This window comes from Notechis scutatus, chromosome 1 (assembly GCF_049901735.1).
Source record: "Notechis scutatus isolate UNSWTSFEM ecotype Mainland chromosome 1, rNotScu1.2, whole genome shotgun sequence".
Taxonomy (NCBI): Eukaryota; Metazoa; Chordata; class Lepidosauria; order Squamata; family Elapidae; genus Notechis; species Notechis scutatus.
In genome coordinates this window covers 217912550-218489265 of record NC_142009.1, presented here as the reverse complement: position 1 = coordinate 218489265, position 576716 = coordinate 217912550, and the positions used below count along the sequence as shown (strand labels likewise).

The 576716-nt window shown below is 38.9% G+C and overlaps 6 protein-coding genes, 1 long non-coding RNA gene, 1 other non-coding gene and 1 pseudogene across 46 annotated transcripts; 4 read left to right on the top strand and 5 right to left on the bottom strand.

The window, feature by feature from the left end:
- Nucleotides 1-55094: 55094 nt before the first annotated feature.
- TFCP2L1 (transcription factor CP2 like 1) lies at nt 55095-98055 on the bottom strand. Of its 2 annotated transcripts, XM_026665470.2 has the most exons (15): nt 97681-98053; nt 88004-88155; nt 73551-73627; nt 71883-71988; nt 71252-71358; nt 69889-70041; nt 67863-67973; nt 65807-65898; nt 64371-64419; nt 64181-64274; nt 63814-63904; nt 63339-63433; nt 61428-61570; nt 59039-59090; nt 55095-58360 (listed from the first exon to the last, which is right to left on the bottom strand). In XM_026665470.2, the coding sequence occupies exons 1-15, from the start codon at nt 97740-97742 to the stop codon at nt 58323-58325; spliced, it is 1422 nt and encodes a 473-aa protein (XP_026521255.1). In that variant the 5' UTR covers nt 97743-98053; the 3' UTR covers nt 55095-58322. The 2 variants fall into 2 exon arrangements, with proteins under 2 accessions (XP_026521255.1, XP_087806401.1); XM_087950275.1 differs by lacking the exon at nt 67863-67973 and having other exon boundaries at nt 97681-98055.
- A 25422-nt stretch (nt 98056-123477) lies between these two features.
- On the bottom strand, nt 123478-355235 carry CLASP1 (cytoplasmic linker associated protein 1). Of its 33 annotated transcripts, none has more exons than XM_087950241.1 (43): nt 354830-355235; nt 311673-312159; nt 273088-273166; nt 271103-271206; nt 270452-270543; nt 270270-270345; nt 257390-257487; nt 256524-256591; nt 234698-234850; nt 233177-233250; nt 230701-230793; nt 230030-230175; nt 228111-228246; nt 226231-226301; nt 221088-221147; nt 219873-219950; nt 218903-219070; nt 218510-218559; nt 215192-215362; nt 211730-211753; nt 200578-200685; nt 197340-197366; nt 195557-195733; nt 191037-191144; nt 185524-185586; nt 179494-179597; nt 175323-175346; nt 173003-173247; nt 170659-170722; nt 169815-169978; nt 169173-169251; nt 168773-168916; nt 165125-165220; nt 162900-163043; nt 161272-161378; nt 156080-156196; nt 147716-147866; nt 146240-146486; nt 145422-145612; nt 142930-143058; nt 138237-138443; nt 127912-128028; nt 123478-125914 (listed from the first exon to the last, which is right to left on the bottom strand). In XM_087950241.1, exons 2-43 carry the CDS (start codon nt 311865-311867, stop codon nt 125828-125830), a joined length of 4836 nt encoding a protein of 1611 aa, XP_087806367.1. In that variant the 5' UTR covers nt 311868-312159; nt 354830-355235; the 3' UTR covers nt 123478-125827. The 33 variants fall into 33 exon arrangements, with proteins under 33 accessions (XP_087806367.1, XP_087806366.1, XP_087806369.1 ...); XM_087950240.1 differs by lacking the exon at nt 354830-355235 and adding an exon at nt 354495-354733; XM_087950243.1 differs by lacking the exons at nt 175323-175346; nt 354830-355235 and adding an exon at nt 354495-354733.
- On the top strand, nt 275208-275334 carry LOC113410872 (U4atac minor spliceosomal RNA). Its single transcript, XR_003370712.1, has one exon. It is a non-coding gene; the product is annotated as a U4atac minor spliceosomal RNA (small nuclear RNA).
- LOC148133189 (uncharacterized) lies at nt 323052-331452 on the bottom strand (annotated as a pseudogene).
- On the top strand, nt 331600-346400 carry LOC148133188 (uncharacterized). Of its 2 annotated transcripts, none has more exons than XR_015747186.1 (4): nt 331600-331773; nt 333337-333481; nt 334523-334668; nt 346147-346400. It is a non-coding gene; the product is annotated as an uncharacterized LOC148133188 (long non-coding RNA). The 2 variants fall into 2 exon arrangements; XR_015747185.1 differs by lacking the exon at nt 346147-346400 and adding an exon at nt 334844-335942.
- A 10494-nt stretch (nt 355236-365729) lies between the features above and the next one.
- TSN (translin) lies at nt 365730-372680 on the top strand. The gene is made up of 6 exons (XM_026665468.2): nt 365730-366275; nt 368978-369071; nt 369895-369991; nt 370407-370522; nt 370635-370714; nt 371186-372680. Exons 1-6 carry the CDS (start codon nt 366210-366212, stop codon nt 371420-371422), a joined length of 690 nt encoding a protein of 229 aa, XP_026521253.1. The 5' UTR covers nt 365730-366209; the 3' UTR covers nt 371423-372680.
- Nucleotides 372681-379050: 6370 nt separating this feature from the next.
- LOC113410657 (uncharacterized) lies at nt 379051-467292 on the bottom strand. The gene is made up of 7 exons (XM_026665315.2): nt 467145-467292; nt 399410-401134; nt 392100-392196; nt 391228-391432; nt 388797-389428; nt 383575-383720; nt 379051-380702 (listed from the first exon to the last, which is right to left on the bottom strand). The coding sequence occupies exons 2-7, from the start codon at nt 400933-400935 to the stop codon at nt 379907-379909; spliced, it is 3402 nt and encodes a 1133-aa protein (XP_026521100.2). The 5' UTR covers nt 400936-401134; nt 467145-467292; the 3' UTR covers nt 379051-379906.
- A 9305-nt stretch (nt 467293-476597) lies between these two features.
- Nucleotides 476598-495705, bottom strand: IQCB1 (IQ motif containing B1). Of its 5 annotated transcripts, none has more exons than XM_087950235.1 (16): nt 495487-495705; nt 493687-493714; nt 493224-493338; nt 491518-491680; nt 491276-491405; nt 489403-489496; nt 489132-489231; nt 488258-488430; nt 487518-487627; nt 487027-487136; nt 485050-485192; nt 484080-484228; nt 480701-480826; nt 479733-479889; nt 477505-477725; nt 476598-476773 (listed from the first exon to the last, which is right to left on the bottom strand). In XM_087950235.1, exons 3-16 carry the CDS (start codon nt 493333-493335, stop codon nt 476729-476731), a joined length of 1833 nt encoding a protein of 610 aa, XP_087806361.1. In that variant the 5' UTR covers nt 493336-493338; nt 493687-493714; nt 495487-495705; the 3' UTR covers nt 476598-476728. The 5 variants fall into 5 exon arrangements, with proteins under 5 accessions (XP_087806361.1, XP_087806362.1, XP_087806360.1 ...); XM_087950236.1 differs by lacking the exon at nt 495487-495705 and adding an exon at nt 494877-495229; XM_087950234.1 differs by lacking the exon at nt 493687-493714.
- Nucleotides 495706-495969: 264 nt separating this feature from the next.
- Nucleotides 495970-513436, top strand: EAF2 (ELL associated factor 2). Its single transcript, XM_087950239.1, has 6 exons — nt 495970-496163; nt 498654-498748; nt 503440-503576; nt 504273-504421; nt 509557-509820; nt 512707-513436. Exons 1-6 carry the CDS (start codon nt 496061-496063, stop codon nt 512751-512753), a joined length of 795 nt encoding a protein of 264 aa, XP_087806365.1. The 5' UTR covers nt 495970-496060; the 3' UTR covers nt 512754-513436.
- The last annotated feature ends 63280 nt before the right edge of the window (nt 513437-576716 follow it).

The following is a 576716-nucleotide window of genomic DNA, read 5'->3' as shown; positions in this document are numbered from 1 at the left end:
AGAAAAACAAAAGAAGGGATTAGAAAGAGAATTGGGATTACAAGTGGAAAAAAAGATTAAATATTTGGGGATCTGGCTTACAGGACAATGTTCGACCATAAAGGAAGATAATTATAAGAAATTGATGTTACAAATTAAAAAAGATTTAGAGAGTTGGAAAAAGTTGCAACTATCATTGATGGGCAGAATTACCATGATAAAAATGAATATACTACCAAAATTATTATATTTATTTCAGACAATCCCCATAAAATTAGATCGAAATTTTTTCAAAGAATTGAATAGAATGGTGCTCAAATTTATATGGATGGGAAAGAAAGCACGAATCAATGCAAAAATGTTCCAAGATAATAGAAGTAAAGGTGGCCTGGGACTTCCAAAATGGGAGCTATATTACCAGGCGGTGGTCTTACCCTGGATCAAAGTTGGATAAACCTAGATAATAAGAGAGTATTAACAATTGAAGGGTATGACCTTCACACAGGATGGCACGTCTGTGCCAGGGAAACAGGATACATTCATATTATTATCATCATCAAGTTAGGGACTTATTAATAACAACATGGTAAAAGTTAAAGAGGAAACATTACATGAAACTACCGGACTGGGTGTCACCAATGGAAGCAGTGATTTACCTGAATACAATGGAGAAGAAAAAGAGATTAGATATAAAGAATTACTAGATAATCAGGGAAATTTAAAAACAAACAAAGAACTAAAAGAACAGGGTATAATCATGGACTGGTGGCCATATTTGCAGATAAGAATGAGGCACAAAAACGATATAGAGGAATTTGGAAAAGAAAGGGAACCCCAACAATGGGACCAAATTTTGACTGGTTAAAAAAGAAAAAATTATAACTGAAAGATATAACTATTTGCTGAAAGTAGAAATGGGAGAAGAAGTAGTTAAGGGCCCAAGGATTGTATGGGCACAAAATATAGGGCATAGTATACAGTTAGAAGGTTGGGAGAGAATTTGGATCAAGAACTGCAAATTAACATTGTCAATGGCATATAAAGAAAACTTAATTAAGATGTTTTATAGATGGCATTTGACACCAGCAAGATTGGCCAAAATATATCCGAACATGAAACCAGAATGTTGGAAATGTAAGCTTACAGATGGAACATACTATCACATGTGGTGGCAATGCCCCAAAGCTAAAAAATACTGGGAAAAATTGCGGAAATGGATACAAGAAATTACAGGATATGGCATTGAATTTAAACCAGAAATATTTTTATTGGGGATGATTAAAGGGAATTTAAAGAAACATATCCAATATGTCATACAACACATAATAACAGCGGCAAGGATTGTTTATGCCCAGAGCTGGAAAACAGAAGATGTACCTTCTGAGAATATGGTAATAAACAAAATACTTGATTGCGCTGAAATGAATAGGCTTATGAGGAAATTGAAAGGTAAAGAGGAATTGGCGTTTTATGAGGTATGGGAAATGTATTTATGGTTAGAGAAGAGAAATAAGGTTTAATATGGAAAATAACTGTAAATATATGTAAATGCTTGACACAGTACTGTTAAAATGTAAATAGATAAATACTTTGAAAATAAATTTTAAAAAAGGAACAGAACCAATCCAAGAACACTCCGGGTGAATGTTCTCACAAAAGCAGTGTGGTTGTACAGCTAAATTACCAAGAAATAGGCAATAAACTCAGGAAATTACATTCCAGCACAAGAAAGGATACACTCAAGACCATTTTGCACACAAGGATCTGTTTCTATGTGTATAAAGTTTTTTGAGGTGGCAACCAATAAGAAGTGATGATAGGAGCTGGGTTTCATTGGTATTAAAATTCTCATTATTTAACTAAGTTATGTGGGAATTAACGGTTGACAGATGCTTGAAATTCCAGTAGATCCTGAACTTTTACATTCAACAATCTCTTGCCAAATTACACCAGGTAAGCAAAATATTCATAGTGACAAACTTTCTTGTTCTCATACTGTCTCTCTTTGTAGTTGAGATGATTCCTCAAATAAGCTATCCCATTCTTGTAGTATTTCTGGCTAAGAGGGAAGCATAAGATGAATTTCCTTCCAAATTTTAAATAGCAAGCGCAGGAGGACTGGATAGGTCAGAAATGAATCCAAATGTGTACAAACGTGCCACAATTGAACTGCTGGCTGAAATTTCCAAGGCTGGAAGCAAACACGATCCAGAAATATTTCACAAGAAGAGTTCTCCATTCCTCTACTCGTTGTAGAATACCTTATGCCACCAGACTTGAAATTCTAGAACTAGAAAACCTTGAATTACGCCGTCTTCGGTCTGATTTAAGCATGGTATATAAAATCATACATTGCAATGTCCTACCTGTCAATGAATACTTCAGCTTCAACCATAACAACACAAGAGCACACAATAGATACAAACTCAATGTTAACCGCACCAAACTTGATTGCAGGAAATATGACTTCAGCAATAGAGTGGTCAATGTCTGGAATACTCTACCCGACTCTAGTTTCTTCCCCAAACCCCAAAAACTTTAACCTTAGATTGTCTACTATTGACCTCACCCCTTTCCTAAGAGGTCTGTAGGGGGCGTGCATAAGCGCACCAACGTGCCTACCGTCCCTGTCCTATTGTTTCTCTTATTCTTTTATTTTTCTTATATGTACCCATTTCATGTATTCACAACTATGTATACACTTATACTTATTATCTTGTAAACAATTGGCAAATCAAATAAATAAAAATAAATAAAATAAACATGCTCTGCTGTTGTGTCCAAGTTCTCTAGCTCAGGAGATGCTTAGGAAGGGAACTTGAAGATGAGACAAACTGTAAACCGGCTTTCCCAGCCAGCTACACTGGTGCTGAAGTGATGGTTAGCTCTGGTTAGTATTTAGCATTCTAGTACAAGCCACGATAGAGACGCTCCAGAGTAAACTTTACTAACTTAGTAATTTCCAGTTGGGCTATAGCTCCAATCAACCCACTCAGTATAATCACTAATCATAAGGGCTGGGAGTGATAATCCAACAGGTCTGTAGATAATAAATTGGGGAAGACCAATGTAAATAAATTTTCCTACTGTCCCTCAGATTGAGAAATATATTCATAGGCTTGGCCTTTAGTGGTATTGTAGCGAAAGATTCACAAGATGTGACATAAAAATGTGACAGCTGCAGAGACTAGTAATTAAGCATTTAATTACTAGTGGTCATTATAGCCCATAGAACTAAACAATATACTTCAGTAATGTAAAAGCCACGTTATGCTATGAAATTGGTCTTACAATTATGTCACTTTTAACATATGTTGATTGAGTCTTATAAGTTCATCCATTGTTGTCCCAACTGTTCTCTGTATCTGTCTGTCTCTCTCTCTCTCTCATACACACACACATCTATCACTTACCTATCATTTTACATAGTCCAAGAGATTTCAGTTTGAATCAGAGTTTATAACTAAACTATCCTAAGATTTTTTTCCCCAAAAAGAATCTGGTCTGACTTAGAGTAATTCAACTTTTCTGAATTCCAACTTTTCCAACCTATTTTTGTCAACTGTGGCAGCAGCAGTGCAGATAAGTTTTTTCTTGTGGATCAAGAATTCATCTGCTACGAAAGCATTAACAGCACACGCTTTGGGAGAAATGACAAATTTGATGTGTCTTATACTTGTAGTCCCCCCCCCACAGCTTTGTAAACAAAAGACCCCCAATTGTGTGGAAATAGTGAATTGGAAATGGAAGAGAGGAGGGAGAAGATTTAATATAAAGGGAACTGTTATTAATGCAATGAGGTGCACTTAATCAGTGAGTTGGCCGAAATGCTTTTGTGCATTACAAATGAAGCCATAGGTGGTATGACTTCAGGAACCAAGAAACAGTTTATGTCACAAGTCCTTCTTAATGTGTAATTAAGAGGCAGAAATTATTTATACAACATTTACTGGTACCAATCAGGAAAGGCATAAAGTATTTGTAGGTGACAAGATAAATAAATAGCCTGCCTTTTTTTTAATGGCTGCAAAAGGAATTGATGTTGCAGACAGATACCATAAATTGCGTTGCCATTTAGCAAACTTGGAGGAGTAGCACTTGGAAGTAGCTAGATCCTTATCCTCTGTCCTTGCAATCATTTTCTCCATGTGGAGAAGATGATGCATTTGCAGAACAGTTGCTGGCTGAGGAATCTCCTGAAGAATTTGCTTTGTAGGGCAAGCAAGATAAAACCTATTATTCTATTTATAAAGTCCACATATATTCCTGTTTAAGGAAGTCTGTTTGGTCCAGCTGGCAGAACTTGCTGCCAGGGAGACGAGATGTTTTGTAGGTAGAATTGGGCATAACAGTAGCTGTCGATTTTTGAAACCTATAACAAATGCAGAATTTTATTATCGTTTTTCAAATTGTCAAAAATATAACCATCTGTTCAGTTAGCATCAAGAAATACTTATCCAAAAGAAAAATTTGTGGGATTCATTCAGTATTAAATATCAACGTTCAGCTTTTAGTCTAAATACGGTATTCCAAATCTGGCCACTTCCAGTGAAGTTGTACTTCTACCTTCATAAAAACCTAATTACTGCAACAAAGTTAGAGGCCACCAGACTGGAAAAGAATATCTTAAATATTAAATATTCAATACTTTTTTTTAAGAGAGAGAGAAATTCTAACTTTTTAAATAAAATGTTATAAATGTCCAAGTTAACAGTTATAACAATCTGATGGTTATTAGTTGTGATGGTTGTGAGGACCAAGTTGCCTGCTGTAAAATTTATTTAATGACAATAGCAGGATTGCAATTATATGACAAAATTTTAATTATTTTACACCAGTTTAATAAGCTTCTCCTTCCTGATCTAAGGGATTGCTTACTGAGTGCATGAATCTTCATCTACATTTTTAACTCACATTTATTTCTTCCTTTAATCCTTCTTATTTTTTTATTTTGGTGTTGCAGCCTAGGAAGTTACTTAAACATAACTTCCCCCTCCCCCACTGATATCCACATCAAGGAAGGGCAGATGTTCACACAGAATAAATTAAATTGAGAAATAGTTATTAAAATTGAAATGGAAATATACAATAGCACCACAGTAAAGAAGATGAAGATTGGATTGAATTGTATGTCACTTTAGCCTGCTGCCTAGTCAGTGGGCAACTTCCTTTTTTGTTTATTTTATTTTCAAAATATCTAAACCATCTTTCCATTAGAAGGAATCCTATGACAATTTATACAAAATTATAAAAAAGGCAAATAGACATTATCCTTAAAATGGTTTGCAATTTGTCAGTCTTTTAAACTGAAGGTGTCTCTAGATAAAACTGTAAATACATTTTTTGGGAAACATGGTGAATTTCTATTGCATTCTATAATATTTGCATTTTAAATCCAAGTTTATTGTTCATATGATTTTCTCATGTACCCTCCAAAGTTCAAAATGATTATCAAAATAATATTAATACTGGTTTAACTCTTAGCTTTGCATCTGCTAATTTTTAATGTTTTATTTAATCCTTTTTAGGCCTTTTGAGTATTCGAAAAAGATGGACTATGAATAAAATAAAAATTTAAAATCTCTTTTAAAATCTCTTCTAAAAAATTGTTTTGTACAATAATTTTCATTCATGCCATATATTATTTAGTTTGGTTTTACAAGTAATGTGGTTTTTTTTTACCATCTGCCCTTTTCAATAGCGTTTTCTGTATGTTTATTTTTGTGTGAAATTCCTCCATATAATATGCAGGTTTTTTTCCTTTTTTTACATTGCAGATGTCAAAAAAAATTTTAATTGTAAAAACAATAGATCATTGCTTTCTGGATTATGTATTCATTCAGATATTTGGGGAACTGTGCATTGGGTAGGTTCATATTAAAAATAAGCACATAAATCTCTTTCAGTTCTCATTCTCTGATAAATTGGGCACATGATTGCACTGCAGCATTCTAACTTGAATTTATCATATGATGCGTTCTTAGGGAGGGGAAAATATTTATTTATTTATTCCCCTCCTTTATTATTTTTCTAAATACCTCAAGGTGGAGAACATACCTAATATTCATTCCTCCTCCTATTTTTCCCACAGCAATCCTGTGAAGTGGCTTCCACTGTAAGAGAGTGAATGGCCCACAGTGAGCCAGCTGGCTTTCATGCATAAAATGGAACTAGAACATGCAATCTTCTATTTTCTATCCTGGTGCCTTAACCACCAGACCTAACAACAACCATCTAGTCATTTCAACCCATGATGTAGGTATTCTTTGAATACTAATGACTGGTAAGTAATGAATACTTCAACAGGTTGATCCCCTAAGTGTATTGCTAGCGCTGGATTTGAAGACTTTGAGGCTTAAATTCTCTGCCAGTTCTTCACTCATTTACTTGAAAGTAACCCCCACTGAAATTTGTGGGAATAATGTACAAGCATGTTAATGCACTGAGTGGATAAGACAAAGCTGGCAAATCCAGGGCCCTTCAAATAGAGTTGAACTAAAATGCCCAAAAGCTCCACTAACATGACTGTTAGTAAAGGAAGCTGAGATGTGTACCCCAGCAACATCTGAAGGCCCCACAAGTTTTCATTCCTGCATTAATGGTCAAGAAAGCAATATTTTAGGAGGACTTCCGGTTGCAAGGCTTCGGCGGCAGCAGGAATCCGCGATTTTGCAGGTCCCTGCTGTGCTCGCTGCTGAAGTACCCCCGATCCAATTGGATTTGGGGGTTGTCGCTACCCCGGAGAGGTAGCGGAAGATAGAGGAGACCCGGGCAGGGGTCTGGGGACATCGCAACCCCTTTCCCCAGCTGGCTAGACTCCTTTTTCCTGAGGTGGTGGAGCGGCTGTCAGTAATGGCAGCCACAAAGAGATCTTCAACTGGACAAGATTTGTGCAGGAGGAAGAATTAGAAAGAGGAAGTTTTTTGGCTGAACCGGGACATTAAGATACATTTAAACACCCTGGAAATCTGACTCTTTGATTGATACATTTGTTTCCAAAAGAGGCTATCAAAGCGGCGGGTAAGTGCTGAAGGGAAAGTTCATTCCCCTTCCCTACGGAGATAGCAAACGGACATTGAAAAACTGCTTCTTCACAGAAGGTAAAAATAAGCTCTTTGTTATAAGTGGGAAGGGAGAGGACTAAAAAATCTTTAAGAATTTGTTGGAGGAGACGCCTTGAAGATTACAAGACCAGAAATTAACTGTAATAAGGCTTTAAAATATATTTTGGGATTTTGCCCCAGGAGGAGAAAGTGCAAAGAGAAGAAGAGGAAATATTTTGTGTCTGTTTGGATTGCTTGATAACTTTGGAACGCTTGGAAATTACTTTAAGATTAAAAACATTTGGGTTGTTCTTAAAAAAAAGAAGAAGAAGAAAAAGCTTTACAATGGCACTATCTGTGGATGAATTAAAAATGGAATATGAAAAATTAAAGGAAGGAGAACAAGAAGGCAAGGATTCTTTGGGAACTGTCTTCCACTTTTTAGAAATGGCGATTTCTACTTATCAGCAACTACATGGGGAAGAAGAAGAAGAAGAAGAAGAAGAAGAAGAAGAAGAAGAAGAAGAAGAAGAAGAAGAAGAAGAAGAAGAAGAAGAAGAAGAAGAAGAAGAAGAAGAAGAAGAAGAAGAAGAAGAAGAAGAAGAAGAAGAAGAAGAAGAAGAAGAAGAAGAAGAAGAAGAAGAAGAAGAAGAAGAAGCCATCTTTAATGGACAAAAAAGTTCAACTAAGAAAGAAAATAGGAAGAGGGGAAGGAAAATTGAGAATTTAGGATTTAACAAAACAACGAAGAAAGAGAAAAATAAGGTGAAAAAAAGGTACAATGTTAGAAAGCAACAGAAAAGAGAAATACAACAGAGAGCAGAAGTTAAAAAGACGGAGGTTAGGAGAGGGGGGGGGCAAAAAGGCCAGACAGGAGAAGAAAGGGAGGGGAAAAAAGTCATAAAGGCTTGAAAAAAGATGCCAAAAAGCAGATCTTTTTCAGAGATAAAGGGTAAAGCATAATTAAAGAAAGATTCTGCAAGAGTACATAAGATAGTATTGTAGTATTTGCATTTGAAATAGTGTATTGGAATATTATAAGATTTAATAAAATATTAAAATATTAAAATGTTTAATAATGATAGATTTCAATATTCAATAAAATATTAAAGAGAATGTGTAAAATGATTAATGTTTAGTTATAGTTTAATTTGTTATTGTCTTAATGTTATTATAAATTTACTATTTCATTTTCTTATTTTAAAATAATGTATTAAGCAAAATTAGAATTAGAATGGAAATTATATATTTAACTATATTATAAATGTATTATTCTTTTATTTTAAAATGCAACATGTAGAATGTACTAAGCAGAATCAGAATGGAAATTATGTATTATTTTAAGTGTCAATTTAGGGGAAAGATAGAAAGGCGTCACACTTTAAAAAGTGATTACAGGGGAAATTTTCTGTTAAAGAGAAGAGATAAATAGATAATTGGAAAAGAACGGACAAAAGATACAAGTATAATGATTTTAAAATAAGATGAAATAAACAAAATATAATTAAGAGAGTGAAAAGAAGGGAGAAGTTATATAGAAAATATAGAATGGTAAATAAGATAAGAATGGTATATAAGGTGAGCATGAATTTGATTTAGGTCTGTAAAAAAAGATGTAACCCGGGGCTAAGCCACTTTCCAAAAAGAAGTTTTATGTTTTATGTTTTGTGTTTTGGTTAGTTATGTTTGATTGAGAATTAATAAAACCTTGGAGGAATAAAACTAAAGGGAGAAACAATGAGAAATTTGGAAAAGATATGTACAAATGATAATTCGGAATTATGTTGTATAAAAGAATGTCTTATTTGTTTTGTCAAAATCTACAAGTAGCCTTCAGAAAGGAGGTTTTATGTTTCTATGTCTTGTTTTATGTTTTGTATTTTGTGTGTTTATGTTTGATTGAGAATTAATAAAACCTTGATAGAAAGAAATATAATTGAATAAAAGTGAAGGGAGAAACAATGAGAAATTCGGAAAAGATATATATGTGTTTAAATGGAAATGTGATAATTTGGAACTATGCTGTACAAAATAATGTTTTATTTGCTTTGTTAAAACCTATAAGCAGCTTTTAGAAAGGAGGTTTTATGTTTCTATGTTTTATGTTTTGTTTGTCAGAAGTTTTATGTTTTATGTTTTATGTTTTGTATTTTGTGTGTTTATATTTGATTGAGAATTAATAAAACCCTGATCGAAAGAAATATAATTGAATAAAAGTGAAGGGAGAAATAATGAGAAATTTGGAAAAGATATATATGTGCTTAAATGGAAATGTGATAATGTGGAACTATGCTGTATAAAATAATGTTTTATTTGCCTTGTTAAAACCTATAAGTAACTTTTAGAAAGGAGGTTTTATGTTTTTATGTCTTATGTTTTGTTTGTCTTAAAAAAATTAATAATTTTTTTTTTTTTTTAAAAGAAAGCAATATTTTAAATATACATTTTTCCCCTTCCAGCTTCCAGGAAAGTAATTATCTCCTTTCCTCTTCTTGCTGTCAAACAGTGAGTTACTTGCTTGTTTAATTTATTGTAACAACTGGCACCACCTGTATGATCCTATGGAAGGACAGTGATGGAAGAGGCTGTGTGATGTTGTCTTAGTCTCTTAGTTCAAATATACGGGAAAAAATGATCTTCTGGCAAGCATCTTCAAGCAAGCTACTTAGTGCCACCTTGTGGAGTGATCTCACTTAACCTTTCTGGAAGCCACATAATACATTGTTACACCTCTGTAGTGCCGAACTAATACAGTTCTCAATTCTGCTAACTCAAGAGAGTTTCAAGAATTGCATTACCCAACTCCAGTTCTTCACCTAGCCATTAAGTATTCAGACAATCATAAGCAAGAGCAACTTTCATAAATAGTTGCTGGCTATTAGATTATTCCAATTTATATGTAGTTTAATATTAAAATAAATGAATAACCTTGAGGTGCCTTCTGAAAAGAGACACTCTGAATTAACTTGCAGTATACTGTTTAGGGGCTCGCTAGTGTGGAAGATACTACTCCATCTGACTAAGATTTGACATATGGATGTCTGAAACAGAGAATTTATTTGGTGATTAAATATCTTTAAATGACAATATATTGCCTTAGCAGCGTACCATAACTACTTTTCAAACAAATCTCTGGCTGATGCTGTGAATTGACCAGTCTAGAAAAAAGTACTTAGCACAGCAGGACTTAGGAGCAATACAGCAGCAATAATAAAATTGAAATCTATTTGTTTCAGGTCAAGGCAGGCCTTGCCAATGACGTGCAGGGTTGGCAACAGACAAACCTGGGAGGAAAATAGGTTCCAGAAGAATTGGACGTGTGGCCTGAGTCTCGAAGCACTACACCCTTCGCAGCTCCAGAAATATGTTATCAGTCCAGCTTTTCCTAGACAGGGCAAAGGACTGAGGTAAGACAATTGGCAGCGCTTTTAACTAAGTTTGTTAAATTATTCTGGAAATCACATTCTGGCTGGCTGACGGCTTGTCTGTGACTCAGTGAGAGACAAAAGCAAGTAACCGCAGCAAAGGATAGAAGGATGGGGATTTTCTTCCATTCCTGAATCTTGCTAAGGAGCCACTTTTGTGGAAAATGCTGTCATGCTGAGGTGAAGCGCAGGTGTGAAACACCAGCACTCCTCCACAGCACTTGGCAGGTGTGCAAGAGTGACCTCTTCCCTTGCTGGTGTCTGCGAAAACCCACAGTTCCCATCATCCACATGGTGTGTCATTTCCCATGAGTTCCTGCCATCTGCTGTGATTTATTGAAAATGGGCAATGATTAATAGCTTAGTCAATGCCGAATGAAGCCATTTTCTTTCATTTACCTGCTCTCTGACCTCCCCCTGCAGCCCCAGACAGAAGCTGGGGAAGTGTATTAATCATGCACTTAAAAATATTTAGGAAAGGAGATTGGCTTGCAGCCCAATCCTTTTTTTTTTTAATGGACTCATTTTTTACAGAGGGTGTGTATACAACTTGCCAGGTACAACAAATAGCCTCTTTAGAATGCAAACAAGTCACTAGAGCTGGTTCTTGCTTGCCAGCCTAAACCCAACTCACTCCAGGGCCTTTTTCTGCCATAGACCGTACAGCAACAAACCCGGAAAAATTGATAGAATAACAGAAAGGAAGAGAGAGTTACTGAGAGAGTTACTTGACAGTGAGATGGGCAGCATATAAATGTAATAAATAAATAAAATAAATAAATACAATGGGTATTAAGGGTGGAAGGGTAATTGGAAAGACACAGGATGGCTTAAAACAAGAATTTAAGCTGAGATTAATTGTAGAGAATAATAGATGAGGTTCCACGAATACTTCAGTGCACAATGCATTATACAAAATGGGGGATCCAAAATTATACTGTATTATTGTTCTACCTCCTAAGTAAAAACCAGATTTTATGGCTGAGGTCCAGGATCCCAATAATCTAAGAATACCCAAAATGAACACTAGAAAGTACTGAATAGTGTGAAGCAGGGCCATACTGGTGTGTTGGCAGTTTTTGTAATTGGAGCATAATTTCTTTCCTTTTTTTCACCTATTCTTTTTTAGAATATCCACTTCTTAAATTACAATGACAATCATGATTGTGAATGATGATGAAGGTATAAAGTGTCTTAAGCGGCAATACTATAGATACTTCTCTAGAGATAAATATTCTTGAATTCCAAGCAAACACATAGAGGAGTGAGTATCAATCTTGATCCATCATTATCAATCCTGGTGGAACTGGGAAGAGGGAGAAATTTCTTTTGAGTGCAGAAATAAGTATTTTTTTTTTTCAGTTTCAGCATTTATATTTTACTCATTCACTCATTAATTTATTTTTCATCACCTGACTCCCAGCAACATATTTTCTAGAAAATTAATCTTACCTTCCAAGTTTGCTGTCCAGGGAATCAATATTTGAAAAACCAAGCTTTCATATTGCACAGCAATCTTCCCCAATTTGATTAGGAGAGTTGTAGTCTAATGCATCTCGAAGATAATAGATTGAAAAATCAACAGTCAGTAAATAGTATATTAGTTATCTTGAGCCCTTGTGGAAAGTGTGTCAAAAATTGAACAAAACCAATGGATATCACTGAGGAGAATATATAATTTTCTCTCATGTTGTTACATAAAATCTTCCAACTCCAACAGGAAATTCATCACATGATAAATAGTTTAATGTGGTTTGTTTTTTCCTCTTTTAAGATTTATGCCCTGGAGAGTATTCCACACTTTATGAAATACTCTCCAGGACATAAATGGTTGTTTACACCTTAGACTATTTAAATGGCAGCTCCCTGTCTCTAATTGTTGGAATGTGTTGCTCTTGACAGCATAATTAACTGTGTTCATGATGAATTTTTAGCCACACATGACTAAACAATTATCAAAGCAAGGCCTAATCTTTCACCCAACAGATCGAAGTAGTGAGTATTCAAAAAGCTGGTTATACCTATCATAGATAACATTCTTTTGCACACTAATTGAAGTATAATTAAAAATATGTCAGGGCAAAGGTAATTATGCAGCAAAGCATAAAAACATGAGAATTTTCATAATTAAACTATCAGTGTCTTAATCCAGAAGGTTTCTAAACACATTCAGATGAGTTTTAAGCAATTGCAGAAACACTGTGATGGATGGTCCAATAGAGCCACTCATCCCCCAATTTGTCACTTATCTGGTTACATAAAATGCAGAGAAAGAGTAGAGACAAGCTTTCCTTGTGATTTTTCTTGCACTGCCACTCTGACTTCAGGGGGATTCCTGTTTCATGAATGACAGTGGCCAGGTAGGATGGTATATGTGAGTTGAGACGGGATGAGGGGGTGTTTAATGCGCATCAGAATGATGCAGTATCCATAACGTAGTCCCACACTGTTCCCAAGTGACTCTAAAAAATCCAGTATCAAAATCCTTTGATTATATTAAATCAACATTCTTATATCAACAAGCAGTTATCCATGTTTCCTTCAGTATAATTAAAGAGAGGTCCAAATTCTTTAAAAAAGAGAGAGAGATGAATAAATTACTAGCCATATTTAGAAACTTTCTGCTTTTTACATACTTTTTTTTCACTGAAATCAATGGGGTTTATCTGGGCTTAAATTTCTGCCCTGTCAGACATGATTCCGACAGGGTCCTTTGCAGAGGTGGTATTCAGTAGGTTCTGACCAGTTCTGGAGAACCAGTAGCAGAAATTTTAAGAAGTTCAGAGAACTAGCAGATACCACCTCTGACTGGCCCCGCCCCCATCTGCCTCCCGAATCCCAGCTGATCGGCTGGGTCTTCTTTTGTTTCCCTGCACAGGAGAACAGAGCTGGAAAGCAGGTTAGTGGGGTGGGGAGGGAATGGAGATTTTGCAGTAACCTTCCCCTGCCACACCCACCAAGCTACACCCACCAAGCCACACCATGCCCACCAAGCCGCGCCCACAGTAAAAAAAAAATGAATCCCAGCATTGGCTTTGGTCCATTATTTCTACTAGATCCAGTTTGGTGGAAACAGCCACGATGTAATACTTTATTCCAGCGTAATTTGGGGGCAGGGAAAGGCAGACTGTAAGGAGACTAAGATGTATTTGTGTCAGAAACATGGAATGACTGACAGCATAACCCAAAAGGTAACTTCATCAATATATTTTACTTTCTGGTTTAAACATGGTAAAACTGTTTATCAATTATGTATATGCATTGTCTTTATTATTTTGATTGATAACCCATCTTTCTGCTCCAGGGTACTCTCCAGCTTCTTCAAATGGCCATACATAATCCTGCCATTTCCGTTATTGCCATCTGTGATATTTCAAAAGGAGCTGGAGGTTGATGGATCATGTCTAGTTCCTCATGAAACATTGCGGATAAAGTAATATAGCAGGAAAATGTTTAAGCAATAATTAAACACAAGGTTCCCAAAAGTCCCAAAACACCTATCACTGATCCCTTCATGATTCCACTGGATATACTGAGTTGACGTTCCCCCTCTACAAATAGTTCTCAACTTACCACAGTTCATTTAGTGACCGTTCAAAGTTACAACGGCACTGAAAAAAGTGACTTCTGACCAGTGGTGGGATTCAAAAATTTTTACTGCCCATTCTGTGGGCGTGCCTTGGTGGGGGCGTGCCTTGGTGGGGGCGTTCCTTGGTGGGCATGGCTATGTTGACATGTGACTGGGTGGGCGTGCTGACCATTTTTCATACTTACGACCTTTGCAGCATCCCCATGGTCGTGTGAGATCAAAATTCAGAGGTTTGGCAAGTACCTCATATTTATGACAGTTGCGGTATCCCAGGGTCATGTGGTCACTTTTGGTGACCTTCTGACAAGCCAAGTCAATGGGGAAACCAGTTTTGCTTAACAGACAGGTTACTAATTTAACAATTCTGGCAAGAAAGGAGGTAAAAATGGGGCAAAACTCACTTCACAAATGTCTCAGTTAGCCACAGAAATTTTGGGCTCAGTTGTGGTCATAAGTCTATTGCCTCAATCGTATGACATTTTTTGAGATGGAACAAGAAATCTTCCCAGGCTGCTCTTTGTGTTTCCTTAGGAAAATGTGCTGAAAATCCTTGACTTGTGCTATAGCAGAGGTGTCAAACTCAAGGCCCGTGGGCCAGATCTGGAAACGGGCCCAAGCTCTGCTTTTGCTGGCAGAGTGCTACAGGTATCCGTCGCAGATGAAAACGGAGCCTGGGAGGGGTGCCCCCGACATGAATGATGTCAAGCTGGCCACACCCACCCCAGCCAAACCCACCTGGCCCCCCGAGATGAAACACAACCTTGATCGGCCCTCAATGAAATCGAGTTTGACACCCGTGTGCTATAGGCTTTGAAAGGCTTCCATAAATAGGCATGACAGAAGTTGATGAATCAGGAAAACACTTAAGTCACCAGGGTACCATAAACAGCATGGATACTTCTCAGTGTTTATTTTGTTACATCTGCTCCGATGTAGCACTGGGACACTCCACAAGGGGTTCAGGATGACCTAGAAAACCAACCAGAACCAAGTCAGTTCCCCAGGGGTAAAATCCCAGGTGGGCCCATGACAAATTGTTTTCTGGGAATGTGTTGAGGATGAAAATGGAACATTCAGGTGAAAAAACCTATTCACTTCTGCATTTCTTCCTCTCTTCCTTTCCCCTCACATAAAACCTATGCAGCTAGAAACAGAGAAATGTGCTGTAGAAAGAATAAAAAGGTAAAATCACTGTAAAGAGAAGCAGATGCCTAAGATGTTATTTTGTTACACTATTTCATTTCTTTTGCAATATTTGCATATTCTCTTATCAACCATGATGGCTTTCAGAATCATCAAATACAGAGAAAAGAAAACAGATGGTATTTGTTGTTTATGTTAAATAATACCAACTTCTGTGCTTAGGACATTAAAGTATTTGTTTCAGAGCGAATACAGGTAAGTGCTCGACTTACAACAGTTTGTTTAGTGACCATTCCAAGTTACAACAGCACTGAAAAAAGGGACTTATGACCATTTTTCAGACTTACAACTGTTGTAGCATCCTCATGGTCACGTGATGAAAACTCAGAGGCTTTGCGACTGACTCATATTTATGACGGTTGCAGTATCCCAGGGGTCATGTGATCACTTTTTGTGTCCTTCTGAAAAACAAAGGCAGTGGTGAAGTCAGTTAACAGCCATATTACTAACTTAACAACTGCACTCACTTAACAGTTGTGACCAGACAGGTCATAAAATGGGGCAAAACTCACTTAACAAATGTCTTCCTTAGCAATAGAAATTTTTGGCTCAGACGTCAAGGACTACCTGTAATAAGCTGAACTACTGCTCACATAATTCTACTACCTCAAATAGTAGAAGTAGCCAAGTCTGTGGAAGCTGTATTCCTATGCATGTAACACAACAGGCAAATAATGTTTGTTACTTGGAGTAAGTAAGACTAATAAAAGGTTGCTTTTCTGAAAACTTTACCACAAACTAATGCTTTGTTTTCAATTAACTGACCCAACTTCCTGCAGCACACAACTAATGCAGCTGGTTCACAACCAGAATGAAGAAGTATTGCCCTCTTTATTTACTATTGGAGGAAATTGGTTCACTTTTTCTACCGAACAACATCAAGCTCTTCCAGAAAGTATAAGGTTTGATTTGAATTGCAATCCTATTTCACATCACATCTGCATTATTGTTGCGGCTTATTCTGAGATTTGATTGAAGGGTCTTTTCGGGGGGCAACTTTTGCAGATGGATAACAACCACAACTAGGAAGAAAAAATAATAAAACAGTCACTTCTCCAAGTTTCTCAACAGATGGAGCTCTTTGGGTAGAGATGTGAATGGTTTAGTGCAGTCCAAATATCTGAAAACCATTTTTTCTTCAGGTGTAAAACATCTCTCTGGAAGGACACAACTAGAAATGGGTTGCTTGGTACATTAATTCTATTTATTGAAGTCATGCATGGAAGTTTGTGGAGATTCTCAGTCATCCAGGTCATGGTTGTCCCAAAAGTGGTTTTCCCAAAGGCAACTGGACTTTCTTGGGTTTTTTTCCTTGAAAATGTTTCGCTTCTTATCCAGGAAGCTTCTTCAGTTCTGACTTCAGTTCTGACCTCTGACTGAAAAAAGCTTCTTGGATGAGAAGCAAAACATTTTCAAGGGAAAAAAAGCAAGGAAGTTCAGTTGCCTTTGGGAAAAGCACTTTTCCAAACCATGGAATTTGTACAATAGTTAGACTTTCAGGTGAACATTATCCAAAGTAAGATGCCACTATTCAACTGGACATTGATTTCCTTTGCTTCCCCCGCCCTTTTTGCTGCTTAAAGAGGCTTAAACCAGACACCATTTTGAGAAGGCAAGAGTTAACCCGTATCAGAATGAGGGCATTTCTGTCCCTTATCAAGTCTTCCACAGATGCCAGGACATATGTTCCTTTTTCCCCCCAGCTGTTGGAACTCCACTTTTTTCTCTGGCTTGTGGAACCATTTGCCAACAGAGAAGCTGCATCTGAACAGATTTCTGCTTTAACTTGACTTCATTAATCAAATCAGTCCCTGACATCAAGCCGTTCAGGAATTGCTGGAGGTGTGAGGCCAGTGAGCCTGAGTTTACTGAATGGCTCTGTGGGATGTGTCAAAAGTGACATCATATATCAACTGCTGTGAGTGAATGGGACTGCCACACTCTCTCCTAATATGCTTTGCAGAGCAAATTGGCAAAGATTAAGTATAAAGGCAACGATCTAGTGATAATCTTAAACATGTTTCCCCCCCCCCCATTTGAAAATATATTTTAGTACAATGTAGTGTATAGGTAAAGATAAATGTTTACCCTGTCCAATCATGTCCAACTCATCATCACCCTAGGGGGTGATGCTCATCTCCATTTCTTAGCTGAGGGAGCCAGGGTTGTCTGAAGCAGCTTCCATGGTCATGATGTGGCCAATACGGTTACATGGCTATACACTGAGGTGCATGGAATGCTGTTATCTTCCCACCAAAATGGTACCTATTTATTCACATTTTATGCTTTCGAACTGCTAGGCGGGCAGGAGCTGAAACAAGAAATGGGAGTTCACCCCGTCGTGTTATTTCATATATATCACTTATCTAAAGAACTTACCCAACACTTCTATATTAACAGCTCCTCCAGTAACAATCTGCATATGTTCTACAGTTAGCTAATGAGATAATGCTAAAGCAGACATCACCTACAGAGGTAGGAAAACTGGAACTGGCAGGTAAGGAGAAGACATTTTGGTTTGTAATTTTTTTCCAGGATGTCACAATTCATGACTGTGTTCCTAACTATGTGGATAAGCATAATCCTTTTTTTAAAAAAAAATTCAATATGGTTTCTCCCTGCCCCTCCCCCCTCAAAAAAATCTGGCCTTTTCGGTGCATTAATTGATATTTTAGTGCTGTTGCACATTGCAGTTTTGCCACAGTTTGCAATTGGAGATTTTTCTTTTTTCTTTTTTTTTCATTTTATAAAATGTCTGGGAATCATATGATGAAGGGAAGTACATCCATTGCCTAATAAATGCTCCTTAGCACAACCAGCTCAAGGTGATGCCAAAAATTGCTCATGGTCTCAACAGCACTGAAATATTCATTTCCCACGGAAAGTTATTGAGTGAATTTGTCCATTTCAGCCATTCTTCCAGGTTAAGTTGATGTCTTTTCCTAAGAACTATTGCAATCCCACAGCTGGGATTATTGCTAGGAAGCATAGCTCTCAAAAAGAAAAAGTAGAGGTTGCATATATTTAAAAATAAAACACAGAGTGCTCAGTGAATAGGGAAATCAGACAGATGGTGAGAACGGATCCAGGAAAATAGTGTAAAAATGGCATGGTTCATTGAAATCCTGAAAAGAAGCATTCTATGCTACAACACCATTGCAAGGCTGCACTTCGCTTCATTTTTAGCATTTTAGAGAAAACTATATTGTTATTTGTCTATTTATAGAGGACGTTAGGCAATATATTCTCTAAATGGCTTGGGCTACTTTCCCTCTTATCTTTTACTGTGCTATCTATGCTGGTTAGGGTACAGGGGAATCTTTGACCAACAGACTACAGAGTTTGAGAAGCCTCATCCTTGATTCAACACTTATCTTGGAGTTAGCATAGTATCGTGACCAAGGCCGGCAGGTTTCCACATAGGCTGGCAGGCCAGCTGGTAGGTAAAGTGGCTGGGAAGGCAGACAGTGAGTACAGCAAGTGTGGTGGAACTTGGAATGGCTACAGCTGGGTGGGAAAGTATGTGGAAGGGTGTACAAGTTACTGGGGAGACGTGGTGCAAACATAGTGAGGCTTGGGGATAGTGTGATGGGCACTTGCCTGTGGGCCCCACAAGCATAGGGGACCCATACTAATCTGTGTATGTTAACCCTTCAATGCACCTTGTATCATATAAATACAGCAACATGTTTATTACATTTTACCACATATTTTAATTAATACTAACATGAAAATATATGTTTAATTTTATCAACCATTTACATTTTTATTCCTGTGAGTAGTTGTCGTAGGGGGCCCAAGTACACTACTTTTCCCAGGGGCCCATAATGCTGTTAAGACAGCCCTGGGTGCAACGCAAGTGCAGAGGGATTAGAAGAAGGTGTGCTGGTGGAGAAAAGACATCCCTAAGCAAATTATGATCTTCCCTGCCAGCCTCCCCATTGACTTTGTTTGTAGGAAGCCTGTAGGGAAGCTCACAAATCATGATTGTGAACCATGGATAAGCACAAACCAGTTTCCAAGCATCCAGGCTGTTACGGAGTGCTGCAGCCTCCAAAAGAAAAGCCAACGCAATCCAAGGCTACATTAACAGAGGGATAGAAATCAAGATCACGTGAAGTGTTAGTACCGCTTTAGAATGCCTTGGTAAGATCACACTTTGAATACTACATCCAATTTTGGTCACCGCAACATAAAAACGATGTTGAGACTCTGGAAAGAGCGCAGAGAAGAGCCACAAAGATGATTAGGGGGCTTGAAGCTTAAAAACGTGAAGAATTGTTGCAGAAATTTGGCATGTCTAGTATAACGAAAAGGAGGAGTTGGAGTAACATGATAGCAGTGTTCTACCATCTAAGGGGCTGCCATAAGAAAGAGGGGAGCATTTCAACCTATTCTCCAAAGCAGTGGTTGCCAACTAGTGGGCCGGGGACCACTTGTGGTCTGTGAGAAAATTTTGGTAGTCCGCAGAGAAATATCCCGCCCAAAGCACACACCCCCAAAGCAATTAATTCAGGCTACGTGGGAACACAAGGCTGCACCGCCCACGCGGCCCACAGGAACACAAGGCTTGCGTAGCTTGCATTGCAAACAACATGAGGTAGTGAGGGGAGGGGGGAGGGGGAACTTGCCTCACTTGCCCCACATGCCTCGTCTGGCCACTGGGCTGCTTCTTTCCGCTTCTTTCTTCTTCTGCTTTTGGCTGCAAGCAAGGAAAGCAGCAAAAGTCTTTCTTACTCCCCCCCAAACTCTGCCAGAAATGAGTTTTGGGGCCCTTCAAGGCTGTGCCAGCAAAGACTCATTTCTGGCAGAAATGGGGGAGAGGAAGAAAGACTTCTGCTGCTTCTGCTGCTTTCCTTGCATGAAGCCAACCCCCCCCCCCAGAGAACAGAGCTGGAGACAGTATCCTGCGATCCCAAATAAAGAATGATTGATTGGTAGGAAAATGGGGTGGGGAATTTTCCTGCAGACTTTTTTTGGGATTTTCCCAGGCTCTCTGGTCCACAGGATTTAAAATTATGAGTTTGGTGGTCCCTGAGATCCAAAAGGTTGGCGACTCCTGCTCCAAAGTACCTGAAGGCAAAAGAAGATGGAAACTAATCAAGGAAAGAAGCAACCTAAAACTAAGGAGGAAATTTTTCTTGACAGTGAGAACAATTGACCAGTGGAACAGGTTGCCTTCAGAACTTGTGAGTGCTCCATCACTGGAGGTTTTTAAGAAGAAATTGGACAGCCATTTGTCAGGAATGGTATTGGATCTATTGCTTGACCAGGGGGTTGGACAAGAAGACCTCCAATGTCCCTTCCAACTCTGTTATTGTGATTGCAATCATGTGATTGTGGGAATGCTGGGACAGGCATAACTTTGAGGACCGGTCATAGCCCAACTCATTCAGCGCCATTGCAACAGTCATTGAAGGAGTGGCCATTAATCGAAGACTAGATATATATTTTCATGAAGAATGCTCAGTTTGATTGAATAAACATAATTTGGATTCAGACTTACCTCACTAATTCTCTGGAATCAGTATGACACCTTTAAGTATTGATGACTGAAGCATAAGAGCTGTCATGGCGCAGTGGTTAGAATGCATTATTGCAGGCTAATTCTGCTGACTGCCAGCAGTTTGATTCTCACTGGCTCAAGGTTGCCTCGGCCTTTCATCTTTTCGAGCTGGGTAAAATGAAGGCCCAGATTGTTGGGAACAATATGCTGACTCTGTAAATTGCTTAGAGAGGGCTGTAAAGCACTGTGAAGTGGTAAAAACGTCTAAATGCTATTGCTATTGTTATTGCTATAAGTGATTTCAGCAGCTTTCATTATGTTTGCTTGATCTTATTCACAGTTTCTTTGCTCAAAATCAGCATCAACTCTAAATCAGTGACAAACAATCCTTCTGTGAATATCTCTTAAGAAAGGGACAGAATCAATCTTACTATTCTTTGCAGTTAATAAATAAAAGCTGCAGAATTATTATCTTACCTAGAATTATCATCTTACCCAGCTATGCTGGCTGGAGAATTCTAGGAGTTGAAGTCCACAAGTCTTAAAGTTGCCAAGTTTGGAGATCTCTGGTTTAAACGTTCATAAAGTAGAATACAAAACAGAAAACTTAAAGGAGACCAAAATACATGAAAATTCAGTCAATCGGGGAAAGACGAGTAAAGATATCCTCAGCAAATTTCCCAAACAAGATTTAATGGGGATTTAAAGAAGTTCTAAATTATTAAAGTAAAACCAAAACTTTCAGTATAATTTGTTGAATTTCTTCTTCTTCATCTTTTTCTTTCTGTATATGTACCCATTTATTCTTTCCATATATCAGTGTTTCTCAGAAGTGTAATCCAGATACTATGCGGCTCCTCCAAGATTTTTATTTATTAAAATATAGGATTTTTTTCATGAAAAAATGTTTTAATTAGCTTAATATTATTATTTTTACATTTTGATAAGTAAACATGATGCAAATGTGTATAAATATTATTCATAATTATAGTAAATATTAATAATTTATACAATCAAAAATCTTTTTTCCAGTCCTCCATACCTTAAAAGTAGAAGGCAAAAACTTTCAAGGAACACTGCCTTGTATTGAATTACCATTCTAAACAAGTGGCACCTCCAGAGAAGAACAGCAGGTGGTGCTACAGACTAAAAAATATACAACACCTCCCCCCCCCTCCAAAAAAAAAACGAACTATAAATTTAGATAAGAAAAATATATTCCTCATTTCCTTAGTTTGGCTCTGTGTAGGATTTTAAATCGTGGGATATTATAGTATAACCATGAATTGTGTATTTCTCTCTTTGAGGAGGGGACTTTTTTCAAGTTCCGTTTTCATGATGGTTACATGTGAGATATACCTCTGAGAAATAATAATCCATTAGTGAAACACTAATGGGGAAGAAAAGAACCACAAAATCAGTTTAAGTAGCTATAAGGATAATCTTCACTGCAGAGTTTACCTCCACGAAATCCATGTCCAATCTATATTGCAGATCTTAGTGCAGTTTGTTGGGCTTTTCAAAGTGTGGGAGTGGGTTTTGGTGGGTCCATCTCTTTCTCTTGACCTTGAAGCAGAGTGGAAGTGGATGATTGCAAAAAGAAGCAGATTGATCATCTCGAGGCTGGGGTTTTGGTGATTTTGAAAAAGGATTGCCTGGTTGGTTGCGATCGTGACTTTCCCAGAAATGCAATTTCTAATGTGCATAGCTAATAGATGACCTTGCTGCAGTCACCGATGGAAAGGACAAATTAATGAGGCAGAGAAGTAGGAATATTTATTTCTGATCCACTATGTCACTAAGGTGAGTGAATACAATAAAAACCACTGATGTTTTATGTGGCCTTCTCAAAAGTTTATTTGAAATGCAACTGGACTGAGATTTACCACTCCTGGGGTTCTATATAGTGTGGTGGTATTCAAAAATTTTTACTACTGGTTCTGTGGGTCTGGCTTGGTGGCAGGAGAAGGATACTGTAAAATCCCCATTCCCTCCCCACCCCACTAACCTGCTTTCCAGCTCCATTCTTCTGTGCAGGGCAACAAAAGAAGACCCAGCCAATCGGCTGGGATGCTGATCAGCTGGGACTCGGGAGGCAGCGAATAGTTGGGGGCGAGGCCAACCAGAGGTGGTATTTACTGGTTCTCTGAACTGCTCAAAATTCCCACTACTGGTTCTCCAGAACCTGTCAGAACTGGCCGAATACCACCTCTGGTTGTAGATCATGTGAGAATCCTACCCAAGTAGAAAAGAATCCCTAATACAGAAGTGCAGTGTACAATAGAGGATTTTGGGAGTGACAATATGGAAAACATGGGAAGAAGAGTCTCTGTCCCACTCTTGGATTCATAATTGCGAGGCAGGAAAGTGAATTACTAAGTCTGGCTTCTCTTTGGTCTTGCCAGATAGAGAACCAGACCTTCATATTTTATCACATTGGTTGGATTCACAGCATAGCCTTAGCGTTAGGAAGTTTGTAAACCATAATTAATTTTTTCATTTATTTTTAGTTTATTTATAAGATTTCTAAACTGTCCTAATCTCCCAACTTATTGTTTTATAAAATAATCATGAGCATCTGACATTTATTTATTTTTTAAAAAGAATTGATGGCCCCACTAGGGAAAAAGAACATTCAGAAGCTTCCTGAAAGCCATAAGTTAAAGAGCCAAATATATCTTTGGTGGCTGCAGGTTCCATAGGTTGGGGGCAGAGTTGAGAAGCCCTGTCCACCCCCCGTCCACAAACACACACATGAATGGGCATATTGCTGTCTATAACCCAGAAGGTTGTGCCAATCGAACCAATGGTGGTTTTGATTAACAAACCATAGTTATACAAACTGTGTCTTAGTGTGATAGGTAACATAATCAATCATTGTCTGTCTGGATTGAGCACTAAATGACTCCTGAAATGATATTGGGCAAAGAAAAGCCACATCAGAATGAATGGAGGAACCAAATCTGGGCTGCAAAAATCTGGTTCATCAAAACTCTTTATTTCCATCTTCCTATTTGGTGTTGCCCTCATAAGCTGAGGTCAATTCTTGTCCTTCTCTAGTCCCAATGGGAGCTGTTCTAGCTTCCCACAAGCCTATCAACCACTGTACCTGAATGTCATGCTGGTCACCACCGATTATAAACAGCTTCATTATTGCTAAGGTGCTGAGTTTTGTTCTGAGCTCACATGATTGAAAGCTCCTCCATAAGCAATTCCACCTCCTACAGTTCCACATAGTAAACTAAAAGCCAAAGGGAGGGGGAAAATAAAATTAATTTGCTTATTTGACTGATCGAGTGTTGGATTTACACCCAGAGCAGCGTGTTATCTAGGGCAGGGATCCCCAACCTTTTCGACGCCGCGGCCCGGTTCCGGCGTCAGCTGGGCGCCGCGGCCCGGTTCCGGCATCAGCTGGGCGCCGCCATCTTTTTGACGAAAATCACTTCGGTGGCGTCACGGAAGTGATTTTTCGTCAAAAATGCGGCGCCAGCGCTTCTGGTGAGCTTTTCGGGTAGAAATGGCTTTCTACCGGAAAAGCTCACCAAGCGCTGGCACCGCCATCTTTTTGACGAAAAATTGCTTTTTTACCAAAAAGATGGCGGCGCCCAGCAACCAGCGGCCTGGTAAGGCTTGTTCCGTGGCCCGGTACCGGTCCGCGGACCGGCGGTTGGGGACCCCTGATCTAGGGCCATCTCTATCCATAAATCTCTTTAAACTGTTTCCCATTTCATGGCATTGTTTTTGATGCTTCATAATGATCCATTACTTGGGTTCCACACTCTCAAGCAGCTCACAGTGGGGGTTCCTGGTGACACTTCTCAGAGCCAACCTAGAAGGCCACAAACAGCATCTCCACACATTACAAACATCTTCTCCCCCATTTATCAATGGGAGCTGGGGAACAGCCATCCTGCCAAGCTATTCTAATTAGCTGTCAAAAATGTTGTGAGGAAATGAAGACTACTTACCCTAATTAACCTTGGCATAATGTCTATGGGCAGTTGCCAGCTAGACCAACTTTTTTATTGTGGTGTTCCAAATGTAACATTACCTCCTATGGTTACCAAGTTAAAAGAAGTGTGCCATCTCAGAAGCCAACTGTGAAGGCAATCCTGTCACTAAGGATCCTCCTGAGGCAACACTACTGTTAAACCAGAAGTCAGTCCAGAGGACTTGGGCTGCTACAACTAAGTCTTCAGAGACTGAAGAAGATAAAGCAACAGTTAACAGTATTAAGGGTCTGAGGCAAAAAAAACAGAGCAGTTCTAGAAAAAAGAAGACATTCAAATTCATGCATGTCCCAAAAGTGCTTTTTCAAAAGGCAACCAGGCTTTAGTTTTTTCCTTGAAGATGTTTTGCTTCTCATCCAAGAAGCTTCATGAAAGAATGCTAATGAGCAGATGACTGCAAGGAATATAAATCCTTCCATTCTCCACGATTTGGCCAGAGCTGAAAAAGCTTCTTAGATGAGAAGCAAAACATCTTCAAAAGAAAAAAGAAAAAATATAATTGCCTCCTGAAAAAGCACCTTTGGGGCAACCATAATCTGGATGACTGAGAATCTCTACTGACTTTTAGCTATACAATTTGGGATGAACACCCTTTGAATGGTGTGGGAGTAGGAATGGATTTCCAGAAGGGAAAAAATTACAGACTACAGGAACCAGGAGCACTACTCAAGTAATGCTGAGGACACAGATAAACCTCCAAGTGCTTCAACAACCCGCTAAAAGGATGCAGATTATCAGCTGTCTGCAAGGAATATAAATCCTTCCATTCCCCACTATCCTGTCAGAGCTGAAGAAGCTTCTTGGAAAGTCCAATTGCCTTTTGAAAAAGCACTTTTGGGACAACCATGATCAGGATGACTGAGAATCTCCATAGACATTCAGCCATGCCTGTTTCCTTGTACCAGCTTGACCTAGACATTTAGTTCTTAGTTTAAACTGAGGAAAGCCTGAAGACAGCCTTGGGCCTCATTTGTACTAAACTCTTTGCAATATTTAAGTTATACTTTAACTCCCACCTGTGAGGAAGGGCCAAGAGGCGAAGCATGCAGACTGAGGAGCCATAGTCTCACTAGATGGAATCTCATTAGTTGGTGTGCTACATAAACTGGCATTCTTCTCGGAGAAAACTCTTAGGACCTGTGACACACAGAAATGACAGGAAGTCAATTACGAACCCTGAGCCAATCCTCTGACAGTTCCAAAGCAAGAGAAGTTTGACCTGGCCTTTCAAAGTGTGCTGTGGGAAGGACTAGATCCCCAAAAATATAAAGGAATGCTGATATACCAACCTAAGCTAACAATCACCCCATTCCAGAAATCAACTTTCATATAGGTTAGAGTCAGCCGATACCATCTGGTTGCAATTCTCTTTATACTTGCTTGGAAACAACTTTTGCTGCTGAGAAAATGGAACAGATGTTAACAAAAGTGTCTTTAGGATCAGGCTGCACAACCATTTATTAGGTTACCTAATAAATGGTTTCCAAATTAGAAGATCTCTGCTCTTTTCTTTGTGATTTTCCAGTGCCATTCCCACCTACGATGTTGGCAAACTCTGAAGGAGAAACAGTGAGTACTAAAGGAGAATGCCCCCCTCGTGCCAACTAACAAAATTTTGATCAAGCATTTTTCTCCATAACTGTGAGAAGATCTGAGTTGTTCAGAATGGAATGTGATAGAATGTAAAAAGGAAATCAGATTCAATTCTGTGTCCAGCTGTAATACATTTTACAGTGGGCTGGCTCTTAAAGTTTATGTAATCCAACTCTAGCAAATGCAGTAATCCCATTAGTACAACATTCCTCTCAGCAGATAATCCAGCAGAAACTTTCTTCCACTTCAAATTGTTGGTCTGGGTTTGAGCAATGGACAAAATTATTTCTGACTGAACCACTTGGCAAGCCTCTTAAAAATCTCAGCTTCTAAAGTACATCATCCTCCCAGCAATTTCTTCATATATTTCAAAGTGTATTTCTGTATTGGGTCTAAGGCAAGAGGTTAACATAATAGTGCACAAGGCTCTCATCCTTTTTAAAATATTGCCACAGGTTGATCAGATTGGGATGTTGGTTCTTCTGTCCCAGCCATGTAACAAATGTGGAGTTCTAGCAATACAGCGATCAACACTGTGTATATATAGGCATACTTCAAAACAATATTCCATTTGATCATGTTCTCCTTCCAAAAAGGAGACCACTTTTCAAGATAGTGCATAAAAATCCATATGCTGGCTTGCTCAGAAAAGTCAAACGTTGAAGAGGGCTAGTAAGAAAAAAACCCAAGCATAGTATTGGATAGCAGAAGTTAGCCGATTCTGTTTAGAAATATGTGTTGAAACTTTCTGGAGTTTTCATACAATTGATTGTGAAGGAGACAGTAAATAAAATTGGGACCTACCCAGCAGATCCGGAGTGGGGGGTGGACAAAAGAATGACAGCAGCATTGCTGGTCAACATTTGTCACATGCATTAATTGAATTTTGCAACATCATGCCATGCATTTCATTTTAACAAAAGTAACAGAATCCTATAAAATCCAGAGAAGCTGTCCTATGACTGCTATGAAATGCTACAAAAATTACTGGATTTCAGACTGAAGATGAGTTTATTTTTATTTATTTATTTTAACATGAAATAGGATTTCTTAAAATGGACTATCTTAGCATTTGAAAGAGATAGCACACTCGTTGTTAAGAAGGTGACTCTAAAATGCATGGTGATCTCACCAGAGTATTTGAACTCTAACCACAATCAAAAATATCTTGATTAAAACTTTAAAGGAACATTATCTTCATATTAGTACTGGCATGTGCTAATTATATCAACTTTCCCTTCTTTTGCCTACAGCTGCTAAAAAAATGGCCTGGTTGCTAAACAAGAGAGAAGATGGTAATTTTTAGCTGCAGGGTTTATTTTCTTAAAATAGATCAGTATTTCAGGAAGTCATGTCCTATCATTGTCCTCTTTGGTAATAATGATTGCCCTAGGATATCTTATCTACCATTTCATTTCTTACTTGATTTAAAGAGATTTTTTCAGGGTTCAAATGTCAATGTGTCCACCTGCGATTTTCCTCGATCATGCAGCATTCATATGTGGTCTCAGAATTCTATTCAGGGGCTTCTTCCCAGGATATCTATGGAGATTCTCAGTCATCCAGGCCATGGTTGTCCAAAGGTGCTGTCTTCAAGAGGCAACTGGACTTTCTGGTTTTTCTTTGAAGACATTTTCCTTCTCATCCAAGAAGCTTCTTCAGCTCTAAAGAAGTTTATTGGATAAGAAGTGAAACATCTTCAAAGAAAACCAGAAAATCCAGTTGCCTCTTGAAAAAGAACCTTTGAGACTTCCTCCCAGGAGTTGGGCTACGAAAAAAAAGTCAACATGGCAGTCATGATTGTGCAATCAAGCCCTACCCCATGTTTTGTCTATTGTGGTTAATGGGCAGAGTTGCAGCCGCTATCTTGACTTTGTTGCCCCCACCATGGATACCCTTGAACCAATAAGGTTAACTCTTTAAGAAATCCTTGTATCAAAATTACTAGTAGTTTCAGTGGAGGAAAAGATCTATTGTGCAATTTCCAATTGGATACCTGCCAGTTTTGTTAATGTGGGGTCTACAAGGGAGGGGAAGCACTGAAATAGACCACCACAAAGTTTAATGACTTCTTCTACGAAGAGGGTAGCATCCGGAAGTTCTGGAGTCACAGCATGGTCCCACTAGCACCTTCTATCTATTAACCCTATGGAGTTTGTGAACACAAGGATTCACCATTCCAAAAGGCTGAAATAAGTATTGTAAGATCAAAGAACAATAAAAGAATAGAAGAGGGCCTTTCAGCAACTACAAATACAAAATCCCCATTATATAAGCATTCTAATGGGGCTTGATTAAAAATGCAGGCTGTACAAATATGTCTAATGAATGATGGAAAAAAATCTGGAAAAAAAATCATCGTGAATCTTCCTCATTGTACAACGGGATACATCTTTTTATATGCCATTGGAGCAGGGTTGATTTTGTTGGAAGCTACCATGATTTTCTCTCTTGCTCTCTCTATAATTTAATGAAAATTTTAAACACAGGAATTAATGCAAACTAAAACAGACCAAAAACCAATAGAGAAAAAGGAAAAAACTAAAAGAAAACCAAGGGTGGAAAAAGAAAAAGAGTAGCAGACAAATAGAAAAGAAAGAAGAAAGATATTTTAAAAAGTAGCTTCCAACCTTGTTTACAGCAGTTAGAGGTACAATCACAAATTGAGCCATCTCTCTCTAAAGTTACATTGTGACTCCCTTCTTTCTGTCATGTGTCTTATGTAATCATCAAAACCATAAATTGTAAGTTAATTTTTTTTCCTGTCTTACGCAAAAAGTCCATTCAGCAGAGATGGTGTTCAGGAGGTTCTGATCGGTTCTGGAGAACCAGTAGCGGAAATTTTGAGTAGTTCAGAGAACCAGCAAATCCCACCTCTGACTGGCCCCCATCTATTCTCTGCCTCCCGAATCCCAGCTGATCGGCTGGGTCTTCTTTTGTTGCCCTGCCCAGGAGAACGGAGCTGGAAAGCAGGTTAGTGGGGTGGGGAGGGAATGGGGATTTTGCAGTATCTTTCCCCTGCCATGCCCACCAAGCCACACCCACCAAGCCAAGCCGTGCCCACCAAGCCACGCCCACAGAACCAGAAGTAAAAAAATTTGAATCCCACCATTGCCATACAGGCTTTACAGCAGGCTTGTCCAACCCGTGGCCCGCGGGCCGCATGCGGCCCAGGTCGCCTCGTAATGCGGCCCAGTGCCCACCCCAACCTTCTGGCAAGAGCCAGCGAGGAGGAGGAGGAGAGGCAGGCGCGAGGCAGGGCGAGGCGAGCGCCACGCCAAGCAGCAACAGAAAAGGCGCTGCTTCTGCCCCCGCCGCCGCCACCGCTTCTGCCCCTGCCGCCACCGCTGCTGCTTCTGCTCCTGCCGCCGCCGCTTCTGCCCCCCGCCGCCGCCGCTTCTGCACTTCCTCTTGGGACTGATGGACAAGCAGTTGGGAAAAAAAATAGGCATGGGAACATTGTTTTTATATCTATCTGCAGCAAGATTATTGTACACATTAAAGATGGAAAGATTTGGCACTACCTACAGTGGAACAACTTGCCTCCAGAAGTTGTGGCTGTTCCTTCGCTGAATGTTTTCAAAAGAGGTTGGACAGCCATTTCTCTGGAATGAAGGAAGTGTCTCCTGCTTAGAGCAGAAGACCTCCAAGTTCCCTTACAATCCTATGTTCTATGTTCCACAACAGAGGAATTGTTGGTGAGGATGACAGAACTCACTAAAATGGCCAAAGTGACATATTTGAAAATATCTATGTTTATTGGTTACTGTAAGGTTTACATTACCCATATTTGCTGATTTAAAATCATATATATCTCTTATACATTTGTTGTGATAGCCAAAGCATAACATTCATCTAAGTACAGATGAGTGAAAAGACATTATCCCATACCTAGGATATGTATGCTTTCATATATGTTGTAGTTGATAACATGTCTTCTATGTGTATTGGCACATATACGGTACAATGGGGAATACGACAGGAAGCTAATTTCTTCAGTAGAGTCCACAACTTTTGCTCCTCGTCCTCATTAGTTTTTTTTCTAATGTTCAGTCCAGAGGAAACACAGTCTGTCAGTTTAATTAGTCACAATAGCCTTAAAAGCACCACACTTGGGGCACATGACCTTTTCAAGGCCAATTTTTCCAGTAACAAAGACTGAAACAATCTGTAAGACTCATCCTGTTGCTGAATTCTGCCGAAATGAAAGATTTTTTTGTATTTATCCCATCTGCAAATATGATTGAATGAAACAATTAATGTGTATGACCTTTAGAAAGACACATATATTTTATTATGGTCAGGCATTCCTCTTTTTTTCTGTGCAATATAAAAGTCTTATACTTCTCTCTTTTATATCCTTCTCCTCCTTATGGAACTTTTATACAAATCATAATTCAGACCTCTGCTTAGAAATCAGGGACCTCTCTAACATAAAGAGTTGTAAGGGAATCAAAAAGTGATTATTCATGCTTGCAAGGGCCAAGGGCAGCTACACACCAAGGTGGCTGGTACAATGGGGCATAACTTACTTTTTTATAGGAGAATTTGCTAAACTGTAGGCATAGGTTACGCAGGTGCAAATATAAATCACCTGCCTCAGTGCACTTATATAAAAATGGTTAAAGCTGCTTTAAATTCTCAGAAAAGGCAGTCACTCTCAAGTAAACGTTTGCATGTTCCCTAAACAGATTAAGAAGGACTGATAATTGTTTTTATGGGTTTGGATTTAGAAGAGAATGTTCAAGAAAACTTTTTCACAATGCAATAGACCACATGAACCTTGGCAATCAAAATCCAATATAAATAAAGTTTCAAACAAATCCTTTGGGTGATAATTTTCATAGTATTTGTTCTGTGCCTAGAAATACTGATCTGTAAAAAGATTCATGGAAACTTTTACTTCCTGGAACTAGGCCTGTTTCACTACTTAGACACATACACGCTCTTCTTTCAGCTAGATTAACACTTTAAGACTAAGTAGGAGGATAGCATATCCGATACTTTATTATTTATTTATTTATTTATTTGATTTGCCAATTGTTTACAAGATAATAAGTATAAGTGTATACATAGTTGTGAATACATGAAATGGGTACATATAAGAAAAATAAAAGAAGAATAAGAGAAACAATAGGACAGGGACGGTAGGCACGTTGGTGCGCTTATGCACGCCCCCTACAGACCTCTTAGGAAAGGGGTGAGGTCAATAGTAGACAGTCTAAGGTTAAAGTTTTTGGGGTTTGGGGAAGAAACTACAGAGTCGGGTAGAGTATTCCAGACATTGACCACTCTATTGCTGAAGTCGTATTTCCTGCAATCAAGTTTGGTGCGGTTAACTTTGAGTTTGTATCTATTGTGTGCTCTTGTGTTGTTATGGTTGAAGCTGAAGTATTCATTGAAAGGTAGGACATTGCAATGTATGATTTTATATACTATGCTTAAATCAGACCGAAGACGGCGTAATTCAAGGTTTTCTAGTTCTAGAATTTCAAGTCTGGTGGCATAAGGTATTCTACAACGAGTAGAGGAGTAGAGAACTCTTCTTGTGAAATATTTCTGGACTTTCTCAATTGTGCTAATATCAGATACGTAATGTGGGTTCCAGACTGATGAACTGTATTCGAGTATTGGTCTAGCAAATGTTTTGTATGCTCTGGTTAGTAGTGTGATATTACCAGAGAAAAAGCTACGTAGGTTAACAACTCTTAATGCCTTTTTGGCTATGTAGTTGCAGTGGGCTCTAGCACTTAGATCATTAGAGGTGAGTATTCCAAGGTCCTTTACAGAGCTTGGGTCATCAACAAGATCAACAAGATACGAACAAAATCAGAGGAACTAAAGAATATGCCATTGCAAAGATTTTTCCATCATTTGTATCCAGGCACGCAAGTGGTGGGCGCACGCACACGCAAAGCTCCACTCTCATGAGTGGAAGGTGCTTGCACTCACACGCAAAGCAGCATTCAGGTGAATGAAGTTTCGTGAATAAGCACCTTCCGCTCGCGCAAGTGGAGTTTCACAAACGCCCTCTGCTTACACACAAAGCTCCATTTGCGTGAGTGGAGGGTGTGTGCCTGCCACTCACATGTCCCCCCCTTGCACCGGGTTGGACTGCCAAGCTGAAAAAGTGGGGATCGCTGCTTTACATCATTTGGTTCAAGACATCATCATACACATGATGTATATTACAGCTTCAGTAATAAAAATTAATAGCCCCCCCTGTTAAAGAGATGGGCGATTAAAAAATTTGAAGTGCAAACAAACAAACAAATAAATAAATAATAAATAAATAAATAAATAAATAAATAAATAAATAAATAAATAAATAAACTGGCCAACCAACTGCACAAGGAAGTCTCCCGGAAAATGGCCTTCAGAGGCCATCACACTGCCATCAAAAGCAATCTCCATTGATCCCCATGACTTCCATGAATCTGTTTTTGAAGGCAGTCAAAATGGCGGCCAGCACCATATCTCATGGTAGTGAATTCCAAAGGTGAATTATATGCTGTGTTTTCTGTTTGTTTGTTTTTTTAATACTAAGGTCTGGTCCTGATTCTTACAGGATTCATCTGGTTTTGGAGTAAGGGAAAATAACTTCTCATTCATTATATCCACACACTGCGTAATTTTGTACACCTCGGTCATATCCCCTCTCATCTGACTCCTTTTTAGAGTAAAAAGCCTCAAATATAGGCAACCTTTCCTCCTAGAAAAGCTGTTCCAGCCACTTGATCTTCTTAGGTGCCCTCTTCTGAACTTTCCTCAGCTCTGCTGTATACTTTTTGAGGTGATGCTTCCAGAACTGCACACAATTTTCCTGATGTGGTCACACTACTGATTTACATAAGGGCATCATAATATCGGCATCGCTCACGAATGGAGGCAAATGGAAGTGTTTCAGGGTAATATTTCAGGATCCAATCTGGCTCAGTTACTAGGACCAGAGGTTTTGTCTTCCAAGCTTTCAGATTTGTGCTGTAGCTCATCCTCAGGGAACCTCTCTCTAGTAGAGTGTGTCACATTGTGTCACACGCACTCTGCTAGCAGATAACTTCTCTCCAGCAAAATGTGTCACACTGTGTCACACACTCTGCTAGAGAGAAGTTCCCCAGGATGGCTCCAGCATGAGTCCAAAAGCTTGGAAGGCTAAACCTCTGGACCCCATGACCGACCCAGATTGGATTCTGCAATAGCATCTCTATTTCTTGTATGTTTTCGTTCAGTCATTCAGATAGAGAGTTTTTAATTAAAACAATACATATGAAAGTGGTTGGGAGGAGGGTAGCAGCATACCTTCATTTTCCATGACGTGGCACTGCTTCATTCCATCATAGACAATTGAGGTGGCTGTGGTTCGGAAGGTAGCACAGACTCACACAGCCCCAATTTCTCCATTCTATTTCACAGCATCTAGAGAGGACTTTGTTCTGAAATGCAGCATGTCAACATTGGAACAAATAAACAAATATTGTGACTGATTTCTGAAGAGCTGTGTGTAAATTTCTTCCAAATCATAAATGCAAAGCAATCCAAACAATAGTACACTCTTTAAATATTTATGCCTGCCAATGTCACCTAGAGAAGCAATATTTTCTTATTTGTTAGGTTGGTTTAAATCTAACCAAACTAGAAAGGTAAGTGTCAGGATCTCTCTCTCTCTCTCTCTCTCTTTCCCCCCCACCTCTCTCTCTTTTTTCTCCCTCTTTCTCCCTCCCTCCCTCCCTCCCTCCCTCTCTTTCTCTCTCCCTCTCTCTCCCTCCCTCTCTCCCCCTTCTCTCTCCTTCTCTCCCTCCCTCCCCCCTCTCTCTTTCTCTTTCCCTCTCTCTCTCCCTCCCTCCCCCTCTCTTTCTCTCTCCCTCTCTCTCCCTCCCCCTCTCTCTCCCCCTTCTCTCTCCCTCTCCCTCCCTCCCCATCTCTCTTTTTCTCTCCCTCTCTCTCTCCCTCCCTCCCACCCTCTCTTTCTTCCTCCCTCCCTCCCTCCCCTCTCTTTCTCTCTCCCTCTCTCCCTCCCTCCCCCTCTCTCTTTCTCTCTCCCTCTTCTCTCTCCCTCTCTCCCTCCCTCCCCCTCTCTCTTTCTCTCTCCCCCTTCTCTCTCCCTCTCTCCCTCCCTCCCCTCTCTTTCTCTCTCCTCTCTCTCTCCCTCCCTCTCACCCTCTCTTTCTCCCTCCCTCCCTCCCTCCCTCCCTCCCCCTCTCTTTCTCTCTCCCTCTCTCTCCCTCCCTCCCTCTCTCTCCCCTTCTCTCTCCCTCCCCCTCCCTCCCCCTCTCTCCCCCTTCTCTCTCCCTCTCTCCCTCTCTCCCTCTCTCTTTCTCTCTCCTCTCTCTCTCTCTCCCTCCCTCCCTCCCTCCCTCTCTCTCTCTTTCTCTCTCTCTCATTTCTACATGTTTTAGAAAATGGTGATTGAATGAGGATCTGGTCTATGTTGTTCTCGAAAGCTCATACAAAGTCCCAAATGGGACGTGTCTCTGTGTGTACCCATAAATCCATTTTTTACATTCCCCCTTGGAAATATTTACTTTGTTGAACTTTTATTTCATAGTGTTAACTGAGCATTTGTAAAACAGTTTTATGACGGGCCACTTGCAAGGTGATGCCCTTAAATAGATGACCTTAAAATTTTTTAACAAGAACTATTTAATGAGCTAACCTTTTGGCAGAGGCAAACCGGGCAAGTGACTCTCTTTGTCGAGTGGAGAGAAAGAGCACAGACTTTGCAATCCCTTAGGGCATTTTCTCAGGGACAATATGTTCAGATTCATATTTTGGGGGCAAGCAAAGCATCCAATAATAATTATTATTGTTTATTTTTAATATTAAGATGCAGTCCAAAATGATAAAATCTGCAAAAGTCTGCACTGATTACAACAGGGGAGTCTGCACTGTTGTGGTTACACAGCAGGGCAGTCTTTGTAGACATACTTAGAAGCAGGTAAGGACCTGTCAGCTTCGTGCAGTAGTTCAAACAAGAAGCACACCCAGACATTCCAGCTTTACTTTATTGTAAAGTGACAATAACAGAATGTTGCAAATCTGAAAGTACATCTCCCCCCCCCCCCCACCCACTTTGTCTTTACAGTCCAAGAAACTAGAGAGAGTCCCTTCTGAAACATTTGCCACACCCCTGTTCCTTCTGTGGATTCAACTGACACTGTTGCCTTCTCTTCTTCTCCTCGTCTCCCAAGGTCATTCTCACATACCATTACAAGATTAATGACTGAATGGTGCAGCAAAAGCCCTAGAGATAAAAGGATGGTCTTCCATTTCTTTCCAGGCAAAATATGACATGCTGGTTACTTCTTTTAACACCTCTAACATACTTGGAGACGTGCTACTGGGGGAAATAGCTTCCTCCATCATATCCTCACTTGTCACATCCTCCTCAAGGCCTTGTCTAGAGGCCAAATGGAAGCTTAGGAACAAGCCATTTCTGAAGCCACCTAAAGCATCTAGGAGAGATGAGGGAATGGAGATCATTCCTAACATGCAGAAGGCCATGAAGAATGTTTTTTTTAAATGAGGCTTTTGTTATTCTTTTTATTTTAGCTTTTCATTTGAATAGTTCCCCTGAACCATAAATCCTGACCGGAATTATTTCATTGATATTTTAAATAACCTTTTGAAGTGAAACATTTACATTCCCGTGTTCCAGGTAAGAAGGTGAATGAACCAGCTAGTGAACATCTTACCCAGTTCTCTTGTAACTGGGTTTGAATCTGAATCCTACAGGCACACACTGGCTCTTTTCCCCCGATCATCAGACTTGCATGAATGAGAACATACTATAGAGCAGTGGTCCCCAACCTTTTTTGTACCAGGGACCGGTTTCAAGCAGAAAATTTTTGCAAGGACCGGGGGAAGAGAAGAGAAGGAGGCTTCGCTCTCTCGCTGCTCCACCATCCAAGGAAGAAACTGCTTCAAAGAAGCGGGGGCTTTTCCTGTCGCCGCAGCTATTCCGAAGCGCCCGTTTCACCCCCACTCCCACCCCGCCCGCCCCGCCGTCGCGCGCTTCAATCCACAGTGTCCCATTCTGCCTGCCTGCCTTAGTTTCTGGTTGTTTGGGAGCAGCTTCGGCTGAGAATAATAACTATTCGCCTCTTTTACTCAGCCGAAGCTGTTCCGATTCAACCATTAACGAAGGCAGGCAGGCAGGCAGAACGGAGCACTGCGGGCGGGCGGGCGGGCGGACGGGGTGGGGGTGGGGGAGAAACGGGCGCTTCAGGGAAGCTGCAGCAACAGGAAAAGCCCCCCCCCGCTTCTTTGAAGCAGTTTCTTCCTGGGCTGGTGGAGGAGCGAGAGAGCGACTGAGAGCTGACCCAGAGAGAAGGACAGGCTTCGGTTGCTTCCTCCCTCCCCTTCTTTCATTTGTGTCCTTGATCCCCGATCCCAGCAGCATTCACCGAAGGTGAAGAAAGCCGCCATTTTTTTAAAAAAAAAAATTATTTGCAGCCCGGTAGAGAGTGCTCCACGGCCCGGTACCGGTCCGCGGCCCGGTGGTTGAGGACCCCTGCTATAGAGTGCCACATTGCCTTCGTGGCTGAATGGAGCACCAGCATCTATAGAGGCAGATCTCAAAGGCAAGATGGCAGAAGTGAAATACCCTATAATGCAGGTACAAAAGTGATGGGGCTTTCATCACAAGGCTACTCCTGCCTTCTTGCCTTTTTTGAACCCCATTGTTGCCCCCTGCCCCATGGCCATAATGGCTTCTCTCCCTTCGAGATCCCTAAAAGCAACCCAAGGCAAGGAAAAGCTCTTTTCTCCAAACAGCTGTTAATGAAGACAAACCCCTCCCCCTTTCGGAAGAACTGAAACACCATCCAGAGAACAAACCGATGCTGGGTCGAAAGAGACCCTCCACTTATAAGTCATGTTTGGACCACTGAATATAGCCTGACTTACCAAATAGTATTCAAGTAGTTGGAACAACGTATCACAAAAAAGTCTAAGGTCATTCCCCAATATTCAGTTAGAGCTTTTATCTTTTCTATACAGCATAATTTCATCTCGGCAAATATTTGCTGAAAAAAAGTATTTGGCATCTTACATGTTTCTTGTGAAACTTGTTTTGAAATACTATAGCAGAAGCGCTACTTACAGTCTAGATGGTCATCAACATGTTCATACCTGTGACTGAGAAATAACTAATGTGAATATGACATATCTGTAATTTGTTGCTGGGCTGTAGTGTAGAGTAATGCTGAAACCCTGATTTGCTAATTTTATATATGGTGTGTGTGTGTGTGAGAGAGAGAGGGGGGGGGGAGGGAGGGAGGGGGGAGGGAGAGAGGGAGAGGGAGAGAGAATATCAAATATGTAATCATACGTCTGCAATCTGAAATGGAGCATTTCACCAGAGAGATTACATTAGTCTTTGATTTAAATCAAGCTATGCCTACCTACAAATGCCACTCTTTAAGAGAATAACAGAATAACAGAGTTGAAAGGGACCTTGGAGGTCTTCTAGTCCAACCACCTGCTCAGGCAGGAAATCCTGCACCATTTCAGACAAATCGTTGTCCAATCTCTTCTTAAAAACTTCCAGTGTTTCCTCTCGCACTTTGGTTAAACTATAAAAATGACTTATCTATAAAAATACATAGTCATAATCCAATAGTAACAATAGACTAATAGACTGTATTATATATTATTTTACAAGGGATAGGAAGTAACTGCCATTCAATATTTTCTATGAGATATTTAAATCACTATCAAACTATACTAGAGGAGAACATGATTGGTTTCACTATAGAATGTATTGTGATGTTTATTTGTATGACTTTTTATTTTTCACTTTTGTATATTTGCATATTTTAATCTTTTTTATTCAATAAAGCTTTTTTAAAAAATAATAATTTAAACTTCAAGTGTTGTGGCACCCACAAATTCTGGAGACAATCTGTTCCACTGATTAATTGTTCTAACTGTCAGAAAAGTTCTCCTTAGCTCTAGGTTGCTTCTCTCCTTGATTAGTTTCCATCTATTGCTTCTTGTCCTGCTTTCGGGTGCTTTGGAAAATAGGTTGACTCCTTCTGCTTTATGACAATCCCTTAGACATTGGAACACTGCCATTCTTGTATATTTCTCCCAGGTCCCTACCTTTCTCCTTGTCTGTTTTCCCTTCCCCCAGCCCAGTTTCTTCCAAGAACATACCATGTTTTCAAATTAGTCATTATATTTGTAAAGGAACAGGTTCCATCAAGCTGAAGCTGGTTAAAGAACAACTTTTCAATCAGAGCCATCAGACTTCTGTAAGTTAAGCTGGAAGGAAATGATCCTTGAAAAAAAATCATTCTAGGTAGGCTATGAAAATTATGTAGTGCTTTCCAGTTCTCTAATGAGTGACAATAAGTAGGAATTACTTCTAAATAACCTTGTTCTCCATCTTCAAATGCTCCTATGGAGTGACTTGTTCGCTGTATTTGGACCATGCCTATCTCCAGTACTAAAATATCATGAGCCCTTCCAATGTGTTAAAACAGAATAATTGCTAAGGTCCATTTACTTTTATGACAAGAGATAAAAATTAATTGCTGGGGCTTCCACAGATGCTGATATAAAAAGGTGAGCGGAAAGATCGGATTTAACATGGAAAAACCTCTATGCACCATAGCTTGGTGTTCCCACTGATTTCAATTAGAACCTACAGGTTGTTGGAATTTACGTGGCAGGTAAATTGAAAAAAAAACAGGATACTATGAATTTTAGTCCTTCCTTAGACACAATGCCAGCTGGGTGACCTTGGGCCAGTCACTTCCTCTCAGCCCCAGGAAAGAGGTAATAGCAAACCACTGCTGAAAAATCTTGCCAAAAGAAGTGCACGAATTTGTCCAAGCAGTCTCAGAGAATTGGACATGATTGAACAGAAGGAAAAAAAAAATATCCACATAGAACCAATAGTGTCAGTGGGTAGTAACATCGTGCGCTTTTCAGATTCAGTTCCAAAATTGTGTTTTTAGTGCACAGAGGTACAAAGCTACCATTTGTCTTTTAAAAGAGCTGCCTCTTTCCTGAGCTCACACAACTGCTTAAAGAGTTGCAGGCAGGTGGTAGCTTCATACTATCTAAATGCCCCAAGTGGCCTTTTTAGATTTATATATAAAGCCTTATGAAGCCCTTATATACAAAGGTAAGAGGGCTAAATATAGAGAAGGATCCTGTATCTTCAAATATTGAACAGAAAGTTATATAATGTTACTCTATTAGGAATGAAGATACGCTTTGTTTTGCTATGAGGATGGTTGTGTCACAAGTCCATCTATGAAGTAGTGAAGGAAATGCATCTATTTCACCCTTGCAACATTACCTTGGGAAACTGGTTGGTATTTGAGATAACAACAGGCCAACAACAGTTGTGCAATGAGTTTCTATGGATAGGTATCTCTTAAGGCCCAGCTGCACTGAAAAAAGAAAAATTAGCAGCTCCAAGTTGTATTTCACACTATGCCTGCTGACATTCCCTTTTTTGATATTGTTTTACAAGACACACAATTCCTTTGCATCTGCTCACTCTGCGTCAAAAGAATAGGAATGAACCAATCCCTGCTCAAGTAGCATTTTCAAGAGGTGCATTTAATAATCCCTGCAATGGCTCCCTCTTGGGATTTTTAATTCAGTCCATGTGTGACAAAAAGCAACAAGAACAAAATGGATAGATGGAGCACATCTAATCCCACTGCTCAATTCCAACATTTCTTTCTTTTTTTTTTTTGTTTCAACACATTATTTTTTCTTTCTGTTTCTAATTGTTTGCACACATGTATGAGGTTTTGTTATAAAGCCTGTGTTTGTATTCGTTTTATTAAAAAGTAATAACTTTTGAAAATCCTACCAAATAGGTGCTGGAGGATGTGACAACATTAAAGTAAAAGTGCTTCATCATTATTGCTGCCCTGAAATTGTGCCCAGGAATGCATTCTCACTTGTAACCAGCCATTGTGACTAGGCGGTTGATGCTAGGGTACAGTTGGTACTCTGTTTGTTCTGTCTACTACATCTTCCTAATAGTTGTGCCATGCTCTTCCCAGGTAACTGGGGATTTTCACTGCAAATGCTTCCTTCATTTCTATTTGTGCAAAAAAGGATGTGGTGATGGGAGACAGGAGGAAGAACCTAGATAACAGAATGGCAAACAAAATCTGAGTCTGAAAGAGAAGAGGAGAAAGCATGCAGTATTGGCAAATATGTGTAGCTCTCTGAGCTTGCGGGTTGATTTTCGAACCCACAAGCTCAGAACCCACAAGCTTCATTATCAGACTAGATAGCTTCTTCAGTGGAGTTTAGGGGGTGTCAGTGTCAGTGTTCAGAAGAACATTTTAAATCTTTTTTTTAAATTAAATTGTCAAACATGTTTATAAGGGCTTCATGTAGGTCTTGTGATGGGTCAGGTGTGGCTGTGTCAAGTGAGAAAGCATCTCAGAAGAGACCCTTCCAAGTTTTCAGGAGAATAAAAGTAAGGGATGGGAGGGATACTTTCAGACTTGTAAGATTCTTATGTTGCAATCTTACAATAAAGTTATTACTTGTGGCTGGGTCTCTTGTCTGTGGGACCTTGACGGACTAAATCAATGATCTAATGTAACAGTGTCCAACTCAATAAGGATTAGATCGGAAAGCCTGGGTACAAAATAAGCTGAAGAGGAGGAGGGAGAGAAGATATACCAATGAGGGGAAGAGAGTGAGGTGCAAGGAACTGCTTTCAGTCAGGAAAAGGTTATTTGAGAGGGTGTGTACCCAAGCCTGTCACATCTGCCAGCATCTCTTTAAACCAAACACTTATTTTCCTGGATTGTGTGACATCAGCCATGCGAACCCAAGAAAAGATACAGCTCCTGGTTTGCTCCTGGGTACAAGATGAGAGTTCCCAGGCTTTTAGGATCATAGCCTCCACTTCAAATCCAGATTGAATAGGGCACAACTCTATTAAAATTGAGGGTAATGGGGAAGGATTTGTTTCTGTTATGTTTCTTGTTAAGACTATAGTTAAAAAAAAAAAAAGCATAATAGTAATACAAACAGAAGAGAATCCAGTAACATGCTTCAGGTGAGGAGACTTAAATGTAGCAACTATATGGGGAAGTATTTTTTTAAAATGTGAATCCTGAGAAGAAGAATTTAAGATGAAGGTAAAAATAGCCTAGGAAAATAAGTGTTAGAGAGGGAGAGATACAAAGAAAAATATATATCATCAACAGTAGACAGGTACAAGTTGAAACTGTGATATGCAAAAATGCGCAAAATCTCACTGTAAAAGTATTACTTTTCTCAAGCATGGAGTTCAAACCCAGCATGGCAAGAACTAAAGTCAACCTTTAAAAAAAGCATCACCCTCTAACCAAGGTGTGTCAAAGAGCTAGGAAACAAGGTAGAAAGTAGCAGCAGTTAGATGTTTCAGTGTCATGCTGAAACACCATCAATCCAGGCCTGAATTCCTGGCCAAATACTTCCCTAGCAAGAGTTCTGTAAACTTAAACTCCCACACATAACCTGTAAACCACACATGGCCCCAATTCATTCATTTCTCCCACAAAATCTTTGTGGCTCATAATCTGAAGGCTCAGAGGATCCTTCCTGCCTTCCGTCTGGATCTCTGCCTGCCTATATGAAATTTAGAACTGAGGACCAAATTGCATCCCTAATGCATGGAGCTCAACCACTCTAATATTCATACATGCCTTCTCTTTGACAATAAACAAATGATCACCAGGAATGCAAAGAAATTGAACTACGATATTCTTGGCAGTACAGGAAATCCTGCACAGGCAGTTAAGTTTCAGGTTTGCCATTTGCGTTTTGGAGAAAAATTGCTCACCTTTTCTAGACTGTCAAATCTCTTTATTTCACCCATAAGCTTGCCTCCATCACATGCCCAACATTGGCATGTAGCTCATAGAAGATTAGTGGTGCAAGGAATGCAAGCCTAAAGGCTGAAAAAGGATCCCACCCCTTGCGTCATAACCTTCACAAGCCAGAAAAAGTTCTAAGGCCTCCTTTACAGTCCCCATGCCACATTGTTGCTAGAAAAAACCTGACTTCTGCATTTTCCAACAATTGACCAGAAATTCACCTCCAGTTCAACCCTCTTGTCTTCCCTCGTCTTTCCCTACCCTTCCCAGCTCATAGAGCAAAAGTCATCCTAGCACTGAGCTACCATCTTAGGTATCAAAGCAACAAAGATGATTTGGGCACTGGAGGCTAAAACATATGAAGAACAGTTGCAGGAACTGGGTATGTCTAGTCTAATGAAAAGAAGGACTGGGGGTGACATGATAGCAGTGTTCCAATATCTCAGGGGCTGCCACAAAGAAGAGGGAGTCAAGCTATTCTCCAAAGCACCTGAGGGCAGGACAAGAAGCAATGGGTGAAAACTGATCAAGGAGAGAAGCAACTTAGAATTAAGGAGAAATTCCCTGACAGTTGGGACAATTAATCAGTGGAACAATTTGCCTCCAGAAGTTGTGAGTGCTCCAACACTGGAAGTTTTTAAAAAGATGTTGGACAACTATTTGTCTGAAATGGTGTAGGATTTCCTGCCTAAGCAGGGGGTTGGATTAGAAGACCTCCAAGGTCCCTTCCAACTCTGTTATTCTATTCTATCTACAGCACCTGGACATCTTTCATTGTGTTGTTGAAGTAAGATTCATCTGCCAATCTACATGGCTTCTGTCCATTACATTGTGGGGATTCCTTCATCTCAGTTCCCAAAATATGTTGGATCTCTCCAGCTTATCCTTTTGATGTGTACAATGGCAGCCGCACATCGTGTCCACTAATTCCAGGTAAATTGCTTTCCCATTATCTTGTCCCGGCTTCAGTATCTCAGTATCTGGCTGACCTTGACTAATTAGAATCCAAGCAGGGTAGAATCTGGCTAGTATTTTGGGTGTGTGGGAGGACTTAGCTGTCAGCCAGAGAGGGAAGTAAAAAAAACAAACCCAGAAGGTGGCCATGGTACATCACTTTGTAACTCTGCCAGGAAATTGGCATGAGTAGTCAACAGGAGTTGGGCACAACTTGAGGGTGCCTTTTAACTTTTTAGAACTTGTCCTGAAGGACCTGATGAAGGAGTACGACATATTAAGATTCCAATAATAAAGCTATGTAGCAATTCTTCACGTGTTGATCTTCCCAAACGAATGTTCTTGCTAAACCCATTGATCATGAAGGAAGTAGGGCAATAAATGATTGCTCTGGCCCCAGCTGGTGGCTGGCACTTTCTTGTAGGCTGGTGTGCTTGCTTTTGGACATTCTTCAGCATCTGATAAGCTGACATTGCAAGTTGCCAAAATATAGTAAAGGGAACACACTTGGAGCCTGGCATCTAGACAAACAACTCATTTCAGAACCAGGAAAATCTTTTAGTTGTCCAAGAAAGATAAAACTGTTCCTTCTGACTAGCTTGCCTGTCTTAGTTTAGCTGGGAGCTGATTTTCTTTATTCAACCAGTGGGAAGATATACCAAGTGCCAGGGGAAAAAAACAGTTTATCAATGAAACATTTCAGCCAGGTTGGAATTTTCATATAGTAGGAGCCTGCTTTCGGGTTTTTTTTAATGCATTACTTTCTGTGAGGAATGAATATGAATATATACTGAAACTAACTATAAAGAAAATCAGTTGAACAACAATAATGCCAGGCTTCACATCACAGATTTAAAAGTATCAACAACTATATCTCTCTAAAAAGTTGAATGATAAATATCCACAAACAATTTCCTATGTGGTGTAAAGATTCTGTTAATCAAACTGTCTTCCTCCTTGTCATTATCTTCCTTCCTCCCTTCCTCCATCCCTCCCTCTCTCCCCAGAAATCCTGCTGACTTGTCCATTTACTTTCCTTCTGGGAAGCTTTCAGGGAGAAAGTCAATGGGGAAGCCAGCAGGAAACTGCAAACCAAGGCCAGCAGGCAGGTACGTAGCTGCTGCTGAATAGGGAAGGAGGGCTATGCAAGGATGTGGGTCAGAACAGAAGAGTATGTGGGGATGTGTGAGAGGTACAGCAGAGATGAGGAAGGGTGCATGGGTGTACACAAGAGATGCCATGTGAGTCGGGGAGAACAGGTGGTTGGTTGGCACGGTTTGGGAAGGGTGCATGAAGTGCATGAGAGGTGATGTGTAGTTTAGGTAGGGCACACAGGGAGGTAGTGCAGGTTGTGAGGGTCACTGGAGTCATGAGGTGCCACATGGGGTGTCACATGGGTTGGGATGCCACATGGGTCAGGGAGAATGAGCAGGGGTTGCCTGGGTGAGCTTGGGAGTATGCGAGAGGCCAGGAATTTAATTCCCGTGAGAGTCATGGATCCTGGATTTTGGATGCACTCTAAGTTGGCTCATTTGAGGTACCTTGGGTCAAAATTTGTTGCCCTATGATGCACCGGTTCATCCAGTTAAAGGTCATGACAATAAGAGTTTTAGTAGTATGTAGATTAAGAAGGATTACAAAACATAATATTTTCTAAACCCAAGCATAGTATATTCATGTAGCATCTTGGTTACGCATGTCAACACAAGGTATGCTTTTGGTATTTTGCTGGTTGGTCTGGGGACCAAATAGAGGAGTTCCATGCTGGATAGATCACAGACTTCACCTCCCCAACCCTGGCATGCATTTTGTTCTCTGCTCTCCACCCATCCATCTTTGAGGTTATCATATTGATGTATTCTTATTGTGTTCTTTTTCTTTGGTTTATTTATTGATCTATTGTTTTACTTCTGTTCTGTGTACTCTCTTTTCATTTCTTGCTTTTTAATGTTGTAAGCTACCTAGAGTGGCCCCATTTTTATTTTTATTAAAATTCAAAAAAATTAATGGATTATGGATACTTGGATAAAGATTTAAAACAGTCTAAAGATTAAAAAAGAATTGAATTGATGAATACATTTGTGAATACACAGCTCCAAGTATTATATGCAAATATAAGGCTGCTTCCCTGAAACACAGTGCAGGAAGAAAACCTTCCACAAAGATTGCAATTCTGGTTTTCTACCCTACCCCCAATCTGACTCTGGTGATTCAAGAAATTTGAGTTTCATGTGATTAAGCATATGACTAGTTTGCAACAGAAGGTAATAAAGTTTCCATTAACAGACTTACCTGATCTAATCAGGATTTATCATAGACTAACTCTGAAATCAGGTCACTTCCCTTCTCATGTACCTGAGACTTGTTCACCTTGCACAGTTTATTTTATTTTTTAAATACTGTGATTATAGGATTTTGCCACCTTCCTCGTCTGGACGAGGGAAGACAAGCCAGCTATGTCTTCCAATGTTAGCCATCTCTAAATCCTGACAGGCTTAAACAAGAGTCTAACAAAGAATTCTAAGGAAAAAGCTAGAACAGTTTGGATATTATTTCATTTATGAGTTATAGTTATAACTTAGCATGTATGTCACTGTCTCCACCTATTTGCCCCCCACCAACAAAGACTGAGAGAATGGTTGGCTCAAAATCACCCAAGGTATTTCCATGGTTGACAATGGAATAGAATCTGGATATCCCTGGTGCCAGTCCAATATCTCTTTTTTTAGATTTTTATTTTTAAATATATATCAATATCAATACAGAAACAGTGTGGCCCCTGGGTATAATTCATTTTAACACAAACATCCATAATGATAATCATAATTAATCAATATATTATATATTAATCAAACTTATATAATCCTAGTATACATGGTTTACATGGTTTTTTTTTAAAGTAGTTATTCAATATTTCAGTATTCCATTTTAATGCCAATGATGTTCTAAGCATACATGATAATACCATCTTTCACCCTCTAATCTTTTCCATCAGATTATTACCTATGTTCTATTGTATAAAGATTATATCTGCTAGTATTCCCCCTATTTCTTATTTCTAGCTCTATTCTAACTTCTAGTCAGGTCACCCTTGCTAATCCTAATATTAATACACATGTTTATATAAGGCATAGCTCTTCATTATTTGGTTGTTCAAAGTCACAATACGCCATTCAAGTGCCAGTCTTCCTATTATTTAAACATACCTTATAACACCCTCTTTCAGCCTCCAATCTTTCCATTTAACTATTGCTTCATATAAAGGTGTGTATTCTTATTTCTACCTCTATTCAAATTTCTAATCAGGCCATCATTATATTAGAAAAAAGTGTGTGTGTAGTCCAACATCTTAACCTGTACATGTTTTTTCCTACATAGAAAGAGACACAGATAGAATCATCTCTGAATCACTGCTATTTACTAACAACATATTGCAGTAGTAATTGCAAAATTCATCATACTTGACATCATTTCCATTCATTATTTTCATTCAATACTGTAACATTTTTTAGAAAATTTATTTTTTTTCTTCCATTCAATTGTGTCCAATTCTCAAAGACTTTCTGGACAAGTTCCTGTAGTCTTCTTGGCAGGATTTTTCAAAATTGGTTTGCCATTGCCTTTTTCTTAGAGCTGACCAAAGGTGACTGATCGAAGTTGACCTAGCTAGATCATAGAATAACAAGAGTTGGAAGGAACCTTTGGAGGTCATCTAGTCCAACCCCCTGCTCGAGCAGGAGAGCCCATTCCAAATATTAGCCTCTCCCCAGAATCAAACTCACAGCCTCCTAGTTGTGAGGCTAGTTTCCTGCCCAAGGCAGGACTGGAATTCACAGTCTCCTAATTTTTAGCTCAACGCCTTAACCTCGATGCCTTAACCATGACACCAAACTGGCTCTTCTAACTGCATTAAATTTAGCTATTTGCCAGTGCAGCATTATTAAATGGTTGTGAGGCTGGGGCTGGTCAGATTGACAACAGGACATGAATGTTCAAGCCTTAAGAAATAAATGGATAAGTTCATCCAACCATAGAGTTGTTTTGCTCTAACTTCTGGTGTGAGAGGGCTCTATGGTGACTGGACTACTATCCCCTCCCCTCCCCAGAGGTCATCTACCCTGCTCAGTCATTTCAGATTTCTTTCTTCTCCCTCCCAAAGAAGGCCACACTTCCACTCTTGCCTTCCTTCAGATCTGGTAAGAAGAATGGTGTGGGAAACTAAGGCTAATGGAAGGAAATGGGAGCCAATGTTTCTGATCTCCTTTAAAATTCCATGATTGAGCATAACTGCTGTACAATAAAGCATGTATCTGTTATTTTTCATTAATGGCATTTCTGATCAAAGAGTTAAACAATTACAGTTTTCCTTATGTGGGATAAATAATGGTTAAATCATCACATTCTGTATTTAGGCAAGTCAAGCTGTTATCAAAACTAAAATTATAGAGCCTTGGTGGCGCAGTGGTTAGAATGCAGTACTGCAGGCTACTTCTGCTAACTGCTGGCTGACTGCAATTTGGCAGATCCAATCTCATCAGGCTCAAGGTTGACTCAGTCTTCCATCTTTCCGAGATCGGTAAAAATGAGGACCCAGCTTGTTGGAGGCAATATACTGACTCAGTAAACCACTTAGAGAGGGCTGTAAAGTACTGTGAAGTGGTATATAAGTCCAAGTGCTATTGCTGTAGCACTTGGACTTATAGGCCTGCAGGGCCAGACCCGACTCATGGGGTACTTAAATTTGTCCCCCGAGGCCAGGCTGAAAATAGCAAAGGACCAGCCCGTGGTGCCTCTGCCAGCCAAAACCCCCCATGCCCCGTTTTGGCCAGCAGGGTGCTGCAGGGGGCATCCATTCTGTCTCCCCCCCCCTGCCCAGCCCACGGAGGAGAACTACAATGCTGAGCTGGCCCTTGAAGGAATCCAGTTTGATTCCCCTGCTATAGAGTCAGTAGCAATGAACCTGCCCCACTTTATTTAAAAAAAGTCATGGATTAGATTTTTTAAGATATATATGTAAACTTCATATGTTTATCAACAAAGCAGCTAGCAAGCAAATGGAAATAATTTCATGAATGCCAATGGTGCTTCCTACAAAGGGCTATGCAAAACTTCCTAAAGTCAGCACAAATTATGTTGGTGGGGTTGCTACATTTCAGGACTCCCTAGGGGTTTATGTCACAAAAAATGTCTTCATTGCCATGTCCAAAAATATCCCTTTTCAAACACGAGCTTGTAAAACTAGTAAACAGAGAATGCCAGGCACTCATCAGGTCAAGACATGAGGTCAGCTGCATTTAAGGAAGATAGAGAGACGACTGACATTGTGAGAGCTGTGGGAACGAAATGTACAGATTAAATAACTCAGTAAGCCAAAAAAATGTACCTTAGGCAACTTGTGTTCTGTCCTGCTCCACTATCTCAGGTGAATAGTGGATTAAATCAAGCCTTGCTTGCTTGCCAGGAAAACAAATGTCTAGTATTTTACATTGTAATTTCCCACTAAGGATCAGGGCAGAAAGAATAAATGGGAAATTTATTATATTTAAAGTGAGGAACAGTTAAAGGGGAAACTTAGATAAAGGAAACTCTTTTTCAGTGGTCTTTCAAATTAGAAGCTAGAGAAGATTTGTTTAGAAACTAGTTTTCTGGAAACAGCTAGGATATCCCTTAAAATAAGGCTATTCATTATTTTACAATTAAGGCACTATGGCCACTGTGCAGTGATGAGAAGTCTTCCATCTGCCTCAATTTATACGAATTGATACAAATCATTTGTAGAATTTTATTTTTTCCAAGCACATCTGGCAAGATAGAAAATTATTGGACTGGTTGACCTTAAGAAATGTCATTACACATTTCATATGATTCTGGATTTAATTTCTAGCAGTAATTCCTTTAGGGCACAGATCAACTGTGGCTTTATAGATATAGGTAGTCCTCAATTTACGACCACCGGTGAGGCCAAAATTTCTGTTGCTAAGTGAGACATTTGTTAAGTGAATTTTGCCCCCATTTTACCACCTTTCTTGCCACAGTTGTTAAGTGAGTCACTGCAGTTGATAAGTTAATAACCTGGTTGTTAAGTGAATCTGGCTTTTCCATTGACTTGGCTTGACAAAAGATGATTCCATGGCCTCAGAACATTGCAACCATCATAAATACGAACCAGTTGCCAAACATCTGAATTTTGATCATGTGATTATGGGGATACTGTGATGGTCATAAGTGTGAAGAATAGTTAGAAATCACTTTTTTCGGTGCCATTGTAACTTCGAATGGTTGCTCAATGAACTGTTGTAAGTCAAGGACTACCTGTATTGATGCATTATCATTCGCAACGTCCCAGAAGTATGACCTGTGGCGAAGCAGGCTGAGAATGTAATCCAGAAACAATTCAGATGTGCACATTTGCCTATTTCTGACCTAGTGACTACAGATGGCAGAAAACCCAAGCATTCTGTAATAGAGGTAAACCTTGTAAGTGAAAAATGCCATCTCAATAGTCAAATTAGCTTTTCAACTTTGATAACTTCCAAATCTGTGGACTGGCATTCCCATAATCCTTAGTTATGGCCATATTGAGTGTGGAATTCCAGAATTTGAATTTGCCAAGATTACCAATTGCCAAGATTAGAAAATTTGGACTTCAAAAATTGAATTCATCAAATTCTAAAAGTACCATAGTAAATAATAAACTTTTTCTCAGTTAAAAGTGTACATAAAAGAAAAGATACATTCATCAAGAGTCAAGAATCATAAGGTACAACACTTAATAATAGTGTTGTAATGGTCAATGGTTTCTTGCAAATAAAGACAGGAACATGTTTGTAGAAGGCCACAATTACTATTAGTAACTTTAAATTCCCTTTCTTTTTCCAGTCTAATGCATCTCTTGTTCATTACTTTTTTCTTTAAAAATCCACAGAGAATTCATCAAACAAAAGCAAATATTTTTGGTATAATTTCTAAGCATGTTTCTTAGAGAACAACATCTTGAAGATAGTTTGGTTCAAAAATAGTTATGATTCAAGATCTTGTGTAATTCATTTTATAGCAACCCAGTTCTTTAAAGACCTTCCAATGATGTCCTATTCTTGTCTTTACTGAACTTCATCTTAACTGAACCATCACAGCCTCAAGTTCATTGCACTGACATGCAGTTTAGAAGCTAAAATCTATCAACTACAATTTTGTCAAGAAACGTTTTGCAATTAAATTTATGTTTTTCAGGTTGTTTTGAAAGCACAGGATTAAATATGTTATGAACATGATAGATTGAGACTTCATTCCACTTTTTGATTTTCTAATCTATAAATATAATCCACAAATCCATGAGATTCGATTTGGGGTTTTTGAATACTATGTTCCATCAATTTACATGAAAACTGAATGTGGGTACGATGTGAACATCAGAAGAATAAAATCCAACCAGCCCTAAAAAGGGCATTCTCATCATGATAGCATATATTTGTCCTCAGGCCTCCTGCTTTCTGAGACTATAGCCATTGCTTAATATTTATCTGGAATTTCTTCAGCCTGACCTGAATTTGACTCTTGTGTGAAACTGAAGAGAGCCAGAACAAGTGTGCAGTGTTGTGCAAAATCCATCAGACAGTCCACTTCAGGATATTTCATCAGTCTTACTTATTTCTAAAGCATAATTTAAGAGGTTCTGTCATCTATATCTTATATGTGAGCATCCTCCTGTTTCGCATCTGAACTTATTTTTAGCTAGTTGTTTTTCTTAAATGGAGATTGTATGAACGTTTGCCCTTTGAACTGTGAATTGTACTGATGTTGCTTGGGTAATACCAGGGGTGGGCTGCTGGGGGTTTGCAGGGGTTCAGGAGAGCGCCTAGCTAAGATTCTGTGCAGTTCGGAGAACCTCCAAATCCCACTCCTGGCTGGCCCCGCCCACCCTGCCCCTCCCCTCCCAAGAGTCCCCATGCGGACTATTTTGGATGTAAGTAAGTGTGAATGGAGGCTCGGGGAGGGTGAAAAACGGGCCTCCCGGAAGTTCAGGAAGGCCAGAAATGGGCCCATTTCCGACTTCCAGAGAGCCTCCGGAGCCCAGGGAGGCCATTTTCGCCCTCCTGGAGGCTCAAGGAAAGCCTCCGGAGCCTGGGGAGGGCAAAAATGCCCCCTGCACCATAGTGCAGGAGATCACACCCACCATAGTCATGCCCACCCAGCAATCGGGAACAGAACCTGTTGCTAAAATTTGTGAAGCCCTCCCCTGGGTAATACTCATGAGAAGACAATACCTCACCTCCATCCTTAGTTCTCAAGAGGAAAGTGGAAGGGAGTAGGTTAGAAAACAAATAGAAGGTGAAGCTTATGGTTGATATTTATTTATTGGTTGATTGATTGATTGACCACCTCAATCTTGAGGGACCATGTGAGGTAGTCATGGGAGACAGTAGCTAAAAAACTGCTTGCCTGTTGAATTTTAACCTGTTTTGTAATGTCTAAGGAAGATAATCCTTCTTTTCTTTTTCTTAGCCTTCTTTCTTTCTTTCTTTCTTTCTTTCTTTCTTTCTTTCTTTCTTTCTTTCTTTCTTTCTTTCTTTCTTTCTTTCTTTCTTTCTTTCCTTCCTTCCTTCCTTCCTTCCTTCCTTCCTTCCTTCCTTCCTTCCTTTCTGCTTGAAGGAAGAGAGGAAAGGGAAAGGTATGAATTAGTATCTTTTTATAAGACAGTAGTTTGTGTGAGAACTCCAGTTTGGTCATTTTAAGGCATCAGACTAGAAACCGTGAGACTGTAATTTTCTCTGCCTCCTAGGAAAGAGGCAATAACAAACCATTTCTGAAAAATCTTGCCAAGAAAACCATAGGGACTTTTATAGGCAGCCTCCAAGAATTGAACATATTTTTTTTAAAAAGTTTTACATGTGGGAACATGCCTAATACCAATTTAGAAGTGGAGTCTAATATCATTTATAGTTATTTTAGTGCATGAGCTGTGGTGGCGCAGTGGTTAGAATATAGTACTGCAAGCTATTTCTACTGACTGACTACTGCCAGCAGTTAGCAGTTCGATCGTGACTGGTTCAAGGTCGATTTGGCCTTCCATCCTTCTGAGGCCATCCTTCTGAGGACCCAGATTGTTGGGGGCAATATGCTGACTCTTAAATCGCTTAGAGAGGGCTGTAAAGCACTGTGAAGTGGTATATAAGTCTAAGTGCTCTTGCTATTAATTAATACTTATTAAATACCAATCAAGATTACTTTTGAAGTGATCATTTGAATTGAATGGTTGATGACAAGACCTCAAAAACATGAAATCTTTTCTTGTGATCATTGGAGACGAGATTAAAAGAGCAGTAGTAGTAGATAAGCTATCTTTGCTATCAAGTTTTTCTCCCATTAAAGAATCTTCCCAAATTTCTGATACACCTCAATATTTTCAAAAGCATTTTTATAAACAAAACAACAATGTTTTTGAGAGGCAGTGTAAAACCTGCCTCTCTATAGGTTGTTATACTGCAGAGGGCAGGAAGAGGAGAAGGTATGGGAAGCAGAGTGTCAACCCTGAAGCTGACCTGAGCAAGGTCATTTTGAGGCTTCAGTGTTGCCACACTGGAAATGAGGGATAGTGAGGGGGGAATAGACATAGTTGGGGTTTGTAGCTAAAACAAAATACTTTCTCCTGGGAACCAAGGACATTCCTACAGATGGTTGGAGAGAGGACAAGTGAAGTTACCAGGCAACAGGATGATACCTTGATTGGACCATGTGACTGATTGTTTGGGGAAGGGGGAAAACTTTTACTTTTAATTAGGTGAAAACCATAGGAACATTCAGAGTCGGTTTTCACCAATCTGTGCCAATATGATATACCAAATAAAACTGTTGTTTGAGGAATCATCCTGCCTCTGAGTTCTGTTTGCTATTAGTGTATTACTTGGAACCCTTACACAGAGTTGTGATTTAATTCTTTACATTGTGGTTCAGCTGGTAATTTTCTCTCCATATTGAACTCCAAAGAAGTTAGTTACACATGTCCACAGAAAAATACAGCTGTGATTTCCCTCTTGTCTTCCAAATAAGCCCCACTGTATTTAACAGGAATTCCTAGGTAAACCAGGAGTAGGGTGACTTGGGTAATAGCATCCATATAGCGAGAGCAAATGTATTGTAAAATGCCTTGTCAAAATGGAGAATGCTGGACTTGCCTAGACAGCAGGAGGGGAAAATGGATAATCTTAAATGCAATGAGCTCAGCCACTGATACAAAATAATGACTGCAAACATGGTTTAAGTGGTCGACAACATAATATAAACCTTCTTGATAAGATACATTGACATTTTACATGCCAACATTATGTAGTATTGAAATATCTTTGCTCAAGTGTTGAAAAACAATTAACAAGTTCTCAATTTCTTTGGAAAGTTGCTTTTTTGTATCCTTTGATAAGCCCCATTACAGCATGCCAGCAATTACTTTTGCTTTTTTAAAAACATTAGAAGCTTTGTTGTTTTATGAAGAAGCAGAAAATCAGTTTTCTTTTAAGACATTTTACTTCCTGCAAAGCTTACAAGCTGATTAACAGAAAATGTTGACCAAATTGTTATAATTAATTATATTAAACATATTTTAAAAAATTAAGGGAGGAAGAGAAGTACTAGTATTAGTAGTAATTCCAACAACTAGTGGTAATTCAGCCAGTTTCTGATTTCTAGTAGTTCTACAATCTACAAACATGGGCATCAAACTTACCTGCTACATCTTACTAAAAATAGAAAGGGGGGAAGTATTAATTTTTCAGCAAAACACTGGGTTTCAGAAGGTATTAGAGCCATTTCTACCCAATATTCAATACACAGTGAGACTATCAACAATTAGGGGATATTCTTTTTTATTAGAGTAAGAAAATACATTATACATATATTTTTCTTAATGTCTCAGGAGTTGGTTCTCTCCCTTTACAGTGCTCAGATAAGAGAACACATCACAGTCCATCCAAACATTGCTCAATATTGGATCTTGACATCCAACAATTGAACTTTCTCATGCATCTTCATATCACATACACACTATTCTTAGCAACTACCGTAGCTTCATGAGAATCATGCCCATGGCTTCCACTGAAAATAGGTTCCTAATTATAGAAGAAGAATTTCAGAAATGGGGAAATTCACCATTTGTAAATGACAAAACAATTTAATAGGGGAGACTCAAGGCATCTCAATTCACTGGTAGTTGCTGGATCACAATTTCAAGAGATGCAGGGAAGGAACATTTTCCTAATATCTCATAAATCTTAAGAACATTGCCCTTACTTCTTGGAAAAATATTAAGGGAGGCATATAATCATTGACAGCTAGTTTGTTGTGTAGTGCTTAAGATACCAGGCTAGAAACCAGGAAACTGAGAATTTTAGTCCTGCCTTAGGAACGAAGTCAGTTGGATGACCTTGGGCTAGTTACTTTCTCTCAGCCCTAGGAAGGAGGTAATGGTAAACCACTTCTGAAAAACCTTGCCAAGAAAACTGCATGGAGTCTGAATAATGTCAGATCCACACTCCAATTTCCTCAGTTTAGTTACTCTCCCTGTAATACTAGGTCAAGTACAATATGCTGGATATCAATGTCTTCTGTTCACAGTAGATTGTATTATCAATTTTACTAAAAATCATGAGTGCTGCTCCACTGTTCTTTAATTCAGGATCACATAAAATAATTTCAGTTTGCTTTGCTGTTTTTACATTTTTCTTCCATTGTTTCATAGTAACAGAATCTGGGAAGACAACAAATTAAGCCACCTCAGCAGAATTGTCAGTAGAACTCTATTTGTAATTTTTTTCTCTAAAGTCTTGACTGTGAAAGTAATATTTAAGTGGCAAAAAGTCAGTCTCAAGACACTGAATGAAATGAAATTAAGCAGAAGAAATTAAAATCATAAAACACACCTGAAACAGAAAATACATATACTTCAAACCCAGAATTGTTTTTTACAAACAGGTTTATTTATAGTTTTACTGGAGCACAAAGTTGAATGACAGCAAATATTTTTTTTCTATACAACAATAGAATGGGCAGTGCAAAATATGTATTTTTAAAAAATCTATAAACAAACATTCTGTCACTTTCACTCAGAAGTCTTATTCTGGGCCTCCATTCTCCCTTCATTTAAATTGCAATTAAAATTGTCCATGTGTTACACAGTAAAAACAAGAAAACTCCCATACCCCTTCTGAAAGACACAAATACCTAATCCAATCATCTGAAGATATCAAACATTTAGTGAGATTAAAATCAACCAGGCTTCACAATAAGACAAAAATAGGGATAAAACAAAAGGCATAAGCGCAAACATTCACGCATACATTTTTAAAAGTCAGGCATTGATTTAAAGCTGCTTTTCCTGAGAGACTAGCACTATTAAAAGGTATTGTGGCCACTAATATCCTTTTCGTTACCAAATATTTTCATTACCCCCAAATTTTCTCTCAAATGTCAGGGTCAATATAAGAGAAAACAAACAAGTAAGTTCTCATAGATGTAGATACAGCAAGATAATACAATTTTCTGTAAGTAATTTCTCAAAATCCTAATATGGTTGCTGCCATCCTCAAATTTGTTTACAGATTTAAATTTTAAGTGGAAAGTTGGCATGCGTTTAACCATTTCCAGCAATTTCTTACTTCCACAGTAAAGTGCATGCAGACCACACAGAACTGGGCATACTGATCAAAACAGGTATTTATTAGCAAATGGGAGTCCCAGCATGTTCATTTGATGAAGTGCTCTCAATCTTCCAAATATGTCATCAGCTCAGAAAGACTGGCCCTGTCTATTCTAGAAGTATTTTGAAGCAGTCAAGGATCAGCACTATTTTATAAACCTCAACTAGCTTCCGTATTGGATTATAAGAATTAACATGCAGCACTTAAGGCAGAAAAACATTGTGCTACTGACTCAAATGGTTTACACTTTTTAATCTGAAATAACAACTTTCTCCATTATTTTGGAGGGGAATTAGGTATAATCTGCTATGAAATACTGTTCATTTCAGGAGGTAAAAAAGACAATTACTGAGAGTGCAGAATCTATACTTCTGTAAAATGCAACACACAGTTAGGAATGTGCTTAAGGTAATTTTGAACCAAAATTGTATTGTGCTATGATATGTTTCTATCAGAACTATTTGTGGAATATTCAATATTTTGCTTTAGTTCAAGAGCTCAATGAAGGCAAAAAAAAAATATAGCAATAGCACTTAGACTTATACACTGCTTCACAGTGCTTTACGGTCCTCTCTAAGTGGTTTACAGAATCAGCATATTGCCCCCAACAATAATTTTACCCACCTTGGAAGGCTGAGTCAAACTTGAGCCTGCTGAGATTCGAACTGCCAAATTGCAGGCAGCTGGCAGCCAGCAGAAGTAGACTGCAGTATTGTATTCTAACCACTGCACCATAAAAATCAAGCTTCTAGTCTAAGAAGTTATCTCTACATATATGGATTCTGGTCATGAGCACTTACTCAAAAGATATCAATCAAATGTTGCATGATGCAGCTGCATATAATCTGCCATCTCAACCATTGTTTTCTACCTTTGTGTGCGCATTCCCAATCCAGGGCCTATCATACAATCATACAGGAGATCGATGTACATTAGCTTTCTTTATGTATGTTTCTAATCCAACCAGCAATTTTATACAGAAGCTACTTCTGCACACCTGCCCCATTCAAGAGTATAAGGGTCTGTCTTAAATGCATATAAAACATATATCGAGTTTCATGTGATTTCTGTGCCACTCTGTGCAATATCTAAGAGAAGTGGGAGCAATATAAGGTCTGTTTCTCTCCACTCTAAAAGCTAGAGATGTGAAAGTCCACACTACTTATGGAAGGAACTTTAACATTCAAAGCATGTACATTCCACATACAAAGCATGTACATAGGTTACAGTTCCAGATTAGAAAGCATGAAAAAACAGAAGTGGCAAATCCAACAAACACTCTCTTTAAAGCTTTGAGATGAAGGCATGGAATCACCACCAGAGCTATGGAATAACCACAGAAATAAGAGTTTTTTCACACGTTATAAGTCAAAGGCACAAAAGCCAGATATTCCTGATTATACTTGTAGCTTTCTACCTATGCAGTAAATTGAGCCATTTTACTTTATTTGCAGAAAAAATACATTATTCTTGAACATATCACTGTCTTAAAAGTAAAGCTTAGTGTCCAGCCTTGAGTGCGGCTAGGTTTTTGTTTAACAGCAGGCTTTGTACACATGCAACCATTTTTATTGTCTTTCAAAGTCAAATCTCACCCAGTTCCATGAGGGTGTTGCAGTTCTCTTAGTTATAATGGTGGGAAAGCCAAACTTGCAATCTCCCATTTTCCCACTCAAGAGTCAGCCCCTTTTCATTTATGCAGTAAACCCGAAAGAAAGTCAAGTTGCATTATGTAACATAGGCTAGTACAACAAGGGGCATCATTCAACTGCAAGTAAGATCTGACCCTATTTGTCCTGGTTTTAGTTTAAAGTCTGAAGCCCGTACAAAAGAAATGAATTAAAAGTTTAAAAATGGAAACTGGAGGTATAAAAGATCAGGAAACAAGTAAAAAAAACAACATTATTAATATGAACAGAGTGCAGAAGCTTTTTCTCATGATGAGCTTAGAAGATAGTTTCTTTGTCTGAAACAGTGTTTATCAACTTTGGCAATTTGATGGTATGGAGAATTCTGACAGATGAACACCACACATCTTCAAATTGCCAAAGCAGTATTAAAAAATACTGCTTTAAGGGGAAAAGCAGTACAAATCAGTTATAAAAGCCTGCAATTAACTTCCTCTAACCATCTGGAAAGAGAGGAGACAGTAGAATAAGCCCAGTTAATTTCAAATTCACATCCAAGATGAATTCCAAAACCTGACGGTTTATTGTATCAGCTTATTCCATCTGCTCATTTCAAGACTTCCTTAACAAGGCACTTGAATCAAACTATCACTGGATCAGTAACAAAGCGAAGGCATTATGTGATCCTCAAGTCTCCAAAAACTACACACTTTAATCTTCTTGTTAGGACATTTAGTAAATAAGAGGTGTTTTTTTTTAATCCAGTGGATTTTCTATCTTTACAGACTGAGTTGCAGGAGGGTGAATGAGATGCCGTATTGTGCAGCTGATCCAAGTCCAAATATACAGAGAGGTGGGTCATTTCAGAATGATATGGTAGCCATCGTTACTTTCAGCTGTAAGATAAGGGTGAAAAAAAACCTGTCAGGAATTCATTGAAATATTTATGTTTTCAGTCCTAAAAATATATCCAATTCTATGGTCTGTACTTTGCTCGGATTCCAGTTGTACAACAGGAGGCTGTAAAAATGCCATTCTGAAAAATCATTTTGAATGTATTGGCAAGGCATATCAGTGTTAAATTATGGGATTATTATTTTTTTGCTAGAAAATATAAACTTTTTCAGTGGGAGGCAAACTACATACAGGTAGGTGGAAGATGACCTATCCTTTCTCTCACTCAGAATATCAGTCATAAAAAAAAAATCAAAGGAAGAAAGATAAGTCTAATTCACTCCTGCTGTTTCCTTCTCAGAACACCTACACAATGATATGCAGCCTTTTTACTGATTTGGCTCCTGGAGCTACCTTTTGTCAAATTCCCATTCAAAATATTCTAATAATTGCCAGGAGGACCTCTTGACCTACTTGGAGAAGCAGCTGGAATAACATAATTATTGCATTTAGAAGAGGGCTCCATAGGTGCCATCTGGCTATATCTTCATATTTATTAGTTGAATGTTAACCAAAGAACTTTTGAAAAATGCTTATAGGTTGTTTCTTGCTTTTTGCATCTCTCAGTGGGAGACCTGGAAAAACTACTACATTATGGCAGGAAATGTATGCAAATATACCTTTCAATGTAGAAATGAGGAAACAAGATTCGTCTTGAAAGTTTTGTACCATCTGGATGAAGAGAAAAATGGAAGATGTTTTTTATTTATTTCATCATACATTTTTCTATTAAGCTTTATTTAACAGGAAAATATTGATCAGGCATGAGCTACAAACTCCCAATTCTGGATGGCAAAAAGGAGTGTATTTTTTTTATCCTACCCAATGTTTTTCCAGAGGTTGGTGGCTCTAAACAATGTGATGTTATTTTTAAAATAAAATTGTGTAGATACTGTCTCTTAGTATCAGCAAACCCAACCATTAAGGAAGGAGGATTCCCATTCAAATTTCGGGGGGAAAGGGTTTGGTTTTCCCCCACCATTCCTTTTATCAAAAAAGGAAGTAGGAGAATGTAGGAGAAAACAAGTTGCCTTTTTCATTGTAGCAATTTTTGGGCTCTAAAAACCATATAACGTAACTACTACCACTACTATTACTACTACCACTATACAGACATGCATACCAGAAGTGGTATTCAGCAGGTTCTGATCAGTTCTGGAGAACCGGTAGCAGAAATTTTGAGGAGTTCGGAGAACCAGCAAATACCACCCAGCCCCCATCTATTCTCTGCTCCTGAGTCCCAGCTGATCGGCTGGGTCTTCTTTTGTTGCCCTGCCCGGAAGAACAGAGCTGGAAAGCAGGTTAGTGGGGTGAGGAGGGGATGGGATTTTACAGTAACCTTCCCCCAGGAATGGGGAGACAATGGAGATTTTACAGTATCCTTCCCCTGCCACGCCCACCAAGCCACACCCACAGAACCAGTAGTAAAAAAAATTGAATCCCACCACTGATACAAGTGCTCAAGTACTGAAATGCACAAGTTGATTGTAAATGTTGACAGACATCAGTACATTTAGCACTTAACCTCTCTAGCCATTTGTTCAGATTTGCAAGGTGCTATGATGCTCATGGGTGACTCTAGGGTCATCTCCCTCTTAGAGTTCTTACAAGCATTCAAGGTTGCTTCTCTCCAACTCACTTTCCAAATGTAGAAATATGCACCAAAATTGAAAGTCAGGGCTACTAGCATATATGCATAAATCAAGCATGAGGTATAACCAGCTTCTGCCTTTCCTTTACATCCCCTGCTGCCGCCTTACCATTAGAACACAAAAATAAGGCAATAGCAATTGTTAATCAGTAACCTAAATATTTAATGAAAGTCTTTTTGCACCAAAGTTAGTCAAGGCCATTCCACTTTCTAAATGCTGCCTTAAAGCATTTCATGACTATTCAAACGTTACAAGTTTCTGAATCATCCGGGTGAAACAGCAGAGCAACTTTCAGAGCAAACATTACAAACCTGATCCATAACTGCATGGGAATTTTGTGCTTAGCTATAACTCCTGTCCAGAGGTCAAATACAATGAAACTTCTTAAGTGATTCTGAAGCATGCAACAGGTTACTCAGAAAAAGCTGTAATATTTGGCAGGTAAATATAGGGTATAATTAAGTGAGATATATTTAGAAGTTGTTAGAAGAAAGAAGGCCCAGTTTGCTCCAAAGCAAGAAACTTCATAGTTATTAGGGCTGGTATAACTTACTTTTACCAAAATGTATATTTTTCAGTTCATATGATGCTATCTAGGAAGATTTGTATCATTTTCCTTACCCTCTGCCTATCAGAAGATTAATCAAAATGAAACAAAGCCAGAGATTTTGCAGTTGAAATCACTTTCTAAAATGTAAATTGAGATTGTCTGACTTCCTTTATTTTTCCTCAGAATTAACTATATTTAAACCTTTTTATGTAATCCACTCCTATTTATCTCAAACTTTCATCAGTGAACTGGAGATGGGGGGGAAGTGACATATTTTAAACAATTGAAGATCAAAATTTCTTAACAGATAACTGCAAATAATCCCAACTATTGCCATGTTTCTCCATCCATGCCTTAATCATCTTTCAATACTAGCCTTTTGTAGGCAATATTTTAAAATATTGTTTTGTCTGCCTATTTATTTGCAGGGCTTATAGCCTGCTCTGATTTACCATCTCTGAGTACTTTTCCCCAAGTCTGTAATCAGGGCTGAAAATAGGTAATATGGTAAAAAACAGACTGTCAAATAAAAACTAAAATATTAAATAAAGCAAATTAGGAAATTATAAAGAAAAAACTAACCGATTCTACTCACTTTAGTACCATATAAATTCTACCAGAAATTTCTGATTTTAAATATTTCAAGGATCAAGGCATCTTAAATTGATGAACTTTTTTTTAAAAAAGCAGTAAAGAGTGATTAAGACATTTTAATGTTTTGAAGCGAAGTCATTTGACATTATTCAGGATGCCTTGGACATCAAAATCTAGTATCAAGTGCAAAACTCTTCTGGTTAAAACTCTTACCTCATTGCTCACTAATACATGGATCCCTGTAGGTCCCTGCCGATAGATCCGGTTTATCTGCTGTGGGGAAATACTGTACAAGTTTGCAATCTTCTCCATCAACTCCAGTGTCGTTAACTCTTCTAAGAAGATAGCATGGTATACTGCAACAGTATTGGAGAAAGAAGTGCTTTCAGGAGAGAACATAATGGCAAGTTGCAGGTGATGTGATTATGTGGGACCCTTTTTTGTGTTAGTCAACCCATCTTTCAGCCCAACCCACCTCACAATGTTGTTGTGGTTGTAAGGAAAATAACAGAAGTACTAAGTATGTTCCTCACCTTGAGTTATTTATAAAAAAATAATAAAGATGGGATTTTAAAAATCCTAGCTAATGTCGTTGACTGCTACAGGTCAACACATTATTTGCACAATAAATAGCTATAAATTATTTATTATGTCTTGATGGACATGCTATTTGCATTTCATATGATTCAAAGTACCCTCTCCTATATTTTATTCATCCAAAACTTGACAAAGAGTGTTGAAAATCAGACATCATGCTGGTTGACACACTCATCAAAGGTTTTTCAGGAAGCAGGCAAGAAATCTTTTGATGTTGTATGTCTTCCAGTGAAAGCCAAAATCCTCTTTTAAAAATAAGTTTCCCACTGTCTGATTCAAAAGGTAACTGCAGGGTTACAAACCCATGCCTAGCCCTTGGAAAGAGATCCCATAGATATGATCAATTACTGACTCCAATATCAATATTTCACCTAAACCATTAGATGCAGTAATTGCTTGCCCTTTAGGTTGAATGTTTAAACCTTAAAACCGACTCATTTAACCTTGCAAGGAGTGTGGGACATGAGAAGAATCCTTCTGTGATTAGGAGGAAAAGACACCGTGGAGACTTATTTCACTATAGTTATGAATAGGGGTAAAATCATGAATATGCCTCAACCACAGTAGTTAACAAAATGAGATCTCATTTTGGTGATTTGACATGTATTGCTTTGGAGGCCATTTGATTCATTTCAGACCTGAATTAACATTACAGACAGAGTTCTCCTAATGAAGACATGAAGCGTGACAAATTTCACACCACTAACGACCAGTTAGATATGCTTAGAATTTTTTGAGCTTTCTTAGTTTCTTAGCAGAATTTCAAGGCATATTTGTTTCTTTTGCATATTTGTCTCCCAAAGCTTAAAAAACATAGCTATTTTTGTAGGTGACAAGACTTCAAATTTGAGAGTTCAACGGGGATAATTTGGTTTCCTTTGAGACCGTGTGGCAATATTTGGTCATGGCATATATCATGCCATGACATAGATCAAATTCTGACAAATTTCAGACACTGTAAGAACAATGGATCAATGATGAAAAAAAACCGTTCATTTTTTTTTCTTTATAAATTTGATCGTGGAAAGTGCAATAGGGCAGAAGGATAATAAATAATAAATGTGAAGCAAATAGCAGCAAGGACAGAAACACTGAATAGTGAATACATTGTTATTACATTGTTTTAACATCCTTCTATGTTAAACACTTTAATTGGAAAATTCTGATAAAACTACTCACTATGTTAGAACGTAAAGCTGTCACTTAAAAATTATGATTCCCATCATTCCACCTTGGAATTTTCCTTATTTATAAAAAATTTCCTTATTTATATATATATATAAAAGACTATGCTATGGAATCACTATACAAGATTTCAGGATGGCTCCAGTTCTACATACAATCCATTCTAGAAATACTCTAGACATGCCCTGAATCTTCCAGAATGCATTCAACAGGATTTTTCTGAATCTAATTCAAATGCTAGATTTATATGTCTAATAAAATCATTTTTATAATGTCTTAAATTCTATGAAATGAATCATAAAAGCTCTCAAACAGTTCAGATTCTACCCAAATGACACTTACTACAAAGAGTATCATCTCCATTCTCTCGTTTTTGATGATGATGAGTCCGATTTTGCTCTTGACAGACATAAATGGTCATCTTAGGCCTTACATTCCTAAAGGCAAAACGAAGTTTTCTGGTTCAGTTTTTGGCATCGTGGGCAAAAGTACCCTTCTCTAATCTTAATCAACAGCTTTAACATGACTGCCCCAAGGATGTAATCTGTATGACTTCTGCTTAAGCAGTTTAGGCTTGGACTAGAAGGTCCCTTCCAACTCTGTTATTCTGTATTCTGTATCAATAAATCTATTTCTGTATTCTGTAGTTGAACAGTAAGGTACAAACAGAATGGAGGAGGACATATGTGATTTTTATAAGCAGCAGTAATAATCACTGATGATGCAGTTACAGTTTTAAATTTGGACCTCTACCTTCCACAATATTCACATATTTCAACCCACAGTAACTGCTTTAAGAACAAGAACTATAACAAACCTTCCTTTAATGGCATTAAAAAGTCGAATGCCATCAGCTGGGCCACAAATCTGAACAAAGTCTTCTTTGGACATCTTCAGTAAGTCGGCACCTATACATTTCAAGCACAGGTGATTTTCTTTTTCCTTCCAAGAACATATATCCAAGAATACAGACCTTTCACAGATGTTTTATGACAGATGCTTTTGCTGGCCATACATGCTAATTGGAAAACAGGGGGGGCGGGGACAGAAAAGGAGGAGTTTTGCACATAGTCAAAAGCCGATGTATACAAATATGCATAGTTAAACTATTCTACAGAAATGTCAACACATGACCTATGCCAAGCAGAAGTGTACCCCTTTTAAGCGTACATTAATACACATACCTGAGAAACTTGAAAATAGTCTACAGAACTGAGAAAACCTATTTCGATGAAGCCACTGCTGAGCATCTTGAATAGAAGCAGAGGGAAGGAGATGCTACATTGCAAAAAGAATAAGAAGGTCTTGAAATGAACTGTTCATCAGTGTCCTAAAAAAGAAAAGCACCACATTAACATGATCCCAGATACTTACATCATTGCTGGAAGGCAGGAGCTCCACCTGATGAGTTGGAGAACTGTTGCTAAAAAAATGTACAGAGTTGAGAAGAAGAAAAAGAAAGCATTTTTAAATCTCTCATTTAATCATGTTGTCCATTCCCCAAAACCCCCTCCACCACACAGCCTGGTTGATACAGTGAAACATCTAAAATTAATTATTATTATTATTATTATTATTATTATTATTATTATTATTATTATTATTATTATTATTATTATTTCTAAATGTGAGCCATGAAAAGACACCTGGTCCTGGTTTGAACAAGGGCTGCTTGAGTCTTATCTGTGCTGGTTAATGACCTCAATGAAGTTTTAAAATAAAATATCTAAACTGCATTTTGCTTTTTAGCTGATTTTTAGCTAAATCTCATTCAAATAGTAGAAAAAGCTTTGGCATGAGCTAGGTCTTTTCTCTCAAAAGTTGTTATCTAGCAGGTTCTATGAAATATGCCTATGAAGACACTTCTCCCTTTTTTGATTTCCAGAAAGTTCTAAACCGCTGGTTTCCCCCACAAGCATGGGATAGGATGAGGTCGGAGACCAGGGCCCATATTTTGGTGATATATTGGGGAATATCAGGTTGTATTACTGTTTCTGGAGTTTTAGTATTGTTGAGAGCTATGGCTCATAAGATGGGTGGTCGTATTTTAAAAACAAATATATAAATAAGATCATTGTCATTGTAGATTACTATTCTAGCAAGGTTTGAAGTGCCTTACATTAATTTATGATGACAAGATCTTGAGATCCAGGTTTATAGATCAGATGGAGGGAAATCATGTCCAGATCTTTATTTAGCCTTAAAGCTTGCTATAGAACTAAGCAAACCGCCATCCCTCAGCCCAACACACTCTTTTGTTACAAAGCTAAAATGGAAGGAATAGGTTGCATATTACATCTTATGGTTCTTGAAGAAGGAATAGATATGTATCTCTAAAATAAATTAAAACATTGCCTTTTCCCCTAACAAACAATGCGGGGGGGGGGGGGAATCATCTAAAAACTCTCTTGCATGTATTCTCCCTTATGTAAATAGCTTTCAAATAAGGCAGGGATCCCCAAACTTGGCAACTTTAAGACTTGTGGACTTCAACTCCCAGAATTCTCCAGCCAGCTAAGTGTTGAGAAAGAAAATCCAAAACTGCAATCTCATTCTATTTTAAAACTAGCTTTTGTTGGATCATCAATAGCAAATACATTTGGAGACCTCTGAAATAAGCCAATGTTATGCAAGAGTTCAGCTGCAGAGGAATGGATCTTACAATCTCAGTCCATCAACATTAAGCTGGGCCTGAAAGCCAGGTTAAGCTTCCTAATCTTTTATATTCGGAAGTGTTTAGAACACGCGACCATAAAATCTCAAAACTGGTTGCCTCTGTCAGCAGAAAATACAAAAATATTATCACCTACCCATCTCCAAGGCTGAAACTGTTTGGAGAGCTGTTGTAATTGGGAGATGGAGTGTTGTTCACTTGATAAGGCACATCTGGCCATGGGGAACACTGCAAACAAAACCAATGTGTTGAGAAAGAAAATCCAAACTAGCTTTTGTTGGATCATCAACAGCAAATATACATACATACATACATACATACATACATACATACATACATACATAACAAATAAAAAGCCCTACTTAAATTGTATATTCAGTGGGGGAAAGGGGCTGCCAATTTATAAATATAGAATATAACACATTTCAAGCCCTCTTTATTATATATAATCATGTTATATTTAAAATATGCAGTGGGCCTTACAAGAAAGCTAACACAAATCTATCCACTCCCTTTTGACATGGAAATAATTTTTAACCTATGCTTAAATTATTATATTTTGTATAACTAAATTTTTAGCAGAATCTAATGTTGTAAAAGTAGATGTTTGTGCAGCTGGAGATTCCCTGCTTCTCCTCCAACCACACTTCCTTACAGGAATATGGTTAAGAAATTCTCATATTATCCATACTGTAGATTTGCTACTGGCTGTAAGGGGTGCCACAACTGGGACAACTGAAAGGATTTCGCCATTCATTTTCAGTGATACAAGAGGCAACCTGTGCATTAACTTAAGATTTCTCTTCATGGTAAATACAAACATTAGTAAATATTTAACTTTTTTGGAACAAGGACTATATGACTTCCTGCTTTAAGGTGCTAAAGGTCATTCTCATCAACAGCAGGCCACGTCAATCTAGTAGTTCTTTAAAACTAGGTCACTTTCCAGGCAGAGGTCTCACTGACCTCAGCCATTAGAACCCATAATGTGCTGGCTAAACGACACAGACAGAGATATAAAAGGTTCCATGAATGAAACAGCAAATTTGTTTCAGCTCTTCTTTAAACATTTAACTTTACCCTACTTTCTCAATGTTTGTTTAATCTGGGTCTTGCAGCAATGTGAACTTTAAGACTAAAATGTCAAAATCCAATTAAGTCTCAAGAGAAGAATGAGACCAAAACTTCCCCGCAGACAGAGAAAATATCTGCTATTGATCTGTTTTTACATTTGTTTGTTTAGATTGTGCAATAATGAAATGAAATGAACTGCACAAATAAAACACAAAATCTAGAATGAATTAGAAGAATTGAAGGGGGGAATACCTTGAAGATAGAAGTAAGCAGAGGATAACACAATAAGATCAAATAATTATTTTTAACGATTTTTAAAAACTGAGATCATCAGAAGACCTTCACTGTGTGCTGAAAGAATATACAATATACATCAGTAAACCTCTCTAGGGAAGTCAGTCTATAATCTGGATGCCCCATTGTTAAGGCTCTGTTTCTACTAGCAATCCCTCTCCTTCAGTGGAGGTACTCATCAAGAGGATTGTGGTTCCTTCTCACATGTTATTTCCCCAGCACAACAGCACAACCATTCTCCTTCTGTACACCCAGCCTGGCACATTGTGAGTATCATTTTGAGGAGGTCTGCAGAATTATGCATTTTGAAATTACACTATAATTGAACATGCAGCCTGAGATGCAAAAAAGTGATTATTATTTATTATTCCGGTGGCAGGTTGGAAGGGGAATGGGTGGGAGCTTTACCTCAATTCATTGCCAAAAGTGGCTTCTTCACTGCATCTAAAGATAGGGCCAAGCCTGTGGATTTTAGAAAATTACCTTAGTATCCAAGTGGGGACACTTTAAGTAACTGATTCCAATTGGCATAGGAAGATTATTGGCTACCCTGATATTTCAAAATCCAGCAGAACATCCTTTTCAGCTCTTTGGAACTTTAGGAAGCATCAATATTAGGATATAGTAGTTTTAAATAAGGGTCAAGCAGGTCATACTGAGCACCATCAAATCTAAAAATGCAACAGTGTCCTGTTTAGACTTTACCCATTGTATCATTTTACTTCAAAATTGAACACTCCACAATATTGCCTTTTATACATATAAAATATGCAGTCTTTTGCAAGTAATAACCATAAAACACTGCAACTCTAGGACAGTGGTACCTCAGTGAGAATGGTTGTATCATAGGAAGGCTGATATTTCTCCCTTTCTTGAGTGGTTTTCTTCTCCATTTTTTCTCTGTCTGTTTTCTGTTTCCTATCTGCTCCTTTAGGCTATAAAAGCACATACAAATTTAGTTTGTCTTAAGTAAAGGATTGTTAAACAGAAAGTGCAAAAGTTTTTTATTGATTGATGATAAAGTGACATTGAGGCATAATTTAATGGACATTCTTCCCTTGTGTACATGTGCCATGAGATATAGGATAGAAATTTATTTTTGTAAAACTGGCATGGGCAATTTGTTACAGGTGGTGTTGAATTCTAAATCTTGGCTCTGGTGAGAAATGCTGGTAGTTCAACAATATGTAGAGGGTGCTAAAGTTTCTCCATCCTTCTTGAAGGATACTTTCCACTAGCAATGGCATCATGGTGAACAAGACAATTCTTGCTTTTTTCTGCAAACCTTAGAGTTTAGTAACTCAACAAACTTAGAAGGTTCACAGATACTGGAATTATTAAAGTGATTATTCATCAAGGGAACTTTATGGCAGAGAGGATTTTTATTGGAGAACTGCCTTTTATAATTTTTTGCATATAAAATAATATCCCAATAAAGTATTTGTATCACACTCTCCATTCCAAACATCAAAATTGCATAAATATATACAGAGACATGCCCGCCTTCATTCAGATGGATATAATCTATTATGTTAATCATTGTTGGCTAATATTCCAATTTGCTCCATAATAGTTAGAATTCAATTTTGTTTCTAGCTTTTATTTATTTACCAGTATTAGATTTTTATAACACTTTTATTTCAGCATGTGTTGTTCCTGGAATTGATCTGAAGTGGGATGGACATGGAATCACACAATAATGAACACATATATGCAGGAAGAAATAGGCCAAGTCACATGAGTCAAGGATCTTTATACAGTATAAATGCACAAATTTTAGGGAACAAACAGAAAGAAGTAGGAGTCTAAATGCAAATATGATATAGACAACATTACAAAATCTGGTAGGATGAAACTCATGAGTGAAATGTAGGGACTGAATGATATACCGTAACTTACTCCAAAGTACTATGCCAGACAAAAGAGGAGAAAGAGTAGCTTCATACGTGCTGATAGCCAGGAATTTTAGCATGAGTCTACTTGGAAGCACTTTACAAGAATACAAGGAAGGGAAAATCATGGAAATAATATGATGATGGTGTGCTATCAATTACCAAATCAGACTTTAGATATCTTAAAGAACTTGCAGAGAGAAGAAACATGGTAATAATAGAAGAATTCAACCATCCAGAACACAGTTGGAAACAAACAAAGTCAGCACTGCAAGATCTTCAGAGTTGGGCTTGCTGAGTTCCATTTTTCAGACAAGAAATTTCTAGATTAAACATTTGAGAGTGGTTACCAAAAAAAGTAAAAGCAATGAGAAAGTGGCCATGTTCAAGTTATATAAAATTAAAAACTAAAGCAGTCATTCATTCACGCTAGAGTTCAGGAGAGCCAATTTTTCCAGAATTTGAGAAATACTAGGTAGGATCCCATGAATAGAGATCGTTACATCCAATGAAGTACAGGTTGGTAATAAGATATTGGAAGTAAAATTGTATCCCATTCTAATGAGGAAAAAAAATGGAAAGAGATTAGGAATCAGTTCTGGATGCACAGGGAGCTTTTCAATGAACTAAGAGGTGAAGGAGCCCTATAGAGAAAATTGAATAACTGACAAAAAGTGGGGAATGATCACCAGAAGGAAGAAAAGAGATGTCAAAAATTAATTTAAAAATCTAAAATTTAATATGTGGTTATCTGTAATTTTCACAGAACAATCTCTCCCCACCCCCAATTGTGCCAATTTAAATTCCATATACGCTTGTTTTCTGAGAGCCTACAGATCCCCTCATATCTGTCCAACGATCCTTTTTTCAAGAATAATGAAGTAAAGGGGGGGGGGAGAAATGTCATTTGTAGCATCTTCTTATGTCACAAAATTAATAGAAGAAATTAGCCACCTACCTTAAATACTTTGATCTGGCAGCTGGCAGAATGCAAGTGTTCTGTATACTCCCCATTTTCATTCTGTTTAAACGTATCCATTTGTATTCGGAACGGTACCCCTTTCTCTCCTCCATGTTTCCTTGGAGTAAATTCCGTACTAATACAGTGCACCTAGCCAAAAGAGATGTGCTTAGCGCTCAAATCCCAAATCACGCTGTTTGAGATTTGGGTTTTGGATTTGCTTGTTTTTTGATTGAAGTATTTAACAAGCCTTATGTGGGGAATTTATGATGGTTGCAATGTCCTGAGGTCATGTGATCACCTTCTGCAACCTTCTGACAAGCAAAGTCAGTGGGGAAGCCAGATCCACTTAACAACAGTGTGACTAACTTAACAAATGCAATGATTCACTTAATGACTATGGCAAGAAATGTCATAAAATGTGGCAAAACCCACTTAACAATGGTGTCGCCTAGCAACATAAATTTTGGGCTCAATTGCGGTCTTAGGTTGAGGACTACCTATACCTGTTCTTACATCCTTGCATGTCAGGCAATTTTCCTTCAGTGCAAGTGGGTGAATCTGATGGAAATGGTGAAGTAAGCCAAGAAGGGGACTCTATGTACTTTGGTAGCATATCTGCTGTCAAGAGGGTGATGAGCAGTCATGTCTAGTCCTCAGCCAGCCCGCAACACTCTCATCATCGTGCCCCTCTGTTACGCAGCCTGAGCTGCAGGTAGCCCATCCATTCTCCCGTCTTGACAGCATCATCACTTCTCCTATCCTCCACCCTGGCAGGGTCAACCAAGGTGCTCTGGATGCTCAGCTGATAAATATAATTTATAGTCCCAAAGGGGGTTTCATGCTCAGCAATTCAGAGCCCTAATTAAAAAAAAACAAATACACTTACTGTAAAGAAAAAAAAACAGATTTGAAAAGAATTGATTTTCAAACATAAGTTAAGGGTGATCTGTCCTGCCCATTTAGTAAACATTCATGCCCTTAGAAGTGTTATTTTATGAACAATCTCATTTTTATAGCAGCTATTCTTCAAATTGCAAAATGTGCATACAAGACCCTAGAGGTGGAGTGTCACTGTTAAATGCACTGTATAATTCTATTTTTACTGTCTTCTCACAATGTATCATTGACATAAAGATTCCAACTTCATTTTAAATTATATTGAATTGTTTCTTTTGATTTGGTCTGGTTTCTGGGCAATACAGAAAGGAATACCAATTAAAGTTAAAGGGAGGCTGAAATAAAATTCTTAGTTTCTCAATCCCATATCATTTCAATCAAATGTATCCCAAAGAACATGAAAGAATGATGCCCTCTAATGGTCTGAGGTAAAACACTTAGGGGTATTTTCTTTCCTTACCTGAATAAATGCAGATGCTCTCTTAGATGGATCCCACAGAAATTCAACTGTATTCAGCTGGGTGGGACTTGCTCTGGGATCTAAGATACCAACGGACAGTGGGATATCTGTAGAAGAAAACCCCTAAAATATTAAAAAAATTAAAAATTGAAGACCAGAAACATTGCAATATAAACACCAGATGCATTTGAAAGACCAGCCTGACACAACTAGCTGCAGAGTAAGAAACCTGGTCTGAGCTTTTCCATGTGAAATGGATTCCTGGAGTTGTATTTTATAGTCCTACCCTATTAATACCTCTTCTGGCTTTCATAGTACAGGTAAAGAGTTTGTTTATTGTACTATCAGCAAAAATGGATATGGTTATATAAAAGCCACTTTTCTAACAGCCTTTACCTAAAAGGTGAGAAATAAATACATTAATGCAAAAAAACCAAACATTTCATTGATACTGGAATGAAATCTAACAAAAGCAAAACCTTATTGGTTATTTCAAGACACCAAGTATTTTCCAATTCATAAATATTACAACAGGTATAAAGAACAAAGTGTTCTTTATACCTGCTGTATTTTACAGGCAAGTCATACATTCATGAAAGAAGCAATGGATATCATAATGAAAAGTTCTTACCTATGTCAAGGATGCGGTCTCCAGGCCTACTCCATCTCCAGCCTTCTAGCTGTTGGTGCTCAGTATATTGCAAACGCCGATCATGAAAAACTACCCGAATAATGCTCTGTGGGGAGAAAAGTGGATGAAATAATAAAAGAAGCTAGATGCAAATATTTTAAAGAAATTACAATTTCTACTTCTAGGACAAAGCTGATAGAAGACTTGCAATGCTAATTTTATTTAAGTGGGATGTGCAGAAATCACCCATCACCATAAAGAAGAATATTTTAATTAAAATAAAATAAAACTTCTATTCCAAATATACTGACAACAATCTGCAATCTGGAAAACTGTATTGTTTAGTGCTATGGTGTCTTGTCATGTGATATCCATTGCAAACAGGATACATCCCATTTTGTAAATCATATCTTACTGTCACTACTTGTTTTTAACAAATCCTTGAAAGAACTAAACATCAAGAAAGTGAAATATTTGATGAAAGATTGAGTAATAGAATAGGAACTGTCAAAAGATAAAAGTGAGTGCTTTTATAATATAGGATATTAATCATTTGTCTTTATTTAATCAGACCATTTATTAAGGGAGAAGATCTTAGAAGTTTTATATCCAAATGAACAGTCCGATAGAGATAAAAAACAATCTGTGTTTTAGATATTGATTTCCATGTTATGAACTAGTCTTGCAGGTGTATTTTGAATTAGATGCGTTGAGGATCCAATGGCATTTTGTAGGTTGTGCCTCTGATTGCAAAGTAGCCTATTAAAATTCCAGTGCAATTCATGAAGTTTATGTACATTTCTTTAGACAGAACATAAATATGCAGTCATTTTATTACATGATATATTTTTTGTTTTTTTATTCTAAAACGCAATATATAAACAAACATTGAATTCTTAAGTAATAGTAAAACTCCAATTTATAGTAATAAATTCTCAAGTCATAAATTTACAAGTCTATCCAAGTAGACAACAAATTTCTATTATCATACACTGGGGCGAATGTGGCAAACTCTGGATGTTGTCAAAAAACTACCCTTTATAGGTCAATATTATGAATGGCAGCAGTGGTGCAAAGACAGTCTTACCTAGTTATGGTTTGTATATACCTGCAATGAAAATAATCAGTACCTCTTGATTTGATCTTTAATAGATATTTCACTGTTGCAAATAAGGATGGAGTCAAGAAGTCCATAATATATCTAACTTTGTGATCAGAAGACCAAAAGGTGTACATCAGTTGTTTTCAAACAGTATTTATTCTTTGAGATTTGAAGACAATGGGTATTCAGGTTTCCTTAAAAATGATTTATGCATCATAAATTATAATGTAAAATATGAAAGAATCCTGGATTTATTCAGGTTCTAAACTTGGCAGACAATATACAATGTACAAAAACTGCATCAAGAATTGACTGTGGAATATTCCAACATGTAAAGTGAATCTGGCAGAAAGGCACAGGTTAAATACAAATAATTTATGAAGAAATTGTTCATGGTAGTCGGAGAATTTAGAAAATGTACCCAAAGCCCTGAAATTCCCATTATTTCTAAGTAAATCAGGAAACAGAGCAACCACTATGGCTCATATACCCTTAAAATATTTTCCAGCAGCATAATCTATATCCAGTAGCTCTTACATTTGGCAGCAGGAAGAAAATATCCTTACCTTTACATATTTTGTGCTTAAATCTTGAAACTCTCCCAATTTCCTATTCTCAAGTAGACGGATTTCATATGACTGACCTAGGAGTTCAAGGAAACATTTCCAAGTTGTTTAAGCATGTTGCAGCAAGAATAGCAAGAGACAGTGCAACGGCATCAATCATATTTGGGAGAGATGCTTTGGAGATGTTGTTGTTTTTGACAATTTTCTCCTAATAAAAGGTCAGACATTATGGCAACTTATGCTTAATTTAAATATTGTATTTTTTTTTTAATCAATGATGTGGATATTCCAAGAATTTAGGGCCTTCTAATTCCTTCCAAGACAACTGGAAGCATATTACATGGTCTATTTGTCATCTGGAAGAAATCTTCTTAAACAGCTACATCTTTCAAACCAGCTGCAGCTCCAAGAATACGCAAGTATTCTTGAATATTTTTCTATCATTGTTTCAGCAATATGTGGTTTTTTAAATTGTGTTGCACCCTCAGAGTGAGATATTCTACCATTTAAATCCATAGAATTTGACTAATGGATCTTTGCTTCAGGAATTTTCAGGAGAGGTTACTACCTATAGCCCTGGGCCCTGTGTCTAATCCTAAAATAAGGGGATAATCCCCATTGGGCACTTTTGAGTAAGATAAAGGTAAAGATTCCCCTCGCATATATGTGCTAGTTGTGTTCGGCTCTAGGGGGTGCTCATCTCTGTTACAAAGCCAAAGAGCCAGGACTGTCCAAAGACATCTCCGTGGTCATGTGGCCAGCATGACTAAATGCTGAAGGAGCTCGGAACGCTGTTACCTTCCCACCAAAGTGGTCCCTATTTTTCTACTTGCATTTTTTCATGCTTTTGAACTGCTAGGTTAGCAGAAACTGGGAGAAGTAATGGGAGCTTGTTCCATTACGCGATGATAGAGATTCCAACCACCAAACTGCCGACCTTTCTGATCAACAAGCTTGGCGTCTTAGCCACTGAACCACCACATCCCCTTACACGTTTGAATAATCATGTATAAATTTGTACTATTGCTGTTTTCCAAAAGCTAACTGCACAAAGATGAATGGTAAATACTAAGCACTCCAGAGAATTCAAGCAATGACCTAAAACTGGACTTCATATCATTACTTTAATTAAAAAGCAGGTATAATGATGATCTGTTTCTTCTTTTTTGGATTATTTACTAGCTTTCTGAGAAGCAATGGATGAGAACCCGAAGACAAGATCAGATCTTTAAACGGCTCTATCACAAAAACCCTCAGCATGAAATGAGCAGGTGTGTTTTTAGTAAATAGCAATGACTTTTCATTTATTTTAGAAATAGCTTTCAACATTTGTTTGGTATTAAGCTTGCCACATGTTGCTATTAGAAACATAGTTGAACCTGGTCAATCATCTTTCAAAATAGTTCAAAACTATACAATTAACTATAAGAGTTTGGTGCAATTCAAGACCCCTTGGGAATTAAATCTGTTCTTCTATCGTCAAGGTAAGAATTTGGCATGTATTTCCATGTACATAAGTTTAATCAGAAATATAAATGTGTTTATTTTGGATATAATACTGTTTGTTTGGTAACCAAATGTTGGGAACAAGAAAAAATTATAAATACAATAAAACAAGAAGCAGACACAGAGAAACTGGCTTTTCAAGTTCTTCTTCTAATCACTTTCCCTCCTTGTACAAGAATGCAGTTCAGTGTATAACAATCTAAAATGATAATCAGTATGACTTCTGGTTTGACCAGTGAAGTTGATCTTTTTTTAAAAAAAAAAAAATCTTTTTCTTATGCAGAGAAAAGAAAAAAAAATGTTACATTTCTGGAATTTTGTTCTGAAATAATAGTGGGGTGTGTTTTTTGCTTTTGTTTTGGTTACCCAAAGTTTGCTTTACACCAAACTTCTAATGATACGGACTCTGAGGATTATGGAATTAGCTACGGCTGAATAAGAGTTCAAGAATAAGACAAAACTCTCTGACAAAAGCAAAAAAAAAAGTATAATCATAGCTCTTCCTTTATTGGAAACAAATCGAGCAAAAAAGGGGAAAAACCAGGTGTTCCACATAAAGCTTTGTTTACAATAACTTTGTTTACAATAAGATTATCAAGAATAAGAAGAGATTCCCTCCAGAACACATTCGCCACGATCCCTGAAGACCTGGCTTGATCCCATAGAGCTGGGATAGGATGAGCTGACTGCATGTTGGAAGTTTCACTTGGCACCAGTTCTTTTTTGTTATGGTTGTTTCTAATGTTTATGGTTTTAGTATGGCTTTAATGCAGGTAGTCCTCAACTTATGGCCACCATGAAGCCCAAAATTTATGTTGCTAAGTGAAACATTTGTTAAGTGAATTTCCCCCCATTTTATGACCTTTCTTGCCACAGTTGTTAAGGGAATCACTGAAGTTGTGAAATTGGTAACATGGTTGTTAAGTAAAATCTGGCTTCCCCATTGACTTTACTTGTCAGATGGTCACAAAAAGTGATCACATGACTCCCTGGGGCACTGCAACCGTCATAAATATGAGTTGGTTGCCAAGTGTCTGAATTTTGATTGCATGATCCTAGGGATGCCGCAATGGTTGTAAGTGTGAAAAATGGTCATAAGTCCAGGCAGTTGTAACTTTGAACAGTCATTAAACAAACTGTTGTAAGTCGAGGACTACCTGTAGTTTTTTATGTAACCTTAATTCTTGATTGGGAGCTGCCTAGAGTTTGGTAGAAGACAGGTATCTATAAAAATGTTCTAAACAAACAAACAAATAAATAAATCACTGTTAAATGAGGCAGTCGCTAAACAAACCATAAACTGTGTTCATAGTCCATCTTTTCTTACTATGGTTTCCCACAAGCTGAGCCAATCAAAAGTAAAACCGCCTGCTATTAGGCCATTTCCAAAACTAAGTACAAATGGATATTGTATCACCGGTTCACAAGAAAATCGCTTTTATGGGTGGGAAAAGGGCACAGGGAACTGAATATTGATTGTAATATAAATAGAATTCGCATTGGATACACTGCAATCACTACATGTCTTTTGTAATGTGTCAAAGGCTTGCCACAATAAATCGGCTTTATCTGTGTGCCTTTGTGCCCTGGGAAATACAGTATATTCTTCCAATATTTTATCTTGTCAGCTGAGAAAGGCCTGACAGCAGATTTGCCCTTCAGGATAAAATCCCACCCCCAAAAAACTTTAAAATAATATAAATTAGAAATAAAAGCACAGAGACATGGAATATGCTGAACCAGCCAGAAACAAGGCAAAAAAAGAAAAATCCATGTTTTTCCATTCATTGTTTGTTGACTTTTTTAAACTACTTTGATCTTTCAGTAAGTAGACTATTTGGAGGCCTCGACAGGCCATAAAATGCTAGAAAACAATAAACCATGTATGTTTGTATCAATTGGGCCACAGTTGCCATCAATAAGAAAATAATCAATTGTGGTTTAAAATAAAGAATCAGCTAAACAAATTGCATCAAGCCTTAATGCAAAGTGTAAACCAAATGTTATGGTATGGCTTCAGTAGTTAGTGAATTATCAGTGGCTGTCAGACTCTATTTATGCTTTCTTGTATTTTACAAAAACACTGTTTATGTCTTACGGAATTAGGAGTGCTCATTCTGTGGGACTGCTCTTGATAATTAAAATACATATGCCAAGCTTGCTCCAGTGGTATCTTTCCCCTGGAGTATGTTGACTTGCATGCCTACAAGACAAAAGGCAACCGGTGTAGAAATGTGTACATGTTGACTTTCGTGTAAGTCTTATAATGCATCTATACTTGAGGAAGCTCCTCGTCTTCAAAATGCCTGAAAGCAGAAGTTGCAGTGGAGAAATGTTAGTGAGGGGATGTGGGTTATTTCAATTTTGTAACAGATAAACAGGGCTAAAGCCTTCAAGCCAGGGAGTATTTTTAAATTCTTACATCACAAATGCATTCTCGATTAAAGGGCCTAATTAGTAAACTTTGATAACAATTTGTGTGAGTCTTTGGTTATTTCAGAAAAGGAAATTAGTCAGAATATTTGATGTAATTATTGAAAGCTAACTGGTTAATCACTCCACTCTTTTTCCAGTTGAAACTCTAGATACTTTGTTACGAACTAAGCAAACGCACTAGTTTAAATCCTAATAGTTTTACTTCCACAGCAGGCTCGTAATCCTGCACTTCTCATTGGCCCGCAGTTAGCAGATCGTGATTGGTCGTTTCCGACTAGTCTGATTGGCTGATAGCGGGTCGCCGGTGATTGGACGCTTCCAGCGCGGCAAACTTAAATCATTGGACACTGTGACAGCAGCCAACTCTATAAAAGGAGCTGCTGCTGCCCTAGCGGGTTGTTCTCTTTCTGAAGTCACTAATAAAGAGTTGAGTCACTATTCGATGCCTCGTCTCCGTTCTTTGCGCCCACTCCTCCAGATCTAACTCTGGCAACGAGGATGGGATGCGGAGACGATAAAGCTGACTGAACACTCGCTGAGCACCAAGCAGAGCACCTGGCTAAGAGCGCACCCGCTAGCGACAGAATGACCAGCAGCGCCATACCACCCGCTCCATTTGACCTGGCTAACGAAGACTGGGACTCGTATATGGACAGGTTCCAGATGTTCCTGGAGACCAACAATCTAAAAGATGCCACGCCTGGCAAGAAACGAGCTGTATTCCTGACCCATTGCGGGCCCGCCGTTTTTAAAATGGCAAAAGCACTCGTGAAACCAGCCGAAGTCAAGACAATGGATTGGGATAACCTCGCGCCGATCCTCCGGGCCCATTATGCACCAGCAGTGCCAACACTCATCAGAAGACACGAGTTTTACCAGAGGGACCAACAGAAAAGCGAGAGTGTTGGAGACTTCATCGCTGATCTCAGGAACCTGGCGGGACTCTGTGGCTTCGCAAACCTCGAGGAAGCCTTGAGAGACTGAATCATCTGGGTCTGGAAGACCCTATGACCCAGAGCAAAATTATGGCGAAGGGGGACATCGGCCTCGCAGATGTCATCGCCGAAGCTACTGCAGCAGAAGCAACCAGGAAATCAGCTGCTCGAATGCGCCGAGCGAACGCACCGCACCGCCAACTCGCCAGTGACACTATGCCCTTCTCCGAAAAGCACACAATGACCGCCCACCATGAGGACCTCGAGTCCTCATCAGAAAGCGAGGAAGAGGAGGTCAACCACCTCAGGTCAGAACGCGACCAGCGAGACCAGCGGAACCCTAAATCTTCGCGGCAATGTGCTGGATGCGGGGGTAATCACCCACGGTCAGACTGCAAATTCCTAGATGCACTCTGCCGTTCCTGTGGAAAGAGGGGACACATCACAAAAGTATGCAGAAGCAAGCGAGGATCCAGTCCAAACAGAAGAGAATATAATTTCCGGCAGACAACAGGCACCCTGCCAGTAACTCGGGACCGCCTAAACAACCAATGGAGCCACTACCACTACAGAAATAGAGCACCCTCCAATTCAACTAGACGAGAAGAGACCCATCAAACCATCACCATCGGCCACGCTTCGTTCCTAGATGCAAGGAAAATCCGAGTGAAGGTCACCATTGCAAATCAACCATGTGTTATGGAGGTCGACTCCGGGTCGTCCTTATCAATGGTCTCTTGGAAAACCCTCAAACAGCTGATCCCTGACATCCGTCGCCAGGACCTCAGCACTCAAAAAATCATATTAAAAGACTACCAAGGGAACAGAATCCCAGTTGCTGGTACCCGCCACGTCCAAGTATCTTTCAAAGATCACACTGCAACTCTTCCTCTTACCATCGTTGATCGGGATCGGCCCAGCCTGCTAGGCTTGCAGTGGTTCGCGCCGCTAGGAATTGAACTAGCAGGCATACACCAGACCGGAAGCGATGACTGGGAAGCAGCCCTCATCCAGGAATTCCAGGACGTGTTTACCGAGGAACTAGGCAAGTACAAAGGATCCCCCATATCGTTTAATCTCAGCCCTGATGTTGCGCCCATTAGCCTTAAGCCTCGTCGAGTGCCATTTGCACTCAAACCAAAGATTGATGAACAATTGGACAAATTAATAGCCCAGGGCATGTTGGAACCGATTGACCACGCCCGATGGGAGACCCCAATTGTAACCCCCATAAAACCTGACGGATCCTTGAGAATTTGTGGGGACTACCGGGCCACCCTAAATCACGCGCTTCAACAGAGCGCTTACCCCGTACCTGTGGTCCAACACCTTCTTCATTCCTTGGGAGGTGGAAAAATATTTGCAAAATTGGACCTAGCCCAGGCGTACCAGCAACTGCCCGTAGATGCACAGACTGCAGAAGCCCACACTATAGTCACGCACAGGGGTGCATTCAAGTGTAATAGACTCCAATTCGGAGTGAGTGTAGCACCGGGCATTTTCCAAAGTCTGATGGAGAGACTGTTACAGGGCATAAAAGAGGTTGTGCCCTACTTTGATGATGTCTTGATAGCTGCCCCCACTAGAAGCCTATTAGAAAAATGACTCAGAATGGTTCTCCAGAAATTCAAAGACGCCGGCCTGAAGGTCAAGAAAGACAAGTGCCAACTATGTACTGAGAGGGTTGAATTCCTGGGGTACCTTCTTGACAAACAAGGAATTCACCCTAATGAGAAAAAACTAGCTGCCATAAAAAACGCCCCAAGACCTAGGAATAAAACAGATCTCCAAGCCTTCCTGGGACTTATTAATTTTTATAACATCTTCTTGCCCCAGAAAGCAACCGTTGCTGAACCCCTGCATAGGCTCCTTGACGAAGGCGTCCTGGATCTGGGGACACCGGGAAGAACGAGCCTTTCAGCAAGTTAAAGACCTTTTAACTTCAGGTGCTGTATTAATGCAATATAACGAGACTTTACCTTTAACTGTCACCTGCGACGCCTCACCGTTTGGAGTGGGAGCCATCTTGAGCCACGTCCTGCCAAACGGAACTGAGGCACCTATTGTGTTTTTTTCAAGAACTTTATCTAAAACCGAGAGAAACTATAGCCAACTCGATAAAGAGGCTCTCGCTATCGTGTCTGCGATCAAACGATTCCATGAGTATGTATACGGAAGACCCTTTGCCATAATCACCGATCAGAAACCATTACTTGGCATCTTAGCGGGAGACAAACCAACTCCCCACATTTTATCACCCCGAATGACACGTTGGTCAGAGTTTCTGGCTGCCTACAATTACCAACTCCTACATCGCCCCGGAAAAGCCATTCCCCACGCTGACGCTTTGAGCCGTTCTCCGCTTCCAGAAATCATCAGCGACCCAGCTCCAACCCTAGCTGCACTACAAATAGAAACTCTTCCGTCACCACCCCTGACTGCACGGGACATCGCTCGAAAACAAAGAAAGATCCTTGTTTGGCACGAGTCTTCACTTGGGTGGAAAGAGGTTGGCCTGACAATGAACCCAGTGACATCCTTAAATCTTTTAAAAACCGACAGACAGAACTTTTCTCCCAAAAAGGATGCATCTTGTGGGGAGACAGAGTCGTAATCCCTGAGAGACTACAGCATAACATTCTAAAACTGTTGCACGATGGACACCCAGGCATCGTGTGCATGAAGGCACTGGCAAGGAGCTACACATGGTGGCCAGGTATAGATAAGCAAATAGAGACCTGGGTGGCCACCTGCTCCAAATGTCAGGAAACTCGCTCAGCTCCACCAAAAGCCCCACCGACTGAATGGGAAACGCCTCGAGGTCCTTGGTCCCGTATCCACATCGATTTTGCGGGACCCACCAAGGGACACACATTTCTTATAACAGTAGATGCCTATTCCAACTGGCTGGAGGTCCACAAAATGAAGAGCACCACCACAGAAGCAGTTGTCAAAAAACTAAACAGACTATTCGCTACGCACGGGTTACCAGATGTCCTGGTCTTAGATAATGGCCCCCAATTCACTGCTCTGGCATTTGAACAGTACCTAGCAGACCGGGGAATACGCCACGCGTTAACTTCGCCGGCTCACCCGGTGACCAATGGCAGGGCTGAACGCATGGTCCAATTCATAAAGAAAACGCTACACAAGATGGACCATGGGGACATCGATGACAAGGTGACCAGGATGCTTCTCCTCCAGCATATCACCCCAAGCAGCACCACAAACAGAACCCCGGCCGAACTGCTCATGGGCCGAAAACTTTGCTCACATCTTGATCGCCTACACCCTGCCTACACACCGGAGAAGCCCCTGGGGTCCAGCAGCAGATGTCGCACATTCAAGGTAGGCGACCTAGTCTTTGCAAAAAACTTTTCCGGCGACCCATTGTGGGTCTCTGCTACCGTAACCCAAACTACGGGCCCTCAATCCTACCGTTTACAAACCGATGATGGAAAAACGTGGAAGCGCCACATCAACCAACTTCGCTCCCGACTAGCACCTACCCCCATCACAAGCCCTGAATTTCAAACCAGGGGGGGAAGGGAAACCGAAGGGACCGGAAGAGAAGTAGCATACGACCCAGTAAGCGAAAACCAGCAATCAGCACAACCAACCCGGGGATACTCACCGGCCAAAGGAGAACCAAGCCAGGTGATCGCCTCGCCTCAAAGCAGTACTGCAACTGAAGCAAATCCAAGGAATCCAAATGACAGCCGTGACAGAAGCAGAGATGACAACCCTGAGTCACCCAGCGAAGAGGTTGGACTATCGTTGCCATCAAGTCCGGCACGCAGCACACTGGAACCAGAGCCAGGGCAAAGACCGGTGGAGCAACGTAAATCGAGTAGACAGGTGAAACGACCTGCCTATTTGGAAGAATACATCACCTCACCCCTCCGACGGAACCTAGGGGGAAGGGGTGTTACGAACTAAGCAAACACACTAGTTTAAATCCTAATAGTTTTACTTCCACAGCAGGCTTGTAATCCTGCACTTCTCATTGGCCCGCAGTTAGCAGATCGTGATTGGTCGTTTCCGACTAGTCTGATTGGCTAATAGCGGGTCGCCGCTGATTGGACGCTTCTAGCGCGGCAAACTTAAATCATTGGACACTGTGACAGCAGCTAGCTCTATAAAAGGAGCTGCTGCTGCCCTAGCGGGTTGTTCTCTTTCTGAAGTCACTAATAAAGAGTTGAGTCACTATTCGATGCCTCATCTCCGTTCTTTGCGCCCACTCCTCCAGATCTAACATACTTCTATGAACAGAACAACTTTCCCATCCTGGTAGTTTCCAGGCCTGTTGGATGTCATGTCCCTTGAATATCAGACTGGCTGAAAATTTTGGAAGCGGCTTGTACAGCTTTTACCACACAGAGGTTTCCTTGCTGAACTCCTCAGTCCATTTGTCCCCACATGTATGCTGATGATTCCCTTGATAATATATGATGTATTTTGTATAATTCTCTGTGTCCATAATTCACATATTCACATATTCAATGTGTCCATAAACATTTTGTACAGTTGTATATGTTCATATATGTGCAGTCACACTTATCCTGTTGTGTTTTCCATTGACATATTCATAGATGCCTTGCATATTTGCATACATATATTTATATTTTACTGTTGTTTTGCACTTCTGGTTGGATGCTAACTGCATTTCGTTGCCTGTATCCATGGCAATGACAATAAAGTTGAATCTAATCTAATCTAATCTAATCTACTGTATTCACATAATTGCACATAATCTCACACACTGCACTGGCATATTATGCTTCAGTTGTAGCTTCTGTTCTTCATTCGAAATTTCTATCAGCAGGTCATGTAATGATAGCACAAGCCGAATAACAGAATAATGGAATTGGAAGAGACCTTAGAGGTCTTCTAGTCCACCCCTCTTGTTGTGGCCTGTCAGCCGCTGGCCCCTCCGGCTGCCAAATCAGATGAGGAGGCGGAGTGAGAGTCGGGGCCAGCATCAAGGCAACCGGAAAGCTCCAAGCGGGGAATGGAGCTGTCAGAGATTGAGACAGAAGTGTAGCCTGGACCATCCATCAGCCCCCAGATGGAGAGGCAACAGCCGCCAGGTCCAGACGTGGCTGATGAGGAAGAGGAGGAAGGGTTCAGTGCCTGATATGCAAATGTGCAGAAAGCAGAGGAGAGGAGAGCAGTGGGAAACTATGGACCAGTACTTGGGACAGAAGACCCACCACTCCTAGCTAAGCCCCACCCTAGCTCTGGGGATAAAAGGCAAGGGGTGGAGATGATGGGTATGGCAGACAACTATTTTGTCTCCCTGTCGGTCAGCCACTGATATTCTAAACTTTTGAATCCTGTCTGGAACTTTATCAGAATTCTTTCTTGGAATCTGCAGTGCTGAGAGTCGGGCATGCCTTTTGAATGGGTATGTGTGTGTCTCTGCTGTTGGATAAGAGCGAGCGCACCTACCAGGATTTCCTTTACAGAGTATGGATAGAGAGAGAGACTCTTGGGGTGTTGGGGCCATTTCAGGGGGAAAGGGAGCAAGCTTCACTTTCCACAGGCACTTAGAGACTTTGTTAGCCTGCTGTGTGTGAGAGAGAGAGACAGAGACTTTTGGCTGGGACTCCTGATGGTCCTAATAAAGGGAACATTTAGTTAAAAACAGTGTGCTTGTCATGTTTGGGAGTCGGGTCAGAACACCTCTTTACTTTTTCTGAAAATCCCAATGATGTTTCATCCTTGGTATTCTGTGCAAAATGGAGGCTATAGTTACACAACTAAATGTTTTCTCTTCAGATTGTATAAACCTTTTTACCTTTTAGAAATAGACTGGTGACTTTACAGCCAGAAGATACATGACTGTAACTATAGCCTCCATTTGTCTGCCTAAGCATTGGGAAAAGCTTAAGTGTTTTAAGAAACCTTCTCCTTGTAGAACTCTCCTTTTATCTAAGGAGCTCCCCTAACTTTGTATGAGATGCTATGTTATTTAATGATAATAATTTTCCTGTAATTTCTTTGAAAAGCCCATTTTAAGATGGTCTGTTTCTTTTGAGAAATGTTTAAACTATGCTCTATGAACTAACTATGTCAAAGAAATAACTGTTTGAGAGTTCCTAGAACAAATGATCCTTTGAACTGAATGAAAAGATCTTCAGCTTTAAAGAGAACATGTGTTGGTTTAAAGACAGATTGCTGTCCAGAGGGCTCAGTTAAATTGGCATGATACAGAAAGGGAAGGCGGAGAAAGAAAGAAAAAAGCCAAGAACTGCAGCAGCAGTAGTTTTGCCAGTAATTTATATAACATTCATTTGGCTTTTTATTTGCCATGATGATTTTCACAGGAGGAATCAACAATTGGGGATGTAGGTTATTGCTGATAGGAGAAGAAAGTGGCTTCAATCCTGGGTGATGGAAGAGAGCCAGGCTATGACTTTTATTATGGCTGTCCCTATTCCCTTTATTGGGATTAATTTTTACTCTTCTGGCACTCAGAGTTCAAAGGTCTATGGAGATTCTCAATCATTCAGGTCATAGTTGTCCCAAAGGTGCTTTTTCCAAAAGGCAACTAGGCTTTCTTGGCTTTTTTTCTTTGAAAATGTTTCGCTTCTCATCCAGGAAGCTTCTTGAGTTCTGAACGGATGAGAAGCAAAATGTTTTCAAGTTCTTCAAAACGTTTTCATTTTCACTAAGAAAATCAATTTGGCTTTTGGAAAAAGCACCTTTGGGACTCAAGAGTTCAAACTTCCCACTTTTTCCTTTCTGTCATTCAGGAAGAGTATTTCAGAGACAAGAAAAAAATAGGATGAATAAAACGATAATAGCATATTAATCTCTGCCTAAATATAACTGAATTTAGATGCTGGTGTGGATGGGTACAAAGTTACCAGTTTGTTAATGCTATGGAGAAGGAATGGGCAATTTCTTCTCCATTTTTAGTGTTAAGTTTTAAAATAGGCAATGACACCTGGTCAGCACTAAGTTTAGGGGAAATTAAAATAAAAAAATGTGATTTTACTACTACAAAATGCATCTAGTATGAATCTTTAGCTTTTATGTTTTTTAAAAAGTGAAAAAATGGTAATACATATTTGAATAATAGTTCAACAGGACTGTAAGTTATTAGGTGGAATTTTTCCTCTAGGGCTTAATTTCCAATAATATTTGGGGAAAATAAGGAAATAGAATGAAGGACTGCATTGACCTTAATTTAATAAAACATAGATTAAGTTAATTTTTTAACAATTTTCATAATGCCTACTTATCCTTATATCCAAAGTATTATTCTAGCACTACTATATTGTTCTTGGTAAATCCTTATGGCACTGTTATTTATATAGTACATGCCTATGTTGCTGTCAGTTTTTAATTACACAAGACATGTAGTAATATTGGGAGGGTTTTAGTTATATATGTCTAGTTATATATTTCCAAAAACAATTCCAACTGTTGTTAAATAGCTAATTCCTGTTAAACAGAATATATTTCATCCACATTAAATAGTGATTATAGGATTGACCCATAGGGGACCAATCTGAGTGCTTGTCCCCAGTATCAAATCAAAAAGAGTGCAAAACTGATTTTGGCATTTGTGAATTGCTAGAATGAGCTAGGATAAAAATGCACTGAATCCAATAGACTTAATTTTAAAAAGCCATGTAGAGCATTACATTCTAAGTTCTTGAATCACTGTATTACTACTAAAATTAATTTATTTTCAGGAATAAAAAAAATGAATGTATTTCAATATCCATTTGAACTTGGATTGATATGGTTTTATACTGAATTGATATTAAACAGACCAAAGAGCAAATATAAATAATATTCAATATTTTAAAAGCAATAACAGAACATATTGAAAACATAATATTTTTATTTACAAATTATTTTTGCCCCCAGACAAGGTTATGGAAGCATTGTCATCAATATTAATAAAAGAGAACTAAAAATAATATTTTCATTCTATTAATTAATAAAATTGTTCCTTTTCACAGGAAAATTTATAATTTCAGGAAAAATAAATGTGAATAAATGCAAATTATTATTATTTTGCTATTTGTAGTAGAAGAAGGAAGGAATATATTTCTGTGTTTACTACAGAGAAAATTATTGGTGTTGATGTTAGAAATATCAATAGCACTTTAGACTTATATGCTGCTTCATAATGCTTTACAACACTCTTTAAGTGGTTTACAGAATCAGCATATTGCCCCCAACAATCTGGGTCATTTTACCAACCTTGGAAGGATGGGAGGCTGGGTCAACCTTGAGGCAGTCAGGATCAAACTCCTGGCAGTGGGTAGAGTTAGCCTGCAATACTGCATTCTAACCACTGCACCATCATGGCTCATTACAAAATGGAGTATCTTATTTTAAATTTTGTCAGTCTAAGTTTGTGTGAAGCATGGTTTCTAGCGAATATATAATGCAGATACACATACAAAAATATGCGAGAAATATTCACACGTTTATTAAGGAAAGAGAAATCTCCAAAAATAACTTAAAGCACAACTGACTGGGTTCATGCAATAAACTATCAATAGTATGCAAGTTCAACCTAAGAACTGTGGGTTGTACAAACATACTTTTTCCACAAACCAATCACTATTCAGCCCTCAATATTCATTGCTGTGTTGCATCTTTTATCTAAGAAGCCCAGAATCATACACAACATCCCCCAATTCATACAATGCATACACCCACCACAAATGTCTTCCAGACGTGTTGGCTGACAACTCTCAGAATTACTGACCAAATGGTGGCTATGCTGGATGGGAATTCTAAAGAAATAAATTTTAAACATCTAGAGGGAACTAACTGGGAAAGACTGGTATATACTACCCAGCATTTTGTAGCAGAATCTCCATACTACATGGTGTACGTTTTGTATTTTTCTATTGCACTTTGATTCCTAGCTTTGGTAACCAGATAGTATTGTCTTAAGCAGTCACAAAGCAAAATCTACAATCTCTCACCATTCAGTAAAATGCTGGTTTTTTTTTTACCTTAACAGAAGAATTAAGGTTAAATGAGTACAACATTGCAACTGGCAATCACAATATTTTTCATATGTCAAATATGCCCCTAACACAGAAGCAGTGAAAATATAATCTTCCTAAATATGCATAATTCTACTCCACTGTGGCACATTTTAGACACAATACCTTAAATTATGTTGGTCCCCCAGACATGCACAAGCAGCCTTGAGACCAAATTAGGGTCTGCTATGTTTAGTCATATGTTTAGAGCAATTAACCAATGGACCAGCTTGCCCTGTGGGTGCTTCATCACTGGAAGCTTTCAGGAAGAAACTGGACTGCCATCTGTCAGAAATGGTGAAGGGCGGGGCTATCAAACTTGCATTGTCACAGCAGCATCACATGATGTATCATGACTTTCCCCCCCTTTGCTAAACCGGGCACGAGCATGGCCAGCGCGGCCCGCAGGCCATGAGTTTGACAACCCTGGTGTAGGGTCTCCTGATTGGGAGGGTGGTTGGACTAGATGACCTACAACTCTGTTAATCTGTTAGTCTTCGAACCACCAAAGGTCAATTCAATCAGAATCCATTCAATTCTGTTTTGGTCCTACCTTGGTTGAGATAAGTCAGAGTCTCTTCATGAAGCTTTATGGCAGGAGATGTTGCTGCACAGAGCACATATTGAAACGGAGGGAGTTTTGCATCATTCTCAGGGGAAAGTTGAGGCTCTTCTTGTTTAAAGAATGGCAATGCAAGCACATCACTGAAAAAATAAAATAAAAACTTAGTTAGCAATGGGTTGCCTTTTTTTTTTTTTTTTTACTGTAGAGCTACAATGGAGTTAAAGGCAGAATCCTCTGAACCCATACTCTATGAATATTTTTCTTGTGAACACATTCATTTAATAAGGTAAACCTATCAAAAAACAAAACCGATATCAATTTCAATCCATTTCAATACAACTATATTTATATGATGAAAACTGGCACAATTAACTCAATATGATACACAAAGAAAAGGATTTAGAAATATATGCTGTGATGATACTGTTTTTCAAGTAATCTTATTTAATGCAGTATGATATATTCTGTCACATTCATAGATGTAGATTGAATTATTTTTTAAAGAAAGAGTCATGTTAGTCTCTAGGAGCAGGAGCAGCTGGGCGGTGGGTGGCATATTAAAGTTTAAGAAGTTTGCTATTCTCTAGGTTTTTATGGACTCTAATCAACTTCATTGGATGTATGGAATCTAGTGCCGAAAAAAGGATGGGGAAAAACAGAAAGATAATGTATGAACACATACTCCTACTATTGATGTGAAGAAAGGGTCCCAAAGGTGTTTTTTTTTCCAAAAGGCAATTGGACTTTGTGTTTCCTTGAAGACATTTTACTTCTCATCCAAGATGTTTCTTCAGCTGTTCTTCAGAACTGAGGAGGCTTCTTGGATAAAAAGCGAAACATCTTCAAGGAAAAATAAAGTCCAGTTGCCTTTTGAAAAAAGCACTTTTGGGAAAACCAGGCCCTGGATGACTGAGAATCTCCGTAGATAAAAGGGGAGGTAGCAATTCAAAAGGAAATATGAAATGCATAATTCCTTTTTTTTGCCATCAACAAAATATCATTGAAATATTCCATGAGGAAGAAGCAAATTAAAGCATTCAAGGCAGATTTTACTTTAAAGTTATCTTTATGATAAAGATATGCAGATCATGTTAGAAAATAGTTCTTTTTTAAAAATAATAATAATAAAGGACTTGGTAAAAGGAGGCAGATTTCCCAAAATATGCTTCAATCTATGTAATTGTTCTTGATAAGACAAGACACTCCAAAATACTCCAACACTTCATCATTGCAACTTCCTCAAAACTAACCTCTCCCACCAAGAACAAGGAAACATCTTCTCTCAGTCTGTCCTCCCAGAAACTACCATTCCTAGAAACTATTCCCAGTCTCAAAAGTGATTCGGTCGCACACACACACGCACACTTTATTTAAAAAACTAGGTACAAAGACATGTGTGCATGTATTTTAGATTCCAGGCATGAATCTCATACTCAGTTAATAGTACATGATAATATCTATATGTATATTTAGCTTGATAACTGCAGGGGAAATCTATTATTTGTTCATATTCTGGTGTCCTCCAGAAAAGTTAGAACTAAAGTCTTCTTGGACTTCTGATGACTTCCCTGACTATTCATGTATTTTCAATAGCAGTATGGATATGGTTGCCACTGTTTTTTTTCCAATAAGTTTTTTTCACTCTATGTTTACCTACAGGTATTTCCCAGTGTCTGCCATCCAAATATGAATCATATCTGCCCAGACTTAGTTTTTCTGAGATAAAGTAAGGTATACCAGGTGTGCCTCCAGGTGGGGTAGGTTGGGATTATATCTCCAAATTTCCAATCATGTGGCTTTTAAAGACCACTCTTCTTGATTATAGTATGTTTATGTATGTTTATTGATTATAGTATATTATCTATGTTTTAGTATTTCCAAACAAGCTGGGCCACATTCTAAAACTATATAGTCATAAGATTAGGAACATATATGCCAAAAGTTAAAAAGACTGGGTGTATATAATGAAAAATCCAGTTGGAAACCATGAGGTTTCAGGAAACTAATATTTTATAGTATTAAAACTAATTATGCTGTATCCATAGATCATTGTGGTCTATAAAATGAATGAACAAAGCATACATTGTGCCTTTTTCTAAGAAGCCATCAAAATATTTTCTTATTTTCTAATGAACCAAATTCATTTAACTTAATTGGCTTCATTTTTGCTTTTGATTCTAAATATTCAAGAGATGCAACATTAGGTCAACTGTCTTCCATAAATATTTGTGTGCATATAGAAAAAAACCCTACATTTTCCAGATGTCACCACATCTACAATTATCAATAAACATCAACTGAAAATTAAGGCAAGAAGGTGTTTCTCTTGTGCCTACACAGATTAATAATTCACTTTTTTTTATCAGTGGGAAGATAAAAAAAAATAGCTGAATCCATTAATCACATCTGTCTGATAGTAAACATTATAAAAGTTCTTAACTGAAAGAGAATGTGATTTCATTTTATGGAGAACTAAAGTTAAAAAGTATGTGAACCTGCAAAGTTAAACATGAAAATTTGCTGGTAACTGACAACATCCTGACAATATTATTTCTTTATTTCATAGTTTGTTGAAATAATTGTTTCAAAGACAGCAAAATAATACATTTTAAATGCAATATAGAATTTAGGTTAGCCATAATCTAAACCAATAAAGTACATTATGTTCTTTTCCTCTTCAGGTCTACTATATAAAGTCTTTATACCATCTCAATATAGAGAACTACCATAATGATAACTGGAAATGTATAAAAGGACTGTATATTAATAAAGTTTTAAAAAGAGTGGTTGTTATGAGCACACAATCTCCTCCTTTTGCTAAATCAAAAAACTAGAGTGAAGTAGTGGCTAAATGAGCATTCACCAATCTGGTGCCCTCCAGATATATTGGGTCTTGTGACCTGAATCGTGTTTGTTTTAATAGAATTTACATATTCTAAAAGAACAATAAAACACAATTTCAAACAGATTTATAGCCTATATATAGATAGTCCTTGACTTACAAACATTTATTTAGTTCCTTAAAAAAGTTCCTTAAGACCAGTTTTCACACTTACGACCATTGCAATATCCCTGTGGTCATGTGATCAAAATTCAGGTGTTTGGCAACTGGCATGTATTTATGGCTGTTGCACTGTCCCGACTCCCGGGGTCATGTGATTCCCATTTGTAACCTTCCCAGCTGGCTTCTGACAAGCAAAGTCAATGGGGAAAGCCAGATTCACTTAATAACTGAAAGATTCACTTAACGACAGCAGTGATTCACTTAACAACTGTGGCAAAAAGGGTCATAAATTGGGGCACAAACTCACTTAACAACTGTCTTGCTTAACCACAGAAAATTTGGACTAAATTATGGCCATAAGTCAAGGACTACCTGTAGACAATCTTACAAGTCAGTCTGCACTTAGTTCAGAACAGATTGAAGGATGAAGTGGATTGGAAATATGCTTAAATTAGAATAATGACATATTTTGGCATTCCAAATTGTCCAAAACCATGTTCTCTCCTTAGAAAACAAACAAGGGTTAATTTTTGAATTATTATTTTTTAAGGAAAGTAGTAGAGGATATTTCCCTATTATCTGTTGGCATGTGTACTGGAAAAACATCACCATGCCTTTAATAGGTTCCACACTGAAACACCTATTGTTATATACCTCAGAGCTAAATTGAGATTGCTGTTCCAGGGCTGGAAAACTTTCCAGATGGTGTGACCTCTTTCTTCCCCCACCCCCAGCCATTTTATATGGCATATTTGCATTTCTTTTATGAAAAAATCCCTTACAGTGAACTATATCCATTGTTTTTGAAAGATTTAGTTTTATAGGCCTGACCCATCCCAAGGGCTGGGCTGGTAGCAGAATTGCACATGGTGAAATCACAGGTCTCCCTCCCAGAAGACTTGCTGTTTGCAGTATTACAAAAACAGATGAAAAAAAGAAGATGAGAAAAGATAAAAGAATACAAGACCTGCCCCTTTCCAGAATCATCCCACACTCAAAATTCTTATACTTCAGTTCTGCCCAGAAGCCTACATCTAGATGGGGGTCTCCACAGACTCATGTTATCTCCCTCATACTCCAATTCCCATGCCCCCATCTATTTTACCTGATTCTCATGAGTATATGCTTAGTTCAATTCCAGTGGGAAAATGCTAATTTTAAAACATCCAGTGAAGTTAAGGAAGTAGATGAACAATGGGGTAATAAATCTCCCTCATTTAAATTGTATGTTCAGTTTCACATTCAAGAATCCATTTAAAACTATGCTGTCTTCTTGATCAGGAAAGTTAATATCCAAAGAAGGAAAATTATAATTATATTGCTGGCAATATTGTTTAGGTGGTAGAAATACAGGAAATAAATCTCATAAGGCTGCATTTAATTTTAGTCTGCTACTGATTTGAACAAGGACTAGAGAGCATTAGCCTTTGACCAGAAAATCTGGGCTAGAGAACATTTCTTTGACAAAAACAAAATAACATGCCCTATATATACATTGGTAACCAAATGAAGAATGCTTACTCTTCAGGTTCCCTGCTTCCATAACTAGCACAAAAGGTAATCCTTGACTTACGACTAGAATTGAGCCCACAATTTCTGTTGCTAATTGAAATATTTGTTAAATGATTTTGCCCCATTTGATGATTTTTCTTAACACAGGTTAACAAAGGTTGTTAAGTGAACCTCTGCAGTTGTTAAGTTATTGATGCAGTTGTTAAGTTTCTTCTTAGAATCAACGTTGGAAAAACGTGGGAATTTTCTCTCCCTTCTTTCCTTCTCTCCCCCCAGAATGTTAACGTTAGGGATTAAGAATACAATTCTGTGTACAGTTAAAAGTACAATCAGAAATAAGCACTTGGGGCTGGGTTCACACATTCTGGAAAACCATTATGTAGTGTGGTTTGTTTCAGTGCTGGGTAAACTCTGTCACTGTGTCTTATGCAAGCAACAAAGCAGGGTTGTGAAGTTATCTAAAGACACTTATTCTGTACTAGGATTTTCTGTAAACCAAAGAAGCATCAGACTGCTGTGAATTTAAGCTCCAAATTAAATGAAACTATATTGTGTTTTGCAAGGAAATCTATCTTGATCAGAAATAATACAGGTAAGCCTTCCTTACACCAATGATCACTTTATAAACGTATAGTAACAGCAGGCTGGATGATACGAAAATAGTCGAGACAAAAATGCAAAATATTACATTTAATTCTATCAAAATCATTAAAAAGACCGACTCAGTGTTAGCCTCAAAGGATTCTGTCCTTCACACAAAGAGATTTAAAAAGAACATAAGCAGTACCTGGGAATCACATATGGATGGGAACTGACTGTACAATGAAACATCAGCTTCCACCAAGCCTGCTATGAATTCACCTTGGTGGCAAGACAACTGTTTTACACCATTTGCTCATTCATGGATAAATCAATGAATTTACTTCAATTTCTGGATTTGCACAATATATTATATCATAAACATCCCGTGGCCTGGCTCCATGCAATATATTGGCTAAACATGATTAGCCTGAATGTCCTGTAGCATAATTTTATTATATTAACTGAAACATAAGATTGAAACAATGGTAGTTTCTACTCCAGTCCAGCAAAGGTATCTCAGATGATTCTTGTGCTTTTCGGAATTGCACAGAACAGAAAAATGCACTGGATGCGTCTAACAAAAATGAGCAGTGATGAGAGAACCCCCCAATGCATGGGAATAACAACTTTATCAGGGCAGGCCCAGCAGGCTCATAAAATGACAACAATCATAGCAGGGTTCCTTATCTTTCAATTCAGAACTTCAGCAAATTCAGACTTCAGCAAATTCAGAAGTACTTGTGTTTGCCTCTGGGAAGTTAAGCTGGCAAAATGGCATTATCCACATTTGTGCGTCAATTATTTACTTACCCCTTTCAGATCTATTGAAAAGTAGATAGGTAAGTAAGGATGACAACTCCCAGACTTTTTAACCAGCAGGATAATGCTGCTGGCTGAGGAAATCTGTAAATTGAAATGTGTCCCATTGGAAGGACAAGAGGGGAAAAGGTTTAAGAAGCCTGGTTTAAGGTTTAAGAAACCTGGCTCCTGACCTAAGCAAATTCTCACATGCTTTAACTAGACTAGAGTCGGCAAAATGCTATGCGACAGGTCTCAGGTTTCACTTAATATATTATAACCTTCTGTAAAGTTTTCTTCAAGTCATATTCAGCTCCTGGTGACTTCATAGAAACATGAAATTATCTTGGTGCATCACTACATTTCTCTGGGATGTTTTGTTTTCTAATTAGCATACCTATTGGTATTCCTTGTAAATTTTTTATCCAAATAGTAAGCTAAGCTCCAAGTTTAGAATAGATTGGGTAGGTGCTACCACCTTTTGAGACACACATATCCTTAGATAATGACATTAAAACTTCTAGCAAGACTTTTTGCTTTCAACAAGACATTTAAGACATTAAAACTTCTAAGCAAGAAAGGTGGCTTCTCAGGCACAATGACTAAATTAACACAGAAACAAACGCAAGCCAAACAAACAATATGATTTGTGATTCTGATTTTACTCAAACAATTCTGCTTTCCTTACCCTCAATCCTATCCAATCTGATGAAGACTTATGGAACTCTGAAAAATTGTTTACTTATTATGGCATTTTAGATAGCTTTTAAAGGATGTTGCCAAACAATGTATTTTTAAGCAGCATGAACAATTTTACATTTTTAAAAAAATTCCTAATTTACATACATAAAATCATATTAAAACAAAGGAGTCCTCCACTTATGGCTTGCTTCTTAGGGGGCTCAAATGAAGTCCTTCCATTTGGTCTTTCACTGTTCCCTTTTTTGCTTAAAGATACTTAAGTAGAACATGAATAACATAGAAATAAAGCAGGAAAAAACTGGATTCATCAAGTCCAGTAAGTAAAATTAATTAAAGGAACTACTCATCATGCATAAACGGGTGGGGTAGAGGGGGCAGGGTTGAGGCCACAGATTTAAAGAATCATTGAACAGTCTTTTAAATCCACAAGTGCTTGGCACTTCTGAAAGAACACTTTGTGTTTTCCAAATGTGTTCATTAAATGGATTTACTTCAGGCAACCTCATCTGAGCATCTTTATTCATTATAACCAATATATTATTTTCTTTTAAAAATCATCTACATCTAGTTAAAAAGGACTGATCTGTGGGTTGTGTTTGGTTTTTTTTTTCTGCAACAAACTAAGCATCTTTTATTATATGAAAGTTTTGTTGATCACAGTCTACTTAACAAGTTTCCACATACCTGATGGAAACCTGATACCTGATGCCCTCAAAACTTTTATGCTATAATAAATTGGACAGTTTTCAATCTTTAAAATTGGTTATTTTTCTTTGCTTTGAAATGTCACAAGATCTTTTGTTTCTTAAACAGCAATGTGTCTATAGATACTCCAGGGAGATGGCTGAAGCAAGGATGACTTGCAGGGATAGAATGACTTAATAAGTAGTTTTGTGGAATGTTGATTCAGTTACATTTCCTTTTCTTTTTTTCTTATCTCCTGCTTTCCTTTTCTTTTACTTCTTGTGGGTTCCCCCACCCCACCCACCCAGTGCTTTGCATTATCACTGCATATTCTGACATGGATTTGCATAAGGAACTGCAGCAAAAACAAAGGTTTTGAACCTTAGAAACTAAGACAGAGACACACTATAACCACTATAACTCTTGCCTTATTTTTAAATGTTTCTGCTTCTATTTCTCACTTTTTGGTACTACATCTTTCATACTGAAAGATCCTTTGGTTTCATTGATTATTGGATTGTAATAAAGATAAGATGGATTCATACATTTATAGGTACGAATATATAAAGTTGCAGAGTTCTATATGGAGAGTTAGTTTGGTGTATTGCTTAAGGCATTGGGCTAGAAAAAAGGAGATGGCAAATTTTAGTCCTACCTTAGGCAGTATATCACCTGGGTGATCTTGGGCCAATCATTATCTCAGCCCTATAAAGAAGGCAATGGCAAATCACTTCCAAAAATCATTGCCAAGAAAACTGCAGGGACATGTCCAGGTAATTGTCAGGAGTCAAAACTGACTATAAGGCATATACTCACAAAAAAGAAAGTCATAGGTTACTGAAAAGATATGCCTGCCAAATTAGAATAGCATTTCGTTTATTTAGTAAATGTATTAATCTTTTCACAACATAGTATATTACAACATTTCAACACTGACTATCATACAGGCATACCTCCCACAACAGGCAGTGAGGGAAAAAGTATGAATTTTTAAAATCCATAATTGACAGACACAAATGGGGGAACCACAGAATGCCAGATTGCTGGTTATTTAGTCCAAATTATATGGTGTACCATCTTTCCATCTTCAGACTCCGCCATAAATCAGTTTCCCTAAGTCACACACTTTTAACTAATCTGATTAGTCTGATTTGAAATAGTTAACTCTGAAAATAGTTAACCCACACACTGATATGAAATAGGAGCTGTAATTGGCAGAAGTTTTCTGTAATATTCACCTCTTTAAATATTTCTCAGATATCCACTATGGAGGGTGGTCATTAAGTACCCCAATATATTCCACTACACAGAGAACCGGCAGCAGTTCATAGAATGTGTAACAACCTAGATACATCCCTCTCTCCCAGTTTGTAGAGTAACCACAATGCAAACAGGCTCCCAGGATGGAATCAACCCATTTCAGACATTCTAACATCCAGGAAGTCATCCCCAAATAAAGACGCTTAAGCAGCGTTCGTGTATAACTTGAATGTCCCAAAGGTGGTTTTTTTGTTTGTTTTTCCAAGAGGCAATTGGGCTTTCTGGTTTTTCTTGGAAGATGTTTAGCTTCTCATGCAAGAAGCTTCCTCAGCTCTTCAGAAAAAAAAAAAAAAAAAAGCACCTTTGGGACAGCCATGAGCTGAATGACCGAGAATCTCTATAGATTTATAACTTGGACCTTACACTCATTGGTCTGGGGGAAAAGGACACAATCCTTGTTAGTAAAACCTGTCTATTCACAAAACCAGCCATTCGGTTGTTATTTTTCCTCTTTCCGTTCTTTTGTTGTTTCCCCCCACCGTTCATCGTATGATGTCAAATCTTTTAAAGCGGAGTGGAGCTTACGCGGTCAGTGATGCAGCCAATTACCCGAAAAAAGCCGTTCTGGACCGAGAGCGCGATACGTTACAGTACTACACCATCCAAACTCCGGGCGCAGGTTGGTTCTTCCGATTATAAAGCTGCGTTCTCCGCTCCTCCCGCCCGCAGGACCGCCGGCCGCTTCCCCACCAACGCCTCTCACCAAAAGCTCAGGATCCCTCCTGAAGAGGGCACATTGAAGAACACGGGCTGATTCGCGCTTGTTAAGATGCCCTCGGGTCGCCCTCCCCCCCCCAGCCCCTCGCTTCAGAAACCTCTCTCGTTTCAGCCCTTCCCCAGAATTCAGACCGAAGCGATACCACCGCCGCCGCCGCCGCCCCAATGCAACGCCGCCTCGCCAAAGTAGCGGGCGATGGTTTCTCCTCAGCAGCCACTTTCGCTTCTCCTGATCGGTTGATCCTCCACGCGCGGTTCCCCCCTCCCTTCTTTCCCCTTGGCTCGTGGGCATCCCGCGTCCTTTTCTCCGACCCGCTCGGCGGCTGCTCGCCTTCGCCTGACTCACCGCAAGTAGCTGCCCGTCGAGTGCTGGTTGTAATGCTCCGGCTGCGTGTGCCAAAACAGCATCTTTGCCCTCCGCTCGCCGGCCAAGCCGACCCCCGAGTCCAATCCTTTCGGCCGGGACGAGCTGTCACCTCGAGGCGCTCAGGTCAAGTCAGTCAAGTCGGGAGCGGCGAGGCAGAAGCGACGGCGGCAAGCTCTCGAACTGCTCGGCTGCGCTTTTATTGGTCAAGCCGCGTGAGCCGCTGGGCGGCCGCTTCCCAGCGCTGAGGTCAGGCGCGAATGCCTTTGGCTTTCCCGGGTTGGGGTTGGTTTTTTTTTTTTTTTCCCTCTCTCTCTCTCTTTCCTCCCCTCCCCTCCGCCCCGCCGCGCCTGGGCGCCGGTTCCTTGGCTTATTATCGCCCGCGGCATAGGTGGAAAAACTGAGGAGGAGCCACCGAAGCAGAGGGGAGACGGGGGAGATGAGGGAGGCGCAGCAACAGGGCGAGAGGCGGGCGCCTCTTCCCCGGAATACCTCCCCTTCGGTCGGCGTCCCCCCCTCCCTCGTTGCTGGACTGGGCATTCGGGGCGGAGGCGCTTCGTCTCTCTTAGGGGACACTTCGCAGCCTCCCCCGAAGTTCAGCCGAGGGAGGGGGGGAGGCTTCTTCTCCGTGGGTTCTGGAAAGGGTGGTGGGGATTAGCTGTGACCCCTGAGGGAGAGGGTCTCCGTGCGGAGTACGTTAAATGTTTGAGTCAGATGACCCTGCCGTGGAAAAAAAATGCTCTCTGGGGGTTTTTAATTACTCTGGGGAAAGCATCTCTTTTTTAGTCAGGTGGGGTTTAAAGTTTATGTTCTGTGAATTGGGATTTGAGGGGAACTGAAGTGGGTTTGTTCCAAAAATGGAGCGGTGCCTCGGTTTACCCAATTGACTCAATTGGAGGGCATATACGACACCTACTCACCCACCCAACCACGGGAATGCATACCTCCAATGGCCTGGTTAGCTTTCCTGAAGAAAATATGGGTAGTTCACAATTTACAGACGTTCATTTAGGGATCATCCAAAGTTACAGAATCACTGAAAAAAAAGTGACTTACGACCATTTGTCATACTTAACGACCATTGTGGCATCTCTATGTAGCCCTGTGATCAAAATTCAGGTGCTTGGCAACAGACTCATATTTATGACGGTTGCAGTGTCCCTGGGGTCATGGGATCCACATTTGGCAAACTTCTGACAAAGCAAAGTCAATGGGGAAGCCAGATTCACTTAACAACCATGCTACTAACTTAACAACGGTAGTGATTCACTTAACAGTGATGGCAAGAAAGGTCATTAAATGGGCAAAGCTCACTTAACAAACATCTCATTTAGCAACATAAATGTTGAGCTCAATTGGGGTCATAAGTCGAGGAATACCTGTAAAAAATGATCAAAGGGGCTGCTTTCTTTGCACATTGCAGCTCATTGATAACGGATTTCTGGGGTTTGGGTTTTTGTGGTTAATTTTTAAGAGCCTCAATCTGCCCTCAGTTCTCCCAAACAGGAATCCAAAGATAAGATAACCCAGTCCCATGCAGCTCCTCGAAAGGCAGCTGCTTCAAAGGCAGACATTCCATGATCTATTGAACCTATAAACTAGCCAGCTCCATTTTAATCTAGTGTGTTATGTGTGAAACCACCCTAGGTGACCGGTGTATGGTTCAGAGTGTTTTGAAAATGCAGCCTGGGTGAATTGGAAAAACCATGTTTAAGGTAATCCGGTTAAGAGAGTCGAACAGTCTAAATTAGTAGGGAAGATGTGGAGGCCACTAAAAATCCTGAGGAAAAACAGAATATCTTACAACATACACCATTTAGAGATCATTTGAATAAGTGATTTAGAATTAGCTAAGCATAAATAATTTTGGGCATAGTGATTTGAACTAGGATTGCTGAGGGGGGGGGAAGGGAAGGAGTTATCTAGTTCTTTCCTGCTCTTTTTGCTCCTTTTCCACAGCAATGGAAGATTGCCGTGAATTAATTTATACTTTTGAATTGAAACAATTATTTTGTATTATTTGATATTCAAAGGATGTCCCAGTGGCTATAAATTGAATTGACATTGGATTCTCAATATGTTACCATTCCAATACTAGGGGTAAATGTGTATTATCACAATATATTTAAAGTCCCTTAAAATCTTTTTAGCAGCAGCATTACAATTGCATTATATTAATCAACATCTTTCTAGTCTACATTGTAATTACTACTTTTGGTGGCTTAATTGTTCTATTTTCCATACGAAGTACATTTTTATTGTTGATTACCAAACCTACTGGAGGAAAACACTACAAAAAATGAAATTCCTTTTTGTGAGATCAACATATTTAAAAGGGGGGAAATAAGCATTGACTGAATAATATAACACAGCAGCAAAGAATTTGAAGTATACTTTAGTTATATTTATCCTATAGTTTTACTCACATTTAATCTCCATTTTCTTTTCAAATTAACAAAAGTATCTTTGTTATAGAGATAATACCAATATCTACATCATCTACATTGGAATATGGCCTCCCAATGTAGATACTGGAAGGTACAATGAACAATGAAAATTAACCGAGCAACACAGCTTCAGTAGGAATACCAGAGCTTGCTTACACCCCTGCTTATTAATTCAGTTGACAGATTATACCTCACAGTGGACAGAACAATAATTATTCAGGGTAGTATCAATTAATAAATAATTGCATAATATAGTCCCTGTATAATAAGACAATAAAATTTCATAGGAACCTACTTCCTTGTCTTATGAAGAAAAATGGTAGTTTTTCATAAATTCCTTTTGGCTTTGTCAACACTGTTATATCTTAAATGAACTTTTTATGAATGATCATTTGTTCTGAACTGAGAGGGCACTTCAGGGTTTCTCTGCTTTGCTCACCTGAATCAAAGGTAAAAGGAGGGGGGAAAGTAAAATACTGTAGAAGGAGCAAGTTGTCTTCCAATTAGCACTTTCTTGAATAGGACAATGAATCAGCAACAGAAGTTTTCTATACTCTATGAAGAGTAGAGGTATTAAGAAAAGGGGCTACTTGTGTTTCATATCACATGTTCAGTTCTTTTTCATATGGCATTATAAGTGTGGACCTCAAATATTACAGTATGCTTTCTCTTCAAAACCATATTGTGAAAAGGGTTTGTTTGTTTTTTGGAGTGCCACTAAGACAGTCTTTCATAGAAGATATATAAATGATAACTTTCATTTGTTGAATGCAAACAAGCTGTTGATTTCCAACATAAATGCCATATAATGTTTGTGTTTATATGTATACTTTTTTCTGAAGAATTCTCTAAAGTCATGACTAGAATAAATGTAGAACAGACATGGAAAATTGTAGGTTAGTATATCACATACATGAAAGTCAGAATAGTTGCTAAGATACTTGTTTTTAATATCTATTGTTAATTCTTTTTATACCTATTTAGAACAGGTGAAGTTAACATCTATTATCAGTTCAAAAGTTTAATCCAGGAAAGCTTGATCAAAAGAAATACTGACTGAAATGTTAGTGAACTAGTGAAGGTACATTTAGGGTTTTTGTTTTTCAAAATATATAAAACAGTATAATTCTACATACAATGATATAGAAGAAAATCAATGGCCAGACATTTGTAATAGATATTGTCCATTTATATAATGACTTCTTCATAGCAAACTGGGATGATTGAGATTTAACGACCTTTTCCTGCCTTCCAATTTGGTACCATTTCTTTTATTTATTGTGCCATGTGTTGAGGAGCTTCAAGGAATGAAACAAGTGAAGAGATATCTGGATTAATGTTTGGAGAAAACCAGAAGGCAACCAGACAGAAATAAAATCCCACATCTCAACATATTAAAGTCTGAAACATGATTACTTCTCCACTGTTACTGCATGTGGCTTCTCCCTTTTACAATTTGTGAGTTTGGGTGCATACCAAAAAAAATCAAGAAAGAAACAATATAATATGAAAACCAGAAAACCACAACGAAAACAACATCCATACCAGGGATTCAAATTTTTTTACTACCAGTTCTGTGAGCATGGGCAGTGGTGGGATTCAGCCAGTTTGCACCACTTTGGGAAAACCAGTTAACTTTCTGAGCAGTTTGGTGAACCCTGTTGTTGGAAGAAATCATCAGGGCAGAGAACCGGTTGTTAAATTATTTGAATCCCACCACTGGGCGTGGCTTGGTGGGCGTGGCAGAGGAAGGATACTGTAAAATCTCCACTCAGGTGGTATTTGCCGGTTCTCCAAACTACTCAAAATTTCCGCTACCGGTTCTCCAGAACTGGTCAGAATCTGCTGAATACCACCTCTAATCCATACCTAATTGAGAATGGTGAAAAGAAAAATGCACATCATACAATGAGTTCATCTGCCATTCTGTAACAGTACATGGTAGAGAAGTCAGATCTTCATAGCTCTATGGAAGACCAATAGGGCAATACTGTTTGAACCTCAGGGAACTCTGGAATGTGTTGTTTCAAAGACTAGGCAGTGTAACAAAGAAGGCATCCCCCTAGGTCCCATTAGATGGCATTGTTTCATAGAGGAAACCTATAGCATGACCACCCTATGCAACCTTGTGGGACAGGAAGAGATAACGAAGGCTCTCTTATATATTTTACAAATAAAGCAACAAGAATAGAACAAATACTGTTCTATTATTTGAATTATACAATTGAAAGTATAAGCCTGCTAATGTTTTGTCATGGAGTGTTATCTCCAGCCTTATTTGAATAAGGTCTGTTCAGACTAGAAGACATCCAAGTTCCTTCCAACTCTGTTATTATATGTTCTATGTTCTATCTTTCCAAACCATGTTTTTTTTTTAACTTCATAGCATGTAGCATGGATGATCCTCTAAGATGAAAGGTAGGAAGTCTCAACTCTCATCAATCAGATATTCTTGAGAGTTTGGCATACTTTAATCATGACTTCCTGTCTTGGTATAGCTGCTTAATAATTACTGCCACCGCTACCACCAATATTCCATGGGGTGACTTTATCTGGCATCCTCCCCTTTAACATTGGCATGAGAGACAAATAGGAATATTCAGCCTATTTGAATAATTTGTCAAATTGGTGTTGTGTTTTGTTTTGCTAAGTAGGTAAAAATGAAATTAATAATATGGCATGACGTCCTACACCTATAGTGTGAGAGGTTTGTATAGGGAAATCTGTACTCTGTCCTTTGAAGATGATCAATGCTGAAGTGAAAATGGACAAGATGAATAAAATTTTATATTTTAATTTTTTAAAAAAGTATTACTATTACTTGGAGTTGTCAAGCCCTTAGCAGCCTGTTACAATCAAAAAGGCAAGATAATCACAGTCTGATTATCTTTTTCCTCCTGAAAGAGGAAAAAGGGATTAAAATTTTGGCAAAATCTTGCCAACTGGATATGTTTAATTTATTACAATATAATCAATGTATCTCTGTCTCTTGATCCACTTGCTAACTACCAATTAATGCTCTATGGAGGTAGCTACCCATTAACTTGGCAAAGAATGTACTCTGTGCTTGTAATATTGTGCAACCTTCCTCTTTCCCAACATGTTACAAAAGTAGTCCAGCAGTTCTATTTCCTCCAATCAAGCTAGGAGGAAATAAACTTACCCTGCAGCTTCAATCACAGACGTCATCTTACAATAAAGTGCTCTAAAGGAGAAGACAGATTTAGTGTGGAATGGTTCTATTTATAATATAGAGATTCCAAGCTGCATCAAACCTATAATAATTAAACTTACATAAACAAAGGAAGCATCAAAAGCAATAAATATCCTCACCTGCACACAAAAAATAAGAATAACATTGACACAGTACTAATAAATACATAGTACTAATAAATAAATACCCAATACATAAATAGTATCTACGTAGCAATTGTTTTCAGTCAGAAGTTCCTTTCTAGTTTAATTTTACCTGACTTGCTTCTTGATTTTGTGGAAATGTCAAGCTTAAATCTGATGCTGAAGTAAGATAGACTTTAATTCCCCTTTCCCTCCATTCCAACATAGCTTCTTGATTGTCTTCCTTCATTTGAGATAACTTTCAGATTCTTTTTTTTTCCTTTTTACCTAAACAAGGAGGAGTTGGACAAATCTCTTCCTGGTTTCATGAACTGGACCATGTCATGCTCCCTGCTTTTGGATAGAGGCCATGTATTGGGATTCTGGGATAAGAAGCTGAGAAAGGCTGCACTTGCAACATAATCATCTCTAGAAAGCATTGGAATTACTTCCTTAGCAGTGGCATCATAACACTGCAAAATAAATGCCTCCAGCGCCCTGACATTAGGAATTATTCAAGACAGCACGAGCAATTGCTGAACATGGGCATGAGAAATTGCCTCTTTGAAGTTGCTTTGGCATTTTTATCATGTACGCCACACATATATATTTAATAAAAATCATGGCCATGGCAAAACCCTTATTGTTAGATTGCCTAAGACTATCATGGCAGAGAACATTCTTGTTACATCTACTCATTGCTTTTATATGATAAGCCAAATACAATATTTTTTATTTATGCAAGCATTCATTTATACTCCTCTATTCTATTATACTCCACGCTGTCATACTAGTTAGCTTCATTCGGTAAATTTTGTAATCATAATATCAAAAGATATGTGCATGGTTTCCTTTATCAGGTGTTGGGCATTCCATAGCGCTATTTCCCTATTAATATTTGATTTTGCTTTTAGGTTTTATATAAAAGCAAAGTGTAGATATGCTGCATAGCATTTAAATGACAAATGTTCAGTGAGTACAAATTACAGATTACATCTAGGAACATTTATTCACCTGACTTTGACACTATGAATTGGACTATATAAACAACTACATACACACACACGCACGCGTGCCCCACACACACACACACACACACACACACACCAAAAATAAGAACAGAGACTATATAGTTTTGTAAAAATGTTTTCTGATGAAACCCATGTTCTGGTGCCTGTGTGCTGGTGCACAACAAATGATAAGTAATAATACTACTGTGTGTGACTTAGCATTCCTGCATGTCTTATGAATCTGATAAGAATTTAATCTTAAAACTCTTTAATGTCTCAATTGAAAAGCATTTCATAATGTAGAGTATAAACTTTTAAGTTAATGTTTAGCTTGGGGACAAATATGAAATAGCAAACCTAAACTTTTTGGATTGAACTCGTACAAAAGCTTGACAAAAGTCTTTATTTTCTCTAAAGATTAAGAAAAAATAATACTGTACATTAAAGTAACAAATTCTTCAATGTTCCTGAGTGGCTCACCCTGTGTGGCTCATGTTTTAAGGCAGAACGAAACAGAGAGGAAAAGCATCAACACAACATATTCACCTCCTTATTTTTCTCCCTTCTCCTTTTCTGCCCATTTGTTGAGCGAACCACTATGTCTTAAGCACACTGTGTGTCGTAAACACATGATGGGGTGGGGGGGGAGAGAGAGAGAGAGAGAGTTACGTTCTTTCAGGTTTTCCTAACCAAGAAAAACACTGAATATGTAAAAAACCTGGAATCCTGTTTGCAATTGGACAGGTATTCCTTGTTAACAATTGCCTTGTATAGCAACCCTTTGCAGTTACAACAATGACGAAGTAACTTTACAATTAATTCTCTCATTTACAAACTTTTCAGGTCTCTAAAGCAAAGATGAAGCATAAGCATAGTTGCGACTTCAGTTTTTAACCGTTCCCTTTAATGATTGAGTTGTTGGTCCCAACAGTGGTGCTAATCAAGTACTGTCCATACCGATTGCTATTCATAAGTATTTGTATGTTTTAGACAAAGGAAATATAGAAATTATTTTAGCATTATTTTTCTTCTTCTTGTCATTCCATTTATGCAACATCCGATCAAAGAAATGCACAGTGGAAATGATTGGCTGAAACTGACGTGGATGGTGGGAAAAACTTTCAATAACTGACATCAGGACAGAAGGTGAAAAATAAGAGGCATACTATGTGGCTAGACAGGTTATTGAGATCCTGAAGATGAGAAAGAAACAATGGGATCTCTCTCTAAATATCAGAAAATAGATGCCCCACTTCTTCGAATGCATTTTAACTGGTAGGTTGCAATTGATGACTTCAAGAATAGCAATCAGGCATCATAGAATAGTTTGAAGCTTTCTCTTTCAGTTTATCTATTTAGCTATCTAGCTATCATCTATTTATTTAAACTTATGGATGTACCATATGTTGTTGCTGCTATTATTGAATTGAAATTCTAATAGTTAATTGAATTTATGTCCAATGATAATCTATTGTACTGTATATTGCAGTAATTTTAATATTTGTCACTTCTGCTTACTGAATAATGTCCTTCCAAAATGCAAAATGTGGATTTTGGACCTATAGTAAGATTTTTTTGACCAACTACTTCTGACCAATGCTGATTTATTCCCCCAATTTGTCCTGCATTGTAAATATTACAGATAGGAACTTCTGCTTGCAAATACAATTTATTTTATGTTAAAGTTATTCTGTTAATAAAGAAACTGTCTAAGGGCAAGCTTTGTAATAAACAGCTTAGAACCTGGGTAATAAATAAACATTATCCAATGTTGTATGTCATATTTTTTGGAAGAGAGGTGTTCTGTGACTCAAATATTTTCAGACTCTAAACTTTATGGTGAACTACAGACAGGTAAATGATCTAGCCAAAAAAAACTTGTTTTTCAAATTAAATGTAAATATGTCAAAAGAATTTGAAGTAGCTTTAGTTAGCCTTATCTCCCAATTAAACTGGGCAACAGAGAAAAAGTCTGTGTCAACGTGATTCACTTCCTTCACTTCAATAATCCAGGAAAAATCTGTCTGTCTGTCTCTCTCTTTCTTTCTTTGTTTTTGGCTTCCCAATCTAGCCATCAGTCCTGAAATTTCCTGTGCTCCACCAATCAAGTACAGGACTGAAAAGATAATTATTTCTATAATGTCGTACAACAGGTGGAGTTGACTGAAACACTGGGCAAACACAATGCATTTGTCTGCATACAAAATCTCATACGTAGGAAAAACAACATAGAAGATAATATAACTGATTTAATTCAATCAAATCCTGTTCAGATGCAAGAATTTCACTAATTATTATTATTCTGGTGGATAAGATCTAATACCGTTGGAGCTTTCCCAGTGCTCAATTATTAGTCCAATAATTCTGGTGTTGAGTCTTCCTAAATAATTCATGCTTCTCTCCACAAAAGAAAATGTATATATCTAATTTTGTTGCCAATTTTTAGGCACCACATTTAGCTTTTGTGGTATCTGTCAAACCTGGTTATCCCAGTCAGACCAATATGCTGACTTGGACTATCATAACTTTCCAGTTTGATGGAAGGGGATCCAGCATGGTATAGTGGTGGAACTAGGGTGGGAAGTTTGGGCTCTGTTGGGCAATCAGCCAGCCATGTAGTTGACTTGTAGACCTTGTAAGAGAAGTATCATGTTAGTCTATGGAAGCAAAAAAGCAGGATTTCCTTTTCCAACAAACAGCTCATTTTCTATGATTCTGTAATCCCTTAATTCACAGTTAATTTTATTGAAAGAAATAAACTTTCGTATTTCTCTTGGAGGGCTTGAACAAGTAAGCAAACCAGATGTCTCAAACTGATGAAAAGTTCATTCGGTTTTTCAACAGAAGGATGATCATTCTGTTTTGATGAAGTTAGACCCATGTCCTTTCTGCATCAAGCATAATATATATGGAGAGATCTGTATTCACCTAATCTTAGTTTTTTTGCCTAAGCGACTTTCCTGGATTCCTTTTCTGTTGTTCCTGGGAAAGCTTATGTGATTATTTTTATGCTCATTTAAACATCCAAACCTTGGTTTTACATGGTCACACCCAGGGTTAGCTTTCTAGTTTTTGTTTCTATTACAGTTGCCTAAAAAAAAAACATCAAATAAATAGACCTACCAACTCATTTACAATCAAACAAAAAAGCCAGCTTTCTGTAACTTAGTTCTAAAGCCCACTGACAGGTTAAGGATTCTAAATTGTTCAGCGAATAAGCCCCGGTAATCATTCCAAAAACATAGGTCATAGACAGTTCTGGGTTGCAGATGCCCCTTTGCAAGAAAGAGCAGGAAAAAACTGGCAGGGAGTGGAAATGACTGGCAAGGAGATTAGAAAACTTGCCTCCTATTTTTAGAATAGCAACAGAATCATCAAGAGTATTAGCCCTTCGGGCATGTCAATGGTAGCTTAACTCTTTGAAGCTTCAGATGACTTAGAAAAGAAGGAAAAAAGACTGCGGTGAACAAACTTCTATTGAAAATACTTATACTGAAGTACCCCATGTTTTCTGCCCTGTTTTAATTCAGGAGATGGACATTTAGGACACAGAAGTGGTAATATGTGCATAACCTTTTATGTATATAAAAATACTTTAAAATAAAAATGTAGGTTAAGGTGTTGTAAATGGCTTAATAATCACAATCAAATTTTGACTGGTACACACAGCAGCAGATTTGTACATAAACACAGCTTTATTTGCTTAGCTTTACTGAAAGGAAATAAATGTAAGAAGTGGAAGTTGAGTCATGGCAACTGTACTTCTGTCTTTGTTGGCTTGAAGCATTTTGTTGACTCAACGTCCAGCCAACGCTACCTGGATGACTGAGAATTTTCACTGACTTAAGACAGTTAAGCATTTTGCTTTGCAAAATCTAGAGAGAATGCTATATAGTTTAATTTCCTTTTAACAACAGATCATTAGCATCTTCTGTTTTTCTCATGTTCAATTAAGAATGCAATTGTATTGGAAAAAGTAGACCTGCTAATGTACCTTCATCACATTCTCTAAGTAACTTATTGGAATCAGTCTCTTTTCAGACCAGCTAAATTCCCTTTCAAAAACTCTCAAAACTCTAGAGTCAAGTGTGGCACCAGCCAAGATCTCAGGGTATAGGATCAGAGATGCTTGGGAGGAATCCAGGAGTCCTGCCCATCAGATTGTTGAATGCAAGTTCCTATTTGTTCAGTTTGGGCACCGGAAGGGTTCAGTGAGAATTGTTGTACCAGCCTCTCTGCTGTGGAGAAACCTCTTGACTCTGTGGTGGTTGGTGGTGGATTTCCCCAGGCTTATGATATTTAGGGAATCTTAACTTGCCTTCCCTAGGCATGGGGTCTGAGACTGCTTGGAAGTACATGGCCACCATGGGCCTGTCCCAAGTCACCCAGATTCATAATCGTCCTCATATGCTTGTCCTGTTTTTTCTGTTACAGCAGCGGTTCAATGCTCTGGATTTGGGGAAGATATTAACTTCTCACCTGTCATGATCAGAGCACTCCGTGGTGAGTCTCCAGTTCACTGGAACCCCTTAGCCCTGGTAGGCTGGGTCTATTAGATCAGCCCACTCCAGGTGACAGATGGAGCCAGCTGGGTTCCAGAGGGAGCTTAGCATTGTTCTGGAAGGTCTACACTACGGGTGTCAAACTTGTGGCATCACATTGCCATCATGTGATGTTTTGCAATGTTTTTTTCCCCTTTGCCGAGCTGGGGTGGGCATGGCCTGTGCATGATGCATCCAGCCCACAGGCCACCAGTTTGATACCCCTGGTCTACACAGTCTGGCAAAGCCTTGATGGTCACTTGGAATGGAAGAACGATCACAACTTTGGACCAGATTGCATAAGAATTGCCTCTCCGTGCCCATAGTTCCCATAAATCCCTATAGTAGAAGGAAGGGCTGAGAAAATTAAAGTGGGCTAAGCAATGCCTAGAACACCAACAATGGGGAGTGAAGACAATCAGGCATGAGCTAGAGCTGCTGTTATAGCCTACCTTGTAGTGATTATAGCTGCAAAAATGTAACTATTTCTCTGTCCATACTGTGTCTGTAGCTAAGTCTTCCTGCAGCCTTGTTTTGGGTGACTCAGTCTCTCTTGGGAGGGGGGGATAATACTGAGAGTCACTTGCAGGCGTTGCTGTGAAAAATATACTGTACATCTAGCAGATAAAGTTGCTTTTATTCACTCTATGTTGGATTCCAGCCTTGGGGCAGGATCAATGGAAGTTACAGGGGCTGAACCTGCCTGGTTATCTGAGGGGGAGTTTGATCCCATTGAGCCTGAGGAAGTGGACCTTGCATCTGCTAATTCAGACACTTCTGTGTTAGATCTGTACTCTTCCTGGTAACAATGCTAGAGAGGGTGTATGATTGGGTCTGGGTAGTAGTTAATTCTTCCTTGAGGGAGGGGTGCTCCCACCAGTTCTTAAGGAGGCTGTGGTAAATCCTCTCCTCAAGGAGCCATCATTCGACTTAACTAGTTTGAACAGTTAGCATACGAAGGTATTTCCTCACTTAAACAGAGAAACAGAATGACCAAGGATGGAGGAAAAAACAGTGGGAGTGGCAGTGACTTCCAACTTCCTGTTGACTTCCCCACTGAGTTTCCTTGTAGGAAGCTGGCAGGGAGCATTGGAAATGATAATCTCATGAGTGCATCTCAACCACAACTTTGCTAAATTTCAAACTCATAGGAATAGGTTCTGGGTTTTTGATGTCTTTTTAAAATTTAATTTGATGAAACTCTCCAATAATTTTAGAGCTTGAAAACATGCTAACCAAGAGAGAGATGCATTCAGCCAACACCCCAAACTGGGGTGAAGATGGGAGAGTTTTAGTAGTATATAGATTTGAAATGCAAACAATACCATAAGGAAGGACCTGCACATTTTTATAAACTATAAACCACTTTGAGATTCCTTTTAATGAGCTTTGCAGAAGCTCATTGAAGGAATCAGCTTCAGTTACTTCATATAGTCCGCTTTCTAAGCTTAACGTCCAATAGATAATTTTTATTGTTGTAGTAATGAAAAAAATATTTCAGTAGAGCTTCCCGGAATTCCTCCTTAGTTATGGTCACAGAGCCATAAAATGTAAGATCATACAACAACAAGGCTGATTTGCCACATTTTTTTAAAAATCAGGCAACTATGTACCTTGCCTGATAAAGGAAATGCTTATATCAGTATTTTATAATAGGTCATAACTACGTAATAACATTGCTTCTGAAATTCACATTGCTATGAATATGGGATATTTTATTAAGACCATCATGGCCAGAATCTAGAAATATAAAATTACATCACTGGAACAATGGAAGTTTTAACTGAGCATAATCTTCTCTGAACTCAAGCTTACCTTTAAGTAAACGTACAAAAATCTACTAGTTACTTTCAGAGCAACTTATAGACACTTTTATATTTTCTATTTTTGCAGTATTTTTGTTACTACTTAATTGATCCAAATCCTGTTCTCTTTCAAATTTTCTTGTTAAAACTGGATTTTAAGGGGAGTTCATTATCTCAGGTGCTTGTAAGTCAACCTTTCCTCACTAATTACTCATTACTACTTTCTCTTTAGCATTCGTTTGCCTGCAGATATATTTGTAAACAGCCTGTTTCCCAACCCTTAATCCTTCTGACCATCCTTAAGTCATTCTGGTTTGCACTGCTTTTAATGTTTTCCGTTTGCAAGTTTAATGGACTTTTCACATTCCCAGTGTTTAATCTACCATTTCACCAATAATATTAATACTGGGAATATTAATATGTGGTGCTTTCATTATTGGGATGCTTCAGAAAAATGTAATTTGTCAGCAGCCAGAGCTTGATTAGAATGAAACGAGATAGGAGAAAGGAAAGAGAGAAGTGAAATCTTATTGCAATGAAATAATTAAGCAAGGTCTTCTGTACAAAAGAATGTTCATGGTCCAAATGTCTAGAAAGATCATTTATGTTTACTATCCCCTCCCGCACCATTTTTTAACCTACATCTCCATAATAGAGCATAGTTTTAGTTTCTATTGGAGAAAGTCCCATATTTAAATTTCATCTTTTACGCACATTGTAAAGGCAATGTAAGGATGTGTTAACTTTTGATAAGCAAGGCATTAATTTAATATGTGACATATGCTTAGGGACTGCAATGCTTAGAATAGTTGTATGAAATGGCTAGGGCCACATTATGTATTTGGGCATCATCAGGATATTTTGCGGTAGATGTCACTTTAAAAAAAAAAATCAAGCTTATTTTAGAATATATGTTACAATTTTCAGATCTTTCTTTATCTCACCACAGATCAGCAAACAGGATCTGGGAGGCTCTGCTGGCTGCAAAAAAAGAAAAAGAAAAGAGCCTTGGGACAATACATTACCCATTCTTGGTATATGTTTGGAAAGAAGATGAAGTATTGCATAGGTATAGGGCCTTTGTCAGCTGGAAAATCAGAATACAGCAGTATTGACAGAAGTCTGGTCTCATGAGTCTTCTACCGTTACCTAACTGTATAAATAGCAAACTTTCATTAGCTGCAGTTTTCACCATCACAGTGGTGGAAGAGGTCATACCTGATAACTGTTTGAATATTTCTTTTTCTTTTTAATTAATTTTTCACAGAATAAAAATAATACAAATTTAAAAGAAGAAAAGTGAAAGAAAAATAAAGTTTAAAAGTGACAATCAGAAATTAAAGAGGCAGAAAAGAAAGAAAATTAAAGATTTAAAGGATATAAAAGTATAGATCGGTTATAAATGAATTTATATTTTATGCACTCTCTCCTTCTAAGGTTATAGCGTGGCTACCTTCTTTCCATACTCTACCATATTTTATCATCAAACACATAAATTCCAAGTTCATTTTTCCCAATTTTCAGCAAAAAGCCTACAAAGGGTTTCCAGTCTCTAGGCAATTAGGTTATTATCTTTTCCGTAATCAAACAAGACAATTTTACCATCCCTGCATATTCTGTAATCTTTACCAATTATTCCTCCATTGTGGATATTTCCCAGTCTTTCTATTTTTTTTTTAAAGACAAATTTTATTAGTTTTACAAAACAATACACAAACAATCAAGGCATAATAACATAAAAGATCTTTTCTAAGAAAACCAATAGAACATACAAAATAGTTCCAAATTATAATATATATATTTACGTTATCTGTTCAACTTCGTATCTTATCCCAACTTCTCCTTTTCATTCTATTATCCAAATTATATTTCTTGCTAATTAAAATTTTATTGCCTTTCAAAAACAATACACAAACAAACAAAACATAAAACATAAAAAACATAAGACATCTTTTCTGAAAGCTGCTTGATCCCGGGTTAAAACTCTTCGCACAGACACAAATTCAAAAATCATATTCACTTTATATATCATTCCATATCTTATTACCATTTTCAATTTTCTATATAGCTTCTTCCCTCTTTTATCTTTCTTAGTTTTATTTTATTTATCTCATCTCAATTCAATTCATAATACTTATCATTCTTTGTCTGTTCTATTTCCAGCTATCCATTCATCTTTTCTCTTTAAATATATTTCTCCTGTACACTGATTGGAGTGACGCCTTTGACTCTTTCCCCTAGCTTAATAATACTTAATATAACACTTAATTTATATTGGGATTCTGTTTAGTACATTCTAAAGTTACACAATAAATTTTATGAGAAGGGCAAAACACAACAATAACAAAATAAAAGCATATAAGACCACTATCAATACCATTAAAAAGCTAATCATATATATTGATACTCATTTATATCTTAAACATTTTATTCTAAATACACATATAAAAACACAATCTTATGTACCTTCCAGAATCCCTTTTTCAATTAAATTTACTCATTGTCTCTAAATAAGTTTTGTTTCTTTAAATCTTGCTTCCCACCATTAAGGCTTCTCATCCCCTCCTTTCTCTCTTGCTTATTCTTCTCCTTGCCCTTTTTACCCCTTTGTCTCTCCTCCTCCCTTTTCTTCTTCTGCTTTCCCCCTTTCTGTTGTTTTCTAACCTTGTATCCACCTTTCATCTCATTTTTCTCTTTTTTGGTTGTTTTTTCAAGCCTTAAAATCCCCTTTTTCTTTTCCTCTTTCTCCTCCTCCCCAAAAAGAACCAATTGTTCATCAAAGATGGCTTCTTCTTCTTCTTTGTCCCAGTCGTCCTGCTGCGTAGTCAATTTTTCATAAGTGCATACCGCCATTTCTAGAAATTGAAAAAGAATGCCCAAAGTATCTTTTCCATCTTGTTCTTCTTTTTTATATTTTTGATATTCAATTTTTAGTTCATCCACGAGCAATGCCATCGTGAAGAGAGAAATTTTTTCCAAAACAACCACCCAAGTATTTTTAATCAAGAATAATTCCAAAAAGTTCCAAAGTCACCAAAGAATCCAAATAAACTATTTCTTTTAATACTTTTTTTCTTTCTTCTCTTTCTCTTTCTGGGGTTACTGTTTAATCAAAGAGTTCCAATTAAGATATGTCTTTCTTTAAAGTTCTAGGCAATCTCCTCCTTTTTCAAATTCTGCTCCAATTTTTTTTCCTCTCCCTTCCCACTTACAACAACAATTTTCCTTTAAATGTTCAGAAATCCATACCTCCAATGCGGGTTTTCCGATTTCTTAAGTTGTTAAATCCAATGTCCAGGAATCCTTTATCCCTTGGCTTTAACTTTCAAATTGAGTTACCTTCGGTGCCCAAATAGATTTTCCAGATCTCCGTCTGCTATTTCTATGGGGTGGGAGAGTGAAGAAAAAAAAAACTTTCCCTTGACAGCTTTCTCCGCCGCTTTCCAATCTTCTTAGGGATACAATGTATCTTTCAGGCAATTCAAGCAATTCAGTTTCCAGGATGTCTAAGAGTTGTTATTGTCCTGGCTCAGCCAGCACTTTCACTTTTCCTGCTTCCTCCAGCACAAATCTTACCCGGCTGCAGGCTTCTTTGTGGCGGCCATTACTGACCGCCGCTCCACCACCTTGGGAAAAAGGGGTTTTTCCGGCTGAGGAGGGGGTCTGCGACACCCCCAAACCCCTGTCCGGATCCCATCTCTCTTCAGCTGCCTCTACAGGGCAGCCATATCCCCCTGACCCATTTGGATCGGGGGCACCTTGGCGGCAAGCGCAGCAGGAATCGCGGACAGTCGCAAATTCCTGCTGCCGCCGAAGCCACGCAAAACCGGAAGCCCCAGTCTTTCTATTTTTGCATAGGTGATAATTTCACTGCAGTTACCATGTTCAAAACAATCTTCCAAAAATCTTTTCTCCTTGTCTGTCCATTAGTCCCAGCAAGAAAAGTTCTGATTTCAGTTGAATTCAGTGGTACACGACAAACTACTCCTAAAACTAAAATCTTATGGTATCTCTGGACACCTGCATAACTGGATAGAAGCATTCCTGTCAAACAGACAACAAATGGTCAAAATTGGGAGCGTCCTATCAAATTCTATACCTGTCAACAGTGGTGTCCCCCAAGGCAGTGTTCTAGAACCAACTCTCTTCATACTCTACATAAATGACCTCTATGATCATATTAAGAGCAACTGTATTCTCTTTGCTGACGATGTAAAGCTGTTCAATACCACAGACAATACTGCTACCTTCAAAAAGACATTGACTATGTATCAGAATGGTCAAACAAATGGCAACTTCAAATCTCAACAAATAAATGCTCTGTCTCACATATTGGCAAAAATAATAATAATCAGAAAATAAAATACAGGCTGAATAGTCAAGACCTTGTTGATGATCCAAACTCTGTCAAGGATCTTGGAGTACTCATCTATAATGATCTAAGTGCTAGACCCCACTGCAACTACATAGCCAAAAAGGCATTAAGAGTTGTTAACCTAATCTTACGTAGCTTTTTCTCTGGTAATATTACACTACTAACTAGAGCATATAAAACATTTGCTAGACCAATACTCGAATATAGCTCATCAGTCTGGAACCCACATTACATATCTGATATTAATACAGTTGAGAAAGTCCAGAAATATTTCACAAGAAGAGTTCTCCACTGCTCTACTCGTTGCAGAATACCTTATGCCACCAGACTTGAAATTCTAGACCTAGAAAACCTAGAACTACACTGCCTTCAGTCCGATCTAAGTATAGTATATAAAATCATACATTGCAATGTCCTACCTGTCAATGAATACTTCAGCTTCAACCATAACAATACAAGAGCACACAATAGATACAAACTCAAGGTTAATCGCACCAAACTTGATTGCAGGAAATACGACTTCAGCAACAGAGTGGTCAATATCTGGAATACTCTACCTGATTCTGTGGTTTCTTCCCCAAACCTCAAAAACTTTAACCTTAAACTTTCTACTATTGACTTCACCCCTTTCCTAAGAGGTCTGTAGGGGGCGTGCATAAGCGCACCAACGTGCCTACCGTCCCTGTCCTATTGTTTCTTTTATTTTTCTTATATGTATCCATGTATTCATAACTATGTTTTTACTTATACCTATTATCTTGTAAGCAATTGACAAACCAAATAAAATAAAATAAATAAATATTTGGACCAAAAATTGTCTATCTTTTTTGTAAGTCCAACAAGCATGATAAAATGACCTTTCATGTTTTCCATATTTTGAACATAAATTTGAATAGTTTTTCTAATGTCATATACCAATGCTATATCCTTTTATAAAATTGTGCTTTTGAAGAGAGAAGACAATATTGTATATGAAAATGTGGATGTCTTTTTAAATACATTTCCCCCATAATGTACTACTTACTATTCATGTGAGATTTATTTAAGGCAGTGATGTGTGAAATCACATCATCAGAAAAACTTAGCTGATGGCATTAGCTGAAATGTATAATCTGTCTTGATCTTTAAACTAGTTTTAAGTAAAGGTTAGCTTTTGAAAATTATTAGTGGCCCTCATGAACTACATGCAAAGTTCCAAGAGGAAAAACCTTGTGAGGAAGATGGAAATTCCCCTTTACACACACACATACACTCACAGAGAGACAGAAAGAGAGAGACAAAGACAGACAGACAGACAGACACACACACACATGGGGGGAGAGAGAGAGAGAGAGAGGTAGATACACAACATAACATTTGCTGTTGCTGTATGAGAAGTGCTATCCAAAGCCCAGTGAATCTTCTGCTGCTCTACACCAACTTTTCTGAATTCTACTCTAAATTAATATTTCCCTGAGTTTCTTTGTAATCTGTTGATAGTTGAAGGAGAGGCTTCTTGTATATATTTTTCAATAGGTTATTTGAGCCCTGGAATCAAATTTCTGGAACCCAAACAAATCCCTCACTTTTCTGTAACTTATTAATCATGTTTGTAAGAACATACTGAATTTGTCAATGAGAATGTTAATGGATTGTGAAAACATCTAAATGATACCAACTGATGGAGCTAAGGGCTAAATTTAAACCCAAATAAAACTCAGTCTCATATATAGTCAAATGTGTTCTTCCCAATCAATTCTGTTGTGAGAACCAAAACCTAGATAGCAGACTTTTCATATCGAGACTTCCAAGAAAAGTTGCTGGAGAAAAAGAAGCAAGTTTCTCTATTACAAAGGCCACAGACAATGCCCAGAAATGCGAAATATACCTCAAAACTCTAGTAATAGTGCTCTTGTTATGGCAACTGCTGCCTACCTAGTTAAAAGGGAGGGAAGCTAATGCCATGAAGCCTTGGGAGATATTAATCATTTCATGAGAAAAGTGGATAGGATTCTGTATTTCTAAAATGATAAGGCTTTTAACCCAGTTGTTCTTGCATGGTGTATGATGCTTGGTGTTCTATGGTGCTTGGACCACTGGTAGACTGATTTCATTGGAATAGTAGCTACTATCCAGTTTCTATGTCACCAGAATAGGCAGGGAATCTTTTCCAGAGGGCCAAAATGGACAACATCACCCTCTATTAATTTCAAGCAATCTCAGGGCACACTTCTGTGATCCACTTCCAAAATATATTTGGACTGGAGTGTTTTATTTCGTTGCAAGTTACCTTCAGCAGTTAACTGCAGATGGAGGATCTCCCTTTCAATTGGGTCAAAGCTACAAGCACTCTAAGCTATATATTATTGAAACTGTCATCGTGACTTTTAACTGGATGAAACAGTTAAAGGCAACCATTTATCATTTATCACAAGGCAACTATTTTTTTTTTAAAGCAAGGCATTCATTTTGGAACCTGAGCAATTCTTTCAGACCCAGATCTAGGCATACTAATTTTTTTTTTACAGGGGATTTAAAACCTTGCCCTTCAAGCAAGCATTCCCCCACCCCCAGTTGGACATGTCCCTGTCAAATATTCATTTGGAAATTCTGCCATCCTTTGTTTATTTTTGCCGATCTGATTAATCAGTGCTGTAAGGCTGAGTATAACAACCAACTGCAAGTAGGTATTTGTGTGTTAGCAAGTAAAGACAGATGTTGAAGGCAGGCAGTTGTAAAATAGGGAACAGTGTCTCCAGTCCTCTTCTTTCCTGATGCTAAACTGCTCCAGATGCCATAGGAATGTTTTTCTTTAAACTCGGGGGATACTTATGTAGTGTGGCCTATAGGTTAGTAGAAACTTTTTTTGTAATTTTATTGGTCCCCGCCCCCCCAAAATAGCTTCTAAAATGTCGCTTGTATTTATTTTATATTGGTATTCCTACCATAATAAGCAAACTTTTCCTGACCAAGAGCCACACTTAATAACATTTTGAGAGGCTGAGGTCAATGTATCATCACATCCCAGATAGAGTTCAGTTTAGTTGAATTTATTAGTCATAGAGCAGCTCAAATAAAATTAAAACATACAATTCCCAATATTGAATAGTGTGTGTGAACAATATCAAAATCTGCAAAAACCTATGAATAGCCAACTCATTAAATGCTGCTTATTGATACACTATGGCAAGTAGTACAGAAAAGTGGAGTACCTAGCTCCATTCATTGACACAAATTTCAATTGGTCAGACAGTAAATGAATCTGAGCCAAAGGACATTAATCTAAGAGTTCCTGGCATGAAAAAGCATAATAAGAAAAGTACAACATGGCTCAGTGTCTTGATTGATCCTGTGCCACAGCGCAGAGTTTTATTCAAAGGGAATATGGACAGATCTTACTTTTTAAAAGCTTGGGAATTCTCTTGTCTTTTTTAAACTGAAATGTCTGCTTTAAAGCTTCGCTGTAGTTTTCAACTATCGTCCACGATGGAAATAAATTGAGTAATTTTCAACATTAATGATGCACATGGACTTTGAAATCCACAAAAAGACTCCCAGTTGCCCACCCATGTTTTAAATTATAAAGTTCTTTATATATTTAAGTATTTTTCCACCAGTCTCATAGGGAATTCATCCCAAGATAATTGGCTCAATTGAAACACAAAAGTCATTGATAATTTTGTTCTGTAAAACTGTCTCTAAAAGCTATGGTTAGACTATTTGAGGTAAGAACAGTAGATGACATATTTTTCCCTTGGAAAAGTTAACTTAGATCCAGTTTTATTTTTTAAAAATGTTATGATAGAATCTAATGTTGTCATTTTAAAATTGTGTAATATTATTGAAGTAAATGGTACAAGTATTATCTCAAATACTTGTCATTTCTTAAATCTAGCCTTCCCCAACCCAATGCCTTTTAGATGTTTTGGACCGAACTGCCATAATTCCCACTTGGGAATTCTGTGAACTGAAATTTGAAACTTCTGGAGGGGTTACCCAATTGCAGAAGACTGGATAATTCTAAGGAGAAAAACTGTATTGATTGACATATGTATATAGTGAAGAACTATCTCCCCAAATCTATTAAATAAATAATCCCCTCCATTTTCTTTAGGCTTTTTAGAAGTCTCTTGATTGAATGGGGCTAAAGAGGATTGAAACATGAGCATTCAAAATTTGCATTTCTATCAACTTTTGCATTTCTATCAACTTTGCCTAATGTGCAATTTGCAATGCAGGAAACTTCAGATATTTCTGTAACGCCTCAGGGCTAAAAACCGATCTGACCCAGTCCAGACAAATCACAACAAGATATTTTGGGTACTATGTATTTGTTTTAGCACTGCTACAAATCAGGGTGAGAAACCAGTTTTGTTTTGTTTTTAATAAAAGGACATACCCCATCCCCATAAAGTTAGTAGCATATATATAAATGTTCTTGTGAATATCTTCATGTGTACTCAGAGCATTACATGGTTTTGTGATAGCTTTCCTTTGCCATAGCAAAGACATTTGTATTATAGCAGACTGTTTCCTGCTTGCCTTTCTTAAATTATAGTAAGCAGATGAAATGTGGTTGATTTGGTCCAATATATACTTTCCTGTGATCTTCATTGAAATAGCCAATATCAAACCCACTACAATCTATATTCTGATCTTGTCTCAGAAATGCTAGGTTGCTGAGATATGTCATGTACCTTTCAGATGACCAATGAATGATAGTTTAACATAGACCTTTTTGGCTTTGCCGACTGGCTGGGGAAAGGGGAGAGGGGGTTATTCCCTACATGCAGCGGGCAAGCGCATGTGTTTTCCCACTGATCACGCGAACGGGAATGCACGTGCGCTCGCCATTTCTGCGACCCGGCTCTGAAAGGCTCAAGGCCTGGTAGTTGTCTGCGGCCCTGGTTTTGAGGACCCCTGGCTTAACATATAATACAGTGTGAACTGTGGTTCTCCTTCTTTCCACAGAGTAGGAAACCTCTGATCAAAGTCTTATAACATGGCTAGAAGAAATAGAAATTTCAAACAATGCATCAAAACAATAAAACAGACGCCCCCCAACCTTTTGGGCACCAGGGACCGGTTCCATGGAGAGAGGTTTTTCCACGGACCAGAAAGGGCATGGTTTCACATGCTACCTGCATCACGTGGATGGGGCTTCGCTTATTTGCGTGGCCCAGTTTCTGGTATGCCACAGACCGATACTGATGTTGGCCAATGGACCAGGAGTTGGGGACCCCCTGCAATACAGCATTTGTGTCTTCTGCATAACTCTCGTAAGTGGCAAAAATCGATAGTCTGATAACACTTAGTTCTTACTTATCCTTCTCATTTGCAGAAGTATTGAACTGATACATGAAACTGTTAATTGGATTAGAGGACTAAATACATTCTGGGAAGACAGAAGTGTCTATATTGGTGGCTGCTTAGCATGCATGTTGTTTAGGCTTCAGGTGATCAGGTGCATAGTTTGTAATATTTTAAGGGTCAATTTTCTCTCCAGAGATTACAGTTGATTTGGTAGAATCTAGACAGGTATTTTTTTATCTATTTGGTCTTAACCTGATTTTCTACTATTATCCATTCGTTTTTCACCTGAAGGGCATAAAATTTCTCTACATTTGTACGGTATACATTTCTATCCCTTTTTCTGATGTTTATAGTTGGTGGGTGGAGATAACTGATACATTTTCAGGGATATCTTCAAAGTCTTGCCCAAGAGACTTAAACAAATGTTCTCCATTATCATGTAGAAGACAAGTTAAACCCTTGTGGTTATACATTACAATTCTTTGGAGGAGTTGGCTGCTTTTAATTGATCATTCTAAGAGCACAGTAAAATAGCAGGCTAATAGTTGTTAATTTATTTTACAGTTGTTTTATAATATTATTGTGAACCACTTTGTAATGAAATTGTTATTGTTATACAGTATAAGCTCAACAAAACAGCCTAGTGGGACAAAAGCTTTCTTGAAGGTTTCTAATTCAAAATAACTCTTAAAGGTGTCTGCTTTTGTAGATCCAAGCTAGTGAAAATTTGGGGCAGCTAAAAAGAACCAATGAATCTTCTTTCAGAAAAAACTGGTGTGTCATAGGTTGTCAAGCCTTTACTCCAGTGCAATCAAGTATGTTTCATTTGATACCATCCATTTGGGACTGAAAGTAGGACTCAGCTCCTAGTCAACTATGTACATACTACAGATCATTCCCAAAATAATAGTAAAAAATGTGCGTGTAGCTCTGGGGCTGCTTGTCATGAACCAGGGAACTATATTCATCCTCACCTCTCTGCAACCTGTTGCTCAGAGCTGAGGGTTACTGTCTTCTTGCTCCCAATGCCAATGAGATGTGCCTGGCCTGACTGCTGGGCCAGGTCAGGCTGCTAAATAAATACAATTTAAAAGTGAAAAGCAACTTTGAAGCCACAGTGCCGCCGTAAAAACCCCTTTGCTCCTGGACAGGGCCAGGCTGATCTTTAACTGCTGAGACAGGGGGAAGCCAAAAGCAGCTCCAGAGCCACAGTGTGCCAAAATGCTCCTTGGCAAGAAACTTGTAAAGTGTGGTGTGCCCCAGGACCCCTCTGCACTCTCCTGCAACTTCTCACTCCTGGAAGAATGTCCTGCAAATCCTTGTGTGCCCCCTCCCCTAAAAATACATTTTTTTTTGCAGCACAGCAGTAGCACGAAGGAGCATTTTTGCACCATTTAACTCTGGGACTGCTTTTGGCTTTTATTTTTTTCCATAGCTGAAATCCAGTGGGAGCAAAAATATGGCAAAGGTCAGCTGGGGCAGTGGAGTGCCAGAAGGTCAAAAAGACATAGATAGGGGGGCAGATAGTCAGGTGAGGGTAGTTGAAGCATCCCTGTAGTTATAACTGTGGTGGGCCGCCAACTGCCCAAATGTTGATCATGTGACCATGGAGTGCTGCAAAGGCTGTAACTTCAGGCACAGATGGCAAGTCCATTCATTCAGCATTCATTTGTCATTTTGAACAGTTGTTGAACAAAAGTTCGCAACCTATATGCAGAGAATCTCATCATCTCCATTTACATCAATGCATACATAGATAGAGACTTGTTAAAAGCTCGTTCATTTAATTCCCTTGGCGCTAATATTTAGTAATATATACAAAACATACAGTATATAGGCCTTATGATGCAAATTATTTCAGAGTGAGATGTGATGCAATAGGAGCAGTATTAATTAATTAGAATCCTTAATAAATTTATTACCAATTCCCAATTATATCCATTATTCTTTAGTTTTCTGTATGCATCTGAAAAAGAAATGACCTGCTGTATTACACAAATGTGCTGTAGGTAGACTTTTTTAGTAAGTGATTTGTTAGTAGACAATGCTTTTGTTAAGGCTTTTTAATTCCTGCTACTTGTCTTCATTGCAAGATTCAGGTATTACAAAAACTAAAAATTGATTAATTCCTTTGTAGAAGAGACTTGGGTGCCCATTACTATGTTTTAGCTGAGGTGACATCCTGCACCTAGGTACTCATTCAGTTCTTTCAAAAAGGATGGAATTTCTATGTATCTGATTTAGTATTTGTGATTGTAGAATTAACTCTTTCGACCTGTTCTTCTTGCTTGAGAACTAAAGAGTTGCATATAGAAATTTCAGTTATAGGATAAAAACCAGATTGGCTTGCTTGACATTAATGTGCTATGGTCAAAAGGTCAGTACAGGAATAAGAATTTCCATGGTGGTGTACCAACACAGGTTGTATCAAATGTTTTGCAGCTATATACATACACACAGACACAAACTTAACTGTTTATAAACAAAAGAAGAGGATTGTGTCTGGATTATACAAAGATCATAAGGCATCATATATAGGTGCAAACATACAGTGAAGTAGCTGAGGTGGAAGAGATTTTGTGCAAGAAAAATGCATCCAACATGAATATGGAGGGAATTTTGTGATTGTGATGGCAGATCCATTTCATAGAATGTTACTATAGCACTCTAGGTGTAAACATGTAATTTTTACACTTCGTTTTCCCTATAAAAATGACCATTTGGATTGGCATTAAGCAGAACTTGCTTTCTGATGCATCTTTCATGCCATAGTCATGGTTCCCCAACCAAACACCTGATCTCAAACACACAGCTATTTTCTGAAAGCCTGCGTAGATTTAAGAGTATATGCACGTATGATTCAAATGTGATTTGGAGATTAAGAAATTATGTTCAGTACAAGCATTTCATCAACATGATCTTAAAGGTTCTTTTTCATCATTAAGGGAAATGCAAAGAAGTTGTGCAAAGAAGTTCCCATAAGGACTTAAATTTATTTTCTTTTATTCTAGGGCAAACTCAGAAAGTTTTATTATTATTATTTTTTTAGCAAATTCTATCATGTAAATGTTAACATAAAAACATCTGTACATTTGCCATGATACACTCAAAGTGAAACAAATAAGATATAAATACAGATATGGATGTAACATGACAAAGCGCAAGAAACAAAAGAAACCAACCAACCCAAAATTAAAATTAAATACATGCGCATGAACACTGTGCCAAAAACTTTTTTTCTGATGGCTGACTGGTTTGATAAGCTTTGTTACCCTGCCCTTCCCATTTATAACATTATTATTGTTAGCAAACTTTTTTCCGCATTCTACAAATATTTCTTTGTTGTCCTTTTAGGTGAACCATTACACTTGATAAATAAAGTGGTTGAGAGGGTGGTAGAAAGAAGATTTATGTGACAAGGTTGCGTGGTGCATTACGTAGGCAGGTTGCCGAGAGCTAACAGGGGGTGATAGAAAAGTCTTGTGTTGTGTTGTAATCCAGCAAGTACACATAGTGTACCTTTTCAAAGGAAAGCCACATGCCTCCAATAATTCAGCACTACATTAAGGAATGGACAGGATTTGGATGGTGAAAGGGATTGCATGGATTTGTATACTCCTGCCCTGGATACGCTGATGTGCCCTGTGAACAACAGAGGCATCCCCATCTGAGCAAACGAGTATCAGGCAGGTGGAGCCCTGTGAATTTTCAGATATAATGGCCTGAAAAGGGAAGGGGAATGGGTCAATGGAGAAGACCCTGAAGGAAATCACATTGGTTTTTCTCCAAAAAGTTAAAGCCCTGCCTCAAAAGGCAGCGAGAGTCAAAGCAACTGAGCACACTTGGACCGGCTCTTGCTTTTTTGTGTGCCAGCAACATGCAGATCTACTTCCATCAGCATGGACAGAGTAGTAGTAGCTAAAGAATCCTTTTGCCCAGAGCATTTAAATACATCTTACATTCCCCAGGAGTACAGCTTTAAAAGAAAGCAAATTGTTGCAGATTAAGCTAGCCCTTTGAGCACTGCCAACAATAATCAAGGTATGGGTATGATCAATCTTAAGATGGGAATAATTTGATAGATATGTTAGGTGCAGAAAAAGACCATTATAAATAATTCAGGCTGACTGAATTATTGAGGAACTGGATGAGGAGAAGGCTATCCTCCTGAAGGACTCAGAGGACTCCTGATCAGTGAAGGTGAAAATTAAGAGAACAAGTGTCACACTAAGGAACGTGGTTGACAAATGAAAGAAATCCTTTATTAAGGAAGAAAGGCCTGGTTATCTGAGTTGCAGCTCCAGGAAGCCAATCAGAGCTTTGAAAAGAACATTTTCTCATGGAACATCGAAGCAGCAGAAATAGAATTTCACACATATCTCCTAGGAGACACTTTTCTCTGACAGCAACATTAGGTCTTGACCAATATACAGGCAACTGCAGTGCATCTAAGCTCAGTGCACGCTAACAGAGATCTGTTGTCACAGAAGGAATACCATAAATACTGTAACAAAACAGAGCTCTGTTAAAACAAACAAACAAACAGTAAAGCTGTGTCAGGTAGGTTAGAATCAATATTAAGAGTAGTTTGCAATTTCAAACATTTTGGAAAAAAATATGTTGAAATACACCAAGAAGAAATTGTAAACTGAGTTGTCGATGCAGAGGCAGCTCTTGAATCGGTTCTACAAAACTAACCACATTGCCCTGAATAGATTGTACTGCTGCATATTTGCTTGGGATTTCTTGAATTTTCATAACCTTTGTCACACAGGTGATTGGTATTGGTTTTTTCTAGTTAAAAAAAAAAAAACCTAGTGGAACGGCTTGATTTTATAGCCTGTATAGATAGATTGTGTCTGAAAACAAATGCAAATCCATTCCAACTTTTAAGCTCATTTTTAAAACAATGCTTGAGAAATTGGGGGAACTAGAGTAGCTAGTGAAAGGTGTGACTATAATACAAATATAGTCTAATATAAATTCAAGCTCTCCGTCAATATCAAAGAAACATGTTTGATAAAATACGAACGTGTTATGCATCTCTGGGACTACTTCAGATCTTAGCAAACAGTATGTAATGCATTTAACCACATTACACTATTACCTTGTTTTTAATGAAAACTGCAATCCAGGCCTTGCTTCCCTTATATTCAATTCCAAGAATCTCCTACAATAAAAAGCTTTAAAAGGACTAAAAATACTGATTGCAATAAATATTTGCATGGCCTCCATCAGCAGATGGTGCGTGCTGATGAGGGGAAGGTTTCTGAGAGGCACAGCTGATTGTTTCTATGTCTACACATATGTCCAAAGATCTCCATTAACTGTGTGTAGAAACATCTGAGGATGAGCTGCTGTTGCTGTTGGTCGTCTGCGCTCTCTTTATATACAAATTCAACAGCTTCATCTGAAAAAGGACAAAAAAGAGAAATGTTCACATTTTTAAGCTATTTTATTTCATTTCAGAGCAGGTCACTGTTATTTATTTTTTACTATTTGTATACTGCCACAATCGAGGAGGCAGGTACCGAAATTGGGCATTGTTTATGCATGTAGAACAGTATCAGTATTATTTGGGTGGATGGAATTCCACACTTGATAAAAATTGTAAAAATTATTTTTCAATATTTTTTATTGTAGAATTTTTTTTGTCGTTACCAATAAGAAATCCATATGTTAGCTTCTACTGTTCATTTCTGAAGTTCAAAAACGGAAAGCTTGCCAGGCTGATCAAATCCAGATGCTCTTCATTAGTTTTTATGTATGATAAAGTGTAACTGATACTGCACTACTTTTCCATCAGATTCCCATTACAATTGTGTTCTCAGATTTCAGCACATCTATCCTGAGCGAGATGTTTCTAAGGAATGAACCGTTGTAAGTAGATTCAGGATCAGGATCACATAAACAAATACATAAGAAACTTTGGCACTCATAAGATGATGAGTTTTAAGTTTAGTTTTAAATTTCTTTGAGGATCATCAGACTTAACTCTCACGAGCATCAATGCAGCCAGCTCCTTGTTTACTTGCCAACATCCATGGAAACAAAGAGGCTGTTGGCATTCTGAGAAGATATATTTTTCAAGGTGCCTAATGCCCATGCTGATTCTCAATTCTCCCTTTCACATCTCCTGGCATACCGGGTATTGTTTTTGAATGTCCTGGGCACTGCAGAGGAATTTGGTCTCTTACTATGGCTGGCATTATTTTATAGGAAAGTAAGAATGGGTGGTCTTCAAAGTTTGAAAGAAACCTTTGAGCTCTGTCTTCTTCTGCCATTAGTAGAATCTTGTCAGTGCCCAAATTTCAAAATAGGTTTCAAAACAAATTGTTTAAAATCAGTTAAAGGTTATTTGCACATCACTAATCCTACCTTCTTGATTTGTTCAGCTATACATCTATTCATCTTTAATGTTGTTTTCAGCTGTTATAATCACCGGATTCAAAAAGAGTTTTTGCAGTAAGAAAAAAAGCAGGCATTTTAAAAGAATGTGTATTGCATTAGAGAGTACTAATATATGTAGAGAACATTCTTCTAATTTTAATTAAATGCTTGGAGCAAGTTATAAGAAACTTTGATTGCCTGTATATTTTTTTATGGGATAAAATATTATTTTAATCCTTCTGCTTCAGTAGTATTTCAGTGTGGGTTCATTTAAGCAGCTGTTAATTGGCTTCTTTAAAATTCTGACAAGTGCTTGATTATATTGGAAAACACAGAATAAAAATAGATAGATACTCTTAATCATTTCTTAACAACCTTCTAAATTTTTTTGAAAGAACACAAAAGGAACCCAATCGATAAAAAACAGCAAAATGACAAAAATCTGAATAAAAGTTGCTTTGTTTCGTAATTATTTGGATGGTCTTTGATCTTTTTTTGGGGGGGAGGGGAGGGGGAGAGACATTTCATTACCAAACTAGGTAACATCTTCAAAGCACTTCAGTTTATGCATTCAAATATGCTCAACACATTTAAAAAGAAATCAAAATAAATTTGGATAATATGTAAGAAATTTGGAACTAGAATATCCTACATTAAATAAGTAAATGGTTTCAGGTTTTAAGAAATGCCAAGTATGCTTCTTATGATTTCAAAATGATTAAATAAACTTTTTTTCCAGTTTGGTTCTCCAATTGTTCTTTGCTATTTTGGGTAAGTCACAATGCTCTATGTGTAAATTTGCCAAAAGCGTGACAAACTGAAGTCACTTGTTTAGCTGATTCAAAGACATATTTGTAAAGGAGACACTTTGCCATTCATAAAACTAGCAACCCACTAAAATCAGTGACTGAGATATGCATTTATTTCATGTCATTTTGGAGGGGAACCTCAGTTATCAATTTCAAGACTTGCCCCCCTTCATTCTATGAATACATTTTGAAGCAGAGGTACACATACCTTGCTCCCGGTCAGTTGCGCAAGATGAGGCTTCAGTTCTTCGCCAATCACTGAATAGATGGCCACGAGGCAAAACACACTGGCTTTGCGAACACTGCTTTCCGTGTTGTCATAACCCTAGATGCAAGACATCAACTCTATGAGAATCAAAAAACACTTTTCTTTCAATTTAGGAAACTCAAACGACGAATGAGACGGATACATGGCATTCCCCCCCCCCCAAGGAGATATATTAAGTATAACCCCCCTCAAAACTGCTGTATCTCTGTTCATATCTGTCTGTGCTTTTTTTAAAAGAAGTATAGAGTATTTATTGCATCACTGCAAACAGACTCTACTGCAGTTTAAAAGCAAAAGTGACAACAGGTTTACTGATACATACATATGCAATACATCGAATACACATATATATGGTTGGGTAACTAGGTTTGTTTATTTGATTAGTGTTGTTTTGATCCATGACAAAATAGTTATATTATCATTATTATTATTCTGTATAGGATATGGGCTTGTCTATTATTTTAATCCTGTTTACATATTTTAAGTACAGAAGCCACTCAGGGTTGGTAGTGACTAGAATGACATATGAGCCCAGTTAATTAAATACAGGTAGTCCTCCACTTAAAACAGTTCATTTAGTGACTGTTCTAAGTTACAACATCACTGAAAAAAGTAACTTAAGATCATTTTTCACACTTACTACCATTGCAGCTTCTCCATGGTCATGTGATCAAAATTTGGATTTATTTTTATTTATTTATTTATTTGATTTGCCAATTGTTTACAAGATAATAAGTATAAGTGTATACATAGTTGTGAATACATGAAATGGGTACATATAAGAAAAATAAAAGAAGAATAAGAGAAACAATAGGACAGGGACGGTAGGCACGTTGGTGCGCTTATGCACGCCCCCTAAATGCTTGGCAACTGACTCATATTTATGATGGTTCAATTTTTTTAGCTGTAACCTGTTAGCTTCCAGCAGACAAACAGAAACTCATTCAGCTTTATAATGCAGCATTGTGGCTAATTAATTCCAGGAAAGCCAAATCAACCTTATGTTGTAAAGAATTCCTATACTTGCAGTTTTCAAAACTCAAATACTAACCGGGATTCTAAGTAATTTTGCTGTAATAATGCATCTTTTAAAGTACAATATTAATAGTTGAATGGCCTGCCAAGGGGCAGAAAAATGGAAATTAAAGTAGTATTAGGACCAAATTTTAAGTGCGACACTTAAGTTCAATAACATTTAGCCCTATTTAAACAGATACAGTTCCCATACTTTTTCTACGGCTTTTTCATTCTGTTTCTCCAAAACAAACTCAAAATCTGTGGTTATTCAATGTATTGCGCTCCCACTGATTAAGTTTGATTACTTGTCTTTTTAGCTTTCAGATTTTCATCTTCTTCCCTACCTTAGTTTTCTTAGTGGAGCTATTTGAATATTATTCTTTTGTATTTACCAGCTCAGGTCACAATTAGGAATGATCAGAATATAATGAAGTTGCACATGCTTGTTTAAGATTTAAGTCTGAAGAAAAGCTAATGATTAAAGTAATCCATTGGTACAGTCCAAAACACAGACCTAATTCAGCAGTATTTGGGAAAGAAATTTATCTGGAATTTTATTTGTAATTAAATGATTAATTGCTATCAATAGGCAAACGTTTCCAATTTATTATATAGTTGTTAGGCTGCTTTAATTTTATAATAAAATGTAGGAACTATGGTATGGGAGAGAAGAAATCACAACATGTAGGTCTATTGCTTGCTATTTGGAGAGACTGCTCTGTCAAATAAAATACGGCAGATAAACAAACACACACATAAGTATATTGTCCCATTGCTTGGTTTTATGCAGCCCTCTAGTCTAATTTTATACGTATTTTACAATGAATCAGTTCAGATCCCTGGTAAAATTATCTACCTTCCCTTGACAGTCTGTGTGGAAAGAAAAGAAGGTTTGAAATAAATAGAATATGGTAACTTCTTTTTTTAATCAATTGCATGCAGTTTGGTTCATGACAGATTTTATGTGGCAATATGACAGAAAGTAAGTTGTGCATACCTGATTTAAATTACAAGAATGGCTATATTCCTTCTGTTAAAGCAGAGCTTCACCAAAAGGCATCTGGCTTGTACACAGCCATTAAATAATAATTGTAAAATATTCTATTAAATCATTCTTTGAAAAGATAATAATAAAACAGAAAGAGGTATATTGAGCTTATGGTTTGCTTATGCCTTGGGCTCAGAGTGACCTCTGTTGGGAGAAGGATTTTCAGCCCATACATTTAGTTCCCCCCCCCTTCTTATCTGATACTAGGACAGTCCTTGCTGGGGAACACTATTCATAAGGCAAGCCATGTTTTACATTTTTACACATTTAACAGATAACGGATAATCAGAGTTGGAAGGGACCTTGTAGGTCATCTAGTCCAACCCCCCACCTAAGTGGGAGACTGTTAGGTATAACATTGATACCAAATATGGTTTGGGTGAATAAATATATAAAACTTAGATATCATGGTTTAAGTGCTTATCACTTTAAGCACAATGCAGCAGGCAATTAGCCGATTAAGGGTGCGGTTAGAAGTTACAATATAAGGAAGCATTAGAAGCTGGAAAGCTGTCTGTAACTGTAACTGTGTGCTGCTGCGACTAACTGAGATTACTGACTGTGAGTGCCTGTGACTGAACTGTTATTGTTTGCTACTGTTTGCTGATTTACTGCGTAATTCTACTGAATATCCAGCGTTTGTTTCTCTGAAGAGTGAAACCGGAGGAGGAGAAGATATCTTTATCGGCTGATAAAGATATTGCAAGGACTCTTAACTTGGACTATACTAGTGAGTCTTACTGGATGGAAATACTGTGAATGACTTAATGGACTGAATGACAATGCTTAAACTCTAACTGGATTAAAAACTATTTAAACTACAAACAGTGTTTGTGTTCAGTGTGTGTATACTCTGGGGCCCTTCCGCTCTCCTTTGGTTGCCTGGCTTGACTACTGCTGCAATACTCTTCTAGGGTTAATTCCCAAACCCTAACATTGGTTATGGGCCCAGCAGCATAGTCTAACTAACCAGGATATAGCAGAGAGAGTTGGTGTGAGTTGCACATTACTGTAAAAAACAAACTGTTTTAATTAGTTTAAAATAGTCAAAATATCTGAAGAGTAATGGCACAAGTAAATTTGTCACAACTGTCCATGATATCCAGGCTGGATGGAACAAACTATGTTTCATGGTCAATGAAATGTAGTTTACTTCTACGCAGAGAAGGTTTGTGGGACATTATAGCAAACCCACCAGATGTGAGTAGCTGGGATCCTGCTAATGATGATGATAAAGAAAAGTTACAAGACTTTAAACTGAAAAATGAGCAGGCTTTATGCATCATAGGACTGACTCTCTGTGATCAGCAGCTTGTCCATATTCGTGGAGAAGAAAATGCTGCAAACTGCTGGGAGAACCTCAGGAAGATTTATGTTCGGGACAGTGTAGGAGCACATATAAATCTTACACGGAAGCTTTTTCGAATGCATCTTCAGACGAATGGAGATATGTTAGTTCATTTAAACTGTATGAAGAGCATTTTTCAAGATTTGCAAGAAAAAGAGCTTATATTTAATGAACTGCAACAAGTCTACATAATATTATCTTCATTAGATCAAAGCTATGATGACTATGTGACTTCGTTGGAAGTATTGCCAAAAGAAAGCCTCTCATTAACCGAGATTACAGGCAGGCTACTAGAAGAAGCCAGAAGAAGGCGTGAGCGTGACGAGCTGAGAGAAGATAAGAAAGAAGAGAAATTATCTTCAAAGCCTGTAAGAAACCAGCAAAGCAAAGTAAAGCACCTGGAAGAAGAGAATTTATCTTCAACGGCATACACAATTAAAAAGTGTTTTAATTGTGGAGGCAGAGGACATTTGGCAAGATTCTGCAAAAAGAGAAAAAGCCAGAATGTAAAAAAGCCAAAGAAAGCATTTGAACTAGCCACGTTTAGCAACTCTGATGTGAAGAATAATTTATGGGTGGTTGACAGTGGCGCATCCCACTGCATCACAAGAGATAAGACAAAATTTATAAAAATGTCTACAAGTTCTCAACATATATCTCTTGCTAATGGCTGGAACCTGAAAGCGAAAGGTCAAGGTTTTGCACGTTGTCCGTACATAAACCAGGATATAAAAATGTTGTATGTACCGCAACTAAAGTTTAATTTGCTTTCAGTAAGGGTATTAGATAAATTAGGTTATGTAATTACTTTTAAGGATAATAATTGCATAATTGAAAAAGATAACAAAAGGGTAACTGCAGCTTTAAATGGAACATTATATGTCTTAGATAATAGTAAGAAAGGGAGGCTCAAACTGTATTTAATAATATAAAGCCTCATGAAGAATGTATCCATTTATTGCATAGGCGTTTGGGGCATGTAAATTTTAAAATGCTAAAACGTACAGTTGAGTTATCTGAAGGAATAAGGTTAAAACCTTGTGATAAATATTTGCGTTGTAATGTTTGCTGTGAAGATAAGAGCAAGGTATTGCCTGCAAATAGGCTAAATGGTTTCAAAACAAAAGAACCTTTAGAAGTAGTATTTGCAGACATAATAGGTCCAAAGAAACCCAGTATGGGGGTGCTAGATATATACTGAGCATTATGGACCATTATTCTAGATATGGGTTTTGCTATTTAATGAAAAGCAAAACTGAAACATATCAACATTTTTCAATTGGCTTAGGTTTGCTGAAAGAAAGTCTAAACGGCAACTGATAACCCTGGTGACAGATAATGGTACGGAATTTATTAATAACAAATTCCAGAACAGACTTAAGGTAGCTGGAATAGAGCATAAGAAGTCTGCTCCATACAGGCCAGAACATAACGCTTTTATTGAAAGAAGAGGCCAAACACTACAGGCAATGGTTAGAACAATGTTAAATGATTCTGGGTTACCTGATTCTTTGTGGGGAGGCTACAATGTGTGCTAATAACATATTAAACAACGTTGTTAATACAACAACAGGTGAAATACCATTCACCAGGTGGCATGGCAGGAAACCTGACCTAAGTTACCTGCACACATTTGGTGCACCAGCATGGGTGCATATTCCTGCACAACTCAGAAAAAAGGGCAACATAGAGCTAAAAGATTTTTCTTCGTTGGTTATCAGGCAAACCATAGGGCATATAGATTTTGGGAGAAAGGCACATCTAAAGTGTTATGTAGTGCTAGTGCCCAATTTCTAGAACATGAAGGATGGGAGAAATTAGAACAGGATGCCAATAAAGATGTAATTATTGAATCCTATAGAAATCCCATTAGTTATCCCTGTAACTTTAAAAATAAAGTAAAGAGACAAATACAGGATGAAATAGTGCCCATAAAGGAAGAAACAGATTCAATAGCTGAACAGGATGAGGAAGATGAACAGGTAGTAGTTCAACAAAGTCCTCCTGTAAGCCCTGTAATTCCCAGAAGAACTACACGTGTATCTAGACCGCCTGATAGGTACCAGGCTAACACAGTGTGCCAGATTAATCAAGTTCCTAATTCTGTAGAAGAAATTAAAAAGTATCCTACTAAGGAAAAAGAAAAATGGTATGCAGCAATGAATAAGGAACTGAATTCATTAAGTGATATGAAAGTGTATGAAAATGCCAAATTACCTGCAGGAAAGAAATCCATTGGCTGCAAATGGATATTTAAGGTAAAAACAGATAAGGATGGTAATTTAATCCATAAGGCAAGGTTAGTAGCCCAAGGTTTTAGGCAGAATGCTAATGACTATGATGAGGTGTTTGCACCTAGTCTTAAGGCAGCAACCTTGAGGGCAGCTTTAGTGTGGGCAGCTAGTAAAAACTATATAGTTAACCATCTAGATGTGGAAACTGCTTACTTGCACGCCCCATTAAAACATACTATTTATATGAAAAAACCTGTTGGTATTAAAAGTGAAAATAAGGATAATAATGATTGTTGGTTGTTAAAGAAAAGCCTCTATGGTCTAAAACAATCAGGCTATGAATGGAACCAGTATATTGTAAAGGAACTAGACAATATAGGATTTAAAGCTGGTTTAGCCGATCCATGTCTGTTTAAGAGGGAGACAAATGGGAAAGTATCATTATTATTACTATTCACAGATGACATTGCATTGATTACTGAAACTAATGATGAAGCAAATAAAATAATAGCATCATTAGGAAAGAGAATAAAGATCAAGCAATTAGGGAGATAAAGAAGTATCTCGGTTTGAATATAAAGAAAACAAGGAAAGGTTTTAAGATATCTCAGGAAGATAAGATAAGCAAATTGCTAAAAGATTACAAGATGGAGCTTTGTAAGCCAGCTAAGACTCCAATGAGTCAGGAGTTTAGCAACACTGATGTACAAAGCCCTGAGTTTGATAAGGTGATTTATCAATCTTTAATTGGTAGTTTGAGTTATATTAGTAATTGGTCTAGACCAGATATATCGTACTGCGTGAATCAGTTGGCTAGATTCAATTCTGCACCATGTGAAAGACACTGGATTGTAGCTAAGAGGATATTAAGATATCTTAAAAGACAATGAATTATTCATTGTATTTAGAACCAAAGGGTGATTTAATTCTGAGTGCTTATGCAGATGCTAGCTTTGCATCAGAAAGAGACACTAGAAAGTCGACTTCAGGAACAGCCATAATGCTGGGTAAGACATTAATAGGCTGGAAGTCAATAAGACAACAGCATATAAGTTTGTCTACTATGGAGGCAGAATTCTCCTGTTTATCATTGTTATGTACAGAATTAATAATGTATAAACAAATGTTAATTGATATAGGTATAACTGTAGATTATCCTATAATTATACATGAAGATAATCAGGCAGCAATTCAAATGGCCACAAATATTGGAGTAAAAACAAGGAGCAAGCATACAGATCTAAGATACCTAAACGTGAGACAATCTGTAAGAAGTAAGATGATTCAGCTAGAGTACTGTATGTCGGAGGACAATTTAGCTGATAATTTTACTAAAGCCCAAGGTGCCAGTAAGCACCAGGAGAGTTGTGAAAAATATGGGATTAGATTGTAAGGTATTATATATTTATTTCACCCAAAAGGGGAGTATGTTAGGTATAACATTGATACCAAATATGGTTTGGGTGAATAAATATATAAAACTTAGATATCATGGTTTAAGTGCTTATCACTTTAAGCACAATGCAGCAGGCAATTAGCCGATTAAGGGTGCGGTTAGAAGTTACAATATAAGGAAGCATTAGAAGCTGGAAAGCTGTCTGTAACTGTAACTGTGTGCTGCTGCGACTAACTGAGATTACTGACTGTGAGTGCCTGTGACTGAACTGTTATTGTTTGCTACTGTTTGCTGATTTACTGCGTAATTCTACTGAATATCCAGCGTTTGTTTCTCTGAAGAGTGAAACCGGAGGAGGAGAAGATATCTTTATCGGCTGATAAAGATATTGCAAGGACTCTTAACTTGGACTATACTAGTGAGTCTTACTGGATGGAAATACTGTGAATGACTTAATGGACTGAATGACAATGCTTAAACTCTAACTGGATTAAAAACTATTTAAACTACAAACAGTGTTTGTGTTCAGTGTGTGTATACTCTGGGGCCCTTCCGCTCTCCTTTGGTTGCCTGGCTTGACTACTGCTGCAATACTCTTCTAGGGGTTAATTCCCAAACCCTAACAGAGACCCTACACCATTTCTGACAGATGGCAGATCAATCTCTTCTTGAAAGTCTCAACTGATGGCGCTCCCACAACTTCCGAGGGCAAGCTGTTCCATTGGTTGATTGTTCTCACTGTCAGAAAGTTTCTCCTTATTTCCAGGTTAAATCTCTCCTTGTTCAGTTTCCATCCATTATTCCTTGTCTGGCCCACAGGTGCTTTAGAAAATAGCTTGGTCCCTTCCTCTCTGTGGCAGCCCCTCAAATATTGGGAGACTGCTATCATGTCTCCCCTGGTCCTTCTCTTTACTAGACTAGCCAAGCCCAGTTCCTGTAATGCATAATATCTTATTCCAGTTTGACAAGATGACTTGCTGCCCTAACTTACACAACTCCATGTTTCTTTACATAGTTTTTATGATTTCTATTAATTCCATGAACTATGACAAACCAACTGAAAAAAAAAATGGGGGAGGAGGGGGGAATCAAGCTGATCACATAGCCGAAGTGTAACCCATTCAACATCTTTGTGGCCTTGCTTTGACTTCAGTCTCTGGTAAGCAACTTAGTATTTTTTTTTTCTTTAAGTTCAGGTGCTGCTTCCACGCCTTCACCCCCAAAGCTGATTTACCCAGACGGAATGCTTCATCTTCTGCTTTATTTTACTGTTTGGCAAAACTGCATTTCAACAATATTCACCCTTCAATGTCCTTAGTGTCACCCAAAATAAGACAGCATACTTTGTCAGTTAGCATCTCAGTGAAAAGAAAAGTTTAGCATTATGTGAGACCTTACAAAGGATATTCTCTCATAGGGCATATAGGAAGAATTTCATTTATTTCTAAAGCAAGTACATGTTCCTTAACAAAACCAGACAGATCAATAAGGTACCTTGTATTTTGTTAGACACTCTTTTAAATGGATAAAATCATTATGTACCACTATGTAATATATCTTGAAGTTACTAAACTCATGGACACTTTCATGCTGAATGACTAAAAGACATAAAATGAACTGATTTTCAAACATGCAACCTAAAACATTCAGTCAGAAGATCTGACACAGGGAGCAAGGAAGGACTAATAAGAACAGCTGAACAAGTAGTTCAGAGATAAAGTATATAATACAAGCTAACCTGTATAAAAAAACCCAAATCATTTTCAAAACATGAAAAATGGCCTTTGGAGTCTTACAATGGAACAAAGGAACTTGGAAATGTCTGAAAGGTCCTTTTCTCCTCCAACTGCCATTTCAGAGCTACTACAGTATCTGTTCACCCCATGAGATAGAACAGAGAAAGAAGACAGGAGAACCTGTCCTTAAGCAAGCTGGTTGAGGAGGAAAAACTACAATAAATCAGGTGAGATATTTCAACCTTCAATTAGCCTGCATGAGGCAAGAAAGACAATGAGTGCAAATGAAGGATTTCTCTGGAACCTGACCAACACAATGTCTGTATTCTCAGAGTTTATATTAACTTTTCCCTTCACTGCTTCAAGCCTTTTACTGGAGAGGTGATTCATAAACTGTCAGTTAAAAACAGAGAGAAACTTATCAGATGCTAAGATTGACTGTAAAAAGCCTTATGCCTCAGATGAAGGGGGAGGAAAGACACAGAGAAGCAGACTCCAAGAAATTTACTTGAACACTCACAGGATTAGAATTTACTATCTGTAACCCTTTAGCAGAAACTGACCTTTCTTCATCAAACAACTAGGGAGGTTCAGAGTGACTCTTCTGATTGTACTTTTGAAAGTTTCCAGGATGAATTTCTCTAAATAAACAAAAACTTGTCTGAATGAAATCTTTAGTGAAGATGGTAAAGGAAATGCAACCATTCTCTGACTGCTGTCTGAAAATAGCAAACATAGTCTGAAAATTTTTTTAAGAGTTGGAGGTCTTACTGGTTGCCACATCTAAAGGCTATTAAGGCAGCAATGGGAAAGAAGCAGAAAGACTGGTTCAATAAAGAGTTTTTAAGTTTAGAACAGGGATGAGTGTGGGAGGATTGGAGAGGAATCCTCCACTGGCCATGAAGTCTATGGAGATTCTCAGTCCTCCACGGTTGTCCACGGTTGTTTTTCTCTGAAGACATTTAGCTTCTCATCCAAGAAGCTTCTTGGATGAGAAGCAAAAGGTCTTCAAAGAAAAACAAGAAAGTCCAGTTACCTCTTGAAAGAGCACCTTTGGGACTGGCCCTTGAAGCCATCCATTTTTTTTTTCTGTGCAAAGACATGTTCCATACAAAAGAGCATGGTTTTTCAAACCAAGAGTAGTTGTTCTGTGGAGCCACAGAAAGGATGCAGGTGGATCAAAGTTGATTCCACAGACACTTGTTTCTACCATCTCTGTCCCCCAATTTGCTTCTCTACTCAACAAGATGCAATATGGCTGGCAATGACAGAAAGAGTGGTGGTGGCTTTGGATGGACTTAAGGTTGAAACAGGTCCTTAGCCCAAAGGCTCCTAATTTGCACTGAAAATGCATTTCATTCTAATTTCCTATTATTATTTCATTCCATTTAGCAAGACTTATAATTTGTGAGACATCAACATAAAATAAATAAAAATGATATTTGCTGCTTGGAGCAACTGAACAATTCCATACATAGATGCATACCTGCAACAATCCAGGGATGATGTCTTGTAGGAGCTGATGCAATGACTCCTTTGAGATTCTTTCAATGACTTTCGTTTGCATTTTAATAGCAGCCAGATTAATTGGATAGTCAGCTGTTTGAATGATGGGACAAAGCACTTTGATGCACTGTTCTGGATGGATGGAACTAGCCAGAGTGGAAGCAGCTTCCTCGGCAGCTCTCACAACCTATAGTGAGAAAGGCAAGCATGGAGAAATGTTAAAGTTACGGCATTACAAAAAGTAATACCTTTCCATCCTTGAGAACCACGGGTATAGGCAACTGCAAGCTTATTATATTATATTGATTGTCTCAGTAACTGAATATTTCTGAATATATTTTTCTATCAGGACACTATAAAAATGCTGCCATTGCCGTCAACAGTGGGTGAGCATGGGAAACTTAGTCCTGCATTTACAAAACATATAAGAAGAATTAATTATTGCAGAATGATGTACTGTTGAAGGAAACATAAGGAGAAAATAGGCATCATCATACTTTGATTCCAATGACTTTTCTTAAACTTGTATATTCTGCATTTTAGGGTATGATGATAACTGAAGATCTTCCTTGTAATAAGCGGAGAGCAAATTAATATATCTGTCAAAATGCTTTTTTTGGTCTAAATGTATTCAGATATCCAGCATAAATAAAAAGGTGAATTTTCTACCCAGAATTTATTCTGGTTTGCATATTCTATATACATATGTAACAGCTGCAGAAGGAATTGTGCAGCACAGGATAGATTTTTGCACAGCAATACAGCCGCCTATTCTAATGTTATTCAGATGTGAATCAATGTCTTCAATATTTTTATTCAGTCACTTGTTCAACAGATTAAATATGTTAGTAGCAATACATTTTCTTTCAATGGCATTCTAAATCATCCATAACATAAATATATATGCATACAGCTCCCATATATGTACTCTTCCATACATGTTGTGTGTATTTATTTCATTCATTTCACTCATAATAACTGGTACAAACATAATATAAAGAAGAAAATACAGTTTGGCTACTGTACACTCATTAGAGTAAAGGCTGCTGGAAGTATAAAATGAAGCCCAAAAATATAGAATATAGATAATGTTAACTTATTTTGATAATTCTGCATTGTAAAATTATACAAAATCAAAAAATGGGAAAGACCCAGTGAGCTCGTCAAGTCCAACTTTGTGATCTTCTATCCAGCCTTTGCTTAAAGCAAAGGGAAATTCTACTGTTTAGGTGGTCTTATTAGGAAAATTATTTCTGTGTCCTAACCTACACTTGAGTGTAACTTCCTGCAATTTAATCGTTAGTCCATGTCCTACACTTTGGAACAACAGAGAACAAGTCAGGATTCCCTTCTGAGCTTTTAGGTGCCTGAAGAAGGCTACTGCATTCTCCTTCCAGTTGACTTTTTGAAAAGCTAAAGATTCAGTTCTAGAATGTAAGCTCCCAATGTCATTCTGATCCTTTTTTTGTGTAGTTTCGGGTTGTGTGAATCCACCATATTAAGTGTGATGTTCTGACTTGGAAGTAGTGTTCAAGGTAAGATCTTGACCAATAGGACAGCCATTCTTCTGAATATGATTTCTAGACATATACTTCAGACAAATGGTTAATTCCAAAATTTTTGGAAGAAAATATACTGAGAATATACTAAAATTTTAGTATATTTCCTTTTAGCTCAATAAAAGCCTAAGTAAACACTCACAATCCATGAGTATTTAAATAAGAAGAAGACAAAGCAGGGGAGTGGTTGTCATTTCTTTCCCAGAATGATAACCCAAATTAGAGTAAACATTAAAAAAAAAGAACTCAGCCTTTGGCCAGACAAACAATATCTATCCTGGGTCCAAGGTTTATACCCTTATTTCCTTGTTTTCATTACTACAACATAATAAAATAGTAGAATGGACAGCATACGCTAGATATTGAATCCAAGAAATGGATATTCCTTAAGAAATGGAAATCCTTCTAAAATGAGAACAAAAAAGAATAGTTCTGCTAAGGAAAAGCAAGCAAATAAAAACACAAAAAAGTATTGTGTTGCTAATAATAAACAATAAAAATATTTAAATATGTCAAAAGGAGAAAAAGATAAAAGGAGGCAATTGGATGACAATAAAAGAAAAGGAATAATAAAAGCAGACAAGCAGAATTATAACAATTATTTGTGTCTGTTTTCAATACAAAAGATAAAGGACAGTACTAATCGTAATTTAGTTAATTTTAGGAAATTAGTCCAAGGACTTGAGGCACAATGTGGTAAATAAAGGAAGTTGTATTAAAGCAAAGTTATTTAAAATTGCAGAACTTTACAACAGTTTTACGATCAGTTGTTTTGAGTACTGAAAAGTGTATGATAATATCATTGTAAAAGGGATGTTGGAGATCCAGGAAATTACAGGCTAATTGCTGTACTCTCGGGGGGGGGGGGGGGTTGGTTTTTTTAAAAAATATATATATATATATATATATATATATATATATATATATATATATATATATATATATATATATATATATATATTCTGGATTAACTGTAAAAATCTTTCTTCAAATAAAAAATATTAAACAAACGGAATGAAAAATCTTTTTGAAGAAGATTTCAGCACTGCTTCCTTAAGTTTAAACCTCTCTTACTAACTACCAGTTTTCTTTGAGAATATGTAGACAGTGCTGGTTCATTAGACATTGTTTGAAAGATTTTCAACAATATTTGCCATTAAAATGCACCGCAAACTTGTCAGTTATTAAAAGAGAGGCCCTTTTATCAGTGGATGATTTATTTTAAAAAAGAAGAAAGAAAATACTGTAGAAATAAATGCTAAGTTCTCTCAAAGAAGTACTATTGTGTCTCTTAAATATTTCTATTGGAATCTGGCCTTTTCATTATTATAAATTTCTCCAGTGAGGTCTATTCCATATATCTCTGAGACTAGCAAAGCCAGGCTCAGAGATATATGGAATAGGACCCACCACTTCTATTAATAAAAAAGCACAACTTGGGTACAATAATTCTCTTGAATGTAAGTTCCATAGTACAATGAATAAGATATGTCAGACTGACCATTTTTCTAGAAATAGGAAAAGATAAGCCTCTAAAAGCAAGATGGGGAAAAAAAGAGAAAAATTTACCCTACAGCTCTTTCAATTGCCAATATTCAACAAACCTTTTCTTCCTTTCAAAGTACAAAAAACAAATAAAGCTTTCCTTCCTTCCTTCCTTCCCATTCAATTACATTACAAACCACCAGCTGCAATGCAAAAAGTTTATACAAAAATTTAACCAAAATAAATGACGCTGGAGATGGCAAGCTTTCTCAATCATTTGCACAGGTAATTCACAAAGAAAAGGACAAGGGCACAAAGTCAAAGGAGAGACAATAAGAATGCACAGTAGGGAGAATCTTGCCAACAAAGGCACTCCTTAAGAACAAAATGTTTTGTCCAAGTGCTTTATCGCAAAATCTGTTACAACTGTTGCTAATTGTGGCTACACATACACAGAAAGTTGTTGTATGAAGACTCTGATTCCAAGAGAACATAATAAAGACATACTGATTTATTAAAAGGATTAAATATTTCCTGACCTTTCACAACAATTATTATGCCTTTGTTCCCATGTTGCTTATTTAACTGAGTAAATCATCATGTATTTAAAACCACAATCTTGTAAACAGCTAAATGGATGTATAGTGCAGCTTATTCTGTTATTCCTATTCTATGACCAAAAGCACTCTCTCTCTCTTTTGTTTCTATATTTAAGTTTTCATTATTCTATACAGAACTGCATACCCTTAACTCAATTGCCTTCAGTTACAAAGATTACAGTCCTGTAATAAATCTGGAGAGTCATGATGTAAATGTGCAAAAATATATACAGGACTAAAGCTAGGTGTTTTTTTTTTTTAAAAAAAATCACCTTAAGAAAATCTGGTGTGGGTTAAACATAAAACATAAGGAATTGAAATAGCTTGAATGTTTTCATATTCTTTATTTCATTTTATTTGTCACTTCCTTCCTTCCTTTACATTCAATTACATTACAAACCACCAGCTGCAATGCCATCTGGCAAGAAATGGCAACCTTTTTTTGTGTTGGGGAAATGACAACACTGCTTAAGGAATATCTGCAAAGTAGGTGGATCTGAAATTTTTGACTTATGGACAATTTTTAATTTGGGAAAACCTGGGATAAACTAAACCAAAATGGCTGCCTTAATTTTGGTTATTAAATTCTGAAACATATACCCATTAAAAGGTTTTGTGGGTCTTAAAGCAGGGCCCATGAACCAGATGCGTCACGTGCTGGCCACGCCCGAACCCAATTTAACGAAGTGGAAAAAAGTCATGTGATGCCGCTGTGATGACATAAGTTTCACACCGCTGTTCTAGAGGCTGCAGATAATGTGCTATAATATAAGGCCATATATGGCTAAAAGATGGCTACCAAGCTTAAGTCCTTCACATGAGATAGCTTTAAATGCAGACCCATAAGAAAAGTAAATTTAGGGCCACAGTCAATAATATATGGAACTAGTCAGAGCTATAAGTTAGGAATTCCATTAAGGTATGATTTACTTTTCTCTTCATTCCATTAAAACTTAAATTAATAGTAGTGCATGACCTACAGACACATTGATTCTTAAAGTACGGTATATAGTATGACACTCAGAATTACCTCTTTATGAGAATCTTTATGCGCTTCTAGGGTCTTCATGATAGTTAGTTCAGCATAGTTCTTAAATCTTGCTGGTTGGTTCCTCAGAATTTCCCGCAAAACTCTCAGGGCCAAGGCTCGTATTGAATGCTATTATCAAAAGAAGTAGCACATCTTTGTTTATTAAATTTACATACCTCCCATCTCATTAATAAGCGACTCTGGGTGGCTTGAAGACATCATTTCACTCTTCAAAACCATTAATATAAGGAATGCATTGTTTGATTGGAATGGATACACATTTTATAAAATCAATTTTTTAAGTCAAGAAAAATTGACAAGGCTCAGAAGGGAACACCATAGTAGCCTTGCATCATGGGCTCAAGTTCATTAGCAAAACTGAATCACATTCTTTGCATGAGAACTAAATAGCTGCTAATTAATATTGGGAGCTTTTATATTAAAATAAGCCACCCACTGAACTGTGTATCTAAGAGAATAGCAAACAAATTTATTACATAACCATTTCTGATTCAGTCTCTTTTTGAAATACATAAAAAATCCAAAAACTCAATTAAATTTCATTTCCTTGGATCTTATTTGGTAATGAAGACCAATACTATATTATTAGTAACACAGGAAGCTAAAGCAGCCATGTTTTGCATGAATACATCTATTTTACATTTCTTTTGGAGATCGGTATTCATTTTTTCATTCACTCTGCTGCCATGACAGTCCTACTCCTCCCTAGTCACCAGCATCTTTATCCAAGTTCATTAGTGAGAATATTCGAATAACAGCTCAGGTTATGCAACTGTTGGGATATGCTTTTGGATGAAAGCCATTTCAACCATTGACTAGCTTCAACCCAGAAGCATATGGTTTAACTTCCTCAGACTGAACCTTTGTTAAGTATGTCCTCATGTTTTGCGGCTCCCAACTAACACTTGATTCGTCCCAATTTTAATCTTTGAACATCCAATGACAAGAAGTACTGATAGAAACAAATGGCAAAAAAATAACAGGTCCAAATTTTATTACCTGCTTTCAGCATGTTATTCTGAAAGTACTTAATGTTCTATGAATTTGTGTTTGGTCCTGTTTTAATTTATTTATTTATCAAATTTAGATACCATCCACCTCATTCTCATTTTTGAGGCACTCTGCCTTTATTAAAAGGATGGATAAGAAAACAGATTATAGTCATATAATATCAATAGAGTAGATGTTATCTATCCTATAGCACAATGGTTCAGACTCCACAGATTGATGGTGGTGGCGGTGGCAGGGGGATGGTTTCATGCGCACAAACTAGATCACCAGCTTGTGTGGCCCAGTTCTCAACATGTTGCAGACAGATATTGGTCCATGGACTGGGGGTTGGGGATGCCTACTATAGCAGGAGAAGTTAATTTGAATTTATGAGGATGAAATAATTCAGACTACATCCTCAATTGCAGAACACTTGGGTCTGGCTGAGTGGTGAATTGTTTATTGGGTTTGCTTGCTTTTGATGTGGTTTTCATCTATTCAAAGGCCACTGAAAAGATACCATATCTATTTCCTTACCCAAAAAGAAGAAGAAACATAGTTTCTTCTTTAAATATTTCAAATACTAAATTAAAATTTTGACATGTGTGTAATCTCATAGCCACTGCAATGACAATTCTGCTTACTCAAACGGAAAAATAATAGTCTAATTAAGCCACAAAAGTTTATAGCTGTTCAGAATCACTGTGAGTTAGGAGGCATACAAGTTTACATAAAATAATATACACAATAATAAACTTTCCAAAATCTCTCAGCATGGACATCCAGTTTGGGCAAGACTAATTTCTGCAATAATAAATGTACTAGCTTTTTAAGTGTCATCTTGCTATCAAATGGCATAGCTGCAACTTTGGGGGGGCTAAGGACAACCCAGTCTTTATATACTGGGTTATTTGCCAAAGGCAACGCTCTGAAAATTAGGCAGGGCTAGAGCAAAAACTAACTTTAATTTCAAGCCGATTACATTTGATTAAAACTAAACTAAAGTTAATATAAAATTTTAAAGGGACTCTGCATATTACATTTCGTTCTCAGACTATGTGTTGCTGGTAGAATTATTCTTTGGCAGCAGCATCCATCTCCAAATCCATACTGATGCCCCTATCCTATCAGGACCAGCTTTTGAGGGCATCTTGAGTACTCTGTGATGGGTCCCCTCCTCAATTGGAGAGATATCTGGTAGAGGAAGTGAGTAGCACAGCAACAGGGTGCCAAAAGGCACCACACATTCAAGGAATACAAATGTCAAGTGTCACAGTATCAGAGGGATGCTCCTTCAGAGAAACTGGAGGTGTGGGTTAGATAACTATTGGTTGGCTTTTCTGAGACTGTGGAAGCCAGATTAAACTAAAACAAAAACAAAAAACAGAGAACACCATCTAAACATTAGCCACTTTGGCTGCAATGACAGTGCAGGTGGTAAGTATCTATGAAGCATAGCCAAGCCTATGGCATTATCTTACATCTTTATCTCCAAGTGTTTCAAGTAATAAAAGCAAAATTGTCTTAAAATGTTCTTCCCAAACTCCCAGATTATCTTCTCTTGTAATCTTCAACAACTCAAGGAGGGCTCCTTTCCGTTCTTCTACCCGCTCATTATGATTGGATAATTCTTTTAAAAGATCAGCCACCAAGTCAGAATGATCAATGGGCACTGAAAAGAAAAAAAAGTGGGAAAGTAATCTCACAGCACAGAAAATGAAGCAGGAACTTTAAACAGGTGACGGTAGGACAGGTTCACAATATTTCTAACTAGTCTATAACCACAATCTGTCTCAAGTCCTTAAGTACAAAGATTTGATCTATAATCTAAATATATTCATTCTCTAACAATTGATTCTCAGTGTGACCACTTGTCACTATGTGCTCATAAAGCAATTCTGGGAAGGCAAGGGAGGCCAGATGAAAACATACAAAGGTTTTGTTCCCATGGCTTTTCGTTTAACCAGATACAGCTTTCAGTTCAAAAGAAATGACTTTTGGAGCCTGTCTCCTTTACTGATGTGAACGTGGAAGACCGCTTACAAAATGTCAGGGCTCAAGTCTCACTATTAGAATCGAAAGATGAGCTGTGTGGCTGCTGTACCACCTAGTTGAATCTCTTGCCCAGGAGCAAGATACTTTTACTTGTTCCAGCAAGGCTGATTAAGGAAATGATGTAAACTGAATTCAAGAAGCTAGCGTCAGAGTGATAGCCTGTAACAGTTTAACACCGATGTGTAAATGTTAAGGCAACAAAAGGTTCAATACTGAATTTTTAAAAAGATAAATGAAAACCAACCATCCCGAAGCTGATCCATATCATCATCAAATACGGCTTCCTTAAGAGCAGTTTTATCATAGGCGCTGATAGTATCAGAGTAGGGGTAAGGGTTGTACTCTCGAGCTCGGGGTCCAGAAAAGGCACGTGGGGGCTGGGTGTTGAGTAGGGAGGTCTTGTTATCCAGAGCCATCCTTCCTCCTTCCACCACATCACTGCTTCCACGCATATCAGTGGCTGGGGAGGCTATACCATCATCTCTGGAAACCTGTAGCAATTGATCAAAGAAAGACGACTTTATTGCGACCAATTTCCATTAAGCTGGAAGGGGCAATTCTATCTGATAATAGGTTAAACCACTGCAAACAGCAGTCTTCTCCCATTTTGAATCTGATTAGTAGGACTAAATAAATTCGAACTTTGTTTGCACTAAACCCTAATTTCAAACTGACCGTTTCTAAATATAGGTTTTCTTCATCGACTGCAGCCATTCCAATAAGTTGTTATTCCTTCTCTCTGCAGCTGCTAAATAATATTGAACAAGACTATGAACTGGGTTTATTGTCAATGTTGAGGAGAGGAAGAAAATTATAAAATTTTTGAATCCAACATATGATAATTGGCATGGCTTCAATGAGCACCCTGGATTTCATTCACTTAGGTGTTTCTGTGCATAAATCCAACTACTTCATTTGGGTACCAGAAAATGTATGTGTGAGCAAGTATTCGGAATAGTCTCAAGACAGCCTCCTATACAAACATACATACCTCCCTTTCCTTCTTCCCCCACTTTTTTTGAGCACAGAACTACTATATATCAAGCATTTGATTCTAGTGAAAAAAATTTTATTAAATCATATAATTTTACAATTCAGTACAGAAAGTGTATATATTTTAGTTTTATAAGAAAAAATGTGATTTTTCTCCATCATGTTCTCCATTGCAGGAATGGCAAATATAAAGAATTAAAGTTATATATTTTTTAAAAATGAAACAATACTGTATATGTATTATATATGTGTACATCAGCATATCTCAAACTGATGCTCCTAAAATAGGTTATTACTACGAGATCTAGCATTCTGTCAGGCAGGAAGAATCAGGATCACAAGTTACTTCCAGTCAAAATAATTTATTGCTCAAACCTACCAAGAATCTAACCAACTACGGTCAGCACTAAATTGTTGTTAGATAAGATTTAACAGAATTCAAGGGGTGTTGAACATGGCTTGCTTGTGGGAATATAATGATTCCAGACTGATTCCTTTTTTGACTCTGCCCCCAGACCTCTTCTTCTCCTACACAACCCAGCAGATCGGGTCAAACTGTTAAATGTAAAAAATACCCAGTTGATAAAATCAATCACCCATGTGTTGTTTGCTTGAAACTGAACAATGTAGGAGATGTTGAAAATAGCAAACTATTCATCTAAATACTAATGATCACTGCTTTCAATATATCACACAAAAATTACATATTCTTTCAATGTCTACTTACAATATCACTGTCCTTCTTTGCATCACGTTTGATTGGCTCATTTAGATCCTCTTGGCTACGAAAACTAAATTTTTCTATAGCCTCTGTGACTCCACGAAGAGAACTATAAATTTCATCAGAATTTAGGTTTTCCGTGTCATAATCCAGCATGCTGAAGAACGAACATACGTGGAATGTTAAAATTAACGAATGGCTCCTTTCAGATTGAATTAGAAATTTTCTCATTTGGAAAGACAAATTTTGAAATCCAATTTTAAAACATGCAACTTTCAGAAGGTTTTTCAGCTTGAGCAGCAGGAACTCAGATGTTAATTTCCAGAATGTATAAAAGCTACTGAAACTAAACCTATAGTTGGACAGCAGTTGTGTTGGGCCTCATCAATTCATCAAGGGAATAAGGGTGTATATTTATTATTTAGATAAGAAACAACTTGCCCTGAGTTAGATATAAATAGTAACTTACAAGTCATACTATTCCTTTCTAGTTTTGAATTGATCTCTCTTTAAACTTTTTTCTATGTAGTGGGATAAAAATATTAAGTAACAAAACTGATTGACTTTGTTGCCACAGTTCCATGATGAACATGAATATCCCAGCATGTCTTTAACTGAACAAATACTATATTTAATGTTTCCCAAGATGTTAAATACATTTCCCTATATAAAAATCCAAAGGCATATTAAAATGAACTATTTCCCCATGGGATAAAGAAGTCCTAGTATTTTTTTCCTCAAACGTAGCTGCAAATATACGACAATAACAAAAATATTAGCAATAAAACTGATCATCAGTGATGCTAGAAATTAAACCTATGATACTGCGAAGTCAAGGTAAAAAGTACTTAAAAACCAATTTTTGGATTTAAATTTGATTCTGCAAGAAATCCAAATTGAAGAATCTAATCTATTACACCTTAATCATTTTTAACAAAAAATCTATCAGCAACGTCTCATTTTCCTCTAGTCACTTTTTTCTTGTGCTTGCTGGAAAGAGTATTTCCTCTATATGATTTTTTTCCCCTAAGGTAAAGATAAAGGTCCCCCTTGCACATACGTGCTAGTCGTTTCTGGCTCTAGGGGGTGGTGCTCATCTCTGTTTCAAACCCAAAGAGCCAGTGCTGTCCAAAGACGTCTCCGTGGTCATGTGGCCGGCATGACTAAACGCCGAAGGCACATGGAACGCTGTTACTTTCCCACCAAAGTGGTCCCTATTTTTCTACTTGCATTTTTACATGCTTTCGAACTGCTAGGTTGATAGAAGCTGGGACAAGTAACGGGGGCTCACTCCATTACGCGATGCTAGGTATTTAAACTGCTGACCTTTCTGATCAACAAGAGACAACCATAAACGACTCTAGAATTACAAAAAATACTAATATAATTTAATTCCTTTCTTCTTTAATATAAGACAAAGTTTCTCAAATACCAGAATTAAGGCTAAATTTTATTTGGTCAATATTTGGTGTTTTAACCAGATCAGTCATATTACTACTTCAGCAAAGTAGGTGAAACGTGAAAGTTCAACTAAAAAAATATTGGAAGGTAGGAATGAAGGACTGTCTATTCTTTTTAGGCTAAAGTTCGAAACACTATTATTTAAAATCCAGGTAACTGACGAGCAAGAAGTTAAAACCTAAATGCAGATAGTACTTATCTGGGTTTAGCTAGTCTAATGAAAAGAAGAATCTGGGATGACACGATAGCAGTATTCCAGTATTTGAGGGTCTGCCATAAAGAAGAGGAAAGCACCAGAGGGCAGGACAAGAAACAATGATTGGAAACTAATCAAAGAGAGAAGCAACCTGGAATTAAGGAGAAACTTCCTAACAGGGAGGACAATTAACCAGTGGAACAACTTGCCTTCAGAAATCATGGGTGCTCCATCACTGGAGGTTTTTAAGGAGAGACTAGAGAGTCATTTATCTGAAATGGTATAGGTTCTCCTACTTGAACAGGGAGCTGGACTAGAAGACCTCCAAGGTCCCTTCCAGTGCTATTTTATTCTAAATATAACCATTTGTTTAATGGTGGTTCAAAGTTACAGTGGACCCAGAAAAAGTGGATCGCGACCCGTCTTTGAGGTTGCAACCATCAGATCACTCCCACAGTTCTGTGATTGAAATTTGGATGATTGGCAACCGTTTCACATTTATGACAGTTGCAGCATCTTGCAGTCATATGGCTACAATTTGCGACCTTCCCAGCCGACTTCCAACAAGCAAAGTCAATTGGGGAAACCAGATTCACTTTAACTATGGGAAAATGATAATAAAACTAAATATTGCCTCTATTCTGCAGCTGATGAATTGCTGTATACTGTATATAGGGTAGGTAGACTGTGAATAACACAGAAAGCTTTCCTCTAAATCCAGAGGAACAGGCCTACAATTAAAGAGGTCCTCCTATGTTACAACAGGATCAAAAGTCTCTCTCGGCTAAGGCGGAGGAGCGGCCGGACAAGATCGTGCAGGAGGAAGAAAGTCGGAAGAGCTGTGAAAGTGGTTTTTGACCGGGATAAAGTAAGAGAAAGTACCCTGGAATTTGAAAGCTGCCAAAGATAAATTGTTTCCAGAGAGAGTTACAAGCGGAGAATGGAATTCTAAAACGGAAAGTTTTTTTCTATTCTTTCTTTTCACTCTCCTTCCTAACGTGACAGCGGATGGAACTATAAGAGAAATTGGAAAACCTGCATTGGAGGTAATTAAATGCTGAAGGGATAAGGATTTCTGAACATTTTTTTTTTAAAAAAACCTTTTGCTGTGAGTGGGAAGGGAGAGGAAAAGAAGAAAAAATTGGAGCAGAATTTGAAAATAAGGAGAAGATTGCCTAGAATTTTTAAAGAGTTATTAAACATCAATAAGACTTCTAAAATATATATTTTAAATGGAACTTTGTGACTAAACATTAACCCCAGAAAGAGAAAGTGAAGAAGGAGAAAGTACTTAAAAGAAACAGCTTATTTGGATTGCTTGGTGATTTTGGAGCTTCTGAACTATCTTTGATTAAAAGCACTTAGGTGGTTGTTTGGAAAAACCTTTTCTCTCTATAATGGCATCACTTGTGGATGGATTGAAACTTGAATACCAAAAATATAAAAAAGAAGAGCAAGAAGGGAAGGATTCTCTTGGCACTCTTTTTCAATTTTTAGAAATGACGGTTTGTACTTATGAAAAGCTGACTGCGCAACAGGATGACTGGGATAAAGAAGAAGCCATTTTTGATGAACAAGTGACTTTAGTTGGGGAAGAAAAGGAGAAAGAGAAAAAGGAAAAGGGGACTTTAAGACTTGGAAAAACAACCAAAAAAGAGAAGAATAAGGTGAAAAGTGGATACTATGTTAGAAAACAACAGAAAGGAGGAAAGCAGAACAAAAGGGAGGTGGACAGACATGGGGGTAAAGAGGGCAAGGAGAAGAATAAGCAAGGGAGAAAGGAAGGGACGAGAAGCCTTAATGGTGGGGAGCAAGATGCAAAGAAACAAAAGTCTTTTAGAGATAATGGGTAAACTTTATTGAAAAAGGGATTCTGGAAAGGTACATAAGATTGTATTTTTATATTTGTACTTAGAAATAATCTTAGAAAATTGGAAACAATAAGTAATTTAAAATCTGATAAAATGTTCAGTATAATTTAGTGAAATTTTTGTTAAGAAAAAGAAAGCAATGAAATAAATGGGAGAATTGTAGTAGGAGAAGGGGGAACATTTTAACGAAACAATGATATAAAATATGTGATGGGGGGGGGGGGAATAACTATGGAAAGCATGAGTGTTCCCACAAAGGCATGATATTTAATTGAAATGGGTAAAATGTTTAAGAATATTAATATTAATGATTAGATGGTGTTATCCCAGTGAATTTTTTTGTGAAATGAGAGATTTGAAGTAGGAGAAGGGGGAACATTCTAATGAAATAATGATTTAATATATGTGAAGTGGGGGGGAAATAACTATGGAAAATCGGTGTTCCCATAAAAGTATGATAATTAATTGAAAAGTAATGTGTTAAGTGTTTAAGATATAAATGAATATTAATATTAATGAATAGACTTGTATTGGCATTGATAATATTGTATAATTTTAGAATGTACCAAACAGAATCCCAATGTAAGCTACATATTTTATATTAAGTATTATAAATGTAGGGGAAAGAGATAAAGGCGTCATACTCCAATTAGTGTACAGGAGAAGGTTTGTTCAAAGAAGAAAGATAAATGGATAGCTGGAAATAGAACAGACAAAGAATAATAAATATTATGATTTCAATTGAGATGAGATAAATAAAATAAAACTAAGAAAATTTAAAAGAGATGAGAAGCTATATAGAAAATTGAAAATGGTAATAAGATATGGAATGGTATACAAAATGAATATGAATTTGAATTTGTGTCTGTACGAAGAGTTGTAACCCGGGACTAAGCAACTTTCAGAAAAGATGTTTTTTATGTTTCTATGTCTTGTGTTTTTGTGTGTTCATGTTTGATTGAGCTAATAAAACCTTGGAGGAATGTTAGAAGAGGACAATTGAGAATAAAGAATAGAAGAGAATAAAGCAAGTCAGAAGGAAAAATAAGTATAGTGAATAAAATATAGAAAAGAAATATAATTGAATAAAAGTAAAGGGAGAAATAATGAGAAATTTGAAAGGATATGTATGTGTTTATAAGGAGATGTGCCAATGGTGTATAAAATGTTTTATTTGTTTTGTTAAAATTTACAAATAACTCTCAGAAAAGAGGTTTTATGTTCTTATGTTTCATGTTTTGTATGTCTTTAAAAATTAATCAAAGTCTCTCTCGGCTAAAAGGATATTTCACAAAATTATCATCTATTTTGAATGGCACTTCCCAAAACTAGCATTTCATTATTTAAAACTACTTGCCAAAAATAAGATTTATGCCTCATGAAAACAGTTTTGGTCCCTGACTTTCTTTCAGTATACTCTTTCAGCTGCGCAGCCCAAGTAACGCTGGCAGGACTGAATGTACATTTGATGTTTTGTCAAAGCATACAGCACATCCTAAAATCTCAGCATGTGATAGTTTGCTGTGCTACAGCCTTTTAAGTTAGAGAAGCAACAATTATTCTTTTAAAAACAAGCATTCATTGATTCTATATAATATAAATCATTCTCTGCAAAAAAGGAAGTTTTATAATTCCTTGACAGACATTAGTTAAGATTATGACAATTTTTCCTTAACAATATTTTGTGCTCTTAGTTCTCAACAATATTTCTCTACATAACAATAGTAATAGGGCTGTTTTTCCCTATTGAAGAAGCAAATACAGAAAGGTAGACACACACCTTGTTATTAACGTTCCTTAAACTACAAGTGTAGCTCTGAGAATCTGAATCAATATACTTAAGATTCATAAAGTCAAATCATAAAAGAAGCAAAATAACCCCATTCAAATCAATAACCAATCCTTTTCAGCTACAAAGTGGATTCATTTTCAACAAACCCTTTCAGTATTGCTTGCATACTTTCTGTTGGTTTATTATCACTGCCTCTATGTGATGTTTCCTTCTTATACTAATTTTTACACTGTTAAGTTCCTCAAAGTAAGAAACTGAACCTGTATATTCTATAGAACTATGACACATTAATTGACAGCAAAATAATAGAGCAAACTCAATTTGTATCAAATTGCTCAACTTGCAGTTTGTGTATTAGTATGCAAAAGAGAAAAAATGTCCTATTTTGAATGATAGGCCCCATTTTCCACTAAAAAAAGAAAAGAAAAACCACCCCCAAACTTTTCCTACTGTTATGCAAATATATGGATTATTTCCTATTACTTGTTGCATTGAATAGATTTCATTAGAAACCTTCAAATATCAGTGGCATCCAAAGACTACAAGGGAAGAGCCTATTTTTTTAACCTGAGAATAAGACATTATAAAATATCTCACAAAAGAAAGAACAATTTTGGTGTATCATTTCTTTAAAAAAAAAAACAAGCTAATCACATGGACAAGCAAACACATTTAGCCAGTATAAGAACTGTATGAAATATTGTATAGATGTGAAATTAAAAAAAAAGAAAAAAAAGTGAAAAATGGAAGATCAATTTACGATGAATAAACTAAATACATCCTATCAATTGTTTACAATAGAAAAAACAGTGATTCATGCATAAAATTGGAGAAGTTACAAGAAGAACAAAGAGATGAGAAAAATGTGTGACTTTTAATTGATGTCACAATATTATTTTCCAATGCCATAGCTTCCAACAAATACAGCCTTCAGGATTCAGAATTTGCCAATGTCTGGGACTCTATATATGTCCTATTTGTCCTAAGTGTAAAACCAGAATTGGTCTATAAAACAAAGGAAATTGCTTTTAAATATCAATAATCTTCTTCACATTTGGTTGGACAAAAATCTAAATCATAAATATTCATTTTTGTTTATTGATGTCATAATTTTATTTTCACAGAGAGTAATGTAGATAGAATAACATTGTAGATTTCTATCTGTACTATAATTAAGAATACTTTTGTGTCCCTTTCAATGTTCTCATTGTTCTATTCTTGCACAGCTAGATGCTTATAACTGCAAGCAATGATATATTCACCCTTTTTCAGGCACTGATGTTGTAATTACATCCTTAAGCTTTGCTAACAAATATGGAGATTAAGATCTATTGAATCTTTATATTGATAGCTGTACAATTAAGTGTTTCATACAAATAGGGGTAATAATAGACATATGACAGGAAATCTCAACTTGGCCAATAACACATCTGCATAGTATGCATCTAAAAACTGTTTAAAACAATTTTATGTTTTCATATGGCTATTTGCAACTTTAAGTACTATTATGTAATAGGCAATCTAGTATACTAGATTGTATACTAGATCTAGTATACTATAGTTTTGTCATAGTTGACAGTTGTAATCTATGATTAATATTCTTAACTAAAAGGTCTAATAAGGAAAAACTTTCTGACAGTGAGAACAATCAACCAATGGAACAGCTTGCCCTCGGAAATTGTGGGAGCGGCATCACTTGAGACTTTCAAGAAGAGATTGGACTCCCATCTGTCAGAAATGGTGAAGGATCTCCTGCTTGGGTTGGACTAGTTGACCTATAAGGTCCCTTCCAATTCTGATGATCTGTTATCTGTCTGAGGTTTCCTAAGTAGATCTCAGGACTTCAATGCGTCCACAGACACTTCCGTTGATGTCCCATCAGCTTCCTGCCCGTTGCCTTTTTAAAATATAATTTTCATTAGTAATGGGACAGTGGCATGTTGCAAAGCATCAACTTCAATATCACCTTTATATACAAGAATGATGCTAGGCCCACTAATCATTTGTTAAAAATAGAAAAGATGGGTGGCTGTACTTTGTTGGGAAATTTTCTTTGCTTCCTTAACAAGGCAACTATAAACATGAAAATACAAAAGAAGGAAGTGGCAAGTAGTATTCTAAGAAACTGACAATGGACTGGTTATGTTCCCAATACAGCCATTTTATAAATGGGCAAGCACTTCTAGCAATAATTTTTTCAAGACATAACATGTCAAAATTCCACAGTTTCCCACCAAACCCAAAGGGCTGAGTCTTAAAACAGAGGCTGGGCCCAAATGCAAAGACCAGTCTTATGCATGTGAATTCAACAAATAAAACTGGAATTCCACCACATGGCAAGTGGGTGAGTATGGTAGAAAGTGACATAAAAGTGAATGAGTCTAGTTCTATATTTCTCCAAATGAGTACTTTGACTGGGAAGCTGTAAGGAAGATATTCCCTGTACACAGCCAACAAGTGTGCATATAAAATGTCAACTAGATCCTAGTGGTTGACTATTCCTCTCAGCTGCTAAGACAGTTGTAGTATTTTTCTAATAGTTTGCAACCTAGTGTCTTCATGTGTGAAACTCAAATTGCTATTTTCCAGCCAGCATGGCCATCAATCTTGCTATGTAGAGATCACAGGAACTGTAGACAAGCATATCTGGAAGTGTCTAACTAAAAGCTCAATACAACCTTACTCTGGTCCTGTTGTTATCTACCATTTGGCATTGACTGGTTTCTAGGTTTCAGCTTCATACATCTAAAAGATTGGTTTGGAATAGTTCATTACATAAATCAAGCTTCTGCTTTGCTTTTACTCTTTCCAACGGAAAAATGGAGAGAGAGAAAGAGAGAGAGAGAAAGAGAAACATTCATAGTTACATTTTTCTGGGTGCCTGAACAGATGCTTTGGAAAAATGTAACTGATGGGATTTCTTCACAGGTAAAAACTGCTACCTCTTTCCACATCCCCTGAATCTATCTCTTTGAAAGCACTCATCTGAGCCAAAAGGTAAATAACATTGTGACACCTCTGACAGGTTGGAATAACAGGTGGCTTGTTACCTGGGAGAGTAAGAACGCCTGAAAGTCTTGTGAGAAGGAGCAGCGGGGATGGAGTTAGGCTGAAAAGGGGGAGGGGGGTGCTTCGACAGCCCATCTGCACTCCAACCCCAGAAACGACTGCAGTGATCACAGGAAGAAAAAAGAGAAAAGGAGGGAAGAAACAGAAAAAGGGAAAAAGAAAACTACAATCTTGAATGCTGTGGTTTTGTTTTTTTTCATGCTTCCTCAACTAGAGAAGAACTTAATAGAAACAGATTGGACAGGAATACTCCATTGATTTGCTTCAGATAAATACACTGCTATTCATTAATACTTGCAATATTAATAGGAATCACTAAGGAATTTTAGAGCATATCTTGTCTAAATCCATTTGCCTATTTCACAATACAGAGTCAGAAAATGTTTTATAGTGGAAATTTGGTTTTTCTAATACGTCAAGGTGAACAGAATATGCATTGCCATCAATTATCTTAGATTAAATGAGATTTCAAGTTACAACACAAATAGACAAATGCTGATGATCAAGAGGATCTGGGTAAACATCTGCATGCTGAAAATATATCCCACAGTCTAGTTTTTTAAATAAATCTTTCAGTAAGAGTTCTCCTTAGCCTTACATTTTGATCTCTCGCCATATACTCAATATAAACAACAACCAAATACTCAGAAACAGCACTAAATATTAAATACTACAATTTCTTCTTGTAATCATACCCATTGGCACATGATTCCACTATACCATACTTAACTTTTAAAACCGACTCATCTTTAGCAGCCCAACTGTCAAGCAAACAAACTGACTGCACAGTTTTCAAATATCCTGATAGAAAACAGAAAAAAACAAAAGTAGCTAGCATTCAGACTGATAATTTATACCCATAGTTTAAAACAGGGTTGCTTATTTCTCCCATTTATTAATTCATTTTTCTTAACAATCACTATCCATCACTCAGAAATAGTCTTTCTGTTTCCTATAGCCCACATTCGGTTGACTAGTTTTATCCAATACTACTCTAATGGCTAAATTGGGTTAATAAAGAAAAACCCTTAGAAATTTCTCATACTGCATCTATTTTGGGGCCATATCAAATCCAATACCGCATGAGCCACTTCCAGTTCTGAGTTGCCTACTTCTGGAAATACATAAACCATTACTGAAACATACACTCTGGAAGGAAAATTAAATACTGCAGATCTGACTCTCCAATGTAAAACAGTTTGGGCATCCATGTTAGCTTTTTAGCCTATCTCTACACCAGATATTCATTCGCAGTTGCAAAGATTTACCAAGATGAAAAAGGCCAGATTTGGAATTGTCATCATTGCTGAGGCAGTTCTATAAGATGAACCATGTCATATATTGGGATTTATTTCTAGAACTGCTGGAGTATTCTATTGGTCGTTTTGTTTCTATTGAGCTTCCAATACGTCATTATAGCAAAAGATCACATTGGTGTAGAAATAAATGAAAAATGCTGCAAGTCATGAAATGAGACATCAGAATAATTTTGCTGTACTTTAGAGCTGTGCAAAGACCTGGATTCCAAGGGCAAAATGTAAAATTCAAAGTGAACATAGGCACATATACAGCACCAATTGAGAACATTTTAAACCAATCATGTTTCCCTGGAAGAGTTATTAAGAAGAGGATTCCAATAAATGTTGCATAGATGCCCACAAATTTTGCTCTTTGAATCTAGATCTATGCACAACCCTATTGTATGACAGCATGCTTCTTCAGCTGTTTCTCATGGAAGTCTTTCAGAGAAAAAAAAAGGCCCAAAATAACTTACGTTTACATAATTTTGCATTTGGAGAGAAAAAGGCTAACATTACAAATGTGATCCTGTGAGGCAAGCAACCAAAGACATGCAGCCTTAATTCATAACAAAGTATGATCAATTCTCCCTTACTATCTCAGCATAGCCAAACAAATTGGCAAGTGTGTAACTCCAAAGTACAACATTCTGACAAAAAAAAACAACAGGAATATTTTAGCATTTCAAACTAGAGATACAATTTGCTGGTTAATTCTTTTAAAATATTAGTTTGAACTCCAAATGCATCTCAGATGCAATGAAAGAGATTCGTTTCATTTCACTATTATGTTCCATCGAGTCAAAAGATTACTCATATTTATAAATTGTTTAAATTCTGAAGGATGTTTTTTTGTTCCAACATTTCTGAAAAGCAGGAACAAAAGCATAAAATAAAAAGGCAGATCAAAGAAATATGTAAAAGTCACAGTGAAACATTTCTCAAATATTATAGGCTAAAGCTTGAAAAAAAAGTAATTTAATAAAAACAGCAAAATATGATTGAAAACTAAAAATATTGACAATGAATAAAAATATAATAAATAAATAGCTTGGAGCAAGAAGCTTGTTCAGAAACAGAATATAAAATCAAATATATATACAATTTTTTTCCTAAAGGAAAATAAACCCAAGAGTATAACATATATCTATGTATGTGTCTTTAAGTGTATATTACAATGCGTGTCTATACACCACATTTATTTTATAATAATTATTATAAATTATATAATAATTATTCTTTAAAATCTCTAGAGATTCATATTTCTTGACTTGTGGAAAGCTGACCCCACAATTAGAACAAAACTGTCCTAATTTTGTAAAAGAATAAGTTCAGTGGAACAAAAATAACTTAAAATGGCCGGACAGAATAGTTTGTATGATACACGTAGAGCTGGAAAGTACTATAGAGAAGAAAATGTCAAGACATTTTAAAAATCTTCAAACAAGGGAAAAAAACCGCCACCAAGGTCATATTTGTACAGGATAAATTTTTGCATTTTTCGTATCAATTATGCACATGTTGGTAACTCACATTAACTAAAGCATGCCTTGTATTTAAAACCTATACCTCCATTCTGAATAATTATAAGATGTACTTAAGGAACTTTAGGCTGTACTCCCACATGCATATGCCAGAAGTCCTGAACCTTTCATTTGGAATAGTGACAGTATGTAAATACTAATAATAGGGACAATGAATGTTAAGGGCATTTTCACAAAATGATAGTTCATAGTGGATGTAGCCAATCACACAACACTCACAGAAGATGAAATAAACATTGGTTTGTAGCCATGTGCCATTTTATGCAACACTTATATAGATACCGCTGAAAATAGTTTACACTGACTCTGATGCACTTCTCATTCATTATTTTCAATTTAAAAAATCTAAATAGATAGATGATCCCTATGCTATGTTGGCGACCAGGTGCATAGGACTAAATCCCATCAACAGAAGGAATTTTAGGAGTTCCGGTGGTGTTCTGGTCGATGACAGATCAGAGACTGCGATTGTGCGCTGCTTTGATCCGTGCTTACCCTGTTGGAGGGGTCCTTAAAGGACCGGATCCATCTAACCCACCTAAATAAATTTTAGTGATTTCGGGGGAATATCTTAAAATATATATGTTTTAAAATATACAGTTGATTATTTAATGTGAATAAGTTTAAAGTTGAGTAATGAATTATTAAATTAGATTGGGGGGGATATACCATGTGGATCCTAAATATATTGGTTTTTATTTTTTTTAGATTGTTTATTATATAATTGGCTTAGGGAAAATTAAGGATAATAATGATGTGTAATGTTAAATAAAATAGGTGGTAAGCTGAAAATGGAAATAATAGGGGATAAAGAACTGGGAATCTATATTTGGATGAAATGATATTGATATTGAATTAATGAATTGAAATATGAAATGGAAATTTATTTAAAGATGAGTGAAATGGATAATGATATGAGATGACATCATATAAGATTGGTGGAAATGAAAGTATGATTATGTACAAGTGTTATAATCCGGAACCATGTTGCCCAGGCAAAGAGATGTGTAAAAATTAAAAAATTAAAAAAATTTTGGGGAAAAAAAACAGTAGGAATTTTGCTGGCAATTAATTTTTCAAGTAGAAAGTCAGGTGTAAATACAGTAAATGCTTAGGAAGCAAAGAAACCTTTCGTTAATCCTATTTATTTTGATCAAAGTTCATGAGTTGCTTGGAGTAGCAAGCCTGCTAATGTGCCAAATTCCACTCCACAAGTTGAAACTTAATATTTTCAATATTTATAAAGACTTGACTCAACTGAAAATAATGTTCTGAGACAATAATGTTCAGCAGAGACTTCTAGTATGGACTGCATTTCAGAACAACATGTTAAATCAACATAATAAGCTGGTATCCTAAGTAGCAGGATCAATAGAAAATGGTTACTTCAAAATTGATAGTTTGTGGACAGGATGCTAATGGTTAAATCACTTCACAATAAAAAATCAGTAACTTTCTTGTAGTATTTCCATCAGTACAAAAATGTTACTAAACAGGTGCAGATATTTCCATTTATATTTATGAGACAAAATAGATGAAAGTGCCACTTCCTTCTCTGGTGTGTGTCTCCACCAAAGAAATTCTGGGAACAGGCATGTAGTTACTCCCTTTAGTAAGTCTATTCACACTATCTTTTGGAAGAAAATGATTCTGAATTAAAATATGTATGTATGGTACATATACACTGCTATCTCAAATTTTATGGTCACCATCCTTTCAAAATATTTTTTATTACTACATGTAGTTAATACATCCAGACTCAGTTCCTACCAGAAGCCAGACACAACTTTGGCATGTTAACCAACTATATTTTTAATATTATATCACCACAATCATTACACAGTCATTTTAGGCAGAAAATTATTTTTCTTGATTTTCTTGGCAGCACATTTTAAGGACACTACAAATAAGTGAAACTAAAATCATATTTTCCAGTTTATTGATAAAGCTTTCTCAAAGTTTCTTCTCTCCTTTTTTAGATCTTTAAATATGAATGTCAAGGAAATGAAGACAAATGTAAAACAAATTTATTTAAATGAATATAATACATGTTCACTTGAATATATCTACATTTATATGTTTGCATGACAAAAAGGTAGATGTCATACCTTTTTGACATTACCTGTAAAATTTAATATTTTTACAAAGACTATTATTAAAGAAAATGCAGTATAATTTTTTTCCTTAAGAGAAGCAAAAAATTTCTTCCTCTATTTTCAGAATTGAACAAGTGTCTATTATATATGCATCTATATTGAGTTTTTAGCCACTTATATTTTAAATAGAAAGCTTTTATATATTGGAATCATACTTTAATTAAGCTAGTATTACCTGGGTGATAATCCTCCATGAGAACAATTGGTAGGTGAAGTTAAGGGGCTGGTTCTGCTGCTCGGATGACGTGAAGGGGTTCGGCCAACAGTATTACTAGGGGAACCCTAATACACAAAAAAGAGAAGAAATGACATAATGTAACATACATTACAGGGGAAAGTAAAATGAAATATGGGAACTTTACTTCAGTTAATTTAGATTTTGATCTAAGCAGTATCTACCAACATTTTAACTCTGACTATTAACCAAGTATCAATTGCTTCCTAGCTTTCAAATTATTCAATAAGAATTTTCTAGAGTTGGAAGTTGCCCACTACTGCCTTCTTATATTATAAGGTAAATAAGACAAGATGCTTATCAATATTCACATTATCGATCTGACAGAAGCACAAGGGTTACTATAGGGAGGCCTGAATTTCCCCCACTTCCTTTCTTCACATTGAAGTCTTAGCAATATTCTAAAATGAAAGGCTTTGGGACTTCTTGAAATCTCATATTTTCAAGAAATACTGCAAAGTAAGAGGTCTTGGCTGGATATGTTAGCTGTTTGTCTATAAGTGTATTAAGAGCGCTCAAGGTTCAGTAGGGTAGGTGAAAGTGAGATCTCCCTTCTCCTTCTTCCATGCAGCCTGATGTATATTCTATTCTTCCCAGCTGCAGCTTCAAAAGTGAGAGCACTTCAGTGGCAGCAAAATTTTTGTATTTTCTGGTTTGGATTTCTTCTGAATATTTTGTATATTGGCTCCCAATGTTCCACCCCTTCCTGGTTGTCCTCAGGAGAGCAAAAGATGATACATGCATCATGACATCACATACTATCACCATATCTAATTGCATCAGATACAAACACAGAAAGTTTGTACTAGTGGCATCACTGAGTATGTCATCATTTTGGCATCACCATAGTGTGCTGCAGACATTATTGAACCACTTCCCTGGAAACAGGGTATTTTATTTTTTTATTCCCCACCTTTATTATTTTTACAGATAACTCAAGGCAGTGAACATATCCAGCACATCTTCCTCCTCCTATATTAGCCACTAAAGTGCCTATCTGAGCTTAATAAACAAATCATATTTTCTTAACTTTAAGACACTGGATCTCTACTTTCTGATCTTTCCTTTTCCCTCTTCTTTTGCCAAGACCCACACTTGGCACCATGGAATCTTAGCTAATATGCAGATAAAGCAAACAATGCAGGGCAATGGCATGATTATTTTAAAGCATAATTTCTTGAAAGTCCTCAAAGCAGTTAAAAAACCTTTACAATTGCAGCAAAAATATGCCCCTAGAATTTGGCAGGATAATGAGAGTCCAAGGTTATGTGAACCTTATGGGTACAATATTGAACACAATCCACCACATTCAAGGCAATGCCAAGTTTCATATAAAAGTACAGGATTCTTGAACTTAGAGCGGAGGATAATAAAAAGACATACATCCTTTGGATTCATTCAGAATAATGGCACCTCTTTTATTAAATGCTGTATCTCTTCTACTCTGTAAAGCCAGAACTGCAGATTTGTATGACTCTGCCAAAATTAACTGGTAATCAAGACATTACCGTCTTTAGAAATTTTTGTTTTTGCTGTTTATTTCTTACAGAAAAAAATTCTTATCTTACCACACTAGTATTGCTGGAGTTCTTGAGGTGGTTATGTAATAGTCTGGTAGCACCATCCTGGAATGTTTTTGGCAAGGCACCAAGTAACATGGTAAACTCAGGAGTGTTCAGTTCAAACAGAGAGATCAGGACTATTTGTGCTGCCTAGGAAGTAAAAAGAAGAAGAAAGTCAGAATCACAGCGGTTTTTTTTAAAAAAAGTTGTTAAATGTTACTGGGACATATCACAATATCCAGATTGTAGTTAATCATACCCGTAACATCACACATTCCAAATACACAACAGGGAAGTGCTGCTGAAATCAATCAATCAATACAGTAAAAAAAAGAAAAGAAACAAAGCTCACATCTAATGAAATGTCCCGTTGCATTTTCTGTAAAGTGCAAATTAAAAATACAAACCTACATATGAGTCCAACAAAAAGTACATATAATTCATTGTTCTGTATCAAACTACTAACAAGTAAAAGTTCAAAGTTTTTTTTTATTAAAATATAAAAACACACTGTGCTAAAACAGCTTTGAAAATTAAATTACCCTGTTAACAAGCCGAGTCCAGACTTCCACATTATATACTTCATACTTCAACAGAACTGGTGATACATGATTCATTAATAATGTGCATTCATTCATGAACTTCAATAACTGATCTCAACTATTCATTAAGTCAATTTACTGTTATAAATCTATTAGCTATTCCAGTACAAGCTAGTACCTGCAGAAAATGCCCCCCCCCCATATATATGTATGTGTGTGTGTCCATCTAGTCCTATCTTTCTACCTATTTTTAAAGTGAGACTAGAACTCACAGTCTCCTGATTTCTAGTCTGGTAACTTAATCACTATACCAAACTGGCTCTTAATAAACATATATAGTGTTGCATTATTAACTTATAATTTCAAATATTAAGCCGCAGTTGTAATTTCTGTCTTTCTATATGTATATTTTTCACTTGATAACATTTGCCTAATAATAAACTCTGGCAGGATAAGAAAAAGTCACTAAGAAAAAGTATGACTAAGTTTCATTCAGTTTCTGTGTGCTTTCTTGTAATGTTTGCCTTGAAAAAAAAATTCATTATGACTTGTTAGAGGCTAAAGAGGTTGTGTGAGGTTTAATCTATCAATTATGACTGAAATTCAGTCTTTGATCTATTATCCTTTCCATTAGAATAAGCACTGTTCCTTCAAAATTAAATATTGTTAAGTGAAGAACATTATATAGTTCCAGCTGGCCTCTCCTTCTTCCTTAAATCAGTATACTTCTAACTGGATGGGAAATCTCTTTGCAGTAGAACTCAGAAAGTGAAAAATAAGCAACATATGGTCGTACTCATCCTGCCCTACAGAAATGTGGGAACATTCATTAAAAGAACATTCTTTGAACAGAAAATATTATTTCAAGCCAAGTCCAAGAAAAGAATGGATAACAAAATGAAGAAAAATAGCTATATGAACAATCAGAAAAATCATGCAGATTCGAGCATGAGAATTTTAGTTTAGTTAGGGACATTTACATGCAAGTCAGTACAGCAACCAAGCAAAAGATCCAATTCTGTGTATATAGTTCTATTTTGTACCTTCCCAAATCAAGCTGGTTCAATTTGGGCTACAGTGCATCCATAGTTCCTTTATACTTTTTATACTATCCTTTGTACTTTTTCAGCTGACTTATTGATTCTTAAACTGATTCTGCCAGTTGCTGTTACAATTTTGTTTCCCTCAGAAATTTTCCCTCAGAAATAACATCTATTAAAATCCAAAAAGTTATCAACAAAAGAGGTGACTGTAAATGACATTCTACAAATGCCAAAGTAAAAGGGTGTATAAGCACTTTGGCAAAACCCAAGTTGTCATTGTGTATAAATAAAGGTCCATTGCCTTTGTATCCTGTAACAGAGAAAAGCTGTGTTAGGCAAGGACAGGCATGTTGCATGTTAACAGACCAGCAGGCATGCAATATTAAATTGCTTTCAGCCGTTTTCCATCCACTTTGGGATGTGAACTCATAAAAGACTGCAACTAGCTGCAGATACCTCAGATACCTCATTTAATGTAATTCAAACCAGAGTGAAAGAAACACATGTGAGGTTAACACACACCACTCCATTTTTTAAAGAAAATCCTTCCCCATCCTTTTTTCCCACAAATCTAAACTTGATTAGAATTTTGGATTGCAAACACAGACTAATATCTTATGATTAGTGTATGCTACTTTTAGTCTACCTGTTTACACTTTTCTTCCAAGTTTCCTTCACCAGGACCTGACGAGGCTGCTGCTGGTTTAGCTGGCATATCCTCACCTACCCAACTATGCATGGTCTGAGTTCAACAGATAGGAAATGGAATATTATTTATTAGAACCAAGCGCAAGATTTTCACTGACCATTGCAGAAACGTTTATAATGTTTAGTTTCTTGCAGAAGTTGCACTTATAAAGCAGAGGTGCTCTTTCAACATGGAACTAATGTCACAAAAATGAAAGTGGATGGCCATTGCTAAGATTTGTACCTTTTATTTTTTCCCGACCTGTACTTTAATGTCATTTACAATTTGTAGATGTAAATTTTTACAATTCCTCTGTTACTCATACAGCATTCAATAGCTGTAACGTTATTTTTAGTTATTTATTTTCTTACTCAGCCTTTTTGAAAACAGATAAGCAAAACTTACAACCTGAGGCCAGCCAGTTCTACCTCCAACATTATACAACATTATATAAGTGCAACTGTGTCTAAGTCAGGGATGTCAAACTTGTGACCAGTGGGCCAGATGAGTCACGCGCTGGCCAGGCCCACCCCCGGGTTTAGCGAAGGGGAAAAACGTGATATGTCACGTGATGACAACATGATGACACAAGTTTGACACCCCTGGTCTAAGTGAACCATCAGAAGTTGGTCTCATCTTTTTGCTATCACGTGCTTCTAAACAGATATGTGCATACGGTTAAAGCCTGATGCAGTCAAGTAACAGCAAATCTGCAAAGCAGCAAATTAGGAAGCCTTTCACTGCAATAGCACTAACAATGATGCATTGTTCGCGAAAGTATTTTTTTTTTGGTCTCCTTACTGTTGAGCAACATTCAACCTATTTTTGTAAACTATACTCTGAGAAATTAAAAATGGTTTTTAAAATGACAATTGACTTGTGAACAAAGATTAAAATTCTAGGTGATATTGGCATGTTAAAATACTGATGAGAATGTTTTAATTTTGGTGGTGATGATGATAGTGTTTTAAAAGTGGGCTCTTAGCAGTCATCAACACAGTAGGCATTTGCTTACCTAACAATGAGGAAAACACCTAACTGTTTTATTTAAAAGATGTCGTTATACTGTTTTTCTATGTAAAAAGCACTGGAAGTTGCTTTCGACAGAACTTGTTCTGGAACCTGGAATAAAGGTTTGGAAAAAAGATCTTTTCCCATGTTAACTAACTTTTCCCATCGTCTCTATCAATACGGTGAGACAGAATTAGCCTCTATCCTGATTTACTGTGTATAGTAAAGATTTTTTCTGACTATCATCACTATCATGAAGGACCCAATAAACCCAGTAGTGGTGGACAGCATGCAGCTCACAGGTCATACTTTTTGCCCTCCAGCATTAGATGAATAATGAATAATTTCTTATTTTTTTTTTTCATATTGTTAATGCTTATATAAATTTCTATATTTTTACCTTGAAAAAAAAAGAAATCATACAAATCTTTTTACATATGTCCTTTTGTTGATTGCTTGAGGTAATTCTAGTCTACCTCCAGATCTAAACTGTCTTTAAATAATAATAGGATTGTTCAAGTAATCTGGCTAAGAAATAGCTTTATAAAATATGGTCACAAGACATCTATATCAGCAATATCCACTCCAAGAGTCATTGTATGTATCCTTCGGCATCATGGTTAGCATAAAGAAAATTTGTAGAAAAGAAGGAATAAAAGAAGAGTGCATAAACCCCAATGTTAATTATTTCTCTCTTTTTTTTGTGCACTGAACCCATCAGTGATATTGTTACATTGAAGAAGAAGTATCGAACGCCTTATTGTCTATTTAATGATGCTTTGTTTCACGGTAAACAATTGTTCATGTTATGACTTTACTCTCAACAAACTCAGTGCAGTAGTTCTCATTCCAAAATGGTTATTTAGAAAGCTATATAATTAATCCTCTGCCATTTAATCATTATACGCCTTGCCTTTTGGCAAGATTCATTTCATTTCTACCAATTTTTCTGATCAGTTTCATCTTTCAATTTCAATGGGCTTCCTATGATCTGTCTTCTCCTCTTCAACATCACAAGCTCATATTTCCTTCTGCATAGTTTAATCTTATTCTAAAAATCTGTAGAGTTTCTCAGTTATCCAGGTCGTAGTTGTCCCAAAGGTGCTTTTTCAGGAGGCAACTGGACTTTTTTGTTTTTTCTTTTCCTTTGAAGATGTTTCACTTCTTATCCAAGAAGCTTCTTCAGCTCCGACAGGACGGTGGGGAATAGAAGGATTTATATTCCTTGAAGACAGCTGGTCATTTGCATCATTTTAGAGAATTGTTGACTTACTCTAAAAAGTTTCCAAGGTGATGTTCTTTTGGACATGCATGACAAAGATGGCTCCTCACGGCACAGCTGGGAACCTCACAGACCACATTAACATGAATGTTGATGGCAAGAAAGCAAATTTGAAACTTGATACCGGTATTATTAACTTTTCCTCACAGAGGAAGTATTAAGTAAATGGAAAAACTGACTGAGAAACTCACCGGTAATTGATTCCTCTACTTCTCACTGTGTATGTGTATATATGATTGTGGAAGATTTGCTCTGATGAGGTACATGCTCATCTCACAGTCATTCAGTGCTCTACTTCAGAACTGAGGCAGGTCAATTCGCAGAAACTATTGTTACCAAATAAAATGATGGCACAAGGGCTGCACTGAATAGAACTAGAGTGATGCAGTACTACATGGTTTTAGTAAAAGTGCTATGAGGGGCACTGTCATATCTGCACAGGGTTACTACCACCCCTTCCACAGAATTCTTACCTTGTTATATTAGGAAAAGTTTTTCTTGATCTACAAAACTTTTTATTTATTTATTTAAGCCACTTGTTGGAATTCGTGGCCAGCGAATCCTCTCCATCCTACTACTGCTCATCTGAAACCTTGCTTTCTACATGTTCTAGTAAAGTGTGTGGATGGGAAAGATATATAAAGATGCATTTGAATACATACATGGATAGACATGAAAGAAATTTCCTTTTTGTGTGTGCTTGAAATACCCTTTCTTGAAAGAATGATATGCATTTCTACTTTCATGAGAGCATCTGCATGCACACTTGGAATACACGCAAAATTTCAGAGAATAAAAGAATATCTTTCAATTGTGACTATGATAGAGAGAAGAGCAAGAGAAACAAGATGTGCTTTGTCCAGGTTTTATTTTCAGCCAAAACATAATTTGACTCCTAATTATTTTTCTGAACTAGGCTTTTGCCCACAAAAGTTATCCACCTCTAATCTTATTTCAGAGAATGAATCTTCCCTGAACTGAGTTCCACTCAAATACTTTCACCAACTGAAAGTTTCACTCTGCATTCTTTAGCATGCCTTTCCACACTATGTGAAAATTTACCCAATGCTCCACCCCACCCAAAGGGAAAAGGAATGACAAAGAAGACTGCAGAGAGGGAATCAATGCAAATTATTACACTAATGTAATTGAAATATTTGTTGGAGCAAATGGCTTCTACCAAAGAAAGGAATGTTTTCATCCAGCACATTTTGAATCCCACTGAATGAATTTATCGCTGTGATATAATTTATTTTTTTTTAACAAATTTACAAAAGTTCCACCAATTATTGCCTCCCATTGCTTTGACTCACCTTTCTTACATCTGAGCTCTTTGGTTCTGTTGTCCAGGTAATAATCCTAGAAACTGCAAGTTTAGCCTCACTGGAGTTTACAAAATCTGTAGGATCCATTTGTCTAGCCAAGGATTCAATGTATTTTAATATTGCCACTTTTACCTGAAGTGAATAGAATAAGTTTTGTAAATAAAGATAACACAACAAATTTCAAACCTCAAAACCTTTTCTCAAGCCCAATATATTTATGAACAATCGCTTGCTGCAAAAGAGCCCTCTCTAGATCTTCCAAAAACCCTTAAAATATAACCAAGGAATAAAAATACATTTGCCCCAGTTATCTATATTTAAACATTTTGCTTGACTTTACTCTCAGACATATTCATTTCCCAATGAAACTGCAAGCACCTTAACCTACCTTAAGGTTTGGTGTTTGGGTCTGATCAACGATAAACCTCATCAAAATATTAAATTGTTGGTCAAACGGAAAAGAATCTCTACAGTGGAAAGGGAAAAGGGAAGAGAGAAAGCATAAGAACAAGTTCCAAGATTTAAATATAACCAGTGTTTTTCTCAGGCAGAGAAAAATTAAATATATAACAGCTGCATGCCACAGTCTAAGAAATAAAAATAAATACACCCCTAGTCTTTAGTCAACTTTCTGAATAATTAGGTATCTTCTTAAGCCACAAGGACGACAGATAAAGGATCCAAGCCTCAGTAAACAGAAGCAATCCAAGGGTAGATACTCTGTTGTGAACTTGGTTTACTTCAGACTTTACTTTTATGTATTCTTAGTTAAGCCTAATTTTGATGTGGGATTTAAATGAGGAAATACATTTTTCCAATTTCCCTCAGGATAGTTGTATCAGATGAGAGGCTCACGATTGTGGCTTAACAGATTCAATTTATGAGACATTAAATAATAGCTATTCTATTTGGAGATGGTGAATACTGCAATCCATCGTATCTGCAGAACACTAGGTTTGAGAAAGCTAGTTTGCATTATGTAAAAAAACATGTCAGCAAGTTATCCCCAGTTACTTGGCAGACACACTACCTTGTTACATCCAGAGCTTTCTGCACTTTGGCCTGCACTGATCCCAATAGGTCAGCACCCATCTTCTTCAGTAACTGTGTCAGAAGAACAAAGAGCCAGTCCTGCAAATCATCCTTGTGAATAATGATGAAGTCTACCAAGGTTTCAAGAAACATGCTGAAAACCTTTAAGTTAAAAGAGATAACAGGGGAAGTCATGATTCACATCATGATTTAACACAAAAATGATAAAAACTAAAGGCAAACAAAACCTGCATTAATAGGGAGGATTTTGACATCCATGTTAATATTGTGAAGTACCAGGATGTACTAGATGATTCATATTAAATAGAAAAAAGAGGTGAGATTACATGGTGGGAGTGAGGAGGAAGGAAAATACACTTACTCTCTGTTGTGAATTCCACCGCAAAACAGGCCATGCAACAAAACAAACCATTCATTAGTAAACTGATATAAAAAAAAATAAAAGCAAATTGCTTTAAGGCAGTTTCCCTTGCATTCAGATAAATTGCATTCACAGAAAGTTTAAGATAACTTTATGAAAGAATATTTTTATAATAGGCAAGGTCAACTGTTAAGTTCTAGAGGCAATAAATGTTTTTGAAATAATATATCTTCTTACATTTAAAGGGAATGTTCTGTTCTAGATAATATCCTACTTGCATGACTTACTTATGGAATTTAAGAATATATCAGTAATTCACCACACATAACTGCAAAGACTAAATAACTATTTAGCACAAAAATTGAAATATGATTATCATTTCGATTCAATCTTTTATTTATAACCCAACTTCCAACATTTATGGATTGTTCATAAAAGATGAATATATTTAAAAATTTACCTTGCTGTGGGGGTCTGCAAACATACGTGTGAAGATTTCACATAACCTTTTCAACTCCACACGGCTAAACCCAAATAAAAAAAACACCCCCAAATAATTGCAGAACATTAGAAATGGGTAAAATGTAGCAACAAAAATTTACATACAAAATCCATGATTTATTTCCGAAGCAGCAAATGGGTATAGAAACTCCATTCTAATCTCAACAGATGAGGCGACTTCAATGTAAGGTCAAGAGACTATACTTTAGGTTTCTAATTTGTAATATAATATAAATCAGGCATGTCTAAACTGCAGCCAGCATCTCCCCCCCTACAGCTAGTAATGTGATCATAAATTTTTAACATTATTGATTTTGCTGTCTTGCCAAAATGTACTTTAATTCAGTGGTCACCAACCAGTGGGCCATGAGAAAATTTTGGTGGGCCGCAGAGAAATCTCATCTCCAGAGCACCCCCCCAAAGCAATTAATTCAGGCTGTGCAGAAACACAAGGCTGCACCACCCACATGGCCTGCGGGAACCCTCCCCACCCACTCACTCCTTACCCAGTAAACTTGCCTGCTAAATTGCTATTTTTCCTTTTTCCGACCATCAGCTGTTCTGCTATGCCGGGAGATTTAGATTAGCTAGGAAACAGGAAATGGTTGGATTTCTTGCTTTCTAGTTAGACTTTAGATCTTCGGCTCTGCTTTTAAGCACAACCCAACCTCCCTTAGGACTGAAGGTTATTCAGTGCAGACTCAAGGCAAGCAAATTTTATGTGACAGACTGAGGTAACCGATGGCAGATAGATAGATCACTGAATGATTCTGTGAGCAACTCAATCTGCCTGTCTGCTTTGCCTGATTCTGGGTAAAAGTTGCTTTTTTAAAAATAAAAATAAAAAATCAATATTTACATACATGGTGTGTTGTGAGTTAATTTTGTGAGTTTGCTTGCTAGCAAATTTTATGTGACAGACTGACCTAGCTGATGGCAGATAGATAGATCTCTGAATGAATCTGTGATTCTGTGAGCAACTCAATCTGCCTGCCTGCTTTGCCTGATTTTGGGTAAAAGTTGCTCTTTTTTATAAAAAATTCAATATTTATATAAATATTTATAATATTTTCAAACAATCCATGCCCAGTCAATCACATGACCACCAAGCCACACCCACAAATTAGGCCACGCCCATATAACCGGTTAGTGGTCCCTGGGATTTAAAATTATGAGTTTGGTGGTCCCTGAAGTCCAAAAGGTGGCGACCCCTGCTTTAATTAATGTAAAGAACTGAACTGCCTTGCAGACTAGCCCAAACTCAACCGGTCAGCTTTCATGCCTAAGATGGGATAAGAACTCACAATCTCCTGGTTTTTAGGTCAGAACCTTACACCAGACACTACACAAAATAAATATCTTTAGTAGCATGAGATCCCATATTCAGCATCTATGTGTGATATGTTTCTGGACCAAAAAAATGGTTATGCAAGACTGCCAACCATATATTGCTCAATTCTGTATAGGTAGTCCTCAACATATGATCACGATTGACCCCTAAATTTATGTTGCTAAATAATAAATTTGTTAAGGGAGTTCTGCCCCATTTTATCACTTTTCTTGCCACATTTGTTAAGTGAATCACTGTGGTTGTTAATTTAGTAACATGATTGCTAAGTGAATCTGGTTTCCCCATTGATTTTGCTAATTGGAAAGTTGCAGAACGTGATCACATGATCCTGAGATGCTCCAACCGTCATAAATGTGAGTCAGTTGTCAAACATGTGAATGTAAATCATGTGACTATGGGGATGCTGCAACGGTCATGTGAAAAATGGTCCTAAGTCCCTTTTTTTCTGTGCTGTTGTAACTTTGAACAGTCACTAAATGAAACTGTTGTAGATCGAGGACTACTTGCATTTAATAAAGAAGATAGAATTACAGCATTAAAAAGTATGTTCTAAGTCACTGCTCAACTTTTTCAAAGTCTTCTATTTTCTTGATTTATTCAAGGTAAAAAGATGAAAAGACTCCAAAACACATTCCATATGAACAGCTTTGAATACCTACAATATCCCTATTGCTAAGTTGAAAAGCTATTCTGCAAAGATATTAACTCCAATTGTTCATCATAATTATAAGTTGAATTAAAAGAAAAACAATAATGGGTTATAGTAAGAAAAAATACAGTCCCATCATTAAAATGCTATCTAAAATACACCTTACAATTAAGATTATTAATATTAAAATATTGATAATTTAGAAGAAACATAAACATTTCATAATTTACGGAACTGTTTTAAAGACTTGATAAAGAACAGGTAAAAAGAATACAAATAATTACTAATTAAACATGCACTCACCTTAATGTCCTCTGGCTCTTCAATAGGTTCTGTAAGCCAATTAACCCCTCTTTCCTTTCAGACCAATTGGAACTAGCACAGTGGTTTAAGACCTCCGCTACATCTTCCGTCTGTCGCAGGTAGTGTGGGATGCCTCCATTGCGGGAACCATAGGACCGCTCTGAGCAAGCACTGGAGGCATCACTGTTTGCATCATCATCAGAATACATCCCATATGGTTCATACCTTCTTCTCACTGGTTTTTTCTGGTCGGAGGGGGGAGGGAATAAATATCGGATTCAGGAGATTTGAATAATTTCACTAAAGTATCTAAAGTAAAGGTGTTTCTTGCTTAATAACCATTCATTCAGGGACCATTTTAAATTATGATAGTGCTCAACAAAGGGACTTACCCAAAGATACAGCCATTGGCCTCACAAGGAAAACTTAAGTGTGTGGCAATCTGCCCACTCTAAGCAATAGCACTTAAGACTTATATACTGCTTCACGGTGCTTTAGTCCTCTCTAAGCGGTTTACAATGTCAGCATACTGCTCCCAACAATCTGGGTCCTCATTTTACCGACCTCAGAAGGATGGAAGGCTGAGTCAACCTTGAGTCAGTGGGACTCAAACTGCCGGCAGCCGGCAGCCAGCAGAAGTAGCTTGCAGTACTGCATTCTAATCACTGCACCACCATGGCTCTTGGACTGACCACAAGGGTTCCCTATCTCAGCTGCCCACCAGGTTCATCAGTGTGCACAAATCTACTCCAGGCTTAGAGGCTGAACCTTCTTGCCATCCTACTATGCCCAGGAGGCCTCAATTTATTACAGGGATAGCAGCAAATGTAATTTGTCCCACTCACATTTGAGTTTTTCTGCAGTTTCTGACAGGAACATCTAGCCTTCCCAGAGAGATTGTCTCATGCTATTCTGAAAGCAGATGTCAAATTGTGTGATTTGGAGAAGCAACCTTCCAAGCTAATGCGATAACAGCACCAGCTCTGGTGATCATTGAGAAAGCTAGAAAGAGGCTCTTTCTAGCTGTCCAAATAATCATGTTCATTAGCTTTCTAGCCTAGGGTAGAAAGAGAATGGCGCTAGCTCATGTGATTGTGCAGAAGACTAAAAAGAGCCTCTTTATAGTCTTTCCAATAGAAGTGTTCGCTAGCACGATCATTTGGGAGGCTAGAGTGAGACTCTTTCTAGCCTTCTGAATGATTGTGAGAGCTGGTGCTTGCTTGCAGAATGGCACGAGGTGGCATCTGTAGAAAGGCTGCATGTCACATTGGCTGGGTGCATCTATCAGTAGCTGCAGAAAAATGCAAAGGTAAGTAGAGCAATCTATGTGCATTATTGGGGCTTTCCCACTTGTGCAGGCTGGGGAGCAGGCGTTGGCCTCCTGGGTATAGTGGGGCAGGGAGAAAGACTGGGCCTTCCAAGCATTGTGAGGTGTGGAGAAGGCCGAGGCTTCCCAGTCTCCCACAGGTTCTGTGCACTAGTGGGCCCTCTAGCTGGCTGGAGGCTTCTGACCCATGGCAAGTCTCCATGCATGAGTTGGGTTCCCAGGGCCTTCGCTAACCCGCCCCCCGCCCCCGAAGCATCCCACATCTGCAAATGAAACAATTCAGCTACAATCGTTCTGATCATGTTAAATTGCTGCTCATTCTGAACAAAAATCCAGGTGAGCGCCAGACAAAGATGCCCATGCCCTCAAGGCATGTTTTAAATGATGAAGACCTATGCAAATTCTATGCAAAAGAGGTGCATTATAATATGAAAGAGCAGATTTAAAGCCCCTCTTTTCAGTAAAATAGCTATGTCTTCTTTTTCACAACTGCTTGATAAATTGTTCCCAGCTGTCTTAAATGTATAGCCACATTGTTTCATATTTGCTCCCACCTATTATGTAGCTCTTCTCTTGAAGGCTTTGCATAGTCCTAATGAGAACTTGAACTTGTTGTCTAATATTTTTCCGGAGTTAACATTTCTTCGTCACAGAATATAAATTAACCTCCTAAGCCTATTTCTATCCTCCTGTATATTTTCTATATCAGGCATGTCCAACTTGCAGCCCTGGATAGCTACTAATGCAGCCTTATATATAATTTGTGTCAGAATTTGTGTTTTCTTGACTTTAGCATACACAGATAAACTAAACAAGTTGAAGGCACCAAAGTCCTGCAGTTTGATAGGATGCAAGGTTTGGACATTAAGGTATCAACATAATTGCAGCCCCATATAATATTGTAACAGGGGAAGCAAAAAAAAATGGGAGGGAGGGAAGAAAAGAAAGAAAGAGGCAGGGAAGGAAAAAAAAAGGTCAGGATGGCACTAGTACCTTGCTTCTGGAGTCTCCTAAGAGCTGTATGCAGGAAAATATTGAAGGGTGGGGAAAAAGCATAGAGAATTATGTCAGAAGCTTCTGCAGGCATTTTTTTTGCAACAAAAATACAGCAAATGAGTCTTAGCAAATTAAAAATACAAATTCAGCCAGTTTCTTTTAAGAAATATAAAATGAGTTCAGATAGAAGCATCACATTGTGCATTATTCTGTTCTCATCTTCCTACAGCCAGGGACTTCGAAAAATACATGCACACAAGTAATATGCATTTAGAATTCTGGCTTTCCAAAGGCAACATTAATATGCCAGAAATGGGCTATATTCAGAGGGGAGGGGGGGAAGGCAGTTGGGGGTTTGTGGGGTACTTAATATTCCTGAGGGTAAAGTCCACAGTGGATCCAAGGTTAGGTTGGATTTATGTACTGTATATGGGTAACACTAGGATTCCCTCCCCCACAAGGTTTTGTGTTTTAGTATGAAGCCTATTTTAGGGCTTGCATCACACCTGCATACGTTTTCTGGCCTCAAATCATTCAGAAACTGTCTTGTCAGTTTCCCGTAATTGCAGTGTTTAAATTGATGATTTACTTTCTCAGCTATAGTTTGTACCTGTTTCATATCATGCTGATGTCTATATAGTATTCTCAGGGGAAAAAAAGATCTTGACATAGTTATTATTTACATACTAGGTGCCATTTGAGGACAGTTTACTGTAATAGATACCAACTCCCAAGACTAGAAATATTCCCTCTCACCTCCTGGAATTAAACTCCAAGAGCTCTTTTGTCATTAAAGATAATCAAATACGCTATGAGGGTCAAGAGTTCAGTTCTTATAGCTTACTCTATTCTACTACTGAATAAATTCCCTTCATTTCTAAGTTTATCTGGTTTCCTTGTCAATAGGTCTTTCTCTGCAGTGATCTAGGAATAAAAGAATTCTTCCTTAGATTTCTTCCTCACTTGATCTCTTTTTACAGGCACAACAATCAGCCTTGGCCAGGATAGAGAATTTGATCTGAAGGGACTTATTTTACATCTTTTTTTTTTAATGGAAATAAAGCTTTTACTGTGAAGCAAAGCATCTTGAATCCAAAGATGGAGAACAAAGGAGAGAAGAGAGAAATATTCCTTTAAGGCTATTACAATATTTATACAGTAAGTGAAGACAAATCGGAAAGAGAACAGATGAAGAAAGTTAAAGGAGTGTTGATGTTGACTGTCAACAACACAGAGCAAAAGAAACTAAGTTCTGAAAAGATAGAGATGAACCAATTTTTTATGTATCACATTTTAGGAACTTGTGAATTTTCAAGAGCGTTTCTAAAAAAAAAAGTAACAAAACACCATTAAGTATATCCTTATATGAATTTTTCAACCATAGTTTGTCTCTTTGTAAGTGAAATTAACCAAATATGTCCATCACACTAGTTAAATTTTGATTAAAATAAGGCAAATACTACAAATTAGAATGATGACAGTATCATTTAAATCAGGGTTCCCCAACCCCCGGGCCGCAGCCCACTACTGGCATGTTGCCTATTCACAACCAGGCTGCACGAGTGGTGGACTGGAGTGCATGTGTGCACAGCTCAACTTGCATGAGCATCTGGCTGGCATGCATGCACACGCACGCAACTTGTGCAAGTCAAGCTGCATGTGCACACTAACTCGATGCTCACACAAGTCAAGTTGCACATTCACACGCACACATTGGTTTGCCGTTCACATGGCCCTATTCCCCTTCCCCCCTCCACCAATCCACCAAAGTTGGGGGCCACTGATTTAAATAGTTCTGATCAATGAAAGCTAGAACACAAGGGCAAAATGTGTATTCTATATCTCCTTTTGGAACCGCTTAGAGTTGGGTTGCTGAAAATGGACAATTACATTTTCTACAATTATGAAATGGAAAACACTGTACTGTAGTGAAATTCTTCAAATAGTCACAATTTTTGCTAAAGGAGGAGTTGTATGCAATTGTATGTATGCTACATTTTGGGGCCAAAAGTTCAGTTCTCTATCCTAAGTTATTTGCTATCATTCAAAATCATATCAAAATTTATTTTTGTTATTTCAGAAGCAAAAGAAAAAGACTATTGGCCCAATGGATGGTTTCATACATGGTTATCAGTAGATAGAAAAGAGTCAGGGCAACTTCTTGTTACAGGAGCTAGAATTATAACCTCCCTTCTAAAATCACAGTGCTGAAACGTATCTCAGGAGAAGGATTTTTTTCTTTGAAGTTTATGGCCAAAGGTTAGATGAGAGCCACATTTACCAACATTAAGGACAACAGGCCTCCATTTCTTCCAGGCTCCATATCCAACTTATCCAAACTCCCCAATCTACCATCTCATTCCCAAAATTCCACATGTAATTTTACGGCAGTTTTGATGAAAAAAAACTGGAACTGGAGTTGTTTGGAATATTACTTCACGTGACTATGAATGGGATCTTTATTACTACCTAATTTATGCAACGATATTAATCATATATTCCTGGAAAACCTTATCTTGTATTTAATAAAATCCTGGGCATCATCCTATAATTAAGATAATTTTATCCAATAAAACCTCATTTCATCAAATCAGAAACTAAACATTCAGCAGCCAAGTGGCTTCAATTTTAACATTTTATTACTTTTTAGTTATTAGTTTACAAATCATATATCTATATCTATCTATCTATCTATCTATCTATCTATCTATCTATCTATCTATCTAGTCTTTATGAATAGTGCTACTAAAATAAAAATACAATCCTGGATTCAGTAGAAAAGCAAAGTTCGAATTGTTTCCTTCCCCTCCCCCTGCTATAAAACAGCATCAAAAATATGCATGTAGCATGTGCGTCCTAGTAATTTGTAAAAGTCCAGATTCATAGAGAATTTATAGATCATCCAGTGGATAAGAATGCAAGTTTCAACTGCACTGTGTTATACATAGTTAGAGACAATACACACTATTCATACATTATCTTGTAACTCATAGTTCATAGTGCTAAAAGCCTTCGAAATATTTTCTACCACTCTGGATCTCCAGCATTTGGGAGTAACAGCAAAAAGGCAAAAGTAGCTTTCAGTAAATATGCCTATTTCATGGAATTACTTGAAATCAGAGATGCAGTGATGCAATCTGTTATATTTATTTAAAAAATTGTTTATATATTTTTGCTTTTTAAGTAGACACTTAATTTCAAGAGTACAAGAGAATTTGAAAATATTAAAGTACATAGATTTAATGAAGTTTAATTCCAGGAACATGTTTTAATTTACCTTATTTTTTTTACATATGCCTTTGTTACCTTAAACTTTCATATATTTAATAGAATTTCAGAACTGAAAAGGGATGGATGGATGACTGGAATTTTATTCCTTTTACTGCTACATAACTAAGAATCAGAAATGTGTGTTATTACTGCAAATCATCCAAAGACTAACCAATAGGTGCAGATCAAATCAAATCAAATGTTTATTGTCAATGAAATTGAAATCCATCAATCATTAACAATAATTATTATTAGTTATTTTTAATGGTAATTAAGTGACCCTGATCAGAAACCTCTAGAATTAACGACAGAAGCCTTTGTCAGGGTGACCCATACAAACTTTCCCTAAGGTAGGACAAGGCAATTATTCTCAACAGACATTTCAACTATAAATTTTAACTCTCCAAAATGAACAAATGAATAAAAGCACATTTGTGGGACATGAAGCAAACATGTTGCACATACTAACATAATAATATAAGTATGATTCACAACTTATACTAGGAAACTATTTGATTCACTTCATAAGATAACTATAGTGGCATTCATAAGCATTTGACACAGATGGTTTCACTATTATAATCCATTTACTTGAAAAATAATGAATACCAACAGTTAATATTTCCACAAATAAAAGATTAGGATCAGACTGTGAAACTCATCTTCTACATTTCACTGCACTAATATCAACCATTTAACTCTTCCCATGCAACTATGCATTAAAAACCCCTTTCCTCACATCTTCCCAAAACCCTAAAGAAAGATTTAGACAGAGTCACACGTACACATATAGGCTCATTTAATAGGAACACACATAAAAGAAGAGGAAAATGTACGTACAGAAAGCAACTTCAAGCAACTTTCTGGAGTTGGTAACATGTTGTGCTTTCCCTCTTACCAATGCATCTGCCACAGCAGTCTCCAGATCTGTGCTTGTACTCAGAACTCGCATTGCATTCATAGAGGCAGGCAACCTGCCTGGCTGGCCAAGCCCAAACCGTTCTGCACAAAAGACAAGAGTAAAAGCCATCATTACATAAGTTCACAGCCCTTTGGAATATTAATAAGGCCATTGGCTGCTTTAATTGTTATTGGGTCCAAGTTTTAGGAGTTACTATGAGGCTATAATAGAAAGTCAAACAAATTCTATATATATTGGTTAGATAAGAGGGACAGGGGGGGATTATTATTTAAACTCTTTTATAATAATGGTTAAATGTAACTACTTTTACATATTCTCAATTTTTCAAAGGAGGAAGTAAGCACTACAGCAAAGTTCTTCAACTTAGTAAGAAACTTGTAGTAATATATTGTTAATTTCTTAACTTACTTTTAGGTCTTGCAACAGTATTTTTATGAACTGGCTTATTCAAGTGTGAATCCAGTTGCAATTATTCTGATTGTTCTGTATTTGTATACTTGCTGGTTAAATTTTAGTGAAAACAGAACCAAAAATCAAAAGTAAGGCTCAAGCAATTTGTACTACTGATCAACAAAAAATTAAAAGTGAATTTAAAAAAATCCCATACACTATCCCATTGAATTTGGAAGATAAATAAATCTTCAAAGACCATCGAACAATTGTAAGATTTCCACCCCCCATCTCTTAATATAGATACAAATAAATGTTATACTTTTTAAAAAATAATATTAATATTTTTATCCCATTATAATTGTTTGAGATTTACTAATTTGTGTTTTTAAAGTCACTATTTTATTTTCTTAAACCTAAAGATTAAATTATGATTTTTGAAAGTATACTATATGAAAGCATTTCCCAACCTTGGCAACTTTAAGACGTCTTGACTTCAATTCCCAGAGTCCCCTAGCAATCTGTGCATCCTAACGTTGCCAAGATTGGAAAACACTATTATATTGGGGAAGTAATGCAGTATTGGAATAAATGTGCTTTTTTCAATGTACCATCAACAGATTGATTTACCAATAATCTTTTTTAATAGAATTGTCCTGACCGGTGTTGCTTAAACTGTCAATAACTACCATTTTTCCTTCCTCATCAATGGACTCCCAAAGGCTTAAATCATGGGAGATTTTAAAACAGCCATTTCAATGAAGGCGATTAGCTGCATATAACTGGTGTAAAGGGAAATAAGTTTCCCATGCACTTCAAAAGATCTGTTTAATGGTGTCCAATTCATATTGTGAATATAATAATTAGATTATTCCATGTATTTATTGATTTATTTATTTTACTAAGTCCCTTCCATTTGTAGCTCCATTAAACTGGACTTCACTTATAGTATGGTATCCAGCTATGTTAGAGGATGGATGTACAAATTATCATTTGTTGCTACCAGCAAATACACTTTTTTATGTTAAGAAATTGTAACTATTTAAAGGGCACTCTAATTAAAAAATAAGATTTGTTTAAGCAGTGTTATGATTTCAACTCTAATGCACAGAAATGTCTTTCAATATCAATTAGGGAAAATGACAACAACAATCAATATAAAAACCTAAAAACAGAAAAATATCACTGGGAAATATTATTTATAAACCAATTTTAAGCCTTTGTAGACAAAAATTCCATTTATTGTATTTGTTAAGTTTCCACTAGGGGGAATAAGAACAGATCAACATTGTGAACAATTACTGAAGCTAATGTGAAGGAAGCAAAATTAAATACATTTGAGCATTGTGGTAATGCCACTTAAAAGGGTTTGATATTTTTCAAATTTTACTAAGATCAGACAGTTTACAACAAGCACATTTTCTAAAACATAAAATACATTACATGCGAAAATTAAATGTCTTTAATGAAAACCTGCTTTGAAAAGGAATTGATGAAGTTTACAGAGAAAGAAAAACTATATGTATTACTATCTCCTTTTTTAATGCATGTAGTTGCTGAAGCAGCACAGATGCTTGTTTCAAACATCAGCTTTGCTCCAAGCAGGAGGATTTGGTGAAATAATGATAATGAACATGAGAATCCAAATGTTTTGCCATGTCATTTTGTTCATTCAGCGTAATATCTTAAGGCCCAGTAAGTATTTGTACATTATGAAAATATATTGCAGTTCTCTATTGAACAAACTGAGCAGGACATTTCAAAGATGCAATCAATCAAAAATCGATAACTCGATTTTTCAGTCCTTTAGTTCCAATCTCAACTGAAATGGAATTTCATCCCACTTAAATCTTGCAAAATTATCACTAATAACATTTTTGAAAGGAATGTAAGTATCACTGGATTTCTACCATTTGTGGGGACAAAGTATACATCTACATATTCATCATACATGTACGTATACAAACTGCAATGTTGTTTCATTAAAAACATGTGATCATGTGAGACTGTAGGTTTTGCTCACAGACACCAAGTCAGTGTTATCACTGTATCAAGAATCTAGTCACACTTCCTAGGACATCCCATGGATATTACTTGACTAGTTTGGGGGCATGAAAAGTTAGTAATTTTTGGAACAATGAGAAAGGAACCTAACCAAACTGAAATACTCAAATTTCCAGAAGAACCAGTCCTAAACCTGGCTTCATGTAGTTTTGAATAAAAATTGTCACTGCATTAGAAAAGGAAAGATAGTTTTTAAAACATGGATAATCAAAATGGCAAAGTAAAGTTGCAAGCCTTTAAAATATTCAATAGAAACAGCTAAATTAAATCACATTAAGTATATCTGACATGCAACTTTATGTCCCAGTTTTTAGCATATGAATAGCAACAAAAATGATGGTGGTGGTGGAGGTGGTAGTGATGATGATGATGAAGGAATGGACTTCTTCATTGGATTATATTCTGTATTTTCCAGTTCTTGTCTTGATTATAACACTATCAGATAATGGAAATTTATCTCAGGAGCATGAGCAGAAATCCCCGATAAATCCCAGAAGAGTCTAAAGCTACTATACTGACAGAGGATAACGCACAGGTAGTCCTCGCTTAATGACCATTTGTTCAGCAACCATATGAAGTTACGATGGTGCTGAAGGAATCAAAGTTGCAGACTTGCACTGGCCCTTCTGTCACATGATCAAAATTCAGGCAAATATTCAGGTACTTTACAGCTGCAGTGTGTCCTTCAAATCCCCCACTTGCCTATCTTACCTTATTCTCTGTCTTTTTAGCCACCCTGCACTCCACTGCTGCTGCCTCCTGCTGACCATCGCTGTCTTCTCCTCCCAGCGCTGACAAGGCATGCCTGGCTGAGGCAGCTGTTGGCCTTTGTGAAGCTTTGGTAATGCTTCCCGAAGGCTCTATGCAATGCTCGGATGTCTCACAAATGGTCAGCTGATGCCTTAACCAGATGTTCCTCATCAGCAATGAGAGGAAGATCCTCTGGGGGTGGCCCAAAAGGAAGACATGGGTGGGAGACAGGCAGGGGGAATTCAAGTGGAGGCGAGCACAGCAAGGTCCTTGTCAAATGACCACAACCAGGACTACCAGAACTGCTATTGCTAAACGGTGCGGTCATGTGATGTTTTGCTTAATGACCATTTTGCTTAGCGATGGAAATTCCAATCTCAATTGGCATCATTCTCCTACTTGTATTCTATTCAGGTACTAAGGCGGGGTGGGGTGGGGTTGAGTTTTGGTGATAGCCTCTAAAATCTCAACAGAAAATGTTTAAATATTTTTGTGGGCACCTCAGTTACATAGAAAAATTGGTGGTGCTGTGTCATGTTATTTCACTTTTGTTAATACCTTATCTAACACTGAAGGAACTCTTTTAAGAGAAGTTTATGAAATGGTATTAATTGTCATTAATTAACTGCATGGAAAGAAATATTGTTCCAAGGTAATTCAACAATAGCAGTAGCATATACCGCTTCACAGCGCTTTACAGCCCTCTCTAAGCAGCTTACAGAGTCAGCATGTTGCCCCAACAATCTGGGTCCTCATTTTACTGATGGGTGGAAGGCTGAGTCAACCTTGAGCCTGGTGAGATTCAACCTACCAAACTGCAGCACTAAGCAGAAGTAGCCTGCAGTACTGCATTCGTTAACCACTGCATCCCCACAGCTCTTCAGACTGTATCAATGAACATCAGAAGCATATAAAGCTACAATTTAATATGCAACAATTAGCATATTAAATTCACACACCCAAATTATATGTTTTATCAGTGTTGGGCAAGCTTAAGACAGCACACATTTGTGGCAGGCTGTATTTTTGGAATAATAAGCCTTATCACCAACAAAGCCATGCATTCAGGAAGTGGAGAGACAGAGTTAGCAGAAAAGATAGATGGGTGAGAAAGTAGGAGAGAAAGAGCAATTGTTTCATGGGTCACTGGCAGTACATGAGTAGTAATGGGGAGGGCTGAGTGAGCTGGCATTTACCCATCAAAGTCTTGGCAATGGCCTCTAGCCTGTGATACACAAGGACTTTTGTTATAATCTAGCTTGGATGGAAGTCACATTCATGACTGGGCCTCACTTAAGTTAAAGAACAACAATCTCTTACAGCAAAAGGGACTTCTGTAAATATTCTACATATGAAGCTTTGATGTTAAAAATATATCCACAAAACATCATTTTCATTCAATGGGGCCTTGTAACTTAACTCAATATAAAGAAAGCAAGGGGCGTTTTATGGGGCTGATTTCTGTGGTCCACATAGTGTCAAAACTATTAGGTAAATAGAGAGAGGTTTCAGGTATAAATCTGGAATTTACTTGATAGGAATACATAAACAAACATTCCCTTCTGGTTTACATTATCAGTATTTAAAACTTGTATTAAACAGATGTAGATCCTGTTTCTAGAGGTTTTTCTTACAATATTTATATATTCCAAATCCCAGATAACATCATAATGACTTTCTTTTCAACTCTAATTTTTATATAATTTCCTGTCATCAAAGAAGTAACCATAGTTTTCAAAAGAGACCTAAGCAACCTGTCCATTAAACTGAAATTCTACTGTTTTATGTCTCAGAACTATAAATTTTGAGGGTGATGGGTAAAGTTTTGCCACTTTGATGACCATGTGCCCCTAGCATTACATGAACTAGCAGCAAAGATCCTTGATAAAGCCTTAGACTTGGATGCCCATTCCCCCAATATGAGGCCAGGAGGACAATAAAGAAAGATTTGATTTCATTCTTCCTAATTTTCACTATATAGCAACCAAATATATTAACTTAAAATCAATTGAAACTAGCATTAACCAAACAATCATAAACTCTACTTTAACAAACTACTTACTGACTTATCTATAAAATCATGCCAAGGACTAGCTAATGCAGTTTTCTCCAACTGGTATTGTGCAGATTTTGTATTATGAGCCCACCAAACATGTTGAGTGGCTATCATGGTTTAGAATGGTGAGAACTATAGCCAAAATATCTGGAATACCTGAGGTCAGGAAAGGTTTATATAAAGTAAAATTAGATTGTGGCTTATTTCTTCTCCCAACCACTTTTATGAAAAGAGGAAATAAAATATTTGTGTTCTGGTTATCCATACAGGGTCTTTTTGCTCACGCACAGACTCTGATTTAGCATTATGTGTGATCCTAATCAGTAAGGTATTAAAAACTCAAAGCTATGGCTGAATGCTGACCCTCTTCCTTAGTTGCATTAATCTCATTAGCTAGCTGTTGGATATTAGAATTATTACTCACTAATGAACAATTACTGTAGTTGCTTTTCATAGATATAAATAGGAGTGCTTCCTGAGAAGTACATGGGAAATACATGATAATACTCTATTGGCTGCTGTAACATTGCTTAATTTCCAGAAGTAACATTAAGCAAAAGAATAAAAATTAGCAAAAATAAAAAACATTCAAAAATAGAAAATGACAAAAGTATGTTAAATAATAATAATCTCATGATGATCCCACATGCTAAGTGCTGAATGACGGTTGTGAGAGCAAATGTTACAAAGGTAATAACAGAGAGACGATATTAAGAAGCAGATTCATGCAGTTAGCACTTGTTCACCTGACTGCCCAACAGAATCAGCAGTGGAGAGAGCACTAGTGGATCTGGAATGACGTCGAGAGGCTGCAAGTAAAAGGAATGGCAACACCCACAGAATTAACACACAAGTACTTCAGACAAAAACAATGCCACAATCCAAAGGAGATGCACATGATTCATACCAACACTGGAATTACACAGGGAAAAGAAATGGCATTGTGTATGAATGGACTTGAAAATCAATTGCGAGTTCCATGGTAGGTCTGACAGAAAGTTTCTTGCATACATTCCCTCCACCCTCAGTTATGGAACCTATGATACATGGAAAACAAAAGGAATAACCTCTAAGCCTCCCAGCTTGCATGAAATCCAACAGAGATTGATAACAATAATCACCTGTTGACTACAGGTGAATCAGCATGTTAACATGAAATGACTAACTCAGCAGCAATAGGATTTAGATGTAAACAATCCAAATCCTAAAGTGAAAGGCACAATGAATCCTTAGAAAGTGTGCTTGCAATGATAAAAGTTTAGCTTTTTCATTCAAAGACGTAAAACCCCATAATCAATAAAGTCAATTTATAGTCAGAGAGAAAGTAAATTAGTGCAGGAAAAAATAAGACAAAAGGAAGTAATCTTCATTTAACAGTGACAATATGAATTAAGACAAGCAAAGTATTTATTATTCAAGCACTTATTAATTGGATTGCAAAGCTATTTTATGCAGACTCAGTTCATTGATCCATCTCTTCCAAATCGTATTCAGTCTAACGCTTAATGGTTTTGCCATGGTTCACAAAAAGAAAGTCTTTTTGAAGAACTATTATGTGTACATTCAGAAATTGGTCCTTGGGACTTCCTTCATGCAAAATGTATTCTTTCCCAGAGTCTAATCTAACAGGACTCCCCAAATCCACATGGCATCATCCTTGTACAAACTCAGGTACAATACTGAATATGTGGATTTTGACTAAAAGGCAAAATTAATAAAATGGGATAGCTGAAATATTACTAATTAGATTACAGATGGATAGAACTGAATACCGGAGAAGAAAAGGTGTAATAGCAACAGTTATGTTTCTGGTATATGGAATTTTAAAATCCCACCAAAACTTAACTAAAATCAGAATTTATACTTAAATAAACAAAATTACATGCAATATGGAACTGGGAAATTATTATTTGCCTGAATAGGTTTCTACAACATTGTTGGAGAATAACATAGTTCAATCTGTACAATTACTGTATATTCCGACAAGAAGAAAATGTATTAATAGAATGTAACATATAATTAAGGGAAAGAAGAAATAACTTGTTCAACAGGAAACCACATGAGATGCATACTATAATTGCATTTAGAATGTTATTTTAATTCTGGGATTGAACTAAAGAATTATAAAGAAGGTATTTCTAATCAACCTAAGATAGGAAGCACAAATTGCTCCTATAAAAAGACTCAATTGCATTCTTAAAATCAAACAGATTGCAATATTTGCAGGTTGAGGACAAACAAATCATGCTGAAACCCTAGAAGGGTATTCAAACATCTATGCAATATATAATTTTATACTTTATGGTTTTCTTTAGATGAATTTGTCACAGCCAATCAATACATACAACATGCAGGCAGAAGCACAATGGATAAACCTTGCTAATCAAAAAGCTTCAGCAAAAAAGCCTGAAGATGCTGCTGAAAGATGAGAAGCTCCATTATCCAGCTCCATTATTTTTGAACCATCTCTTTATTCAACAGACTCACGGTTCTCCAATTTTTGTTTCCTACAAATAATTTTAAAATTGCTAGTATTTTAAAGGAATTATTTAATGAAGACTTTTTGTCCTGGAAATCAAAAGTATTATTTCAGTAATCATAGCCATGCTATCCCAGGGTGCAGAATATATATGCTTTGATTTGGTTTACCCTCACTATAATTTCATTTTTTTCTGAAAAACAAAGAAATTATTTTAAAAATGTGAACAGGTGCTGTTCTATATATATATATATATCAGTCTTACAGACTTAAGTGGTATCATCTGACTTTGCTCATAGTAATCTTTTTCTCAATTATCAAGATAGCAAATTAGGTGCTGGGATTAGTGTAGTTATTGTTAACCAAAGCATTTAGAAATCGCCTCAATAGAATTTGCAGACTACCATAGTTTCATGGCCACAGTTTGCATGGAACTATCCAGAGTTAAAAACAAAAGGATCTAGAAATTGTTTAAAAATAAAACAATCCTCAATTTATTGAATTATAAAATAAAATGCTAGCTAAATGACAGTGAAGCTGGAATAATGCAAATTAGCAGTGGATTCTGAAAAGATATTGACTTAAGAGTAATAGTTTGTGAATCACTCTATTAATATTAGTATTTTGATTAATGTGTGCTTGGTTATTTGTAATAATCAGCTATTAAAACTGAAGAGGATGGGAAACAAATGATCTGCTGATTCTCCTTAGGTGGTAATTTGGTTAGAGCTGAAGCTGTAACTGGCCTATTGACTAGTACTTTCTGACAGAAGAGGAAACATAAAAAATATTTATGATTTTTAAATATCCAGGAAAATTTGGTAAATATTCTTACATATTTATCAGTAATCCAATAATAGGGGGGACATCCCTACTGAATTAAATTTGTCTTCCTAAAATCTGGATTTTTCCCCCCCAAGGATTACAACTTTTACAATTTTAAGTGTCCTCAAGCAATTGTATTACAATTTTGTAATACAATTTTGTAATACAAAAGCCATATTATAGATTTTCTTTGTTTCTTGGGATTTATGCTCTATTACAATCAAGAAGACTCTTGGCACCTTTGTTACACTAATTATTCAGATTTTATGAGGTAGATCTAATTCATAAAATTTAGTCAAAGGAATGAAATAAAAAGTAAATAATTTATTATTATTATTTAATAATAAATACAATATAAAAGCTGAAACTTCTGTCAAGTATTCCGTTAGCATGACACATTTTTAGGGTGACTTAAAAGCATTAAAACTAATACCTTCAGTACATCAAGTAGGCTTAATATATCTGTAAAACAGAAATAGGGAATCTGCATCTCAAGATATTCTTGAACTATATCTTTCAGTGGTTGCAACGAGCATGCTCAAACATGAAACGACTTATGTTTGGGCACAGGTTCTTCATTCCAGCTTTAGTTTCTGGCTCACAATAAAAGCACTTTGCTCTATGCAAATGTTTGTGATACAGACTATTCTATTAGATCAAAGTAAGAAGCCTTTATCCTTTCTTTAATAGCAGCAAGGAAGAGTGACAGAGAGTCCTTTGCATTCTGTAAAAGATTTTAAATAATCCTCTGTGGCTCTTAGTTAACTCAAGTTTCTATCATTTTTATTTATTTATTTACATTGGAATTGTTGGCTTAGATACAGTCCTAAATCACCTTCCTTGCAGCATCTAGAACTATCTCCATCCATTTTCAGGTAAGAAAAATATAGCAGTATCCCAAAATACATATAATTAAGTTAAATAAAATGTGCTTGTGTGTGTGTACCTGCGTGTGTGTGTGTGTGGGGGGGGGAATGCCAAATGCCAAAAAATCCTAATCCATTCACAAGTAAAACAATTCACACACTTTATATTCCATTAAAACATTAATGTCCAGGCTTGTTCCCACAAACTGCCCATTTATGACCTGGGGGGGAATCCCAAGTATGCATTCTTTTGCTTTTTAAATTTAACAGCCACTGGTGGGCAAGTTAGATTAACCAATTCATAAATTAGCTTTTTTATCCATATGCAGAATTACTTTCCAGTTGTGTCTGAATCTAGGGGGCAATGCTCATGTCCATTTCTTAGCCAAGAGAGCCAGAATTGTCTGAAAACACTTCTATGGTCATGTGGCCAGCATGATTTTATGCAAAGTGCATAGAACACTACCTTCCCACTGAAGCAATACCTATTTACCCGTTCACATTTGCATGCTTTCAAACTGCAAGGTGGTCAGGAGCTGGAGCAAGTAATGGGAGCTCACTCCATCACTCTTGAACTTGGCCCTTGAACTTGGGCTATCTGCTTTTCAGGTGACAAGCTCAGCATCTTTATCTTCTGAGCCATTGTGCCCACCTATTCAGAATTAGAGTTCAGTAATGTTATTTTGTCTGTTTTGTTCTGTCTGATCTTCTAGCTAAGTATGTGTATACCACAAGCAATTCCTGTGTGGGACATTATTGGGACTCTAGCTTTCTAACAGGAAAAATGGAAAAACAAAAAAATAAGTAATAACTTAGAAGCCTCATAGCACTTTTCCCTTCTGCTCTAACTCTGACTTTTCCACCTTGCAGGCCTAAATGTCTTAATTCTTTCCCATATAATTATTTCATCAGTAATGTTCCATAGTGGGCTTAAAACCTGGCTCTGTTGATTGGCCTGAAGCCTGGACAAGGGCATGTCATCCTGGAGGGAATTACTGGATTAGAAGAGCTCACCTCTACTCTAATATATAATCCCCTCCCCACATTATCTTAGCTACTTCCTTGTTGATTTTAATGTACTTATCGAATTTTAATCTTTTATAATATAAATTTATTGTAAGCTGCCTAGAGTCATGGGACAGAAAGATGGATGGTGAATAAATGTAATTAATAAACAAATCACTAAACAATTAAATGTTAAAACTAGGCCCTATGGCCCTCATGAACAGTAAGATAAGATTCATGTCTGTAACATCTTCTTTCCTCCATCTCAAGTACTCTCTCCCTCTGTCTATAAATACAATGTGGGCAAACTAGAAATATAATTGAACTGAAGCAGTCACCAGATGCACACCCAATTTCCAAGATTTCAGGTTGCCTCAACTGTAAAAATATTTTCTTCAAAATATGCAACTGTTTTAATAATAATTCAGAAAAAATATTATGTACAAAGAAACAAGACTTCGTGTTTCTGATGGAAAAAGATAGGGTGTCTGTGAATTACAGTGGCTGGATCATAAATTTAAAAACCAAGAGAGGTAAGTTTCTCTAGTGCAGAAATAGAAACTGATCTCTATGAATTAAGGAACAAGGTTTTTATACATAAAAGGAATTCTCAGTATACTTGGGGCTTAGAAAAAGTTATCAATATGGCATGCACTCAGGCCCAAGAATAAATGCAAATTTAAAAAGTATATTATGAGCACATTTTCTAAATTTTCTCCAAAAGATGCCCATTTTGCATTGGATCAAAAAAGGCAGGTAATGTTTTCCAGTAGCATCAACTTTCCCTGCAATGATGTAGCCTTCACAATAGCTGTTTTTGTCAAGCCCAATGGCGCCTAAGTGCATGTCCAAATATTTTTGGAAGGTTATCAAAAGCATTTCAAACTATGGGTTTGCCTAGTAAAGGAAAGCAGGATTTAAGCATGCAGAAATGAATGGAATAAACAAGATCAGAAAGGGGGAAGGTTAAGAGTTTAAAAAAATGAAGAGAATAACAAGCCCATTCCACTCAGAGGTACATCGACTAGCCAGCAAGAAAGAGGAGGGGTGGCCCTTAGAAGCTCTAGTGCCTACAGGTACTCACCAAGTGGAGGAAAGCCCCGAGCAGGGCTTGTATCTCGGCTGCTCTCACGGCTGGTATCGCGGCTGCACCCCTGACTCACGCTGGGTCGGGGGATACGGCTGCTCCGTGCTAGCATGCAGCATGGAGAGTTTCAGAGAAGGTGAACACAAGTTTAAAGAGGATACAATGCTCAGACAATAAATTAACAGTTTGGTCATTACTGACATTAGTAAATATCCCGGATATCTGCCAATCTGATTTGTCACGTATAAACTGTGATACATGCTGAATTTGCCCAAGAGCATCTCAGATGTTGACACTCCCGAGAGCCTTGTTCTATTTATAACAGGCCAGAAAAACTTATTTGGGAAAATAGGGTTACAATAATATCAGGTTTACTTAGATTCCACTTAAGCGGGGGGGAGGGGGAGGGAAGGAGGAGAGAGAAAATACGAGGAAAGAAAGGTTGACTCTATTTTAAAGGGATAAATAAATGATTCTAATGAGGAATCAGCAATAAAAACCTAACACATTTAGGTTTTATTTATGTAATTTTTATACAGACTCATCATAATAAATTAGATGACATAGGAAATAAACAGGATATTTAACTAGGCAAAATGTCAAAATGAACAACTTATTTTATATTCTTCTTTGGTGCATAGTGTTATTATGACTGTTTTAAATTCTTCTCTATCGCAGCCATAATTGGGCCTACCCTTAGAGGTTCTCTTTCTGAGAAAGCCAATCAAAACCAGGTTCAGGGAATCAACATTAAAAAAAACATGTTGAATTTTCCCATAAAAAATACTAATTCATATGAGCACATACACAGAGGTTTTTTTAAACAACTTTTACTTGGGTTGTCTGGCTCTCCTACTCCTTCCTATATTTATCCTGCCCACTAACAAAAATTTGGGACTGCAGACTCCTCAAGGCAGGAATCCATTCTGGATTTGTTCAATAGGCTATATTGATGGCAAATACATAAATATTAAAAAAATAAAAGAATGGCATTTTAAAAGGCCATAACCCTGGAAAAGAGAGATAATCTTTCCGGCAGCACTTGTTTTGAAATAATGATGAATACTCCTAGTGTGCATTCGTGTTCCTGCCTGAAAGCAATTATATACTGTGGTATGAAGCTTTTCAATAAGAATAAGAAATATGGTCTGGATAGTGTACAAATGATTGTTTAATTCACTTTCATAAATTATCCCATTAATTACTTCACTCATTAATGAACCAATCATCTAAAAGCTGAAGCTGCATAATTAACAAATGAAAAACCAATTGCCTGTACCATCAGAACTCCAACAGAGATGGGACAGTATTTGTCATAAACTGCTGTCATAATGTTGAATAAGAAAGTGGAACTAAAACAAGAAATATACAAAGTCCCATCTGTTTGTACCTGGGAAAGAATATAAGTTTGTGAGTGTGGAGTAGAAAATGTTTCAATCAGGCCATGTTATTCAATGGTCTATGTGCTCTTCCATGCCCTGTTGGTGACGATCAGCAACGTATCACTGAGATATGGCTGGGCAAGAACTGTGAAATATATCTATTCAAAATCTACAACTAGCTTACTTGCTTTGATTCCAAGATAGGATAGGGGAGGAAGTGTTAACATTCCACAAGTACTTTGTGGTATCCAGGCCTACTATTCCCCATGTGGCGGGAAGAAAGGTCCAAATGGTGAAGTTGGAAAGCATGGTCAAACTAATATATTTCTGGTGTGATGTCCCCTCTTATTTCTCAATTTTCTCTCAAAGTTTTTGTCCTTTACTAGTGATTTCTTGTATACTTTTTCAACCTCCATGCCGTAGGGTTTTAATATCATGAGCTGTCAGGTATTGATGACTAGACCACATATACATTATTACAATAAAGAAATAAAGGGTTCCCAGTTTATTTTGGTTAACTGTAAAAAGGCAACATGCTTGAAGTATAGAGCTTATTTGTTCTTGCGTTGTTTCTCTCTTCATGCAGGAAGAAAAACTTAACTACTGGTAGGTAGGAACAATACAGCATGCTATTGTCTTGTCTGCCAGGCGTTTGGTTCTAGCAATTAGTGTTTTGGCCACGGAGTTTATCTGTGTTATTGCTAGAACCAAACATCTGGCAGACAAGACACACATAAAGACTGAACTATGCACCCTGACTAAAGTATTGACAGCCAACGGCTTCCACAAAAGCAAAATCACCAGCTTGATCCACAAAAACACACTGAGACATAATGGAGACCCAGAAGATGAACAGACCTATGGAACAGCTGTCCTGCCCTACATAAGAGGTACTACAGACAAAATCAGTAAGATACTACACAGGCATCACATCAAGACTGCCTTCAAAACAGACAGAAAAATAGCAGCCATCCTTAGAAACCCCAAAGATAAAATTGACCTGGAAAACCAAGGCATATACGAAGTCCCCTGTGCATCATGCCCGGCCACATACATTGGACAGACCAATAGAAGAATTAGTACCCGCCTGGATGAACACAAAAATGCAGTAAAAAAGCTGGAACACACTTCCTCACTAGTCCAACACATGAAAGCCACAGGTCATAGCATCAACTTCAATGGCACCAAAACCCTAGCCACTATAGAAAACCCCAGCCACAGAATTATCAGAGAAGCCATAGAGATTGAAAAAAGACCTGAAAGCATGAATAGAAGAGATGATTCCACCAGACTGTCAATTATTCGGAAGCCTGCACTCACAAACAAAAAAAATCTCCACACCACTAGCCAGGCAAACACCTGGGCACAAACAGATCCCCCCTGATACCTCCAGCTCAAACACACCCCAACCAGGCACCCAGATGAAACCTACCTTCCTAACAAATGATAGCCGTCCATTTACTCGGAGCCAAGCTGCACTAAAAGCCTCCAATACAGGAACACGATGTTGCCAGCCAATCAAGACACAAAAAGAGCCACAAAACAGACAGAAGATATTAGAAACACCAATCAAGCAGAACACAGCAAACTCCAAGACCAATAAACACAGACCAAGACTCCCAACCAATCAGGATGAAGAAAAAACCATTCTGGCACAGCAGTAGGCTAGCCCCAAATTTAAAACTGAAACAACTGTAAAAGTCTGACTCACAGACGAACACAATACAGAAGCCTGATGATGGCAGATGAGATTCTGCCGAAACGTTGCTACAACTTTAAAAGCACAACTACAATGACGTGGGAAAATACCCGAACAAAGCTGAATACCATACATGTAAGTACTCATGAAAACTTAAGAAAACAAATATATAGGTACTCCAGGTACTGCTTCATGATTTGCTTTTGTAAACCAGGCCTGCACCCTCAAAACTAAATCTATGCTTTCCTCCCACTTTGCCTGCAGAAGCCTGCATGGTTGAGATTTCATTTGAGACTTTTTGTGCTATTTAGACAAGAATTAATTATTACAAGTAAACAATATATTTATTTCTTGCCACAGTCTTAAATCCAGTGAAATCATTAGTTATTCACAGAGTTGGGATCATATAAAATTATTATTATAGGGGATGTTGTACCACAAAGATTGAAAACTCTTTTGAAAACCACAAAGTGGTGAATGACCTTATTGGCCACAATTTGGTGCTATGTCCTTTGATCCTTTTCTGAAGCATATCTATGATTTATCTGTCTTATTTTCTCCTCCATGCATTCTGCCATGTCTATTTGTGCAAATGTCTGTCGGATTATTCTCATTTTCCTTCTCTGATACCAAATTCAAATCCTTTTTCTTCCCACATTCCCACCTCATTTTGGGGGGTGTGCCTTTTCAGCTTTTCTTTGCTGAAACTGAGAGAACAGATTTTAAAGCTATTACATTTAAATGTCTTGCTTGTTCATTGGAAGGCCCCGGTTCCAAATCTGAATTGGCATATCTCAACTGCATTTCCTAATTTCAACCTCTAAAATAAGATTTGCCATGACTACTATTTTATATTAATAATGTGTAGTTGGGCATTTGTGCATAATTAATATATCTGATGATAGAACAGTTCTTCAGGTTCAGTCTATAGCAGTACTAACAAGTTAATTAGAAAATAACCCTACATATAAAGTTTAGCATTTAGCCTAAAAGCAATAGGTGCAATTTTTGATCAGAGAAAACAATAACAGAGCACAATCTCTAAAACTCAAAGGGAGGGTAAAAGTGGAGAAGCTTGTATTATTCCTGTAAGACAATACATTTGGTATCATCAAATGGTACTGAACCATGTCAAGTGAAAATGGAAATAAAACATATCTGAAGGAAAAACTGTTTCTTAATTAAAACAATAAATTATTTAATTAGAAAACAATTGTTTTCTAATTAAAACAATAAGTACAAACATAGGCAATTTATGTTAATCCCACTGGCAACTTTATCTTTGCCTATCTTGCTATTAACAAACTCAGCAGACGATCATAACTATGAAATCATTATAGCAAAACTGTGATTTGTTTCAGGAATTCTTTTGCCCAATCAGCATGAGAAAAGAAATCAGCCTCTTGGCTCTGTATCGCAGCCAAGAAAACTCTTACCTAGAGCTATCCTGCTAGGGCTGGTCTCTCGGCTGCAGCCCTGGCTTCGAGGGACTTTACTGCGTTTGTCAGTAGATGAGGATGATGTTGGCATTGGGTGTCCTCTGGTTGTTCCACTGCTAAGCCCACCATATGCACTTCCCAACAGCTTGCCAGGAGAGCTAGATCGACTACCAGCTACAAAATAAATAAATAAATAGGTAAATGCTCTTAAGTCTTCAGAATATTTCAAACCATTAAATTTACTAAATGTATTTTTTTTAAAAATCAGTTTAATTAATAGTAAATTAAAAATAAAACAGGATACAGAAATTCTTCAAGATGATATGTTTAAAAAGGGGGTTAACAACATAAATTAACAATAAAAAGTGTTGAGGAGGATGAATGAATAGAAACACAACCTTGACTGATACTACTCATCTTAAAATTGGTCAAATAGGATCAGCCATACCAGCAAGATATATTTTATACAGAAGCAACTAATGAAGTCACTCTCTCTCACATGCATGCACATACACACAATTTCTCTGTCCCATTGTTTGTTTTTTCTCATGCATCTTGCAAGGAAACTTTTTGAAATATTCTTTTACCTTCCAACCACAACACTGACTGAGCAATTGCCAAAAAAATAGGCATTCAAATCCAACAAATTATGAAAGTGATAATGAATTTTTCCTTTTGTCACAAGACAATTTGTGTTATGAAAACCTATCTTTGAAATTCTCTAATTGTCCCTGCTGCTGTTAACTTGGCAGATATTTGGCAGACTACTGACCAACGTGTGGGACCAACATGGAATAAGCCTTGCTACAAAGCTCAGTCTACCAAGCAGTAGTGCTAACTACCCTGATGTATGCCAGTGAGACTTGGACTGTATATAGGAGGCCCACTAGATAAATGAACCACTTCCACATGACCTGTCTCCGCAGACTTCTGAGGATCCAGTTGCCGGACAAGGTGCCAGACACAGAAGTCCTCTCCAGAGCAGGCCTGCCATCAGTTCACATCCTGCTGACGAAAGTCCAGACATGTTGGGCAGGCATGTTGGAAGGATGACAGGCCACCAAAAACAACTAAACAACTCCTCCATGGAGAGCTGTCTCAAGGAAAGTGATCGCATGGGGGACAAAGGGAAGTGATACAAAGACATGTTGAAAGCCTCTTTCAAGTCCCTGGATACTGACACCACCTCCTGGGAAACCCTGGCACAAGACTGATCAACATGGAGCACGTTGAGCCACCAAAGCTGCCAGACATTTGAAGACAGAAGAACAACCATCTCACAAGAGAAGCAAGCACTCGGCAAAGCCAGAGCTGCAAATGCTGCAACAACGGTGCCCACACATGGCTGCCCAACATGTGGCAGAACATTTCGTGCCTGTATAGGTCTTACCAGCCACCTGTGGATACACCGTGGATAGCCCACAACCTGTTAGATGTCAAGGTCCTCTTTGAACATGATGGACAAACATGAACTCACAACATTTTCATAAACATTTGAAGACATCTTCAAATCCTTTTTCCGTTCTTCAAATTTACAGTCCTAATACCCTGTTAGCTAGGGGTCCCACTGCTCATTGAACATACACACGGGTACTTTGTCTAAGTACGTCATAGATATATCTAAACGATTTTCTAGCTAAACTTTCATTTTAAAAACACTAGGGTTTTTTTTAAGCCTCAGGGAATACAAGACTTTCAGACATTGAATCAGTTAAAAACAGTAGTATGAGAGACTTTACAGACATGTAAACAGAGTGAAAAACAAAAAGGTGTTTCTTACCACCTGCAGGGTTAGCTGATCTGGATCCTGGATTATGACAGCAGATGAAAGGACAGGCAGAAAGTGAAGCAGAGAAAGCGAGACAATACAGAGTTCAAGAAGCATAGTTATTTGCATAGTTATTCCTTTTTGACAAGCACTTCACTGCTCACATTTTATTATGGATTAGTGTGTGGCAAGATGGTTCATGAAAACATTTCTGCCAAGTAGTAAATAACTATTTAGAGTAGAATAAATTTTAATTCTTTATGCCTGATATCCATGAGGCTGGTGGGGCACAGGACAAACAAATAACATTACTATCCTGGTATAGAAATCCCATCAATGCAATGTTGCAGAATATGCAATGATATAACAGAAAAACAAGACAAATATTACAAGGGTTGTGCTTATAAAACAGAATGACCAGACAGTATAGAGATTAGTAACAAAACAACAACAACAACAAAAAGCATCAGTCACCTTAAACCTAGCATTCTATCTACTAAACAGTTTCTGTTTCTGGCTATGATTTATTACTTTATTTTTTTAAAGATAAAATAAGCATCAGAAATGATACTCACTAGCAACCATTTCAATTGGCATAAATAGTTATCTCTAGACACATACGCAGAGCAATCAATAATGCCAAAAATTTTGTGTGTCAGTTTGTGGACCAAGGCACATAACATTTGGGGATTGAGAAAACAAATACAACAGTTCTAACAAGAAAGCCAGCCCTACCAAGCGTTTCCATCTTTTGCTACACTGCATTGTATTAACAAGTGAAATACTTGTTTCAATGTAATGCTAAGTGCTTTTAAAGTACTTGAAACACAGAAGACTTTAACCAATAGCATTACATGATTTTTGGAAGGCCTACAGACTAACCTAACACAGGAAAAATTCAGGCATTTCTCTGTGTGACAAAGATTGAAAATCAATTCTGTTAAACAAATACTAACACTCTCTCTTTGTGTGTGTGTGTGTGTGTGTGTGTGTGCGCGCGCGCATGCATATGCATGTGCAGGTACTACAGTAGTTGTCATCTTAACAACCATTCATTTAATGATGGTTCAAAATTATAATGGCCTCAGAAAAAGTGAATTATGACCCATTCTTGAAATTACAACTGTTCTAGCTCCTCAGCACCTCACAGTCACATGATTGCAATTTAGGTACTTGGAAACTGATTCACTTTTATGATCGTTGCAACAGCTTGTGGTCATGTGATCATGATTTGCAAACTTTTCAGCTAGCTTTCAACAAAGAAAGTCAATTAGGAAAGCCATATTTGTTTAATGGCCATGTAATTCATTTAACTATCATTTGATTCACTTAATGATCATGATAAAATTGGTTGTAAAATCAGGGCCAGTCATGGGATGGCTCACTTTAGGACTGTATTAATTTACAATGAAAATTCTGGTTCCAAATGAGATCCTAAGTCAAGGATTAACTGTATCGATAAAAGCCTGCCTAAGATGAGGAAAAATCAGGGGGAAAAAATTATCCATGACTTGTGGACATGTTTGTGCCATATAAAATTAGTAGCCTTGCCACAGAATATACAGTTTTATAGAGGCATTTACACTAAGCTGTCAAACAGCAATTTTAGATGAATACGTTTACTACCCCCTACTCAAATTTTTGTAGATGTGAAGAGGGCATCTAACTTATTTACATTATATTTTATGCCCTTTCGTCAGTAATTAGTGAACTCACTGAGACAGACAGCCAATTCTGAAGAGCATGAAGGCTTTTTTCCCCCTTAACAATCATTATGAATGAAAATCTTTCTGCAAATTCACTGTCTATTCACAATTCACAAACAGGGGCTTGAAACTTGAGTGTCTATTCACCCCATGTTTGGGAAGACACATTGCCATGATGCAGAATAAATTAATGATTCTGGTTCTCGATAAACATTGTACATCATGCAGTCAGAATGCATGTTTTGCCAAACAGTATGTACTTATTTAGGCATTACTAGTTTCCCACTGTCATTTAACATATGAAAGTCAGTTCCCCATATTTGCCATGTGCTGAGGAAGAAAAAGAATTGGGAAAGAAAATTGTTGTGGGGGGGGTGGGGGGAAGGACACTGGAAAGAAAACCAAGAAAACCTCAGCTTGGCTTGAGGACCAGTGACTGGTCTTATTTTGTACCGCTGGATTAGCCAGAAACTTGGGAGAAACTCAAAAATAAACCAGGATTAAACCACCTGGTTTATCAATAGTTAGACCTATTGACTACTCATAGTGAAAAGAAAACAAAATTATTAAAGCAAGTCATAGTTTCACATTATGCTTTGTTGTCCCTAAATAGTCATATTTTATCTTAACTCAAATAAGGCACAAATTGGCAATATAATTCCTGGCTTAGGCATCCTATGTGGTATGAGCCAAGTCACTACCTCTGTACGCAGGAGTTCGTGCTCATGTGAAACATGACATGACTAACATGATGCTGAATGGCTCCATGTGGGGACGGATGGAGTGCTTATACAGACTGTCTACTACTTCCTGGATTCTCTGCCCCAGCTGACATTTTACATTTAAAGATTTAAAAAAAAAGAAATCAAGAAGAGGAATTTTTCAAAACAAAGTGCCAATCTCTTGTATCTTCATTTCCAGACCATCCCATCTTTACAAATCATGCTTAGAGTAATGAATATGGGTTCTGCCAGAGGTCCTGGGAAACCCAGAGCGGGATGGAACCCATCAAATGGCTCATGTGATCTGCTGTTGTCGGGGCGGGGGGAGGGGTGGGAGTTGGGGGGTGATCCCCCCCCCGATTTTGTTCTATTGTACTTTATTAATTTATTTGATTCTTTTTATTAGTTTTTATTGTTTTTTTTTAAAATATGGTTTTACATTCTGTAAGCTGCCTTGAGCCACCAAATAAATAAATAAATAAATAAATAAATAAATAAATAAATAAATAAATAAATAAATAAATAAATAAATAAATAAATAAATAAATAAATGAATGAATGAATGAATGAATGAATGAATGAATGAATGAATAAATAATTAATATCCTGTGGAGTTAAGTCTCAAGTGTATTTTTTAAAATCTGTGTATCATACCTAATTTATCAGGACCTAACTACAGGAATTAACTTTTAAAATTGCATTTGAAGAATATTCATAGCATTTAATGGAAACACTGATGTATATGAAAATAATGCAGGCAAGAAAAACAAACTTGAAAAATACACTGTCTCCTCCACAATAACATACTAAATGGTTTCTTACGCTGGGACTGCGAAACTACTTTAGCCCGACTGCGGCCTCGAGTGTCAGCAGGTGTTGAAGTGATACTACTGGTGCTTCCAGAGCTTTGCCTCCTTGTGCGAATTCGACCTGAGGAAAGAAAAAAAGAACAGAAAACTGACAGTTAAACTTTAATGTGATTGTGGTTAATATTCTTTCACTCATGCCTCAGTTAATAGTTTTGCAATCTCACTAAAATGAGAAAATTGTAACAAGAGGGCGAAATTGGATTCCCCAAATTAGGAATCTGATGTAATTCCCCCATTTATATACATTAACTAAAATGGAAGCTTTCTACTTAGTGCAATATACCAATCACTAAAGCTGGGCATGGTTCTAAAACGATTCTGAAGTAGGTGGGAATTTGTACAAGCTCATTAAAGCACTCCTATCTTATTCAGACTTCTGAACAAATATGAAAAAAGACATGGCTGCCTTAATGAGTAGCAGAGAGACTCTGTATTCATATGGCTTCTAATGAATATTTTCCAAACCAGTTTAGAATCATGCTCAACTTTAGAAATTATTTATCTTATTAAGGCAGAACTCCAGACTCAACACACCAGGAAAGAATTATATAACAAAATAAACTATTTTTAAAGCATACTGCAAACAAAAATTAATTTCCACCAGAACTAACAGGAAAAGGGGGGGAAAAAGAAGTATAGTCCTGTAACTTGCATAATGCTTAAATTATCAAGGCAAATACAAAACCAGAAGATAAAGTTGGGATTAAAGAGACAGAACTAAGTGTGAATGTAAAAAGGAAAGAACTACTGGAACATGTGCTAAGAAGAAATGAATGGCAGTATCTTCAAATTAATATTAAATAGGATTAAGCAACATGACTCTTATTTCACTCACAAGAAAAAGAGATTCCTTTGCCTGCAGATCACAATACTATTATTTATGATAATTAATTTATATGAATCTCTCTGGTGCTTCCATAGGCCTAATGTCATCCATCAGATAAGTTTTCCAGTAATCATTTTTGAGGGTATCATAATAAAGAGGTCCTATGTATGTAGAAACTAATTAGAGTTCCAGCTAACATGGAGAAAGACCAATGTGTATACATTTCTACCTACATAAGGCCACTTCATATTGGTACCAATCATGCAGTTACCAAGAGCTATGACCAGATTAGGACTGTTTGTCTTGTTTTTAGAAAAAGGTTTTATTGGCCATCACTATCAGGAAATACAGTGGTGCTTAAAAGTTTGTGAACTCTTTTGACTGTTCGAATTTCTGCTATTACCTAAAACCATATGGAGCTTAGCCACACAATTAGATCTGTTCCACAATAAAGTGGACATTGTTTTTATGCAGGATACTATCCAATTCAATTCAATCCAATCATGAATATATAACAAGGAAATTAAAAACATCAGTATAGTACAGTTATTTAATTAACTGAAGTCTTGTCTTCTTTTAGGGAGTGCCACATAAATTAAGAAATTTCTAGGAAGACTTTTTCCATTATATTTATACTTTTCTTTTAGTACTCTGACAATTATCTGTCTAAAACAGTTTGAAGTTGGTTTTGTGAATATCATCATATTAATGATGTAAATTGTTTAGGAAAGGACACTTGAAGATTATAATAAAAATGAAGGACAATAAAACATACTGGCCTATTTCCCCTTTCAGAGTCAAAAAAGCAACTTCAATTATTATTAAAATAATGTCATTAGTTAGCTTGCTTATCCAAAAGGCCTCTCTAGCATCCACTATCCTTTGTATAGAGTTGGATGCAAACAAAATACTGTTTACAGCCTGATTCTACAAAGAATTTATTTATTGTCAAATTTCTGAGACACTCCTAAGATTTATTAGAAGTCGAAATTCATATACTTAAACAAGTAAAAAACATAAAAGAAAATTTCATTTTATACTTTGAGGGTCAAATAGCTTTAACTAAGAGCCAAATATGAAAGGTATATGAGAGTGCTTGAATTGTTAATAAAATGGTCCTTTGGAAAGTTGAAAAAAGGATAAAGTTAAGGCTGAGTTATGAATGGGCCTATGGAGGATTACTACGTTAGAAAAAAATTATCAATCTCCTTTTAAGTTTTCTCATTCCCAAATTATTCTGCATTATTATAGTTTAGACAGAATCTGCAGTAAGCTTTTATTACAATGATTTTATTGGCATACTATTATCTAAACTGAATATGGCCTTTTCATCTAAAAGAAAAGAGGGATAAAGAAGTAAAAGAATACAATATCCAATAATACTTTATCCAGTACAGTTTAATACTGGTATGTACCTTTAACTCTGTTACTCTCTGTTAAAATAATGGGCATGCTAACACAAATATTCTCTCTAGATTTACTCAGACCAGTCATAATCCACTTTTCTTTATCACCCATAGCACTATTTCAGATGCATACTGGTCTATTTTATTATGGCAATTATAGTTCAAAAAATCTCAATACCATGAACTGTTAATTAGAAATCAGCACTACTTAAATCATGTCCAGATATCTTGAGAAAAACATTGAATGAATAAATAAAGTCAATATCTTTCAGTAGATAGATCCCTTCAGTTGGATACAACTGGTATTTATCTTGAACCTAGGTTTCCCAATTAGGAAAGGAATATGGAGTCACATGTCAGAGGTGGTATTCAACCTGTTCGCACCAGTTTGGGTGAACCGGTAGTGGTGATTTGCATGGGTTGCCGAACCGGTGGCGACCCCTGGCTGGCCATGCCCCTGACCCAGTCGCCCAGTCAATCACTTGCCCTGGTTGCTCTCCTAACTTTCCCTACTATGTGGCGGCCACGGCGCAGCTCAGGCGGATGTCCTATGGCTGCTGCACATGCGCACTGCCTGTGCAGCCATTACACATGCAATGCGCATGTGCAGTGGCCCCGGGACATTCACCCGCTTGCCTGCCCTCCTGCAACATGCTTTCTTCCTTCTCCTGGTGGATGTGCCTCTTCCAATCCAGCCCAGCCAGCCAGCAAGTGGCCATATGTCCAGCCACCCGTTTTTCAGTGCAAGAAGCCTTCCCCCAACCGGACAGCTGCTCTCCTCCTTCTCGGCCTGTTTGTTCTGTATGGCCTGTTCTGTATGGCGAAAGGGGTGGCTGGAGACCGAAAAAGAGTTGCCTCCAGCCACCCCTTTTTCAGCGCAAGAAGCCTCCCCCAACCGGCTGACTGCTCTCCTCCTCCTCGGCCATAATACAGAACAAAAAGGCAGAGAAGGAGCAGAGCAGCCGTCTGGTTGCACTGAAAAGGGGCGGCTGGAGACCAAAAAAGAGTTGCCTCCAGCCACCTCTTGCACAGCGCAAGAAGCCTGCCCCAACCGCCCAACTGCTCTCCTCCTCGGCCATACAGAACAAACAGGCAGAGAAGGAGGGAGCAGCCATCTGGTTGCGTTGAAAAAAGGGCGGCTGGAGGCGACTCTTTTTCAGTCTCCAGCCGCCTCTTTCGGAGTGCTGCACCACTCTGCTCGGACTTGCTTAGGCAAGTTCCTTCCGGTGCAATGGGCTAAATGGAGTGGGCCTGCGTGGCTGGTGCCTAAAACGCAATGGCGGCGCATTGGAGAAACAAAGCAAAGCCGCTGCAAGAACCCTATAGCCACCATGTGTTTTTTTCAGTGGGGGAGGAAGGAAAGTTAAGGTTTCAGGCAGTCAGGAAAGCCAAACCGAAGCTGCCTAGCCCAGAGCTGCCGGCTGGAGGGGGGGGATGCTGCAGCACACGCCTCGCTTGAATTTCCCAGCCCCAAAAGCAGGAGGGGAGGAAGTCCCACCCACAGCCCCTTTGATAGACCCGGAAGACTTGCCTGGTGGCTTTTTCGGGCAATAAGGGACCGGAGACTGGCCAGGAAGAACCCTTGTAATGAGCTATGCTGCCGGGCGCTTGGAAGCGTGTGTGTGTGTGTGTTCCAGGTGGGTCTCCTCTCCTAGCTTTAGAAGGAGAGAGGGAAGGAGGAAGGGAAGGGATAGAAAGAGAGGGAAACAGAGAAAGAGGGGGAAGAGAGAGAGAGAGAGAGAGAGAAAGAGAGGGAGAAAGAGAGAGAGAGAAGAGAGAATGAAAGAAAAAGAGAAAAGGGAAAGGAAGAAAGGAAAAGAGAAAGGAAGAAAAGCAAAGAAAGACAGGGTGGAAGGGAGAGAAAGAAAGAGAGAGGAAGTGAACGAGATATATGAATGAATGGATGGATAGATAGATACATGGAAGGAGGGAGGGAGGGAGGAAGAGAGAAAAAAAGAGAGGAAGGAAAGACACAAACCCTGGCTTCAGAAGACTCTTTGAAACAGCACAGCAATCTAGGGCTGGAAGGGATCGGAGGTCATCCTCTTGTCCAAATGTCTTCAAACTTGGCAAGATTAAGACATGGATTTCAACTCCCAGAATTCCCGATCTAACATGACTGGAGGAGGAATTCTGGGAGTTGAAGTCCACAAATCTTAAAAGCTGTCAAGTTTGAAGGCCCCTGTTCTAGTCCAACCCACTGCTCCAGCAGGAGATCCTTACAGAATCATAGAATAGCAGAGTTAGAAGAAACCTTGGAGGCCATCTAGTCCAACCCCCTGCTCCAGCAGGAAACTTTATATCATCTGAAATCTGAGAGGAACAGAGAGGAAAATTGGCAGAGGAGTTTCCTAGGACAAGGCTGCCATGCAGAGGAAGGCAGAGATAGTCCTTCACTTATGACCACAATTGAGCCCAAAATTTTGGTTGCTAAGCGAGAGTTGTTAAGTGAGTTTCACCACATTTTACTCAATCCATGATATCTCCTGGGTCTGTGCAGGCTAGGGAAGTAAATCTGAAGGTGTGTGCAATGTTCTAATGTACAGAAGTTATAGTTAAATGTGTGGCAGAAAGTGGACTGTGGGTATGTTTTTCCAAACGCAGTGAGGTTGAATGTGTGTAGTTTTAGAAGAGCTGTGTGTGTATGTGTACATACACATACAGTATATATAGTAGATAATGTATCTTTTTGTGTGCGTTTACACACACTATACTGTGTACACGTATGGCATATACACATAGGATTAAATAGTGTATTTTGGATATTCAGTAATAGAAAATAGAGAGGGAAATTGTATCTCTTTGAGGCCAGGCAAGGCACCCCTTGACGTGAGTGACGTCTCAGTTGGCCATGCCCACCCAGTCACATGACCACCAAGCCACGCTCACCAAATAAGCCACGCCCACAGAACCGGTAGTAAAAAAAATTGAATCCCACCACTGCAAATGTCCCTTTCCACTATAATTCTTATTGATTTCTTCTGGTCACTATAGCCAAATTCAAGGCCCGCAGGCTGCATCTGGCCCACGTGGTGCTTAAATCTGGCCCGCAGAGCTGGCCTGGAAATATCAAAGGACCAGCCCACAGTGCTTTGGACAGCTAAATGGCCGTGCGGGGCTCCCGCACTTCGTTTTCACCCTTCATGGCTTACTGAAGCACTCTGCCTGCCAAAACTAGGTCGAAAAATGGGCCCAAAACAGGCTGAAAAACAGGCCAAAAATGGGTCAAAAACAGTTGAAAAACAGCCCCAAAATGGGCCACACAGCTTTCGACCGGCAGAGTGCTGCAGGAGGCCATGGAGAGCGAAAGGAGGACCGGAAGTGCAGGGAGGACCATGTGCAGACACACACTCCTGGCTCCTGTTTTGGCCAGCCGTGTGCTGGAGACATCCATCCTGCCCCCTTCTGACACCCACCCCCCCGGTGGCCAGCCCACAGAGGAGAACTAAAATGCTGATCCGGCCCTCAAAGAAATCCAGTTTAACATCCCTGCTATAGCCAGATGCAAGATCAAATTCTGAGCATAGGTTTTGGCAATCTATTTATAATTTGCAAATATCAATCTGAGTGGAGTAAAATAACCAGTTTTATTCGGTTTATAATAGTACCCATATATATGTTTCAATATATTGCATATAAGCACTTCTTGGATGGTTAAGTTCAGAAGTATATATTGACCGATATAGCATGCTGGAGATAAGTGATTTTAGCTTGCATAGTATAGCATTAACATATTTGGGGAAAAACTGGTGCTCGATTGAACTTGTGGCACATTAATCAAAATATGCAAAAATAACCTATACTCTTATTATCATTAGTAGAGAATGATGCATGTGGCATGGGTGAAATTAATGATGGTAACTCAAGTCTATATATTTCTATCCTATTAGAAAGCATTATGTAAAAATCTTGATTGACTAAATCCATAATAGGCAATATGGAATACATGTGGGCCCCTTTGGTGATAACTATGATATGTGGAAGTCTATGATTTGGATTATACATGAAGTATAACACTAAACAGTATGAAAAAAGATGAATTAAAAACAATAATATGTGTTTATGTAAAATTAAGAAAAAGCTAAAAATGTAATGGATCTGAATGAGGATGGTCTTATCTTAAGGAATGGGGTTGATAAATACATGCTGTAAAGTGAAAGGATAAGTTTATGAATAAAAAGATTTAACTGTATGTCAGAATGTACAAAATTGTGTCACCCAGAATGTCGCTGAGTGTGGGGGAAGGGTGTATAAAAGCAGAAACCCATAGAAAGGTTACAGCTACATATTATGTCAATAGAGAATCGTGGAAAAATTAGGGATGAATTTTGTTTCAAACAATGAAACTTTAGGAAAGAATCTATGGGAAAAAATATGGGTAGTTGTCAACTTGTAAGAGTTTGTTTAGTGACCATTCAAAGTTACAATGGCACTGAAAAAGGTGATTTATGACCTTTTTTTACACTTACAACCACTACAGCATCCTCATGGTCATGTGATCAAAATGAAGATGCTTAGCAACTGATCTATAGTTATGATGGTTGCGGTGTCTCACTCATGTGATCACCTTTTGCAACCTTCTGATCAGCAAAATTAATGGGGAAGCCATATTCACTTAACAACTGTGTTACTAACTTAACAACTTCAGTGATTCACTTAACAATTGTAGCGAGAACGGTCATAAAATGGAGCAAAACTCACTTAACAAATGTCTCGCTTAGCAACAGAAATTTTGGGCTCAATTGTGGTTGTAAGTCAAGGACTACCTGTGTTGAACTAGGAGACATGAATAGGGTGGGAATGAGTTGAGATAATTTAGAAAAAGAGACTGAGCTATTTGAAGACCCAAGAATGTATCAGAATGTGACTGTTTGGCAAATACTGTATTTCCTTAGAAAAAGGACTATTTGTAACATATGGTTTAAGAATAAATATTTATTAGTATGTACATACAATATAGGAATGAATACAGAACCATAACTAATTTGATTATGAAGAAACACAGAAAAATAAGTGAGATATACAAGTGTAAGAGAGTTATACATGAGGGACAGAATATTATTTAGTAATGTCTAAAGTAAATCTTGGGGAAGAACTTTACATGAAATATATGAAAGAAACTAAAGTGAAACTAAAACCATGTCAGAAAAAGGAAGTATGAGTTTTATATGAAGAAAGTATTAGAAGACACATACACAATATCTCCCAAGACAATTAAATATAACGTAAACTATTTTACATTAAAATAATGCAAAAAAGGACAATGTAAAAACTTCTTGGACAGATTCAGAGTAACAGAAATGTGTGGAATTACTATAAAAAAGCATGATTAGTAGAATGATGAAATAATAAAGGCCATGGATGAGAAAAAGATGATTGTAAGAGAATGATAGCTGCAAAAAAATAAGGATATGAGAAACCAACTGAATTGGGTATATACAGTGATCATTCATGAATTGAAGGAAAGGTATTAAATTATGCATACAGAGAGAAAAAGGCAAGATGTAAAAATGATCAAAACAGCAAAGAAAAGTTAAGTTTAAAGGAGGTAGATAAAATACAGTACAATTTTGATGGAAACACATTATTTTAGAAGTAGGTGAAAAAAGTTCCACCAGAGTAAATAGAATTCAATATTAAAAATCATCAAAGGATTTGTGAGAAAAATCAAAGATATTCTGGAAGAAATTCTAGAAGCAGTATTTTAGAGATCTGAATGGTAATACCGTATGTGAAATAAATACTGTAAATGTTGTGTCCAAGAAAAAAAACAATAACGAAAGGAAACAAATGATTCAATGATGCTGAAAAATGGTAAAGCTGCAGGTGAAAGATCGTGTAACTGGAAACATGTTAAACCACGGGTACGTTTGGCTTATGGTGTGGTTGTGCAACTTTTTGATTCTTCCCCAAAGGGAAGCATAACAAGAATAAAAACACCAGGGAATGTGTTGAATATAATTCTGATTGAAAACATACAGAAAGAAAATTTAATAAGTGCAGTGTGGCTTTATTGCTGAGCAAGGCTGTGCAGATCAGAGTTTTGTTCTTTAAGCAAGTCACTATGAAAAAAGGGGGAAACTATGTGACTTTAAAGAAAGTGTATTTATTTATCCAATTTCAAGGCTGCCTGACTCCACAGCAACTCTGGACAGCTTACAAGTAAAAGAGTTCATATAAAAAGAAATAACTGTCAACTGGAAGATAAAATTAATGCCAGCTCTATCCTAGTGGATAAGAAATAGGCACTATACAAATCTGAAACTACTTTTGTTAGAGCAGCTATAGTTACAAGAATGTTGCCGATCTAAATGTGCTACAATTCTTCCTTTTATTTTCACAATAATTGGGAATGGGGTGGGAAGACTGTCTGATGCATTTTCATAAACTACTTTCTTAGCCTATGCTCAAGTTTAATTTATCTGACTGTCGCCTTGGTAATAGATCACCCCACTGTCCTTCAAGGCCATCCTTTTTTATTTACTATGGTGATGATTAATAGCGCTGAATTGTGGAATGGGTTGTACGAATACACAGAGAAGGTTAATTGCTAAATGCCGTAGGAGTGATATATGATGGAAGCAAAGCATATGTAAGAATAAATGGAATATTAGGTGACTGGTTCCACACTAACAGGGAGTAAGACAAAGATGTGTGAGACCATCTTTACTGTTAATTTATTTCCAAATTCTACCGTATAATCGTATAAAGAATGTTTAGAATGACATCTGAAATGTGTTGGTTGGAGACATGAAGGTGTATATGGTTTAGTCGGAGACAATGTTGTGCTGTTGGCTGAAAACCCCATTGATCTGTAGTAAATGTTAGACTATACAATGAAACAACTATGGATCTGAAAATTAAGCACCTGCTAATTTCTGACCCTACAGTGGTGCTTGCAAACCCTTTTGGAATATGACTAAAGATTATTTGTTCTTTACATTAAGTCCTAAAATTAGATAAAGGGAATCCAATTAAACAAATGAGACAAAAACATCTTACTTATTCATTTATTTATTGAAGAAAATAATCCAAAGCTATTTATTTTTGTAGGGCAAAAATTTGTGGACCTTTGTCTTCGGTAACTGGGATGCCCCACTTGAATAGGAAAAGTTGTTGATGTTAACCAGTTGGAAAAGTTACAAAACTATTTCCAGAGTTTGGACTCTACCAATTTACTATCAGGTAGACTGATAATGGGGGCAATTCAACACCGTTATCTGTCATGTTCCCCCCCCCCCTCCCAAGGAGTAGTCAACTAATCAAGATGACATTAAGAGCATGTAATACTCTAGGAGGAGTATTCCTTTTGATTCATTTGTTTAATTGGGTTTTAGGACTTGTGAAGAGAATAGATCATGTTTCAGGTAATCTTTATATAGAAATATTGAAAACTCCAAAAGGCACACAAGCATTACTGTAATCAAGAATAAACAGGTGCCAAGTGGATAGTGACTGAATATATTAGAAATGAGTGATTAGTATACAGAAAAATACATTGAGATGAAGGCAAATAAAGATTAAATTGCCAAACAAATAAATGAGTGAGAAGGTTGATAAGAAGAGAGAGGAAAGAACTTCAAAAAGCAAAATGTGATATATAAACTAGTGTATGGACATAATGGAACAACTGTGGTTTGCAAGGATGGATAATAAAGATGAAGAGTAATGTTTATGTAAACGAGATATTTATTTTTCTTACTTCATGCTTTAATTTCCTTAGCTTACTGTCTCTTACTTTGCTTCTGCATTTAACATAAAGTTGCTTACCCCAAAAAGAAGTAATGTAATGAATGTATATGTCTGTAAATAGGCATGATATAAATACAGTACAGCAGTGGTCCCCATACTTATGGAGGATTGGCAGAGATGGCAGTAGTGACCCGGGGGGAGAGGGGATGGTTCCACGCGCACACAGCTTTCACAAAAGCAGCTTTCCGCGCGTGTGGGTGCACTCGCCCACCACTTCCATGTCTCTCAATGGGCTGCATGCAGCCTTTGAACTGGGCCATGGACTGGAGGTTGGGGACCTCTACAGTACAGTACTGATGAAATTGGTCAGAGAAGGAAGAGAATGAATATGTGCAGGAATAAATCTGAATACTCCATTTCCAAATTCTAAACAAAAATAATTCAGTCTGAACAACATCTCAGTTTGAAAAACCCGACTTTAGTGCAGCAACAGCCAAGAAGCATAATGAAAACAAAGCCATCTATTTATGACAAAAGTTACTATTTCTGCACAACCAATAAGAGAACTGAAAAATGTCTCTGGCCAATAAATTTAACATTCTGCACTGAGTACTTTTCTTATAGAAATAAAAAAGTCCAATATATTCATTTCTCTACCCCAGATATTCATTGTTACAATATCTGGTTTATAAATTTAAATCTGAGTAAAAATATATGTGAGATGTAAATTTTTTTGTTTTGTATTTAACAGTATAATGAATGACATTCATAAATGATTTAAAAATTACATACTGTTCAAGTATGTCTGATAAACCTATCGGGGACAGGGGACATGTTATGTAATTTGATTATCTTGTTTTCTTGCTCTTTATCCTTCTTATTCTTAATTTTTTGTTATTATTCACACACACTGTTCTTTACTGTTTGTTATATTGTGAGCGCCCAGAGAGTCTGGAGTCAGATGTTGCCTAAATTGAATAAATTAAATTAAGTTGTGCCTAGGAGTTAGGAGAAAAAGACGATAAAGGGCATACAATAGTTCCAACATGAGGAAAGAGTCAAAACACCATGCAAGAGTCATGCAAGAGGTACCAGCAGACACGGATGAAAACCAGGGAGCACTTGGGTGATAACAGAGACCTGGTAAAGTTGGAGACAGACCTGTTATACAGTCAGCTTACCCTCAGCTTTACTGGTAGTACCATCTTTAAGCAAATTAAAAGAATAAGGAGAGTGATAAGAGGGAATAGTTAGTAATATCAGCAAAAGTGGGCAGGGTGTCTTTAGTATCACAAATGAGGGGCAAGTCACATCAGTCAAACAAAGTAAAATAAATTAGTTAATAGTGCAGAACCACAAAAAGATTTCCTTCTCCCATTTTCTTGTTTTCACACAAGAAACATTCTGATGCATTTCTTCTGGAATTATATGCTACTTAGCAGACCCTGTAAACTATAAATAAGTATTCATTCTTCTACTAATTTAGCAGATATCTCTTCATTACAGATTGTTAATAGCAGGTCCAGTTGACTAAAAATGACCACATAATGCACTGTTAATATAAGCAGTTAACATACGGTATTAATGCTGCTGCATAGAGTATTTAATGCTCAAGTGTGAGTAGGTCTGAACAAGAAACAGACAATTCATAAATTAGTTGTGCTTTTTGTTTGTCATTTTTCTCCATGTATTTTATTATAATGAATACAAATTTATGGAAACACTGCAGGGAGTGCTTAAGAAAATGCAGGTGTCGAAGCTTCCAATGCTATTGTGATATCAGAATAAAATATCACCCAGACATCTTACATACCTAAACACTGTGAAACAAAACTAGTCATTAGAGATATCTACAGGACAGAAGGTTTTCATCAAAATGACAAAAGCAGCTTCATGTTATAAGCTCTGCCCTTTTCATGTGTGCATGCAAGATGACAACGCAAGTGAACAAAAATAGCACTTGCAACATGAGAATGTTTTTGTTACTTGTCCCCCCATTTCCTCATGGATGCTTCTGCCAGTCACAATTTTAAGCTTTAGAGGACTACCATTCATTTTCTGTGATATCAAGGATCTATATAAATATTTAGAAAGTATCCTGGTTATCACGAGATAGTGTAAGTAATTTCAAAATATAACACTAACCCTAACCCTTAGGAAAGTAAATTTTTGTGGATTTTATCTGAATATGTCCATAACCATATCTATTCAGTTTCAGGTAGACAATTGGGAATAGCAATAGCACTTAGACTTTAATAGCCTTTTCTAAACAGTTATAGAATCAGCCTATTGCCCCCAACAATCTGGGTCCTCATTTTACTAATCTTGGAAAGATGGAAGGCAACCTTGAGCCGGTGAGAATCAAACTGCCAAACTACAGACAGCTGGCAGTCAGCAGAAATAGGCTGCAGAACTGTATTCTAACCACTGTGCCACCATGGCTCATAATAACTCCAAGGATTGACAACTGGGTCCTGTAGAAGGTGGTTCAGGTAACGCTGAAATCAAAATGCTGGCTAAGTAGAGAAACAAAATCTGCAGATGAACCACTGGTGTTACTAATCTCATGTGGTGCTTGAATTAACTAGAAAAGAAAGATCTAATACTAAGAGGGATGTTATCACAGCAAACTTCAGTTTCTTTTCTAATCAGGTGATGAAAGTAAGCTTCTTTTAAATCTGCAGAGACTACCAAATAGTGTATATTGATTGTCAACAAAACTGATATTAGTATTTCTCTTTTGAAGCATCTCTGTCCTAGGTACTGTGTGAGCAACCTCAGATCTAGTGTAACCTTTATGCCTCCATTTACTTTGGAAAATAAATTCCAGATCTGTGACATTTCACACTTGTTCTGTTGCACTGATTTACAGAAGATGCTGGTAGTCTTAAGAAAATCCTGGTACTTTGACACTGTTAAATAGTGATGCTTCTTGTCATATAAATGGATTCTAGTAGTCTGTAGCTGATGTTTTCTTCTGACCTCTGGATTTTTTGGGGGGTGTGGGGGGAGAGACCACTAAATAGAGAATGGATTTACCTGAGGCTCTAAATTTTTAGACTATCTAGATCTGGTTACTCCTTGAGACCATCTAAGCAGATAGGGCAAAAGAATAACATCTATACTTTTAAATTTATCCTTTCCTAAATTAGGAAATCCTTTTATTTTTTGTTTCTACTAAGAAATATCAACAGTTTTCTTAAAGAGATGTTTTTATTATAAGCTTCCCTACCTCCAAAATTTTAGGATTTAGAAGAGATTTTAAACCATTATGAAAACATAGTTTCATAATGGCACTAGTGACTAGTGGCATTTATTTTTCTGGCCTTTTTTCTAAGAGAAATTTCTCAGTGGAGGGGAAATTCGGGAATCTGTGAGAATTGGAAAGAGGATTAATTTGGAAGGACCTCAGGAACAATTCCTAGGTTTGTAAATTCCTTTCTTACTCTTGTTGGAATCAGAACCTCTTCTCTCCTTTCTTTTGCACTTTTTGACCAGGGGTATGAACTTGCTCCATTTTCTGCTGCAGAACATTCAGGGTCTCAGAAAACTCTTAAGGTATTAATTCACTTGCCAAAGATGACCCACTTTTGTTGGAAAATCAGGCCCTGGGGAAGATCAGTCTCGGAGGCAGGATAATTCTTCCCATTAAGAGTTGTTATGGAAGATTAGACTCTTGTCTTTTTTCTCCACAAGAAGGCACCACCCATAGAGGCAGAATATCACCTGGGAGTCTCAGGAGAATTATCTATTTGTGCTGAAAATAGCATTGTATGGCATCTCAAACTTCAGTAAACTAAGATATCGCTTTCATGCTGATACAACTCATAGTTAGAAAATGCCAGTGGTGGAAGAGGCCCATTGCTACATATTGCAATGATCTCTCATAGATCACAGATCATTAGTTCAAACATCATGTTGCCATTGATATAAACACCAAGCTGTAAGAACATTTTCTTAGAAAAGTATTTATTTTCTTTTAACTAAATTAAGACATTGTTAATGTCAGACATTAATAGAAATTGTTATCAATGAGGTGGCCATAAACAATAAGCAATACAGATACGTTGAGATATATTTGATTGAATCTATTTGCTTTTTGTAATGCATATTTTATTTTCGTATTAAGACAGTGAGTTCAAATGAAGTGAACTCAAGTGAGTTTCCATTTTCTGGAAATGACAAGATAGGATACTTCCCATTTTATGCTGACTGCAGTTTTTTAACAAAATTTTACTTCAGACTAGTGATGTTCTTGAATTATTAAAGAATTCTGAAGTCTTGCTAGGGAATTCTAATAAATACCACCAAAAATACCTTTTCCCTCAAAATTGATCAGTTACTTTACAAAACTAAGTAGTTTAATTATCAAAAAAGTTATTAAACAATGTTTACTGCATTTATTCCACATACTATACGCCATCTGATGTCACATGCAGAACAAAACTTTCATTTTAGATTATTGTACTGGGTGACCCCAACCACGGAGGCATGTAAACCCTGATTTATGAATGCAGTGCAATACATGGGCTTAGCCCAAGAACTGCATTTCAATCCACTGTAAAACTAAATTTCTTAAAAAATTTCCCTCTATTCCTGATTATCTGTGTGTCATCTTTGTAAAAAAAACGAAGTAAACGTACCAAGAGATGCATATGAGCCTGGAGGCAGGGCTGCAGCAGAACTGAAGGGGGAATCCGAACCAGAAGATGTTACTTTGGATTTGGCACTGGCTGCTGCATTCACATCAATGTCACTGCGAGAACGCTGGAGAGACCCCGATGTTGACGCAGATTTCACACTGCTTGCAGAAGCTTTAAGGAAGGAGAAAAACCACAGTTATAGATAAATCTATTCCAAAAGCCATCATATTCCAACATATTTCAACAACTTGGAAACTCAAAGCACCATCATAAACCGTCAATTTACTATAAAAATGTATTTTATTTGACATACTATAATAGAGCCCAAACAGACATTTTATACTTTTGTATAGCACCGTTTTTTATCCACAGCACATTATTAATTTATTTCAGGGCAAGACACTGACCTACTTAATGTCCCATATTTTGCTTGATAGCACTATGCTCAGCAAGTATTGGGATTTTTAAAAATCTCTATTAGTTGCTATCAGATTCCCCTTTGCTGTTTATGATTGTACAATCCAGCAAGCATTATGCAGGGATTAGTACAACCGTACTGGACATGACTTTTCTAATCAAATGTGGCATTATATCTTAAAATAGCATTTGCCACATACATATTAAGAATATTTTGAGAATTCTTGAGACTTCCGGTTTGTCGGCTTCGGCAGCGGCAGGGATTTGCGATACTGCGCGATCCCTGCGGCGCTAGCCGTCTTGGTGCCTCCGATCCCGATGGGTCTGGAGGCTAAGGCTGCCCCGCAGAGGCAGCCGAAGACAAGGGGGATCCGGAGAGGGGTTTGGGGGTGTTGCAGACCCCCTCCCCTGCCGGCAAAACCCCCTTTTCTCAAGGCGGTGGAGCGGCGGTCTGTAATGGCCGCCACAAAGAAGCCGGCAGCTGGGTAAGACTGTGCAGGAGGAAGAGGGAGAAAGTTTTGAAGAGAAAGTTTTTTCTTGGCTGACCCAGGACTTTAAGATACACCTAACATCCTGAAAACTATGATTTTTTGAATGATACTTTGTTTCCAGAGGAGAATTTCAAGCGGCAAATTCGAGGTGCTGAAAGAGAAAGTTTACTCTCCTTCCCTATGGAATCAACAAATGGATATTGAGAAACCTGTCTTTTTGTAGAAGGTAAAAATTTGGCTCCTTGTTATAAGTGGGAAGGGAGAGGACAAAAAATATATATTAAGATCTTGTTGGAGGAGATGCCTTGAAGATTTTGAGACTAGAAATTAATTGCAACAAGGCTTTAAAATATAGATTGGACTTTTCTTTTCTTTTTATTGATATTACCCCAGGAAGAGAAAGTGAGAACTTTGTGCTTTGTTTGGACTGATTGATGACTCTGGGACTTTGGGGAACGGTTCTAACTTTTGAAACATCTTGGTTGTTTTAAGAAGAAGAAAAAAAGAAAAGATTTACAATGGCTTTATCTGTTGATGAACTTAGAAAGCAATATGGAAAAATAAAGAAAGAAGGCAAGGACGCTGTGAAAGAAGCTTTTCATTTTTTAGAAATGGCGCTTGCTATTTATCAGCAAACACAACAACAGATGGAGAAAGCGGAAGAAGAAGAAGAAGAAGAAGATGCCATATTTAATGAATCCAAAAATTTAATTAAGAAAGAAAGGAGAAAGAGAGGAAGGAAAATGAAGGACTTAAGACTTAAAAAAACACCCAAGAAAGAGAAAAATAAAATCCAAAATCAACACAATGTTAGAAAGCAAAAGAAAAAAGGAATACAACAGAGAGGGGAAGCTAACAAGGCAGAGGTTAGGAGAAGGGGGGATAAAAAGGTCAGGTGGGATAAGAAAAGAAGGGAAAAGGGGGGGAAAAGCCACAAAGGTATGAAACAAAATGGGAAAAAAGGAATTTTTTTTTAGGGATAAAGGGTAATGTATAATTTCTTTAAAAAAGAAGGTTCTGCAAGGTACATAAGATGGTATTGTAGTATTCGTATTAGAAATAGAAAACTAGAATGTTATAAGAATTAATAAAAGGTTAAAATATTGAAATGTTTAGTAATGATAGACTTTAAAATTTAATAAAATATTAAAGGGAATGTTTAAAATATTGAGTTTAATTAAAGAGTTTAATTGACTATTGTGTTGATGTTATTATAAACTTATTACTGTAGCATTTGTCTTTGAAATAGATAATTGGAATGTTATAAGATTTAATATTTAGATTTATTATCTAATTATGTATTTAATCACTTTGGATTTATTATTTCTTCTTCTTTTTAAAAGTTAGTAGGTAGAATGTACTAAGCAGAATCAGATTGGGTACTAGGCGTTATTTTAAATGTTAACTTAGGGGGACGATAGAAAGGCATCATACTCTGATTAGTGATTTCAGGAGAAATCCTTTTTTTCTTACTATAGGGAATGAGATAAATGGATAATTTGGAAAGAATGGACAAAAGATACAAGCATAATGATTTAAATTAAAATGAATTAAATAAAATAGAATTAAGAAGAGTGAAAAGCGGGGAGAAGCTATATAGAAGATATAGAAAGGTAAATAAGATAGGTAATGGTATATAAGATGAGCACGAATTTAATTGAAGTCCATATAGAGAGAGGTAATCTGGGACCAAGTTACTTTCTAAAAAGAAGTTTTATGTTTTTGTGTTTTGTGTGTTTATGTCTGTGTGAGAATTAATAAAACCTTGGAGGAATGTTGGATGAGAATAACGGTAATCAAATCAGAGAGAAATGAAGATGATAACTATAAATTGGATAAATATAGGAAAAAATAATAATAATAATGAAATTGAATAAGAGTTAAGAGAAATAATGAGAAATTTGTTAAGAGATATTTATATATTCATATGGAAATGGTGTAAAATAGAATTATGTTGTATAAAATAATGTTTTATTCGACTTGTAAAATTTATAATGGAAAGAGGTTTTATGTATTCAATGGTTAATGATGGTTTGTTTGTCTTTAAAATTAATAAAATTTGTTTCAAAAAAAAAAAAAGAATATTTTGAGAATTCTTATACATCTTCCATATCTGAGCTTAGAATTTTCTTTCAGTATTCTGTCACCATCATCCATCATTACACACAAGAACAAAGTCTGCTTAAGAATAAAGCAATTCATATTTCAACATTTCATTCCAGTGGTTGATATTTGAAGTATTCAACCATCTTATATTTAGAATCATTCTGTCTTAGGCCCCCCAGTATTTAATTTATAAAAGTAATGGGCAAAACTAATATAGCAGTATGAGTAAAAATTACTTATTTTGCAAGAAAGAGAGAGCTTATTTTGCCTCATATCTGACCATTTTCTTCTCCTGGTCTCTTACCTCGTGAAGTAGTGCTTCCGGTTGGGCTTCTTTTGGTAGACAATGGACGGCTAAAAAGGAATAGAATTAATGGATCTCATTCCATAATGAATTTTATATTAACTATTAACTCATTCTTTATCAACATTGATGAATTATTCTGTGTTATTTGTATCTATGTATTTTTTACATTAATCCATTTTGAATTTTCCTACAAAAATGCTGTACAGAAACAAAAATAAATAAGGAAGCAAAATCAGTTTTAGACTCCATGTAAGAGTAAATACTTAATTTTATATTCACAAAAATAACCATTCCCAAAATACAAAGGCTCTAATTTATAGATGAGGAAGATTTAACTTGAAGGTATAAAGTTCATCCAATAGCAATACATTAGTGGAAGGAAGGGCTTACTTGAGACTTTCCTGGGAACTAGAAGAGGAACGATCTGACTGAGGCAAAGACACTATGCTATCAGAATTCTTCAAGTAAGACTGCAGGGCTTTCTGGTATGAGGATTCCAGCAAATTAAACAAATGTTCTGCTTCTCGGCTAAAATGGCTGTGGAAGCTCCAGTAACACCTGAAAATAAAAATTTAAACTGATCATTGAACAGTATACTAGCATATCAGATTCTAACCATCCAGAGAGCCTCAACAGATTTTAAGAAAAAAAAAACTGGAAAACTTAGCAGAGAAAATCAATTGTATAATTGTGACAAGCCTATTTATTTTCACATATATTATTTATGCTTCCCAACATTGTTTAAAAGAGTTTAACATTTTGGTAGGAAAGTAACTACAGAAACTGGAAAACAGATGTAGAGGTCAGTGCAATATTACCAAAAATAAATAAATAAATAAAGAAGTGAACACATTACAAGCTTAAATAAGCTACTTTGCCATTAGTTATTTTGAACGCAGAAATAGATGGACTTCTCTTCTATATTAAATTAAACCAAGTTCTAAATTCTAAAGTAGGAAGAGAATATAGAGAATATATCCTGTAGAATGTAAAACCGTGAACCTTCAGGGATACTACACAAAAAAAATGTTGACATCAAGATTTTTCTTTCCAAATTCCCACATTAATTTTCTGAACAAACAATATTAAACAGAACCAAAACAATTACTAGTTTTATTTGGCTTATGCAGAAAAAAAATTCCAATGAAAGAAGTTCTGATGACATTTACTTTCAAGTACCTCAGTAAAATGCTTAGAATACTTATTAAGCATAGCATGGTCCATTTCCTGAGTTCTTAATGGTCTGGTCCTGTTCTTTCCTTGGAATATCAGTTACTGGATAAATTTTCAGCTGAACAGCATTATAAAGCCTGTGATTATTGATGGACTGAACAATTAAAGCCAAAAGATGCCCACTTACTTTCTGGCTTTTATTCGTACTTCGGAGTCAGCATCATGGATTCCTTTCTTGATGGTTTCAGCCAATACTGATACATGCCTGAAATTAGAACACATTGCTATTTACTTTGTCAGAGAAAGGAGAGAAGAAAAAGTCGTCCAGAATTACATTTGGAATTCAAAGGAAGTTTATCCACTTGCCCAGAATTTAAAAGAACTGGATACACCGTATCCTTTTAAAGGTGTGGGTGTTTGTTTATCCCAGTGAGCTTTATTGCATTTCATTCTCTTTTATAAGAAATACCAGAAACATTCCTTGGAGGTCATTCCTTTGTATGTGGAAACCATAGAAGCATGGAGACACTAAAGCACATTAAGATGCTGAAGCCATACAAGAACGTAATCGAGTGGCTATAAACCAAATGTTTGATCTATACAGAAGGGTTTCTGCAACACCAACTTGCTAAGCTTATGTGGGTCAACAAAAATATTCACATATTCTCATTTGAGGGTACTTTCTGTAACTACTTCCTTACACCCTGAATGTCTTTGCCTTTTGCCTACACAAAGACAATCACTATTTTTTTCCAGTGGCCAGAGTAATATCTCTCAAGAGTTTTTCTTTAAGCAGATACCTATACAAACAAAAAGATTTATTTAAAATTTTACCCCTTTTTTGTTTTAAACAGACACATTAAAAAAAAAAAGGTTAAAAATTAGGAGTTTCCATCTGCTCTGCTCCTTTCTTCTGCACATGCATTTATTTAGACATTTTACCCCATACTTCGTCTTGAGAAGTCTTCAAGAGCAGCTTACTAAAATCCATGAAGACAAAAGAGAGCCTGCCCACAGTCTGCAAAAGCTCAGATGTGGCCCAAATGAAGGGTGAAAGAAGGGCGAAACAAAGCAATCAAAATGGAAGCACTAATTGTGCACGTCACATAACAGTTCTTATGTGGAGCAGTTGGGATGGAAACAGTTCAGACATTAGACAGGCAAAAGAAACTGCTTTTCTCTCCTCCCTCCCCCCAAATAAAGCCAGACCTGTCTCTATTTATTCCTCTGTTGGAGTCAGAGGGAATGTCTGTCTGCCTTTGCAAGGGCAGGAGAAAAAGGAGCCACATTAAACTCATATTCCAGATCTCCTCAATTCTATTCAACAGAATCTCCCCTCCCCTGCCCCCCCCAATGCAGCCAGAGGAGCAGCATGTCACATATCATAATGTTCGTATCTTACCTTTCCAGGGAGTGTGTCTGCCATTCCTGCAAAAGTAAATCTAAAAATTCAAAACACCGCCTGAGAGGGGGAAAAAAGGTAATTGTCATTAATATTGTTCCAGAGGCTATATCAATGACAACTTCCTTAAACATCAAATAAGTAGTTACACATGAAATAGTGATTTCAACGGTATTTTGAGGAATCCTGTATTCAGGCTGCTAAATAAAAACTTTACAGAAAATCACGTGCTTCTAGTCAGGGTTTAGAACATTGGCATGAGCAGAGGGAGGGGTGTCAGAAATGTTCAGTGTTCAACATTGATGAGAAAAATGAACAACATTCATCTGGAGGATTGTGGTGACAATTGACTGATCTATAACAAGTTACTTTATGATCACTGGAGACTATTATGGAAGACTTTTAAGTAAAGCAAAGTGATTTTTGATTTGCGGAAGCTTTCTGGACTATTAAAATGGAATTGATTAATAATCCTGAGATGTAAAGAACTATGATTACTGAACTTTCTGAGGACAAACATTGGACTGGAATATATTGTTTTTGGACTTGAGTAAGAGCGGGACTTATTAAATTAAGGCACGATGCTCCATCAGTGGGAAAAGAGTGAGAGTTCAAGAGAAATTGCATTGATGTTCCAAAGCATTAGGGGTTCTATGGAAAAGAATCACAGAGAGATAAAGTACCTAATGCAAGGCATACATGGAAAAATGGAAAGTATGTTACAACTGATGATAATCAGAGAATACAGGAAAGAGAGGAGATAACAGAAAGAATGGAAGAAAAGGCTAAACAGACAAACCAGCAAATAAAGCAGGAAGATGGGAAAGAGAAGATGATAAAGACAATAATGGCTGATGAAATAAACCAAGGGAAAAGCACTTTAAGAGACTTAAAAAGGGAATCAGATAACCTGGAAGATATTCTTGGAAGGGAGATAGGGGTCTGGGTGGATACTCTGGAAACCTGGCAGCTTAGAAGGATAAAGATGGGAGAAATATTCAGTCTTAATGGTGAAGATACAGATAAAGATCCAAGAGAGTGGTATGGGAGGCAAGCCAAAAAACGATTAAGAATTGAGGTATTAAAACAGATAAGTGATGATGGATAGAAAGACAGACAGACAGACAGACACACACACACATACTTTTTTTCTAATATAATGATGGCCTGATTAGAAATTTGAATAGAGACAGAAATCAGAATACACACCCTTATATGAAACAATAGTTAGATGGAAAGATTGGAGCTGAAAGAAGGTATTATAAGGTATGTTTAAATAATAGGAAGACTGGTACTTGAATGGCATATTGTGACTTTGAACAATCAAATAATGAAGAGCTATGCTTTAAATAAACATGTGTATTAATATTAGGATGAGCAAGGGTGACCTGACTAGAAGTTAGAATAGAGCTAGAAATAAGAAATAAGGGGAATACTAGCAGATATAATCTTTATACAATAGAACATAAGTAGTAATTTGATGGAAAAGGTTGGAGGTTGAAAGATGAAATTATCATGTATGCTTATAACATCATTGGCATTAAAATGGAACATAAGATTGAAAAAACCATGTATATTAATACTAGGATTATATAAGTTTGATTAATATAACAACCATTATGAATATCATTATTGACATTTGTATCAAAATGAATTATACCCAGGGGCCACACTGTTCATGTAGTGATATTGATGTTTATTTAAAAATAAAAATCTAATAAAACTTGAAAAACAGAAAAAGAAATGTTCAAACGACGGCTGTGACAGTGCAATTAATTGAGGCACCATTCTTTTTTACTTGTGCCACATGACAAATATGTTCAATTATGCTGACAAGTCCATCATTTCATTTTATTTTTTCTTAACCCGCTGCCTGCCAGCCCCCCTCAGGGTTTTGAAACATTTCTGAGTAATGTTAAGTTTTATGGCTGTAGTCAGGAACTGCAGTATTCTATGTGCCTGCATTGTACAGGTCGCCTCAGCTTGTGTCAAACTTGGGACCAGAATGTTCATTGTATGACTGTATCATTTAATGATGGCAATTCCTTGCATTCACGATCATTGTCCTAACCCAGTGATGGCTAACCTTTTCCATGTTGCATGCCAAAAGTGCACTCGCGTGCCTGCACACGTGTCTCCCCTCACCCCCCTGCGCATGCGTGCGTGACCCCCCCGCACGCTGCATGCCTCTGCACATGCATATATGTCTCCTACGCACGCGTCTCCCCCCATGTATACGCGGCAGATACCCGACAATCATCTGGTGGGGGAGTGCACGCATGTGCAGTGGGGCTCTTCCTTGCGATCTCTCGAGTGCCGGCAGAAGTGGCTCTGCATGCTACTTCCGGCACGTGTGCCATAGGTTCACCATCATGGTCCTAACCAAATCCCATGGCACTAGGCAAGGCAACTTCCAGGCCAGCAGGCAGGTAAGTGGCTGCTCCTGGGTGAGAGAAAGGGATGCAGGGGTAGGAGATGGGTGCCTAAGAGACAGGGCATGGGTTAGAGAAGATGAGTGATGGTAGAAGAGAGGTGTGGTGAGGGTCAGGGAGGGGGTGCACAACTGGCCAATACAAGATAACTGGGGGGAGGTGTGCAGTTGGGAGAAATTTACCTGAGTGATTTGCTATCTTCCCTGCCAGCTTTTCCACTAACTTTTTAAGGAAGTAGGGAGGGAAAATTGCAAATGGCAATCACATAATCGTGGGACACTGCGACTGGCTGTCAAGTATCCAGATTGCAATCACATGACTGCAAGGGCTGTGGGATAATTGGAACTCCAAGGCTGGTCATAACCACTATTTAGTCAGCTCCACTGTAACTTCAGATGCTTAATGAATAGTCACATATGAAGGAATGCCTGCATTAAATTATTGTCTTAATTCCAGAAGCTCTCTGTAATTGCTCAGACATCTTTTTTATCTTGTTACTCTTTTAAATCTTCATTACTTTCCAGTATTCCAATAGGATTTTTTTTCTTTATAATTTCTGTTCAGTCACAACATAATTTCTCAAGAGGTAATCACAACTGATCATGGTTATTGCTCAATTATTTATTATGCAGTCATTTACTAAAAGGCCAATGAATTCCTTTCTTCACAAAGAATTTAGTTTGTCTTGTTAGTAAATTTTATATTTAAGTAAGTCAGGCTCTATTTCCTTGTAAGTATTTACTTATAAATAAGCAGTTGACTTTAAAAAAAAATAGAAATGCATTGGCTGAATGAGCAGTGACAGCAGATATCATAACACACAACTATGGAATTTTAGTTTGGAGTTAAATATTTCTAATACTAAAAAACCTGAGGCCACTTTTCTACTTCAATATGCTTTTTTATATAAAGTTGTTGCAAACATGGACGACAAAGAAAAACAACCAGCAGGTTTTACCCCATCCCTCAAGAACACCCTGAATCAGTTAGGGAGCATCTAAAAATTCCACAAATGTCCTGGATAAGTCAGTGCTCAGTAAGAAACCAAAAGGCATAACAAATGAAATTAAGACCTATTTTAGAGTAAAAGCAGATGCACCAAAACAACCCCAGTAGGAAGTCTAAGAACTACAAAACAACAGTAAATAGGATATGACTATTCATCTAAGCAGATTAATTTCAGGAACAAGTACACACAGTAGTATTATTCTTGGGAATGACCTAGTGCTGCATGCAGTTTTTCTGGGGGGGAAAACAGCCTCTGGCCAAAAGCCAACTTTGTGCAAGATTTACAGATGACAAATTTGAATTATAGTTACAAGAGGTGGTATGATTAATACAAATACCAAAGAGGTGCATCAAAGAAAAGAAAAACCCACAACAGAGAAGAGCACAAAGATGATTAGGGGACTGGAGGATAAAACATATGAAGAACAGTTGCAAGAACTGGACATGGTTAGTCTAGTGAAGAGAAGGACCAGGAGAGATATGATAGCAGTCTTCCAATATGTGAGGGGCTGTCACAGAGAGGAGGGAGTCAACCTATTTTCCAAAACACCTGTAGGTCAGACAAGGAACAATGGATGGAAACTGATCAAAGAGTGATTTAACCTAGAAATGAGGAGAAATTTTCTGACAGTGAAAACAATCATCCAGTGGAACAGTTTGCCTTCAGAAGCCGTGGGTGCTTCATCACTGGAAGTTTTCAAGAAGAGACTGGACAGCCATCTATCAGAAATGATGTAGGGTCTCCTGCTTGGGCAAGGGGTTGGGCTAGATGACCTACAAGGTCCCTTCCAACTCTGATTATCTGTTGCCTGTAGTATTTCTAATTTTATATTAGCACTGGTAGTCAGAGCTGAGTAAATAGAATGGGAGAGGTAAGTCAGATATAGCAGATAATTTTATGAGTTGTGAGAATCATACTTTGCTTTGCAGTTACCTGATGTTCCCGAGAGTCAGTTTGGTGGCATGATTAAAGCACCAGGCTAAAAAGCAGGAGACTGTGAGGTCTAGTCCTACCTGATGTACAAAACCAGCTGGGCCAGTTGCCCTCTTTCAACCCTAGGAAGGCGGCAAGGGCAAACCAAAAGTGTTGCCAAGAAAACAGCGGGGGCTGATTTGAGTCCAAATTGACTTAAAGGAGATCAAACAAAAAAAAGGGGGGGGTGGAGAGAGATATTCCCAAATGATTTGATCTGAAAATGGTTTTCTACCTCCATCGGGGGAGAAGAGACATTAATTTAAATGTGTGGGGATCAATACTACTGAGGATTTCACAGGAGAATTACCTGTATGGTCTGCTTAAACCTGCAAGAGTACAGGAAACAAAAAAGATTGATATTGACAGTTTTTAGTCATTAGGAACGGCTGCCAATATTTGCATTGTCCAGCTCAGTAAATGACAAAGACATGAGTTTTGAGGATTCTTCACTATATGGAGATTACAAAAAGGCCCTCTTACACCACATCTGACCCTGCTGGTCAGAACCAGGATGATTTCAAAGCTCAAAAACGAATTAACAATAGCCATCTTTCTATCAATAAGCCTAAAGCCCTCAAAAAAAGAAAAGAAGGGAAACAAGTAAAATTCCTATAACTAGATATTCTTAAAACCAGGCTGTTTTTCATAATTAATTATTCCATAAAAGGATATAATTGTTTAAGTAAGTTATAAAGCAAGACAATAGATGCCAATCTGCATAACTCACCTTCTAACTGCAACTGATTTGGAGATACAGTTACTGGTGATGATGGGAATTAGTCTAGGGATGTGTGTATGCTAGGGAATAGAAAAAAAATAAAATGTAAAAAGCAATAGCTTAAACAAATTGATTATCAAATTGAAAATACTGAACATGGCTTCAGCAGGTTCATAAAGATCTGTAATACCAGAGCTGGTCTTATCACTCTTTTCCATGGCTAGCAAGGTTCATTTTTCAAAACAAGCAAATCAATGTATTTTTTAACATGCCTGCTATATTGATAGAAGGACTACAAACTTCAAATTAAAAATATAAAAAAACAAATGGTCTTGGAATATAGTTTTGTTTTCATGGCTTCTACATTTTGTTATTTTTTTTTTCAAATCTGAAGTTAATTCTGATATCAAAGCATACTTCCATATAATTTCCAGTGAATAGCATAAAAAATTATTGCATCGTTTACCATGTACAAAGCTAATTCAAGCATATTTTATGGAAATATAAGGCTTGATAATATTGAATTAAAAACTGCAGGATGACAGGAGAAAGATCCTTTAAGATGTATTTCATGTCGTTACAAATTACTTTACAGAGTTGGAATTTATAACACAGTCACCAAATATGAAAAAATAACCAACCTACTTCCTGAATTTCCAACAATTTTTAATGTTCCTAATTTTAATTTACCAATTTTCTATTTTAGTAATCAGTACTGCAGGAATAAAACATCAGTACAATATCTTATGCTAAATTTTCTAAGTATAAAATGCATGATTTGTATTTTTCTTCCATTGATATTTTGATTCTTGCACATTGATTGTTCTATTTAAATTCTGTGGCTACTAAATCACGCAGTCTTGCTCACTTTCTGTATCACACTTTACCAATAATTTATAAATAAGCCCATCTCTATGTTTTTTAATTTTGCATCTCCAAAATTTTGGTTATCCAAAAAAGATTCTGACTGCATGTCATGTCAAACTAGAATTTTGACTTACCATAAACACACTTTATGCTTAATTCTCTTTGTTGATTATTACTGCTAATGAGATCAATTAAACAATGAATAAATGTAGGGTCCTGGGTCTCTATGTGGACCCCAAAATCTGCAGTTTACAGACATCCTACCACAGTGTACCTCAAATTGTGATTTTGAATGTGGTAGAAATGAAGTTACTAGATATTAAAGAAATACTTGCTTGAATATAATGATTAAAGGCATATATTTTAAAAAATTGAAGCAATTATATATCAGCTAAATCGATCAAATCTACTTTTAGGTTTTCTCTTGGCACACCACTGAAAGAACAGTGCAGTTTGGCCAGTAAAACAATACTAGCATTCTACTAGATCAATGGAAAAAATTAGAAGAATTTTCACATACTCTGATTTCCAGGTAAGGCCTAATGGCCTTTTAATACTGTTTCCTTGGAACAGAACACAGATTTGCTTTTCCCTCACATCAAGTAATGTTAAATTAAAAAGCAGCAATGGTAAATCAAACCTCAATTATAACATCTGAATGCAAAATTGAAGGTCTGTTTTTAATGCCAAGGTGGTCTTTCCATTAAAACTATATACTTCAGCTCTTCATTGGTATTTAACATGTAACAAATGTAGAATATATCACTGTCAGACTATAATGAAAATAGTCCAGAGAACACAATTTAATTTCAGCTTTTTGAATTTCCAGTCTGGTAATGTTTACACAAACATAGATGCAAGGCAAACAGTAAGTGAATCTCTCATGCTGATTACCAGGCCTATTTAAGATTATGTGCAAGAGCCTACTAATTGGACTGATTTTCATGTTTATTATATCCCTCTGCTTCTCTCATCAGGAGTACATGAGAGAACAATTTGTATCTGCATTGAGCAATACTCACTCGAATGATTAATTTCACAGCTACTACGCCAGAAGTGGCCATGATTTTGGCACTGTTGGGAATGAGATTAAAGATTGTTGGCATGATGGCTTCTGCCCCATGGTCAAACTTGTTACCCAATACCATTGACAAATGTCTGAAATACAACAAGAAAACAGATCACAATAATAAAAGAACAGAATAGGCCAAGATGCAGTTAGGCAAGGCTATAGTATTCACTGCCTATAAATTAACAATACATTACATTGTGCTAACAAAGTATACTCAGTTTTCTTTCCAATACATGATATGAGGGTCAGTTTTTACAAGGAATCAGTCTGGAGCAGATCACTGTGAAGCTAATAGGGAAAGGCTAAAAGGTACAGACTATTAAACTGCTTTCAGTTGGTCAGACCTTCTCTTCTGCTTTCCACCTCGCCCTCTCTGTCATTTTAGAGCTGCTATTAACAAGCTCTCTTGCCCTTTTCTTAAAATCAGTCCTTCCAGCTAACTGCAGTACAGAATGAAAGTGCCAGGGCAAATTAAATACCTGAACTTTCACCCTAAACTTAGACAAAGTATTCAAGCCTATAAAATAAGATTTAAGGAATGCTTTGGAACATTTAAGACAGAAACTACCATTGAATTGTTGAAACAATGGTTATGGAAATACCAGTACTGGTGAAATTTTTTGAAGTTTCCATAAACAATGAATGTTTGGTGTCTCTGAAGATACTTGTGGTTAATTTGTTTTTCATCTTCCTATTTCTATAGAAATGCAAGTTATCACATTGTATGTATGTATGTATGTATGTATGTATGTATGTATGTATGTATGTATGTATCCATCCATCCATAGGTTTTTCTTTAATAACCAAAATAACATTCACAAATAAAAACTGCTGAAAATAATTAATGAACAACTACAATCTTATATCCCATAATGGAGGAACAAGAATAGTAGATATATACAGGGGCCAAGAAAGCAGGCAGCTTCACTTGCATAATTGTTATTAAGTCCTTTTTCACAGATGTGGTACAGTACAGGTTATTCATACTATCAATATCAGGGTAGACAATTATTGTAGCAAAAGGACATATCTGACATGAAGCTGGAGTCACTGGCATGCTTACTTGTAAATATATTCATAAACTAATCATATTTAAGAACAGCAGAGATGGATTTCTCTCTCCCAACAATCCTACTACTTCGCTGAGGCAGGGAAACAGCTTTTCCACTACTAAAATACTCAAGAGTTACTAGTTAGGGATATATGACCAAATAATTCTTTCTGTTACTTTTTTCAGTTTCATGCTTATTAAGATAAGCAGATAGAGAAATGCCAAGTTGTCCAGAAATGAAAATGATATAAAGACATGGTTTACACTGAAAATAAGAAGTTCTTGGTAACAACTTCCTGCATTGATCCTCAATTCGCAAGTATTTGTTCTACAATACTGGGTTTTCTATCTTTGTTATTTCTTTACTAATTCTTTTCCCAGGGTTGACTGTGGCAGGTAAGAAAAATGTGCCTCCACCTTTGAAATGTGGGTTGGAGATCAGCTACTGAAGAAAAGGCAAGAAAATTGCCATTTGTCTCCTCCCTCAGAGTAATCCAGGACATAAATAATTTATCTAGGACAAATTGACTGGTGGCAGTGAGAGGCTATCCCCAGGAATATGAGAGAGCACATAGGATTGTGGATGAAGGATTCAGAAACTACTTCATGAGAGTCAGAAGACCCAATCCAACCCATCCCTTGAATGTTCACAAGTACGTGTCTGGCCTGCAGACGAGTTTGACAGCCCTGCTTTAGCTATTCAACAAAATGTTTTTTCACTCTTCTACCTCAGAAGAGGTTGATCAGAGGAAAACATGTTGCAGTTTCACCCTGACAATAATTAACACAACGTAGAATACATAGATTGTGCTCCTTACCCTAATGTGATACATGCTTCTCGCACTACCTGGGACCTCAAGTCTTTAGCAGATAATTTAAAGGCTCCATCAAGCAAACGCAGATGTTGAAAGAAGGTATCATACTCAGCAGCTCCAGCCAATAATAAAGACCGGATTTTTTTCAACTGTTGAACAAAAATTTAGGAAGCAAGATTAACTATTTATCAGTTATCATCTGCAGAGTGCAGATCTGTCAATGTGATAAAAATTGTTATTATTTATATTTTCCATTTCAGCTAAGCCTCCAGATAGGGTACAGTGGTAAGCTTAAATCCAAGCCATATTAAAACCCTAACATATATTTTGAAAACAATGTTAAAAAATGAAATTGAGTTCTAGGTTGATTTAACCAATTTTGAAGCACACTTAAAGAGAAGGGCAACTTCTTATAACATGAGGCCTACCATGGAGAATGTGCTCTTATTCAAACTTGCCTCTGTAGAACTGAAAATTAAGCATTCACAATTCCTGCTTGGTTATATTTATATTTTCAACAGGAAATGAGAATTTTCAGGATATCTTGAACATAAGAAACTTCCAATTTGCAGAAATATACAGGCATAGTAGGGATTGTCCATATCATAAAATGCATAATCTCATACCAAGCAGGTTATATTACATAAAGAGTTCATCTAGAATCAAATGCTTACTGCAACTACTCTCTGTTCCCAATCATGTTTATCATCAGACAGGATTTCTCTGATTTTGTTTATGGATTCTTCAAAGTCTCGGCTAGAATAAATCTGTAAAGAAAACATAAAAACTATTTTACTAAGCTAGAAGAATTAACTGAACTACAAGAACTACAAGAATTAACTGAACTACAATTATCCCTGCCTCATCACAAATCTTCGGTACACCTCCAAATATGTATTAGATGGTTAGGAGGATTGTTCAGAAAAAATGCATGAGAAGAGCAAAAAACTACTAAAAAGAGGGACTCCTGGTGTGCGAAGACAAATCATTTTCCATAAATTGGAAGAAATATATGAATTTAAATTCAGGATATCAAATGCATGTATTTCTTTTTCCCCCTCTGTTATTTCATTAAAAAATTTGGTCTTCCATTTTACTTGAAGGTAAACATATTTTGGATTACCAGGGTTATATCTGAATTTTTATTAATCAACATTTCATTTCAAGTATTAAAACAGATTATTATTATACTAATTAACAGGAAAGAATTAAATACATGTGTTAGCAATACACTATAACATAGAAAAGCAGGGAGAATAGAATAGAATAGAATAGAATAGAATAGAATAGAATAGAATAGAATACTTTATTGGCCAAGTGTGATTTGGACACACAAGGAATTTGTCTTGGTGCAAATGCTCTCAGTATACATAAAAGAGAGATACATTCGTCAAGAATCATAAGGTACAACACTTAATGATAGTCAAAGGGTACAATAAGCAATCAAATCATACTAGGAAACAGTCAATAAAAATCGTTAGGATACAAGCAACAAGGGTACAGTCATAAGTGGGAGGAGATGGGTGAAAGGAAGGATGGGAGGATTAATAGTAATGGTAATAGTAATGCCGACTTAGTAAATAGTTAGACAGTATTGAGGAAATTATTTGTTTAGCAGAGTGATGGCGTTCGGGGGAAAACTGTCCTTGTGTCTACTTGTTCTGATGTGCAGTGCTCTATAGCGTTGTTTTGAGGGTAGGAGTTGAAACAATTTATGTCCAGGATGTGAGGGGTCTGTAAATATTTTCACGGCCCTCTTTTTTACTCATGCAGTATACAGGTCCTCAATGGAAGACAGGTTGGTAGTAATTGTTTTTTCTGCAGTCCTAATTACTCTCTGAAGCCTGTGTCTGTCTTGTTGAGTTGGAGAACCAAACCAGACAGTTACAGAGGTGCAGATGACATTTTACCGGGCATCTTTTTTTTTTTGAAAACCAAACGTTTAACCAACCAAATGTTGAACCAACCCCACCCCCCACCCCAAGTAGCAAAGTAGAGATATAATCTAAAATTTGCCATCTGATAAAACAATTTAACAAATAAAATAAATTAGTAAATATCATGTAAAATATTAAAAACTCAAATTTATAGAAGTTACTAAAAACCTAACTGTTGTAGTCACAGGGAATAATACAACATGGCAGCTTGGTAGGACAATTCCTAATTTTTAAACTCAGAACAAGTAGACCAACTTGTCCCCTGAGATGGTAAAACAGAGCCGAACTCCACTGTGATGTTTCCTGAAAGCAGTGTAGTCACTATCACCTGATCTAATCTACTATTATATATACACCAAACCAAATATTCTAATTCCACATTACCCAGAAAAAATATAAAAGTAAGTCGCATAATTTTCTCTAATTTTGCCCAGTATGCTTTAAACACACGAATTGTATCCAACTATGCGCTTCTATTAATGGGAACTTCTTTTATCTAACAATGTCAGGTTTTTATTGTTTTAAATATTTTAAAAGGTTTGGCTTTATAGTTTTAAATGTAATTTTATGTTTCTTTTGTTGTTTGATTGGGAACCACCCAGAGTTGGTTGAACAACGGGCATCTCTATAAATGTTTTAAATAAAAAAATAAACTGTCCCTTTTTTACTGCAGCATCCTGTTTACCTTTCGTGTGGTCCAAAGGGAACTCCTCTAGTGCAGATAGAGATAGGATGGAATTACAAAGAAAAGAAGGGATCCAAGAAAAACAACTCCCCATTTTCTACTTAGGGATGTCTCCACTAGACCAACCAGCTTCCATTAACAAAAGAAAACATACCTCAATGTTATATTCTGTGTCTTTCATGCCTCTTGTGAAACGATACAGTTACTGTTAATATCATTCATGACTTAAGATTGATTGAGATTTAAGAGTGTTCCCAATTATACAAGTTTCTTCACCATTCCATTCTGTTAGTTTACCAAACTTCTCATGGCATGTTCTGCTTTACAGTCTCAAACTAACCTGGTGTCTCAGTGGCAATATTGAAAAAGAAATGATTTGCCAATCCAATCAACTGGACTATCTTGTCTTTGTCCTTGTCTGAGATGCAAGCAGTAATTCCAAATAATGTCTTTCTAAAAAAAATGCATTCTACCACCACCCTGAAGTTCTAGTGTGTTTTATTTCTAACCACACCATGAGCCAATTACCTGAACGGTTGGGACATCTTCAAAAGCTTTAATGAAATCCTCCTCATCCACGGCACCAGCTCCTTCTTTAGTTGCTAGAAAATGCAAGAGGGAGGCAAGAATAACAACGATGAAAGAAATTCATATAAACTGTACGTAAAATAGGTCTTATTGTAGTAAGAGTAAAGAAAAGAAATGGCAAAGCACACAATGTCTTCAAAAAAAGACTTTCTTAAGGAAAAAATTGAAACAATCAAAGAAGACAGAATATTGCCTGAAAGAGATGGGATTTGTTTTTTCTAAAATGGTGAAGTTTAGAAAAAATTATATATTTTTTCCTATAAATCATTTAATTATAAGTAATGTGTGTATTAATGTATATGTATATACAGTACATTGTGTATGCATTCATGTATAATTAATGTAAATATGATATATTTGACTGGGCTAGAAGAATGAATCAGGCAGTTTAAAGCATTAATTAGATTGGACTCTATTTCTGAAAGTTTTCTGAAAGCACTACTGTAAAGTACAGGTTGTCCTCAACTTACAACAGTTCATTTAGTGACTGTTCGAAGTTATAACAGCCCTGAAAAAAGTGGCTTATGACCATTTTTCATACGACCATTGCAGCATCCTCATGGTCATATGTTCAAAGTTCAGATGCTTGGCAACAGTCTCATATTGATGACAATTGTCGTATCCCAGGATCATGTGATCGGCTTTTCTGACTTTCTGTCAAGCAAAGTTAATGGGGAAGCTAGATTCACTTAACAACCATGTTACTAACAAAACTGCAATGATTGACTTAACAACTGCGGCAAGAAAAGTAGTAAAATGGGGCAAAAGTCACTTAACCAATGTCTCACTTAGCAATGTAAATTTTGGGCTTAAATGTGGTTGTAAGTCAAGGACTATCTGTATATTTATTAGATAGTTCTCCATCGTTGGATTTAATGCATTCCATTTCCATTAACTGAGGCTCAATATTTGAAAAACAAACTGGCTTTAGAAGAGCCAGAGAAAATGGCATCTGAATAAAGATCTGAACTCAAGAACTTGTCCTATTAAAATGTCAGAAAGTTCTCTTCAAACATTTTAAGCAAAGCCATTAAGTGATGTAAAGGTAGTGCTTGTTTAGTGATCACAATTGGGATCAGCAACCTGGTTGTTAGGTGAACTGGTCATTAAGAAAACTACGACCGTGCTTATGATCTTACTTCCGCTTTCCAATGTTTACAGAGCAACAAGGATCCTAAATGAGAGGACTGATTACAAAGTTTCTTGCTGTGGTAACAGTGAATGATCACTAAATGAGGTAGTTGCCACCTCTAGTTACGATAAACATATTTGATAATATGCTTGTTGACATGACACAATCTCAAATATTTTACATAAACCTTTTAGTAGTTCCTCAAATCAACAAACAGGTGAACTGAGGGAGGTGTTATGTTCTATTGTTCCAATCATGCATAAAATAATGGAAAGGCAAAAAAAGAATGAAAGAAGTAATGTTTAGGAGTTTACAAGAGCTTGACCTACCTGGAGTTTTTGCGACTAAAGCTACTGCTCCTACTCTTCGAGCAGTGCCCGTCCCACTTTTTCGAGATAATGACGGAGCCTTTGAAGAGGTTGAGGAACTGGCTGAGGATGGACGGGTCCCATCCACCGAGTCGTCATCATCAAAATGTTTATCTACAAAGGAAACACAACATAAAATTCAGTTGCTTATGACCATCGCCCATTTTGAAGCAAGTTTGCTCTGTAAATGTGAACAAATGAAATACATATATTACAGCAGGACACAACCTGTTATTCAGTAACATGAGCATGGAGATATGTGCCTACGTGGACCCTGTCACTTAAAACTAAACATATATTATATTGCTTTCTAAAACCATTGGAAGACAGGGGGCTTCAGAAGATAACTATATAAAAACTGAGTTAAGTCCATGTATCTATTATAAATGTAATGCATAACAACCTTCATGCCACTGTTCCTTATCTACATTTCCAAATTAGTTTGGTAATTTTCCTTTTTCAAACTAAACAATTGTGGATTTCTATTAAGCATTGTAGTATTTCTATGTTTTGATTTTTTTTAAAAAAAAACATCTATTTGATGAATGTTTTATACTAATACTGAATACTACTTCTCTGGATATGCCTCTGTTATAAAAGTAAGATTTATAAATATGGGCTGAGCTCCATGTAGCTGTTTACACTCAAATGAGGGCCCTTTGTGGAATATTTTTATTCTGATAGCTAACTCTCACAATCATATTACAACCTAGTTTGGAAGGCTCCCCGATGTTAAAAGCGTAAGGCTAAGGGTTCACAAAACTAATTTCCCAGTTCTTTGGAGTCTGACCACTGGGAATAAATATCTGTGTGATACCTAACAAATCCATCAAGTTTTAAAATTTATTGCTGACAGTGATGCCATACCAAATGCCTTTGTTTCAGTCTATTTCTACTCAACAACGTATTCAACACACATCTCCTTTCTAACATGAGTGGAACATGTGGGAGATAGAGGCCTAGATATAATACCACACCCTCTGATATTTTTTAAGTGACTCTGTGAACTATTAGTAATAAGAAGATCCATGCTCTGCAGACTGTATTTCAATGCAAGTCATCAGCAATGAAATCACTGAACCATGCGCTCATAAAAGGGTGCAGACTAACACCTTTAGAGCTTCAATAAAGCTATCCGCTCGTCTTAGTCTAATTTTGTTATCGGCACTGGTGGAAAAGATGTATCTTCTTATCTTTAGGACCATGATAAAATTTTACAAGCAAAATGAAACGTTCAATTACTGTACAAACTAGGTCTTTATCAAAGCAAAAGAGTTTTAATCCAAAGCATTAATTAATGGAATTAATTAGTTCAAAACCTTGTTTCTGAGCAGATCAAAAGTAAAATAAATAGCATAAACAGATGAACAGGAGATTGTTCTCTCTCATATACTCCTCAGGGGTGTGGCTTCCTATACTGAAGTGTTAACTAAAGAAAGTATGATTTTCAGTAATTTCTTTTGAAAAGCACATTTTGTTTTTCATAATGATTCAAAGAAAAAAAAATTCTTGTAACAATATTCCAGTAAAACTAATTGCTCTTTAAAGATGAGATATAAACAGCCAGAATTTCAGAGTTTAAAAAGACATTTAAACATCTGTGATAATGTTTTAAAAAAAATCAATCTAAGTAACAGTTTGAATAACATTACATTTCCACACTTAATTTTCACTGCTAACAATCTAAGCTTCCAGACATCAGGTTTTTGAGAGCACATGTTTTTGAGAGCAGAAAGAGAAACAAAGAACAGGTTAAAAATCTGAACATGGACTTCAGGAAATGGGAATCTAACAGTCAGACCTATACTATAAAGTCAGAATAAAATCCACCCCTTATGACAGCTGAGTGCTACATAATAGTTCACATAGGCGGGTGAGGTTTGCAAGTCAAGCAACACATTTCATAAAGCTATATCCAAATCTGCTTTGCCTTCTACTGATTTCAATGGACTTTAAACCAGACAGTACATAGTTCCCTATATTTAGCCATTATCCATCCATCACTGCTGTTCCTTCTGCTCATTTATGAACGATCGTCTAGCTTTACATAGACACATGCCTTGTTTAAAGAGGCCTTTGTCTGTCCCTATTAACAGTTAAGCAAATTTTAAAAAATGCTTAATGATCTTTTTTTATTCCTCACTGAAGGGGGAAAATTTCACACACACACACACACACACACACACACACACACACACACAAAGAGAGAATTGCTTACAGGAACATATCCTTTTGCAAATAAGCTTCTTCAACATTCCTTCATATTTTCCATAGCGAGCTTAGAGGTAACACTGTTTCACAGGCAGCTGCGGCTTCCAAGTCCAAGGCATAATCAATCCTTGCCCCCTGTGTTCATTAAGCATGCAGTTTCACACCCAGCGTTCGACAACCTAGGCTTGAGCACTGTTTAGATGCTTGTGATTGGAGAGTTGAGCCAGCCGATGCACCCTTCCCAAGCTCTTGAGGGGCAAAAGTGGAAGGTTATTAAAGGCACCCGCAGCAGAGAATCTCTTCAAGAGCTGCTTTGACCAGCAAGGAAAGTAAAAAAAAAAAGCTGCAGTTCATCCCTCCGGGAAGTCTAATGGGAGCATATTAACAGCTTGTCATCATTTCTCCATGACAAATGCGTTTGCATATATTTGTCATTATGTTGCTTTAAAAGCTCACTTCCTAACATCAGTCTACTAGGTATAAAATTACAAGAAACAAGAGGTGATGTCAGGAAGTCAGAAAAAATGTATGGGGAGGAAGAGATAAAAATAATGCCCCACCCTCAGCTGCACAAATTCTCTACAAAAATTGCAAGAATACTTCTACAATTCCCAAACAAAGCTTTGTCACCTTCAGCATTCACAACTCTGTTACCTACATCTATTACTGTTGATTAAACTCACAACTGTGTTTCATTCCTCCTTTTCTTTCTAGGAGAGCTTTTAAGGGGTTGAAATGTTTTTGTAGCTATTCATTTAACTCATTTATTTAGCATGTTATATCATCAGCATCTTTTCCAGAGTAAATTTTCAGAAGCAGCTAGAGAGGCTATGTTCCCAGGTTATAGATATCCTTGCTTACCCATACTAATTTGGACTGGAATTTCTGACGCTAAACTATGCAGACATTAGGCAAGATATCACGTGACTTAAAGATGGCCGTTCTGGAAGTTACATTTGCGGTCGTTAGGCCAGGATTTCACACTCTGTCCTGTCACGTTCACCCCTGCTTATACTGTTCTGCCTATGTCCCCTTATCTCTGCTCTTTTGACCACGTACACTACACTGCCTACTCCCACTGCTCCCTCCAACCTCAGCTGACCTTCAGAGGGTAGGGTAGCCTAAATGAGGGAGATAAGGCAAATTAATAAGCTTCACAGTGAGCAGATTTTCGAATTTTTAAAGTTTTTAAATAATCCATGTAGCAATAGCACTTAGACTTCTATACTGCTTCATAGTGCTTTACAGCCCTCTCTAAGCAGTTTACAGAGTCAGCATATTGCCCCAACAATCCTCATGGGCCCTCATTTTACCAACCTCGAAAGGATGGAAGGTTGAGTCAACCTTGAGTTAGTGAGACTCAAACTGCCAAACTGCTGGCAGTCAGCAATCAGCAGAAGTACCCTGCAGTACTGCATTCTAACCACTGCGCCACCATGGCTCTATTCTGGTTAATGTCCTGCTGCCTGGATTTCTAAAATAAAGAGTTCATGACATCAGAATTCATTTTCGTGCTCTGAATTAATTACGTTTACTCTCTGTTCATTGTCCTCTTGTACCAATATAATCTAGGCCAATAAAAATGAACACATCTCTCGTCCGAAGGACAACTAAAAGATCACTAGGATCACTTAAGTGGTAAATTCAATCTTTCATTATTTCAGCTGAAGGCAATTTGCTTCTTGCCTTACTGCCAAGACTTCAGTATTCACAAATTACTGTTGGCCCCCATATCGTACTGCTTTTCCAAAAGATCTAAAAATGGTTTTGTCAGCAGGCCTGAAGAGCATGAATGGAGAAAGAACCAATCAAGCGGTTCATTTGTGTTGTTCCTGGCATGGGTGGGTTGGGGTTGAGTTTTTATGTGGTGGAGTTTTAAATGTTGTAAGTCGCCTAGAGTTGTAAATTGGGAGGGATATATATTTGTTTAATTAATTAATTTGTTAAACAGAAACAAAAAGACAAAGCAAATTAGGGAGGGAGGGAAGCTATTTGGTTTCCTATTTCCCCCTTTTTGTGCCTCTGCCCATCATTTCTTCTTAAACCTCTTGCCTCTTTTAAAACAAACAGAAGCAGGGAATTGATTACTTCTCCTTTTAGTACTTCTCCATACTGTACTTTAAATAACAGAGATAGAAAATAATTGTCATGAGGACAAATATGCAACCAAATGTTTGTATAGGTTTCAATACTAGAGCTTAGAAACTATCTCTGTTAATCTGTGGTGGAACTGCATGTACAACTAGATTTGAGAGTGCACATTTATCGACAATATTTATTACATTAAATTCAAGATAAACTAAGGGCTACATAGGGACAAACTAAATCTCAATGAGGTAAGGTTGCCTGAGTACCAACGGTAAGAGTAGATGCTTTCGCTCATGCTGCTAAAAGAATGTCTCCCCATGTGTTGCATTTATGTGTGTGTGTGAGAGACTCAAGGGAATCTAAGGGCAAGAAAATGTAAGGAAACCCTATATATGAATATTAAGAATATTCAGTTCTTAATATACCAAAAGGTTATTATAGCAGCATAGATGAGCTAATAGGGTCAAACAACTGGTGTCAATCCTCGTTACTCAGAATACTACCGAGTGTCTCTTAGTGCAGTTGCCTGGTATTTTCTACTACTTAACTTACAAAGGCTGCCTTACCTAATGACCTTCCCCTAATCTTAATCTCTAAGAGAGATGGGACATCCACAACCTGTACTGTCCTGAGGATTCAAGCCTTCTTTCTTCCTTGTCCCAAAGGTGCTTTTTCAAGAGGCAACTGGACTTTCTTGTTTTTCTTTGAAGACGTTTTGCTTCTCATCCAAGAAGCTTCTTCATCTCTGACTAGATAGTTGGGAATGGAAGGGTTATATTCCTTGCAGACAGCTGGTCATTTGCATCTTCAAAGAAAAAAAGGAAGTCCAGTTGCCTCTTGAAAAAGCACCTTTGGGACAACCATGACCTGGATGACTGAGAATCTCCACAGACATTCTTTCTTCCTTTTTGACAACATAGACTGATTTTCACAAAGACTGGACAAAATAAACTTTGGTGCTTGTGAAGAGAGGGACCTAAATTAAAATGCAATGCTCCAGTCAGAACACAAGATAGTGCTGCTGCCCCTCAGATTGTTTTTTTACAACCAGGCTCAGGATCTTACGGAACTCAAACTTATCAAGGAAAACTGATGATTTTAAAACTATAAATCTATTTCCAGGAACATAATCCAAAATATGTGTGTAAATTGTGAATAATGGCCTAAAGTATACAAAGGCATAAGCACAAGTGGCAAAAAAAACCCTCAACCTTAACATAAGCTTAGAAAAATAAGCCAAAGACAGATTCTTAGCTAAAAGTAGATATACCTGTTTATGGGCAATATATAGCCTATTTGTTTTCATTCAGTTGGCAAGAGTGACGTGCTAAACAAAGAGGACCAAGAGGAATCAAGTGGTACAAAGGCTAATGTAATCTTCAGCTGCCCACAAGAAAATCAACACTTCCAGTGGAGAGGAACAGAGAAACAGAATCTGTAAGACAAACACTAATAGCTAAATACTATAAATAGAATTTGCTAATATCTGCCTGTTGCAAGAACAAACAACTGCATATTCTTTTTTTTTAAATGAAGTTTTATTTGGGTTTTCACACGCAAAATACAAAACATCTTTTTTGAAAATATCATGGTCCCGGGTTGAACTTCTTTATACAGACACAAAACTCAATTTCATGCTCCTTTTTGTATTCTATTCCATATCTTATACTATTTTACATTTTCTATATAGTTTTTCCCCTCTTTTAATTTTCTCAATTTTATTTTGATTATCTCATCTCAATTCAAATCATTATATTTATACTTTTGTCTGTTCTGTTTCAATTTCATATTATCTTTTCTCATTAAACAAATTTTCTCCTGTAGTTACTAATTGGAGTATGACACCTTTATATCTTTTAATTACATCCATTCAACTCTTATTTAAACTTCAATATATACCTTAAGTTTATGACCTTCAACATAATACATAATACATAACTTCCAATCGAATTCTGCTTGGTACATTCTTATAATACACACTATATTCTTTAAAAAGAAAGATTGTAAATATATGTAATTATTATAAACCCTCATTCCATTCCAGGTCAGTTCTATCATTAATAATCATTAAAATCTTAACATCTTTAACACTTATTTTCAATTAAATATCATACTTCCTTAAAAACACATATAATCTCCATAACTAATTTTTCCCTTATTTCTCTTCACATGTTTTATAAATCATTAAATATACCTTTTGTTACATTTATTTATTGACAAGCATTCCACTGAATTACGATAGCTATTTTATCAGATATTTTAATCATACATTGTTTCATATTTTCTAAAATTATTTCTGCTTCTAATATAACCATACTATCTTATGTACCTTTGCAGAATCCCTTTTTCCATTACGTTTTCACCCATTATCTCTAAATAGGCCGTTTCTCTATTTTTTGCTTCTGTCCTTTATAACTTCTTTTCCTTTCTTTCTTCCCTCTCATCTTCTCCCTCCCCTTTTTACCCCCTTGTCTCTCTAGTTCTAATTCTCTCTTCTGCATTTCCCTCTTCTGTTGCTTTCTGATTTTATACTTATTTTTCACTCTACTTTTTTTTGGAGTCGTTTTTCCCAATTTTAAACTTTCCATTCTCTTTCCCCACTTTCCTTTTCCCCCCCATCTAATCTAAGATTACTTGTTCATTAAAGATGGCTTCTTCTTTGTCGCAATCTTCTTGTTCTGCAGGCATTTCTTCTTGTTTCTCGTAATTCCAAATCTCCATTTCTAAAAACTGAAATACGAAGCCAAAAGAACCTCTCCCTTCTTGTGCATCTTCTTTGTACTTTTTAAGTTCCATTTTCAGTTCTTCTAAAAGTGGAGCCATTTTAAACAGTTTTAAACAACCACCGGATTGATTTTAGTCATTCAAAACAATAACCAAGAATCCAGAAATCATCAAGTAATCCAGATAGTCCCGAGTTATATCTTCTTATTTCTTTTTCGACTTTCTCTTCCTGGGGTTTTTGTTGAGATATTTCAGTTAGAATGTATCTTTTGGAAGTCTTGTTGAGATTTTGCTGTAAGTTCTTTTTTAATTCCAGGCAGTCTCCTCCTTTCCAGATCCTACCCTTTTATTCTTTTTCTCTCCTTTCCTGTTTTCAAAAGCTTTTAATTATCCAGAAATCTTTATTATCCCTTTGACTTTTTATTTTCAGCATTAAATGCCTATTGATGTCAAAGTGGATTTTTTTCCAATTTCTTGTTTAAGTCTCTTAGCTGTCAGTATAGGAAAAGGAAAAAACCAAATCTTTTCCCTTTTCTCTCTCCTTCGCAGCTTAAAAATCTTCTTAGGGAACAATGTTATTGTTTTTTAACCGTTTCAATTCCAAGGTACCTTATTTGTTGCTTTTGCTGTTTGACCGGTCAACCAAAACTTTCTCTTCTTATCTTCCTCCTGCACATTCTTTTCTGGTCGAGTTCTTCTTTGTGGTGGCCATTTCTGACCACTGCTGCAACCGCCTTCGGGAAAGGGAGTGATGGCCAGCTGGGGAGGAGAGATGTGGCTCTCCTCAACCCTGCTGGCAGTCTCCCCACTCTTCACCTCTACGGGGTGGCTTAGCCCCAAAACCAGTCGGCTTGGGGCGCTCCAGCGGCGAGCACGGATTGAAGCCTCGCAGAGACGAGGTTTCGGTCTGTCGCTGAAGAAGCTCAAACCAGAAGTCCAACAACTGCATATTCTTTAGAACCATTTGTTTGCCTTTCATTATTGTTTAAAGCAGTGGTCCCCAACCCCCAGACCATGGCCATCAGGAACTCAGCCGTGCAAGCAGTGGGCAGGCAGGTGAACGGGCAAAGCTGTATTTGTGCAAGCAACGCATGTGCAAAACCATCCCTCCCCTCTGCCACCACTGGTCCACAGAGCCAGAAAGGTTGGTTTAAAAGTTATATTTCAAAGCAGTATGTATATTACTTATGGATTGTTTTATCCAGTATTTTTCCCCAGCTGATTTTGGACTTTTAGCAAAATGAAATTGTGCAGCGGTGAGGTAATGGTTTGTTTTTCTCACTGTTCAAAATCATTTGTACCTTAAAATTGTGCATCCACTGCTATTCAGTAGTGGACAAGTTATCTGTCAGAAGCAAGAATGTACTTTCTCAAAGCATTTTGACAAAGTCTGTTGTGCCAAATTTAGGGACTCAAAAGAGATGGTGAAGAGAAACAGCTAGATTAGTCCAACTTCAATCTGGGTTTAAAACCATGTAAGTAAAACCAGAGATTCAAGGAAGCAGAGGCAAAGAATAGTCAAGAAGCCCACCAAAGTATAAATCAACAAGACAGAACAAGGCTGAGATTTAGCAAGTATCCAAGCAGTGAGAGATAGTAAATTCTTCCTCATGCAGACCATTAAAAAAACAATTATAGGAGCAAAAAACCCCAGACATGTTGCTAGGAGAGATGGAACAGAGGGCTCCTAGGAATATTTCCCCCCACTAATCTTTTAAAAAGACATTAGTATCAAGCAAGAGAATAAGAAAGTGGAGATTAGCACTTCCGTTTTCATTTATCAGAGGCCAAGACTGGCAATAGTATTGAATAATTGGACAGGCCATGATTAAGTTTCATGACAAATCCCCCTTTAAAGAAGGCAGAGCTACATCCGTTTTTAATGTAGCTTGACATCTCTGCAAAAATGATGAATTATTTACTGGATTAAAGGGCAAGTAAACAAGTAAAATAAAGAAAAAAATGCACACAAAGAAACTGATAACAAAAAAAAAAACAGGGTGGAGTTTGATTATAGTTTCTTTAGTTGCTTTCTTCTTGTCTGCAAAATATTTTTTATAATAGTTCAACTTTTTCTATGAATTGTATTATTAGAATGTCATTTGATCAGATTTAAATTTATATTTCCATTATCATCTATTTTAATTATTTTTTTTCTGAGACATGACTAAACCAAACAAAATTGAATAGAAAGAGCCTGATTTTCACCACATATGAGCTTCCAGTAATTTGGGGTTTTCTCATACACTGAGAAAACAAGTACAATCATGGGCAGAATTATGAGGGAAGATGGTAAAGATCAACCTTCACTTGCTGTTCCTAATGGTGATGAGCAACATTGCTGTTTCTCAACTACAGTTAAACAGCAAAGAAACATCTACTTGGTTCACAGGATGGCAAGAGGAGAAGAAAGCCTTTCAACCACACCACTTCAAGTGATGCTAATCAATGATTTTGCTCCTGAGGTAAAAGAGGCAATGACACAAAGAAAGAGAATGGTTAACGGATATGCATGAGTGGAGAGACGTGAGTGAGCAGAGATGGTGGGGAGGGCAATCAATTTGCACAAGCAGCAACCAACTACAGGTAGTTCTCAATTTACAACCACAATTGGGACAGGAATCTCAGTCACTGAGTGAAGTAGTCATTAAGCAAAATGCCCAGGTGACTGCTTTGCTCAACCACTGTAATCCTGGCACTCCAAGTTAGGGTTGTTAAATGGTCTCCTGGCTCATTCAATGGACAAAACAGAAAGAGCTGTCAAGTTCAGCTCCCCTCTATTTGTGGAATAATACTGCTCTAGCAGGCTGCAGGAATGGAGGTTGGATCATCGGGATCTGAGTTCCATTTCTCTACATTGCTGAATGAGTTGCTGAACTCCTTTGGTCAAGTAAGCAGTTTCTTTAGCCAGCCCTCAAATCTAAGAGGGCATCCTCTCAGCAGGCAGCAGCAGCCTGCAAATTTTCCTGCTGGCTTGCCCATTGACTTTCTGAGGAAAGTTGGTGGAGAAGATTGCAAATGGTGGTCACATGTAAGTGGCTGCAAGTGCAAACTGGAGGGCAAACATCCAAACTGTGATCATGTGACTTTGGGGAGGGAGAGGGATGTGGCATAGTGTTTTACAATACCTGGAAGTTTGTTATGGCCATAAAGCAACCTTTTCTAGGGGATCAAGTGGTTATTAAATAACCGGTCATGTAAGTTAAGAACTACCTGAACTCAATCGTTTAAATCATACTAGCATGAGGAAGAACCCTACAGCTTCTGGAGAATGTTCATGAATGTACAAAAACGCACGCATCAAAGATTTCATTGGTTAAATACTTTGCAAAGTTAAAATTCTCCCAATTGAAATTGATTTGTTTTCTACACTTAAACACAGATATGGAAATGAACTTCATTTTAGATGAAGACCAGCACAATTTATTGGAAAATTGCAGATTGCCTAAAAATCTGTAAAAATATTCCTGTATTAGTAGCATAACAACAGAAACTACAGTTGTATGCTAAATTGTATCAAATTCATCACTGATATAGCCAGGAGGACAGCATTCCAGGGAGGGGCACTATTAAGGTCTGAACCTGGGAACAAATAACTTCCAGGTTATAAATACCATTACATAAATGTATCTCAGCTTGTCAAAGATATGTTAATTCGGAAGGGTGAAAAGAAATAACCTTATAGATATACAGTATACAACTATACAAAATATGCAACTTACAGATGTCTTTGCTCCATACTGGGCAATTAACTTCTGAATTTGAGGCTTTAAACATAGTTGAGTGGTATTTAGAAGTACTCCTCCAAATCTAGCAATGAGCAGAATTATGGATAAGGATCTGTAGACTTGCAATTTACTGCTGAGACTGAGCATGATACTGATAAACACTAAGACCTACACCTAAACAGAAGCTAATGCTGTCTTGTGTTCATGTCAATTTTTTAAAATCTTATTCACTATAGCTTATAGCACAAGTTTAAAAATTACTGTATAAACAATACAATTTCATTTGCAGCACAAAGTGGGTTAAGGAAAGCAAACTACAAAAACAATATTGTGCCACTAGCCTTGCTCTTTTTATACCTGTGTAGTGACGTCACAGGGACATATGAAAGACTGCAGAGCTTGCAGTGCAAAAAGGGTAGGGCAAAGGACCCAGAGGGAGTTGCATCATGCAGCACAGAGGGTTGGCTGTCGTAGATCTGAAAATGCATGGACAGCCAAACATGTTAAGCAAACTCAGCCAATTATCTTCCTCTCTATCTCTCCCTGTAAAATCACTGAGGGGGGAAGGAAAGGAATTGGTAGCTAAGCAACGGGCGAATAGCTCTGGGAGAGACAAGGGAGAGAAAGTGTGAAACCGAAAAGTATGGACATTATTAGTTGTTTCCTTAATTTCTGTAAATAGATTGGTACACAGTAAAACAAACAAACAAACAAACAAACAAACAAACAAACAAAAAACCCTCCATGGGCATATCTGTCTCTGGGAAACAACCTTAAAGGCACAGACAAACTCAACTGTTATAGAATCTATGATTAAACTATGACAGGTGGAAGGAAAGCTCAGAGCATATCTGACAGGGTTTGGCCTTTGCATGCACAGAAAAAGCTACAACCCTGACAGACAGCTTTCTAGACACCCAGCTTCCTCTTGCAGAAAGGGAACTAATAACTAATATCAGCAGCCAAAAAAGCTAATGCAATCCTAAATTGTATTAACAGAGGGATACAGTCAAGATCAAGGGAAGTACTAATACCACTCTATAAAGCCTTAGTAAGACCACACCTAGAGTACTGCATCCAGTTTTGGTCACCACATTATAAAAAAGATGTTGAGACTCTAGAAAAAGTACAAAGAGCAACCAGGATGATTAGGGGACTGGAAACTAAAACATATGAAGAACAGTTACAGGAACTGGGCTTGGCTAGTCTAGTAAAGAGAAGGACCAGGGGAGACATGATAGCAGTCTTCCAATATTTGAGGGGCTGCCACAGAGAGGAAGGGGTCAAGTTATTTTCTAAAGCTCCTATAGGCCAGACAAGGAATAATGGATGGAAACTGAACAAGGAGAGATTTAACCTGAAAATAAGGAGAAACTTTCTGACAGTGAGAACAATCAACCAATGGAACAGCTTGCCTTCGGAGTTGTGGGAGCGCCATCACTTGAGACCTTCAAGAAGAGATTGGACTGCCATTTGTCAGAAATGGTGTAGGGTCTCCCGCTTGGGGGGGGGGTGGACTAGATGACCTTCAAGGTCCCTTCCAACTCTGATTATCTGTTATCTGTTATCTTCTCTCTCTCAACTGTATTGAAAACATTGGAATTAAGCATCTAGTGAATAATTTCACTTCAGGTGAAAGCCTTTTAACAGAACTTAGTGAGTGAAGTGACTCCCCAATAAACTTTTAAGTTAAATACCTCCAACATGCCTTTGGGATACTCAAGCCCCCTAAAACTGGGATTCCTCTCAGTCTTCTCTTGTAGTGCCAAGACAAACTTGAGAAGAATACTGAACCAGAGCAAAGTGAAGCAATGTGGTTGTTCTGCTTTGAACTAAGAAGCAAAAAGACTACTGTTACTTTGCAAATCAAATGTAATGGGTGTCTTCTGCATCACTGAACTGAAGCATTATTTCAAAGTTTTGCATAGCCATATTATACACGTCTATCTTCAGACCAGTAAAGTACATATTCACATGGCACAATGCAACGAATGAATGAATGAATGAAACACACACACACACACACACACACACACACACACATACATATATATATATATGGATGTAGACAGCTATAATTAATTCTTTCAGTAACCAAAAATGTCAGGCGTAGAAAGCACTTCTTGTGTAACTCAAAACAGTACTCTACTATTTATTATAGAATGGAGATCTGCTCCAAATCTCAATATAGAGCCACTGAGTAAAAAAACACCAAAAACTCTAAAAATTCTAAAAAGAGTTATTCTGTAGACATACTACAATGAACATAGGAAACCCAAAGATATATAGTTTTATCCAAAATATTAGGAATTTATAAATCCACAAATACTGAGAACAATGAATTGATCTTTGCTTAATTGACAGAGCAGGATACCTATAGAGATACTAGCCCAGGGGTGTCAAACTCAAGGCCCTGGGACCGGATCTGGGCCACAGGGTGTTTAGATCTGGCCCAAGGAGCTACCTTGGAAACAGCGAAGGACCAGCTCACAGTGCTTCTGCTAGCAAAAACAGAGCTGGGGGGGGGGATGTGTGGCTCTCCTGAGCTCCATTTTTACTGGCAGAGGTTTGCAGGAGGCCGTTGCAGCCGAAAACAGAGCTCGGGAGCCTGTTTTAGCTGACAGAGCGCTCGGGCAACCACAGGCCCTAACCCAACATGAGTGACGTCAAGCTGGCTATGCCCACCCTGGCCCCCCTAGGCCAAACACAACCCTGATACAGCCCTCAATGAAATCGAGTTTGACACCCCTGCTGTAGCTAAACGGTCAGACTTAGCAAAATGTACACTAATTAGTGTATAAGAACTCTATAGAGGAGCATCACATGAAGATGAAAGGAAGCCTTGTGTTCTTAAAATGTTATTAAACCATTTTAATTGTGGGCATGGTGTGCTTGTGTAAGTGAAATGTCAGTTTAAATTCCTGCAGGCAAATATCGATTAATCAACTGGTGAGGTATAGCAGTATTTTTCTCTTTTGTTTCTTCTTACTATTCCCCTATGCCTGATGTCTATGGATAAACAAATTAACTATGTTAGTGTCAAGCTACTCTAATAAAGAGACCTACTTTCCAAGCCTTCCATGAAAATGAAGGACCTTCAGCACAAATAAACCTAAAGCTGCCACTTATCTGTATCTGGAATGCACAACTGGGGCATACTAGGTCCAAGGGGCTTTCCATACATATTATCTGGGCCACTGAGGTGGGTACCCACGCCTATTGCTTGAATGCTCACCTACATCATTCTGTCTGTCTCTAGGCAGAAAAAATAGGGTTACTATTCCTACATTGTCCACTTAATTTTCTGCAGAAAGACACTGGTAGACAGTACCACAAAGTAGCCTTCCTCCTTCCCTTTCACTGTTTATTACCTTAATGTTAGCTTTTATGTGTTTTGTAAAATTTTAATTGAAACATTTGGAAGCAGTGGAAGAAAGTAGCCCATGCTGAACTGTGTACAGGTAGTCTTTGACTTATGACCACAATTGAGCCAAACATTTTTGCTGCTAAGTAAGCTAATGAGTTTTGCCTCATATTATGACCTTTCTTGCTACACTTATTAAGTGAATCACTGCAGTTAAGTTAATAACAGTTAAGTGAATCTAGCTTCTCCGTTGAGTTTGCTTGTCAGAAGAATGCAAATGATCCTATAACAATGAGCCTATAACAGCAGTCCTGTTCTAGTTAGTATCTAATATTCTGGATGTGCAGCATTTTAAGTTATTTGATTGAGGAATTGTAGAGCGGTGCTACATTTGTATACCGCATACTCTGAAGTACTTTTTTTTTTTGCCTTTGGAACTCAAGCACTCAACTTAAATATGAAACTGTACCTAAGATCATCTTAAGAATTGGTTCTCAGACTAATAAAGATTCAACCAACTATTATATAAATAATCAGATTTACCATTATCAACTAACAGAACCGCTTTTCTCCTCATTAATTGTAATATTGTGAGAAAGAGGAAGTTTCTGCCTAAATGAAGATATATTGGCTCCAACAGGAAAGCTAATTTCTTTGCTGGAATTCTGATACCTTTCAGCTCAATAAATCTTGCATGAGAATTGCCCTTGAAAAAGATTTTCAGATCAGGAAGCTGCCAAAAGCCCTGATAATAATAATTAGCACCTTGTTAAATACAAGGAACTTGATAAGATCACTCATGGGAGTAATATATCAGATATTTCATTGTTAATTATCCTTAGTATTTATGATACCTTTTTTTCAAGTCCAAGATGATTATTTAAATGCATACATCTGCCATCATTAAACCAATAAAACATTATTGCACAGAACTGTAAATAGTACAAAATAATTGTAATGATTATCAATTATCAAGAATTGTAATTAAATTGAAAATTGAAATTTACATCTTATCATATGGAAAATAAGATTTCTGTAAGAGAACTCAAAGGAAAGCAATTGATAGGCAGTATTGCTTCATATCTTGCATTTATTAACCAAACACATACAATTCCCTCTTCTGTTTCTAAAAACAACTGAATTTGCAAACATGAACAGGACTAAAATGAAACCATTTCAACAAACAAGCTAGCCTTAAAGAGAAATAGGTAAGCATTGCAGACAGCAGAGATGTAGTGTTATTATTAAAAGTGAGCATCATAAATAGATTCCATGAAATGTAATATATCCAAAAAGAACAGGAAGACAAGGCTATAAATCTCCTCTGCAAATTAATGCTTTACGTGTAAGTAAATTCTTAATTATCTTATATCACTGCAGCTCCATTTTACATGTTCCCTTCCTGATTTTCTTAATAAAAAGAAAAAAGCATGACTTGAAATGCAGAGCAGTCCAATTCTCCTTTTCTTGCAGGCTGATGTCACAGTTTCCAAATTTTATTCTGCGTCCTTAAAAATATAGCTAAAATTGTGCTTTAGGAAAGCATCATTAAATATCTCTTCTCCCAAACAAATGTCATATTAACTTAAGTATTCAGATATACACCAGCCAACAGTCTTATTAAATTTTAAATTATTAAATTAAAAGTTTGTAATCTTCAGATTTTTTTATTTCTGTTCCTCTATTAGATTAATCCAATTTTTTATTGTAGTGGCACTGCTATTCATATTTTAATACTCTTTCTGTATCTACTGCAAAGCTACTGTTGTAGTCTAAACTTCTCCCCATCATATTAATGGTACTAATGACATTCCATTTGTTAAATATCAAGAGAAAAAAATGTTTGCTCATGCTCAGATTACAGATTCAGTCATCTGTCACATAACACACGTTCTGTACAATTTATTAAGCAAAACACCTACCATTGCTGGCAGTCATGATTTGCAGCAGTCCAGTGATGCTTCCTAATCTGAAAGAGACTGCACAATACACGCTTGTGTGCAGTCTCTCATCAACTTAAAAACCAGTTCACCCTCCTCCCCCGAAGTCCTAGTGCAGCTAGTGCTATATAGTTCCAAAATGAAAGCTGCTTATGCAGATAAAGAAGAAAGACTTGCTCTGTACAGCACGATCATCTCCCTCTCTGGTATAGGAAAAGAAGATGGTAGAAATATAGCATTTCTACACAAACCCTGATTTGAAAACCTTTATCCCAAAAGCTGCCTTTAGCAACCTAAAGGATTTCCATTTTGAATTAGTATGTGTGCTTCTCAGCAGAGTATTTATTGGAAAGCCTGCTTAATTCAAGCAGACACACTCATTCAGAAGCAGTACCTTTTTGTGTCCCATTTCTGTCTTCATTTAAGTAGAATGTGATGACTTTTGTAATTTTTGGATTGACACATTCATGACACATTCAGTAACTTGTGTTTGTAAAATCAATTGTTTTTCCCTCAAAATAGGAATGTTTCTATTGACTTTTATGCACATTGCACTATTCATCTCTCAGAACTTCAAATAAACACTATTTATTTTTGACAAGATCCAAATGAAGCGCATAAACTCCCCCAGCTTAATAATGCCAAATTCCAAATAATTTTTACCTTGAGATTCCTTATAATATTATTAACTATTATTATCTAATTCATTCTGGGTGGAGATGATAGCCTAACATAATGCAAAAGCATCTATTTGGAGCCCCTGCTTTTATTTCAGTGTTTTAAAAAACCCTGGTGGGAATCATCTTCTCAGATTATCTGCACTGACCTGTATAATCTAATTTCTTTTTCATATTGGTTGCCAAGAGTTGCTATGGTGAAGAAACTAGCCATATTTGTCTTATTTATTTATACTTTTATTTGTTTATCATCCCTTTTTTTCTTAAATAGGCTGTTGGGAGGCCTTTCACACACATCTTAAAAAGCAGGTTCTGCTCGTTCTTTTGGAAAATGACTTGTAACTAATCTGCACAGCTACCTCAAAATATCATCTTTGATGAACCAGCCACACAGATATTTCCATGTTTATCTAAAGTAGATCAATACAGAAAGAAATAAAGACACAGTTGAGACCATCATTTGTGAGTTAAAAAATTCAATAAACTGGACTGTAGCTCCTGATAGCTATAATGCTTTTGCTGACTGGTTAGCCAAGCTATAATAAACCAGAGCTCTTATTCATATACAGAGGAAAACTGATTCCTCCCCACCCACAAGTAGTTAAAAAAGCCATACACCCTAAGGAATGCTACATGAACACATCACTTGATCCAAATTCTCATTCTCAGTTTTACAATCCAGTCTATGAAGTTAGAATGAACCGGAATATATTATTCCTTTCAATGCTAATTTGAGAAAAGTATTTCATACTTCAGCTACTCCATACATGGAACTGTAGCTTTAAATGGTACGATTTATTGATTTTTGAGAAAATACGAACCACTGTTTCCAGGTTTGGGGAGCATGACCAGGAATGATCAGCATGCGTTATTGTTAATTTGCATGTCTGTTGCCATGGCTTTCCTTATACTACCCCCTGAAAGAAATGCTATAAAAGAGTTTTCAAATTTGATTATAAAAATCAAAACCAGAAAAATAAGTGCTGACTTAAATGCCATCCTATACACTAGAAAATGGAACAAATAAACAGTTGGATGGCATAGTTATCAGACTGCAACATACTGTAGCACACTGCTGTAAATCTCATCTGAGTGGCTGAAGTATAACAGATTTCTTAATCCCCAAAAAGCAGGGGGGGGGGGAGCAAAACAAAAAGTAAAACTTTAAAAGTAGGACTATAGAACCAGAAATTTATCTCTACATTAATTCTAAAACCTTGTTTTTAGACAAGACAATCACTTCATCAGAAAAGAATCAACACCAGCTGAAATTATTTTAAAAAAGAATTGGTTCTAAAGGATAATATGCAAGGTTTCTATCACCTCATTTCACATCCAGAAATAGATTTCTACTGAAACTACAGCAAAGGCTGTTAGCAGAAAAATAATTAGCTGAGATCCTGAATCCAACAATTTGCAGATCTCTCTCACTCTCACACATACACATAAGCACATATGTGAATACACAGAATATTAAGAATCAGCGAGAAATCCAGCATGCAGTTTAGCACCATTTTCTGCTATAAAAAACTGAAAAACCTTCCTGTAACCTAGCAACTATGGTATATCAGCAATATGAAATCCTTCTTCCTGTTACATAAAGTAAAGCCTGCTTCACATCACCATTTCTATCTAACAATTGGCATTTTATTTATATTGCTGTAAAAATGTAAAGCTATTCTTCATAGCAATCATAAAGCCGGTATCTTATTTTCTATTGACCATGGCCTACAATAAAATGGAAAAGGGAAAGAAATCTCATACTGGTCAGTTCATCTAATCTAAGAGCAAACAATGATTTAGACTATGATCTTTAATACATGAAGGTCAATAATATCATGTACATAAAACAAATACGAGAATTCCAAAGAGGAACAAAGATCAAGTTTTCGCACTTTTAAATGCTATTTATTAGAAACATTTTCAACACAGTATAACCTTTTTGGGGGAAAAGATAACAATTCAACAGTCAAAATTTAGAACCCCTGAATATGAACCAAGATTTTAGCAACATTTAAGCAACAGTCACCCAATGTATGTGGGTATACACACATCTTTTTTCTAATTTTAAAGGCAAATGAAAAGCTCTTTCCTTTAATGAAATAAAGGTGTTAAATTAGCAAGAATGAGATGGAATCATCCAGTTGTTAGCAATCCTAGCTAGCATAGGCATGACTATACTGAAGGATGTTTTCCCTACTCCTGTTCTGAGACTTATAGCATGTATTTAGCCAAAGAAAATCCAGGTGGATACAACTGTCTAAAGAGATACATTAAAAGATAGATAAATAAACATTTAAAACAATAATGCAACAAAGCCTCCATTCAAATAACCTAAGGGGCAGGCAGTCAATGAAGCTATTTTCTTTAAAATGCCATTCCTTGGATCTAGCTGTTCTATTAGGCATTTCAGCATTTTACAGAATGAGAAGGCCCAAATAACTGATTAGCATTTTGGAAGTCCTCTTGGATTTCTGTTCAAAGAGGGCTTTTGCACAACATCATCTTGTGTGACAATTGTGAACTTTTCTGCAATGGGAGGCATTACTCACTGCCACTCATCCCTTAATCATCTCTTGATGAAATTACTGCTACGATCTGTAATAGGCCTGTCCTTGAAGAGCATTCAGAGAAATTACAATTGGTCCGTTACCCATATTGATGTAGTTATGTGTGTGCCTTGTGGCACTCATGTTACATCTTGTCACCTTCAAGACCTATATAGTTTACATAGTTGGGTATCTTCTAGATGGCTTTCTCCAAATAACACTTGCCTGTTCAGTAAGATGTAATTGAGTTGGCTGTTTATATGTTCCTTTGACCAGAGGCCATCATCTTCAAGTGTCCGAAAAGCATACTTTTTCAGTCACTGCTTCCTTCTATGGAGCAGTACAGGTGAAACTCAAAAAATTAGAATATCATGGAAAAGCTCATTTATTTCAGTAATGCAACTCAAAAGGTGAACCTAATATATGAGATAGACTCATTACATGCAAAGCAAGATAGTTCAAGCCGTGATGTGCATAATTGAGATGATTATGGCTTACAGCTCATGAAAACCCCAAATCCACAATCTCAGAAAATTAGAATATTGTGAAAAGGTTCAATATTCTAGGCTCAAAGTGCCCCACTTTAATCAGCTAGTTAAGCCATAACACCCGCAAAGGGTTCCTGAGCCTTTAAATGGTCTCTCAGTCTGGTTCAGTAGGAATCACAATCATAGGAGAGACTGCTGACCTGACAGTTGTGCAGAAAACCATCATTGACACCCTCCATAAGGAAGGAAAACCTCAAAAGGTAATTGCAAAAGAAGTTGGATGTTCCCAAAGTGCTGTATGATAGCACATTAATAGAAAGTTATGTGGAAGGGAAAAGTGTGGAAGAAAAAGGTGCACAAGCAGTAGGGATGATCGCAGCCTGGAGAGGATTGTCAGGAAAAGACCATTCAAAAGTGTTGGGGATTTTCACAAGGAGTAGACTGAGGCTGGAGTCAGTACATCAAGGCCACCACACACAGACGGATCCTGGACATGGGCTTCAAATGTCGTATTCCTCTTGTCAAGCCGCTCCTGAACAACAAACAACATCAGAAGCGTCTTACCTGGGCTAAAGAAAAACAGACCTGGTCTGTTGCTCAGTGGTCCAAAGTCCTCTTTTCTGATGAGAGCAACTTTTGCATCTCATTTGGAAACCAAGGACCCAGAGTCTGGAGGAAGAATGGAGAGGCACACACTACAAGGTGCTTGAAGTCCAGTGTGAAGTTTCCACAGTCTGTGTTGATTTGGGGAGCCATGTCATCTTCTGGTGTTGGTCCACTGTGCTTAAGTCCAGGGTCAACGCAGCCGTCTACCAGGAGATTTTGGAGCACTTCATGCTTCCTTCTGCAGATGAGCTTTATGGGGATGCTGACTTCATTTTCCAGCAGGACTTGGCACCTGCCCACACTGCCAAAAGCACCAAAACCTGGTTCAATGACCGTAGGATTACTGCGCTTGATTGGCCAGCAAACTCGTCTGACCTGAACCCCATAGAGAATCCATGGGGCATTGCCAAGAGAAAGATGAGAGACATGAGACCGAACAATGCAGAAAAGCTGAAGGCCGCTATTGAAGCATCCTGGTCTTCCATAATACCTCAGCAGTGTCACAGGCTGATAGCTTCCATGCCCCGCTGCATTGAGGCAGTAATTGCTGCAAAAGGGGCCCAAACCAAGTACTGAGTACATATGCATGCTTATACTTTTCAGAGGTCCGGTATTGGTCTATGTACAATCCTTGTTTTATTGATTGCATGTAATATTCTAATTTTCTGAGATTGTGGATTTGGGGTTTTCATGAGCTGTAAGCCATAATCATCTCAATTATGACAAATCACGGCTTGAACTATCTTGCTTTGCATGTAATGAGTCTATCTCATATATTAGTTTCACCTTTTAAGTTGCATTACTGAAATAAATGAACTTTTGCACAATATTCTAATTTTTGAAGTTTCACCTGTATTCCACCTCCCAAGAGATCTGAATATCTCCCTTCCTTTCTGATCTTCAGAAAATTTGTGAAGTTTTATTTATTTTATTTTATTTTCTTCTTCTCCCAATTTTATGTTACCAGTTATGTCTTCCAATATTATGTTACTACTAGTATTATAATGTATGGTTTGTTTTTAAATTAGATTTTTATTGTTTTTAATCCCTATTACATATTAGGATTTGTATGCCACAGATAGCGAGCTGACTAGAGCAGCTCTAAGCCATGTAAATAACAAATATTGCCTTTCTATTCAGTTGAATCTGGGGACTATTTTTTTCCTTATCACAATTTCTACACAATTCTTTATTACACACTGATCACACATAAATCAATTAATCAGCTTTGTTTTATAAAAATGTCTCTCTATATAAAATGAAATGCTTCCCCCCCACCGACAAGAAAAAGTGATATGCCAAAGTAGAAAAGCATGATGCTCATAGTTTAAGGAACAAAAGGAGATTTAAAACAATCTTAAAGACACTACATCATTGATTTAATCTTATTTGAAGAAAATACTACTACTCACCACCAGCTCCCTGAATCATGGCGCCTGATTTCTGGACCTCATCAAATTTTGTAAATATGATGTTCAACCTGGTTTGAAAACAAATGAATAATGATTTTGGCAGTACTTAAATGACATCCAAATAAGGCACATTTCTGCCTCTAATTTTAAGTCCTTTTTTAAATTAAATGTAAATGATAAATGAAAACAAAAAAGAGATTAAAATGTTTAAAGAATATGGAATGTCAAACTTGTACATAATTTGAACTGTAGTCCTCATTCATTACCCTGAGAAAATTTAGTCCATTATTCAATCTTTTAATTTATTGAAACAAAAGATACAGGTAGTCCTCAACTTACGATTGGTCATTTATAGTGATGGACAATGAAATCCAAAAAGGCTACTTAGGACCAAAAGCTCCAACATCTGGGACTCCCTCTCTGTGGTGACATGATTTTAGTCTCACATTCACAGTAGCAATTTATGATGTTTTTGTGGAAATTGGTGTTTACTTTCCAGCAAAAAATGTTCTAGAATGAATAATGGATTCAGTTTACGACTTCTATTTTGGCTTAAAGACTGCTACAATAAGGTTATAAAATTGGGTCTAGTCATGTGGTGACCTCCTTGAAAATCATCACAACTTACCAGCAAAATTGTGGACTCAACTGTACATTGAAGACTACCTATACATCATTTTCCAGGAACATAACACAAACAAAATGCCACTACTTCAGAACATGTTGTATTTTATTCTCCTTATTTTCATGATAGTATCATAACTGAGAGTTGTCTTAACAAATCCTTACAATAATCCGATTTTTTGAAGAAAAAAAGTGAACCTAACAAATGAACAAAAGCTCAGAAAGAGAAGTTTTTCACTCACCGAGACTGTGGCAATCCTTTTTTGCTGAGATCAGCTCTTACACGTTCACCTACATGTCTGTAGATTTCTACAAGGCTATTTATTGCTGCATCACGAACCTAATCATTAAAAAATAACAAAGGAAAATATTGTTACATATTGCAGTTTATGATCAATTTATGTTTAAAAATAGCTATACTTAATTTTAAGGCTTTAGAGATCACAATAGGTCCATCTTCATTTAGTTTCCTTGAAATCACCATAGTTAGCATAAATCAGTATTCCCAACAACATCCAGGCAAGAAATCATAATTAAACGAAAGCGCAAATTTTCAAAGTTCTTCTGAAGGAACCCATGATTCTTAAAAGCTTAGTTTAATTCATGCTAATAGCCTGTCTTGCTATACCATACCTTACTGGAAAATAATTTCTATACAGGTAGTTCATGACTAATGACCGGTCACTTAATCACTATTCAAAATTACAACAGACCTACCAGGAGACTATTTACAAGTGAAATTCAAAAAATTAGAATATTGTGCAAAAGTTCATTTATTTCAGTAATGCAACTTAAAAGGTGAAACTAATATATGAGATAGACTCATTACATGCAAAGCAAGATAGTTCAAGCCGTGATGTGGCATAATTGAGATGATTATGGCTTATAGCTCATGAAAACCCCAAATCCACAATCTCAAGATTATTGAGAATATCATTAGAATATTGTGAAAAGGTTCAATATTCTAGGCTCAAAGTGTCCCACTCTAATCAGCTAATTAAGCCATAACACCCGAGGGTTCCTGAGCCTTTAAATGGTCTCTCAGTCTGGTTCAGTAGGAATCACAATCATGGGAAAGACTGCTGACCTCATTGAGACCCTCCATAAGGAGGGAAAGCCTCAAAAGGTAATTGCAAAAGAAGTTGGATGTTCCCAAAGTGCTATATCAAAGCACATTAATAGAAAGTTATTTGGAAGGGAAAAGTGTGGAAGAAAAAGGTGCACAAGCAGCAGGGATGACCGCAGCCTGGAGAGGATTGTCAGGAAAAGGACATTCAAAAGTGTTGGGGACTTTCACAAGGAGTGGACTGAGGCTGGAGTCAGTGTATCAAGAGCCACCACACACAGACGGATCCTGGACATGGGCTTCAAATGTCGTATTCCTCTTGTCAAGCCGCTCCTGAACAACAAACAACATCAGAAGCGTCTTACCTGGGCTAAAGAAAAACAGACCTGGTCTGTTGCTCAGTGGTCCAAAGTCCTCTTTTCTGATGAGAGCAACTTTTGCATCTCATTTGGAAACCAAGGACCCAGAGTCTGGAGGAAGAATGGAGAGGCACACACTGCAAGATGCTTGAAGTCCAGTGTGAAGTTTCCACAGTCTGTGTTGATTTGGGGAGCCATGTCATCTTCTGGTGTTGGTCCACTGTGCTTAAGTCCAGGGTCAACGCAGCCGTCTACCAGGAGATTTTGGAGCACTTCATGCTTCCTTCTGCAGATGAGCTTTATGGGGATGCTGACTTCATTTTCCAGCAGGACTTGGCACCTGCCCACACTGCCAAAAGCACCAAAACCTGGTTCAATGACCGTAGGATTACTGCGCTTGATTGGTCAGCAAACTCATCTGACCTGAACCCCATAGAGAATCCATGGGGCATTGCCAAGAGAAAGATGAGAGACATGAGACCGAACAATGCAGAAAAGCTGAAGGCCGCTATTGAAGCATCCTGGTCTTCCATAATACCTCAGCAGTGTCACAGGCTGATAGCTTCCATGCCCCGCTGCATTGAGGCAGTAATTGCTGCAAAAGGGGCCCAAACCAAGTACTGAGTACATATGCATGCTTATACTTTTTCACAGGTCCGATATTGGTCTACGTACAATCCTTGTTTTATTGATTGCATGTAATATTCTAATTTTCTGAGATTGTGGATTTGGGGTTTTCATGAGCTGTAAGCCATAATCATCTCAATTATGACAAATCACGGCTTGAACTATCTTGCTTTGCATGTAATGAGTCTATCTCATATATTAGTTTCACCTTTTAAGGTGCATTACTGAAATAAATGAACTTTTGCACGATATTCTAATTTTTCGAATTTTACCTGTATGACCCAGATTTGAACTTCTGACAGTTCAGCTCTGCCTGTTGTCACATTAAAAAACTTTGGGAACCGGGCAAAAGGTTGCATTTATGTGTGTTTTCAGCATCCTGTGATCATGCGATCATGTTTTATGGCACTTTTGCTGATAATGGCATTTACTTGTTTTCAGCAAAAGCATGCCCAAACAACTGTATTATTTACTTAAGAACTAATGCAGATGCTTTACAACTATTGTGCTCACTTAATGACCATTGCAAAAAAGTCATAAAATCAGTTTGGTCATATAATCAGCCTACTTCATGACCATTACAATTTACAACCTTGATAGTCAGACTCCATTACAGTTTAAGTCGCAGATCACAAAACCTAGATTATTTTGTAAGAAATCCTCCTTCTAAGGCATTGATATACTACAATTCCTGCACTTTTAGGGGCAATGTAGAGTTATGTTTCCCTTCTGAATAAATCATTTCAACCATATTGTGATTCATATTCGAAGTATGTAATGATACAGGTCCCACGCTCATCCTCATTTTCTGTAAGAATTGTGTTGATAGAAATAGCACTTAATTAAAAGGTCCTTGGGAGAGGACTAAGGATCCCTCATTTCAGCTCTGAGCTACAAATATTTTCTTTATTTTATAGCTCTTAATTATTTATACCAAAGGGCAGAGAACAAAATATACTTTACAGATCTATTTCTATATCCATCTATTGACCTCAGCTCTTACGGACAGCTTACACAAAGACCCACTTTTCATATTACCTTAAACATATACTTAAAATTACTTCTCTAAGTAGGATCAAATTCCTATACAGGTAGTCCTCAACTTATAACAGTTTATTTAGTGACTGTTCAAAGTTGCACTGGCACTGAAAAAAGTGACATGACCATTTTTCAGAGTTACAACCTTTATAGCATCCCCATGATCATACGATCAAAATTCAGGTGCTTAACAATTGGTTCATACTTAGACCATTGTTGTGTTCTAAGGTAATGTGATCACCTTTTGCAACTTTTTGACAAGCAAAGTCAATGGGAAAACCCGATTTACTTAAGAACTGGGTTTCTAATTTATCAACTGCAGTGATTCACTTCAACAACTGTGGCAAGAAAAGTTGTAAAATGGGGCAAAACTCACTTAACAAATGTCTCACTTAACAACAGAAATGTTGGGCTCAATTCTGGTCGTAAGACAAGGACTACCTGTAGTCCCCTCTCCTCTTCCACTTCTTCCTTTCTCTTGGTAGTAAGGTTCTTCTTGACTTCAACCTTACATAGAAGCAGGTTTATTCATACAACTGAACTAGAAACAATGTTTTAAAACCAGTTGCAACTAATTTTAAGCAAGTTAATTATAGACCTGATAGGTCTGCATATTTAGGCAGCCAAGGTTTGCTTTGAATTCCAATCTCAAGTATAGCAAACAGATTGTAAGCTGTGTATATATTTGGTGTAGAGTTAAACTGGAAATAAAAAGGGAGGGGAACGCTCATGATTTGAGTTTTTACTGGAATTTATTTCTGCATGTACATTTCCTGCTTACCTGAGAACCAGGTTATAGTGATTCTTCCCACTACCATTTCCCCACATCATCTTTCCCATCTACAAGGGTACTACAAAGGTAATAACTGCATTCTTACAGAAAAAACAATTGCTAAAACAAGCCAATTGGCTTTAGACACCATGGCCAATCATCCAATTAAAGAAAACTTCATTGAGTAATCGATGTATTTGTACATTTCAAAATAATTTTCTCCTTGTTTTTCAATAATGTCCATTCATAAAAGTCATTATTTTAACCAATTATTAAATCAATCACAACTGGATGGGTTCACACAACACAGAAAATCACAGTCTACTATTTACCCATCCATCCATGGATTATTTTTCTTTCCACTTAAATGAGTAGGCAAAACAGGTAACAATGATTAAAACAGAAAGTACAGAAAGTTCCAGAATGAAAGTTAAAATCAAAATAAAATTAATTAACAAATAAGAGTCAGTCTGCTAATGGTAGAATATAAGTGGAAAGAATAAATGAGTGAGTGAACAAGTAGATAAGTGAGTGGTTGGTGGAAAAGATAGCCCTTTACAATTTTCTAAATCTAATGATAGTAGACACCAAACTCAACTCCCAAAAATAGTTCACTCCATGCCAGAAGGACTTTTTCTGTGTGGTAGATAAACAAATCTCTGACTGGAAATATTTGTGCAAAGCATCTTTTTTTTCACACCTTAATGTGGAAGCAAAAAAACTAAAAGTGTCAAAGAGGATGTCATCATTATTCATCCAATTACAGAGACAATTTCTGAAGGCTTTGAGAAATAATATCAGAGCAGATTAACAGAAAAGCTGGAACTGCCTAAGGAGATCACAATCCATGAGTCTGTAGTAATAAATATGTGGCAAATATAAGATGCCACAAGACATTTTGCAATGTGTTGCTGCAGAAAACTCATCTGGTAACTCTATGGTAATTTGTATGTGTACACAATTAGCTATCTGACTTTCAGTCCAGTCTCTAGGACAATCGATCACATTTCAACCTTCCAGCCCTATACAAATATAAATAACAAAAATGCAGAGATTAGTACTTTAATAAAAAAGGACCCCGACTTCCAGTTTGAAGGGCTTCGGTGACAGACAGAAATCCGCGATCGTGCGTAGTTTCTGTCTGGGCTCGCTGCTGGAGCGCCCCGAGCCGGCTGGTTTTGGGGCTAAGCCACCCCGTAGAGGTGGTGAAGAGGAGGGAGACCGCCAGCAGGGTTGAGGAGAGCCGCACCTCTCCTCCTCAGCTGGCCATTACTCCCTTTCCTGAAGGCGGTAGCAGCGGTGGTCAGAAATGGCCACCACAAAGGAGAACTTGACCGGAAAAGAATGTGCAGGAGGAAGATAAGAAGTGAAAGTTTTGGCTGACCGGGTTAAATTATAAAAGCAACAACTAAGGTATCCTGGAATTTAAACTTACAAAAAATAACATCGCTCCCAAAGAAGAGTCGGAAGCAGTGAAGGAAAGTGAAAAGGGAAAGGTTTGGTGCTTTTTTTCTTCTCTCTCCTTCCCTATAATGACAACTGAGACTTAAATAAGAAATCGGAAAAATCCGCTTTGACATCAATAGGCAATTAAGCTGAAAATAAAATAAAATGCCAAAGGGATAATAAAGATTTCTGGACATTAAAAATTTTCTTTTTCATAAGCAGGAAGGGAGAGAAAAAGAATAAGGGCAGGATCTGGAAGAGGGAGGAGACTGCCTGGAATTAAAAAGAATCTACAGTAAAACTTCAACAAGACTTCTAAAAGATACATTTTAACTGAAACTTTGCAACTAAATAGTAACCCCAGGAAGAGAAAGTGAAAAAAAAGAGCAAAAAAAGAAACAGCTTGCGTGTATTTGGATTATTTGGTGATCTTTGGATTCTTGGTTATTATATTTGAATGACTAAAATCAATCGGGTGGTTGTTTAAAAATTTATACAATGGCACCACTTCTGGATGAATTGAAAATGGAACTTAAAAAGTACAAAGAAGATGCACAAGAAGGGTTCTTTTGGCTTCGTTTTTCAATTCTTAGAAATGGAGATTTGGAACTATGAGAAACAACAAGAAAAGACTGCAAAACAAGAAGACTGGGACAAAGAAGAAGCCATCTTTAATGAACAAGCAATTTTATGTGGGGAAGAAAAAGGAAAGGAGGGAAAGAGAATGGAGAATTTAAGACTTAAAAAAACAACCAAAGAAAAGAAAAATAATTCGAAAAATAAGTATAATACTGGAAAGCAACAGAAAAGGGGAATACAAAAGAGAGAAATAGAGGTAGAGAGACAAGTGGGTAAAAAGGGGAGAGAGAAGAGAGGGAAGAAGGAAGGGAAAAGAAGTTACAGAGGACTGGACCAAGATATAGAGAAACAGGACCTGTTTAGAGATAATGGGTGAAAATCTAACTGAAAAAGGGATTCTGTAAAGGTACATAAGATTTTATTGTTATATTAGTAACAGAAATAACTTTAGAAAATTGGAAACAACGTATGATTAAAATGAGGGATAAAATAGTTAGTGTAATTTAGTGAAATTTTTGTGAATAAAATAAGTGAAATAAAATAAATGAGAAAATTGAATTAGGAAGGAACGGGAACATTTTAATTAGTTAATGTTTTATAAAATATAAGTGAAGGGGGGGAAATTAACTATGGAAAGCTTATAATTGTTCCCATAGAAGTATGATATTTAATTGAAAAGTAATGTTAAAGATGTTAAGACTTTAATGAATATTAATATTAATGACAGAATTGAATTGGAATAGAATGTTGTTTTAATTATATACATTTATAATTCTTTTTCTTTTTTTAAGAATACAGTGCGTATTTTAAGAATGTACCAAGCAGAATCCAAATGGAAGTTATGTATTATATTGAATGTTACAACTTTAGGGAAAAGATATAAAGGCGTCATACTCCAATCAGTAACTACAGGAGAAATTTTGTTTAATGAGAAAAGATAATAGATAATTGAAACAGGACAGACAAAAAATATAAATACAATGATTTGAATTGAGATGAGATAATTAAAATAAAATTGAGAAAATTAAAAGAGGGGAGAAGCTATGCAGAAAATGTAAAATAGTAGTAAGATATGGAATAGAATATAAAAATGAGCATGAACCTGAATTTGTGTCTGTACGAAGAAATGTAACCCGGGATTACGCTACTTTAAAAAAAGATGTTTTATTTATATTTTTTTCTCTCTTTGGGAAAACTCAAATAAAATTTACAAAAAAAAAAAAAAAAAAGGACCCCATTTTCCTAACATGGATTCAAAGTATATTCCTAGAGAAGGAAAATATCCTCTTTCAAAATCAATGTACCACTGCAGCAGATTGTTATTAGAGGAATCAAACTGTTCCTTTTCTACCAGTATGTGCAGATGGCTAACTTTTGTCAATGTATTTACAATACACCTGCAAAATAAATAAAACATGTTTTTTGCCATCATGCTTAATGGAAGAAGCTGTTAAACAATCTTTTAAAATTTTATACTAAAAAGGAAATCTGGCTTTTCTAAATTTTACAGATAGTTTTGGATTTCCTACCTTTTCTAGAGATAAAAAACAATCAATATTACTTGGTTTTTTTAAATAGGGGGAATGAGAATTAAGTGAAAGTAGACTAAGGCAAAAGCAAAGTAATTTCTCATGCTGATAGGCTTGGCTTTTGATTTTATCTTGGCATGATGTATGAACCCAGCCATAGTGGTTTGTAAATCTAGATCAGCGGTCACCAACCAATGGTCTGCAGACCACTGGTGGTCTATGAGAAAATGTTGGTGGTCCTCAGAAAAATTATTTGCATTTTTTTATATTGCACTAAATCCTTTTTTAAAAATCGTATTAGTGGTCAACGGGATTTAAAATTATGAATTTAGTGATCCCCGAGGTCCAAAAGGTTGGCGACTCCTGATCTTGACTATAGTTGTTGTGTGATGGAGGCCAATATAGAGGCCATTATTTAGCCAATGGTTAAAACCAAATTGATTTTATTGTTTAATGGATTAATTTAGTCTGTACTATCCATTTTATTTAAAGTTTTTAGCTGTTTTTCTATTTTTTCTAATTTTGTGTACTTCTCAGATTCCATTGGAGTTAGGCTGCCAATAAATTTAAGTAAATTAGATAAATAAAATAAAAAGAAGTGAACTATTCACAGGACCAATCTTGGTCAATATACAATGCATCAGATTTGGCATCCACTTCAGACTCAAGGCCTGAGTCTAAAGCACCTTACTTTTAAAAAAAAAACTTTTAAAAAGGTACAATAGTTTGCTGAATTTGAACATTTGAATTCTGCACCACAAGGACCTGTAATACACTAGAAGGTCACAGAGGTGAGATGGGTGGTGTAGAAATTTGATAAATAAATAAATAAGGTGGTTATAATGAAAATATAATTTGAATGGCCTTATAACGATGTCATAATAGGTTAATGTGGTTGCCTGTCTTTGATCAGCATCAAATAATGATTCAGAAGGGAAGTTCTAGTTAAAAAATAGGTTAAAATTCAAAATTGATCTAGGAACAAAACACATATATATCCAAACATTAACTATAGCATTTCTAGAAAATACTTTCTTCTTCTGTGTTTTTCTCTCACAGAACTGCAAACTTTTCTAATTAATCCTCCATTCTTCTTTCCCACAAACCATACTCATCCTGCCAGCCATCTTCACTAGGCCTCTATCCTCATGCCAAACGGACCTTCCATGCTGTTCTTCCACCTTTCTGGCCTATCATGGCTGAAAGGTCTCTTTGTCTCCATGGTAACCACAGGTAAGCCACTGTGTTGCAAGACTAGAGGGAAATAAGGCTTTGCCAACAGACTGCCTACGGTCCTAACATCTTGAGGAAAAGAATGATCACAGAAGGGCCAAACATACATGCTAAAGGATATTTTTGTGCATCTCCCCACCAAATTATTTACATATATATGTATATTTTTTCTTAACTGTTATTGTTCAATGCTACACAACTGCTAATAGACAAAGGTTCTGGAACTTGGACTTCTACTACTGGCCTTACATATCTCACCAGGAGAATCAGCTTCAGGATCCCTAGGCAATTCCAATACCTTATAAGTAGTGTGTCTCATTTCATTCCCCAAAAGAAATGAATAAAAAGGTAGTTAAACAGACAGTAATTTTTTGGGGTGTATAGATGAAAAGAATGTATTTAAGAGGATTACTGAAGAATAGAGCCATGCTGCTGGTCCCATCCCCAGAGATTCAAGTATTAGTGAAGAATTACCCATGAAAGATGGCTATCTGCATTTGGAAGAGTAGCACTACAGAACAGATGAAAAGAGAAAACTAAAATGTACATTTTTTGTAACAGTCACTAGCATTTCCTTTGAACAACCCAGCAACTCATTTGCCTTATAGCAAGAAGATGAGGTTTATTCTCTCTCCAGCAGGAAAATTGGAGGAAAAAAGATAGTGATTTAAAATATTATTCTAAGTCAGTTTCTTCCAACTTGGTGTCTTCCTGATTCGTTTGGGCTAGTTTCTAAAATTCTCTGCCATCTTGGCCAATACATATAGAGAGTACCAAGCTGGACAAAGCAGCTCTAAATAAATTTTGAATTTCACACATAAACAGGATACTATGCCTTTAGTAAAATAATTCAATACTTGATGTTTAGTTAATCTTCATAGATTTCATGACAGATTAAAAAAAATAAAAAGATACATTTAATTAAAACAGCCATGCAAATTTATTTTTTACCATTTAAAGATCAATAAAGTAAGTCCCAGAAGCAAAACAATGATTTTATGGATGGTGGGGGGGACTATTCGTTGGTGTACTTATCAAAAGCTCTTTTACAATGCCCAATTCCAAATTTCTGGGTAGGATATAATAATAGAACAGTATAAAATGATTATATTCAGATGTCTTTTGTGCAATTATATTAACAAAAACAGGAAATATTTGAATTATAATACTGTATACTTTGTAGTATCGTCTGCAATTATTTAGGCATTCATTGTTAACCTGCATGCATTCTGTAAGGAGAAAACTATGTAGGGTATTGAAATGCTGTTCTCTCATCCATTTAAAAACCTGCTGAACCTCAACACTTGCCTTCTGTTTTGAATTTAGAAGCATGTATCTAGCTGATTTTTGAAGAATTGTTTTTGACAGTAGAGGACAAAGCTATATTCATATAGTCCTGAAGATATGACTGCAATTATCCAGTATGTCCCAAATGGTCGTTAGGTGAAGGTCTTTCTGCTCTCCCAAAAATTATTAAATGTCTGGGTCATTAAGTGGAGTATGGGGTGCTTTGGGTGAGGTAGGTCCTTGGAGACCTAATATAGACCCAAGCTCGCCTGCCCTGGGCCTCCCAAGGTCTCCCCAACTCCCTGAGATCCTGTACTCCACTTTCCATTTCTTGGGTCCCTATAGGCCTTTTCCCACTCTTAGGCCTGATTCCCACTCCATCAGGCCAAGCACCCTCCTTCTCATTTAACTTTTGAAGGCCTATGAGGCCTTCCAGAGCACTGGAATGGATTGTTCCTTTCTGTAGCCACACGGAGCAGTTCCAGAAGCAGCTGCCATTTTGTCCTACCCACAAAGTAGGTAGCTTCTGCAATGCTATGTAGACCTCGTAAAGGCAGAAAATGAAGCAGTTTGTCTGGCAGCCACCATTTTGTCCTAGCCCACAAGCGGGTGGGACAAAATGCTCGCCATGTTCAGATTGCCTATGAATGGTCCAGGGGCACATGGCCTGCCCTCCTTCCCTACAGTGAGGTCTGAAGAACTTCAAAATATAAGTGATGGGTGATGGGTGTGTGGGGAGGAGGCCCAAGCGCTGTGGGGTCTCAGAGAATGGGATGGAGTGAGTCTTTTTGTGGTGGGTCTTAAGGGTGAATGACCTTAGGCACCATTTGAAACAGGGTCATTTTGGAGTATCTGTTGTAACTTTGAATGTTGGTTAAGTCATCTATCTTATCTCAAGGACTACCTGTATTGCACTGAAATTGTAAGCTTAAGTTAACCCCATTTTTAGTAGAAGACCAGCTTTTCTGTTCAAACTGTGTACACTTTCAAAAGGATGCTGAGGCATTTGCAATACATATTTTGTCTCCTGCACTGACCAATAGATTGAAGACTGCTTTGTATGAAAGCTTATGTGTGAATAGAGAATATAAAGAATGGTTGGATTTGTTGGCTCTCTTTTTCAGTCCTATTTTCATTTCCTATTTACTAATCCTATGCTTTAATGAACCAAATTATTAAAATAGTGTTGCTAATGTGACTCTTAAAGCAAAATAATGTTTTTTCCAGCCTAATATGGAAGCTTGAAAAAACCCTGCATATTTTAACAAATAACATAATAACAATGAATAGCAGAGAGATTCTGTGCACACTCTAGGTATAAGTATTTCTTCTAAATCATTTTAAAATCAGCTACTGTACTAACAAACATTGGAGAGCAACTGTTGCTAGAGTGTAAAGAGGAAGGTTTCCATTGTTTTACAGGTTTTACGTTGTTCTCTTTTTCTCTTTCTTGATATGGCATAATTAGTCTTTCTCCAAAATGTAGATATTTTCTAATTATTCCCCATATTAATCCTTCTGAGCATGAGTTACACATGGTACTTTAAGCCATATTCTTTACAAAAATCTTGTTATTTTACTGATCAGGCCAGAAAACCAAAATAGAATTATACTAGTTCCGATCCATATATAATTAGAAATGAAGCTAATTATTAATGGATAAGAATGGGTCTAAAAATAACTCAGTCAATTTAACAATTGGAATTTACTGAAAAGGATGGATAATTCAAGTTTTATCAGAACATGTTCTATCTTTCATTAATTGCTGTAAAGCCACAGTGAATCAGCATTGTTCTGTTAAATGGACTGTCAGTCACCCAATCCATCATTTTGGGAACAGAGTGCTAATCCAACATCTGGAACACTTCACATTGCTTCTGGATTTGTGGATTTAATCATAGAAACTGTCAGACAGTCTAATTTTTATCATGATTTTTCACCTGCTTTCCTCCTTCATATAATTATAACATTTAGCTGTAAGAAAAAATGCAGTTATCTTCATAACCCCTGGAATAGATGCCAGGTTTTAAATATTATAGCAAGAGTGCCAATGCCTCTGACTTTGTAATTTCTTTCTGCAAAGACTTCCATATTGCTTAGATAATACATTTGGGTAGAAAGCATAATGTAGGATTAAAAAATAAATGCCGCATCATAAACTTTATTACGTGTCATGAAAACCACTGTTAAGAAATTCCAGCCAAGTATAACTTGAGGTAATTGGGATGCCTGTTCTGAACTCTATATTAGCTCTCTATTTTGCAAATATTGGAGAACTCATTGCGGAGAGCCTTCATGCTAGAAACTGGGAGATCATGAGCTCTAATGCCACCTTGGTCACAAAGCCATCTGGATGATCTTGAGCCAGTCACTTTCTTTCAGCCCTAGGAAAGAGGCAAGGGCAAACCACTTCTGAAAAATCTTGCCAAGCAAACTGCAGGAATTTGTGATGCAGTCTTTGAGAATTGTAAAACTGAATGGAAGAAAAGCAATCTCAAAGATAAGTATACAGACCCTGTCAGACTACCCCTGTCAGTTGAACAACAAAGTACATATGGAAATTTTTGAAAAATTAGAATAATATAAGTGGAATAGAAATATTTTCAGTCAATGAAATAAGTATGTGCTTTCATTCAAACATGGGATGCTTCTTTGCACAATCACAAATTCTCCTTTATTCAGGCCTCCAAGCTGCTTGCTCAATACTAATGTGGATCAATAAATATGGATAGAACTCCCTTTACAAGGTACAGTTGGGAAATTGAGAATGCAGAAGCAAGAATTAATCTTAATCATGAGATCAGAGCATCAATCTAGATTCAATAAGAAAAAAAAGGTTATGACTGGACAGATTTGACAAAATGACAGCTGTTGTGATTTTGCATAACATCTGTCAACATGTTTTAAATTAATGCATCTTTTCCTGCAATTGTGGAGCAGTAGTCATGTGAATCCCAGAAGAAAACAAGAGCTTCTTTAAAGAGTTACTGCTCTAAAGATGATGATACAGATTTTAAAATGCATCTGCTGTCAATAAAAGAAATTAAAACTTTCCTGGTCGAATGAAATGTTGGTGTGGTAAAGCTTTGAAATTAAAATAAAATAAAATACAAATAAAGCCTCTGGAGCAGTTATTCTTCTCCAGGAAGGGTATAAGTAAGCAAATGTAGAACATTAAAGACTCACCTGGCTGTTTGGGTCACCAAGTAAGTTACATATATGGGGCACAATCTTGCTCAAGGTTAAACTCTGAGCTCCAGATCTAAAATAGAAGAAGACAACAAAAAGCAAGAAAGCAACATATCAGCTAAGTAATTTTTCAAAGCAACTGAACGCAGGTATAACTTAGGCATAATAGTCCAACTTACGCATTAAGAGTTGCAATAAGGCAGAGGCAAATTCCTTCTCTTGTCCGGAAATTCTTATGTTTGAATCCTCCCAAAATTCTGTCCCACACGTACTGTCACATAGATATAAGAAAGTAAGAGGCAGGAAAACATCCTAAATGAAGATTGGTTGCATCTGCTTGATCCTGAATATCCTATTGTCACAAGACAAGTGTGATGGGGTTGCACACATAACGTGCATGTGTGGATGCATACATGAATGAAGACAGTGTAGGCGAGTGGAACTAATTTAATTATTGAAAAATATTTTAGAAGTTTATTTTTACTGGCAGGGAATATACTGATATGGCCTTCTTCCCATCATATTCATATATAAAGGGTCTAAAATAGGAGTGTCAAACTCGCAGCATCACATTGTTGTCATGTGACATGTCATGACTTTTCTCCCCTTCGCTAAAACGGGGTGGGCGTGGCCAGGGTGTGATGCATCCAGCCTGTTACCTCTTCAACTTGTATGCCTTTGATAGATACATAGCACCCATCCTATTTGAACAATAAAGTTTATTAGGCATAATAAAAATGTTCAATACAAATTGAACCTTCTTGTGAATGGTTTCCTTGGACTGGATACCATAAGTTTGTACCCGATTGTTGTACATTTCCAAAACTCACCTGGGGACTAGAAGCTTGCTCCATGATTTTTAACAGCAGGGCCTGATCCTGCTCTCGTACAGAGTCTTTTGAATCTCCCAGTCTGTCAATTAGACTAGGTAACACTGGAGACAAAAAGAAAGGCGGATCACAAAGGAGGAGTCAAAAACACAGAGTTGACATTTCAGATCAACACTAAAATATGTCTACCCTCCCAAGTGCCTTGTGGGGTGTTTTGGTAAGCTACTCATGTGGAAGAAATAGACATTTGCTTCAGACAACAGGCTGTGAAAAAGGCTGCCCTGTCATTATGTTTGCATATGCTGCTAACTTTTCAAGTATGTCCAATCATATTTATTTTCATGCACTATATTAATGGCTGCTGCTTGTAATTCCCCCATACAGGTAGTGTTTGCTTAATGACCAATCACTTAACCATTTGAATCACTCAAAGTTTCTTACAACCTAACCTTGAAGTTACAATTGCAATACACACACCTGCAGTCATGTGACTGCATTTTAAGCACTTGGCAACCAGATCACATTTACATTAATGTTAATTAGTGACTTGAGGCTCTTTGGGACTCATAGGTCCTGCTACAGCAGTTGGAGGCTGTGGTTCTGGAGTGTGTGTTTCTAGCTTCTGCTGGTGCATCAGTTGTGACTCTAGCTGGAGTGGTGAGATTTTGATAGGGTGGCTGAGATCCTCATTATCACCACTTGCTGATTTTTGAAACACACTCTACCTGGGGCTGTCTTTGAAAAGCACCCGGAAGAATGCACTTGATTCAGGGTGCAGCAATCTGTATGCTAACCAGCGTTTGCCAGTGGAGACACATTATACCATTGTGTGGGAATCTGCATTGGTTGCTAACAGGCTCCTGGATACAATTTTAAAGTGCTGGCATTAACTTTTAAAACTGCTTGTTATCTGCATGAGTAGATTCACTCATTTGAATTGACATGACCAGTTCAGCCTACTTGGGAAGAAACTATTTAATAGTGTCTGCTTTAAGGAATGTAAGGGAAAGTGCTATTTTTTTGTGCCTGCCTGACTGCTTTCTGGAAACTGAGCTTTTTCAGAGGGGACCTTGATTAGTTTAGTTTTATTCCATGCTTTCATTAGTTTTTGTGAACACTTATTTTATACTTTTGCTTGATTATATATTGTTTATGTGTTAGAGTCCTTAAGGATTCAGCAATCTACACTGTAAATGTAAATAATAATTCAGTGTCATCAGACATATATGAGAATCTTTCACAGATATTGATGTTGGCTTTTTAAAAAGATTTTTGTTATCCTGCTTTTATTACTAATTTAAGTAGCTCAGAAGGGAGAACATATCTAATATACCCCTTTCCTCTTATTTTCCTTACAACAGGAATACTATGAGGTGGGTTATGCAGAGAGAAACTAACTGGCCAAAGACAACCAACTCGCTGTCATAGAAAGTAGGATTAGAACTCACAATCTCCTGGTTTTTAGGACAGCACCTTAACAATTACACCAAACTGGCTCTTCATGACTCCCCCAAGTCCTGTACAGAGCTCAAAGGTATATTATCCAATCAGCTGAAAACTAACATTAGGATTGGTGCTAAGTCTATAATTTAATTCAAGTGGCATGCTTGTAAGGATTCAGGACCCAATCACCTCTATTTTAAAAATGACATACAAAGGTGTGTCACATAAACTATGGGGCAACCATCAAACTACATTTAAAGTTAGTATATTGTGTGAACCCAGCCTGCACATTACCAGATGTTCCTCAGAGAAAACTGTAAAAGCAAAATAATTATGAAGTTCTTATCTAACATTATTACAATGCAAAGTAATTTCTGTGTTCATACCAATGGCAAAGTTCCTGGTTTTTTAAATTATTACAGGTTGCTGTTCCTTCTAGCTAACAAGAACAAGCTGGCCCACACGTATGATTTTAGTTTCATCATAAAATAAACATAATTTGAGGGAAAGTTACCAAGGCCAGTACAGCCTTTTTACCTTACCTGTGCCAATTTGAGCTTTAAATCTATCTTGGAGCCGTGACACCAGTGCAGATAAGATGTCCAAGCCCAGCAGGACAACCTGAAAACAACAACAGGATGTTTAAAAAAAGATGCAATCTCTGGATATGGAAAAGAAATATGAATATGAAAACAGTGAGTATGCAACCTAGACATTAAAACAGATATTAAAGGAATGGGCTCTCATAACTACCAAACTAGAAGGTTGTTAAAAGTTGCACAAGCTTCAGTTTGATGTTTAAAGGGATCTGGAGTTTTTTAGGTAACCAATGTTGTTGATGAGACCGAGTAATTAGGCAACTGCTATTGAAATAAATGAACCCAGTTCAACGACTAAGACAGAAACCAAGGTCCGTTCTGATGCTATGCACCTTTATTGGAGTAAATCCTTCAATTCAGTTATCCAACTTTGCTCAGGACAGTAAATGTTCAATTGCTTATTCTGTCCGTACTTCCCATATACTTAAACGGCAGGGTGAGGATTCTAGATTACAGAATGATATTAAAGTTTTAAGCTTGGTCATTTATTATGGATTAATTAATCCATGTTGTAAGTCCTGGAGTGGAGGAACGATGTCAGGTTATGTAATGTTGTATTTTGTTTGTGGTTTCTTAGTTGTGATTCATGAGACCTAGACAACATCTATGCTCAGAAAATGCAAATAAGTAGAAAGGCTGCAAGTCTAAAGATTAATTTCCATAAAAGTTATCAACACTGTTTTAAGATAAGCTGAGTGAGGAGAAACATTATTCAAATTCATAAAATGGCATATCAAACTATACTGAAGATGCACTACTTTGTAACCTGGAAGTTATTAATAAGCAAATTAACATTAACTGTTAAAAAAACCAGGGCCAAATATTGGATAAGTTGAAGTTGTTGACATGACTAACCAAAGGATTAGTCATTGAGAATTGGGCAGCATAAGTTTAATTAATGGATTGTGGATTTTGAATACATGCTGTTTTGAATCCAAATACATTTTGAATCCATACAATTATAATTTTGAATAAATTTAAGATGGAGGGGAGAGACCAATAATGCAGTATTTGCGTTTAACTTATTCCAACTCTTGACTTCTTTAATGCAATTACTATGAATGCATTGGTTTACATGTAATAAATTTAAAGAGCCAGTGAAAAAACTTATGCTACATAATGAAGTGTAAGATGTAAACTTTTTTCAAAATTACTTTTTAAAAATACTAAGTTTAAAAAAAAAATCTACATTCTATGAAGCTGTAATTTTAAAACAGACTTTATCCCTCCTGCAAAATGTTCTAACTAAAAAGCTAGGCATTCTTGGATTTGTAGCCACAACAAGGAACCAGACTGGAGAAGCGTTTGCATGAAGCATCCTGAAAGGAAGCAAATCTAATATATATTTTAGAAAGCCCATTAAGTACCAAATTTATGTGGTTCTCAGAATGTACTTGCTGCAGAATTCAGAGATAAAAAAGCCTCCACTTACACACTAAACTCCAAACACAGAAGGAATTTACATGCAGATCTCTTTTGTAACAAGAAGCTTACCCAAATAGGGCAGCCTTTCAAGGGCACTGGACTACACCTCCCATCATTCTTCTCTGTGGAAGTTGCAGTCTAATAGGGTGGGGTTGCGCCCGTTTGGAGAAAGCTGGTCTGTAACATTATTAAGGACTTCAACTAAAAAGAAAAAAATGATCAACCAAGCTCTAAACTCAACGAGGACACGTATAGGCATGCAGTCTGAGGAACCCTAGTAAAGAGAATGTAAAGGATGAAACCGCCCCCCCCCATCGCTAAGCAGGCGCGCCAAAACAAGATCTTCACAAGCGGAAAAGGGCATCGCTTCGAAGCTTAAGCCCGCCTCCCCGCTACGCTTCGTCGTAACACCGCCCACTATGCAAAGTGACTGCTGCACGGCATTTTGGGTAACTTCCAAACTCACGAAGAGAGGAGCTGGAAAGCGGCTTGCTTTGCAAATACTTCAGAAATGGCATTAATCAACACGCTGTCCGCCGCAAAGCAGTCTAAGCAAGCAAACGCGGGTCGCGGCTCACTATGATCTCGGTGGGTTTACCGTTTAGTTCCCCAGACCGCCGCCTGCAAAATATCTCTCAACTATCCTTATCTTGGGGTTGCGCTACTGTTCAATGAACGTCTGGTGAGGACAGTACTGCTAACACCTACACAACACTTTAGCATCCTTGGGGTTTATTCCCCACGTGAGGTGCAATTTTTGGAACCTTACTTTAAATACACCCCCAACGGGGTATAAACCCATGAAATAATGTCAATGCATATTATACTCAAACGAAGTTGTTCTTTAGGTGTGCTATTCATCAGTTGCCACCAGGTGGTGCTACAGTTTACACGGTAAGCCCGGAATAACCAAGTGAGATGGTTTGAATCTTACAACTGCTGTATCCAGAAACAATCGTAGTTAAGCTTTTTATATGTACCACTTATTTGATTTACAAGGTTTGAATCCTACAAATTCTGTACCTAAAGCAATCGTAGTTAAAGCTGCTTATTTCCATAGGTACGAATAACATTTGAATTTTACAGCTACTGTATCCTAAAGCAATCATAATTAAACTGCCCATTTCCATAGGTTCCATTTATTCAACAAAAAATCCAAACTGAGCCAAGAGCATAGAGGTATTTGAATCCCATACAAAGCCCCCACTTCAAAACGACTTCTTCCATCTATTTGATACAGTGTTTTCAATCGCCAAAGAGCATTTAACAAATCAAAAAAGTTAAAAAGCTGCTTGTAAAACATTAATAGATTGTTAAGGAAAGCAACTGGTTACTTCCCCCCCAATCCTTAATCCTTCACTGTGTTAACATTTGTAGGGGACAGGAAGATCAGGAAAGCTAAAGCAGCCTTATATTTGTTTTCAACTGTTTTATCAGCCTTGGACCAATCATCCTCCTTTAGGTAAAAGGTGGGGTTGAATCCCCCTGAGTCAGTGTTGACTGACGACGAATGCCTAGACAAGTCCCTGAGAATTTCTTGGCAGGATTTTTCAGCCTTGTCCTTGCTTCCTACCCAGGGCTGAAAGAGAACGACTGACCCAAAGTCACCCAACTGGCTTTGGGCCTAAGGAACAAGCTGGAATTCACAACCTCCCTGTTTCTAGTCTGGTGCCATGACAACCACTCCCAACTGGCTCAAACCCAAACCAGCAAAGTGGAAAATTTAGGACCCCCACCCCTCCCAGATAGCAATATAAGAGGAAATATGTTGGATGTTTCTAACCAGGTGCCTTTAACTACTATAACCAAAGTGGCTGTCTTTTTAGGTAAAAACTCCCCTTATGTCAAACTGAATTCCTGGCAACATGGAAGTGTTCAATTCAGCCACCTTCTGGGACTTTTTTTTTTCATTCCCAGTCTAGATTAATCTTCTGAATCTTGTAGTGCTCTCTTATCCAAATGCTAACTAGGTCCAATCACACTTAGCTTTTTTGAGATCAGCCCGCTTTTGGCATGGGGCTGCCAACTGTTGCTAACTCTACATTTCTACAAAGAGGAATCAAGTGATCGGCTTTGCAAGGAAGCAGAGTAAAATGTACGCTTCCCAGAGCCACTTGTTGAGATGGCAACTATAGAAATAAAATTTAATGCATGGCATACATACATAGATACATAACCTTGCTCTTGCAACCATCATAAGAACCCGCTAACACAGTTTCTATTCTATTCATTTAAAGAAATAATACCTACATTTTAAACATTAATTGATGAGTCCCTCATTTTTCCCCTTATTATTCCTGTATGTGTCCATTTTCAAATCTGGACATTGAGCAGATCCATCGTCTGGATTACCCTGAGAGATGAGATTTTGGATGCTCTCCTGTGGATCTTGCTAACTACCTCACTATTGATGGGGTTTAGTTGGGGCAGTTTTGAAGGTTGGGAATTCAAGGTCCTGTAGTTGCTCAAGGTCACCATTAAAAATCAGCAGAGAAGAGAGAGAGTGTTTGGTTTGGTCTGCTGACATCAGGGACCCCCGCAGGATCCCAGTCTCTTCAATGATCCTGCCCTAACAATTGCAAAGTAATTTGAGGGACGTCTCATCTTTGAAACAGTCTCAAAGCCTCAACTGCAAAATGCTGTGGCCAAGTCGGTAAGCTAGATCACATAGCACCAGTCCTAATGCATGTTTTACCAGCTACTGGGAATCAATTGTCTTTTTCTAAGGCTTAAAAAAAAGGCTTCCCAGTTCCCCATTTGAGGATTTTCTGCTGGTCTTCTCTCCAAATAATAACCAGAGCTGATCCTGTTCAGTTTTTCAAGCTCAGTCAAGGTCAGCTACAGTATGTGCTACTTCATATGTTGTGTTTCGTACTTGTGAGTGTCACAACACCAAAATAACTGCCCGAATATTGTCACATTGCAACTATTACTGCAAAGTGATTCTGCTTGACTAAACTAGGTCTATGCAATTTGCACCATCAAACTTACACAGCAAATTATGTGTGATCTAGGCATACATTAAAAATCAAATTATCACTGCATATTCTAAGGTGGCATTGCTTCAAAAATATAAATCTTTACTAGGGAAAGTCTATTCCTTTAGTAAAGCACCAGAGGGCAGGAAAAGAAACAGTGGATGGAAACTAATCAAGGAGAGAAGCAACTTGGGATTAAGGAGAAACTTCCTAACAGGGAGGACAATTAAGCAGTGGAACAGCTTGCCACCAGAAGTTGTGGGTGCTTCATCACTGGAGGTTTTTAAGAAAAGACTGGACCGCCACTTGTCTGGAATAGTAGAGGATCTGCTTGAGTAGGGGATCCAAGATCCCTTCCAGGTCTAGTCTATTATTTTTTCTTTCCATGTTATCAGAAGTATATGCTAGAGTTGCTTGATAGTGAGATGGGATGGGATAGTGAGATATAAATTTAATAATTAATAAAAGGGGAAGGGAAATCATCCTTCATTCTATTTTTATGTATTTAAATACATAAGAATCGTCTTTAGGCGAGATGATTGATTGAAAAGTAGCGGTCTTCCAGACACCAATGAATCATGGTAGACATAGTTTAAAGTTTATCCTTTGATTTGCCCCCTGGCAAAGGAAGGCAACAGTACAACTTTAGACTCTTTAGTGTTAATGAAGGATGTCTAAGGAGATCAGGATCTATATTACCATTCAGTCTTTCCAAATAGGAGTATTTTTTTTCCTGACAAGCCAGATAGGAATGTTGTATTACATGTATTTATTCACAAAAGGTTAAATGTATTCCCCGCCCTTAGGAGAGTATAAAAGTACGAAGATCAACAGATATACACACTGACAGAAAAACAGAAATTTATGTAACAGAAGCACAACAGAAAATATCACTCAGCTTATGTGGCAGTAGTACTGAGCCAGTCACAGCTGCTTCTGGAAAAATTAAGCACAGTTGGGTGTTCGATACTGGTTGGACTGAAAGCCAGTACAAAACTGCAGTGCTGAAGGCTACTGTGGAAAGTTGCAAAACATGCCAGAAGAAACCAAGAACAAATCTGATATTCCTTAGCTAAGAACGCTATATGGGCACTGTGTGTCCATGAAGGCACCAGGTGTTGATTTCAGACAGAGGCTTAACCTAAAGAACTAACTAACTCACAGCATGTGATGGAATGTACTGTATTTTGGAAAGCCCATACCAATGAAAAAGGCTTCATTAGGCACCAGAATGATATGCATATCCAAGTCAGGTCCATGGCAAATGCTTTTAAAAGTGTTCCAAAACCAAAGAGAAATCAGCCATTTTATTTCAAATGGCAGGGTGCTTGAACATTCTGATGACACATTTTCCTAGTTTGGCATCTTCAAATCTGTTGGATTACAACTCCCACTAATTTTCTGCCAGCATGGACAATGTATCTGGAGATGCAATGGTTGAGATCATGGTTTAAACAGCCAACAACAGCTTAACTTTAAGACCAGAAAGCATAGGGGAAAAAATACACAGGAACACAGAAAATGGTGGAAGCAGCAGCCTGTGCCAAAAATTGTATGCGTGCATGCACGCCAGCACCTAAAAGGCAATGTGCCCCCTTTGCATGCGTGTGCAATCCCCCCCCCCACACACACAGCTGCCATAGCCCCCTTACCTGCACTGCCCCTCACAGCTGATTTTTTGGCTGGTTTGAGGCCTTTTTCGGCCTCCCAGAGGCTTGAAAAAAGCCTCTCCAGGCTTTGCAGGATGAATAATAGGCCCGTTTTGTCACTTCCGGTATTACAGGAAGTGATGAAACAATCCTATTATTCGGCCTGCAGAGGCTTTTTTTCAAGCCTCTGGGAGGCCAAACAAGGCCTCAAACCAGCCAAAAAATCAGCTTTGAGGCATGCACACGCGCAGTGAGGTAAGTTTGCCTGTGGCCACAGGTTTGCCATCACGGCCCTAGGGAAATATACCTGGTGGAACCCAGAAGAAGGGCCTTCTCCATGGTGGCCCCCTCTATCTGGAACATCATCCACGGAGATTAGAATGGCCCCCACTCTTGCACTCTTCTGAAAGGTGCTGAAGACCTGGTTCTGCCAGCGGGCCTCGGGAACCCAGAGTGGGATATGGAGCCCATTAAATGGCTCGTGAGAGGTGCTATTGCCAGAGCAGGGGGGTGGTTTTAGTATATTAATGTATTATATGACTCTTATTAATTTTATTGTTTTTATATGGGGTTTTATATTCTATAAGTTGCCCTGAGTTGCCATGTGCAAATATGCAGCAATATAAATTCTATAAATAATTAAGTCACCTTTTTCAGTGCCATTGTAACTTCAAACAGCACTAAATGAACTTTTGTAAGTTGAGGACTACCTATATGCAACTTATTTCTGTGCCTTGCCTTTTATGCCTTAGATCTCACATCAACTCTTCAAGATAGCCCAATTTTTCTTGGGCTTGAGTTGTTCTGTAGGAAAGTCGGAGGGACTGCTATGTATACAACCTTGAAAGCTGGATTGTTGTATCCTGCCCAGAGTCAGAGAGATGCTGGCAAAACATGGGGTTTCCATTCGCACAACTCTCATTTACAGACTAAAAACTGATGCAACCCAATTGTAAGAATGGTACTGTCTCGCGAACAGTTTCTACAATTGGGTGATCAATTCAACCAGCAATTAAACTCATTTGTAGGAGATAAGTACCACCTTACCATATACAAAATCCATAGGGAGGAAACATGAAACTCAAAACAGAAGTAACAGGATTACTTTCACTGACAAATCCTGCATTACTAATTCAGTACAGCAAAGCGTGAAACCTGCAAGGTTCTAAATATAAACTGAATTCCCCAATACCTCCCGCCACCCTGCCCCAGTTCCTGGGTTTAGGCAAACGAGAAACAGTTGAGTCCTCTAAGATCTTTTTATCTATGTCAAATCAGTATTTAAAATTAGCTAAGAGGTCAAACTATTGCAGAGTATTCTTTCACAGGGAGAAGTGGGGTGGGGGAAGGAAATCCATGCTGTTTAGAATGGTATTTCACCAACTGGCCCTTTGCCAGTATTGTCAGATCATTAGCAGGCTTATAGGTATAAAAAATTTGGTTGGCTTGGAGAACTTTGCTGGATTTTATTTCAAGGGACTTTACGCTTCCAAATGGCTGCCTTGACTTGGCTAGCCCAGAACTACAGCATAAACTACAGTATAAAAAGGAAATGTCTGACAGAAACAAAGGAAGTTGTCTTGTCCTGAACCAGACCCTGGATCCGTCTAATCTATTATTATTCAAACCAGGGGCAGGCAAGCTAGTGACTCTTTAAACTACAATCTCCACATTTTCTTGCTACTCATCGTGTTGATTGGAGTTGAGGGGAATTAAAAGTCCAAAACATTTGGAAGGTTCTAGGCTGATCTATAACACAGATGTCAAACTCACCACATCACGATGCCATCATGTGACGTTTCGCAATGTTTTTCCCCTTCATGGAGCAGGGGTGGGCATGGCCTGTGCACTGACACATCCGGCCCATGGCCCACTAGTTTCACACCTCTGATCTACAAGGATGATGTCACTTTTTCCATAAATTGTTCAAAAAATCTGGAGGTTCTTGGGACTAACATAGACTTTCACATGCAAAGTAGTTGTGCTACCACTGAACTATGATTTTTCCATTTATTGCACCTAAAATTATTAGATGGCACGTAACAGAACACAGAATGTTTCACGTCAAGTATGAAGTGAAAATCCCACACAGTTTCCACCCATATTTACATTTGTGATTTTGCCTGACTTGTTAATTCTGTTTCCTTACACATCTCTTTTTTGAAACTCAAACTAACATGGGATAGGGCGTTGGTACTTACCTGATACGCCCGTTCTCTGTGAGCTGTGAAAAGCATCCAGAAGTGGGAGGTGCTTCAGTCTCTTCTGGAAAGGCTGGGCTTAAAACTCCGGGACGCTCCTCCTCCTCCACGGGACACCTCCTCAGCGTCTCCCAGTTTTGCGAAGACTGAGTGCCAAAGTCCAGGACTCATCACCTAATCTAGATCCCTGACTGGAACGAAACTCCATCAGACGGAAATAAATGGGTGGGGCTGGATGCTCTTCACAGCTCACAGATAACGGGAGTATCAGGTAAGTACCAACGCCCTTTCTCCCATGAGCTGTTCAGAGCATCCAGAAGTGGGACATACCAAAGCTTGGCCTGTCCTTAGGGAGGGACTCCGTCTGGATCGAAATCCACTCCTAAACTCTATGGACCCTCTGCAGGACTCTTCTGCCAAATGAAGCGTCCGCTGAGGCGTAGACATCAATTTTATAATTTCTGACAAAGGGCGATGGTGAAGCCCAAGTCGCCGCTCTGCAGATTTCGTCTATGGAAGCCCATGTGGCCCATGCTGCTGATGTTGCCGCACTCCTTGTCGAGTGGGCTGTAATGCCCTTAGGAACTGAGATGGACTGGCATTCATAACTTTTAGCTATGGTGGCTCTCAACCATCTACCAATGGTCGTCGATGACACCATGTCCTAAAGTGAATGGGTTGAAGGATAGGAATAGAGCCTCAGATTTTCAAAATGCCGCCGTGCGGTCTAAATAGATGCTTAACGCCCTTTGAACGTCAAGTCAATGCCATTGATGCTCCAGTCTATGAGATGGTTTCGGACAAAAATTTGGAAGCACCAACTCCTGCGCTCTGTGGAAGGCTGAATTTACTTTAGGGATGAACGATGGATCCAATCTGAGAACCATTCTGTCCGCATGAAACACGCACAGGTCCTTTCTCATCAACAATGCTGCCAACTCGGAAATCCTCCTTGCTGATGTGATTGCAATTAAGATGATCACCTTATATGTCAGGTATTTGAGACTAGTGGTTCTTAAAGGCTCGAACGGGCCAGTTTTAAGTGCGGTTAACACCTTGTTGAGCTCCCAAGTGGGATAGCGGTGAATTACAGGAGGTCATAAGTTTGCAGCACCCTTAAGAAAGCTGCGGACATGTGGATGGTGCGCCATGGAATGAAGGTCACCCTAGGATATCACCAAGGCTAAGGCCGCCACCTGTCTGCGTAACGTATTTGGAGATACGCCCTTAGTGAACCCCTCCAGTAAAAAGTCCAATAATTGTCCTATTGAGGGGGCAGTTGGGTTGATCTTAGGCCCCCGGCACCAGCGACAGAAAGCGGACCACGTGGCCTCGTATATACGATTTGTAGAGGACCGTCTGGATGCTTGTATGGTGGCAATGGCATCCTCTGATATCTGTTGGGTCCTTAAACGGTTCCGTTCAACCTCCATACGACTAGGCTGAGCCATTGTGGGTCCGGGTGAAGTACCGGCCCTTGCAAGAGGGAAACCCTCGACGGTGGAATATTCCAAGGTTGTTCTCTCGACAGGTCCTGTAAGTCCGCGAACCATGTTCGCCTGGGCCAGTAAGGGGCAACCAGTATCAGTTCCGCTCATTCCTCCAATAACTTCTGGATCAACCTGGGTATTACAGGGAGTGGAGGAAACGCATATAGAAGTCCGGGAGGCCACTGACATCGCAGAGTGTTGACGGCCTCCGCCCCCTGAGTCGGGTACCTTGAAATATACCGGGGCAATTGGGCGTTGCAGGGAGAGGCAAATAGATTGATCACCGGTTGCTCAAACCTCCGCACTGCTTCCTGGAAGAGAGACGGATGTAGGCGCCACTCTGCCTGATCTATCGAGGCCCTACTGAGCCAGTCCGCTTGTTTAAGGCCCCTGCTATGTGCTCTGCCTTGAGCGACAACAGATTGGCCTCAGCCCACTTGAACAACCTGGCCGTCTCCAGCATCAGAAGTTTGGAGTGGGTACCCCCATCTGTTTACGTGGGCCTTGGTTGTGATATTGTCTGTCAAGACCAGAACGTGGCGTGATTGGAAAAGGGGTAGAAAACTGCATAACGCCAGATGAACTGCTCGCAGCTCCAACAGGTTGATGCTTTGTGATTGTTCGGAAATAGTCCAAATTCCCTGTGCAGTGTGGGATTGGAAGTGAGCTCCCCATCCTACCAGGCTGGCATCGGTTGTGATCGTTGCCCTGTAAGGTTCCTTGAAAGGACACCCCTTGTTTATCGTGTTTTCCGACCACCAGCGGAGTGATCAGAAAACATTGTGTGGTACCTTTATCCGGATGTTGGAAGTGGCTCTTCCGGATCGCTGGAAAGGTAGCAGGAACCATTGCAGATCTCTAGAATGGAATCGAGCCCAAGGCACAATGGAAATACAAGAAATCAGTTTCCCTAACAGTTGAGACAGCACTGCCAGGGAAACCCTCTTTAAGGCTCTGATCTCTCTGGCCAAAGACTGGATACTATTCAACCTGTCCTGAGAGAGAAAGACCTTACCCTCCACGGTATCTATCACTGCCCCTAAATGAACTAACCTAGTTGAAAGGATCAAATGGCTTTTATCCCAATTTATGGAAAAGCCGTGACCTTGAAGGGTCTCCAGAGTAATCTTGGTATCCAAATTTGCTTCATGTCTGGAAGATGACAAAATTAAAATATCATCCAGATAACATTGTAAACGAATAGATTTGATCTATTCTATGGTAAAAGTCCTAGGGGCCGAAGCCAGATCGAATGGTAGGGCGATATATTCGTAGTGCTGATCACAATAGCAAAATCTAAGGTATTTGTAGTGAGCAGGTCTAATTGGTATATGTAGATAAGCCTCTGTCAGATCTATAGAGGTCAGGACATCGTTATCTCTGATGCTGAGCAGAATGGACTGGAGAGTATTCATTTTGAATTTTCGATAAACCAATGATCTGTTCAGACGTTCGAGGTCCAGAATTGCCCTCCAGCCCCCCGAACTTTTTGGGACCACAAACAATAGAGAGTAACAGCCTTGACCCCATTGTTCAGATGGGACCTCTCTAATGGCCCAAATATGCAGAAGATGATTGATAGCCTCCTGCATCAACGCTCTCTTAATGGGGTCCATGGACCTAGGGCTCCTAATGAAAAAGTTTGGAGGGAAGGATTGAAACTCTAGCGCCAAACCAAACCTAACAGAGTCCCTGACCCACGCATCAGAGGTGGAGCTGTCCCATTGATCAGCAAACAATTTTAGCTGCCCTCCAATGGGAGCTGCTGTCAAGGACTCACTTGGGGCGACAAAAAAAATCGGCCTCCAGTACCTCTGGGGTTTCTTCTGTTTTGGCCTCCCCGCTGACCTCTGTCGGAAGATTCTGACCTATCCTGTCTAAAACTGGGTCTGTAGCCTGATGTTCTTTGCGATCTGGGAACGTACGGGCCTTGATAGTAAGTCTGAAAGGAACCCCTTCGAAACGACTGTGGCGTTCTGTTTTCAGACCTCCGAAAAAGAGGGGGAAGCACTTTTTTCTTGTTTCTATTCTCAATAAGCAGGGGCTCCAAGACACTGCCAAATAATTTATCCCCCGATATTGTGGCTGATGCCAGCTTGCATTTATGCTTGGTATCCGCCTGCCAATGTCTGAGCCATAGCAGTCTCCGTACTGATACGTGAGATGGTATGGCTCTAGACGAGAATTTGACTGCATTAACTGTGGCGTCGGCGGAGAATTCTGCCGCTGCAATAATCTTAGCAATGTCCTGGTGGGCTCTGACATTTGATGCCGGCAATATATCCCTCAAGTGGAAGAGCCATCTTGGGAGGACCGTGTAAAAAAGGATGCAGCTGTAGCTGCCCTAATGGCCCAGGTGTCAGAAACATGCGCCCTACGGAGTGCCAACTCTGCTCTCTTTTCCTCCGGTCTCAGGGCTTCCTCGGCCTCGTTGGGAAAGGTGGAAGAAGAGGCCAGTGCCACAATGGGCTCATCCACCTCCGGCGTTTTGAGAAAATTTGAAAACTCTGGCGCCAAATTATATTGTTTATCGTACCCTGTTGGGCCTGGGTAGGATGCTGCTGATGCCCATTGATTTTGTACTAATTCAGCAAACATACGAGGGACAGGAATAGTTTTTGCCTCATTAGCCGGTTATGAGAATATTAGATCCTCGGATTCGTCCTGAGACCCTGTTGACAATGGATGAGGGCTTGATGTGTCTAGTTTAGTGGTGTTCTTTGCTTTGAACAGTAAAGATTTAAAGAGGTGCGGACAAAAAAGGCCAGAAAAGGTAGGCTGGTCCGGAATGAGGCCGTCATCCGACATTCCTCATTCTAGTGGGTCAGCCTCTGACAACCCCAAGTCCATCTGATGGATCGACCCCACCTCCATGGGAACATCCTGGTCATCTAATTCTACCTCCTCCCAAAGACCCTGGACTGGTATGTCAGGGATATTGGGGAATACCTGAGTTTGATGATGTCCCATATGCACAAAGGATCAAGCAGACAGGGATCCCGCTTCTGAAGTAGCCGAAAGGTGTCTGGTCTGGATGGATTGCTGAACTCCAGCCGCAATGCCCTTTTGTATGGCCATCTCCATCCATTGCCTCATTTCGATGGGAATAATCTGAAGTAATCCCTCCTCCTGTCTTAAACCAGTGGCCGTAGGGGTGAAGGAGATATGCCTATGGGAGGCTGTCCAGCAATAGCCTGTCTGGGCTGGGTGGATAAGTCCAAGGGCCCCAACAATGTACCGTATTTGCCGGCGTATAAGGCGACTGGGCGTATAAGGCGACCCCCAACATTTCCACTCAAAATATAGAGTTTGTTATATACTCGCCGTATAAGACTACCCCTCTTCCGCACACCTTCCACTTTTGCACTTTTTTTTTTTGAGGCACTTTTGTGCACCGTGGAAACGAATCCCGTGAAGCTGAAAGGAGCAGCCAGCCTTCAGGCCGATGTAGGCGGGCCTCCTTCTCCCAGCTCCCAAGGAAACGAGGCGCTCAGCGGCCTCCGCTCGCACCGCCCGGGCTCCGCTCAGGTATCCGGCTGGGGCTGTCAGGAGTTGTTACCGCTGGCGTGGCTCCGCGCGGCTCCAGTCCCGTGTTGCCTCGGGAAGGGAAAGGCAAAAGGAAGAGCCGCGGCGGTGCTTTGCAACGGCAGCAGCGGCTCCTGGTTTTGCCTTTCCTTCCCAAGGCAACACGGGACTGGAGCCGCGCCGAGCCACGCCAGCGGTAACAACTCCTGACAGCCCCAGCCCGATACCTGAGCGGAGGCCGGGCGGTGCGGCGGAGGCTGGGCAGAGGCGGGCGGTGCGGCGGAAGCCGGGCGGTGCGGGTGGAAGCCGGGCAGTGCGGCGGGCGGGCGGTGCGGCGGAGGCCGGGCGGTGCGGCGGAGGCGGTCGGTGGCGGGCGGAGGCCGGGCGGTGCGAGCGGAGGCCGGGCGGAGGCCGGGCGGTGCGGCGGAGGCCGGGCAGTGCGGCGGAGGCTGGGCAGTGCGGCGGAGGCCGCTGAGCGCCTCGTGTCCTTGGGAGCTGGGAGAAGGAGGCCCGCCTACATCGGCCTGAAGGCTGGCTGCTCCTTTCGGCTTCACGGGATTCGTTTCCACTGTGCGCAAAAGTGCCTTGGCCGCGGGCAGCCGCAGTGCTTCCCAATTACTATTTGCCAGCGTATAAGACGACCCGGCGTATAAGACGACCCCCCCACTTGGAGGCATGTTTTACAGGGCAAAAAAGTCGTCTTATAAGCCGGCAAATACGGTACTTGGGCCCTGATCCGATTGTTGTGTCATAGCCATCTTGTCTGCCTCCCTGGCCCGTTTTTGCCACTGCCTTTCCAAGGCTTGATGCCATCTATGGGCATCCTTATCCGCCGCCTTAGAGACCTTTTTAGGGCCCACTGACTTATCTCGGGACTTATTTGTCTTGCAGTGGAAGACGTCACCTTCCATTGTGGAGAACTGAATCTCATGCCTCTAACTTTAATTTTTTTTTAAAAAAAAATTATTATTATCATCATCATCATTATTATTATTATTATTATTATTATTATTATTATTATTATTATTATTTGTACTTAGGGGTAGTGCCTACCTGTGGTTGACAGTAGAGCGCTTCTCCAGGAGTGTAAGTCTCTCTCTCTCTCTCTCTCTCTCTTTCTCTCTCTTTCTCTATATACATACATACATACATACATACATACATACATACAAACAAACACACACATATATATATATATATATATATATATATATATATATATATATATATATATATATATATATATATATACATATGCCTGTATCTATATGTAAGCCCGTATATATGGGAAACAGTATCTAAGGGTTCCCAGCAAGGGAAAAAACCCCAAACGCTCCAAGCAAGAAATATTCAGGATCCCTGGTCCCCAACAAGGGAAACCAGCTATACAGGTCCTGGATGGATCCTTTCCTGTCAAAAACATCCCGCTGTTTGAAATGGCACTTGAGGCTTCGCTCCAATGTAACGATCCAAAAGCAATTGTGAGAGGAAAAAAAAAATCCTGTTTAAGGACTAGCCTGCTTATCTAACGCCAGCAGGCTAAGAGAGAAATAATCCCAGGAAAGTGGAGTGGGAAAGTACTGTTAAGCCTGGATTCCCCAACGAGTGTTAAGGAAAACAAACTAAACAGAACGTGCAGCGAAGTCAGATAGGAAGACAGGTAAATGTGTGAGATAAGTTTTCTAGTTAACACGCAGTAAAAATGCAGATACGCTTGTGCTATCAAAATTATAATTTATTCCATTTAAGAATTATAGCATAGTCATTATAAACAGTCCATTAGTCATATACCAAATTCAGTCAAGTCTTGTCAGGGATACTCTAATTGCAAAGTCCGTGTTGAATAGCCAATGTCAGTACACTTACAATAAATTAGTCCAATCTTATCTTCTCTCCGTTGAGAAAAATATCAACACTCCTACAAAAACGCAGTCCATCCAGTAATTAGGGATCAGTAAGTCAGAGAGTGCCTTGCTGCTTATATAGTACTTTTACAGCTGCACCCTTAATTACATTCCTCTAGCTTAAAGTCACATACACTTTATCTGACAAACCATGATTCATCATTTTATTATCTTTACCCAAAACAGTTAGGGTAAAACAATGTTATCCCTAACAAGTACTTGCCCCGGTCCCCAAGAAGGGAAACCAGCAGGGAAAGGCGCCTGTAATATTTAGGCGCGAACTTGAAGCCAGCCATTTAAAAAGGCGGGAAGGCAGAATCTCTGATGTTAAATGCCTGAGCAGTTTAATGAGCCGCTGCTGCTGACTCTCCAAAATGTCAGACAAATGATCCTGTAAGGAGAAGTGAGCCGCGGCTGCGAGCGTTCCGGCTACATCGCAAAGACGATCGGGGAATTAGATAGGCTAATTGCCTGAAGCGGCCGCCTCAGACTGCCTGCGAAGTGGCAGGCTCCGCCAGTCACAAAGAGCTGCTCTCAACTGATCGGGGGGATAACCTAATAGAGCCACGAGCCTTGAAATCACCAGATTAATAGGGGGAAAAATTTGCAAGCTGAATTAACCCAAGAGCAAACCTGAATCTTGACTAGCTGAATCAGAAACCGTTCCAGTCAGGGAGTGCACAACCTCTTACCATGAAGGCTGAGCTAAAACTGGGGGACGCTGAGGGGGTGTCCCGTGGAGGAGGAGGAGCATCCCGGAGTTTTAAGACCAGCCTTTCCAGAAGAGACTGAAGCACCTCCCACTTCTGGATGCTCTTCACAGCTCATGGGAGAACTATGGAATCTTGCTGAGCCACCTACTCTCAAAATACTCGTATTTGAATTGCTTCCCCCACTTTAAATATATGCATGGATTTACCAGGCTCAGAATCTTTCCAAACAATCACAAAAATGACCCTCCGCAAACCTGGGGAAGCTATCTGAACACTCTAGAAGAGAATAATTTCTCCACTTGTGACAGTGTAATGCTTTGATGGATCTAAATTGCAAAAAAAACAAAACAACCCACCTCTTCCTGATATCAATAAAAACTGTTTTAGAAACTTAAAAGCCAACAGACCCAGTGAACCCCAAATCACAAAGGGTGAATTATTTCCTTCCTCCTGATCATGGAAAGGAACACGTGAACAACAGCAATAGCCTCCAGATGCTGCTGGACTCCCAACTCTCCCGAGCTTTCCCTAGTAGGCTGGTGGCAAGGATAATGAAACTGTAACCTAACATTTAGGTGATCAAAGTTCCCCACTGCTAGAATACACTAGCATCTGATTTTTCAGATAGAAATCTTTTTTTTTCATCCTTCAGGGAAATAAGAGGGATTGAATATAAATTTCCTGTAAACTGCCTCCTCCCAGGGAATGCTAGCCTTCCTGCACTCTGAGGTTAAGCAGAAAGGAGAAAGAGTTGCTTTTTGAGTTGTAATCTTCTGCAAACATAGTACTTTATTAAATACTGCTGCATGATTGATGGTAGAATGTCTATTTCTTTGAACTGATTATGTAAATATGACTTATTGGTTGCAAGTGCATAGACATATATATTCATGCACCACCACAAATCTCTGTTGCCACCCTAGATGTAAGAATATGAATATTTTCTCTGTGTCATCAATCATGCAATTTTAAATCACGTCTAAAGCTGAACTTATGAGGATATGCAAGCTGTGCAGTAATGAAACAAAGGCATGCACTAGCCAGCTTTTTTCCACCCTACGGGACATCATTCAGTGTACATAAATCAGATATATAAAGTTTTTTGCTTGCATTGGTGGCAGCTGCATTTTTGCAAGCTTTTATTTTTTAAAAAAAAACCCTGCAAAACTACAGCAATCTGATTTTACGCAAGTATATAGAAGAATGAATTCTGGTCAAATGGGACTGATTGATTTACCAATAGAAATTGAGACACGAATCTTAAAAATGAATGATGTGATATCCTATTTCTTCAAGCAGCATGAGCTTCATCTTCCTGGGATTCTTCTAAAATTTTCTGCCAAGTTAAATAAAAACGCCGGTCAATTTGGAAGCCCATAAATTACTAGTCTGCAAAAGTCTGCCTTTCCTGCACACTTCCACATATTCTCAAATCTACTCTTGAGGTTTACTCTACAGTGACTCCCTGTCCCTCCTCGCCATCACAATCTGCCCCTCATCTTTCATACCAATATGCCACATTGGGCGACTTCTGTGGTCAACCAAATCATGAGGCATAAGGTTTCCACAAGAGAGTGAGGTGAGAGGACTAGGGAACCTGGGCCTGGCGCCACATGAAGAAGCAGCAGGGAGCAGAAACTGATTTTTCAGTGATGACTATTCATCTGGAGAAGAGATACAGCCTCAGTTGACAAGGCAGGCAAGGTTTACCTCTTGCTATGACTCCATTAAATGTCAAGAAACTGTACAGCAAAAGCAAACCAGTTCCTAAAAGGTCCCCAAATCGCTTCTTTATTAACATTAGAAATAATATAATCAGATTTATTGGCCAATTGGGAATAGACCCATCTCATCCTCAAGGTTGCTTATTAGGCTGTCTTCCTCTGTTCTAATTCTACTGTTTGCAAGTAGCATGATCCATCAATCTATATCTTTTTATTTTGGAAGATTGAGATTGATATATTCTCTAAGCATTACTACCAAGCAGAAATAAATACCTCCTGTTTTCTTCTTTTTAAAAAAGAAAGCATCTCTCTCTTTTTAAAACAGCATCTCCTACAAATACTATTTGTGAATTGATCTCCAACTTGTTTCTTCCTTGAATCCTGTCCATTTTTAAAGGTTCATGGGAAACTGAGTGAGGCAGTATAAGGAGAGAAGGAAAACTGCTTGTTTTACCCAGATCTGAAGAGATGGGAAATTGGCTGTTCATTGGGCGCTCCAAATTATAAGGAAAATTACAGTGACAAAAGCATTTAAAAAGTATATTATTTTAGGTTCCTTACCAAAGCATCAGAATAAGAAACATTAGAGAAAAAAATGATCTGTACATTTTTAACTTCCACAATTTGCTTGTGCTGCCAAGTCTTGCAATTTTCAAGCTTTTTCTGAATCCAGTGTTTGTTGAACGATTGGAATATTTGTGACTATGGAAAGAAGCTCCTGGCACCTTTCTGCCCCAGAACCAGAGATGGAACAAGGGAAATTAAAGTCACTGAGAATCAGTCAACAAATAAGAAATTAAGGCCTTTTGAAATACCCTTCTCCTCAAGCAGATATTGGAAAAGGTGGGGAGAAGCTCACCTTTTGAGAATAGCAGTCATTTCCAAAATCTTTGGGAATGAAGGCCATATTCTCACTTCACGCCAATTATTTTCCCCAAACATCTCAGTAAGTCCTCAGGCTTAATCACTAGGCTACTTATTCAGTAAGACATCTTACCACCAGGGGTGGCTAACTTGCCCTTGAATGTTTTTTATCCATGCATGAAAGACCTTAGAACCTGCAAGCTTTCTTGGATCAATATTTGAGTAAAAGAAATCTTAAGTAACCTGTCTCAAAGCTGCATACATTTTAGAGGACTGTACCTTGTGTTTGACAGGCAAGCCACAACCATGTACAAAAGTTTTGTTATGTAGTATTAGAATGCACAAGAAGTTCTAAGCCCGGGGTCCCCAAACTTGGCAACTTTAAGACTTGTGGACTTCAACTCCCAGAATTCTCCAGCCAGCTATGCTCAAGTCCTCAAGTCTTAAAGTTGCCAAGTTTGGAGACCTCTGTTCTAAGCCCAAAGAGTTCACTAGCAAGTTATATAACTTGACTTTTACTCCAGTTACTGAAGATCTCTTCAAAATGTCTGAGGCCTTCTCCAATTTCTGCATATAGCAATAGCACTTAGGCTTATATACCGCTTTATAGTGCTTTTACAGCCCCTCTCTAAGCAGTTTACAGAGTCAGCCTCTTGCACCCAACAATCTGGGTCCTCATTTTACCCACCTCGGAAGGATGGAAGGCTGAGTCAACCTTGAGTCTGGTGAGATTCGAACTGCCAAACTGCAGGCAGCTGGCTGCAGCAGAAGTAGCTTGCAGTACTGCACTCTTAACCACTGCGCCACCGAGGCTCTTATGTTCATATCTAGGATATAAACTGCACATAAGCTGACAGTTCACTTACATTTCTGAATAAATGGGACGGTTATCAACTATGGGAAGTATAAAAATGCAAAAAAGGTGAAGCAAAGCTTCTTTTAGTCCTCATTTTGGAGAAGTCTGATTTGTCTGAGGAATGCTTCACCAAATCAGTGCCTGTTTACTTAAGACAGGAACCAAGGGAGGTTTTATGCCACCACCAGACTTAAAGATTAGGAATAGTCAGAGTTACGCTTTGTCTTCAGCAAGAGACACGTGGTTTACTATGCTAATTCCATTCAAGATACAATAATTGGAAGTGATAAAAGATCTGAAACTCTCTGCCCTTCCAAACCTGCTCATCTACAGGCTCAGATGAGCTATATTACAACTCCCATCATCTCCAGCTAACTTTGCTTTTGATCTGCCTGACAGAAGGTAATTTGGGCTGGATTCAGACCCACCCGAAAGGTTGAACAGATTCCTTTGCTTGACCCCAAGACTGAGATCGCTGGCTTAAGACAAACCCTAGCTTATGTTATAGCAGAATGCAGCCACCCATATCCACAGCCCAATTTCTCATTTTTTTTTCCAACCCGCTTTTTTTTCTCCAACCCGCTTTCTTTTCTGTCTTTTGTTCACTTAGCTTTTCTCTGTTTATCCATCAAAAACCTGCTGATTCCCTAAGAAACCTCTGCAGAGAATCAGCTCCACCAAATGGTCAGGTGGAAAGTCAGGGAGGAGACAGGTTGAAAAACAAGAAACAAGCTAAAATGGCTTTCCAAGCTAAAATGGCTTTCCAAGCTAAAATGGCTTTCCAATATATGTGTGTGTGTGCACACGTGCGCGATACCCAAGTCTCTGCATTACTGTATTCATCTGCCAGTTTTTGTCTTCCTACAGCAACTTTCATGGGAAACACACTGATGACTGATATTATTGTACCTCTGGTCAATAAAGAGATGAAAGCCTGGAGAGCTTTTCCCCCTCCTTCCTTCCTTCTGTACACCCACATACAGACTTTTCAAAGGAATAGTTTCACAATATGGTGCATCTTAAATAGAAAATCAAATCCGGCTTCCATTTTGGCATTTTGGATTATTACACACAACACTAATAAAATGTCCTGAGGAAATAATTACCCTTTTCAAATCCGAAGACTGCTCCTGGAAAAAACAATAATTGTTTACCATGAAAGTAAATATTTAAGAAAATTGAAGAGTTTGCAAGCAAGGAATAGAAAATAAAAGATTAAATTAACAGTGTAGAAACGGTAACTTTCACTTAAAAAGATAACTTCTTGTGGCACCATGCTGCTTTCTATAGCTGTACTTAGGTCTTACTTATCCAATCTGATTACAACTATTTTTAATCTCCTTGGTCTTTTTACAGCAGGGTTGGAAGAAAAACTAATGTCCTTCACTAAAGCCAAAACCCTGCACACAAACTTTTTAACCTTTTCAATGGATCACAATTTAAGTAAATCATATACATAAGCAGGGATTTTACTGTAAACAAAGAGTGAATAAAATAAGAGTCTGAAATCAAGACTTGTGCAAAAATTTCACAGTCTATTCAAACTTGAGGAATGTATTTGGAAAACCATAAAAAACCTTTATCCTGATGTTATCTTACAGTAGCAGGAGACAGGGTTCTAATGAAATTTAATGATTCATGAGTGATTTCAAGGTCACTATGCAAGTGAGCTATCAGAAAGCTAGACATATCGCATGCTGAATTAACAGAATTCACTTTTTCTAATGGTAGTGACCCATGCTGTTCCTCTTGGCCTAGAAGGTTTTCAAATGGATATAAGTAACCCATCTGTATCACTTTACCATTAAAAAGATATTTATGGAGCAGTGCCAGACAATATCACATAATCCTTTCCCACATATGCTAAAACAGTAGAAGCATATCAATAAAACGTAAGCGCTAATCAAAGGAAGATTATTTTCCTCAGTAACTTAATCATCAGTCTTCAAAACGCAGTAAGATTCTAGCCCTCATAGTCATAAAGACTTATAAATACGCTGATGATGCCTGATAGGAATTCAGAAGCCAGACAAAATGGTACTTCAATGCTAGCGAGAACAAAAAAAAATATCACTATTTACTTGAAAAGAAGATAAGCCTGAATTTAAAATAACCTCTTACTAAAAGAAATGCTTAGACTAAATGCCAAAGACAGAAAAACTTATTTCCTGTTTCTGCTATTTTCTCAGCACATCACAGAGAACCTTATTTTAAAGAAAAAATATTATTTAAGGGTGAAACAAGACCTCTCTTCTTTTTGGAGTAAATATCAAATGTATTATAGGAATCAAAGCAAATGTGACGTTTCTCCATAATTTGTACAAACTAGAGATAGATGGAGTGTAGAATTTTAATCTTTCCCAATAGGGAATGTTACCCTGTTGTACATCATTGTGTATAAATAATAAAATTTGGTAACTGAGAGCAAACAGATTCAACACCCCAACTGAAAAAAATGAATGCTTAACTTGCTAAGTTCATTATCTTGTCAGCAAACTTACCAAATATAGTTTTTTTAAAAATAAAAATTTCAATTACATTTGATCTAGCATCAAAGAAGTTAAAATAAAAGTGGTCCTCAAAATTATTACCACAATTGGAATTGGAATGTCTGCCACTAATGTGGGTTGTTAAATGCTTCAAATTCAATTTTATGACTTTTTTTGCCATGGTTAAGTGAATCATGTGGTCAGGGGTGGGATTCAAAAATCCGAGCAACTTAAGCAATCCCAGTTCACTCCCCGGTTGCTGGGTGGGTGTGGCCTACTGGAACTTCCAGGAGGGCCATTTTTCGTCTTCCTAGGGGTCCGGAGGCTTCCCCCGGGCCTCTGAGAGGACGAAAACAGCCTCCCCCAGGCTCTGGAGGCCCACCGGAAGCCGGAAACAGGCCCGTTTCAGATTCTATGTGAAGGGTAAAAATTAAAGATTATTAAAAGTAAAAGGAAGGAATTTAAAATTGGTTTATTTGGCCAAGGTTAAATGGGGCATTGGTCTTACCTGAGACACTCCTCAGAGGGTGGAGATAGGATCCAGACAGTGTGGGATGACTCTGGTCTGCTTGTTCTTTAGACTGAGTTGTTTAAATTGAGGACATGCCTCCTCCTTACTAACGGTCCCCAGTTTTCGATGATGTCGAAGCAATGCATGTGGTTGTTGATGGCAAATGTCCATTCATACTGACACCCAGGACCACACGGTCTCCAGGATGGGGCTGGATCTGAGAAGGAGCATCTCAGGTAAGACTAATGCACCTTCTCCAGAGTGGTGTTGATAGGATCCAGACAGCATGGGACATACCCAAAGCTGATGTCCTACCAGTGGATCACCGGCTGGTCCTGAGCCTGTGGTGCAGAAAGCACTTTTTGCAAGACCCGTCTTCCAAAGGCAGCTTCTGCCGAGGCAAATGTGTCGAGTCTGTAATGCCTAATAAAAGGCAAAGGCAAGGTCGCCCTCTGCAAATTTCCTCCATCGAAGCCTGAGTGGCACCACGCAGCCATCGTGGCCACGCTTCGTGTGGAGTGAGCTGTAATCTGTCTCGGCTTGGCAAGTCCCTGCACTTTATATGCCTTAGCGATGAATCCTCTAATCCATCTGCTGATGGCCGATGGTGTAATATTCTGTCCCGTCGTAGTTGGTTGAAACGTCACAAACATAGCCTCCATCTTCCTGAAACATGCAGTCCATTTCATATATATACGGAGGGCCCGCCTTTACATCCAATGTATGGCAGACCCTCTCCCAGGCATGAGATGGTGCTGGGCAAAAGTCGGGCAAGATCAATTCCTGGGCTTGATGGAAGTAGGAATTGATCTTGGGAATGAAGGCCAGGTCCAACCACAGGACTACTCTGTTGGCATAGAAAATAGAGGTCCTCCCTGACCAATAAGGCTGCCAGCTTCAATATCCTCCTGGCCGATGTTATGGCCATGAGGAAAACCACCTTGTACGGTAGAAAACGTAGGCTGACAGATCTCAAAGGCTCAAAAGGTACAGTCTTAAGTGCCTGAAGAACCTTGGATAGGTCCCATGTGGTGTACCTATGCACCACCGGCAGTGGCTCTTCTGAGAAACCTATGTACCACCGGGAGCTTTGGTAGGGATGCAAAGTTCCCCAAAGTCAAGACCATAGAAAGGGCTGCCACCTGCCTACGAATAGTGGCCGGGGCCAGGCCCTTATCTAGCCCCGCCTGCAAGAAGTCCAGTATTTGGGCCATAGTCACTGAAACGGGCTGAAATCCCTTCTTTATGCACTACTCACAGAAGGCCTTCCATGTCGCATCATTTTGGTGGTCAATGATCTTCTGGCCACCTGAATGTTTCTAATCACCTGGGACGAGAAATTGTCCCTATCAGAATTCTCCACTCAAGTGCCAGATGGCCAATTGGAGCCACTGAAAAAGCACCCCTTGACCATCGCCGGGGACTTCCACCAAAGAAAAGATGTTATCACCTTTGGTGGAACCTTTACCCTTGTCGGTGAATTGCTCCAACCCGATCTCTGATAGGGGACCAGGAATCACTGCAGGTCCCTTGCATGCAGCTGAGCCCATGGCACAATTACAATGCAAGAGATCATCTTGCCCAACAGGTGAGATATAGCTAAGCAAGCGATGCTACCCTGAGGGATCTCACTTGACTCACCAGTCCCTGGATGTCGGACCTTCGCTCTGGGAAGAGGGAGACCACCCCTGCTACTGTGTCTATTATTGCCCACAGGTGTAATAAACAGGTGGTTGGCATAAAGTGGCTCTTGCTGGTGCTGATCGAGAACTGTAGGCCTGTAATGCCTTCAGGGTAATCCATAAGTCCTCCTCTGCTTGTCTGTACGATGATGATTGAATTAGAATGTCGCCTGGGTAGCACTGTATACGGACTGGAATGGTCCTGAGATGGGCCATCAATGCCGTCAGAATCTTGGTGAAGGTTCTGGGCGCTGACACCAGGCCGAACGGGAGGGTTCTGTATTGCAGATGCTTGCCCTCATAGCAGAACCTCAGGTACCGATGGTGATCTGGCCGAATCAGTATGTGCAGGTAAGCCTCCAAGAGATCGATGGATGTCAAATAATCTCCCTCCCTGACACTCTGTAGAATGGATTGTAGAGTGTGCATTTTGAATTTTCAGTATATCAGGTAACAATTCAGTCCTTTTAGATTGAGAATTGCTCTCCATCCCACCCCCAGCTCTTTGGAATGACGAATAGTATTGACTAAAATACATACCCCTCCTGGTCTTCTGGAACTATATGGCCTGGATAGCCAGTAAATGCTGAATAGCTGCATCCATTAGATTTCTCCTGGTTGCATTGTTCAAGATTAGGCAATAGATAAAGAACCTTCGGGGGCTTGGATCAGAATTCTAGTGATAGACTGGACCTTGTTGTGTCTAGTATCCAAGCATCCGTTGTCGTCTGCTCCCATTGATCCACAAAAAGGCTTAGTCTGCCACCAAAAGGAGCCTTGGTATGGTAGACACTTGGGGCAACGGAATGAACTGTTGCCTGTCTCTCGAAAGGGCCGCTTGTTTTGTGTTTGGGGCTTGTTCTTGTCCCAGAACCCCTGGGATAACTGAAAGTCCTGCCTCTGACCGAACAACCCTTAAGATCGTTAAAAGTTCGGTCTGTAATAAGAGGAAGGAAAGGACCGACGAAAAGATGGTGAAAACCTGCTATCCACTCTGAAATACAAGGCAGGATCTTTTGTCTGCCCCTGGCTTCTACCAGACTGGTTTCAGGGAGCCCCAAACAGCTTGCCACCTTTATATGGAGCTGATGCCAACTTCCACCGTCGCTTGGTGTCAGCCTGCCAATACTTGAGCCACAGGAGGCGTTGAACTGTCACTACCATTGCAATAGCCCTGGAAGCAAATTTAACAGAATTTAGTGTGGCATCAGCTGTGTACTTTGCCGCTGCAATCTCCTTGTTAAAGTCATGATGGATCCTGATATCACTAGCGGGCACCTCCTCCTGCATCCAGCAAAGTCAAATCACAAAAGGCTCTAGTGAAGAAAGATACTGCTGTAGCGGTCTTCACGGCCCACGCAGCAGCCTGGTGTGTCTTACGCAATGCCAGCTCCGATTTTTTATCATCCGCCTTGAACTATCCATCTGCATCATTAAGCATAGTCAAGGACGATGCCAGCGCCAGTTCATCCACTTTAGGGAGTTGTAAGGTGTCTGCCAGAGGCGTGGCCACATTGTAAAATTTCTTATCAAAGGAAGTGGCACTTGGGTAAGTCCCTGGCAAGTCCAGTTGTTGCTGAACTACATTAAAGAAAAGTTTTGGAGATGGAATCACCTCCTCCTCTGTTGGTTTGGCAAAAAGAAGATCACTTGGCTCTGGCTCTGTAATGCCCAGAGCAGGATCCGGCAAAGCAGTGTCCAAATTCAATCTGGTTGTGCTTTTGGCCTTAAAAAGTAGTGACTTAAACATGTGAGGCCTAAAAAGCCCCTTAAAACTGGCTTGTCTGAGGCCCTACTATCATCTTCTGACAAGTCCTATTCAATCTCACCTTTCTCTATCGAGCTCTCAGATTGACTCTGGTCAGAAGAAACCAGAGAATATTGTACTTCAAACTCTGATGGATCGCTCTGAACTTGATAAGGGATCCCTTGGCTATGTGCCATAGGGGGTCCTTGTAATACAGGTACCTGATGGCGGCATTGCTGAATGCATGCCACGTAACCCTATTTAGCCACCTCCGAGATTCATCTTTGTACTTCCTGGGGCATGGGCTGGTCATACTTGCTTGGCGGAGCCACGCTGTGGTCGGAGTAAAGGTCGCCTCTGCTGGAGGGCCCATTCTCTTTCTAAACCTTCCTGCTATCCAGGTGTTATAAATGGCGCAGGATTGATGGGTCCCATCTGTAAGATTCCCCTGCTGTGAGAAAGATCTAACTCCTCCCTGTCTTCTGGGGCCCAGCCTTGGGACCCTGAACTATCCCTATGACTCACTAGTTGAGATAGGTCCAAAGGTTGTCCCAGATGATCAAATGAAGGGATAGTATCCTCCATTAAAGGACTCAGCTGCTTCAGCCTCTCCTATTCCCTGGTGTTCTTAGTGAACTGCTTCTCTAAGGCCTGCTGAAGCCTGCGCTCGGCCTTCTCCTGAGGTTCTTTTAGTGGCAATAGCCTTGGCCTTGCTCTTGGCAGCTGCCCCCTTGGCTATTTTACCAGGCCTAGAGGAGGTCCTTTTGACCCCTTCTATCTGACTATGAGTGATCCAAGCCTTGAGAGGATGAAAAACTGGCATTAGGATCTGCCAACTTGGGCCTACTCTCAAATATCTTCCTATCAGAAAAGTTAACCAAACACTATCTAAAGAACTAAGCTGACTAACTCTCTAGATCAGCGATCACCAACCGGTAGACCGCAGCCCACTGGTGGGCCGTGAGAAAATTTTGGTGGACCGCAGAGAAATCTCACCCCCAGAGCACCCCCACAAAGCAATTAATTCAGGCTACGCAGAAACACAGGGCTGCGCACGGGAACCCTCCCTGCCCACTCACTCCTTACCTGGAAAACTTGCCTGCTAAATTGCTATTTTTCCTTTTTCTGACAATCATCTGTTCTGCTGTGCTGGGAGATTTAGATAAGCTAGGAAGCAGGAAATGGTTGGATTTCTTGCTTTCCAGCTAGTCTTTAGATCTTTGGCTCAGCACAGCCGAACCTCCCTTAGGACTGAAGGTTTGCTTGCAAGCAAATTCTGTGTAGACTCACAGCAAGCAAATTTGAGAGACTGAGCTAGCCAATGGCAGATAGATCGATCACTGAATGATTCTGTGAGCAACTCAATCTGCCTGCTTTGCCTGAGTTTGGGTAAAAGGTGCTCTTTTTTAATAGAAAATTCAATATTTACATGGATGGTGTGTTGTGAGTTAATTTTGTGAGTTTGCTTGCTAGCAAATTTTATGAGTTTGCTTGCTAGCAAATTTTATGTGACAGACTGAGCTAGCCAATGGCAGATAGATAGATCTCTGAATGAATCTATGATTCTGTGAGCAATTCAATCTGCCTGTCTGCTTTGCCTGATTTTGGGTAAAAGTTGCTCTTTTTTATGAAAAATTCAATATTTATATAAATATTTCTAATATTTACGTACAAGCCATGCCTAGGCAGTCACATGGCCACCAAGCCATACCCACAAATTAGGCCCACCCACAGAACCAGTTAGTGGTCCCTGGGATCTAAAATTATGAGTTTGGTCATCCCTGAGGTCCAAAAGGTTGGTGACCCCTGCCCTAGATGAACTATTCCAACTATAAAAGCACTAGGGTCTGATCTCACCACTCAATGTCCTTCTGGTATGGCCTCCAACCTTCTGTGCCTTCTCCTCAACCACCTGATGTGCATCTCATGCGGCTGATGCAAAATTGAAACTGCCCTGAACTGCTCTCCTCAACTGGCAGGCCTCCAGGGAGCCGCTCTAAGCACTGCTGCTAATCCAATTGCAAATCTGGGACTAGTGTTGTCAGCGCCTTTTCTCCTTGCACTCCAAAGTTGATCTCCAAAAAAACAAATGCGTAGCTCTGAACAGGCAGCCAGCCAGGAATCCATGCTGCTCTTCCGCTCCAGAACTGGCCCCCTGCTGGTTTCGTGCCTTGTGCTGAACAGCTGATCGTCAGCTTTTTGCAAACTGCACTATTGCTGCTCCAGGACCGCACTCCCTAAAGGGCAGGCAGTCTGGAGAGCCCCACTTCCTCCTACGGAGTGCGTCAAATGCCACTGTTCTGGGCTACACTCCCTCAAAGAACAGGCTGCCCACCAGGCACTTCCAAAAACAAAACTCCAACCGCGACTTCCTTGTGATCGCTGTAGCTGCTGATTGCCTTGGGGAATTCCACTGAGCCGTGACCTTCAAAATAGCGGATTCTGTCCAATTCCACCTTCAGCAGCATTCCAGGAGTAATCCTGCACAGCGGGCTGAAGCCCCAGGGCTCAGCACGTTGTGAACCTGCTGCCTGTGATCTGTCTTCTCTCCTATCTATTCCTGCCAATTTAAACTGTATAACTATAAATCCAAAGCTTCCAAAGGAAAATTTGGAAGAGCTTAAGAAAGCACATCTGATTGAACAGTAAGCTGAATTGAAAACTGGGGACCATTAGTGAAGAGGTGGCATGTCCTCAGTTTAAACAACTCAGTCTAAAGAGCAAGCAGACCAGAATCATCCCACACTGTCTAGATCCTGTCGACACCACTCTGGAGAATAGGTATGTTCTTATCTCTGGTAACCCTTAATTGGTTTTGGTTGATTAGGATTGAACAATGAAGGGCTTTTTAAAAGCAACTTTTTAAAAAAAAGATAAAATACAAAATAACACCAGAAAAGAGAAGGAATCTAAAGGGGAAAAAAACAAAAAAATTAAAGAAAAAAAGCATGATAAAAATAAAGATTTCTGATTTTTGCCTCAGTACAGGTAAAAATATGTATGTCATGCTCCTGGTGGAGTCTGACTCTGAAGAAGAGGAGAAACAGCCAACAGGGAGTGGGAGTGTGGCTCCAGAGATGGTGGAGGAGGCTGGGGAAGGGCAGAGGCTGGCTGAGCAATCAGAGGAGGATCTAGGCCCATCCCCTATCCATCCTAGGTCACGCAGGGAGGAGAGGATCAGGGAAAAGCGAGGTCTACTCAAGAGGAGATTACCATGATCCTCCTCGTGGCTTTCAGGTGGGAGCTATGTATATAAGTTTGCAACTGCGCAGTTAGAATTGCTGAAGTCAATTAGTGTTCACCTTGAAAGAGGCTTATCTTTGCTGGCATTCTTCCCATGGACTTTTCTTGGTTATTTTCCTGGAGTTTATAATTAATTATCTCAGCTTGCTTCAGAACTCTCATCAATGCGGTTTGTTTTGGTTTTCTTTTTGCCTCATTATTTACTTTTGTCACTTTAAACTGTGCCTAATGAAACAGTGAAGTTAAGTTGAAGGCTTTACCGGACTTTAATATATGTTTTGGGTTTTGGGTTATTTTGAGAGACTACGGGTCATCATAATATAATCGAATAATCTCTTACATGAAGTTAAACATAATCATACCAACCATAACTCTAAATTTAACCATTCTAATCTTAAAATTCTTAGATTTAAAAGACTTTTGTTTATAGGTAAAAGCAGAGATATAGGAAGAATATATCATTTATTGTATTTTAAGAGAAGGCTATAAGTTATTAAAAGTGTTTTTACAAGATGAAAGGAGATGTCATTTTTTAAGATCTTTCTTTACTACATTCTTATTTTTGCTTTCTTTTTGTTCTTTTCATTTTTTGTTAGTTTACATTTCTTTACTTTTTTATTTGTAATGTTTTATAAAATTACTTCCAAACGTTCAAATCCCCCTTACTCCTGTAATCAGAACTGGATAGCCCTGACCACACTCAAATGGAAGCCAGGAATTTATCTCCTTGAAAAGCCCAATTCCTGCATGGACCCGATAAATATTCTCAGAACCCCGGCCATTGGAACAAAACTTCTGTTTAACCAGAATTAGACTAACTGGGAATTATAGTCGTGATGCAATGGTTAAAATGCAGTACTGCAGGTTATTTTTGCTGCCTTCCGGCTGCCTGCAATTTGGCAGTTCGAATCTCATCAGGCTCAAGGTTGACTCAGCCTTCCATCTTTCCAAGGTCGGTAAAAATGAGGATCCAGATTGTTGGGGGCAATATGCTGACTCTGTAAACCACTTAGAAAAGGCTGTAAAAATGCTATAGCTTGCATTTTTATTTCAACAGTGAAGGTGCAACCGTGGACTATTAGTGAGGCAACAGGCTTATAGATCAGGACATGATAACATTGTGCTAAGCCATCCCAAATGATAACACTGTGGCCTTCAGTTAAACTGATGCAAAAGAGAATGTGCATAATAATTTATCATGTAGTTCAATATATAAAGTACCCTAACCCCACCCGCCTAGAACAATTAGTTAAATGATAAAACCTTTATCAGCTCCTATCTTTCCTATTTATATTGCAATGTTGGATGCAACTGCATGAGGGGAAGAAGTTGAATCATGATACCATGAAAAAGGCACATTCTTTCATCATATTAAAATATTTGAAAATTATATAGAACATATTAGAATACATAGTTTGGCACACTCATTTCTACTGAACTCAGATGATCACAACAGACCAAAGACCTTTTTCACAAAGCCAAGCTTATTTTTCTGACTCCTTAAGAGTTATTTCTGATTTCCGGAAATAAGCCTTCTATTTCTCATAATAATTACAAGGACAAGAATCACATAGGCCTGCCCAAACTCTCGAAAACATTTGTTGTTGTGAGGGAATAATATATTGATACACAAGAGATATTTTTGTGTCAAATACACAAAATTAAACAGTCTTGTGTTAAAGGTAACATTTCACAGAAATTATGTTGATTATATAGGAATAATAGTAATATAAAAAAAATTGTTCAGGATGACGATGAGAAAGGGAATAAATTAAAATTTACATTATACTTGAAATCCAATTGAGGCCAAAACTTTGCAGAAAATGCATCAAATAATAAGCGGGCAAAGCCTTTTTCCTGTACTCAAACAATTGAGAACATTGAGATTTCTATTCCCTTTATCTTCTTCTATAAACAAAGATAAAGTCTTATACTTCACCCACATACAGCCTCAGTACTCATTAAAAATGGCAGATAAAGGTCACATTCTACTCTTTGGGCACAAGGACCTTCTCTTTCTTTCATAACTTTCCCTGAGAAATACAGTCTGCAAGCTAAATAAATATTCATAACATGTTGCACCTGAATTTTGATTCTGTTATTGTGGGGGCACTTCAACAGCCATGACTTCAGAGACCAGACACAAGTAGCATTTGTTCAGTGCCACTCTATCTTCAAATGGTCACTGAATGAATGGCCATAGCTTGAGGACTACTTGTAATCCTTTTTAAAAGCCTAAATGAAGACATAATACCATATTTTTCTAACTATAAGACGCACTTTCCCCTATCCCAAAGGTGGGCGGAAATGTCTGTGTGTCATAGTGAAAGTTGTGGTGGTGGGGGAAAGGGGGGTTGGTGCGGCAGCAGCAAATGCTGCTGCCAGGGAACACTGGACTCTTCGCAGCTGATTGGTGGTTGGATCAGCCTCCCAGAATACTTAGGCAGCAGGGATTGCTGCTACCACTGATCACCGCCATTCGCCACCACCAAATGGCGGCGATTGGCAGGAGCGATCCCCGCCGCCTAGAACAGCTGATTGGAGGTATTCCTGGAGGCCGATCCAACTGCCAATCAGCTGCTCGGCAGTGAAGGCTCCAGCGTTCCCCGGCGATGGCAGCAGCTCAGCTCAGTTGACTGGTAGTGGGTACAACAGAGCGGAGCCCTGATAAGCCATGCACTGGGGCTGCAATAACGTGCTGAAGCTGACCAGGCTGTTTGCTGCAAGGATGCTAGCCAGATGAATACCGGATGGATGCTGGGAGGCAGAGGCAGATTTTTTTTCTTGTTTTCCTTCCCAAAAGCTAGGTGCATTTAAGTTCACGAGCATCTTATAGTGAAAAAATATGGTATATACTTTTAAAAATCAACCCCACTATCATTATTTTTTCAAGCTGTTGCTTTGCACAGTTGTCTAGTTCTTAGAAGCCAAGGGCTTGTTTTCCTGCATATTTGAAACTGTCAACAGGTAATTTTCCCACCCTGTCTCTCCTTCACACCCACACCCTTTCACAAGCTGCTACTAAAATGCAGCCATTTTGCTATATTATTTTGCACTTCTCGTGAGGTAAAGCATAACAGGATACTTTCTTAAATAGCTCAATAAATTTGTAAGACAGGCTTCAAATTAATATTGACTCTAACAGAGTCCAGCTGCTGCAGCTTCACTTGAATGCCAATTACCCTCCCTTGACACTCCTCATATTGATAATACCAGTCTAACCTCAGGAAGATTAAGTTACTGGATATTACAGATATAGCAAAGCAATAAACAAGTCAAAAAGCACAGAAAAGGGTGTGGAGTCACAGTTTTCAGGCATCCCAAAGATAGATCACTTTGGCAACTTCAGAAAACATTTGCCCCTGAAGCAAAAATGTCAAAATGGTAGCATCACGATGGCACCCATCCCAAAATTTACTGCCTAAAGCAACAATTTCACATTACTTCAAAACAGAGCTGCCCCAGGTCTGGTACAGAAAATGAAGAAAAGTGAGGGAGGGGAAGGAAGTATTTAGTGAAAAACTTTTATGGATTTAAACCAATTTGGGACTGCTATTAGCGCTTTATCCTCCTAATAACAAACCGATGAACAAACAAAGGCGAAGGAGCAATAGCCTTTAAAAAACATACTGGTATATCAGAGAGGCTGCTATATAAAAAACTCACACAGATTGTGTCCGTGAAATGGACACCATTTGTCTTTTACTTTTTAAAGCAACTACTGAGAAACTCCTGGACAAATTACACCAAATGCAAATTGCACCAGCAAATTGTGCTTCATGCAAATGCACATAAAATCACAACAGCTGCGTTAACAGCTTTAGAGAAGTGCTACTTTAGACAGCTGTCTACACACTCACTTAGCATCGAGAGGCTTAAAAATCTTCCGTAGAGGATAATTTTTCACTTAGAATGAGAATGAGTTATAAATAGAGATGCATCCTATTTAATAAAAGGTTGTACAGACTGTACAGAAGTGTTTCAACACAGTTCCAACTTTATTTAAGGTGTTCTGATCTTGAAATCTCCATATTTCAATCCCAAAGTAGAACCCTTTCTATTTTGTAGAATCACTTCCAGAGGTCAAAGCAGCTTGTTTTGAATTAAAACTCAAAATATTCCATCTAGTAGGTTTGTTTACCATTCCATTTTTAAGGAACCTGTGTAATTTCTGCATCTATATAAACTTGTATTTCTAATCTGAAGTCTAGCATAACTTTGAATCACCCATCTTTTATTATATGACTATGACATCATAGCTTGACAAGCTGCATCAACACAGCTACTCTACTTTGTCAATTATGGCTTATGCCCTAGCTTTAATCTGAATCAATCATGCAGATGATCAGAAAAGTAGGAGTAAAAACAAAACATGATCTAGCACAACGTTTAAATGTAATTAAGATTGAGAACGGCAGATCAACACAGTGATCCCATGAGTCATATTGCTAAGGATGTAGTCTAAGGACATCCAATTTAGGGGACCACTCTGTTTCATGACTACAATACTCAGTAATAAATGTTTTTTAGAATAATTATAATCACAATATTACATCAACTGAATTCAGAATGTAAGATTTACTTCTCTGAAGCAGTTTCCTTCTTTCTCCGTACTTCACAATTAAAAAGTTGTAACAACTTGGGGAGAAAAAAAAACTATGAGAAGAGTTCAATAAAACATTGCCTGTTTCCTATTATTGCTTCTAACAATGTTCTGCTAATTTCATCCACCGGACTTCCACAGAATGAAAAGCCTGCTGCAGAAAGTGGACTTCTTAAACTGCCAAATGATTGTTATCAGATTGTTATTTTAATAGACCTTGCACTTTAAAATAAGCTTAAACCATCTTCTCCTTCTCTAGTTACAGAAGGCAGAATCAACCTCTAGCCATGTAGAATATATAGAATGTCAATCTCTGTTTACTTTACTCTGCATTTCATGCAACTCTAATTGCCAATTGTCTTTAGAAGCCTCTCATGTGGCAAAGAACAAACCAGCATCAGACTCCACATTTGCATGGTGCAGGTGGGTTTCTTCTTACTTGATGCAGCCTGTCGAAAACAGTATTGCAATTGTACATTTTTACAGACATGAAGGAATGTGTGGCTCCTTACACAATCACCCTCAGCAATAAAGACACAACTACATGTTTGAATTCCCCTGCAAAAAGTGATTTATAGCAAGTTAGTGGTTAAGGTACCAGGCTAGAAACCAGGTGACTGTGAGTTCTAGTTCCGCCTTTAGACACGAAAGAAGCTGGGTCACTTTGGGTTAGTCACTCTCCCTCAGCCCAACTCATGTTATAGGACTGTTGTGAGGAAAACAGGGGGAAGAAGGAGTATTAGTATATCTGCCACCTTAAGTTATTTATAAAACTGATAAAGGGATAAAAATAATAGAATTAATTATAGAAATGTGTATGATATTTTCAAAGGTTTTGCTCTAAAAATCTATTAAGATGCAATGTGCTTCCCAAAGACCCTGTCCTACTCTTCTGCATTTGCTTTTGCAGCCATAACTTCAATTTTTAATTAAAATTGCATGCAAAGTGTGTCACCCACAAATACGCCAACACACATTTTTCATTGTATTTTGGTTAAAAATTTGAGGGTCTGTTTATCCACACTTGGGAGTATGTACAGTACTTCCTTACATTGTATGCATTAGTTGCAAAATAGGCTTCCCTTGATTGCTTAAAGGAAATACATTTTCATTATATTTTCCAACAACTGTTTTTCAGAAAGCAAGTTTGTAGCAATGGAAATAAAAGATATATAGACATGTTTTTTACATGCAAAATACAATATCTGAATGTTTTTTCCAGGTACATCCACCTTGTTTTTTGTCATTTTTCACTGTACAGATTTCCCAACCCATATAATCTTCCCACATCCAAGATTCAGAATGCTATAATTCAAACCTAATTAGGGAAGAGTAGATTACGAAGGCCACATTAAGTTATCTACAACCTTACAATCTACAATGTCTACAACACTTTTGAACCTTTGGGATTTAACTTACTTAAAATATATTTTTTTTTTTTCACATAGCATCCATAAGATAAATTCTGTGATCTTTTTATTGTGGGATAAATTAACTTTTCTGCATTATAAAGGAGTTGCATCTTCATAAAACTAATTTTCAGCACTGTTGATACCACTACCATGAAAAAATATGTGTTAACAACTGTAGCATTTGCCACAAAGAATTTGATAACTAAGTAGTTATAAATAGGGCCCATATGGCAGTGACCAATGCTTAAAGATCCCATGCTGTTATCTTTCCGTGGAAAGAACTGTCTGCTTCAGATGGATCTAAAGCTACAGTCCTTTTTTTTTTTCTTTCTGTGACAGTCTTCCTGAAATTCTATTAGGGCTATTATACATCTGCTGGGCCCCCTGTTTTTGAACTCTCCTTAAATGGTCATTTTCATCTCAAATATCAGCAGGGGAGGATCAAATCAGAGGTCTGTCACTTTATTTATTTATAAGGACATTTGTAGTCTGGACTATGAGGCAGATACACCAAACTCATCACAACTGTGTAACAATAGAAGCAGTTTCATTTGGCATTGCATATGATGTGTGTAAAATCCAACACTGGCATTTAGGTGTTGAATTAACATTAAAAGATGGTCAGCAGTACTAGGTGTGGTTAAAATGTAGGAAGTCCTTGATTGAGTTTCAACATCCTTTTTTAAAATAAAATCAGTCAGGATGGGAATAGCTACCTAAAACTGTTGTTTCTGTTCCCACTCCCAGGAAGAAATACAAGACTAGATAAAATACAAGTCTGACTCAATAGCTTTTATGACAATTTAATGATGCTAACAGAGCAATTGTAAAATATTATGAGCATGACAAATATCAGGTTTAAGTTTCAAAACAGCCACAGCCCAATTCTTAGTGCCAGACAGAATTATTTAATATGACTTGTTGCAGGTGTCTGGCCAAAATTCTGATTTGAGAAGAAACTATTCATTTCATGCTGCCATAAAGATAACCTTTATTGTCATTTTTTTCTGTGAATAAAGAGGCTATGTCTGATCATTCAGGTACCAAAGCTGGTTTCAGGATCATAGAACTAGATGGGATCCTGATCATTCAGTTCAACTCATGGTCAGCATCCAAACCCAAACTAAAGCTAAAGACACATGGCTGTTTAATTTCTACTTGAACATATATGGTGCATGGAGGCCCACCAATACCTTGGGTAACCGCCTCTTCTGTAAAAGTACTCTCTCTGTAAAGAAGTTTTCCTAACCCTCCATTAGCATTTGCCTTCCTATATCTTAATTCCATCACTCTGCAACAAGAGAACCAGACATGACCTTTTATAGGAAAACCTTTCAAATCTTTGAAGAACGCTCTCATATTCCCACGCCATTGACTTTTCCCAACACTAAATATACTCAGTTCCTTCCATCTCTCTCCATATGAGAGTTTCTAGACCCTAATCAACTGCTCAAATTCTGACCCCAAATTGCCCCCTCTATTGATGTTCACCTCACAGAACAAGTGAGTCTTGAGACTTTGTTTTTATATCACTTTTAATGCATATAGAATGCAACAAGAATAGGAATAAATTGTATAATGAAATCCATTTCAGTAGTGGGCTAGGACTCAGTTTATTTCATGGAGATAAAGCAGGCTCCATATGAAACAGATATTGACATTCTCCAGAAACTTTTTATAACATGTATGTGATGACCCAGGGTGGGATACAAAATAAACACAGTCACAGAAAACAGGTGAGGCCCCTTTTATTCCTTCACTTTGCTTCTAAGCTCCAAATATCCTTGACTAGAGACAAAAAACTCCCACACAAGCAGTTACAAGAAGGAGGAACTGCCATTTAAATTATAAAGAATAAAAAAACAACACAAACCAGGCAAGATAAGGGCTTGAAGACGTCCACAGATATCAGAACACATGGGAAGGACGCCAAACTCAGAGAGGAACAATAAACTTAGAGATATTTCCACGCTTTATTTCCAGCACTTGCCCGTACGCATGTCCGTCCTCTTATCCAGTTGTCACAGCTGCAGCTCATGAAGAGGATCAAAGCCCTCTCCTTCCCCCGTAGACCACTCTCTCCCTTATCCTCTCTACCCTGCATGCCCTAGGATGGAGAGGGGATGGGCCTGGGTCCTCTCTGACTGCCCAGACGGTCTCTGCCCTTCCCCAGTCTCCTCCACAACTCCGGAGCCACACTTCCACTCCCTGTCGGCTGTTCCTCCTCCCCCTCAGAGTCAGTCTCCACCAGGGGCATGACAATGTATGAGAAATGTGGTTCTGTAGATTTGAATAAATACAATATTACCAGCACTAGACAGTATGGACAAATTACAAATCTGGAAATGGGAAACTGCAGATTCTCCTGAAAAGGATCTAAGGCAGGGCTGTCAAACTCCCAGCCCGCAGCCAGATGTGTCACATGCTGGCCACGCCCATGACTGGTTTAGCGAAGGGGGGGAAGTCCCAATATGTCACATGATGCCGTGATGACGTGAGTTTGACACCCCTGATCTAAGGTCTCCCATCACCCATAGTTATATTAGTTGTGTGTCACTGAGATAATACTTAGCCCGATACTTATACCATACAATGCAAAGTTTCTGTTCTCTTAAAATTATGAATCCTTAATGTCAGACATTATCTGACTAGTAACATTGACTTTCCAGAACCTTTCCTATTATCTTATAATATTTCCTGTGGAAAGATATTTCTCAAACTTATTGTATGTTACAGGGAAATACTACTACAGTTTCTCCTGCTGTAACCAGCAACAGGACTTAATTGATTGACCAGCATTACCATATTAAGAGTATTATTTGTAGCAATCAATACAGTTAGAGGGGAAAGAAGGAAAACATACAGCATAATCACTTAAAAAAGAACCATTGGCGGTGACAACACAAGATCAACTTTTGAAGAGCAGCCCAATGTCTTTTAAAATATAACATTCTAATCTTAAATATATACTTCTTTTATACAAACAGTGTCTTGGCAAACAAATGGCAAGTATTAGTTTGGTCTTCTAAATTCATTAGTTTTATAACCAGATTTCTTCTAGGCACCAGCATGAAAGGTGCTTCTTGGTCCAACTGTTCTTACCACAACAATCCCCTGACAATATTGATTCATGTCAGCCAATTAGCCTCCATGACTTTGTAAGAACCTGGGTCCCCAGTCCTGAACAGGGACACACACACATGCTATATTTTATCTGTTCAGCTTGGATCACCATCCCAAGCATCAGCAAAAATAACCAATAACTTGTCAAAGTCAACTTTTTTATTTTCATTGGGAAGTGCCTATGCCTACAAGTTGGTGTGAGAGTTCATAAGAACAAAGGGGACAGGCAGGAAATACCACAAATGAAGGCTTATGGTGGATCAGTAAGAAATGTGCTGGGCCTCCAGGGATTTGAAATGTGAACTCCTTGTTCCAAAACCGACTGAAGAATCTGTGCAAATACACAAGGACTCCCCCTTCACACCCCTGTCTCTGCAAATCAAACTTACCTTATAATTGCTGGAATTTACCCACGAGGTAGCAAGACCATCAACCATTTTGTCCAGCATGGTCTGATCATGTTCAAGGTCAGCAGATTTCTGTTTATCTGAGAAATAATCTATCAGTTCTTGGCCAACCTGAAGACGTTTCCCAACATCTTTCTGCAGGACCTGCATCAAGCAGGACTCCATTGTGGGTTCCATAATGTTCTAGAAAGAGGGCGGAGACAAAAATGAAACTAGAGGGCGGCAGGTTTGAAAAGTCCTCCTGTAGATATTATCCTTGAGGTCGTCTGTTTGAAGAAGGTTACCAAGGTCCTGGATTTCAAAGATGTGATTTTGGGAATGACAACAATGCACCATGTGTGTCTAAAGAACAGCTGGCAGGTTATGAAAAGTTCAATTCAAAAAACTAGTAATAGATAAATAAAGCAGAAAGCAGACCAGCCAGGGTGTAGGACCAGGTTTGTGGTGCTTTCCAAATCAGCAGTCCATCCTGAAAGAAATTTTAAAGAGGCAAAAGTTAGCGGCAAATATTAAGCAGAAACGTACCTTGCACAAAATCCCAAATTAGATATCTGACATTTCCATTTAGAAAGAACGGATTTTCATTGCAGTTCTTTTTCAACTCACCATTATGACAAATAATTAAGGTTCTAAAAATGGGGAGTAAAAACTTGCATGTTTTTGTATCTTATGTAGTATGTCTGTCTTAAAATTAAAACATGAAGCTTTAATGTAATAAGATGCTAAGTATTCAGAAAATGTGCGCGCACGCATGCACACACACACACATCACCCCATTTTGTTCGGTAACAAAAACATGAATCTATAATGGACTATCAGGAACCATATTTAAAAAGAGAAGACACTTCACTACAGGATCTATGCATCCAAACCAGGTTAAGTACTACATCAAGGGGGGGGGGGGGAGAAAATGCACAACCAAGATACAGAACAGCAAGGTTTAGGATAGTCTTAAGGAAAATCAATACTGGATGATGATTTTTAAATACTAAAACAAGCATCATATTTATAATATGGCTTAACTGATACTGTGGGAGACGTTCCATAATCAGGAATGTCAGAATGCTATTCTGAAACCTTCTCTTACTGCAGCGCAAGCAATACACTGGCATGAACGTTACATCATTCACAACACTCCCATATAGCATCTAACAGGTCTCCATTTATCTTTGCCCTCTTTGGGATTTTCTGAACTGTGCCTGTCTTTCCCACTGAATGTTGTCATGTTCGCAGGATCCTTGCTAGATGTGCAGCTATTTGGATGCAATGAAGGGAAGCTTCTTCTCTAGTTACACAGATTCTATTTTTCAGCAGCTTGTTAAGTAAGGCATGGCTTTCTCAAGGCTTGCTATACTTGCACCCGAAAACAGGTGAACTTAAGAGGTGTTAAGGAGAAAGCAAACAGCCTTACCACATAGCATTGTCAGATATCTCCCTGCTTGACTTGATATAAAGTTCTTCTTGTAAAATACAGCGCTTGGTTTCTGCCAGACATAATAATATCCAAGTAGATTCAAAAGTTACTCATTTGATCTACCTGTCCACAGAACATTCCTTCAGAAGCTTGGAAGACTATTACATGTTTGTTTGTTTGGTGTGTGTATGAACTTGAAATGACCATGAATGTTCTGTTTAGTGAGCAATAGCATCCACCTTAGCTCTCTTCCATGAATCTCATGTTTACCCTGTGTGTGTGTGTGTGTGTGTGTGTGTGTGTGTGTGTGTGTGTGTGTGTGTGTTCTCATAAGCACTTATTTTTAGCAAAGGCAAGAGTGGCTTACAAATCCTTGGCTATTTTTCCAGGGCATGTTAGGTCTTCCTGAATAATTTTACACTGTGTTCTGAGAATAATTTTTAACCATTCTTAGGAAGATTGCCTATTCAACCTCTCAAGATGATATATTCGTAGATCAACAGAACTCCAAAGCATTAGAAATGCTTTTCCAGAGAGTTATGTATCCATATTCGTTGTTTTTTTTTTCCAGAGAACTTCAGATTTGGAGCAAGGCATTAGAAGGCCTCTAAAATCTAAAATTCTCATAGGGACAAAGGGAACCAAAGTTTGTGAGATTTCTACAGTGACTGGCCCAAAGCAACCTAGATTGTTTAATGAAGCTAGCTTTGATTATTGGATTGAAATGACTATATTAAGGGGCAATTAATACCAGTGGCCCATTGCATGACGATACTGTGCTTATGAAATAAATTTCCATGTCCTTCATCTACTCAGACTCTCTTTATAAATCAGCATCAATCACATGAAGCTTTGACAATATTCATTAAGAAAGATACAGTATTTAAAACTTCAGAAAGGAGAATCTGCATTTACCAGATTGTGCATGTGTATGTATGGTTAAAATCTTATGATATCATAAAATCTTGCAAGACTTTAGCATTCAAACATGAAATCACAAGAGAAACAAACTTTCAGAAAGAGAACACTGAAATCTTGTGAGCTGCTGGAGTGACAATTCTGAAATCTCAACATGTCAATTATTGTCTTTTGTATTTTGGTACCCAATAATACATGAGACAAAATTTTGTCATGAGTTCTCCTTCTGAAAAAGCTGCTGGATCTACCATATTCCTATGTAGAGTAGATTCAATATAAATTTGCTAATATAAAAGCTGGATTAATCACATCGGTGTTGGAATATTCTAACTGCTCAATTTTATACATGTCCAGTCAAAAGTAAACCTAATTTCAAACTTATCTGGGAGCCAGCCACCTTGAATAAATTGATAGTACAGGTTAGTTCTCAACTTATGATAACTTACCATCACAATTGAGCCCAACTTTTCATTGCTAAGTGTGGCAGTTAATTGTTTTTTTCCCCATTTTACAACATTTTATTAAGCAAATCCCTGCACTTGTTAAGTGATGATCCATTCATGTGATCATTGAGCAAATCTGGCTTCCACATTGACTTTGCTTAATGGAAGCCACTGGGAAGGTTATAAATGGTGATGACATGACTCTGGGATCATATATGCCATAAATACATGTCAGTTACCAAGCATCTGAATTTTGATCATGTGGCCATGGGGAATGGTGCAACGGTTATAAGTCCGAAAATTGCTCATAAGTCACTTTTTTCAGGTGTAATTCCAGGTGTAACTTCAAATGATCACTAAATGAATGGTTGTAAATTGAGGACTACCTATATAAATTTGCAAATATCAGGTATCATGATACCTACTGGCAAAGTTCTCTAATCTCAGACACCTGGCATCCTCAGGATTTCTTTCCGAAGGCAATCAGGCTCCTAAGCTGACACACTCCTATTTCTAATGCAACTGAAGCCATGAAACTAAATACCATAGACTATCATAATTCAAATAGAAAAAGTTGGATTAAACTGTCAGTATTCAGACTTGTTATGACTACTAATTTAATGACTTCTCTGAGATAACACCAAATAAATGCAGGGGCACTTTGTTCTATTACCCAGGTTATTATAAGAAGCGCAACCATAGGTGCAATCCACATGCTCATTTGAAAGAAATTTACATTGCAATGATTGGTATGTACGTTTGCAGAAACCTGAGTTGACAAAATATGCATTCATAATCTCTTAACCTGTTTCACCAGCTAAGGGAAGACAAAAATACAACTGGGCAAGAGGTTAACAACAGATTGCTTAGAGTAATTGTGATTAGCTAAAGGATTGCTTATAAAAACTGAATTCTTGTTTCTACCACTACCACACAACACGGTACACTAGCAAAAAATGATGCGAGCAAGCAAGAATAGGGACCCCCAACTCAGAAACCATGGAAGAAATATTTCCTTAAAACCACCTGAAGCACCTTTCAGGTATCCGGTATTACCAGACTCCTACAATCCAACAGGTTTGGATATGCTTGTTTTGGCTGCTTGTTAAGAGCAATTTTAGAATGAGTAAGTAAATAAATAATAACTCCCTCACTTTACCATGTTAAACAGTGACTTTAACAATGAATTGGATTACACAACCTGAATTTTCAGCAAGATAAGTGGCACCACTGCTAACATGCAAACTATCAGGAATGGGTAATACACTTCTAGGCCCAGGTTTATGGCTCAACAAATATTTCTTCCCAATACTAGTAAGCAGTAATTCATGTTTCACTGGGCACTGAAACAATTCAAAATTTTGCTTCTATTCCATTTAGAATTATTTGAGTTCATTTAAATGAGTATATTCAGACCAAGCAGGACTTGTGCTGGCTAAAGGCTGGATAGCTAACTTTACTGTTTGCAATCTTATCTTCTTCTTCATCACCATCACCCTCATCATAGCATCAGCATCATCATGAATGCCTTTCACTCAGCAGTGCAAGGCTGCATAGTTAGCATTTCCTCTTTCCATTACACCACCGTGAGATAGATGATCTGATGACCTTCCATGACTGAGACCGGCCCTGAATATAGGCCTCTCCAGCACCCACCCAACTCCTTAACCACATGAAATACATACATAGAGAATTAACGCGAGTTTTTCTTTGTCCTTTTCCTACAATCCAAGCCCCAAAGCACTACTTGTAAGCAGAACTTCCCACAGACCCAAGGACACACTGCAGGTTCATGACAACAGGGCCAGTTCTCCTGTATCACTTTACCAGCAGCTGCAGCCTCGCTCTTCCCTGCCCCCTTAAAACAAAATGAATTTCCCTCATGTATGTACTCTACTTTATTAAGTCTGACAGATACACAATCTCCTCCTGTCCTCCGGCCATGCTCCACAGTCCTTCAACCTTGCAACCATGACTTGGAATAGAAGGAAACTCCTGTCTGTCTGCAGAGAACAGTCTCTTTGCCCTTAAGTACTCAAGTCCCAGCAAGTCTCTTTTCATTTGATGAAAAGAGGGCAGATCTAATAATAATAATAATGTGACATGCCTCTGCTTCTGCAAAAGAAAAAAAAAAGTAGGGCATGCTTGAAGGAAAATGGGTCAAGTTCAGCACTAAAGTGTGTGAACGGAGCAGATTTTTTTAAAAAGCCTTGATACGTAAACAAGCAGAGCATGACCTAAAGGCATCGTGCCATCCAAAACATTAGAAGTGTAGTCTTTATCAAATCAAAGGAGATTTCTGCAGATCTGTCTCTTCTTTCCCTTATCGATATAGGAGGAAAGCCCCCTTCATCTGCAGGGCAAAGAATCAAAGACTTAAGCTGCCATGAGCTGCAGCTCACTTATCAGACCTCCTCTTTTTTTTCCAGGTCATCATTCCTACAATCCTCTACTTTTATGAAAAGCAGCCAGAGCCCGTAAAGTAAACCAATTCCTCCAAAACCAATTCCTCTCACAGAAGAGCTGCCGGTTACGCTGCTGTATTCTGTTACTGCCTGCTTTTCCATCATTTTAACAGAAACATTTATTTTAAAAGAATAAATATCATGAGGAATGCTCAGCCAACTGCTAAGATTCCAGCTGAAGTCTCAGACATCGGACAAGAAATTGCATAGCAATGAGAAAAAAAGAAAAGAAAAAGAAGCCCCACGTTTTTTAAATAATGAGTTGTAGGACATTGCAAATGTAATCAAAAATATCAAAGGACCTTGTCTTTTGCCTACTTTTGTTTTATTTGGTCCTATGCTAGGATAATTTCATTTGGCTGCCCCTGTGCATTTTTGCTCTCTTCTAAAAAAGGATTATCTTCCCTCCCCTATGTTTTTTTTCAAAACAAGAATGAAGTCAATCAGTGGTTCTTTTTTCCCTTTTATTTCTTCAGCAACATTTAACAATGTCACTGATTTTTGTTTCTGTTTACCTTTGCCCTTGTTTAGTAAATTCAGACTTCCCTCCCCGCTAATTTTTTTTGCATCCGAGTTGTAAATCAGACTGCAAACCCTAGAGCCAAACTGAAGACTTTTCTTTTGTGAAGTACTTACGTATGATTCTATCTATGCTAGGAATGGGGTTCTACTCACAGGATGACTTCCAGGAAAACAGGAGGGAATGTATTAAGAACTATCCTGAACAACAGGACAAGGGTTCCTGGAAGCTGCAAAAGGAAGAGGAAACTAGAAAATAAGCAGGGTTTTAAGATTGGAGGAAGAAGAAACATTACTAACCTGCACTATAGTGATTACACTACACTGATAACTGAGGTTGCAAAGGATCTGGAAGATCTAAAAGCCAAGCAAGACAACGACAATGGGATTAAAATTAAATATAAAGATGACCAAATAAATTACAAGTAGAAGCAGCAGCCATGGAATTTGACAATGAAGATACTAGGAGCTGTGGTGGCGCAGGGGTTGGAATGCAGTATTGCAGGCTAATTCAGCTTACTGCCAGGAGTTCGATCCTAACCAACTCAAGGTTGACTCAGCCATCCATCCATCCTTCCAAGATCGATAAAATAAGGACCCAGATTGTTGTGGGCAATATGCTGTCTTTGTAAACTGCTTAGGGAGGGCTGTAAAGTACTAGGAAACAGTATATAAGCCTAAGAGCTATTGTAAATGGTGGATAGCTTCTGCTTTTTAGGATGAAACATCAAACAGTAAAGACGCAGCCCAGAAAAATTCTGAAAAGTAACTTCTGGTAGAGCAGCCATTAAAATGGAAAAGTTATTTGATCGCTATGATGTGTTTATACCTACAAAGATAAGAATCATGCAAACTATGATATTCCCTGTGACACTATGAAAGCAAAAGTTTGCTTTTAAGGAAGCAGGACAGGAAGAGTATTGATGCATTTGAAGTATGGTGTTGAAGAGGACTCCACAGAATCCAATGGGCAGTCAAGTAAACAAACCAAATGAGTCACTGAACAAATCAACCCTAATTCAACAAATTATTCTACTTTGTGCTCAAAGACTTCCTTCCAGAAGCCACATTCCCTTCCTTAACCTTCCTTTCTTAAACAAAGAATATTCCATTGCAAAATATTATGCTCGCATTCTTTCCTAAACAATATAATACCCACTCCACTCACATACCAAAAGGGTTTGCTTCATTCAGATCCAAAAAGGATTGTGCTGTGGTATTTGCATGTCAGCTAGATACAAGAGTAGGTCAATTAAAAACTTGTTTTTAAGATCTCTAAGAAAAGGAAGCTGGTTAAATTATCATATGTTTCCTAAATAGAGATGTACATCAGAAAGAGAGAGGCTGCGTCTTGAGAAAAAGCAACTTTTTTACTTGAAATGACAGTAGTTTAAAAATTATTTACTGTGACATATTTTATATGGACTGCTTGCAATAAAACTACAAATTGCACACATATAAAGAGACCGTACCTTGAGAAAATAAGTAGCATTTGTTGCTTTATACAGTGTCCTTCACTGTATAAATTCATATACCCTTTCTTTTCCTATTCCCTCTAATATACTGTACCAATCCACCTAACTGAAGGTAGTCTTCAACTTACAAGTGGTCGCTTAGCAGCTGTTCAAAATTATGACAACCTCCCCAATGACCCAGACTCAAGCAGTTCCAGCATGGCCCCTCTCAGGTCACATGACAGCATTTTAGATCTCGACAACCAGCCCACATTTACTGCCATTTGCAAATGTGACCCCCGCAATCATATGATCACAATTTGCAGCAGTTTGCCAAAAACTGGTGTTTCTCTCTAGTTTCTGGCAAAAAAACAACAACACCTAACAGCGAACAATGGATTCACCTAATGACTACTTCATTTGCTTAACCATAAAGTCAAGTCCGGTCACCTGGTGCCTCACTGTACGACCATCACAACTTACAACCTTAATTGTCAGCCTCAATTACAGTTGTAATTCAAGTATTACCTGTAACTGTTTCGTGGTCTAATGAAGTCAAATTGCTAAAGCATATACAGTAAATTACTAATAAACCTGCTGATCTTTCACAAAGCCACACCTGCTTTTGTTGGAGCAGACGGACAGGCAGATCTTCTGGGAGTGGTCCTTCAAGCTTTGCAGATTTAAACAGGCAAGGAAGATTTGTGCCACAAGAACACAAAAAGGAAATACCACGAGCAGAGACTCCGGCTTTAACTATAGCTCAATAATATCCAGTAAAAATAATGGGTATAAATGAACCACCCTGCATGCTTTATTCTAGAAGTCTGCTACAATTGAAATGTGAAGTTTCTGCATTTTGCCTTGATTTTTGGTATTCACACCTCATCCCTGCTGCCCAATTGTCCCGAGAAACTGCTGTTAAAATATATAATCAACCCAGATTTAATTCATAAACTGCATGCATTTACTGCATATCTAGGGGTGATAGTAGCAGTAGCTGGTTAAATGAGAAAGGCTGTATGGTTTAATGCAGAGCTACTCTGCTGGAGATATATATACCATGGTGGGATTCAGAAGCAATCTTGAAAGGACACAGGTTAGAAGCTGAACCTTTTACGGGTTCTTTTAAAAAAACGTAAGTAATCTATGTACATATTTAAATACCATTCTTGGAAAAAACAGGTCTTTTTGTTTCTGGCATTATGGAATCTAGGTTCTTCAACAAGGTTTATTGGTGGGTGGGACTTAAATTTTCAAAAGGACAAAGTCCCTGATCACCTGGACAGTCCTTGCTCCAATCAAACTCTTTTCACATCAGTAATTCTCAACCTTAACAACTTTAAGATGTGTGAACTTCAACTCCCAGAATTCCCTAGCCAATATAGAGAATTCTGAGAACTGAAGTTCACACAGCTTAAAGCTGCAAGATAGACACACACTGTCCTGGATTTGGAGGGGGGGGGGGAACCCTCATGAAAAAGCTCCAATGTATTATGAAATGGATGAACTCAGCTTTGGAGCAGGTTTGACATTTGACCTCCGCAAATAATAATTTCCAGAGAAGGTAATGGGCTTTTTAAAATGTACAATCTTAAAGAAACACCCCACTTCCTCATAATTCTTCTGAAGGCCTCGTGCTAATTTATACGAAAAGCCTTCTTCTCTATTGAAAATGCATTTTCATTTTAAATATATAAAATATCATACTTTTTTTTTACTGAGAGACATTCTGCCATAATTATTTTGGTAAATTAAAAACAAATAAAATGAATTAAAACCTCACCGTCTGGAAATGTCCCAGATGCTGCTTTCATAATTTTAGTTTTCTTAACAGATCAGGAATCTTTTCACGAAGCCTTCTTGCTGAAGGAGATTTGTGCCTTTCCAAACACATCATTCTGGATGACTCTGCATTCCATTTTACAAAGCTTACTTTGTTGCCATTTTTCCCTGGGTATTTTTCCATTTAGCTTTATGATCTCGCTACATCATCTTTAGCCAAATTCATACTTTGTGATAATGGCTGCACATGCAGGAAATTATAAATAATAATTTCTGGCTAATCAGCAAATTATATCATAATAGACATACAGCTTGCTCATATAATCGCAATTAAGCAACAAATTTGGATCTCTCTCTCTCTGTCTCTCTCTCTCCCACCCACCCACCCCTGTGTGTGTGTGTGTGTGTGTGTGTGTGTGTGCGCGCGCGTGCGCGCCTGTGCATACATGCACTTTTCCATTGAGAATAAACACCCTCAAGGTTGCAATATCATTAAAACAACACAGGGAAACAAAAATAAAAATACAGAATGAACCAATATAAAAACATACATAGCACCATTGAGCCCAAAATTTATGTTGCTGAGACAGACATTTGTTAAGTGAGTTTCGCTTCATTTTACGACCTTTCTTGCCAGAGTTGTGAAGTGAATTGCTGCATCTACATTGTTAAATGAATCTGGCTTCCCCACTGCCTTTCTTATCAGAAGGTCACAAAAGGTGACCGCATGACCCCGAGAGACTGCAACCAGTCATATAAATGAGTTGGTTGACAAGTGTCTGAATTATGATCATGTTACCATGGAGATGCTGCAATGTTTGTGACAAAAATGATCATAAATCACCTTTTTGAGTGCCGTTGTAACTTTAAACGATCACTAAAGGAACTAGTTGAGGACTACCAGGTAAAGTATATATTGTATTTATCTGAGTATATTTCTCAACACAGCTAGTACTTTTACGGGTAAATATCAGACTTCAGCTCTTGATTTCCAGAACCTCTGTCTTATCTGTATTTGTTTTCACTCATGAAGTTTGTTAATGGAACTTAAGCAACATTCCAGGATCCTGATTGTTTCCCTGGAGTTATAAGGAAGCACTGCAGCAATCCATAGATCAGGGGTGTCAAACGTGTAGCGCCACATGACATATTGGGACTTTTTTCCCCTTCGCTAAACTGGGCGAGGACGGGGCCAGCACGTGACACATCTGGCTTGCAGGCCGCAAGTTTGACACCCCTATTCCAGATGACTGGCTTCCTAGAGATGGGGGCATTGGTTTTACCCGAGACACCCTTTCTCATTGGTAGCAAGAGTGTCCAGGCAAGGGTTAACTCCGTCTCCTAGCTGATTGGACTGAGTCTGTCAAAGCTGTTGCCTCTGTTGCCGGTCTTCCCCAGCTTTCAGCGAAGTCAACTTGACAGACCTGATGTGCCTCGGCAAGTAAAACAAGAAACAAGAACAATTATCTCCCCCCTTCCCGCGCCCGAGACCAGACATACCCAGGGTGGGGCTGGACTCTCCTGCTACCAATGAGAAAAGGGTATCTCAGGTAAGACCAACACCCCTTTTCCATTGTGTAGTTGCGAGAGTCCAGTCAAGGGACATACAAAAGCTGGGTTGTGCATGGGAGGGTCTAAGTCTGGCTCTGAGCTCCCTGCTCTGTATGCACTCTCTGTAGCACCCGCTTGCCAAACGCTGCTTCGGTCAATGCAAAGGCATCCAGACGGTAATGCCTGATAAACGGAGAGGGAGACGACCAAGTGGCTGCATGAAAAAACCTCCTCTATTGAAGCTTGTGTGGCTCAAGTAGCCATTGTATCCGCACTCCTCATGGAAGGAGCCATTACTATACCAGGTAAAGGCAGTGACCGGCTCTCGTAAGCCCTAGAGATGCTCGACCGGATCCACCTGATCACGGTCAACCTTACTGCCCAAAGTGGCAGGCTGAAATGACATGAAGAGCAACTCCGTCCTGCAGAAGGTAGAAGTCCTCTTAATGTAAATCCGCAGGGCCCTTTGCACATCCAGAGTATGCCAACCTTCCTCCAATGCATGGCTAGGGTTCAGACAGAAGTCTGGAAGAATCAGTTCCTGTGTCCTATGGAACCACGAACGTACCTTAGGGATGAAGCCCGGATACAACCTCAGGACCATTCTGTTCGGATGAAATATACAGAGGTCCTCATGAACGGATACAGCAGACAGCTCTGAAACCCTCCTGGCTGATGTTATAGCCACAAGGAATACCACCTTGAGATGTAAACTGGTAATATCTCAGCAGTTCGAATGGAGCCCTTGTAAGAGACTGTAACACTTTAGGCAGGTCCCACGTGGGTACCTGTGAACCACCGGAGGCCGTAGATTAGTGGCTCCTTTGATGAATCTGCACACTGTGGGATGATGTGCCAGAGACTCCAACTTCCCACAAGTCAGAACCGACGACAGGGCCCTGCCGACAAATGGTATTAGGTGAGAGCCCTCCATCAAGACCTTCTTGAAGAAACTCCAGGATGTGCACTATAGATGCCGCAATAGGAATAATATTTGATTTGGAGCACCAAAAACAAAAGGCTTTCAAAGTTGTGTCATATATACAATTGGTGGAAGGCCTCCTGGAAGCCTGTATTGTCTGGTTTATCCTAGGGAGATTGTCCCGGTTCACAGAACTCCACTTAAGCGCCAGGCAGTTAGTTGCAACCACTGTGGCTCTGGGTGGACCAGGGTTCCCTGGAGGAGGGAGATCTTGTCCTGTGGAATCCTCCAGGGCGGCGCAACTGATGGGTTCACCAGGTCTGCAAACTAAGGATGGCGAGGGCGATAGAGGGCTAGGAGGAGGATCTCCGCCCTCTCCGCCAGAACCTTCTGGATCATGGCTGGCAATAAAGGAAGAGGAGGGAAGGTATACATGAGGCCTGGAGACCATCGACTGCAGAATGGCCGTTGGTAAATTTACTTGTGAACGCCCTTTCTATCTATGCTGCGAGAGAGCCCAGGATGGGTAGACTCCTTCTTATGATGTCATTAAGCTGCGTCTGTACTTGTATGTATAAAACGCCAGCCCCGGGAAAATCCTGAGCTTTGGTGAAGATACTTGACAGACTGAAGAAGTGTCTCTGAAAGCAAACAATCCAATACATTAACATGCCTTACCATCTCCGGATGAACCAGGGGAGGGGCTGGGCTCTCTCGCAGCATAGATAGAAAGGGCGTTCACAGGTAAATTTACCAACGCCCATTCTTCTCCATGCTGCAGCGAGAGCCCAGGATGGGACATACCAAAGCTTGCATGTCCATAGGCGGGTCCTCGTCCAGCGAAGGAATCCAGATGGTAGTGTCTGATGAAGGGAGACGGGGATGTCCACATGGCCGCTCTACAAATCTCTTCCAAGGATGCCTGGGTGGCCCAAGCGGCTGAAGTGGCTGCACTTCTGGTAGAGTACGCCATTAGACCACGGGGTACCGGAAGAGCCACCGCTTTGTAGGCTTGTGCGATGCACGTCCTGACCCACCTGCTAATGGAAGAAGCCTTGCTCCCCAAGTGAGAAGGTGAAAAGGAGACAAACATGGCTTCTGTCTTTCTAAAAGGGGAAGCGCGCTTGATGTAAATTCTAAGAGCCCTTCTGTCATCTAGAGTATGCCACTTGCACTCTTAAGTCATGGTGTGGAAGGGGACGGAAGTCAGGTAACACAATGTCTTGGGACCGGTGGAACCAAGTGTTAACCTTTGGGATAAAGGAGGGGTCCAGACGGAGAACAACCCTATCATTGTGAAAGATGCAAAGATCCTGCCTGATAGAAAGGGCGGCCAGTTCTGACACCCTTCTGGCCGAAGTGATAGAAATGAGGAAAACTACCTTTAGAGTTAGGAATTGGAGACACACTGTTCTAAGGGGTTCAAAGGGGGGCTTCGTAAGGGCATTAAGAACCAACTGAAGGTCCCATGAAGGATACCTGTGCACCACAGGTGGGTGTAGGTTGGAAGCCCCTTTCAAAAATCTCCTGATCGAGGGGTGATGGGACAAGGAAGGAAGCGAATCTCATGAAAGAACTGAGGAGAGAGCTGCTACCTGGTGATGTAAGGTATTGGGGGCTAAACCTTTCTCCAAGCCATCCTGAAGGAATCTAAGAACCTCTGCCAACTGGGCTGAGGAAGGAGAGAGACCCTCCTTGAGGCACCATTGGCATAAAACCCTCCAGGTGGCATCATAGAGGCGCCTCATAGAAGGTTTGCAAGACGCCTGGATGGTGAGGATAACCCCCTCTGGGAGATTAGCCTCCCTTAGCTGCTGCCACTCAAGCGCCACATGGTCAGCTTCAGCCACTGGGACTCCGGATGGATCAGGGCCCCTTGGTGCAGGGAGATGAGATGGGCCGGGATCCTCCAAGGGGAAGCCACAGACAGGTTGACCAGGTCCGCAAACCAGGGCCTCCTTGGCCAATAGGGTGCCAGGATAATTAGCTCCGCTCGTTCCACCAACAGCTTTCATATGACCGCTGGAATGATGGGAAGTGGGGGAAAGGCATAGAGGAGACCCGCGGGCCATTTGCAACGAAGAGCATTGGTCCCCTCCGCTGCCTGGCAAGGAAACCTGGTGAAGAATCTGTTGACTTGGGCATTTTGAGGAGTGGAGAAGAGATCCACCTCCGGAGTTCCGAATCTGAGGGAAAGATCCCTGAATAGGGACGGAGGAATGGACCATTCTGCCTGGTCGACTAAACTCCTGCTCAGCCAGTCGGCTTGGGAATTGTTGACTCCGGAAATGTGATCCGCTGAGATCGACAGCAGGTGTTTCTCTGCCCATAACCCGAAACATTCTGCCTCCCTCATAAGTGCCTTGGATCTCGTTCCCCCCTGTCTATTGACATGTGCCTTTGCGGCCATATTGTCCGTCAACACGAGAACATGGGAGCTGGTCACCGAGGCTCTGAAATGCTTGAGAGCCAGAGAGATAGCTCTGAGCTCTAACCAATTTATGGGATGGGTGCTGTCTGATCTGGACCAAACCCCTTGAGCTATCTGACCCTCCATATGGGAGCCCCAACCCAGAAGGCTGGCATCTGTGGTGATTACTAGCCTGTCTGGTTCCTTGAATTGGAGCCCCTTCCAGAGGGATGGGGAGAGCCACCAATTGAGGGACCGCCGGGCCTGTTGAGAGAGCAGGTTCCCTTGTTGATTGATTGACGAGTGGCTGGTTCCTGCTTGTTGAAAAGGGAGCAGGAACCATTGGAGCGATCGGGAGTGAAGCCGTGCCCACGGTATGATGGCAATACAGGAGACCATCTTCCCCAGTAGTTTGGACAGCAGCGACAGTGGAACAGTCTGTTGTTGTTGAATCCGGCTGATGATCTCTGCAAGGCTTTTTCCACAATCTGGAGACAGGAAAACCTGGCACAAAGTCATGTTGATGACTGCTCTCAAGTGTAGCAGTTTGGTCGTGAGTGAAAGATGGCTCTTCTTGGTGTTGATGGAAAACCCGTGGCTTTGGAGGCAAGACAGGGTAATTTGTATGTCCCGACGGGCCGAGTGGATGGAGGAGGACAGTATCAACAAGTCCAAGTAGCATTGGATCCTCACTGGAACAGAAAGGAGTGAAGACACCAATGCTGCTAGAATCTTTGTGAAGACCCTTGGAGCCGATGAGAGGCTGAAGGGAAGGGCTTGATACTGGAAGTGGGCATTCTGGTAACAGAAATGGAGAAACTGGTGATGATGAGGCCAGATGGGGATGTGGAGGTAAGCCTCCCTGAGATCAATGGAAGAGAGGTCGCCCTCTCGGTCTCTAAGATAGAATGCAGTGTCTGCATTTTAAATCGCCTGTATTTGACAAATTGATTGAGAAATTTTAGGTCAAGGATGGCTCGCCACCCCCCACCCCCCGAGGCTTTGGGAACAACAAAAAGATGAGAGTAAAATCCACATCCCCGTTGTAAGGTAGGAACTGGCTGAATAGCCCTTATGTCGAGAAGGTGTTGAATGGCCGAATTCATAAGGGCTCTCTTTGAAGTGTCCCGTGAAACAGGACAAATCAAAAAAATTTCTGGGGGTGACGATAGAAATTCCAATTGTAGCCCTGACCTAACAGTGTTGAGCATCCAGGCATCCATCGTTGACTCCTCCCATTTGGAGGCAAAGAAGGCTAAGCGACCTCCGATGGGTGGGGAGAACAAGGTATTACTTAGAGCGACGGAAGGCACGACCCCCTCCCCCCAAAAGGGCCATTTACCAGCAGAAGGTTGTTGTCTGCCAGGTGGTTCTTGACGTTGGTCTTGGCGCTGAGAATACTCCCTCTGTGGCTGAGGAAAGCGGGAAGTGGACTCCACCCTAAAGGCAGGTGGCCAATAAGGAGCTGGGCGATGGTCAGCTTTTTTCCCTGAGGAGGAAAGAATTTTACGTTTATCTCTGGTCTCAATGAGATATGACTCTAGAGCCTCGCTGAAAAGCTTGTCTCCTGCGCAGGGGGCAGAGGCCAGCTTCCATTTGCGGCGTGACTCCGCCTGCCAATTTCAGAGCCACAGAAGCCTTCTTGCCGCCACCGAAGATGCCATGGCCCTTGATGCAAATTTGGCGGAATTGAGGGTGGCATCTGCAGTGAATTCCGCCGCTGCTATAATTTTGTTAAGGTCCTGATGAGACCTGAGGTCAGAGGCAGGCAATCGATCCTGCAGTTGGTGCAGCCATCGTAGAGATGCCCTCGTGAAAAAACAATGCAGCAGTCGAAGCCCGAACAGCCCACGCAGCTGCTTGGTGGTTGCGCTTGAGGGTCTGTTTGGAACGCTTGTCCTCTGGTTTAAGGACATCCTCTGGTTCGGTGGGAGTGCCAGAAGAGGAGAATGATGCCACAACCAGAGTGTCTACTGAGGGCACTGCAAGGGCGTTGGCTAGGGAGGTGATAACATTGTAGAACCGCTTGTCCAAAGATGATGGACAAGGACCTGCCGAAGGGGAAGCGCACTGTTCCTTGACCATGTCGAGAAACAAAAGGGGAGAAGGCAAAACCTCTGTGTGTACTACTGGCTTGGAGAAGAGCGAGTCTCCTTGCCCGGAGGGTTCCCCTTGTGGTTCAGGTGCTGCTTCCTCAGGCGACAGCTTGGCAGTGACCAGGGCCTTGTTAAGTAGGGGTTTAAAGAGGGCTGGTTTAAAGACTAATGCAGAGGAGCGCTGGTCTGGACGAGAGTCTTCTTCCTCTGAAAGATTGCGATCACAGATTTCGCCCTCTTCGTGCTCTGAACGAGAGGAGCAACTGTGTTCAGATAGGGAGGCGCCCTCTTCCCCTTCATACTCCTCCCATTCTGCCTGTGAAGAATGGACCCTGAGGTCTTGGGGTCTGTGGAAATCTTGTTGCGGAGGTAAGGAATCCATAGACTGAGAAGGGAGAAGGGCCTGAACCCTTTCCAGAGGCTGAAGAATCTGTTGAAAGCCTTCAGCCAATCCCTGCATAATGGCTAAGGAAACAACATCTTGGATCTCCCTGGGCCTGTTATCAAAGGTAGTGGAGGGCCGAAGGCCAGCTGCAGTGGGCTTCGTGAAGGTGGCTTCCGGTCTGATCTGGGAGGCCTGAACTCTGGAGGGAAGAGAGGGGGCATAGGGTCCAGAAGTTTGCTGGAAATATGGACCAGATGGGCTGAAATGGTTTTAAGGAAATATTTCTTCCATGGTTTCTCAATTATATATTTATATATATATATATATATATATATATATATATATACACAACATATATATATATACTCATACATACATACACAGTATATATACAGTATATATGCAGTATGTGTGTGCGTGTGTGTGTGTACACACACACACACACACAAAAACACAACTGATACTTTGATACACCTCACCTTCTGGATGCAACCCAACAAGCAATGGAACCACTGCAAACAGAGACCAAAAATACCAATTCTGTGGATGTTTCGGAAGGATATTAGACTGCCCTCTCTTCCATACAGGTTCAGTCAGTGGCTGCTTTGGACATTTCACAATAATTCATGGAGCAGCATTATATGAATTAGCCCAAGGAAATTGAACCTGTGCTCTTCGCTGCCATGTATTTAATTAATTATCAAGTTTGTGAAGCTTCTGGTAATTTGTACTTCCATGTTTTGATTAACAATGATTTAATAATACAACAAAGCTCAAATTGTGCTTCATCTTAATTGGCTGAAATTTCCATGGTTTGATTTGTCTCAAGTAAACATGACTGTAGATTAAGCAGTCTGTTGGATCTGGAAAATGATGAATTGAACAAAATTTGAAAAGGAAACCATATTTTGAAGCTTCTCTCTATCATGCTAGAAAAGGGAAATAGTATGTGCAAGGCTCATATGACCTTGCTTCTATAATGATAAACCACAATTTTAGCAGGTGTCTGAATACAATGTGCAATTTTATATTATGAATGGAATTTCACACAATATATTTGCTTTAACCAAGCAAACCTTCATAATAAAGGGAATAAGTGCTAAAAGTGTAACTGGATTTTTGCAGAATTAGAGATCTAGAGCCAGATAGATTTTATTTAAGAGCCAGTTTGGTGAGGTGCTGAAGATATTAGGTTAAAAAAACGGAAGAGCCAGCTGAGCAACTTTGGGCCAGTTGTTCTCGCTTATGAGGAAGACAGTCAACCACTTCCAAAAAATGCTGTCAGGAAAAATATAGAGACTAATCCAAGCAATTTTCAGGAGTCAACACTGGTACATAGACAAATACAGTATGTCAAAGAAGTGAGTACACCCCCTCACATTTTGTAAATAAATATTTAAATATATCTTTTTATGTGACAACACTTTAGAAATGACACTTCGCTACAATGTAGTGAGTATACAGCTTGTATAACAGTGTAAATATGTTGTCCCTCAAAATAACACAACACACAGCCATTAATGTGTAAAATGCTAGCAACAAAAGTGAGTACACCCCTAAGTGATAATGTCCAAATGGGGCCCAAAGTGTCAATATTTTGTGTGGCCACCATTATTTTCCAGCACTGCCTTAACCCTCTTGGGTTAAGGTTGCCACTGGAGTCCTCTTCCACTCATCTATGACGACATCACAGAGCTAGTGGATGTTAGAGACCTTGCACACATCCACCTTCCATTTCAGGATGCTACACAGATGATCAGTAAGGTTTAGGTCTGGAGACATGCTTGGCCAGTCCGTTACTTTTACCCTCAACTTTTTTTGCAAGGCAGTGGTCGCTTTGGAGGTGTATTTGGGTTGAGACAAAATGATCTACAATTTGAATGAGTGTAAAATAATATTACTAATTGGCAAATAAATGTTCATGTTTCAAATAATCACTCAATCCTCCTCCCCACAAAATGTATGGATTAATATTAGTTTTCAATTTGATAAATTGTTCAGCCTTGAACTATCTAAGAACTGTACTAAATAATACAATTGCTTTGGAAGCCTGCAGTGGTAAATTCCCTTTATCACATTTACTGATACAGAAGACAGCTTTCCAAGTTTGAACTCAACCCTATGCTTTCACACTTCCCTTTTAGAAATCAAATGAAATACTGATGCCAACAGTAAGAATAATGAGCTCAACAAGCAAGTAGCTACTCATTTTAAAATAAAAAGATAAATTAACCTGTCAGAGACATTTGCAAGTTGGGGAGGCCCTCCGAGAATTTGGGTAATTATGGGACATTGCTATTTATTTATTTTTTTACTATTTTTGGCACCCACACTGCTAGGTGCCAGAATTCCATAATTGAAAGGGAAAAATGGCCTGATAGAACAACATAACAGAAATTATTTTGGCTTATGGGGATGTACTGATCCATAGGACCTATTTGAATATTTAAAAATCAGAACCCTAAACTATGTGCCCCAAGTACTATTGATGTAACAAAAATAATTTTGGATCCTAAGATCCAAGTAGAACCATATTTTCCCTATCACATTAGGAGGCAAAAAAACCTTTATTTTCCATTTACTTACTTACTTACATACATGCATACATACATACATGCATATATATATATACATACATACACACGTGTGTACATACATACATACATACACACACTGTATATCATACTGTAAAAAGAGGGAGGTTCAACATTAATTCATTGTGTGTTTACCACATGACTTTTGTGGTAATTGTGTGTTTACCACATGCCTGCAAATTTCCTCAACTTGATTAGTGCAGCCAACCCATCCTAGGCGATCAAAATAGACTCTCTCAGTCTTAAATTTGGAAAGAAGCTTAAAAGAAGCTTCCTGTAACTCCTCAAGCTCTTGGTGACAGAAACAGATAATGCCTTCAGCTGACTCTGAAGAAAGAGAGAGAAAGTTGATCAGTCACAATTGTACAAAAAGTGCATTCCCTACAGTTTTTGCAAGTTTGTTAAAGGTTTAAAGGCCTCAAAGGTTCTTCCCTTCAAAATAAAGAATTAGGAAATGTTCCATATAATCCTCCGACGTCTTCACTGGATAATGGCTGTTTTGTAAGTTGTTCATTTACAACAGGGGTCCCCAACCGCCGGTCCAGCGGACCGGTACCGGGCCGCGGAACAAGCCTTACCGGGCCGCTGGTTGCTGAGCGCCGCCATCTTTTTGGTAAAAAGCGCTTCCGGTGAGCTTTTCCGGGTAGAAAGCTCACCGGGCGCTTTTCGTCATAAAAGATGGCGGCGCAGCGCTCGTGAGCTTTTCCGGGTAGAAAGCCATTTCTACCCGAAAAAGCTCACGGAAGCAGCTGGCGCGCCGCTTTTTTGGGCGCTTCCGTGACGTCACGGAAGCGCTTTTTCGTCATAAAAAGATGGCGGCGCCCAGTTGACGCCGGTACCGGGCTGCTGCGTCGAAAAAAGCTGATGCCGGAACCGGGCCGCGGCGTCGAAAAGGTTGGGGATCCCTGATTTACAAGATTTAAAAAGATGACTTTAAAAGCTATTCTCATATTACTCCTCCAAGCATATCTCAAACACCATACAATCACCAAGCAACCAAGAAGGTCTTAGTTACCAGCAAGACAAAAGTAACAGATGAACCTGACTGAACACAGAACGAGAGAGGAAGGCTCCTGAATATACTTTTCAGCCCTAAGAGGCAAGGATGAACCTTCATCTTTGAACAGGTGAATATTATGCCTGTACAACTAGCTACATGAAATGTTTTTATCGTTTGTGTTTCTTTGAAAATGAAATCTTTTACAACTCTTATTTGTAAGCCTGTTACTCACACAACAGTTCCATATTTTTTTCTTATTTTGTTACTCAGCACATAACTATTCCATATTTTTTTTCTTATTTTTTTCTTCTGATTTTGCTCCTCTTTTTATATTAGGTCCACCCTTTTTATCGTTTGAAGGTATGTATGTGGTATAAAGTTATTTAATGCTGAAACATTTTAGTGTAAAGGTTGCAACTTTAGGCAATTCAACTGATATACAAGGACACATCTACTGTGCCTACATTTAAACAGAAACGGTGAAAAACTTCTGAAAGACTTTGTAAATTTAGCAGAATTTACCTCACTAGTGATCCATCAAGAGCAAAATTCAGTGCAATTCATATTCATGCTGCAAACAAGGAGTTAATGCAATGCAACTTTAACATTGTTATTTTAAGCAAATGCAATGTTGAAATGCCTATCGAACCTGTCCTCCCTTTTAAACAAACTGGATAAGGAAGGAAATTGCAAAGCTTAAAAGCTTTTATCTTGCACTGCAATTAATCTTAATAAAAGGATTGCTTTTTTTAACTCAATAGATTTCTACCACAGAGGACCTCAATTTTAATAAGGAAGTCCTGCAATCTAATGTTTAAAGTCCAGCTCTGCTTCAGGCAGAACAAGGCAAATGTTATTTTATGAAGCCATGCACGTATCAGATGGCTCTAGACAAATCTGGTTTTGCCTATTCTGTAGCCTGAATATGTTTACTCAAAATTCACTGTTGTCAGGAGACCTGCCCCCCAGGTACTTCACCTTGAAAGTCCCTCACCTGTAAAGGTGGAAAAAATAGCTCCCTATCCCAAAATTAAATTTCATGAAGAATTACCTGCTCTCCCATTTAGCAAATTTCTATATGTAGCTGTGAGAACTTAAGATACATACATTAATTTGTATCCTACAAACAAGGAGTTTCTCTTTCCCCAAATTTAACACAACCAAATTGGAAGGACTGTGTTATCTATCACCCATCCCTGCTGCTTACACGGCCAATTTGGTTTTGCACATTCAACTTTCCGCATGATCATAAAAAATGCAATGGGAGAGGTTATATTTTATGGCCTAGTATCTTTTTCAATTATGTTCAGTTATAATTAGAAAGTCTCTTGCAATTTTTAAAATATAATGGGTTGGATTCAAATATTTTTCTATCTCCATTTGCACTAATGGGCATCCTGGCACCAATTTCTCCCTTGTTCCCACAATACTGCCCTTATCTTTCCCCCAGTACAAGAGTAACACAGTAAGTAAGTCAGTATAAGTGTAGTATTTCCCAGCCTTATTCCAAGACAATGCAAAGACAGTCTCAAGATACATAAAAATCTGTTGTGCTCTGCCAGGCAGTGACTTGAAAGGGCCTATAAGGGGTGTGATCACACCTTTATTGGGTATTTCAGGCTGATCCAGGTACACTCTGATCTCTAGCCAACCTCTTCTGATGTCATTCTGCTCTTCTCTGCCTAAACAGCTGAACAAAGCTTCAATCAGAATAGAGCTGGAAGGGACCTTGGAAATCTTCTAATCCAACAGGAAATCCTACACCATTTCAGACAAGTGACTGTCCAGTCTTTTCTTAAACACCTCCAGTGATGAAGCCCCTACAACTTCTGAAGGCAAGCTGTTCCACTGGTTAATTGTTCTCACTGTTAGGAAGCTTATTCGTTTCAGGTTGCTTTTCTCCTTGATTAGTTTCCATCCATTGTTTCTGTCCTGCCTGGCATACAAGATATTGTAACGCAATCCGGAAATGTGTCTATGGAGATTCTCAGTCATCCAGGTCATGGTTGTCCCAAAGGTGCTTTTTCAAGAGGCAACTGGACTTTGTGGTTTTTCTTTGAAGACATTTCACTTCTTATCCAAGAAGTTTCTTCAGCTCTGAAGAAGCTTCTTGGATGAGAAGCGAAACGTCTTCAAAGAAAAACCACAAAGTCCAGTTGCCTCTTGAAAAAGCATCTTTTGGACAATCCAGAAATGGGCACTGCTCTTCGGAAGCACTATAAGATGTTCCCTACCTATTGTTACTAGCCCTTCAATACTAAAGGTAAAGAAAGGTTTCCCTTGTCCGGTCATATCTGACTCTAGGGAGTGGTGCTCACTCATCTCTATTTCCTAGTCGAGGGAGCCAGTATTGTCCAAAGACATTTCTGTGGTCAGGTGGCCAGCATCACTATATGCTGAGGCACACAGAGCAGTTACCTTCCCGCTAACGTAGTACTTATTTATCTACTAGCATGCTTTCCAACTGCTAGGTGGGCGGGAGCTGGAGCAAGTAATGGACGCTCACCCCATCCTGCGGCACTTGGGTCTCGAATGTGGGCGGTCATCTTTTCAGCTGTCTTTAACCGCTGAGCCATCATGCTCTCTCCCTTCACAATTCGGAGGAACCCTCCCCTCCCCCAAATAGCACGGGGAATCTGTATCCCCATGCCCCAAACAGAAATGCATCTCCAATAAGCCACGGGCTACTTTATTAACCTCTGCCAAATATATGCTGCTATTTGGAACAAGGGCTGCTATTAGCAGACTGTCAAGCTTGCACAACCAGACTAGAATGTTCACTACGCTGCTGTGATTTTTAAGCGGGGGGGGCAGGGGGAGAACTTCCTTTGCCTTCCTCTCACAACCTTGGCATCTGAATGGCTTCCCTCCACCAGCTGCTGGGTCCATGTACAGCACAGTGTGACCTATGGATGTCGGCATGTTACCACCTTGATCTGGCTGTTCTCCTGAGCATGCAAGAAATTTAAATGGCCGATCAGAATTGTAGAGTAATGTTTGACCCCTCCAGCTCATTTATATGGTAAGCATTTTCAATTTTCTTTAATTCAGTCAAGTTTTTCAATCTACTTAGGGTGGTTTCGGGTCACGAGATCAGCATTACAGTACTAAGTTTAAATGTCCTTGGCTGTGGCATTCTCCTTGGGCTTGCTTAGCTTTCCTCCATACAATATCTAGTGCTCTTTCTTTCACATCAGTGCCCCATACAATTATATTTTTTGGAAAGATGAGCCAGCAGAGGAAATCCTCAGAAGTGCAGAAACAGCTCCCATTTGCTAACAGATATTTGCTCTGCTCAACAACCAATCACTTTGACCTGATCAGAGAAGATTTATATCAACATTAGCTATCAAGTACATTTGCATCGTTTCTTTGACAAACCAGGTCAAAGAAGGTTTTCCACCACTCCAATAAAGAGGTTCCTAGGACTGTATTAATTGCACATTAATGCTGGGATGAGAAAGGGAAGCAGCACTGTGCAGAGTTGAGGTAATGGAATTGTGAAATCACAGAACCAACATCACACAGAGAAATACTGAGGCTGGTATTTGTTGACAACGTATATGAACATGTCTGTGCATGTGCTTGCTTGCATGCATGCAAAAGAGGCTGGCATTCACAGGGGCAGATAAACAGGAAGGGAAGGGTCTCATTAAAATTGTACTGTTTTGTACCACTACTAAGGACACAACTTCTTTCATTATTCCTGTTTGTTTCTTGCTTACACTTTTATTCAGTTTGTGATATCACAGAATTGGAAGAAGAGCAGGGTACAAAGCAGCCTAGATAAGCTCAGTCAGAATAACTAAATTTCATTTGACCTCAACACATTTTTGCTAAGGTGCTATTAACTGCAGGAGGTATTCCTGGCTAGCCAGTGACATGATGAAAGGGAATGGCAACAAAGCAAAAAGGGAAAACTAATCCATCTTGCCTGTAATGAGTAGCATGCTTCCTGATCAGAACAGCATCATTTGGCAGCCTTCCAGAATAGACATAATATAAGCAGGTTAGGGATTAGAAATAGGGATAGCAAAGCATTATGCCAATATTGTTTCCTGCCAATTCAAGTTGTATAGAATTTCAACACAGCAGTAATGTGAAAGCAACCCCACCCCTCTATTCTCCTGAATTATAGTGATAAGAGTGGTTATGGTACTAGAACAGAAGATCTAGTTAAAGTCTACCTTCAGCTATGCACGGCCACTCATGTCTTCCATTTAAATTATCGCAATGCACCCTATCTGAGGCTTGAAGACCATCCAGAAACTTCAGCTGGTCCAGAACGCAGCAGATGCGCACAATAATGGGGACCCCTAGGTTTTCCCGTGTATCACCTTTATTGCACGAACTACACTGATCCACACATGAAGGTCCAATTAAACTGATTTATTGCTAATCATGCTTTTGCATAGGAGTTAAATAAGGGTCAACAGAATTCAAGGAGGCTGTGTTTACTTTGCTTGTAGCTCTGTAGAGATTCTAAGTTTATTCCTCTTTTAACTCCGCCTCCAGGTTCTGCTACTCCTACCAGCTTTCAGTTTCTTTCAGAGTGTAATTCAAGGTGCGGGTCATCGTTTTTAAACCCCTACACGACACAGTGTGGGTTATGTATTGGACGGCCTTTCCTTAAGGATACCTACTTGTCCTACCATGTTAAATAGGGTGGGCAGGCTCCTTGTCCCTTCCTTAAATACTGTCATCCGATGTGAACTGGGAACAATGCCTTTTCCATGCAGGTCCCTAACCTTTTGAAACACTCTGCCCCCTAAAGTTTGGCAGGCCCCCATCCTCCTAGCCTTCTGTAAAGCTTTAAAGACCTGGCTTCTCCCACAAGCAGCAGGATAAGATCAGATAATTGCACATTAGAAGTTTGATTTGGTGCCAGGCCTTTGTTGTTTTTAAATATTTTAATCTGTTTGGTCTTATGGTTTTAATATGATTTTATATGTTGCTTTAACTTTTGATTGGGAGCCGCCCAGAGTTGGTTAGTCTTTGGGCAACTATGTAAAGGTTTTAAAAAATAAATACGTAAATAATCCTGATCATACACACGCAGCAGTGTACATCTAATCAAATGACATATAGCATGTAGTTATTGGCATGGGGAAAAATGATGCAAAGAATGCTTGTATGCCATTCTAAGCTTCTTGAGAAAAAGCCAGACACATTAAACAGACAAATTCACAGTTTTTGTAGACACCATTTTTAAAGGAATAGATCTACCATCATGCAAAAGAAGTGCCAACCCGCAAATGCTGGGTGTCCAATTTATAAATAATAAATTTGATTGGTTCACAATATCTGTTTTGGTGCAAGTTTATTGGCCCCACTAGGGAGGCAATAAAATTGCACCAAAACAGATACTTCCCTCCCTACCACCACCTCATGTGTCATCTTCTATTCGGGGAAATTACACTTCATATGCTTCCCTGGTCTGCTTAAAAATGAAAAGGCTAAATAAATACTTCCTCACATCACGATAAATCAGGGGTGGGATGCTACCAGTTCGGCCCAGTTCTATAGAACCGGTAGCTCTGAAGAGCAGCAGACACCGAAACAGTTCAGTGTCTGCTGCTCTGTTTGGCCCAGCCGCCCGCCCGGGCTTTTGGCTGTCCTTTATTTCCTGCGTTTTCAACCTCAGCTGCTTTGCGCGGCACAGCTGAGGTTGAAAAAGCAGGAAAGAAGAGGATTTTCAAACGCTGCGCATGCTCGCACAGTGCTTGTCAGCTGTCCATACAGCTGAGGTTTTTAGGAAATGGTCTACATATGTGTGCACAAAATACACTCTCCCCAGGGGTTTCTACCTGCTGGAGAACCGGCAAACTGCGCCACTGGCTGGCCGGCCCCTCCCACTCATTCCTTACCTGGCATGTGGGCCACCCAACTTGCCTGCATTTGGTAAGTTGCCATTTTTCCTTTTATTTTTCCCCAACCATCGGCTGTTCTGCTAGAAAGCAGGAAAACGTTGGATTTCTTACTTGCTAGCGAATGTAAAAGCAGAGCTGAGCCTGAAGCTTCTATTATTTGGTGTAGACTCAGGTAGCAGATGGTAGAAACACAGATCTCTAAGTGAATCTGTGATTCTGTGAGCAACTCAATCTGCCTGCCTGCTTTGCCTGATTTTGGATAAAAGTTCTTCTTTTTTTATAAAAAATTCAATATTTACATACATGGTGTGTTGTGAGTTAATTTTGTGAGTTTGCTTGCTAGCAAATTTTATGTGACACTCAGGTAGCCGATTGCAGAAAGATAGAACTCTGAATGAATCTGTGATTCTGTGAGCAATTCAATCTGCCTGTCTGCTTTGCCTGATTTTGGGTAAAAGTTAATCTTTTTTTATTAAAATTTCAATATTTACATAAATATTTATAATATTTACATACAAGCCATGCCCAGCCAGTCACATGACCACCAAGCCATGCCCAGTCAGCAAGCCACACCCACAAATTAGGTCACACCCACAGAACCGGTTTTTAAGAAATTTGAATCCCACTCCCTGCAATAAATGCCTTAATAAGTAATAAGTGGACACATACTCTCTTGTTTGTTCTGAACCAATACTACTGCAATCCTAAACAAGTCTAGACAGATTTAAGTGACAATCAACTCAATAGATCTTACATTTCTGTAAACAGGTACAAACCTGCAGCAACTTTTAAAAGCTCAGCATACAGATTATGAAAAAAAAAAACTGTTGCCTATGTTGGAAAGTCCCAGCCTTTTAAAATTATGTTAATAATTCAGATCTTTTCACAAAAGTGGTGAGGTAAGAGAAATACAAAGAAATTGCCTTGTGTAGTTCTACCATTATGTCTAATTAAGACTAGGTACAATATTTTGGAAAAGAATGTGTCTTTTATGGGAAAAAACTGAGTTGATTGATATCTATGGAAAAGCTAGAGCAGATAAGATACTAATCCATCCATGTTTCTACAGTATTAATATCACAGATTTTAAATTACAGCTTTGATGGCTAATTATGTTTCAATAAATTTTCAAAAACCACTCCTGTACATTGCTTAGAATGGGCGTTGGTTCTTACCTGACACGCCATTTCTCTTCGAGCTGCGAGGAGCATCCAGAGAGTAGGGTGGTGCTTCAGTCTCAGCTGTTGTAGGCTGAGCTTAATTATTGAGGAACGCTCCTCCTTCCATCACGTGACTCCATTACAGCGTTCCCCAGTTTATGCGAAGGCGAGAGGAAACAGAAATTCGTGCTCTCATCTTGCTAGACTTAAAGGTTCATTGGCCGAAACAAGACCCCACCAGACGGTGAAAGATAAGGGAGGGGCTGGATGCTCCTCGCAGCTCGAAGAGAAATGGCGTGTCAGGTAAGAACCAACGCCCATTCTCCTTAGAGCTGCTCGGAGCATCCAGAGAGTGGGACATACCAAAGCTGGGCCTGTCCTACGGGAGGGGCGCCATCTGTTCTGTAGTCGCCTCGGGTTCCCTAAGAACCCTCTGAAGAACCCTTCTACCGAAAGAAGCCTCGGCTGAGGCATGCCTGTCAATCTTGTAATGCCTAATGAAGGGTGACGGGGAGGCCCACGTCGCTGGCCGGCAAATGTCGATTATTGGAGCCTGGGTAGCCCAGGCAGCTGAAGTTGCCGCACTCCTCATGGAGTGAGCCGTGATAACCCTGGGCACCTGAAGGGCCTGTGACTGGTATGCCCTGGCAATGGCTGCCCTTATCCAACGGCCTATGGTTGTTGGTGGAACCTTGAGCCCTTGTGATTTAGGTTGGAAGGATATGAACAAGGCCTCAGACTTACGAAAGGCCTCAGTGCGTTTAATGTAAACTCGCAAGGCACATCTGACATCCAGAGTGTGCCATTGCCTCTCCCTTTCCTGAGTTGGCCTGGGGCAAAAATTAGGTAGGATAAGTTCTTGTGCCCTGTGGAAAACCGAATTGATTTTGGGTAAGAAGGAAGGGTCAAGCCGGAGGACCACTCGATCAGGATGGAACACACAAAGGTCTTTCCTAGTGGACAGTGCCGCGATCTCTGAGATCCTACGGGCTGATGTGATCGCTACGAGGAAAACTACCTTGTATGATAGAAACTGAAGAGAAACCTCTCTTAAGGGTTCGAAGGGTGGTTTTGTGAGGGAGGTAAGGACCCTGTTGAGGTCCCAGGTTGGGTACCGGTGGAGGGACAGAGGACGTAAATTTGTGGCCCCTTTCAGAAAGGCCCAAATACGGGGATGGTGAGAGAGGGAACTGGCTTCTTTACAGGAGATGACTGTAGATAAGGCTGCTACCTGACATCTTAATGTATTGGGGGACAGCCCCTTGCTGAGACACTCCTGGAGAAAGTCAAGTACTTGGGCAATGGAAGGGGCAGTTGGGTCGATAAGAAGCTTGACACACCATTTACGGAAAATGTTCCAGGTGGCGTTGTAGATTCTTGTGGTTGAGGGTCGCCTGGCTGCTAGAATGGTATCAATGACCCTGTTAGAGAGGTTTTCCCTCTTCAAACGTTCCCGCTCAACCTCCAGACGGCTAGTTGGAGCCATTGGGGGTTCGGGTGGAGAAGGGGACCTTGAGACAGGGAGATTCTGTCTGCTGGGATTCTCCAGGGAGGGGCCACTGATAGGCTGCGGAGGTCCACAAACCAAGGGCGACGGGGCCAATAAGGTGCTACCAGAAGCAGTTTCGCTTTCTCGTGAAGTACCTTCTGAAGGACTATGGGCACCAGCACCAGAGGAGGGAATGCATAAAGAAGACCCGTGGGCCACGGACACCGTAGGGCGTTGTGGTTCTCCACCCCTGGGGAAGGGAATCTTGAAACAAACCTTGGAAGTTGGGTATTGAGGGGGGAGGCAAATAGGTCCACTACTGGTAGACCGAAAATGGATGCCGCCTCCCTGAACAGAGATGGGTGGAGACGCCACTCCGACTGGTCTATGGTGGCCCTGCTCAACCAGTCTGCTTGGGTGTTGGAGATACCCGAGATGTGATCTGCCCTGAGGGAAAGGAGGTGAGACTCCGCCCACCGACAGAGACGCTCGGCCTCCCTCATTAAGCGTGATGATTGAGTGCCCCTGTTTGTTGATGTGGGCTTTGGCCGTGATGTTGTCGGTGAGGATAAGAATGTGGCAGCCGCGTACCTGGGGAAGGAAGCTGCGGAGGGCCAGGTGGACGGCGTGAAGCTCCAACCAGTTTATGTTGCACAGTTTCTCTGTCGCTGACCATCTGCCCTGTGCTGTAAGGGACTGAAGGTGAGCGCCCCATCTGGACAGACTGGCGTCTGTGGTGACAGTGAGTCTTGGGGGCTCCTTGATGAGGCAGCCCTTGTTGATGGATGAGTTGCTCCACCAAAGGAGGGACGTGAGCACCCTTGGTGGAACTCTGACCTTGCGTTTTGAATTGCTTGATCCGGTTCTTTGGTACAGGAGCAGGAACCACTGGAGGGATCTGGAGTGTAAACAGGCCCAGGGAATAATGGAAAGACAAGATATCATTTTACCCAGTAATTGAGATAGTTCTAGAAGGGAAACCCTCTTAAGGCGTCTGATGCTTCTGACAGATTTTTGGATGCTGAGGATTCTCTCCGGAGATAGGAACACCTTCCCTTTCACAGTGTCGATTACCGTCCCCAGGTGGGTTATCCTGGTGGAAGGGGATAATTGGCTTTTCTTCCAATTGATAAGGAACCCATGTTCCTGGAGAGAGGTTAGGGTAATTTGAGTATCCCTCACTGTTTGATCCCTAGAAGGGGATAGGATGAGGATATCATCCAGGTAACAGTGGAGGCGCACAGGAAGGGTTCTGAGGTGGGCAGCTAGTGCGGCCAGGACCTTGGTAAAGGTTCTGGGGGCAGAGGCCAACCCAAATGGGAGAGCCACGTATTGAAAGTGGAGGTTATTGTAACAAAAACGCAGATATTTGTAATGAGAAGGTCGGATTGGAATGTGTAGGTATGCCTCTGAGAGGTCAATGGATGACAACCAGTCCCCCTGTCTAACGCCCAGCAGGATGGATTTTGAATTTGCAGTATACGAGATAGCGGTTAAACCGCTTTAAATCCAGAATCGCTCTCCATCCCCCCGAGTGTTTGGGGACCACAAATAAATGGGAATAGAATCCCTGTCCTCTTTGAGACTGAGGGACGGGCTGGATAGCCTGTATGTCAAGTAGGTGCTGAATTGCTGAGTCCATGAGGCTGCATTTAGTGTGGTTCTTGGAGAGGGGGCATGGCATGAAAAAGTCGGGGGGGTAGATTGAAATTCGAGGGCAAGGCCAAACCTGATGGTGTCCCTAACCCAGGCGTCAGAAGTGGAGGCGTCCCACTGGTTGGCGAAGGTCTTAAGACGCCCGCCAATGGGAATTAGATCAGGTGGCCTATCTGGAGCGCCTGAAGGGCCTGCTGCCAGAGCCACGAAAGGGCCTTTTGAAGCTACCGCCCCTTCTGTTTCTATCAGAGGAGTCGGACCTGTCCTGAGGCTGGCCCGACCCAAAGGGAGGGGGCCTTGGGTACCTGGGAGAGAAGGAGGCCTGGAAAAAGGGACGAAAGGGAGCTCTCTGAAAGGGCTGCAGGGATCTGGGCTCTGGCTTCCGGGTGAGGGATGGAAGGAATTTTTTCTTATTCCTCCCTTCGACTAACAGGGGATCCAAGGATGGTCCAAATAATTTATTTCCCACGAGGGGAGCGGAAGCCAATTTTACTTTATTTTTGAGGTCTGCCTGCCAGTGCTTTAGCCAGAGCAGACGGCGGGCAGAGACATGGGAGGAAATAGCACGGGTGGAAAATTTGACAGAGTGGAAGGTAGCGTCGGCCGAGAACTCGGCTGCGGCCGTAATCTTGGCTATGTCCTGATGAGCTCGGACATTGGAGGCTGGGACATGCTGCTTAAGCTGGCAAAGCCAGCGAATGGATGACCTGGTAAAGAAGGAGGCGGCCGTGGCCGATCTGATTGCCCAAGCATCTGACTGGTGAGCTCGGCGCAAGGCCAGCTCGGCCTGTTTCTCCTCTGGTCTCAAGGCCTCTAAGGGGTCGCTGAGGGTGGAGGAAGAGGCCAGAGCTACAATGGGCTCATTAACCTCCGGAGTGCCCAATAAGTTGGAAAGTTCTGGATCTAGATTGAAAAACTTTTTATCATGGGCCGAAGGGGCAGGGGGGGCCACCGAAGAGGCCAACTGCTTGGACACCAGGTCAAGGAAGATGGGAGGAGTTGGGATAACCTCGGCTTCCACTACAGGCTGTTTGAAAATGGAGTCCTCTGGACCTTCCGAGACAAGAGGAGAGGGATCAGAGGGGTTCTGAGTCTTTAGTCCCGATATATTCCTGGCCTTGAACAGAAGGGATTTGAATAATTGGGGCTTGAATAGCCCTACAAAGGCGGGTTGGTTGAGGGTGAGACCCTCATCCTCTGACATCTCCGCCTCTGATGGGTCCATGTCGGAAAGGGGTTCGTTATATTGTAAGGACCCCAAGTCAAACTCCTCCTCCTCCTCCCTACACAGATCTAAGTCCCCTTCCGCCTCCTCCTCCTCCCTTACTGAAGGGGAAACCTCCCCCTGAGGGGGTACCTGATCCTGGAGCGGTTCCGATCTGAGTGGGAGGGATCTTACGGAATGAGACTCAGATTCGGGGGCCAGGGGATGTAGGCCTGGCCTAACTATCTGTTGGAGTCCTTCCGTGATTCCTTGGCGGATAGCCAACTCCATCCAGGGTCTCAGTTGCTCCGGAACCTCCTGTATAAGTGGTTCCTCCTGGCGTAGGCCGGCGGCTGTGGGCGTGAAGGTAGCCTCTGGTGTCTGTCTGACCGGTGTTTCAGGAGCCTGGTGGCCCTGAGAGGGCGAGCTGCGCCTGGATAGGGAGGAATAGACTAAGGGAGGGGGGGTTGAGTAGAGGTAGAGGGAGTGGAAGGTGGTAGAACGGGAGGCACAGAGCCTGCCTGCCTGGTGCGTCTATCAATTTCTTTTTCCAGCGCCTTGTGGCGTCTTAAGGCGTCCCTCTGGGAGGCTTTGGACGTATCCTTAGCCTGCCTGCGCAGATGGTGGGTTTTAGATTTGGCCTTCAAAGAAGGGCCTTTGGAAGGATTGCCTTCTGCCATTTCAAGATAATTGAGTGAGATAACGAGCAATAAGAGGCGGTTGGCACGCCTAGGGGTCGACCTACAACAAGGCCGGGAGCCCTGAAAAAAATTTCTTTCACGCCCCCCCCCCCCTTAACTTCTTCTATATTGAGTTATAATATTATTTCCTCTATCTCTTTATATATATATATATATATATTTGTTTTCTTAAGTTTTCGCGGGTACTTTATTAGCTTTGTTGGTATTTTCCCGTCATTGTATCCCTTATTATTATTATTATTATGTATGTATGTATGTATGTATGTATAAATAATATATTTTATATATGCAAAATAAAATATATATGAAAAAACCGGTCCAATCGAGCAATGAACGCCAGAGGCCTTGTAGAGACAGCTAGGCCTATACCAACTGCCTTCCCAGGCAGAACTGGGCGGAAGTGGTGCTGTATTTGCTGCGCCAGCTAAGGCAGGCTGCAGGAAAAGCCAACAAGCAAAGTTGGAGAGCTGGTCTCCAAAGCAAACAAGGCTGGAAGGAGAAGCTAATTTATTGCTCTGAGCAGGCCTGCGGGTCCTGCTGCTTGAGCTGTAATCACACTACAGCGTTCGGAATGATATAAACGAAAAACAAAATGGTGGCCGACCACGAGGCGTCGCTTAAAATGGCGGCCGCCAGCAATGTGGAATTACGGGGCCTCTAGCTGCAGAAAGGAAAAACCTCCCCAGGGACAATACAAGGTCCGCAAAGAAGAGGATAGGCAAGGAAGAGGCAAACAACTCTTCCGGAGAAGAAAAACGGCGTTCGGGGGGACGGAGCGAATCGGAGCGAATTAAATCAAATCGAGGTTCAGAAAGGAAAGAAAACGGCAGGGAGGCAACAAGAAGGACGGGGGGGGTTAGCGTGGAGACACTGCTAGCCCTCCCCTTGTCACCCACTGGGGCTAGGAAAAAGGCTTCCCAGGGGAATTTGGCAGTCCAAACCAAATGCGCAGGGCTAAGAGGAATAAAAAAAACAAAATACAACCTGAGAAGAGCAAAGCAATGAATCAAACTAATCAAAGTAATCTACAGAAACATATATAACCAAAGTAATCTACAGATACATATATAAACCATTAGAGCACACCATATATTTCCAGCATTCCACTTCAACCAATTCATTCCCCATGACCATTCTATTTCTTTGTAAAATATGACTATATTACATTTGCTAAAAGAAAGTGGGATAGAATTAGAGGTACCAAAAATAGAGAGATCACAAATGAATTTAATGTCAAATTACTGACGTAACATATCAGAAGCACAGCAAAAGGGGCAAAAATGCTAAAAACAAGCTCAACATTTAGGTTTTCTTGAATATCAGAAGCAAAAGATACAAACAATTCTATTTTAAGTAAAAAAGGGCATATTATCTTTTTCTAAATGTTGCCTTGTTTATGTTAACACAGCTACTCATTACAAATAAGATTACATTTTTCGAGCTTGCAAATTCAAAAATAACTAATGGGTGTGATTTCAAATTGCTTCATTTTAATTGTTTTTCCAAATAATCTGGATCACAGTAACAGGAATGTGAAGATTTGTTTGATTTATAATTGTGCTTTGCCTTGAACTGTCAGGAAAAAACACAGTAAATCTATTAATTGGAAGCATTTAAAATACATTCCGCACAGCAAGACAGGTTTTATATATTTTGCTAACGTTGCTAAAAAAACCATAGTCTTCTGATTTATTATCCTGACAGTCTGGCTGAATATAACTAGTTAAATAATAGTTTTCTGGAGTATTATTTTGCCAGACCATTTTAATTTCATTAACATTACAACATTTCTAACTTCCCAAAATACAATAATGGGAAGCAATCACAAACTATAAGTTAAAAAACTGATTAATTGCAATCATTTAGATTGTGGGTGGAAAGTGAGGTCTGTGCAGGTGAAGAGAGAATCCCTAAAAATTGTAGTGGCAACATATATAACAGCCACTGGATTGGGGAAGGCTGGTTTAAGCGAACAATCTTCATTTTACATTTGAAAATGTTTCTTTTTTTATCCTGATTGTCTCCTCTAACACTGGAAACTAAAATAACCTTTCAAATTTAAAGATCAGTATCTCAGATTGCTACAGCTCATATAGAAATTCTCTATTCCAAGTGATATTCTGGCTGCTCACCACAGCCCCAGAGAAACTCATCCATTACTTACCATACTACCTCCTATCTGATTGTAATTAAATCTAAAATATTGACTATGTAAGGGACCTGGGTAAGTCCATTCTACTACCAACATCACATAAATGACATCATTTATGCCAGCAGGAAAGCCTTGCATATTCAGCTACGTACGCACAGAATTCCACATCAACCAGGACCTTAATAATGCAAGGACATGGCTCATGTGAAAAATCAATGCATCTAAAGTTGAATGTATAAAAGTTCTCCTGTTATAAACATCACTTTAGGAGCGTCAATGGAGTGCAGGATTGTTCCAGGCTGTTCACTGGATATACCTAATATAACAGTATCATCTTCAGATGGTGCACGCAATCATTCTATGCCATTTCTCCTGCTAATCGCTGGATTCCTGAGGACCATCAAGCTTTTGAACCAAAAACAAATCCTGCTGAAGCACAGAATAGCAGAGGGGAGGGGAAAGTTTATCAAATATCTGTAGAAAAATATTCTAATATTTGCAATAAATTATCAGCTATCTTTACTTTTCTATTGACTATGTGTACATGCATAGCTATGGGATACTGTCTAGGATTTGCATATGGCCCTTAGAAATCACATTAGGCTCTTTCCCTAGGAGATTATGGCAAAGACTGAAATCTTTGGCATGCAAAATAAACAAGAGAACAAGGGAGATTAAGCAAACTTGACTAAGTAGGGAAAGAACTGATCGTTGTTCCAAGTGCATCCACTTTTAGTTACAGTCATTTATAAATGATGATGGCAGACAGGGATGGGGGAGTAGGAGCTACAGCCAATTGCAGTTGCCCCATCCATTCTGTAGGAGATGAGAACCTAGTCGGTCCTACTCTTGTAGCACTGAAGGAGAAAAAGGGATTATCTTTTCTGATCTCCTTTATTTCTGGGAACTGTCTCACAATTCCTCTCCCACAGAATGCTTCATTTTGAGCCTGGTCCTCAAAGAAATCCCATGTGACAATGACTTCCACGGGGACCTCACAGAGCATGCCGAACCGAGATTTCGTTAACTGGAAGAATTGGCTAATCTACACGGAATGGCTCGATTAGTGTTTGCATGTTGTGCCAGGGCTTAGTGGCTAATCTATGAAGTATCATTTACAGATTACAAGTGCTTTGCTTAAACAATATTCTACACCCACAGTCCCCTAACCGCACATTGTGGCATCCCAGGGCACCACAACAAAATCAAAATATACCCAAATGCTGGGCTATTTGACTACTGAAAATTAGTGAGTTTTCTGTGTGCTGCTGTGCTTGGGAACTGCTAGAGGCACCATAAACAGTCATAATAATATTACAGTATGACTTCACAGGATGTAGGGTCACAGCAACTTGGGGGTACACTTCAGAACAAGGCATGAGTCTTCAGTGGGCCCATTCTGACACATGCTGAGAAAGGACACTTTTTCCAATCTGGGAAAAGAAAATGATCTTTCTCAGATGAGAAGATAATGGAAGATGTAGCATTGTGTAAAAGTTCAAGCCAATATACGTTGACTGAGATGCTCTGTCTGTACATGAAGGGCACTTGCCAACAGCAGCCCTGTTCATTTGCTGCCTTATTGTAGTCTCTAACATCACAGACAGGAGCTAGAAATGATTCTCCATCCCTGGACCACAGTGATCCAAAGGAACCTGAAAAAAGGATAAACTTAAAGTTAAATGGTCGCATTTAAATGTTCCAAAACACAGTTCCTGGCATAAGAGATAGCAAAGAAAAAGTATAACAGAATCAGGAATCTTTGGACAATTCAGGATAATAAAGTTCACAGTACAGCTCCAATGCTGGACCATAAGAAAGGCTGAACACCAAAGAATTGAGGCCTTTCAACTCTGGTGCTGGAGAAGACTCCTGCGAGTCCCTTGGATTGCAAAGCGATCAAACAGGTCAGTCCTAGAGGAGATCAATCCTGACTGCTCTTTAGAAGGTCAGATCCTGAAGATGAAACTCAAATACTTTGGCCACCTAATGAGAAGAAAGGACTCACTGGAGAAGAGCCTAATGCTGGGAAAGATTGAGGGCAATAAAAGAAGGGGATGGCAGAGAATGAGGTGGCTGGATGGAGTCACTGAAGCAGTTGGCGTAAGCTTAAATGGACTCCAGGGGATGGTAGAAGACAGGGAGGCCTGGATGAATGTTGTCCAGGATCGGACATGACTGGGTTGGACACGACTTCGCAACTAACAACAGCTACAATCCTTTTTTTTTTAACATTAAATACCTCTTGGGTTATGTAAACCCTATCACTTGTTCCTTTCTGGGTTAGATCATGCTTTCCCCAAAAATCCAAAGTATCAAGAGAGGGTTAACCTGCGGTTAACATTTCTTTCCAGCCTCTGAAAACAAAGACATAGAGAGTCTAGAGTAGTCACTGCTGCAGGCATTTGATCTTTATGGTATATATTCACTTTTCATATCTACCCAGTGAATATATTCCCATTGCCTCTGACCATGAATGATCTCCACTTGCTCCAATCCTGGATCAAGCTGCCATGATTTTAATATTGTTTGAATTCTGAGGTGAGTGAAGTTGTCAAATCAAAAGGAAGCTGGAATGCTACGATCACTTTGTATTTAACAAGCAGATTCAGCTTTCATCAGTTGCCTGCCACTGGATCACTGGGTAAATCATAGTACTTGAGAATGGTGATAGACTCAGTTACTGCAGTTATGTTGTGCTAATGCAACCAATGTGTTTCATCACTGTTATTTTCCATTATATAATTAAGCCTCCTTGCCATTTAGGTCTCAAGATGCTCCTATGTCACAATATCAAGGAAAGCAAGTTATACAGTTAGTTACTGATTAGTTTCCTGAGAATTTCCCTGTAATTGCACATAAAAAGTTTGGTTCAAGTGGTCTTTCCCCCAAAACAAGTATGCTCTAAATCAATGGGACTTTTTTTTTTTTTTTGCTAAATCACTTATGGAAACAATATAAAATGTAGATTTTTCCAGACAATCATTAATGAACCTAACCATTGCTAACTTTGAAGACCAACGAATCTCCTTTAAATTATTTCCTTACCACATCTCAGTTTTTAAGGAACAGTTACACAATTTTAATGCCCAAGACTGATTTTTATTTACTCGGGTGATTGATATCACTAACAGAACTAAAAGAAAAAGAAAATCCACACACATACATTTTAATATCTAGCTGTATAAGACTGTAACACTTTATCATTACAACTGAACCTTTCCCAATCGGTTATGCCATGGTACAGGGAGAGATGGGACATTAAGTGTAACATTTCCAGTGAGGATTGTGTTCAAGAAAGACATCTTTAAAAATGCATTTATCTAAATGGATTAAATGACAGTGAAATACGGTATATTTTCTATTTAGCATTCTCCAAATCAAATACAGAACTGAAGCTACTATGCCAAATCAAACAGTTGATCCATTTCACTCAATAATTAAAACACTTGACAGCCTGTTTCCTAAATTTCAATAGGAGTTCTTCCCAGCAGCACTATATACTTTATGTCCACTATCAAGGTACAAATCCCTCCACCCATGCCTTAACTCTACTCCTTGCAGGGCCTACAACTATCAGGAACAATGTGTCTGAAACTAGCAAAAGTGAAAGTACAATACAGAATTATAACACAATCCTATTGATGATCCAGCTTACACAGGAAGAACTATAGATAAGGCAACCATGACTTTTTCCAAAAAAAGTCCAACATTTCAAGCAAGTAAGAAAAATATATATACATATATCTACTGAAGTCTAAACCTATTTTAAAATAATATGCTATCCAATCAACGTGTACTAGAGGACAAGGAATGCCTTAGGTCAGAGCTATCAAACTCCCGGCCCACGGGCCGGATGTGTCATGTGCTGGCCATGCCCACGTCTGGTTTAACAAAGGGAAAAAAAGTCCTGATAGATCACATGGCACTGCCACGACAACGTGAGTTTGTCACCCCTGCCTTAGGTTTCTTCAAGAATTCAGAGGCGGCTTCCTGAAAGGAAACTGTAACACAGATTTCAGACATTCTTGTATTCAGTAGGTTATTACAATCAAGATAACTTAATTTAGTCATGGCTAATCAGGCAACACTTAAATGTACAACTCTAAAGTATGGATCCATTCCATGCGTATATTTCTAAAACACAAAGGTGGGATATGTGCATAGGATGAAGATAATGAAGTGATTATTATATTAAAAAATCAAAACATTCATTTAAATAAAAGTATGTAACATCTATTATTTCAATAATAAATAAAAGTATACTTTCAAGCAATCAATCACTTAAAAAAGGTTTTCAAAAAGATATGGCAGCAGGATTTATGTCTCTCATTTTTGATAATGAGAAAAAAAATCTTCAAATATGTCAACATGTAAAATAACTTTTGTCATATATTACTGACAAAGTTACATGTGTAGGTGATTTTAATTTACTATTTATCTTTAAATACATTCTTGCTAATAATTTACTAGACTTAGAAGGCTATGCTCTTGATAGTCAACTAAGATATGAAATTCATCTTCACATAAATGCTGTTGAAAAAAAAAAAGAATCTCATCATTTTGAAATAACATGATTTAAGAAGACATGAAAAGTAAAAAATGACCATTTCAAAAAGTGACATGCTAAATATTATGATAAGCTATCTCATGCCTTTAGATTTTTAGACTAGATTTCCCAGAAGACTATACATATTCTATGATCAAGGATTATGAGAGTTATAATACAAATACTTGGAAGACGTCAACTTAAGAGATCATCAGAGATCCCTTGAAAATACAAATATTGTTGATGCAGAGATGTGTTATAATTGACCAACTGCAGATATGCTGCCTCATCATTGCACTGTTGTTCTTGGGAAGGATGAGTGAAAAACAACAGCAAAGGAATCATTTTATACCATACAGGAGAAGGAGGCAATGGTAAATGTAAGTTTTATCAAGAAAACTAGAGGCAAGATAAAATGATTGATGATATAGTGCCAGCCCCTTGGGTTGGATGTCACTCAATATGCAGCTATAGAGTTGAAGATCTTTCATAGTATCAATATGTTTATGATATGGCTGGATTCAATCCTTGGGAAATCTAATTATTAATACTGTCATGCAAGAAAAGAAAATCAGAAACTGCAAAAACAGAATTATATTGGGAACATGGTATATAAGAAAGATGAACAGGGTAAAGCCAGTGAAATATTAAATTAATGGATTATACATTGATATCTTAGGCATCAATGAATTGAAATGCTGGAATGGGACAATTTCAGTCAGAAAATCATATTGTTTAATACTTGGGATGTGAAAAACAATGAATGTGTTTCTTTCGTAGTCAGAAAAAAATGGCAAAGACAATGCAATCAATAACTGAATAAAATTAATTAGATTCCTGGGCAACTTTTCTGTATAATGGTTATCCAAATTTTGTGTCCCAACCACTGATGCAGAAGAAAGTTCAATCTGAAGTAGAGAGAACATGCAAGCAAGATGTATTGGTTATGGTTGCAAGCTGAGATTTCAAAATTGAAAATATTAAGAAATATGTACAGTAGTTGGACTGTATGCCTAAGAAACAGAAATGAAGGATGAGAATGATGAGAATCGCTGTCAATTTCTATCAATGATGACTGTTGCTAACAGTCTTCTGAAAATCAAAATAATGCCTATGTACATTGTTATCACACAGAAATCAAATACAACAAGGTAGAAAAGCTTACTTAAAGCATCAGAAACATGGTCAGATGGTGACTCTGGAACAGATCTATTCCTGTGCATGTTCCAAGTTAAAGAAGAAAGCCAATGGGTTTCCATCATATGATCTTGAGCATGTATCCACCATTTTCAAAGAGAATACTGAAATTCTATACAGTACAAACAACAAGAACCAAGATACTGTAGAACATTTCTCTAAGAAATACCAAAATTATAAAAAAATAAACATTTATAAGAACTGTAGTACCAGAAGGTGAAATTAGATCAACATTCTGGTTATTACCAAATTGGAAGTTTACAGAAATTGGAACATCTACAGAAATATGGCAAGCAACAGAATAATCAATAAATATGTTAACCTAATTATGTCAGCAAATCTGGAGAATTACACAGTAACGAAAGATTGGAAGAGGTCATCCTATATACAATATCAAAGAAATTAGATTTAAAACAATGTGCTAACTGTGATATCCTTAATTTCACCTAATAGGAAAATAGTACCTAGGATCATCTGATGCAGGTTACAGTTGTACATGCCAGATGTTTGAACTGGTTATAGAAAAGGTTGAAGAGCAAGAGGTATCAACAAGGATTTTAGAATGTTCTTAAGAAAATAGGAATCCCAAGATTATTCCATTTGTCTGCTTGCAAAATTTATACACAAAACAGGAAGTCATGATCCAGATGGAAAATAGCAAAACAGAGTGGTTCCAGATCAGCAAAGGATGTATTCTATTGATTTAATCTATATGCTAAGTATATATTGAAGTAGGCTGGATTTAAAGATGAGCATGTTTTTAAAATGGAGGAAGAAAAATCAATAACCTATGTTATGGCAATAATACTATTTTGACAAATGAAGATATTATAATGAAAGCCAAAGACCCAGTGAAAAGAATGGGACTATGCTTACATATAAAGACCAAACTAATGCCACAGATAGTCCAATCACCCTTAAGACTGAAAATGATCGTACAGAAGTCATAACTTCTTTTATGAGATTCTACAAACAATAGTGGAACCAATAATCAAGAAATCTACTGCAAACCGGCACTTATTAGGGTAACAATGAACAGATATTCAGATGTCATGGTGTCTATATATTTACAATGATTAGGATTGAGCAGGCATTGGTTTTCCATGTTACACTCTATGGAAGCAGAAATTCAACTCTGAAGATCCAGGATGGAAAGAATATTGATGCTTTCGAACTCTGATATTGGAGAAGATTCCAGAGAATACCATGGATAGCCAAGAAAGCAAATGAATCAAGAGGGAAAAAAACAATTAACCCATAACTCTCACTTAAGGCACAAAGCATCAAACTCAAATTATTGTATTTTGGATGTGAGAAGACCTCTTTTGAGAAATCTGGAATGCTGAGAAAGATAGAAGGAAAGAGATGGGAATGACAACCAAAAAAATGGACGCACTTGTTTGCAATGATGATAAATACACTACTGGGAGACGTGAAGGGCCAAGTTGGGAACAGATTATCCTTTATCTGTGTGTTCTCTAAACATCAACATTGATTTGATGGCACATAATCAACTTAGCACTTGGACACTTACTGCAAGATAAATTCACCATCTGGAAAGGGCAGATGAAATAATGAAACCACTGATGTTTAAGAGAAATGGTGCAAATCTAACAATGGTAAATTATTTAGGTGAACTCAAACTAAATTCTTTATACAGTATTCTTCCAGCATCTTAGTATATTCAAATGCTTAGTATATTCAAATTCAAAAGCACTACTCATAACCTCACACCATTTAAACGTCGGAGACCCAAGTGTAGTGACATAACTCCAAGAAATACTCTATACAAGCTTCATTTTGTACCCAGATAACAAATCCCAGTTAAGTGTGTACAGACCGATGCACAAAACAGGTCGTTTTAAAGAGACCGTTATAGAAACACGATAACACCTTTTAGAGAAAGGGAAACTGACATCAAAACCCCGAATGTTCAAATGTGTGTGTGTATATCTATCTATCTATCTATCTATCTATCTATCTATCTATCTATCTATCTATCTATCTATCTATCTATCTAATCTATCTATCTATCTATCTATCTATCTATCTATCTATACACACACACACAAACTTAAGGAAAGAGATCCGGCAGGAAGAATGAAATCATACAATTTATAGAGTTTTATAGGGCTGTGGCGTTAAAGTCAGAATCTCCGATATAAAGACATTTCTAATAGGGAGTGGCGGAGATAAAACAAAAAGCTGCACTTTTCCGGCAACGCAATGTAGATCGAAGAAGGAAAACCACACATCCTCGGTGGGCTCGCCCAACCCACTTTCCGCCGGCCTGGAGGAGAATATGCAGGGAGACCGAACGGGGTTTGCTTTGTTCTCGCATTTAAATCAGGAAAGGAGGATCGGCAGGAAAATCCCACCACCACGACCAGATCACTTTCCGAAAAGGGTTTTTCCTCCCGCTGCCCGCCCATTTTGTGTGTGTGTGTGTGTGTGTGTGTGTGTGTTTGTGCAGAAGCTTCCGATCTCTCTCCCCTCTCCCGCATTTGAAGCAAAAATAAATAATCAAACCGTGACCTTCGCCAGACGGAGGCCGGCCGACAAGAGCTGAGGATTGCCCGCACTTCTTGCTTGCCTGGCTCCACCGTACTCACCTAAACCAGCTCTCCCCCCTTCTCCTCCTCCTCCTCCTCCTCCTCTCTCTGCTTCATCAGACCCGCCAGCCTTGCACACCCGCACGTCCAAACAATGCACACCTCCTCACCCCCCCCCCCCATCTTCACTCTCTCTTCCCCCCCCGCCCGATCCAGCCGCCGATTCCACCTCCCCCAAGTCCTCCACCCACCCAATGCAGAAAGTCCATGCAACATGACATTGCAAGCGCCGGGGAAGGGAGGGGAGGGATCGACTACCTGGCTGGGGTGATAGTGGTGGCGGCGCTGCTAACACTGGAGGTGGGTGCAAAGGTATCTGGCGCCCTGCACGTCCTGGAAGAGACATTCAGACGGAACGGGAACAAACAGACGTATTTAATCCGCGCTGCTCCCGCCGCCGTTGCCTCTGCAATACATGGCTGATGCTTTTTCTCCGCCCCTGTAGTTGCCGAGAAAACTGCAGCTTGGGCTTGGTAAGAATGGAAGCGCTGCTACGCAGGCGCACTTCGCGTTTGGCTGGAAAGACGGACCGGACCGGTGACGGGCATGCGCAATAGGGCCAGGGTACCCCCCACCCCAAAAAAACCACTAACCTTCAAGTGAGCATGCGCTTCGTATTCCTGGCGCTTCTAATGACCATCATGCATGTGCTGGCCTGCCTTCGCTTAGTATGCTCGATCCTCGGGCTGTAAGGTCTCGGTTGCAAACTTCCCGCCGAGAGTTAGGTGGCAGCAGAGGTGCGGTTCCCCCCCGCCCCCGCTTCCCAATGGTCGTTTGGCCTTTTTTTTTTCCCCGTCAGGATTTCCTAGCCCGACGTCAAAGATAAAAGTGTTTTACGGAAGGCTAAAAGAGAAGGAGCGAACCTATCTACGGTGACGGAACCCGATCAGAATGATAAGGGAGGGGGGAATCCTGAAACGCGGCCGGAGCGATGATATCAGCGCGCGGAGTGCGCATGCGCTCATGAGGCGTGTGCTCTAATGGTGTATAGGCGCAACAAGGGCTGCTGCATACCTTCATCAGTACTCTTACGCTACTGGGGGGGGGGCAGTTTGCGTGAAGGCGGAAGGGTGCTTAGCGAATGGAGGTGAAGAGCGTGCTTGGAGTTTTCCTTCCGGGGTTAAGAGTTGTGGAAAAGGCACCCAAAGGAGGGCGGGGCGCGCTTTTATAGTATTCCGTATTGGAGATGATCGTCGCGTTCATTTTATAAACCGCCTAACGGTTTGAAATTCGACTTCTGGGCAAGGCTTGTTTTCAGCGTCAGACCCATTTTACCGGCACGGTCTTAAAAATATTAAGAGAAATTAAAAGAATTTTGTAGCATGCAACTACTTTTTTTTTTTTTTGCCCATCCATAAATTCCATAATCAAAAGGGTATTTTCGAATGCATACCAGAATAGAATAACAGAGTTGGAAGGGACCTTGGAGGTCTTCTAGTCCAACCCCCCCCACCACCACCACTTAAGCAGGAAACGCTATAGTATATAAGACAAATGGTTGTCCATCTCCTAAAAAAAACCTGTGCTGAAGTACCCACAACTTCCAGTGGCAAACTGATTAACTGTTCTTGCTGTCAGGAAATTTCTTCTTAGTTCTAGGTTGGATGAGAAAATGATTAAAAGAGAGAGCTTTTTAGGGGGGGGGAAACAACTAGATGCAGCAGAAAGATAATCGAAATAATTTTGCCACTGTACAAAAAAAAGAATATAAGTTACATTAAGGTTATACTATTTATGGAAAGTTTAGGTTAGCGAAACATGAAATTATAGAAACAAGTTTGAAAAGGATAAAAAAAGCACAATTTCCTTTATGAACTCTACCCAGACTCTTACATGACATGTATACTTCTATTTAGGATTTGTTTTTATGTCAAGAAAGTTCCTTCAAATGACTAAAATCAGACTTGCCATGTTACATAGTTCTGTAATGTTCATGTAACTTTCTTGATTAACATTAATTAGATTTTCCATCCGGCAAAAACTTTTGGGACATGGGATTTTATTACTAGGTTATATCAAAAGGAACAGGAGAATCTGACCTATCAAGAAAAGAAAATGCAGGATCTTCCAAAGGCTGTTGAATTCCAACTCCCTTCAGAGAGCCAGTTTGGTGTAGTGGTTCAGGTGAAAGCAGGAGAAGCCTCCCCTAGGCAAGAAAGCCAACTGGGTGAATGAGGTCAGTCAACCTGCAGAGAAGGTTGCAAAGCAGAAAGGACATTGGATTTGAGATTTTCAGGATTTCAATGCAGGGAGGGGAAATCCTGCACGCTGAAGGAATGGACTAGCAAAAACACTAGCAAATGCCAGCATTCTGTAAGGTTCAAAACATTGGGATTTACTAGCATTTCCCCCTCCATTAAATTAAACACTATTATAATGTTTGAACAATGCAAAAGAGTGGTTAAGTTGAGTAGAAAGAGAAGTTTGCAGAATTCATCCAAGCACTTCTAAATCCTGCCTTGATAATATCATTGCTCTAACTTAAGGTAGAGAATGTGATCTCCTTCGTAATTAATATAAAATTATTTTAGCACTGGTAAATAGGCCCATGTTCAGATGGTAGCTGGCTAGCTGAGAAGGTACAAATCAAAGGGAAGAGCATGTACATACCTCTACTCTCCAACACTGCTTCCTGATGAAATATCATCCATCTCCCTTTATCAATTGCTAAAGTTGGTCTGGAACTTTTCACACAAATAGCTTATATAAAGATGTTTCGTTTTCTCTATGGACACTATTTGCCTAAATTGTTTTCATATTTTTTCTCATTTTAAGTGGCATCTAATTTGACTTTCCAAAATGTAGTTACAACTATTATTTTTCTTTCTCTCTTTGCATCACTCTGGGAATTTCCATACAGCAACCAGTTTCACAAACCTATTCCCAAACACAGTCATTTTCAAATGTCCTTGCTCACTCTCCTTTAGGCAAAGTGCTCCCTTCAGCTGACCAGTGGAAGAGCATAAAAACCAGTAGCCATTTAGCATTCCATCACCTCTTCCTCCTTACCAGAGGAAGAAAGCTGATCACAATGAGAAGTAACTATAAAACCCTTCAGTATGAAACATCTCATGTCATCATGATACCTTTTTATCATAGCAATTTCTAGTTGCTAGGTGCAAGCAACTGATTATTGCATTGGGCAATACAGGAGTGGATTTCAGTTTACATTAATGACTAAGACTTGATTCTACAACAGATAGCAGTTGTATGACTATAATTCATTCCAATTCCCAAGACCTGGTAATTCCATTTTTTCAAATTCTTGAAGGAAAAATTTGAGGGGTTTATAATCTTCAGGGACAGAGAAAAGCTTTGCTGGCATGTCATTCTCTTAGATTAAATAACGACTGTTTCAATCAGCTGGATATACATTTGTGCTTAAAACAATAATATGACCAAAGACAAGTTTTTTTCCCCTCAGCTAAAAATTTTAGGTTACTAGTGAGGTAATGTTCCTGTGTCTTCAACTGCTTTGGAGAAATATTTAGGAAAGCTATTTTTTACACTGCCATGTAAGAAGATGCAAAGTTTTCCCTTATCAGCTTACAGTAGTGGAGCTATATAGAAGTCTTATCTTCTCCAAAAATTATAAAACAATATAGCTTCGTCTGTGGAGTCCTTTGTATATCGCTTGTTCCAAATACAACATTTGGACAGTTTGGTCTAAGTACATTTTTTTCAAGGACTTCATTTTATCCTGAGTTTTTATTATAGGACAGGTAGTCCCCAACTTACAACAATTCATTTCAGCTACTGTTCAAAGAACCATTACTGATAAAAGTGACTTATGACCCTTGTAGCATGCCTATGATCATGTGATCATAATTCACTCTTGGCAGCTGCTTCATATTTATGATGGTTGTGGTTTCCAGGGTCATGTGATCACCTTTTGCAACCTTCTAACAAAGTCAATGGAGAAGTCAGAATTACTTAACAACCATGTTACTAATTTAACAACTGTGGTGATTCACCTAACAATTATGGCAAGAAAGGTCATAAAATGGGGCCTAACAACTGTATTATGGTTGTAAGTCAAGAACTACTTTTAATAGGACTGAAAAATATAACCACTGTGAATTATGAGATAGCAAAATGTAGACATATAATTAATCTGTGTCTTTAAATATTTTTGTAGCTCAGACACCCACATAATTTATTTTCTTATGTTTAACCAACCTTTTTTCTTCTATGAAGTGTAAGGAAGGTTTCCAGTTTGCTGGAATTTTGCATTTAGCTCATACATGAATACCATTATTACAGTCACTTGACCAGAATCCAAAAGTGAATGAAACAAAGTAAGAGTTTGTGACTAAGTCACTGATATGATCAAAATTGTCTGCTTTCCCAGACAGTGAAACAGAACTTGCACTGTTCATAGAAATGGAATCAAACTGACCTTATAATAACAACTGTACATAAAACAAATTAGAATTGCCTAGTATTTTGTCAAACAGAGAATGATATAATATTCTTGCCCCATAAAAATAATCAGGCACCAACTCCCATCTAGCTCACTGGCTTCTTGTTCAAGTTCCATCCTTTTCAGTAGACTTCCCAATATTGTCCCACACCTGCATCCCATTCCTCAGGTTCAGGACCCATCTACCTATATCAAAAAGCAAAAGGTCTTATTGACTGTATTCATACAAAACAAGTCACAATTGGCTTAGCTTGTTGGATGAACACAACACTTCTGTTTTTTATATTTACAATTTAGTGCAGTATTTCCCAACCTTAGCCATTTTTAAATGGTGTGGCTGGGTTATCCTAAGAATTGAAATCCACACATCTTAAAATGGCTAAGGTTGGGAAACGCTAGTTTAGTGGATTGCATAAATGTACTGTAGAATCTAGACAAGTACAGCTCATTCAACAATGTGATTAACAACAATGAAGCCAGCTATTATCTCCTGTCAGCAGCTAACTAGATTTAAAAACTCCCCGGCTTCAGGCAAGTCTTTAAATAGAAAGTGGAAGCTGTTTTACAAGCTCCATGTATTTATGGGAGGGGAGGAATGGATGGGAAGGAATAATGCTTCTGTCACCAATCTGATTCTTCCCTAAAAAAAAAAAAAGCCTTCTTGTTGCATCAGGAATAGCTTCAAGCGATTCCTTTAGAAACTATCCTGCTCTGCCAATGAATAGGAATGTGAGGAGTGTGGCTTAATTTACACATGATCAGTTTTAGGTATTTAACCATAATTAAATAAATAAGACATAATTGAGAGGGTTCATAACCCTGCTAAAGCCAAGACCAAGCAATCTATTTACAACTTGACATAACCTGCGAATCCAGTATGTTGCCTTGCCAAGTTCATTATTGTGATTTCCCTGCTTATTTAGGGTGTACCTGGTGTTCTTTGGCCTTCAACATGCTTACTTACCTGAACCTTTGGACCCAAAGAGATTTCCCATCACTGTTTTTCAAAAATGTCCAGAGTTTTAACAGTTTGAAACTTCCCTATATTATACCTAAGATTACCAAGGTGTGTGTGCTTGTTTTTTGTCTAATTGAATTGGTTAAATTTTATTTCCTGCCCTACATCACTATGCCAAGAAAATATTATATATGGGGTGTCTGCCTATCAGGTATTCTTACAAGTTCATAATATGCTAATAAAGTTGGAGGATCCAAACTGGTAATAATGGGGGAGGAGTCATTATCTATTCAATTTCTACCTACGTGCCATATACTGTATCTGTTAAGAACACTAAAGCTTTCATAAGATTGGTGACCTTATCTAGATATATTTCTTCATCATTCACCCAGTCTTAACAATTGTACTACTTATATCTATTCTAAAAGTGTGGGGTTTTTTGGAAAGAAGTAAATCCTGACGAATGTAGTTTTTGTCAGTTAGGACTTTGTACACCTTTTAGTTCAATGATCAGAATCATCAACATGCACTCTCCCTGTCAGAAGCGGAAGAACAAATGACGCTATATCCTATCCATTTGCTATGGAAACTATGTTTGGTTAAGTATCAGCTTTTACTCATGTGCTTAGCCGGCAAGATCTATGTATTTATAACCTCGGCACTTCTAAAGACTAAAACAGCAAAACAATTTCTTTCCAAGCCTTGAAGTTTATTTCAAAATCTGGTTTGAGCAATGATTAATCTATTAATTATTGTTGTTTTTAGAATGGACAGAAGAATGCAGTATTTCCAGACAAATATGTGCCCAGTTAGATTAATATTCTACATTAGATACAACAAAGAGTGATTAAGCAAAGCAAGAAAACCAATGTCAATGCTTAAGCAACCCAGTTCTGTATCAGCACCTTGGCATTATGAAAAAAGGAGATGACTTGAGAATAGATCAGGGATTAGGAACCTGTGGCCTTTATGTTTACTTATTTATACAATGTAAAACAAAACAACTGTATAGTCACCTATCTTAAAACCAATTCTGGACAGTTTACAATTAATAAAACAATACATATAATCATAAAACAATTCACATTCCTAAAAAATAGAAAAATCTGGTACCACAACACTCTTTCCTGTTGGAAACCCGCATTCTCATTTCACTTCACCCTGACTTCATTCTATTGCAGTCTGTGGGGACGAATATACTCAAGAAGGATAAAAAGATGAGGACCTGAAAAGACACACTTCCAAGAATGCCCAAGATGCCAGAGTTTAAGAGAAGGGATTTGGAGCGTGGATATGGTTGAATTGCAAGTACCAGTTTCTTGTGACCCTTTATTTCCTTGGCTATTGAAAATGCAGTTCAGTGGTAATGTATCTGGAAGGCCACCTTAAATTACTGTCCTGATGAAAGTGGAATACTCACATTAGCGGCTTTTGAAATATTAAATGCCTTCTCTGTTGTTGCTTCTGTTCAGTGGACAAGTATTGCACCAAAAATCCAAATGGTCCTCACCCTGTTGGACTTTTGCAGGGCTTTGAAAACTTGGATGTTCCACAGGGATCTGGGCCAGGAGGTTAAGTAAGCACCACTGTCAAATTGCATTGAATTGAAGACAAGTGTTTTTTTGATCCCAGGCATGTTATTGTTTTTGTGTATTGTTTTTATGAATGTTATTGAATTATTTAATCTCTCTACGCTGCCCAGTCACTTTTATGAGGTGTATGGATATTCAAAGGCTGGATTCGGAAATGATGTTTTAGAGCTGACAGGCTCCATTCATATCCAAAGGGATCTAGAAGAAGTGGGGAAAGAATAAGTAGGTGGTGAATCATTTTCACCATTTTCCCTTTTCCGTATAGCCCCTTAGAATACCACCCGAGGCACAACACTCTGATACAGCACTCTAATAAAGATTTTGGCTTGCAAAGGGAGAGAAATAGACAGAAAACAGTACTTTCTTTCTTCTCCAGCAAGCATCTTGTGAGTGCAGTTCAACTTTAGATTAAGCCATTATCAGAAGCTTGGCAAAATCCCGACACATAGGGCTCATTATTCATTATTAACTGTTTTCATAAAGGACCATCTACAATGCAATTATAAACTACATTTCACATCATAGAATGTGTTATTACACTGAGAAAAGGCAAAGATTTTGATGGTAAAGATTTGCTCGTGCAAAATGTGCTACAAATGAAATACTGTATATATACTGGTATAAAATAAATGAAATATTGGTGGAAAATGAAGTCTCACTTTAAGCAAATGAAATTTGCTGCCCCCTGGTGTATCAACATGTTAAAGAATGGGGACTAGTTTACCCTCCTAAAAATCTGCACACTTTGTTTAGATTAGTACATTTTATAACTGTATATAGAAAAAATATCTGGGAGGGGGAGAGGGAGATATCAGTCTCCAAACTGGCTCTCACAGTATTCATTATATTACTGAATATAATGTAACTAATTTATATTTGCATCTTCAGTTTCTTCTTCACATCAGTTACATATCCCCTACCGCTTTTATAAATTTCCCAAACATAATCCTTTTACTCATACTTTCTCAGGCATATTGATGTGATTGCTTTTTAAAAGGGCTTTAACAGAAGTCCTGCAGATGGTAAAAAGTACTGAAAATTTTTCCATTGTACAAATGGATCATCTACAAATGAATGTATAGGTGAAAGGATTTCTCATGTCTGATTATGCAAATGCATTTGGCATTCTGTGTTTGTGAGATGAAATAAAATTTGATAAGTACAGTGTATCAGCTGTAAATCAGATAAAAAGATTAGATACACATTGCCCCATCTAAGCTAAAATGCTGCAATGATCACAACAGACATCAAAACAAACTAGTATGTCACATGCAAGCAAATCTGATTACTTACAGGTAATGCTAAAACATTTACACAGATTCCCTAATGCTACTCATTACAAAACTAATAGTAATAGTGTGGGTGACTTTAAGGATGCATTGTCATCATTGTTGGTTGTGAAGTAAGAACACCTAAATGTTCAACTGGATGTGGATGAAATTTCCTGTTGGCCATGTACACTGGGAAGTCTGAACTGTGGCCTGTATCAAAAGCTAGGGATATTTACCATTAAAAGACTCCCAAAAATAAACAATAATGAATTGCCAAGTGGGATAATGGTGGGCAAATCATGATGCAATTGTCAGTGATTAAGAGATCTTGGAATCATGCTTGATAAAAATGTCTGTCATTTAAAAAAGACAGTGAAAAACTTCCTGTGTTCATTTACATAAACTATTTCTGATCTCCACACTTCAGTAATTATTGTGGAGCTGGAAAAGAGCAAGCAAAGAACAGCTCCTATATAAGGAAAAATTATGCAATAGAGATATACCAACCATATACAATAATAATGTTTTTAACATTTTTATAGTTCCTCATAGTATGAGGGAGGGTTTTAAAATAAAACTAATTGAAAAAGCTAGGAGGCATCCCTGACTTCCCACATATCTTTTAAAACAAAAACAATAATTAATATTTATTCAAGATATAAAAAGAGGAACTCCATCATTTTCCTCAGTGAACATACCCTGGATTTATAGCTAGACTCTCTTATGAAATAAATCTATTATATAACTCTGTTTTTAATATTATGCAAAGTTCACCAAATTCTGAATGTCAACAGGATGTTGAAATCTGATTATGTACATTTCTGAAAAAAAGCAGGGATATGCAATTCAGTGCTTTCTAGATATTTGGCGAGTCTTCTACATCTTTGATCTTGAATCAAGCTAAATAAGCCAAATCTGCACTATATTTGTAATATAAAATTATAGTTTATTAAACCTAATACACTGAAAGTTAGATTATTTGATTTGCAGACTGTATATTTTTAAATGTTTGTGTGATTTAGTTGTTTTATTTATCGTGTTTATTTTAGGCTATCTTGTTTAATCATTTACATTCCTATATCATCATTTTCAGTTTTAGTATCAAAAGGATGTACAATTTTACACTTGGATCTTATTAGTTTTGTAATTTTGTATTAGTAGTCCCTATAATTTTATTAATCTCATATTCTTTATCTTGAAATCAGTGTTGTAATGGAATTTTATATATGAGAAAAACAAAGATTGATAATGATAGCTTTGAACTTCAACTCTAATCAGCCCTCGCCCAAAGTCAATGGATTATGAAAATTGCAAAACAAACTCAAAGATTAAAGTATATTTTCTTTCCAAACTTTATTTATTCTTAATCATTACCAAGAATCAGAACTCTGGAAAAGACTCTCCTTAGTGACTAATTTTTAATGGCTATTTTACTAAGATCGACTCAAGATTCCCTTAAGTCTCAGCTGTGTTAGAAAGTACAGATAGTCCTCGACTTACAACAGTTAAATTTAGTGACCATTTAAAGTTACAACAGCACTGAAAAAAGTGACTCATGACCATTTTTCACACTTATGTCCAGTGCAACATCCCCATGGTCATGTGATTAAGATTCGGATGCTTGACAACAGACACACATTTATGACAGTTGCAATGTCCCAGGGTCACGTGATCACCTTTTGTAAACTTCTGTCAGGCAAAGTCAATGGGGAAGCCAGATTCACTTAACAATCATGTTACTAATTTACCTAGTGATTCACTTAACAACATTGGCAAGAAAAGTTGTAAAATGAAGCAAAACTCACTTAACAAATGTCTCAACTTAGCAAAACAGAGTTGGGGTTGTAAGTGGAGGACACAGGCTTGTTCCAAAATAGGGAATAATAAAGAATAATAAAGGAATTATTATAATAAAGTGCCAGCAAAACTTCCTCATCCTGGAGGTTCGCCCAAGGCAAGTGCAAAGCTCAAGGGGGGATGATGGGCTTTCTGGTAGCTCTATTGCCACTCCCTTTTCAAAAACTATAACTGAAGCTGAAAAATAAATAAATCCAGAAGACGATAATGTTGGAAGAAAAGTCTGGCCCGGCTCCAAGCCGGGTGAAAGGTGCTGGAAATAAAATGGAAGCTGATTGGAGAGGACTTTGTTTTATGGATGAGCAGAACCATCCACAGTTCTGGGTCAGCTGACCAAATGAATGGGTGGATGGATCTTTATAGGTTTCTGTGACTTTGAAGTTTGAACTGTTCTGGGGATTGTGCATATAACAGATAATCAGAGTTGGAAGGGACCTTGTAGGTCACCTAGTCCAACCCCCCCCTGCCCTAAGTGGGAGACCCTACTACACCATTTCTGACAGATAGCAGTCCAATCTCTTCTTGAAAGTCTCAACTGATGGCGCTCCCACAACTTCCGAGGGCAACTTCTGTTCCATTGGTTGATTGTTCTCACTGTCAGAAAAGTTTCTCCTTATTTCCAGGTTAAATCTCTCCTTGTTCAGTTTCCATCCATTATTCCTTGTCTGGCCTACAGACGCTTTAGAAAATACCTCGACCCCTTCCTCCCTGTGAAGGGGCTTTTGTGTCTTTTGCTATTTCAATGGTGGTGAGTTAACCCTCTTATGTCCTAAAAGTTCTTAGAATTTGGGGGTGGAGGGTGCAAATTCTTAATCCCATCAACTGGAACTGAAGGTGTTTTGTTTGTGAATAGTTTGGCCCAGTTTTTCCTAATGGGCACAAAATATCCATCTCTAAAAGACTTCAGGCATCTGCTTGGGGCTGTTTTACTATGCAGGAAACGGGTTGCTTTCTGCTTTGAAGAACCTGTTTCTCCATTCCTCCTTTGTGGAAATATAATATTCAGCCTCTTAATGTTCCCCAAAACATTTCATTTTTCGTGGGGAGGGGTTCCCGCAACGAGACGGCAGCTAAGGCAGCTGCAATCTTCTCCTGCGAATCTTTTTGCCACTCCGACATGGTGATCCACTCGCCACTCCGGGTGCTGCGAACCGGAGGGAGCGGGAGTCGAAACCCACCATGTCGTCCGCCCTGCTTTTGCGCATTTCTCACAACCGACGCGCTCAGCCCGGGCCGACCTTGAAGCGAAACGCTCCGTTCACCAGTCAAGGAAGCCGCTGGGCAGCCCGGCTTTCGTTTCCATGCCAACCACGCGAGGGAGCGTCTCATGTCTTAACACCCCCCCCCCCCAAACACAGGAGAGCAAATCGCGCCGAAACCGAGAAAGGTCCCCCACTCTATGGCCGCCGCTGGGCCGAGCGCACAGGAAACCACGCCACAGAAAGCCTATCTCAGCCATTGTAACTTCACGGGCCTGCCGCTCTGGGGTATTTTCTCTCTGGTTGGAGCCAAAACTGAGGAGAGGAAGCGAGCGACGATCTTCGGGCTGGGGTTTTCCTTTCTCGGAGGGCTGTCTTGCGCGTTGCCCGGACAGCGCGGAAGATTTCTGCCAAGGGGGGAGGACAACCAATCAATGAGAAAAGCGAGCCAGCCCTATCAGGTTAACAGCAGCAACAGCAAAAACAACAACAACAACAACCTACATCCTTCATGCCGCAGTCTTTTTAAGGAGGCAGCCAGGAGAACGGGCTCAAGCGACGGCGGCCGAGAAGGACCCTTTTTCTGCGCTGAACGTGACGGGGAGCTCGTGGCTGCCCGTCGATTTTGCGCACGGTTCCAAGAGGCGCGAATCTTCGTCCCGGTGCTCGAGCCATGTCCGTCAGCGAGATGTTCATCGGCTTGCAGGGGGTGCTCACCGCCGACCAGGATATCCGCGAGGTAAGAGCGGGGAGGGGGAGGGGGAAGGGGCCCTAGGGCGCCCCCTCCTCGGCACCGGGACTGTAACTCCTAGGATTCCCGGCCGCGGCTGGGAATTTTGGGAATTGTAGTCCTTACTCGTCCAGAGAGGGGGCGGATGTAAGGTGGATAATGGGTAATACTCGGTGAAAGGATAAAGGGAAAACCTTTTGTTGCTCTTCCTGCACGCACACGCACCTACCAACCCCATACTTACCTACCAACATTATCTTGGTTTGCATGAATTTGCTCCGCAGTGAATAATCATGGTCTAAACCAGTATTTCCTAAACTCTGGTCCGAGGGCCTTTTTGGGGGTCCCCCAAGTACATCCCAGGAATCTACAAAATCAAAATGATTTGCCAAATGTTGAAGTAAATTTGCAAAAATTTAAAATAATTACATTCCAAAACAAAACAATACAATTTTTCGTGAAAATATTTATGTTCCTTAGGTTTAATATTGTTTTTTACATGATGCAACAAAAATATTCTGCAAATGCATCAATTTCAGTTTTCAATATAGTAAATATTGATAGGGCCCTCGATAATTTTTAAAAGTGGGAAGGGGTCCTAAGAGCAAAAAAAAAAAGATAGCAGTTGTAACACTGGTCTAAAACATGGCTGTATTTATATTACTGTCTTGACTTATGACCATAATGTATGTTACATTACCTTGACTTATGACTATAATTGAGCCCAGTTGTAAGTTGTGATTGTAGGTTGAGGTATCATGTGATTAGGCCTGCTTTTATGACACTTTTGCAGCAATCCTTAAGTGAATCTATTTGCCAAAAACCAGCAAAAAAAGAAATCACAGTCATATGGATACTGCAAATGGCCATAAAGGTGAGCTGGTTACCAAGCATCCAAAATACAATCACATGACCTAGGAAGTGACAGCTGTCATAACTTCAAAAATGGATTATAAGTAGTTCTGGGGAAGTCCCTTGTAACTTTGAATGGACTTTGTTACCAGTCATGAATCAAAGACTACTTATCAAAGGAAGGGAAGGCAGAAGAGAAGCAGATATTTTAATTAAGAAGAAAATCTGGTATATTCTGCACCTGTTATTCAGGTTAACTATTAACAATAAGGGTCTTGGTTGCCTTCTTCTCATTTTAGGTTTTTGTTTCTCTCTCTCAAGGAAAGTGATGATGTAACTAATATAACTCATCTTCAGGTCACTCTACTTGGAAATTTTAATCAATCATTTGCAGATAATGAATTATAAATGTTTCTGATCCCTTTGGAAGGTTCCCAGTTTCATTAGCTCAATCATTCTAAAAGCATTATGGCTTTGCTCCTTCCTGTCAGCTCCATATAATATTTGTATTTGTATTATAAGACAAATGTGCTGTTAAGAGATTCCAAATTACTCTAGTTTGCAGTTAAATAGGAAATTGCACCTAATATTTTGAAGCTGATCTGCACAGAACAACATTTGACTCAAATAACTGCAGCCCCAAATTTCTGTGATAATATATGTTACACCCGCTTGAGGTGCGTGGAGGCCGAAAATGGGGCACACGGAGGCGGCAATAGACAATGGTGATCCCTTCCACCTGCAACAGCTGATTGGTGGTATTGGGAGGCTGATCCAGTCACCAATCAGCTGCTCTTGCTAACCAGGCTGTGCTGAAGCTGACCAGGCTGTTTGCTGCAAGGAGCCAAATTGCTGGGAGGCAGAGGCAGATTTCCCCCCCCCCTTGTTTTCCTCCCCAAAAGCTAGGTACGTCTTATGGTCTGGAGCATCTTATAATGCAAAAAATATGGTACATAGGCATCTTAAACTTATGCAAATAGCAAAAATAAGGAACCTCAATAATGAAGGTAGAAAATAGTATTGTCATGTTGGTTGATGGAATAGATAGATTGTATCCTATTACTGGAGTCCTCACTTACCAACTGCTTCATTTAGCAACTGTTTGAAGTTACATCAATAAAAATAGCTTTGCAACTAATTCACACATTTATGACTGTCACACCATCCTGCAGTCACATAATTGCTGTTCAGGCATTTTTCAACCAGCATGCATTTAGGATCATCACAGCATCGCGTGATTGCCATTTATGTACGTCGCAAGTAGCATGCAACAGAGTTAAATGGAGAACACAGAAGTAAAATTGTAAGCCACAATGTCATATTTTGCTTAACAACTAAATGGAAAGTGAGATTGTAAGCCCATTGCAGTGATGTAATTTTCTGCTTAGTGGTTGGATGGAGTTGCTGGTCACTAAGCGAGGACTACCTGAGAATTGGATCTTCAAAATGTATTAGGCCTCTAAAAATATGTAAATCCTTTTCTTGTTGGAATAAGAAAATCAGATCATTTCTTAATAGCTTTTGAAGGCACCCAGAATTGGGGGGGGGGGGGCAGGAGGGGGAAACTTAGTTGTCTAAATTCCCATATGGTTATGAAGATGAATACTTTCATTTTTCTGTTAGCTGAGGTGTTTTTATAACATGATTATACATATAAGCCAAAATGTAACTTATGTATGTACTAGTTTGGAAATCCCAAATCTAAGAGTTTGTGTTGTATCTTCAAAGTGATTGGATTGCTTATGGTAAACCAGATTTGGCCATAACATTAGAAAAAAAGACAAAATCATATTAGTCTTGTGTGACAATGTCTTTGTTTTTAACAATCCTACTCATATATATTTTTTAATCAAATACAGGAGATTAGGAAAGTTGTTCAAGCTCTGGAGCAAACTGCTCGGGAAATTTTGACTGTGCTTCAAGGAGTCCACCAGGGTTCTGGATTTCAAGACAGTAAGTCCAGCTTTGTGTGTTTTATTCAGTATATCACACTGTTGGGAAACAATGGAAATGTTTTGATCCTACAAAAGCAATTGCTACCAGATAATATATTTTCTTACTCAAAATGGCTTTGCATTTGTTTGTCAGAAATATGGGGACCTATAAAAAGTAATCCAGCTTACGTATTTAGCCAGTCAATAATTACTTTTTTTTAGAAGAGAGTTTAATACCTGATACATCATTTGAATGGTGTGGTAGCAAAATGTTTCTTAAACCTTGAAAAATTAGGACAACAATGGGCAGGCTGCATTTGGTTCCCATTCCTTTCTTGTAGTGTCCCGAATTGTGCAGCTGAATTTCAATGGCCAATCCCCGAAAAACAAAAGTTTGATTTTTTTCATGATCATTTTTGACAGAAAATCTTTTCAAGGCATGTAAAAGTTCTTTTAGAATAAATATACCAATGTGCATATGAACACAAAGCACATACATCTTAAAAGCTCCTTCCTCAGAAATCCTACTCAGCCACTTTGGTGTGTCAGTGTCTGCCTGCTGTGGTCCTTAGCCACTAAAAAGAGACAGAAAGAAAAAGAGAGAGATAGGCTGCCTGTTGCAGGTTTATTTTTCCAACTTAAAGCATAAAAGAGCTAGGTCAAAATTATAGTCATCACAAATTTGTTTCATTTATTTGGGAATAGCTAAAGTTTTAATTTGGATCAATTTCTTTTAATTCTGAATTTGTTTTTTGTTTTTTTCACAGTTCATAAGTTTATGCTTGAAGCCACAACAATTTCAATACCTTTTTTTTTAACTTGCTGTTTTCTTTTAATTTCAGTACCAAAGAAATGTCAGAAGGCTCGAGAACACTTTAATACTGTTAAAATACATCTGGCTTCTCTGAAAACAAAGTTTCCTGCGGATCAATATTACAGGTTAGTGAATTCCTCCCTTCCCTCAGTACAATTTGACATAATACATTTCAAAAGGAAAAAAAAACGATCTGATAAAAGATAGAATTATTGTTAGAGGGAGCTAATTCTAAACTATTTGCTGTATTAATTAGTGGGGGTGGTTCTATTAAATAGTAAATGACTTGTACATTTGAGAAATTGTTGGGTGGGTGGTTATAGATAACAAGAATAATTTGGCATTCTGGAGCTAATCACTATTATACAGTCTTAACTTGTTGCATCACAAAGTGTGTTGACCTTCAATAGAAGAGCAAGATGCACATATATTTTCCTATTGATGTTTGGTTATACAACCATTGGAACGTAAGCATGACCCTGGTATCATTAAAAATGCTCATAAAATGCCTATATTTCAATCAGGTGTTTTTTCATACAGATTTCATGAACACTGGAGGTTTGTGCTCCAACGACTGGTGTTCTTAGCTGCATTTGTTGTCTATCTGGAAACAGAAACCTTGGTGACACGGGAAGCTGTTACTGAAATTCTTGGAAGTAAGTTAATAAGGCTTGGAGGAAGGCTTGACATGGCACTAGGAATCTTATGTGTGTCTAAAATTGTTTGCCTAATTATTTTTGAATTCATGTATATACTTTTTCTTTTCAGTTGAAGCTGATAGAGAAAAAGGCTTTCATCTGGACATTGAGGATTATCTTTCTGGAGTATTGACTCTTGCAAGTGAGCTGGTATGTAGAATATTGAATAGCTATATTGCTCATCTAATTGAATAGAAGGAAATAGCAAGTTAATGCTTGCATAAAGTTAGTTGGTTTTTTCTGACCGGGTATTCTCGTTGGAGTTGGTTAAAAAAATTGGGGAAGTGTAAAATCTCAGTTTACTTGGAGGACAGCAAGTGAAGAAGGTATACCTAATAGCATTATTTATTTCCTTGTTGGCTGATTAATGTTGCTTATTAGCCTTTCCTATTGTCTCATTGGCAAGATTTTAATTAGTAAAGTTTTTAGATAAAAGGCTTTTGATACTGAGTATTCATTCTAAAGGTACATCTCCCAACCTAGGTACTTTCGAAACATTTGGATTTCATGTTCATGCTTTCAGAAAATAATCAGATTGTATTTGTATCCTATTAACATAGAGGTATTATAATGGAACCCCAGTGAGGTGTAAAAGGCTTCATTCTGTGTTTTATTTAATAGTCTAGGTTAGCCGTGAACAGTGTGACATCTGGGGACTATTCTCGGCCCCTTCGCATCTCTGTTTTCATCAATGAGTTGGATTCAGGATTCCGCCTGCTCAATTTGAAAAATGATTCCCTGAGGAAACGCTACGATGGCCTCAAGTATGATGTCAAGAAAATAGAAGAGGTGGTTTACGACTTGTCAATCAGAGGACTCAGCAAAACAGCAACCGGAGGTGCTGGTGAGGAGAAATAGAAAAGGCTTCATTGAACTGCATTCATTATTACCTCAGTAATGTGGCCAATGAAAGAGAAGCTTTAACTGAGCTCTCTAGCAGTAATGTAGAAGAACCACAAGCTACAAACTATGTTTTTCCCCATCTGAACACTTAGTATACATCTGACTTGAAAACCTTCTAAACTGTTCTGTAAATCCCCCATCTAGTGGACTGTGTTTGCAGTATATGTTAACTATGTTACAAACTGTATTTGTGAATTATGACCTTTATCGTTTAATAGTCCTGCAGTCCCAAACATAGTAATCAGTTGCTACTGTATCTTAGTATCAGGCTGAGCTAATTCTTTCTGGACCTCTCCATAATTCACATTTAGCACAACGAATGCTCATTTTAAAAGGAGCATTTGTGTAAATATGTTTATCATTAGAATGAAATTAGAATGTTTCATTTTCTATTGTTGTTAGGTTGTGAGATTTCAGATGTAATGTCGATTCAATAAGTAAACGTAGGAATTTATTTCTAAATCATTATATAGTAGAGAGTCTGTATTCTGAAGTAAGCAGATTCTTAAACATTGGGAAGAACTGAACCATTCCTAGTTCATTTATATGCATATCCTTAGTCTATATCCAGTTTTTTTTTAAAATTGAGAACATGAACATGTGTTTGTGGTTTAGTGAAGGGCAAAGGCGAATATGCAATTAACTTGCTTGGAATCTGAACTTGAGTCAGATAGTTAGTGGTCCATTCAATTTAAAATAAGGTTCTAAGTAGATCTTTAGCAAATAGGGTGGAGAAAAATGTCAGCTAAATCCTAATTATGCTTTCCTGAATGCAGGTTGTTTTCATTCAACTCATTTCCAGCAAACATACATAAGATCACAACCTTAAAATAGTAAGATGATGCAGATGTTAAGCAAACTGACTTTATATGGCCACATTGTTTCCTCTCCTATGATAATAGTTGATTGTGATCTTCCCTGTCATTCAGGCATAAACTGCATACTGTTTCTAAAATGTATAATGACATGTTTCTGTTTGATCATTTTGCATATACAATGTTTTATCCCATTCTTTTTCCATTGTTCGTGGGGTTTGTTTTTTTGAGAAAGATTACCCAAAGAATAAAAAACATGTACTTTATGATAATTCATATAAGCATCCTTGTTAATAAAGTTTTTCCTTGTTCTGGTTGTATTTTTTAAATGTTCAATGGGAAGCGAATACTTCCTTTGTTAAAGTTGTTAAATAAAAATAGACATTTTTTTAAACATGGCATGTGCTTGTAAGTCTGTGATTTACACTTCAAGATAATGCCTGTAAAAGTCAAGGGTTTGATAATTTGTTTAGTTAGAATTAGGAGTCTGCTAATAATCCTAAATTCAGGATTCTGTATGTCATTAATCACCCCTTCAGTTAGGTTAATAAATTTGCTAGAAAAGGTGCTCCTTGATTTTTACTATCTAATACAGCTCTCCCCAAATAAAGCTACATTAGAACAGGGGTCCCCAACCGCCGGTCCGCGGACCGGTATTGGGCCGCGGAACAAGCCTTACCGGGCCGCTGGTTGCTGGGCGCCGCCATCTTTTTTTGGTAAAAAAAGTCCTTCCGGTGAGCTTTTCCGGGTAGAAAGCTCACCGGAAGCGCTTTTTCGTCAAAAAAAGATGGCGGCGCCCAGTTGACACCGGGCCGCGGCGCCCAGCTGATGCCAGAACCGGGCCGCGGCGTCGAAAAGGTTGGGGATCCCTGCATTAGAAGAGCAAGAGGGCTGCCAAATAATAGATGAGAGATACTTCAGTCTAAGGGGATATCACAATACAATGTGATACACAATGTTAATGTATCTCTCAGAACATGAAGTGTATCCAGTGATGAATTTAGTGATTTATTTAAAAGAAATATTCCTTTCCCAGCCCTTTCTATAGATGGGCTAAAAATACCATGGAAGAATTGCCAATTTTTTAAATCAACATTTGTTAATTGTTTCTGGATTTGATAGGTAAACTATGCAGATCTATTCATATAGGAATCACTAGAATGTTAAAGTCCACGATCAGAATCACAAATTCAAGTGTCGGGCACTATAAAGAATCCTTCAAATTTATATAATGTTGGGCAAAAGAGTTACAAACCTACATCATAGGAGAAGGGCTGTATTAGTCTATGGCATCTGAAACAAAGTTTGGTAGCACCTTTTCCAACTAACAAGTTCGTTAAACTATAAAAAGTTTAACACGTAATTACTAATTGATGTATTTGTAATCTGACTCGCGTGTAATAGTATGAACACCCTCTTTAAATCTTACATCAGTTTAGCATTTCATACATCTGATGAAGTGTGCCATAGATCATCAGTGTGTATAGTTTTCAATAGAATGTGTTAATCAGAAAAGGTACTATCAAACTCCTGAATTTATTTTGAGAAATTAAAAATATTATTCTCTTTCACTAGGATTTAAGAGCTTTAAGTAAAAAATGTTTGTGATTAGTGTCACAAAGTGCCAACTTGATTATTTATATGCAGAGAAAATGTTGAGACAGATTAATTCATATACTACACTAAACTGCAACGTGTATGATTTGGACTTAATACTTTGTATTCAAGAAGCCACTGATCAATCCATGTGAAAATCCAATGCAACTAAATTTCTTCTTGAACTTCTGTAATCGTCCCCAATGCTTAGGCATTCCAGTTTTTTTCCTTCAACAAGAACTTGTTACTAAAGACAAAACCTATAAACATTATCTGTATGCTGCTCACAAACCTGAACTGCACACTTGTTTTAATTTTGTCATTTTAGTCTAGCGCCAACACATCATTATCTGAAAGAAGTGATCAAAAGAACGAGAAAAATAAGTTGTAACAGTGTAGATATTGTAACAATGGCTAAACGGATTTGTTTGATACATCTGAATTCCTCAAATCCCTCAGAGTATATTCTTATCCTAAGAATAGTTAAGGTTTATGAAGGCTATTACTAATAATATTTGGGTTTCCAAATAGATTAGAACGATTTGAAAGAAATCTGAAAGGATTATTGCCATAAGATGACTTAACCAAATTTATTAAACATCTTACGACATGGAACTACAGAATTTGTGAATCTTTGGTTTAAATAAAAACGATTTATAAGTAGTCCTCATTTAGCAATCATTTGCAGTTACATCATTGAGGAAAAGATAACTAAGCAATCATATTTATGACCTTTTCAGGTCTGTAAAGCAAAGGAAAGCTAAAATACGATTGTAAGCACAGTCGCATTTTCAGTTAGCCATCACTTTGCTTAACAGCCAATTTGCCAGGCCCAACTGTGATTATGAAATGGGGACTTTTTTTTCCTTATTCAATCAGCCCAATTATTGGAGACTGCCTGGATTGATCCCTAGTTTTCTTGGCAAGGTTTTTCAGAAGTGATTTGCCATTGCTTTCTTCCTAGGGCTGAAACAAAGTGACTGGCCCAAGGTCACCAAACTGGTTTTGTGTCTATGGCTGGACTAGAATACAAGGTCTTCCGGGTTTTAGCCTGATGTCTTAACCACTATTTATTTACCGTATGGCATATCATATATGGACTAGCAGTATATATTAACATTTCATCTAGATTAGTAAACACACAGTAAAATATAAATGTTAAAAAGATATGTGTTCAAATACCAATGTCTAGGCCATCTAATCACTAGAACACAGCATCATTTATATTTTAAAAAATCAGATACTAGACCAGTATTTGCCCTCAGCTTACATGTGATCTAGTTTGACATGGGACCCTGCAGTCGCACTGAGAGGGTACAATGTCCCATTTATACAGAGTCCTGGCAGATGCCATGTGAGATGCTAGTCCTAGGCAGGATTGCTGACATGCTTCAAAGCCTGGCACCTTTTTTGTGGGGTCATTTATATGTCTTCCGATGACTGGGTGTTCAGCCACCCGTTTGGCTTTCCATTGGGAATCGTTAAAGTTGGGCAGATGTTGTGCAAGTGCCAGTAGGGGCTTCCTGGATTTGAGTCTTCCTGCTGATAAATAAGGAAGACCACTACATTAATTTAGTTCTCAAATGAGGTTTACTGGTAGTTAAATGAAATTTTCATTTTGATATGCAAAAGCCAATACCTCCAATTAAAACAAGTTTATGCATTCCAGACTTCGAGGATATGTGAATTCTGCTACTATGGCTCTACATTGATATGGGAGGCTGCAATGTGTCTCTCAATGATCCATAGTTACTAATAAAAGAAAATATATGAAGCTCAAGGTTGAACGGTGTGCAAACAACCAAACTCAGAGAGCACCAAGGATTCCACAATTAAAAGTTCTGGCTTAGCATTACGTGTTGCCTCAACCATTATTGCCACTTGGAATATTTTACTATATATAACCTTACTCTAAAATCTTAGCTGATTTTAAGGAACCCCAGACAATTTAAAAATCCAAAATAAAACTTAACCTATCTCAAGATCTAGTTGCAGATGAAAAGGTTGGATTGATATATATATATATATATAAAACAGAGATTTGGCTGAATGAACTGGGAGAGGTGTCCTCGTCCAGTTGCATTCACTAGAGTACCCGTTCATCACCAGCACATACTTGAAGTCGGAGAAGGTGAGTTGCTGTGGTCCATGGGGATTCCATCTTCTTCTGCAGGTTCCCTGTCCACTTGAGTATTAAGATTGAATTGGCAGAAGTACTAAGGATACATTGGAGATTGCATTATTTGTTTTGGCTTGTACTGCCAGGCATTACCAGGTTTCCCTGTCTGAACATGAGGCCCCAGAGCCATAAGTTTCCCCTGGTATATAGGAATGATCTTGGGAGACAGGGCAAAGAGACTTAGCCAAGGGAATGGTCAGAGAAAAGGCAGTTTAGCCCAAAGCAGGAATGTGGGTGGGGCAAAAACAGTCCCTCCCTAGTTTGGGGACTGTAAGGGGGATGGGAAGAGGGAGAGAGAAGTACTTTCAGACTTGCAAGATTCTTTAATGTATCTTTGCAATAAAGTAGAATTAGCTCATTTGGTTGGGTTTCCTGTCTGGTACACCTCATAAGTCTGACGGTCTTGCAAGTCTCCTTTTCCCAAAGAGAGGAATTTTAGGAATGGCCTTTGATCCCCAGGGAGCTCTGCAATCTGCCAAGCATCCAGCAGCAGTGTTGGATGCAATAATAGCAGCAGATAGATGCACAGAAGATTAACTTGCAGAATGCCACCATACAATTAATACAACAGCTGGGACAGAATTTTCCTCAATTCGCAGCAGTACAATTTTTGGCTCAGCCAATGATCCTGCATTCCCATGGGAGCTTGCTAGAGAAATTCAGAGGGGACCAGGAATAATTCTGGACATTCACTGTCAATGTATTGTGTTTATGGGAGGAAAGCTAGTGGAGTTTTCTACTAAATGCACCAAAGTGACTTCTGCCAAGTTTGCTGAAAGAAGCAGCAGCTAAGTGGGCTATGCTGTTCAAACTGTCCTTTAATATTACCAAACATCATTATGTTGCTACCTAGTTTACCTGCTGTTTTTATATCTTATAGCAATAGCACTTAGACTTATACATGCTTTTACAGCCAACTCTAAGCAGTTTACAGAGTCAGTCTATTGCTCCCAACAATCTGGGTCCTCATTTTACCCACCTCGGAAGGATGGAAGGCAGAGTCAACCTTGAGCCTGGTGGGATTTGAACTGCCAAACTGCAGGCAGCCGGCAGTCAGCAGAAGTAGCCTGCAGTACTGTATTCTAAAATCCAAATCTTATTGGATTTTATTTATGTATTTTTATTCGAATTTTATTTTCAGTGGGCTTTATTGTAAAGCACCTAGAGAATTTCAGCTACCAGACAGTCTGCAAAATAGAAACAAATAAATGGGGTCTGTTTCTTCCTCTTTCCTGGTAACCATGCTTGAAAATACCTGGGAAGAAAGAGAAGTACCTCTAGGAAGTGTAGAATGACAGATATTCAATAGCAAGCATTTTAAATCCTGATGCAGAGAAGCATATGGAAACTGTGCAAAATAATTACAATAAATAAAAAGGGATTATTAAAATACATTATTGTTAATCTAGAATGCATTGTGACAGATTCCTTATTGGATGGAAGTTGGGAAACACATATTTTTATGTAGTTAAGTCACCAACTAGGAGAGGTGACTGAACCTTATTAGCAGAAGACAGTTCGGAACGAATGGATATATACAGAATTGGATTTCTACAGTCGTTCTTTAATTCATTTACAAATTAAGTCCACTAGTGCTTAAAAAGAGGCTATTGCTTGTCCACTGGATTCTATAGATATTCAGGAATAGTTGTGGGTGAATGTCAAATATGTATTTGGCTTCTCTTCCATCTTACACATTACATGCATTCTGGGCAATGTAAAATTCAACAAACTGGCACCTACTTGGTCTCGAGAGCAAAAGAGGACAAAACTCATAGATTTTTCTTTTATAAAATAAAACCTTCCCAGAAGCAAAAACAACTCCTAAAGGTAGTAATATTTCCTGGGACAGCAAGCAACAATGTGAAAACAATGACACTGTCTAAACATTCTCTCTTATTGGATTAATACTGCTCTAAAGTTGACCTGCATGTTACCTAACACTATTAGACATACAATGAAATCTCTATTACATGGTCCCAGGATGCTTTTCCGCAGCACAGTCATGCAAGGTCACATAGCAAACATTCGTCATCTTATCTGCACAATATTAACAATATGAGCTCAATATTTCTTAAGAGACCTGCTCCTTAGATCTGATGCCAATGGGTATCCATTTACCGTATGAGAAGATTATCATCCCCAATAGGTCACAAACCTGAAAGGCCTGCCCTCTTCCACTCCGCCGCCCCCCAACTCCTAGGTCAGACAACACTTGATTTTGTTGTCACTGCTGTTGAACCTATTTATTACAAGAAGTGCAAAACAAAACAAAAAAACCATTCCTACCGGCCAGAATCTGGATGTTGACATTTCTACCACAGGGGTCTTCAAATTTGACAGCTTTAAGACTTGTGGTCTTCAACTCCCAGAATTCCTCCTCCAGTCATGTTAGCTGAGGAATTCTGGGAGTTGAAGTCCACAAGTCTTTTAACTTGCCAAGTTTGAACACCCTTGTTCTACCACATGAAAACCTCATCTGGTTACTTCTCAAGCTGGTGGCCAAGAGGAGAATGCTGTCCTCTCTTCCTTTCATACAGACATGTTCCCAACAACACATATTATGTTCAGTGCTTACAGGTAGTTGTCTACTTATGACTGCAACAGGAACCGGAATTTTGGTCATAAGTCATGACGGTCTTGTTCCCGTGACTGGACCCAATTTTACAGACATTTTTATAACTGTCATTAAATGAATCATGCGGTTGTAAGTTTGGACCCATTCTCCCAAGTGGGAGGGGGTTTCGGGTTTTTTTGCTGAAAACTAGCAAACAACCATTGCAAATTGTAGTCATGTGATTGTACGATGCTGCAACCAGTTGTAAAGGTGAGCCGGTTGCCAAGCACCTAAAATGTGGTCATATGACCACAGGGGAGCAACATTTTACAATGGCTGGAATTGTTTTATGGGCCCTAAATCCCCTTTTCCAAGTCTACTGTAACTCCAAATGATCATGAAACAATCAGTCATTAAACTGAGGACTACCTTCTTTCTTGATACCAGCTCTGTAAATGATAGGTTGGTTCTCGATATGACAATATCTCAAGCAGTTTTACTTCCACAGAGCCTTCACGTTCTTATGCCTCTGGTTTTTTTCAAAGGGAATGCAGGCCTGAGGAAAGGGAGGCTAGAATTCTTACACTGAATGGATGGCAGACCTAAAGAGAATCTCGAGGTTTCCCAAAAGTGTGCTTCTATGTGAACAGAACTACTCAAGCTGAAAAAGAGGATTAGACCAGTGAAATCCCTAACTGTTCTGTGTTATCTATTCTCAGAAGTTCCGGGGTGAGGATTCTGTAATTAGCTGCAAACTAAGAATGCTGTAAGAGGACACTCTGCCTATAGGTGTATCCAGGTTAAGCTTCCACACTGAGGTTTCTAGGTTAGGGTCTAGGTGATAAGAAGATTTAACAAGTTTAAACATGGACTCATATTTTTTTTTGTGGAATTTAGAAACATTGGTTGTGGTTCACACCGCATGCTTTACCTGGGACTTACTGAATTATTCCACTTCCTGGGATCACGCAACACATGGAACCATAAACTGGCCAATGGTCTGGGTTGCACATTTTGCTAAGCCTAACCAAAGTTAAGACCCATCAGGCTTACCATGTTGTGTGAATACAGGCCCTGTGCCCTTACCCGACTTAGTTAAGCCTGCGGTGTGAAAACAGCACTACAAAGCACTTGTTAGAAAGTCCTTCCTAGTAGATAGTGGTCATAGGTAGCACCAATGCTATTTGAACAGCTGAAGTTCATCCTTTGTGCAGTTGTGTTGACAAAGAGATATTCAAGCAGGCCTGGTGGGGGTTCAGAGCTTGGCCAAGTCATTTCTCGGGCAGCCCCTCTCACGACCTATTGTGAGATGCACTTATCATGATATTGGGCAAAGCGTTACGCCGCTTCTTCCAGGAGCCCAGCTCCCGAGAGTACCTCCTTATCTGCCTAAACCAGTGGTGAGTTCGGGCCTTGTCCCCATCTCGAAATATGAAGGATTCCCGTCTTATCTCAAGCAGTTCAAATGTGTCGTCGCAGTCGGGATCCACAGAGACCACACAGTTGCTGAGTCTCAAGGGCTCCCTGAGCAAACTGAACTTCCCATTGTTCTTATCCCGAATAAGGACCAATACTGCATCTTTCACAGAGCCTGGCTCCCCTGGTTCAAAACTGGACTCAGATGCACGCCTGATGTTGACCATCAGGAGAACTTGCATCTTCTGGAACTTCAACGTCTTGCTGCCCTTTTTCACCCATTGTCCATCAGGCGGCTGGGCCAGCTGTAAGGAGCCTTCCATCACAAACCGTGTTTCTTCCCGCAGCCAGCCCATTGTTTTGAGAGCAGTTTCCCTCATTTCAATGTTGATCACCTCTCTGTTCTTCTTGCTGTCCTGGCGGAAGGAGCGCAGAGTCCATGAATTCCCTTCCTGCTTGGTTTTCATATTGATGTGTTCCAGGTGGGACTCGATGCGGCTTTTGGCCTCCAGCAGATTGCTGTAATCTGGGTGGTACTCCATAGTGGCTTTGATGATGCGGCTCAGAAGAAGGGGATACTTGGTGACTCTCTGTAGTGGAGCTATGAGGAAGGACCGAAGATTCATGCGACGAAGGGCAGTGTTGTCATTCTGAGAAACATTGAGGAATATCCTGCAAATAATGGGAGTGATTAAATCATAACTTTTTTCATGCATACAAAACTGTAAGAAAATCTGGGGGTGGAGTTAAAAGAGTAACCAGCCTAGAATTCCTATGTAGTCACAAGTGGACCAAGTCCAACCCTCCCTGAATTCCATCGACCCTTATCTAACTCCTAGCAGATGCTAACCATTAGTAGAGAAGGTTCCTGTGTTTAGGGATTGTGTTTTGGTAATAAATCAGTTTAATTGGACCCTCAAGTGTGGAGCTGGTCTTTTGTGCTGAACAAAAACATATTTACCTCTAGTGACCCAGTGCCTTAACAATGCATTATGCTGATGCTTAGTGGAACTGAATTATTTCTCTACTCATCCTTCTGGATAATCACTCAGCCTATTTCAGAGTTTAATTCATTATATAAATTATGCAGCATGGAGTAAGAAATAGGAGTTCTACTCAAAAACCGAATCTTATCACGAGTCATCTTTTAGATGGAGCAAGGATCGAAATGTCAACCCTACTGATTCACTCCTACCACAAAGATCTACTGAGACAAAGTCCTTCATTTCTGCATAATGGCAGCAGAGCAGGCTGGCCCAATTACTGCACAGACTTAGGCAGATGTTTTGGACAAGACAGCTGAATGCAGCATCGATTATGCTGAATCCCCAGAATTAACCTTCCATTCATAGGTATAATGGCGGCACTTACAAATGATAAAGATTTACTTAATCACACTTTGAATTGCCTTTGTACATGACAGGGGGCACCCCGTGGCTTTACTAGCTTACTAAATTACTACATCCAGCCTTCCATGAGGGACTCTGGCAAACCTGCCCTTTTGCACATCAGTTCCCTATTCTCATTTTTCTAAAATGTCTCACATATAGACATGAAAATGGAGAAATGTGTAAGGGCCAAAGAGCATCTATTTCTTTTCATGTATAGCGAATGGAGAATAGATAGCCCATGTTTTCTGTCAAAAGAAAAGATGCTAAAAAGCACTAGTTGGGTAGACTCCTCAACGTTTAGGATCATGTTATGATAAGATAAGGTTGCTGGAGCCAACTGAACCTGTGCCAGTGGCCCATCCCTGGCGCCTGCTTCTAAAGGCTCAGTTGAATAACAATAATGAAAATTGCAGTGGATTAAATAGTGAAACAGTCATTACTATTTAATTTCCAGAATTTTATAAACATACTGCATTCCACTTTCTTTCTAATATATTTTTTGCTTCTTCTCCCACCTGAAAATAATTGCAACTATTGCATATAACTATTCAAAAATTAGCATTTTGAATTTCCTAAATCTGACTTATCCAATTGGTAGCCAAGGACTAGTTTTCTACCACTTACCATTTCATCAATAATTCCAAGGGTATGCAAATGTAGATTTTATTATCAAGACTCACTTTGGACAAGAATTTGTACAGCAATAGCAATAGCCCTAGACTTATATACCACTTCATCGTGCTTTACAGCCCTCTCTAAGCGGTTTAGAGAGTCAGCATATTGCCCCCAACAATTTTGCCTCCTCATTTTACCCCCTCGGAAGGATGGAAGGCTGAGTCAATCTTGAGCCTGGTGGGATTTGAACTGCCAAATTGCAGGCAGCCGATAGTCAGCAGAAGTAGCCTGCAGTACTGCACTGCTCCGCCAAGACTCATATTGTTGATCATTTCCTAGAAAACTCGTATTGTTTCCTAGAAAACATGCTAAATTCCTAATCATAATCTTTCATCTCCTTTCTTCCTATCAAATACTTATATACCCGTATTTATGAGGCAAATTGGAAAAAAAAATTCAAATAATGACGCACAGGCGCATATAACACGCATTCTTCATTTTAAGAGGAAATTTCAGGAAAAAAATTAAATTTCCCCGCCGCCCGCCTAAATAAAAACTTTGAAGCAGAAAATAAGGGTAGCTTCAGAACTTTTTTTTTTTTATTAATATTATTACCACTTAAGAATCAACTTTGCTGCACTTACAAATTTCTACCTCAGGAGTAATGAATTAAAATAAAATCATAGGTTGGCTCAATAGTTTCAGTTTATTCTCTTCCAGTTTAGCAAAGTAATAGGATTTGTCTCAGTGACTTTCATTGTACTTCTGAGTCAATGTTGACTCAAAGTGTTGACTAGTCCCTTCTGCTTAGCATGATTTTCTGAATTGGTTTGCCATTTCTTTCTTCATGGGTTGAGAGGAATTGGTTTAAGATCACCCAGCTGGCTTAATGCCTAAGGTGAGACTAGAACTCATGACTTCCCAGTTTCTGACCTGAACCATTGCAGATAGTCCTTGACTTACAACCATTTGTTTAGTGACTGTTCAAAGTTACAACAGCACTGAAATAAGTAACTTGTGACTATTTTTCACTCTAATGACCATTGCAGCATCCCCATAGGCCCATGATCAAAATTCAGACACTTGATAACTGGCATGTATTTATGTTAGTTGCAGTACCCCGGGATCATGTGACAAGCAAAATCAATGAGGAAGCCAGTTTCACTTAGCAACCTTATTATTAACTTATTACTAACAACCTTATTACTCACTCAACAGCTATGGCAAAAAGGTCATGAAATGAAATAAGACTCACTTAACAACTGTCTTGCTTGGCAACAGAAATTTTAGAGTCACTTGTGGTCAAAAGTTGAAGACTACCTATTCACGAACCTGGCTCTCTTAGTCACTCAGGGAAAACAATAGGTGAGTAAAGCCATTTCATTATCCCAGTTGCCAACATGTCACTGTTAGTACAAGCTCAGAAACATTTGTTCCTCAGTTCTAGCCATCAGTATTATCCATCCCCAAAGCACAATTGCTTCCAAGTGTGTTTTCTTGAACCTCCTGCCTAGTTAAAAATTTGGAACCATCCTCACCTGAGTAACTCTTTTTCCTTTTCCAATGCATTGAGCATGTTCACGGAGGATGGCTGCTGGAGACAATATGTCTGGAATGCAGGCAGCATGTTCACAAACTCCAGGAATATTTCACCAATGCACACAGTCATGAGGTCATCATCACCCTGTCAACATACAAGATGAAGAAGAGAAACAGAAATGCTGAAGGGTAAACAGTTAATGGGGAGAAGGTGGCATGTTGAGTTGATTATTCTCCTCCCAATTTTCTTTTCTGATCATTTTCACTTTCCGTTAATTGGCAATATTAGTTAGAAAAAGATGCTTAAGGAAGGCGATTCCCCAAAAGGCAGAGAAACTAAGGCTTATGTGGATGAATCGAAAGCAGATGAACCATCATGCCACATTACTAATAAAGACAAAATGGCAGCATCTCTGGATATTCTGATACAGCACTAAAAATTCAAGCACTGTTCAGGATGTTCTGAAACTCAGAAAATAGGAAATCTAAACACTGTAAAGCAGGAGTGTCAAACTCACGTCGTCACGGCTGCGTCATGTGATATATCGGGACTTCCCCTCCCCCTTTGCTAAACCAGGGGTGGACGTGGCCAGCATGTGACATATCCAGCCTGTGGGCCGGGAGTTTGACAGCCCTGCTGTACAGTAACTCAAGCAGGAACTAAAAGTGGAATAAGCCAGGAAGATCTGAGTTGGTTTAAAGAATTATCAACTAAATGAAAGTCGTCTCAAATTGCAGAGGTTGCCTAGAGTGCTAGCAAAGCTTACTGTGTTACTATGAAATATAAACGTGATGTTCATTACTGGAAAAAGATATTACAGACATTATATTTGATTTGGCTGATATATAGGATTGTAACAAGAAAATTTTTTGAGGATTAAAGGAAGTGGAGACAATTTAGAAAGGACCAGTTCTGTTGGATATCTCAAATTTAATGACCATCTGTTGGATTTAAAGACTTCAGATAAAAATGCTATTATAATAGAGAGGAACTGAAATAATTCTGATATTTAGAATACTGTGTTCAGGATTTAATTTTCAGCTCTTTGATTGTCCTTGATTTCCCTGTTTGAACTTCCAGCATCATTGGAGTACATAAGTCAACATGTCATATTATAACACGGGCTCAATTTACATATTTCTGTCTTGGCTTAAAGGAGAAATCTTGGGCAAGACATCATTTCAAATTTCAGCAAGTGTTCATACATTTTGGCAATTACATGTTCATCATTTGTACGTATAATTCAACTGTTAACCTCAATCTTTCCTTTTTTTTAAACAGTTTTCAATAATAAGATCTGAATGTGGTTTGCGATGCTGGCTTGTTCTAAAGCAGGTGACCCTACAGTTCTCTGATATGGATATGGCAAATTGAAAACTTCTACACACGGACTGAGAAAATGGGAATTCATGAAGGCAGGTGGGGCTCATTCATAAGTTTCAACTTCTTAGAGATTCAAAACCATTCATTGCCTTACCATTCACCAGCTGAAACAAATGTGCATCTTTTTCTACATTGGGATTTGCCTTTTATTTGATAAAGGTTATGATCCAATGCAGGGGTGTCAAACTGGCTCCCCAAGGGGGCGGATGCGTCATGCCCCACCCCAGCTCCGCGAAAAGGAAAACGTCGCAAAACATCACGTGACGGAATTCAAAGGCACCAAAAATAAACATCTGTAGTTACATTTTTTTTCCTGCAAAAATTGAGAATACTTACAGAATTCTGAGTAGGTCCACTAAGAAACAGTTAACTACTCATTAAATACACTGGGGTTTATTTGCAAGTAGAAGTGCACCAGACTGCAGTCCAAAACATGTGAGAGCCAATTTAAATAAACTTCACCTTTGAACTATGGTGACCTGTGACCACTGAGTCTATTCAAATAAGCGGACATTAGGATCGTGCAAAGCATTTCACAAGGACACCTTGCAAAATGCAGAAGCATGAATGGCTCACCCCTCCTTGAAGTATTAAAGCAGCCACATCTTCTAGAAGGGTTGCCACAGCTATTTCAAGTGTTTTCTCCAGTTTCCGCATATGCAGACACACATGGGCAATACTTCTACTGGGGAATCACAAGCAAAGCAAAATGACTGTAACTGCATATGCATATGCACGCAGAGACAAGGGAAGGAACCTTTAAAGCAGTCAAGCCTTCTGAAGAATGTAGCTGCTATAACCCACGAGTGTCAAACTCACAGCGTCACGTTGTCATGTGATGTTTTGTGACATTTTTTCCCTTCACAGAGCTGGGGTGGATGTGACCTGTGCATGATGCAACTGGCCCACGGACTGCCAGTTTGACATCTCTGCTGTAACTCTTGAAGATGTGTAACACACTCACACCTTTCATAGGGTTGTCATAGTCCTAGTGAAAATAACCCTCCTCTTCCTCTTCTTCCTTCCCTCTCCTCCTCCAAAGCTGTTTAGTAGGAGTATGGTCGATTGTAGGACAACCCTATTACTATTAATCTTCTCATCACTCCTTATCACACATCCCCTCCCACTTGTGACTGTATGGCTGTAACTTTGTCGCTTGTATCCTTACGATCTATATTGACTGTTTCCTAGTATGATTTGATTGCTTATTGTACCCTATGGCTATCATTGTTGTATCTTGTGATTCTTGACAAATGTATCTTTTCTTTTATGTACACTGAGAGCATTTGCACCAAGACAAATTCCTTGTGTGTCCAATCACACTTGGCCAATAAAGAATTCTATTCTAGTCTACCCTTTTCTCATTACTAAAAATACACACAACTTCCTAATAGATCACCAGGTCTTTGGGCCATCTCATTCAGGGCTGTCCAGTTATAAGAAATTTCTCAGGATCTTTTTCCAGCTTTACCTGGAGTTCCCAGGAATCAAACAAGTATAAAATTTGGCCATAGCCTGAACTATGGCCTCTCTCTCTGACCATCCGTCTATCTGAATCAGTACTATTTATTCCAGAAGACAAAGATCTTGTGGTGCTTCAGCTGTTGATAAGCTACAGCTCCCATGATCCCTCACGATTAACCATGTTAATTGTTTTGCTGAGCCTTATAATTGAACCGTGTTTGAAGTTCCTTGCCCTACCCAACTCAATTTGGACAGCAGTTCTCCCAATTTTATAGGGAGGCCATCTATTGCTTAAAAATGAAAGCAGAGCTTTGTATGCCTGGGACCCAAGTTAGAATTATCTGCATGAGGAAAAAAAATGCAACAACTGTGTACTAGTATTAAATGAAAGCTTCTCCCCAAAGTGATTGCCAGTCTTAAAATAATTATCTCTGTCTCAACTGACTTTTGAGGTTAACCAATAAGGCTTACAGATTGGCATAATTAATGTATTTTAATGCCTTTCTAATCCATTATAAATAACCTTCAATGCCTTCAGGAAAGATGGACAATCTGCAACATGGTTTGAATAATACTTAAGAAATCAACTACCCTAACGTTCATTCATTCATTAACTGTTGGCAAAGCTAAGGTTTTCTTTTAATTATTAATTCAGAGGCAAAACTACCCCATTTGGATGGTGCTCTCAAAATGAATTTCCGTAGGAAACTACAGGTAGTCCTTGAATATGGTCTGTTGTTAAGATGGTTGCTGAGTGAGTCATGTCCAATTTATGACCTTTTTTGCTGCAATTATTAGTTGAATCACTGCAATTGTTGAAGGAATCGTGCAATTATTAGCTGAATCTGGCTTCCTCCGTTGACTTTGTCAGAATCTGGCTGGGAAGGTTACAATGGGCAATTACATGACTCTGGGGGTGCTGCAACTATCCATAAATACATGCTATTTGAGCTGTGGTGGCGCAGTGGTTCACATGCAGTACTGCAGGCTACTTCTGCTGACTGCTGGCTTCCTGCAATTTGGCAGATCAAATCTCACCAGGCTCAAGGTTGACTCAGCTTTCCATCCTTCCGAGGTGGGTAAAATGAGGACCCAGATTGTTGGGGGCAATATGCTGACTCTATAAACCGCTTAGAGAGGGTTGTAAAGCACTGTGAAGTGGTATATAAGTCTAAGTGTTATTGCTATTTGCCAAGTACCCAAATTTTGATCAGTTGAATGTGGAGATGCTGCTTCTAAGAGTGAGGAACAGTTATAAGTCAGCTTTATTAGTGCTGATAATTGGTCACTAGACAAAATGGTTGTAAGTTGAGAACTACCTGCATATGGTTTTCATTCCTTTCAGAGGCAGTAATGAACTACAAAATATAAACAGGCAGCGGTCTTTACATTACATTAGGGTTTTTTTATAGAAGGTATCACAGCTTGTTAACACCATTTTCCTTCAGCCAAAAGAAATGTGCTCATATTGGTAACCGAAGGCAGATGTCACAGTGCAACAGGTTTATTGAAGTTTGGGAAATGAAGGTGGACTTCATAGGGAAGAAAAGACACTCAGTTAACTAAATTCAGAGCTGATGAAGCATATTTCATGTGCCTGTTCTAAGAATTCTGGACAGATGCACAGAAAGGATTCTGGGATACATCTGATGCAGTTAAACATCTGGAGGGTACCTTCTCAGAATGCTGAATTTCTCAATACATTGGAGGTCAACAAGATGATAAATAGAATAGCAGAGTTGGAGGTCTTCTAGTCCAACCTCCTGCTTAGGCAGGAAACCCTACACCACCTCAGACAAATGGTTGTCCAACATCCTTTTAAAAACTTCCAGTGTTGAAACATTCACGACTTCTGGAGGCAAGTTGTTCCACTGATTAATTGTTCTAACCGTCAGAAAATTTCTCCTTAGTTCTAAGTTGCTTCTCTCCTTGATTAGTTTTTACCCATTGCTTCTTTTCCTGCCCTCAGGTGCTTTGCAGAATAGCTTGACTCCCTCTTCTTTGTGGCAACCCCTGATATATTAGAACACTGCTATCATGTCACCCCTAGTCCTTCCCTAGACATACCCAGTTCCAGCAACCGTTCTTTATATGTTTTAGCCTCCAGTCCCCTAATCATCTTTGTTGCTCTTCTCTACACTCTTTCAAGAGTCTCAACATCTTTTTTACATGGCGGTGACCAAAACTGGATGAGTATTCCAAGTGTGGCCTTAGCCAGGCATTATAAAATGGTATTAATACTTCAAGTGAAGCATCTTTGGACGTAGTAATTCTTAAATGAGTGTCACAAAGTAGCATGCTTCAAAAACAAATAAGAGATCATCTAAACTGCTGCAAATGGGAAGGGAATTGCGATTTGAAGTCACACAGTACCTGCTCGATAGCCTGCTCAATCTCTTCTTGAAGATACTCCAGAAAGTTTTCGTTGAGGTCAATTAGCTCCTGGATATTGCTAAAAACCACCAACAGCTGTTCTTGTGTTAGAAGGCCAGCTGCTTGCATGGGGAGATAGAATTCCTCCTTGATGATGCGGAGGTCTTCCCCATAGCTAGCTTCGGTGTTGACAAATTCCAACACTGATTCCTTCCGTTCTGTCCTGCACTTCAGGCACTTCTCACAGAGAATGGCCTGTTTCCTGTTTTGATTCTGGACATCTGTTTCCAATGGAAAATCTCTGCCACCGCAGTCAGTGCAAGGTTGATGGGCTTCCCATGCCTGCAGAGATGTTAATGTTTCTGATGCCCGGTTCCTCCACTTCCTACTCAACACCTGGCTGATACCGCTATCAGCCCGCTCCATCTTGGATGACCTAATCCTTGGCGCCCCACCACCAATGATGGTGTCAGCACTGTCTCTCTCCTCGTTCCCGCCTGCAATTCCACTGTCTGCGCTGAGACTGCTAACGTTGCTCCAGCGGTGCTTGGAACGAAAGGAGCTGCTCAGGACATGGTGATTCTCATCAACAATGTTTCCATGGTTGACAGTGGCTTTAGCCAGTGCTGGACCTGAGCAGAGAAGCAAAAAGAATGGACATCACTGTCTAGCAATAAAAAAGATTCACCTGTAATGATACAGCATTATTTTCATTGGAATCTTGCAAATCACCCGACCGATTCTGCTCAGAAACTAAAGCAAAATTGGACCAACTTACTATTTTGGTGGGAACACCACCAGGAAATTCGAAGACTGTAAGATAAATTGGGAAGTTGGAAACAATTCTCAAAATAGGGAAATGATATGAGGCTACCAAGAAAACTGCAGAGATCTGTCCATGTATTCACTAGGGGTCAAGTTCAATCTGAGGATACCTCAACTGTTACTAAGTAGAAGAAAAAATATTTTTGACATTTTTATCTACAGCTAATGTAAGCCATTCTCTAAGCCAGCAGTCCCCAACCTTTTGGGTACCAGAGACCAGTACCATGGAGAGAGATTTTTCCATGGACCAGAGGGGGTGTGGTTTCATGTGCTGCCTGAATCCTGTGGATGGGGCTTCACTTGTTTGTATGGCCCAGTTTCTACCATGCCACAGACCACGGGTTAGGGATCCCTGTTCTAAACCGACACCATTTCTTTAGAAAATTAAATGAACTATGAAAGTTGGGCAAGAGAATCAGCCATTATTAAACTAAATACACTCCAGTAGTTATGCAACTTGCTAAGTGATTATCAATATCCGCAGTTAAGAAACAACGCAACAAAAACCTTCATGAAACTCCTAGTAGATAAGCACCCATGGTTTGACAGTCATACAGTGCTTAGCCTAGTAAGTAGACTCATTTGCTCCAGATGTTCCTGTAGGACCAGTTGTTTCATATTTGTCTCTTGTTCTGTATAAGATTAAATGCTTAAATACTGAGTTAATAAAATACTGATTAATGCCTGACACTGTGATGGTATCATCGTCCCTTTCTAATTACTATACTAGAAGCAACTTCAGAACATGTCTAGCCGAAACATGCAAGATTTCTGCTTGAGCTAGAGCAGAGATCTCCAAACTTGGCAACTTTAAGACTGGCTGGCTGGGGAATTCTGGGAGTTGAAAACCACAAGTTCTAAAGCTACCAAGTTTGGAGCCCCCTGATCTAGAGATTTGTTATACAGGTCAGAAAGTAGTGTCAAATCAGTTACATCTATTTTCTTTTTCCTATTGTAGACCTTTACAGCAAAGGTCAGTAATGCCACATTCTAAATAGTGTGTGTGTGTGTGAAGCCATGAAATTAAATCTAAAACAATTTCACTATTTAATGGTGAAACATTTCGTGAGATCATGAAATTTCTGTGGTCTTGCCTGTGACCTCATGACAGATGAGCTCAGCAGCTGACAACAGATGGACAACAGTGCAGAAATGATTTGCCATTGCCTTTTTCAGATGCTTTCTTCAATTCCCATGTTAGGTTACAACTCTGGGTTCCAATGGTTTCCAGCCCAAATATTAATCTAGGGTTGATAAATAGTTTTGGATATTTGAAAACTATTAAAGCAATAGCACTAGCACTTAGTTTAAATACAGCTGAGCAGTGCTTTACAATCTGCTCGAAGTGGTTTACAGAGTCAGCATATTGCCCTCAACTATCTGGATCCTCATTTTACTCACTTAGGAAGGATGGAAGGCTGAGTCAACTTTGAGCCGGTCAGGATTGAACTCCTGGAGTGAGCAGTGAGTTAGCCTGCAATACTGCATTCTAACCACTGCGCCACCACGGCTCTTGTTATGTTTTCAAGATCAACCAAAGTCAGCTACATGCTGCCATCTAGGCAGGACAACCATTATAAAAAAAGGAGAAAAAAATGGGATTTACTGGATTCTCTCTCTTGCCGGCGCTTCTGGGCATGGTGACAGGCTGCTGCAGCTATCTTTAACTCCAGTTGTTTCCTCTTTACAGCATCTGTTGGCATTGGGTCGCTGAAATGAGGGCGTAATCGACACTCCCGCTGAACTTTGATGCAGACTGGGGTTTCATAGGAGATGTCAGAACTCGATCTGCGGCAATTCGAGATGGTGCTCTGGAAAGTAAAGAAGTGGATTCAGCAGAAAGCTTTACACAGGATAGCCAATTATACTTCAACCAGGATGCTCACACCAACTTTATATTTGTCAAATTCAGCGAACAGAAGTCTGCCCCTTATATGCATGATTTCAATGTTGTAATGTGGTCACAAAAGGAGAAGAGTTTGCATCACAATATTGCAATGCATATTTCTTCATTTGCTCCTCAATGCCCTGGTGTCCATAGTAGTGTCCATAGGAAGCCACTATCAGATCATCAAAGTGATGATATCTTATCATGATATCATTGCTCAAAAGACGCCAGTTAGCACTGAGAACATAGAATCAATATGGAATAATAGAGTTGGAAAAGACCTCAGAGGCCTTCAAGTCGAACCTAGTTGAAGCCGCCAATGATGGAACACCCACAACTTCTGAAGGCAAACTATTCCACTGTAGGATTGTTCTAACTGTCAGGAAATTTCTCCTTAGTTCTAGGCTGTTTCTCTCCTTGATTGGTTTCCAACCACTGTTTCTTGTCTTACCTTTTGGTGCTTTGGAAAATAGGCTGCAGCACAGAGCCTAATGCATCACAGAGTCTAATGCAAGTGTCTATGTTGCATCATTCAAATCATGATGCACCCATTATCATTGGCGACCCTTTGCCCACGCCAAGTAACTCACTGCGGATTGATGACAGTCTTCCCCAAAAGGGTGATCTGCTTTCTGAACTTCACAGGATTTGGGGGAAGGGAGATCAAGGGTAGTTTCAGCAGTGCAGCTGTGAGAAAAGGGACAGAATCCAATTAATATCATTCACAAAGTAGAGAATAAAATACTCAGTTGGAAAGCTATAACTGATTTACATTTAACTAATTAACTGTGCCGGGAACAAATAGTTGTATTCAAAATGTAAATTTATTTATACTGACTGAGGAAACAGTGAATGCTTTATCTCTCTCTCTCCTATACAGGTTATTTAAACAAGGTACCTCTGTTGATATTACTAATTGAAATTATGGTAATTTGAAAAAGGTAAGCTCCTTAAGATAGAATGGTAATAAACTAGCTCATATTCTCTTCCTTTGTTATTCATGGATATTTTATTTATCCCGAGAAAGAAGAAAATCTTCCGTTCCATCATCACAAAGTGCTCCCTAAATCATGGAGATGTCATGTAAAATTTCTCATCCATAAATTATGAGCAAATAGTGTACCAAGACCCAAGGCATGGAAGATTGGGGGTAAGAGAGAGGAACCACTCAGATTAGAACCACAGAAATAATATGAATGCTTAGTAAATATTCAGTTTTTACATTAGATTTAGATTTTTAAAAATTATTATTTTTGTAAATAACTCAAGGCACCAAGCTTACCTAATATTGGTTCCTCCTCCTATTTCCCCACAACAATCACCCTGAGAGTAACTGGTGCCCAGATGGCTTTCATGCCTAAGGTGGGACTCGAATTCCCATTTCCCTAGTTTCTAGCCTGCGGCCTTAACTTCTACACCGAACTGCCTCAATTCATATTCATATTTATTATTTCAATAAATATTGAAGAGCCTTTCCAGTTATTAGAAGTGTATCCTTTACTGATTTATGAAGTGGATTCGGACATATTGTTTCTTTTTACAAACATGTTTGGAATAAGAATATTTTTTTAAAAAAATACAGTATTTTTTATTCCATGTCAAATAGCTCCATGCTATTGTAGAGTGATGCCCTCTATTTATTTCTATAGAATATTTTAATAATTTTCATGCAGATCTTTAGACACCGAGTATTTACAATGTACCCTAAAATATTGCCAACACTAAATCATATACCTCGACTTACGACCACAACGGAGTCCAAAATTTCTGTTCCTAAGCAAGACAGTTAAGTGATTTTGTAACTTTTTTTTGCCACAGTTGTTAAGCGAATCATGCAGCCTGTTAGGGCTCCAACAAATCCCCCCGCATTCAAAGCAAAAGTCTCTAGCCGCATCTCAGAAAAAGTAAATCGGTTTATTAGCCAGTACTAATAAACCAGCCAGTACTTCATCATATCATACATTTCCTACTTGACCCTGGTCTTTCCCCCACCCCCTGGATGTGACTTCTCCAATAGGACACGTCCGTCTCCAAGAGTCATCCATCATGCTCTCAATAACCTTCTTATGCTCCGACAACTTTGGGCTGCTGAGTTGATATCTAGGCATTTCAAGAATGCCTTGTTTTCCCCCACTCCCTTTTTCTGGCAGCTAAAAAGACCAAAGGAGTATCTTTTTAATTGACACAGCCCTTAAGTGAATCTGGCTCCCCCCACTGGCTTTGCCTGTTGGAAGCCAGCTCGGGAGATTACAAATGGTGATCACATGATCCCCAGGACAGTGCAACTGTCATAAAATACCTGCCAAGCACACGAATTTTGATCATGTGACCATGGGGATGTTGCAAAAGTTGTTAATGTTCTAAAATTGATCATAAGTCACTCTTTTCAATGTGGCTGTTAACTTCGGATGGTCACTAAACGAATGACTGTAAGTCAAGAACTACCTGTGGGATTTTTAAAAAGGATTTGATGGAAATCAAGGTTCCACTGCAAAGAATACTTATTTTATTTACAGAAGGTCCATAAAAGCCGTAGGTACTATCATTGTACTAGAATTGCACAAAATAAAGCCATGTTAAAGCAATCTACACAAGGTAGAAAAAAACACCATATTCTTTCTAATTTTACAATTTAGTGTACAAAATATTTTACAATCCTTATACAGAATCACAGGTCCTTGGAAGGGGTCCTTGGAGGTCTTCTAGTCCAATCCTCTGTCCAAAGTGAGAGTCTTTATATCATCCTGCACAAATGGATGTCCAATCTTTCCTTGAAAGCCTTCAGTGATGGAGCACCCACAATGCTGGGAGGCAAGCTGTTCCATTGATTAATTTAAATTAATATAAGTATAGATATATCTGCAACACACTTGGGGACTGCTGGGAGCAGATATCGGCATATTTAAAACTACCTAAATAATTAATTGGGACTAGCTCAGATCTTTTTCCATTTCAAAGGATCTACTACAGACTTGAGTCTATGTCATTCGTTACTATTTTTGACAGCATTTTGCATGAAACTTATAATTTTGGAGTACTACCTCAAACAAGCAGAAGCGTAGAACCAAAAGACACTTGAAAGGTAAAGATCTTCACAAAGCAAGGAAGGGAAAACATGTGGCATACATATGCCCCCAATTAGCTGAATCCGGCACATAAAATGGTGTGTCGCTCATGGAAACCTGATTAGCCTTTCAATAAATTGGATTTGGAAGAAAGTCCTCTTTTTTTACATCTTAATTGCTGAGAAAGATGCATAGGAGGCACTGTTTCTTGAGATAATAAAAGTATCTGCCCTTTCAAATTGCAAACATAATCTCCAGTTGTGCCTAGAAATAAGATGGCTACCAATGAAGTCATCTAGTATACTTAGCCAACAGAGGACTTGTGTCCTAGAAGGTTATCCAATGTTCTACCATAGAAGTAGGCAACACTTTCCACTAAAGCTCCAAAAACTTTTATTACTGAAGATGATGATTCCTGAAGGCCAGAGCATCTACGAAGCTTCTGGTAGACCATTATAGCATGTGCAGACAAATAAAGAATGCCCAAGAAAGGAAGTGCTTTTAAATGATGGGCCACTCAATCAACTGATGAATGATATAGGAAACTTTTCTGCATTTTGAATAAATCTATTGCTTCTGCATATATACTTCCAGCCAACTGTTTTTCATCTATTCTCTCATCTTCTATTAGATCACCAAATGTTGTAACTGAACAAGGAAATTGATGACTTCGGGATGACAAAAAAATAAATCAGGTTAGATATACTACCTGGCATGGGATGAGTTTAGGAGGGTGCTAACTGGAGAAAAAAAAGCTGGGGTGATTATAAATGAACCAATGTAAGCCTCTTATTATACCAAAGCATTGCAAGTGTCTTTTATATAGCAGAAAACATGGCTCCCAAAAACCTGTTTTATCTCTCAAATCTGTGCTAGATTTTGTTTTTTGATGTAGCGGTCCACCCCTGTCCTTTATTTATTTATATAAGCTTCTGCAGTCATTTCTCTACCAGCCAGATTTTCCCCTGGAAGCACAATTCTGTCTAAGTGGCTCAACATTTACAAGTACTTTATTTCTTCTGCATTCTTCATCCATCTGCCATTACCAAGGTGGTCCAGCAAATTCTTTTAAATGCTCTTGATTTCATGCATTATCGGCTCTGGCCAATATGATTAGTAGCAAGAATTCATCAGAACTCTGCTCCAAAGCTATACAGACTGGGCATTTCTATAACTGAGAATGTCCACCATTTTCCATCCCACTTTCTTTGTAATCATAAAATAAGTGGCTATTTTGACCTTTTTGGTGTAGCAAAGCCATGTTGCTTGAGTCCAAAAAACTTTTTGCCTAAACTCTTTCTTTTTCAACCATCTTCCTGATTACCCGAATATATCTTTCCTCATTCCCTTGTATATGTGATAGTACATATAGGTACACTGAGGGATATAATAAAACTCTGCTTCTCTGCCCACTTATTGAGATTCATTCCAGCTTTCATTGTTCTCTTTTAAAAATATTTTTTATTGAAGCATTTAATGGCTAGTCTAGTGAAGAGAAGGACCAAGGGTGACATGATAGCAGTATTCCTATATTTGAAAGATTGTCACAGAGAAGAGGGGGACAACCTGTTTTCCAAAACACCCGTAGGCCAGACAAGGAATAATAAATAGATGGAAACCAATCAAGGAAAGTTTTAACCTAGAAATAAGAAGAAATTTTCTGACAGTGAGAACAATCAACTAAGGGAACAGGTTATGGGTGCTTAATTACTGGAAGCTTTGAAGTAAAGACTGGACAGCCACTTGTCAAAAATGCTATAAGGTCTCCTGCTTGAGCAGGAAGTTGATTAATCAGTGATCCCCAACCTTTTGACGCCGCTGCCCGGTACCGCATCAGCTGGGCGCTGCCATTTTTATGAAAAAGTGCTTCCGGTGACTCACGGAAGCACGCGTTTCATCAAAAAGATGGCGGCGCCATGCCGCCGTGAGCTTTTCCGGGTAGAAATGGCTTTCACCCGAAAAGCTCATCGAAAGCGCCGCCATCTTTTTGATGAAAACGTGCCCGTGAGCTTTCTACCCGAAAGCTCACCGGAAGCACTTTTTCATGAAAAAGATGGCGGTGTCAGCAAGCTGCGGGCGGTAGGGAAGTTCGCGGACCGGTACCGGTCCGCGGACTGGTGGTTGGGGACCCTTGGATTAGATGACCTACAAGGTCCTTCCAAATCTGTTATTCTAAGTCTAACAATGCTAAAATAGGAAATAAAATAAAAAACAAGAAAAAAAACAAGTACAACACACAATGTTTAAAAAAGTGACTCCCAGTCTTGCAAAAATGAAGGCAAATTTAATATTTTCCTCTACTCGTTGCAGAATACCTTATGCCACCAGACTTGAAATTCTACACCTAGAAAACCTAGAACTACACCGCCTTCGGTCCGATCTAAGTATAGTACATAAAATTATATATTGCAATGTCCTACCTGTCAATGAATACTTCAGTTTCAACCATAACAATATAAGAGCACACAACAGATACAAACTCAAGGTAAACCGCACCAAACTTGATTGCAGGAAATACGATTTCAGCAACAGAGTGGTCAATGTCTGGAATACTCTACCTGACTCTGTGGTTTCTTCCCCAAACCCCCAAAACTTTAACCTTAGCCTGACTACTATTGACCTCACCCCTTTCCTAAGAGGTCTGTAGCGGGCGTGCATAAGCGCACCAATGTGCCTACTGTCCCTATTCTATTGTTTCTTTTTATTTTTCTTATATGTATCCATTTCATGTATTCATAACTATGTTTATACTTATACCTGTTATCTTATAATCGCTTGACAAATAAATAAATAAAAAATAAATATATAACGCTCTTCTTCCCATACTTTCTCTACTCCCCATTCTTTTCCAATTCTTGCCTGAAGAATTTACATTGGTCAGCTTAGATCTTTCCCATTTGGCTATGCTCCAGATTTGGTGGCTATAATTCACTCCAAGTATTTGTAAAACTCAGAACACTTTCAACCAGTATGCAAACAAGATGAACTGCAACTGATTCAAAAGTTATTGAGAATTATTTAGCTTATACAGTAGATATAATTCAGTTTTAAAACACAAACAAATAATCCCCCCAATCATGCTCTTTACTATTTATTGATAGTAAATAGTAAATCATGCTCTTTGCGATTCAACATTTCATGAAGAGAATCTATCAATTGAATTCTGTGAGAAATTTTCTGTGATGATAAATGTGATGTGTTACTCAGAACAAATACATTAAACTATTTACCACTGAATAAAAAAGATTATTGGGAACCCCATTAAAAATTTTTTTTCAAAAAAATAAAGAGTATTACATATCATATATATCATATTACATAGCATATATATCATATTACATAGCATATATATCATATGTAATACTAATTGCAATTTTGAATCAAGATACTTAAAAATACCAAATAAGCCATGATTGTCTTCACACAATCACTAAACCAAAATATAATTTGTTTTATTTTGGGAAAGCACAATATATGAATTCAGCCATTTTGGTTTGTATACCATGACGATGGCTTAGGATTATGTATGGAATACACCATAATGGCTTGTTTAGCAAACCATCTTTTAATATGCAAAATACAGGAGTGAAGCCTGAAAATGTAACTCCCAAATCTAGCAACAATCTAGCTGCTTCAGTATTACCTCCACTTCTATAGCCTTGAACTGTAAGTTGCTGGGATAGCAACAGCTAAATTCTGAGATAATCCTGACTCAATTTTATAATTTAATCAGAAAAACTGCATTTTGCTTTACGCACACTTTTGCCCCAAATATGCACATTTGTCAATTCAGTACTAATGTCCATGCATCATCTATTATTGAATCATTGTCCCAAATTTTCAAAAGGGAGCCTGTAAGATTATTTTATATGGCTGACAGTAATCTAGATATCACTCTGAATGCCCCATGTTTAAGAAAGAAACTGATCTCGCTTAATGTAACCTTACCTAGTGCATGTTCAAGCAGAATAAGCAAGCTATCAGACTGAGCAAGGGACACTGGCTAGTTTTCAGAATAAGATTGGCCTTTTATTGGCTCTCCTGGGACCCCCAGCATCTCTTCCTCCAATCAATTTGGGAGGTTTCAGGAAAGTTTTTAAACTTTGCCTTGCCATGTTATCCAGACCCACAAAAATACAGTTAATTGTAACACTGGTTAAGAGTAATAAACCCAGATCATATTCCTCTTGGCATTTTTATCCCTCCACCCCTATGCCACGGAGACCCCTGCATTATATGCAACATAGGTCATGAGCATTAATAGGACAGACTCATGTAATACATTTCAGATATTTCAATGTGCTCAAATAAATAAATAAACAAACAAACATATAACACATCGAGGAAAAATCTAATCCCACCTTTACTCTTTCCCCTCAGTTATGAGGGAAATCTTTCCTGCATCAAATAAAGATTGGGGTTCACAAACTGCTAACTGTTATGTATATTAACCAAGAATGCTAAGCCAAAAGCTGAGGTTTACACATCATGCCAAACTAAAGCCAAGCCTCTTTGTGGTTTGGCATGAAGTGTGAATTAAGCCATAGTAATACGGTACAAAATTATCATCGAAGCACGACTTGAAGCTGTTTCTTTGAAAGAAAAACTTTGTTCTATAGTATAAATCCAGATGACACCAGCCTTGCTTCTTGGGTTGAAGTTATATGATTATCTCAGAAGAAACTTTCCGAAAGTCTAGAAGGATGTTATCTAGGACAACAATGTTCATACTAGTCAAAACCTATCTACTTCGTTTCAACAGTATACAAAGTATTAGAAATTACTAAGTTCCCTCGGATTTAACTTTCCTCAGGATCTCTAACAAAAATGATTACCTCTTTTTAATGAGGTCCAGAGCAGTACCTATAAATTCATCCTTCATTTTCTGAAGCTTAGCTCCATAACTGGAAATATCGGTTGCTTCTAACAGCAGTGGGCAGCAAGATGACGGAGTTTCAGGCACCAGAGATTGTCCAGTGCAATGGAGGGCTTCCCTGACATTTTTTGCATCCAATCCTTGCTTTTCTCCTTCCTCAAAATCTTTCTTGCTCTCCTTCCTAAATGCCGCAGCAGGTTGCAGCGGTGATCTTGGAACTGGGCTAGAACAGATGGGAACTGGCACAGTTTCTGATGCTGGGATTTCGGAAATCTTATCCCTGGCCATAGGGATATTTATTAGGCAGAAACTTCTGTCCCATGTGGATGAATTTTCTTCACAGCCAACAAACCTGGAAGCATTCTGGCTGTTTTCATGAAACACCTCGTCGTCGTCATCTATGGCTGAAACCACTCCTTTAACATGATCTTGATTCTGACTTCCGTTTTCCTCCAACGGTTGGGTTCCTTCCATTTTATCCTTCACAATTTCACTATTGCCATTGAGAAAAAGGGCCCCCTTTCTTCTCATCCTCTTGAACTCTTCAAAGGTTGGAATGTAGAGCCTCTCTTTGCAATCAGCTTTTTTGCTCTCTTCTGGGGTCCTTTTGCAGTCTCCTCTCTCTCCCTCTCCATTTAACGATCCCATAGTTTGGGATTTGATCACTTTCTGACTTTCACGGGCGCAATGCAAGGTCAAGTTGGGGGAACTGTTCTGCCGCCTGATCTGCAACCTTCTCTGGGCTTCTTGCTTGATGTCTTCCGGGCTGGTTAGCCTGCTGTAGAAGCAGGGCCGTTGCCTCTCCAATGCCATCCATGGGGCATGAGCAAGAGTGGCATGTTGCACAAATATGGTGCAACAGTTAGAGGAGCAACCATTCTTATATTGCTGGCAAGCCCAGCATTGAGAACATTCCCTTGCAACCGAATCGTTCAAAGAAGGCTGAGCTCTGTGGGGCTTGCAAATCTCAGGAGCTTTACTGCTGTGAATTCTAAGTTTTTCTTTCAGGATTTTTTTGGCATCCCCACTTATGGAGGAAAGAAACCACGGAGGCACTTTGGCACAAGAGGAAATGGCTATATCTTGGGTTGGAGGGATCCCTTGTTCTGATGGGAGGGAGAAGTGTTGGTAACGTTCAGGTGAACTGGGAGTTAGGGAATCTTCCATGGAAGAATGGGCTGGGCCTTTGCAATGAAAGACAAGTTTATTGTCTACATTTCCACAGTGAGGATGGCAGTGCGGATCAGCTACCGTGGCCCAGTGTAGATTCTCCATGCTCTGATACAGATCTGTTCCTGCATTATTGCCTCTTTTATTTATGGGATTAAAGTCTCCAGTGAAAACACGAGGGTCCATGTTCTTTAAGGGATGCGTGTTGCTAATTGAGAACTCCTTGAAGCCATGTTGCACATACAGCTGATTGTTCTGGCAGCTCAAAATTACCCGAGAGTGTTCCTGCCTCTCATCAACGCTGATGTATGTCATAGCAAATCGACATGGGTGACTGGACAGACGGATGATTTGAGAAGGGAGAGGGCGAAAGGATGAATGGGCTGTCAGGCTTTTCAGTTGATGTTCAGAGGTCTTGGCCACAGACAGCAGAAGGCTGCTATCTGGGTACTCACGTTAAAGAACAGGTAATTGTCCAGAGCCATGACTGCAAGTCTTCCAGCAGAAGAGAAACCTGATCAAACAAAGGAGGAAAAAAAAGGAAGTTACAGGAAAAGGTTGCTATTCAGAGACAAACTGTGCAGTCATTAAATATGCAGCCAATTATCACAGTGTCAGACATAATCCAAAAGTCAAAGAATGGAACCAATTGAGCAAGCTCACAAGAATTCAAAAATTCCTGGTAAGTCATTCTTTACTAGAAGCATTAGAAATTCTAACAAAAGAATTCCAGAGAATTCCAAGGACAGTTGAGCTGTAACAGCAAGAAGCCTTTTTGCAAAAATAATATTTAAATTCTTTTTGTGCTATTCTTCTTGCTTGCTCTTTATAATGGGGGTGTTTAGTCTGCCTTTTATTGGAAACTGGGTCCAGTTGTCACATGTTTTTTATTTTGGAAATGATCAGATTTGCTATCATGTTGCTTTTCACTGGCTGTTCAAGAATTATCATACGAAGAGCACTCCCAATTTCTGCTTTGCAACTGTACTTTTTAATACTAATCTGAAGTCTTAATAGACAGTGGAACAAATGATCATAGAAACATCAGGGCAGTTTAAGTGATAAGCACTTTATATTGGCAGCAATACAAATTGTCATCTGCTCTAGCCCAATATATTCTTTGTAGGTGACAAAGTAGTGCAAGTATGATGGTTAATGATAATTATAGGTATTCCTTATCACTTTGAGCATTGTTCATCACCAAATGATCAAATTATTTAGTGCTCAAGCAACATAAGAATAATGCACAAAAGGAATATTAAAATAACATGACTGAACTGTCTAGAGCAAGGGTCTTCAAACTTGGCAAGTTTAAGACTTGTGGACTTCGAATCCCAGAATTCCTGAGCTAACATGACTGGAGGAGGAATTCTGGGAGTTGAAGTCCACAAGTCTTAAAGCTGTCAAGTTTGAAGACCCCTGGTCTAGAGGTAATCCTAAACTTTCAACCACAGTTGAGCAAATGTATTGGGAAACCCATGTTCCATACATCTTCAAAAGAAGGGAGTTTTTCAGTGAAGGTAACATCATTAGAGGCTCCTTATTTTGGGAATGTTTGCCTTTGTATCATTTCTTTTTCTTTCTCTCATTTAAGGGAATGAGAGAATGCTATTTTTGTAATAAAAAAAGATCAAACCTCTAGTCCTTGAAACAGTATGCTGTTTGAATCAAATTTGCCTTCCCATCACTATTACTGGGTAGCATAACCATAACTTTTGAGAAGAGAGCAATGATATTTTGGAAGGAAATCTGCAAGGGAAGAAGATAGACTGACTGACTGACTGACTGATTGACTTACTTACTTACTTCATTTATTTATTTTCTCTTTATATACAATAAGTGCATAGTGACCAGTGTACTGTCTGAGTCAATTTGTTTACATAACAATATTAAACTCCTAGTTCCTACCTCTATTATCCAACCATTGATAGAACAAATCCTAAGTTTGAAGATAGTAGGCTTCTGAGGCTTCCCTTCCATGCAAAGCTAGAAAATGCTACCAAAGGGAGATAGTAGGAAAAATCAGAAGGCAGGAAGTACATCCATTTCTCCTGTCCTCATCTCTTGAGAGAAACCAAATTTGGAAAGACTAGATCTGTCAGTGCCCCTTCCTCAACAATGGAGGAAAGGTTATAGAGGGGGCCCTATGGCTATAGGTGAGGAATAGAATGGAACTGACCCTCAATGCCACTTCTTTCCAGCCCACTTGATAAGTTGTAGCTCAATAAGGGCACTAACTTCATGCCCAGAGTTACTCCACTAACACGCATTAAAAAAAAATAGAGACGATTCTATTTTCTGGCACTTATAGCAATACTTTAATATGTAATCTCAGTAACGTTAATCCATTCATACTAGATCAGTAGTAGTGAACCTGTACCATTTCAGCTTGGTCAACTGTGTGTGTGTGTGTGTGTGTGTGTGTGTGTGTGTTTGTAAAATGTGTAAGAATTTTGATTAGACTAGTAAAATCTAATGCAAAGTAAACTTAAAGAGACACAGGAGAACAGAAAGAAGTAAAGATGACAATAAAAAAGGGGAAGAAACAAAAAGAATATAATAAAAAGAAAAGAAATACATAAATGATTTCCAACCTTCATCACAAGTGTAAATAAATTTAGCAACTCTTCATTCCCTCTAAGATTGTAAACACTCATTCCATATCCCATCACTTTCTTATCAACAAATCCATAAAACATAGCATGGCCAATTGCAGTTCAAGAACATCTTGAGAGACTCAAGTTCCCTACTACTACCTTAGACTGTGGTGCAAAAATCTTGGCACATTTAAGTGTCCTATTGTACAACATAATTAAAATACATAGATACCAAATGTAAACATTACATTTCAAGCACAATGTTATAACTAGTAGAATCACTACATTACACTAGGTTTGATGTGTACATACCGATATTATTTATTTTATTTATTTATTTATTTTTTATTCATTTGATTTGTCAATCGCTTACAAGGTAATAGATATAATTATACACATGAGTAAGAATACAGGAAATAAGTACGAATAAATGGGGACAATAGGACAGGGACAGTAGGCACAATGGTGCACTTATGCACGCCCCTTATGTACAAGGTATCTATGTATTATGTATTATGTATTATAGTATGTATTATTATTATTATTATTATTATTATTATTATTATTTACAAGAGTATCTATTCCTCTGCATAAAAGTATTCTTGGGTAAACTAAGAATCATTGCCACTTTAGACTTACTGGAGCCACTCTTCAGAGTTAACCGGAAAAGCACTGTTGACCATATATAATGTTTGGAAATAATGTGCTCATGCTTTTTCAAGGTGTTTCTGTAATCAGTCTATCACCTCATCTAATCATCATCCCATCTGGAACGGCATATTTTTCCAACACTTGGTTTTATTCATACTTTAATTATTTCTCCTGTTCTATTTGGGGAAGATCACAGGTAGTGGCGAAGACGGATTTCTTGTGTGATCAAAGGTTAAAACATGTTCTGCTGTGAAGGAGTGAATAAAGAACAGCATGAGAGCAGATTTAGCAAAGATTCGTGATGATTCAGTTCAGAACAGCAAAATCCCAGAAATGATGCAAAAGGAAGGAAATGGGCGTTGGTAGAAGTTACCCTGAACGCCCTTTCTATCTATGCTGCGAGAGAGCCCAGGATGGGTTGACTCCTTCCTATGACGTCATTTAGCTGAGTCTGTACTAAGATATAAAAGCCAGCCCCTGGGAGAGACCCCAGCTTTGGCGAAGATACTTGACAGACTGAAAGGTGTCTCTGAAAGCACAAATGAATACAGAAATATGACTTACCCTCTCCAGACGAATCAAGGGAGGGGCTGGGCTCTCTCGCAGCATAGATAGAAAGGGCGTTCAGGGTAACTTCTACCAATGCCCATTCTCCTCCATGCTGCATCGAGAGCCCAGGATGGGACATACCAAAGCTTGCATGTCCACGGGTGGGTCCTCGTCCGGCTCATCACACCGACTGTTGAACCACTCATTGAAGCACCCATCTGCCGAAGGTTGCAATTGCCGAGGCAAAGACATGGAAAGAGCAGCGAGCTCGGATACCCGCCTGGCTGAAGTGATGGAAACGGGGAACACTACCTTCAGAGACAGGAAGCGGAGAGACAATGTTCTAAGGGGTTCAAGGGGGGGGCTTTGTAAGGGCATTAAGGACCACATGAAGATCCCAGGAAGGATACCTGTGAACCACCGGTGGGTGCAGGTTGGAAGCCCCTTTCAAAAATCTCCTGACTGAAGGGTGATGGGATAAGGAAGGAAGTGAACCCCATGAAAGAACCGAGGAGAGGGCCTCAACCTGCCTGCGTAAGGTGTTGGGGGCCAAACCTTTCTCCAGATGATGGTGAAGGAATCTAAGAACCTCTGCCAACTGGGCTAAAGCAGGAGAGAGAGACCCTCCCTAAGGCACCATCAGGAAAGGGCCTTCCAAGTGGCATCATAGATGCGCCTTGTGAAACGTTTGCGAGATGCCAGGACAGTGATGATGACCCTTTCAGGAAGATCAGCCAACTCTAGCCACTGCCGCTCAAGTACCACATGGTCAACTTGAGCCACTGGGGCTCCGGGTGGAGCAGAATCCCCTGATGAAGGGAGATTAGATGGGCTGGGATCCTCCAAGGAGAAGCCACCGATAGGTTGACCAGGTCCGCAAACCAGGGCATCCTTGGCCAATAGGGTGCCAGGAGGAGGGGCTCCACTCATTCCTCCAACATCTTCCAAATTACTGCCGGAATGATGGGGAGTGGGGGAAAGGCATAGAGGAGACTTTTGGGCCATCTGCACCGGAGGGCATTGGTCCCCTCCGCTCCCTGGCAAGGAAACCTGGTGAAGAATCTGGTGACCTGAGCGATTTGAGGAGTGGAGAAGAGATCCACCTCCGGCGTTCCGAATCTGAGGGAAAGGTCCCTGAACAGAGACAGAGGAATGGACCATTCTGCCTGGTCGACTAGGCTCCTGCTGAGCCAGTCGGCCTGAGAGTTGTTGATCCCGGAGAAGTGGTCTGCCGAGATCGACAACAGGTGTTTCTCTGCCCATAACCCCAACCGTAGAGCCTCTCCCATGAGGGCTCTGGACCTCATCCCCTCTTGCCGGTTGACATGAGCGATGGTGTCCATGTTGTCCATAAGGACTAGAACATGAGAGCCGGTCACTGAATGCCTGAAATGCTTGAGAGCTAGAAAAATGGCTCTGAGCTCTAGCCAATTTATGGGAAGGGCCTGCTCTGACCTGGACCAAGGTCCTGAGCTATCTGGCTCTGCATATGGGAACCCCAACCCAGGAGGCTGGCATCAGTGGTTATCACTAGCCTGTCTGGGACCCTGAAAGGAGTCCCTTCCAGATTAACGGGGAACACCACCAATTGAGAGATCTCCGGATTTGTGGAGGGACCAGGACCTTGATGGATGAGTGGCTGGTTCCTGCCCGTTGGTAGGGAAGCAGGAATGATTGGAGTGGACGGGAGTGGAAAAATCCGTGGATCTGGAGATATGACAGGGTAATTTGCAGATCCCGACGGGCTGCATGGATGGAGAAGGACAGAATCAAAATGTTGTCCAAGTAGCATTGGATCCTCACTGGAACAGAAAGCAGAGATGCCATCAATACTGCCAGAACCTTCGTGAAGACCCTTGAAGCCAATGAGAGGCCGAAGGGAAGTGCTCAATACTGGTAATGGGTATTCTGATAACAGAAACGGAGAAACTGGCGATGATGAGGCTAATCGGGATGTGGAGGAAGCCTCCATGAGATCAATGGAAGAGAGGAGATCGCCCTCCCGAACGCTCTAGAATGCAGAGTCTGCATTTTAAATTGCCTGTATTTTACAAATTGGTTGAGAAATTTAGATCCAGGATGGTTCGCTACCCTCCCTGAGGCTTTGGGAACGATGAAAAGGCGAGAGTAAGACCACGTCCCCGTTGAGAGGGAGGAACAGGTTTGAATAGCTCGGATTTCAAGAAGTAGTTGAATGGCCTGATTCATGAGGTCTTGCCTTGAAATGTCCCGAGAGACAGGACAGATCAAAAAAAAATTTGGGGTGGCATTAGGAAGTCCAATTGTAATCCTGACCTAATAGTGCTGAGCATGCAGGCATCCGCCGTGACTCCTCCCATTTGGAGGCAAAGAAGGCTAGGCAACCTCCAATGGGTGGGGAGAACAAGGGATTACTTAGAGAGACGGAAGGAACGACCCCCATCCTCCCGAAAGGGCTGTTTACCAGTATAAGGAGCTGGGCGATAGTCGGCTCTCTTCCCAGAGGAAGAGAGAATTTTACCTTTATCTCTTGTTTCGATGAGATAAAGTTCCAGAGCATTGCAAAAAAGCTTATCGCCCGCGAATGGAACTGAAGCCAGCTTCCATTTACGGCGTGACTCCGCCTGCCAATTGAGTCAATTTGTTTACATAACAAATGAGCCATAACAGTCTTCTTGCTGCTACGGAAGATGCCATGGCCCTAGATGCAAATTTGGCAGAATTGAGAGTGGCATCTGCAGTGAATTCTGCCTCTGCGATAATCTTATTAAGGCCTTGGTGAGATCGAAGGTCAGATGTAGGCAATCTAATCTGGCGTTGGTGCAGCCACCGTATGGATGTCCACGTGAGAATGCCAGGAGATGAGAACAAGGCCAGAACCAGAATATCAACAGAAGGCACTGCCAGGGTATTGTCCAGGGCTGCGCTGACATTGTAGAAACGCTTATCCAGAGAAGATGGGCGAGGACCTGCCGAAGGGGAAGCGCACTGTTCCTTGACCACATCCAGGAACAAAGTGGGAGAAGGCAAAACCCCTGCATGCACTACAGGCTTGGAGAAGAGTGAGTCTCTCTGGCTAGAGGAATTCCTTGTGGCTTAGAAGCCACTTCCTCTGGCAACAGCTTGGCAGTGACCAAGGCCTTGCTGATTAATGGCCTGAAGAGAGGATTGAAGACCAATGCAGAGGATGTCTGCTCTGGGCGAGAGTCCTCTTCCTCTGAAAGATTTTGGTCAAAGGTCTCGCCCTCTTCACGTTCTGAACGAGAGGAGTAACTGTGTTCAGATGGTGAAGCCCTTCCCTCCTCGTCAACCTCCTCCCATTCTTAGAGAAAAATGGACCCTGAGGTCCTGGGGCCTGTGTAAATCAGGGTGATGAGGCAAGGAACTTATAGATTGAGAAGGGAGAAGGGCCTGAACCCTTTCCAGAGGTCGAAGGATTTGCTTGAAGCCTTCAGCCAATCCCTGCCTAATGGCCAAAGAGACAACATCTTGAATATCCCCTGGTCTATGCTCAAAGGTAGAGGCAGAAGGGCCGCTGCTGTGGGAGTGAAGGTGGCTTCAGGCCTAGATTGAGAAGAGGTTTGAGGCCTGGAGGGAGGGGGAGGAGCATAGGGCCCAGAAGCCTGTTGGAAATAAGGCCCAGATCTGCTTAGATCCTGAGGATCTGATTGTACTGCAAAGGCCTCAGGAGACCAGGATGGAGGATGGAAAGGCTCATAGATAACTTCTCCTCCCCTGGGAGGGCTTGGCTGGGATCCACAGGTATCACCTGAAACATGCTTTAGTTGCACTCCCTTTTGTTGAATAGTTCTGTTGAACTGCCTCTCTAGGGCTGCATGTCTTTTCTGCCCTCAACTCAGCCTGAGTTGCCTTCTTAGGGGCTAGAGCCTTAGCTCTCATTTTAGCAGGCACCTCCCTCTGGACTGATTGGGTGCGTTGCCTATGACTTTTTCTCTTATTGGGCTTAAGAGACTGTTCCACTGGGGGGGGGGGGACTCTGCCTGACCCTATCTTGCTCCATTTGAAGAATAAAGGCTCTTACATTGGAAAGATACTGTTTGGAAATTTTTTGTATTAAGCCCCTTAGGGTATAAATTGGCCCCCGGGCTTACAAAATGGCCGCTCACCTCCTGGTGGAAGGCTTCAATCCAAGATGGCCGCTGACTAGGGGAAACAGGCTCCAAGATAGAAGAATTGCTCCTTAGGCTATAAAGAACCCCGAGCGAAGTCAGCAAAGGAAAGGGCAGCCTCCGGCCGCACAATCAGCTAGCTGACGCTGTTATCGGTTTGCTGATTGCCTTTTACGACCGCTCAAACCGCAGGCGTGGGGGAGGTCTACAGACGCTGCCCAACTTGCCTGAACAGCGCTCTGGCAACGCTGCTCCCAACGTTGCAGGAGAGAGAGCCGTGCTCTCCTGGAAGAGCAGCTGTCCTGATCCCTGGGAGCTGCTTGAAGCGAGGAAAAAGGGTACTGAAGATCGCTGGTGAGTGCTATCCAACAGAACGCTTTCAGAGACACAGCTACTGACTGAAAGGAGCTGAGTCAAAAGCTGGGGTCTCTCCCGGGGGCTGGCTTTTATATCTTAGTACAGACTCAGCTAAATGACGTCATAGGAAGGAATCAACCCATCCTGGGCTCTCGATGCAGCATGGAGGAGAAAGGAAGAGCAAGTGTTCTCGGAAAACATTTTCAGCATAATTTAGATATGTTCACATGAAAGATCATGTTCAACAAGGTTTTTTTAGTCTTTTTAGTCTTAAAAAAAATCATCTGGGTTATAACCAATGGATTCTTTTCCAACAATCTGAACCATAGTTTTCCACTCCCTAGGTACAATTTTAAGGACATGCATTTGCACTCGTCTATATTCTAGGTTCATATCAGGTTCATGATAATAAATAGAACATGGTTTTGAGAAAATGGAGTAGTAACCCTATTATTGTCATATGTATTTGATAGTAGATACTGTTCACAGTTTCACTTTACACTAAAAGATAGAAATTGACTTTTCTGAAATCAACGTAACGCCATCTAGACAATTTTTATATTTTGCTTACCCAGACAGCATACATCAGCACTCCCAAAATGTATAATCATTTTAAGAGCAGTGGTATTGTATTCCTTGGCTAATTTTCAAAAATAATTGAATTCATGTGCAACAATAAACCTGGAATCCTGGAATAATCAACAGTAATAATATGAATGATCAAAATTATAGGTAATCCTTCTTTAGTGGCCACCTCATACAACAACCATTCACAGTTACCAGAGTGATGATGAAAAATCAACTCTGCAACCAGTACTCATATTTATTAACTTCACACATCAAAAGGAAAATTTAAGTAGGATCATAAGCACAGTTGGGATTTCACTTAGTGACCACTTTGTTTAATGACTGAGTTACTGGTACCAATTGTAGTCGCTAAATAAGGACTATATGCCTATATGAGCCTAAACACCAACCGACCCACCCATCCATCTATCTTTATATCCCTTTATTTATTATTTTTTACAAATACCTCAACATGGCGAATATACATGTATTCAACACACGTCCTCCTCCTATTTTCCCCACAATGACAACCTGTGAGGAGTGTTGGGCTGAAAGGGAGTGACTGACCCACAGTCACCCAATTTGGAAAGGCTCCTGATTGCTTGCTATTACTGTGAAAGGCTTTTCTAACTAAAAGTTGGTAACTTGCAGGCTAAATTATGCTTTCTAGTTTGTTAAGGCTAGAACTGACCTTTCCAACACAATGAACCACAATGATTCATATCCAAGAATGAAGCTAAATACTAGTGTATCTGTACACCTTATCTGGCAATGCTATTTGAAGACACTAAATCAAGCAGATTCTTCAATTCAATACAAGCCATGACCTGTCAACAATCCCTCACATACCTCGTATTTAAAAAATTGGCAAATCTCTATGTAGCAGAACAAATGGCCACAAATATGGCACCAGCAAGTATCCTATTCAAACTCCCCTGGACATCTGCCCAGGGAGAAAGATTTACAAGGAGTGATTGCATTCCTAAACAGCTAAGCTCAAATTCATTAGAAAAGAGGGCACCATTTCCCATGGATTAAACATAGATCAAGACTTATCAAATGACATACAGTATCTTACAGAAGTGAGTACACCCCCTCACATTTTGTAAATATTTAAGTATATCTTTTCATGTCACAACACTGAAGAAATGACACCTGGCTACAATGTAAAGTAGTAAGTATACAGCTTGTATAACAGTGTAAATGTGCTGTCCCCTCAAAATAACACAACACATAGCCATTAATGTCTAAACTGCTGGCAACAAAAGTGAGTACACCCCCAAGTGATAATGTCCAAATCGGGCCCAAGTAGCCATTTTCCCTCCCTGGTGGCATGTGACTCATTAGTGTTACAAGATCTCTGGTGTGAAGGGGGAGCAGGTATGTTAAATTTGGTGTTCTCTCTCACTCTCTCATACTGGTCACTGAAAGTTCAACATGGCACCTCATGGCAATGAACTCTCTGAGGATCTGAAAAAAATGAATTGTTGCTCTACGTAAAGATGGCCTAGGCTATAAGAAGATAGCCAAAACCCTGAAACTGAGCTGCAGCATGGTGACCAAGACCATGCAGCAATTTAACAGGACAGGTTCTACTCAAAACAGGCCTCGCCATGGTCAACCAAAGAAGTTGAGTGCCTGTGCTCAGTGTCGTATCCAGAGGCTGGGTTTGGGAAATAGACGTATGAGTACTGCCAGCATTGCTGCAGAGATTGAGCATCCTGTTAGTGCTCAGATCATATGCCGCACACTGCATCAAATTGGTCTACGGGGCTGTCATCCCAGAAGGAAGCCTCTTCTAAAGATGATGCACAAGAAAGCCCACAAATGGTTTGCTGCAGACAAGCAAACTTAAGGACATGAATTTCTGGAAGCATGCCCTGTGGTCCAATGAGACCAAGATAAACTTATTTGGTTCAGATGGTGTCAAGTGTATGTGGTGGCAACCAGGTGAGGAGTACAAAGGCAAGTATGTCTTGCCTACCGTCAAGCATGGTGGTGGGAATGTCATGCTCTGGGGCTGCATGAGTGCTGCCGGCATTGGGGAGCTACATTTCATTGAGGGAATCATGAATGTCAACATGTACTGTAACATTCTGAAGCAGAGCATGATCCCCTCCCTTCAGAGACTGGGCCACAGGGAAGTATTCCAACATGATAACGACCCCAACACACCTCCAAAATGACCACTGTCTTTCCAAAGAAGCTGAGGGTAAAGGGGGTAGACTGGCCAAGCATGTCTCCAGACCTAAACTCTATTGAGCATCAGTGGGGCATCCTGAAATGGAAGGTAGAAGTGTGCAAGGTCTCTAACATCCACTAGCTCCGTGACGTCATCATAGAGGAGTGGAAGAGGACTCCAGTGGCAACCTGTGAAGCTCTGGTGAACTCTATGCCCAAGAGGGTTAAGGCAGTGCTGGAAAATAATGGTGGCCACACAAAATATTGACACTTTGGGCCCCATTTGGACATTATCACTTAGGGGTGTACTCACTTTTGTTACCAGCAGTTTAGACATTAATGGCTATGTGTTCCATTATTTTTTTGGGGGGGGGAACAACACATTTACACTGTTATACAAGCTGTATACTCACTACTTTACATTGTAGCCAAGTGTCATTTCTTCAGTATTGTCACATGAAAAGATATACTTAAATATTTACAAAATGTGAGGGGGCGTACTCACTTCTGTGAGATACTGCGTGCTTACTCTATTCAGGGCTAGAATGTCGGTGTTACACCTAGCTGGTACCTACCCTCTCATATTTTTCTTCACCATTTCTGCCTTCCACAAAAATATAAATTATCTCTTTCTCAGAATGCTAAACTAGAACTTGTTCTTTTATTGTTGTTTGAAGATGTCATAAAACTCTGCTCTGTTTTTTGCTGGGATAATCTGATATAGCTATTGTCTTGGAAGCAAGAATTTCTGTTATTGCACATATCTGTTTTCAGTAAGTTTTGACACTGTGCCTCTGAAAATATTTGTTTTTTTTCCCCACCCCCACAACTTTTGCCTATTCAAAATAGTTCTTTCTCAAAATTGCATTCCGTAGATCCAATTAAATCAACCGGAGGTCACAAATGCTTCTGGGATAATCAAGTCTTTGGGTCACTAAGGGAAAATTTTGTTGCATTTGTTTGTACTCAAATCCAGATGGAGCCAATTTTCACTGACAACAAAACCAAATACCTCCTTGTCTGAAAGTGCATTTTCTGCTACTGATAGAACTATTGCATGATCAAAGAGCACCTCACACTGCCGTTCACCAGAATCAATTTATACATTTAACTGTGATCCATCAAGTGCTGAAGACTCTCATAGGGTAAACGTACCCTCAGTAAGCTACATTTTATTTATTTGTTTTTATTTATCAAATGTAAAACTTGCTCACCTCCCATACAGAGTGGCCTCTGGGCGGGATATAAATAAAATGTTAAAAACATAAAAAGTGAATGTAAAAAAATTAAAATGGAGGCAAGGGTAGTTAAAAATCCAACATTAAAAGCGAATTGCAGGTAGTCCTCGACTTATGACCACAACTGAGCCCAAAATTTATGTTGCTAAAAGTGAGTAATTTGTTAAGTGAGCTTTGCCCCATTTTACAACTTTTCTTGCCACACCTGTTAAATGAATCACTGCACTGGTTATATTAATAACATGGTTGTTAAGTGAATCTGGCTTGCCCACTGACTTGGCTTGTCAGAAGGCTGCCAAAGGGGAATCACATGACTCTGGGATGCTGCAACCGTCATCTGGATTTTGATCACGTGACCATGCGGATGCTGCAACGGTCATACTGTGTGAAAAATAGCAATAGCAATAGCACTTAGACTTATATACCGCTTCATAGTGCTTTACAGCCCTCTCTAAGCAGTTTATAGAGTCAGCATATTGCCTTCAACAATCTGGGTCCTCATTTTACCTACCTCGGAAGGATGGAAGGCTGAGTCAACTTTGAGCCTGGTAGGATTCGATCTGCTAAATTGCAGGAAGCTGGCTGTCAGCAGAAGTAGTTCACAGTACTGCACTCTAACCACTGTGCCACCGAGGTCATAAGTCGTTTTTTTCAGTACTCTTGTAACTTTGAACGGTTACGAAATGGACGGTTTATAAGTCGAGGACTACCTGTACAAAGTGGGAGGGAGGGCCTTAGGGGCTGCTTGTTCCTTTTGAGCCTCAAGCCAGAAGGTAGAACCAGATCTTTGGATATTTTTCAAAAGGCCAGGAGAGTGAAGGCCCACCTCACCTCTGGGGGGGGGGGGGAGAATATTCCACAGGGCAGGGACAATGGCAGAAAAGGCATTCGTCAACCCAATCCTGGATGCTATCTCCACCACAAAGGAGAAGGCACTCTTGCTGGACTCTGCCGGTTGGAATTCTTAAACTGATGGGGTCCACAAATATGCCTTCCCCGCGTAAGTGAGTGGGGCGGGTGGATGTAATGGTGCAAAGACAATTTCCATAGATAACCTGTCCTCATGCCATGTAGGGTTTTACAGGTACATAACCTTGATCTGAGCCCAGGAAGAAAACCGGCATCTCAACGCATCTCGTGCAGCAGAGTATTAAACAAATATATATATATATATATATTGGTGTATTTTGCACCATTAAAAGAATCATTGAAAACTGTTTTTCAGGGCAAGTGATAGAAGAAACATTTAAAATTAAGCTGCCCAAAATAATTGATTCATGGAACTAGAAGGCTTTTTTCGATATATTACACGAACTTGTATTTTTAGCCCACACAACTTTATTTACTGAGAGGTCTGTTTCAAGGGATTATGAACTGCCCAACAAAAAAAAAATTAGAACCATCAGTAAAAGATGAAATCAGAAAGAAAGATCTGGATATTTCACTGCACCTTGGGAAGGACCATGCCAAGCAAGGGAGCAGGCCAGTTTTAATACAGATCTCATCTGTCACGGACTTTTAAGTAATAGAGGCATCGCAAAAGACTAGTTGCTGCTTTTTAAAAGCAAGATAAGCTGTTCGTTCTAACTTTGCAGGGCAGGTAGAAATTAGCAGATGTGATATTTGATCCTGGAGAAATGTAATTCATAAGACTCTTCGATGAAAAGCAGCCCATCACGCTTTGCAGAAAACTGTCAGGAGTGCCTAGCTAGTTCTTTTCCATTTCATTTCACACCTTGGCCTGGTCATCAGTCCCGTTCCCCCTGCCCCCACCTTCTGCTATTTTTCACTGAGCCTTTGCTAAAGTGGTGCAGACCCAAGGGAGCCGTGAGGCAAAGGCTGTATACTACAGAACATTGCCTCCTTCCCCGTCTACTTCCTGGAATAATAGTTCCCAATTAGCGGAGAACAAAGCACCTTGTGACTTATGACATAATGCCAATTATGACTCTAGGGAAAAAAATCTATGAAGCAGAAGCCACAGGGAATGGGTTTGCTTCAGCACAGAATGAGAGTAGACAGATAAATTGAGCGTGGCTTCCCATCTCCCTAATACCCACAATTGAAGCTCTTCAAATCTCAGCAGTAAATTGGCAATGGGTTGGCATCACTGTAGAATATCCAGCAGGGAGTCCCAGTTTTCTGATTCTCTCCCTAGAAATGTATCCCACACATTTTAATATAGCTGAGAGAGAGACTTACATGGTGTATGGAATAAATTGTATCTCTACACATATAACAGCAGTTCAATTTTTGCCATGATATGGTAGGATACACACAGACCGGATAATATCAATCATTCAGCAGTGTTTGAAGATCCCTGTTGTATACCTTATTACAAAGTACAATGCAAAATATTATTAAAGAGACTTCTGATGTATGGACTCAGAAAGACGTAGCCACAATATCAACAATGCCAATAATGTCTGCTTCTATGGATAGGCAATGCCCAAAAGATGTCATTTAAGAAATGTCAGGTGTAGATCAAAGTTTGACTAACAAGATAGTGCAAGTATTGAAAGTGGATTTACAACTGAAAGACCAAGGCAATGCTTTAGAAAAAGATGTTTCACTGAATCTACAAAAGAAATTGGCTGAGGTTTTAAAATCACAAACCAAGAGGGTAACCTGTGTATTTTTTTTTTCCTATTGGATTTACAAAAGAGTCTGTTAAAGTTTTGAAGAACTGTATGTCATGGGGAAAAGAAGAAGTGAAGAAAAATCAAATCCTACAATATTTCATTAAAGATTAAGATTGTTAAAAGTAAAAGGAAGGAACATAAAATCGATTTATTTGGTCAAAACAAGATATGTTTGTTGCTACTTCTGGTTACCCTGGTTACTTTCTCCTGGCACCAGGACTGAAAAGATGGTGTTTTATGAATAATTCATAGATAAGAGAAGGGATATAGGATAAAAAGATCAATGTTTATAGCAATTCTAATGGGTGAAAAATTATTAAATTTATTTATATTGTGATGAAGATGGAAGTCACTTCTTTATATATATATATATTGTAATTACATTTTTAGTTTTCTCTTTTCCCTTTTTTCTTTTTCTTTTCCCTTTTAACATTTTTCTATCCTCTTTCTTTAACTTTGGTTTGCAATAGATTTTACTATTATAATAAAATTCTCAGTAAAAATTATACATATAGTGTGTGATAACCTGGGGCGAGGTACAAAGGCAATACAGTCATATAATAAGTAGGAGTCCCTATATTAGCTCCAACTTTGCCCCCAATATCCTGGTTACCTTCTGGTCTGGAGAAAAACTCTCCCAGGAACAGCCTGTTGTTGCAGAGATTCAAGTCCAAAATGTCAACAAAAACTTTATAAGTCCAATCAAGGCAAGATGAGGTAATTAATCCGGCATTCCAGACATGAAGGAACCGCAGTAAATCAACCCAGTTCGGAGGATTCCAGGAACACAGTTAATCACAGTCAACACAAGATAAACTCACATTTGTTCCAGCTGCCGCTGCCGCCACTCTCAGCTTGCATCTCTTTTAAACTCTCTTCCCAGATATGTCTAATGAAGGGAATCAGGGCCCTTTCCTCCCCTATAAGCCACGCAACCCACATTGTTCTTTTCTCCGTTCCTCCCTGCATGCTCTAGGATGAAGAGGGGGTGGGCCTGGGTCTTCCTCTGAACTCCCTTCCCTTGTTCTATCTCCCCCTGCTCTGCCCAGCCTGACTTTGCCCTTTCCCAGTTTCTTCCACAGCCAACCGAGCCACACTCCCACTCCCTGTCAGCTGTTCTTCTTCCTCCTCTGATTCAGACTCCAACAGGGGCATGACAGAGTTTTTCTGTACAGAAATGTACATACATATACAGGGTATTTAACAATGGCCACTGCATATCATAAAACATCAGCACAAATTATTGACTTGAACATAATAGTAGATAATAAACATTGCTGTAGTTTGCAAAGAACAGTATGTGCTTATCTGAAAAGTTCCTCTTGCTCTTCCCATCCTATGACACCTCTTTACATATTTTAACTGTAAAATGGTTAAATCTTAGCTGAGACACATCACTAGCATAGCCTCATTATAAGATTGTAGAACAATTTTATAGCAGGGAAGTGACTGAAAAAACAGAGGGCAGAAGGTGTCCAGGATTTCAAATGGGGAGAGGGGGCATAGTCAATGTCCCATGCAGTCTTTCCTTGTTGCTGTGGTATTATGACTGACAGTGTCAAGACAGCAGGGAGTTAAAAGGAAGCTATCATAAAATCAGGACACAAAACCTAAACATGAAATTTGTCCACATCTCAGATGAAAGCTGACAACTGAGGTCTTTTATGACAGTTCATAACTTTTCACTCACTATTGTCATTTTTAAGAGAGACTGGCAGTCAATTTTCAGACATTTATTTAATAGGTGAACTTATAGTAGCCATAAATAATACCTGTGTAATAGCATAGTTTACTCCATTGTGCTATGCTTACGTACATAGATTAGCACCTTGTCATTACAAAAGATTCAGGCTATAACAGCAATACTAACTGATGACGAATTATTAAAGTTTATCCATGTAGTTTTGATGTCGATATTGTTCTTATTGGGCCATCTTAGGATTTCCTTTTGCTAAGAAAACATTACGGAATTCAGAAATGGTCATATATAAAGACACGACTATTTGAAATTTAGTTCTATGAAATTCCATTTAGTTGACCAAAAACATGAAAAGAAAGCAATGAACTCTGGCGAATGTACTGGTCCTCAATAGGAAAGTTTCTTCTGGAGGTTTCTTTATAAATCTGAATCTCTGCTCTTGAAGAGGTGAAATTATTACACCCATTTCACTTGAAATATGTTTGTATCTGGGGTGGAAGATGACAAATGAAGTTTAAAAACATGGATCACCCAAGATGCATCCTCTACACCACAGGTATCAAACTCGCTGTGTCATGTTGCCATCACAAGACATTTTGCTACGTTTTTCCCACTCGTGGAGCTGGGGTGGGCATATGGATGACATATCCGGCTGCCAGTTTGACACCCCTGCTCTACACTGGAGTACTGAGATTCTAGATGAGAGATACTGATGTTTAACTGTTTAACTATGGCCTTCTTCCCAGCATGCAATACCATCATATGCTATGGGGAAAACTCAAGACCTTACTTCATGATCCCTCAACCACAATTACAAAAAACATATTGCTCAACCGTGCACTCCCAAGCAATGAACTGGATCATACACATTTGTCCATCATCAACTGTACTGGATTACCAAACAATTAGTCAATTAGATCAAAGGCTGTTGGACGTGGGAGGCAACACCAGTGAAAAGCAAGCATTTGAGGCAGTGAAAAAAAAATGGGTTTGTGGTGTTAGTTTATGGTCCTCAGATGGACCATTTGCAGATCGAGGTGAATGCCCAATAAGCTCATCAGGCCAAAAGGAGGTTAGACTCCTGCCCAAAGGGAGCAGGGCTACTTTTGGTGGACTGTCAGGCTGGCCTAGGCCGGCATGCATGGGGCTAGAATTACGGCTGCAATATGCTGCACAATTAATAGGAGAATTGTTGAATTTGTGAACCATTCTGTGGTTACAGAATGCTCCTCTTAAATATCCAAACTGAGATTTCATAAGCTAGAACATCCTCGGGGAGCAGGGAAATAAGAACTTTAAAAAAAATCTTATAAAATGAGGTAGCATGGAAATTAATAAAAAGAGGAGGAACAAAAATGAAGGCCATTTATATTGGAGATATCTTTCATGCTGCTGTCATGCTGCACTCGTTGCAGAACTGTCTCTGAATGCAAAATCAGAAAGAGGGGTTTTTTTGTGGGAGGGGAGATGGGGAAATTCTGCATTTAATCAGACATGGGAAGGAAACTCAGTTCTATGCTGTGAAAGAGCAGCTGATATTAACTACTATTTTTTTTCCAGCTGGTTTGGCTTTCTGTTTGGCTATCTAACCCAAAACAGCCTTTTCAAATACACAATGCAGAGCCTGTTTATTTCTGAATTCAGCTGCTGGCCTCAAGAGCCAGAGGTGTAGAATGCTCCTGTTTTCCGACCCAGCAGGAGAGTGGAAAAGAACAGATAGGAACCAACTGGAAGCTGGCGTTAATACAGGAGAAAGAAATAACTACGGAGTGAAGACAGAAAGAGGGCAATATTTCTTCACTAATCAACTGCCTTTATTTCCCCCAATTTGAAGACATCTCTTCAGAGAGTCTCACCTGAAGAATCACTCTTTATTATTGTTGTGACACATGACACACTTAGGGTGCTTTTTCAGGTTTTTCCTATTACACACCTCTCATAGCCTTCACCCTCTGTCATTAATTGGTGAAGAATAATTTCCCAATCACAAGGGTAAGGAAGAACCTCCTCATCAGAGACTGCAATCTCTTGGGGGATAACTTTCCTCAGTTACATGTATCTTCCCCTTATAATACCCAATTACAGAATGATAAGGTGCTGCATTTAAGCAACAAGCCTCCAAGTTTTGAAGTTCCTGGAGTTCAAGGAGACCTTGTTAGCAGCTGACTATTTTGGGGACAACTACCTCTTTTAATTACCAAAAATAAGTGAGCACCACTTTGTAAAGCTTCAACAATACACTCATTTCTGAAAATATATACTCTCAAGGTAAAATGAGCATCATTTATACCAAGTACCAGTAGTATGTTACTTTAAAATCAATCTATAACTAAAACCATAACAATTTGGAATATGAATAGGAAACAATGCCCTGACAAGAGGCAATATTGTAATGTATGCATAAAAAACTAACCAAAAACAAAACAGAAAAAGGCATAGAGCTTTAGAGAGATTGGATATTATCTCCAAAATTCCTAGCTACCATGGTTAATAACTAAGGATTTTGAAACAGAAACCTTATTGCAGATATTCCATGCGAGTGCTTCTCTCAACAGCCATCATCCCAGCACTCCCAGTTGTCGTTGTTAAGCAATCTAAGGGTTCTTAAGCAGGTGGAGAAAAGGACTTATATGCCAAGTTCAGTTCCCCTCTGTGCATGGAAGAGAATTGCTCCATAGGGCTGGAGGAATGGATCTTAGATCTTTCAAGGTGTTAAGAACCTCTTGGTGGGCAGCTCTTTCAGCCAGCCCACAGAGATGAGAAGCAGTTTTCTCAGCAGGCGGCAGCAGCTTGCAATCTTTCCTGTTAGCTTCCCCATTGACCTGCTGGGGAAGCCAGTAGAGAAGATTGCAAATGGCAATTACATATTTGTGAAGTGCTGGCAACTGACAATAAGTGGAAACAGATTGTCAAGCACCCAGATTGTGATGGGGGGAGGGATTTTATGACAGCTGGAAGTGTGGGGCATAAAGCAACATTTCCAAGGCCATTGTAACTTCAAATAGTCGTTAAGCACCCTGTCGTAAGTCAAGGACTACCTATAGCTTGTGGCAATTATTCTTACTACCATATAAGCTGGCTGTACTCTCAATTAAAGATTTTAAACCACTTCTATTAAATAAGCTATATTGCTTTTGTCATCCATAATGTCATAATGTATAAGTTTGCTCATTATCTTAAGCTAAAACCAAGTCACATTATGAAGTAACATTCTTTGTTGGACGCTAAGCAACAGAGTTAATTTCTTTTCAGATCAATAATAAAAACTGATTTATGATTTACGGAATAATTTATTCAGCAAATAGGAAGATTCTATCATCATTTCTAATATAAGTGCTACACTTTTTTTTTTAGTCTGTAGGTTGCAAATACCCCAGGGATTACGGTTGTAATGAATAGTCACTAAGCAAACAGTCGTAAGTTGAGAACTATCTATGTTCTTCTTTGCTTAGAGCACAACAACTCATCTCCCTAAGTTTGGCTCATTGACATATTATTAATAGTTCTAGAAGGATACATCCCCATGGCCCAGACTCTCCGTCACTCCCAACTCATAGCTAAGGCCAATTCACTCCAAGTTATTCTGATCCAACGTAAAAAAAAAGTTTTCCATTTTTGGAAGTCCACTTCTTTCTCTCTGGCTGCTGCTGACTTCCCTGTAGACCATTTTGGCTTGTGCTGCTGGAATGACATGATACCAGACTGCTAGAGACAGCTGTAGTCCAGGAGCTCAATAAAGCATATTGCTTGTCAGACATACATAGAAACAAATCCCAGATGCCTAAGTCACTTTACGGACCACTGAAATGCCTCACAGAGCAATCTTTCGTTCCAATGTTTGCTGAGCAACCAAAGATGGGTTCTATACAGAAGGCCTGGTTCACCTTTTTTTAGGATAAATACACGAGACCAGGACCTCTGTAAAAGTGATTGCAGAACAACTTTTGTATCAAGCATTTGCTCCCACCTAACTAAATCTGACAAGCAGGTCGCATCCAGATGATGTTAGATACCAGCTATGTAGACAGAGTAAATTATGCCTGCTTGCTTTTGTACTAGGGGTGGGATTCAAATTTTTTTACTACTAGTTCTCTAGGCGTGGCTTGGTGGGTGTGGCAGGGGAAGGATACTGTAAAATCTCCAGTCAGAGGTGGTATTTGCCGGTTCTCTGAACTACTCAAAATTTCCACTACCGGTTCTCCAGAACTGGTCAGAACTTGCTGAATACCACCTCTGTTTTGCATCCATCACAGTTTGGAGAAAAGCACGTTAAAGTGACTGTCTAGCTGTGCCATTAAGGGCAGAATCCTCATAACTCAACAACTTGAGGATGGGACTTTGGTAGCATTCACAGATACTTGCAGCTTCTTACGACCCGTGAGCACCTTTGAAGAGGGTGGTTAATCTGTATAACTTACCGGAATACTTCTTTTAAAACAGTGATGGTAGGCAAAAGCAACTATATGAATGAAGGTATGTCTGTCTGTGCACACATGTGCATGTCAGAATAACCTCTGAATGTCAGGAAAAAGTATTTCTTCCATTTAAAATGGCTGCCTTGGCAGTTATCACTCTGCAGAGTTATAATATCTCAGAGAATGTAATGATCACTTATAGAAATGCAAGAGGAAAATAAGTTGCGTGACCTTTGTCATCCCATATCCTGTAGGTCAGGATCATTTACAACAACTGGGACAGTCCGTAACTGAACATTAGGCCTGCCAGTTGAACAGATGGATGGGGGAAAGCCAGTGCAATACATCTTCCTGCTTTTCTCTCCATGGTGCTCTCTGACATTCAAACTCATCTATTTCCTCACTGAGGCAAAAAAAAAAAAAAAAAAAAAATAGCATGTGATTTTCAACAGCTCTTCCGTTGATGTGGAAGTGCAAGTTGCTTCATTATATCATCTTAATGTTACAAGGAAACATGTAAATGACAAACAGCACCATGCAAAGCCAATTTCCCAACAGATTTGTGTTGCAGAAGATTGAGATCCAACACAGAACCCATTTCTTTTCATCTTCCAAATGTTTCAAGGAACTTAACCTTTTGAGCAGGATGTGATGGCCAAAAGTGCACATTGTGCCCCACATGTAGGGGAGTAATTTTTTTTTTTTTTCTTAAACTAGGAAAAAAAATTCCAGTCTCAGAGATGGTCAGGCTCCAAAAGCCAAGGAAGACACATGGTAGTTCGTATGGGCAGATTTCTTTATAGACAGAATCTTGCCAAACAGAAGCAGATTATGACCTACCTGAAACATACACTTTCTCTCTTTCTCTCACACATAATATCTGAACTGAGTTGTCTCCTTCCTGGAAATCCAGAGTATATTCCGTCACAACCATAGGAATGGCAAGAATATTCTTCCTAACCTTTTCTCCATCTTTTTCCTGCAAGCCTGAGCCAAAATGTTTCATGTATTCCTCCACAGAATAATAGAACAATAGCAGGAAGGGGGGAAAAATGGCCAAGGAGATCCTATTCCCTTCTGTTGCTACTTTCTTGGAATTAACAGCAATGACTATTCTGATAAGAAAAGAACAAGATCAAAAACTTGATATATATGACTGCAAGTAAGGTATAGTTTAGATTTTAGAGGAGAAGGATGGAATTGTCGTAGAATCACTTTGCTTTACACTTGAACTATGGTACTTATTGTTGTTTTTTAACTGGGCAACAAGTTTTCTAATGACATCACACAACAATACAGCCGTAGGGAAACCTGTGGCATCTCATTATGACATGAGGATCAATTTACATTTGTACTAATTTTAAAAAAAGCAAGGCAAATGTTGGAGCTCTCTCGGAGGATATGACTTTTTCTTTTCAGCAGAGATTCTTCTTTGACTAGGTACTTGAGATGGGCTTGTATTTGGGCTAGAAGCTGAAATTAGTGAGTTACAAACTGATTTCCTATTTTAGTGTCTGCCTGTTCCTGATAGGGTTTTCTTGTAATCTTGAGCGTTAATATAATTTTAAATTATCTGAAGTATGTGAAAATATTAGAATGATCCCAAACTGATAATGACTTTCTGGTCCTCAGAAATAATTTTCAAACTCATAGGATAGTTTTTTACCTTACCATTTGGGCTAAAACTGAAGTTCCAACATGTTCCACTCCTGCAAGCAACCAAGAGAGCTGGAGACACAGAAGATAAACCAAATGTATTGATCCTTAGGCTATTCAAGGACACCACTGGAGAAGCAGGACACTGGTGATGTTTATGATCAATGTGGGAGTTTGCCACATGATCTCTGCCAAATACTCTCAAATAGATGAATAGCTGAGGGGTTAGTATAGGTCATTCTGCACTTTAGAACAGTGATCCCCAACCTTTCTTATGCCGCGGCCCGGTATCCCCAACCTTTTTATGGCACGGCCCGGTATCGGCATCAGTGGCGCCGCCATATTTGATGAAAAGTGCTTCCGTGAGCTTTCTACCCGGAAAAGCTCACCGGAAGCACTTTTTCATCAAAAAGATGGCGGCGCCCAGCAAACCAGCGCCCGGTAGGACTTGTTCCACGGACTGCACGTCCACGGACCGGTGGTTGGGGACCCCTGCTTTAGAAGAAAGCAACATCAGACTAGGTATCATAGGCCACGTTGACCAATTTCTAATATGGCCAAGCCTGCACACAAAAAATCACTTCCATAAGTTTTGTTCCGGATCAATCTTATTTCAATATTGAGGTGTTTTTTTTCAGCTTCACAACTGGACCTACAATCTTCTCTCACAAAGATCTACCCATTTCATTGACGGTTGCAGATATGACTATCTTTCATGCTGCGTGGCACCCCTCTTTCATGTGCTATTCCTATGGGCCAGTTCATTAAAATTTCCCTAATGGCTACGTCTCTTTAGCAAGATCACTCTTTGATACATCAATCAAACAGATCCACAGGGTCAAGCCTGCAGGTGACCTGCTCAGCTTTGACTCTGTGGCATATTCATTGACAAAGCAGGGAACAGCACATTGGAGAGGGATTAAAAATTCATGAGGCAAGCAGCAGGTTAGAACCGAAGGCATATGGCAAAATGTGTCCCTGTTACTAAACAGTTTAAGCAACTTCTCTATTCCAATTTACAGTATCCTCCAATATTTGTCATGAATACTTTTCTATCTTTCTTTCAAGGTTCCTATTTAGCAATAGCAATAGCACTTAGACTTATATACCGCTTTATAGTGCTTTACAGCCCTCTCTAAGCAGTTTACAGAGTCAGCATATTGCCCCTAACAATTTGGGTCCTCATTTTACTCACCTCGGAAGGATGGAAGGCTGAGTCAACCTTGAGCCTGGTGGAATTTGAACTGCCAAATTGTAGGCAGCTGGCTGCAGAAGTGGCTTGCAGTACTGCACTCTAACCACTGTGCCACAGAGGCTCCTAACTTAATATTTCCGATTAAGTTGCCTATCTAACGTAATACAGTATATACCATATATTCCATATATTAAGTTGTCTGATATTCCCAATGTTTTTTTTTTTTCATTTTTTTTCATGCCACATAAAAATCATTAACTATCATTTGATCCTGTAGGCATTCTTACATTTTGCAAGCTTTTCATACTTTTTTAGCCCATAGCCTTTCAAACATCTACCAATATATGTGTTCTGCTTTTAGAAGTGATTCCCATTTACTTCAATGTGATTTATTTTCCAGTAAGCATGCCTTTAGGTATAATGTTTTGTTTCACACACATATGTCAATTTAATCAGAAATATGTCCCACTGAGTTCAAAGAAAGCACATTCTCATCCAGAGCAATGTGTGCATTGGGACATTCTTTCATATATTTACTGTATATATCATACTGCAGGCTAATTTCCAGATGGGAATACCAGAATTGAAGCTTTTGGGCTAGTGTTTGTATTTGACCCAATTATACCTTCTCCCCATCTCGAATGTTGTAATTAATACCACCCTCTAAAAAACAAATCTATTTTAGACCAAAGAGCTCCCTTTAATTCAGCTATGCATATTCTTTTTCTTCCTTCCCTGATTCAAAACTATTCTGCTTTTCTGCTCAGTAAGCACTAATTTAGAGATTCATTCCTTGTTGATAATTGGATCTTTTTAATGCTAATGATTTAATTTTGTAGAGCATCATAAATCATGATAGTACCCAATTTTACCTTTCCTACAATTTTTATTTAAAAATTTAAAAATTAATACAAACTATCATAGATTAAAAAAGAAAAGAAAAAGAAAGAGATCAAACAGAAAACTAAAAGTGCAAGAAAGGGGAAAAAAGTAAAAAACAGAAAAGAAATGAAGTACAGGACATGAAATATATGATACAAAGAAGTAGCTTGTAATATTCTTTACAGAAGTTATAAGTACTATTATAAATCTACTTTTTACTGTATGTTTACATCATAACTCTCTTTTTTTCTGTAATCTATCCTGTCTAATCATCAAAGCCATAAATCATAAGTCCATTTTTTCTCTTTTACACAAAAAAATCCATAGTTTCCAGTCAGCAATGTAGATATTGTCTTTTCTCTAATCAAAGAAGTCAATTTAGCCATCTCAGTTCTAAAATCTTCACCAAGTACCATTTCTCCATTGTGGGTAGTGCCGAATCTTTCAATTCCTATACAAACAATAATGTTGTTGCCCAACTTTGTGAAACAAAAACATTGCTGTTTTTGTCACAGAGTGTTGTCTAGTGAGACATCTTAACAAATCTTGCTCAAAAAGAAAATCACATTGTGAATTCAAGCTTTCATGGATCTTCTTTCAGCTGAGCACTTGCATTAGTATGCAGTTTTGAAGAACTGTTACGACTTCAGCAACAGAAGGGACATGCCTGGAATTCACTACCTGACTCTGTTGTTACATCCTCAAACCCACAAAACTTTAACCTTAAACTGTCTACCATAGACTTCACTCGATTCCTAAGAGGTCTGTAAGGAGGTGTGCATAAGCGCACCAGCGTACCTACTGTCCCTGTCCTACTGTTCCCATTTATTTGTACTCATGTATTATATATATACTTATACCTGCTTATACTTATATGTTTATATGTTATGTTCATACTTATACTTGTTTTCTCATACATGCTTGACAAACTAAACTAAATAAAATAAATAAATAAATAAATTTAACCAACAAAAAAAGAATTATTACTATAAAACAATTGAGACAACATTCAGAGTGGCAATCTGTGCCTTCAATGCTCTGGAACATATTTCTCATAATCTTGGACTTGGACATCGTTGATATTGGAAGTCGTAAAACAACTGAAGGACAATAGCCTGTCAACTACGTTCTGTGTCTTGTACATGGCACAGAAAATGTCCCTTCCTGCCCATAAGACAACCTGACAAACTTTGGGCACAGCAATTGGCAAAAACCTTAATGCATACAATTCAGAAATAGCAATTTTACCAAACATCTGGCATTCACATATACTGAGGAATAACAACTTTATCTCTTAGTCCCACAGCAAGAAACCCATATTGTTGTGTTTCACCAGCAGCAGGTACAGACGGCTGAGGTCTCAGAGAGCGAGGATTCAGATGAGGGGCTGCATGTAATGCAGGGATGGGGCCAGGATTATCAGGGAGTGGAATGCTGCCTTTGGAGATTGTGGAGGCTGGCAGCAGTGATGAAGAGGTCCTTGAGGAGCTTGCGCCCAGTGCGCGTAGGGCTGCTCGAAGAAAAGAGCAGCTGCAGCAGCATGGGCGACTTGGGAGTAAGGCTGCAAGGTAATGGTCCCTCCCTTTAGAGATAAAAGCCAGCTGAGAAACCGGAGTTCTTTGCAGGAAGCAAAGAAGTTTTTGCACTCAAGCCTTGTGGACATTCGGACTACTTTAGTTTGTGTTGGAGACTCTTTGTGTTTGAAATATTTCTTGGCAATTTTATTTGGTGTTCTTGGCAGCCTTGCACAACCTTGGCAAAGCTCGTTTTATCAGAGACAATTAGTTTGAAACAGCCTTTTAACCGTGAAGGAATGGAATTCGTAAAGAATCATTAAAAGGTTTTGCTGTTACCTACATTTGGTGTTTGTTTCCTGGGAACAAGGTTTGGGTCAGAACACATATTTTCTAAAGTGAGGCAACATTATGTGGGGAATAAAATGGACCACATGGAACACTCCAGCAGTAGACAAAAGCTACTACTCTAAAGAGTCAGACTCAGATTATACAGATTCAGAATATAAAGTGTGGTTTATGAAAGAACCAGCCTAATACAATTGTTACAGTTTTAGATTAGAACTGGAAAGACTCGACTTCACAATCTTATCAGCCCAATATATACCTCACAGTTGTTGTAGGGAGAGATTTAGAGGACACAGGTATCTTGGCAAAATGTTCTGAAAGAACCCGCATTATATATCTAAATAAAAATTATATTTTACACTTTACTTTAGCCCGCCTTTATTCCTTCCTATGAACTCCAAGCATTACAAAACCATAAGGACCCTCAAAACAGGTAGTCCTTGACTTATGATCACAACTGAGCCAAAAATTTCCACTGCTGAACAAGACAGTTGTTAAGTGAATATTGTTCCATTTTACGATCTTTCTTGTCACAGTTGTGATTTGTAACACGGTTGTTAAGTGAATCTGGATTCCCCATTGATTTTTCTTGTCAGAAGGTCACAAAAGATGATCACATGACCCCGGGTCATAAACATGAATCAGTTGCCAAGCATCTGAATTTTAATAAAACAATCATGAAGATGTTACAACAGTTGCAAGTGTGAAAAAAAGGTCACAAGTCACTTTTTTCAGTGCCGTTGTAACTTTGAATGGTTACTAAATGAACTGTTGTAAGTCAAAGACTACCTATATGATAGCAATAGCACTTAGACTTATATACTGCTTTACAGCCCTCTCTAAGCGGTTTACGGAGTCAGCCTATTGCCCCCAACAATTGGGGTCCTCATTTTACCCACCTCGGAAGGATGGAAGGCTGAGTCAACCTTGAGCCTGGTGAGATTTGGACTGCAAATTGCAGGCAGCCAGCAGTCAGCAGAAATAGCCTGTAGTACTGCACTCTAACTACTATGCCACCGTGGCTCATAAGCAAGGTGCTGCCATTAGGCAAGGCAACATAATTTTATTCAAACACATATTTGGACACAACTAAATAGTTGCAAGGGATCTGTTCTGAAAATTTTATGTTCAGCAACACAAAAGAGTAAGTGGTAGACTCCTAAGAATGTTTCCGTTTGGATTCCAACCCACCTATAGGGTGGAGATGACAGAACAATGTCTGGAATACTCTACCCGACTCTGTAGTCTCTTCCCCAAACCCCAAAAACTTTAACCTTAGACTGTCTACTATTGACCTCACCCCTTTCTTAAGAGGTCTGTAGGGGGCGTGCATAAGCGCACCAACGTGCCTACCGTCCCTGTCCTATTGTTTCTCTTATTCTTTTATTTTTTCTTATATGTACCCATTTCATGTATTCACAACCATGTATACACTTATACTTATTATCTTGTAAACAATTGGCAAATCAAATAAATAAATAAATAAAACAAGAAATGGTAGGATGATGGTTTTAAATTAAAGACAGATGGCAACATTACTTATGCTGGACCTTACAAACGATTCAGCAGCATTGAAAATGGGCTGCTCCTTCAGAGCTGAGGGAAGCTGGGTTAAGGAGGGGTGGAGAGAAGGTGGGGAGCCACAGCTGCTAATATCATACGTAAAAGATATAAATCAATCAACGGTGATGGATGGTTCTTAATTGTCCCTATGAGGCTCAAATGTAGCATCCCACAATGTTGCAATCTGTTATCCACATTGTATACACGGAACACATTCCATAAGCGGTTCTTACTAATAAGTAAGAGGAGGGATCCAGGATGCTGATGGCATTTGAGTGAACATTATTTTCCCTGTGAACATAGGCATTGATTTATGCTCTACAGCAAATGCTTCGATGCTATCACTGGCTAGATGGTTTATCTTCAATAGAAAAGATTGTAATTTGTCTGTAGAAAAATTTCTGTACCTCACCTTAGGCCCAGTTAAGTTGGGAGTACTCAATTTAAAATGGCAGAAAAATCATGTTGGCTGATACTTTGACCACTGCCATTGTCATAACTATCCAATATTATGCCTTAACGCTTAGTGGATAATTTGGTAGATCCTGAAGGGGGGAGGGATGAGCATTTGTAATACTGTCATTTGACAATGCTTTGGCTTGAATACAGATAAACAACTGACAATCAATACTCTCCAAATCACTGGCAAATTAGCTTGCAACAGCATTAAATGACAAATTTCAGCAATGCTACTCCAAATAATCCTAGTGATAGTAGAGGCTTGGAGTGATATTATTAACCTCAAAGCACTGCCCATAATATTTTCAAGTTTGTACTAAGCAGTCTTGCTGATGCTGCCTTAGTCTTTGTCCAGCTAATCTAAGATACAAGCTTCTATTTTTTTCCCCAAAAGAAAGAGCACAAAACAGAAAAAATAACCATTACATGCCCGAGTCAATATTCCTGGCTAGGCTAAAAGGGCATTGTAAAAACTCTGCACTTATTAATTATAAGGAGGAACTCAACTTGTTCTTAAATAATTCACTGCTGTTATCAGATATTGCAGTAACAAGAGTTCAGCAAGACATTACTCCAAGAAACCACACCAGGCTATTCCCAAAACTCACAGGACAAAATTTTAAAAAAAAAAAAAGTGTTCATGATATTGGATGTGTTTTTCCATGCATGGTCACAATAGACCAAGTTGTAAGTGGACACTAATATACCAACTGACTGGTCTAATAAGTATTAGTTCTAATTTGCAAAATGTTTCTTAAAGGCCATTCTTTTCTTTCAACAATCCTGCAAGCAACATGGAGAAATAATTCCGCAGTGGGGAAAGCAGGAATCTCTAGCAGAGAACATACAACATCCACACTATTATGTTTACTGAACATTACAGTTGGAAAAAATTAACACAGACCTTATTGGGAAAACAGTACAAGAGCTTCATCGTGAAATCAGAAGCTACGTGTTCCTCACTGTTTTTACTCTTAGCTTTTGTACTGAATAAGAGCTGGAAAGGCCTATTTAGGTCAGTGAATTTAATCCCTTGTCCAGTGTTGGAATCCAAATGAAAGGATCTATGTCAGATGACTGTACAATCCCTCCTTGATCTCCACTGAAGGGAAGCTAATATCAGAATAAATAATATGGACTATAAATATCCATGATTTTAATTAAACTGGATAACAAAAGTAAACATTCCATAGGAAGCCTTCTATTAAACCTTGTTGAGGTAATTCCCCGTTAGGAGAATGAGCACACACAGGGAGACATAGTGAGAGTGGTGAAGAATAACACACAAACAGCACACAGCAACGCTATATAGTAAAATGTAGGTTTTTAATTCCAGTAAATGTTTAAACAAGCAGTCCTAAATGTCCTAAACAAGCAGTCCAAGTCATTCACAGTTAAAGCAGTCAGTTTTCAGTCCAGGGATAATCCAAATAACAAAGTGCAGTATCAAAAACAGTTCAGTAACAGACTTACATCAAATCCAAGACTAACTATGATCAGCAAACAATCATAGTCAATAGGAACGGCAACACTCTCCAGAACAACAGAACAGAACAGGAACGGACTAAATAACCCAGGTTTCTGGCTCCATCTTATGACCATTTGAGGAACCACACCCAATTACAATTTTAGCATTCCCTTAAAAAGACAGTATTAAAATGTCTATCCTGGTTTATATATTTTCCAACCCAACTATTAGGTGACTTACATTCCTAACAAACCTTCTTCAAAAAGGTTTGAAGATAGGGTGTTGGTACTTACCTGATATGCCCGTTCTCTTTGAGCTGTGAAGAGCATCCAGTGACGGGAAGGTGCTTCAGTCCCTTCTAGGAAGGCTGGGCTTAATCTTGAGGACACTCCTCCTCCTCCACGAGACTCCTCCTTAGCACCCCCAGTTTTGCAAAGCCAAGGTATTGATACCCTGTATGCTTAAGCCTATGTAATAACCCTGGCCAGAATAGACCCCCTACCAGATGGAATAAAAGGGAGGGGCTGGATGTTCTTCACAGTTCACAGAGAACAGGCCTATCAGGTAAGTACCAACGCCCTTTCTCCCATGAGCTGTTCAGAGCATCCAGTGATGGGACATACCAAAGTTTGGCACTGTCCTAAGGGAGGGACTCCGTCTGGGTTGCAGACATAACTGTCTCTGAAATAACTTGCAGCAAAACTCGCCTACCAAATGAAGCCTCAGCAGAAGCAAATATGTCAATTTTATAATTTCTAATAAATGGAGATGGAGAAGCCCAGGTTGCAGCTCAGCAAATCTCCTCTATTGTAGCTTGGGTCGCCCATGCTGCTGTGGTGGTTCCTTGTGGACTGAGCGGTAATGCCTTGGGACACTGGAATCGAGTGAGAGTCATACAACTTAGTGATGGTGGCCCTTAGCCATCTACCTATGGTCGAGGGTGAAACCTTGCGCCCCAGGGTATTAGGCTGAAAGGACATGAAGAGGGCTTCTGTCTTTCTGGAGGGCGCCGTGCGCTCTATGTAGATGCATAAGGCTCTTCTTACATCCAAGCGGTGCCATTGGTGTTCGAGCCTGTGTGATGGACGTGAGCAAAAATTTGGGAGCACCAGCTCTTGAGCTCTATGGAATGCTGAATTAACTTTTGGAATGAAGGAGGGATCTGGTCTGAGAACCACTCTATCTGAATGGAAAAATGCAGATATCTTTGTGCACTGGTAATGCAGCTAGTTCAGAGATTTTTCAGGTGGATGCAATTGCTATCAGGAAAACTACTTTGTAGGTTAGAAATCAAAGCGTCGTGGTCCTTAGTGGTTTGAAGGGACCTGTAGTAGGGGCCAATAGTAGCTTATTTAAGTCCCAAGTTGGATATTGGTGCACTATGGGGGGGCTCAAGTTCTTGGCACCGCGCAGAAAACTGCGAATGCGAGGGTGATGAGATATGGAGGTAAGATCATCCCAAGATATGACCGAAGCCAGGGCCGCCACCTGTCTCTGCAGAGTATTGGGTGATAACCCTTTGTTTAGGCCCTCCTGTAAAAATTCTAATAACTGAACTACTGATGGGGAAGTGGGGTCGATCTGAACCCTCTGACACCAACGGCAGAAGCTAGACCAGGTGGCCTCATAGATTCACTTCGTCGAAGGATGTCAAGCCGACTGAATAGTGTAAATAACTTGAGTAGAAAGGTGTCCATCTCTCAGACGTCGCCGTTCAACTTCCATAAGTTTAGCCATTGGGGGTCCGGGTGTAGCACTGGGCCTCGAGACAGCGATATGACCAATGGTGGGATCCTCCATGGTGGTACCGTCGAGAGGTCCTTCAGGTCTGTGAACCATGCTCGCCTGGGCCAATAAGGAGCCACTAATAGCAGGTCCGCTTTTTCTTCCAGCAACTTCTGAATCAATTTGGGGATCACGGGAAGGGGAGGAAAGGCGTATAGCAGTCCAGTGGGCCAGTGACATCTGAGGGTGTTCATGTCCTCCGCTCCCTGCGATGGGTAACGAGAAATGAATCAGGGAATCTGTACATTGAGTGAAGAGGCAAACAGGTCGACTACCGGTTGGCCCAACCTCCGAGTAGTCTCCAGAAAGATCTTGGGGTCCAGACGCCACTCTGATTGGTCTAACGTGGCTCTGCTGAGCCAATCCGCTTGTACATTCGCTACTCCAGATATGTGCTCCGCCTTTAGAGAGAGAAGATGGATTTCGGCCCATAGGCAGTCTTTCTGCTTCCCTCATTAGTAGATTGGAATGAGTGCCCCCTTGTTAGTTGATATGGGCCTTTGTAGTTATGTTGTCTGTTAAGACGAGCACGTGTTTGCAATGGAGATGCAGGAGGAATTGTCGGAGTGCCAAGTACACCGCTCTCAGTTCTAGCCAGTTGATATTGTGTGCCTTCTCTGAATCCGTCCAAAGGCCTTGCGCTGTATGTGGTTGGAAGTGGGCCCCACATCCCACTAGACTGGCATCTGTTGTAACAATCGACCTGTGTGGATCCTTGAAAGGGCATCCCTTGTTGATCTTGGGTCATGTCCACCATCGTAGAGACCTGAGATGGGTTGATGGAACTTTTACGCAAGTCCTGGTGTCGCCTCTCCCAGCGCGTTGGTATGGCAACAGGAACCATTGCAGGGTTCTTGCATGGAACCAGGCCCAAGGGATAATAGAAATACAAAAAACCGTTTTTCCGAGCAATTTAGAAAGGAGACATAGTTGTACTTTCCTAATTCTGATCTGTTGAGCGAAATCTCTAATGCTTTCTTGTCTGTCAGGGGAGAGGAAAACTTTGCCTTCCAGGGTGTCAATGGTGGCGCCAAGGTGAATGAGTCTAGTAGAGGATGTTAAATGACTTTTTGACCAATTGATTGTGAACCCATGTTGTTGTAGGGTTACAAGTGTAGTTTGAGTGTTCGAATTTGCTTGATGGAAGATGCCAGAATAAGAATGTCATCCAAGTAGCATTGAGGTCAGATGGACCTATCTGAGTGATGCTGCCAAGGCAGCCAAGACCTTTCTAAAAGTTCTGGGAGCTGAAGCTAGGCCAAAAGGGAGAGCAATATATTCGTAATGGACATTGTTGTAACAGAAACGAAGGAATTTGAAATATGATGGCCTAATTGGGATATGTAAGTAAGCTTCTGTGAGGTCTATGGAGGTAAGGACATTGTTTTTTCTGATGCTGAGTAAGATGGATTGGAGAGTAGTCATTTTAAATTTTTGGTAAACTAAATATTGGTTTAGACATTTTAAGTCCAGGATTGCCCTCCATCCCCCTGAACTTTTAGGGACCACGAAGAGGTGCGAATAAAAACCAAGACCTTTTTGATTAGAAGGGACGGGTTGTATGGCCCGGATCTCTAGTAGATGTGCTATGGCTGTGTCCATTAGAAACCTTTTTTTTTTGCATCCCTGGAAATTGGGGACTTCATAAAAAAATCCGGGTGGGTGGGGGTGGAGCTGAACTCCAGTGCCAGACCAAATCGTACTGTGTTCCTGACCATGTGTCAGTGGTTGAGGAGTCCCATTGGTCGGCAAACATTTTTAGGCGACCGCCAATGGGAATCTCATTGTGGTCGTTACTTGGACCTGCGGAAGGGCCTAGATCCTGTTCCTCGAAATTGTGTCCTAGGATAGAGTCCCCTTCTATATCTGTCCCCAGGTTCAATTCTATCTGTCAGTTGTCTGAATCCAGGGTGTCTTTGAAATCTTGGATAGTAGGGTTGGTAGAAAGGGTGAAAGGAACCCCTACAAAAGGGCTGTGGTGATCTGGACTCTGCTCAACGAAAAAGAGAGGAAAGAACTTTCGTTTTGGTTCTGGTTTCAATTAGGAGGGGTTCAAGCGCACTGCCAAATAGTTTGTTCTCCGAGATGGGAGTTGAGGCAAGCCGCCAATTGTGCTTGACATTTGCCTGCCAATGCCTGAGCCAAAGTAACCTTCTAGCCGCAATTTGGGACGCAATGGCCCTAGAGGAACATTTAACTACATTGAAGGTAGCGTCTGCCAAAAACTCTGCAGCGGTGATTAATTTAGCCACATCTTGATGTGCCTTAATGTTTGAAGCTGGAATGGTATCCCTCAGGTGGCAGAGCCATCTGAGAGATGATCTGGTAAAAAAAGAGGCGTCTATGGCCGATCTGATGGCCCATGCATCTGAGACGTGTGCCCTGCGGAGGGCTAGTTCCGCCATCTTTTCCTCAGGCTTGACAGCCCCTTCAGCTTCACTTGGGATGGCTGAAGAAGATGTAAGCGCAATGATAGGCTCGTCCACTTCCGGATTATTTAGAAATTTAGAGAACTCGGGTGCCAAATTATAGTATTTTTTATCATGTCCCTTGGGAGCGGGATATGAGGCTGCTGCAGCCCATTGTTTTTGCACTAAATTGGAAAACATATGTGGCACAGGGATTACCTCTGCCTCAGTGACTGGTTGAGAGAATATGAGATTCTCTGCCTCCCCTGAAGTATTTGGTGGGGGAGGGGTACCCGTATTATCCAGCCATGTGGTGTTCTTGGCCTTAAACAGCAGGGATTTAAATAATTGTGGGCGGAATAATCCTGTAAATATGGGGAGGTCAGGTGAGAGGCCTTCATCCTCAGACATCCCCCTTTCTAGCGGATCCACCTCTGACAATACCTGGTCAACGGTGTGTACCAACCCCTCCTCCATTTGATCCATTGGATCCCCTTGATCTCCCATATCCTGTATGTACTGAGGGTCTCTGATAGTGGGCAACGATAGTTCTGCGGGGGGGGTACTTGATGAAGATGTGGATCCGTGATTCCCAGAGATCGTTCAGAAAGAGATCCGCAAACCGAAGCTGAGGGTGTTCATCCTGCCTGAATAGCCTGTTGGACGCCTGCTGATATGCCCTTCTCGATAGCTAGCTCCATCCACGCCCTCATGTTGGCAGGGATTTCCTCCGGAAGTTCCTCCTCTTGTCTGAGGCCAGCTGCAGTTGGAGTGAATGTTGCCTCTGGGGCCTTCCTTGGGGAGAGAATGTTAGAAAGAGCCTCCTGGGGAAGTTGTATTGATATGCTGCTCCTTCTGGATAAATCCAGAGGGGCAGTTGGAGGTTTCTGGGCCTGTGAAGTAGAGGATATGATGAGTGGTGAAGAGGTGGGCTGTGCAGCTGCTCATGTACGTTTTTCCACCTGCCTTTCTAATGCCTGATGGCGTCTGCGTACATCTTTCTCTGTTGCCTTAGAGGTCTTTTTGGGCTCCGTGGACTTATCTCTATTTTTAGCAGTTAGTCTAGATCTGGAGTTGTAGTTGCTGGCCATGGTAATGCCTTTGATAGATTAGCAATGGAAAGAGGCTATGAATTTAGGTGGCTGGAACACCTAGGGGCCTGCTCCCTTAAGGGGCAGGGGATCCTGGAATAAATAGTTCCCCGATGGCTTTAGCAAATGTTGTCTCCTTGTTCTGTTTTGCTTTGTTGTCTGTCTGTCTCTGTCTGTCTGTCTGTCTGTCTGTCAATCTATCTATCTATCTATCTAATCATCATCATCATCATCTATCTATCTATCTATCTATCTATCTATTTTAATAACTTAAAGATTTGTAGAATTTAAGTCAATCAAGTCAATTTTTGAATAAAGTACTTGTAATATCAAATATGGAGACCAGAACATCCCCCTCCAGACCCGGCACCTATATGAGGGCACAGAGATCTCTAACTGATAATTAATTAGATCAGTTTAGCTGCACTTATTGCCTGTGGAATCCAGCAGCTCAAGTCCTCTATCATCCAGTGGACTGGTGGTAGGGACCTCCCCTTCCCAGGTCCCCAAGAAGGGAAACCTTGTTGGGTAACTTGCCTCACAGACAGTAACAAATACTCAGCAAATTTAACCACACGGCCTTTAAAATGGTGGCCGCCTCGTGGCAGAATGAAAACGAAAGCAGCTATCACCGCCTGGCCTGCTGAAAGCAAAACCACTCAGCGGGAAGACGCAGGGGCTAATTCCCTGCCCTGAGGTGTTCTGCGGGGAAAGCCTCGTAATAAAAAGGAAAAAAGGCTGCACTTTTAAATGGAAGTTTCAAACCTTGAAGGGACAGAGCGTTTACTCAGCCGGCTGGGAAATCGGATAGATAAGCCTCCTTGTTTAGAAGTTTAAGGCAGCGTGTCTCTAAAACTAGAGGCTTTTAGCCTCAGGGCAGATTGGAAAGATAAGCCTCCCCATTTATGAGGCTTTAGCCTCGGGAGGCTGGAATGTAAAAACAAAACGAAAAACCAAGCGAAATTACTTTTGGAGGTTCCCAGGGGGTGGTTGGTGACAGAAACTATGGTTTTACCTGACCTGAGAAATAAATCAGCTAAATCAGCTAAATCGCCAGTGTTCTGTTCCGACCAGGAAAACAATAACACAACCTGTCTGAAGAAAGGCTGAGCTAAAACTGGGGACGCTAAGGAGGAGTCTCGTGGAGGAGGAGGAGTGTCCTCAAGTTTAAGCCCAGTCTTCCTAGAAGGGATTGAAGCACCTTCCCATCACTGGATTCTCTGAACAGCTCATGGGAGAAAAGCTAGACCACAGAAAATTGCAGATAGTGAAACCATAAAAATGATAAGGAATGCAGATGCTACACAAGAACTGAGTAAAAACATTAATTATCAGTTTTTGGTGAATAGCGAGATTATTATTTTTTTAAATGGTAGCCATAGTTGTAGAAATACTAGATTAAACAGAGACATCCAAATACTTAACACATTTGAGGAAAGTCTTATTAATGCTAAAGATTCCACAATTATCTGAAAGTTATAAAGATTTCCATTCAATGATCACAAAAAAGTTATTTTTGTGAACTGTAATTAACTAGAAGAGATTAGTCAAAATCGGGCACACAAGTTTTTTTCATGTCAAGCTCACCCCTTACTGCTTTCAAGGACAGGCCCATGTATTTTCCACGGTTATTTTATATTAATCAATGTCAGCTTCAGAAGCTCAGTAGTAGTCAGATCCACCCATATTTAAAATTTGAAACTATTCATGTAGAAGAGATTAATTAGGTAGTCAGGTTAAGGGAGAGGGGTATTTATCTGAGTCTTCTTCAATGGAAATCAATACTATCCTCCTTCCCCTGCCTCAAGCTATTAATTACTTTTTCTGAGAGAAAAAAGCCACAACAGCGGAGGCATATAATTAAAAAAAAGAAAAAGAATATGGAGCAAAACATTAATGTTATCTTCTCAATATTGTTATTGCATTCCAATATTTTGCTGTTTTAAATGGAGGGGAGGAGGGAAACCATGTACAGAGCGATTGTCCAAGATCTCGCATGTGTCAGTTGAAAGCAAACAAAACCAGTCGTGAATAGACTCAAACAGAAGATTGATTGCTTCTCACCTATGTTACAAGAATCTCACCAGACTGACAGTATTCCCTTGGGAGTGGTAGGATAAGGTTTCAAGGATTCTGGGAGAGGCCCAGCCTGTGCTACTTTCTGCCGTGCAAATAATCTAAACTCAGCCCTCTCTTAATACATCCCTCCAGTCTAGTGGGAGATTCCACAACATATGTCATATTCATCTTTTCCTCCTTTGTGGTTACTCATTCTTTCTTCCTGAAAACTCACTCAAATTTTCAATCTCTTCAAATATGGATGAAGGTGAAATAGCCTAAAACTGTGCTATAGGATTCTTAATAAGCAGGTCTTTAAAACAGATATGGACGTATGCTGAAATGCCTGTTTGGAAATCGATCCTGGTATCCCCCAAAGAACCCCTTATTCCATGCCAAGACATTTTATATGACTGCACTAGTTGGTCAAGATGACAATTGTAGGATATCATGTTGGGGAAGGCTGGTTTATATCATGGTTTCGGTTAAGATTAAGATGAAATGGTTAACCATTGGCTCCTTTTGCTGCTAAGAAGGAAGTGTTCTTGGAAGCATTTTATAAAAATTGGGGGGCAACCAGTGGAGTCTGTGATGTCTTATGAAATACTCCTCAGACATACTGGTCTATTTTATTCTCTTCCGGGTTGATATATGTACACTTGCATACTGTACTTTCATAGTTGGTGTTCTATGGTCTACACAGATGGTCTACACAGAGAATAATACATCATATGCTTTTTTTTAAAAAAAATAGTAATAATAGGCACTTCTCCAATATAGCAAAACTATTAGGAAAAATATTGTGAGTTCTAAACTGAAATCAAAAGATGAAGTTAGCATTTATAACAACAAAGATAATTTAAGATGCCCCCCCACTGAATTCATAACCCAGAGCAGAGCACAAAAAAGAGATGTGTACCGTACCACCAACTTAACATTTTGTAAATCCAGAAAAGAGTCTTTCTGATTAATGCCCATCATGACCAGATGTGGAATTCATTCCATTTATTTTCTCAAATAACAATTCTCTTTTATCCTAGGAATCCGCAGCAACATAAACCCTTAGTGTTTTACATACTATTTTACAAAGCAATGAACTTCCTACCAGGCATATTCTACCAAGATGTAATGTTTTATACAGTTCAAATTGTTTCTCTAGCAGGAAATCATCAATAATTTAGAGCATGTCTCCTGAGCAATAAGGCTCAACTCCTCCATAATGAGCATCTGGACGCTATAAAATGAATTCATGGTTTGGAAAAAAACAGAGATTAATTAGCCTTTTTAGTATCTGCAGAACACTAACACCAGGAATTTTTTGAACACAGGTTGTTGAATAAGACGTAGCAACTTGGTTTGAACACAACACTAGCTGTTATAAGTTCGTTTACATATCACAATAGGCTCAAGCCAACCTACCCTAACATTATATACCGGTAGGCACCAGACCATCTTGATAATGTGACAACACAACAACAAAATTATTGTACTTAAATATCCAACATTCCCAGTAGCAAAGACTTAACATGAAAATATCTTTAAGAATAAAATAATGTGGCTGGGTAATAACTTGTTAACATCATTTTCTTAAAACTTAAATTTGCATATAGCCTTCTAACCTGAAGATTTGGCTTTGCCATCTTGCCTGGCAATCCAATACTGGTGGAATAAAGCCTGTTAAATGGTTATATTGTTAATAAGTTGGATTGCACTTCCGTTTTTTGTGTTTTAAATAGTTTTGAAAATTAAAATAGCTTTTATTGTATTTTAATAGCTTGTATTATTTTGTAATATTATGTATCAAGCACACCCATTCTGTATACAAGAATTCCTGTATTCCTGGTTTCTACATATCTGAGTCTATATAAAAAGAACCAGAGTCCTTGAGGTGCTTTTTGGCTCTTACTGTGACATATAGCCTACTTTACAGAGACCAGCATTTATAAGGCAAAGAGGCATATGGAAAAAGGATATTGGTCTTAAAGTCACTCATCAATAATTGTCAGCTGGACCAGAAAGCTGATGAGGCACACAGGTCTAAACAAAATCTGTCAAACTATGTGGAAATTGCTAACAAATAAAATTTACATAGAAAAAATATATCCACATTTGTAGCTAGCAATACCTTTGTTCAAGTGGACCTTTTCATGTAAAGGTTTTACCTTTTTTAAAATCTATCTATCACTTACCTTTATTATTATTACAAATAACTCAAGATAGCAAACATATCCAACACATCTTCCTCCTCCTATTTTCCCCACAATAACCCTGTAAGGTGAGTTGGGCTGAGAGAGAATGACTTTTATGTCTAAGGTAGCACTAGAACTCACAGTCTCCTGCTTTCTAGCCTGGTACCTTAACCACTAAACCAATCTGGCAACACATTTTCTTTCTTTCCATTCTATAGTTCAGTTCAAATGTGCAGGATTGTGGCTGTGACTCTGCATTTGCCTCAATGGAGCCAGTTGAAGGTATTTTTAATGAACTCTTTCCCCACTTACTGTGAGTTACCATTATTCCGGCAACCATTTAAAAATTGTATAGAGCTATGGCCCCAATGATTAACATGCTCTAAAAACAACATTCATTAATTCATTAACAAATGGATTAGTGGCATCTGTCAAACAAAGGTGCTGCCCATGAATCAAACAATTTTTAGACCTACTTAAAGCAGATTTGGGTTTGTAAAGAGTGCACATTTTTTTTGCAAGTTTTGGGGAACACACTTTTTTGCTTTTTATAGCCTTTAAGTTAACAAACCCAAGAAGGCAACATATAGGCGTAAGCATGAGTCCTGGGATATGAACTCATATCGGTGAGTACCTGATTAAAACATGAAATCCAAGCAACAAAGGCAGTAGAAATAATTTATTCAATGAATAAAGTGACTGCAAAGGCAGAAGTGAATGGAGATAATTAGTAACAGGGGAGTTAAAAATGGAGGCAATTGTCAGGTGCCCCCATAGTTTATTTACAATGTGCATTTTCTATAAGTTTACAGCTAAACCTTTTCACTGCATGTGATAACAGTGAAAACCACTGAGACCATATTAAAACTTCTTAATTTTCTGATTAAAATTGATAATTGGATGGAAGATGGTGAAATGGTTTTCATGCTGGAATCAACAAGAAAAATGCTAGAAGCCAGCAGTCTGTTCACGCTCTGCCTTTTCTATTTATTTGTTTTGCAAATTACCCTCATGAACTTTTGGAGAAGAGGACAGCACACATATCTACAGAGGGAGAGAAACATTTCACAGAGGAAATGACTTCTCAGGCTGGTTCTCTGTTGAATTAATAATGAGCAGCTACCGCTACTGATCCTGACAACCTAATAAAACATATATCCCAAAGAGACTCTTATCTCAGGAGAGGAGGATAATTACTGAGGTTGCATAGTTAGGGACAATAGAGAGGAACTCAGAGAAGACAGATGTCTTTTGAATGATGAGATATCATCCATTTATGAGACATCTTCCAGTCTTGTCCATGTTTGAGTGTAAGTCAACAGAGGGTCAGTAGCAACAAGATGAGTAGATTCAACTACAAAGGCAATATGTGCAACATTGGAAGTCCTGGAGGACCAGGTTGGAGTCAGATTATCCTGAATAACATCTATGTGGATGCTAAGACCCAACACCAACTTCAGGGCACAATCACACATTAAGTAACTATAATGAAGAAAATATGTAGCTGAGGATTGAATTGCTGGATTTTGATATCAGTTTAACTTGCTCTTCTTCCTAGAGACATTTCATTATCAGGCTAGAAGGTATCATCAGTCAACAAGGGGGTGGAATTTGCTGACTGTTTATATGTGAAATCTTGTCCTATCCATCTTGATAGATATACTATATATCCTTGAATACTTTTAACGTAGTGTGTTATTCTTTTATCATTCCTGTTTATCTAGTCCTAGGCAGTGGTGGGATTCATTCTTTCTTTACAGGTTCTGTGGGCATGGCTTGGTGGGCGTGGCATAGCCGGCATGGCAGGGGAAGGATCTGTAAAATTTCCATTCCCGCCCTACTCCAGGGAAAGGATACTGCAAAATTTCCATTCTCTCCCCAGCCCACTAACCTGCTTTCCAGCTCCATTCTCCTGTGCAGGGCAACAAAAGAAGACCCAGCCAATCAGCTGGGACTCGGGAGGCAGAGAATAGATGGAGGCGGGGCCAGTCAGAGATGGTATTTGCTGGTTCTCCGAAATACTCAAAATTTCTGCTACTGGTTCTCCAGAACTGGTAAGGACCTGCTGAATACCCCCTTATGGTCCTAGGTCTTTCTTATCTGGTTATTGGTTAATCGGGAAGGATGTGTTTAGATCTGTTTGACTCTTTTCTTGACCTCTACTTGCTTCCTTTCTTGAATGGATTGCAAGTCAAATTTATCTAACTATATCTGTAAAAGGATTATCTAGAAACACTTGCATTTTTGGATCTGCTTTGATAATTACCCAGTTGAAACTGTGATTTAACATATCAATGTGCTGTGAGACTGAGTTTCCACCATGTTTTCTAAAGTGCCAGTTGATGTTCAAGCCTGTGTTCTGCCTGTTTGCCTCCCATAGTTTTCCCAGTCCTTGCATTGTATGTTGTAGATCAGTGGTTCCCAAACTTTTTCAGTCCACCGCCCCCTTGGTGCTACAAACTCATCCTCGGTGCCCCCCCACACAGGGGTGGGATTCAAATTTCTGTGGGCGTGGTCTAATTTGAGGATGTGGCTTGCTGGTCACATGACTGGGTGGGCATGGCTTGCTGGTCATGTGACTTGGTGGGCATGGCTTGCTGGTCATGTGACTGGCTGGCATGGCTTGCTGGCTGGGCATGGCTTGCCGGTCACATGACCAGGTAGGTGTGATTTGGTGGTCATGTGACTGGGTGGGTGTGGCCAGGAGACTGGCAAACCAAATACAAATGGTCCTCACTTAATGGCCGTTTGTTTAGCAAGTGTTCTAATTTATGACTGGCCTCCCCAGAACTACCTGACTTATTTTTGGAGTTTTGACCACCATGCACACACATACACACACACTCCCTTCTAACCCTGCTGGAGCAGGTCATTGCACTAGAGTCGGCAAAGCATCTCTGATTAGATTCTAGCAGTGAATAAAATCAGAGATGCTTTGCCAATTCTTGTTGATTTGTTTTATTTGTATCTCATTATTTTGTGTTGCTGAATTGCATTCACATGTGTGTCCCCTTCTTGTGCACAACCCAGAACCTTTTGTAATTCTTTGCAGCAAAAATTACCAACCTCTGGCTTTGCTCTACTTTTCAAACATGCCGACACTGCCACGTTCTAGGTGCCGGCCCCACAGGTCCACCCCATTGAGCCCACTGCACTGGAGGGACCTGCCCAAGCAAGTCAAGTCAATGGGGTGAGACTGAGAGAGGGAAAGAGAGAGAAAGAAAAGAGAGAGAGAGAAGAAAGAGAAAAGGGAAAGAAAGAAAAAGGGACAAAGAAAGAGGGGGGATGGAAGGAAGGGACAGAAAGAAAAAGAAATAAAGGAGGAGGAAGGGAGGGAGGAGAAAGATAATGAGATGTCTATTCTAGTCCAATCACCTGCTCCAGCAGGGTTAGAAGGGAGTGTGTGTGTGTGTGTGTGTGTGTGTGTGTGTTCTTGTAATTTACCAGTACATTTTGGTTTTGCCTTCTTCAGAATTGGCACTGTAATACATTGGGGAAAAGTATTTTTGCTGGCAAAGATGTTTCAATGTGGAAAAGAGCCTCAGTCTAAACTAGGCCTCATTTCAATCTGATGCATCAGCTCTCTCTCTCTCTCTCTCTCTCTCTCTCTCTCTCTCTCTCTCTCTCTCTCTCTCTCTCTCTCTCTCTCTCTCTCTCTCCCCCTCCCTCCCTCCCAGAATGGCTTTGCTCTACTTTCCCAATGTGCCAGCGGGGCTGGTGCTTCTAACATGGATAGATGGATGGATGGAGAGAGATGAGACAGACAGAGACAGGATGGAGGTAGATAGATTGGTAGATAGATAGATAGATAGGCAGGCAGGCAGACCTTTTGGATGAATGATGGATAGGTAGGTAAGTAGTGGTAGATAAGTAGGTAGGTAGGTAGATCTATATTGGTAGATAGGTAGGTAGACAGAAAGACAGGTAGGCAGGCAAGTAGGTAGGTAGGTAGGCAGGAAGGCAGGCAGGCAGACATTTTGGATGGATGGATGGATGGATGGATGGATGGATGGATGGATGGATGGATGGATGGATAGATAGATAGATAGATAGATAGATAGATAGATAGATAGATAGATAAGATAGAATAGATATTGGTAGATAGATAGGTAGGTAGGAAGGTTGGTAGGTAGACAGAAAGGCAGGCAGGCAGACAGACAGACCTTTTGGATGGATGGATGGATGGATGGATGGATGGATGGATGGATGGATGGATGGATGGATGGATAGATAGATAGATAGATAGATAGATAGATAGATAGATAGATAGATAGAATAGATATTGGTAGATAGATAGGTAGGTAGGAAGGTTGGTAGGTAGACAGAAAGGCAGGCAGGCAGACAGACAGACCTTTTGGATGGATGGATGGATGGATGGATGGATGGATGGACGGACATACAGAAAGAAAGAAAGAAAGAAAGAATGCGACAGTGGTGGCACTTTGAGAAAGTAGAGCAAAGCCAGAGTGGGAATTGAAGTCCACACAAGTTGCCAAGGTTGAGAAACACGGGCTGAATATATCAACCCAGCCATTCTGGTTTAGAGTTTAGCATGCTGTTTGATTCTGGCTTAATCAATGAATAAACCATGGCTAAGATCTTCCTGCTCCTTAATGCAGCTGCCCCTCTGCCCCTTCTGCAGCCCCTGCAACTGCCCCTCTGCCCCTTCTCCAGCCCCCTGCAGCTGCCCCTCTGCCCCTTCTCCAGCCCCCTCTGCAGCCCCTGCAGCTGCCCCTCTGCCCCTTCTCCAGCCCCCTCTGCAGCCCCTGCAGCTGCCCCTCTGCCCCTTCTGCAGCCCCTGCAGCTGCCCCTCTGCCCCTTCTCCAGCCCCTTTCTGCAGCTGCCCCTCTGCCCCTTCTTCAGCCCCCTTCTGCAGCCCCTCTGCAGCCCCCTGCAGCTGCCCCTCTGCCCCTTCTGCAGCCCCTGCAGCTGCCCCTCTGCCCCTTCTCCAGCCCCCCTGCAGCTGCCCCTCTGCCCCTTCTTCAGCCCCCTTCTGCAGCCCCCTCTGCAGCCCCCTGCAGCTGCCCCTCTGCCCCTTCTGCAGCCCCTGCAGCTGCCCCTCTGCCCCTTCTTCAGCCCCCTGCAGCTGCCCCTCTGCCCCTTCTTCAGCCCCCTTCTGCAGCCCCCTCTGCAGCCCCCTGCAGCTGCCCCTCTGCCCCTTCTGCAGCCAATGGCAAAGTACACATTCCAGGGTGCCATGAAACAATCCACACTGATCAAAAGTACTCAATGATCAATAAATGCATACAAAATAAGGCAAGCAAAAACAATGCAGTGTATATTATCTAATATAAATATTAATGTATAAAGTTATATGATAACTACATATACATACTGTGTGTGTATATCACAAAAATAACATATTAATTTCTACAAGTAAATAATACTGAAAATATGAAAACTATACAATTAAGGCTAATGGCTGTGAATGAGTAAATTGGTTTAGTGTGGCATGATGCAACAAAATAAGCAACTAAACTACATCATTGACTATTTCTATCTGTAGGAAGAGTTTATATGCACAGAATTTTGCTACATTTAGAGAATTAAAGTAATCTCTGTAATGTAGTATGTAGTATAAATAAAACACATCCACAAGTGTTCTACAACAGCATTCCCCAACCACAACACAGACTAACACACTTGCCCATGCTTGTGCGGCCCAGTTCCCCAAAGGCCACACCCTGGTTATGGGCTCTGGACCGGGGATTGGGGATCCCTGCCCTAGAAATTGGATAAAAGTTAGATGATCAGCTGGAGATGGTTGTCCCTGTAAAACTGTTAACAAAGGAGGACTTGGACTAAAGATTTCTATGCATCCATGCCTACAAGGACAACATTATGCTTAGTAGTGGGATTACTACGGTTCTGTGGCTTGGTGGGCGTGGCAGGAGTAGGATGCTGTAAAATCTCCAGTCAGACGTGGTATTTGCTGGTTCTCTGAACTACTCCAAATTTCTGCTACCGGTTCTCCAGAACGGGTCAGAACCTGCTGAATACCACCTCTGATTGTGCTGCATTGTGTTGGATGACATGTTGCATTCACTTGTTTTAAACATACATGGAGAAATATCTTCTTGTGAAAATATTAGATGATTAAATGGGACTTAAGAAGGCAAATATCATGTATTGAATTGAATGCAGATGAAACAGCTTCACAAAATACACTTTGAACAATTGGGCTTGATTATTAAAGGGGCAGTCATAAAAAGCAGAATAAGAAATTGTTCCATGTGTTTGGAAAATTGAAACAATGTGGTTGTGCCCAAAACTTCAAACAGTTTTTTGGGGGGGATGATTGTTACAATAAGAAACTGTATTCTGAACAGTGTGAATTCAAGCTGCACTTCTGATGAATTATTTCCATGCAACTAATTAGCATTCTGGAACAGGACTCACATTTGAAGAGTAATTCTGCTTCCCAAATTATCCATTCATTGAATGGTTCAAATTCAAAATGATTATATTATCACATTATTTAGGGTTGGTGGCTTTTATGTGTTTTTATTTTCATATTCCTTTCTGAGCTATTTATTAATGTTTTCCCCATTGTTACTGCTTTGTTGTTTTAAAGCATCTTGGAATAATTATAATTTATTAGATTGATAAGGCTGCCAAATCAAAGAGACTCATGGTAGTTTACAATTAAAAATTAAAACAACAGCAACAATAAATCAAGTACAGAAAATAAATTACAGGTGCATCTCTCTGATGATTATAAGATATTTCAACCCATGCATGTTTAAAAGCCAATTACTAATGGGATCAAACTGATTTCTCAACAAATGTGATCTAGAAGGTACCAACCGTGACAAAGAAGGTAGAAAAATGTGACTACGTCTTCAGTTATTGGCTACATTTCAAACATTCAAAATACACCATTTTGAATGAATTTGTGTATTTTAAGTGACTATGAATCACTTAAAGCAGTTTGAGAATGGGGAGAGATTATTAAGTACACACTTGCAATACAATTGCAGCTACAGTAATAAAAATAAGTTTTGACTGGTCATCAAGACGAATTCAAGAGCTAATTCACATATTAGATGGGAAAATATTTAAGCAAATACAACATATTAAGATTGTAAAAGTAAAGGCACTTTCAGATGAGGAGTCTTGTGAATGGTAAATTAGTGAAGGGAAAGGTTTTCTTTTTCTTTCTTTTTCTGTTGGATGATACTCACATTCTTAATGAATTCTTATACTTATGATTAGAAGATTTCATAATATGTGAAGAAACATATCTGAGCAACAAAACAATCTGAGCAACAAAAGTCAAAAGGAAAGGCAACCTAAGCTATGGGTCTAGAGCAGTGGTGGCTAACCTTTTTGGATTCCTGTGCTGAAAATTATGTGCGCGCTAGCATGCCAGCACCCAGAAGGCAATGTGCGCGTGGCCCCCACGCTGCCCCCTTACCTGTACTGTGTATGCACATGCCTCCCGGTTGATTTTCAGCCTGTTTGAGGCCTTTGTTGCTCTCCCAGAGGCTCAAGGAAAGGCCAAGGCCTTGTATAGGAGCAGTTTGAACAGGGAAGGTTTAAAAACTGTTGCTGAGGAGGGTTGATCAGACCCAAGCCCCTCCTCCTCTGATGTTAGGATCCCTGATCTCACCTTGCTCCTCCTCTGACATGGAAGAGTGACTGTGTTCTGAGGGATTTGTGTAATCCCTCTCCTCATGCTTGCCCCAATCAGATTGGGTAGGTGGACAACTGAACTGTTGTTGCCTGGGAAAAACCCTCTGAGATTGGACCCCTTGCGAATAAGTAGGGAATAGGGACTGACCCCCCAAGCGGAAGAGTATCTGTTGGAATCCCTCAGCTAGGCCCTGTCTGATGGCTACAGAAACCATGTCCCTGATATCATCAGGCCTGCTACCTGTGGGAGGGTCCGTTGGCCGCAGGCCTGCAGCAGTGGGAGTAAAGGTCAGTTCAGGCCTAGACCTAAGGCCACCTTGGATCATCTGATCTAGGGGGTGTGAGGAACCTGGACCCCAGGCATTCTGCCTGAAGTTGGGCCCAGACCTGCTTAAGTCCTGGGGCAGAAATTCTTCTTCCATCCTTTTTGAAGACCAAGCCTGAAGGTGGCTGGCAGAGCTAGCTTCAGCCTCCCCTGCCCTGGCCATAACCTGGGGGCTAAAGCCTTGGCCTTGATCTTTGCTGCAGCCTCTCATTTTGCTGAATGGCCTCTTTGTCTTCTTCTCTTTCTCATTGGAGCCTGAGAACCCTGTGCTTCTTCTAGGCCTGTGATGTCTGACTGGGCCATGTTGCTCTACATTTTTGCCAACAAGGCGGACACAAGGGATGCTGGGAGCTTCCCCTTTAAGAGTGCTGCCTGTTGCATGGGCCAGATAAGCCAATTCAGCTGTGAGGCCCCTTTTTAGTAGTGGCTGTTCCTCCAACAAAATGGCCGACTGTCACTCAAAATGGCCAACCACCACCCCAAAATGGCCACCCGCCACATGCGTTGGCTCCAGGAAGGCTTCATTGCTTCCTTCGCTCCCAGGCTCTCTAGCAGCCCTAAGCGATCAAACAAGCCCTTATCTGCTATCAGCTGAGAGGCGGTGAAACGAAGCTCCAAAAGTCAGCTGTAGAGCGGTCTTTTGTAATGTGATGCGAACTGTGTGGGAGGCTTGCAGAGTGTTTCCTGGGCTTGCAGCTCCCTCGAAGGCAGTGCCGAAGCCTTGACGCTGCAGGAGAGCGGATCCCCGCTCTCCTCTTGGCACAGCTCAACCGTAGCCCCGGGAGCTGTGCTGAAGCATTGAAACTGCTTCTCTTATCAAACTGCTTTTTACTACTGAATATTTTTGCTTTTAGCTCTTTCTCCTTTCCAGAGACACTAGCTCTTTAGACTAGAAGTTGAGTCAAAAGCTGGGGAGCCAGCTAGGGTCTGGCTTTTTATATAGTGGCAGACTCAGCTCTATGACGTCAGAGGGAGGAGTCATATGCCATTCATTCCTGGACTCTCGGCGCAGTGTGGATGAGAAAATTTCCTTTTTACGGTAAATGGAGTAAAAGGAAGAAACTGCAAATCAGGTTTCAATACATTACTTAGAGCATTACCCATTCCTTACCCAAATAATCTCTCACTTAAAAAAAAGAAGAAGCTGGGACCACCTAAAATTATTCAATGCATTCTGATCATGGAGGATACTCTCTAGTCATGATTGCACTACTCTATCTTGCAAATATCTGACACCAAATGCTATTACACTTACCTTTAAGTGAACATACATAGGATTATACTGCAAACCTTGCAGATTTGTAAGGTACACTGAATTGTGTGCCTAGTCCTGGGGTAGAAGAATGGCGTTCATATTAGAACTCAGTTATTAGAGACAGGTTAATATCAGTATTGCAGTAATACATCTAAATAATGGTGTTAATTCTACTGACAAGACTATAAAAATTAGAACAATATAAATGGCACCAATATAAGCGGAGGAATCTGTACCATCCTACAAAGCTGCAGTGAAAACCGTCATCCATTTATCAGCTTCTGCACTGTTCCCCTTGAGAGTAAAAACAAAGCAGATCAATAGTAAATATGGTGAAGGGACTGTTAGTCCGCAAGAGCATTTCTGCAATTTGAAAAGAAAATGCAGTCATCTTAGTTCTCCGGACTCTTCTCTTGGATGATAATTAAAACATACAAGACAAATCCAATCGGGACAGAATTATAGAAAACATTCAACCAAGATCAATTCAACTTGTTATGTTGAGCACTGAATGCAAAATGCCATAAAAGCCCAGTAGCAGGAAGAAACTCTATTTAAAACAGGAAAGGACTTAACTCCCGCTTTAGTCCTTAACCTGTGACCACAAGTGGCATCAAAATTTCTCGCTGTGAAACAAGTCACTTGTTAACTGAATCACACCCAATTTTATAATCTTTTTTTGCCAGGGTTGTTAAGCAAATCACTGCAGTTCTTAAGTGAATTATATCATTGTTAAGCAAATATGGTTTCCTCTGACTTTGCTTGTCAGAAGGTTGCAAATAAGAGATCGCATGACCCCAGGATGCTGCAACTGTTGTAAATATACAGTATGCCAGTTGCCAAGTTCCTAAATTTTGACTGCTGGGGTGCTATGATGGCCATAAGTGTGAGGGTCAGTGTAACTGACTTTTTTCAGTTCCAGACCCTGAAATGTTGCTATATGAATGGCTGCAAGTCGAGGACTACCTGTATGAATTAGAATGATAAGGGAAAAACTCCAAAAAAAGAGTTTCTAAGAATATCTGTAGATTGAATTCTTCTCCTGGTAGCTCAAAAAGACTTCAGTGTTGTTCAATCATCTGTATCAAAATACATACAAAACTTAATATTAAAACTATTGATGCATAACCACACATATGTTTGAAAGACTGTATCAGTTCTTTCCTCTATTAAATACATTTCATGTAAGGGGTATGATGCCATGAATCACCCAGAGCGACTCAGAGCTTGAATCACAGTCGGCATACTTGAGATCAGTTCACTACTTCTCACTTTTCTGAACGTCAGTAGTCACATTGTTACTTGGACTATCACTTGGTTGCTTCAATGAGTCAGTTTTCGACCATTGTTCTTATTCTTGTGAGCCAGCAGACTTCGGCATGTGTGGGGAAATGAGGCTGAGGTTGCAAATGGGTGCATGAAGGAATGCTGATGGGAAGCTGCATGAATCATCGGTTCTCCGTGAATTTGGAGGGCCCCGATTGGCTATACATCCTGTCAAAAATGGTTAGTTTCCACAGCTGAAGCACCAGCATTTGTTGACCTCGCCTTTTTGCACTAAAAACTTTGAACAAGAGATAGGGGGGCTTTTAAAAACTATTTTTGGTAGCGCTAATCACCAAACCTTCCCCTTCTTCTGCTCCATAAAATGTGCTAGGTCAATGAAATGGAACATCTCAGCTGGATTCAACGCTTCCTTTTACTCAGCGAAAGGAAGCACTTTTCAGGCTACAGACTGTAGATCTTTCTTCCCAGCAGGGTAGCCACTACCTAGCAAATCAGTCGGCCCTGAACGAAGACACAGCAGCATCAAGGGACAGTGGTGCAAGTAGGGGGGATTTAATGAGAGAGACACAGACAGGCAAAGAAAGCAAGCCCAGTGAGTGGTGCATGGATCCCCGGTGTGAAAAGTGCAGTTGGCTCTGATTTGCAGAAAAGCTGAACTGAGGTGAAGAGGTTGAAGGAGGGATCGTATTTACCAAAGAAAAAACTGAATTGCTTCCTCAATTATTGTGAACTGGGGAGAGGGCGACGTGACGTCCTATATACAGGGGAAACTTAAAAATAAGCAAAAAAAAAAAAAAATGGGCAGGAGGTAGAAGATGAAGGCAGGCTATGCTCAAACAAAAGTTCTCTGTGCCAATGACTCTGGAAAAATCTTATTCTGCATAGGGATGCCTTGGAAAGAAAGGCCGTTCAGGTCGTACCCTCCTTTTTTTATAGGTGGAGGGAAATGAGAGCTGCGGGAGGTGAGTCCATTATCTGAACAGGTCACCAGGCCACCAGGTCCTAAGCATACTTACCTGGGGAGAAAGCACCACAAAATCAATGGGACTCACTATACAGTAAACAAGTATAAGCATCCCTGTGCTTGCAGTTTACCCAGAGGGCTCTACCCAGCTCTTTTCTTTTTGCAAACAAAAACTAACGATGGCTCAATGCCCCAAAGACCTCTTCCCTGGTTTTCACCCCAACTTATGTAGAGCATGTTAGGGAGGGGCAGGAGGAGGAGGCACATGGATGTAAATAGATAAACAGATCTGCACATAGCAGCAGCCCATGCACATTTGCTGGGGAATAAGAGCCACTGAACTGAATGGGGTTATTGGAGAATATACAGGTGTGTGTTTGTTCTGCCTAGATTTTCCAAATTTCTGCGTGGTTGCATGTGTCCCTGTGATTCACGGTATATGAGAACACAAATCCACTTTGTGTGAGACAGAAAGATTTGTAAATACAATATGCACACTGCACAGGCGTATGTGTATGTATGTAGACACATACACACAGGATCAGTTATTTTAAAAAAAATAAGGTGCCTTATTTTTAAGTGTGAGAGAGAATGTATGTATGTATGTAAGAATGTATGTAAATAGTAATTTTATTGGTAATTAATTTTAATTAGTCTACAGTTAATATTTTGTATGGCCTTATCCTTTTTTGGAATGTGGCCTCTGGCTTATGCAGACAGGCAGGCAGATAGTGCACAAATATGTCACAAACACACATCTATTAGTGGGAAAACCCCATGAATTTCAGTAGGAGTTAGACATTTTCCTTGACAAAGCAGGAAACTGAGCAGTACATCTACTACCTTTTCTCAATCTTCTTGGCCTGGGGGCCAGAATCATCTTAAATTCAGTGTCATCTTCCTTTTGTGTAAATATGCCCTTTTACTTTGTCATTTGAAAATTCAACCGTGGTCTTTGGGGACCACAGGAATAAATTCCTTTTGCAAAATGGGAATAAAAATCTGAACCTTGGTGAATGTGACTCAGTTTGCTGCTTGAACCATCTTAAAAGGAATCCATATGACAACCCACAATGCTGCTAGGTTAATTCCCAAGACTCCAAGGCCTTCCTGGGTATATAGTGGTTTCCAATTACAGTCATCTGGATGGTGCAACTGTATTCAGACCTCTTATCAAAGGGTCGGTCTGATTTTCAGTGTACATTACTCTCAAGCACTGACAGCTGATCCATCCATGTGAAGCCAATGAGAAGGAAGCCATGAGAACATTGACATAAAACCTCAGGTCCTAAAGAGGTGGAAAACTGAATTTGTCCCAGTCCTTGCACACCCAGAATGTGAGATGAATGGAGGAATACAGATTCTCCAATGGATTCTACTTTTACAAAATTAAATAATATCACTCAATGAATCCTAATATGGAAAGTGACAAAACAAAAGAAAGCCTCTGATAAGTGAGGACTCAAATGAATTGTGAAGAGTCCTGACAAGTGGCTATTGGAAATGGTTAAAGAACTTCAGTGCCAAAGGGGTGTGTGTAATTTCTAATGAATATATTACACACATTGCTTCTTTATTGTATTCAGAAGAATCTCTATAGACAAATATATGCTACAATGCTACTGTAATGTGGCTAGTTAGCCATTGACATGATTTACAGTATGAATCTATTATAAAGTTACAAATTTAAGAAGCCCTTGATTAGATCAGACCAAAGGTTTATCCAATCCTGGTTCTGTTCTTACAGGGAACAGTCAAAAGTTCTGGATTAATTCAAATTTTTGTTGGTTTTGTGGCATTACAATATCACCTAGCAAGCTAGGACTAATATTTTATGCAACTTCTGGATATTGCCAATGCCAACGATTAAGATAAAGAGTTTTTGTTCCAGAACAAAGCACTGCACTGCTTTGCAAAAGTCCTCATTATTTTCTCTAATCCATTTTAGGGTCCAGCAGTTAACCTTTAGTTATACATTGTATTCCCTCCTGCAGATTCTTCACTGGCATCAATATACTGCTTAATAAATATTGTATACATGAGCTGTATTGTATACTGAATCTAAGTATTTCATCACTGTGACTTTAAAAAAAATGTTTTTGCATAATTCATGACTTGATATAGTTTCTTTTTCTTAGAAGCAGATGATTCTAATTAATTATGATCTATATTATTTTCATAGACATACATTGATAAAAGGTACTTTCAAAATCTTTGAAACCCCAGTAGGTTTTTGCCATTCATCTTTTTCCTGGACCCTTTTTCTATTACAGGTAGTCCTCAACTTACAATCATTTGTTTAGTGACCATTCAAAGTTACAAAAGCACTGAAAAAAGGGATTTATGACCCCTTTTTCACCTATGACTGTTGTAGCATCCAACTTTTAAAATCTCCTGCTTCTGAAATTTCTTATCTCCTATAATCAATATCCTTGTCCATATTTCTAACACTTTTAGGGAGTAGATTTTCAAATGCTTCACCGCTGATGTGACTAATACGTGTGTTTACTTTTTTAAAAAATACACAACTGTTCTCATAGTATTTATTGCTGCAACTCACCTTGAGTCTATTTTCACTTCACATTAACTATTACTATATGCTTTAGTGGCGTGGATTTACATATAATAGTAATCTACAAACTATGGATTATGTATTACAATGGGCAGGTCTGCATATCATACAAAACCAAAAAATATACACATCTACACTATAATCATGGATTCTTTGCCCATTCAAGGTTAGTTCTCTTTTGTTTTATGAGTGCTCTTTCCTGGGAGAGGTGCAGTGCACATTTATTAACTTGAAAATAGCCAGGAAACCACAAGCAAGCCGTATGTTTGCTTCTTGGATTTAGACAGGGACTAGACCCTCATTATCAACATTGTGCCTCTGGATAGGTTTTATCAGCATCCCATCTATCTGCAACAGTAGTCATGCATCTTTTTCCCAGGGCCACTACAGCAGGTGTCCTTTTTACAGGCAGACACGCAAAGTGAGCAAAATTTTTGCTGGGGGAGGAGGGGGTTTACAAAAAAAGAAAAAAAAAGAAAAACATTAATGCTAGAATGGTAAATCTGCAATTCAGGTGGGATCAGGTTTTGGTATAGAAGAGTCAACAATGCGCTGTTAAGTAAACCAATTGTTTATTCAGAATATGGTACTCTGCCAAAATTCCTCATCAAACACCCTTTTGTTACTCAAGCAAATTATATCATCATTCATTAGGAGGGCTGTTATTATGTCATATCATGGATATCATTAGGCACGTGTCTGACAAGTCAGCTATCACTCAATAAAACATACAAGGCATTCAGTTTGGGAAATGCTAGAGGAGGAAGAAACTATTCTGGACCTCACAGAATCCTATTAAGGATTATATATCTTCTTGACGAACTACGGTGAAAACCTTAACATGATTTGGATTTTATATCTAATGTACTTTTCTTACAGTGGCTTAATTTGTAACTACGGCCCAGAAACAAATGTGGTCCCTTGTGGAAAACCACACAACCACAACTCATATTCTTTCAGATGAGCATCCTTCCTTTTGCATAGAAAAGAAATACAAGGTGGAGAACATTGATGCAGAGTTCTTAAGAATGTCAATATTTCTTGGTAGATAAAATAAAATGCCTAGCCTTTTTTCTGCAGAAAGAAGCATTATTCTCTCTCTATCTTCCCCACTCTCCAATAATATGTGTATACATTTATACCAGAAAAAAACAGCACAGAATTAATTTGATTGCCAAAATGAAACTTTTGAAGATTTCCTAGGATTGCAGTGTCAGAGAGGAGAAAAAAATTCAGGCCAGGCAAGGCCAGGCAAGAACAAACTGCTTGACAGTTTTGTAACAAGGGACACCTTTTTTCAATCATCTGCAACTTGAACTGCAAAGAAAATAATCCACTCAATATCAGCCCAATCACAAAGCATCTGCCTCACATATTAAATGAAGGTAACATATGATAGCGAGCTGCTCTTGTTCTACTCTGACAAAAGCTCTCAAATGGTAGCTAGTTTGTTCCATAAAGCTACGCAGTTCTAAAAGATGAAATATATATGCTTCATTTATATTGCTCAAACGTGGTGCCAAAGCTGTCATTAAGGGGAAAACTAAATTCTTCAGTATCCATTCAACCAGCAAAACATTCTCAAAAAGATCCCAAGGAAGAATTTTCAGAAAGGTTTGAAATTACTCTTTTTTTTCCAAGTCAGTATCTTCAGATATAGGACTAAATTATGGCGTTGGCCGGTTGACTAGCATAGAACCAAAATAACTTCTAGGTTTAGTTTAGGAGCAGGAGCAGGCAAACCTTTTGTAGCAAAAGCCTACAGATTCTTGTCAATCTACTTTTTGTGCAAATACTGCAAAGGATACATCTGGTATTGACTACAAAAGGGAACAAGATCTGAGTGTTTTGCCTTCTTTTTAAAATAAATGAGGTATTTTAGATTTACTAAAATATGTATTAGGCCTATTGGAGGCTTGACACTACACATTCCGCTGCTTGTTTGTTGCAATGTTTATCGTAATCTGGCAACATTTGCAGGTGATAACCTTGAGGGGAGAAGGAGGAAGGGCTTCCTTAAGGGACAGGGCCATGGGGATTCCTAACAAGCCAGAAATCCCAATTAGGATTAGGGCATTATACTGAACAAAGTATAGAAGGATGTTCAGTTAAGCTGGCCCCTGTGGCAGAAGGAGTCGAGAAAAATGAAGTGGTGGTATATACTGTATAAACAGGCCTGCATATCACAGCCATATTCAAGTCAAAGCTTAATTAATTTGAATGTACATGGGGTGGGATGGGGAGAAAGAGGGAGAAGGGATGACATATTTATTATGACATAATCATTCAACTGATGCAAATTGTTTGCATTATATTGTCCTCATGTCAGGATTGTTACTGTAACTTGTTTCAGATGCCTGTGTTAGCAGATATTAAATTTACTACTTGGGAATTAAAATATAAAAATGGTCAGACCTGTTTTTTAAATGGTCTGATTGCATTTGCTTCTGTTATGTTAGAAAATGTTTATTTATTGATTAATCAAATTTACATAGCTGCCCAATTCACACACAGTGACTCCTAGCAGCATTCAATTCATAGTTAATAACCCTATAACCCTAACCCTAACCCATTTTAATTTTTATTAAGTGGGTGTGTGATTATTTCATTGTGATCAGCATTGAATTTTTCCCTACATCTCCATATGCATGTATTAATTAGCATTGGAGTAGTTTTTCATTTACACAATCATTTTGAGAGACAGTTTGATATAAGGCATCAGGCTAGAAACTGAAAAACCATGAGTTTTAACCTTGCCTTGGGCATGAAGCCAATTAAGTAAACCTGGGCCATTCACTTTCTTCCAGCCCTTGGAAAGAAGCAATGGCAAGCCACTTCTGAAAAACCTTGCCAAGAAAACTGAGGGACTTGTCCAGGCAGTCTCAGAGAATCAGGCATAATTGAATGGAAGGGGGAAAAAAGATTTTCCTCAGAGAATTAATGTGCATTTTTTCATTTAACATTTATTTCTCCTGCATATAATAGTAAAATTATATTTTAAAGTGCATTCAGATACATTTATTAGGAAGTTGTTCCACTGAGATGAATGAGATTTGAATACAAAAATAATACCGTGTTTCTCCAACAATACAGGCCCCCCAATAGGAAGACCCAGCATGTTTTCTAGGCATAAAATGAAATTAAGCCCCTCCCCCAAATTTAGGCCTAGTTGAAAACATGCGAAATTGGGGGGGGGGAAGACGGGGGGGAACTTGCCATTAGGAGTGCCCCGTGGGCAGCTACGCCTCACCATCAGCCGCTCCTAACAGCCAATCATGGTGGAGCACAGAGGGCTCCCTTACCCACACCAAGCGCCTTTGCTGCAGACCCAGGTCAGCAGGCAGGGGCATCAGTGTGAATGTCCGGCAGCATTTCAGCCACTTCTCAGGCCTCCGTAACTTCCACGGTTCCCACCGGTGCTTGCACCTCTCTCACCAGCACCGTCTCCAACAACAGCGTCTGAGTCACTCCCGCTTTCCCCCCATCCCCGTAACAGGGGAAAAAAAACATTTTGAGGTACCTGGGAGTGCCGCGCACTGCGTTTTGGTTTAATCCCGAGTGGCTGGGTGGTGTGAGAAGAACCGAGCGAGCATCTCTGCTGCTGCTACCCTTGGTGCTCCAGCCTCGGGCTCTGCAAGTTTGCAAAAGTCCTGGTGCGCAGCCCATTCCTGCATTCCAAGTGCCCAGGTCGAGCTGCAGCTGTCCCTCTCTTGCCAGCGCTGTCTCCAACAACAGCGGCAGCAGCGGCGGGAACTGTGGAAGCGTTTCAGCCGCTTCTCGGGTGGGGGAGCTGCTGCTGCTGCCACTGCTATTGGCACTGGCGCTGGCGAGAGAGGGACAGCTGCAGCTCGGCCTGGGTGCTTGGAATGCAGGAACGGGCTGCGCATCGGGACTTTTGCAAACTTGCAGAGCCAAAGGCTGGAGCACCAAGGGTAGCAGCAGCAGAGACGCTCACTCGGCTCCTTTCACACCCACCCAGCCACTCGGTATTAAACCAAAATGCAGCACACGGCACTCCCAGGTACCTCAAAATGTTTTTTTTTCCTGTTGTTACGGGGACAGGGGAAAAGTGGGAGCAACTCAGACGCTGTTGTTGGAGACGGCGCTGGCAAGCAAGGCACCAGCACCGGTGGGAACCGTGAAAGCTACGGAGGCCTGAGAAGCAGCTGAAACGCTGCCGGCAGACATGCCCGCCCGCCCACTGACCCGGTCTTCAGCGCTTGGTGGGGGTAAGGGAGCCCTCTGAGTTCCACCATGATTGGCCGTTAGGAGTGGCTGGTGGCGAGGCATAGCTGCCGGCGGGGCACCCCAGGCAAGGGTGCACGGGGGGGAGAAACAAATTAATTCACCCCCAAAAAGATGTCCTAGCCATTTTTTCGGGGCTCAAAAAAAAAAAAAAAAATAAGACCCAGCCTTATTATATGAGAAACACAGTAGAATCCTAATAATATCCTTATCAGTTAATCCTTTTTATAAAATAGTTCCTTTTATTTATAGGTGCTATAAAGTTTTGATATACACTGCTTTTATGTACTTAAAAACTATGACATACTGGATCTTATCTTAAAATTCCATAGAGTTATAAAATTATTATAAAAAGACAACTTCTTCTAAAAATTTTCTAAAAAGACAACATTATATTATATTTTTCTTGAGAAGCTCCAAATGCTACTTCAACAAGTTTTTCCCACAACAATAATCCTCAGTGAGCTACTGTGGACTTCAGTCTAGATATTCCTGGTGCCAGAGTAACATCTTAATCACAATACCACATAGTATTATTTTTCTATTTTTAAAAATCTTTCTGACATATTGCTCTTCCATTCATGTCGACCTGTTGGCAGTTGTGATTTCATGTATATATCATCAATGCAACTATTACTTGATCTTTTGGATAATTTCCCACAAGAATGAATAAAAGATTTATTGACTCGGAGTTGTGAGAAATTTTTAAAAATGCATATACTTCGTTGCACTGCCCATAGTACCTGCATCTTCCAGTTCAAAGTATATAATCCGAAGTACACAATCCAGTGAACTAGAGTTTGATGAAGTTAGTATTTGGATAGCAAATGTAGGAGAAGAAGTGGCAGAGGCTGTTGAGAGGGGGAGGGTACAGTCAAAAGAGAAATCAGCCTAGAATCTTTCAGTTGCCACAAGCGAATTAAGTCCAACCCCTCTTGAATTCCGTTAACTCTTATTTAGCTGCAAAATGATGCTAATCATCAGTTAACTAGAATCCTATTTAATTGGAACTGAACACGTGGCACCAGTCTTTCGTACCTGTCAGAAAAGCAGTAGGACACCCACCTACCCCTGAAATAAATAAACAGCTTTGGTAGACAGAGAATTTGAAATAGCAAAGCCCTTTGCTATTTCATGAAATGTTCATGAAATTACCAAGAATCAAAAGAACTTATTAAAGCACATGGCCACAATTTAATTTCCACTGCTTTGAAAGGATACCAAGATATAGGAAAAGTAAATTCTCCTGAATAAATTGTAAGAGAAGCTGTGAAACAAGATTCAATTCCGCCTAGTTATGTTGGTCTCTGGCCATAATACTGTAAATATTTGATTTGATTTGATTTGATTCCCCGAACTGGATAAGATGCAAATTGTGCATTTCAAATTCCAAAATCCAGCCTACATGGCCTTTTCTAAAAACACTGGAAGTTAAAACCCACAAATCTGGAGGCTGTCTAGATTGAGGCAGTCCACCGAAAAATGAAAAATACCTTTCTAATTAAAGGCAGGATCCTTTAATGTATACATTATAGATAAACAAATTCATCTTCTTCAGAAACTTTGGACCAATTCCCATCAATTCCAGTCAGCATACATCCAAGAGAAAAACATCTGGAAAGACACTGAATTGCCTACTCTTAGAATAAATGTCTGCTGGCATATTTTTAGATATATGCCTACAACATTTAAAAGGACATCTAATAACATAGTGTCAATGTGATTAAGATAGGTGTACTCAACAGGAAGATTTGATTGTCATTAAGTGGATGTAGGAAAGGAAATGCAGACAAATTTGCACTTGTAGCTTTCGTGACCTGGAGCAAATTTTTTTTTTAATCCTGAATCTCTAATAACTGCAAAACTATCAAACCATTTCTGTACTCTTCCCATGAGAACTATATGGATGTGACCACAAAATTACCATGACTTGAGCTTCAGACATATATCTTTACCTTGTAATATTTCCTACAAATTAGATTATATCCTTCAATTAAAGGAATTCATTTGCTGCATTTTAATTGTTAAGCTGATTAATTAGGCTTAATTTTTTATAATCAATTTTTGGTCAAAAAGTCATATTTGAGTAATTTGAGTGCTTTTTGAAGAGGCAACTCGACTTTCTTGTTTTTCTTTGAAGACATTTCACTTCTCATCCAAGAAGATTCTTCAGCTCTGACTGGATGGTGGGGAATGGAAGGATTTATATTCCTGGCAGACAGCAGGTCATTTGCATTTTTAAGGCCACCTGGGGATTTATCTGTGTTATCAGGGTCACCTGAGTAGTGCAAATGGGTGTGGAGCCTGAGAATTTCCATAGATATTTGAGTAACAGTTGATTTTAGTAGCAATTATACATGTAGCTCTTTGTGTCATCTATTGGTTGACCAAATATTTACAACTCCAATCTGGCAGCCTTATAACATTTTTTTAAAAATAATTCTGCTTTGGAGTATAGTTTTCTTAAATGCACCATATATGCTTACTCAGCATATGATCTTAGTACATAGAATAGAATCATGGTACCATGAAATTGGAAAGGGCAGTCAAGACCAATGAGTCCAAGCTGCTGCTCTTTGCAGGAATCCAAATTAAAACACCCCTGAACAGCTGGTTGTCTAACTCCTCTGTAACACACTGAGCAATAGGAACCATCTTTCTTGAGTAACTGCTTCCACATCAAACATATACTATTCTTATTTCCATTTGTGAGATGTCCTTGCCAGCAAACCATTGTAGTAAACCTACTGACCCTTAAAAGCTCTACACCAGACGGTGTATAATTAGAACAAGACAATTTAGACAGCATACAAATGTGTGTTTACATCAGCTTATATTTAAATTGAAACTTCAGCTTCTTATGCAATACAGGATATGATATATAATATTGCATACAATGTGTATGGATGCATCCATAAGAGAATCTCAGATGAACCTGAAGAACGGGTCACAATTTATGTACATAAAAATCAGATTAGAGCTGAAAATTTCCCATGCTAATATTCTCCTCATCTACTGTCTAGAGGGAGAGAGGTGTCACAACAATGCAGCAAACACAGAGATATCAGAAGGATGGATGGCTTTAGATTTGCAGCATGAACACCTGCAAATCTACCTTTCTATTCTGCAGAATACATAAATTTATGTAAAGGAAGAGATTCCCTGAAGTTCCTAGTAAGTTCATAGACAATCCACATTGTTCTTGTGACAATAGGAAGATGTTAGCCATTGTGTTCTTCTGGGATATATTTGCAATTTCAGTGAGCATGGCCCAAATGTTCTTTGTGAAGGTTTTCAAATTAGACATGGAGAAAAACAGTAGCCACAAAGATGCTTCTTTTCTTTTTTTTTTTTAAACAAGTTTTATTAATTTTTAAAACACACAAATTATCATTATTCATTACATGTTTAAACCTTTTTTTCATTGTAAATTTAACAAGTCAGATAAATTATGATTCTGTTTTAAACCATTTCCATATAACATACCAAAACCTCTTATTCAATTTCTCTTTACTTCTCTTTACTCTTATTCAATATCATTATTATTATTTCATCTATTTCTTTCTGACTTAGTTACCATTATTCTCATTCTATATTTCTACAAGTTTTTACTAATTCTCCCCCCCAAAAAAACATATACACACAACACACAAAACATAAAAAAAATCTTTTTGGAAAGTAACTTGGACCCAGGTGTCTCTCTCTTCATGGACTTCAATTATATTCATGCTCATCTTACATATCATTACTTATGCCTTCTTGACTATCATCTCTCATGTCTCAATAAAAATAGAAGTTTCCTTATATTAAGCCATATTGTCAGCACTTTTTAAAAAATATCATGTATTCCAACTAGCCATATTCCATACAAAGCATTCATATAACCTGATTCCGTTAACCAGGGTTGTCCAAGACATTTTGCTGCTCAGGTTAATAAAGTCCAATTGTAATGAGCCAGTTATGACCCAGAGCCAGGCTCAGGTAATAGTTGTGGTGGCATAGAAACCAGGAAACTGTGAGTTCTAATTCTATCTTTAACATGAAAGTGACCTGAGTGCCATATTTGCAAATCCAAAATAAATATTAAAAAGACTTAAAAGATTTTGCTTTTGACAAAGGGCAGAATCAATTAGATCTTAATGGGACCGGAAGAAAAATTTATAATTTATAAATTATAAAATTTATAATTAAAATATACAAATACTTATTAGACTTCAAAATGGAAGAAGAAACAGTCAAAGGCACAATGATTGCATGGGCACAGAATTGTGGACACACTATAGAATTAGAGGAATGGGAGAAAATATGGAACGTAAATTATAAGTTAATGGTATCCACCGCATACAAAGAAAATATGTACAAAATGTTTTAGAGATGGTATTTAGCTCCCAACGAGATTGGCAAAAATTTATCCCAACTTAAGTCCCAAATGTTGGAAATGTAAAAAAGTTGACGGCACATTTTATCACGTGTATATCCAGGATATACTGGATCCAAATCAAAAACTGGTTACAAGAAATTACTGGGTAATTGAGCTCAGACCGGAAATCTTCCTCTCAGGAATCATCAAAGATAGATTATCGAAAGAAGTAAAATATTTATTGCTACACATTACAACAGCCGCCAGAATAGCCTTTGCGCAGGTATGGAAAACTCCAAATACCCCTAACGAAGAATTAATAATGCATAAAGTAATGGAAAGTGCTGAGATGAACATGTTAACATTGAAACTGAAAGAAAAAGATGACTCTGAATTCTTTTTAATTTGGAACAATTGGTATAAATGGTTAACAAACAGAACTAAGAAGTGAGATAAGAAACCTAATTGGAATAATCCATAAGAAAGTAAAACATAATTTTGTAAATTATACAAAGATATAAGAATAGTAATCATAGTTAAAGCTATTATTTAATATTAGACAAATGTAATATAATGTGTTAGGATATTTAAACCAAGAACTTGTATAGATGCCAAGAATGCTGTTGATACCCTGATGTTTTATGATGTAATAAAAGAAACTCAATAAAAATATATTAAAAAGAAAAAAAGAAAGTGGCCTGAGTGACTTTAGCCAGCCAGTCTCTCTCAACCCAATCTACCTCACAGAGTTATTATTGTGGGGAAAATAGGAGGAGGAAGGTGCATTATATATGTTCACTGGTACCTTACGTTCCTTACAAAGTAATAAAAGCAGGGTAAAAATATCTAAAAAATTAACCCCTATTTTCCACCTGTAGAAACTAATTTGACAAGCATTTATATTTACTTGGTGATGGGACAATATTTTAATCAGTTGTGAGGAATTTGCTGGAACTCCATTCCTTCAAATCACTCAATGATGAAGATGCTTAGAGTTATAATTCAACAACATCTGAGAGTCACAGCTCCCCAACTTAAGAAGATGTAAGGCAGGTTGCCTGAAATATCTAGTTGTTTGTACACCTGCCAAATGTATTTGTTTTTAACTCATTTAAATACCAAGAATCATAATTTAGGATATTTTGTAACAGACTTTGAGATTGTTTTAGATTTAATTTCCCCATAGGTAGTGGCAAAGTCTATATCCAGAACATCTGGAGAACACTTGATTAGGAAAAGCTATTCTATATGTGCTCTGTTGCTGAATTATGGTCCTCTCCCAGGAATGACATTGAGTACTGTGGTAGCCAAAAATATAATTAAAATGCTGAAATAAGTTTCCTACAGACTTATGGTGCCATTGAATTACATGTCTAATTCACAACCTGGTCCTAGAACCTGCATCTAATTTCATGCCTAGAAATATTAATAGAGAAAAATGATGAAGAATATTATCATCAGTATAAATCTTGTACATTATTTTAGTATGTCAAATCAACCCCCTTTTAATCCAACCATACAAGGGTACCACATTAAAGCCCATCCTATATGTTATATGCAACAGTTTAGATAGCAAGGATAAGAGTAAGTAAACCTCACAAGACCAATTATGATATGGTACTTGAAAGAGGTGTTTTCATTCAGACTTTATTCTTATGGAAACACAACACTCACAATTTCTTCTATCATTCCAAAAATCCCAAGCCCTAAAGGAAAAATATTAAATTAAAAAATATGTTTTTACTATACTATTATATTAAGCTGTACTTCAGACTTTGGTTAGTCATTATGAAGTCACTTTGGAATTTTATTTATATTTGGCATCTTTCCATAATTTAATGAAACAGTTCTATTTCTAGATTCTAGTCCTCATATGGGTGACCTTGTCAATCCATACCTCTCATTAAATCCACAAGTAGAAAAGAAATTGTTCAAAAATAAGGGTGGATTATAAATCTAATGAAATGTAATTTATTTATTACATCCATATTCTGCCACAATCACAAAAAGACTTCTGGCAGATATTGGGAATGGAGCCACCATTTTGAAAAGTTTATTTATTTTTATTTAGCATATGGCAAAATACATGGACTTATAGTGGTTCAAATGTTAATATCCAGTCCCCTCAGCCATTCAAGGACAGGGTGGTCTATGTTGAAAAAATCAGACATTGGGCCGGTGTAAGCTCTTGATGAACATTCAGACACAATGTGGTGGATATTTTGTCGAGGAGCACTACAGTCACAGTGAGGGATAGAGACAAGACCTCACTTAAACAATGAGTCCTGGCAGACACCATATTGGGTACAGCTCCTGGCAGACATCATGTTGGGTATGGATTTTGAAAAGTAAGACATCCTGAATCAAAGATGAATTCATTCAGCTTGTTTTCTTGCCTGTATAAACTCCAGCCATTAAAGTACACAATCAGCTATCCCACATGGAAAATACCATTCATAAATGCAAACTGCACCCCCGGCACTCTCTGCTTTACTCATATTTAGTATTCAGAGTCTATATTGTATTGCTGAACTACAACAGTTTTAGTGACTGATTGTGAAGCACTATATCTTTTCTTTCAATGTTTATAAGGCATTGAGCAAAATTAAAAGAAGGATATATTGTTGATTCTAATGTGAACAGATGAAGAGAGCAAACACAGGCTTGTAAATTGTGTCAAAGGAAAAGCCTATCTATTGTCCATATGTAGTCATTTCAGCTCTCGGTTTTGATCTACAGTCTATAATCTATACATTCATCAGCCTAAGAGTGGTACCAGAAAGTATGACTAGGAAGAAGACAATAGCTGTGGAAAAGACATAGTGAGTCTCTAGACTACAGAAACAGTCTGTTGAGCATCAGATATAGAAAAGGAGTTAATCCATTTTGGAACCCCTGCCTTGCCTCTGCAATGTGACAGTACAGTATGAAAGCGATGCAGTCTGAGCTAGTTGCTTGGCAGGTTACGAGTAAACAGGAGGAAAGAGAACTATAATGATCAAATTATTATTATCATCATTATGAAATGCTCTCTATTTGCTATTTCAACAGGAAAAGAGCTGAAAAGCATCCAAAAGAGGGAAGGTACTGCCTGCCCACTAACCTTTTGCAGCTCTCTCCAATTCACTCTATGCAGCCATTTGCTTTTGTAGCAAAGCCTCTGCTATAGCCTTGCAGGCTTAGGTCAATATGAAGCAGGTTTGGCTGAAAATCCCTTCTTCCCAGCTTTCCTAGCAAAGCATCTTTTTCAACTTGCAGAAATCCTTCTCTTTTACATCTTAAAACACCCACTACATTGGAATGAGAATTTGGGGGGGGGGGAATGTACTCACATATATGGTGCTTTGTGATAGTTACTAAAAAAAAGATTCAAAGAGAGAGGGTGTTTTTATTTGTACAGGAGAAAGACACATTTTTAGAAGGAATAGTAAAGTCACTCCTAAACTGAGCCCGGTCCGATCTATGCAAGGTGATGTTACAGCTCTTGCTCAGATCATTCATAAAAATGTTAGGTAGCATCGTGAAACAGAATCATCCAGCTAAAATAACCGAAGTTGAAAATGCATCGGGAAATTTACAGATGACAATTGGAAGGTGTGAGCTTCGGTTGTCAGATAGTCTTTTATTTTAAATGGTCGTGTGAATCTCTTTCCAGAATACAGCAGTCCCCTACTACACCACTACGGAAAGCCAGAACGCCAAAAACCCTAATCCCCCCCATAGCGAAGGGTTTTTGAACGAGTTTTTACACTATGTATAATTTTAAAAAAACAACAACAACCATATCCCCGCATGTTAAGCAAAATATTCCACAAAATCCAAGCTCAAGGGACAAGTTTCTCCCCGTTCTTTCTCCTTGCAGCGCTATGCCTATACCAGATCAGCTTCCTCCTTCTCCCTTTTTCAGGTGAAACTCGGACCCAACTTTATGCCCTCTAGCAGTCCACACGCACACGCGAAACACGCGACACGGGGATAAGGGGAGGGGACCCCCAATCCGTAATTGCCAGAATGCGCTTTATCGATTGCGTGCAATGCACACAATGGAGAAGAGGAAGCTCCACGTTTCGGTGCAGACAACAGTCGCGGTGTGTAAGGGGAGATTACTTTTACCCGTGAGCCATGCCAGGAAGCTAGAAATTCAAGCCACAAACTAGCCCTTCTATTCTGACATATCAGCCTCCGCCCCTTTCTCGCCTTGATTCCCTCTTTAAAACGGCTTCGGTTGATCTACTTTCCTGCGAGCCTCGCGTTTGTTACCTGGAGCGTTTGGCTGGGTACCTTTGTTGTGCACGGCTCCGGCTTAGGCTCCGACTTTAGCCGCTGCAGCACCTTGCGTTGCGCGGTGCATAAATCAACCCACCTCTTCGTGAACTGGCGGAGAGCCTCGGCTTTAGTCCGTCACCACAGCAACCCCCGGCGAGAGGCGCACGAGAAAGGCAGGGGGAGAACTGATTGGGTAGCGGCAGCTTAGATGTAGAAGCGTCGAGGAGGCGGGGCCTGGCAGGCCGATGCCTTCCAAGCACAGCGGTATGGGCGAGGCAGACGTGAGGGATGCGCTTGCTGAGCTCGGCGGGGAGCGAGGGCGAGGCTTGAGAAATGAGGGGATTTTCATAGCTAGAGCAGGTCGCATAAAATGCCAAGGTTGTCCATTGTGAGGGAGAAAAATCTGTCACGTTGCTTATGTACGTGGTGAGGATTGGAGCTAGAGAATATATTTGGGAAAGGAAACTCGGGGCAAACAGTTCAGAGAAATTCAACGTGTAATGTAAAAGAAAAAGAAAAAAAGAAAATGACATATTGAGGATAATTATGAAGGGAATTAAAAATAAGAGTGCCAATAATGTACGGTTTAGGAATAGAATGAGAGATAAAATGGCTGTATTTGGACTCTCAAAATAGACTGGAAATTGAATGAAATCAAGGGGTAAGAAGGATTGAGGGACTGATACAACTTTCTCTGAAGAAACAAGTTGGAGCTTTTAAAAAAGATTTTAAAAAGGAGGAAGTTAACATGTCAGACTGGGCTGTATTCCTTGCCCAGGTGTTCTAATTTTCTCAAACGATCCTCTTCGTAGTCTTGGGAAATTCCCTTTAATTTAATTATGTGAGGAAACAAGTATTGACTTAATTTAATCAGTGGAGAAGATGCATATATAATACGGTGCTTAGTCATCTCAAAATATTTCTAAATTAGAAACTCAAGCTAAAGCATTTGAATAAGTAATAAATATACTTCTAATTATACAGTAATAAATGTACTGATGCAAAAACTATCATAAGAATGGACACTTGAGGTCTAAGGGCCACACATGTCACCTCTGAACACCTTTTTTTACAATCAGAGCCCAGGTTCCAGTTTAATAATAATTATTATAATATGCAACACAAGTTTCTGCCATTTTTAAGTGGGAAGCACATTCAGATATAGAATAGTGTCAATGTCTTTAAATAGTTTGCAAAACAACAATAAACTCAAGCAAGATGGGGGTGGAGAAGAAAGTTCTAGTTTTTCCTTCATATGTGACATTGTCCCTCTTACTTTATATCATTGTGTTGTCTTCTGGACTCCAAAAAGTCCAGCTCTTCTAAACACGAAGCACCAAGATGACCTGTAGCAAAAAAACACTCATAGCCACAGCACTGGGATGAATATCCATGTTTAAGGCTTAACTAGAGAACTGATGAGTTGTTGCGTCAACCTTTCACATATATTTCTTTACCTAATCAGAGAATGCAAGTCCGTGATCCCTTTCTTCCTGCAAGCTTCCCAGGCTTCCTAACTGACTTATAGGAAGGGAACATTGTAAATGAGGACCATATGACTGTGGCAGCATGGTAGCAGCATTAAACAGCACTATAGTGTTCACTGAAATAGCAAGAACTTTCCAAAATTGTACACTCACGGGATTAATGAATCTTAGCCTCCTGTAAATTAATCTGAAGTGGCTTGGTTGAGAAAGTTTTATCCTTTTATTGCATGTTTTGAAATGGCATGAACTTTCCAAAATTTCATTCCCACAGGAGTAATGGGTCCTGTAACTCAGTCCATTTGGGGTGATTGCCCTGTGAAGTACCATTTCACCAGTAAAGATTACAGATATGAGAGTAGTATATAGATTTAGAAGGACTCAAGGAATCAGAGTTGAGTGAAGACCATCAGTAAAGATCTAAACTTATCTGTTTACAGGCAATTCTCTGCACTTCAATCACAGGACATGCCAATCATCATTATTTCAATCTTGTCTGGTTGAAATATCAGGTGGTTAACCTTTATCAGCCAAATTCAATCCAATGTCTAGAAGTGAGAAAATACTAAAAATACCAGTCTAGTTAAAAAATGAGAGTCAGAGCTGTATGCCATCAGTTAATTGATGACTCTGATAATTTGTCTTCTCACTTAGTGATGTCCTATGTGCATTATACTGGCAGGAAAAAAAAAAGGCAATTTGCAAAATATCCATCCTGCCACCTAGAATTTTCACACTTAAAGAGCAGAACTGTTTAAGGTCAGATATAGATGCCCACATCTCTGCACAGCTATTTCAACAATCCTTCATTATCAGCCATACCAAAAAAAGTGCAAAATAATCTCATACAAAACATAGTTTCTTTATCACTATGCTTTCTTTATCACTATGCTTTCTTCTCCCTCACCTAAGAATTACCTTGTTGGAGGTTATTATTTAAGATAACAAAGAAGAGTTGAGAGTCTTACTCAAGCAGATCTGAAAGTCCAGATCTAAAACTTGATATGTAATTAGTTGATTAAACCATTGCGCAGAGAGTTTAGCATTAAAAAACTATTATTAGATTCTTGCAAGTATTTTGTCTGGGAAACAAAGATCTTCAATATGCTTACACACCACTATATGCTCACTGGTTCAGGTTTTCCAAGCAAAACTCCATGTACTATGCTGGAGGCTACACTTAAAATTCTCCAAGTGTTAAGACTGGAAAGTCAAGGTGATTGGAGCATTGTCGCCTGAAGTAAATGTCCCCCCCTCTCTGCAAGGTCACTCTGTACTGATGAAATTTGGGGTCATCAGGTTATATCTGAAATTCTATCTTTGTCCTCTTGAATTAAAATTATACTTAAAAACAAATGATGTTATCTTCCAAGCTAACATTGGTCAGTTTCAAACATTCCTTTGCTACTACTAAGAAGATATTTTTATTTAGATGTTTGTCCCATCCTACTGTCAGCACCCTATATATGATGCATAAATCTCAAAACTAGAAAACTAGGGGAAAAAACAAAATATATGTTAAAATGGAAGCAATATGCAAACTAGTACAAAATCAATTTTCACAATTCCTAATTTATTTCCATATCATTTCATATTTATAAATACTGCTGCCCCAAATGCCTTCTGTTCTGTGTGTCACTCTAGCCCTCTGGTATATCTTGGTAGAATTGATTGCCTATTCATGCTAACCACTCATTTCACAGTCACTTAAATCCTAAAAGAATCAGATATTCAGCTAGCCCTTAATGTAGACTGATTCAAAGGGTTCAGATTCCCAAAGAATCTTCAATTAGATGTGATCATTAGGCTGATTAAATCAACTGAAATCACAATCCTTTTTTTACCTCAGCATTCTTTATGATCTATTTTTCATTACAGCACCTCATCTTTTTCTGCAATTATATGCTTTCAGTAAAAGGATCTTCATTTGGATTTATCACAAGTCATCTACTCTTTAGTTCTTGTCATAAAACAGTAAACATGTCAGTTTGTTGAACCTATTGAAATACCTTAATATCATTGCTTTCAGTGCCTAATTCTTCTTAGTCCTTTAGCCTCCTGAGTAGGAGTCGTAATTTATTTAAATTAGAGAACTGCACTATAGGAACCAGTGATACAAAGCAAAGGATCTTCTTATACTTGATGATGTTAATGTTCTAGAGATGTGTTCTATTACTATTTTGTTGCTTGAACCACTGTGTGCAGAGTGCTCATTTGTATCAATTGGGAGGGCTCACCACTTTGATTGCAACAAAAATAACTCAGCAGTGCTTCCAGTGTAAAGGTGTTCATGGATGACAAATTGTATCAGTTGATAAAACAGTGAATACTTGCTGTTTCTCTAAAATGTCCCCCATAATCCATTTGAATAAAGCAAGTCTATCTTCTCTTGTTCCAAAAAATATTGTAGCTGGTATCCAATAGAAAAAAGTGAAGGTAGTTTTGATCTTTGATTTTAGGAAAACTTGGCCTTGCTTTAGTGCTTTAGTGAGATACTTGTGTGAGGCTTAATAGCTCAGACTGAAAATAAAGCATTTGCATTGATGGAGCACTTGAAGTAAAAATAATACTACATAGGATTTCAGCAGGCTGAATTGCATACTCTTTACCTATGCATTCCTAAAAAAGCACTTATCAAAACAAAAAGCTGGGAAGGGGCAGTATTTTGGATTTATCTCTTTCTAATCTCTGTCTCCTACATGATAATAATTGTGGAGTGTGGTGTTTGAGGAAAGTAATTGCCAATCAAAGTAACAAAAGCATCTCTTCCCAGTTTATATTCCAGAGGGTAGGAACTGAGAAGTGAGGGATATGGAGAGATTGAGAAGGCTCAGAATCTTCAGTGGGTAGGTGTGACAGCATAACGAAATGGACATGCAACATGTATGGCATATTAAAAGAAAATAGGACTGGATTGCACAGTCATACTTGTCATCTTGATTTTTTGAACACCCCACCCCCAGGATGCCCAAGTTCTCTTTTGGCAGATTGTTTGTTCCAGACTTGCCTATAGTGCTGATATTTCCTGTGGTCTTGCATTCAAATACTAACCAGGTTTAGCCATGATTAGCTTTGATGAGCTAAGATGAACCAGGTTTGAAGGATTCACAAAAGAACATGTATTATTACATTATAATACATTAGTTTGTATTTATTAGAATGTGCATTATCTTGTATTTAGAGTCTACATGTCAATTTTTAAGACAATGCTATTTCCTACTGATGGAAAATTCACTGCTGTCCAGGCTAGTATCTGCCGTGTTTGCTCACTTTTTACCTAAGCTCCAGCAGAATGTACCATACAAAGTATTTAATGCATACAATAAATGTCCTGATGAAAATACCAATATAGCCATAGTTGCTCAGATAAGTGAGGCTTCATAGAATTTATGGAGGAGTATTACACTTCTATCACCTGAATGTCTCTGTGTGTCTTCACCATTTCATTATGATCCAGGTCCAGATCAGAATTGCTACAGTACTGTGGCATCTGCCGAGGAAATATTACAGTGCCTAAACAAATCGTGGAAGAGCTTAATGGTTGACCCTCTAGGGCAAGCTTTTTTATTTGTCCCTGGAGGCAGAGTTCTGTGCATGTGATCAGAATTAAATTGAAATTCTCTGGAGAAGAAAAATGGTATGAGAATTTGAAGCCACAGGATAAAATTCTGGTTGGGTCTAAAACAGGGGAGACTAGGTGAATGTGATTCACAACACAAAAGAGATTTGAATGTCTCCATAACCTTCCCAAGGTCCAATACTAGAAGCTATCTGAGGTAAGGTGCAGCCCCTTTCTCCCATGTCTTTTTAAATTAATATCTTGTATTTTAAATTCTATACTTTTATTACTTGCATTTTAAACATTAGAAACATCAATTTCTGCCTAATGTTCCAAGAAAAGTTAATGAACCTAAGAACCTCACTGAATTAAAGACAAGTACATTGCTAAAGATTATTGCATTATTTCTTTCTGATATCATGATTATACAGTTATGGCCCATTAAAAATCCAGGGCATTGTTTTTCTTTTATTTTAGCCATTGTACCTCCTGAATTATGGCTTTTTTTTTTTGGTCCCTGAAATATCAGCAAGAAATGGAATACTAGGTATTTTGAGGGTGCATTCAATATGTTTCCTTTAGGTTTTATTATACTCGGAATTCTAAGTAACTGATTTGTTAGTGTTTGAAGATTTTTCTTATACCAAGTTTCCTACAGTGTAGACCATATTTATCGAGTACTTTATTCAAAGAAGGAGGAGAAGAAATTGTTTGGCTAGAATCTGAATCTGCTAATTATTCAATAAATGCACAGCACTGATTTATTTCCCTGTCCTATAACTGCTCTTCCTGCGCCATCAAATTATGCCCTGTAGAATTTGCATTCTGCAATAAGTTGCAGCAAAAAGATTTTGTATCACCTTGCTTAAATGTTCAGTAGAATGAAACAATGAAATGCAAATGCAAATACAAATCAATTAATTTCATGATATTGCCTGATACATTATTAAAAAGAACAGCATATGGAGAAAAATCAGATGCCTGATTGTTTAGTAGACTGGTATAGAGTAAAGAGCAAGGACTTTGGTCTTTAAAGAAAAAGGATTTTGGCTGAAACAGGACTGCCACAGGGATTGATGGGGTGATAGTTTTTAATAGAAATATGAAGCACTTACTCAGTAATCTTGTGATAGGATGATAGGTAATATAGAAGCACTTTAACCATTATTTTGCCAAATTACAGGTAAACCTGGATTTTATCATGTGTACCTAGCTTGGAGATTATAACATCATAATTCAAAATGTAAGGGAAATCTAATTTTTCAATAGCCTATCTTTATATTAAGAACCATTACATCAATTTGCATTGGGCTTGGCTGGAAAAAACTTAATGCAATTATGCTTGTATGGATCATATGGTTGCTGAGAGCAGAAAATTATTAATTACATAATATTTCGCACATAAAATAATTATAACCATATAAAATAATGTGGTTCTTCACAGATTAAATGGCCTTTCTAGCACTGGAGAGTAACAAATCAACTTTATGTTGATGAAAAATAGGTCTTATAAGGAGACTTCTACTGGCACTATAGTACCTTTAATTAAGCACTGAAAGGGGGATTAAAAATGGAATTTCCATTATCAAACTGTGCATTGTCAAAAGGGAGTTCATAATCTACTTGAAGTGGTAATAATTGATAGAGGCCAATAGCATGACCATAGCTGGATTGTTGATAAAAACAGTTCTGTCATTTGCCTTTATTTAACAAAGAAACATTTGACAGAGAAGCTCTTTCTTTTGAAGAAAATGCTGTAAGAAAAATAATAATAACACCTTAGAAAAGTTCTTATGATAAAGGAATGTTATAATAAGGACAATATTGAATATTAGTATACACAGCACTGAACCTCAGTATAGTATATAAAACAAAGGAGATTATGGGTGGAGTATCAAAAGGAAAAAAGCAGCCTGGTTTATAGCACTAACTAGATTATAGCACCAGAGTGAAGAGTCAGTTTGCTATAAACCTTCTTCCAGTCAATGCTTAAAAAGTTTTTACATGTCCTAAAATATAAGCAGCAATTAAAGTAAGTTGATGTGTTGTTTTAGTCACAGGGACCACTGTTTTTGAAATACAAAATTGTGTGCTTTCTTATTTATATATTATACTGATTTATGTAACCACCCACCTTGACCCTGGTGGCAAACATTGGACTAAAACCATCAGAAAACAAATAGGTGATGTATATTACATAAAAACTGGAAGTAAACTTCATATAATTAAGAGTGATTTCTATCCTGGGTTTCTGTAAATAAAATCTACCCCCTCTTGATGTGAGAGTAGAAAATTAGAAAAAAATGAGTATTTGTATTTAGCATGAGACTGCAATCTTTTGGTTTTGACCTGTTTGAACATCTTTTATGGTGGAACTGAAGGCCAGAATCTATGTCTATACAGTAATTCAAAGTCTCATTATTGTCAGAATCCTACTGAATTCCAATCCAGAAATTAAGTATTGAATTCAACCTATTAAATTAATCTGGTCTTTACACTGAAAATGTAGTTTTACAAGTGCGGTGTGAGTTTTTCCCTTGCAAACAGCATTAAAACTCAACTAAGACCTTGACTGAGTGTTGGTTTTTGACAAGTGATAAGTGTACTGTACAGTATAGTAGAGATCATGGCTCCACTATCTCTTCAAGCCACTATTGGATACTCATCATCTATCACATGAACTCCCCTCATGAGTGGAGTAGTATCTATAATTGAATTTAGGGAAGTCTTGATTGGAAAGGGGTTTTTTGGTTCATAGCTTTTAAGTTTTAGCTTAGTTTACTTGGGCTTTTGTGGTCTCTGTTGATATGTCCCACTTTTAAAAATTTGAAGGTTTTGGATGTTTTTGTCCTCTACTGGTGGCAGTGGATCAGATAGTGCTTTGGTAGGATATTCTAGTGGTAGGTGTGGTATAGGCCTGTGTGTTAATCCTGACTGGTTAGGTTTCCTCCCACCTTACAAATATCTTAGGGTGGTTGGATTGTCCTGTTTTTACATCACCAAGAGGGTTGGACAACTTATGAACCATCCATTATCTTAAGTCCCATTAGAATGACTTCATCATAAATCTGGTCAGATAGTTAGGTCATGAACTGTTTAAATCAGCTGCTTAATGACTTAATGACCTTGATTATATTGGCTCCTATATACTTGCACCAGATATTTTATACTCTTATAACTTTGTGAGCAAATGGGCAATTCTACTACAATGTCCAGAACTTTTATACTTTCTGATGGCAGTCTTATCTAGGATTTCCCCATAGTCTTGAAGAGTGCAAAGTTTCTTAACAGCAGCCAAACCACTTCATAGGACAGTCAGCTGAGAACTGAGTCTCAGAAATGTGTATACTTAGTATTCCCTGACTTTTTAGGCATAGATCTTCAAAATCCCATCAAGTGCTTGAGATGACTTCTGTAGCCTTTGTCACAAGTCTTGGAACCTAACAACTTGCAAAATATCTTATAATAGCTGCACAAGAAAAGTGTGTCCCCATTTTTCAGTAGCATGCAAGACTCTTTCTTTTTTTGCCTCCTCTCGATACCCCTTTTTAAACGAAGAAGCACCCCGCCCCCAAACAAACACAAGTCTCCTCCCGTAAGAAACGCGTTGTCTTGCCCCCCCAGGTCCCTCACGCTGTCCTTTCCTCTTTCCTTACCCTTTTCCTTTGGTCCCTTCTCCTAAGGAGGCTCCTGAACCTTTCCGCCCCTCTTCTAAAAAGTTTCAACAAACCACCGTTCGACTCCGCACCAACCTCTTTCTTTTTTTGCGGCCTCCCTGCCCTGGAAGGGGTTGTCCATGGAAGGGTCTGCCCCCCAACCCCTTGACCGTCCTCCTTCTGGTTTGGGCACCCCTCCCCTGGTCGAGGACGGGGGGTCGAGGACCCCCCTCCGCGCACCAGCAAGATTTTTTATGACCCTTAACACTACCCTAAATATCCTGTCAAATTTGGAAGTTTCTGTGTCATCACCTATTTTCCAGGCAGTGTCTCTTTTGATGTCCTCCCCCTAAACTCAGTCTTATGAGAATGACACAGGCTCTACAGCCTACAGTATACTGCCTTTCTAGTAAATAAGAGACAATGTGGAAAAAGAATACTTTCTATAAGGACCGGCCCCACCACCCAGAAGCGTCCTGGGGGGGGGGGGGGGCGGAGAGAGGAGGCGCGCGGGCGGGGGCGGGAGGAGGCGGAAGCGCGGGGCCGGCAGGGCGCCGTCACAAGTCCGAGGTGGTTAGGGGGGGGGGGGGGCCCCCCTTGGGGGCAGTTTGGGAAATTTCTTTTTTGCAAACGGTAATACATCTTGTAATACAAGTGAATGTGACTATTGGCTCCAATCTTTCCCTCTCCTTTTGGGAGATAAATCAATCACAACAAGGTTTTTTTAAAAAGATGTTTATTGAAGTAACTCAAAAGATATATGAATTTGATCTACAAAAACACATTCAACACTGAGCAAACACAATATGGTCCCAGTCAGCTATAATTAAGAGATATTGGGAAAGAGATGGTTTTAAAAATTTGTCATCATCCTAGATATTAATAAGTAAACCTTGAATTCAGTCTGAAATTACTTAGAATGTCCTAAATGTGCAGAAATAAAGGAGGGGAGAGAACAAGACTTTTAAATCAGTCAGAAGAAATTAAAACAATGCAATGTCTAACTAGAGCAATTACTGATTTTTGTAACAACTAGAGAATTACTGATTTCTGTAACAAAGGATTTAAAATAATCTGAATCCTGTTCCCAGCTTAGATATGAAAACCTCTTGCTTCACAAGTCTGGAATTCTGTTTTTGTCTTCTGAAAGAATAAAGCTTTTCTGTGTCTATGAGAGGAGCTGAGGAATCACCAAGCACATGTGGTAAAATGCACACAGCCAAGAGGCTTATATTCAAATTTGGATGCTGTCTTAACTTTTAAACAGGCAGAAAGACTCCATATTATGAACACAGGGTGACTATTCACAAGAAAAGCTATTCCCCAACACATATGCATACATGTATAATTTGGGATCTTCCTCCTTGTTTATTCTGCGTACCCATAGTTCTAAATCTACAGCACCCAGTTTTAAATGTCACTTTAAAAAGTTGAAATTATACAATTCAGTGTATAAAACTGTATACAATACACTTCTACAGATCATCTGAAATTATCTGAGCAGTTAGTTTCAGACTTTCTACCCTAAGTTCAATATCTGGAATGTAGAATTCTATTATGAATTCAGTAGATAATAGCTAATACATTTTGGGGCGAAATCATGGGATAAAAAGTACACAATTACTTCGTTAGAATATGTTCTATAATAATCATACTTTGCTTCCACCAATGAACAAAGTCTCCAATTCAGCAGTTGTAGGGTCCACTGAATCAACCTCTTCTTTAAAGAAGTCTTCTTCAAGTTTTTTCCACCAGGGCCACTGCATATATTTTAATATTGTATTATGGGATTGTTTGGCTTTAGCTACCACAGGAACGGATCTGCTCATAAAGACATTCAGATCCTTCATGGTACATTCTGAGAGGCTTGGAGCACCTATGGCAAAATATATATATCATTCTTTAAAAGACTTGGTTAACCTTCTCTACATTTGCAGTTTTTATCATCTTGTTTTCAAAGTAGCATCCTACAATGATGCAAGAGGAAATACATATAGGAACAATGCAGCTAAAGTACACAGAAACAAGTTCTAACAAGTAAAGTGCCTACTACATATCACTTGTGAAAGGAAAGAAACCAAAGACAACAGAGAGAAGCATATAAGGACAAGAAATTAGTGGTTGTCCAGATCAAAATAAACAAAAATCATAATGGTTTTTCTTAGCAACTTGAAGTAAAGTTGAATTGTATATAAATAAGGTTGAATGTATAAGAGTTTATGTCTAACATATGTAATTTACCATCATAAGATTCATTTATGATCATTACTTGGATTGCTTTAAAAGATTAGAACAAACTACATTTAATCTGAAACTATTTTTTCAGGTTTTAGAGCCCAATTGAATTTTAGCAGCCAATCCTTTCAAAGTATAGTACATTTTACTATTTATTTTGTGGTAGAAAACAATAAAAAGGTACCTAAACTCCCCACCCATCCCAATTATTCATTATGTCTTATCTTAGATGAAAATATGCAATGTTATAAGTATATGGTTTGGAAGTAGAGATCAAACTTAGGGAAGACTAAAAATGAAAGAAGCAAAACTATAACTAGCATTGTAAAAGGCAAGTGAATTCACTCCTGAAGAACTAAACAACATTGGTTATATTACAGGCTGAAATTTCTACATGGAAGTAATAGTCAAGGATGGAACTAATAACAAAGATAATGTGTTGATGGGTAATGAAATAACAGAGTGGGCCAAAACTGATAACTGATTATTCTCATGGGGAAAATATCCCTTGAACACAAAGCCCCTCTAGTGTTGTTTCTAAAGAATATTGTGGAAAATATTAGACATACTGAACTAGCACAGATGGCAAAATTAATTTGTTTGATTAGAGAAAGAGCAATAACTACATTTACTAATGACTGGAAAGCCCTTGTGGAGCTAAAGGAAGCTCCACAAGGAGCTTAAAGCTAAAAAAAAAAGGGAAAAAACTTGTAATTTATTGGTTTGAACTTAGAAAGCATAGCTTAGGAAAAGAACAAAATTATGATATAACCTGGGAGAGAGGGAGGGGAAATATATCTATAAATACTGTGGTCAGGAAGATTGAAAGCAGCTTCTTTATAATCTTTCTTTTCCTTTTCCAGTTCTGATATATATATACAAAATACACAAACGTATGTATGTATGTGTACGAATGTGTATGTACACATACATTACATACATACATTACATACATACATACAATACATAATATGAATTTATTTATATCCCACTTTTATTGTTTTACAAATAACTCAAGGGGGTAAACATACCCAACACCCCTTCCTTTCTCCTATTTTCTACAACAGCCCTGTGAGGTGAGTTGGGCTGAAAGCGAGTGACTGGCCCAAAGTCCAGCTGCCTTTCAGGGCCATCAAGTGCAGCATATACCAAGGTGATGCGTAGTGCCGCTGCTATTCTATCAACCAGATAATCACAAGGACTGGATACAGACACATGTGCCAGAATGGAACTACTAAATAAATGAAAGATATGCGATGTATGTATCTATGGGTTCTCTAGTCTCTTCCAGAATAAGACTGCTAAGATCATATGGGAGTGATCATGTGTGTGCGAAAACATGAGAACAGCTCAAACTGAAAACATGTTATATTTGTTCATAGTAATTATTTCAGCACCTCCAAATGCGTGGGTAGGGCTAGGATAATGGTCAATGTGAAAAATAAAATTTTAAACCCACAATACTTAAGCATCAAGAGGATGTGTTAATTCATAATTTACCCAGCAATGATGAGCTCTGAAGAAAATTCAAGCTGGGTGAAGTAGTGTCTACTTGGATAATTCAGGTGTGATATTAATCAGCATTCACCACATCAAAGCTAACCTGGGAAGACAATCTATGCAAGACCAAAATGAGACACACACGTACTTAACAATTGATCCACATCTGTGTGAACTTGGGCAAGCAAAGCCTCTCGATGTTGTTTTGCTTTCTGATCTTTTCTTTTTCTCAGCATATAGTGGGCTAGTTTTTCCTGGGCTTGATGATGAAGTTCTCTGCTCATTTCTTCTGACATTGCAGAAGCCTAGAGAAAAATTACCACCTCTCGGTTATCAGCTTCAAACCTTTGTAAGAGTCTGCAGCACAACATTTGCATTCCTTGGGAATCGGTAAATCTAATCACTGTGCTTCTTTCTGTTTTCTCTCTGAAGCCATTGATCCATCACTGAATAAATTTAATTTCTTAATTAAGATTCAGGAAGAAGCAACTTATTACTACATTAAAGAAAAGACCCAAACATCCCTACCAAATATTTTATGTTTCTCATATCAAATAAAAGCAAAGCAGGTTATCCATGGCATAGTTTCAGTTTATATAGCTATAAAAAATTACACATTATTGGCATGTTTCATTAGGTAAAGGAAATAGAATGAAAGAAGATATGTATATGGATTATAACTTTTCAAGATTTGAAGGCAATGCTGTAAAGTCACTACAGTTAGTCCTCGAGTTATGTCTGTAATGGAACCTGCCTATCTTGGTAGCAACTGTTGATAGTTGTAAAATTGGTTAATCACATGACCAATTTGATTTTACTAAGTTTTTGGTAAAGGTTATTAAGCAAATCCCAGTGGTCATTAAGCAAATCTATGGCCCTTAAGTGAACCAATAGTTTATTAAGGGTGCAGAAACCAGAAGTAAATGCCCGTTCTTAGCAAAACATATTATAAAATGTAGTCATAGGACTGGAACGCTTAAAAGCCCCAAAGTTTCTTGGATGAGAAGCAAAACTTTTTTTTCTTCCTCATGGAAGGGAAAAAACAGTCCAGTTGCCTTTTGAAGAAAAAAGCACTTCTGAGACAATCCAAGGGATAGGGGAGTAATGATGACTTACTGGGTGCAGTTTAATATAGCTTTCCACCTTTTGTTGCAACAATATCCTCCGTTCATCCGAAAGAGATTCAGGCTGTTTCCAGAGAGAATGTGCCTTTCTTCTTTTCTTCTCCAAGAATTTAAGCACCTTATTGAAATAAAATATTAATAACAAGTATCCCCTCTTTACCGAATCTTAATATTTACATAGGCCAGGTCAGGTTCATGGAATACCTTCTTAGTGAGCATGGAAATTTTAGGAAAAGAAATGTTACACCAACACTATTTTCAATGCAAGACCAATTCTGATAGATAACATTTAGACAGTTACGTATGTTAGAACATTTTAGTGTATCCTCCTAGAACAACTGCCACATCCTGAACCCAGACGTTTTCTCCATACTTTCTTCACGCATGGGAAAGGAGATGGATCCTGTAATGCTGGCCCTGAGCTCTAATCCTCCATGGATAAGTTTTATTCTTTACAACTCACTCTAGTAAGGCTTGAAATTGAACTAGTGGGCAAACTTTACAGTTGAAGATGCAGCTAAGTTGAGCCTTCTTTAAAAAAAAAAGATATCAAGAGATTTATTTGAACTATGAAGCAATTAGAGATTAGATTTAGAATTGCCACATTATTGGGTTGAAATACTAAATTTAGGCTTTTCTTTGGTCAACACACTAAGTAGGAAATCTATAAACCTATTTAAAAAAAGAATATCCTTAGTAAAAGATATCAAGAATCAATGTATCTTAATATTTTCTCTCGTAATTAGTTTCTACAGCAGCATTTTTTTCTGCTAAAAGTTGTGACAAAATCACAGGAGGTTTTTTTCTCTTGAACCTTTTTTCAGGCATAATGCTAGAACAAGGCTTACTTCAACACTGACAGCCTGGTTAAAACAAGTTAGTTGAGGCCATCACTGAAGTAAGGAACAATTTGACTAACTGGTAGCATGATTATAAAAACAAGAATAGTTTTAAATGTGCTATTGAAATACGACTCCAATTTAAGTCTTGAATACCAGACTTTCTGAAACATTGCTTCTAATGCAGGGGTGGCATTCTACCGGTTCGCACCGGTTCGGTAGAACTGGTTGTTACAATTCCCGATAGTTCAGTAAAGTTCGGTAAAATGGACCCCTGGCCGGCCCCGCCCCTCTCCACCTGCTTCTCCGCTCCCTGCCCAGTCAGTCCTTATCATGCATGCATGACAAACTGACTGCATTCTAGCCCCGCCCTCCCTGCCTTATCTCGACCATGCGCCATTGCTGTCTGCAGTCTGACTTCGCCCGCCCGCCAGCCATCGCTGTCTACCTTCCACCATGATCTCCCTAAGTGAGGCTCAGCAAGCTCCTGTCACCTACATGCTGCTGCCATGGCCAGCCCCAGTTGAGTCCCGACTCCTGGACCAGCCTAGGCTCCCCCCACCACGCTACCGCTGCTGCCCTCACCCTTGCTGCCCCCCTGGTGGCCCGCCGGCTGACCGGCTGCTTTGTGCCACCACCGCCTCAGCGGCTGGCCTAGCTAGCCGCTTGTGCTGCTTAGGGGGGGGTGTGGCCCGGGGCTTGCTTAGCTGCTGCGGTCTGTAGTTTTCCCCCCCCTGCTGGCGCGCCACCGCCCCTGAGGGACTCGCGGGGTCCCACGTCCCCCCTCCCCTGCTGGCTCGGCTTAGGTGAGGGGGGGTGGGTGCCACCAGCCGCCTGCCCCCTGCTATTCTCCACAGGCTTGGACTTGCCTTGCTGGGGGGGGGGGCCAACCAGAGGGGACGGGTGCCGCCCGGCTCCCGCCCTTTGCCTGCGCCCTCGCCGCCCCACCAGCGCTGGTTTGGCTGTCTGGTGCTTCTTGATGGTGCAGTCAAGCCTTGGGCGGATCTTCTGTGGCGCCTCGCAAACCTTGGCTGGGCAAGAGAGGGGGTGGCGAGGGGAGGGCGGACGGCTCCTGGTGCCCACACCCCGGCAGCCGCGAGGTCCAGCAGCTGTGGAGAATCCAAGGAGAGGATGAGATGCAGGCTGGTAGGCAGCTGAGTGGCGATGGCTCTACCCTGGCTGGCTCACCTTTCCCTCTGCCACCAACAACGGGAGGAAGGTAAGTTTGCAGGCAGCCGGGATGCCGGTGGGGTGGGCGCTTGAAGGAGGGGAGGAAGTCCTACCCCTGGCCCCTTTGTTGGACCTGGAAGCCTTGCTTGCCAGTTTTTCCGGGCAACGTGGGACTGGGTGTGAATGGATAATTGCACCAGGTCCCTGGGACTCTAGGAGACTGGCCAGGAAGAAGGTAAGTTAATGAGTGATGTTGGAAGTGTGTGTGTGTGTGTGTGTGTGTGTGTGTTTCAGGTGGGTCTCCTAGCTTTTGAAGGAGAGAGGGAAGGAAGAAGGGAAGGGACCGAGAGAAAGAGAGGGAAAGAGAAAGAGAAAAAGAAAGAGGGAGGGAAACAGAGAGGGGAGAGAGAGAAAGAGAGGGAAAAGAGAGAAAGAGGGAATGAGAAAGAGGGAGAGAGAGAGAGAGTAAAAGAGAAAGAGAAGGGAAAGAAAGAAAGAGGGAGAAAGAGAGAGAAAGAGAAAAGAAAGGAGAAAGAAAGAATAAGGGAGAAAAGAAGGGAAAGGAAGAACAGGGATAGACAAAGAAAGGGGGGATGGAAGAGAAAGAAAGAAAGAGAGGGAGGGAGGGAGGGAGAAAAAAGTGAATGAGATATATGGATGGATAAATAAATACAGGAAAGGAGGGAGGGAGGGAGAGAGAAAAAAGGAGAGGAAGGAAGGACACAAACCCTGGCTTCAGAAGACTCTTTGAAGCAGCACAGCAATCAGAGGTCATCTCCTAGTCCAAACTCCTGCTCCAGCAGGAGATTCTTACAGAATCATAGAATAGCATAGAATAGGGTTAGAAGGGTGTGTGTGTGTGTGTGTGTGTGTGTGTGTGTGTGTTGTATGTGCATGGCTGTCAAAACTCCAAAAACAGGTCAAGCAGCTCTGGGGAGGTCAGTCATAAATTAGAACACTTGCTAAGCAACTGACCATTAACCGAGGGACACTTGTATTTGGTTTGCCAGTCACATGGCCACGCCCACCGAATCACATGGCCACCTGGCCATGCCCACCCAGTCACGCGACCACCAAACTATGCTCACCCGGTCACATGACCACCAAGCCACGCCCACCCAGTCACATGACCACCAAGCCACACCCACAAATTAAGCCACGACCACAGAACCGGTTGTTACAAAATTTGAATCCCACCCGTTTTAACGCTTAGGTTTTTGTAGACAGCAGTGTTCCATGAACATCTCAATTTACAAATTTAAGTTAAAAGATCCATCGGAGGTCCTAAATTTGAAATGTTTTTTTAAAATATACTGATGCAAAATGTTTTGTATCATGCCAACAGTTGGTTTGCATACTGACCACTCTCTGAATGAGAACAGCTGCTTTATATTCCTTGAGATTTCTTTTTTGCTGATGAAAATTTCTCCGTGCTTTAAATGCTCTCCAATATGTTTGGATAGTTAGGGCTGCTTTCTCTTTCATTTCATGCATATGCTTATCTATTTGACCTGAGAAATAAAGAGAGTATATTCATTATTAGAAAATCAGAATTCACACAAGCAGAGAGATTTGAATTTCACTCTAGCAAGATGAAAGATGCAGAAGAGAAACCATATAGGGTTAGAGTAAAACATGTTTTAAAAACCAAATGCCACTACAGTTACTTGAACGATCATTTTGTAGGCCAGGGCTGTCAAACTCGCGGCCCCCAGGCCAGATGCATCACATGCTGGCTACGCCCACGCCGGTTTAGCGAAGGGGGGAAAAAGTCACAATAAGTCACGTGACGATGTGAGTTTGACACCCCTGTTGTAAACCATAGCTATCTAGGCAAAGCAAGTTTAACTGCTATCTCATGAATATGACAATATGACATCACAGAATTGATATAGCCCCCAAATTTATATTCCACCCAGAGTTATCAACTGAAGTCTAAGTTTTAATATGACAGGAAGGGAAATATAACATTATTACAGATGTGAAGTAATTTCATTATAATACCTAAATATTTGATAATATATTATTATTGTGCTAGCCCCACCCTCTATTTGTACATTATATAGATAGGATCTTATACCAAATACAATATGTACTATATTTTAATGTAGCTATACTGAATTATGCCTTTGTTAGTCAACTTTTTACTGGATACAAATTACAACACATTTCATCCTATTCCTTGGACAGTAGATCCATCATAAATTATAAAAGTCCTTTAGAGCATCAATGATGTCACCCTGGAGAACAAAGAAAAGACAAAAATGCCCAAATTAAAGTAAAGAGGATACTAATTCCCCAAAGGTTCTTCATGGTTCTGTAATAACTATACCTGCATGGACAATTTCCAATAATGTTAACTGCCGTTCATGAAACAGCCTCATGGCTCTTTGCCTCTGAAGCTGCAGTTGTTGACGGAGGGACTCTTCTTCTCTCTGTCTTTTTAAACTTTGCAATTCCTGTTCTCTTTTAGCTCTATAAATAAGTTTTATAAAAAACACTGAAAATGCTGTTTTCAACATTCAAACTAATTCCAGTTTTAGCACCATTTAGGGTTAAATCATGCGAATTTCTGCCATGTATTCTTCCACAGACCAAACTTGCCTAGCCATTGTAGACAGAAAGAGTAAAGGGACTTCAAATGTGACAAAGACCAAATGTGACAAAGACCTGCCTATTCCTATAGCCTTCTTGAGAAGCGGCCATTCAGCTCTGTTTAAACTCCTTTAAGCATTTAAGGACAATTCAGCCCCTTCAAAACCAGTCTGCTGCAATGTTATTTGTTTCTTAGTGTATTACTGACATTTACTTTTAATTGCCTGATGGAGGAAAAAAAATGAAATAGATTTGTTCCAGAAAATATAACCAAAACAAGTCCCCCAGAGTGGGCAAAGCAGTATTTTTTGGGGACTCTATTTTATTTGGGGGTTGGACTATTTTTAAAGGATGACATTATTCTTCATTAACTTTGCAATCTCTATGTAATTCTTCTGTTGTTTTTTTCCCCAGGCCCCAGTTTAGTACCTATTCTAAATTCTGAATATCAAAAATAAACTCATGAGTGACTGCCTAGACTCCTGCCCTCCCTGCCCTTCCATTTTGAAGACATGGACCGTGTCTTCCTCTGGTCCCGTATTATTTTATAGTACTAATGAGGTATGCTCGTATGTGACAGTAAACCTTAGTTTACTTAGTGGAATCCAAAAGCAGGATCTACTTCAGCTGTTTTCAACAATGGCAATTAAGCACTTCTGAGAAAAATCACATAAAGAGTAAACAAGAGCATTCTTTTACTCTACACACACACATACACTTATGCATATGAGAGAATCATTTTGGTATAGTAGTTAAAACACCAGGCAAGAAACCAGGACACTGTGAGTTTTAATTCTACCTAGGGCATAAAGCCAGATGGTTGATTTTGAGCCACTCACTCTTTATCTTGGCCCAGGAAAATTGCAAGAGCAAATCACTCCTGAAAATATTTCCAAGAAAACTGCAGGGACTAGTTCAGGCAGTCCCCTGGAGTCAAGAACGACTAAAGTGCACAAAATTATTTATATATGTATGCTGGGATCAGGCAGTATAATTTATGCCTTCTATAGTGTAGTCTAGCAATGAAGCATAGAATTTTCATTTTGAAAATAATCTGCAGGGTTGAAAATCCATGAATGAAATCTGCCCTCTAGTGGATTCCTCAAACAAGTACCAATAAGAACTTTTTGTATTTATATAAATAAATCAGGGTATGGTTATAGCATAGTGCAACCACAATTAAAAAAATGTTAACAAATAAAAATAATTGGGATATAAAGCCATAAAATAATTCCAATTCAGCACCATATCTTTACCAGAATATCTGCAAATACTGAATGCAAAGAAAGGAATTAATCATAGTAGTATTAACAAAAGTCACCTCTAGATATGATGGGCACCACATAAATCTAATAAAAAAATAAAAAAAATGTATAAGCCTCAGACAATGCATGAATACAGAATGGAGTGAAGAAATTTTACTCTAATTCCTTCACTCTAATCTAATTCTACAGAAGTAAGTTTATTCTTAGAAGAGCAACACAGAGAAATTATGCCTACTGTGACTTTACATATAAGCTTATTCCTCCAAAGCCTCTGGTTATTTTCAGGTTTAAAAAAACATACACATGGAGATTTTATTCAGTAAATATATATCTAGTTGATGTTCCTGGCCAGACAGGAGGTCTGGAAAATCCCCATATTGTAGCTTTACTTTCCAAGCCATTTTAACAACACAACACTGTTTTCGATTAAAAAAAACACATAGTTTTACCTAAATTTCCTTTGCAAGATAGTTATAGCTTTTGGAAGCTGCCTTAATCTTTTTCGCGTCTGATATCCTCTCCAAGATGCCTGTATCAAGCACGCTGCTTGATGCATTCTCTGAAATCAACAAATTAGCTTATTTATTTTTCTAGTGCATGTGATCATTAAATGGTTGTAGATGTTAAGAATGTACATTCTCTATGAGCTTTATTTGATTTGACAATTTACTAGTCTACATTCAAACCAAAGCTGGTTTATAATCTGATTAGAAGATCTGATCCAGGCTTGGAGATATGGCAAACTCCCTTTGAAGAATTAAGCTTACAATTTCAGAATGCTTCTATAATAATTCTCCCTCACATTAGCCACATTCCAATTATGTGACCAGATTAGAAGTTATGAAACACCGTATGAATACGTTGGTAAAAATCTAACATGAACTACCTCCACCATAGACAGAATTCTTTCTACAAAACACACAGTATACCTGTATCGTACCTGTGGGTCACAAGAACTGAAGTTTTCTGCATCCAGCAAGTCCAGCAATTGATTGAGATTCTTGTCAAATCCTTTGCCAGTCCATTGCTTGCTTAGAAGAGTATGTAGCCCTTAATAAATGATATGTGCTAAGATAAACATGCTACTTGGTAAGAAAAAGTGCTTGTTTATTCATCCTAGAGATGTTGATTATAAATTACTAGTGACACAGATACTAAGATAAGAGTTCCACACTAAATGTACATCAGTGGCAAGAAGTAGTGAAAGATACAAAGAAAAGCTTAAACAATTAATAGATTCATTATAAAAGATATAGTAATAAAACTTCCTGCATTGAATGCAGGTGAAAGGCAAAGTATACATTCATGACTGACTGAATAAATAAATAGATTCGCTGCTTTTCCTAGTATATGATTATGGTAATATAAGACATGTATGTATGTATGTATCTACCTACCTACCTACTTACCTACCTATCTATCTATTCCATCAATTATATCTGTTTTACTATACATAGTGCTAGATTCCTTTACAGGACTTCACCCATAATATTCACTGTTTCAAAACAGTGCCCAATTAATACATTTTACAATCAATAACATGAGTGCTAAATTTGGAGAACCAATACATGTAACAAACTATTTGAATTACAGTTAGCTTCTCCCCAAGGAATATTCAATGCCAAAATTTATTATTCTAAAATATTTTTTTCAAAATCCTTTTTTTTTTTTTTGACAAACCTTTGTAGCGAGCATTCACCATGATAACAAGTTGGGCATCAGATTCTGTGATCAAAAGTAACAGTTTAACAGTTTCACTTCCTCTGGCAGGGTTGGTGGTAGAGGAAATCTTGTAAATAAGTTCATCCAGAAGGAAGTGCAGGGTCTCTTCTGTTATTTGAACTAATGCTTTACTAAGAAAACCAAAAAAAGAGGAAATCATATTGGAATTAAAATGGTGGATGGGAAATGGGCAGGATTGGAAGAACCCCAACCATATTGTAATATAAAAATACACTAAATCCTTTGAATGAGGCTCCACCAACTCAGAAGTCAGGGTACTCCAAATGTCCATTTATTTGATGCATGTCAGGCTCCCCACCCCATCTGCCTTTTACAATTTCAAAAATGTAATAAATGAGAAGGTGGCATGTTGCAAATGAGTCCCACAATCATTCTTTGAATACAGAAATAATAGGTAGCTGAAGACGCCTGATGCTTCAGTTGGCAATGTTCTACATTGGCTCCCAAGAGCTACTGAGAAAAAAATAATAGAGCACCTCAAGGACAGCACTGGCAGGTACCATTTTTCCCCCAGCTGCTGCTCTACATCCGGCTATACCCCTGCAATATTCATTTCATGAATAGGGAAGCACCTCTCTCAGCATTCATTTTGTGAAAGCCTCTACCTGTGTCAAATATGTCAAATATGTCCACCAGTAAAAAAAAAAAAGGGGGGGGGTTAGCTTTAAACTATAGCTATAACCTTGTATCTCTTGTTTTAGAATGAAGAATATGGAATTATGAAGATGAAAAGCTAGTTAACCTAGAGGAACTATTCATATTTTAGGATGAATTTCAAAATGTTAAAATATACACTTTAGTATATAATTACCTATTGGTCCTTAAAATATTCTGCAAGAGTAACAGAGTCTGGGTTGTTATTTCAGCATCATCAGTTGTCAGCAATTGCTGAAAGTGTTTATTTTGAAGCACTAGGGCAAAAACAGGAAATCCATTTCAAACAGTAGTTAAATCGATGCTTCGTTTTGTTTCAGGGGAGGAGAGTGGGAGCTAACAGCAACCCTCTAAATGCAGATCACAGGTGAATTAGAAACCATAATAACGTTCATACTCAATGAATTTCCAGGCTTTTCTTCCCTTACCATTTCCTACTAGATGGACGTGACTTCTACACAACCAACAGATGGCATCAGTCACTGTCCTGAAACAATGTAGAAATTCATTCCTTTTTTCATCCTTAAAGAAAACATAAAGGAGAAACTGATGATTAAAATTCTTGAAACACATAAATTAAACAGTGATTATACCCTCAAGCTATATTTACTGAAAAGATAGTATTCTTCTAAAACTGAGAAAGGGGGGAGGGAAGGAGGATTGGGGACTACTTAAGTTATGGTACAGGCACAATAAGAAAATAACTTTCCTTCTTATTCTGCAACTGCTCCAACCAAGTATATTCTATTTCTTTGTAGAATTCAGCATGTCTCTTAGCAATAGCTAATATATTAAAAGTGTACTGTGTATCAGAATGATCTTAAAAACATGGAATGTTGTGTATTTTTTATTTTTACTGAATTTCAATATGCTCAATATGCTTTGGACAACTACTTTCACGATTCCTGAGGCTGATGAGAGATGTAGTTCAAATTTGGTTCGGGAAAGCTGATCTATGGCATTAAAATAACACATTTGGTTAAGTGTTAAGGAAGGAAGAAATGTTAATACTAAATCAACTGGAATACTTTTATTATGTTTTGGAATTAGAAACTACACGTCTGCACACGTGTGTTTTGGAATTAGAAACTACATGCCATAAATTAGACGCAGTACGAGGATTTTGTGAAATCTGTTAGTAGTACCATATGTATTTTTCAGGTATTAAAAATAATGCAAAGCAAATGCTGTTTTATTGGTTCTTTGTTTTCTCAGAAACATGCAAATTAATGGACAAATACAATTCTTAGAAATTACCATATTATGTATCAATTACTCTCATCAGTTGAAAATGTAAGTTCAGATACATTGCACAAGGAAAAACAATAGGTAAAAAGAGCAGAATATCTGCCTTGGCAATGTTTACTGCAGCATCAGCCTACAACCAGAGGCAGGTCTAATAATTGTCTTTGTTCTATTACTCTGAATAAACGATTAACAAAGCTATGTGTGAATGCATTTTCAAAATAGCCTAAGTTCAACAACTTCGGTGCCCATATTGTCAAGCAGAGTATTATCAGGCATTATCAAAAAGGGACAAATCACTGCAATGAGCCGTGGTGGTGCAGTGGTTAAAATGCAGTACTGAAGCTACTTCTGCTGACTGCTGCCTTCAATTTGGCAATTTGATTCTCACTGGTTCAAGGTTGACTCAGCCTTCCATCCTTCCCAGTTCGGTAAAATGAGGACCCAGATTGTTGGGGGCAATAGGCTGACTCTGTAAACCATCAGAGAGTGCTGTAAAGCACTATGAAATGGTATATAAGTCTTAAGTGCTATTGCTTTTGTAACAGTCTTGAGCCTTGACAGCATAGAAATTATGTCTTGGTAAGCATCACTTAGGCCAAGTAGTAGAAGAGGTGGGAACCCTCGCCTGCCCATTTCAACATTTTTCTATACAGGTAGTCCTCGATTTACGACTACCATTGAGCCCAAAATTTCTGATGCCAAGCGAGACATTTAAATGAACTTTGTCCCATTTTACGACCTTTCTTGCCACAGTTGTTAAGTGCATCGCTGTCACACAGTTAAGTGAATCTCATTTTCCCATAGACTTGTCAAAAGGTTGCAAAAGGTGATCATATGACCGCAGGACACTGCAACAGTCATGAATATGAACCAATTGCCAAACATCTGAATTTTGATCACATGACCATGGGAATGCTGCAATGGCCGTAAGTGTGAAAAACTGTCATAAGCCACTTTGTCAGTACCGTTGTAACTTTGGTCACTAAATGAGCTATTGTAAGTTGAGGACTGCCTGCATTAATATGTCAAGATATTACAAAATGGCTCAAATACCTTGACTGCCCGAACAAATTGTGCTTGCAAACGCCTTCCCAGGAAGAAGAGGCTGTCTATTGCAGAAGGAAGCAGTTTACTGTAAAACTCTTCACGTTCTGTTTTCACCTCAAGACCTACACAACACTGACTGAGAAGGAAAAGAAAAAAAATCCCCTCTGTAACTTGCAAATAGTAGAACCACAGGCTAATACAGAGTTACTACAGCAAGAATACAGCTACGTAACTGTGCAGATTTTTACCTTAATATCTCTGCTATCTGGGCAGCAGTAGTCCATCCTCCGGGCACTCTTGTATAATCTTGCTTAAGGACTAGTAGACAGTACTGGACTAGATCACAATAGTATAAGTCTTGTTTAATTTTCTTTGATTCATTACTTCCTGGGGATGCACTCGTTAAAATTTCTAAGAAAAAAAAAATGAACTGCTTAGGTTTGGATCCCTCTACAAATAACAAATACAGAGGGCTGCAAGACAGGTCAGAAGGGAGCATAGCAAAAACACAAAATTAGGTAATAAATTGGAACATCTATCTATATAATACTAAAATTCTGCTTTCTGTAACATTTAACTGGGTGAAATGATGCACCACAGGGAAAAACCACTGTTTAGTCAATGAGAAAATGCTTTGAACATACGATATGTGCACAGTGTCCATGATACAGTAGTATGAGACTAATTTTGAGTTGGAATTCTGGTAACCAGAAGGTAAGTTCCTTATTCTGCACAGCTGAAATGAACCAACTTTGGCTGTAACTTCCTTTACTGGAGAGCAGCCCTCTAGCAACTGACAGTTTCTCCAACTGAAATGATACTGTGGTTTATTCCCGGTCTCATTTTGTTCAGAGTATTTGCATAATATGCTTACCATGATTAAGGTAACCATAATTTACAAAACCTGATTTTCTAGACTTGTGTAATACTCTGAACTATAAATTCACCATTTATAGTGAGTTTGCAGAGCACAGCCACAGCTAAAATATGGCTGACCAGTTTATTATGGTTCAATGTATTGAGCAAACATGCATCTGATTTGCTAACAGATCAATACTAGTTCTTATTATAAGTCTGGTATACTTTTTCTGAGTAAAACATTTATAAAATGATATTAAGCTTTCATGAGCTAATTTCGTTGCCTCATCAGATGCATGGATTTGATCAAGCTTATGACTTTTTATAAAAATTGTTATATAGTCAGAAAACATACTACCAAATTCCTAACTTTTCACTAACTCCTGGCTCTCCATGTAATTTTATTATGTGCACTTCATAATTGGCTCTCTTTTTACATAATTCATATCATACAATTATTTGTTATAAGATATAAAGATACAGAAACTCATTCCAATTCTCATCCCATGATTAATTAATGGGTCAAGGTATCATATGAAGCATTGTTATAAACTGAGCCCTTTTTTTTCAATTTAGAAATATATGAATAACTTCAGTTTCTTCCCCTTGGTTTCCAATCTTTAGTGCCTCAAGTATTATTTCCCCCCTTTTCCTTATTTGCCTTCCAACATCTCATTTCCTGCATAATTATAAATTTTGTAAACACCCAAACCACCAAGATTTATCATGTAAATTACAAATACATTAAAATTAATTTAGGAAAAAAAGGGGCATGGAAAAAAAAGAAAAATAGAGGTTTATGTATCCACATAAGTCTTTATATCAGCCTAAATTGTTTAAAAATATTTTACAAATAAGAACTAGAACATGTCCAACAGTACATTCACTCCTTACAGCTATTGTATTCAGATTCACAACAACCTCATAATTCCCATAATGATCAAGTCTTCTCTGTCATACTAAAATTCTGTATGTACAAGTGCCCTTTCCAGTAACCACAGTGGAAACACCCCTATGGTAATCATAGCACAGCAAGCTCAGCACAGAGCAGGCTTTAGTTTTACCTTATGGAGCTATACCTATGATCTCAATTTACCTTTTAACTTTAGCAGCAACACAGGAATATCCTGATCAGGACTTTCAGTAATCTGAGCAGTCAGAGACAATATTCTAGAATCCACATGAAGTGGCTTCATTTCACGTAACATTAACTACAGAAAGAAAGGAAAAAAGTCACCCAAGATAATTATCTTCAGTAAGTGACATTTTATGGCAAGCAACAGTTTAAGCAAGGCGTAATAAAATAGATTTCATCTAATAAAATCCACATCAGATTTGCATGGAAGGTATTTTAATAGAAGCTAATTTTAATATCCAATTCATAGACTTTACTGTTTCAACTAAAATACATATTTCTTTGCATTCGGGAGATTCAAGACTGACATAATTTAATTATGAACACGGGAACAATAGACATAGGCATCCATTTAAAGCAGTGTTGGGCAAACTTGTAGAAGAGCATATATCAATGGCTACTAGTTTTGAAGACTGTTCATTACCTCCTAAACAAGAAGCTTTAATTGCTAACTGTAGGAAGAAAAAGGGGAAGAGGATTAATGCTTTTACAACTGATACTTGTGACATCTTGGATGACATCTGATAAACATTTATATGACAATATTGAACTAGAAAAACCCCGAGTGTGATCCAACAAAAGCTTTTATGTTCTTAAGATTGGTGTAATAAAACGTATCACTTGTAATACAAACTGTATTTCTATCTTTCCTTGTTGAAAACAAACTATATTTGCCTGTCTCCCCAAATTCAGTACCTTCCTTGTATAACCTATAGCCCTACAACATAGTAATCCTGGGCCACAATTTGCCAGTTATATTTTAGTTCAGCATGTTTTTATGAATTTAGCTCATATGGCTAGTTTAGCAGTCAGTGAATAAGCTTCTCATGCAGTCATACCCAAATTAGGACTACTTCTATATCTCCTCCAGAACCAGCAAGATTAAACTATTGAGAAACTGGATGGGACAGACCCAAGTTCAAATCTCCACTGACCATGAAGTTCACTAAGATCTCCCATCAGTTTCTCTCAATCACGTGGTTGTAATGCAGGAGTCTTCAAACTTCACAGCTGTTAAGACTTGTGGACTTCAACACCCAGAATTCCTCCTCCAGTCATGTTAGCTCAGAGATTCTGGGAGTTGAAGTCCACAAGTCTTAAACTTGCCAAGTTTGAAGACCCTTGTTGTAATGGATTCAATAACCCCGTGTAAACCACCTGGGGGGAGGGGGATTTAAACCCCATTGCTGTTACAGGTAGTCCTTGACTTATGACCACAATTGAGCCCAAAATTTGTTACTAAGTGAGACAGTTAAGTGATTGAAATGTATTTGAACATTGTATTTGTATTTGAAAATGTATTTGTCCCATTTTAAGACGTTTCTTGCCACAGTTGTTAAGTGAATCCCTGCAGTTGTTAAGTTAGTAACACAATTGTTAAAGTGAATCTGGCTTCCCCATTGACTTTGGTCATCAGAAGGTGCACAAGGCAATCCCATGACCCCAGGACACTTCAACGGTCAGAAATACATGCCAGTTGCCAAGCACCCAAATTCTGATCACAGGACAATGGAGGAGGCTACAACCCTGGTGTAAAAAACGGTCTTAAGTCACTTTCTTCAGTGCCATTGTAAGTTCCAACACTCACTAAACGAAAGATTGTAAATCAACTACCTTTTCTTGGACAAGACTGTGAAGTAGGGTGGGACAAAGAAAGCAATGGACTGAAAGTCATCTCAGGGATGTAAGGATGTGGCAGTACTTAGCCAGCACTGAGTGATCTCAAAAGAAGCCAAACGGGTTAAATTTGATGAATATATAGTGACGGAAGACAACAACAACAACAACAAAACCCCCAGTATTATGTAAGTAGTGGAGGCGGGGGAAACAATCAAAGGAGTTAATACTAAATCTCCCTCGAGCTGCTGACAAAACTATAGATCACCGAGACCGGGGCTTAACTGTGGGAGAGACTGGGATTATTTTTTTTAAAAAGCCACTTTATATAAAAGAAAATGAGACCATAAATGAAGAAAATGAAGATGAAAATGAAAAAAAAAATGAAGATGAAAATGGAGAAAAATGAAGAAATTAGTAACCCCGTATCAGCCTTGCAAAAGCCAGTTCACGTTATTTCCCTCCCCTCTCCCTCCCTCTGTCCCAGCATCATTTCAGTAGCTGTCCGCGTCATAAAGTGCTCATTGCGGGCACGACGTGGCCGCTCAACTTCACCCCCCACCCCCAAAAGGCCACTCATTGAACCTCGGCATCAACTCTCTCTCACCCGCCTCCTTTCCCGACCGGAAACGTTTATGGCACTGTTATGCCAACGGTTGTGAGATCACAGGCGCTTCCAGCCAATAGAATCGGCGCTCTTCACACCTCAGCGACCAAGAGAGAGAGAGAGAGAGAGAGAGAGAGAGTCACTTTCGGCACCTCCCATTGGCGGGTCTATTTCCCACAGTTCTCATTAGCATAACACGTCTTTCCTCCTTAAAACCCTGAGACGCCCCGTCGTAGGGGTGGTGGAGGGCTTTATCTGATGGCCACTGGCCGGCAGTGGGCGTGACCTCCCTAGACGGTCGCAGCCAATAGGAAGGGGAAGCTCTTTCTCTTCGCGCCGCCCCTCTCTAGGCTTCCTAAACCTTCTCCGCTTCTAGAGGCAAGGAAGGCGGCGCTCGGAGCTTCTCATCCAGTGAGGAGCCAAGCGGTAGTCTGACACGGGGCGTGGCCTCGCTCGGCAGCCCCGCCCCCTTCCCCCACTGGCAAACGCGAGAGATGTACCAGGGTAGTGGAAGCAGCTGTTGGAGAGAGGAGGCGAGCAAGAGAGGAAGGAAGCGGGAAGCGGGGGTCTCGGGATGAACGGCGCGGCCCGGGCTCTCTTCGACAGCAAGGAGCGCGTCCTGTTGCTGGGCGACAGTTTCGAGAAGCAGCCGCGCTGCGCTTTCCACACCTTGCGCTGTGAGTCGAAGCGGGTGCTTTAACTGGGGGCTGAAGCAGGCGGGGAAAGGGGGCGGCGGCGGCGGCAAAGTTGACGCTTGCTTGGAAGGCTCCGCGAGTGACAGCTCCGGCTTAGGAGCAGTGGGGACCCCTCGGCTGTTAAAGTCAAGACGTAAGGCAAGGGACCGACAAGAGAAGGTTGTGGTGTGTGTGTATGTGTAAACGTGTAAAGTTCGGGGACCGAGACTCAAAATCTGTGCCAAGGGAATCGCATTTTTCAGGACCCTGGTTGTTTTTAGCCCGAAAACTACCCCTGTTGGCGTTTTAGAAGCCGGGAGTCTTTCTAGGGAGAAGGGACAGTTGTTTGTGTGTGTATACAGTACATAGAAATCCACGCCCTCAATACACACACACAGAGTATATATATATATATACATATATGTGTGTGTGTGTATGTATGCATATGTATGTGTGTGTGTGTGTGTGTGTGTGTGTGTGTGTGTATATATATATATATATATATATATATATATATATATATATATATATATATATATATATATATATGTGTGTGTGTGTGTGTGTGTGTGTGTGTGTGTGTATTATATATGTGTATTACACATATAGGTTGAGGGTGTGGATTTGTTACATAGTGAAGCAAAACTCAGACCCAGGCTGCTTTTCCATGCAGGAGGATCAAGGGATGTAATTATCAAAGCAGTGGGTATTGTGTAAAGTCAGCCTGTCATGCTCTGTGACTTCTCAGCTTAGTAGGTTTAAGGCCCTCTGCCTTTTTTTTTTTTTTTTTAAAGGGAAGAGCATTTCTAGAAACGGGTAAGGGGAACCTGGTGAAATTGACTGAGAGGTGATTGGCAGGGAAACGAAGTTGGAGGGATTGTGGCATGGCTTGTGGGTGAGAAGGCTTTGAAAAATAAACTGGTTTTCCAGAGGTTGCCCAACCACCTCCCTATCTCTCATAAGAGACAAGTGTTGAATAATAGTTCCTGGTTAGGTGAGCTTTTATAGGTGAGAGCATGTTTCAGGTATAAATATCTAGGATATTTATAATCTGTGTATTTTGAATTGGATTCTTAAAAACTGTTTCATTTATATGAATGTTCTACTTACTTTCTTCTGTGTGCTTTTAAGCATTTCAAATTCAGCTCAGAGAGGAATATCAACCAGTTATCTCTACCCAAATCATATTTTTCTATTCATAGATGGAAAAGATCCAATTTTTAGAATGCTTGTATGCATTTTGGGGTGTGACAATGTATTTTGTACAATATATAGGGCAACTATTTGGCAGTGGATCCTGTTATATTTTTCGCAACTGACATTATTGTTATAGAATTGTAACCTGAAGATTTATATTTATTTTAGAAAAGAGCTTTACTTTAACTTGTAAGGTTAAGGGCTTGCAATTTGAAAGCTGAGGATACATTTATTTAAAACTTAAGCACTCTGCAGTGTCAATAATTAACAGGACAAGTTAATAGGATCAAGGGCACATTTGACATTTTTAGATAAAAAAATTCAATAACACCCTGGAAGTAAACAAACTAGGTTTGTAACTTTTTAATCTTATGAAATACAAATATAAAATAGAGTAAAACATTACTTCGGCTCATTAAGGTGCGCCTAGTATTATTTAGCAAAAGATAAACCTGACATCTAATGTCTTGACATCGCCTTTCCATAATTTAAAGCACTGTATATGTATTGGATAGTACCCCTAATCAGTATATCTTTGGAGAGCTATAGGTTGGATTAGAGCAGTGATTAATTCCACTGGATAGGAATATGTATTACCAAAATTGTAACTCCTATGTTATATGGGTGTGGGAATGTGCAGCTGAGATATTTTTTCGATTTGAAACTTGAAATATATCTTTCTTTCTTTCTGAATCTTCTTTATTTTCTGTTGAACGTGATAATTAGTTAGAAATGGAGATCTGTTTAAAATAGATTGGCATGTTTTTGTAAAAGAGTGCTGCTTAGAAATGCAAAAAAATTAGTACCTTTTCTGTAGCAGTGCCTGCCCTCTGGAGTGAAGTTCTCCCTGAGGTTTAAATGTGCACGCACGTGTGTGCGCGCGCGCACACACACACACACACACATCCCTCAAGTTTCAAAGGGCCCTAAAGACCTGGCTCTTTGCCCAGGCCTTTGTTGAGCATAATCGAACCCCCTTTTCTTCTTTTTCTTTGTTCCCATGAAGGTTTGTTATCTCTGCCATCTTTGACCTTGTTCTGTTTTGGACTTTTTTGTGTGTGTTTTAATTTTTTTAACCATTGGTAAACAGCCCAGACACTAGGAGTTGAGTGGTATTGGAACTTAATTATTAATTTATAATAAGTAATGGATTACTCCTAAGGACTACTGAATAAGACTAAACAAGACAGATAAGCTACTATTAGAAAAGATTTCCATTGAATAATGTAACTTTTTCATTTATCTTGTAAGTTGATCAATATTTATGGAATCATAAATATTTATGATTTTATTCAGATGACTTCAAACCTGCATCAATTGATACATCTTGTGAAGGAAACCTTGAAGTTGGTAAAGGTGAACAGGTAACAGTAATGTTGCCAAATATTGAGGTAAGATGTTTGTGTTCCTTAAAAAGGCATAGCTATATCTTAAGTCTGATTACTTTTATGTAAGTGCATGAAGAATATAATTCTCAAGGTAGATCATGCAGATGGGTTAGGATTAGGGTTCTGTGTTCTGCAACTGGTACTGGTTGCATGTGAGACAATAAGTAGCAGGAAAATCCTTGTGTTGATTCCTGCATTCTTCTACCAGTTTAGAAGTATCTTTGTAATAGCTGCACAAAAGTGATTCATGCTGACAGAATAAAAGATCTGAAGTAGATATATAAGAATGTAAATACCGTATATACTCGAGTATAAGCCGAGTTTTTCAGCCCATTTTTTGTGCTGAAAACCCCCCTCGGCTTATACCGAGTCAGATTCCCTCTGAAAAAAAATGGTGTGGAGCTCCGGAGCTGGGCAGGCGCTTCCCTGCTTCCGTGTTTCCTTTGCAACTTTTAAGCATGGGGGTAATCGGAAGCAGAAAAATTCTTGCATGAGGATATATTTTTTCTTTTTTTAACTGTTTTTAGGGGGAGGGAAAGACCCACCGTCATGTGAGAATGCTCAGACACGAAATCTATCCGCCCGAAAATAAGTGTGTGTGTGGGGGGGAATTTTAACAGAGGGAAGATGTAGGGAGAAGGCAAAAGCGACGGAAGATCCTTCAGGGAAACTGAGGGAGACTCACCCTTGGTCCAGATGAGCCCCCTTCCCCGCCCTAAGGAAGCAGAGGCAGCCAGCAAGGGCAGGCAAGCCCACTTCACGGACTCCATCCGTCCTCGCTCCCACCCACCTACCCACCCAAAGCCACGAAGTCCCCAATCGCGCAGCCCAGAATCGCCCTCCCCTCAGGGGGCAGCAACGGCCGGTTTTCCCGAGACAAGAAGCTCCGCCGTGCAATGAAAGCGCCCTGGCTCTAGGCTCGCGGGCTCAGAAAACAACGCGAGCCGAGGTCGCTTCAGCTCCGCTCGGCTTCTCCAACATCCGGCGCCGCCCTGTTCTATGTGCCGGGCCCGGCAAGTCCGAGCAGCCAGCGCGTGGAGCAGGGCGGTGCCGGAGATCATTGGCTGCCTCTTTCGCAGCACGGAGGCCTCCCGGCTGGCCAGCTGCTCTCCTCCTTCTCTGCCTGTTTGTTCTGTGTGGCCGAGGAGGAGGAGACCGCCGGCTGGTTGGGGAGGCTTTCTGCGTCGAGGAGGCGGCTGCTGGTCTCCGGCTTTGCTTCGCTTCTCTGATGGTCCGGCGCCGCCATGTTCTTTACTTGGGCAGCCGGGCGCCGCAGCGGCGCCCACGGCGGCAACAGGCAGTTTCGCCCGGGCTCCGCTCAGGTGTCCGGCTGGGGCTGTCGGGAGTTGCTGCCGCCGGTGCGGCCCCAGTCCCGCGTCGCCTCGGGAAGGGAAAGGCAAAAAGGAACCTGCCGTTGCAAAGCGCTGCCGCGCTCTTCCTTTTGCCTTTCCCTTCCCGAGGCGACGCGGGACTGGGCCGCACCGGCGGCAGCAACTCCCGACAGCCCCAGCCGGGGCCCACACCTGAGCGGAGCCCGGGCGGAACTGCCTGTTGCCACCGTGGCGCCGCTTGGCGCCAGCTGCCCAAGTAAAGAACATGGTGCCGACCATCGGAGAAGCGGAGCAAAACCGAGACCAGCAGCCGCTCCTCGACGCAGAAAGCCTCCCCAACCAGCCGGGGGGCCTCCTCCTCCTCGGCCACACAGAACAAACAGGCAGAGAAGGAGGAGAGCAGCTGGCCAGCCGGGAGGCCTCCGTGCTGTGAAAGAGGCAGCCAACGATCTCTCGGCACCGCCTGCTCCACGCGCTGGCTGCTCGGACTTGCTGGGCCCGGCACATAGAACAGGGCGGCGCCGGATGTTGGAGAAGCTGAGCGGAGCCGGCGACCTCGGCTCGCGTTGTTTTCTGAGCCCGCGAGCCTAGAGCCAGGGCGCTTATTGCACAGCGGAGCTTCTTGTCTCGGGAAAACCAGGCTCGTTGCTGCCCCCTGAGGGGAGGGCGATTCTGGGCTGCGCGATTGGGGACTTCGTGGCTTTGGGTGGGTGGGTGGGTGGGGAGCGAGGACGGACGGAGTCCGTGAAGTGGGGCTTGCCTGCCCTTGCTGGCTGCCTCTGCTTCCTTAGGGGCGGGAAGGGGGCTCATCTGGACCAAGGGTGAGTCTCCCCTCAGTTTCCCCTGAAGGATCTTCCTTCGTTTTTGCCTTCTCCCTACATCTCTGCTCAGGTGTCCGGTTGGGGCTGTCGGGAGTTGCTGCCGCCGGTGCGGCTCCGGTCCCGCGTTGCCTTGGGAAGGGTGGAGCAAAACCAGGAGCCGCTGAGCCTGAGCCTCCGGTGCCGCTGCTGCCGTTGCAAGGCGCTGCCGTGGCTCTTCCTTTTTGCCTTTCCCTTCCCGAGGCGACGCGGGACTGGGGCCGCGCCGGCGGTAGCGACTCCTGACTCAGGGGGCCTCCGAGGGGAGGGGAAGTGAGTGACTCCTGCCTCTCGCTGTCATCATCATCTTCTTCTTTTGGGTTAGTGAATCAATTAAACCTTTCATGATAGTGAGATCGTTTCCCAAATTAATTATTTTTATTTTTGAAATTTACCAGTAGCTGCTGCATTTCCCACCCTCGGCTTATACTCGAGTCAATAAATTTTCCCAGTTTTTTTGTGGTAAAATTAGGTGCCTCGGCTTATATTCGGGTCGACTTATACTCGAGTATATACGGTAACTCCTAATACAAAATAAATACATAAGTTCTTTCTATTTTCACCAAATTTCTATTTCTGAATCTGATCCTGAGATTCAGAATCTATATTGATGTATTTAAAAGCCAACTTTTTTATTTTAATGTACCGTATTTATCGGCGTATAACACGCACAGGCGTATAACACGCATCTTCATTTTAAGAGGGAAATTTCAGGAAGCGCCGTTTCACCCCACTCCCACCCCCCGCGCGCTTCAATCCACAGTGTCCCATTCTGCCTGCCTGCCTGCCTGCCTTAGTTTCTGGTTGTTTGGGAGCAGCTTCGGCTGAGAATAATAACTATTCGCCTCTTTACTCAGCCGAAGCTGTTCCGATTCAACCATTAACGAAGGCAGGCAGGCAGGCAGAACGGAGCACTGCGGGCGGGCGGGCGGGCGGGCGGGGTGGGGGTGGGGGAGAAACGGGCGCTTCAGGGAAGCCCCCGCTCTTTGAAGCAGTTTCTTCCTGTGCTGGTGGAGGAGCGAGAGCGACTGACAGAGCTGACCCAGAGAGAAGGACAGGCTTCGGTTGCTTCCTCCTCCCCTTCTTTCATTTGTGTCCTTGATCCCCGATCCCAGCAGCATTCACCGAAGGCTTCTTAACATTATATCGGCGTATAACACGCATACATCATTTGCCCCCTATTTTCAGGGGGAAAAAGTGCGTGTTATACGCCCGATAAATACGGTATATGACTTCTCATTTCTGATTAGACAAGCTCCCCCATGGTTTGCAGCTTTTGCTAATGTCTTTTACTGAAAAAATTATTCAGTATTTTTGGAATATTTTTTCTTTTCTTTTTTCTTTTTTCTTTCTCAGTTTCTAATGGATCTTTTCTCTGATTCATTCTCTAGCCAAGAACAATACTTTTTCCTTTATTTTCCTTATTTTTTTTTAGTGTGATTCCATTGCTCTGATGTGCAAAGCAACTTTTACTACTTTTTTTTATAAGCCAGAAACCTTCAATTAGACAGTCTAATTAAGGAAAGGTGCTGTGGCAAATTGTGCAATTCTTGTTCCCTACCAGTCAAAACCTCTCAAAAAGCAGGCAATTTTGTGTTACCTAATTCTCCTAACTTGTTCCTCTTCATATGTCAAGAACAAACATTACTTACATTTCTCCTTGTTAAGTGTGGAGTTTCCTGGTTTGTTTGGCCACACCTGATAGGATGAACCAAGTGGGAAAGACCAGATAGCAGGCACAATATGATATGATAAATGAGAATATTTGTAGCTCAAGGGGCTTGGTACTTATGATGTTACCTAGTTTGGGTAATGAACTGTCTGCAAGAAAACAGCCAAGCTCAGAGAGAACCAAAGACCCCGCACTACATGATATGATTTGTGTTATTTGTGACATATGAAAGAGGCTGAAATTGATTTAATGAGAACATATAACACTCCCTTTGATGAGGGAGATTCATCTTCAATTCTGTTAAGATATTAAAATATTTTCAGTAAACAGTCAATTAGAAAACCCACATAGTTACTCTTCTGTGATAGAACAGAACTGTAAAATTGCTGTTTGTAATCTTGAAGCAAACTAGTATTTTCAAAAGTTGTTTGTTGCACTATAATTTTGATAAAAAATTCAACAGTAAAAAAAAGAAATGGAGTAATTCAGGGCAGTAATGGCTTGCTGATGCAAACATAAACTTCTTTTTTCATAACTGGGATGGATGTTAATTAAGATGGAATGAAATCCTTTGTGGTTATATGATAAACAAAGGGTAGGAATTAATTGAGCTGGGCTGGACTGAAATCAGTATTGTGTGCAAAACCTGAAAATTGTAATTTCATTATGAAACATGAATCTTAAGATTGGTTTCCCTTTTCAGTTTTATAATGAAATAGAGACTTGAGGCTATGTGTGAAATTTGAGGGCTTTTTATTATAAAACATAGAGCTCTGCCCTAAGAGAGAAAAAAACTTGTAGTGATACTAGTAATTCTTTTTTTATTTAAAATAGGGCTCTACTCCACCAGTAACAGTTTTCAAGGGTTCCAAGAAGCCATATCAAAAAGAATGCATCTTAATAATTAACCATGACACTGGCGAATGTAGACTAGAGAAACTTAGTAGCAATATCACAGTGAAGAAAACAAGGTGGGTAGAAAAAATAGCCAAGTTGTTCCTTCTTAAAATGTGACAGTTGCTTTGGGATAAAAGTTCTGATAAGCCTTAGCTTTATATGTGTTCCCTTCCCTTATCATTTTCCAGCATAAGTAGGAAGTGCAATGCGAAAGCTGTCTCTTCTGCTTGGATTTTAATATCAATCATAGCTTGTGATTCAGATGTAAATTTAAACTATGATTAATTGAAACAAAGCTGTTATGCCAAACAGAGAAGAGAGTATGGAGGTTCAAAGCTCTTCTAATTTTCTTTCTGTTGTACTCTATTGCATGTTCATATCACTTGTATAGTGGCTATTGAAATATACGGTATTTTGGATGATTTCAATGGGAAATGGGATTTTTAAAAAGTTCTATTCTGTCTCCGGTCAATTCCTATTTGCTTTCTTTAACTTTATTTCTTAGCATGCTCTATCTCTTTAATGTTGTATACTGGAACTAATTTAACTATTTTCCTGTAGAATAAGCAAGTTTAGATTTGTTTATTTTAATAAAAACTTCAGCACATGTTCATGAAATAACTAGGCTGTAACAACTGTATTATGGTAGGAGATATTATATTTATCCACATCTCAGACATTCGTGTATTTTGTATATTCTTTAAAAAGTGTTCAAAAAGCAAACTACTGCATATTTTTCAATAATTATTTTAATGATCTGATTGATGCAGAGGTGAAGGCAGCAGCAAGGTGCAGTCTCGTATTGAGCACCACCAGCAGCAGTTAATGAAACACACTAATAAGATGCCAAACAACCACAAATCTTCTCCACCAAAAGAAAAGGTCTCTCCACCTTCTCCTATGGATGATATTGAAAGAGGTAAATTATAGCTATATTCCTTGAGACACTGATTGTGGAGTGTCTCTGTAACTTGAAGGCTTTGAGATTGAAGTTTTTTGCTTAAATTGTCCTTGAGAAGGTACGTTGGTCCAGGTGGGGTAGCAGCTTCAGATTCAGCTGGGATTCATATGATTACGTATTCACAACTGATACCCTGACTGTATGCAGAATAATATATAATGTGGGAAGGTTTTTAATTATTTTTTGATTCAATTTTCTGACTGGTTAGGTTTACTGGTGTGTAGTGGAAGATGTTATATAACTATATAACTATATATAGATTTATTGCCTATGTTTAGCTGTGATCTAGACATACTTATCTAATGCTCATCCATCCTCTAATGAATTCACTATAGTAAAATTTGCTCCCTCATCTGAACTGCAATGCTCACCTCATAAAAACATATCCATGTGTTTTGAATGGGTGGGTGTTTGGAGGGGGGGCGGAGAGAGAGAGAGAGATTAGAGATGGATATTCATGCCTCCTGTTTGGATTAAAATTCATTAATCTATAATTATTGTCCATCGCTCCAAAGGTTATGAGAGCTATAGTACAGGGTTTTTTATTATTACTTCTGGTACTGCACTGGTTGCAATAGACCAGGGGTCGCCAACCTTTTGGACCTCAGGGACCACCAAACTCATAATTTTAAATCCCAGGAACCACTAACTGGTTCTGTGGGCATAGCCTAATTTGTGGGTGTGGCTTGGTGGTCATGTGACTGGCTGGGCATGGCTTATATGTAAATATTATAAATATTTATATAAATATATTTTTATAAAAAAGAGCAACATCTACCCAAAATCAGGCAAAGCAGGCAGACAGATTGAGTTGCTCACAGAATCACAAATTCATTCAGAGATCAATCTATCTGCCATCAGCTAGCTCAGTCTGTCACATAAAATTTGCTTGCAAGCAAACTCACAAAATTAACTCACAACACACCATGTATGGAAATATTGAATTTTTTATATAAAAAGGAGCAACTTTTACCCAAAACCAGGCAAAGCAGACAGGCAGATTGAGTTGCTCACAGAATCATTCAGGATCTATCTATCTGCCATCAGCTATCTGAGTCTGTCACAAAAAAATTGCTTGTCGTGAGTCTGCACTGAATAATAGAACCTTCAGTCCTAAGGGAGGTTTGGCTGTGCTTAAAAGCAGAGCTGAAGATCTAAAGATGAGCTAGAAAGCAAGAAATCCAACCATTTTCTGCTTCCTAGCTAATCTAAATCTCCTGGCACAGCAGGACAGCTGATGGTTGGAAAAAGGAAAAATAGCAATTTAGCAGGCAAGTTTGCCGGGTGAGGAATGAGTGGATGGGGAGGGTTCCTGTGGGCCATGTGGGCAGCGCAGTCTTGTATTTCTGCACAGCCTGGATTAATTGCTTTGTGGGGGTGTTCTGGGGGTGAGATTTCTCTGCAGCCCACCAAAATTTTCTTGCGGCCCACCAGTTGGGGAGCGCTGCAGTAGACCATATGCCAGCCTTCCCATTGATCCTTGATTCTTGCCAGCAATAAAAATAAGTATGGTGTGGTATAATAATACAAAATCTCATTCTACACTAAACAGATATGTAATCGAGTTGCTGTCTGTCTGTCACCTGGATTCTTTAGTCATGCTGATCCTGTTTATATATTCTCTTGGTCACTATCCTCATTCTTTACATTTTTTGATAAGTCTCTAATTTCTTTTTTTAATTATTATTAAATTTGTCTGCCATTCATCTTGCTTTGAAGTGACTCCGGGAGGCTCACAACATTAAAAGCAATCAAACCATAAAAGATCAATATTTCTAAAAGCAATAAAAATAGAATTAGAATCCAAGTGAAGTTGTAGTTAACAGATGTGGGGTGAGGGAGCAGGATGCACTTGGAGGGGGAGAGGGGTTTTTCCTCTTAATTCATCAATCACCTCCAGTGTGATACTCTCCTGTTGCAGCCCCAAGCCATTTGCCACATCCAGGTCTTCAGGCTGTTATAGAAAGTCAGAAGGGTGAAAGCCGATTTCGGGTCTGGGTGGGGTAAGATGTTTCAAAAGGCAGGAGCCACGTCAGAGAAGGGACCCCCCAGTCCAAATTCCCCGATCTTCTCCTGGACCCCCCAGCCCAAATTCCCCGATTGATGGAGAGGAAGCAGCTTATCCCCTTTGCTGGCATAGGCGTGGCGAGCCAATCCCATTGAAAGTTTTCCCCTTCTATTAGATTATGGTTTTATTTTCACTAAGATTTTGCATAGATACGCATGCGGTTGTCTAGATTTCAGGTACTATTGTCTGTGGATGCTGCTATTCAACAAAATTTGGGTCGTACTGAATTTTGATCTTTTGAATAGGTTGGAAGTGATGCCATTTTTTCCCCCTTCCATTAGTAACAGTAGGAATGTCATACTTAGTTTACATACTATGTAAAGTAGAATAAGCTTCCAGCTAAAAACTGTGGCAGATGACTAGGAAGAATTTGGTTGCGTGGTAAATTAATGTTAAAAAAAATAGTAGCTTCTTGTACTGATGGCCAGGGCATTCTCAGCATAGCCCTTGAATACCCAGGGGCAGAGGGGGGGAAAGCATACAGGCAGGTGTTTCTTTTGTGACTCAACTCTGACTGGAAAATCTTGTCATTTAGTTTCCCGAATAGCTGCTTAAAAAAAGTACCCACTTGCTGCAGGGTAGGGTGTTTAAGATTACATTAAAATGGAGAGTTTCTTTTCTAAGGTTGAATGTTTTGTTTAAGATTTTTTTTCCTGAGTCACACAGTTCCGAAGTGGTTGCCCAGCATTCTGCCAACCTGACAATTACCCAGCAGGGAAGGACCTTCCAGGAGTGGGGTGGGGTGTAGTGTGGTGGATAGGAATGGCAAGAGATTTGTTTTGCGTTGCCAGTTGGATGGCTAGTACTGTTCAGGGCATACGTGAAATGGACTCCATTTAATAAAATCAGACATGCAGAAAAGTATTCTTTAATGAATTAAAAATTAAACTGGAAGGCAACCTGACAAAAACTGCCTAAACTAAATTAAAGGCTGTGTAGACATGCAGAATTCAAGATCTCTTGTTGCTAATGCTGAACTGTTTGGTGCTGATCATGAAAGCTTTGGTGAGACTAGATAGATAGATAGATAGATAGATAGATAGATAGATAGATAGATAGATAGATAGATAGATAGACAGACAGACAGAGAGACAGACAGACAGACAGACAGACAGACTGTCATAGAGAAAAGAATGAATGCCTCTGGTCCTTCTCCAATCAGTTTTACTCTTTGATATTAAAGGAATAATTGTGAGGTTTTAGTTTCCTTTAAGCCCTAAAGTCAGAATGGGGATTTAACCCAGCCATTGTTATGAAGGAAGGTTTAACATAGTTTGCCTAGAATCTTGAGTGAGGTTGGCAGTGCCCAAAGCTCATCAGCAAATCCCATACAGTATAATACTGCCGTTGCTTTAGGTTCATTTGAAGTAGCACAGTTTAGACTGGCTTTGCCTCAAGATTGAAAATGCTGCATGGCAAATAGTATTTCAAACATTAGCTACAGCCAGAATAAGAGTTGTATAGAATTGCTGGGCTATATGGGGGAACTGCTGAAAATCTTGGCTTGCTTGGTTTTGATACAGAAGTAGTAGTTTTTGAATTCCAAAATGCAAATATAATTATTAAAATAATCAATACAGTTTTGATTAGAATACCAATTGGTCTCCATCTGTCAAGATATATTGGCTGATGGTGTCTGGAAGAAGAGCCTTTTCTGCTGTGGTCCCTGATCTTGCCACCAGAGGTGAGATCTGCCACCATCCTCTCGGCCAATCAGAAGGGCCTTAAAACTTGGTTCTGTGGGTTGGTGTGGGGCCCTGATAGGTTGCTCCATGCTGGGAGTGGTTGGTGGAATAACAGGAGATTCTATCTCTCTGTACTGTTTGTGCAACTGATTTTTAGTCTTTATCTAATTCTGGTTAATTTTAATGTTTTTATAATTTTGATTTTATTCTGTTGTAAACTGCCCACAGTGACTTTTATAGCAAGCAGTATATATAGTTAATAAGTAAATAAATTTAAAAAATGTAAGAGGTGCATTTAAAAAAAAGAAGAAAATAACATTTCTTTAGACTACAGATTAGTTTCAGTGACATATGGAGAACATAAGTAAGTCATTTAAATGCTGACATACCTGATTTTAAGTTGATGCATTTGTTTTATATAATGCTATTTTATTACTTTATTGAATGTTATGGTGTATTATGTTTCTGTTGTCTGATATCCCAAAGTGAAAGGTCAACTAAATATGCTATTAACAAATTATGGTATAAGTGCATTCTTATAAGCTTTGGAACCTGTGAATCAATCATCTTTACTTTGCTACATGCTTAATGACTGAATCAATTTGATCTATGAAGCCTGCTCAGAATATTATTGCTAACCTAGAATAGAGTTTTATTTGCTACTGTGTCATCCTGTCAAAAGTTGATCTACAGTGAACATATGATCAGCAGGATTTATTTATCCCAGGTCAATTTGGCCCTTCCCAATGCAAATAGATCTAAGAATATCAGCTGTAACTGTTAGTCATTTGATTAAACTCTAATAATTGTTGCCTAATAAGCTATAGAGGGATGAGAAGTTTTGCTATGTTGCTTCTGCTGCTATCATTTTAAAAAACAACGATGAAGCAGGTTTATTCATACATATTTTGTATTTGCTCCTCAGGGCTCTACATCAATATTTAAGATTGCTCAAATAAAGAGAGGTTTGAAGACCCTTTGCCAGGTTTTTTTCCCCAAGAGCATTTGTGAATAATCAGTATCAGTTTTGTGCAGAGGCCAGGATTGAAATTAATTATTGAAGAGTCTCCTTAAGCAAAAACATAAAACATATTGAGCTCTGCTTCAAAAAGCCATCTTATATAGTTGGAGTTTTTCTTCCTTTTTCAGAACTGATATTTTCTCTTTTTATCTATTTTTTCTTTGAGTAGAGATTTCAGCTTTGGGAGCATCTGATCCAATTCTAACCTCTGTACCACATAATTAATAATTTCCCATCAGGTTTGTGAACTGAATGTTGTGATTATGTTTGCCTTTGTCTTTAATTCTCCCCCCCCCTTTTTTTACATCATATCTTTCAGAGCTAAAAGCAGAAGCTAAAATCATAGAGCAAATGAGCAGCTCTGATAGTTCATCGGAATCAAAAAGTTCATCTGCTTCATCAAGTAGTGAAAACAGCTCTAGTGATTCAGAAGAAGAAGGATCAAAGCTATCGCTTCCCTTGTCAATGCCACACCTGCAGCCACCGCATCCCATGATGACAGTATCACAACAGGCATTCCCAGATGTGGAGATTGGATATCGCAGAAGTCAAGAGAGCAGTGGCCGTTTGATGAATACGCTGAGTAAGTCATGAAACAAAGCATGCTATGATAGACTTGGGCATGAGGAAACCACATGCTGTTAGTTACAACTTTCCAGGCACAGATTTAAGTTAGACAGCAGCAGTTTGAATTAGAAGGTGGGGTAAAAGTTACACTGACCTCTCATTATGCCAGATTAAAGATTATGGTAAAAACAATTCAGCACAGATCTACGACTGGTTTCGGGACTTAGGGTTTTAAAACAATTTTATCTAGAAGCATTCATAAATTCCAGAAATGATCTCTGCAGTATAGTTCACATTTCACTGCAGTAAAATGGTTATCTCCAGGGCTGCTTTCCTAAGAACTGATTTGTGTATAGGACATGACATTTTTGCCTTTTATCTTATAACAAACAAGTTATACTCCTGTTTACTAGTCAATCGCAGCCTTTATCACAACCTAAAGCAAAGCAGATAGATGATAGATAGATAGATAGATAGATAGATAGATAGATAGATAGATAGATAGATGATAGATAGATAGATAGATAGATAGAAAGTATAAATGATTGTAGAATTATAGGATAATTGTTTTTTTTATATACACTTCCCAAAATGAAACATTTTAGGTAAAACGCAAGTTGGCGTGTCATATGTAAATGGTAGATTCCTACCTTATTTTCCTGATCCAAAAATAGACCAGAGGATTTTTCCTGCTTGGTTCTGGAATATCATATATAATCAAGAACATTGGACATATAAATTGTAGCTTAACTGTCAATGCTAGCCAAAAATGATGCCACCCAATCTTTTGTTTAGTTTGTGCTAATCTGTACGTATCTATAATATGTACTGTATCTTTATTCAGTTACACTATTGTCGGACTTCATTATTAGTGTTCTCTAGAAATGTCTTGGATTATATAACAATTGATACTAATAAAGAGTTATTTATTCTCCTGGCAATTTATTTAATTTTATTGCCTCATTGAGACTTTTTAAAAGTCTTATAAGAAAATCTTGATGGTTTGAAGGTTGACAAAATTAAAGTTCAGAAAGAAAACTGGCTTTCTTAAAATTTTTCACTGTATCAAGAAGATCAAATCAGTTTACTGGAATCTATTTTCCTCAACTACCTGTGATGTACATTGGGCTGAGAGAGGATGTTTGGCCCAAGGTCACCCAACTGGCTTTCATAATTAAAGTGGGACTAGAACTCATGGTTTCCTGCTTTCTAGGCTGCTGCCTTAACCATTTGACCAAACTGGCCCTCAATATGAACTTGATAAGGCAAAAAATATAATAAAGCAAAAGATTTTATAAAGTTATATGAGCATATATATGGTAATTTCCTGGGCCACCTGAAAAGCTATTTTTAAAAGCTTTTAGTGATGTAATTGACAGTTGCATAGAAAACCCAGTGAGAAAGAGCAAAGTTTTGATTTAGGTAGGATTAGCGCTATACGTTCACTTTACATCCCAAGTAGGTGAGAAAACAGCCCAAGAAAACTGAACATGCTTAATGCTATGATGAATAACAGGGAGGAAAATTTTGGAGAGCATGAGAGAATGATCGAATGACTAGAAATTTGAACAAAATAATTGTATCATTTGGCATTTTGTTTGAGCTCTGTTAACACTATAGGGTTGATGAAGTACAATTGTTGATAACTTATAATGCAACATAATCTTTTGTGGCAATAGTAAGCCATCTTACTATTCTTTCTATATAAATATTATATAATTAAATATAATATGAGAAATTTCAAAGAAACAGTTAATTTTTAGTATTAATTACCCCACATTTCTATATTTAAATGCTTCTTTTATTTAAAAAATAGTTTCTATTTTGCTTCTAGGGCAAAGAAATGTATTAAATGTGTTCTTAATGTATATGGGGCAAATTTTAAGTAAAAAAAAAAATGTTTCAAATTGCTTCTGACCCGAGTATTCATAGCCAGTATACTGAACTGATGACCCTTCAATCTTACTGATTTTATGTCACAACTTGCCATTGAAATGTTTCTAAAAAGAATTCTTTTTTCTGCTTTATATTGAAAAAAATAGAATTGCACAAGATTTCATTTATGTCCTCAGGTGGAACATATTATTTGCAAATTATACTTCTCATGTCTACACTTATGATAAAAATGGCAGTGTCTTTAAAGGATATTTAAAATGTTAGTATTTTAAAGTTTAAACATTAAAATCACCCTAAATATAACTAATTCTGCTTCTGGTTATCTTGTTAGGATAGAATTGTACAGTGCCTGAAGGTGGATATCTGAATTCGATCCAAATTTATAGAGTTGCATAAAAGCTGTAAATACTAGGGAATATATATGATTTTCTGAATCTTTCTCCCCAAATATTACAATATATGTTCATAGACTTTCCCTTTTAGTTTGTAATCTTGCTCATCATTAATTATACCTATATGTCTGGCCAGAAGTCCTTTCTTTCTCAATTAACCTAAATATAGAAGATAAACTCTAAATAACTTCTCCCAATTAGTATTTTACTAATATTGCCACCCACCAAACAGTATTTTGACAAGGACAATTATTAATGCAATTGTCTGTTCTATTGCATGTCATACTGTAGTTCCATTCCTCAAACTTTTTGTGAAGGCTAAATTGCAATCACTTGTAACTAGTTACTTTCCCTCTCAAAAAGCTGACCTTTATTTTAATTGACAAATTCAATAAGGTTGAGTAATATTGAAAGCTATTGAAAGCCTGGTGGATCCTGTGTGTTAGGATTAAAAGATAAAATCAGAGATCAGTGATTGGAAGCCCTGTGCCTTTTATTGTAAAAAGAAATGCAAGATATAGAGTGAAAAGCACAGAGTCCGGATTTAGATTATGCTGTTGGATTTGATTGCTAATGCTTCTTTACTATGGTGTAACTTGCCATTTTGATTTTAGGAAATGATCTCCAGTTGAGTGATTCTGGAAGTGACAGCGATGATTGAAGATGCTTTGAAATTTTGAAGATGCATTATTTTCCTTGTTGAAGATGAAAAGACATTTATTTTGCACTAAGTAATAAAATTAGAACCATGTTATGAACTTTGATAATGAAGTTGACTTAATTTTTATGGCATGAAGTTCAGCATTCCTTCTGCCATAACTTTATATGGCTGTTTTAAATGTCTGGATATTGGATATTTTAGCCAAGCCAGAGTAGCTTCTACTACCTCCTTTACTTAAAAGTTGAAACAACTAACTATTATGTGTGATTTGAATGTGGAGGAAATATTTGTTTATAATATACATATTTTGGACGAAACTTTTTCTTGAGCGAACATGTTTATAAGTGAGAGAAAACAGTTGATATCTGTTACATTTTTATTCTTGGGAGCTAATGCTATTAAAGTACTTTCTAATCAATAGTACGGGACTATCCAATTTCGTGTAACAATTGAACTGTAATGAACACAATCTGGTTCCAAATTTCTTTCTAGCCAGCAGTTTTTCTCATATGGGTATTGCTAAATTTCTTGTCTTTGGTAATAATCGATTAATAGCTTTAGTATCTTGGCAATTAAAGGTATATCATTATATAACATATATATGCTCTTCAAATTCTGTTAAGATCAATGAATTGTGAATGTTTGGCTGAGAAATAATAAAATATTTATCATTTCCTTAATAATTGCTGTGGATATTGGAACATTTGTGATCCCTTTGCCCTTTAAAACTGATGTAAAATAGAGAAATGATCTCTGAACTCATAATTACAAAGAAGTTACAAAGCATGCAGGCAAACATCATTCCATAATAAGTGTATGCGGACCACTCTAATATTTTACTACACTGAAGTGAAAAATTTACCTATGTCTGTATCCCAACAATTTGTCTCACAAAAATAGCCATTTAAAAAGTCTAAAGTAGGGTCCAGTAATTTACTATACATATTATTAGTGTGAATTCTAATACCGTGTTACTCCAACAATACGGCCTCCACCAATAGGAAGGCCCAGCATGATTTCTAGGCATGAGGTAAATTAAGCCCCGCCCCCAAAATTTAGGCCTATTTAAACCATGCGTTTCCCCACCATTTCTCACATCGTTCGTTAGAACTACACGAGGTGAAGAGAAATGGTGGGGAAGGGAAGGAGGGGAGAAAACTTGCCTTTAGGAGTGCCATGCAGGTAGCCTAGGCTAGAATACCCTGATCTACTACCGATAGAACATCGGCCAATAGAAGCTCCCCGAAGGCAGAGTCACCAGCTGCTTCTATCGGTCGGTAGAAGCGGCCTCGGGGCGAGCACTTGTGTGCACTCCCCTCGCCATGAGGCCATTACTATTGGCTGATGGAAGCTCCCCAAAGGAAGAGTCACCAACCGCTTCTATCGGCCGGTAGAAGCGGCTGGTGACTCTGCCTTTGGGGAGCTTCCATCAGCCGATAGAAACGGCCTCGTGGTGAGGGGAGTGCTCATTAGTTGTCTTCGAATCTACCAGCAGGGCAAGAGAGAAAGCACACATGTATCTGTATCTGGATAAAAATTGTGAGATTGCGACGGAGGGAATGGGAGAAAAGGCCTTAGCCCAAATGTGTTCTTGTTTTGCTTTCCTGCCCATTCTCTGATCAATCTCTCCGGGGCAGCTTTTGGCCTAAAATCACCCAGGTCTCCCTCAGCCAAAGGAGAGGGGAGGTCTCCAAAGACAGTCCCTTACCTCCGCCATTTGAGAGGACCGAACTCATTGCTTCTCAAAGTTAGACCCGCAAGTTTTTCAAAAGTTTTTCTGAACGCCTTGGACGTCTGATGAAATCCAGAAATGTCTTGTGATTGAACTCAGTCAAAAAAAAAACAAACCCGCACCTCGTCGCCAAGTCCCTGGTTTTACGGCTCCTCTCTCATCCTGAATTATGCCAAAATAAGGGATTCCGAGGCTGGCATTGGTTAATTGGTTAATGACGGACGCTCTTTCGGGCGCTCAGAGAGAAAGAGAAAAGGCGTTGGTGAAGTTCTCAGGCTCCCCACAACTGTTAGCAGCGCCACCCGTGAGCTGTGGCAGGATTGCCTTGGATCATATGCAGAGTGCCTTCGCCATTCAACTCCCCCCCATGACTCAAGGTTCATACTAAAATTAGGCCTTTCCAACCAGCCCCTGCAAATATTCATCCCTCACCAAAGCAATAGAAAGGATGGTTTAGCTTCTTCCTGGCCCTTCTTTGCTCCAGCTCCCTCCCACCCTCCTGTGCCGTGGCGGCGACCCTTTCACACTCACCCCGCTTCCCCACTGCATTCCCATGAGGACTGCTCCCATGTCTCCTTTTGGGAGCCCGCCCGATCTCCCTTCTAAGGGTAGCCGAGCTCTGCTGCCTCCTCTTCCCTCCCTGACAGCCCCCCCCCGCTCCCCAAACCAGCGGCGGCAGCAGGTAAAAGGAGTTTGGCTGCCCTGGGACTTTGGCAGGGTGCCCAGAAAAGGTCTGGCCTGGGGAGGGGAGGGCGGCGGTGGGAACCCTGCAGATGCTGAGACCTTCCCCCGCCAGAAGGGCTTGGCTGACCAGGTGCAGGGATGAAGGTTAGCAGGGGTGGTGTTTGTGTTTGTGTGTGTATGTGAGAGAGAGAGAGAGAAACTCAGCTTGCTTCCCTTCTGCTAAGAAAAGTTTGCAGCCGCTCTCCCACACGCACTCCCCTCGCCACAAATCCGTTTCTATCGGCCAACGGAAGCGGTTGGTGACTCTGCCTTTTGGGAGCTTCCATCGGCCAATAGAAATGGCCTCGAGGAGAGTGCGCCAAAGTGGCTGGTGACTCTGCCTTTGGGGAGCTTCCATCGGCTGATGGAAACAGCTTCACGGTGAGGTGAATGCACGTGGGTGCTCGAGGCTGCTTCTACCGGCCAATAGAAGCGGCTGGTGACTCTACCTTTGGGGAGCTTCCAGTGGCGGCCTCATGGAGAGGTGAATGCACATGAGGCGCTCTAGGTGGAGGTGCGCATGGGGGAAGAAATTAAGTCACCCCCGAAAAGATATCCTAGCCGTTTTTTGGGGGCTCAAAAAAAAAAAAAATAAGACCTAGCCTTATTTTATGAGAAACATGGTACTTTATGGAATAGCATGTTGATGAATCAGCAAGAAAGCTGTTTCTCAGCACTAATCTGGTCTTTTGGCAAAAAGATAATTGTCATTTTCAGAACCTTTTGCCTTGCGCTAATTTAATTTTTGTGTGAGCTGAATAAGCAGGTTCTTAGGAGCAAAACAAGATATGGCAAGTGTGCTCAAGGACTGGCAGCGGGAATATAAACATATTCTTAGATTCAAAATACTTTCTCAGTGCCAAGGCACCACATTTTGGGAGCTGTTTGGCACCACAAAAGAAAGAACTGGAAATTTGATGAAGTTCTTTGTTCTACCCCTTGTTCAGAACTAAAATTGCTTCTGTAATGTTGATCTGTTGAATTTTTGTTTTCCTTCAGCTGCATAGAAGCTACTTTTTTCTTGTTAGATGAGCACTTCTGGGAGGGCGCATAGTTTGAGGAAGGAGACAAACAATTGGCACCAGGTGTCATTTCAGATGAGAATTTCCCAAGTGATATGATCTTCTATTGCCATGTGTCTATTTCACTCATGTACAACTTGCAGCCATGCGAGATCATAATCACACAAATGACTTTTCAAAGGGATGGGGAGAGGCCAAATTAAAAAATCCTTGGAAGCAAAAAATAAAATAAAAATTTCCCTAGGGTGTTGCCTCTATTTGGTAAGTCTAGCAATAATAGCTTAACAAATTATCAATTGCTTTATAGATGTAGTTAATTAATATATTAATATATGATATATAATATAATGTATAGGTAATCCTCAACTTAGGATCACAATTAAGCCCAAAATTTATGTTGTTAAGTGAAAAATTTGTTAAGTGAGTTTTACCCCATTTCATGACTTTTCTCACCATGTTTATTAAGTGAACCACTGCAGTTTTGAAGTTAGTCAATGGCTTTCCCATTGACTGTGATTGTCAGAATGTTGCAAAAGAGGATCACATGACCCCAGGACACTGCAACAGTCATAAATGTGAGACAGTTGTCAAGCATCCGAATGTAAATCATGTGACCGTGGGGATGCTGCAACAGTTATAAATGTGAAAAACAGACCTAGGTCTACTTTTTTCAGTGCCGTTGTAACTTTGAACGGTCAGTAAATGAACTCTTGTAAGTCGAGGGCTACCAGTATAATATATAATAATATAACACAACACAACACACTACAATACAATACAATATTATATTATATTATACTATTCAATAAATATAATTATAATATAACATAATAATATACAGTATAATAGCTATATTTTTACTTTAAGAAATTATATCTTGAATATTGCATTCTATCAGTCCCTCCATGGAGTGCCCTTGATGAGAAAACCCTAGATTTCTCAGTCTTGAGATGACACTGTCTTAGCTGGATTTTGTTGTCCCATTCACCAACTTTTTACTGACAGAGAGGAAGGATTTGAATTGGTTAACAGTCCTGTAACCTGAAGCCAAGTGCAGAGGCAGAGAATACAGGCCGTTTATCAGCATACCACAGACCTCTGTCAATGCAGACTGAGATGGAGACAACATGTGACGTTGCATGATTGCATGAAATATGTAAAGAACCTTCCCATGCATCCTCCCCCTGGACCGGCTGCAGGCATGGCAGTTAAATTTTGCCAGTCCTTGAAGGAAATTTGAAATGGATTCTGCAACCAAAAAGAACAAGGCTTTTGTACTTGTACCCTCTTAGCATTGTTTCTAAAAGAGGATGTTAGATACATTTAAGCACACCAAAGTCCATGGATATGGAAGTAAACCTGAAGTTATAATGAATACAGCAGTGGATGTCATGATTACAAGAGTTGGTTGAGGTCTCCTGTTGTAACCCATCTCTGAATCCAATTAACTTATTAAGAGTGTTAAAAGTGAGTGGATGATAGCAATAGCAATAGCACTTAGACTTATATACCGCTTCTCAGTGCTTTACAGCCCTCTCTAAGCGGTTTACAGAGTCAGCGCATTGCCCCCAACAATCTGGGTCCTCAATGATGAAGCATAAACTGCAGAAAAAAAGATCTTTATGCATAAAGGAAAATGAAAAGTCTGTTGCTAATTTCAATCCCTTTTAGCTTTTTTTTTTTTTTTTTGCATTTAACAGGATTAACATAGGTTAGTTAAACTATGCAGGGTTGCTTAACTATATCAAGCTGATAAAAATGGGAGCATGCGGTCCTTATAATGAGCAAAATGCAGCTTTGTCTAGTAGAAGGCATAACACAAATGTATTGGGTATACTATTTCTTTATAGGAAAGGTAGTTGTTTAAAGCCAAGAATAGCTTAGACTGGTTCCTGAAAGCTACAAGATAATAATTTTTGCCCATTAGAAAAACATTAACTTTTGCTTTGATGCATGCTAATAACATCTTTAATACTTTTGACTCCTGCCCTAGGCCAGCCCAAGGTAACTTTCTTGTTAGTAGATAATCTTGTTCTGTAATTCACTCTGTCATGCTTTTGAATAACAGAGTGCTTCACAGCATATGTTTATTTTAAAAGAAGACAGAATTGGTTGTTTAAAATCAGGGAGGATGAACTTCTGATCTTCAGGGTTATGTAGTTATGAAATAGCCAAAGATTGCTAGGATTTTATTCCAGCATCATCTTCAAAGATTGAGTTAACAGGAAGTCTGCTTAGTTTTTAACTAAGTTTGCATGTACCACTGCTATACCCGCCAGGAGTTTACTGTTTTTCCAGTCTTTTATATTGTTTTTTTTATTGTTTGTAAGCCGCCCAGAGTCACTGAGAGTGAACGGGCAGCCAGATAAACAAACAAACAAACAAACAAACAAACAAACAAACAAGCCAGTTCACAAATGCCTGTACATTGACAATTGTGCCTGGCTTTTAAATTAGAGTTTGAGGCCTAAATGTGCATTAAAATTAGATTTTCCACAACTGGAATTTAAACATACAACAAGTACGGGTTGCAAATATTGGGTTTTATTAAATCAAAATATAGGAAATGCTGGCTGCTGGAGGTTTGATGTACTTTGCCTTAAAAATATGCTCCTGGTGTTAGTGCATCAAGAAAAATAATAAACCTATATTATTTCTACAGATCGTAGGATTAGTTTATTTTAAAACAACATATTCCCGTCTTACTTTCTACCTTCCAGCCTTCTTTTCCAAAGTGAGACTTTTTAAAAAATGTACTACATTGTATCAATAGCACAAGGGTCCAAAAAAAGTACAATTCTGAAAGTTGATAAAAGATTCTCAGTCATCCAGGTAAAGTTAATAAAATTAGTCCAGTTGCCATGATTCAATCTACAATTCTAAATGTTTTGCCTGCCTGCAGCCTTATGAAATTGAACTGAAATGTAATTCATAGTGTCCAGATCATAGACTCCTCATTCTCATTTCTGATCCTAAATTGGTTGTGGCAAGGGATACTGCCTGAAGTAGTAGTTGTAATGATTACTTCTTCCTCTAAATATCTTGTGCAGCATTTCCAAATTCAGCCTCATTAAAAAAAAACCTTAGAGAAGGGATAGCCTTGTTTATAATATTTAGTCGTAGCATGGAAAAGAAGGTTTAGCTTGTTTGTTAATAGAAGAGAAATATAGATAGCAATAGCACTTAGACTTATATACTGTTTCACAGTGCTTCACAGCCCTCTCTAAGCAGTTTACAGAGTCAGCATATGGCCCCCAGCAATCTGGGTGTCCTCATTTTACCCACCTTGGAAGGATGGAAGGCTGAGTCAACCTTGAGCCAGTGACAACTGAACTGCTGAACTGCTGGCTGTTGGCAACTCAAGATAGTCCTTGACTTAGAACCATTCGTTTAGTTTGAACTTACACTGGCACTGCAAAAAGGGACTAACGGTTGTTTTTCATACTGATAACCATTGCAGCATCCCCGTGGTCACATGATCAAAATCCAGATGCTTGGCAACTCGTTCATATTTATGACAGTTGCCATATCCTGGGGTTATGTAATCACCTTTTGTGACCTTCTGAGCTGCAAAATCAATGGGGGGAACCAGATTCACCTAACAACTGTGATACTAACTTGATAACGGCAGTGATTCGCTTAGCAACTGTGGCAAGAAAGACCATATGAACTGGGGCAAAAAATGTCTTGTTTAGTCACAGAAATGTTGGGCTCAATTGTGCAGAGGTGGGATTCAAATTTTTTTACTACCGGTTCTGTGGCCGTGGCTTGGTGGCCGTGGCATGGCTTGGTGGGTGTGTCTTGGTGGATGTGGCATGGTTTGGTGGGTATGGCTTGGTGGGCGTGGCAGGGGAAGGATACTGTAAAATCTCCATTCCAGAGGTGGTATTCAGCAGGTTCTGACCAGTTCTGGAAAAACAGTAGTGGAAACTTTGAGTAGTTCGGAGAACCGGCAAATACCTCTGACTGGCCCCGCCCCCATCTATTCTCTGTCTCCCGAGTCCCAGGTGATCGGCTGGGTCTTCTTTTGTTGCCCTGCACAGGAGAACGGAGCTGGAAAGCAGGTTAGTGGTGTAGAGAGGGAATGGGATTTTGCAGTATCCTTTCCCTGCCACGCCCACAAGCCACACCCATTGAGCCACATCACACCACACCCACCAAGCCACACCCCACAGAACTGGTAGTAAAAAAATTTGAATCCCACTTCTGCTCCATTCCCTCCCTATTTTGGAGGGGAAGGTTACCATCGGTTCTCCGAACTACTCAAAATTTCCAATACTGGTTCTCCAGAACTGGTCAGAACCTGCTGAATACCACCTCTGCAATTGTGGCTGTAAGTTGAGGACTACTTACATCGACATGTTTTGAAAAGAAAGAAAAAATGACGAAGGCAGAATTTTCATTCTGTCCTCTTCCATCTGCTTCTTCTGAACGCATTCTCGTGATTTCCTCCTTTGAAAATATGCTCAACGATTGGCTTTTATACTCTGCTGACTTCAGCAAGATTAAGCATCATGTTAATCAGCCTCCTGCCCACAGTGACTGAAGTCTTGCATTGTTTTAATTAGTTTTGAAATTGAGCTCTGGTCCCCATGTTTTAGTCTCTGATGAGCTCAGCACTTGAAAAGCTGCATTTTCCATGAAAAACTGTGCCAGTAAAGAGATACCAACCCTACTGAAGATGTTTATTTTATATATTGCTCCTTAGTTATTATGAATAAGAAAAGAAAAGAAAAGAAAAGAAAAATCGCTAACAGATAATGAAATCTAAAATATCATGGTGAGCTAAAGATTCCAGCAGCTGAATCTTGAAAGCAATTCTCCTGAACTAAAGGGTACTAAAATACTATACTGGGAATAGGTTTTAGTGGGTGCAGAAACCTCATATGCTACAGATTTAATTGGGGGATGGTGTTTATGAGTTAGAATCAGCTGCTATAATCAAGGCAGAAATACCCAGGAATACCCAGGAGGGAAAATATAAAAGTGGATGTTCAAAAGCTATAAACTGCTAAGACTAAAAGCTCTGACATTTCCATGGAAAGCTCAAAAGCACACAAATCAAGTAATGTTAACCTTCACAAAGGCAATAAAATATTTTAGTTTATTAAGCTGGCAATGTGTCCAAAGAAACAGATCAATTGCACTTATCCTCTTGCGGATGCCCCCTGCCTTTAATTTGCATTGAATCTATTTGATCTCCACATAGCAATATGAGGTTCACTTAAAGGTCTGTAGAGATTTTCAGTCATCCAGGTCATGGTTGTCTTAAAGGTGCTTTTTCAGGAGGCAACTGGACTTCCTTGTTTTTTTCTTTTCTTTTGAAGTTGTTTCCCTTCTCATCCAAGAAGCCTCTTCACCTCTGACAGGACAGTATAAGCAGCTTTGGGACATGAGATTCACTTGTTTTTCAGTTCCATTTTATGAAACTAACCACAACTCTGCTCTCAGTGTCTCCATACATGTGCATGATTTCCATATAATCTAGTTAAATTCAGACCAAACAGTTAAACCTAAACCTGGCACTCAGTAAATATTACATTGTATACCCAAGCGGTCCCCAACTCCTAGTCCACGGACTGGTCCGCCACATGACAATAACTGGCAAAGCCCCATCCGCAGGCAGCACACGAAAGCACTCCTCTCTGGTACATGGAAAAACGTCTCTCCACAGAACCGGTCTCTGGGGCCCAAAAGGTTGGGGGTTACTGCTATACCCCAACATGGTGCTTCTTCTGAAAAGTAGACTTGAATTGTTCTTAACAGAAGTGTGTGCTTGCTGCAAGATGTTGACCCATTGTAGATGCTGTTTGGATGGGGACAGGAAAAGCCACTCCCTCCCCCTTTGGCAATGTTAGTAGTTTTTTCCCCCTCAGCTCCTTGAAACCTGGTCCCCTGTTATAAAGAAAGTACGGAGAGAGAAAGCGAGGATCCCCACTGTGATTGTCAGAGCAGATTGTCCGATCTGAGTTGAAGCCATTGGATGGTCTAATTCAGCTTCCTCCTTGCCTTGTATTGGATTATCTTTTTATTATGCGGACTGCAGGAAAATGGGCTTTCTCAAGCTTTTACCCTGCAGCTCTCATGCTCCATTGAAATAATGAATGGGGGTGTCACTCATAAACGTAAATAATAGGCTCCAATATTATGATGTTCCATCTGTGTTCTGTCATTGCTTCTCCCCCACCCTTAAAAAAAGGGAAAAAATGGAATCGTTACACAATAATGTTAGCACAGGGAGCCATCTGGGAACTGTATAAAGGGAGTCCCTCTATTCAAATAAGTTTTAATAGAGCACTTTGAGGGTACTTTCCCATAGCAATCCGACAGGAGCATTGAAAGTGCTATTTCGGTAAATATAAGACTGCCCTAAAAGGAGTCTGCTGAGGCCTACTGGAAAAGATACACTTCTCGTCATAAAATGTGTGCTTTTGGACACCAGCTGCAGCTTGGAAGTACAAACTAAGTACAAATTGAGTTTCAGTTCTTGGTCAAAAGCTGGGTAGCGCAATGAATATTAATAAGGAGTGGCAATGGACTTTTACGCGGTTACATATCCCAGAAAAAAAAGTCTTTCATTAAGAAGATATAATTACATCCAGCCTGCCAATTCTATGCAGAACTGGGAGGCTGTCCAACCAAGCTTGGACAAGACATTTAATCTAAGGGAAGCCTTCCTTTCAGCAGGCAAATTATGTGTCTTGAGAGAGTTCAGAGCTGACTCACTGGGATCTGCAGGGCAGGTCTGATGAATGCATTGGTGTGCCACCTTTTTTCGTTTGCTTTAATATGAATGTCTGTTTCATGTCCCAACTTGTAGCTGCTCCAGATTTCAAATCTCTTGTTTGGGATTTGGACAAGATTGTAGCATCTTTCTTTTGTTCTCATCCCAGCTGCATTGTCTTTCCGCTGCTCCTTCTTCCCCACAGAGGTCATCCCCTGAATAATGTTACTTGCTCTTGGAGGCTCCAGTTTCACTTTTCTTTGCCAAGCATCTGGTTCTACCAGTTCCCAGAATTTTCTAGAAGCAGTTGCACAAGCTTCTGGCAACAAGCACTGCATTTTACTCACTGCTTCAGAAAAAAAGACCTGGATCCTTCCTAAAAGTGCCTTAGGTTAGCGGGGAACAATGCCTTTTCTTAACTCCGAGGGTAAATGCATGGCCATGGTGAAAAAAAATTATTGCATATTAAGATTATTATAACTGGTTAGATGTTTAGATGAGATTCGATATTATTGTCCACCTATCAAGCCCTCCTCAGGAATCTGAGATAGGCAGATGTTGTGGTTTCATAATATTAAAGGTATTGTCGCAGGAGGTAAGCTGTTCCAAGTAAAGCTGACTTTTGCAATTGAGTTATAGTGATATAGTCAGTGCTGATGGTGTTCAAGTGGTGCTCCAGACATTTTGGGATTTTAACCAAGGCTTCTATCACTATTGGTGCTATCTTTACTTTCTTTTGCTGTAGTCGTTCTACTTCTATTTGCAGATCTTTGAATTTTTCTCCATGTTAGATCTGGAGGAGTGGGCGCAATAACGGAGACGAGGCATCTATAGTGACTCAACTCAACTGTTTAATAGTGACTTCAGAACAGAACAACAACCAGGGCAGCAGCAGCTCTTTTATAGAGCTGGCTGCTGTCACAACAACCAATGAAGTTGAATTAACCGCTCTAAAAGCGTCCAATCAGAGACGGCCCGCTGTCAGCCAATCAGGTCAGCCCGAGACGGCCAATCACGATTCGCTTATCCGCGGGCCAATCAGAAGTGCAGGGTTGCGAGCCTGCTGCTGAAGTAAAGCTAGTATGGTTATTGGTGAATGAGTTTGTTTAGTTCGTAACACTCCACTTGTTTCTTTTCTATTTTTCCAGGTTGTTCTCCACTTGTTCCTTTTCTGTTCTTCTGTTTCTGGCCGCAGGTGAGGACGACTGAGGAGAGAGAGGACTCAGATGAGGGGCCAGGACCATTAGGGACTAGACTGTTGCCTTCAGAAATTGTGAGGGCTGGAAGCAGCGATGAGGAGGTTCCTGAGGAGTTTGTGCCAAGTGCGCGTGCGCGCAGGGCTGCTCACAGGAAAGAGCAGCTGCAGCAGCATGGGAGACTCGGGAGTAAGTCTGCAAGGTAATGGCCCCTCCTTCAAGAAGATAAAAACCAGCTGTGAATGGGACGTTCTTTGTAGGAAGCAAAGACATTTTGAAACTCGAACCTCGTGGACATTGCAGTATCTTAAGTTGGTATTTGAAGACTCTTGTGTTGTAAAATATCTCTAGGTAACCTTATCTGTTATTCTTGGCAGCCTTGCACAGTTTTGGCGAGGCTTGTGCTTATCAAAGTTAATCAGTTTGCAGCAGCCTTTTAACCGGGGATTCATAAGAATCATTAAAAGATTTCTGTTCCCTTTGGTTCCTGTTTGTTTTATTGGAAAAGGGTTTGGGTCAGAACACAGGTACTGCTACATCCACTATCCAAACTTTTTTGTCTTTCTTTTTAACAGGGGTATTGAAGGGTCTGGGGTATTATGTGGCAGGTGTCTGTCTGTTTGAATTCTAACATCCCAGAGCACTTTAACTTCTCCATTTTCTACTACTTTGTCTATGTTATGGTTCCACTTTCAGGCAAATCATATTTCTTGCAGCTATTCCAATGCACCATTGTTATTCCTTTGTTTTCCAGTTGTTCGTAATCAATCTGTGTGAACTTCTTGCAACAACAAATTAAATGGTCTACTGTTTCTTCAGCTCCTTTGCAAATGTGGCATTTGCTGTCTGCTGTTGTCTTCTCAATTCTGGCTTTGTATGCATTTGTTCTTAAGGCTTGATCTTGTGTAGCTAGAATTAGCCCCTCCGTCTCTTTCTTCAACTTTCAGAGAGTCAATGGCCAAGAATGAGGGACAATACAGATCTCCATACTTATAGAAAAACAGATCCAAATATTTACTTATTAATGTTATAGGATGACTTTTTTTTCTTTTTTAAAAAGCTGCATATCACAATCTTTTTTTGCTCTTCATCCAGAATGCATGTGTTTGAAAATGCTTTCATTATAGAGAATTGGATCTGAACTTAGTTTATCTCATTGTGGACTAACTGAACCTGGTGGGACTGAGTTCAGAGACAATGTGTCTCTGATTTCAGTTAAGCTGTTTTGAGCAGGTTTCAGCCTGGATTTAATCCACATCCAGCTGTGTCCTTTTTTCAGGGCCGCAGGCCACTGACTGAGCAACAGTCAAATGGATTCGGAATGGAAGGGCTTGAGGAGAAGAAGGGAGAGTCTACAAATAGAGCTATTTGTACACAGCTGGTGGAACTGAAGTACAATTCATAAACATGCCCACACATTTGCACACTTTTTTTTCTTAAAAGACTTCTGTTACGGTTAGACTGACCCATCCAGATAACCATCTCCAACTGGGTTGTAGCCTTTCTTTTCTAGTTGCACAATTGCAGGATTTGACGGAATGTGAAAAGGTCATTCAGCTCCACTTTCAATCTATATAAATGGTATGCATGCCAGATGAAAGAAGTGACTTTGGTGTTTTGCAGCTATCAAAAAAAAATGTTCAAAGTATCATGGACTGCCTTTAGGTTTCAATTTGTAATAGTGCTAAAACAAACATTGAAACAATCTGTGTATTTGTCGCATTTGAATACTTGGTAGGATAGGAAGATGAGGTGGAATTTAAGTACAATCAATGTTATTGAAAGTCCTTGTCCTCTAGAGTCTCCTTCCAACTGAGCTCAGTTCTTGGTGACTTGCATCTCCATTCTTTGAGGTAAGAAAACAGAATTAGTTTATTTTTTTTTTCCTTCCTGAGATCTTATTTTTTTACTTCCAGTTTAGTTTACAGCTGAAGATTTCTTGGTGGTCTCATATCCAAACGTTAAGCAGGTTTAAACTTACTCAGCTTACTTCAGCTTACTTACTTAAGGTCAGCTGATATGCTATTTTACAGGCATATATTATCTAGCAAATATAATGCTAAGATTTTTTGTTTCATTAATTTTGTACATTGGCCAGTAGTACCGGTAATTTAGATAACTGTCTCCAAATTGGTAATGTTGATATGAAAACAGCAAGAACAGTCAGTGCTACCATTGGCTGAATACTTCATTCTTTATCTTTTAACAATCTGGATCATACAGAATACATTACTTTTTGGGGGTCTGATTTTATTCACCAGTTATCTTAGACTATAACTTCTAGCATGTCAGTGGTCCAAGTGATGGATCATGGATGTGATGAGAATCTTGTCTAACCACCTGGAGGGCATCAGCTTGAGGAAGACTGAAAGCCTCATGTATCTGTAGTTTGCCTTATTAGCCAGACTACACAATGTTTATTCTCCCCATGTGTGACCATACATAGTCCTGTTATTTTTTGATGTCTCTATCCAGTTACCAACCAACTCCATCTTCCTTAACTTCTCTGGATCATCTAGGTGTTATTATTTATCTAGACTTTTATGGAGCAAAATTATTTTAAAATCTATTTCATCATGTCACTAAAAATTGGCCGTAGGTAGCCCAGCTTAATATTATATTATAAAGAATAACCTTTCTAGGTTTTACTGGGGGCATTGTAAGCAAATAAGTAAATTTGACATCTTTGATGAGAGCCTTTAATTGATTATTCTGTTTGGTCAAAAGATTTTGCAGAAATTGGGAAATCAACACATGGTCTTCAAAATAACTTCTACTGTTGTTATTTATTTATAACATTTCTGAGCTGTTTCTCATTAAAATAAATTCTGAAGCAATTTATTTTTCAATTGTTTTTAAATAAGTACAGCTTTGTTTGGATCAGTGGTATTTTAAAATGTGGAAAATGACTTTGGCTGAAAAATGAATGCAGCAGCAAAAGCTTTGAAGAATGATCATCAAATAATAGGAATAATAGGAATAATAAAGTTATTCCTAATTGACCACTTTCTTCTATACAAATATTGTTCTGGGTAAAAATATTGAACTTGCATGTTTAAAATATTTATATTTTTCCTTAAGATCACATATTGTACGTCTTCTTGTGCATTACATATTATGCATATAGACATATGTATATATTATGCATATATATTATGCATATTTTGTTGAGGACATCCCTGCTTATTGTTCTTTATTTTCCTTTTAAATTCTCATACTGATAGAAGAGAATATTTGGAGCTCAGGGTTGAACTGTGAGGTTCTTGGTGCTCTGCTCTGTTCTATTTTTGTCTTGATGTATTTTCAATATGTTTTACAAATATTTTCAAACTTTGCAAACTGACGAATATCCAATTGCATCGCACTTGTGATAGAAAGAATTAGCTGGTGACATCATTGCCCAGAGGTTACCCAATAGGAGGCTTCTTTCATGTCCCCAGCAGGAGCTGGAGCAAAGAATGGGAGCTCAACCCTGCTCCAAAACAGCACTTGTGTCCCAAACACAATCTTGTTATCCTCCAATCCATCCAGTGGTGGGATTCAAATTATTTTACTACCGGTTCTGTGAGCGTGGCTTGGTGGGCATGGCAGGAGAAGTATACTGTAAAATCTCCAGTCAGAGGTGGTATTTGCCGGTTCTCCAGAACTGGTCAGAACCTGCTGAATACCACCTCTGAATCCAGCATCCTAGCCACGTGAGCCTCTGTGGTCCTACAAATTTCCAATGAGTGGCAAATGCAAGACAGAAACATATCCACAGTATAATATTAGTTCCAGAATTTTATTTCTGCAATTGATTGATTGATTATCACTTTTCCTCTCCAGAAGCCCAAAATGATGGATTACATATATCCTTTGGGATTAAACCCCCCCACACACACACACACACCGTAGGAGATGAACAGGCTGAGCCTGAGGGGGGGTGGTCAAAGACATCATAAGTCACGAGTCATTGAGTGCCTGCAACAGATCTAAGTCCAGCCCATCTTGAATGCCTTTCTTATCTCCCATTCATTGCCCTTGACTGCTAGTTGGCCAGATTCTTGTAGAGAGCATAAGTTTGCAATAAATCTTTATACTCATTTGAACTGCCTGAATCTCCTGCCTTCCCCAGCACATGACACCCTGCCCACCCCATATTATTGTCCCCTTTGACCTTTGAGCCATTGAATTGTGTGGTGATTTATCGCATTGAGTACAAGACTGAACAAGGATTAAAACCCAATTCTCTCAAGTGCATCCATAAAACTGATATTTAACTGCAGTCTGTTTGAAATGTGTTTGTTGTGTTTGAATCCCGTCTTTCTTCCGAGCAACTGTTATAGAAGAAACTATGTGAAGCAGTCTTTCCCAAGCTGACACTTTTGCAGAACTCCTAGCTGCCATGAAAATACTTCCTGTACATCATGGCTGGGGCTGGGTGGGGAGGTTAAGAAAGGACGAATACAAACAATTGACTTGGATATGAATATGCGTGTGTGTTGTCTGAGAGCAGTCTTAGTCAATACCATCTTAAAAGCTGTACACACAATTGTTGCTGCCCTGTCTGTGGTTTTCAAATGAGCCTTGCAATGAATGTCTTCTTCTTCCTTTTCTCCTGGCTGGACTCACTGTCTCCTAAGCAAGGAGTCCAGGATTGCCCGTTTGTTTGCCTGCTGATGTGGCGCTAAATGCTCTCTCTAGTAGTGGGATTCGAATTTTTTTACTACCGGTTCTGTGGGCATGGCTTGGTGGGCATGGCTTGGTGGGGAAGGACGCTGTAAAATCCCTATTCCCTCCCCACCCCAATAACCTGCTTTTCCAGCTGGGACTTGGGAGGCAGAGAATAGAGGGGGGTGGGGCCAGTCAGAGGTGGTATTTGCCGATTTTTTGAACTACTCAAAATTTCTGCTACCAGTTCTACAGAACTGGTCAGAACCTGCTGAATACCACCTCTGTCTCTTAGGCTGCTGGCCCATCAACGACAGAGCTGGAAATCTCATAAATGCCCTTCATGATTGAGCTTGCCTACTGCAATGTGCTGCACACTCTAGAAGAAATTCAGGTTGCTTACATCTAGATTGCAGTTCTGTAAATGCTCTTCATGGCCCCAGTTTTAATGATTGTTTGGAAACTTCTATTATCTTCAAAGCTCCAACTGCTTGGCGGGAGGACAAAGGATCAGAGCATGTCAAATTTATTCTTTACTAGCAACAGCCGTGTTGATTGGCTTTCTTAACTCTCTTTAGGGTGCTGTGGTCGCATTTAAAAATTAATCTCTACAGCTAACATTGATTTTCATATACATCTAGAATCTAGATGTACAGTCACACATGCACTCCCTGTTTCCATCTTACAAAAGCTGGTTCTCACACTGATAAGAAGCCTAGTAGACAAATATCTCCTCCTACATGTTAAAAGGAAAAGAAAAAAAACACCTTCCCAACCTAAATTGCTTACATGTAGGCTTCTCATTTGAGAGTACAATGCTTTCTGGAATTCTGCTGCTGTTACTTGAGCTGTCTTCCTAATAAATATTACTAACCAGAGCTTTGAGAGACCTATTTTTTTAGGACTAGCTGTTTCCAGTCCAAGCTGCTGCACAAGAAATCTTGCGCTCTCCCCTCTGGTGCTCTTGAACAAGACCCCCTGGGAGGAAGAAGAAAATAACAAGGCTCCATTCCTCCTAGGATCTACCCTTGCACATCACTGATTCTGATCAGTAGAAAAGCAATGGGGACATGTTGCCGTACTTTCACAAACCTGTATGAATTCTAGAATCAGTTGCAGAATGCCTGATCACCATAGATTTGCCATTAAATTCCACAGCAATTCTCAGAACAAGGGTATCTTTATGATGGTATTAGTAGCATGATGATGAGTTTTGCAAGATAGCAGAGAGATCCAAGCACATGGGTGGTATTGCAGCAATATGGAAAAAACTTTACTTGTGCAGCTCTGGAGACCTTTCTAATTTTATCGATGCATTCAGTTATTGGGAAAAGGGATATCATTTCCCCTCTGTTTGGAAGTGGGTAAAATGTAAAAACTATAAAAATAGTCCATGCACTACAAACCACCACCAAATTGAAATAAAACTGAGGAACCTCAGTTTTGCATGACTCAGCCATTATTGGCGCATTGAGAGCGGCTGCTGCATTGATAGAACAATAGTTTCCTAGTCAAAAGAAAGGATTGTTCCATTCAATTCTCTGGATTCAGAACTTTGTGCCAAAATGCATATTGCATTTTTGAGAAGGTGCAGGCAAATGGGAACTGTTCAGAGAATACTTGAAATATCAGGTGTATGGAAAACAAATGCTATTGGAACGGTAAGGAATCATTGGAAAGGCTTAGCCTATAGGTGACTATATACTGTAAAGGGGGAAATGATAAATATTAGAGGAATCTTCTTGATATTCCTCTCATAAATGTAAATTATTTTTCAATGGTGGGGGCTACACACTATGTGTTGATGGCTTTCTTTCATTGGAAGTCCATGGGCAGAGTTTGGATAGCCACCTATGGAGTTTGTTCTAATTCAGAACTTGTTTTACTAGGGGAAAAAAGGCTCCCTCCAACCATGATTCTCTAAACAGGGTACATCCTACAAGAGAGTAAGATCCCTGTGGACCAAGCAAATCTTCTTTCTCAACTGTCAGGCCTATGAAGCATTTTAATTGTTTTCTGTTCCAGTTGTACAAGCAAAATAGGAATGATACCTTGAAAGGCAAATGCCTTGATGATGTGAGGGTGCCTTGAGGGTGTGCTTTCTCGTTTCTGAAAATGAGATGTTTACAGCATTTTTAGACCTGAAACAATCTCAGTTTAGAAAAGGCCATCTGGACAGGATGTCACAATAGTTCTGGGATTTAAGCAAAAACAAAACATAACCCCAAAACCAAACGTTTATTCATTTGAATATTTGTTTTTCTGCAGTAGCTTTGTTGAACACATTGTCAAAATGCTTTGGGTTTTTGTGTCTCCTGAGTGCTTGTACTTTTCTTTGATTCCCTTGCTGGTGATGATGAAACACTGGCTCCTTCTCCTCTCAGAGAATGAAACGTTAACATTTTAATAAGACACTCCGTCTATTTATAGAGTGGTGAAGGTAAGCAAGAAGACAAAAACAATGGTTGGACTGCATCAGAACCTTTCATCTTGACTGTAGTAGCTTCAGGGTTCCTAGGCTTCTACAGTATCTGAAAACAAAAGTATGTAAAGAGTACACAGTGGGTATATAAGAGTTCTCATTAGTGTTCATGTCCATGTTTTTTGCGAGTAATTGAAATAAATATATTTCGCCACTTGCTGTAAGTAATTAGTTCTTCAGTTGCTCCTGATCCAGTGATCTAAAAATTATGAAGCAAGGTTATAGTCTCTATTCTACCCCTGAACTTTAGCAAAAGGACCAGAGGCAGCCTGCTTAAATAAGAATAGATTATAGAAGGTCAAGTGGCGAGTCTTCTCACACATTAAAGAAAAAGCTTCCAAAAAAGGGAGTATTTTTGGTCTTGCCAGAGCAAAAAGTTATGATGCTGAACTGGTTATGTTGCCACTTAAGCACTGCCTTCACCACCTTAGCATGCTCCAGAATTCCCAGGCAATAAGGATCCAATAATCACTCCAGCTACACTAGGACAGTCAAAGTTTCCCTTGAAACAAACAATGGAGAAATGTATCCCTGGTCATCTTTGCAAGGATTTGAAGATTTAAACCATAATTATCAAGTTTTGTAAGCCCAGAATATATTTTGGATATCCATTACTTGACATGTGGGAATTGTTTTTAAAGAAAGGGAAGGCTAAAGGCAATGGTTCTCAATCATTTCTTCACCATGGACCCCCTTCAAATACATTTTGTAGCCCTGGACGATGAGCACGGTCCCCCAAGGCTTAACTCAAGATTTAAATCATAACATTTCTTCAAGCCTTTGAGGATCCACCTGTGGCAATATTGTACCCCCCCCCCCCCAAGGTGTCTGTGTACCGCAGGTTGAGAACTACTGAGCTAATGGACCTAAATGTCAGTGGAGGTTCTCAGTCATCAGGACCAGAACAGAGGGGACCATTGATTAGAATTGAAAAGCCGTCCCTCAACAGAGTGGGAGGAATAAGACACCATCTATCTCCAGTCTACAATGCAGCCTTTGCAGCAGTTCTATGAAGATTCCACAACCAATTGCATCCTGATCCAAGTGACCCTGAGGGCACAGATAAATCCACAAGCCTCAAATAGCTCTCAGAAAGAGTACTAACAACCAGATGACTGCAAAGAAATACAATCCTTCCACCACCACCCCCAATCATGTCAAAACCTATCCTTCCATTTCCCCATCATTACAACTGATTACATTTCTAGGATTAGAAGTTTTCTTGATGACAATGTTTTCTTCTTCCTCCTATTGAAAAAAGCATCTTTGAGACAACTAAGGGATTTAAATGACAGAAAGATAACAACTGAATGCTAGGAAAAAGCATCCTAAAAGTGGGAGCTATCTAAGAATTCCCCAGGGAGATTGTGGAGTCCCCTTAACAGATGTACTCAAATAACATCAAGCAGCCATCAACCTCAGGAATTTGGATCCAAGTGTTAAATCTGATGGCTGAAATATTCCTGTCCAAATTTTTGATTTTATTCTATGAAGTTTTTCATGTCTGACTCTCCTATGGTTTCTGTTGAGAAATGCATTGGAATGGGAAATGTAATAATTCTTGAAGATGCCACCCAAAACATCTGAAAATTGTGGAAGAGTTTGTGCTGGACTTCATTGCCTAGCATTTAGCCTAGCCTTGTGATGTGGCAGGAGCTGGATCTAATACTTGGCTGGTGTATGGAAGAAGTATGTGTATCCAATGTTTTTCTTTTTTTCATTCTAAGGGGATATCCAGCCAGAGAGATCAAGTTTTATGAAGAAGGCTATAGTCTGCTTGGATAATGATGTTATACAAATGATTATTGGCTTTGGTTTTTGCAGCGGTTGTAAAAATAGAAACAGTCTGTATATGGAAATTCTAGAGTTTCTGCAAATGTGGCCATTCAAGAATTAAATTAAAGCTCTCTTTAAATGTCTGTGTTGACTTTAGCAACCATGTTAATTGCCATTTTCTGGCACAATCCACACACTCAAAAAAGGGCTAGGTTATATCAGAATCTGATGTGGGTTGAAATTTTCTTCTATAGCAACACATACATAGAAAACTCACCACAGGCTGAAAAACAGCATGGCCTAGTTGACTAATTACAAGTTCCCTGGACAGAAGTGAGTCATGTAACTAAGCCCACATTTCTCATGATTTTTAAGAGAAGGAAACATCTGTATTAAATTTAGGGTGAAGAGAAAGAATGTGACTGAGAAGATCGTTGTTCAACATGTGTGTTTGTTATTATTCAAGCAATACATTGACTGGGATCACACATACTAAACTATGGTTCAATTCACTATGTTTTATTGAATAAAGCAAAATAGCCTGGCTTTGTAGCACATGGAAAACGATGGTGAATGTGGCTGGGTTAATCCAACGTATTAACTTAGAACAAAACAAACCATATTATGTTTTGTAAATCAAAAGAACACATTGTTTCCTATGATTAGATCGTTACAATCTTGTTCTCTCAGCCTTCATCTTTTTTCTTCTTCTTGCCTAACTTGAGAGAGAAAAAGAGGAGAAAATAAAGAGGTTTGGTAGATTTGAGAAGGCAGGGTATTTTATTTGTGATGGCAGAATTGCCTTAAGAATATGCTAGAATGTTAGCTATGTAAAATCTCAATGATTGCAGTGCAATGTGTTGGTTCTACAGACCCAGTGTGTACCTTGTCATGCTCACTTATTTCCTTTTACTCCTAGGTATTTCAGCTACCCATATAAAGCACAGCTTGTTGTTAAGTTGTAGTTATTGTGAAGCAAAATACAAGCTAACTTCTGGGGAAGAAATGGTGAATTGAAGCGGAGCCAACAATTGCCTGAAGTGCCGGTAGATGGACCAGTGCTTCAGGATTCCCCTCCGGACAAGGAGAGGACTTGCGATTGCCCACAAGTGCTCCAGACCAGTGGTCGCCAACCAATGGGCCAGGGACCACTGGTGGTCCATGAGAAAATTTTGGTGATCCGCCGAGAAATGTCACCCCCAAAGCAATTAATCCAGGCTGCACGGGAACACAAGGCTGCAGTGCCCACATGGCCCGCGGGAACACAAGGCTTGCATTGCTTGCGTTGTAAACAACATGAGGTAGTGAGGGGAGGGGGAGAAGGGCAGAGGGGGGGGGGAACTTGCCCCACTCTCCCCACATGCCTCGCCTGGTCACCGGGCTGCTTCTTTTCATTTCTTTCTTCTGCTTTTGGCTGCACACAAGGAAAGCAGCAAAAGTCTTTCTTTCTCTCCCCCAAACTCCACCAGAAATGAGTCATTGGAACCCTGCATGGCATACTGATCCAAGAGGCTGTGCCGGCAAAGATTCATTTCTGGAGGAGTTTGGAGGAGAGAAAAGAAGACTTATGATGCTTTCCTTGCATGAAGCCAAAAGTCTCTCTCTCCCCCTGAGAACGGAGCTGGAGACGGTATCCTATGATCCCAAATAAAGAACAATCGATTGGTAGGAAAATGGGGTAGGGAATTTTCCTGCAGACTTTTTGGGGGGATTTTCCCAGGGTCTCTGGTCCGCGGGATATAAAATTATGACTTTGGTGGTCCTCGAGTTCCAAAAGGTTGGCAACCCCTGCTCCAGACAGTTGCTTCTCATGAGGAGTGGGAGATGGGGGGATGAGACTGCAAGACAGAGATCTTTGGTAAGTTTAGAGCTCTGGGAGATGAAGAAATGCCATCTTAGCCCAAGTAGCAGTCAGTGCTTTTATGGACCTAGGATTTTCATGTTTTCTTTTCTAATCACATTTTGGAATTGCTTATTAATTGCTTAACTGAACCTTGGGACCATCCGGTTTTACAGTACTAGATGAGTTCTTTCAATCAGTGAAGAAAGCTTTAAATATAAATTCAAGAACTTATCTTTTTTTTTTCTGGAATAAATAGCAAAACAACAACAACACCAGATCCTCTGGAATATCTAGATTTTAATGCCTTTTTTTAAAAAAAAGTATAGGTTGGCTGTTACTTTGATCTCAGTAGAAATGCTGTTCCAGAGGAGACGAAGACTGCAGCTGAAAAGGACATATCTATAATCCCGGGAGATGACATTCCTAAATGGAAGGAATCTGGAGAAAACAACCTTCCTGATCTTATTGTATGAACAGAAACCCCTTAGGGAAGGAAATCAGGGAGCAATCCAGATCCTAAGCCACAAAGGGCTCTAGAGGTCATAATCAGCACCTTGAATTGTGCCCAGTTAATGGCTCACTTCAGTTTCTTTTGCTTTCTGATGTCTGAGCAGTTGCTTATCCATAAGTCATGTACTTTAATCAGTTGCAGGAAGTGAACAAACCACCCCTGGCTCATCTATTTGATAGGGAAGATAAATATTTGCTTCTGATTTCTCCACTGATCCATGCTATGTGATCTATGTAATATGTATTCAAAACATAACTGTGTTAAATTACCATCAATTTCCCTGCTGTATAATTTAGACTGAGGTTTAAACAATAACAAAATGGTGCCATCTGCTGGGTAGACTTTTAATTGTTTAATTGTTTCTGAGATGTTTTTGATGAATGCAGATGCACTGCAGCAATTCAGAATATTCAAAAAAGGAAACAGAATGCCTAACCAACATTTCCCAACAAAATAGATACCTACACAACTTTATCAAAAAGTCTTTGATCACTGAACTCAATATGGTACAACCAACATAAGTTATGAAAGGGATTTATTGATTGATTTATTAAACAAATTTATATAGCCACCCAACTCATAGATAAGTGATTCTGGGCAGCTTACAACATTTAAAAATCCACCATATAATGGAAACCCATAAAAAAAAAACCCCAACTCAACCCTGGCAGCAACAACAGAATCAAATCATCACTTGATTTGTTCCATATCCATTTGTAGCAGTCGTGGGTGCAACCGGTTTAACAACTGGTTCGGTGAGTGCGTGTGTGTGTGTAAGGCACTTGCACACAGTGCTGAAAATGGAGCATTTAGAAGCTCAGCTGCTTACCTTTCAAGTCAGCAATGGTTAGTAGAACAGCAGGTGGGGGAATCAGCTGTGCCATGCAATTGAGATGAGCTAGAAAGCAGGAAATAAAGGACAGGATAGGGTGGAGGTGGGTGGGCGGGGCCAGCTGACTGTTGGAACTACCAGTTCGCCTGAACTGGTCCGAATCGGCAGCAGCCCACCACTGATTTATAGTCTCCAGGTCAGAGGTGGTATTCAGCAGGTTCTGACGAATTCTGGAGAACCGGTAGCGGAAATTTTGAGTAGTTCGGAGAACCAGCAAATACCACCCCTGACTGGAGATTTTACAGTATCCTTTCCCCTGCCACGCCCACAAAGCCACACCCACAGAACCGGTAGTAAAAATATTTGAATCTCACCACTGCTCCAGGCCCACTGATGAAACCACATTTTTTAGGGCCTTTGGGAAAAGCAATAAGTGGGGACTAACTGTACTGTGCCTTGGGGGAATGATAGAGAAGAGCCACCACTGAGAAGGACCATTTTTGTGGTCCTATTAGGTGTACATCCTTAATTGATGGGACCGTAACATACTCTGTTAAGATTACACTACCATATATCAACAGTGTCTCAGAAACAATCAACAGACTCTTACAACCAAATGGCATTATTATAGCACACAAACTTAATAAAGTCCTCCAAAACATATATATCTCATATATTTATAATTACCAAGGAGGAATCTACATCCCCATCAAAACAGGCAGGGCAAGCTATTGTACATAAACAAGGAGCAAAGCTCACACTCACTCGTGCTAATGATGTTACCTAGTTGAGTAATAAAGCATCTGCAAATAAACAACCAATCTCGGAGAGAACCAAGGACTCCACAGTTCAACCCCTAGCTATAAATATTCTCTTCTATTGTAATATGGGTTATCTCTAACTGTAGTATCTTTCTCCCTTTAAAATATGCAAGCCACTATGCCATTTCTAATGAGCCTTTCTCTTGTAAAGATTAAATTCAGATAAAGTGTGGAATGCTTTCACCATATTTATTAATATGAACAGGCACTATGCCTAAATGTTACAGTTTATTTTGGGCGACAACTATAGTGTTTACCATAACAGTCCATCCAAGACTTGATCTGTGTACTCTTTAAATATGTTTTGTTATCCATTTACATGGGAGGATTTTGCTAGGTAGGGTAGTAGTTTGGATAGAAGAAAATATTTTTGCTCCTGGTTGAACCATGGGATTTTTGGTGCTCTCTGAGCTTGGTGGTGTTTTTTTTTTTTTTTTTTGGGAGGCACATTTCATTACCAAACTAGGTTACATCATCAGTGTTAGAAGGGAGTGGAGAATTGCTCTCATTTTATATGCTAGTGGCTTATCTTATCAATGTTGGTAGGAGTGATCTTCTTGGTAGTTCCTTCATTAGGCTGTTGTTAACTGTTAGCTTGTTTGTCTGTATTGATGGTTCCTTGATTGGGGTTTTCTTTACTTCTTGATTGTTGTTCTATTGTTAATGTTGGTGTTGATCTCTGCTCAGGTGGGTGTTGATTGTTAGTGAGGTGGTGATTTGGTCTTTTAGTTTCCTTTTTGGCTTTCCGGTTGTCTCTTTTGAATAGTGTGTAGAAGTTGTTTATCTCTGTGTGCCTGTTGATGGGAAATTTGTCTGAGTGGCAGGATTCCAGGGATTCTCTAGTGTGTTTGGACTTGCCTTTGTTTAGGATGCTCACAGCTTCCCCGTTTCACAACACATGAACATGCTTAAACATAGTTTCAACTGTAGTCCCATGGCAACTGGAGGATGGCAGGTTGGGCAATCCTACACTAGAAGATGCTGCAATATCATTACTAACTTGTTCTGCAAAATAGCTCAATAGGGCAAATGAACCCAGTAATGGAAGAACATTCACTTTCCAGCTAAGAAGACTTGGATTCAGAACTGTTTTATCAATATAAATCAATTATTTATTCTGTGCAGCATGTGCTAACAAATGTGGCCTGAGGGAGGCTCACTAAGAAAAGAAATGCTGCTATGTAGGAAGAAATCATGCAGTTCTTCCTAGATCAGTGATAACCTTGCAAATGAAGTTGCAGGCAAAGATAGCAGTTAAATAGACTATGCACTTGTCACAGTTGTACCTGCCAAGGACTGAATTATTTCAGACAAACAAAGCCAGTTGCTTCTTTTTCTTTGCAAACTGGTTGGACCTCCAGAATAGTTGTAGAGCCAGTGTGGGTATTATTATACCAACTGGGTCATCATTGCCTGGGGGAAAACAAAAAAACCCAGTTATGCACTGCTAATTCACAAAGATTTATATTGTACACTATATGCACATGGCTGATGTCCAATAGCAGAAGAAAGGAGAGAGAGAGAGAGAGGGAGGGAGAGAAGACAGACAGGAAGGAAGGAAGAAAGGAAGAAAGAAAGAAAGACACAAGAACCTCAGATCATTTGGATTTTACTGATGAATAAATGGTGAAAGGGGTAAGACTTGATTGAGACTTTTGGAAAAGGGCAGATTTTGTGAATTCATGTGGCTGTTATTGTAGGAAATAATTTCCTACAGCAGTTTTGGAGGGTTGATACAAAAAAATACCATATGAGCTGAAATTGTGCCCCTGTGGACAAGGGACCATTGAAACAATAGCTCACGTTCTGCTATACAGCATCTTCTATAAGGATTCATGGACTCAATTCATAACACCTTACCTAATAAAATATCTGGGAAATACTGATCTTTTTCATGCGCAACTACTATGATCAAATCAGTATGAAGTAGTTTCTCTGCTATGCTGTATATAAAGTTAGGCAAACATTAACTGTCTTTTATTTTTTACTGCTATTATTAAGTTTTAATGCTTTTATTTTCTGATCTGTGACCATATTAATGATTGACTGTAGGAAACAACAGAAGTATCTGCTAGATCTATAACTCTAGTCAATCATTAATATGGTCACAGATCAGAAAATAAAAGCATTAAAACTGAAGAAAAGATGAATTAGAATCTAACAAAGAAATAAATAGACAACAGCATAGTCAACCCCAACTATTTACAGACTAGATGAGGAACATCTATTGGTCTTCAGGCTAATAACACCCCTGCATATATAAATGTTTGAAAAATTGCCAAATGATCAATATAACCATTAGTTAAATGAAATGGGGTTTTTTTTAGGACTTGTTTTTAACTTGTTGCTACCCTGGTCTAAAATGCTTTGTCCTGTTTTTCTTTTTAAATAGCTGACACCATGGTTGATATTCATCATCCCCAGGGTGGCCGTTGGCCAGAAAAGCACTAAAACATCCAATTGTTTGTTTTGAGTTTTTGATTTAGTCTCTTTCTGCTTTTCAGCTAAGGATCAGAGAAAGCAAGGGTGATCTATCATGTTTGGTGGGTGATGGGAAAAGCATTCTGCATATTGATCACTCATCCTTTCAAGGAATTGCATTTCATTGTCATTACTCATCCAGAAAACAATATAGGCAAAGTGTCCTTGAAATGTTTCTTGATTTAATTCAAGCTGCTCTGTGAAGTCTATCAGAAACACAGTAATCAAAATAAAAAGAGAAATGTGTGTTCATTATTTATCTCATGGAGCAAAAGGCGGAAGAGATTGAAAGCCTGGATTGGTTTGATCCATCTGTTGCTACTACTACCTTGGTTGCAAAGCTGATTCTGTGAGAGAGTGTTCAGATGAATGCTGGATTTTAGATATACAAGCCTTGGAAAAAAACAACTGACTCGGAGATACATTATCATGTGCTTAGAATGGCATCAGTTTGGACGTAGGACCTTTTGGAATTTGATTCAAACAGTTTATCAGTATTGGATTTATTCCTTCCATGCTGGCTGCTTTGTCGATTTCTCACACTTTAAACACTGATAAGATTTCTGCTTTAATAATTAATGCCGCTTATCGGTGAAAGTCATCGGATGGTATAAGGTTGATGGTGACTGACTATGGACAGGGATTCCAGAAGGCAGGCGAGTCTCTAAGTATTTTGTATAAGCAAGAGGAAATTGTCCGTGAAGCTGTGTGTGGCCAAAATATACTGAAAGCCACCCTCTGCCCACAGAACTCAATACTGTCTTGTTTCACCAGGATCAGAGGTGTCAAACTCGATTTCATTGAGGGCCGCATGAGGATTGTGTTTGATCTTGGGGGTTGGGTGGGCATGGCCAGGGTGGGTGTGGCCAGCCCGACATCACTCGTGTCGGGGGCACCCCTCCCAGACTCCATTTTTGGCTGCAACAGCCTCCTGCAATGCTCTGCCAGTGAAAGCAGAGCTCGGGAGGGCCACACTCTCAGAGTTTGCAGCAATCCAACCATCACACGTAAATAATTCAACAGGATTCATTTATAAAAGAAATTTCTTTATATACAACAATATAAAGTATGATGCATGTATACAATACCCAGAACCAGAACTCAGAATCCAGAAGTCATAACCATAGAAGCAATATAATACAGAGGAGCAAAGATCCAAAGACAAACTAACTCTTATATATGGACCAGTAACCCTAAGTCATGCCCAGTCTCCAAGCCGTCTGGCTCACAACAGGTGCTGTGTCTTAGTCACCAAACAGTCCCCATTGGCTGACCTATTCCAATTCATGAACTTTCATATAATGACATTCTTGTTCGGCCCTCCCAGCTCTGTTTTCGCTGGCAGCATGCTGCAGGAGGCCATTGCAGCTGAAAACAGAGCTCAGTAGGACCGTGCACGGCCCTCCCGAGCTCCATTTTTGCTGGGAGAGGCACCCTGGGTGAGTCCGTCACTGTTTCCTGGGTGACTCCGCAGGTCAGATCTAAGCACCCTGTGGACCAGATCTGGCCCATGAGCCTTGAGTTTGACACTCCTGACCTGGATTATTCTTGGAAGGTACATGGGTAAGTGAGAAACAGAAGAGATCACGCGTAGAAGGGCAAATTTTCCAGCAAACGCATATTCATTCATACAATAAACGCCATTGCAAAAACAAATCCCAACCACAAAAAAATCACTGAAGACCAGATTTATCCATTACTGCAAAGAATTCGCTCCCGTGAACTCTGCGCAGAACTCAAAAACCATCTAGACAATCGAGAAAAGGACCTATACATTTACTACAGAGCTGATTGCATCAAAAGAAAGTCCCACAACCCACAACTCCGCATCCAACCCCACCCCATCCAATCCAACATCACTCAAAACTAGGCATGCACACCCCTAACTACCTCTATTCCAACCACAACTGGCCTTAAATGCAAGCTACTCAATGCAAGAAGCCTTGTAAATAAAATACCTGAATTTCTCCTCTTACTAAATACGGCTAAATTTGACATTATGTTTGTCTGTGAAACATGGCTCAATGCATCTCTCCCTGACTCCATTACCAAAGTAATAGACTATTATGTTGATCGATCAGATCGTGAAATTCGTAGAGGAGGTGATGTTGCTATCTTCTATAAAAAGTCCCTACATCTAAAAAACATCCAAGTTACCCAGGAGCTTGCTATTCCTGAGACCTTCGTCTGTGATCTTAAATATCACATTTCGGTTCTTACTATATTACAGAGCCCCTGATTATGACATCGAACATGCAAACAAGCTAAATACACTACTAATATGGGCAGCATCCTGCCCACATGCTTTTATCTTTCTTGGTGACTTCAATCTACCTCATATTAACTGGACCCTTAACGAATGTACAACTGAACCCACACATGCAACCTTCTACAATGCAGTAGCAAACCTGGGACTAGAACAACTAGTAACCAACAACACTAGACTTAACAACTGCCTCGATCTCATCTGCAATAGTTTGAATTCAATTTATGGAATACAAATTAAAGAACCCTTTTCCAACAGTGACCACAGCATGATTGACTTTTGTCTCAACATATATCCACACAAACATCATCACAACAATGGAATCCCCAATTATAACTTCAAAAAAGGCAACTATGATCTTATAAACAATGATCTCTAATCCCTTGATTAGCAATTTCTATTCACTGGATGCAATATTGTAGAAGACCATTACAACATATTTTTACTTGAAGTCAAAAGAGTCATCAAACTATATGTACCATTAACAACTCCCAAAACCAGAAAAAACAAATTACCCATAACAATAAGGAAGCTTCAATCCAAAAAGAAATCACTTTGGCGGAAAAACAAATCTGGTCACGTTGCCAACTTCAAAAGCCGATACAAAAATTTAGGCCACCAGATAAAAACTGAATGCACCAATTATCACATTAAACAAGAAGAAAACCTTCTACGCAGCAATTCCACCCGTGCTTTCTACAATTTTGTAAACAACAAACTAAAAGACTCAAGGTCCATCCCACCCCTGATGGGACCTAATGGTAAAGACTGCAACAACGACACTATTAAACCAACCTCTTTTAACACATTCTTTGGCTCAGTATTTGTAAACAGCAATGGATCATGCCCAGTATTTCCTAGTCGAACCACAGACAACTACAATGATCTAATACATATTGATTTTACAGAAGACAATGTTGAAAAAGCACTATGCAATCTAAAACCATCTCTATCTATTGGACCAGATGGAATATGTGCCTATTTCTTTAAAAAGCTATCCACTGCCATAGCCGAACCTCTAAGAATAATTTTTGAAAAATCTTTCAGGACCATCTCCTTGCCAAAACTATGGTCACAAGCCACGGTCATCCCCATCTTCAAAAAGGGAGACCCCAGCCTAGTTGAAAATTACAGACCAAATTCTTTATGCTGCATCACCTGTAAAGTCATGGAATCAATTATTAACCAATCCATCATCCTCCACTTAGAAATAAACAACCTACTCTCTAATAAACAATTTGGTTTCAGGAAAAAACTATCATGTAATCTGCAACTCTTACATTGCAAAAACATATGGACTACACAACTCGATCCGGGCAAAGCAATAGACGCAATCTACATAGACTTCTGTAAAGCCTTTGATTCAGTGGTACACGACAAACTACTCCTAAAACTAAAATCTTATGGTATCTCTGGACACCGGCATAACTGGATAGAAGCATTCCTGTCAAACAATTTTGACAATGGTCAAAATTGGGAGCGTCCTATCAAATTCTGTACCTGTCAACAGTGGTGTCCCCCAAGGCAGTGTTCTAGGACCAACTCTTTTCATACTCTACATAAATGACCTCTGTGATCATATCAAGAGCTACTGCATTCTCTTTGCTGATGATGTAAAGCTATTCAACATCACAGACAATACTGCTACCCTTCAAAAAGACCTTGACTATGTATCAGAATGGTCAAACAAATGGCAACTTCAAATCTCAACAAATAAATGCTCTGTCCTACATATTGGCAAAAAAATCAGAAAATAAAATACAGGCTGAATAGTCAAGATCTTCTTGATGATCCAAATTCTGTCAAGGATCTTGGAGTACTCATCTCTAATGACCTAAGTGCTAGAGCCCACTGTAACTACATAGCCAAAAAGGCGTTAAGAGTTGTTAACCTTATCTTACGTAGCTTTTTCTCTAGTAAGATAACACTAATAACTAGAGCATACAAAACATTGCTAGACCAATACTTGAATACAGCTCATCAGTCTGGAACCCACATTACGCATCTGATTTTAACACAGTTGGGAAAGTCCAGAAATATTTCACAAGAAGAGTTCTCCACTCCTCTACTCATTGCAGAATACCTTATGCCACCAGACTTGAAATTCTAGACCTAGAAAACCTAGAACTGCGCCGCCTTTGGTCCGATCTAAGTATAGTATATAAAATCATACATTGCAATGTCCTACCTGTCAATGAACACTTCAGCTTCAACCATAACAACACAAGAGCAAACAATAGATACTAACTCAAGGTTAATCGCACCAAACTTGATCGCAGGAAATACGACTTTAGCAACAGAGTGGTCAACGTCTGGAATACTCTACCAAGTCTACCTGACTCTGTGGTTTTTTTCCCCAAACCCCAAAAACTTTAACCTTAGACTGTCTACTATTGACCTCACCCCTTTCCTAAGAGGTCTGTAGGGGGCGTGCATAAGCGCACCAACGTTCCTACTGTCCCTGTCCTATTGTTTCTTTTATTTTTTATTTTTCTTATATGTATCCATGTATTCATAACTATGTTTTTACTTATACCTATTATCTTGAAAGCAATTGACAAAAATAAAAACAAACAAATGGGCACCCCTGTTTCACCCCTCTTTCACGATGGTGTCTCAATCTAGATTTCTTTCTTTAAATATTTTTCTTGATTGCTTGATTGAATCTGAGCACTACTAGAATCACAATGAAGTTGCCACATTCTTCAACATAACAACACATTCTGAACTGGAGAGGCTCCTTAACCTTTCTGAGCTTCTGGTTAAAACAATGTTAGGGACATCCAGGTCCTTCAAATTCCCTTTAAAAATAATTAGGAGTTGGAATGTGATTTTACTTCTGAGCAAGGCAAATTCTAGAATGAGATTGATGACAGAGAGACAGAAACAGTCACAGCCTATCAATAGACCATAGCTCTTGGTATGAGATGGACATCCTGTCAAATAGATCTAGTTTCCCCAAGGAAATAATCTTGGTTGCTGATCCTGTATCTTTTATTGTTTTTAATGTTATTAAGAGATTTAAGAGAAAATAAATAAATATAGAATAGTAAAAGATAATACGCACTAAAAAGGAAAGGAAAAAAATAGAGTGAATAAAAAGTGCAAGAGTACAGAAAAGAAAGAAAAAATAGAGAGAAAAAAGAAAAAACACACAGTGACTTCCCATCCTCCGCACAAGTATAAATAATTTCCCTATCTTTTCACTTCCTCTTAATTAACAGATATAAAATTCTCCATCCCACAACTCAACTCTTAACTATTGTAAAGGCAAATCGAATAAATAACCTCCTATCCAGGCATCACAAATAGTTGAAAAGAGCCCCAAAGTAATAACATTTATTAATAAATATAAAATGCATCATTCCATATCTCAGCTCTTAACTGTAAACTATAAACTAATTCACAAGGCATTAAAGTGGTCCCAGTATCCTGTTATAAACAAAAGGCTAAATTTAACACGAATAAAGGGACAATATCTCATTTAAAGAGAGCAAGCTCACAAAGATCCCTTACTTTAAAGAAAAAAACAATTAGACACTAAGCCAATTTAGATCCTGTCAGATTAGGATACATAAAGTGAATAGGGGGAAAGGCTTAAATGCTATATTACCTGTTGCAAATCCAATACACAACATTTTTCCAGTCCAGTTGTCACCAAGATCCAAAAAGACCTATCCAAAATAACATGTCCCATTTTAACCTTCATTGAATAAACCAATTATGTGTTCCTTCCTTTTGTGTAAAACAATTTTACTCTTTAATCTATTCAGAGGACTGTACATCCTTGTCTCAAATTTCTTTATAATTTTAGAAAGCATCTTTTATTAGTCCAGCAAGAATAAATTATTCCAATTATTCTCTGGGAGTGGCATTCTTACTTCCTTTTTAATTTTTAAAGCCTCATCTAATTTTTTGTGTGTGTCTAATAAAAAAAATCTTATTCGCTTTCTCAGATTTATTGCAAATTCTTTTATAAGTTTCATTTGAGAACAGACTATTTCTAAGAACAGACAACACAGCTGGCATCAAAGTCCCACTATAATTCCTTAAAACTGTTCCTGAACACCATTATAAATTGCTTAACTTATTATGCTTCCAATATTGAAAATATTTTTCTTTCCTATAAAATATTTATTTTTTTAGAATTAATCTCAAAGTCTATTAAACTACTAGCTAAAATCAAATGTTCCAATGTTTTTGGAGTCCTTAATCCATTTAAATTTTCTATAGCTAAAACCTTGTTTTGCTTTTTGCTGTTTATTTTAAATTCTTAAAGCTTTTAAAGAAACACTTTCATTTTCTTATATTAAGGTTTAAGGACACCCCCCCCCCCAGTGTTTCCAGCCTTGTCATTTTGAGGGTATCTAACCTCGTTAAAGTAGTTAATAGGCAATTTTAGAAAAGTGATTAGTGAAGAAAGTACAAACTCAGTGTCCTTTGAAGGACTCTGGTTGCAGCTGGATGTCATATAGCAGTGGCAAATTCTCTCAGTTCCCAGTTCTCCTACCTTCTGGAAACTGTCTTACAGGCTCCTCTTGAGAAACAACCATATGGAGCGAATCTTGGGCAATGTCATGTCCTCTCTTTGCCCAGAGAAGGTTGAAGGAGCCAATATTTTCGTCAGCTCCCTGTTCTTAACTGTAACTGTTGGCTTTACTTATATGGAGCTGTCTTCAATCTGCTATTCTTCCCTGGAAGAACCATTGCTGTTTTTAGAGCCATCACAAAGAAGCTTTCCATATTGTCCTGTTGCCACTTTTGCATAAAACCCATATGCACAATGACTTAGAATTAAAGCTTCTTTCCAAACGAAAGATCAAGGCAAGGCTGCATTCAGAAGATACCTCATGGGAATTCCTGTGATGCTGACTATTAAGCCCCAAAGCATCAATTTTTAAAAAAAGGAGATTCATTGGGTAAAGTTCTCCATATTGAGGGAAGTGGGCCTAGTGCCTAGGGAGGCTGGTTGTTCCTTTACATTCCTCCCCCCTCTTTTTTCTTAGTTGAATGTTGACTGAAATGCAGGATCACAGACCAGACTAAATTGGTTTTTAAATATAGTGTTCATATACACACAGAGTTCTGCTCATGCATGCTAAATTCAAGTGAGAAGAGATTTTAGGGCTGTGACTTAACACGTCATGCTGAGTATTAGCATCATGCCCAACCCAGGTCATTACGACTTAATTTCAGCAAAACATGGCTGTCCAAATCTGGCTGCAATGCAGCAAAACATTCCCGTGGGTATCTATTTCTCCATCGGATTTTTCACAGAATTCTTTGCTAAAGAAACAACGTTGTCTTTCTGCCTTTTAGAACCCAGTCCCAGCACAAATCATTTCCCCTGCTGTTAACTGATAGCATCTTCTAGAGACCTCCAACCATCAATGTGCCAAAATAACATGAATGAGGAACAGGCTTTAGATCACGTCAACAATGGCCAGATGATAAAGTGAAGATACTCTAAGTCACTAGAAGAAAAATGGCCGTAGACTAGTGGCAATGCCTCTTGGCTGTCATAAGATTAACAACTGCTTTCAAGACAGGGAATATCCATCTCTCTGTCTTAAGCAGGATCTTTGCAGGAGAGAGGTTTACTTTAGTATTTTGGCAAAGGAAAGATTCCCCACAGTTCTTCCCTCTTCACATGGAAAAGCTAGTGTTCTTTTGGAAACTGAGGCAGGAGAGAAACATGCCAGAAACTGTATATTGAGGTGAGAAGGAATAAAGAGAGAAGTCACGTTTTTCACCAACCTCTGATTAAAATTGGAATTTGAAGGTAGAAAGGTTTTCCCACTAATAAATTGGCACAGAGGTAACTTCTGTCCATGGGTTGTCTAATTTCTAACAGTAAAGAAAGACTAAGAGCTAAGAACTATGTCAAGTTTATTTTCTTTTTTGAAAGGAGAGGCAAGAACTACAAAGTTGTTCTTTCTGGTGCAGGAGGGACTGGGAGGATTTCAGTAAAAAGAAGATTTGAGACCTCCGAACTTTCATCTAATGGGTTCAGCCATGTTGTTACAATGACTTCTCTGTAGTACATACACAACTAAATGATTCCCCCATCTGTCAACCCTGAAGCGAACCTGGCTGAGGCCATCTTTATGGCTTCAGTATTGCCAAAAGAGAGGGAGGGAGAGAAAATAGTTAGCTGGGATCTTGTAGTCAAAACAAAAAGTTTTCCTGTGGGAACCAAGGACATTTCAACAAGTGGTGGGAAAGGGGAGGAGTAGAGTAACCGCACAACCATCTGGCACTTTTATAGGACAATGTGACTGATGCTGGGTGAGGGGGGAATGGGGAACTTTCACTTTTTAATTAGGTGAGTCAGTTTTCACCAGTAGAGCCAATATGATGTATCCAATAAATTGTTCTTTGAGGAATCTACCTGCCTCAGAGTTCTGCTTTCAAGGGGTACATTACTTGGAACTCTGACACCATCCTTAGCTGGATGTTGAAGTAGACAGGCAGGAAAGATGGTTAATTTTAACCCATTACCAGACACTTCAGTAGCTGCTACCTCCTTCACGACAATACTGTCATAACTATCAATGGACTATCATAACTTCCTCAGGTCTTAAAAATTGGGACAGCAGTTCCCAATTTTGATGGGTTCCTGAAATAAGGAGAGGGGCCTTTCTTCTGTTTTCTTCACAAAATGGATACCAGACAAGATAAATTATCTATTTACTAGAAAGCAAATTGGAAGGATGTTGCACCCACTTTCTCTAAGTTTGCTGATCTTTGTCATTTCTGCTTTCATCTCTTACCTCTGCTTATTTGAGTATGAAGGTTTGACAACCTTTGAAATTTAAAAAAACACATTTCATTGCAACCCAACCTAATTTTTCTTTTCAGAAAATACCTTTTGGGCATATGTCTGTGAATATAAATGATTTTTAATAAGAACTTTAAAAAGAAAGTGAAGACTGTGGCAGGAACCAAAGGAGATATTTCATACCAATGTGTCTGCAAATTAGTATAACCAACCAGCAATTCTAGTAGACTCAGGGGTGTCAAACTAATGGCCTGTAGGCCAGATGCATCACGTGCATGCCACACCCACTCCAGCTCTGTGAAGGAAAAAAAACCCGTCACAATACGTCACATGACAGCAACGTGACACCACGAGTTTGACACCTGTGCAGTAGAGGATCTATTGTGATAGCTCAAATCAGTGCAATGTTTTGTTCTCAAGAGGTAAAGTGTGGAAAGGCATTGTATAAGATACTTCGAGCTACTGTTGAAACCAATAACATCAGTTTAATAGTGGCCTTGGCTTATGTACATTAGAAAAGGGAAAGGTCATTTTTACTGTATATAAAATATGAAAATCCAGATGGGGGAAGAAGTTGGCATAGTAAAAGAAGTTGGATCAGACAAAGTTGTCTCTGTTGTGCTGTTGGTATTTTACAAACTTGGTTTCCTTTTTGCAGATGTTTCATTACCAAAAGAGCTACCATTATCAAATAACAAATACAGTCTGCTACTTGGCCTTGAACTGCATATATTCTCCATGATTGCAAAGCCCTATCTGTCATATTTCATCATCATCATCATCATCATCATCATCATCATCATCATCATCATCATCATCATCATCATCATCATTTTAAACAAAACATTTCTTCTTTAAAAATCAAACTATTTTACACTTTTTAAAATAAATATCATTCTGAACCATCATAGTTATCTGTGTGAGTGACCCCATAAAGGCAATATTAATACTGTACCAGGTTTAATAACACAGTTGTTTATCAGGTAGTCAGTGAGAAGCCCACTTCTCAGATCTCCTTCTTTGCTACAAGGTGAAAGAAAATAGAATAAGTGGCCAGAACAAAGGATAGACATAGTGATGTAATTGCCTAGTATCTGTTGTCCTATAATATATATTGGGGGTTTCTTTTTCCTCTGAAAAGCTCAGTGCATTTCTTGTCCACATAACCATTCTGTGAAATACATGAGGTTAAAATGTCAAGTAGGTGAGCTCAAGGAGAGACAGGCAGTTGGACGAAAGAAATTTCTGACAACGTAGAATTTCAGCTGTGATCTTCTCAGTCCTAAGTGATTGCTCTAAAAAGTGCAACACAATGGCTTTCTCTGGAATTTGTTAGAGGAAGTGTGTTTATAGTACATGTGTGCAGTGCACTCTTGAGTGCTTTAAAATCACTGCATGATTCCTCCTGATGGAAACTGTTTAAGGACAACGATTTATTTATTTATTATTTATTTATTTAGTCAAGCATGCATTTGATAATATACATAAATATAAATATCATTATTAATACATGAAATAGATAAGAATAAAAGGGAACATTAAGACAGGGACGGTAGGCATGTTGGTGCGCTTATGCAACGCCCATTTAGTTGTGTCCAACTCTTGGCGATTCTGTGGGCCAGGTCATTCCACATCTTCCAATTTTGTACTGCTTCTATGAGTTTTTCTAATGCTCTGTCTGGTCTCATCTTTGATGGCATCACAATATCAGACTCCAATTCTCAACCAGTTTCTTTCGTAAGAATAGTACAGAATAGACAGGAGGAGTCTGATGCATCTGGGTCAGAGGTGGTATTCAGCAGGTTCTGACCAGTTCTGGAGAACCGGTAGAGGAAATTTTGAGTAGTTCGGAGAACCGGCAAATACCATCTCTGACTGGAGATTTTCCAGTATCCTTCCCCTGCCATGCCCACAGAACTGGTAGTAAAATTTTTGATTCCCACCATTGATCTGGGTCATCAGAGAGGACTGATTGCTGCAGATTGTTGTATTCATTTATTTTCACAGGTGATTAATGGAACAATTGAAGAAGTGTTCACTGGCATACTTATATTTTTGGCATAAATTACATATAGGCATCTTGGGAGGTGGGACTCTACTTCTAAAATATTGTTGAAAAGATGAGCACAAGAGGCTCAGTCAGTTAACTGGTGTACTAAGGAGACTTGGACTTAGTTCTTAAGTCTCCTTCAGTCAAGTCTTGACTTCTGATGACCTCATAGACATGTTTGTATAGTTTCCCAAGCAGCAATGTGAAAAAGGCTTACTAGTGACATGTTACTGGATAGTTTCTCAACTTCCCAGTCTAGTCTATAGTCCTGGGATTCCCTGTGAGGCTCATTTCCAAGGGCTAATCAGGCCTAACTTGCTTAGATTTCAAGTCCAGACAAGTTCAGTCAGGTACTCCCCCACCTGCTGATATATCATTTAGACCAAATGTGTCACGTGTCACATTGTGAGTTTTTCCCCCCTTCGCTAAACCGGGCGTGGGCATGGCCAGCACATGACACATCTGGCCCGTGGGCCATGAGTTTGACACCCCTGATTTAGACCATAGAACACAGAATAACAGAGTTGGAAGGAACTTTGGAGATCCTCTAGTCCAACTGCTGCTTAAGCAGGAGACCCTATATCATTTACTCTGACTGACAGCAGTGCATCTTCTGATTGACAGCAATACTTTAGAGCAATGTTTCTCAAGCTTGGCAACTTTAAGATGCATAGATTTCAGCTCCTAGGATGCTTCATGGGGAATTCTAGGAGTTGAAATTCACACATCATAAACTTGGCAAGCTTGACCAACACTGCTTTACAAAATTTAGACAAAATTTATCCAATAATCTGCTTCTTCTTTTTGTTTCTACACAAGATCTTCTTGTAGAACTTTCTTGAAGAAAAGTAAGTGCTCTGCTCTCTAGCCTTCCCCCACAATCCAGGTATGCACAAGCACACACACATGTACTTCTATGTGTGTGTGTATGTATGTGTGTGTGTATGTATTACAAAGTTTGAATTCCTTTATGAATTACTATTTCTGACTATGATGGAGAGTTCTATAGCAAAACTTTTAACTGAAAGTTCACTTGATTGAAATCTGCAAGGTGTGGTTAAAAAAAAAGTCAAGGTTGTTAGGGATAACATTGTTTACCCTAACTGGTTTGGGTAAAAATAATAAATAAGGTATCATGGTTTGTTAGTTAAAGTGTGTGTAACTTTAACTGCAAGAATGTAATTAAGGGTGTGGTTGTAAAAGCACAATATAAGAAGCGAGGCAATTGCAGCTCTCTCTCTCTGGCTTACTGATCCCTAATTACTGGATGGATTGATGACTGCGTTATTGCTGGAACAGGGAGGGAAAAAGGAGTGTTGATTTCTCAATGGAGAGAAGATAAACATTGGACTGATATATTGTAAGTGAACTGACATTGGCTATTCAACACGGACTTTGCAAATAGAGTATCCCCGACAAGAATTGACTGAAATTGATATATGACTAATGGACCGTTTATTTTGACTATGCTATAATTCTTAAATGGAATAAACAATATTTTTGATAGCACAAGCGTATCTGTATTTTACTGCGTGTTAACTAGAAAACTTATCTCACACATTTACCTGTCTTCCTATCTGACTTCGCTGCACGTTCTGTTTAGTTTGTTTTCCTTAACACCCGTTGGGGAATCCAGGCTCAACACTGGTTATGGGCCCAGAGAGACTGCAAAGTCAGTTTAACTAGGATAAAAACAGGTTTATGTAAAAAGTGAGATTTTGTGTTGTTACACGTTACAGTAAACAGACAGCTGTGTTTTATCAATTATAGTTTTATATCCATATAGTGAAACATGGCACAAGTCAGTCTACAAAGTTTGTCCCTTATATCCAAGCTGGATGGAACAAACTATGTTTCATGGTCTATGAAATGTAGTCTACTTCTACGAAGAGAAGGTCTGTGGAACATAATTGAAAATCCACCAAATGTAGAAGAATGGGATTCTGAAGATGAGGAAGATAGTCAAAAGATAGAAGACTTTAAACAGAAAAATGAACAAGCTCTTTGCATCATAGGACTAACACTATCTGATCAGCAACTTGTTCATATACGCGGAGAGCAAACAGCTGTTGGGTGTTGGCAAAAACTGAAGAAGATTTATGTCCGAGATAACGTTGGTGCTCACATAAATCTAACACGGAAGCTTTTCCGCACGTATCTCCAAAAGAATGGTGATATGCTGAGTCATTTGAATACTATGAAAAGCATTTTTCAAGAACTTCATGAGAAGGAGTTAATTTTCTCTGAGCTACACCAGGTCTACATAATTCTATCTTCATTAGACGAAAGTTTTGATGACTACGTAACTTCCCTTGAAATATTGCCTAAAGAAAGTCTAACTTTAACTGATATCACTGGCAGATTGATTGAAGAGGCCAGAAGAAGGCTTGAAAGAGATCAGTTAAGGAGGGAGCAACCTCAAAAGGAAGATAATGAATCTCCTACTGCATACGCAATTAAAAAGTGTTTTAATTGTGGAGGGAGAGGACATTTGGCAAGATTTTGTAAGAAACCAAAGCGTCAGAATGCAAGCCAGAATACTGGAAGCCGTCAAAGAAGAAATAAGAATTTTGAGTTAGCCATGTATAGTAATGGAATTGTAAAAAATAATTTATGGGTGGTTGACAGTGGTGCGTCCCACTGTATTACAAATGATAACAAAAAATTTGTAAAAATGTCCATGAGTTCACAGCATATCTCATTAGCAAACGGCTGGAAAATGAAGGCAAAAGGTGAAGGTATTGCTCATTGTTCTAGTATAAAGGAGAACATAAAAATGTTATATGTACCTCAACTTAAATTTAATTTGCTTTCAGTTAGAATGTTGGTTAGATTAGGATACATAATTACCTTTAAGGGAGATACTTGTTTAATTGAAAAAGAAGGTAAGAAAATTACTGCATCTTTAAGAGGTGAATTGTATGTGTTAAATGATAATGGTTTAAAGGTGGCTAACACGGTTTATGATAATAAGAAACCTCATGATGAATGTATTCACTTGTTACACCGACGGCTAGGTCATTTAAATTTTAAAATGATTAAGAGAACTGTTCAACTATCTAAAGGAATAAGTTTGAAACCTTGTAATAAGTATTTGCAATGTTCTGCTTGTAATCAAAACAAAAGCAAAGTTATACCGGCAAATAGAGTTGATGGATTTACTACCAAAGAGCCTTTAGAGGTAGTATTTGCCGATATAATAGGTCCTAAAAAGCCAAGTGTAGGTGGTGCTAGATACATATTAAGCATAATGGACCACTATTCTAGGTATGGTTTCTGTTTTCTAATGAAGAGAAAAACTGAAACGTATACAAATTTCTTTAATTGGTTAAAATTTGCAGAGAGGAAAACTAAAAAGAAATTAGTAACTCTTATAACAGATAATGGTGCGGAATTTACAAATAATAAATTCCAGAGTAGACTTAGAATGGCAGGTATTCAACATAAAAAGTCTGCACCATATAGGCCTCAACATAATGCATTTATAGAGAGAAGAGGTCAAACACTGCAATCAATGGGAAGGACAATGTTATCTGATTCTGGATTACCTGACAATTTGTGGGGAGAAGCTATAATGTGTGGGAATCACATATTAAACAATGTTGTTAATTCAACAACAGGTGAATTACCATTCACTCTGTGGCATGGTAGGAAACCTGATTTGAGTTATATTCACACATTTGGTACACCAGCATGGGTGCATATCCCTACACAACTCAGGCACAAAGGACAACATAGAGCTAAAAGATTAATTTTTGTTGGATATCAAGCAAACCATAGATCTTATAGATTCTGGGAACCAGGTACATCTAGAGTATACTGCAGTGCTAGTGCACAATTCCTAGAACATATAGGATGGAATAGATTAGAGCAAGATTCAGATAATGATGTTATTATAGAACCCTACAAGAGGCAGAAAGATAAGACTAGTTATAAGAAAAGTCCAATTAAAGAAGAAGTCCATGAAGAGCAAATAGAACCAGATCAAGAGGAAATAATTGATCAAGAAGAGATAGATAGTCAATAACAGGAAATAAAGGAAAGTCCACCTGTAAGTCCTGTTATACCTAGACGCACAACACCTATAACCAAACCACCTGATAGGTATCAGGCCAGTATTGTTTGCCAAGTAAATAAAGTTCCTACTAGCATAGATGAACTTAAGATGTATCCTGCTAAGGATCAGGAGAATTGGCAAAAGGCAATGGAAAAAGAGTTAAATTCATTAAAGGAAATGAAGGTTTATGAAGAAACCAAATTACCTCCAGGAGAAAAATCCATAGGGTGCAAATGGATATTCAAAGTAAAGACTGGAAATAATGGGAAAGTAACTTATAAAGCTAGATTAGTAGCACAAGGATTTAATCAAAATGTATTTGATTATGATGAGGTATTTGCACCAAATCTTAAGGCTATAACTTTAAGAGCCGCTTTAGTGTGGGCAGCTAAGAAGAATTATATTGTTAACCATTTAGACGTAGAAACTGCATATCTACATGCACCATTGCAGCATACAATATATTTGAAAAAACCAGTTGGTATAAATGATAATAAAGTAAATAGCAATGATTGTTGGAAACTCAAGAAGAGTTTATATGGATTGAAACAATCTGGCTATGAATGGAACCAATATATTGTGAAAGAATTAAACAATATAGGGTTTAAATCTGGTTTAGCAGATCCATGTATGTTTAAAAGAGAAAATAATGGAACGGTGTCATTATTGTTATTATTTACAGATGATATTGCTTTGATTACTAAGACCAATAATGAAGCTACTGAGATTATTTCATTATTAGCCAAAAGGATAAAATTAAAGCATTTAGGTGAAATTAAAAAGTATCTAGGATTGACAATTAACAAAACCACAAAAGGATTTAAGATATCTCAAGAGGATAAAATTTGCCAATTAATTAAATTGTGTAAAATGGAACTTTGTAAGCCTGCAAAGACTCCAATGAGTCAGGAAATTTGCAAAATTGATGCTCAAAGTCCCAAATTTGATAAGACCATATATCAATCTTTGATTGGTAGCTTATCATATATAAGCAATTGGTCAAGGCCAGATATAGCTTATAGTGTTAATCAGCTGGCACGATTTAATAATGATCCACATCAATGTCATTGGCAAGCATTAAAGAGAATTTTAAGATATTTTAAAGGAACAATGCATCATGCATTGTATCTAGAGCCAAAAAGGTGATTTGAATCTTAGTGCCTATGCAGATGCAAGTTTTGCAACTGACATAAACACTAGAAAATCAACATCTGGGATGGCTATATTATTTGGTAAGACACTAATAGGGTGGAGGTCAATCAGACAACAGCATATTAGCTTGTTAACGATGGAAGCAGAATTTTCATGTCTGTCATTACTATGCACTGACTTAATTCTGTACAAACAGTTATTATTAGACATGGGTATAACTGTTAAAGATTCTATTATTGTGTACGAAGACAACCAGGCAGCTATAAAATTAGCTACTAATATTGCTGTAAAGACTAGATCAAAGCATACTGATTTAAGATACTTAAATGTTAGAGAATCTGTAAAAAATGGTCTAATTAAACTTGAGTACTGCATGACGGAAGAAAACATTGCAGACCAGTTTACAAAAGCTCAAGGTGTTGTAAAATTTAAAGAGAGTTGTAACAATTATGATTTAAAGGTGTAAATGGTTATATTATTGTAATATTATTATTATTACCCAAAAGGGGAGAATGTTAGGGATAACATTGTTTACCCTAACTGGTTTGGGTAAAAATAATAAATAAGGTATCATGGTTTGTTAGTTAAAGTGTGGGTAACTTTAACTGCAAGAATGTAATTAAGGGTGTGGTTGTAAAAGCACAATATAAGAAGCGAGGCAATTGCAGCTCGCTCTCTCTGGCTTACTGATCCCTAATTACTGGATGGATTGATGACTGTGTTATTGCTGGAACGGGGAGAGAAAAAGGAGTGTTGATTTCTCAACGGAGAGAAGATAAACATTGGACTGATATATTGTAAGTGAACTGACATTGGCTATTCAACACGGACTTTGCGAATAGAGTATCCCTGACAAGAATTGACTGAAATTGATATATGACTAATGGACCGTTTATTTTGACTATGCTATAATTCTTAAATGGAATAAACAATATTTTTGATAGCACAAGCGTATCTGTATTTTACTGCGTGTTAACTAGAAAACTTATCTCACACATTTACCTGTCTTCCTATCTGACTTCGCTGCACGTTCTGTTTAGTTTGTTTTCCTTAACACCCGTTGGGGAATCCAGGTTCAACAAAGGTAATGGCCATGACAGAGCAGTCAAAGCTCCCTTTGTTTTTTGTTTTTTTATTGTGTGATGCAAATAAACCTTTGATCACATGTTGTGGTTGTCATCTTGGCTTTTTTTGAACACAGCCTGTGGATGCTTCTGGAAATGATCTTACAAAATATGGTGGTCCAGTAGTTGGATTCAAATTTTTTTACTACTGGTTCTGTGGGCATGGCTTGGTGGGTGTGACAGGGGAAAGATACTGTAAAATCTCCATTCCCACCCCACTCCAGGGGAAGGATACTGTAAAATCCTATTCCCTCCTTACCCCACTAACCTGCTTTCCAGCTCTTTTCTCCTCAGCAGGGCAACAAAAGAAGATCCAGCTGATCAGCTGGGACTCAGGAGGCAGAGAATAGATGAGGGCAGGGCCAATGAGAGGTGGTATTTGCTGGTTATCCGAACTACTCAAAATTTCCGCTACCAGTTCTTCAGAACTGGTCAGAACCTGCTGAATATCACCTCTGTGGTGGTCATATAAAAGGAAGTTTTAAGGGATTTTCCACAGATCAGAGCCAGGCCAGTGTAGTGGTTAAGGTCCCAGGCTAGAAACCAGGAGACCATGAGTTCTAGTCCCTCCTTGGGCATTGTCTGTCTTGCAAGGTTGTCCAGGCAAGAAGCACATCCACAAATACGAGATCTAACTTTATTGCAAGATTACATCAGTAGAGTCTTGCAAGTATGAAAGTACCCCTAATCTTCCCTTGATTTTACAGTCTAAGAAACTAGAGAGGGTCCCTTCTGAGATGTTTGTCAACCCTTATTCCTTCTGTGGCTCAGCTGCCACTTTTCTAGCTGTTGTCTGTTAGGACTGCTCCTCCTGCATCCTGATGTGGTTCCCACATATCACTACAGGCATGAAGCTAACTGGAGAATACTGGGCCAGTCCTGTCCCCCAGCCCTAGGAAGCAGGCAGTGGCAAACCACCTTTGAAATATTGCCAAGAAAACTATAGGGGGCTTTGCAAACAGTAGGCACACATAAGACTGCGAAAGACAAGATGACCTTTCTGGAATCTAGGAAATGAATATACTGCATCTATTGATTCACTCATTTCTCAAATGCTTTTCAGTCTAGACAGATCCCATCAACCTGATGCTCATCATATGTAATTGTCAACATCCAGCATGAGACTCCAGATAGAACTCCAGGTTCATTCCGGTTCTGAAAATCTTACTGTTTATTGAATACACCGCATGGTAATGTCGAAGCAAAATTAACTCTGAGGATCCCAAATACCGGTTCATACAATTAAACAATGATTTCCCCAGCCAAACCCCCAACTTCTCACATAGTCCATATAAACAAGTTCACTTTGTTATGGGAACCATCTGCTTCTGCTCCACACCTGCTATGAAGTCCTTGAAAAGGTTTCAGGCTCTCATGGTCTTCAGTGGAATTGTGGAGGTTTTGTTTCCCCACCCAACCCATTCTAAAGCAACCTCTACCCCTTACTCTAATGGCAAATTGAAACGAAGAGGCATGTACCTGTCAAAATTTCACTCTTGACAGTAATAGACTACTTTGCTCCTGATGCTTAGCCATACCTGTCCCCTGGACCATTATAAAGCATTCCCTTGCCACTCAGAAACCTCCAAAGGCAGACATTGTGCAAATGCAACAGTGTTGGAGAAACAAACTTCCTTTGCTGCCTTGAAAAATAATGTGATTGCCTTGCTCAGTCTTATTCATGACTCTGCACTCATGACAGTGGTTGATTTCACAACTTCAGAGTTATTAGCATCTATCACTAGAGTGGTAAATGATTCTCAGATAAGCCCGTCTATCCCAGCCTGGCACCCTCTAGATCTATTGGGTTATCTTCCCACCAGCTCCCCTCAGTATAATAATTCTAAGAGCAGCAGTTTTAACATATATGAAGGTTGCCAGTTTGAAGAAGGCTGGCATTCATCATTTTCTAGCTAATCCTTTTTTGAATGCACACAGAGCTAATTTCTGGAAAAGTGAGTGTTAATGAAGAAAAACCTGGATGCCTTTGCTGATAACAGATATAGAACTAGAATGGTTACTGTCAGCCGAAGAACTGATGGATATGGAACCAGAAGGACAGGTCAATATTTAGATGATATGTCTAAGAGATCCTTGATCCATAAAGCTCTCAGAATCGATATTATATTATTACAATGAACCTTGTCTTCAGCTTGATTTCTTTACTTTTAATCAAAAGCCCACTTTGTCATTGTTAGAACATTAGTTCAGCTGTCACATCTAAAGAAACCTGGCTGTAAACCAGATTGGCCCATGGATCAACATCTTTGATGTGACCTCAGCACTTCCAAAGGCACCTTCGAGGTTGCTTACAGTAGCTCTTTCATGTGCTTTATCTTCCAGTAAATTGCACAGCTTCATAAGGTACAGACTAGATTGGTGTAAATGGATGGCTGTGACTGATCAGGTCATAGCTGTCATGTCCAATGCCAAACTAAAATTGGAGAATCAAGGGAAAAATATGTGGTTGCTCATTTGCTCGGTTATTCCTCTGTGTATATTTGTAGAGTGAATATATTGCTACGTGGAGACAAGCATTTAATCAAATTACAGGTTCTGGAAAAGACCTGTGATTTCAGGGTCTCATTTTAAGATTAATTATGAACATCAAGATAAGGGGTAAGTAACTAACTGTAGAAAAAGAAGCTACTTGGATAAGAAGCGAAATGTTTTCCAAAAGAAAAAAACAAGAAAATCCAGTTGCCTCCTGAAAAAGCATCTTTGGGACAACCATGACCTGAATGACTGAGAATCTCTACAGATTTTTAGCTATACAATTTGGGATAAACACTCTTTGAATGGTATGGGAGAAGGAATGGATTTCCAGAGGAAAAATTACAGACTACAGGAACCAAGAGCACTACTCAAGTGATGCTGAGGACACAGATAAACCCCCAAGTGCTTCAATGACTCTCTAAAAGAATGTAAATAATCAGCTGTCTGCAAGGAATACAAATCCTTCCATTCCCCATTGTCCCATCAGAGCTGAAGAAGCTTCTTGGATGAGAAGCAAAAAGTCTTCAAAGAAAAAACAAGAAAGTCCAGTTGCCTCCTGAAAAAGCACATTTGGGACAAATAGTGTCCAAAGTTTGCATTACATTTTTTTAAAGGACAATAGCTATAGTGGATGAAGCAATGATAAATAGCGGGAAAGACTATGTTACATATATAGTTGGGCTCATGGTTTTCTTTTTTTCTCCATAGATTTTTTTTGAGGGAACTCATTAGTTTTTGCTTAACTTCTTTTTAACATCTACATCAACCCTATTTTAGGGCACACAATGACTTCTTGTATAATTCTGCCTCAAAATTCTACACTAACCAGAGTCATTCTGTGAGGTCGATCTATTTTCTAAAGCGCCTGTAGGCCAGACAAGGAATAATGGATGGAAACTGAACAAGGAGAGATTTAACCTGGAAATAAGGAGAAGCTTTCTGACAGTGAGAACCATTAACCAATGGAACAGCTTGCCCTTGGAAGTTGTGGGAATGCCATCACTTGAGACCCTTGGAAGGTGAGTGGTATGTAATTTCAACAAATAAATACATTTAAAAAAGGAAACTATAGAGCTGATTTTCACCAACTATATTTGGAATGGTTTCCAAAGGTGCAGAAGGAAATGGTCTCAAAATCTGCTCATCTATGATCTCATTAATCATCAGCAGACTGCAAAGTGGGAATTGGATTCAGTTTTGCTTTATTGGGAAACAAGAGTTGGTATTTTTATCAGAAATCAAGCTGTCACATGAGAATTATTTCAATTTATTTTATGGATAAGAGGCTGTGCGTACATGCGTAGTCTTTGCTGTGTATGGAATCCAGGTACACCTTCTTAAGGGAGTATTTCAAGTTCATTTTTTCCTCCATAGTTCTGGCACAACTTTGTGTGACGGCATGAACGATATGTAGAAAATATGGCTCTACAAGCAGCATATCAACATTTGGATAATCCTCCTAACAGCACCATTGGAGAGAACCAAGTTCTCTTCCTGTTCCCATCTAGCCTCACTTCCAAACTTTTAATAGGCGTACAGAAATTTTATGCGCTTTATTTTTTTTTCTTTTAATTAGAATGCCATTATAAAACCACTCACAAATATTGCATAAAGTTGCTTTCTTTTCCTGCGGTCTAGGGTTACCTTTAAATAGTAAATTTCAGATTTGGAAGCAGGGGCTGGTTAATTTCATGGGTCCTTGATTTTTATCCTCCACAGTAAGGATTTATCAGATCATCCCACACAAAACAAGGCTGATTCTGAGTTTAGATGAACAAAAAGGAAGGAGACGAGAAAATCACAGGTAATACAAACTGTAGTAATACAAGCTATAATATCTAACAGATATTAGGTACACATTTTACCTTCTGCTCTAAAAACGTCCCATTTTTGGCACCTTTAATAGTCTTTGGTGGACTCTCCTACTCTGTTGTCATTTTACTGGCTGGGCATGGGCAACTCAACATCACTCACATAGAGGCAGGCATCTCCTCGCCTGGCCTCTCGTGACTGTGGGGATGCTGCAACAGTCGTAAGTATGAAAAACAGTCATAAGTCACATTTTTCAGTGCCATTGTAACTTTGAACGGTCACTCCACACAAGCAAAGTACCAACAAAGGAGGAAAAATGGGAAGGGGACAGTATTAAAGCTTGAAAATGCTATATGCAGCTGGGATTCAGAAGAAGTGACCTCTGATTGCTACCCCATGGAAGGCCTGGATGGTAAAGGAAGACGGGTGCTGTCATAAACCCATTCTAGCTAGGATGCAGCCCCTATCCCCCTTTTGGCAGCACACACAGTTCCCTTTACCTGCCTTAATTCTACTCCATTTCACACCATAATCAGGTAGAAAACAGAGAAGAAGCTGGAGAAGAAGAGGTTTAACAAAATTCAAAAGCAAAGGAAAGCCACACTCCTTCCAAAATCCAGCAAACTAGAGAAAATCCCAACTCTATCACACACATTCTTTTTCTTTCTTTATTTATTTTAACATATGTTGCTCCATTTTCAATGGAGTGATGTTAAAAGATATTACACAATAGGGTTAATGTTAATAGAAAAAACAAGAATAACAATCAGTTGGAGGTGCACCATTTTGGGAGAAGCATATCTTTCAATAGTCCCCAAGTGGTTTTTCTGGAATCATTCCTTCTTGGCTGTTGGAAAATGTAGTTGAGAGGTGGAGGAGGCTGTTTCAAAGGGGGAGGTGCACATCACTAAGCTTGACTACAGGGTCTCCACAAATGACATCCCCTTAGCAGTGGGACCTTCAATAAGCTTTCTATCCCAGATTTAACTAGATGGGCAGATTCAACTCAGAGAGGTGGCCACAGAAATCCAGTCACTGAGTCATGTACAGTGGATAGGTGATAACCAGCACCTTAAATTGCACTTGGAAACCAACTGCAGTTTGTTCAGCTGTTGGATTAGTCTTATTACATGTACAACTTTGGTATATACCTGGCTGTCTGGGCTACTGCGTCAGTGGTGGTATGCTACCGGTTCGGCCTAACAGGTAGTAAAAAAAAAAAGCCTCCAACGATCAGCTGAGAGGAAGAAAAAAAATCACCTGAGAGGAGAAAGAAGGCCCTCCCACCTGCCCCTGTGCTTTTCTCTTCTTTATCCTCCCAGCTGATTGGCGCTGCTGGTGTGGGGAAAGCTGCGTGTGCATGTTAGGTGCTTGCACATTAAGTGCACACGCATGCGATCACCAAACCGGTAGTGGAACAGGAGGATCCCACTGTTGCACTGCATGTTGAACTTTCTGAAGAGCCTGTTAAGGCAGCCCCACGTCAAAAAAAATGAGTTTGTCCAGTGCCAAGCTGACTAAGCTGAGTTGCAGTAAGTAAAACCAGTGAGTAAAACCACTCCTGATCCAGGAATGGCTGCAACCTGTGTACAAGATGTGGTTGTGCAAAGGCCTTCCTGGCCACAATCATATTGCTCAGCCAGGAGTCCAAGGGGACATCCGGATTGTAGGCCAGCTCAGTAGAATATAAACCCATGCCAACTAAAATATCACCTCTCTGGACAAAGTAGACTTCCAAACCCTTCATGTTGCTAGCATTCAATCTAAGTTTGTGTATCTCATCCAGGTGGGTCCATTTTCACATCTTCTGCTCAGCCCAAGATCTGTAGCAATTCAGTATCATCAACATATTGGTAGTGCCTCATGCCATGCTGATAGATGATCTTGCCCAGTGGTTTTGTGTGGATATTTAAGAGCAGCAGGGAGAGAACTGAAGCATGTGGCACCCTATACCACAATGCTCAAGGGCTTGAATCTTTCTACCCATAACCTGGCAGTCAGGAGTGGGCACTCATGAAGGAGAGCCACTATTGAATAGTTATACCCTCACCCCACAACTATTTCAGCCAGTGCACAAAGATATCACACTTAATGGTATTGAAAGCAAGCAAGAGGTCCAGCAAGACCAGAAGTGTTGCACTTCTCCATCCCAGTCCTATCAAATGCCATCAAAAAAAGTGACCAGTAGGTTTGGTCCCACACCCAGGCCTGAATCTTAATTGAAAAGGGCTCAAATAATCCATTTCATTCAGCCCTCTGCAGCTGCAGTCCAACCACTGTCTCAGCAAAATTTCCTAAAATGGGAAGATTGGAGACTAGCCAGTAATTATCCAAAGTAACTGGATTGAGTAATGGCTTCTTGAAAAGGGGGGAAATCACTGTTCCTTTCAAGGCTGAAGGCATTACCGCTCACTCAAGGGCTGAAATATAATCTGTAGGTGACATTTTAAACAGCACAATGAACCCTGTCCATTTCCTCAAGCTAATCTTAGATAATCTTGTACATCTAGGCCTGAGATACCTCAGCTGGACCTGTCAGCCAGTGTCCAGCTGTGACTGAATATGAGAGAATATTCCTTCAAATACCAAGCATGTTTTTCATCATAATCCTCCAGCTCAGTTTTCCCTAGGACTTTAAACATGACTCTATCCTACTACTAAAGGTATATTATGGCCAAGAAAAGGCATCATAACTCTAACTTACAGCCTGGGTGGACAGCTTTTTTTTTTATGCCTGAGGGCTTTATTTGCTCTCTCTCTTTTTCAACTTGAGAGTTGCACTCTAGCATTATAACATTATAGTGACAGCTCCATCTCGGTGGGTGAGGCACTGGTGCCATCATGCACATGGCTAGGGGAAAAATAAATTTAAAGCAAGACAGCCTCCAAAAACACATCAAAAAGAGTCACACTTTAAAAAATGTTCTTAAAAGCTCTAAAATGTGTACAGTCAGGAGGGGGAGGGGGTAAACGAGGGTACACAAGGGTAAACTGGGTTGCTAGAATTTGGCAGTCTAACGAGATGGGCAGGAGGAGCTTGCTGGAAGCCCAGGCCTGCTTACCAGGCAGTTTTTTGTAGCTGTTCTTCAGAGGTTCCATTGCTAGAGTGCTGTCTGTTGTCTCTACAGTAGGAAAAGCAGCTTCTGAATCCCCCCACTGTTCAATTCAATTATGTTTCATTTCTCTGAATGCTACAGGGTTGAAAGACTAATCAGATTACCTGCCAGAAGCACCACCCTCTTCATTTGGAAGGATGGTTTTGTAGAATGAACTGGGCATAGTCATAGTCAGCTGCCATAAAAGGCAGCTATTTTCCCTTCCCAAACTCAATTTATTATTTTATAATAAGCAATTACAGATTAGTGAAAAGATGTTAAAGCTGTACTTTTTCTCCAATGAACTGAGAGATCATATCTTTTTTTTTTTTTTTTTGTCATTATCCCCCATGGCCGGAAATTCTTTTCAGGGGCAGCAATTGTCCCAGCACATCCCCACAAGCCTGGAATTTCTTGAAGTCCATCTAAAGTCTGGCTCAATTTTTGGATAAGAAAGCAAATTCAGTTGGGTTGATACCTTTTATTCAAGGCATCAAAACTAACCAAGAAAAATTAAGTACCCTTTCAATGTTTTGGACTGTTGACTTCAATGAAGAGAAAGAATGGAAAAAGAGAGAGACACACAGAGAGGATGCAGTAAGAAGAAAAGTATGAAGTTTTTTAAAAAATGAAATCTGAATGTAGTGAAATCTATTCCAGTGATATACTGTATGTAGTTTTCTGGATGATAACATAGAAATGATTTATTGCTCCTTTCTGCATGGCCAGGTAAGCCTTTCTTTCTTCTTCTGGACTTTTCAGTTTAGCTTAAAGTCCTGCCATCTTCTGCTAGTCTTCCATGTAGTATATTAACCAGATTTGGCTGTTTAATTTTTTAGTTCTATTGAGATGATCTAGGTGCAGGTTGAGGGGTATGTGTGCTTTTGAAGTGGAGTTCAACTAAGCCCCTTTTTGATGTTTGAAACCTAGAGCCCAATGGCCTGATAATTTCATATGGAGATGACATGTAGTGGCTCTCAGTTTGATTCCAAATAAACTTTGCCTTAAATTCTGGGAATCCAGGTGAATTCTTCAGGTGAATAAGCTAAAATCTTCTTTAGAGACTCTTCTGAAGGGATCTTTACTGAATATAAGACTTTTTCTCTACCTATATCCGATCTGAGTTCCTTCCTCCTGATGTAAATATGCCATGAATTCCTCTTTATCTTTTAAAAATTATACTTGTGTCATTTAAAAACTTTTAACAATAATTGTGTAATGAGCTGGGAGAATAATCTAGAGAGACAAAAAGGAAGAACCACAACCTAGACACCAGTCTGATAAATGAAATCTGAGCCCAAGCTAGAAATGTAATTTGAAAAAAAAACATTCCAGAATTGATCCTCCCTAATTTTCTGGAATCTAAAGGCAGGCAGAAGAAAAAAAAACTTTCAGACTTGCAAGATTCTTGTTACTGTAATCTTATAATAAAAGTAGTATTAGTGTTCCTGATATTGGCTTCTTGGTCTATATTATTTGAAGGGTTGACACTCTGAGGACAGTGGTATGCTGGTAAATGTTTAAGAACTAGCTCTTCCTACTCTATGATTGCCACATTCCATTGATGCCATGCTGCTTGCCCAAGAACAATTGATTGGCATGGTAGACATAAAGGATCATTTCTGCTCTTCCCTCAATCTACCCATGAAATTCCAGAAAATTTAACAAATTAATTGCAAGAACTAGTGTGAGTTGGGTCTAGCATACAGCTGGTTCAGAGTCATTTATTGGTTTTCTATTCTTTGATTGATATTCTTTCTATCATCTATCTATCTAATCTCAAGATAAAATGTCAAAGAATAGAAGCTTAATGAATGACTCTGAACCAGCAGTATGCTAGAGCCAGTTCACACTAATTTATGTAAGTAATATGTCAGTCGCTTCTTTTTATGTGCTGATTTTATAGGGTTTTAATCTTAAAATTTTTCTAATTTGTTGATATTTTATTATGGCTTATGGTAAATCTATTTGCCCATAAGGGGAGGAAAAATAAAGACCAGAAAAAAACACCACTTTTTTTGGTTATTACAGCAACTATTTTGCAGAGATGTATGGTGTTCTGAGCAAAATCTGTTTTCTCTTTCACTGTGTAGAATTTATTCTCCATTCAGCCAGTTGAATTTAACAGTGTACAGATGGAGATTCTCATTCTGCCCATCTAGGACTTACAAGCTTCAGTGGTTTGTTAGAAAATATTTCTCTCACAGATGTCCCTGATTTCCAATTTGGTATAATGTCCATATGTGGCCAAACTAGCTGCTGCTATGCTGTTTATCTATCATGGTATAGCCATTCCTGATATTGATCTAATGCTATTCTTTCCAAGGCATTAGTGTAGCATTTATTGGGCTACCTGTCCTGTTGTCATCAACTTTGTGGGCTAGGCTGAGTGAGAATAAGAAAATCAGTGTGTAGTTTTTGGGATCTCCTCCGTAGGTTGCTCCTACTAACTAGATGGCTATCTGGGAGTCTTCAGACCCAAGACTTACATCTGCTGTTACAGTCCTAGGCGTGAGGGATTTAACATCACTCTTCTGGGACCAAATCTCTGCAGTGACTTTGTTCAAACAAAATGAAGAAGAAATGACCCATGCACAAATCAAATAACACCTTAAGCAGGGGTGGGATTCTACCAGTTCGCATCTATTTGCTAGAACCAGTTGCTAACATTCTAAGCAGTTCAGAGAACCGGTTGTTAGAAGAAATTACTGGTCTAATTCTGTAAGGAAGGCAGGAAGGAAACATTCTGGTGTTGCTTACAGAAACTGTCTCTCCATTAACCCTTATTACATTCTTGGCAGGACTAGACTTCCTGTCTCTGGAACTTCTCTGGAGTTTTTTTTTCCTCCTTTGTTGGTACTTTGCTTGTGTGGAGTGACCATTCAAAGTTACAGTGGCACTGAAAAATGTGACTTATGACTGTTTTTCACACTTACGACTGTTGCAGCATCCCCACAGTCATGAGAGGCCAGGCGAGGAGATGCTTGCCTCAATGTGAGTGATGTTGAGTTGCCCATGCCCAGCCAGTAACATGACCACCAAGCCATGTCCACCGAGTCACATGACCACCAAGCCACACCCACCAACTAAGCCACGCCCACAGAACTGGTTGTTAAAAATTTTGAATCCCACCCCTGACCTTAAGTCAGTATTTCTCAACCTTGGCAACTTTAAGATGTGTGGACTTCAAACATAATTTGTGGGGAATTTGGGGCATTGAAGTCCACAACATCTTAAGGTTGCTAAGGTTGAGAAACATTGCCTTAAGTAAACCACAGAGAAGTATATTGCTAATTTAAAGAAAAAAACATATGTATATATACTCCTTAAAAAGAAATTATGAAATCGTTTGTGTAGATTCCAAAAGGGCATAATCACAGGATACCCATCAAACAATTGTTCCTGTAATTACTAGCTAGTTACAAAGTCAGGCCTGATAACATCATTTAGCAGAAACTAATTAATCACTTAGCTTTTCTAGCATGCTGTTTTGTGTTACAACAATTATTAGGTACAGATTTTTAAAAACATAATTTATTGGTACTTAGTACTTGTAGAAAAATGACCTCGTGTCTTCACCAATGAAGAATATTTATTTTCATCAAGGGACCACATCCATTTCCCATTCAGTAAAAGTAGCATCTTCAGACAGTGTTCATGAAGATAATGAGGAAGCTTTTGAATGCATAAATTACTAAACTTGCATGTAGATGCAAATGAACAGATTTTAAAGCAGTTTATGAGCATGAATCAATCGTATTAATTAGAAAAGATTATGAAAATAGTGCATGAATATTAACAGCTTCCACCATGAAATATGTCTTTTTGACTGCTTTTTGACAATGATGTAATTGCTAAGAGAATTTGGGCAGAATGCACCATGTTACTGTTGAAGCAGTAACAGAGCAGGTGGAGAAACTACAAGGACCCTTTTGGACAAGCAAAAAGTTGTTGCTGCTGCTCAGCAAAGTCCTGTTTAAAAAGTCAAAGGTGGCACATGAGGCTGATCAAAACTTCACCTTGTATATTTGTGGCATTGATCATGTACAAAAGTGGAGATATTTGATTGCATAATTATGACTTCCAGTCTTGGCTTTCAGAACCTCCCCTTGGATAGAAATGTTATGCAAATACATAGCCTGATAATTTGATCTGGATTATTCACTTCCATCTGAATAATGGTATACCACAATAAACACTAGGAAGAAGTGTGTATCCTTTTAAGCGTTTAAACATTATTTCATGCTCATCTTGCCATAAAAAGGTGTGTGGAAGCTTCCATTTCCGGGCTTATTCAAATGGTAATATTTAGACTCTCGGATGTGGCCAGTTAAGCTGCTTTTAAGTCACATTTTAGCTGACTTGCGTTAATAAGATATAATTAAAATTATTTTGCAATTTCCAGAAAGAGAACCTTTTAAAACCGAAGTGAATTTCCCATAGTTTGGGGATTGATTTTTAACCAGCTGGAGACAATATTAGCAGACTCTGTTCAATACTCTTGCCTGTGGTGTAAAATAAAATTCATTTTGAAAGATCTTGCAGATTTACTCCTATAGAAATCATATAGTTCTTCCTTCATATCCCTAGTGGGGAGGGATTAAGTTTGTTCCCTTGTGAAAGCACCTTTTTATTCCAGCATTTGAATGCATCTATTTAACTTCTGGATCTTGATCCTGCTGCTTCATCAGTAGAATCTCAAGTTCTTTTGATTGATTATGAAGCCCAGGTATAAATTATCACAAGTGAAAGGTGCTAAATAGCAGCCTGTGTTACAAATTAGGGTAAACATCATAGCATGATCGTGTTGATATTGTTACAATTAATGGCCCAGTGCATTGCAATGCACTGGAAATTAATGAAATGGTATTAATTGGGCTGTTGAAGAGATTGAAGGAGGTGGAATCTGTCATTCCAGAACGTTCTGTAGCAGCCATCTCCTATCTTTACATTAGAAGTGGAGGCCATGCAGTTCTTTATGCTTTAAAGATATCTTTTTGTTCAAATAGTTCTCAGATGAATACATACAGTATGTATGACTTACAATTTTGACTTACAACCATTTGATTAGTGACCGTTTAGAGTTACATCTGCATTGAAAAATACGGTTTTCACACTGGTGACTATTGCAGCATCTCCATGATCATGTGATCAACTGGAATATAATTATGACAATTGCACCTGTCTGGGATCACATGGGGTTACTTTTTCTAATCTTCCCAGCCAGCTTTTGATAAGCAAAGTCAATGAGGAGAGCTAGATTCACTTAACAACTGCAATGATGTGCTTAATGATTGTGGCAAAGAGGTCATAAAATGGGGCAAAACTCGTTTAACAACTGCCTCAGTTGGAATGGAAATTTTGGGCTCAACTAATTCAAACTCAACTAATTCATAATTCAAAACTGCCTGTATCAATGTGCTAATTTCTAGTAGAAAAGCGGAGAGGGGGGGAATAGACTTAGAATTATTGTCACTTTGAATGTACACTAATTGGCATACATTAAAATGAAATTAGGTTGCATACAGCTCTCAAAGGGTCTCCACCTCTAATATAAACATAAACATGATGAAATAAATAAATAAATACGTAAATCACAAAATTATGCATGTACCCATATATCAGTGGTGGGATTCAAATTTTTTTTACTACTGGTTCTGTGGGCATGGCTTGGTGGGTGTGGCAGGGGAAGGACACTGTAAAATCTCCACTCAGAGGTGTTATTTGCCGGTTCTCTGAACTACTCAAAATTTCCAATACCAGTTCTCCGGAACTGGTCAGAACCTGCTGAATACCACCTCTGCCGCATATATTATATGACACGGAGAAACAACACAGTCTAGTTCGGATGTATATGTATATGTACATGTTGAGAGAAACAAATCTTGTGAGTTTAGCAGATGGATGGCATAGGGAACAAAGCTGTTACAGAATCTGGAAGTCCTGCTGGAAATATTTTGAAACCTCCTCCCAGAGAATCTGGAGACATTTGTATGTTGCAGTGGAAAAAGAATACCATATTGTGGTATATACCTATTGTGAAGCATTTGACTGGTGTTCTCCTGCACTTTAAGCTCAAGGTCAGTGTCCTTTATCTCAGTCTCTTTTCTCTTTGTAATGACTCTGTCATTACAATCTTCCCCAGCAATGCTAGCTGCCTGCCTTGAATGCCATTTTGCTCCAGTAATAAAAATGGGTCACAAATTATATTAATATATTGGCAAAATCATATACATCAGGCAACAGGTGAGTTATGCAAAGTACAGTATACAGGGCACGATCCAGAGGTGGTATTCAGCAGGTTCTGACCAGTTCTGGAGAACTGGTAGCGGAAATTTTGAGTAGTTTGGATAACCGGCAAATACCACCTCTGAGTAGAGATTTTACAGTATCCTTCCCCTGCAATGTCCACCAAGCCACGGCCAGAACCAGTAGTAAAAAAAAAAAAATTGGAATCCCACCACTGGCATGATCTTATTTCCCCCCTTAGCTGGAGAAAAGTGTGTGAAGAGTACAAGAATCTACTGTTTTGCCTCAATATCTCTTCCTGAGTTGAGCCCTTCAGACTCCTGTACATCTTGTGCTGATGGCCTATGAAAATTCAGACAGTCTCCAGGCAGCATGATTATCCTTCTTTACGGATATAATGGTTAGTAGAGCAGGCAATGTTTGTTTTGTTGAATCTGAAATGTTTAGAGTTCAAAACGGTTGCTTAGTGTTTGAAAGAGATGTCTCTGACACACCAGAAGCGTTCTGGAATTGTTCTGGCCACTCTGAAAATATTCTGAGCTTTGGTTAGCCCCATTTTTGGATTTGAATCTATGTTTTTGATCTTGGACAACCTTTTTGAATCCAAAGCAGAGCACTCTAAATTTGAAATTGGGCATTAAGAGTTTTGAAATTGGAAGATTTGGGGCGCCACTGTTACTTAATAGGTCCGCCGCTTTACTCTGCCTTGGAGATCTTTCTCTCTCCCCATATTATTAGTCTTAATATTATTGTTACAACACGTTCCTTAAAATCTCCTTTCCACTACCCTTTGCTTTTTTGGTTTGTTTTTTGTAATGCTGTCTGAATTTGATTTTGAATTCAGAATTTATCTTTTTCATTACTTTGGCTTGGTTACAGATACAGGAAACTCAGTTGTTGGTAGCTTGGAATCTTTCTCTGTGTCATTATCTTACGCATCTGTCTTATGCTTGGCATAAAGTAGTAATCACTGGTTTGGCTAATGGGATGTCTATCACAAGCGAGTAAGTTGCCAAGTAAGCTGCTAATGATGTTTCCTTAAACCAGTTAATAGGCTGCTCTAATAAAAGATTTGTCTCAGCACCATCCTTCTCTGCAGCAGCTTGAGGCTTGATTTTTGCTAATACTCACAGATATTTGGGACTATAGTATGAAGCCCATATGCTGGAGCAGCTGCACTAGACTGCCTTAAACATAGAATGCATGTTAAAAATATTGTCTGAAGCTCTCCAATCTTATCTTACCGTTCCTGTGACATTAAAGAGGGCTGAACTGAAAGATAATGAGTCATTGGAATGCCAGATAGGTGGACTTGGAGTCAAGATAACTAACATGTTGGAGTAAAGATAGTTAACTATGTTTGCCCTTCCTGTTGATCAGGAATCTGATGGTTGCTCATATGTTGAGATGGCAAGGCTTTATAAAGTTCAGGTCTCAGGAGGCCTTCGAGGCACTGGAAAGTTCCTAAGGAAACCACTAGCTTATGGTTTAGGCATGTGACCAGTATTGCTGAAGGTGTGCGTGACTATTTTTATAATTTCTATATTTCTATACTTTGTCTGTTGTCTTTCTCTTATGTAACTAACTGAAAGCAAAGAAATGTAATAAATGTCCACCTCACACTGTGTTCCTCCATCTTTTGGAGGACTAGCCTTTGTTCAGCTGAATGAATACATTTTTTTGCTTATCAAGATAAACCTAGACTCTGTCTTTTATTTTACAGAGCCACACCTGTCAAGCTGCACAACACTTCTAATTTGCTTCTTGTCAACCCTGGATTTATTTTTAATTATCAAATAACCCATTTTTTGTACAACTCTTCACACCATACAGAACAAGGGAATGTGAACACCATTTGTTACCTTCTCATTTATTTACTTATTTATTTTATTTGTTAAGCAAGTATTAGATAACAAGTATAAGTACAAACATAAATATAAATTCTCAGCCAGTTTCAACAAACAAAACCAATGGGGAAACTGGATTTGCTTAATGACCATACAATTCTCTTAACAACTGCAGTTATTTGCTTAAGAACAGTAGCAAAAAGTTTGTAAAAACTAGTTCCTATGCTCTGATTTTAAAAACCAGCAGGTTGGGAGTAACAGTTGCATGAAAAAAAAGAAGATTTTTTTTAAAAAAGGAGCTTTTCGTCAAATGGTTTCCAATCAATATTAAAAGAAATGTCGGTGTAGCACTTAGTGTTATTTATGGTATAAAAATGAAGTTGAGTCATTTTAGCAATTTCTAGGTTCTGCTTTATATTTCTTTTCAAACCACAAATTGGGAAAGCGGATATAAGATTCCACTCAAAGCGAAGGCTATGCAGGTAGTCCTTGACTTACAACAGTTCATTGAGTGATGCTTCAAAGTTACAATGGCACTGGAAAAAGTGACTTATGACCATTGTTCACATGACTTATGATCAAAATTCGGATGCTTGCAACTGGTTCATATTTATGATGGTTGCAGTGTCCTGGGGTCATGTGAACTCTCTTGCAACCTTCTGACAAGCAAAGTCAATGGGAAACCAGATTCACTTAACAACTGTATTACTAACTTAGCAACTGCAGTGATTCACTTAACAACTGTAGCAAGAAAAGTCATAAAATGGGGCAAAACTCACTAAACAACTGTTTCACTTAGCAACAGACATTTTGGGTTTGATTGTGGTCGAAATTTGAGGACTACCTGTACTTTTCCCTCTAACTATTCTTCTCACCCTTCATTCTTCTTATCTATCTTGGATTGATGGCTGTCCTTCGTTTCTAAGACAAGGAAAACTGGTAATCAGCTCCTATTCATAGTAATGTAACTTTTAATTGCCTCATCATCTCTCTTGGTTTTAAAACAAATTGCATGAAGTTTGAACATGGACATAGGAGCCTCAGTGGCGCAGTGGTTAGAGTGCAGCATTGCAAGCTACTCCTGCTGCAATTTGGCAGATCGAATCCCACCAGGCTCAAGGTTGACTCAGCCTTCCATCCTTCCGAGGTGGGAGCAATTGTTGGGGCCAATATGCTGACTCTGTAAACTGCTTTGAGAGGGCTATAAAGTACCATAAAGCGGTATATAAGTCTAAGTGCTATTGCTATAAGAGACTCAAATTGATTTTAAGTTTCTGCAAAAAGCTGGCTGCTTTTTTTTCAGCAGGCTTGAATTTCCCAATCAAAGAAGATGCTAATACCATTAGTTTGATTTCCTGCATTGTTTTATTGTCTGATTTCAGAACAGCAGACCTTCCTTTTCCATAATTTGATTCAGATGTCAACCTGATTAACGGCAAATATGACCCCATATCATTTCAATTTTTATTATCTTCATGATTACCTCTTTTCTCATCCTATCTATTCTTGTTCTCTATTTCAGTTCCTTCTCCTCTGTTTTGCATCCAAATGAACTTCTTCAGCCTTCCCATAATTTCATAAATCCTCTCTTTTTCTGTTTTTGTTTTACAGCTAAGACGCTCATTTGTACTCGAGAATCACTTTGCATAGGGCTGTTTTTGTAAAAGGAAAAAGACATTTATCTTCCTGCTTTTTAAAGAACATAGTTCACTTTCAGGTAGCACTTGAAGAAGTTACCTAGTTTGGGTAATGAAACATCTGCAAGTAAACAACCAAGCGCAGAGAACATAGTTTATCTTAAAAAAAACAAAAACCCCACACCTATGATGCTTCTCCTATTTTATATGTTTTGTACAATTCTCTTTATTGCACATATTCTTCCTCGGTTGTTGGTTTAAAATGATTAGCTTTGAATATTTTTAGTTCTAGGCTGGTGAGTCAGTTATATTGGAAATATGTGCTGGCAACAGAGGTAGCTGGTGAACAAAGAATAAGTTGTCCAGAAAATTCGGCGCTCCTGTTCTCTAGTCTCAAATCCCATTATTAGTCTTTGTAGTGAAAAAAGAAGTCTGGTATAGAGATAGTGGTTAGTAAAAGGTTCTTCTTTCCACTCTCATAAAATTTGTGCTTGGGAATGAATCAGTCTAATTGAATAGTGAGCAATTCAGGTCAAACGAGAGCAAACTCTTTCTTACACAGCCGATAAGCTATAGGATTTGCTATGACAAGAAGACCAGCCATTTAGATAAGTTTAAAAGAGAAATTCATTAATTCAACTAATCCATGGAGGATAAAGTTATTAAAGGCTGCTAAACATGGTGCCAGTATTAGGGATATCAGATCCAAACAGCAAAAATGTAGAGGTCGGTAGATGGTAGCAAAGATATTTAGAAACGCTACTGCCATCTAGTGGTCATCTGAAATTTTGCTGGCAGATAGGGTAGCACAAACGATGGATTAACCCTACGTTGGAAACAGTTACCCCTAAAAATATTTCTTAACTCCATCTAGAGACATTGAGGACTGAACCTAAGACCTTTCATGTGCAAGTTAGATGCTCTTTCACTGAGCTACAGTTTCTCTTCCACTGATGTCTAAAGCAGGGCTTGAAAAGTAATACATTCTTTTTTGTTCAAGATAGATAACTTTCCCTGCAGTGAATGAATCCATCAACTCCTGTCTTTTCCTCCCTAAGCACTCTGCTAACCCTGGCAGCTTCTCACCAGCCTGCTTAATACAGTTAAATCCAGCCCTCACTGAGTCAAATTCTCTGCACCACTGAATTATTTTAACTGGGCTTAAAGCTGAAAAACCCAGTACTCCTCCCCACTGATGTGCGTGAAATGAAAGTAAACTTATATCAGATTGTTTGAATTAGAAACTTGTCCCCCCCTCTTTTTTTTGTAGGTGCATTAGTCCAGGTGGTAAATGTTCCTAGTCTATCTGATTGTATTTCCTCTGAAGATGGCAGAAGAGCTAAAGTATTAAGATGGGTATTGCATTGATCTGAAGTTCTGAACATGACCCTGGTTCTGTAACGCAACTCTTTTAAAGTATCAAAAAGAGAGCAATGTCTTTCATACACTTGCTTTGAGCGGTATTTGAAAAATCTCTGTGCTTTATTACTGACTGTTCTTTGAAAATCCAAGAGCCTGATGGAATAATCCTCCCACTGGGAATCACGTGATCCAAAAGTGGAGAACTAGCAGGGCAGAACAAAAGAATTGTCTTGCTGGTTGGCTTTCATCACCTTTCCCCTTCCCATTGCAAGCAAAGGGATGAGGAATTAATTGTATACAGTGGTTCCATGGCTAGGAGAAGTTTTCTTCCAGGTAGGAAGAGCCTCTCGGCTCTCTTTTTGCTCTGACATCAGAAAAGCAGAAGGTCCAGGAAGACATGGGACAAAAAACCTAAAAAGGTGATGAATCCACATATCCCTTGTTTAGGCTTTGCATGGTATCTATGGGGCTTGAAAGAAACAGCTCCAGATCAAACCAAATTGGACAATAAATATGCAGGCCAGCAATAATACTCATAAACATATAATAGTGTTAGAATTTATGGCCCAACTCACTATAGTTAAAGCAGTGAAGCCATATTAATAAATAGCAACTCATAAATGCTACAGAGTAATATTCTATCTAATGAGATAGCGCGTCGATCTACAGCAGCAAATTACAACTTATTATTGTTAAGTAATACTGTGCTTTTGAGTTCATGAAGTAATTTAAAACTTACAGAGATTTTTCGGATGCTGATTGAACAGAAGCAGTTCAAAGTTTTAGTTATTTTACATTGGGAAACAATTGGGAACATTATTCCATAGAGTCCTTTGTGGTCTCTGAGCTTGGTTGTTTGTTTGCTTGCAGACATTTCATTGCCCAATTAGGTAACATCATTGCTGCTCCCTATTTGTATTGATTAGTGCACTTTGCCAATGTTGGTGGGGGTATGGTTTTCTCCTTGGTAGCTCCTTGATTAGAGTATTGTTTTCTGCTTGTTTGTCTGATATTAATCCCTGCTTATCTGGGTATTGGCTTCTTGAAAGTATGTGTTTTGGTCTTTATGTTTCCTTCTTGTTTTTTTGTTATTTCTGTTGAATGGTGTGCAAATGTGGTTTATCTCTATATATCTATTGATGGCTGTTTTATCTGAGTGCCAAGTGTCCAGGAATTCCCTAGTGTTTTTGAATTTAGCTTGGTCTAGCATGCTCACAGTTTCTCAGTCAAAACTATGGTTGA

Excerpts from the sequence above, each read along its gene's own strand:
- TFCP2L1 (XM_026665470.2), bottom strand. The coding sequence starts at position 97,742 with ATGCTGTTTTGGCACACGCAGCCGGAGCATTACAACCAGCACTCGACG. Across the intron at positions 64,420-65,806 it reads AGTTTCAGCCTTGGAGATGG|CAACAGTTCTCCAACTCATC; the intron begins GTAGGTGATAAT and ends ACATTTTTTTAG. Across the intron at positions 58,361-59,038 it reads CCTCATTTCTACATTGAAAG|CTGAAAGTAACGATGGCTAC; the intron begins GTATATTTGCAT and ends CTTATCTTACAG.
- CLASP1 (XM_087950241.1), bottom strand. The coding sequence starts at position 311,867 with ATGGAACCCACAATGGAGTCCTGCTTGATGCAGGTCCTGCAGAAAGAT. Across the intron at positions 271,207-273,087 it reads TAAAGCTCAAATTGGCACAG|TGTTACCTAGTCTAATTGAC; the intron begins GTAAGGTAAAAA and ends TTTTGTCTCCAG. Across the intron at positions 257,488-270,269 it reads TTGGTGACCCAAACAGCCAG|GTTCGTGATGCAGCAATAAA; the intron begins GTGAGTCTTTAA and ends TTTAATGATTAG.
- TSN (XM_026665468.2), top strand. The coding sequence starts at position 366,210 with ATGTCCGTCAGCGAGATGTTCATCGGCTTGCAGGGGGTGCTCACCGCC. Across the intron at positions 369,072-369,894 it reads GGGTTCTGGATTTCAAGACA|TACCAAAGAAATGTCAGAAG; the intron begins GTAAGTCCAGCT and ends TTTTAATTTCAG. Across the intron at positions 370,715-371,185 it reads TGACTCTTGCAAGTGAGCTG|TCTAGGTTAGCCGTGAACAG; the intron begins GTATGTAGAATA and ends TTTATTTAATAG.
- LOC113410657 (XM_026665315.2), bottom strand. The coding sequence starts at position 400,935 with ATGACATACATCAGCGTTGATGAGAGGCAGGAACACTCTCGGGTAATT. Across the intron at positions 389,429-391,227 it reads CCGGCAAGAGAGAGAATCCA|GTCCAGCACTGGCTAAAGCC; the intron begins GTAAATCCCATT and ends TTCTCTGCTCAG. Across the intron at positions 380,703-383,574 it reads AAGGAAAAAGAGTTACTCAG|GATATTCCTCAATGTTTCTC; the intron begins GTGAGGATGGTT and ends CATTATTTGCAG.
- IQCB1 (XM_087950235.1), bottom strand. The coding sequence starts at position 493,335 with ATGTTACGTGAAATGAAGCCACTTCATGTGGATTCTAGAATATTGTCT. Across the intron at positions 485,193-487,026 it reads ATCTTGCAAAGGAAATTTAG|AGCTAAAAGAGAACAGGAAT; the intron begins GTAAAACTATGT and ends ACTTATTTATAG. Across the intron at positions 477,726-479,732 it reads AGATGTGGATCAATTGTTAA|GTGCTCCAAGCCTCTCAGAA; the intron begins GTACGTGTGTGT and ends ATTTTGCCATAG.
- EAF2 (XM_087950239.1), top strand. The coding sequence starts at position 496,061 with ATGAACGGCGCGGCCCGGGCTCTCTTCGACAGCAAGGAGCGCGTCCTG. Across the intron at positions 496,164-498,653 it reads CGCTTTCCACACCTTGCGCT|ATGACTTCAAACCTGCATCA; the intron begins GTGAGTCGAAGC and ends GATTTTATTCAG. Across the intron at positions 504,422-509,556 it reads TATGGATGATATTGAAAGAG|AGCTAAAAGCAGAAGCTAAA; the intron begins GTAAATTATAGC and ends CATATCTTTCAG.